The following is a 576,716-nucleotide window of genomic DNA, read 5'->3' on the forward strand; positions in this document are numbered from 1 at the left end:
ATTGGTGATTTCATTCATTGATGTGGCTTTCCTAATGAGGCTTCTCCATTCTAAAGCCTATGTGATAACATAACTGAGAGTGTTTTGTATATCATAGCATGTTATAGATGCAATCTAGATGTAAGAGACCATGATGAGTATTATTATTATAGTGGGAACAAATGAATGACCCTGAGAGTGGCAAAATGGTAAATGCCATTCATGCTTCATTTGCTTTTTGACTGCCTCCGTGCTCAGATTTGAGTTTGCTTGGAGACCAGGTGTAAGGGCTGCTTCTAGGATTAATCTTGGTTCCCGGCTGTAGTGCCATAGGCAGATTCATTACTCAAGCAATGGAGACATGGGATCTCAGCAGACACTGTGATGAATGCAGTTAACTCCAGCAGATGTAGGCTTCTTGCATATAGCATTAGAAATGTCACGTCACATTACATTTGTTTACACAAGGGCAAAGCAGAAGCTGAAAGTGTTTAAATGTTTTTATTCCACAGCATCATAATATTGGTAATAGTTTGTAATGATCATTTTTGCTAGTGCCAAGCAGTCTCCTAATCTGAAAGTATAAATTACACTTAGTGGCTCATTGAAAAGTGTTTTAGCATGGGTGAAATCAATCTCCTCTATTGGTTATTTTTCTTGCAAGCATTTTCTTTTAGGGGAAGTTTGATATTCAGAGCATGTTCTGATGGGTCTTATTTTACAAGGTGAGAGGTTTCCCAGGAGCACAGTGTAGGACTCATTAGTCCAGTTCAGAATAAATCGTCTAGAGCAATAAGGAGGAAACTGCAAAGATTTGCGGGAGTCTCACTAGTAATGCTGTTGTCCAGGCCAAAGAACTGCATTATAGATTAGAGCTCAGCTCAGTAGATCTGCCCAGTCCTCTCAGGAAATAACCCTCTGACACAGAGTTCAAAATGGTCCTAAGCTATTACAAATTCCATGTCATAAAAGATGATTAGATTTTAGATGTCAGGGAAGTTGAATATAGTGTTAGAGACTTGAAAGTGAAAGGGACATCAAGAAATAATGTTATCCAACTACTTCATTTTATAGACAGAGAAACTAAGGCACATAGATAGAGGTTATTAGATTTGCCCAGTCATGCAGATGGTGGTTGAGTCAATGCTAGAAGAAATCTCTTGATTACTAACTTGGGCTTTCCCCCCATCTACATAGAAATGCACAAATGGGGAGGGAACTCCTATCTCTTCCTTTCATGTTTCCATAGGGCAGCTTGATTTAATAGTTAGGGTCCTGGAATTAGAATTAGAAAGGCAAAGATCTAAATCCAGCCCCTAGCATGTATCTGTTACATGACAATGTTCAAGTTACATAACTTTTCTGTGATTCAAGCAATTAGCTGGGCTTAGTTATAGGTGATTATTTGCATTGATGAAGGAACAAATTAATTGCTTCTTCTAGAGAAGATTCTTGAGTCATAAGTCCCTCCTGTACTCAGGTACCATGGTATAACTGAATTTCGCTGATACTAGAGGACATGCACATCATATCTTTATCCTCATCCTCAGGAAACTTTGAAAACCAGAAATCCTAGAAGTCTCCTGAATTTGTAATTTCTATTTGGTAGTCAGGCAGAAATGGAAAATAAGATTAATCACTTCAGGTATTATTCTGCCATTTTTCAGAATCCAACAGGGCCCAATAGTCAAGAGTAAAAATTACAACTATAGTAAATATGACCTATGGCATCTAAAGATTATCAAAGAAATTGGTGAAAATAAAAAGGACGTTGAGTATAAATGCCTTAACTTGTTGTATTTGCCCCACAGTGACATAACTGATAGTCTTGAATTATGCTTTACATTTTCTTTCTCCCTTCATATGTATTAATTTTGATTTTAAAGCAATCTGAGGCTTTTTTGTCAGTGAAGATTTGATTTGAGAGCTATGTAAGAGTATCAACATTCAAACTGATCTATGTTTTAGTACTTAATCTTTCTTTGAAGGTAGAAATGTCTTTGAATGACATTAAAATAGAGTAACTTTTATATTCCATACAGAAATTGTCAAGTAAAAGGAAAATATGTGAAAATTTCAGTTCCTTTCACTGGATCCAGCTGGAACATCTTCTAGACAATTTTCAAGGTCTGGCAGGGATATATGATTTAAACAACCATTTTTCAAATGTGACATTTAATCCATGGATAAAATTTTTTGCACACCATTTGTGTTTCTCTCTGAATAAACAATCCTAAACTCAACATGTTCAAAACACCATCAAAAAATTACTTTTTTTTTTTTTTTTTTAAGAAAAATGACTATGGTAAAACTTTCTTGGCAACATTCACTCCTGCCAATTGGAAAGACAAAAGACAAAGAACCAGGGTCTACTTCATCTTCAACTAAGATGTAGAAGGTATTTTCACTATTTAAATGGTACAGCCTAAAATGTTTAGAAACAGAAAAATCCTTGAGTGTAAGCTATTTCACTAATGGCTTACTTTTTCTCCATAGAATCTCACTTTCTACAAGGCTCTTCTATTTCTTCAGATCAAATCAGGGAGGAAGTCCCAGTTAGAGGCTAAGAGTTTTACAAATTAATAATCATTCTTTGAATAAGGAAAATATCAACCAATCTTAAAATAGGTTTTCAAGCAGCATCGTAGTCAACAACCAACAAAAGGCAGAGACCATGATTGTAGTGACAAAGGATGCTCTAGGTATAAAGAATACTCAAATCCTGAGAATCGGGAGGGCTTTTTTTTGAAGTTATCCTTCTATTAATTAATGCTTATGAGAATCCTCATGTGTCCATAATATTTGTCTAAAAATTATATTTGACTCAGTAAGATTTCCCCAAGTCACTAAAAGTTCCGCCTCTATTCATAGAAATAGTCCCTCATGGCAAACAACTCAGTATTTTATTCCTATTCAATTCCACCAAATATGCATTGTTAATGTTCTTCTTTTTAGCTATCTTAAGACTTTAAAACTATATTGGATCATAATGGTTAGAGTCTCAGAAAATGAAATCAATAACATTTGGTTTCAAGTTCTATTTCTGACCTGTAGTGTCTTTCTAACAGTTGCAGTTACTTAACCTCCCAGACCATTGTCTAAGACTTTTAAGTTACAGAGATGTTGTCAATTTGTTTGGATGGAGTGACTTTCCACACTGAGTTTTCTTCTACACAGTTGAAATTACAGGACACTATCACCACCAACAACAACCAAAATAAAAAAAAAAAAAGAAAATAAATTAAAAAACAAACTATGAACATATATTTTCATCAATTACTATATAAAAGGCTTTTGGCTTTATGATAGAACTCTCTAATATTCACATTCCCAAAGAAGATTACAAATAAAGTAAATGAGCAAGGTAGATCACAAAAATACATAAAGAAAAATACAATAAGAATTAAAACTTCCTCATAAACTGAGCCAAACATCTATTAACTTTTCAAGTCTACCTTGTTATATCCCAGGATCTTGTATTTCTCTTAATTCATTATTCATTCTACATCTGTATCAAAAAGGGAAATTCCCCAAAGTATACCAAAATAACAATATTTATCTTTATACTTAACAGTCTATATATCTAGATGGTGCCAGAAATTCTACATTGCTAGAAAGCTGAAAGGTAAAGCAGAAATCTAAAATGCAAATAAACCTTGGGACTTGAAAAGCTAGAATTACTATTAGCAATTTTAATCATTTAAATGAGGGAAACATTCAAAGTAAAACAATTATCATATTTATCTTCATTCTTGGCTTAGTGCTCTTTGAACATTTTGCAGCTGAAAACAAAATAAAACAGCATTTTGCATGTAAGTTATTCATTGTGATTTTGTATATTGTGATACCTTTATGTTCTTTGCAAACAGAATTATAGGACAGAATGTTAAAGGGGGTATAGTGTTTAGATATCATTGGTCTAACTTTAGTTTTATAAATTATGAAGCTTAAGTTAAGGAATGAGAAATGATTGATACAAGGCTATATAGTATCATACAGTAAGCAAATCAATAAAAAGGTCCAAACCCCATAAGTGCAAAATAGCGCATCAAACCTCAATGTCTTAGGAGACAGAAACAGATGACTCCCTATGTAGGAGAGCCCTCATCCCCTCCTTTATCTGAGTTATTCTGTGTTATTTATAAGGACTTTAAATGTGAAAGAACTGAAAAAGACTTTAGAAGTCATTTATTCAATCCCTTAATCCAAATTATTAACAAATATCCCTTCAGACAATAATAAAACTTTACCAAAAACTCTAGTAAGTGATAGTTCACTTTCTTTCATTTCCTTTATTAAGTATTTTATTTTCTCCAGTTACATATAAAATAATTTTAACTATTTTTAAAGCTTGAGTTCCAGATTTTCTATCCTATTCCTCATTGAGAAGGCAAGCAGTTGAATAAAAGTCATACATATGTGATCATGTAAAACATTTCCATCATAGTCATATTGTATTAAAAAAAAAAGAAACATAGATCAAAAATGAACAAACCAAACCAAATCAAACAGAATAAAACAAAACAAACAAAAGAGATCTCAGAATAATAAAGTTTAAAAAGTATGCTTCAATTTTTACTAATTCACCATCAGATCTTCCTGTGGGGGTGGATAGCATTTTTCATCATAACTCTTTCAGAGTTTTGGTTATTTTAGAAATTGCTGTGCACAGTACATTTCACTTTGCATCACATCATGAAAGTCTTCCCAGGTTTGTTTGTTTGTTTGAGCACATCATGGCCATCAGCTTTTGTAACACAATAGTATGTGGAACCGGTTGGGTGCAAGACCCCCTTCCCAATCCAATTAATTAATCAGAGACATCATCAGGTACAAGAAGAAAACATTTATTTAATCCCTTCAGGGAGAGGTCCAGACACACACCTGGGAGCCATCATAACTCTACCATGTGCTCCTGGAAACTGGCCAGCTTCCTGCTTGTCCAAGATTTAAAAGCAAAAGACTCATGTCTTCTCATTGGATAACTGACAGGATGTAACCATCCTTGACCAATGATCACTAATGCTGGCTAACTCCCACAGGTAATGTCACTTCCTGCAACTGCCTGCATCTCAGTTTCAAAGTCCATTCCTCCAGAGAGTAAATGACCTCCCCCAAGGTCCCAGTTCTGGAAACCGGGAACACGTGACTCAATACTGAGAAATACTTCAAACAATCAATCCCATTCAATAGTATTCCATCATAATCACATAGCACAATTTGTTCATCTATTCCACAATTGATGGGCATCCCTTCAATTTCCAATTCTTTGCTACCAGAAAAGAGTTGCTAAAATATTTTAGCATTTATAGACCTTTTCCCTTTTTGTAACCTTTTTTTGGGATACTTGCCTGGTAGTAGTATTGCTGGGCCAAAGGATATGAATGTTTTTATAGCTCCTTGGGCATATTTCCATATTGTTCGGAAGAATAGTTGAATCAGTTCATAACTCCACCAATAGTTCATTAATATTTCATATTCCCCACCTCCTCTCCAACATTTGTCATTTTCCTTTTCTGTATTGTTAGCCAATCTAACAAATATGAGGTAGTACTTCAGAATTGTTTTACTTTGCATTTTTTAAGCCAATAATAAGTTAGAACATTTTTTTAATATATGGCTATAGATAAGTTTAATTAGTTCATCTGAAAACTGTCCATATCATTTAATCATTTATCAACTGAGGAACAGCTCTTATTTTTTATAAATTCAACTCAGTTTCCTATATTTTTGAGAAATAAGGCTTTTATTAGATAAATTTGCTTCAATTTTCTTTATTTTCACAATTACTGTTGATGTTTTCATTCTTTTACTCTACTGCATTTATTTTCTTCTCTCTCTCTCTTTCTCTCTCTCTCTCTCTCTCTCTCTCTCTCTCTCTCTCTCTCTCTCTCTCTCTCTCTCTCTCTCTCTCTCTCTCTTTCTCTCTTTCTCCTGTCTCTCCTCTCTCTCTCTCTTTCTCTTTCTCCCCTATTACTCCTTAAAAATGTCTTACTTCTGACTATCCATTCTTTCAATCTGCTCTTCCTCATATCACACCATCCTCTTTTTTAATCCCTTTTGCCTCTCATCTCCAGAAGAGTGAAGTAGATTTCTATATCCATTTGAGTGTGTATGTTATTCCCTCATTGAGCCAATTCAGATGAGAATAAGTTTATTTATTCCCCTTTAGCTCTCCCCCCTTTCCTTTACTATAAAAAGTTTTTTCTTGCCTCCTTTAACCTCATTCTATCTCTTTCTTTATCCCAATACATTCTTCTCTCACTCTTTAGTTTTATTTTTTTAGATGTCATCTCTTTAGATTCAACTCACACCTGTGCCCTCTACCTGTAAATAAACCTTCTAACTGTCCTACAAATATCATCTTCCACATGGTTTTGTAAACCATTTAACCTTATTAAGTCCTTTATGATTTACCTTTCCTGTTTATGCTTTATGCAACCTGGATCTGAACATGGGTAAAACAATGCAATTCTTCCTCAGTGCTAGCTACCAAAGAGACACCTGTAATCTCTTTCTAACCAGTTTCCATCACCATAGTCTGTAAGCTATGAGCTCTGGAAGTAATAACTGCCACTGGTGATTCATTGACTCCCAATGCTTGCTCCTGGTTTGCTGGACTATGCTTTTCTCTCACCCAAATGCAGCAGACTTTTCTGCTGACCTTTTAAGTTCTTTTGACTGTATAGGGGCTGAGATGTCTAGAAACCACAATTGCTGTCAGGAATCTGGTTGCTTGGAGGCCTGCTCCTAGTTTTCTGGGGCCAGGTCTGCTCTGTTGTTTTCTGTGCTGGCCTGTGCAACAAACCTCTCCTCCTGACCTTCTAAATTGTCTTTGGCTGAAAAATTGTTTCACTCCATCTTTGTGAGGCCTCTGCCACTGTAGAATGTGTTTACATTCATTATTTAAAGATATTTGGGGGATCTTGGGGTAGAGCTTAGGTAAGTCCCTGATTTTATTTTACCATCTTGGATCAGCCTCCTAATACCTCATTTTCTATATACTCATTTCATTTTTGGACAATTACATTGGGTTGGCATTTGTTATTTTAAGTGATAAGTGACTAAACACTGATCAATGGTATATGAACTACTGTAAAGCACTATACCAATTTCCTCTCAGACACTAGCCTGATCTCAATTTATTTTTTTTAAACAGGCCACACATATCTGTTACCATATAATAAAAATATCAATGACAGTTTCAACTGTTAAGAAATTACATGTTTAGGTACTTTATACCAACCATTCTGCACTTATATCACCTGGAAAAAAATAACAAACACCTAAAAGAAGTTGGTTGATGAGCAAAAAAAGCATGTGCTTTAAATGTCCCACATAATAAATTACTAAACAAGCTACCTCAAAACATTGCAAGATTATACTGCAAAACCTTTGACTCCATTCCACACTCCTGGTTAATTTGTGTATTACAAATATATAAATTAGATACAGATACACTGAATATATTAGTATATTTGATATCCACATGGAAAAGTGTACACTGTTTAATAAATGTGGCTAATACAATAATGTCAAGAATACTTCAAATAAAATGACATCTTTCAATAAGTGAATACAAGTTAGTGCTGTTCTGCCTAGCATTAAATATCCATTGTTAAATTTCCCAACGAGAATTGATTATAGGTTCCAAATAAGAAATGACAAGAATACCAAAACATCATATAAAGCTTGAATATGCATATGGATAATATTACATAATATGATAGCACTGGAAAACACATTAAACTGATTTTTCCTCTCATGGAAACTTCCTCTAGTGACAGCAAAATGTCATTGAAAAATATAGCTGTTTCAATATAAACTAAAGACAAAATGGAGGTAGGAATCAAAACTTGAATTGAGTGGTCATTTTTCCCCCCCTGCGGCTGTGGTTAAGTGACTTGCCCAGGGTGACACAGCTAGGAAAGCCTCCTGAATTCAAGGCTGGTGCTCTATCCACTACACCACCTAGCTACCCCTGAGTGGTCACTTTTAATCAACAAATAAAGATATCTTTGAATCCTTTAGTAAATACATCAAAACTATGAAGGGTAAAGTTGTGATTATGTAATTTAAATGACATTCTGGGAACTCAATAAAATGATATTCTATTGAACAATTAACATCTGATAAAAATCAATCTTAACATTTACTTCTGAAACAATAAAATGAAGAATTAAAAACTTATATTTTATCCATGAGGTACAGAATTCATCATGACAACACAGATAAGGAAAGAAGAATATTTATTCTTCTGATGGAAGATAATTGAAAATAAGCAGATTAAAAACTTAAAGAACTTATTCTGGAACTTCATAGCACAATAGAAAATACTAATAGTAGAAACCTATCACTATGTTTATTGAATACAACTAAAAATATGGAGCACATATGAAATCAAGATACTATATGAACAACATACATATGGCCTTCATTAATCTTATGTTGACAAAGAAACATCTAACATGGCAGAATTATGATATCAATACAAAATTATATATTTCTACTAGAAATTTTAAAAGATTATTCTGAAGGTCTCAAACTTAGTCATAGACACAAATTATTCCAGAAAATAGTACAAAAACATAATAACTATGCAATTCTTAGGAAGGTATTGGTCACAAATCAGACAATTGCTTCTTCATAAACTAACATTTTTATTAATTTTACTATTCAGACATCGTAGAAAATTCAATAAATAAAGTATATTGATACTAGAGTATTATAACAGAAAAATTATTTCCCACAAGTGATACATAAAAATTTGAGAACAACATGTTTAATAGGTACCACCATATTATATACTTATAAACTCTAAAGTATGTGGGATATAAAGCCTTCAGAATATAGAAAACTAATAGCATAAATAAAACCATGAGAGAACAGGATATGAACAGGATATAATAAATATCACCTCTATCATCCTGTCTAGAAATAGATTTTCTCCACAAAGATGTTTTCAGTTAATATTCAGTAATTCAGCTATAAAACAACAACAAAACCCCAACAATCATTTCTTCTATTTGCCCAATGTATTTTAGAATAGTATAGTATAGTTTGTCCTGGGCCTTTTCTATCTGAACATGATAAAATGAGATCAGAAGAACAAAATAGTAATATTAGCAACAACCCAGTTAATGTTCATGTCAAAGTCCATATCTATTGGGAGAGATAATTTCAAAGTCAGTGACTGCCAGTCAAGACATTATATATTAGTGACTCTGGGTACCCATAGATCACCAGAATAGTAATTATGAAGTCTTCCTAGACTCCTTAAATGCTATTGAGTAGATTGGGGTCTCAACAAGGGTGTTATTCCTATGAATCTAAAAAATAATAGGGATACCATAATGTTTCAATCTGGTTCTACTGGAAACCATGATAATTATCACTTTGACACAGAGAGTAGCAAAGCAAGATGTATTTCATGTTCCGGACCACAAGAAGGCAATGATAGATAGATAGATAGATAGATAGATAGATAGATAGATAGATAGATAGATATGTGTATATATGTATATATGTATATATGTTTGTAGATGTATATTTAAATACATAAGAATTTTTTTCTTAATTTCTACTAGAAATAATCTAAATTTTCATTGATATCATAAATCTGACATGTTCAATGGTGCTAACCTTAAGATAGGCATACTAAGAGAAAGGTACAAAATGTATTGAAAATTTGGATACTTTCATCATGTAGCAGAAATATCTTGTCATAAAATTGGAAACAGATCTCATTGATTAGCGGGCAAAAATTACATATTGTTTTTTATCAATGATATTTTCAGCTTCAAGTCACATAAAAGCATTTTGCTTACCCATTCAAAGAAATTATCTCTCTCTTTGCCTCTCTCCCTCTTTCTCCCTTTCCTTTTCTCTCCCTCCCTGCCCCACCTCTTTCTCTGTCCCCTCTTTTTTCTGTCTGTATTTTCTCTACTTGTTTAAATTTAAAAAAAAGATTAGGAATCAATGAGCTATTAAAATAAGAAAAGGGAAAGTTCAAGACAGTGCTGACATTACAAAGCTTAATGTAAAAGCAAGAAGTAACAAAAGAAATGACAAAAACATCATTGATAAGCCATTTTTCTGGAGGGGAGGAGAAGAAAGAAGGAAATACAGAACAATTAGACTTGAATTCTGAAAAATCCACTTTCAGATTGATAGTAGAATAAATTCAATTTGTAGACTAATTAAACCAAAACAGTAATCCATAAATCCTTCTGCTCTAACCATGATGAATGAATATATTCTCCCACATTATGACATATCATATGAAAACACATCAAAACCTATGAAATATATATAGTATCTCTTTCCATGATAAAATCTAATCAGAGGAACACTACATATATCAGAAATATCTGGAAAAGCAGTCATCAAAATTTTAGCATAAGGAATTTGAAAGAGCTATTAAATATCTACAAAAAGGCATTGAAATTTTTTGTCAAAATCTAATTGGTAGCTAAAGTACATAACTTGAATGCTATATTGTCTAATATAAGAATATGGAAAATAAAAACTTAACAGAAATCCTAGATTCTCTAAGTCAGCAATAGAGGAAAAAGCAAAAGTTTAAGATGCCATAAGAGATTAATGAAGTATGAAAAATAAAACAAACTATTATACATCATTGAAATTTTAGGAAACAAAAATACTGGGGACTAAAATAAGGAATATGTGGAATATTACTCATCATCTCTATGGTTTTGAAGTCCACACAAGGAAGTTACAAGTTGGTGAAAGCAGAGAGAGCAAGGACACTGTATTTTAAAAATGGAGGTAGAACCATTATATCAAAGATGGTGACTAAAAATCTAGCTTCTTTGTGCAACAAGAAAATAACGGCTGGATAAAATCCATAATTATTGGCTTAAGGTCTGCATAGTGATTCATGAGTTGCTAGCAGAGTCCTTTATCAGCTTTTTTTTTTTTTTTCCATCAAATGCAAGCCTGATCTTGCCTTTCATAACAGAAGGCAGTACTTATCTATTACCAAAAGATGAGAATATCATTGACCTCCTCAATTAAAGGCCAATAAGCACTTTATTCAAAGAAGTCATAGTTTTAAAAATAATCTATGAACACTTATAGGAAAACAATACATTGACAGAAAAAAAAATGGGTGTGCTAAAAATTCTTAAGAATGAAAAGAGCAACTTATTATTGATTTGGTCATTATTGAACATGCTGTCCAAAAGTGCTATGACATTTATTCTGCCTTTGTTGATTATCATGGAACCTTTGACAAAGATTTGTTCTCATAGATTATTCATGTACTGAAAATACATAAAAAGTTCTCAAGTATAGGGAAAATTTTAGTGTATTTTATATCTACATGCAAAATTGTTCTCTACTTTTAAAACACGCTAACACAATGATGATCATAATAATTGGCACAAAAGTTTTGTTGTTTTTGTTTTTGTTTTTTTCCACAGAACATTGTAAGCTTATTATTATCATCTCTTTTTAACATACCCCCGATAGCTTCTAAATTAAGGAAATATTTTTCTTCTTGTTTTTGTAATTATTTTTGGGTATTTATACATCAATTCTGAGTGCCTGAGTAAAACTTTTTCAACCAATTATCACCTCCTAATAACTTGACAATCCCACTTATAATATCTTTCTTTAATCTGAATCATTCCATAGCCACAGCCACAAACCTCTTTCAATATGTTATCAGCTTTTAGATGTGTTTCGACAATTTTCCCCCAGGGATCTTTAAATTCTAATTATCTTGCCAGCCACTTTCTCCTTTTCCTTCTTATATTTACTCTTTAGCTTCTACTCCATAATCCCACTCAATTGTCCTTAATCCCTTATATTTTCCTTGAAGATGATATGTTATGCTATTTATTTTACATATTATACTATATACTATTTTATGCCCCTACTATTCCCTTTATGGAAAATTCACCTGGAAATTTGTTTGGCTATCAGAAAATGGAATGGCCTCAAGAAAATATCTCCAAGCAAAGGGCTGTACAACCATTTATAACATATAATTAGTGACATCCTAGCTTAACAATAATTTATCTTTGAACTTGAAAAATTTGAGATTTCATGATGAAATTAAGGTGTCATATTAGTACTAATGGAAAGAAAATGAGTGAGATAGATGGCTCACTCAAAAACATATTCAGCAGCTTACTTACCTTATAGACTCTTTCTCCATTGAGATCAAAATGTTATTTGGAATTGACAAGTGTAAAATTCTTAATGGATGCTGAAGAAAAATATTAATGGATTTTATCTCAAACCTGTAGGTCAAGTTGAATGGCTGAAAATAATATTAATACCATGATATTTTAGGCAATATTCACTGAGCCTAAAAATATCAAAGACAAGTTTCTGGATAAATATTTTGAGGCAGACTCAAATTGTAGTTGAATGGGAAAAACACATTGGAGCAATTAATATCTGTTCAAAACTACTTAAAAATAACTTCCAGAACTACAAAATGAATCATAAAAAATTTGGAAAGTAATATTCCAATTATCCATACAGAATTAATAAAGCAGGGCCCACCATTCAAAGACAAATGTGGAAAAATTAATGCTTTTACAAGAAAAAGGAGGATGAGAGTTCATTGGTATATGAACATGAAAAACAGATTTAAACCTATAGAAATATTTGTATTTTCCCCAGTTACATATAAAACACTTTTTCATTTCTCTCCCTTCCTCCCCATCCTTAACCCCTTTAAGAAAGACATGTGATGTCATGCAAAATATTTCCAATAAATTCATGTTGTGAAAGAAAACAGATCTCTTCCTTACCACAAAAATCAAGAACAATAAAGTAAAAAAAAATCAATATACTTCAATCTGTGTTCAGACAATCACTTGACAGTTCTTTTTTCTGGGTAGCATTTTCATCATAAGTCCTTAAGAGTAGTTATGAATCATTGCATTGCTTAGAATTGCAAAATCATTCCCAAATGATCATCCTACAACATTTCTATTACTTTCAAAATACATTTAACTTTGCTTGAGTTTATGGGGCACTTTCCAGATTTTTTTTTCCTGAGAGCATCTTGCTCATCTTTTCCCACAGAACAAAAGTATGCCATCATAGTCATATCATTCCCTAATTTATAGGCATCTCCCAGTTTCCATTTCTTTGCTCTAAAAAGAGTGCATGAATTTATTGTAGTTCTTTGAGCAGAGTTCATCTTTCGGTCATATGAATTTGGAAATGGATCTAATTTTTTTATAATTTGATTCAGTTCCCTATACATTTGAGAAATGAAGCCTTCATCAAAAAAACTTGCTTCAATGTTCTTTTCCCAGTTACTATCTGTTTATTTTATTCTCTCTCTCTACTATTACCCTGATCCTCCTCAGTTTTGCTATTGACCACCCTCTTCCCCAACATGCCCTCTTTTTATCACCTTCACTGCTTCCTATAGTCCCTTCCCTTCTTACTTTCCTGAAGGATAAGATAGATTTCTATACCTATATTGAGTCAATTTTGATGAGAATAAGGTTCACTCACATACTCTTGCTCTCTCCCCTTCTTACTCTCCATTGTAAAAGCTTTTCCTTGCCTTTTTTTTATGGCAGATTATTTATGCCATTCCACCGCTCCATTTCCCATTCTCCCAGTACATTCCTCTTTCTCTTCTTAATTTTATTTTTTTTAGATATTTGTAGCGAGCTGTCGTCTCTAGAAGCTGCTGGATCGCTCTCTGGGAAGAGATCTGCTGTGTCTACTCAAATCTCTCAGACAGATTCTTCTTCCTGTAGCGAACCGTTGTCTCCAGGCAGTTGCTGTTAACTCTTGTCCAGAGAAGTGACTTCCCTTCCTGCAGAGAGCCCCGTCAAGCCTGATGCAATGCAGAGTCCTCTTCTTGAATCCTGGCTCTGAATCTCCTCCAGCTCTTATCCTTCTCCAGGCTGATCTGCTCTCTGCGCCCAGTGCTGTCTCTTTTATCCTCCCAGAGAATGGGTGTGGGATAATGCAAGGGCTTCTGGGAAGAACCACCCTAGCCAATGAGCTTGCCCCCTCTATCAAGTCAACCTGAGTTCTCACCTTGTAATTGTCCAGAAAACCTGAATTCTCACCTTGTCACTATCCAGACAACCTCAGTTCTCACTTAGTAATCCTAACAGATATTATCCTTTTATATTCTATTCACCCCTGTGCCCTCCCTCTACATATACTACTCCTAACCTCCACAATAATGGGGAAGTTCCAATAAATTACAATTATCATTCTCCCATGTAGAAATGTAAAAAGATAAACTTTATTAAGTTCCTTAGGATAGTCTTGATTACCTCCTTATGCTTCTCCTGAGTCCTGTATTTAAAAATCAAATTTTCTATTCAGCTCTTGTCTTTTTATCATGAATGATTGAAAGCCCTCTATTTCATTGAATTTCGACCCCTTCCCCTAAAGGGTTATATTCTGTTTTTCTGGATAGCTTATAATTCTTGGCTGTAATACTAGCTCCATTGCACTCTGCAATATCATACTCCAAGCTCACTGATCCTTTAAAGTAGAAGCTGCTAAATCGTGTGTTATCCTAACTATGGCTCCAGTATACTTGAGTTGTTTCTTTCTGAATGCCTGAAATATTTTCTTTTTAACCTGATAATTCTGGAATTTGGCTATAATATTCCTGGAAGTTTTCATTTTGGTATCTTTTTTTCATTTTTGATTGTTATCTTTACTAAGTTATCTTTATTTATTAAATTACTTTATTTACTTTATATTTACTAAGTTATCTTTACTAAGTCTCTTCTTCACCAATATCTGATCTTTAACCATTCCTTAGATTACATACTTAAATCTTTTACCATTCTGGTCATATCCCTAGTACTTATTGTAATGCATAGGTAATAAGTAAATATAGAATAAATGTTTTTATTCTTTAATTCACTCAATTTATTTACTCACTTCTGAAAATTATATATGAATATGCATATGTAGCATTATATTAACCATTTATAATATATAAAATATAACTATTTTATAAATATATCTATATCATATATTAATATATAATAATCAAAGGAGAGTAAATAAGTACATATAGACATACATAGACTCACATATTCACATACACATTTGATCCTCACAACAACCAAAGGAAGTGGGTTCTATTATTATTATTACCCCCATTTTACAGATGAGGAAATTGAAATAGATTTTAAGGGCTTTATCCATAGATTCATAATTAGGGTCTTAGGTCAAATTTCTTGTTTCTTGTTTCTTCCTGATTCCAGAGCCAGCATTCTATCTACTGTACCACCTCATTATCCTATCATTGTCTTTATTAAAATCTGGTCCCCAGAGGTGTATACAATACTCTATAATACTCTTATGTGTACTTTGTCTAACTATCATTCTGTTAAGCAGAACTCTAATGTCTTAATATGGGAATAACATAGCTAATGAATTATTCATTCTTTCATTCATTAAACAAACATTAAATATTTTAGCTATGTAAAAAACTCTGTATTAGGCTTTAGGGAAGACAGAAGAAAATAGATATGATCTTTGCTATTACAAATTTAAGAAAACATTCCGTTAACTGTGACCATCTGACTGGATTTACGAAAGATGCAGTTCCCACTCTCAGGGAAATTAATCTGTTTAGAATTTATTAAAATGAAAATTAAGGATAGAGTGAAGACATGTCAAGCTACTGTAGACTCTTTTGTTCTAATCCAGTACTTGTCACAGTGCAGGAAGTCCACAGAAGAGTAGTCAGTTATGCCAGATCAGCCTAGGAATCTGAGTGGCTTCTGAAAAAAAGGGTTTACACTGATTTATAGTCAAGAATACAAAAGAACTGATGTTCCTTTCAAATGCACTAATTTAGTGTTAGTTTAGCAATAGCATATACTTTTGAATGCACTAATTCTAAGATATTTAAATAAGGAAGAAGACAGCATGAATAATTCCTTTATTACCTGTGTTAGAACAAAATACTCAATCTGTGGCTTTATTTCCTTGACTGCTAAATTCTGGTTAAAATTACTTTTAAGTCCTCCCCAGACTTAAAATACACTTCGTCTTTACTTCCACATCATGAAGTCCCTTTTTTTCCTTTAAAGATGTAGTTTAAGCAACATCTCCTACTTCTGAAACCTTTTCTGATCCCTTCAAGTGCTAGCATTCTCCCTCCCAAAACATTTGGAACTGAACTATTGGGATATATTTATACTTATTTTAATGAACAACTATGCTATTTGTACTCAGATATGAGAATATGAACATAATCTCTGTAAATAGATATTACTACATTTTTATTATTTTTATCCCCATCGCTTAACACTATGATGGGCTAATTGTACACTATTTCAAAGTCTGATTCTTTTTGTACAGCAAAATAACTGTATGGACATGTATACATATATTTTATTTAACTTATATTTTAACATATTTAACATGTATTGATCAACACATGGTCAACCTGCCATCAGGGGAAAGGGATGGGGGGAAGGAGGGCAAAAGTTGGAACAAAAGGTTTTCCAATTGTCAATGCTGAAAAATAATCTATGTATATATCTTGCAAATAAAAAGCTATAATAAAAAAACACCATGTCTGATGCATAGTAGGTACTTTATAAATATGTATTGATTGATTCATGATTCTATGATCTGTGATTTTGTCGTTCACTTTTACTAATTTTAACATGTACTCCCTCTACTCTGGGATGGAGATTCTTAGTCCAGAATCTAACTACAGATACTTAGGTAGATGGATAGATAGATTTATTTAAGTGTAATTGGTTTCCTTTGTAATTATATATATTTTATTTTTTGCACTTAAAAATATCATTCTAAGAAGCCATGGCCTTCAACATCCTGACAAAAGTATCCCTAATACAATAAAAATTATAAATTCCTTCTTGTTTTTTTATAATCCTTAAAATGCAATGTAAATATTTTATAATAAATCAATATAAAAATGCAAATATTAATACAATATAAAATTCCACTACAAAAATTTATATGACATCATACAATACATACCAAAAATGTTATCACTATGCAATGGCTACACCAAAAAATAGAATCAGTGTTTGAGGAAAGCATTTATTTATTTATTAAAAATTTTTTTGTACTACACAGATTAGAAGAATCTTTACTTTAATTGCTACCCAGCCTTAATCACTGAATAGGTATGGCCTTGGACAAACTGAGACCTATTGAAGACCTTAGCTTCAAAAGGCCAGGGTCTCCCATTCCATCCAGGGCCATCTCCAGATGGCTCTCCAATGGGAAAGAGAGGCAGGGGACCTTACACAGCCCTCTTAATTCCAGTTCATTTGCATATCATGGCATCCCTTCCCTGAAGTCATAGTCACTTGGAGAATAAAGGACAATCAGAAACCTCAAGAAAGATCAGATTAGCCATGGAAGGCTGGGCAGAATTTCAAAATTAGGGAGTAGGATGATATGCTTAGAGGAGTGAGGAATATAGTGAGTAATTTAGTTTCTCTAGGACCAAATGTAGGTAATATGAGCTAAGATTGAAAAGGGAAAATGCTTGTGGAGGACAATGAATGCTCTCTTGATAATTCTTGGCTTTACTCATAAGCCAGTGGAGAGTCATTAAAAAATATCCATATTCATACAAAAGGAGGATTCATCTAGCAATGGCATAGGAGAAAGATTAGAAAAGAAAGATAGCGGAGGTCAAAAGAAGATAATGATGTTTTCACTATTGTACAGGAAAAAAATAACAGAGGCCAGGTCTGTCATTTAATGGTATTGGTCTGGATTTTGAAGAGGCAACAGATATGTGAATCACTTTGGATGGGTCTAGAGTCTGTAGGACTTCATAAATGATTGGATGTGAGAGATAAAAGAAAGAAGAATAAATGATAACTTTGAACAAAAGATGATAGTGAGGTTTTGAATGAGGGAAACTGGTTAGTAAATTGTGGTATCTCACATAGAAACACGTAGAAGGAGAAGCAAATTTTGGAGAGAAATACATGGAATTGTAAGGTGATATGGTGGATAGAGGACCAGGGCTGAAGTCAAGAAAGCTCATCTTCCTGTGTTCAAATCTTCCCCTATACACTGATTAGCTATGTGACCCTGGGCAAGCCACTTAACCCTGTTTGCCTCAGGGAAAAGAAATTAGCAAACTACTCACAGTTATCTTTGCCAAGAAACCAAATGGAGTCATGAAAACTCCTGATATACCTGAAAAGACTGAATGGCAATAACAAAATTTGGAAGTGTTCTATTAATTATTCTATTGGTACATTCAGAGGTTGTTGGGAGGCTCAGCTTCATCATTAATCCTGAAATCAAAATATTCTACCATGAATAAGTAAAGGATATGTTTGAGGTTTAAAAAAAAAAAGAAAAAGAAAAAGAAAATTCAGCATTTTATACTGGGTAATTCTACTTGCAATATACCTAAGGGATTCTAATAAGAAAAATGTGTTTGCCAAACTTTATTCATTAAAAAATTACAACCTATATTCTTGACCTTCAAGGACTTATTCTAAAATCATATAGCTTTTCCTAAACAGCTGAATTATTTAGTGAGATTGAACTGTGGGAGACTTTTTTAAAAATCCACTAAACTACCAGGAGAGCTTGAGCTCTGCAGCTGTTTAGACCTTAATCTGCATATTTTACTTGAGTAAAACAAACTCTAGCAACTGAGAAATAGCCCAGAAAACATCTACTTTGCATATTAAAACCAAAAAAGTAGTCTAGCCATTGTTATGAAGATGATAAAGAGTGACCTTTTCTGCCTAGATATGGCCCGAATAACTGATGTTTTCTCTGAGCCTTTTTCCATGACTTCTTTCTATGTATCTTTTGTCCATATTTGGTGATATTCATATAAATGGCTTCTTGGTATGATCTGAGGAAATAGTAAGGCCATGTAGCAAGAAGGCTACAAATAAATAATCCAGAAAATTTCAGTTGTCAGTCCTACTGGAAATTTTAGGAGCTGATTCATGCATGGACTTATTACATTAATACATTGAAAATTTATATTCCTGCAAATGGAATCTCCTATCTCCACAAATGTGCTGCTATAAAACTTTGCTGTAGTATTGAGGTGGCCCTAGATTTTTGAAGAATATACCATTGGAGGGAAAACTCTAAGTTGGAAAGGATTCAAATACGGCCTCAATGATGAGTTGTCAACTTTGAATCAGGCTAACTAAATTTGGAGAGCACTTTCCCCTGAATATTGGTTTCAAACTTTTTAGCTTTTTTTAGCCACAACTCACAAAGATTCTCTAGTAAAGAATGGAGCGTTTGTCAAAATAAAGAAACTTATATTTCAAAGGATCTCACAGCTATAGTATATTCCAAACTATCTATCCATCTTTCAGCTAAACAACTCTATTGAAAAAGAATCGATTTAGACAATGCACTTTACTTTTAGCAGCTCTAATCATCAGAAAATAAATTTCTCTTTATGCCAAATCTAAATTTATCTCTAGGCAATTTCTATTCAGATTCTTGTTCTGCCTTCTGGTACCAGGTAAATCAAATATAATCCCTTTTTCTATAAAATAGTCTTTCAATACTCAAAGACAGATATGATATCCCCTCTTTGGGTCCTTTGTTCTGCAGGCAAAACAAATTAGCTTTCTTCTGCAAAGCCCCTTGACAGGTAGATGGCCTAATAGATAGAATAATATACTTGTACTCAGAATTACTTGACCTAAAATCTTGTCTCAAACACATACTTGCTATATGACCCAGAACAAATCAGTTGACCCCTCTCCCCTAGCTTCCTCTTTAGAATTGTGAATAACAATATCTCCTTCATAGGGTTGTTTTGAGATTCAAATGTGATCTATTATATGTAAAGTGCTATGTTAATCTTAAAGTACAATATGAATGCTAATTCTGCTTCTCATTCATCCTCATCTTCATCTTCCTACTACTATTACTTCTACTACTAATACTGAATATTGAGAGATTCTCTCCCATTCTGAATGATTTTTAAGAATGATGTTCCTAAAATGTAATAGGATAGTAACAATTTGGAATGGAAAAGAAAGGATGATGTGAGAATTATTATGGATATATCATTAATGAGACCTAGTGACTGAATAGATCTATAAGTTATGCAAAGTGACAACCTTTAGGAAGAATAGAAATCCCATTAACAAGAATGTAAATAGGGAGAAATAGAGAAAGGGTTTATCATGATTAAAATTTGCTTTGGGATTCAATAATAATGAATTCAGATTTAACCAAAAATGAGTCTGATGTACTGCTTTAAATCTGAGGGGAGGGGGGGTATCTAGGTGGCACCAGCCCTGAAGTCAAGAGGACCTGAGTTCAAAAGTGGTCTCAGACACTTAACACATAAGTGACTCTGGGCAAGTCACTTAACCCCAATTGCCTCAGGGGAAAAAAAATCTGAGGGGAGTGGTTCAGTCTTTTCTCAGGGCAGGTGGGAAATGCCTAATACATATTTGGGTGGCATCCATTGCATGAAAATATGAATATGGGTGACATCTGCTTAAATGATACCCTAAGTGCTAAGAGTAGATAATCTTTCCAGAAGAAAGTAAAGAAGAAGAAAGTAAACACAAAATCATTAACACCTGCACTTGGAGAGGAGGAAAATAAACCTTTATAGAATAAGAAAAAAGATAGTCAAGAGAAAATAACATCATAGATGTCAAAGGGGGAGAAGACATTAAAGAGAGGCTAGTTACTTTGAAAACGTTGCAATAGGGTCAATTTAGAGGACACTGAATGGAATTTTTGTTGAATGGCAGCATTTTGCTGCTAAGTATTTATAGCTTTTTTGTACTATTTTAGGAAGAGCTTAAGAAATGAATGGTTTCTGAGTAAAGTAAGTCATCAAATACAAATTTAAAGAAGTCTGCAATGTTAGGAGATAGAGACAGTGAGAGAGAGAAATAGAAACTGACAGTGATAGAAAAAGAGACACAGAAGATAAAAAATTGATGATAGTTTTGGAAAATAAAAAATTGAGGGTTTATTTTTTACTTTATGACATGTTAGATCTGAAAATGGTTTTAAGGTAATAGAGAATGAGCAACTTATGATGCAATAGGGGGAAAGAATGGGTAATTACTAGGAATTATCTCTAATCTTATGACAATCCCATAAGGTAGATAATATAAATATCCCCATTTTATTAACAAGTTGTTATTGTCAATGCAGCTGGAGTCCAGCTAGTTATCTAATTCTAAGCTTATTTTTTGTTTGTTTTAGTTTTTTTTCATACTTGTATTGATGAGATTTGAAAAGGAGATAGCTTAAGATCAAAAATACCAACAGGAAATTCCTTTTATGGGAGAAACTGAAGGAGATAAAAGAGAATTTTTGTCTTATTTACAACAGAGAATTCTTGTATTATTGACAAATATCTCCAGAATCTCTTGATAACATCTCTGTGCAAACATTGTTTTGATGACTCCAGTCATCATGTATGTATATAAGGAAGGCTGAAAAATGAAATCTTTGCATTTGGTATATACCAGCCAAATGCCCGTCAACTGACGTCTCCCTTTTCAGGCATTTTGGGTCTTCCTGAAGGCCAAATGCCTGTCTATCCCTTTACTATCAATAAAGACTTTGTTTCCATACAGCATTAAGTAGCAAATTCCTTTGCTGCTGAACCCGCCATTGGTTACTTTGGGGAAGGAAAGAGAGAGAGAAAAGGAACTGACCCATCTCGGTTTAGAACCTCAGTTTACTCCTCATCAATATCAGTGGAATCAATATTTCCAGTAATGAAAAAACAATTCATTTTGTGAATGAGTATTTTGAGTATCTTTTTGATATGGATTTACCCATCCTTGTATACCAACTTTTCATCTGTCTAAACTCTTATCTGTTGGTATCTCCCAAAACATTTTTTCATTGTTTTAAAGTTTGTTGTTTTTCTCTATTTAGAGATAAGGGGTGTTACTATAGAGATCTATGGACAGACTATATATTTATTAGTAGAAGACTAGTCTAGCTAAATTCTGTTTTATCATTAGGCTGGCTAGGTGATAGTCAAAGATTGTCTCCCAAGTCTTGAAAGGGAAGAAATTGGTAACAAGAGAGAGCATATCCATCTATTGGTTTTTGCTCTTTCCTTACTCTTCTTGATGTTTTCAATAGTTGACAATATTCACAAGCTTCACCATCTGCAGTCTTCTCCTCTGGATTTCCCTGAGCTTATTGATGCTTAGCTCTATTACCTGGTTGATTGGTTCTTCTTGGTTGTATCATCATTCATATCTATGTTTGAATACACCACAAGACTCAGGCCAGAGTTTCCATGTCTTTTCTCTCTATTCTTTGTCACTTGGTGACTTTGACTGCTCCTTTCATTTTAATTATATCTCCAATCCCATAAATCATAGAACTATATATACAACCCTAGACTCTCTCCTGAACTCGTCTAGCATCATTAATTTCCTATTGATGATATCAAACTGTATGACTCTCAGCAAATTTAAGCTGTATATATCCAAAAGATAGTTATTATACTCCCCTACCCCCATGAAAAATACCTTTCTTTTTAAATGTCCCTATTTCTGTTTAAAAAGCACAGTTATCTTTACATTTGCTTAAATATGTGAAACAGATGTCATTCTCAATTCCTCACTCTTAAGACATACCAAATAACTTGTCAATTCTTGTCATATCTACCCTCACAATATTTCTTTTAAAAATTTTTATGGAAGCTTTTTAATTTTTAAAAGATATGCATGTGTTCCAGTTTTCCCCCCTTCTCCCTGCCACCTCCCCTAGGTAGCAAGTAATCCGATATATGTTAAACATGGTAAAATATATGTTAAGTCCAATATATGCATACATATTTATACAATTATTTTGCTACATAAGAAAAATCAAATCAAAAAGGAAAAAAATAAGAAAGAAAATAAAACACAAGCAAACAATAACAAAAAGAATGAAAATGCTATGCTGTGATCCACACTCAGTTCCCACAGTTCTCTCTGTGGGTGTAGATGGCTCTTTGGATCATCACAAGATCATTAGAGCTAGTACGAATCATTTCATTGTTGAAGAGAGCCATGTCCATCAGAATTGATCATTATAAAATCTTCTTGTTGCCATGTTCAATGATTTCCTGATTCCGCTCACATTACTCAGCATCAGTTCATATAAATTCAGGTTTTTCTCTAATCTGCCTGCTCATCATTTCTTACAGAACAATAATATTCTATAACATTTATGTAACATAACCATTCTCCAATTGATGGGCATCCATTCAGTTTCCAATTTCTTGCCACTACAAAAAGGGCTGCCACAAACATTTTTTTGCACATGACTCACAATATTTCTTGAATAGGCTCTCTTCTCTGCTTTTATAAATACAATCATTTTACTTCAGATCTCAGCATCTCTTGCCTGGGTTATTGATATTCTTTCTTAATGTTCTCTCTGCCTCAAGTCTCTCTCCTCAATTACCAAAGTGATTTTCCAGTAGTGGAACTTGGACCAACCCCCCATACCCACCTATTTCTGCCCCCTCACAAATTTATAGCCATTCACAAACTCCAATGATTTGTCATCTTTAGAAGTAAATATAAATTTCTTTGTTTGATATTTAAACTCTTTGTAAACTTATCCAATCCTTGCAACCTTATCATACATTTTTCCTTCTAGTATACTTTGTAATTCAGCAAAACTGCCCTAGTTGTTACTTTGAAATAACAATAACAATCCATTTCCAATCTCTGCTCCTTTTAATGGTCTCATATTTTTTTTTCTTACCCCGAATATGCACTCCTTATTCATATCCACTTCTGGGAACCCCTGATATTTCAAAAAACTGAAAACAAGTTTCTCCTTTGGCAGGTGGCCTTTTCTAGACTTCTTTCCCAATTCATAGCCTTTCATTAGAATATTCTTTGCTCAACATTTTTAGTTCTTCTCCATTAGCTGAGCTATTTCAGGTCTTCATCATTCAAATCTCTTTACAACCTGACTGAGTCTACCTTACTTAGCCACAGTTATTTCTACTCCCAAATAAATTCACATTTCATTCTTTTCATTGCCTGCAGGTATGCTACCTGAAATGTTCTAGATTTATTCTGTCTAGTGAAAATCCAGTATCTCTTTATGGTCAAGGTCAAGTTTCACTTGATCTGTGTAAAATCTCCTTTTAAAACCAGAGATTTTGGTGATCTTTCTCTTCTCTAAATGGCTATTATTGAGGTTGTGTTATATGGTATGGTTAGACTTAGATTCTCCCTTATTATGCCCTCGAATTATTCCATATATTAGTCTTAACTCTCCAAAGAGTTTCTGAGATTCATGGTGACAGAGTCCATATATTTTGATTTTTTTTTCTCCATGTAGGCTAGGCACATAGTAGATGCTATTCATTGAATTTATTTGAGAATTTTATTCTATTGTTTGTGGTTTTCTTTAACTGTTAGTGATAACAGCCTTTTATTGTTGTTGTTTTTTTTTACTTCTACCACTTTTGTATTCAATCCTCAGCAGCAAATAGATTTCAAACTATTGATCTGATAGTTTCCTAAACAGTAAAATGAAAGGGTTAGAATGGATACTGACTTCCATCTCTACATCTAGGATCTTTATGCAAAATGAATGAATAATGTGATAAAAAAAAAAAACTATCATGAAAGAGATGGAAACAGAGAATTTTGGTCTTACAGGACAGTACCTATGCATAAAGTATATGTAATATTTGTAGTTTATAATTTTTATAAGTAATATAGCCAAAATCTCTCTCAGGAGAAGGAACCAGTTTCAGATAGAAATTGAAGTTTCCAAAGGAGAAATAAATATTGAAGCAAATTTTCCTAGAAGCTACAGGAAAAAATTAGATCTAGATTATAGATAAGTATATATATGTGTGTATATAATGTTATTTTTATCTAATTCTTATTTTAATTCTAGTTTTTAGAAAGTCCTTATTTCTTCAAAAATAGTAAATTGTTGGTACAATTTTGCCATGATTGTAGTCTGGGAAATTTTGTTTTCTAGCTCCCCTAGAATGTTAAGCCTCAGGGTTGGGTATCATGTATCAATGGCCCCAAAGACTTGTAAGCATGGCATTCAATAAAGTTAATTGATTACCAAAATTTTAAATACCCGATTCTCTCACAAGAAAAATCTAAGCAATATTTTTCATTTTGTGCATACAAGAGAAAGCATTTTCCCTCCCTCCTTCTCAACCAATGGAATAATATGATAACCTCCAAACATAATGCCTTTAAGAAGTGTGAATGCATTTAATTTTCTGTAAGATGACAGCTCCAGAAACATCATTCACTGCATCAGAACAGAAAGGGTTTCTTTTATTTATTCCTCATAGAGATGAATTTCCAGCCTTTTGAATTTCAGTGCTGCTGAGACTCCTTTCAACCTTTAGCCTCTCTTCCCAGCCTCTCTCATGGTTCAGGATTTATAGTATCTACCTCCCACAACTTTCTGAGGCTAAAAGGGACATGAGGTCACTCGTCTAACTTACACCCTGGGCAATCCCTGAGTCCAAAATTGTATAAGAAAACCGGATAGAGGTCAGGGAGAGCAAAACTTCATAGAACCATCAAAATAGAAATATGAAATATCTACTAAGGAGTCAAGCCCATCACTGGTGTCCCTAGGGGGAAAATGTGCTACTTCCTCAGTGTTGCTTAGTATAGTTATAAATGTCTCAGACAAAGCTATCTCTGTATGAACTGTGCTGCCAATCATGCTGCCAATCTCTATAGCTCTTTGGTGTGAGATTGTCTAGCAGAGCCACCTGCAGATCTTCCATTGAAACTCTGCCACCAATATAGCTCCAATTTTGCAGATTCTCTCCTCTTAATTTCTCTGAATTTAACAGGATGATTTTTAGGAAGCTGAGCAGATGCAGGACTTGCTGTGCATCCTGGACATAAGATAAGAGAAAATACTACTTAATCTTGAATTCACCTGTAAAGATTTGTTTTTTAATAAAATGCTTCATGGGATGGCCAACAAGGTGTGACCAGATTTATAAATGAACTGCTAACTTTTTTTTAATTGAATCACGTTTTAGAGAAATTGTTAGGGAAATTACTTAAACAAATTATTTTTCCCTTTTTACATAACATAAATGTCATTATATTCAAATAATCACCCTAATTAAAAAAAGTTTGTTTTTTTATTCATTTGCTGTTCAGAATGAGAGATATCAGTCCAAGAAGAGCTGAAAAATTATAAGACTATTGCTTCAAAGGAAGCAAAAGGCAGAATCTTTATAATGGATTTACATACTCTGTCATATGTGATAGATTTTATTCACATTTACTTCCTTTCTTCACAATTTGTACCTTTAATGAAATTGAAATTAATCTCTAAACTATAATGACTAGAAAAGTTTCATAACATTTTCCATATATTTTATATTTTGAGATAGATATGAAGCAAAGGTTCTTAACAAGATTAGAGTTCTTCCAAATTAGAATGGACTACTAGTCCCCCCATCAATGGAAATTTTCAAGTAGAAACTTAATGATCACATGGTGGGTATATTTAAATGTTACTATGTCTGCATCAGAAGGGGGTCTTTGTTCAAGCATTTAGGTTACCCTGCAAAGCCTTCACTCCTTTTGAAAGTCTACTTTAATTTGATTGGGAGAAGGGGGGATAAAAAAGACAAAATCCAAATTGTTTCTTAAAAAATTAATCTTAGTTCATTCCTATGTCCCCATGAGTGACCTGACTGTCATTTCTGTTTCTTTATGATGTCAGTCTAAGTCATAAAGAAACTAAATTATTGGGTAAGTGAATTACTTGATTTTGCTTTCAATTTCCTTTGCATAACTATTTTAATTTAGAGGAAGAAATGTTATTTTTTTTTGAAAATTAACTTATTTTAACCTTAAGTTAAGCAACTTTCTTTCCATTACTCAATATAATTTTATTTATACCATTCCTGTTTTTATGATTTATTCCCTTTAGCTATTTGCAAACAGTTATTTGCAGAAAGGCTCACCCCTGGATAGGATTATTCATGCTATAAAGTTTTAGTTCTTTCAATACCCTTCTTAAATTAATCCCTTCTGTCCCTGGGGCCACATTTACATTGGTATTTCTATAACACAGCATTTTTATTGCACAATTTCTGGTGCTTTAATGGTCTGTATTGTTTCAGGAGTATCTAAAAATAGGGCCAAGGAATCACTATCACAGGGCAGGTATCTGAGGCCAGAGAAATAGTCAGACTGCAGACATAACCCTCAATCCTTAATGAAGTCTCTGTCTCTGAATTTGGTTATTTTCTCCACCCCTTTGCTAGGATAACTATGATCTAGAAAAATAAATGCTCTTGTCTGGTCTTTGCCTGCTTATATCTATGAAACAGAAAAATAAAATCTGTATTTTTTTTAATAAAAGTGTACAATACAGCATTTTTATTACACAATTCCTGATATTTTAGTAATACCTATTGTTTCAAGGGTGCTTAAAAGAAGATCATGGAATAATTTTCAATTCTAGAGAAAATATCTTAAAAGAATCAGTCAGATTTCAGAAATATCTCTCCATCTCTCAAGAATTCTATTTGTTTTTGTCTTTGAAGATAGTAGGTCCCACTCTCTCCTTCTTTGATATGAGGCATGGTAGCATTTGGGACTAGTCTAAAAATCTAGATGTTTCTCTGTACTTTGCCTACTGTCTGTCAATAAAACTGAGGGAAAATATTAGATTTATGAAATAAATATATCAGCATGTTACTATTTTAGAAGAGGATTCACCACAGGATGCCTAATGAGATCACTAACACATTTTAAAAGATTTGATTTACCAAATTTGATTTGCATGCACTTTTATTTTAAGAAAATAACTGAAACAAATTTGACATAACACAAACATCTTTTTAAAGAATGATTCACTTCAAGTCACATGTCTGTGCATTTGAGAGGTGAGAATAGGAAATGTATTTCTGGAAGGGAAAGAAGGTAGAAATAATATAGTGTCTGATAGCAAGTTTGAGTAATGTAATCTATAGAACTTATTTACTTGTATTCACATCAAGCCATAGCATCACCAGATTGTTTTCCCAGTGCCTATTTTCTGATGTTGATTTAAATTTTACTCCATTTCATCTCAGATTTGATTCTTATTTATTGCCCCAGCAGTCTCATATATTTGTTTTATGGTCTTAAGTTGTATGTCATCATATTTTTAGCATCAGTATCTTTCTTATTAAAATAATTAGAGTCATAAATATGGTTTCCTTAGATTCATTTATTCTTATGACTTCCAGTGAGCTCATAGTTACCCATGATGTTTTTTGGGTTTGGTTTGATTTGGTTTTGTTTTGTTTTGTTTTGTTTTGTTTTGTTTTGTTTTGTTTTGTTTTGATGGGATTTTCCCTGCCACTTCATCTATAATGTAAGAATAGCATTTCTTTTAACTACCCTTAACTTTTGAACAATGTTTTCTCTGGAGACAAACTCTCCTTTTTTCCCCTCTGTACTTTGTTAGGGAAATAACGAAATTTCATCTTTCATGTGTCCCTTACCTTGTGATAGAATGAAATTTTCAATGAATTCATCAGAATCCAAAAAATAACATGTTTTTACATGAGAATTTACAAAAAGTTATGTAGAAAAGAAACTCCATTGTATTTCTTCCATTCCTCAAAATTGGTTGACTTAGGTAGGAACTTCCCTTTATTCTTCTCTACAGTTTATTTCCAATATAGTATTCCAGAGAAAGCCCTCTAAAGGCTACTCAACAAGTAGCAGCAGACATGTTTGAAGAGTTTGGCCAGTTCAATGTACTAAGTCTTTATCCATATTGTGGGTACACCCCCCAAAATAAATTACAGAACAGTTTATTGCTTATAGATCAATTATCATGAGTCAAAACCAATCAGCTCCACCTACCTTTGGTTTGCTTTCAAAAGCTGCAGACAAACTTCCCATGTCCTCCTGAAGTGGAAAACACTTAAATAATTTAAGTACTTCCGTAAAAAAATAAAAATAAAAAAGAACTTCCTTTTTGAACAAATAACCTAATTGTGTTCCAGTTAAAAACATGTCAATTTAGTAATGTGAGTGTGTGCAGCTCCATTGTGAGAAGTGATTCTAAACTTTAATCCACAATATAAAGTTATATCATTTTTAAAATATTTTAAATGTATCCATTTAAATAATTGCCACCTATTCTAGAATACAAGCATGTCCCTAAAGGACGGAGCTCAAGGCAAAACTCAAGACATGTAGCAATCATAAAACACACTTGTGTCTACTCATTCCTAACGAAAAGATAAAAATTAAGCTAGAGAAGTATACTCTAACTCTAAATATACTTCTATGTATTCCTCTTCTTGTTGTCATAGATGATCTTCAGGGACTTCTTGGGTTCAAATTCCTTGCTAGTCTTTAACTTTGAAGTTAAATTTCTCATTGTAACCTTTTTTTTTAAATTGCTAAATTCCGGGATCCCTAGCATCCAATATAAATATATTAAGCTCACTGTCATGCTTTGGTAGCTCTGGATTCAAATAATAAGAGAGTGAGTTCACATTGTACCTCCAGTGCTCACTCTCAAGATGGCCTTGGTCATCTGGTGCCCTATTCTCTCATCTGTAAAATCTGGAAGGTTTTGAACTAGATGGAATTGGTGATCTCTTCCAACCTATTCATCATTCATGAGCAAATCCTATAATGCTGCTACCCACATCCTAATGTCATTAGATTATGTCAGGCTTCCACTGTGTTTATCAATAACCAGGAAAATGGAATTCTAAAAAAGGTAAAGAATTAATCAACATTTGGTGGGTGGACATTTTTATTCAAATTATTTATGTTTTGTCATTTTTTTTTAAATCATGATGAGTCTGTTGCCATCTTAGTGACTAGGTGTATATGAATGTGGTTTCAATCTGTATTGAACCCAAGTATTGTTAAAAAAATAATAATAATTGTTCAAGAACAGGGACTCAGAAAAGTTAAATGATCCAACCATTTTCACATAGCTAGAATATATCAGGGATCATATTGAAGCCTAGGGTATATTAATATTAAGTCAAATGCTATAGTCACTGTACGATCCTATCTTTCATATTAATATGGCCAACACAATCAACTATTTAAAGGAATTCTGTGCATGCCTTGTAAAAACTGACAAATTTTATCAAGAGACATATTTCAAACTGTTTACTTGACTTTCACTTTTCACCATAGAATTCATTATTTAGATAAAAAAATAAAATAGCTAAGAAAATGTGATGGCATCCTTCTCTGCAAATATTATGTTAGAATTGGAATGGGGAACTTGTATTGATAAGAAATCCATCCTAGTCACCTCTTGTTCATCCCATGAATAACTGAGCTTTAAATATATATATATATATATATATATATATATATATATATATATATATATATATATACACACACACCTTTTTCCCTCTTTCTTTTTCTTTTCCCAAGTATGAATTTGAATGAGGAAGAGAGAAGAATGGTGTAAATGTGATTAAATTATCGGACAGAAACACACGACTAAAAATAATTGACTCTCTCATGTTTCATGAGCTCTAACTTAATTCTTCATAATGTTGATTTCTTTTATTTCCCAATATTTATTTCCTTTTCTACCTTGACTTTAATTAATTTTGCCCTTGGCTCACAAACAGGTGAAACTGGAAACTTTGTATTTGCTTTTTTTTTTGTTTCTCTTGAAGCAAGTTAACTAATTAAAATTGGAATTTGGTTACATGTATTATATATCAGGAGTCATCCTGATATAAAATGCCCAGCAGTGTCACATAGTGGTGGCGAATTTTTTCTAAGGCAGATGAAAAAAGAATATGTGGAAGTCAGGAGACGACAGTGTGAAAGAGACAGAGTAAAATAACTAAAGAAAAGTTGTGGGAGAAAAAAAGCAACCACCAATATTTTGGTTAGTTTTGCCAAAGAACACAGGATAAAACACCACAGTTATTAGGTCTTAACACTTCTAGGCTTCTGCCCATTCAGCCATTTTGTGTGATTGTTGGGTAGAGTGTAAAATGAGGTAGCAAGTTATTCATGAGTTTGATTCTACTTGACTGTGAAGCAAATGTTATTACTTTATTACCCATTTGATTTACAATTGCCTCTTTTTTTATTTCTTTTAAAATGACTGAATAAAAATTTTAATTCTTCAGGAATTGTGGTATTTTTCACTTTATGGTTATATAATATCATGAAAGAATATTTTAATACCAATATTCTTCTTCTATTAAGTCAAATTGTTTTATAATAATTTCATTTGTATATTTTTGAAAGAAAATGTAAAATTATAAGCATTATGATTGCCTATTTGAAATCTTGTGAATGTTTTGGTTCATCCATTTCATGTTTAACATATATAATTAATTCTGAGATAATATTAGTAATATCAGCTGTCAGATTTTAAAGATTGTTCTTCTCAATAATTATATGAGGTGGATACTACTGTTATTATTTTCTCATTTTATAAATTAATTTACCAAAACTTGAGGCTGAGAGTGTTTAAATGATTAATATCCAAGGTTATACAGCAAGAAAGTGCTAAAAGTAAGATTCAAACTCACATTAATCAACCAGTATTTATTAAGCAACTATTATGAACCAAATACCAATATTGAATTACAAAAAAAAAAAAAAGAAAGAAAATGTAGGAATTTATTTCCTATTTTAGAAAATAATATCCACCCATCTAAATATATGTAAATATATATACTTTCTTCTCTCCTCCTCCTTTTCTTTTTCCCTCCTCTCCCTCCCTCTCTCTCCCTCCCTCCTTGTCTCTCTCTCTTTCTCTCTTTCTCTCTCTCTCTCTCTCTCTCTCTCCCTCTCTCTGTATCTCTGTATCTCTCTGTCTCTGTCTCTCTGTTTCTCTGTCTCTCTGTCTCTTTGTCTCCAACTCCCCAAACTGTAGCATGTGCTTTTCAATCTGAGCTTTGAAAGAACTTAAAGCTTCAAAGATAAATTTAATTTTATCAATCGATATTTTTGTTATTGATTCTTTTCTCAGTCATGTATGACTCTGACCCCATTTGGGGATTTTTGACAAAGATATTGGAGTAGTTTACCACTTCCTTTTCCAACTTATTTACAGATGAAGAAACTGAGGCAAACAGGGTTAAGTGACTTGCCCAGGATGACAAAACTAGTAAGTGTCTGAGGTCAGATTTGAATTCATGAACAAGAATCTTTCTAACTCCAGGTCTAGCACTCTATCTACAATGCCACCTAGTTGGCACTGCCCTGACACCAGGGATGAAAAGTAAAAGAAGCAAGAGATAGTTGCTGCCCTCAAGATAATTACAATTTAATTCTAGGCATCAGAATCAGCCTAAATGTATGGATAGAGCACATGGAATGACATTTGCAAGGAATAACAAGAAGGTCAGATTGGATAGATCCAGAGATTTCAAAAATGGGAGAAATATAATAAGGTTGTAAGGATAAGTTGGACCCAGGTTGTGAAGAGCTTTAAAAGCTAAGAGGCAAATTTTTTTTCTTTGATCCTAGAGATAACTGGGAGCTACAGGAGCTTTTAATTCTGGGGAATGACATGGTCAGTGTCACAATTGTGCTTTAGGGTTATCGCTTTGGCAATTGTGAGGAGAATGGACTGTAGTGGGAAGATTTGAGGGAGGAAGATCAATGAGAAGGTTATTGAAGTCAGACTGGTGAAAGCTGATAAGGGCCTGAATGATGATAGTACCCACATTAATGGAGAGAAGTGGGACAGATGCAGAAGTTGTGGAGAGAGAATAAATAAGGCATAGTAATGGACTGAAAATATGAAGTATTGAATAAGAGCTGAAGATTATAATAGTGGTTAGCATTTATATTACATCTTAATTAAGGTTTGCAAAGCACTTTACAAATATCTCATTTTATCCTCACAACAACCCTGAGAACTCTATACAAGTATTATCTCTATTTTACAGATGAAAGAGGGGCAGCTAGGGATCACAGGGGATATATATCAGAACCAGGAGTCAGAAAAGTCAGGAAGGCTCATCTTAATGAGTTCAAATCTGGCCACAGACTTTTATTAGCTGTATGATTCTGTGTGACTCAATTGCCTCAGTAAGTTTATATTTGATCTCTTCTCCCTCCATCCCCCTTCTCTTGCACAACACACATTTATAATCTAATACTTGCTAAGCTTTTCTTGGTTTCTATTTCTCTGACAATTATTTAAAAAACAAACAAACAAACAAAAAAAAAAAAAACTAATCCTTTCAGAAACATAAAAATTAGCTGGAGAAGGAAATGGCAAACTATTCCAGTACCTTTGCTGAGAAAACTACAAATAGGATCACAAAGAGTCAGACAAGACTGAAACTGATGAACAACAAAAATAAATACAGATAAGGAAACTGAAAGAGGCAGGAGTTTGTGCTTGTCAGGGTTACACAGCTACTAAGTATCTGAGGCAAAATTTGAACTAAATTCTTCCTGAATCTGATATTCTATTCATTATAGCACCTGGTTGCCTCATAGAATGACCATGAGGTTATCAAAATGAGTGTCTGGAAATATGATGGTATTTTTTTGTCAGTTGCATTTTATTTTCCCAAATACATGTAAAAATAATTTTCAACATTCACTTTTGTAAGATTTTGTATTCCAAAATTTCTCCTTCCCTCTCTTCTCTCCCATCCCCAAGATAGCAACCAATCTAATATAGGCTAAATATGTACATTCCTTTTAAATGTATTTCCATATTTGCCATGTTGTGCAAGAAAAATCAGACTAAAAGGAAAAAAAATGAGAAAGAACAAACAAACAAAAAAGGTGAAAATACCATGCTTCCATCCACATTCAGTCTCCATAGTTCTCTCTTTGGACATGATTAGCATTTTTAGATGGTGGAATTCTTGTCAGAAATCAGGAAATATGAATTTTTGGGGGGAGCTGTAATAAAAGAAAATGGATTTTGTTTTATATATATATATGTACATATGTGTGTGTGCGTGATTTTTAGGTGTGTTCAGGAAATCTAATAGTCAATTGTTGATTATTGAGGAGCACAGCAAAAGGGAGAGAAAGGCTGAATTTATAGACCTGAGAATCTTCTAGACTATACTTCCAGTGGAGCAGCTCAGTGGTAGCGTGGACAGAGCATGGGGCCTGGAGTTAGGAAGATCTTACCTTAAATCCAATCTCAGACATTTACTAGCAATGTTACACTGTAAAGACACATAATTGCTATTTGCTACAGTAGGTCACACTGAAGAAGAACATGGCAAACCTCCCAAGCATCCTTGCCAAGAAAATCCTGTGGATAATTCTACTTGGTCATGTAGAGTCAGGACTGAACAGTTGAACAATAACAAATACTTTTAGTGCTCTATCTTCCATACCATGCTTTCTGCTAGTAGGTGAAACTAATAGGAAAGTTCATAGGAGCCCAGATACCTGTGATGTTAAAATACCACACAATTGGTTTGTTAATTCAAGATACTTCCTTTGCTCATCATGTAGTGAAAGAGTGACTTGTAAATGTATTGCTTTGGGATGAAAGAGGAAGTCTAAAACTAACAAAACTTTTCATTTTTTCTATTAAATCTGTACTCTAAAGGTTATCAGGTAATTGAGACAATTCAGAAGTTACTTAGCTGGGAAATGCTCTGCATTTCTCACCTAAATAATAAGCTATCATATACAATATTCATAGAATTGCAGAGGTTGAAGGGACTTCAGATGTATCCATATTTAACTCATACTTGAATAGAATTATTCTCTGCAATATCAAGTGAAGGGAAACTCACTACCTTCTGAGGCAACTCCATTCCACTTTTGGACAGCATATAGATTTTTATATAGTTTTTTTTTTTTCCCCTTCAAGTTGAAGCCTAACTCCCTGCAACTTGATACCTTTAAATGTTTGAATTATCTTCAATAAATCAACAAGCTTCTATGCATTGTTCTTAAAGTCTTAAAGCTCTCTAGAAATGTGAGTTGTTGCTGCTGTCCCAGTTTTTGTGTTTCTTAGAACAGTCTTTAGGTAGCAGGGTCCAAAGAGATGACTGTAGACCAATTATCTTCAGAGCTCAAGAATAATGAAAGAATTCTACAGTGTATCCTGAGCTGTCCACAGGAAATGGAGCAAAGACTCTGAGTAGTGAGCTATGATTGTAGTCATGATCAATGATGTGGTCATGATCAAAATTTATGCCAATAGTTTTTGTTGTTTTTGTTCTTTTCCCTATATTTCCTCCCTAAGACAATTGCGGTTAAATAAATTGCCTTGGGTCAAACAGATAGGAAGTATTAAATGTCTAGAAGTTGGATTTCAGTTCAGGTCCTACTGGCTTCAGGGCTAAGTGCAATATCCATTGAGCCATCCTTCCCTTTTTCTCTGTATTTTCTATCTGCACAGATAATAGACTCAGATGAGAGCAGTATACTTTTAGAATACGCCTAATTATCTTCTAATGAGGATGTTTAGTACTAAAAGTACATTTCAGTTTATCAGGAGTAGATGGGAGTTTTCCTTTTGTCCTTTATTATTAAAACCCAAGGATTATTGGCTCATAGTAGATTTTAATAAAGGTTTGTTGATTGACCAACTTCAAATCTTCAAGCTTCACAGAGAGATTATTGCAAAACAGGATCCTAACGAGGAGAAGAGGCTGTTACAGTAGAAAGATCCAGTAGAATTTCAAATAACTCCCTATATCCCAAGTATGAGAAGACTGGATTTCATACCTGTGACACCCCCATTAGCTAACAATAATTACCAGGCCAAGTTCCAATTGATCATTTTTTAGATACAGATTGACTGAGAGTGAATGTGAATAGTACTCATTTCTCTTGCCTCCAGAAACCCTGAGGGTTTTCCCCTCCCAGATTTATTTATTTATTCATTTAGATTTTTTTTTTAATTAAATGAAAAAAGGCCATTCTTTGCCTCAATTTCTACTTAGCTTTAATCACTGAGTGGATTTGACCTCAAACTGAGATTTATTGAAGACCTTAGTTTAAAAATATCAAGGTCTCCCATTGCATCCAGGGCTACCTCTAGTTATCCTGATTTATATATGGCCAGTTAACCCAGATGATTTTGGAGGGGGAAGTGAGGCAGGTGACCTTGCCTAACCCTCCCTCACTTAAATCCAATCTATATGCATATCATGTCATAACCTCCCTGATGTCATGGTCCTCTTTGAAAACAAAGGACAAACAACAACCTTTATCCTAAGGAGCTTTATTAATTTAGTCTTAGAGAAGTCACTGATCTTTATGAATGGTAGATATTTCCTCATTGGGAATACTCTAATTAAATAAAACATATACAAATTCCTCTATAATAAAACACACACATACACACATATTCATACACACACATACTCTCAAATGAAAGTCCGCAGTGCATGCAGAAATCTAGCTTTATTGTGAACTCTGAACCATGTAATATAAACTCCTATTTAAAAAAAAAAAAATCCTTCTTCAAATAATTCACAAAACCCCCAATTTACTTCCTAGCCATGTAATTACTATTTTCAAAGATGCAACATGAAATAATAGCAAAAAACCTAGATTTTTTCATAAGCCTTCAAGTCTTGGCTCCCCTTTTGCCATATAATCATTAGCTGAATGAGCTTAGGTATTTAACTTCCTTGAGTTTCAGTTTTCTCATTTTGCATAATGAGGAAAATTACCTCTGCCCTGCACCCTTCAAGGGATTGTTCAGAACCTAATTCAATAATGGACATAGCAGTGCTTTTTAAAGTGTTTTCATGATTTGCATATCTACAAGATAGAATTATAACCCATTGCTAGAGATATTCTTCCTCTTTGAGGGAGAGTTTGTTAATGGAATTTGTCTTTGGATAGAAAAAATATTTTGGGGAAACTGGCAGAATACTTTTGTATATTAAATCTCAAAATATCTATTAGGTTCTCTTTCTCTCCTTTCCCTTTAGCATGGTAAAGACATGACAAAAAAGACCTGTCATATTTACTTTCCATAAAAAATGGACCATTTGTCTTCTCATCCAAATCCAGCATAACTATGCTTTCACATGAATTGAAAATCATCTTATAAGTACTCTCAGTTTCTTGTGTTCTGCTGAATGGAGAGCTCAGGATGGAATGGAAAAACCCCTAGAATTCCCATTTTATGGGAAATAAAGTGTCAACTTTTTATTTTCTATCCATTGTAAGGTACATGATTTTGTTAAAGAAGTTGCACTATTGTAACATCATCATGTACTTTGCAATGGATTCTGCCTTTCTTTTCTCAGCCTTTTGGCATCTTTTTAATCTGATCTTCCTGTAATGTGGAGAAACTGAGGCAAAATGGAGATTAGAGGTATTTAATATTTTATTAGAGGGAGAATTTGGACTGGGGGCAAAACAGGATCCATGTTTACCCCAGGCAGCTGGATCAGACTCTTGTCTCAAAGTATCCAGCCCTGAGCAAGGGATTCCAGAGACTCTTATAGGGCTCCAGCAATCAAGGAAACAAAGGCAAAAGGGGGTAGAGCACTGGTGAGTGGGAAGTTCCAGGAAGGGACCATAAATTTACTTCTGATAGGTTGAGAGCGAAGAAGGATAATAAAATCTGATAAGTTGAGAGGCTAGGAGACATTAAGTCTGGTTCAGAGGGTCCCATCTAGTATCTGAGATAAGCAATCTGCAACTTACAACTCTTTGGAATACTAGTAGTCAGGGCTCCCATTCATAATTATGGCCAGGAAGGGATTTCCACCATGGATACTGAAGCAGAACAATTCAAGGAAATTGAGGCAGAACAATTCAGGGAAACTAATACAGGGAAACTGAGGCATAACATTTCTCCATAGGATTGAAAGCTCTCTGAGGACAATAACTGTCTTTCTTCTTATTTGCATACTTAGCACAACACTTGGCACATAGTAGGTAGTTAATGTTTACTATATTGTATTGTATTATATTGTATCTTTACTTAGCAACACATACATACTAGTTTGAATAAGGCAATATTTTTCATCAGAAAATAACATCTCGTTTCAAATCTCTAAGAGCACATAGCCTCTTCTTTGCATTTATCTTATCTTTCTCTTCATTTAATAATATTACTTGTGTACTTGTCTTCTTCCTTTTACTCCAGTAGATAAGCTCCTTATCAACATATTTTCCAAAATGTTTGGTACAATGATTTAAAGATAGTAGATATTCTTTTTTAAATTATTTTTTAATCTGTGTAGTGAGAACAGTATTTATGTCAAATACTAACTGCCAATTATTATATGAAAGTCTTTGGATGAATCAGTTCTCCTACCTAAATATCTTTTAGCTCCTCTGTAAAATGAAGTGACTATATCAAGGATTCTTGCTTTATTTTGTGTTATAGAAGATTCCTTTGGAAGTCTGGTTAAGACTATGGATCTTTTCCAGAAGAAAGATTTTAAATATTTAAAATAAAATGCATAGTACTATAAAGTTGATTGTGTTACCAAATATTAATATAAACAATATTTAAGACAGATTTATATCTAAATCACTTAGAGCCCCAAATTCCATGGTTCCATGAAATCATACACATATCACTGAAGAAAAGCAGACGTGAATCTACAATCTATATTGGATGAAATATCTTGGAGACTTGTCAATTATGTTCTTATTTTGCCCTCAAAGTCTCACTAACAGAACCTTACAATCTGTTTCATTTTAGCACTTAATTGAGGGTGTTATTCAACTTTATACCTCTGAGAAACTGAACTAACCAGAGTGTTTGTACTTAAGACAACTTTTTTTCCAAGGCATATGAAATAATACAAGAGCTTGGTTACATGTAGTATCTTGATATTCCTTCCCAAATTACAAAACTATACCATCATGCAGCTTTCTCTAAATTCAGATATTGATCCAGTTTTTTCTATGAAACAAATATTCTTTTTTTTTTAGAATTTTTTTCCACAGTATATATGCATGAGTAATTTTTTTTATAATATTATCCCTTGTATTCATTTTTCCAAATTATCCCCCCTCCCTCCACTCCCTCCCCCCGATGACAGGCAATCCCATACATTTTACATATGTTACAATATAACCCAGATACAATATATGTGTGTAAATACCATTTTCTTGTTGCACATTAAGTATTAGATTCGGTCCATCATTGATCAATTGGAATTGGATTAGCTCTTCTCTATGTTGAAGATATCCACTTCCATCAGAATACATCCTCATACAGTATCACTGTGGAAGCGTATAATGATCTCCTAGTTCTACTCGTTTCACTCAGCATCAGTTGATTTAAGTCTCTCCAAGCCTCTCTGTATTCCTCCTGCTGATCATTTCTTACAGAGCAATAATATTCCATAACCTTCATATACCATAATTTACCCAACCATTCTCCAATTGAGGGACATCCATTCATCTTCCAGTTTCTAGCTACTACAAAAAGAGCTGCCACAAACATTTTAGCACATACAGGTTCCTTTCCACTCTTTAGTATTTCTTTGGGATATAAGCACAATAACAGAGCAATGCTGGGTCAAAGGGTATGCACATTTTGATAACTTTTTGGGCATAGTTCCAAATTGCTCTCCAGAATGGCTGGATTCTTTCACAACTCCACCAACAATGTATCAGTGTCCCAGTTTTCCCACATCCCCTCCAACATTCATCATTATTTGTTCCTGTCATCTTAGCCAATCTGACAGGTGTGTAGTGGTATCTCAGAGTTGTCTTAATTTGCATTTCTCTGATCAGTAGTGATTTGGAACACTCTTTCATATGAGTGGATATAGTTTCAATTGCATCATCTGAGAATTGTCTGTTCATATCCTTTGACCATTTATCAATTGGAGAATGGTTTGATTTCTTATAAATTAGGGTCAGTTCTCTATATATTTTGGAAATGAGACCTTTGTCAGAACCTTTAACTTTAAAAATATTTTCCCAATTTGTTACTTCCCTTCTAATCTCATTTGCATTAGTATTGTTTGTACAGAAACTTTTTAATTTGATGTAATCAAAATCTTCTATTTTGTGATCAATAATGATCTCTAGTTCTCCTCTGGTCATAAATTCCTCCCTCCTCCACAGGTCTGAGAGGTAGACTATTTTCTGTTCCTCTAATCTATTTATGATCTCATTCTTTATGCCTAAATCATGGACCCATTTTGATCTTATCTTGGTATATGGTGTTAAGTGTGGATCCATATCTAATTTCTGCCATATTAATTTCCAGTTTTCCCAACAGTTTTTTCCATAATGAATTTTTATCCCTAATGTTGGTATCTTTGGGTTTATCAAAGATTAGATTGCTATAGATGTACCCTTTTTTGTCCTTTGTATCTAATCTGTTCCACTGATCTACTGGCCTATTTCTTAGCCAATACCAAATGGTTTTGGTGACTGCTGCTATATAATATAGCTTTAGATCAGGTACACCTAGACCACCTTCCTCTGACTTTTTTTTTCATTAGTTCCCTTGCAATTCTCGACCTTTTATTCTTCTATATGAATTTTGTTGTTATTTTTTCTAGGTCATTAAAATAGTTTCTTGGGAGTCTGATTGGTATAGCACTAAATAAATAGATTAGTTTGGGGAGTATTGTCATCTTTATTATATTCACTCAGCCTATTCACGAACACTGAATGTCTTTCCAATTATTTAAATCTGACTTTATTTTTGTGGCAAGGGTTTTGTAATTTTTCTCATATAATTCCTGACTATTCTTTGGTAGATGGATTCCCAAATACTTTATACTCTCAACATTTGTTTGGAATGGAATTTCTCTTTGTATCTCTTGCTGTTGCATTTTGTTGGTGATATATAAGAATGCTGAGGATTTATGTGGATTTATTTTGTATCCTGCCACTTTGCTAAAATTCTGAATTATTTCTAATAGCTTTTTAGCAGTCTTTGGGGTTCTCTAAGTATACCATCATGTCATCTGCAAAGTGTGAGAGTTTGATTTCCTCATTTCCTACTCTAATTCCTTGAATCTCTTTCTCAGCTCTTATTGCCGAGACTAGCGTTTCTAGTACTATATTGAATAGTAATGGTGATAGTGGGCAACCTTGTTTCACTCCTGATCTTACTTGGAAAGGTTGCAGAAACAAATATTCTTAATCCCCCACTTTTTTGTGGTGGTGGTTGTTGCTTCATTTGTCATTCTGTGTTTCTCTACTTAAAATGAATGGAATTCCTAAGAAAACCAATTAAATTCAAATAGTCATCAAAATATATTAGAAGTTACCCTGGTTAAGGACCCTTGCCTAATGGTTATTATTCATTTTTTAATGGTTCTGATGGCAACAGTTCCTCTACCACTGCTTATCAGTTAAATTTATTATTTAATTTCCTTTCTTTAAGAAAAGGATCTTTGCCTGCTATGCAAAAAAATGGTCAGGATTCATTATCTTTGCAGGCTCTGACCATTTCTGGAAGTGAAATTATAGGCTGCTCAATTACCCTTTCCTTTCAGTGGATGGCTTTCCACCTTGCTTTCTCTTGTCATTTTCCATGACATCAGAATCTTAGAGTAGAACTCTTTGCCATGACTGGAGTCTGTGACAGTGAAATTGGGGGTTTAACATAGCTTATTGTTTTCTGTGCTCTTCCAAACTGAGGCAACATCTAGAGGGTAGAACTCTTTCCAATAATCCCTCAATTGAGAGGCATTCTGGCAAAATTTCACATCTATGTGGAAATTGCATTGATTCATTTGTGTTTGCTACCATGGAGCAAGAAAGAAGGATGCACAAAAAGAAGGGGGAGGGAAAGGAAGAACAATTAAAAATTATCTTGCCTGAAAGATGTGCAGTGGAGAGAAAATCTTTTTTAGGGGGGGAAGAGGGTTAAACACTTGAATGTTATTCTCATCAGAATTGAATCAAAGAGGGAATAACATACACACTCAGTTTGGTATAGAAATCTATCTTACCCAACAGGGAAATATGTTTTTCATTTTTGCATGTTAAAAAAAGTACATGATAGTTTTATTTTGTGAACTCTAATCTTGCAAAGAACTCCTCAAGGTTCCCAGCTCACAAAAAGGCATAAAATCTGCATATTTCAGAAACCAATAAATTAGGAGTTGGAGGAAGAAAAGAAGAGAGGAAGGAGAAAGGGAAAGATGTGATGGAGGGAGAGAGGGAGGGAGGGAGAGAGGAAGGAGGGAAGGAGGGAAGGAAGGAGGGAAGGAAGGAAGGAAGGAAGGAAGGAAGGAAGGAAGGAAGGAAGGAAGGAAGGAAGGAAGGAAGGAAGGAAGGAAGGAAGGAAGGAAGGAAGGAAGGAAGGAAGGAAAGATTTGTTAAGTGTGTATTATGTTCCAGGGACTATACTTAGCACTTTAGAAGCATTATTTCATTTAAATTGTACTATCAATCCTGGAAGGTAGATTCTATTATTATCCTGATTTTATAGTTGAGGAAATTGATTTAGTCAAAGTTAAATTACTTGCCCATACTCACACAGTAACGTTTTGAGTTCAAATTTGAACTCAGACCTTCCTGACTCCAGCTACTACTGCTCTCCACTGTACTAGCCTGCTTACCCAGAAAAAATTGATCCAAATCCTAGTTGTTTTTGTTTGTTTGTTTGTTTGTTTGTTTTTTAGTGACTTTCTGTGTGATCTTAAGCAGTCAATTAATTTTATTGGAATAATAGATTATAGATTTAAAGCCAGAAGTGATTATACTGATGTAGGTCAAGTCTCTTACTTTTCAAATGAAGAAACTGAGGGTTAATGAGGTCAAGTAACCTACTTAAGATCACATAAATATCAAGTAGGAGATCTTGGACCCTATGCTACATCTCAAAAGGTTATAACTTAGATTTTCTCATCTATGAAGTGAAACGGTTGAACCACATGGCCTGTAATTTCCCTTTTTAGGAAGACTGGTTCTAGCTCTAATCTGTGACACAGTATATGTGTGACCCTGAACAAATCATTCAATTTCTCCTTTTTCCCTTGGCAGCGCCACTATAAGTTAAGAAATCATAATCATATGCTTTTCTGAATAGAAAAAGAAATTTCCTCACTAAGAATTTCTTAAGCAGATAGATCACAAATTAAATTAGACATACATACACCATATCTACATGCAAATGTTTTCTTATTTTATATATGTTCATATAAAATGCACATAAATGCATATAATTTTCATATAAAACAATCTAAACATGCCTTATTATAGGTGATATGTATATGATGGTTATTATATATGTCATTAATTCACCAATACTCCAATGGATTTGGGATCTCATCGATGTCATGGTTCTGTGTATGAGTGCAGATCACTGCCCTTCCATACCTACTTATCTTATATGAGTTTTGTCTAAAGTCTTCCCAAGAATGTCAAACACTGAACACTTTCCTTTTTCTATATATAAAACAACTGAATTTTTACTACTCAGTGAATGAATAATCGCCCATAGTTAACCTTTGAATTGAGCCACAAACTCCTATTTTGTTGTTGTTTTCTCCTCCAAGGTTCTGCATTAGATATTTTGCAAAACCACATTCTCTTCTTTCTCAGGGCTCTCCTGCAGCACTGAAACAGCACTTCATTAAACTATGTTCTAGTGAACTGAAAAAAAACTAATATAGTTCTCTAGCTGGGCACCATAGGCTCTAGGCCTCTGTCTGTAAATGATGATAAAAGCCCCGTCAGTGAGAGGTGAGATGGGGCAGAGCTACTCTGTTTGCAGTTATTGCATGCATTCCAATGGACTCACACTTTGATCTCAATCCAAGCACATTTAATTTCAGATCCATACGGCCCTGACATAACTCCTTCATCATAAAGTTTTATTCTTCATAAAAGATCCATTTCCCTAGACTCATAAACTGACTACTTCTAATTCAATGCTATTTTATAAATACTTCCATTGCTAGCATCAATCAAACGCAGCTGACATTCAAACCACAAAACAACAGCTTGCAGCATTACTATATTACACAATATGTATTTACTTATCAGCCTGAAGAACACATGTCTGCAAAATCAGCAACATTACAATTTTACCAGCAATTTAGAGACTCTCTTCCCAGTGAATACAGAGTTCCCGGTGTTCTCTATCATTTGTCCAACTTCAAGAAATGCAATAAATGCTATGACCTCTCAGAGTTGCTCATTAATCATGTATATTATTAGAGTCAATTTATTTGTCAAAAGATGCTTCTCTGACCCTTGATTGCCTATCTTCTGCTTAGCTTGGGACTGCTGGCACATCATTTTCCACAGGCTACAGAAGCCACTCTGAGGTCCTATAGTCTCCAGGGATTTGGAGCAAAATCATTCTAAAGCTAGTAGTGCATCCTAAGATGTTTCAACAATCATCCAGCCTCCATAATGTTATTCTACCTACAGTATGTGAGTAAAATACACTAGAACCACTATTCCCCTTTTCCTTTTTTCATCATAAAATCTTCCTTCTCTTGCCTTTAGGATAAAAATATAGATCTGAACTGTACTCCCTGAAGTATATCTCCACAGTAGGCAAACAGCAACTATCTTTCACAGCAGTTAAAGTGGGACTTGGTTCCCATGTGATGGATAAAAATATGGAAAGGATATGGCCACTCCCCAATTTTTTGTTCTTTAGTCATTTCAATCATGTCCAACTCTTTGTGATGCCATTTGAGGGTTTCTTGGCAAAAATATAGGAGTAGTTTTCCATTTCCTTCTCTTCATTTTACAGATGAGGAAACTGAAGCAAATAAGGTTAAGTGATTTGATCAGGGTCACACAGCTACTAAGTCTCTAAAGTCATATTTGCACTCAGGTCTTCCTGACTCTGGTCCTAATGCTCTAGCCATTGCACCAGCTCTCTGTCCAAATGCATAAGACCCAGCATTATTTCAATCTAGAGTTTGAGTATATGTTAATTAGAGAAGGAAACATTTCAAAGAAGAGTCCAAAGAAAACCTAGGTATCACATCATGTTATAAAAAGCATGGAATGAATAAATATTAATAACAAATTTTTAACAAATAAGAATAAATACATTATTAGCAAATGATATCCTGGGATTAATGAAAATTTTCACCTACTTCAAATGATAATGCCTATTATAGAGTGGTCCCCAGGTCATTCTCTCCCCTTTCACCATGGTTTCAACACTTGCTTTACTTTCTCTCATCTTCAACTTTTGCCCTGGTACTAATGAACTTCATCTATAAATACTTTTCTACTCCCTAAATTTTTAGTTCTTATTTTCTATCACCTCTCCCTCTCTCCACCTAGATCTAGTTAAATTTCACCATAAGAGTTTTGTTACCCTAACAAAAAGTGACATTTTTCTATTTATAGCTTCCTTTCATTTCATATCTCCCTATGTCTTATCCATGCTAAATCATTCTTTACCCCTATTGAGAATTCCATCCCTTTCATCTGGCAGTACATACTGAGCTCATACTTCTATCCTGACTCTATTTCCCTCTCCAGTCATGATCCTATTTAGGTACTTCAAGTCAGTACTGTCTTTTACTTTGGAATCACTTGCTTCCTTGTCATGTCATTGCTTATCCCTTGCTGAACCTCAGTCCTTGATCACTCCCACTGTTTGCTTCCTCTGCTCCTATTCATGTGCTGCTGAATAGAACTGTTGGATTTCATACAACCAACCTGATAATTCAAATAATGTTATTCAATTACAATTGGATTGTCTCATTGCACTATAAGTGACAGCAATTGTTACTTTCTTATAGGTATTCCCCAAAGCTCTGACTTAAGCTCTCTATTTTCTCTCCATACAATTTCTCTTTGCATAGTTTGAGTACTATCTCTATAAAGGTAAATAATAAAACTTATGTAGCTAGCTTTAGTTTTTCCACTGAGTTTCACTCCTGTTCCACCAATTAATTTGGGCATTTCAAGGTGAATTTCATTTTAAAATCAGCATATTTAAAAGAGAACTCATCTTTACTTCAAAATTGGCTCCTTTCCCCAACTTACATATGTCTGTTGAAGTTATCACTATATTTTCTGTTATGCAAATTCATAATCTCTACCTTAATCTAGACTGCTCACTCTCCATTGCCCTATATATTCAATGAGTTGCCAAATACTGCCATTCATACCTTTGTAGCACCTCCTGCATTTAATTGCTTCTCTCTACTCATACCCTAGAGTATGCCCTCATTGCTGCTTGCCATGATTATTGTAAAAACCTCCTAATTGGTCTTTTGGAATCAACTCCTCACTCAAGTCTACTTAAGTCCAAGACTCAAGTACTACTCTAGTCAGTTTTATATACTGCCAAAGCTATTTTCCTCAAGGACAAATCTGATCATCTCAACTCCTCTCCCTAATTAATCAGGGTCTTCTCAGTGCTTCCAGAATCAAATACATCTTTTATTTAGCCTGCTACAACCTGGATGCAGTCAATCTTTTCAGGTTCAGTATCTATTTTTCTCCTTCCTACACTGTCATCTATCCAAATTGGCCTTCTCACAGATTCTCAGACATGGAACACCATCTCTCTTCTCCATCCTAGTAGCTATTCCCTATGACTGGGATGTGCTGCTCCCTCTGCCCTTCTGCCTTATAGAATAATTTATTACCTTTAAGATGTAATTCAAGTAGTTCTTTCTTTGTGAAAATTCGCTCTATATTTACATGCCTATATGAAAATGCATATGGATAGATAGATACATAGATATATCCCCTTTATCTAATTCTTACTCATTTTTCTGTTTATATGTATATATACAGCTCTGTTTATATGTAAATATGTTTAGCTACATACCATGTGTGCACACATTTATATAAATATATACCTATACTTACCCATATGTGTGTGTTTGTATAGAATGGAGGTTAAACTGAGAGCACATACCTTTTAATTGAATCATTTAAGAGAGGCAGAGAAAGGGCAAAAGGAACTGGTCTCCTTTGTACTAAAAGATGCATGGAAGGAATCGGTGGAGTGAGAGTAGGAAACGAGACCACTGTGTTTGAGGATTGTTGTTTGGCTTTCATTTTGGAAGAGGACATCAGGGAAGTGATGCTATGACGTAAGTGAATTGGACTTAAATTCTAAAATGAACTTTAAAAAATGGGAGGTCTGTGTAAGGTCACCTGTCTCATTTTATTCTCCAGAGCCATCTGGGTCTGGTGGCCAGTTGTATAGATCAGAATGACTAGAGATAGCCCCAGATGCAATGGGAGACTTTTGTCTTTTTAAGCTCTCAGTCTTTTCAAGGTCTCATTTTGACTGAGGAAACTACCTGTTCAATGAAGGCTAGGTAAGAAAGAAGTGAGGCCAAAATTGCCCTTTTTTACCTAGTCCGAAACAAACAAACAAACAAAGAAAAAAAAAATGGAATTTATATGGGAGGGAAAAATCCTCAAGGTTTGTGTCCAAAACAGAAAAATAAAATTACTATTTACATTCACACTGAAGCAATCAGGCTTAAAACAAAAACCAAGTAGGGTGGCCTGGAAGTTTTTATTGGCCAATCAAAGATAGCCAAAATGATTTAGATTTAAGGCATAATCTTTAAGAAGGAAATCTAGCAGGTAAACTGTTTGGGGATTAGGTAATAGGTCTCCCTCTTTTATCCCAAAGCTTGGTTGGGACTATATATGAATCCATTTCAATCTGGAGTTGTGACTCAGGTTCTCCCAGAGACCACATAATATGTACATAAGTTAGAGAAATTAGCAACTAAGTGTATGGCCATGAGATACTTAGGTCTTTCTATCTAAACTATAAGAATTATGCTTATTTTTGTTTTCTTATCCCTAAAAAAGGATGACCTACTGGTCATGCCTAAATTATATCATTTTAGTGTCTCATTAATAGTCTTTTGATTTATTGAATCTTATCCAATTATCTAGTAGTACTTATTATATAACTTTTCTTTCATAAACATAATTGAAATGAGATTTCATAAAATAAGTAGGATAGGTCCTCAGATTCCCTCTAATTTAAGTACCACATTGCTTTCATTTTATAGAGGTGGAGACCTAAGTTCAAAGGATTGAAATTATTTGCCAAAATTCACAGATGTGTGAAATATGAAATATTAGTGTATGTACTGGGAAAGAGGATAGACTTGGATTTAGAAGAAATCTCAATTCCAATTTCATTTAGCAAAGGAGAGAGAGACAGAGATAGATACAGAGAGAGAGAGAGAAAGAGTGAGTGTATGTGAGTATTTAGGTACTTTCTTCTCTGCTGGGTTACTCTGCAAGTTGTAGGTAGGACCCATGTAACTGGCTTGGGGCAAAGAGTGGTACAAAGGACATTCCCTCAATAAATTCAGCTGCTTCTGTAAAAGATTGTCTGCTCCCTGGAGAGTCTGTGCACGATACAAGGGGACTCTGAATGATGGTCCACCTCTTACTAAGGAAACTTCAGCTATTGTGACTTGGATCTTTGTGCCTTATGCCAAACTGTATCTACACTTGTTTGATGTTAGGGTTGGTTCTAGCACCTCTTACACTTTATGGATGTGTAATCTTAGATTAGTAACTTAATCATTTTAAACCTCTATTTTTTCATCTACAAAACAATACCAGAACCTAAAACTTAGCTCACAAGGTTGCTTTAAAGATAAATGAGATTGTCCTAAAAATTTTTTCCAAATCTTATCACATTATATATCAATAATATTATATAACAGAGATCTGAAATTATGTGTTCTGACTGCAAGATCAGGCCTTTTATCACATTATATTGTACTTTGCCACCTTTCTGAGAAGTTGAAAAATAAACAACTATCTAGTGATAGAACAATCACAGACTTCAGTACCCTTTTTTTTTAGGGATAAAGCAAATGTGTGTGTATTTTTCTGTAATATTCTAATTTCAATAACAGTTTCAGGAAAATAGGTTCTAAGGTAGCGTGAAGAACAGAGGGTGACCTTTAACTAACTACATCATAGAATATAGTTGTTTATCCATCCAATTTATATTAATTTATTCATGTGAAATTTCTAAGATAGGCAAGCCCCTCCATTCAGAGATAGATGTGATGCAAAGTTCAGATAAGACATCAATCAATTAACAGGCATCAATTCATTATTATCTGCCAGGCAGAGTACCAAATACTAAAATACAAAGTAAAAGCAAAACCAAGATAGTTCTTGTCCTCAAAAAGCTTGCATATTGATGAATAAGATCTCATTTAATTGTGCATGCAAGACACATACAGAGTAAAAGGAAACCTTAGGGAGGGGGAAAGTTGGATAGTAGGTGTGGAGGAGGGACAGGAACATCCTTTTTTAGAAGATGATGTGGTCCCAGTATTCAAATAATTTAGTCTAGAAAAAAATGCATTAAAAAGTAGGTAAGTACAATGCTGATTTTCCATAATCACTAAACTTTAGCATTGCAAGAGAACTCAGCTGCCATTTGATCTGACCCATTACATTAAAAAATAAATAAATAAATAACATCCCCATCTCAAATATTCATTTGATTGAAGTCCTCCAAAGGAGAACAACTATACCTCTGAAGACAACCTGCTTCACCTTTGCATGGCTCTAATTCTTATGAAATATTCTTTGTTATGAATTGAAAATTTCCTTTTTGCAACTGCCATCCATTTGTCCAAATTCATTCTTTCATCTGGGGTTAAGGAGAGCAATTCAGACAACTCTTATACTTGACGGTCCTTCAAATATTTTGAGACAGTAATCTCCTGCCAGTCTTCTCTGCTCCAGACTCAATATCTTTAGTTCTTTCCAACCATCCTGGAGTCACATAAATTAGAAACACTTCATATTGAGTTCTTACAATATAAATACATATAATTTATATAATGATGTCTTAGAGTGGGATAAAGTAATCATGAGGTCTGAGGAAAAAGCTACAGTTCAGTAGAATATGGAAGGCTTCAAAAAAGTACTATTTCAGTTTTTTTTTGTTTGTTTGTTTTTTGGGGTTTTTTTTTAAGATGAGAAGTTTAACAGATGAAGAGATAAGGTCATTCATTCCAGAAAGTAGAGGGTATATTTAGCAGAGGCTAGGGTTAAAACAGAAGATAAGAGAATAACTATTATAAAGTATGGAGTGAACAGAGAGAGAGGGCCAACAGAAGATATGATTTGGAAGATTGTCTCTAGATTTTAGAGAGTCTTGCATATTACTTTTAAGGAAGCAGGAAACTACTGAAAATATTTTAGCAGATGAGTAAGTGGAATGATCAAACCTATACATAAGAAAAATGTTCTGACAGCAGAACAAAAGATTAGAATGGAAGATAGAGAAAATTATTTGTAGTCTATTTAGATATTCATGCTGCCCTTAACTAGAATGATGTCAGGAGACATAATGAGGAGTAGATGAACATGAAAGGTACTGGAGAAAGAAAATCACAGGACTTGATAACTTATTAAATATTAGAAATGAAGGAGGTAAAAGAAATTAAAAAAGAAACAAAAAGAAAAATAAATATAGGGGAAAAGACAATGAGTTCAGATTTACTCATTCTAGGTTTGAAATGCTGGTGGCATTGAAGAAAATGTTATCTTGTGGGTCATTGATGATCAATACAATAGTCTCAATAGACTAGTGTAAGTTAAAAACGAAAGCAAAATAGTTTTAGTAAAAAGTGGAGTAGTAAAATAGGAAATCACTAAGCATAGACAACTTTTCCTTTTGAAACAGACCTTTGATTTCACCTGTGTAACTCCCAGTAAAGAACTTTCTCTGACAAATGGTGATTAGGATCTTCCCTGTCATTTTAGGGCTCTGGAGAGTTGAATGGGATATTGAAAGCTTAAGTGATTTGACCAAATCAACAATTAATTTGCATTTCAAAACCAACACTTGAATCCAGGTCTTCTGATATAGAGAGGTTGTCTTTTTTACACAACCCCATGATTGCTTCTCCTCATAGACAACTTTTTCAAGAAGGTTAGCATCAAAAGAAAAGGAAGAGACAGGGACCAGAACTAGACAGTATGAAAAGATCAAGAGAAAACTTATCTGGCTGTTTTAAAAAATACTGGAATTATTGTAATTTCTCATATTATAAAATAATGAGAATTAATGGTCAAATTCTGAAACACCTTCAGAGATAATAATTTCTATAGTTTTATGTTTCTGAAAGAATCTCTTTTTTATTTTCGTCAGGAAAAATGAAACCAAAGAGAGTTTGACTAATATTAAATTATAAAATATAACTATAATGACTAATGTGTGTTGTTCAAGAGAAGGGAGATGGAGGGAAAAAAGGTCACTTGAAAAAATGACTCATATGTAGAAAGTATCAATGGAACTTGAGATCTCTTAATTTTTATCTTTTTAACCAGGAATAATCATGCTTTTTATACATGAAGGAATCAGTTGGTTTATATGGAGCCAGAGGTATCTGGAGTTGCTTCTCACTTTATATCATATATTCACAAAGCTGGATCTACATGTGGCTATCTGGTTGACTAGGATTTGGTAGATACATTATGGTTTCAACACATAGATATAGTTCAGAGACAGATGGATCATGGATAGAAACAGTATGAAAGTAATTTAAAAAATCAAGAGAAAATTAGGTCAAACTCAGTATCACATACAAGCTGATGGTCTAAGAATCCAAAGTCTGAAAAGTAGAATAGTGTCCTCATCCTGGTGTTAAACATTCCAAGGTCAAGGTCAAGAGCAATTCATCCATGAGAGCCTAATCCACTTAGTACTTGCTGGGGATTATTTCTCATCTCCCTCTTTTATCCTGAATTAGATGTCAAAGAGGTCAGGATTCAGAACTGAACTCTGTTACATACCCATATGATCTTGGACACCAAGTGAAACCAAGCTTGTAGGTACAAGGAATGGTCCATAATATAAGTGACTTAGGTTCTCCTAAGAAGAACCTTCTGGGTGAAGTCTTGATATTAGTATTCTAAAATCTCAGTCTTTCAATGGGCACGAGGTCATTTAGTCCAACCTCTTCCTAAAGAATGAATTTCTCTATAACAGAAGTTCTTAACTTATATGGTGTGTGTATGTATGTAATGTGTGTGTGTGTGTGTGTGTGTGTGTGTGTGTGTGTGTGTGTGTGTGTGTGTGTGATAAATCCTATTGGCCATCTGGGAAAAGCTATTAGTTCTTCAGAATAATATTTTTAGATGCACAAAATAAAATAAATAGGGTTGTAAAGGAGACCACTCCTACTGAAATACAGTTGTCAAAAGACTTTTTTTTTTTTTTTTTTTTTTTTTTTTTATAATTATAACATTTTTTGACAGTACATATGCATGGGTAATTTTTTACAACATTATCCCTTGCACTTACTTCTATTCAGATTTTTTCCCTTCCTCCCCCAACCCCCTCCCCCAGATGGCAAGCAGTCTTATATATGTTAAATATATTACAGTATAATTTAGATACAATATATGTGTGTAGAACCGAATTTTTTGTTGCACAGGAAGAATTGGATTCAGAAGGTAAAAATAACAGTTTACATTCATTTCCCAGTGTTCCTTTTCTGGATGTAGCTGGTTCTGTCCATCATTAATCAATTGGAATTGGATTAGTTCTTCTCTATGTTGAAGAAATCCACTTCCATCAGCATACATCCTCGTACAGTATCATTGTTGAAGTGTATAATGATCTTCTGGTTCTGCTCGTTTCACTCAGCATCAGTTGATGTAAGTCTCTCCAAGCCTCTCTGTATTTCTCCTGTTGGTCATTTCTTATAGAACAATAATATTCCATAACATTCATATACCATAGTTTACCCAACCATTCTCCAATTGATGGACATCCATTCATCTTCCAGCTTCTAGCCACTATGAAAAGGGCTGCCACAAACATTTTGGCACATACAGGACCCTTTCCCTTCTCTAGTAGTTCCTTGGGGTATAAGCCCAGTAGTAGTATGGCTGGGTCAAAGGGTATGCACATTTTGATAACTTTTTGGGCATAATTCCAGATTGCTCTCCAGAATGGTTGGATTCTTTCACAACTCCACCAACAATGCATCAGTGTCCCAGTTTTCCCACAGCCCCTCCAACATTCATCGTTATTTGTTCCTGTCATCTTAGCCAATCTGACAGGTGTGTAATGATATCTCAGACTTGTCTTAATTTGCATTTCTCTGATCAATAATGATTTGGAACACTCTTTCATATGAGTGGAAATAGTTTTAATTTCATCATCTGAAAATTGTCTGTTCATATCCTTTGACCATTTATCAATTGGAGAATGGCTTGATTTCTTATAAATTAAAGTCAATTCTCTGTATATTTTGGAGATGAGGCCTTTATCAGAACCTTTAACTGTAAAAATTTTTTCCCAATTTGTTACTTCCCTTCTAATCTTGTTTGCATTAGTTTTGTTTGTGCAGAAACTTTTTAATTTGGTGTAATCAAAATGTTCTATTTTGTGATCAATAATGGTCTCTAGTTCTCCCTTGGACACAAACTCCTTCCTCCTCCACAAGTCTGAGAGGTAAACCATCCCATGTTCCTCCAATTTATTTATGATTTCGTTCTTTATGCCTAAATCTTGGACCCATTTTGATCTTATCTTAGTATGTGGTGTTAAATGTGGGTCCATGCCTAGTTTCTGCCATACTAATTTCCAGTTTTCCCAGCAGTTTTTGTCAAATAATGAATTCTTATCCCAAAATTTGGGATCTTTGGGTTTGTCAAAGATTAGATTGCTATTTTTATTCACTATCTTGTCCTGTGAACCTAACCTATGCCACTGATCAACTAGTCTATTTCTTAGCCAATACCAAATGGTTTTGGTGACTGTTGCTTTATAATATAGCTTTAAATCAGGTACACTTAGACCACCTTCCTCTGACTTTTTTTTCATTAGTTCCCTTGCAATTCTCGACCTTTTATTCTTCCATATGAATTTTGTTGTTATTTTTTCTAGGTCATTAAAATAGTTTCTTGGGAGTCTGATTGGTATAGCACTAAATAAATAGATTAGTTTGGGGAGTATTGTCATCTTTATTATATTCGCTCGGCCTATCCAAGAACATTGAATGTCTTTCCAATTATTTAAATCTGACTTTATTTTTGTGGCAAGTGTTTTGTAATTTTGCTCATGTAATTCCTGACTCTCCTTTGGTAGATATATTCCCAAATATTTGATACTATCGACTGTTATTTTGAATGGAATTTCTCTTTGTATCTCTTGCTGTTGGATTGTGTTGGTAATGTATAAAAATCCTGAGGATTTATGTGGATTTATTTTGTATCCTGCGACTTTGCTAAAATTCTGAATTATTTCTAATAGCTTTTTAGCAGAGTCTTTGGGGTTCTCTAAGTATACCATCATGTCATCTGCGAAAAGTGACAATTTGATTTCTTCATTTCCTACTCTAATTCCTTGGATCTCTTTCTCGGCTCTTATTGCCAAGGCTAGAGTTTCTAGTACTATATTGAATAGTAATGGTGATAGTGGGCAACCTTGTTTCACTCCTGATCTTACAGGGAAAGGTTCTAGTTTATCACCATTACATATGATGTTTACTGAAGGTTTTAAATATATGCTCCTTATTATTTTAAGGAATAGTCCATTTATTCCTATACTCTCAAGCGTTTTTAGTAGGAATGGATGTTGGATTTTATCAAATGCCTTTTCTGCATCTATTGAGATGATCATATGGTTTTTATTAATTTGATTATTAATATGGTCAATTATACTAATAGTTTTCCTAATATTAAACCAGCCCTGCATTCCTGGTATAAATCCCACTTGGTCATAGTGTATTATCCTGGGGATGATTTTCTGAAGTCTATTTGCTAATATCTTATTTAAGATTTTAGCATCAATATTCATTAAGGAAATTGGTCTATAGTTTTCTTTCTCAGTTTTCGATCTACCTGGTTTAGGTATCAGTACCATGTCTGTGTCATAGAAGGAATTTGGTAGGACTCCTTCAATCCCTATTTTTTCAAATAGTTTATATAGCATTGGAGTTAGTTGTTCTTTAAATGTTTGGTAGAATTCACCTGTAAATCCATCTGGTCCTGGGGACTTTTTCTTAGGAAGTTGGTTAATAGCTTGGTCTATTTCTTTTTCTGAGATGGGACTATTTAGACTACTTACTTCTTCCTCTGTTAATCTGGGCAAGCTATATTTTTGAAGGTATTCTTCCATTTCATTTAAGTTATCGAATTTATCGGCATAAAGTTGAGCAAAGTAGCTCCTAACTATTGTTCTAATTTCCTCTTCATTAGTGGTGAGTTCACCCTTTTCATTTTCAAGACTATCAATTTGCTTTTTCTCTTTCCTTTTTTTAATCAGGTTTACTAAGGGTTTGTCTATTTTGTTGGTTTTTTCATAAAACCAACTCTTAGTTTTATTAATTAATTCAATAGTTTTTTTACTTTCAATTTTATTAATCTCACCTTTTATTTTTTGAATTTCAAGTTTTGTGTTTGTCTGGGGGTTTTTAATTTGTTCCTTTTCTAGCAATTTTAGTTGTAAACCCAATTCATTGGCCCTCTCTTTCTCTATTTTATGCAGGTAGGCCTGTAGAGATATAAAACTTCCCCTAATTACTGCTTTGGCTGTATCCCACACATTTTGGTATGATGTCTCATTATTGTCATTTTCTTGGGTGAAGTTATTAATTATGTCTATGATTTGCTGTTTTACCCAATCATTCTTTAGTATAAGATTATTTAGTTTCCAATTATTTTTTGGTCTATTTTCCCCTGGCTTTTTATTAAATGTTATTTTGATTGCATTATGGTCTGAAAAGGATGCATTTACTATTTCTGCCTTACTGCATTTGATTTTGAGGTTTTTATGCCCTAGTATATGATCAATTTTTGTATAGGTTCCATGAACTGCTGAGAAGAAAGTATATTCCTTTCTGTCTCCATTTAGCTTTCGCCAAAGATCTATCATATCAAACTTTTCTAGTATTCTATTTACCTCTTTGACTTCTTTCTTATTTATTTTGTGGTTTGATTTATCTAATTCTGAGAGTGCAAGGTTGAGATCTCCCGCTATTATAGTTTTGCTATCTATTTCCTCTTGCAGCTCTCTTAATTTCTCTTTTAAGAATTTAGATGCTGCCCACTTGGTGCATACATGTTTAATATTGATACTGCTTCACTATTGATGCTTCCCTTTAGCAGGATATAATGCCCTTCCTTATCTCTTTTAATTAGATCAATTTTTGTTTTTGCTTGATCTGAGATGAGGATGGCTACTCCTGCTTTTTTGGTTTTGCCTGAAGCATAATAGATTCTGCTCCACCCTTTTACTTTTAGTTTGAATGTCTCATCCTGTTTCAGGTGTGTTTCCTGTAAACAACATATAGTAGGATTCTGACTCTTAATCCAGTCTGCTAACTGCTTCCTCTTTATGAGGCAGTTTGCCCCATTCACATTTATGGTTAGAAGGACTAATTCTATATTGCTTGCCATCCTATTAACCCCTGCTTATGCTTTTCCCCTTTCCTTCCCTTTTACCCTCCTATCCAGTATTAAACTGGTAAACACCACTTGCTTTTCACAGCCCTCCCTTTTTAGGATCCCTCCCCCACCTTAAAGATCCTCCCCTTATTTTACCCCTTTTCCTCGAAATTACTGTATTCCCTTCCCCTTAGCTTACTCCTTCCCTTTCACTTTTCAATGAAGTGAAAGAAGTTTCACCATAAATTGAATATGTCTATTGATACACGCTATGTTCATCTCCCTCCTTTCTTTCTCTCAGATATAATAGGTTACCTTTGCCTCTTCATGAGATGTAGTACCACCACTTTACACTTTTTTATGATATAATCTCCTTTCCACCTCTAGTTTCTAAGACAAATTGTACATATGTTCTTTACGTATTTTTTTGACAGAAGTATAGTTCTCAAGATTTCTTTTTACCTTTTTTAGAAGTCTCTTGAGTTCTGTATTTGAAGATCAAACCTCTTATGTAGGTCTGGTTTTTTCATCAAAAATAGATGGAATTCATTTATTTCGTTAAATGTCCATCCTCTTCCCTGGAAAACGATGCTCATTCTTGCTGGGTAAGTTATTCTTGGCTGCATACCAAGTTCCTTAGCCTTTCGGAATATCATGTTCCAGGCCCTGCGTTCTTTTAATGTGGATGCTGCTAGATCCTGTGTTATCCTTATTGTGGATCCTCCATATCTGAATTGTTTTTTTCTAGCAGCTTCCAATATCTTTTCCTTTGTCTGATGGTTCTTGAACTTGGCCACTATATTTCTTGGCGTTTTGATTTTAGGGTCCCTTTCAGTAGGTGATCGATGAATTTTCTCAATGTCTATTTTACCCTCTGTTTCCAAAACGTCTGGGCAGTTCTCTTTGATAATTTCCTCGAAAATGGTGTCCAAGCTCTTTTTTTCCTCCCATTTTTCAGGGAGTCCGATTATTCTCAAATTGTCTCTCCTGGATCTGTTTTCCAGGTCTGTTGTCTTTCTGGTAAGGTACTTGACAGTCTTTTCAATTGTTTCATTTCTCTGGTTTTGCTTGACTCCCTCTTGGTTTCTCCTTGAGTCATTCATTTCTACTTGTTCCAGTCTAATTTTCAATGATGTATTTTCTTCACTCACTTTTTTTATATCTCTTTGTAATTGTCCAATTGAGTTTTTATCTTCTATTGAATTTTTTTCCATTTTATCCATTTTATTTTTTAGAGAGCTGATTTCTTTTTCCAGCTCTCTAATCCTGTTTTCCTTGGAGTTGTTTATCTTTTCCAGCTCACTAATCCTGTTTTCCTTGGAGCTGTTTACCTTTTCCAGCTCACTAATCTTGTTTCTCAATGATTTGATTTCTTTATCCATTCTGTCTTTGAATGCATGGGATGACTTCTCCAGGCTCTCTTGCCAAGCTTCCCTTTCCTTTTCCCATTTCTCTTCCAGCTCTCTTGTGAGAGCCTTTTTGATTTCCTCTATGAGGTTCTTTTGTATTGAGGAGCAGCTTATATCCCTCCCAGGGGATACATCTGGGGACATTCTGTTCCTAGTCTCCTCAGCATTTGAAGTCTGCTCCCTCTCCACACAGAAGCTGTCAATGGTTAGAGCCCTTTTGAATTTTTTGTTCATTTTGTCAGAGTAGGAATCAAAGAAAACAAACTGACAAGAGAAACAATTGGTCTGTATTGCGGGGGATAGGGCTGGATGGTATTAATGGGCTTCCTCTACAGACTGGGGGTAGGGCAGCAGAGAGCCACTAACAGAACAGCAATGACTGTACTGAGTCTGCGCTCTGAGGCTCTGAGAACGCACCGAGTCAGTCCAGGTGGGGGTTGGGGGTGGCCGGCTCTGAGAGACGCTGGCTTTCTGGGGTTTTAATCTTCACCTCCGGGTTTACACCCTCTCCACCGCTCCTGGCTTGCTGCCAAGACGGAGTATCCACACTGGGGCAAAAGCCCTTTCGCAGAAACGGCAGAGATCGTACCCCTCCCCCTCCGGTCTGAGCTGTGTGAGCTGCCTGTCTTGCTCTGGCTGTCTGCCCTCAGTCTGCGCCCAGTCTGATTGACCCTCCCCCGAGCAAACACAGACCTTTTCTGGCGACTTTCAAGGATGTCTTCTCTTGGTGATAATTTGTGGATTTCTTTCTGGGTCAAGCATTAAGTCAGAGGCTTGTCATGAAGTAAGTTCTGAGAGAAAACGAGGAGCTCAAGCAGCTGTCTGCCTCCACGCCGCCATCTTTGTCAAAAGACTTTTAAAAAGTCATACAACGGCTGAAATTTTTCTGTGCACTCTGGTCTTTCTATGGACACTTTTTCTATAGCATCATAAACAATTTATAAGCCTATCTTAAGTTCCTCATGTGTGGTAGAGAGTAGCTAGATGGCACTGTGGATAGTGTGCCAGGCTTGGAGTTAGGAAGACTCAACTCTGAATTCAAATCTAGCTTCAGGCAATTACTAGCTATGTGACTCTGGACAAGTCATTTAACCCTTGCCTCAGTCCTTCATGTGTAAAATGAGTTGGAGAAGAAAATGCCATTCTAATATCTTTGCTAAAAAAATTTCTAAGATTACAAAGAGTTGGACACAACGGAACAATAAAGTATATGTACTGGTGGTAAAAATAAAAGGGAAGAGTGGTTCTTCTCTTCAAAGAAGCTTATATTCTGTTAAGGGAGATAGCCTGCAATAATGTATGTATATACAAGATAAGTTTATTAGGGAAGGCACTAGATACTGGGGGGCTGGGAAGACCTTTGGCAGATAATAGTGGTTTATCTGTGAAAGGAAGGCAGTAAGAAGAAGTAAGAAGAAGTAAAAATAAAAAGCATTCCAGAATTAATTGAGTCCTTTGTGAAAGGTATGCTATCAATAAAAAAAAATATATTTATTATCTAGTGTATTATTCTGTGTATTATTTTTTATTACTCACTGAGAATACAAAGAAGAAACTATTGCTATAATTCTTGGCTTTTTCACATCTTTGAATTTCATAAATTTGCTACCTGTTTGATCATTTGAAGCATTAATAGAAACAACAGAAACCAGAAAAATTTAAGAACAGATTACAGTGGGCCAAAGGAAAATGATAAAGATTCCTGTTTTCACTGTTCTCTCATAATGTAACTTCCAAGCAAATGTTGAAAGCTGCTTGTCTCATAAACATCTCTTCATCTTTTCATATAATGGATAATACTTTTGAAATTTCAAATACAATTAATATTCCATAACAGATTTAAAATTAGCTTCAGTTTACTGTGAGTAGTATTATCCCAGGTTAGAAAAGATGTCTATGACAGTGAATAGAGAATTAGTCAAAAAATCAAGAGGACCCAGATTCAAATTCTGCCTCTAAAATTTGTTGTTTAGGGGGCAGCTAGATAGCACAGTAGATAGAGCACCAGTCTTGAATTCTGGAGGACCCGAGTTCAAATCTGGTCTCAGACACTTAACACTTCCTAGCTGTGTGACCCTGGGCAAGTCACTTAACCCCAGCCTCAGGGAAAAAAAAATAAAATAAAATAAAATTTGTTGTTTAACCCTTAAACTTTCAATGTTACAGGCAATTTTTGGATATGCTAAGTTAAAAATCTATGTTGGTTGATGGGATTTATTTTCTGGAAGTTCCTTAAATCAATAAAGATATAAGTTCAAATTAAAAATAAACTTTCAAATAAAATAATTCCCTGTCCCTAGTTAATACCTATCCTTTTTGAGCAGAGTATTTTACCAAAGAAAACTAAAAAGATACTATATTAAAAATGAAATTTTTATATATTTTGTTTGTATATTTGTTTAACTGAATACAGAGCTAGGTCTTATACTAACAATTGTCTTGAATCTATTCTAAAGTATGACTTAGAATGTATGTGTGTGTGCATGTGAGCATGTATGTATGTGTATGTGTGTGTGTGTGTGTGTAAAGTAACCTGAAGTGTCAAAATATATTCTCATGTAAGATAAAGGAGAATAAGTTTTATTACCATATAGTCTCATCATTTAAGAAAAGTAAAATGTCATTTAAATTTAATAAATTTTAAAATTAAATGAATGTATATGGTTTTTGTTATCTTGTGAAGAATTCCTTCAGTTACTATTTTAATTCTCATATTCAGATATATGACTAATATACTTATAAATTTGATTTAGCAAATATGCATGTGTATACACAAATATAAACACAGATAGCATATATGTGATTATATGTATATATATATAAAATATATACACATATATTACATACATATTTGTATGCCTAATAAAATGTTTATCGAATGATTGATATACATAACTTTCTTTCTTATTACTTACTAAAACATTCTGGTTAAGCAATACTATTTTAATATATTGAATTCTTTTTTTGTGTGCAAGATCACTATCAATAGGAGGACACACAAAAGGGAGTAAGAAATCAAAAAGGTTATTTTTTAGAGATTGAGGCAAAGCCACTTCTTAAAGTTTCCTCATGAAACAAAGAACTCAGTGTGTTAAGGTGGATTGTACTAGACTAGATCTCAATTTCACAGGTATATCACCTTAACAGCTCTTTTCAAACAGTCTTATTTCCTAAAGAGGAGACTGCTAAAATTTAATTAAACAATAGCTCGACAGAAAACTAGGGCACAGACTTGCTAGAAATTGAATGATGAAGCAGAGGGATTCAGGTAGTAAAATAGTCATAAGGCCTGTAATGCACCTATTTCAAAAATTGTCAGTCTAAAAATAAATAATTCCTGGAAATAAATAGATGGATAACAAATATCTGTATAGCTTGTTGTGTGCCAACTTAATACATGTGTCATTATCAGTTTGTACTTAAAACTTTCAGACTTTAGGGTAGTTTAGAGAGACTATTGCATTAAAAATCTAGTGCATGAAAATTCAACAGCAGAATCATTTGTGACAGCTATTAAATGGGATGGTATTCTTAAAAAAAATGAAAATAATAAAAAGGCCAAATGTGTCACCTTTATATCATCTAATGCTCCCTAGAATGTTTGTTAATTAGAAATATTTGTTTTTGTGAGTTTAATTCAGCATTTTCACTGTATGACCTAAAAGGAGGTGAAATGCCAAATTGTAGAACTTCCATTATTCCTGCCTCTTGACTCATCCTCTAAGTAAAGATATCATTAATGATTCAAGAGAAGAACAACACTAGAAAAGTAGGCCATTTCTCCCCTCTTCTTAATATTTTAATTTTTCTCTTTCTCTTCTATTTGCTTTCAGTACCTGTAGAGAAGACATTTGCTTATGGTTGCTGAAGGTTTTAAATAGAAATGGATATAGACTATTATTAGTAGTACTTTCTACAGGGGAAAAAAAAAACATGAAACTTCCTTTATAATTACATGGTGACTAATCTAGATTTTTTTAAAACACTAGCCTAAGTGCATTCCTGACGGATGAATTGCACCTAAATCATCTGAAACAGTTTTTGGGTAATAACAAAGTAGATATAATATTTCCAAGGCTTGGTATGTATTTAATAACATTGAAAAAATTGATTTTTTTCACCTTTCATCCGTTTTGTACTGTGAATATACAACAATAAATTAAGGAAAGGAGGTGCACTTTCTGGAGGGAAAATGAAGACTGTATTAACTTGTATACTCATGATCACTGTCTCCTCTCCTTTATTTAAACTCCTAAATATAACAAGACTAAACTGGACATACAGGAACATTCTTCTTAGTGCAAAGGTGTTTGAGCTTTTGACCTCCACCCAGTTCCAAGAAACAAATCTTCCAAGTCCCTTAGAACCTATTCTAGTGCTTGCTGGATAGGCTTGAGACCATATTTGCCATTGCCAACAAATATTTATTGAATGTCTATTTTGTGTGAGTATGCCATAGTGCTTAATAAATAAAGATTAATTTTGGGGAAAAGTCTAAATGACCAATGGGTTATAAGAGCTGAGATTGGGAAACCTTCTTCTAGTTAGTAAGGATAATAGAAAAAGAAACAAGCAGTGTAAGAAAGTACTCTGAAACCCCATGTGGTCATATATAGTTTCCTATATACAAGGTAAAAAGATACTCACATCATTGCTCTCTAATCACCTGAAATTCTACCAGTCAGAGATTCATTTGCTTCTCATTTAAAAAGCTTCTGAGTTTGTGGAGGAAATATTTGTTGAATTGAATTGAATATTTTGATTTTGCTTCTGCATAACTAAAATCTAGTGCATTTTTGAATGAATGACTTTTTAACCAAAAATTTCTCTCTGCTTATCAAGCATAGTGTCTAAAATGAAGCTATGTTCAGAGTCCTAAATCCTATATAACACAAATCCCAAGATTGTGACATCTGGAATTAAAGATGCTAGAAGTGTTCTTCCCATGGTGACTATGGAGATTATAACAGTAGCTAACTCAGGATTGTTGTTAAGGACCAAATGAGATAATATTTGTAAAAAAAACAAAAAGAGGAAACGAAAAAAAAAATCACTTCATATAGTGCCTGGCTCAAAGAGTAGCTATTCTATTTTATGATTTATTATACTTAGGAAGAAACTGAGTTTTAGATATATTAGGGAATTAGCCCAATAATGAAGAGAAGTGCAAGAAAAGCCCAGGTATTCTCACTCCAGGTACAATACTTTTTCTATGCTCAGAATTCCCAGAATGAATTAATCCTTTTTCTTTGTTCCAATGTGAACTGACACAAATTCCTTTCCTTTGGAAAACCTGATATTTGAAAATTCAGCCTTGTAAAATATTCATATATACATACATGCATGTGTATGTGAAAATATGGTTTGATTTTTAGTTTATGAAAGATTGAATGAAAACCTAGGACTATCACAGAAAAATGCCCCAAACTATAAAAATTTGGCCATACTATATGATCCCTTTATGAGAATCAATGAAGTATCTTGAATGGATGAAAAAGGAAGCAATACTCCCTTGGCTGAACTATAGCTGGCTATGCCCCAAGGTGACCCTTAAAGCCAAATAAAAACAGACTGAAAGAGAAACCCAGCTCATGGGACTCATGAAAAACACTTCAGGCTAGAGAATGGGAGTTCTGAAAAAGTTAAGTGAAGCTAAGATAGTTAAAATACAGATGGAGATAATTCCCCAAAAGAACAGATTCAATAGTTCAGAATTGAGACTGTGTGAGACACTGTGGATTCAGAAGTAAAAGGAACCTTAGAAATCATCACTCTTCATTTTATATCTAAAGAAAATGTCTCAGGAGCAATAAGAAACACATTCCAAATCATAACCAGAATAGGAACCCAGGGTTCCTGAATCCAAATTGATTTCCTCAAGTTCATTTCCCATTGACATCCAAAGGCCTTAATTCCCACTGCAGACTGTGAATAGTGGGAAGAAAGAAACTAAGTAGTTGAAATTTAACCTTGTTGCCTATTACTGTGAATAAAACAGAACTGGCTAGATAATCCCATTATACTATTCTGGCCTAGAAATTTTTGTGCTGTGACAGTCACTTTCCTGAGATTTCCTTAGCTTCTCTACTTTTGCTAATAGGGATTTTTAAATAGGGTTCGAGTCTGTGTCCTCAAACAGGTGAAAGACCACTGGAGAATGATGACATTTTGGTGGATTATATGAGACCCTGTTAGTCTTACCCAAAATGATTCTGGCAGTTTCAGGGAAAACCCACAATACTACTGTTAAACAGGAAGCTGGTGCTGAACCAGTCACATTTGAAGACTTGGAACTAGAGTTAGTGTTGGATTCTGGCTGATTTTCAGCACTGTTCTTATGGAATGACGTATGTTCATATGACCACAAGAATTTCATCTGAAAAGGCAGAATTTGACAATGAGGTTTCTCCACTTAAAAATCTAGATAATGTTTACAATTTATGAAATGTTTGGATCTAAGAGGAATTGAACTGAGAAGGTCCCAAAGAGCAATATTACTATCAAATTAGAAACACATAGCAGCTGCAAGTATCCCAGGGCATTGTGCCTCCCAACATCAACAGCCTTTGTGTTCATCTTACCTAGCTAAATAAACCTAAGTACTAATTGCCAGATGTTTTTGTTTTGATTTGGGGAATAAGACATAAAATGAGATTGTCATTACTACATGCTATTTTTTTTAAACTAAAAATTATGCACTTTTAAAACTTTAGTCTTCTAGAAATTTTTGGTTAAAACTCATTCATTCAATAATTTACTAGGTTTTAAGGCAGAAGCAAAATCTAAATATTCAATTCAATTCAACAAATGTTTTTTCCAGAAGGTTCTAGAAAGTATAATGGGATAATACACTATAGGAAAAATAGGAATCATAATTTGTTAACAATAGAATATCTATTTCAGAGGACACAAAAAGAGAATGGAATAATCATTGGAAGAATGAATCATAAGATCACAGATGGAGTGCTAGATAAAACCTCATTCAAATCCATATTTCCCCCATAAGATTGGCAAGTAGAGCCTCAGAGATGGCAAGTGATATCTCCAAGATGATACATGATATCTTGGATGTGATAGCATGGCACAATAATCACTTTTGCAATAGGAATGTTAAACTAATATATCCATGAAAAAGACACAGAAAACAGTGACTTGAATGAGGAGTTCTTGCCTGGCAGCAGATAAGAGGACAATTCTCTAGTCCTGCTCAATGATCAAAATCAAAGTCCACAAAGTCCTGAGGACAGGGGTTCATGTAAAAGTGAAGTATGTCTGAAATATTCACCCTACGGTCTTCAGACTGCTCACTGCCAACCCAACGTTCATTCTGGGTTGATTCAATAATCTACTACCCAATCCCCCTGGTAAACCTGAGCTTGTCTTTTTTTTAAGGTAAATAATAAATTTAAGACAACTTTCAAAGGTGCCCTACATGTACCTGATTCCTTATGTTCTCTTCTCATTCTTTTGAACCCTATTCCTAGCCTCTCTCTCTTCCAACTCTTTCTTTGTTGAAGAGAAAAGCAAAATTCATAATAAATATACATTTTCAACATATATCCATACATCACACACTATACCCCCCACATACACATATTGACTATGATGAAAAAGTATATACCTCATTCTGCATCTTGAGTCCATTATATATCTGGTGATAAAATGCTTCTATTAAATTAAACACATATGTTTATATATGTATATACACACATACATATACATACTATATATATATATATACATATATATATATATGTATATATATATATATAGTCTCAAAGAAACTGGAAAAGCTGTCTTGTAAGAGATGAGACTTTAGCTAAGATTTGAAGGATGTCAGGGAAGCTTGGGTGTAGAAATAAAGAAACAAAGTTTCAGGGCTGGGATGCAACCAGAAATTATCCTCCTGACTCTCCTGGTGGCTTCAGTCTTATCTGATCATCAAATATATTCCTTTAAAATTTAATTTTAAAAGATTTAAAAGATAATTGATTTCATACCAGAAGGGGCCATCTAGTCCAACATTCATATTACAAAGAAACAGAATATCTGGGAACTTGTGAATGATTTACTACCTATGAAACATTGGGTCTCAGAGAGAGAATTTGACTCCGGGAACTCTGCCATAAGAGTCAATGTTCTTTCCACTCTAAAAGTCAACCTTACATTCTACTAGGTGGGGAAGGGAGAGAGAGATAGAAGAAATATAACATGTATTAAAATTAATAAATGTTAGGTTACTTAAGGAGACAAAGTATCAGATGAGAAAATCTGGAATTATTTCATAAATGAAGTGACACACCTTAGTTATTTCAGTGAATTAATTATTATTAGTATTAATAATAACATTTTAATAACAATTATTAATTATTTCAGCTCCTCTACTTAGCTATCTCCTTTACTTTTTCTTAAGGGTTGATCACTTTAAAGAATGCCAGATTTGGAATCAGAGGACCAGGTTCAAACCCAAGCTTTGCTAGCTAGTATCTAGATTAATCTATACAAATCATTTAACTTCTCTGGGCCTCAGTTTCCTGATTTATAAAATCAAAGAATTGAACTAGATAGACTCAAAGATCTCTTCCAACTCTATATCTGATACTAAGAGAATGTCTTCCCTGCAATGAGGAGTATAATAGAACTGTAGAGAAAGGTGAGAAATTTCAAGAACAAAATAATGCCATAATCTAGGGAGCCACTACAGGACATCCATTGGTGATGTCCAGTCCTCCTGAAGTTAGCTGACCTTTCATCGCTGATGAAACTTCCACACTGACAGATCTTGCCTCCATTTCTCAAAGGTGTGACTCTGCCTGAAGTGGCAGTGAAGCAAAACTTCAAAGAGGTCTCTTCAAGGTCACTCTGGCAGGCAGTATTTTTTAATCACAGAAATACAGTCAAGAGGAAAAGGACTGTCTGCTCAAGGCAGAACAATCAGAATTGTTTATCAGATTGTCAGGCTGACTGCTGGGTCCTTCTATCCCTGAAAATGACTTCGTCATTATGCTTTCCAATGATTAACCTGTAATTATTTGATTTTGAAGGGACCTGTGTTATTCCATCTGGCTCTGGAAGCGACAGAGCAATTATAATTTATTTTGACCCTCTAGAGAGTAAATATTGTGAATATAGAGAAGGCTGAAATCACAGAGTGTATGCCTTCATACCTGCAGGAAATATTTCTAATGATCCTTCATTTACCTGATGCCAACATCATTTTCCAGTTCTTGGAAAAGTAAAGTTTCATCAGGATCTTTAGACTATGCTATTGTTACCTTGCGTGTACAACATTAATGTATGTGGGGGACAACCTGTGATTTCATCTCGTTTGGAATTCCTGTGAAAACTATTTCCTCCAACCTTTTTGCAGTCTTCAGGCTTTCTTTAGAGCTACTCAGGGTGACACAGGCAATATGTGCTACAGGTAGCATTTAAATTCTGAATTTTCTACCTCCAAGGCTGTTTTATTCATAGCTGAGCCAAGATATTACATTTATAGGATAATAGGTTGAGGCCCAGAAAGACCTTTAGAAACCACTGAGAACAATTCCTAAAATGATGAAATCAAGGCACAGTGACTTATCCAAGACTGCAAGCTAGTAAGTGTCTAAGGCAGGATTTGAACTCATGTCATAAACTGCAAGTCCAGCACTCTTATGATAACTGTTGTTTCTTAATTTAAAGAATCTGAACTAAGTACAATTATCCAGTATATTCATATTGACATTTAATAAACTTATTTTCTCATTACTCTGTGTTTAGTTATGTGAAGACCAAACAAACTAGATGGACACTAAGGTCCCTTTAAGATCTACATCTAGGTGCTAGAAGAATATTTCTCCACAATCAAAAGTATAATAGATACATACATACAGGTATAGATGGATACAGATAGAGATATATAATTGCAAACAAGGTAAGACATTTCAAAAAGACCTTTTCTGACATTCTCCCAAGATTTCTTAAGTTGAAAACTTGTTTCACTCTTAATTTTGGTAGTTTTTGTCATTGTTCTAGCATTCTAGTATTGTTTCTGAGGGAAAGTAGGGACCACTTAAGTAACTTCCTGTATTCTCTCAATCATCTTGACTCCATCCCCACCTAAACTTTTAAAATTAGCTGGAAAGATAATGTGGGAATTGTGTCATATCTATATTGTCATTCAAGTCAAGTCAAAAAGGAACTGTGCTGAATCCTGAAATACAGAGAAAGATAAAAACAATTTGATTACAAGGTGTTCACAGTAGAATGCAGAGATACTCCATGCAAAACAACATAAGAAGACCAGATATATGAAGGATAAATAGGCAATCATAGGAGGGGGAAGGCATTCAGATTAATGATGACTAGGAGAGAATTCTTGTAGAAGGTGGTACTTTCATGAAGATGCCAGAGATTCCAGAAAGTGGAAGTGGAAAAGGGAAAGACATGTGAGACATGTTAAACAATAACAATGTCTAGAATTAGGAAATGTAATACTATGGTTAAGTATCAGCATGGAGGCCAATGTCCCTGGATCACCGGGTACATAGAAGAGTGGTAAATGAAAGAATAAGATTTAAAGAAGTTGAAATGAAATCATAAAACATAAAGAAGTCATAGCTAAATATAATAACAGCATATAGGTTCTCTTTGAAGAGGCAAAAGAGAGAGAATTGATTCCAGTTTTTTTTAACCAAAGGAAACAAAAAAATATAATTTCCTGGGACACATGGTCATTCTGCCTTCAGGCACTCACAATGAGTATAATTATACAAACTAATTTTTTGTAAAGTTTTGTTTATACATATTCTGACCAATGAAGATAATTGCCATATACATGCCAACATTTGTTGCAAAAGAAAAAAAGGGAAGTTCTTTGAAGATCTTGGCAAGATTCTCCGAACTATGTTTACAAATATTCAAGGTCTGCAATATAAAGGTAGGCACAAAGAAGATAGTGTCAGAAAATATGGTTTAGGATCAATAAAATTAAAAAAAAAAAAAAAAAAAGGATCAAGACCGTTCAGTTATATTGACTTTGTATTATCTTACACACACACACACACACACACACACACACACACACACACACACACACATTCATTTAAAATATATGCTGTATGCAGGATGGAGAAGCAAAGAATGAGGGAAGAAGACAAGGGAGAGATCTTTGGGTGGGGAGAGTTATTCGCAAGGCAATTTATGGAGCTGAATTTAATGAAAAGAGACATCAAGGATAGGAAATATATGAGTGTGTGTGGTATGTCTGACTAAGACAGTGTGTGTGTGTGTGTGTGTGTGTGTGTGTGTGTGTGTATGTGTGTGTATATATATGTATATATATGTATATATATATATATATATATATATTCTTAATCTGCTAATTTGTTATATATTTTGAAAACTCCCTGATGTTCTGCTGGGCACATGACAATGTTCTTTTTTATTTTGCTTTATTTTGTTTTGCATTTTTTTCTGTTTTTTTTTAACTGTTTTTTCAAATAAAATAATTTTTAAATATATATATTTTTTCCTATTGAGGATGAAAGGGAACTTGAATTAGACAGAACAGCATAGATTTTAAGCTACAATACATCTTGGGGTTAGCTATCAATTTCAATTTTCCTTTGGATATGTGGTATGTAAGTTGCCAGAAAAGCCCTGAAATTAGTGCTGAATTGATAATTTATAAAATTATGAAATGGGAGCAGGCAAACCCATTCTTTGGGGAATCATTAGGAAAGACTATTTCAGTGGGAAATAGGGCTGCAATCACACTTTAATAAAACATAGAAGTTCAAAGACAAGTACTGAAAAGTAGAGAGAAATATAGAAGCACACTGCACACCTCAGGCATGGAGAATGAGATGGTGAATGGAATCAGTGTAGGGAAGAGGATGGTTATAAGGAGAGCCAGAGGATATTATTCACATACTCGAGGAGCACTGTAATCACTATGATTTTATTTGCTTGCTTTATATCAATAATTGGCTTCTGCAACTTCCATCTATTGCTATTGGTTCTAATCCTCTGAGACCAAACAAAGTAAACTGAATTCTTCTTCATGACATCTTTTAAATACTTGAAGATCACTATTATGGTATCCCTGAATCATCTCCAACCTACACAAGATCAGTCCCTTCAACTAATTTCTTTTAACATGAGCTCAAGAGACTTCAACCATTCTAATTGTTCTCAGTTGAACATTCTCATCAGAATTAGTGCCTTCATAGTGTTTTGAACTGAATTCGGTACTCTAAATATGGAGTGGGGAGGATAAATTATATTGATACTTTCACCATCTTATCCTTTAAATTCATCTCTTTTTATTCATTCTGATTGTTTTTCTTTCCTACTTGATTTTTTTCTTTTTCTTAAACTGCAATATCATATTGTTGACTAACATTAAGTTTGCAATCCAGTGACAACAAAAATTAGTGTTTTCAAAGATGCTCCCTAATCATGCCTCATCATTCTGTAATTGAGAAAACTTTTCTTTTGCTCCATTCTGTTTTGTTTTGTTTTTACTCAAGTATAAGACTTTTTCATTGATCCCTACTAAAACACATGTTACTAGATTCATCCCAAGATTTTAACAAACCAATATCTTTTTAACCTTAACTAGGTCATCCAATGTTTTAGCTGTATCTTTCAGCTTTTGTCCATCTGTGAATTTAATTAACATATCATCCATATCTTTTTTCTAAGTTATTGATTAAAAAGTTCAGATGGCTAAATACTGGAAAACTGCTGCCATTACATTAAATATTTCATTAAATATTATATTATTAAATATTAATAACTAATCTGAGAATTTGAGATCAGCAATCCAATGTGTTCTGAATATGCATAATTAGATTTTTATCTAATGTACATCTTCCTATATTCTCCAAAAAACAAAAGAAATAAGAAGCTCTTTAAATTCCTTAATGAATTAAGTCACTTGCTCCACATGAATCTATCCTCAGGTATTGAAATAACTGATGAATGTGATCACTAAATTTCTGTCAATGTTATTTCTAATATAATGAGGGAAAAATTAGTGATATATAGTGTAAAAAGCTTTGAATTGATTATGTTAGCAACACTCTGCCCACTGGCTATTTCAATAATCAGGATCAAAAATGTATCAAATGTGTTTAATTTGGCATAAATCATTTGTGAGGCATTCACACTAATTCTTTTTAATTTCTTACTAGTCTAGGTTTCACTATCTCTTTAATATTTCCATCATTATCCTGATGGATAACTGCCTGTAGAAAATTATTATTTTATCATTCCAGTGCAATGGCCATTCTTCTATTTAGAGTTCATAGGAGAGTGAGTTCTTCTGAGTTCTCTTTCATGAAGCATAATCAGCCCAACCAGTCCATAAAATTTGACATTTCTTCCCTGCCAGTATAAAAGAGGAAAAAAAGGAGAAAGCTCTTTTTGTCACCTTTAGCTTGCTTTAGCTCTTTTTTGTGGTGGCAAAGAATTGGAAAAGGAGTGGGTAATGGCTGAGCAAGTTGTGGTACATGAAAGTAATGGAATATTATTGTTCTTTAAAAATGATGAACAACATGATTATAGGAAGGCCTAGAAAGATTTACATGAATTGCTGCTGAGCAAAACAAGTAGAATTGTACACAGTAACAGGAAGAATGTGCAATGATCAACTAAGAAAAGTTTGATTCTTAGGTCAGTGATCAAAGGAAATCCCAATAGATTTTGGACAGAAAATGCTATCTGCATCCAGAAAAAGAACTAAAGAGACTGAGTGTAAATCAACACATGCTATGTTCATTTTTTTTTCTGTTTTTTTATCTCTCTCTCCCATGGTTTTTCCCCTTTTGCTCTGATATTTCTCTGCCAACACGATTCATAAAGCAATGTGCATTTAAAAAAAATATATATATATAAATTTACTACAATAAAAAAATGATGAGCAGGTTGTTCACAGAAAAATCTGGAAAAACATGTAAGCTGATGTCAAATGAAATGTGTTGTGTACAAAGTAATAGCAATATTGTAAGATGATCACTGTGAATGACTTAGCCATTCTCAGCAATATAAAGATCCAAGAAAATTCTGAAAGATCTATGATGAAAAATGCTACCCATACCCAGAAAAAGCAATGAGAATGCCTGAATACATATTGAACTATACTATATTCTTACTTTATTTTTCTTGAGGTTTTTTCTTTTGATCTATGTTTTCTTTCACAATATGACTCTTATGGAAATGTGTTTCTTGCCTACACGTGTATAATCTATATCAAACTGATTTCTTTTCAATGATAGGATAAGGAAAGGGGAAGAGGATTCATTTGGAATTCAGAGTTTTAAAAATTATTATTTAAAATTGTTTTTACATTTAAATGGGAAAGAATAAAATAACAAATATTATGCATTGTTAAAAAAGAAAATAAAAGCTTTAGCTTGCCGTTTTAGCCTTAACTACTGAGCTGAAGTTCTCCTGAAGCTATCTTCAAAGAATAGGATTTATTCTTTTTATTCATTTATTCATGTTTATTCTTTTTATCTTAATTTGCTTCCATGTTCTGTATGCTTCTTTTAAAGTTTTAAACTTATCAGAGAGTTCCCTATTTCTTCACATTGATTAGATAAATCTTATTTTTACCCCTTATAATTGAAATTGTTTCCCTTTGCCTCAGTTTCCTCATCTGTATAATGAACTAGAGAAGGAAATGACAAAATACTTCAGTATCTCTGCCAAGAAGACCCTAAATGAGATCCAAAAAGTGTCAGATATAGCTGAAAAATAGTGATCTATGACTGTATACACTCTTCTCTAATGCAAACTCTAGGATGAAATTATAATTTGCCTCCCCCCATACCCACCACCTGCCCTCAAAAGTTCCCATCATTTTCACCCTTAATAATCAGTCCTTCCTTGTTGGAGAGAACCATCTCCAGAATATTTTTTTTTTGGTTAGTTCTTTTAACTTTTGAAGGATGAAATGATCACTAAGGCAAATTTAGAAATGATTACCTACTCTGCTTTTGACAAAGATAGAGAGCTCCAGCTGATGTATGTATAATTGAAGTCCCATAGCATTATGATACCACACCTTATTATTTTTCCAAAATTCTCACTATTTTCTCTTTTATCCAGATAATCTGTAATATACTCATATAAAAAAAATCACTTCTCCATTATTTGACCTGACTCATCAATGTATGTTTCTATGCTGGTTTTTTCCCTCTTCTCAGATTTTCTCATATGAGTGGGCTTTCTTACTCAATAATGTTACTCCTTTTTCTATTCTATAAAGTTGTTGTTGTTGTTGATGATGATGATGTTGTTGTTTTTAACCAACTGTATTTCTTTACAATAAGGAATATCCATCTAAACTCTGGTCCTGTTATGCATTTCACCATACCAATATCACTATTTATCAAGTCAAATGTTTAATCTAATATTAAGATATAGCTTTTTCTTCTTTTTTGAATGGTACCTAAACTTTGGATTTTTATGTAGTCATTTGAAATTATATTTTTCTCCTCTTTTCTTAGAATTTGTCTTCTATTGTAATGTCCAGGGTAACTTTCTGGAGGTCCTCTGGATGGTCCTTAGTCTCAGCAGGATAGTCAGCAGGAAGACGGACAGGAATAGAGCCTAAAGTCTTTATTGTCTCCTTCATAGTCTATCTCCTACACAGTCTGTGTCGGTCATAGTCTGACCCGGTCTCTCAGTCTGTCACAGTCTCAGTCTGTGTCTTCTTCCACAGTCTGACTCTGTCAGGGTCTAACTCAGCCTGACTGTTCCCAGTTCTCTCAGCCCTTAAATACCCTATTATAATTATATCAACTGTAGAACTATTATACCACCATGCTAAGTACTAAATATATATAAACTAGAGAACGATTATCTCATCAATTGCACTGTGTAAACTCCTTGTTGTAAGTATCCTTGCTTCAAGTAAAGTTCTGCCCTCTACATTCTATGAATTTCTGTGCTTTCAGATGCTTTTCATTTTTTGTATATACTCTCTATACTGTGTAACTTGGGACATATATGTTTTCCCTGCTCCAACCTTTTTATTTTGGTTTAAATACTTCTTTAATGGTTTCTCATAAGGACTTTGTAATTATGGTTTTGAAAAGCCAAGCCCAAAACCTGTCTTAAACTAAAGGTTTAGTGATTAAATGGGGCCTTTTTTGTGTCTTTAAAATAGTTCCTTCAAGAAAAGAATCTGAAGATACTAAAAATGGCAAACACTGGAAAATGAAAAAAAAATTGACAATATCTTAGAATACCAGAAATGTTAATGACCAAGATAGCAATCATTACAGATTCATCTGCCTCTATGAAGTCAAATTGTATAATAATTAAAGTTCAAATCAATAGCAAATTACAAGAAAGCCTATTTATGGGAAGAAAACACCAATGACAGTGACCTCAATAGAACCTTTTCAAATGAACTGACAACACATTTGAAAAAAAATAAATCACTAAAAGTAAAAGCATCTATCTCTTATCAGCATTTTCTAGAGAAGCTTCAATGGTGGGAAATAATTGCCACATTACACAGGCTGATATAGACTAGAAACTTCCTCAAGTCTCCAACCTCTGATCCTTTTATTGAGTGAACAGCCATATTAGCCAAGGGGAATATTGGCTTCTGAAGTTACATACTATCATAAAGCAAGAGATTAGCAAACTATGAAAATAGAAAATCTTAAAACAGTAGAAAGGAATATTAACTTGATAGTACATTGACACAATTAACTTTTCATAATAAGCTAGCTCAACCTTTGGATGGATGTGTGTGTGTGTATAAATATGTGTGTGTTTATTTCTATACACATATGTGTATAAATACATGCATGCATTTATAGGTATATAGCTATAAAATAGATATATGTGTATGCATTATATCTATTTATATATCTACATATATTATATGCATATATGTTTATACAGCTCTATGATTGCATATGCATTTGCATATGTATAATACAATGCATGCATTGTAAACATATACATACACATTTCAAATGAGATAACTGAGAAAGCCAAATTGCTAGATTTGTCTTCTTAGTTTCATGATTCTGAGATAGGTTATCCTCTCCAGACTCCTCTTGGCTCTGAGTTCCATGGATACATTCAGCCTAGACCCTAAGCACAGGTCTATTTTATGATTAAATGATTGTAGCAGAATGTCACAAATAGGAAATAATAGTTGCTCCTCTTACTGGACCTCAAATTGGCCATATTGCCAGGTATGATATGGACATCTTGATCTGATCCTTCCATCATGCTTCATAGTAGTTATCTGTCTACTGCTGATACATGTCTAACAGAAACTCCTAACATGACCAGAACCAACTGGAAAGCTCACTACATATATATGTCCTCATACATTAGTTGTGTGATCCTAGGCAAGTGACTTAGCCATGCTTGCCTTGGTTTCCTCATCTGTAAAATGAGTTGGAGAAGGAAATAGCAAAACATTTGAGTGTCTTTGCCAAGAAAATATCAAAAGGGGTCCAAAAGAGTATAAAAAAGACAGCTAATAAAAAATAGCAATAATGCTTTATATGTCTTTTCTTTGTTTTATTGAATACTTTAATGGAATTTGGTGAGAAAACAAGTAAAAGATCCAGTGAGTGCTATTTTCTTTTTAATTCTGAATTTTGAATAGTCTTCACAGTGTCATTTGCGGCAAGCAGAGACTGCTTGATGCTGGTTGTGAGTCATAATAACACCTCCTGCCTGCCCTCAGTGAGTAGGGCAAAATAGATTGCACTTAGGATGTTCTGCTTAGGCTGCTGGGGCTGAGTCACAGTGTGATCAAGAGTAGGGCAAAATAGATTGCACTTAGGATGTTCTTAGGCTGCTGGGGCTGAGTCACAGTGTGATCAAGAAGAGCTCAGTGACCAGAGTTATAGGACCTGATATGAATAGAATCAGCTAAAACAACCTTTGACATAGAAACTATGGTCAGTAGAGAGGACTGATAATTATGGAACTGAAGGGGTCCCATATTATCTGAAGAAGGTCTGTGCAAAAGTAGAAGCCCTCAATCCAGTAGGAAATAGGCAACTAAATATGCAGTGGATATATATAGAGTGGTGGGCCCGAAGTCAAGAAACCTGAATTCAAATCCTATCTCAGACACCCATTGGCTATATCACCTTGTACAACTCATTTCTGTATCTTCAGTTGATAAAATGGGAATAATAAGAGTACTTGCTTCTCAGGTTTGTTGTGAGAATCAAATGAGATAATATTTATAAAAAAATCTCATTTCTGGGCACATATTTGGAGCTATGTAAATATTACTTATTATTATTATTATTATTTCTATCATCATTAATCATTTGGGCCTAAAGAATCATGGTTTTGATAGTGGGTAAGCTGTGAATTTTGTGTAATAATGCACAGCATGAATAATTTGTAAGTAACAAGGAATACCAAATTGTTTTTTAAAGATGATTTCTATTCATTCATTCAATATATATTTATTGAGTATTCAATATGTATAAAATATGGAAATTGGAAAGTGAATTTAAAATATATCTCTTTTATTCATGGAATTTAAGTGACCAATGTGGAACAATACTATACACATATAGAACAGTGAAATGATAATTTAAGGTTATCATTTGTAAGATTAGAGGTTAAAAGAGTAGCTAACATTTGTAACAGCTAGTCTTTATTTAGTATTTTAAGTTTATCAAGCACTTTATAAACATTATTTCATTTTATATTCACAACAAAATCCTGGGAGAGAAGTACTATTGTTACTTTTTTTCAGATGGGGAAATTTGAGGCTGATTAAAAGTTAAATTACTTGTTCAAGGTCACACAAACTAGTAAGTGTCTGAGGCCAAATTTTAATGCAGGTCTTCCTGATTTCAGTAGCACTACTCTATTGATCTACTTAGCCATCTCTAAGTATAGTGAAGTAGCTATGTGTTCTGAGACTTCAAAAAAGGGGAAGACATATATATGGGCTGGCACATTTCAGGTAATATATTTTAAGATCTCTATCTCATGTCCTGAACTCTAATACTGAATCCTTAGCTTATAGTGGAATATTGCCCTGAATATTCCCTGCTGAAACTTCAAAGTCAGCATAAGACCCATACTTTTTTTATTATAATCAACTGTGCTTCAAGAATACCCTGTTTCCATTATAACTATCTTATGTCTTATGTATTCAAGCTTTAAACATTTAAGGTATCATTGACTTTACCTCTCTCGTCTTTTTAGCCTATGTTCAGCCAGATGGAAGGGAAATTGAGGCCATTTAGAACAAATTCCTCATTTTACAAATGAGAACCTGAAGCCTAGAAAGATTAAGTAACCATGCAGTCATATAGATAGGACGGCTGATAGCTTCTATATTATATATATTTTATACTGTTCACAATGTTACTAGTCCTCTAGTCTCTGCTGTACTAGTTTTCTTCCTATGGGCTTTGTTGTCTCCCTCAGATACTGCATTTCTGACTTGCTGACAGAAATGGTTCTGCTGGAAATGGAGTCTCTGCAGACCATGGTTGGCTGAAGTCTATGCTGACTCTACCTTCTGGCTTTGCTAAAATGCATTGTTAAAGTGCTGCCATGCTATTTTAATTTAAAGTCTTTACTCATATACTTGTGTAAGCTCTTTTATTTTATTTTTAATTAAATTTTTATTGATTTTTGTTTTTATAGCACCATCATTTCTCAAAATATCCCTCCCTTCTCTCTCCCATGGAACTATCCTTTATAACAATGATTTTTTTTTTTTTTTTTAAAGAAAAAAGACAGTTCAGGTAAAAAAAAAAAAAAAAATCAAACTAACACACACATCAACCAAATCTGACATTATATACAAAATTCCACACCCATAGTTCTCCACCTCTGATAAGGATGGTTTGGGTGGAAATTTTTAGTCTCCTCTGTGAGAGAAACATTATTCACTGTAACTTTACAGCAATGAGTTTTGTTTTTCTTATTCCTGTTCTTTTCATTTACCTGATTGTAATAATTGTGTATATTTTCCATGATTCTATTTTTCCTAATTTTGATTTAATTTATATAGATCTTCCAATACTACTCTTTAGTCTATGCCATTGGAGTCAAAATAAAAAAAATAATTAACTAACCTAGACAAAAATATACTTGTGAACGACATATTGACATTAAAACATATATGAAGATTATCTTTTTTCTATTGTATTTTATTTATTTTATTAAATATTTCCAATTATAATTTGGTTCTGTCACTTGTGGGGCTATTGCTGCTCATATTGACAGTTCTATACATTTATAATTTCTTATAGAACACTAATATTCCATTAAAATTATGTACCACTCTTTATTTAGCCATTTTTAAATAGACTTCTGCTCTTTTGTCCTCTCTCAGTTCTTTGCTATAACAAAAAAAAAAAAAAAAAAAAAAAAAAGTACAGCTATAAATGGTTTAGTGCATCTGAAATTGTTCTTTTTATCCTTGGTCTCATTGGAGTACATGCCAGTAGTAAAATCTCAGGGTCAAAGAGTAGGAACATTTTAGATCCTATTTATGTAAATATAATTTTTTTTCTAATATACTAGGACCAATTCATAGCTACACTAGCAGATCTTTTAGAAAAAATAAAAAATCTTTTGCTCTTTGACAAGCAGAAAGTCTCCCCTGTTTTGCCTTATATTTAAATCACCCATATGCTTAAACAGAAGTCTTTCAGCCCTAGGTACCAATTTTTTCAAAATAAAGAGCAGACTTATCCCAATTACTTAATGTGCTTTGACTATTTTTTCTCCCTTAGTATTCTTCTTAGTCTGGCAACTGAAACAGTTAGTTCTTAATCAGAGATCTTGCTACTAGTTTTTGGTGAATAATTCATGTACCCCACAATTTTCATTTTAGAAGACAAAATTATAAAAACAGGTGCAGCTATTTTGTCTACTAATTACCAGAATCCCTGGGACCTTAAGAGTTCCCTAGGCTTTTTTCTTTCTTTCTTTCTTTCTTTTTTTTGTTTGTTTGTTTTGTTTAGTTTGGATTTTTTTGTTTGTTTGTTTGTTTTGAAGCAATCAGCCTTAAGTGACTTGTCCAGGTTCACTCAACCAATAAGTGTCTGAGACCTGAATTGAACTCTGGTCATCCTGAATTCAGACCTGATGCTCTGTCCACCTGTCCTAGTTTCCCACTTTTTTTTCAACCTAGTTATGATAGTAACTGTTCTTCAAAGTACATGAGTGGGCAGAGCTAAAAGTATAGATACAAAGTAAGGCAAGTGGGCAAGGTCAACATCTCTGGAATTTGTTTAACCACATTTTTCATGTGTATGTGTATATACATTTATAAATTCAGTACTCTCTAATAAATAGTAAGTGAGCAGGATGTGCCAGGGCAATGTGTTAAGGGCTAGGAATACACTTAAGAAGAAAAGAGGCACTCTCTGCCCTCATGGAGCTCACAGTCTAATGAGGGGAGACAATATGCAAACACATAATACATATAACAATACTTAGGATTTATGGAGTGCTTCCTATGTACCAGGCACTGCACTAAATGCCTTATAACTATGATCTCATTTGATCCTCAGAACGACTGTGGGGGGAGAAGGGGAGAGTGCTATTATTATTTCTGTTTTGTGGATGAGGAAATGGAAAGAAGGAGAATCGCAGTGACATACTAAAGAATACAAGGTGGTAAATATGGGAAGTCAAATTTTTAATTTAGGTCTTCCTGGCTCTATGTACCAGCGCTCTTTTCATTATATAAGGGAGAGACAGAGGCAGAAAGAGAGAGACAGAAAGATGACAGAGACAGAGAGATAAGACAGAGACAGAGAGAGAAGTGGAAGGGAATGGAGAATTCAAGTAAGTAAGGTTATTTTCTCTGGCATTCATTTAGTCACATTTCTAAGTTCCTTTATATGTAGATGATAACATGAAAATTTATGCACATATTTTCAGGTATGTTAAGATATTCGGTTATGTGGGTACACACACACACATATATCAACAACTAAAACCAAAGACTTGGATTTTATTCCAAAACTGTGAAACTAAGAACTTATTCAACTATTGTTTGGCTCAGTTTATCCACATGTAAAATTAAGATCCATGGCCAGAAGCTCTGTTGGTTTACATATTGAGGAAATAATATTGCTGGTTAGTATTTTTTTTAAATCTGATTGAATTAATTAAGTACCAAATTGGTCCCCCTTTTATTATCTCCTTCCTTCTCCCTTCTGAGGCTATAAGTGAGAGGGCAAAATTGCACCTATGGTACTTATGATTGTTTATAATGAAAGGGGTAGTGTTGCAACCTTGTTAATTACCTTTGTCAGAGTCCCTGTGGTAGAAAACTGGTTTTTCCCAAAAGTAAACAGAAATAACATCTGAGCATGTTATAAATTATTCCTAATACTCTGTTCCATTATCTCTGGTAAAAGTTTGAGATACCTGGAAATTTCTACTGGGTACATTAGAAATGGGGTTTTCTATTTTCTTTTCTGAAATATACTATTCTTTCAAGCCCTCTATTTCTCTTTAATGGGAATGATGCTTGAAGCCCTTGGAACATGAATGTCAATATCTACCTTTTTGCAAAGGAAGCATCCCTGTAATATGATTTCTGTGATAATCAAATATATTTGCCCTTTCTTTCCTCATACCTAACTTATACAGGTCTGACCCATAGGTATAGGTTTTCTATTTTTCTCCTTGGGAAAACTGTCTCCTAAAATATCCCAAATTTTACCTATCTCCTTCCTCAATACTCTGCTCTTGGCTATTATATATTCTTCCCCTGAAGGTAAGATGATAGACTATTCTATTCCCTCTGACATCTCTTTGGTTTGCCATATTTTCATTGTTGAAATACCTACAGGATACTAAATGATCTTTTTTTAAATTGTGAGGTAATAAGAATCGGGAACATTTTTATAGTGATTTAAGCTTTAAAAAGCATTTTATACTCACCATCTTATTTAATAATAGCACCCATTTATAAAAGCTTTAAGGTTTGTAAAGCATTTTACATATATTATCTCTGATTCTCATTGGATCCTCAAAATAACTATTGTGATGAGGCAGAGAGTTGAAGTGACTTTGTCAGGATTATACATCTAGGGCAGGCTGTAAACCAAGGACTTCCTAACTTCACATTCAGCTCTCTATCAAATTTTATTACCTTAACTCTTTGCTCTTCACATCAGCACCATAGGCCATGTGATACAGGAATTATAATCCCTGAGAAATGAAGAGGCCCAATGAATTGCAATGATATGCCTAGTGCCCCATAACCAATAGGAGTCAAAAAGCAAGATTCATAATTATTATCTTTCCTCTATTCATTGTAGCCTGACAACTTTTTTAGAAGTTTATCATCATCATTTCAACATCACCATCACCATCATCTTCATTATTAATAATAACATCATATGCAATAATATATTTATTATACTGTTAATTATATTACATTAATATATCATTCAATCACATCAATCATAAGTAATGGCATGTACATGCTATTACTTTATAACTAATTTATCTTGGTGGTCTTAGGTGTTACTATATTCAGTTTGGGAAGGGAAAGTGAAAAACCTAATGAATTGTATGTCTGGTCCTATTTTACTAACATAAAATATTTGGACAGTCACTATTTACCAAGCTAAGTGCTAATACACTAGATAATTGGAGGCCTTGGGCTTATTTTGGGTACTAAAGGTTTCAAGTTCATAATCTTTTCATTTTGGTCTCTTCTAGCTATAACAAGTGTATAATTATGGAAGCCAAATTAGCATTTCTACTCATAATACTACACAGCCCAAAGATAAACACAAATTAATGGAAATTGGAAAATCAATGCAAGTGAATAAGCAGACCGACTTTTCTATTAGGGTTTTCAGAGTTCAGTGCTGATCTTTGCAGCATCAGGACAATCTCAATGAAAGAAATATCTCTGAATAAAGAGGCCAGAATTATCCATTGATTGGTGACCATATATTCAACATGACTGTTGATAAAATTAAACTGAAATTTAAGAACTAGATATTTAAGAGATAAAAGTTACATAATGAAATTCTCACAAGAGTTTCATGGGATTTACAGACCACTTAATATGACCAGTAGATAACTATTCCTGTATCTGAATAAGGTTGATTGTGACAAAAACTTCGTTCTTCTCATTGGTTCAGTAATTCAAAGCAATCTCAATAAACTTTGTATAGAATATGCCATCTTCCTCCAGAAAAAAAAAACTATAGAGATTGAATGTAAATCAGCATAGCCTATGTTCACTTTTTTTTTTTTTTAATGTTTTTGGTTTTTCCTTTTTGTTCCATTTTTTTTATTTTTTTTTCTCCCAACAAGATTCATCGTGCAATATGTACTTTTCAAAATTAATTAAATTTAAAAAACAAAACAAAAAGAATCTTATATTCTTTTTGTGGGGTGAGGGTGGGAGAGATAGGCAATATTTTCACACATAATTGATACAAAATATATTTTAAAAAATAAACCCTGAGTGATTAGATTGAGGAGCAGATACTAGTAATAGAGTTCAGGAAAGGTATGGAACTTGAGCTGATGTAGGTATTTAAATATGTCATGAAAAATGATTGAACAATAGCAAAATGATTCAAAGAGACAAGGATAATTTTAAAAAAAAAAAGGTATATGCTAGACATAAAGGTCAGTTGTTCAAATATAAAGGCTATGGAATGATATATATGAGCTACAGCAATTAGACCAGTATAATAGTTCTATGGTGAATCTTTATCAAAATGGAAAATTACAAGGCCCAGATTTTTACTCTTCACATAGATTGACTTTAAACCCTTCATCTGCATATGCTTTATTCTGTTGGCAAGCATTTTCCTTCTCAAAGTTAGGAAATTTTTTAGGAAGTTTTATCATTTTAATAGCACAGTAACTAACTATAAAATATAGGAAATTTGAATCTCTAATTTAATTTAGGAAAGTTTTTTTTTAATATTTAATGATATTTTATTTCTTTCTAATTACATGTAAAGATAGTTTTCAACATTCGTTTTTGTAAGGTTTTAAATTCCAAATTTTTCTTCCTCCTATCTTTCTCTCCTCTGCTCAAGACATTAAGTTACCTGATATAGATTAACAATCATGTTAAACATATTTTTACATCGTCATGTTGTGAAAGTAGAGTCAGAACAAAAAGAAAAAAAATGAGAAAGAAAGCAAAAGAAAACAATAACAACAAAAAGCAAAAATAATATGCTTTGATCTCCATTCAAATGCCATACTTCTTTCTCTACATGTGGATAGCATTTTCCACGAGTCCTTTGGAATTATTCTGGATCATTGTGTTGTTGAAAAGAGCTAAATCTAAAATAACTGATCATAATACAATGTTGCTGCTATGTCTGCAATGTTCCCTTCTTCTGTTTACTTCACTTAGCACCAGTTCATATATGTTTTTCCAGGTTTGTTTTTCAATCCATCTCTTTATCATATCTTATAAAACAATACTGTTCCATTACATTGATGAACCACAACTTTTTTCAGCCATTCCCTAATTGATGAGTACTGCCTCAATCTCCAATTCTTTACAACCACAAAAAGAGCTGCTATAAATATTCTTGTACACAGGAATCCTTTTCTTTTTTAATGATCTCTTTAGAATACCAAATTGTCTGACAGGAACAAAAAGTATGCTAAATTTTATAGCCCTTTGGACATCCTTCTAAAGTGCTCTTTAGAATGGTTGAATCATTTCACAACTCTACCAAGAATGCATTAATTTTCCAATTTTCCCAATCTTTCCCAACATTTATCATATTTTTTCTGTCATATTAGCCAATCTGATAAATATGAGGTCATACCTCAGAATTGTTTTAATTTGCACTTCTCTAATCAGTAGTGATTTAGACCCTTTTTTTTCATATGACTATGATGTAATTAGGGAAATAAATGATTCAATTTCCTGTCAGGGAATTAAATGATGTGGTTAGTGGCAATACAGAGAGTTGTGGGAATTCCTCTTTGGTCAGTGCAGGTCCAACATGAAAGGATTCATGAACCTAAAATATTATGGCAAAAAAGGAAGTTTAATTGTTGGCACTACAGAAGTCAGTTTTTACTAAGATTGACTTCCCAGTCACAAAAGTCCTGGAAAAGAGATAAAGGATCCAGCAGAGAAATCCTGGCAGAGAGATAACAAAAGGTTTATCACTGAGAAGAGAATGTCTCTCAAAGCAGATAGGCAGCTGTGCCAAGGGGAGAGAGGTCCCTTGGCATGGTATGATCCCCTACTTCAGGTCTTCTGCAAAGAAATGAGCCCCAAATTGCCCTTAAATAGGAAATCTAAGACTGAAGTTTCAATTGAATGAAATTACTTCAATGTTTTCACTGCCCCCAGGCCTAGATTTTCAACTGAATGAAATCACTTAAGTTCAAGCTAAGTAGGAGTGGTCCTGGACGAATTTTCAGCTCAATACAAAGTCTCCAGCTAAATGAGACCACTTAAGTTTGAGCTAAGTAGGGAATAGTCCTGAGCCAACTTAATGAAACCACTTAACTGCCCCAAGAGTGGGTCCCTGTCAGGAGAGTTTCTGGACTCACCTCAAAAGTCAAGGACAGTTTTAGGTTCCCCCATTAACTATAGATATGTTTAATTTCTTCACCTAAAAACTGCCTATTTATATCTATTGGCCATTCATCAGTTAAGTAATGAATTGTATTTTTATAAATTGAGCTCAGTTCTCTATATATTTTAGAAATAAGTGCTTTATCAGAAATACTGTCAGAAAAAAAAAAAAATTGTTTCCCAGCTTTCTGCTTTCCTTCTAATCTTGATTGCACTGACTTTGTTTAACAAAACTCTTTTAATTTAATGTAATCAAAAGTATCCATTTTGCATCACATAATGATTTCGCCTCCTATTTGGCCCTAACTTCTGCCTTTCTTCAAAGATATGACAAGTAAACTAATGTTGTGCCACAGTTCTCTTTTAATGTCCTGATCCAGTTTCCCTAATCGTCCTATTCAGTTACTCTGCCTCAGGTTATAACCATTCCCTCTTAACGTTTGAAGGGATAAAAGTCTTTATCCATTTTAGACATCATTAAAATACCAAGACCCTCTCCAGTACCACCCCCCATTAGATTATCTCCATGCAGGTACCTCCCCCATTATGTCTTTGTTCTTGTTATCCTATAAAAGAATGCTGTATCTGATCTTCAGTGCTGGATTCTTTGAGACAATAGTCTTGTTCAGCCCTGGGACTAACCATGGATCCATTGGTCCCAGTAAATCTCTCCATTTAATAAATTCTGTATTAAATACTCTCTAATCTCTATCTTGCTCAGTTTCTCTGGCATTAAACTATTCCTTACTCTCCTAATTTGCTTACAGTATCACACTTTATGTCTAAATTACATACATATCTTGACTTTACTTGGTATGTGGTATGAGATATTGGTCTATGTTTCTGCCAGAGTAATTTCCAATTATCCTATCAGTTTTTATCAAAAAGTATGTTCTTAAGACAGAAGCTAGAATCTTTGGATTTATCAAGCATTAAATTTTTATAATCATTTACTACCATGTCTGATGTACTAAGCCTATTCCATTGATTTACTACTCCACTTTTTAACCAGTATCCAATGGTTTTGATGATTGCCAATTTATACTATAGTTTTAGATCTGATAAGCCATCTACTTTTTTTAAAAAGTTAATTCTCTTGATATTCTTTTCTTCTTGTATTTCTAAATTAATTTTGTTATTACTTTTTCTTTTTGTGTGTGTGTGTGTGTGTGTGTGTGTGTGTGTGTGTGTGTGTGTGTGTATGGGTGTGGGTGTGTATACATGTATTCAGATTAATATGGCCATGGATAAGTAAATTAATTTGGCTAATTTTTTTTCTTTTTTTTTCTTACATTAGCCCAACCAATCCATAAGAAACTTATATTTTCCAATTGGTTAGATCTCTATCTATTGAGATAATCATATGATTTCTGTTCATTTTATTATTGATATGGCCAATTATCCTGGTAGCTTTTTTTTTTTTTTTTTTAACCAATATTAGACCATCCCTGCAATTTTGGTATGAACCTTATCTGGTATTATCTTAATGACATATTGTTATAATCTCTTTGCTAACATTTTATTTTAAAATGTTGCATAAATATTCATTAGGAAAATTGGTCTATAATTTCCTTTCTCTGTTTTTGCCCTTCCTGGTTTAGGTATCAGCATTATATTTGTGTCACAAAAAGAATTTGGTAAAACCACTTTGCCTATTTTGCCAAATAGTTCACATAATATTGAAATTAGTTATTTTAAAATGGGTGGTAGAATTCATTCATAAATCCATCTGATCCTGGAGATATTGTTCTTAGGGAGTCTATTGGAGTCTTTATTTTTTTTAAATTTAAATTTTTTTTAATACTAACTTAGTTTTCTTCATTTTTTTTTTAATTAACCAAAGGTTTACCTTTTATTGTCTTTTGTTATTTTTCTTTTCTTTATTTCTTCCTTTTTTCTCTTTCTTTCTTTCTTTCTTTCTTTCTTTCTTTCTTTCTTTCTTTCTTTCTTTCTTTCTTTCTTTCTTTCTTTTTTTGTAAAACCAACTCTGTTTTATGAGTTCAATACTTTTCTCTTATTATTAATCTCTTCTTTGATTTCCAGAGTTTCTAATTTAGTATTTAATTGGGGATTTTAATTTGTTCTTTTTTTGGCTTTTTTTTTTTTTTTTTTTTTTTTAGTTACATGCCCAATTCATTGATCTTCTCTATTTCTATTTTATTCATGTAAGCATTTGGAAAAATAAAATTTCCCTTAAGAACTTCTTTGGTTATATTACATATATTATATATGTTGTTTCACTATTGTCATTTTCTTTGATGAAAATATTGATTGTTCTATGATTTATTGTTTGACCCACTGATTCTTTAGGATTAGATTATTTAGTTTTCATTTGCTTTTAGTCTATTTTTCCATAGTCTTTTACTCCAAGGAATTTTTACTGCCTCATGATCTGAAAAGGAGGCATTTAATATTTCTGACTTTTTAGAATTGATTGTAAGGTTTTTATGCCCTAAAACTGCTCATTTTTTTGTGTAGGTTCCATTCATCACTGGAGGGAAAATGTATCCTTTCCATCACCATACAAATTCTAATTCAATTAGATTTATCTAATTCTGAGAGAGGAAATTTAGGTCTCCCACTTGTTGAGTTTTGCTGTCTATTTCTTACTGTAATTCATTTAACTTTTCCTCAAGGAATTTGAATGTGACTCCACTCGTTGCATATATGTTTATTATTGATATTGCTTCATGAATTTGTATGTCATACTTTTGCAAGGGTTATGCCTTTCTTTTTCAGCACTGCTCCAATTTTAGTATCTATTCTGTTGAACAAGCACATTTAAGAAATTTTAATAGTTATACTTGACCTTGGGATGATACATAAAATCATTCCCAAAGCTTACAATATCTTCACTCAAGATCACTCTTTTTAGCCCTTGAATACTCTCGTGTTAATCTTTACCATGATTTTGCATGAATTTTTATCCATTATCTGATTACTTGGGAAAATAAAATCCATCTTCAGGAACTCTGCACTGTCCTATGCTGTGTGACTGTGGGCAAGTCATTTGACCACGTTTGCTTTAGTTTCCTCCCCTGTAAGATGAAGTAAAGAAGAAAATGGCAAGCCACTCCAGTATTTTTACAAAAAAAAAAAAAAAAAAAACCTCAAATGGGGCCACAAGAAATCAGATGTGAATCAAATGATTGAACAGCAAATGCTCAAAAAAGGAATAGAAAGACAATTCTAGGAACTCCAGGGCAGCAAGCTTTATACTTTCTGGGCAAATATATGTGGCTTTTCATGTACTTCTCCTAATTGCTATTATTTACTCTTGTTGAAGGAAGAAAAAAAATCTCTTCCTCCTTTAACTCCTATTCTGAATTAGTATGAAAATCCAAGAAAATAAAACATTTAGAAAATACTAGAAAAATAATTCAGTTGATTATCTTGGCCCATTGACTTGACCATGTTAGCCATGCAATTCCAATTTTATCCAATTTATTGTAGCTGATGAGTGACTATTATTCTGAAGAAATTTCCCAAGAAAATGGAGACATCAAACAATTAGTGAAAGTCTCACTGTACATAGCAAGGAAATAATTGTTCATCAAATTAAATCAAATGTAATTGACAAGATAAACTTAAAATGAACATCTTGGCAGTATAATTAATGTGGTTCATGTATCAAGCATTATTCAAAATTGTGCAAATTTGATTTCGTATCAATATATTTTATATTTGGAATAATCTTGGGGAATTCTTTTTCTGTATAAGAAATGTGCTATCTGATTTAAGATACTAGATTTATGAATATAATATATCCAGCATTTTCATATTTGAGATAACTTCTAAAACTATCTGGTACTCAGAGTTTCAGGTGAACTGTGATAACTGACAGACCATTCATTTATATTCCATTGTAAATCATATGCAAGGACATCTTATTCAAGATTTATGTGTATTTTCTTCTTATAAGATTCAAACATCCTTGGATATGGCAGAAATGAAACTTAAAATGTTTTAGGGGACATGCTTAATGCAAACAAGTTATTAGAAAAGGGATTTTATGTAGCTTCAGAGCAAAAAGCTCAACTTTGCCTGACTATGTTGTCAAAAGGCTCTCAAGTATAAAGATGTCCCAATGAATTTCTCTCCTTTCTCTCTCTCTCTCTCTCTCTCTCTCTCTCTCTCTCTCTCTCTCTCTCTCTCTCTCTCTCTCTCTCTCTCTCTCTCCCTCTCTCTCTCTTTCTCTCTCTCCCTCTCTCTCTCTCCCTCTTTCTCTGTCTCTCTTTCTCTCTCTCTCTCTCTCTCTCTCTCTCTCTCTCTCTCTCTCTCTCTCTCTCTCTCTCATAATTTAATTGGTGAAATGAATATCCATTGATCTTATAAAAACTTAGGTATAATATATAATTATTGAGCATTGTATATGCTAATGAGAATTTAAGAGATTTATCTATGGTCACATATGGGTTGTATCAGAGGTGCCACTAGCATCTAAGCCTTCCATATGTCAAAGCTATCCTTCTGTCTACTATATATATTATGCCGATCTTCACTGAGCCATTTATCTGTTTTGGAATTGTCTTGTGTTTTTTGTAAGTGTAGAGCAGTAACATTAAACTCAAATAGAAACCATATACAATATAAAAGATTCCCTACAGCTACATATTGACTTAACAGACTTTATTGTAACATTAACTATGTTTGTGGTATTTTTTATTTATTTTGTTACCTAATTCCCAGTTTCATTTTAATCTGATTCCCATTGTATTCAGGGGAATTGGGCCCATCTGTTTGACTTTTATAATTTACTTTATTCTTATTGAGGAAATTCTCTTTACCATTGTGGAACTGTAACTACTCTGTAATTTAGAGGTTTTGAGAATAATGAGGCACTAACTTTACCAGAATCACAGTTAGTCTCAGAGGTAGGTCTTGAATTCATGTCTTTCAGATTCCAAAGTTCATTCTGTAAAGATACCTCTCATTGTCTCTGTTTTGCCTTTCACTTTCAAAAGAAATTTTGCTTTAATCCTAGGTGGGAGTTAACTAACACTAAGTGAATAAGAGAAAGAGACATATCCTTCAGACAAAGTAGTTGTACTTAAAATGGAAGGTTGAAGGATTTGTATTCTGAAAGAGGGGAAAATGCTTTTAAGCTATTTTGATCTAGTTCTAACATTTGTCCATTCTCATCATGTTTGCACCAGACTGCAAGTACATACGGCTCAGTCTTGTGAAGAAAAACACCTCTCTGTGTGTTTCAAGGCATAAGTCTCACTGGGGTTATTTAGACAATAATATTAGCACCTTTTTGGTGAAATATTATATATTTCACTTTTAAATATTTTAGGATAATTTTCACTTCATTTTTCATATCTATGACTGTACTTAGTTTAGAAAAAAAAAAGTAGATGTAAGTGAATGACTTTAAAAATCCTTTATGCAGTCAACAAAATACTGACAGTATAGCATTAGATTTTTAGTGAAGCACTTGTTCTCTCAGGTCAGAAAATAGAATGAAATGTCAAATTTATCCACATGGTCCTCTGACCCAGAGTCCCAGGTTGTATTTGTGTCAAACAAATAAACTAGCTAGGGAATGAGAGGTAGAAAAATAGAATCCAAAATTCCCCTTCATTGCACTGAACTGAATGTCTAGCACTGATTCTGAGAATTCTGTTAGAGACTCAGGGGAATGCATTTGATTTAATCCAACATTAATTATAACCCAGATGCAGGAGAAAAATGATATAGTTCTTGAACTCAGGTAGTTTCCCTTTTAATAGAAGACAAGGATAAAGTTAGAGGGCAAAGGATACAGAAAAGGAGGAGCTTTGATATCTACAAAAAAACATATACTATAAAACTTAGCATTCAACAGTGAAAAGAACAGGTCCAAACAAAATAAGTTAAAAAAAAAATCACTTTGATGTTGAAGGAAAGAATAGATTCTATCAAGCATATCCACACACCCACCCTTCTCTCCTAAGCTTCTAAGATCAATTTAGAAGAGAGTCACAGATTCCTCTCTACACATTCTGTCAGAAAATTCATTATCCTGGAAGTTCATTCCAGCTTTGGAATCCACACAGTAGAAAGAATAACTCTCTTTCTTATTGGATTGCTCCCTCTAGAACCTCCATTTAAAGAGGTGGTAGAGACACAGGCTCGTGCGCGCGCCGCACACACACACACACACACACACACACACACACACACACACACACACATCTTTCAGCCTTTGTTTTTGAAATATTCTACTTCACTGGAGTGTAAGCTCCTTGAGTAACAAGGACAATGTACGTTTCAAGCATAAAAACAGCATGGCCATTTTCTTTCTTCCTTTTTTCCTTTCTTCCTTCCTTCCTCCCTTTTTCCCTTCCTCTTGCCATTCTTTCTCAACTTTCCTTCTATTTATATATCTGTCTAAATATTGTCAGACAAAATTACTTCAAATATTTCCCTATTTATTTCCATTTACATCCCCCTCTCTGCAACCCAATTTCCTAAGACAGTAAAAAGCAAGCCATGCAATTAATACCAGGAGTTTGTAACTTACTAAAATTTGTTTTGCTTATGAATCTTCTCTGCCTCATTTTAACTTCCCTTTTATGCTACCTCTGCTTATTTCTTCCTAATTTATCATTGAGTTTGATATAGCTCTATACCAAAATCTTTTCATATATGCAAAAGTGGGTTCAGATAAGAATGAGGTTCATCCAGCATCCTGTACACCCCAATTCTTCCTCTCTCTTTTTATAATTTGAATTATGAACAGTATTGTTAATACCATAGTGCATTCATTCCCTTTTCTAGTTTCCCTCTCTTAAAAACTTCAAAACAGAATCAATCCACTCCCAAGCACTCTCTTTATTTAACTCCTTCAATGTACTTGAAAATATTTAGTTTCTGGAGGAGCATTATTTCTTTTCTCTCCAGCATTCTAAATGCTTGCATTTTAACATTGTATAGACTCTTCCAATTGCTTTCATAAATTTACCATTCTTGGTTTCTCTGACTCATGTTTACGTTCTACAGTTCCTACTTAGCTCTTATCTTTTCATCAGGAATGCTTGAAAGTATAGTGTTTCATGAAAGGAACATTTTCCCTTCTATGATTATACATAACTTTGCAAAATAAGTTATACATGTCTGTAAGCATATTTCTTTTGCTTTTTGAAATATTATAATCCAAGATTTCCTCTTACTTTCAGTAGAAGCTGCTAGATCCAGTGTGACTTCTCATAATAGTTCTTTAGTACTTGAACTCTTTTTATCTGGCTACATGAGATATATAGATATATATCATTTTCACTTATATCTATTTCCTTTTAATTGTGTTATCAATGAAAATTACTTTAAAATGCATTGCCATCAATTTTGCCACTGTACCCTAAGAACCAAGGAGCCTTTCCACCTGCTTGCATATAAAAGATCCTCTATACCGTATATCATTCTCGGTATATTATTTGGAATGTGAGCTTATTTTTCCCTTTTATATGTCAATATAATAAACATATATCTGTATAAATATGCAGAAGTCCTTGTTTGTATATATGCATATGTAATATATATATATATATATATATATATATGTAGATGAATGTGTTAATATATATGCATTTAAATAGTATAAATTTTGTTAAGACCATTCCTGGTACTTGCCCTTTTTGATCTTCTTTAGGCAAGTTGTTGAAGTACTCAATTGTTTCTTTCTATTTGCTTTTTACCCTCTGCTTTTAATGGACCCATAGTTTTTATTTGTGATTTCTAGAAATCATAATCTGTAAAGACATTTTTTGGTTTTGGTCATGGTTTTCAAGAGTCTGATGATTTTTAAATTCCCTCTTTTTTACCTGTTTTCAAGGTCAATTGTTTTTATTTCAATTCCCATATATATTCTTTCCTATTTTAAAAAATCTTTTATTTTTGTTTTAATACTCATTTTTGTTTCTTAGAGGCAGAGACAATGTTATTTTATTATAATTTTCAAGGAATCTATTATTTGGGTGAGGCTTAGCACTTTTCTCTTATAAGCTATTTATTTTCATTCCAATTCTTACCCCATAGCCTTTTTTTCATTTTTTTTAATCTTTTGGTTCATTTATTTAAGTATTTATGGAGAATTTGAAGATAATTTCATTTTTATTCTTTCAATTTTTGAGATTGTTTTAGAGTTATTCTCTTCTTATTGATTAGATTTATGGATATTTTTGGATCTATAATAATTCTTTATAATAGTCAATGTCTTTTTCTATTCACTTATCACTCCAGCCTTAATTCCTAAAATGAATATTTGTGATTTGGGCAGACTTTGCTCCCTGCTGCAATTCCAGATAGGAAAGTCAGCCCTTGCTAGTTTTAACCTGGATGTTGGTGTTCCTGTGCTGACCTCCACCTCCTGGATTCTGTTTACTTTACAAGCCCTGATGCGTTCTAGCTCTTCTCTTCTCTCCACACCATTGTTGAAGTTCAGCGCACTGGATTTTCAGTACTTTCTATAGTGTATCTGATTCTCTAAATCAGTTTTAGGCTTAGTCAAGATGTTCCCATGGCAAGATTGGTTGCCTCTACTCTTTTATTTCCACTGCCTGACACAGTTGAGTTCCATGGAATGGAATGTAGACCGCTCTTATTACTTTTTCCAGGACCCCTTAATTCTAGCAGCCTTGGGTTATACTATCTTTCAGAGTGTTTCTGGCTCATCTGTCTATTGTAGGAAGCTATACTCTTGTTTGTTTGTTCTGACCCTACCATTTCTGGTGAGTGTTCTTCTGCATTGCCTTCAGAATACTGACTTTTTATTTAATTCTGGGAGAATGAAGTCATTTATTCTAGTTTTTCATTTTTGATCATAGTTTCATCTGAAGTTATTTTTATGTTTTTGTAGGAGTCAGTGTGGGAGATTTGGGCTGACTGCCTCCATTCAGGTAGCCAAGTTAGATAAAAATCAATATATCATATGATTCTCTATATATCATCTTTGCACATAATTTGTATGTTGTCTCCCATCATTAAAATGAGAACTCTTTGAGATCAGAGAATGCTTCTTGCCTCATTTTCAATCTTTATTACTGAGTACTGTACATGGCACATAGAGCTTAATAAATTATCATTGAATTGATAACACCAAATGGCATATGCACTTAGACATTTCATCATACACATTTTATTTTATTTCTTGCCAAAATTGTAAATGAGTATTCTTGTAAGATGAGAGATTGGAGATGTGATTGTGTGGAGGATGGAGTTAGTTTACATGTATAAGTGATCTTAGCCAAAACATTCCTCTTTTAGTAGTTAAAGATATTTTGGGAGGAGGGGGAGCAAGTTAAAGATAGAAAAAAGTTAAGTGTGGACAAATCATCACATCTTGAAGTTCTGAGCTCTCTCATTTCTTTCAGATGGGTTGGGGATTTTATTCTATGACAAAATCTGATTGTCCTAAATACCATTTCTCAGAATCTCCTAATTTAGTTCATGCACTTCATTGCAGTTTAGGAAATTTAGATGATTGCAGGAACAGTTGGAAAATGGCTCCTTCTAAAAGGGTCTGAATTTGAATCTTATCTCTGTTGAAACTTGTATGAGTTTGGGCAAATTACTTAACCTCCATTAATATCAGACTTCTGAGATCTCTTTCAGCTCTCTATCTATGAAATATGAATATAACACAGATTCATCCTAGCATTTAAGTAATCTCATAAAGACCATGATCCACACACACACACACACACACACACACACACACACACACACACACACACACATATATCTTATGTTAGTATGGAGAGTGTTGCTGAAGAGATAATGTTTTTTGAATGTCCAAAGCGAACCCAAGGTCAAAGGGGTGAAAGGAAAAGAGCTCATCCAAAGGAGAACATAATGCCTAATTGTTAAATAGTTTTCATAATATCAAAAAAAATATCCCATATTTCTTAAGGCTACATTTGACTTACCAAGTTGAGAACAAGTGCCATGTTATGGACAAAATTTATTTATGCTTCTGATAGACTACTTTGACTCACAAGTACCATCTAGTGGCTAACATGTATATGATGAGGCTTAGTTTACTTGTTATATCTAGCAACAAGATAGAGTTATCTACTGTTAAGAATTCAGACAAGTATCATTCAAGTTTATCTTACTTTAAAAAAAAAATTGCAGACTGAAAGAATCACAGAATCCTAGAATTAGAAGGAATTTTAAAGAGTGCAAGATACTTATTTTACAAATCAGGAAACTGAGGCACAGTGAGAGCTCATGTAGTTAGTCTTCTCAGGTAAAACACTGTAACAAGAAGGCAATTAACTCCATTGGAACCAAGACTTTTTGACAAACAGCTGACCATAGCATCGGCATTTCACAACGTGTATTTATTATTACTTATAGTAGTATTTATGAGGCTGTTTAGTTAAATGGTATTAGTAATGTTATTATAGAAATATTGGTCACTGTGATGTTACCTAACAAATGTCTATCCACAATTTATAATGTCTATGAAGGGATCAGAAAGAGATGAGAAAGATTTCATAGATGGCTTTGCAGACAAAAGACTACTAACAAAGCCCTACTTTCACCAAAAAAAAAAAAAAAAAAAATTGCAAGCATTTATCACCACCAAGATACACCTGAGACCAACCAATTTGTCAACTTCTTTTTTGCATGTCTGGTGGAGACTGGGCTTTGTTTGTATCCATGGCACCTGTCATTCCCATGTATTTGGGAAGCATAGCACCTGTTTGGGAGCACACCTGACTGAGTCCACAAGCCTGAGTGAGCAGCATAGGAAGGCTTTGACACTGATGTATTGCCTAGAGATAAGGCCTGGGCAACCTGAACTGGGGGCCTTGATGGAAAGTGAGGGTAAATATGATAACAGTGGTCTACAGCTTGTCACTTGTTTGTTTGCTAACTTCTCTTCTCCATTTAAGCTTTGATGTTTCCCCAAATGGCAAATAATATAACTATACTAAGAAGCAGCTGGTAACATGGCATGACTATAAAATAAGACCTGGGTTTCAATATTTAAAAGATGAGGAAGCCTCTTCCAAATTCCCAGGGTTACACTGTTACATTATGAAATTCTGAACTTGTATAAAAAAATAAAGTTAAGCCAAAATTATATATATATATATATATATACATACCTGTATATATAAATGTATATGTATTATCTTTGTATTATATTATATGTATTATATATACATATGCATATAAAATATAAATATAATTTTATTTATATTTTCTATTATATATATATTATACACACACACACACACACATATATATGTTATTAGACATGACATCAAAGCAACTAATTGTTTTGAAAAATTTAATTAGATTGTTGATTCAATGGGAAAATAGTTGAAGTGATGTTCAGGTTGGCTTGTTTAGACTGAATGGTAAATTCAGACCAAAAATTTGTTCTGATAGGCTTAGCTATTAAATGGCATGATGTGATTAGAGGTAATTTTAAGGTAAATTATTTAGGAACGTATCACCTTCAAAGCCAGGTTAGGATGAAAGATGTTAGGGTTTAGTTGAATAGATGTCAATTCTTTAAACATATATATGTTGCACAATCCACTGAGATTTCTTTCATCTTTATGGAGAAGGGGAGTGAAGTGATTTCCCTTCATAAAGTACTCAAAGTTGTGTAGAGGAACACATTGTGTGCATAAGCAGTGCCCAGGGCTTGTCCACAGGAAGAGAAATGACTGATGGTCCTAAAAAGCTCTCCCTAGGAATACCAACTAGTTTATCTACTTTTAGCAACCTGGACATCTCTCTTTCCTTTTTCCCTTTCTTCTTGAAAATTACCCCTACATTTCCTGCAACTGCTTTACATTCTGAATTATATTTGTGCCAGTTCCCTACTCTGGGGGATTTTCTATCTGTGTATGACTTAGATTCTGTCCTGGTGCTGATTTAACAAGCTGGGATATCTAAAATTGAGACACAAATCTCTTTCTAAAGAGGGACAAAGAAAATTTTGACTTTCTTTATTGTCCTTATCTAAAATGATTTGACAGCTAATCATGAGTTAGATTCAATAACAGATGTCTATGTGAGTTTTTCTGTTTTTTCAGCTTAGTTTATAATTTGGTATAAATTTTAATCAAATATATAATTAAAAGTAAGGATGTGCCCATTTGCTTTCAGATCATAAGAATGGTACCAAACTCCCAAAGCTCACACTTGTAGAATAAAAGAAAAAAAACTAGTTATGGATTTAGAAGAACTGGGTTCAAATCCCACCTCTGAAGTAAACTATGTGAGTGAATTTGACACTGATAAAGATAAGGTTTGGGCAACCTCAACTGGCCCTGATGGAAAGTGAGGCTAAATATGATAACAATAGTCCACAAATTATTAATTGTTTGCTAACTTCTCCATTTAATTATTTCCTCAGTATAACTATACTACCTGCAGACTACTTGATTTTTCTGAGCCTCATTTTCCTTATCTATAAAATGCTAGGACTAAATGACCTATGAAGTTTTTTTAAGCTCTCAAACCTAGACCTAACCCTCTATTTCATTGGTCCAGGTCTAGTTCTATCAGCACCAACCTGCATCACAGCACTAAAAAAATCATCTTAATATAAGTTCCACCAGAGACAGAGGATTAGACACTAGCAATTTACACAAAAGAGAAATATTTGTTCAGTGAAACATTGAGACATAGAAATAATCTTCTGGCTTGAATATGAGTTATTTTTGCTTATTAAAACAGACATTGTGCTTCAACCAATCTGAGATTTGTGTTCATTTATTTATTGAAAGTAAGCTGTATTTAGACAATAATATCTTTTTATTAGATTGGCATGGTCATTGAATTGTCTATAACATCCCCATTTGGACACATTAGGGAAAGCAAATATGCATTTTCCTAGGAAAGAACACTAACAACCTTCATGTTTTCCATTTGCTTAGAGACTAATGAATTCTGATTGACACACCTGATATTTTTTTCTTGCAGCTGAATGACACTGAGATGGAGAAGTATTTCACTCCTTGGAAAACCAATGCAAATCAAGGAAACTACTTCTAATAGGGTCCTTACCACAGTGTGGCAACTGATCAATACCAGCAGGGGCCTAACCCATTATTACTAAAGGTGGGATTTCTGAGATTTCTCAGGGATAATTGAATTTCTATCAGCCTGTGACCTTTACAGGAAACAGCCTAGCAATGTTTAGGAAAATGAAAGAATAAGCTGCAGTTGAGGTAAGAGCGAATATTAGACAGGAAGTAAGCTTTTTTTTTTTTTTTTTTTTTTTTTTTTTTTTTTAAGTTTTAGACCAAAACAAGATGGATAATTTGAAGGTCAGAATGAAAGAGTAAAGGAGGAAAAAAATAGAAGTATGTTCTGCCTTTTATTCCAGGTCCTGTAGACTAAATGGATTCTTTAAATATAGAGAATTGTAGTAGCTAATCTCCAAGGGCCACTAGATCATGGCCAGGAAAGGAAAAGGGGAAAAGGAAAAAAGATAAAGATGAAAACAAAAATTTAATACCTGTTTCCCCTACACATTACACACACACACACACATACACACACGCACGCACACACACGATAACAGAATCATAAATTTATTAGAATCATAGAACCTCAGAACTGAAAAGCACCAAACTAGTCCTTATATAGTCTCCCTTTGTAGCCTTCCAATGTCAGGGTACTCACTGCCTCTCCAAGGGAGCCCATTTTTGAACCTCACTATTGTTATACCATCTTTCTGGTAAATAATTCTACTTGGTTATCCCAAAGGTATCTCAATTTAATATATACAAAATAATAATGATTATCTTTAATCTCATATCCAACTTTCTTCCTAATTCTTCCATTTCTGTTAGCATAAAACCAGGTAGCTCTCCCTCCTCCTTCACCTCTCATGTGCTCTAAGTCCCTGATTCTTACCAATTCGATTTCCACAGAATCACCTGTACCTGTCCCCTTTCTCTACTCACAAAGTTACCACACTATGTCAAGGTCTTATCATATTTCCCCTGAATTACAAGAGACACCAAATTGTTCTCTTTGGCCCTATATTCACCCTTCTTCAATACTACTTGTCATTCTATCACCATCACTTTGCATAGATTGTCTTCCATACCAGGAATGCTCTCCTTGCTTACCTTTGCCTCTGAGAGTTTCTAAGTTCTTGAAATCCTCTGCTTAAACCCTATTTCCTAAAAAAAGGCCTTTATATACATTTTGAGAAGCTGGCACCTATACATTCCTCTAGTTTTCTCTGAATGATGGCTAAATATGCTGAAGTTAGGGGAGAGGATGATATGCATTTTTCATAATCATACATACATGCACACGTGTCTGTGTGCATGTGTGTACATAAATACATGCACATACATATTTTGGTTCTTTCCATTTAAATATACATGCTTAGAGATTTGTGTATACTGTTTTTTTCAATATATAATGTATATATAGGCACTTTCCATATACACACATATATATGCATACATACCACATACATACATATATGCACACATGTATGTATGTGTGTGTGCTATTTTCTTCCATATATTTGTGTATGCAAGTAGACATACAAATTTCTAGCTTTTTATTTGTGTCTTTTATACTACAGGTTTCTTAGACTGACTGTGATGTCCCAGGTTCAGTCAGATAAGGACAGAAAAGAGTGGGTCTATTGATCACTTCTGTGTTCTGGATACCAGGCTTAAATTCATGCAGTGTTTGTTTTTTTTGGCTTCTATGTCACGTATTTGGCTCATTTTGAGTTTACAGTCTACTAAAGCTCCCAGATCTCATCCCCTTTAAGCCAGAACCCCTTAAGGCCCTGATCTCATCACTAAATCTATACTGTAATGGCAACAAGGAGAAACAGCATTTTGGTTCTTTCTTTCCATGCCTGATCCAGGGAACCAGATGATCACAAGCCAGCATCACGAACACAGCCTTTGTTCATCTCTCACAAGGCTCAGTAATGATACAATGGGGCATGTACCAGGAGGGAAGTTTATGATTGGTCAATGATTTCTCTACATACTCCTTCCTACTGCATGTCTCATTTCAGCTTGTTAGTTCCTATTAAACCAGTGTTTTATACAACTAGGAGCTTAGGAAATATTTGTCAAAATAAATCAATTATTGAGAAGATGATAGTGAATGATAGCAATTTATCTATGTTTAGGATGCCTTTCATTCACTCTGAGGAATTATTTGCTGTAAGAACATAGATATTTATATTAAAGAAGTCCTTAAATTGTTGTGAGTCATTGTTCAAATGTAGACAAAGCCACTCGCTCATTTTACTACTGTTATCCCCTAGCTATCACTAGATCATATAGTGACATATGTAGTTGGATATTATACCATAGTGGCTGCTCAGATGCTAATGACATGTTAGCTATCTAAATGCTTAAGAAGTTAGTAAATAATAAAAGTAGAAGTTCACATTTTTATAGCTCTAACAAATCACATTTCTCCTAATCTCATTATGAGGTAGAGATGGCAAATATTCTTAACCCCATTTTATAGCTGATTACCAGTAAAATGATTTGCCAAATGAATAGTTTCAGAACCAAGATTCAAAACTAGGTATGACTCCAAGTCCAACCTTTTTTACTTCACAACATGATGCCTCCTCAAACACTTATTCACTCACCAAACAATTATTAAATGCCTAATTTATGTAGTTAGTGACCTATGCCAAGAAGAAACTTATAAGCTAAAGATGAGATAATTACACAGAAAAGTGCTACCTAACTTTTCTGTCTTCTTGACACAACTTCCTGAGCATACAAAAAGGGATCATTACTCTGAATGTAATAATTCATAATAAAGTGACAACAAAGATGATGATGACATTCAACATTAATAGCTAGCTTTTACCTAGTATTGCAAAGTATGCTGTGCATTTTATATCTCTTATCTCATTTGATTCTCAAATCTATTATCTATAATTCATAATATATAATTTTGATGTATTTGCATTATCTACAAACTATTATTTCCATTTGTTTTCTCATTTAATTTTCACAACAATCTTGTGAGGTAGAAGCTCTGATTATCTTATTTTAGAGACATGGGAATCAAATGTGAAAGACAATAAGTGACCTTCCTAGATCACATAGCTACTAAGTGTCTGATATAGAATTCAAATCCAGTTCTTTTGGATTCCAAATACAATGTTGTCTATTGCACTACACAGATAGCATGCTAGACTCTGTGACAGAGTGACTGCAGAACCTTAGGGGTTAAGGATTAAGTTTTAGTATCATCTTAGCACATTCTAATTACCAAGACCAATAAGAAGGGAGGAAGATTTTAGCTGGGGCAGAGGCCATCCAATTAGAGCTGTGCTGTCACATATCCCAATGCAGATAGTGTACCAGTACTATATTTCTCTCACTGGGTCTCATTTCCTTGAGTCTTTCTCCAGGCTGCTTGTTATAAGGACAAAGGCAGATAGGATGTGTTGACCCATTAGGGATGTTCCATTCCTACAAGGCATCTTCTGATTAAAAGTAAAGTATATATATACTCTCTCTCTCTCTCTCTCTCTCTCTCTCTCTCTCTCTCTCTCTCTCTCTCTCTCTTTCTCTCTCTCTCTCTCTCTCTCTCTCTCTCTCTCTCTCTCTCTCTCTATATATATATATATATATATATATATATATATATATATATATGTACTCTAGGCTGCTGTTGCTACTATTATTATACCATTACCACCATCACCACCACTACATCACTATTACAGCTACTACTACTACTATTACTGTCACCACTATTACTACTACTACCACTATTACAGTTACTACTACCACTATTGCTGCTACTGCTGCTGCTGCATCCAGATTTGACTTTGATGCATCGGGGATTTCTGGTCTTTATTTTCCAATTTTACTGGGTTTCAGAACCAGGATTGAGACATTTTGTGATTGAGAGGACATCAGCCTGCCTCCAGTCCTCCCCACTTCCGATTCCCAGAAAATGCTTTTTTAAAGGAGCTAAATTGAGAACAGGTGGCACTGATTTTAATATCTTCTATAAAATCTTCTAAGACTTAACTTAAGATGAAAGGTCCTACACAGTCTGCATCCCCCAGGAGAACTGGGATCAGTATTCCTCTTTCATTCCTATAGTTCTTTCTCAGCCATTCTCAGCAGAGAATAAACAGAGCCCATAAATGAACTTTTCTTGTATGCAAGGCAGCATGGTTTCAGGGGCAACCAGACATATGCCTCCCCAGAGCAAAAATGCCCAGTGACTCTGAGACACAGGAGAATGGATTTAGAAAAAGCCTTTCATGCTGCAAACATCTGCCAAATAACAGGATACAATGATAGATATCTGTGACAGAGTGTATGTGAGAGTTGAGGATATGCTTTTCTCTTGGCCATTCAGTTCATTTTAATGGACTTTTTTTGTTTTGTTTTGACTTTACAAAGGGGAAATTGGGATTGAATTTGTTGACCCAACACATCTCAATCTTGCATAAGAAGGTCAATAATGTGTCTGATTGTTTTCTCTTTAGGCTCTTTGGTCAGTTACTCTGTCTGAAAAGTTTTGAAAAGATGGAATTTAAATTGCTTGAGGGATATTGGTTTCCAATAGATAAAATGAATATCTTGCTTATTCATATCAGAAATGATAGACAGAAATATGTAATTTTTTGTTTCATGAGATAAAGACAGTAAGCCAGCACAGATTTTCACATATAAATTATGAATTAAGATGACATTTTGAGGAAGCTGATAAGCACAATATTCCATATATGGCCTTCAACTAGCTTTCAAAAAATCTCTTCAGGGCATGTGAATTATATAGCATAATTTAAAATCCTATAGATAAACATACTGTATCTAATAGAATATTAAACATTTGACACAAAATAGTGTGAAAAAAGAAATTTTTCAAGAGCTTCCATTTCTTGAAACATTATCAGAAAATATCTTTAAAGCTGAGAGTAACATGAAATAGAAAAATCATATTTTCATGTATATTCATTTTCCCACCCACTTGTAGTAATATTTATTTCATTTTGCTGAAGTCGGGTAAAATACAATAAAGCACTATATATTCACCCTACTGAAATAGTAACACTTAAAAAAAGCAGTTGTTGGTAAAAGGATGTGTTTTGGAAATAGCAAAAGGCAAAGAACTCAGCATGAATGTTAAAATGCTTAACAGGGATTGCAGGGAAATTATCAGAATGGATGAAACTATATACTGTAGTGTTAGATAGTGGTACAAAGATGTTTTTGAAGAGAAAAATAACCTAAATTATAATAAGGAACTGAACGTTTTACAATAAATTAGCTCCAGAAATGTTGTAAAACTGTATTTTTTTGCCATAAAATAATGATTAGCAGCACTAACAATTGGAAAGTAATTATTAAGGTTACTGCTTAAAAGGAAAAAAAAAAGTGATATTGCTTGGTGAAAAGTTGTATTCAAATAAATTAACTAAACCTAATGAATAATCTCAGTCCTTGGGGAAAATAATTTGTCCCAGTAAAAATGAAATATTTTTTATCTAATCATAAAGTTCTAGACAAATCCAGTAATCATGTAGCCAACAAGTATTTATTAAATGGGTTATTTTTGAGGAAGGTCAGTATGTCATAATCAAAATATAAGTGATGTCTAGACAGTTTCAATATTAATGAAATTAATATTAATATACTGTTTTACATATTAATATTATTCTTAATGTTATAGAATAATAACATAATATGTAGTTAATATAAATTGATTAATCACAAAGTCAGGATTAATACAATACTTTGCCTCATTGCATTCCCAGATCAATTCAGCAATATAATGATCACTAGTTTTTATTTAGCTCTAAAGTTTCCATAATGCTTTACATGTTTTATCTCATTTGATCCTCACAATTATCCCTTAAAGTAAGTGCTATTATTATTCTGATTTTATGGAGGTGAAAACTGACGGTAGGAGAAGCAAAATTGAGGTGGTCCAGCCCTTAGGAAGGATTAGTAGTAACCTTAAGGCCACCTGGCCTTGGAAGTGATGTAGTTGGAAATGATGTATTTCTTCCCCTAGGCTATCCTGTTCTAATTTATTCTATATGACCTGGATGCTAAGGCCACAAATATTATAGGCTATCAGATAACAGCTTGTTGGTCAGTGATAACAGTTTCTGAGACTAATGAGCAACAATAACTTTGCCCATTGACTTGGAGATGGATCCAAGCCTGCAAATTCATTTGAGACAATTTGTAACACTGCTCTGGAAAACCAACATTTTGGGGTCCCCTTGAACTTCAACATTTGGCAGCTTCTATGGGGATATACTTGTTTCCCCTGACTTCACCCTCTCCTTGTCATTCTTTTCTTCCTCTATCCTATAGCTGGGACATCCCCAAGCACTTAAAAAGGCTTGTAGCTGTCATCAGTGAGCTGCACACTCAGCATACTTCCTTTGACTAGGATACTTTCTCTTGAGTGGAGACAGCAGGGCTGGGGGAACACTTGCCTATTTTCACCCTCCCTGAGATATTGGAGGAGGTGACTTATTATAGGAATAGAAACAACAAAAACATGCTCCACTTCAACACTCTTTCTACTATAATACCATCAAAAGCCAATGAGTTGGTAATTTGTATCTAATTCTGAATTTTTAATGAATCAAATTGCTCTCTCTCTCTCTCTCTCTCTCTCTCTCTCTCTCTCTCTCTCTCTCTCTCTCTCTCTCTCTCTTTTTAGCAGAGGAAAACACACCATAGACGATATTTTGCTAGAAGGGATTTGGATCTGAACCACTTGCTAAGGATCATTTCAAGGCTTCAGGCACAAGATAGTCTTGTTGGCTTCTGGGAATCTCTGATTTTGTCACTCAAGAAAATGTAAAGACTTAGTGATGGACAACTAAGTTATAAGGCAACCCACATGCCAATCCAAAAGCATAAACTAGAGTTTAGCAAGCTCTGATGTGCAGAAGAACACAGGCTCACCCCATGATTGCCAATTTTTCAAGTAGCATTTCAATCAATAGAATGTTATTGGAAAACACAATCAATAAATTCCCTATAGAGATATGCAATCACTGAGGACTTAATGAAAACAGAACTCAAATAGATAAATTGGAACTTGTTCATCATTCTGTAGAAAGTATCACTTTAACTGAAAAACATGAATTAGATTCTTTCCCTTGAGAGGCAGAGTTGCTTCTCTCAGAACTAGAGTCATAAAATCTCAGACTTAGTTGTGTCATGGGGGGAGGGAGTCTTCTAGTCTCTGTATAAATACCTAGAGGGAAGAATGTTTCCCTGTTTCTAGACATTTTCATTGATTAGTCTTTGTTTTGGATGAACATAGAACAAGGCTCTTCTGTCTTCCCATGATGACACTTTTAAAACTTTAGATCAGTGAAAATTGTTCTCTTTGGTAAAGGAAAATAGTAGCTTCTCTGTTTTCTCATTTTTTTCTTTCTACTTCTAGAAATGGACCTATCTCTTCTTGGGTCCTCTGCGTACCTTCCCCCCAACATAGTAACTAAAACCATCCTGTTGTGTATAATCTTAATTACCAGACTTAACTTATTCTGGTCTTTAACTTGGATGTTATTATATTCATCCTCTGAATAGCCATAATTTTGATCTTTTCAATCAATTCAACAAAAAATTTTTTGAGCACATGCTATGTTCAAAATACTGTGCTAAGCTCTAGGTAAGGAAGATAGAGAAAAGGATAAAGAAAGAAAAGTAGAAAGAAAGTGAGAAAGAGATAGAAAGAAAGAAAGAAAGAGAGAGAGAGAGAGAGAGAGAGAGAGAGAGAAAGAAAGAAAGAAAGAAAGAAAGAAAGAAAGAAAGAAAGAAAGAAAGAAAGAAAGAAAGAAAGAAAGAAAGAAAGAAAGAAAGAAAGAAAGAAAGAAAGAAAGAAAGAAAGAAAAAAAGAAAGGAAGGAAGGAAGGAAGGAAGGAAGGAAGGAAGGAAGGAAGGGGAAGGAAAGAAGGAAAAAACAAAAAAAGAGAGAAAAAAGAAAGTTAAAAAACATCTCTGTCCTTAAGGAGCAAACTGATGTATAAATTCTTTGTGTATCCATATTGAAATGTATTTTAAAAACTTCTCACTTTTTCTTCATAATCAGAATAATTTGTGTTTTTAGAATTATGGAAGTGATTTGGCCAAGTATAGACTGGATTGTTCAATCTAAATCTAAGATTTTGTGAGTTTCTTTCTTACAAATCTCCCATCTTTGTGGATCAGATTTTGCAATGATTATTTTAGCTATAGGATATATATATGGTGTTCTACTTTTCACCCCCCAGACTAATTATCATAAACTCTAATACAATATCATCACTTCTGGATGAGGTTCTCATCACATGTAATTTGAAATTACAGTGAGGTAGATTTCAGTTCAACATAAACCTTAAAATAATTAAAGTCTGAAAATGAAATAAACTGCTTTCATAGCACTGACTTGTCACTAGATGTATTCAAATAAAGGTTAATTACTGCTTCTTAAGGACATACTGGAAAAGATTAAATTATCTCTAAGAAACATTTGGAGAAGTTGAGAGGTGCAATGAATAGAGTCCTGGATTTCAAATCAGAAAGACAAATTCAGATTCCATACTTGACCCTTACAAGTTGTATGACCCTAGATAACTCACTGGAATCCAGAATCAAATTCCTCATCTGTAACATGGGGACTATAATAACAACTATCTTACAGTGTTGTTGCAAAAACTAAATGAAATAATATTTGTAAAGTACTTTGCAAACTTCAAAATCCTTTATAAATTTTAATGGTGGTGATTATGATTCTAATCTTCTGTGATTCTAAATTTTAAATAATAAGGTCTCTAAGTAAGACTTCAATGTCACCTCAGTTTTAAAAAAAAGTTTGTCTTTAGGAAGGGTTCCTATATCTCAAACTGGTAGCTATTAGAGAAATATTTCAAGCAACTACAGTCATAAATTAAAAATAAAATAAATGAGATAAATTATTTAAGTCGTTTTTCTTCCCCACTGCCCTTGAGTCTGTGAACAAACATTTAATACAGGGACTCATTAGTTGAAATATCTTCTAATAAGGGCCTTTCTTGAACCTACTAACTATTAATGCTCTCACTTTTGCCCTCCAAAGGGGGAAAAAAAAACAAAACTTGTGTGTTCATTTTGTATGTGCTTTTTTATATATACAAACACCAGCATCTTGTCTTCCTCTGTTATCAAGGGTTCTTCATTTTGTCTGTGTCGGGGATGCCTTTACCCATAATCATAATAATATTTATAAACATATAAAATAAAATGAATAGGATTACAACTGAAAGCAATTATATTAATAGTTGCTAAAATATATTTTAAAATATCTTTGGACCAAAGATTAAGAAACCCAGACCTATAAAATGTAAGATATATGAGTACAGAGGTCAGCTCATTTTATTCCTTATTTACCCAGTGATTAGTACAATGCTGAAAACATACTGTAGAATGCTTGTTGATATGTCATAGCTTTAGAGCTAGAAGGGACTTTAATGAGGTAGCATTTTATAGTGCTACCTCACAAATTTTATTTTCATATAATTTGGTATCACTTTTTCATTTGCATCAAAATCTTCATGATGCCATTAAGGTTTTCTTGGCAAAGAGATTGGAGTGGTTTGCCATTTCCTTCTTCAGCTCATTTTACAAATGAGGAAACTGAGGCAAACAGGATTAAATAATTTACCCAGGGTCACATAGTTAATAAAAATCTGAGGCTTTCCTGACTCTGAGCCTAACACTATCTACCTTGCCACCCAGCAGAACCACACAAGAGGTGCTGATTAAATGCTGATGATTGTTTAGTAACTGCATTCAAATGTTCTACATTATTTTCTACAGAAATTATGAGTGAAAACCTACTATTCTGTCCCCCACCTACCTTCATATCAATCTAAATACAGTAATATTATATAGAAAATGGGGTATCTGGCAAACCAGGAAATTTTAGCTGGGTTCACATTTTGACTGTGATATATACATTCTAGCTTTATGAACTTTGGCATCTCACCTAAGCTCTCAGTGTCCCAAGCAAATCTCTAAAGTTATTATTTATAGATGATTTGGCAATGTTTAAGATTAAATGAGGATTAATAACAGGAGTTCCTTAAATCAAAGGTCTACCTCCCCATTCAAGTCATTCCTTTGTATACTTGAGAACTGCTCTTTTTGCTACCTGCAAACTATTTCCCCTCAAAACTCGTATTATTGAATATTCTCTAGGGAGAAGCAAATTCTATCTCACTCTGTGTTCTCTGCAAACTGCTGCAGAAGGTTCACTCCATGGCAGTCTCCATATTTTTATCGACTCTGTACTGAGAGCCTATAATAGTTCCTTCAGTTCCATTATAATCTATCATGTAAAAATGTGTCCTGACACTTTTAAAGGCATGGATTATTTACCTGATGGAGTACACACGTCTATCTTATGTCAATTCCTGTTACAAACTGTCAGAAGTTAAGATGAGTTTACGTAATAAACAATCTTGGGGGGAAAAAAAGTTACAACTACAATATGCACAGAAGCTTTTCTAATGTTAATAATTCAGCAGGTGCCCATCAGGGCCTAGTCTACATTATAAACGTGAAGCTGGTGATATTTCATTTTTAAAAATGCAACCATTTTGAGTTACAGAGAACAGAAAAAGGTCTGTAGCCAATAAATGTCTAGTTTTTTATTCAGTTCTATAAATGAAAAATAATAATAAAAAAGGCAAATGCAACTAACTGAGCACATTGTGCTTTGCACACCTGTGGAAACATTTTCCTTCCCAACTTGGTAGTCAGCAATCAGCAGTAAGCCTCTGTTTCCTGAGGAGTGTACACAGACTGTGATTAGGGGATTGTGGGAAGAGAAGGTAGAGTATGTGATTACCTCACCTTCCAACCCATCACTATGCAAATCTATATATAATGCAGAGAAGACAAGAATATTTATTCAGAGTCTCTAGGGTCAGTAAAAGCCTCCCTACTCCTGCTGAATAAGGTATGCTTCTTAGGTCATTAAACTATATTCATAATCTGGGTTATTACAATATCCTTCACTAAATTGTTCTACAACATCTGTTCAATCAGTTCATTTTTATAGCATGTCTTTGAAAGACATAGAGGCAGGAAAAACAGAATGAGAGAGAGAGATACAGAGAAAGAGAAACAGAGACAGAGAGAAAAAAGAGACAGAAAAATAAAAAGTGAAAATGAAACCAGAAACAGAGAGAATAGGAAAAAAGAGAGAGGAGAAACAGTGATAGAAAGAAAAATTGTTTTTTTTTTTTCCTCCAAGATGTAATTTGAAGACTCAACAACCTCACAATTAGATATTAGACGCAAATTCAAGATTCAACTTATATACATATGTGCTTTGTGATCCCAACTAATTACTTAAAATCACAGTTAAGTTTGAAGGAAAGTCTAAAAACCAGAGAGTTAAACATATATGACTATGCATATACCTATTCATATACACATATATACATATTAATTATCTAGAGCTTTGAGGAATGAAGATATATTTTGTAGTCATGCCTCTTACATTTTTAACTTATACGATTGAGTTTTTTAATTCTAATATACATTTATCCCTTTCATGTTCAATATTCTTCTTTTTTTTTTTTTTTTTTTGTCGCAGTGTTCTACCCTTTAAAGAGCATTTGTAATCTTAATTTCGTCATCCATCATATTGGTTCCCTGTTTCAAATCATCTTACTAATATGCCTTCTATGTCTAAATCCAGGCCATTGAGAAAAAACATTGAACTGAAAATATTCACTTTACTCTTCCTAATGATCTGAGAAACTCTCTAATGCAGGAGTTTTTTACCTGTAATCCATGAGTTTGTTATACGCACATGCATATTTGTGAACTGTATTCATTGTAATTGGTTTTCTTTATAATACTTTGCTTTTTGGAGGGGTCAAAAGAGAAGATATCTATAAATGTATTTAGCACAGTGCCTGGTACAGAGTCCCAGCTAAAAACTTGTTCTGTAATGAAAGCTCCTTGAGAGTAGAGGTTTTTTTTGTTATTTATTTATTTATTTATTGTCTTTATATCCTCAAAGCCTAGTATAGTATCTGGAACTATGCTTTTTAATTTTTTGTTAGAGATATTTATTTACATAGCTATTCCTCACATTTTCCTTAAAATCACTCATATGATGCTTGTGATAGATTATTCTGTGCATATATGCTTAGCCAATTAACTCAATCTAGAAGTCACTGCACAGTCCAAACTTAAGTATGTCACTTGATAAGTGTCCCAGTAGCTTTTCTCTATAGCTGTTCTTTATTAGCTTTGGAAAGGACCTCAGCCTGTATCAGTGAAGGACAAGTTTGAGCAAAATCCATCAAACTGGAAAGACTTAAAGGCTGGTCAGTCTGTTTGCAGTTTGAGGTCTCACCTATGACAAGAGTTCGTCATGAGTGTTAAACACCATTGATTTTTTTTTTTTTTTTGGATATGAAAACTTCTTACTAAGATGTGTAAGGACTGTTATATGCATCAGTAAAGGATAACAGCCACACTAATGAAATCATGATTCCTTGAATAATTGAAATAAGTCGTGCTAACTAAACACAGTTAATTTTAATAATAACATTTCTTATGCTCACTTTCCCCCTCTTTAAATCTAGGTAATGTTTCTGGTGGTATTCTGAAAGGAATACTATAAGTGGCTATTTGCATTAATAAACATGCAGCAAATGGTTTAATAATGTTTTAAAGGAAACATGTATTTGTGGAGATTTTAAGTAGCAGGAATTAGAGCTAGAAAATGAAATTATATGTGCCAAGAAGAGCCAGACCTATGGGAAATGTTTCTTTCTGCTTGACACTAAGGATTTGCATGGAGCCCTTGACTCTTCATTTGTTTTATGGTGATTAAACCTCTTGATTCCATGGGTATCTACTTAAATACCAAAGCATTGATAGTTGCCAATGGGCTCTTCAAGAAAAGTTTCTTTGTTTCATCTTTTTTATCTAAGCATGTTGCATAAAATATAGCTGAAAAATCAGTGACTTCTATAAATGCAAGAAATACATTTTCATGCACATGGATTTCACAACTTATAAATGGAGATACTATTTGATAATGCTTTGAACAATTAAAAGCAGTCTGCCCATAGAAGGTATTACTATTCTTTTTTGGTTCTATATTCACATTCTTATTTTTAAACAATTATTTTCCCTTCAGCCATCTGTTTAATATGAATTTCTCAAAGTTTATTTGATTCTTAATTTTTTTGTGATTGAAGAAACATCATATGGTATGATATTATTCTGGTTCTTCTCACTTCAATCAGTATCAGTTCATGTAAGTCTTTCCAGGTTTTTCTGAAATCTACCTGCTCATTATTTCTTACAGGAAAAAAAAATTCCACTATATTCAGATTAGCCATTCCCCAATTGATGTACATCCCCTCAACTTCCAATTTCTTATCATCACAGAGCTGCTACAAGCATTTTTTGCATGTTAGGGTTCTTTTCCCCTTTTTAATGATCTCTTTGTGTTTCAGACCCAGTAATGACAATCCTGCATCAAAGGGTATGCACAGTTTTATAGTCCTTTGGGCGTAGTTTCAAATTGCTCTCCAAAATCATTTCACAATTCTACCAACAAAGCATTAGTGTCCCAGTTTTCCAACATCCCCTCCAACATTTATCACTATCTTTTCTTGTCATCTTAGCCAATTTTATAGTTTTGACATAGTACCTCAGAGTTGTTTTAATTTGCATTTATCTATTCAATAGTGATTTAGAAAGAAAAAAAAATCTAATAGTATCTGAGAAACAAAGAATCTTATGGTCAAAGGAAATATTGGAATTCATCTAGTTCAGGATCCCTTCCAATATAGAAATCATTTTCTCAGCTTCTTTCAGTTGATTGTTCATAAATTTTTTGAATACTTTAAATGATAAAAATGTTATTATTATGGAATCCTGGGCTCAGATTGTTATCAAGTAAGTTATTTTGTATATTGAAATAAAACTTACTTTTCTATAACTATTACCTATTAGTCTTACTTTCTTATTTCTGGAACTTACTTATTTCTGTATCAATTTGTTCCTTCCATAAAGCAATCTTACAAATATTCGATATCAAACTTTTTCTATTCATTATTTTCAAAGTAAGTGTCTTTCAAGTCTTTAGCTTAGTGCTTTGTACCTAGTAAGAATTTTGGTTGTATTCAATCATTTTTTAGTCTGGAGGTTTGCCATTCATTTTCTAGCTAAATTTACATATGAGGAAATTGAGGTAAACAGGGTTAACTGACTTGCCCAGCATCACACAATCAGTAAGTCTTTGAAGTCATTTTTGAATCCAGGTCCTCCTGACTTTAAGTTCAGCATTATATCCACTGTACATCCTAAATGCCAAGTAAGAACTTGATAAAAGCTTTTTAATTCATCTAGCCATCCTTCAATTCATTCACTTATTCAATTCATTCATTCCTTCTAACAACCCTACAGGACATGGACCCTTCACTAGAGACATATCTAAAGAAGATGACTCAGATACCAGAATTCAGAGTACATGCACTTTTTAAATCATAATTTAAAAATATTGTAGTTTAAAATTTTATTACATTTATATTCTAATAGCACTTTCATTTCTTTAACATAGTAGAAATAATTAACTTTATTATCAAATCACCAAGAATATATTGTTCAACTACAAACCTTGCCCAGTGGCATATAATTTCCCCTTAAGTTGCCATATACCTGAATTAATTTTTCCTCTTTTCTAAGCTCACCTTGCTCATCCATCCCCCAAAGTAACCTGTTGAACTATGACTTCACAGTCTCATGGAATCATAACATCACAAAGCAGAATGGGACCTTAGAAGACATCTTTGCAAGTTTCCTCATTCAACCATCCTCAAAATGGTTGCATGACTTTCCTATGGTCCCACAGATATTAAGCAGCAGAAGCAGATTTCAAATCCAGGTACTATGCTTCCAAATATAGAAATCTATGCACTGTTCAGTGCTGTTTTTTGTTTGTTTGTTTGTTTTTGTTTTGTTTTGTTTTGTTTTGTTTTGTTTTGTTTTGTTTTGTCTCTGTATACCCCTTACAAAGGGAGAGCACCTTTGTAATTACCTACCATTGATTGAATGATAATGGACCAGAATTTTCCTCTACCATAAAAAGCAGTTTCCTAGAGCCTTTGTTCCTCCCACAAACAGAGTACACTGAGTAGTCTTTTCCTATGAGGTGGATCTACCTGAGGATCTATGCAATGAAGATGAATTTTTTATTCTATCCACACACCCTGTGGAGGCTATTGATCCAAAATTTCCTGGGTCTGTCATTGTCAGGCAATGTCATGACATCTTTTTGTACATGGCCAATGTTCTAAGATATCATCTTCTATTCAACTGAATTTTTCTTAATTATTTCTTGTATTGTTTTATAATAATGAAATACAGTTATTTAGAGGAACATTTGTTTGTTAATTGTTAATGTGTGTTCATTTGTTTATTTGTTTGTCTGTGACCGCAATGTTCTAATGTCCTGATTCATGCTGGGTACTATTGTCTGAATGTACTATAATTTGCTAATGCCTTTCTTAAAGTTATTGAACAAGACCAGATATTTTCAGATCAACTCACAGTAACAATTTGATTATCATCTCCCACATTGAAAAAAGACTTCACTCACTAGATCTAAGATGTTATTAGCTTTTGTAGTAGATGTTTCTTACAACTGACCAGAATTAAGTTTTGAATGATAATTAAAATTGCAGTCTTTTTTAGGTAAACTTCTGTCAAGATGGGTATCTTCTTTCATATGCTTGAAAACATACTTTCTTTTTCTTTTTTTTTTTAATCTCTCTTGTTGGGGACAGCTAGATGGGCTCAGGGGATAGAGCAGTAGCCCTGAAGTGAGGAGGACCTGAATTCAAATCTGGTCTCAGACCTCTTAACACTTCCTAGCTGTGTGACCCTGCCTGGGCAAATCACTTAACCCCCCCCCCCAAAAAAAATCTATCTATCTATACATATATATGCATTTATATGTATATGTATATGTATATGTATATGTATATGTATATGTATATGTATATGTATATGTATATGTATATGTATATGTATATATAAATATACCTCTTGTTTGTTAAAGAGCAATATTCAAGTCCATTGATATCCTTCTGAATATTGATTACTCATTTCCTTTTGCTTATGATGATAATGTTACCATAGAGATTGGAGTAGATTTGGAGTCACAAGGCTTACTAACACTGACTTGGCAATCACTCAACATGTCTGGATCTTGATTCCCTCTCTATAAAGTAAGCATTTTACTAGATAGCACCTACAGTTTTTTACAGCCTTCATCTTTGATTTTTTAATCTTGCAATAAGATCCCATCAGCAAGTATCTTTTATTTTTCATCAAAGTTGTTGATAAATGTCTTCTGCAAAAGAGGATCAAAGTCAAAGCTCTATGACATACCACTGGAAACCTCTTCTCCTTTTGACAAACATTCACTAATTAGTACTCTTTGGATTTGTTCATTCAACCAACACTGAACCTATGGCTCTTCATTTCTGATCTTATTCTATCATGCAGCTCATTATCTTGCAAGGTTTTTTTCCCCCTCCCTTACTCCAAGGATACCACTAGACACTTTGTTAAGGGTCTAGTTATAATTCAGATACTCTGTGTCTGCAGATGATGATCACTATTGCTGATTTTTTTTTTTAATGAAGGATGAATGTTCTGCAACAGGAAACACAAAAGTATTTATCTGAATTTAGAAGAAAAGTGTATATGGGAAGGAGAGGAAGATATTTCATCAAATAAGCTAACAGTACAAAATATTCCTGAAGGAACTTGCATATAATCATATTGAAAAGTAGAATTTAATAAAAGGAAACATGAAGTTTAAACTAGGTATTATAAGGAGGAAGAGATCATTGTAAACTCAAAGGGTCAAAGAAAACTTCATGAAGGTAAAGGAATTTGAAGGGAAAAAGTTCAATAAGGAGATATGACATTTGTAGAATAAAAAGTCTTTTGTCCTTATGAAGTGTAGCATGAAGTAAGATTTTTGGAGTCACTAGTAGTTCTGCATATACCTCTGTACACACATATACATATTTAGGTATTTATGTCTATATACATATATACATAAATGCATGTATACAGACACACATATATGTGAATAAGAATGGAAGGTAAATTAGAACCAGAAAAAAAAAAGAGCCTTTAGTTGCAGGATTAAGAATTTATTTTCCGTTCTTCAAGGTGCCAGAGACATCACTGAATTTTTTTGTTTAGAATACATGGGGAAGAGTAGAGATGAGAGAGAATAGAAGTTGAATGACCAATTTAAAGGTTGTAATTATAATAAGTAATAAGTAAGTAATAAGTAGCAAGGGTATGAACTATATTGAAGTCTGTGTAAGTGGAGTAATGGGTGTAGATGGATGAGATAGATACTATGCCATTAGCATCAATAGACCAGTCTGTGAAAAAAACATTTATTAAAGGTTCTCTGTGTTACAGAATCTGTGCTGAGGATACCTAAACAAAACAAAACAAAACAAACAAACATAAACTATCCATTCTCTCAAGAAGCACACATTCTAAAGGGGGAGACAATATGCAAATAAATATGTATAAATGACATATATATATATATATACATATATATATATATATATATATATATATATATATATATATATATATATATATCATGAATTTAAGATAATCTCAGAAAGAAGGCACCAGAAGGTACTGGAGTAAGGGACAAGAAAAGTTTCCTTCTGAAAGTGAGATTTGAGATGAGTATTGAAGGAAGCCAGGGAAATCACAACACAGAGATGGTGAAGTAGAGAATTCTAGTCATAGAGGGAATAGTGATGGGGAATTAGTAAGAGGAAGCCAGAAAAAAGTATACAGTCAGAAATGGTAATGTTTTATGTGGGGAGTAGCAAGAAAGCCAGGGTTGCAGCATCATAGAGTCCATGGAGAACAGTGAAATCTAAAAACAAAACAAAACAAAATTGGAAAGCTAGGGACAGATGAGGTTGTAAAGGAATATGAAACAAAGAATTTATATTTGATTCTGGACCTAAAATGTAGCCACTGGAAATTACCTGAGTTCAGAGCTAACATGATCAGAACTGAAATTTAAGAGTTTCACTTTGATACTTGGCTGCAGCATGAATAAGAGTGAGGAGAGACTTGAAACAGGAAGGCCAATAAGAAGGCAGTCACAATAGTGTAGGTATGAAGTAATAGAATGGCTTTACTTAGATTGTTATATGAGGAAAGAGAAAGGAACACATGGTATGGTAGAAACAATAAGACCTGCCAAGAGATTGGATATACGGAGTGAGTTCAAGAAAACATTCTAGGATGTTATTGAAGTTGTAAATACAGGCTACTAGAAGAATGGTGGGGCTCTCAATAATAACAAGGAAAAGAGAAGATATGAGCATCCTGAGGGAAAATTAATGAATTCTGTTGTCTGCATGCTGAATGTAGTATTCTTGTGGGACTTTTAGTTTGAGATTTCCAAAGAGGAAACTGGTGATGAGAAAGTAGAATTCAGAAGAAAAGCTAGAGCTAAATAAATAGATGTGGAAATCATCTACATAGGGATTATAATTGAATCCACAGGAGCTGATTATATGAGATAGTAAAATAACAAAAATGAAGAAGAAATGAAAAGATGAGGGAGAGAAGACAGACTTTTGGGAAACAATCATGGTTAGTGAGTGTGACCTGAATCACAATCCAGCAAAGGAGACTGAGAAGTTTAGGGAATACAGTAGACAGATGAACCTTAGTTTGATATCTCAAATGCCTGGAAGATTGATGGATCCCTCAAACATAAGGAAATTGAGATGAAGAACAGATTTAGTAAGGAAATATAATGAATTCATATTGAAGCAGGTAAGTTTGAGGTGCTTGGTGGGACTGTTTCATAGCAGACTACCACAAATTCATGTCTTAGCCTGATCTATAAATTGAACAAAAGGTTTCCACTTCAGTCATTTTTCTAAATCTTTTACACTTCTTTTATTTGATCCATGTAAACAGATGAAATGTCTATTGGTTTACTTATTATATTACTACCAGTTTGGTTGACTAATGGATCCAATCTTTGTTAATAAAATTTCCACAGGGAATTTAAAAGCAACATTAATGTTTCAATGTTTTGAAATCTGTCAATAATAAAATATATTTATAAATCAAAATTTAAATTGGTAGACCATGTGAAAATTCACAGGAAAAATGCCTAATTATGACATAAATAGAATAGAATAGAGAATAGTACTTAGTACTTCTGACCTGTAGGTATTAAATGGGGCTGTTGAGAGATATTTGTTATAAGTTTAAAGCATGGCATTTATAATGTCCATTGAGGAACATCATCACTAAACCATAGGATCTAGGTCTTTGCCCTTTTTCCTGTTTGCAGTTATAATGGCCCATATATTTGAAATGAATGTTTTGGGGATGTTCAACTCCCTGCCACTCATTATAATTTGTAGTAGGTCAAATACTCTAATTAAAACTTAAGACAGTGAAGGTCTCAGTTAAGAAATGTCAGTAATGGAATAGATTGTTAAGTTTGCCTCCAAAGGTTATCTTCTCTAAAATTTTATTTCTTTTCTCCAGATGAACTTATATGTGTTGGGTTTTTTACTTCTTAAATAGTAATGATATTGACATTTATATTGAGTATTATATCTTGCAAAGTATCTTGAGTACATTATCTCATTTGACTGTCTTGCTAATCTTGTGTGGTAGATACTAATCATTATCCCTAACTCCTAATTTAGTGGTCTTCATTGTTTTTAGTCTACTAGTACAATATTATTTGCCATAAAGATTCATAGCACAGTGATTGTTTAAGATAGCAACATAATGGGAGAGCCAGAAGAATTTCAGTCTGAGCAGTCATTTTGTTGAATCCTTTGTGAATTCAAGGTCTAATATATTTTAGATTTATGGATAAGATAGTGATCATCACATTTTATTTATTTTTTGTGTACTGTTCTTATCATGGGCAGCTAGGTAGTACAGTATATATATATATATATATATATATATATATATATATATACACACAGAGAGAGAACTAGGTTTGGAATCAGGAAGATTCGTCTCATGAGTTCAAATCCTGTCTTAGACACTTACTAGTTGCTGACTCTGAGAAAGTCACTTAACCCTGCTTGCTTCAGTTATTTATTTGTAGATAAATGTGGATAGAAAGAGACAAGGCAAACCACTCCAGTTTCTTTGCAAGAAAAAGTCAATGGGGATCACCAAGAGCCAGAAATGATTGAAACAACTTAACAACAAAAAATTCTTACCTCACTACATATGTTAGGTATGTTAAAACCATATTAAACAAAAGTATTTATAATTTTTCTTTTATTTGCATTAACACAAAATACAAAATATCTTATATATAGTAGAAGACAAAGTTATTTGATTTTTTCAGAGTCAAAACCAGTCAAAACAAAAATTCTGTGATGGCACAGAATTGTGAGCCTTCCCCATAAGAAAAATTTCCACAGAAACCTAGTTATATGATTATGGAAACCACAAAATTTCCATTTTCACATATTTATAATTTCCATTGAATCACACCATTAGTAATGACCTTGGAGGGCATTGTAGTAAAGCTTCCCACTCAATACAGAAATTTCCCTTTCAAAACCTCCCTCTCAAATGTTTGGGGGTTTAGCTTCTGCTTAAAGTGTTCACCTGGAAATACCATCTAAATGTTTAGGTATCTAAATATCTTTAGAAAGGTAGGTAGATGTCATAAAAAGGTACATTGTTTAAACTGTTAACTTCTAATACTTTCTAGGTATATCACCACTTAAGTCTCCATAAGTCTTAATTTTCTCATCTGAAAAATTTGGATTTAAAAAACAAACATATACTGAGAGCCTATTATGTTACAAAACACTATGCCAGAAACTAGTGTTGAAAGAACAGAAAAAAAATAGAACTGAATCTTTCTTCTACTATATGTAAGCCAGATAAGACCAGATCTTTTCTACAACACTTATTGATGAACTGAGTCCCTAAACAAAGCTATATCTCCCCAGCAGAGTTCCAGAGAAAACCTGAAAGAGTCAGATGATTCTTTGCAAATGCTAAAGGTGTGAGCCCCTCTCTATCTGGTGTATTTTATCTGTCCTGGAAAGAACTATGCCCTAGCATACTTTAGTCAATTAATATCAATTAGCTTTCATAAAAGGATATTTACTAAGAATATAGAAAAACAAAATATGAACATTTTTTTCCAACACTAAGGGCACAATTACTTCTTTGCCAACTCTTCCCTGGGCAGAGCAAATTCAAAAAGCAATTCTATATAACCTTTGCCCAAATTGACTTCTAAATGCTGATGTATGGAATACCATAGTATTCTCTTGGATGCCTTTAATCCATATCTAAACTGGGTCAAGCAGATCTCAAAACTTTCCTTCTCATCTGACTCAGTTGTCCTCAAAAATCTGACTTGGGTCCCAGCTTCCAGATTGTGGTTTGATCCCCTCACCCTTAGGATCTTACAGGGCCACAGCATTTTTATTTTAGCATTTTTTTTCACTTAAGATTAGTAAACACTAGACTAGGAAAAGAAGCAACAACAAGGCCATGGGATCTCAGGCTGCATGGTGGTAGCTAATTTAGTGATATGAGGAATACAGACTCTTAGAGATTTATACTCTTTATTCTAAGACAGCCAAAGTGAAAAGAGCCCAGCAATCAATCAAAAGGTTTTTTATCTTCATAGAAACAAAACCAGCCTATATTCTGTAATCCTGTAGTGATTATGTAATGCAGGACAAACTAAGGCAAGATAGAGATTAGAGAATTTTTAATATTATATTTGAATTTCTGAGAGGGAGAGATTGTCTGGGGGCAAACAGAATCCACATTGACCCCAGCAGACTAAATGGGATTCGGGTCTCAAAGTATTCAGCATGGAATGTGAGATTCAATGATTTTTATAGGGCTCTATGGATCAGGGGAGAAAAAGGCAAGAGGTGGAGTCCGAGCACCAATGAGTGGGAATTTTCAGGAATGGATCATAAATCCGGTTCTGACAGGTTGGGGAGTGAGAAACATAAATTCTGATAAATTGGGAGTGAAGGAGGTATTTAGCTAGAGACAGGAAGTATGGAGAGATAGAGATAGAGGATGACAATTAGGTATCTGAGATAGGACACCTAGAGTTTTATGATTCTTTTGGAATGTCAGAGTAGCTAGATCTCCACAGCCCTAATTATCTCAGTCCTAATGAACAGGATTGAGAAGTCTGCAACCAGGGGGATTGAGGCAGAACAATTAAGGGAAACTGAGGCAGAACAATTAAGGGAAACTGAGGCAGAACAATTTAGGGAAACTGAGACAGGATAATTTAGGGAAACTGAGGCAGAACAATAAAAGGAAACTGTGGCACAACAATTAAACTAATATATTGTGTTGCTAATGCTTATAAGGACAAAATGATGGTCCTGTATCCAAGATCCCCTTAAATGTAGGGGGCCTTTATTCATACAAAGATAGATTGAGGGTTGCAATGTGATTGTCAGTCATTTAACCTCAATATGAAAGTCAATCAGATATATATTAAAGACTTATTATGAATCATTTATGGCAATAAGCATTGGGGATTCAAAAAAGCAAAAGAAAGGTTTTACTCTTAAAGAAAGTACATGATCTCATGGGGAACAAAGAATGCAAATAACAATATGCAAACAATCTATACATGGGATAAATTGGAGATAAGCAACAAGAGGAAAACCATTAGAATTAAGGGGAGTTAGGAAAGTTTTTTTTTATATTCCAATCCTTTCTTTCATTTTCCTGGTAAGGAAACAGAAGTCCATATCCATGAAATGGCTTCCTCTAGTTCATGTAGATAGCAAGAGACAAAGGTGAGATTTTTATAAAGGTCTCTTGATTCTGCTTCCAGTGTTCTTTCCCCTTGTAAGCACTATTTCCTCCATGCTGCTTAGAAGTATTGGCTATCAGTGACTGGATAGTATTCATCTTTGGTTTCTTTTTCTTTTCTTTTTCTTTTCTTTTTTTTTTTTTTTCCTCTGTTCATTTTGATGGGGTAGAAAGTACAGTCAGACTCTCCCTATAAAGGACTACTAAATGATGGAATTAGACCACCAAATGTTGGGATATGGCGTTTTACCTCAAAAGTTATGGGTTGGTATCATGAAGTATCTCAAAAGAATTTCTAGACTTAGGCTTTCTCCAAATTAAGAGACAAAAATTTTATTACACGAACAATGGGCTAAATCCATAATGATTTTTAGCAAAGAAAAAGGGGGTTTTAACAATCAACAATCAGCAATCCCTAGAGAACTCACAATTAAACAGGAGGAAGATCCCATTAAGGAAGTTTCCTAAGGAATTCTTGAATCCACAAAGTGAACTAACCTTAAAAAGAATTTAGGGATTTAGCCATTGGGATACTTAGTAAGTAGACTAACTCTAAAAAGGAGTTAGCCATAATCAGCAGAAAGATACTCTGAGAAATAACAAGTGAGGGTTACCCCATTGACTGGTGAGTTAACACCAAAAGGGAGTTAGGGAAGTACAAATAAGTTTTGTTTTATTTTTTTTTTTTACAAGGCAATTATTATCTTGAGAAATGGGGGAGGGCATAATTTCATATCTTTGCTTTTTGATTGGATACAGAAACTGGAGTTATAATGATTTCCAATCCATGGTATTTAATAAAGAACAGAAGGTTTACTTAAAAACAAAAGCCCCACTTAAGGTCAAGGTAATTCTAACAGTGCTCCTCTTTGCTCGCCTCTGGAAACAGCCCAGGCAATAAAATTCTGGTTCTCTCCAGTTGCATACTTCCTATCACCTGAGTTCTTTATTCAGTCCCTATCAATTTTATCTTTAATATTTCTCCCTTTGCATCTATTTGCTTTATCTCCTAGATTTATAGAATATTTGAGTTGGAAATGACCTTAAAATTATCAGGAGCAAATTTCGGAGGGATTGAGGGAAGTTCATGGAAAGAATAAGACTTAGCTGAGATAATTAGCTATTAAGTGTCAGAACTTATATTTCCTGATTGACTTCCAGTTCTGTGCTTACATAATTCTTCTAATCACAGAGTATTCAGGGAAGACTAGCATCTCTGGGGCTAGGACTTGCTCAACCACCTTTGGTGTTCATCTATCTTTCAATTCTCACTTGTGGCTCCAGAAAGCTGTAGTATTCATGGTGACCACACCCTGGTAAAACCATCTAGACAGACAGGATAAATCAGGTTCAAGTGACCAACTAGCCTGGAGTGATTAAGGGAATGGATACTCCTAGAATGTGAAGACTTCCCACAGCAAATTCCCCACTCCAAATAAGAACAATTTGTTCTAATCACCATGAAAGTGACTGGAACAGGTGCTGTGGTACACTGACTACTTGATCAGACACTGGGACATTGTCATGTAATGCCACAGTCTCCTTGAACAGCCCTACCTCAGTCATCCTGCTCCAAACCTCAGGCTCTCATACCATCCTTCCCTCTTGATCATCAGAATAATTAATAAGGATAAAAGATCTTATATTTTAGAATATCAGATGCTGCTCCCCATCCCAATCTATTAGAATATCAGATACCTTTCCCCATCAGAATATCAGATAACCTTCCCATCTCAGATGCCTCCCCATTATGTCACCCCATCCGCTCCCCATTATGTTATTGTTTCTGACTCCCTAAAAAGAATCTCTACATCCCACATTCAGCACTGGATACTTGGAGACGAGAGTCCAATCCAGTCAATTGACTTACTCACCAATAAATTAAATTATTATAACTCTCTAACCTCTATCTCACCTCAGTTTCTCCAGCATTATAGTCATTGTCCTGCTTTTTGTCTTGTCATTGGAATTCTCTTACTAGTAGAGAGCAAGGCTGACAACTTTGTGCAACTCGGCCTCCCTTAAATCCAATTCATAGGGAAGTCCAGACATTACTCTGTGATGTCATTGGTCTTTTTCAAAAATGAAGCTGCAATAATCATCATCAATTTTCTATCTGATGTTTAATAGCTAAACATACTTTTGTGGAGGTAAAGTTTGAATGAGATGAGGTGAGATCTTTCAAGACAGTTGTGAAAATCAAGTAAGGCTTCATTTACTTCAGAGTTTGAGTAGGCCTGAAGAACTCTAAACATGGAGTCAAGGGCATAATTGCGTTCCCCTCCCATGATATCATCTCCCTATTTCAGCCAAATATGGGCAACTATGTACTTATTGGTCAAGTTCAATTTCATGGGCAGATCTCGAGTTTAGAATGTGAGACTCTCAGCCAATGAGGATGAGGGTCAGTGGTGGGAGGGGGTGTTTTGCGTTAGGGATTAAAGGGGCTGTCCTGCCCACAGAAGGCACTTCCTCTCTTCCATTGTCTGCTCGAAGGGTGGGACGCCCTTCTCTCGAGAATGTACAATAAACTTTGTTTTTCTCTAGAGCTCTCTCCAGCTTTTTTATTAAATGGTGAACCCTTACCATTTCCTTACCACACAAATTCTTTCAGAACTAGGCATGCTATAAATGTGAAATCAGTGTTAGGGTATGTGGCTGACTGCAGTTTAATGAGAACTATTTCCAAAAGTCACATCTGAAATTCAGCTTACATACTCTACAATTATATCTTAACAGGGATGGGGTTGACAAAATTTTCCCTCCTACTGTCCCAGTATTACAAACCAAAACCTGATACAAAACCTGTAAAATTATAGCCAAGAGCTTAATTATCACAAGGTGAGGTTCTTATATCATCTTTGATACTTTAGGAGGGAAAGTAGAGTGAGAGGAGGTCCTGCCAATTTGTGTCAGCATTCTGGACAACTGTAAACTTCCATTTGTATAGCAATTTAAAGCTTACAAAGTACTTTCATTATTTCATTTGACAATGCATGAGTGAGGATTCCCCTGGAGCACAGAGATTATCATAGAGAGCCTGTGACCAGTTTGCATTGCAAAGTGAGTCCTAGAAAATGAATATACATTTATCCTTCTTACAGTTATCTCCTGACTTATTCCAGAGTTGTATACATCTGTGGGACTTTCATTGTGTAAAATATGATAACTATTTTATTGCTAGAAGACACTTTAGAGATCATTCAGGCTAATGTGTTCATATTCTAGATGTGGAAACTGAGGTATAAGAAAATTAATATAACAACAAGATCACTATGATAATTACAGCATTGACCATAAGGCCTCCCCTTATTTATTTATTTATTTTTTGCTGAAGCAATTGGGATATTAAGTGACTTGCCCAGGGTCACACAGCTAGGAAGTGTCTGAAACTGATGAGGTTTAGATTTTGGGAACCAAAATAAAATTAGGGTTTCTGGTGGTCAGGGAGTTAAATGATAAGGTCTAGTGGCAGGTTCGGAATTCAGGGAACCAAATGGAGAGGTTTGGCTCCCCTGCAACCCTTTGGATTCTTGTTACTCTATTGTCTCAAAGAATCCAGCCCTGAATATCAGATACAGGATTCTTTTATAGGGTAACAAGAACAATGACATAATGGGGGAAGTACCTGGATGGGGAAGATCTAATGGAGGGGAAGCACCTAGGATGACATAATGGGAAGTACTGGAGAGGCTTCTGATATTCTAATGATGTCTAAAATGGATAAAGATCTTTATCCCATCAAACATTAAGAGGGAATGGTTATAACCTGAGGCAGAGTAACTGAATAGGACAATTAGGGAAATTGGGTCAGGACATTAAAAGAGAACTGTGGCACAACAATACAAGTATATTTAAGAGAAATGTAAATGTGTTTAGACACAATATAATTTCTGAATAAAAGAGAAGACAGTAACAATTAGAAACCTCAGAAAGGTCCTACCATACAAGATGGTGCTTGAGCTGAATTTTGAAAGGATCTAGGAATCCCAAAGAAGGAGATGAGAAAGCAGTCTATTCCAGGCTTGGGTGACAAACAGTACCAAACAAAATGGTAGATGAAGTGACACTTTTGAGGAAAAGAGGGTCAAGGTGGCTTGACTTAAAGAGATCATGAAAGAGGGTAATTAATATATTATAAAGCTGGAAAAGTCAGTGGGAGCCAGAGGGAAAAACTGTTGTGGTGCTGCAGAGGATAAAGTACTGGGCCAGGAGTCAGGAAGACTCCTCTTCCTTAGTTCAAATTCCGAGTTAGGCACTTCCTAGCTATGTGACCCTGGGCAAGTCACTTAACCCAGTTTGCCTCAGTTTCTTCATCAGTAAAATGAGCTGGAGAAAGAAATAGCAACTCACTTTACTATCTTTGCCAAGAAAACCCTAAATGAGATCATGAAGGGTTGGACGTGATTGAAAAATGACTATACAACAACAATAAATCTGGAAAAATAAGTTGGAGGTTAGAGAGGAAAGGACTTTATACGCCAAAAAGACTAATTTGTATTTTGGTCTAGATTAACAGAAAATCATTAGACTTTGTGAGATAACTGCTCAGATCTGTGTTTTAGAAATTGACAGCTCTGCCAATGATGGATCAGATAGAGGAGAGTGTTCAGACTTTTCAGAATCAAACTAATCAGGAGGCTGTTAGGTTACTATGGGTGAATGATAGGATGGGTGAATGAAGGGATTTAGATAACTTTTAAAGAAGGAAGAAAGAACAATTAAAACAGTGTCAAAAGTTAGAATACCAAACCTGAAACAAATTTATAGCACTAGAGGTGTAACTCTAGTTTACTTTAACCCATTTTCTCTGGCTTTGGACCAGAGGCAGGAGTGGTATCATTTTTTTGCAGAGGGAATATGGCCTCCCTCATGTTCCTTCTAATGTAGAGGTGATAGACAGAGAAAGAACTTTCAGTTATTGTGTTATGGCTCTCTGTGGAATTAGGAGGGAAGAAATCCATCAACCAAGGGTTAGTATATTCAAAGCATTGTAGACGGTACACAGGCAGAGGTCAGAAAGCTTAGCTTTTAAAAAAACATGAAAAGTATAACTTTCTGCTTGGGAGATTCAAGCACGGTATTTGTCACTGATGGGTAAGTTAAAGATTTCTTTCCTCATTTATTCAGGGAGATTCTTGATAAATGTCACTAGAAGGGTATGCATTTGAGAAAAGTACCTGACCTGAGGATAAAGCTGTATGTAGTTGATAGATCTTCTTGAGGAACTCAGTGGTAAATAATTGACCAGTTAAAGTTTAGCCTCTGTTGATATCCTATAGTAGTTAGATTTGGTGGAATTATTTATCTAGATCTTTTTAACAGGAAGAACTAGACTTTTCAAATATAGGATAAGTGGTTGTTTGAAAGCATCATTATCCTGCTCTGAATGCTTCTGAACAAGAACAAGAGTTAAAAGTATCCGAAGATTATATCTGGCTGAAGGGAATAATCATCAGCAGTTTCTGGCCCCTGTGCAAAATGACCTTAGCAATCTCCTCAAATAGGAAGAAGTCCCTTCAGGACAGGTTTGTGTTCAAAACAGCTGGTAACTAAATGACCAGGGACAAATAAAAGAAAATGCTCAGAGGAAGCCAGGTCACTGCTTCTCAATGATTGGGCAAATTGGTTCCATCTGTTGAAATACTGTTGTGACCCATGATTTATTATGTACTAGTAGAGGATTTAAATGGTTTAATTAAATAAAGGGTTTACTATAAACCTTGGTATGCTATAACTAATTTGACCTGGCTTGCAAACCAAGGATAAAATTTTCACTATGAACATTTATATCTTGAAAATATGCAAATAGTCCAAATTAGGATGTTTTATTGTATTATTGATTGTCTAGACTTAAAAAAAGATTGAGAAAAAGTTAATAAGCACATCAAATTTAAATACATACATACATATATATTTTTAAAAGATAGTCTCTGTATGTATATATATGCATACATACACACATATATACACATGTATATATACATATATACATAGACTATCTTTTAAAAATATATATTTATATATGTAAATTTTTCTCAATTTTTTTTTAAGTCTAGACAATCAATAATACAATAACACATCCTAATTTGGACCATCAGTATATGAAGACTGGAGAATTTTCTACATTTTAGGGATGTGATACCTTTAACTTTTTGTAATCTTTGCTGTCTTAGGGCTAAAATAGAGGGAAAAGGAGGAAGCTGAATATTTGATGAAGGGGGATGGGAAAGGAAAGGAACAAGCATTTATTTAGTACCCATTATAGGCACTGGGCAACAGGCCACACACACACACGAATACAAGCATGCACACAGAAACCCAATAAGAAACAAAAAAAAAAAAAAAGAAAAAAATATTTCATTTGCTGTCTTGAGATGTTTTACTGACCAAATACAATTGAATTGACTGATCATACGGTTAATCTAATAGATAATAATAAGTCATCATTAGGTTACATGACTGACTTATGTTTAGCTTGTAGAAAAGTGGAGTGGCTGTGTTATCTTTAGCACTAAAGAAAAGAATCAAGAGTACTGAATGGGAATTTTGGAAAGGCAGATTTTAGGGATCATATCAGGAAGCATCTCAATTATCAGGAGGGTCCAAAAAAGAAATAAGTTGTTTCATTAGGGTTGCAATTTTTCAATCAATGGGAAATCTTTAAGTGGAAGTTGAAAAAGTATTTGTCAGGGATTAGATAGTGGAGATTTCTATTTAAGTGTGGGTTGGATTAGATGATGGTGATTAACTATTTCATCTCTGAAAGAAAATGGTTTTATGTCAAGAGTGAGTAGCTAGAATTTTTGCCTAACATATTTCTGAAGTCTTATCATCTCACCAAGAAAGAGTGATTGAAAAAGAAATGTACATGAATATATAGCTATCTATATTTAGGGGGATATATATATATATATATATATATATATATATATATATATATATATATATATATATATATATATATATATGTGTGTGTGTGTGTGTGTGTGTGTGTATGACAAGGCATGATAATATTGATTCTAATCTAATCAAAAATGTTTATGTTACAGGCCTGTCTCTTGTGCATTATCTGATCTGGCCATTACCCTAATTTCCAGCATATTTCCCGACATGATTATTAGAGAGTTTTATTTTACATCACAATAACTACAGTAGAGGCTAGACCAATTTCTATGCTGTCTTTGGAGGAATTTAATTCTATGATCTCAGTAAGTGTGGCCTTTTTTCTCTTTCCCAGTTATAACTAAAATAATGATGTGGCCCGTTACTATGTTATATAAATATAAACTTATATCCCCTATAACTTGTTTGACTTGTCATTAAGATATTTCCTAAACAAGTTGAATATATACTACACATCCTGTCAAAGGCATTTGCAACAGCCTTAAATTACCTGCTGTGTCTTTACATATTCAAAAGTCCATAATGGAGATAAGCCAAGCTGCTCAGAGAAAATCAGTCATGCAAAGGAGACTGTGGCCTTGGCTTCCTGAAAATCTGAGTGAGCTAGAGAATACTTTGGGTTGTTATGAATGAATTTATTTCTGTGCTACTTTCAGGTTCCTCTTCCTAGAATTATTTCATGGCCCTAACTTCCAATTATGGTCATCCATTTGTGAATTCAAGTTGATAAACAGTTCCTAAGTGCCTACTCCATGCAAAGCACTCTAAGGGCTGTTGATATGGCAACTTATTGATGGTGAGAGTGAGTAAAGGCAAAGATAAGAGTCAAGATCTGCATTGAGGATTCAAGTGTGGGAGCACTATAGTACTATCAACAGAAAGTTAAATTTGATGAAAAAAAAAAGAATTAATTAAACTATGCTCCTTTATAGAGATGTGTATATAGGAATAAAAGATCTCAAAGATTTGATTGAAGAGATTAATCGGAATAGTAAAATGATAATTCTAATGACAGACCCCTTTACATCAAATGATTTTTTTCTTGATATTGAGAAATTGAGAAATTGAATTCATTTAGCTTTTCTATATGAGCATTCTTTTGGACCTCATCCTGTTCCAAATAATGTATTGGCATATTGCTATTGTTTTTTAGTTCACTAAGCTCCAATTTCTCCAAGGTTTTAACTGTAATAAGCACTATCCTGAAGTGTTATTTTGAGAAACTATCAAAATTTATAGAGGGGGGGGTCAGAGAGAGAGAGAGAGAGAGAGAGAGAGAGAGAGAGAGAGAGAGAGAGAGAGAGAGAGAGAGAAAGGAATGAAGGAATGAGAGGGAGAGGGTGAAGGAAGTCAGGGGATCGATAGACTAATGACAAATATAAGGAGGGAGAAAGCATAATTAATTTTAAATATTTAAAAAGTTGTCATGTGGAATCAGGATTTACCTTAATCTGGGGAGTACTACACACCAGAAAATATGACCAGTAAGTGGAAAGGAAGCAGATATAAGTTCCAGATAAGAATGCATGTTTTAATATTTAGAAATTCTCAGTTATGGAACAAGTAGTGAGCGCTGTTTTCCCTGTCTATCTTCCAAAAGAGCCTGGATGATTATCTGTCAGTGATGGCATTTGATAAGTTAAGAGGTAGTGTAGTGAAAACTGTTCTCTAACTGTTCAAAATGTGTATGTAGTTTATAGTATATTTTGGTTATGAGGAACAAGTGAAAAAAGCTTTCTGTCAGTAGAAAGTCAGTTTCACTAATAGTCAGCAAACTTGCCTGACAGCAAGAAGTTAGCAATTAACTTTCCCATTGTAAGGGAAAAGGAATTATTAGGCAGACAGGAACTTGAAGAACAGCTGAGCAATCTGCACACAAACCAGCCAGTGTTTTCAGTTTTTTTCTTCGGATTCCCTTTACTTCAAAAGAATCCCACCCCCCCAGGCTGAGGTTAAGTGACTTGCCCAGGGTCACACAGCTAGGAAGTGTTAAGTGTTTGAGATCAAATTTGAACTCGGGTCCTCCTGAATTCAGGGCTGGTGCTCTATCCACTGTGCCACCTAGCTACCTCATTCAAAAGAAAATTAATAGAAACTAAAAGGACAAGGGTATTAAGGCAGTGATGGAGATTTAGGCTGTGAATATTTTGTTTGTTTTGTTTTCAGTTAGAGTTTGATTGAGGGATGTAAAAGGCAACCTATTACACTATTAATACCTGTTGTAATTGGGACAGACTTTTTAATGAAACTGAAAAGCTTGCTAGTTCAGTGAAAAGGAAATTTAGGCTTATTCCTCACGAAGTTGGCTCCAGAGATATGATGAATACTTCATCTAGGTGGTCAATCAGGAGCAGGAATGGGGCCAACCACATCTGAGCAAAAGAAATCTGTGTATCTTGGAGTTTAGAAAGCCTGACTGAATGCTTTTGCTGTTGGTTTTCTTGGGTACTTCTTCTGTCAGGAGTTACATTAAGAAATAAATAATAATCAATTATTATTCACCTAGAGAAAGGAATTCAGCTCATTCTTATTTCCTTGTACTGGTTGGAAAACATGACTTTGGAGCCTGAGCAGCTAAAGAGATATAAGATTCCCACCTAGTGGTAAGAAAATGTTTTTGCAGACACATGATTACCGAAATCCTGAGAAGGTACAAGACGTTTCTTATGTTAGGAAATTTGGACAGGGAGGGATGTATCTAGCTAAGGCAACTAATAAGCAGGTAAGCAGTAATAACCACAAAAATCAATATGCTTTACAATGATTTAAGATTTAAGAAGAATTTTTCTCACAACCCCATAAGTGAGGGGTCCAAATATCTCTGGCCTCATTTGACCAATGAAACAAGTAAGGCTTAAAAGGGTTAGTTTAGTGACGTTCCAATAATTATAGAGCAAGAAATTGTTGGAACCAAGATGCAAACATATCTTTTCACATAAAATCTAGTATTTAAAAATTTTTCTATATTTTAAATTATATTATCAGGTATTAATTATGTACCATATAATTAATATCTGATATGATATGTAATTATTTATCATTTATATATTTTAATAATATATGTATAATTATTTTCATAAATTGAATTAATATATTTGAAATTTTATATTAATATTATGTTACCTTCTCAGATCTATATAGGCTGACTTGTGACTTGCAGGCTGGTAAACATGATACAGTTGAAAGGGAATGATTTTTGGAGTCAGAAATCCTGAGTTTAAATGGCAGTTCTTACCTATCTTACCTATGTGACTTTGGACAAATTCATCCAACTAACTTAGGACTCAGTTTTCTTACCTGTAAAATGGTAGGCTTAATTGATCTATAAGATTTCTTCCATCTCTAAACATATGGATATATGAACAGAGGTATTAGAATAAAATATTTAATTTCTGCTAAAATAAATTTTTTCCAAGTATATGTATAGAAACATGCAACTTTATAGGAAACAAACTAATAGACTTTATCTGTCTATATCATATGCAGTTTTAAGCCACCAGACCTAAAATCCATTGACTTGAGATAATGAACTTGAGATACCATGCAAGCTTTATTGAATGATTAGTCTAGGCTCATTACATGACTCATTCAAATAGGTATTTATTTAATGTTACTTTATGCAAGAGAATTGCTGATTACTTGGAATACAAAGACAATGTTGGAGTCCCATTTCCAAAGGTCTCAAGGACTTTAACTTAAGAGCCCACTAGCATATCAAACTGGGCATGTTCAAAATGAGATTATTTTTATTCCTTAGTCACTCATCCAGTCTTTCATGTTCAAAATAATTAAAACCATGTTAAAACATCCCCTAATCTAAGGATATTTTCAACTTGTTATAGGAGTTCATTGAAAAGTAAAAAATCCAAACTAAAAAGAAACAAAAAAACTAAAACTAAAACAAACAAAAAAAAAAAACTTAGATAAATCAGGAAAGACATTATTCAGGAGATAAGATTTGATTAGGGTCTTGAAGGCTTTATTGCATTGAGACAAATAAAAGAGATAAAGGCAAGGCAGCATAGCATTTCAGTTCTGCTATCTTTCAGGTGTGTACAACTCTTCATGACCCAATTTGACATTTTCTTGGCAAAGATATCAGAGTAGTTTTCCATTTCCTTCTCTAGTTCATTTTACAGATAAGGAAACTGAGGTAAACTGAGGCAGAGTTAAGTCACATAGGGTCACATAGCTAATAAGTATCTGAGACTGGATTTGAATCTAGGTTTCCTAACACCTGACCTAGTGCTCTGTCAATAGTATCGTGCTATTTATTATTTATTTGCAACTTGCCCCTTTCTCCTTACCCCTTTAGATTTTGAATTCTCTGAAGGGCAGGTTTGTCTTTTGCATTACTTTGTGTTTTTCAGTTTAGCACAGTTGCTCACACATAATTAACACTTACTAAATGTTTTCTGACTGACTGATTATATGATGGCAAATCACAACTCTCACCCTCAGTTTCCTCATTTGTTAAATGTCTAGTTTAGAAATGATTATTCCTATGATTCCTTCTTGTTTTAAAAATGCTACTCAATTATAGCATGATAGATTTAGACTTGAAGCAACTGTGGAGGTGTTCAGTCCATCACCTTCAATTCACAAAGGAGAACATTATAGTCCAGAGTGGTTGTGACTTGACAAAGGTCACAGGATGTAAAATAGCAGAGAAAAGATTGAACAGTAATTTTCTCTCTGGATGACATTATGCAAAACATTTTAGAGAATGCTTGTTTATTGCTACTCACCCTAGGAACTCTGAAGAACAAAACCTCAGGTGGTAGGTAATTTTGTTTTCTAGAGATAATAGATTTGGATCTCTGTCTGCCCAATTTGAGTTAATACACCATCAGCTTAGACAAACATAGATTCCACTCAGTTTATGAGAAAACAGTTAACATCTCTATAACCAAATATTTTCCTTCCCCCCACTTCCTTGCCCCCTTCCACAAAGATATTGTCCCCACCCTTAAAATAGGAATCTCTTGGTATCTTCTACTGTGTGTTAGGAATGTATGATAAAAGGAAGGAGGTTGTGTTCGGACTCTAGACATTTTTTTTAAAATATATGGGAAATTAAAAAAAAATTGTCTGAGATATTCTTAAGAGATCTCAAGGCAATAGTCTCCAAAATTGCTTAATATAGGACCCTAAGGGGTGTATCACCAACCACTCCCAAAGACTTAATCCCAACAAAATTACTCCTACCTTTACCTTCTAACATTTCATAACCTTTTCCTACTGTTTACTAAACCTCTCTCCTTCCTCCAATAGGATTATCTCAGGACATCCCTTTATGAATTGCAAACTGGAATCCCTAAAAGGGTCTAACTGTATTCAGTTCAACTCTATCTCCATTTATTTGGGGTGAGACCCAGCGAGTTATACCAGATTATTAAACACTGATGAGATTTACTTAGTAGATTTTTTGCATTATATTTTTGTGAAAACCACTCTTCTTCTGAGCTTCTTTCAAACCAGATTATCAACATTATTAGCTCTTTCTTGTCATTCATCCTTTGTCCTACTTATCCAAGTAGTTGCCAAATTCTGCTTCTCCCTACATATCTTTTTTTCACCCTTTCATTTACCCACATAAATTATTTCACCACACCCCTGCTAAACCTCCATCAACACTATTGATTTAATCATTTAATTGGTCTCCTTGATTTTAAATCTCTTCCTTTTTTAAAATTCCATCCGAAGTTATTTTCCTAAAGTATGTTTGTCTATCTTACCTGTTTCTCATTAATTTCCTGTAGATCCTACAATCAAGTGTAGGATCAAATATTAGTTGATCTTTATCTCATTGTATGTTTGTGCTAATCTTAATAGTGTGCACAATTATTAGTATAGTGGTACAGGCATATATTTTTCAATTAGTAATTATAGTGAGGATGTATGCTTTTTTTTTTTTTAACTTATAATTCTGGATAATCAAACAACAACAACATTAACAACTGGATATCATTGTTCTAAGACAGGAGAGAACTTCCTAATCAAATCCAGTCAAGGCTTAATTCCTTAGGACTTCTATTGATATCTTGTGAGTCACTGTCAGACTTTATTAAATAATTTTAGATTAGTGAATGATTTTGGGTTTTCCAGCCAAAATAGAAGACACTTTTTAACTAAGTGATCAGTTGATGAGCTGTGAATAGTAGTTAAATAAATGATCAACATTTTAAAGGGCAATTGCTAACAAGTACTAAAGTGAGGTAGCCTACTGCTACCTTTTATGACTATTCACCCCAAAAAGATTTAGCCTCATTATTTAGCAATATCTCTCTCTAGTCTTCTTACTAACTTAGTGGTTCTTTGCCTCTAGGCATTCTCTTTTAGTTACTCTTTAGTCTCACCTTTTCTTCCTTATTTTCACTCTTTATTATCCACTTTCCCTTTCTTATTATTTCTGTTTGTGTCTCTCTCTACACATATTTCTTATTCATTTTTCTCTTTCTTTTTTCCCTTTTTTCCTTTCTGCTTCTGTCTTAATTCCACAATTTATCTCAGGAACAAACTATGAACCTGAAGTATTTTTTTTCATTGTATATTTATTGCAAAACTATAAACATAAAGTTATTTTTCATTTCTTTCTTTAAAAAGACATAAAAAGAAGCTAAAATCTTTTGTGCTAGTTCATTAATTGATTTGATTTGATTTGATGCTCATTGGGTTAATGATTTTTAGCAGAGAAAAAAAAAATTCTCTCAGCCTTGTTTTATAACAAAGATTCTTAAAGGGCATTCTGGAGATCCCTGGGAGAACCTGAGTCTCTTTCAGGGGATCTCTAAGGTCAGAATTATTTTCATTATAATTTTTAATGAAAAAAAAAAAAAACAAACAAACTGTTGCTTTCTAATGTGGTAAATATTGATAGATACTATCCACATAAACAAAAGCTGGGAGGGATCTCTAATAATATTCAAGAGTGTAAAAAGAGTCCTGAGGCCCAAAAGTTTGAGAACTTCTGCTCCAAAAGTTCCCTTGATCTGGTAATGGTATGATTGAATCCTGTAGGAATTCTTGAGAAAACTAGATGGGTAGAGAGGCCTAAGAAGAGTGGCTACTCCAGTTACCTTCCCAGTCTTTTTCATTCAATTAAAATTCTGCCTCTCTTACATTAACCAAATTAAAATTTAAAGATACCTTTAATTATTTTATACCTATGTTGAATAAACTTACACTCTCTCTCAAGGAATATTTTATCTGTCTCAGAACTAGATCTCAACATGATACCTGAGACATGGGGGACAAAGAATATGTGGTAGATGATGGATTAAGTGATTGATTGATAAACTGATGTCTTTGTACTGCTATTGAGGTAGTCTAAAGTTATGATAACTTGTTTGGCGATTGAAATTGATTGTAAAATTGATATACTATTTGCATTCCTTTCATGGTATTATCCAGATTAGATGAGCTAATATGTACAATGTGATGTATGAAGAATAGATCCTATGTAACTGTGAGTTGCTCTCATTCTCATAGCCTCATGTTGTACTTTTGGTGAAATACCCAAGTTTTTCACCTGTAATACTGCTAAGCCTCTTCCACCGAAGGATGTCTCTTTCTTCTAGGATTGATAGCCATATTTCTTGTTCTAGTCTCCCCTGAGTGGATTTTTTTTTTTTTTTTTTTTTTTTTTAGATCTTTGTATAATCTTCCTTTGGGCTATGTTACTCTTGTCCTGTAGAACCTCTTCTTATCACTGATATTCAACTCTCTGCAACTCTCTGTCCTTATACCTCAACAATTATTTCTCCTTTTCCCCTTCCATTTCTATCCTCCATCTTTCCATTACTTATTAGAACTTTCTTCCCCTCTTCTTTTTCAGTCCTTTTCTTCCAACTAATCTCAAAACTCTCAATCCTTGCTAATCAACCCAAATACAGATATGTTTGTTCCCTAAACCTCCCCTGCTTCTTTAACCTAGCTGGTTGAAAGGATTCATTGTTTGGATAGTCAAGATAAGTGCTGATTACCTGAGGTAGTAAGAGACACACTGGGCATGCCATTTGGGTCATTGCCACAGTTCCCCTGGTTTCTGTGTTTCCTCCAACTCTAGATGAACTAAAGGTGATTCCTAACTGACTTAGAAGCTCTGCCTGAAAATTGCCTTTGGTGCTGCTTGCATTTTCCTCTGTGAAGAGGATTACTTGTGAATTTATGGACATCATGTGGGACACTTCTGGCTAGGGTCTGACAGTAAGACTTTAGAGGCAAGAAATGTGTAACAGAGATAATACGTTGGATTTGGAGTCAGAAATAAATCAGTTTTGTATCTTTGAATGTTTTGACCCTTTACTAACTGTGCAGCCCTGGGTTGGTCATTAACATCTTTAACTTTATTTGTAAAATGGGAATATTAATAGCATTGATCTCACAGGTCTGTTGGGGAAGACACAAATGAGATAATTTACACTATTAAATATTTCAGTAATAGGTAAGATAATAATCATGGAATCATAGCTGGAATTGAAAGAGAATTTAGAGATTGAGTTCAGCCCCTTTATTTTATACATGGAGAAATCTAGGTAGAGAGAGTCCAATTGCATTGGGTAAGACATATAAATCACAAACACAAAGTCAATGAGATTTATAATGATCTCAATACTGAATCTGGTCATTTCTACAGATCCGATTAAATTTAAATCAATAAGGTACTGACCTGAAAAGGGGTGGAAATAACATCAATGTTATTTTGAAGTTCAGTCAGTAATAGATTACATTTTATATTTTAGAAATGACATTGATGAGTTTGATAGTGCCAAGAAGAGACTGAGTAGGACTTTGAAAAGCCTCAAATTCATATACCTAGCTTCTTTCAAAACTCATCTAATATTATATTACTTCTTACTCAAGGCTTTTCCTGATTTTTCAACCCTTCCCCTCAATTCCACTCTATAGATTAGTCTTTCTAATCCTCAATACCTTGGGTTTACTTTATGAATGTTTAATGTTTACATATGGGTTTGGAGGCTGCCATTCAGATTAGAATATAAGGTCTTTGAAGATAGGAACTATTTTATTTTATCTTTTTAAAAATCTCATTCTGAGTCTGAAATCTAGTAAGAACTTAATAACTGCTTATTGGTTAGTTGATAGAAGTTTAGCATGGAGGAAAACACTGGGAGGGAACAAGGTACCTGTTCTTAAATATCTGAAGAGCTAAAATTTGCAAGAAATCTAATTAGATCTCTGAGATCAGAATGAGGAGCAAGAAATAGGAAAAGTTGCAGAGAGGTAACTCAATTATTGTTAATATCAATTTATATTAACTCAATATAAATATAATAATTTCCAAACATTTAAAATGTCCAAAAGCAAAAAGAGCTGCTTTAGGAGGTAAGGATTTCATATTACTAGACATTTGGTTTATCAGTTTTCAAGAGTGATATAGAGGAAATTCCTGATCAGATACAGATTAGGCTACATGGTCTCTAACATAACTTCCAATCCTGAGATTATAAAATTCTTGGGTCTCAAATTATAGTGAACATTTATCGGTCTGAGGTCAAAACAGAACAAATGTTACAGGCATTGCAGAAATAGATAACATCTACAGAAAGCTTCCAGTTCTTTGGGAGGAAAATAGAGTATATGACTTAAGAGGTTCCTAAATAGGTGCTTTCCTTCTCTTCCTGGGATATAATGTGACTTGAGCTACATTGATCTTATCTTATATTCCTTGGCTACTTTGATATATCTTCATGCCAGAAGAAAATCAAAACAGAGGGAAAAAAAACAAACAAACAAGCAAACAAAGAAAAAAACTATTGACTTTTCTCCCCAGAGCCAAGAGATCCTGAAAGAAAATTGGTGTATACTTGTATAATGCATTCAACACTATTCAAATATCATGCCATATCTCAGCTTATACAACATTTCCTGAAGTCAAAAGTCATTGGATTCAGCTATATTTCTATATCCAAGTTCCAAGGCTCTGAGCAAAAAAACCTGCCTGTTAATTCCCATTGAAGTAAGTGTAAGAATTGCCAACTGCTGGGAGCTAAATAAAAGGAATACTGTAAATTGTGTTAGCTTGACAACTATCCAGTTTTCCTCCTGCTAAGGTCATAATGACATTAGTTTCTGGTTTATTTTTTCTTAACCCTATCCTGTTCTGGGCTTTTTCTCTGAGATCATGAGCTGAGTATACACTATAAATCAGGATATTTCCTCATAAATGGAGGATGATGGAAGACTGTGACCTGAAGGTTTCTATTCAGGGGACATACAATTAAAATTTTATAGTTTCGCTTATTTTCTTGATTTGGTTGATTCTAGTTGCTAGAATGATTTAATTATTTTCTTTGCAATATTAGGAACCTGTCCTAGTTTTTTGGAGAAGAAATTCAATTCTTACTGGGGCCATGTGTTTATACATCTTATGTGCTCAGAACTGTTCCTGTGCAGCAGTATGGTAGTGCATGTAGGGATGCACCATCACCAGCCAGTTCTGATAACTATACTACTTCCCAGAGGATGAATTCTGCATAAGTCTGACAAGGGTATCCAGACATGTTGTGCCTGATTTTTCTTACAACTTTTCTTAATAAACTGAATAGTTTATAAAATGCTAATTTTAAAAGATATCCTATGCTTTCAGATTGGAAAATGGAAAGTGCCCTGGAACTGGACAAGATACTTATGGTTTCTAGTTTTAGCTTTGCTATAGCTCCTACAGTTCTGACTAGCTGTATAATATTGGAAAGGTTGCTTTTTCTCTTTGTTCATCAGTTCCTTCAATTTAGGAAATAAGAGGCTAGATCCCATGATCTTTTTGTTTGTTTGTTTGTTTGTTTTTGTGTTTTTTTTTTTTTTTTTGTTGTTGTTGTTGTTCTACAGTTACCTTTTTTTTTTTAAACTATAAAACAGCATATAAGCTTTAGCCTTATAACTATAAACAGAGTTCTTCATAAGCTACCTGCCTGATCCAGTTACTTCTTCTTCTTCTTCTTTTTTTTAAAAATAGCTTTTTATTTACAAGATATATGCATGGGTAATTTTCAGTATTGACAATTGCAAAACCTTTTGTTCCAATTTTTTTCCCTCCTTCTCCCCACCCCCTCCCCCAGATGGCAGTTTGACCAATACATGTTAAATATGTTAAAGTATAAGTTAAATACAATATATGTATACATGTCCATACAGTTATTTTGCTGTACAAAAAGAATCAGACTTTAAAATAGTGTACAATTAGCCTATGAAGGAAACCCAAAATGCAGGTGGACAAAAATAGAGGGATTGGGAATTCTATGTAGTGTCTCATAGTCTTCTCCCAGAGTTTTCGCTGGGTGTAGCTGGTTCAGTTCATTACTGCTCTGTTGGAACTGATTTGGTTCATCTCCTTGTTGAAGAGGGCCATGTCCATCAGATCGATCATCATATAGTATTGTTGTTGAAGTATATGATGTAGATCCCATGAACTTTAAGGTTTTTTTAAAGTCTAAAATTATTTAGCTTGATGGATGAGCCATATAGTTGATTAATTTTTCAGGTACAAAAACTTTCAAAAGATCGTCCATAAAGTTAAAAAGAAAGTGTGATCTGACTTCCCTTTAAAAGCTTGAAAGCTTATAGAATACTGTGCCTGTTATCAGGAAGATAGTTCAAATCCTACTTCAGGCACTGACTATCTGTGTGACTTTAGGCAAGTCACTTAACCACTGACTGCCTCAGTTTTCTCATCTGAAAACGGGAATAAAAACACTTAACTTCCAGGATTGTTATGAGGATCAAATGTGCTAATAATTACAAAAGGCTTATAGTGTCTGACAAAGTCTTGTATAGTAGGCTCTATGTAAATGTTAGCTAATTTTTTTTAACCACACTGAAGAACTAAAATATCATTAAAGTATTGAAGAAATGAACTTAGAAATAAGATATGGGAGGAAGCAGATTATAAGTCTTGGCTTGGTTCTAGGGAATTGACATCACGATCAAGATCAATACTTGTCCTCCTAAGGTTAATGAACTTCTATTATTTCTCTCTTTGGCAATCACTTCCTCACTCCTTGACTCCTGGGACTTCTGGGTTTGGGCTAAAATTGCCTCCATTTGATTTTCTGGTGGACTATAATTCTAGTGGGACTGTTCTCTTTGCTTCTCCACTCCTCCTCCATACCAGACTGTTCTCTGCTTGTGGGCACCCTTTATTTTTCTTCTCCTATCCCCATACTCTGTGAGGTCTCCCATCATTCCTCACTTCACCCAAGTGAAAAATCTGTCTTTCTCTCTTTTTCTTCTACCTCTCAACTCTGCCTTTTTCTCTCAGTGGATAAACTGTGTTAGGCTCTGGTGCCATTAAAACAAAAGGAAAAAAAAGACAATAACTACTAGACGATAACTACTCTCAAGTAATTTATTTTCTACTTTAGAAAGGGAAAATTTACAAATATATTTATATATATATATATGTGTGTGTATATATATATATATATATATACACATATGTAAATATATATATGTATTCAAATGTTGTAATTTTAAATTTGTAAATAAATACATTTGCAAATTGCATATGTATATTCACATACATGTATATATATACATATACATGTATGTATGTATATATATTATATATCTTTTTTTTTAAAGGTAGAAGCTGATGTTTTATTTATACTTTCATTTAAATGATGGAATGCAGAACAAGACATACATAATAAATTTCAAAAACATAGATTCTGAAAGGCATTTTCATAGGCCATAATTGTCTATGAATTAGGCTTATAAGCAAGAAAGCTTCTCTGTACTTCTCAGTCAAATCAGCTTCTACTATAGCTATAGAGTGATTATTTTAGAACTTCCACAAGTGTAACACTTCCCATGCTGATGGACTTCTGTATATCCCTTTCAATTTCAGCCTAGAGGAAACCCACTAACAATAGCTGACTTTGTCCCCAGTTTAAATACCCTATTACAATTACATCATTACAATATACTGAGCATATATATGAACTAGGGAACCATTACATCACCATACTAAATACTAAGTATACATGTGAACTAGAGAACCATCATCTCATCAATTCCACTGAGTTAACACCTTGTTTCAAGTATACTTCTCCATAGTTTGTAACACAAGAAGCTTGGTGTGGACCTCATTATTTCATAAGCATCAGGCAGAATGGAACTGAGTGCTAGAAAATGAAAGAGAAAAATGAGTTCATAATGAAATGTGTCAATTTTTTTTTTCTGTAAACTATAAGACAATAATCTCACCTGGGAGAATTGGGGTTGTTCAGTCAGGTAAGATCTGAGATGAAAAGATCTGGAAGAGTCACTGTGGAGTTGGTCTCCATTCTACAGAGAATGGTAACTAGTACTTAATAAAGGAGGAATTATTATATTTCCCTGAATTCTCCCCACCTCCTATCTTACCTATTAGTATATTGGACAACACTATCTTCCTAGTCCCTCAGACTCACGATCAGGGAATCATCCTGGATTCTTCACTATCTCTCACCATCCAAACTTCAACTTCACCTTTTCAACCTTTTTTGTATATATTCCCTTTTCTCTTTTGATATTGCCACCACTCATCTCCTCATGCCTGGGGTACTATAATAGCCTGGTGCTGAGTCTCCTTGCTTTTCATCTCTGACCACTCCAATCCATCTTCCATTTAATCACTAAAGTGATTTTCTTAAAGTACAAGTCATAATATGTCATACAACCCCCTCAAACACACACATACACACATTCAATAAACTATCTGTTGCTTTCAGATCAAATACAAAATTTTTTATTTGACATTTAAAGCCTTTCCTATCTTAGTCCCCTTCTATTTTCATAATCATCTTTTTTTAAACTAAGCCTATTTTCAAAACATATGCATAGATAATTTTCAACATTCACCCTTGAAAAACCTTGTGTTCTAATTTTTCTCTCCCTCCTTACTCCCTTGCCCTTCCCCCAGACAGCAAGTAATCCAATATATGTTAAACATGTACAATTCTTTTACATATTTCCACAATTATCATGCTGCACAAGAAAAATCAGATTAAAAAAGGAAAAAAAAAAACGAGAAAGAAAACAAAATGCAAGCAAACAACAAAAAAGTGAAAATACTATCTTGTGATCCACACTTAGTCTCCACAGCTTTCTCTGGGTGCTGATTGCTCTCTTCAGAATAAGACCATTAGAACTGGCAGGAATCACCTCATTGTTGAAAAGAACCATGTCCATGAGAATTAATCATCATATAATCTTGCTGTTGCTGTGTACAATGTTCTCCTGGTTCTATTCACTTCATTCAGCATCAGTTTACTTTTACAATCTTCTTTCAGCTTACTCACATGCTCTTTGAGCCATTGACTTTAGCCTCCTGGCTATTCCACAAAGAAGCTCAACTCTGAACATTTTCTCTGGCTGTCTCCTTTGCCTTTAATGTTCTCTTTCTTGTGCTCTGTGTTCTGACCACCCTAGTTTCCTTTAACTCCAACTAAAATATCATCTTTTACAAAAAGACTTCTCAAATGCCTCAATTCTATTGTTTCCCTCTGTTAATTATTTCCTATTTACCCTATACTTTATATAGATATGTTTATATAGATATAGATATGTCTTTTCCCCCATTAGATGGTAAGCTTCTTGAGAGCATGAGTTGTATTTTTCATTTTTTTTATCCTCAGGGTTTAGCATTAGTATAAATGTTTATTGATGGATTGATATTAAGAAAAAACTTTATATCATCTGGACAATTGGGAAATTTGGCAGCTAATGCATAATGTTAAATGATGGGGGAAAGCCCAAGTGCCATCTCCCACTGTAATGCCAGAGAAACTGGGGCAAGACAGAGATTTTTTTTTTAAATTGTGGAGAGTTTAGGCTAGCCAACTGGCATGGGACTCATCCAAAAATCATTCTGGTATTGAGGGACTGAAGCAGGCAATGTTTATAACTAACTAGGGTATACAATCTTATAGGAAAACAAAAGCAGATAAGGGGGGGGCAAGGATACTGAGTGAGCAGATAAGCCATAATTCTAAGGAAGGATTCATAGCTTAAGATAAGAGTCAAGATAAGAAGGTAGAGGGCAGAAGACAGCAAGGCAAGGGGCAATACTCAAACAGAGGGGGAATTATACTAGCACCTGGATTTTTTGACACAGTGGAATGTAAAGTGGCCAGAGGTTTTCCTGACTCAATTCTCCCAGTCCTAATGTCAAGGAATAAGGTGAGGGGTGCTATAATAATTTTATTTAGGGCATAGTGATTCAGGGCATAACACCAATAGTGCCAAGTGAGCTATGTTGCCCATTTGCCTATTGGATCTCACATGAGGTATTTGTTTAATTTGAAAATGGCGGACTGTGTATTTATATTTGTTTGTTGGGGGGGGGCAGTTTGTGATCAGAAATTAATACTATGACTAGAATTATAGGTTAGAATTTTGAATTCCAAAGTTCAGGAGTTTCAATTTTATTTGGTAAAAAATTTAGTTGCAACTGAAAGTTCCTAGATAAGGAAGTAATCTGATCAAACCAGTTTGCTATAAGATGACTGAATCATAAAGATAGAGGGTAAATTGATGAGAAGATAAAGGGGAGGAAGAAGTACCAATTAAGAGGATGTTTAAATAGTCAGACAGAAAAGAAATGAATAGTAGTATGAGAGGAAAAGAAGGAACAAATGAAAATGATATTGTGGAGGATGATTTGACAGCGTACAGTAAGTGAGTGTTTATGGCCCACAAAGAGGAAAGATGAACAAAATCTACATAATAGAATGTAGAACCTGAGTAATAGAAGAACAATTATGACGCTATCAACAAAAATAAGAAATGGTGAGTCTGACTCAAGACATTCTCTAGTCTTGTTTGGGATGTACTGAGTATGAAGTGCAGGTGAAACACTCAGTTGACTATTTTGTTGTTTGTTCTCCTTCAATCTCAAAGAGGATCAAAATTACATCACTATGTTAGAGTCAAGTTTCAGTGTGTCCAACTGTGGCTGATCAGATCAATATGAGTTCAGAAATTTTACCATAGTTCAGGCACTATTTCCTAAAGCACGTAACAACGTAGGAGTTGAGATGGGGGAAGTTTGGAACTTTGTTTGTAAGATTTGTGATTCATCTGCAAAATAGTGGTATTTAAAGTCACAGGAGCAGATTAAGTCAACAAGGCAGAACAAAGAGAAAGAAAATTAGACAACTGGAGACTAAGCCTTAAGAGAAGATGAGCATCTAATAACTAAGACAAGAAAAAATGAAACTTGTTTGTCTTTATTGCTTTTAAAAAATATTGATTTTTTTGTTTTGTCTTAATATCCTATTTAATACAACATCCTCTGCACTAAATATGTTTTTTCATGTAACAGAGAAAAACAGTTAAGCAAAACCAAATAATAGAATATTTTCTAATATTATGTAATAATAATATGGAAGGTTCTATGCCAATAGTTCCACACCTATATAAAGGTTGTTTTTTTTTTTTTTTTTTTTTTTTTTTTTCCTAGAACCAATGTTTCTTTGTTTTTGTGTTTCCTATTTATTTTCTAAAAGACTTGATTTTATCTGTAACTCTCATTCTGGAAGTTAGATAGAATTCAAAGCATTTAGCTGACCCTAGCAGAAACCACAGATCAGGGAATGGCTGTTAGTCACCTTACCACCAGCTGCCAGAGGACAGAAGGTGCCTTGGGCAAGTGCTTGTTTATAGCACCTAGGTCAGCTCCCATCCTCCCCATGCTCAGAAATCACAGCATTAGGTAATGTGACCGATGTAACTGGTTTACAGGAAATAGCAGCCATGGTAAGCTTCATAGGCTCTCAACTGTGGATGATATCTCAATTGAAGAAATATTTGACAGTTACAAATATGTTTGGCCACATTGACAGAACTGGTTTCCAGCAGGAAATTGGTCTTGGACTTCTGTGGGCTAGAGATACCATAAAGAATTGAAGAAATACTCTTCTCTACATATGCTTATTGGAAGTTAGCCATGATCTTGACATAGTCTTCATAAGTATGATATCTCAATTATATTTATAAAAAAGAAGAAATGTAAACTTTATATGAAACACAATTCTCTGACCAATAAGCAATCAGTGAGTTTGAATAATGATGAGGATTATGGTAGCTGGCAGTTATTTAGGGTCTTAAGGTTTCCAAACTGCTTTACATATATTATCTCATTTAGAAATCTTGGCCAATACATTACTTCCCTTCCTATTCACTTAAGTTTTAGGCAAATTGGCCTCCTTGCTTGAACTAACACAAGATGCTCTATCTCTCCCTGCCTTTAAACTGACTATCCTTCATACCTCAGATTCACTTTATCCTCACCTCCTTCATAATTCTTTTAAAAAATAATTTATTTTTATTTTTTCCAAATACATGCAAAGATAGTTTTCAACATTATCCTTTGCAATATCTTGTGTTCCAAATTTTTCTCTCATTCTTTCTCCCTCCCCTCTTCCCTGGATAGCAAGTATCTAATGTAGGGTAAACATGTGCAGATCTTCTAAACATATTTCCATAAAATCAGATCAAAGGGGAAAAAAACTTGAGAAAAAAACAAATAAACAATAACAATAAGTGTGAAAATATTAAGCTTTGATCCACATTAAATCTCAATAGTTTTCTCTCTGGATGCAGATGGCACTTTTTTATAATAAGTCTATTGGAACTACCTTAAATCATCTTATTATGGAAAATGACCAAGTCCATCTCAATTGATCTTATATAATATAATCTTCTTGTTGCTGTCTATAATGCTCTCCTAGTTCTTCATTCAGCATCAGTTTAGGTAAGTATTTCCAGGCTTTTCTGAAATCAGTCCATCATTTCTTAAAGAAAAATAATATTCCATTATATTCATACACTGTATCTTGTTCAGCCATTTCACAACTGAGGGACATCCACTTGTTTTCCAGTTCCTTGCTGTGACTGAAAGGGCTGCAATAAAACTTTTTGCACATGTGAGTCTTTTCCCCTCTTTTATGAAGGCCACTATGTTCTTTTGAGGCAGTTGCTGCCACTAAGGATAGAATTCTGGGTCAGGAAGACAAGTTCAAATCCAATGTCAGACTCCTCCTGGTTGTATGATCTTGCTTCAGTTTCCTCAATTTAAAATGGTACTAATATCACCTACCTCACAGAAATGTTTATTTCTCTTCCTAACTATCTTTGAAATTCAAATTTAGAACCTTTGCTATATACAATTAGAAGATTCTATGTTTTCTAAAGCTCTGTTGGGCTTATTGGGGAGCCTGTGAGAATGAAAAGGAAGACTCCAAAATACTATTAATATTTTGTTAAAAAAATAAGATATCTAGCAGGTTAGATGATATGGATGATGAAATCACATTCTCATTTAAAATAAAAAAAAAAAAAAACTAACACGCCTTGCACATATCTCCTTCTCTGTGATTCATTGAATAGTATTTGCCTTTAGCTACTCTTGCTAGTATTATTAAAGGGTCTTCCAGCTGCTTCTTCTAGTCTCTCTCCTCTTTGATCCAGCCTTCACATAACTACCAATAACAAAATTGAAGCTTCTTGAGAAGGAGAATGACACGATTGAATTAGTACTTTTGAAAAGTATCTTCAAAAGACATATAACTGAAGAATCTTGATGAGGATGATATGACAAAATATGAAGACAAATAATTTTCAAAAGCAGCAGTTCAACAATGTTAACCTTTTCAAAAAATCCTCAAATAATATTGATTTTTTACAAGACTAAAAGACTACTCTTCAGTTTCAAAAAATAAAGGTGATTATCAATCACACTCTAGATTACCTTATTATGATTTTGGGAAAACCTCTTGCCTTGCTATGCCTCCAGTTTCCTTATCTGTAAAATGGGAATGCTTATGATAGTACTTAACTCACAGTGTTTTTGTGAAGATCAAATGAAATATTTGTTTTTCAAATTCTAAAACACTGCATAATTACTTGTTATTGATATTGTTATTGAAAAAGATGAAAATATAGGTAAGATGATAGGATGTTTATGTAAATATAGAACTGGTTGAAAATTCATTGCAAAAATGAAAAAAAAAAGGTCATTAATCGTTCAATGTTAATTTGAATGAAGAGACCCTCATTGCAATGGCCTATGAAACTTTGGCCTAGATTTTCTAGCTTTCATAGTTAACTCTTCTGCAGCTATCTAGAGGCTACATATTATAGAATCAAGGCAACTGATACATAACATAGGGCCTGAGGATATCATTGCACTATAGCAAAATCCAATAAATGATGTTTTCAATGACAACCCTGAAATGTAAAGAAAAGGCTAAGCTGGTTTTAGCATATTCTAAGGTAGAATATCTAGGAATAATAGGTGAATGTTTCAAAGATCAATCAGGCTTAAATTAAGGGAATAATTTCAACAAATAAAATACCCCAAAGTAGAATAATAGGTTGTCTTGCAAGATAGGTTCTCACTGACTAGAGGTATTTAAAAAAAATCTGGATGATGATTTGTTGGTATATTTTACAGAGGAGTCTTATTCAGATATGAATCACAATAAGTTGCTTCTTATGTCCCTTTCACCTCTAAAATGCTGTGATTTTACAATGTTCTTCTTATGCATTTCTTTCCTTAAGCCCTCTAGAAAAGTTCAACAAACATTCTGGAATCTTCACTGTCATTCTTTTAGTATTTCATGATTATCAACATGGCACTCAGTTTTTCCTTCCCTTTTTCTGCTATGTGGTCAGTCCCCCTATCTTTTTAATTACAAGTCTTTTAGAACACATTGTGTGTATAAGTCATCATTATTAATATGACAGATCCTTTTCACACATATCATGAATCTCTCTATTGTCTTTTGGATCACTTATAGCTTAAATTCTTCAGCTATCATGGTATTACAAGAGTCACTACCAAAAATATTACAGGGAGAAAATTGATATTAAAAATACAAGTATTTATTTTTAACAACAGGAAGTAAAATAGGACCAGTAAAACATTGTGGGTAAATGCAGAGGATCATAGGTGGCTGAAACAGGTGTTTCAGAGCACTTACAAGTTAGTTAGATACTTAAAATGCCAAATCATCCACTGCAACCTGGGGTACCAGTCATCTTGACTTTTATTTTGCCACTGGATTTTGATGACTTTGGAAGAGCAAGGAAGGCTAATAACTTTGTGCAATACTGGTTTACAAATCAAATTCATAAGTAAGTCAAGAATTCAACCTGTGATACCATTGGTCCTCTTCAAAAATGAAGAATAAAAACAACAGCATTTCACAAATCTCTGTTGTAATACAATTTCCTAGATACTTCTAAGCTAAGCTCTTTGTTAATATCTTTAATATTGGTATCAAAAAATAGTGGACAAAGAGTCATTCTTCTCTGTACCATTAAGCCTTGAAATTACTATAGTATTTTTTCCAGTAAGCCTTCCACTTTATGGATTAATTTTCCATTATCTCTTAGTTCTGTCTTCATGTGCATATGTATTTATATATGCATATATAACATCATTGATTGTAGTCATATGAATGGTCATATTTGTCAAAGAGTGTTTTTTTAATTTTAAGGAATATATATATATACACACACACACACACACACACACATATATATATATATATATATATATACATATATATATATATATATATATATATATATATATATATATATATATATATATATATATATATATATATATGTGTGTGTGTGTGTGTGTGTATATTTAGTTTCTTTTAAAAGAGAACATGGTCATATATCCAGAGTAACATAAGGGAAGATTCAAAATACATAACAACAAATTACATTTGAAGAAAGTGTATATATATGAGTACAAGAAATTATATTCATGAATGTCCATCTTTACTTTCTTGTAAATTATTTTTTGTTTTATGGTGTGTCTCTTTTTAAAATTATTCTTTTTTTCCCCTTTCATCCTCCTATCACCTCAAGCAAGCTATAGTTAAGAAAATATATATTTATAATTGATATGTAGAGTTATACATACACACATTTTTCCTGTCCCTACTGACTCTGCTTTACTTCTGCTCCTTAATTTACCTAAATATAACTTAACCTCCCCAACTCATGGGATCCCTCTCTTGTTTTCTTCCCTCAACTTTTGCTTCCCTATATGCCCTTCCCTCCTTTCTTTCTTTCTTTCTTTCTTTCTTTCTTTCTTTCTTTCTTTCTTTCTTTCTTTCTTTCTTTCTTTCTTTCTTTCTTTCTTTCTTTCTTTCTTTCTTTCTTTCTTTCTTTCTTTCTTTCTTTCTTTCTTTCTTTCTTTCTTTCTTTCTTTCTTTCTTTCTTTCTTTCTTTCTTTCTTTCTTTCTTTCTTTCTTTCTTTCTTTCTTTCTTTCTTTCTTTCTTTCTTTCTTTCTTTCTTTCTTTCTTTCTTTCTTTCTTTCTTTCTTTCTTTCTTTCTTTCTTTCTTTCTTTCTTTCTTTTTTTTCTGAGGCAATTGGGGTTAAGTGACTTGCTCATTGTTATACAGCCAGGAAATGTTAAGTGTCTGAGGCCTGATTTGAATTCAGGTCCTCTTGACTTCAGGACTAGTGTTCTATCCACTACACCAACTAGCGGTCCCTTATTATTTCTTAATAGATTTTGGAGGGTGCTATATCCTTCATGGTATATAGATAGATAGATAGATAGATAGATAGATAGATAGATAGATAGATAAATAGATAGTTATATATTTAACTCATTTCTGACGTGAATAAGTTTTCAGAATTACAAACTATCCTTCCCACTGTAATATCTCTGTGTCTATTCTTGTAGCAACCCTATTGTTGATGTAGATCTTAAACATATGGTATACATTTCCCATGTAAAAAAAAAAACATAAACAATTTGTAGCTATTGAGTTTCTTGAAATTGATCTTTGATATTGGCTCTTATATGCTAAATTTTCCTCACATTTGATTATAGGTAGTTCTGAAAATCTGCAAGTTTGTTGAATGTCCATTTTTCTCATTCAATAGTATAGATAATTTTACTGAATATGATATTTTTAGCTGTAGGCCTATTTCTTTTGTTTGTTGGTAGATATGATTCTAGGATTCTTTTTTTGTGACTGCTGATTAGTCCTGCACAATTATAATTGTAACTCGAGTACTCAAATTTTTTTTTCTTATTTCTTTCAAAATTTTCTCTTTGATCAGGGAGTTTCTAAATTTGGCAATAATATTCTTTTTAAAAATTAAAAAAAAAACTTTTTTTTAAATTAAAGCTTTTTATTGTCAAAACATATACATAGATAATTTTTACCATTCATTCCTGAAAAATCTTGTGTTTCAATTTTTTTCCCTTTGTTCCTCCCACTCTCTTCCTCAGACAGCAAGTAATCAATATATATTAAACATATGCAATTCTTCTATATATATTTCCATAATTATTTTGCTGCACAAGAAAAATCAGATCAAAAAAGAAAAAAAAATGAAAAAGAAAACAAAAAGCAAATAAATAACAACAAAAAGATACAAATACTATGTTATGATCCACACTCAGTCCCCATATCCTCTCTCTGGGTGCAAATGGCTCTCTTCATCACAATACCATTGTAACTGGCCTGAATCATCTCATTATTGAAAGAGCCACATCTGTCAGAATTGATCATTGTATAATCTTGCTATTGATGTGTATAATATTTTCTTGATTCTACTCATTTCATTTAGCATCAGTTCATGAAAGTCTCTCTAGGACTCTCTGAAATTATCCTGCTGAACATTTCTTATAAAGCAATAATATCCTATTACATTCATATACCATAATTTATTCAGCCATTCTCTAACTGATGGGCATCCACTCAGTTTCCAGTTTCTTGCTACTACAAAAAGGGCTGTAACAAACAATTGTGTTTTTTTTTTAATTTTGTTTTTATTAATTTTTCTAATTATAACATTTTCTTTGACAGTACATATGCATATATATATATATATTTTTTTTTTTTTTACATTATCCCTTGTACTCCCTTCTGTTCCGAGTTTTTCCCCTCCTTCCCTCCACCCCCTCCCCTAGATGGCAGGCATTCCCATACATATTAAATATCTTATAGTATATCCTAGGTACAATATATATGTGCAGAACCGAATTTTGTTGTTGTTGTTGTTGCAAAGGGAGGATTGTATTCGCAAGGTAAAAATAATCTGGGAAGAGAAACAAAACAAAACAAAACAAAACAAAAATAAAACAGTGCTCACAGTTTACACTCATTTCTCAGTGTTCCTTTTCTGGATGTAGCTGATTCTGTCCATCATTGATCAATTAGAATTGGATTAGCTCTTCTCTATGTTGAAGATATCCACTTCCATCAGAATATATCCTCATACAGTATCATTGTTGAAGTGCATAATGATCTCCTAGTTCTGCTCATTTCACTCAGTATCAGTTGATGTAAGTCTCTCCAAGCCTCTCTGTATTCCTCCTGTTGGTCATTTCTTACAGAACAATAATATTTCATAACATTCATATACCATAATTTACCCAACCATTCTCCAATTGATGGACATCCATTCATTTTCCAGGTTCTAGCCACTATGAAAAGGGCTGCCACAAACATTTTGTCACATACAGGTCCCTTTCCCTAATTTAGTATTTCCTTGGGATATAAGCCCAGTAGTAGCATTGCTGGATCAAAGGGTATGCACATTTTGATAACTTTTTGGGCATAATTCCAGATTGCTCTCCAGAATGGTTGGATTCTTTCACAACTCCACCAACAATGCATCAGTGTCCCAGTTTTCCCACAGCCCCTCCAACATTCATCATTATTTGCAACAAACAATTGTTTGTTGAAATATCTGATCAGTGATTTTTTTTTCTATTTCTACTTTTCCCTCATGTTCTTTCACTCTAGGACAGTTTTCTTTAAATTTTTTATTGCATTATGGTGTCAAGGTTCTTTTTTTGTTCACAACTTTCAAGTAGTACAATTAGTCTTATGTTTTCTCTTCTTAATCTGTTCTCCAAATTTGTCTTTTTTTCCTCATAAGATATTTCACATTCTGCTCTCTTTTCTTATTCTTTATAATCTGTTATAGTATTTCTTGGGCTCTCATAACTTCACTGGCTTTCACTTGACCAATTCTAATTTTCAAAGAATTACTTTCATCTTTGAGATTTTGCATCTCCTTTTCTAGTTGGTTAACTTTCCTCCCCCATAATTTTCTTGGTTTTCTTGGATGGTTTTTATTTTATTTTATTTTTATTTTTTTCTCAATGTCTCTCATTTGATTTTTAAATTCTTTTTTGAATTCTTCTATAAATTCTCTCTGAGCAGGGAGTCATTTCATATTACTCTTTTGGGATAGAAACTCTTATTTTTTCACTTCAACATCCTCCTCAGAAGATGAATGCAGGTCTTTCCTATTTCCATAATAAGTTTGGATGTTTGGGTTCTTTCTTCTTTAGTGGTTCATTTTGTTTGTGTTAATGTAAGCACCTCTAATTGTGGGATAAGGGGATGATGCCTCAAGCTTCCCTTCAGATCTCCCCTCTGACCTGGATCTCCAAATCAAAAGCTCCTTCATCTTTCAAGTGCCAGCAGCCAGCAGCGTTCCTGGTTCTCACTTCTGCACTCACTGGGTGCTGCTGGTTCCTTTTTGTCCAGAATCAGGTCTCTCTGCAGCATAGCTGAACCAGGCATTCCTAATCAGCTGAAGTTCACTCTGTCTTCCCAGACTCAGATCCAGTCTCTTCAAGCTGTCTGTGAGGTAAAAGTTCCTGTGGTTCCTGCTGAGGAGGCTCCAGTCACACCCAACTAGCCTCAAGGCTCCTCACTGTTTCTGTGTTCTGTGGTTCCAGTCTGAAGGTGTTTGCACTTCACAAGGGTTAATCCAGGGATGGGAGTCTTCAGATCTTTCTGGGTTATACCAGGAAGACCCCAATTGTGCCCAAAGTCCTCTTGATTTTTCACCAGTGTGTGTTCTCTCTGAGGCACAAATTTGTTCAACCATTTGTGGGGGAAATCTGAGGAGTTTGAAAGCATTTTTTTTCCTACCAATTTGCATGCTTTTAAAAAATGAACAATAATTGACAGTAGTGGTTTTTATATTCTATATACCTCCCAATCAATTGTGTACCTGTAGAGATTTCCAGGAAATAAATCTATGAAAATCTTATCTTGCTTCTTTCTGTTTCCATTCATTTTTTCATCAAGCATACCTTTAATATATACAAATAGTATTCTCATATAAAAAATAGAGCAATGAAAAGTTGGCATATGAATCTTTAATTGTTGATGTCTTGTCAATCAATCTTCTTTTTTTTTCTGGGGAGGAGAAGGAAAAATGTCATATATTGACATTTTTCATTAAGAATTTCTTTCTTTGACATATCTTGAAAATTGACTACTAAGGCCATTTAAAATTGTGTCATCACTGATTTCTTATATATATATATGTATATGCATATATATATATATATATTTGGTGTGGTTCAGTAACTCTTCCCAATTTTACCTCTGTAAGTTTCCATATTACTTCCTTCCATAGTACTCTGAGTATCTGAGTAAGTGGAGACTGATTATAGTGCATAATACAGATTTCAAATATTAATAGTGTGGTAAAACTATAATAAAACATTTGATGATTGAACAATGGGAATATCCCACAGGTTTCAATGTGCTACTCACATATAAACATCAAGGTGCATTGGTGGATGGATAGATTTTTTAAATTGGTTCATTTAAAAAAAAAAAGGATCCTTAGGAAAAATAATTTTAACACCTAGGGAGCTATTCTTCTATTTTCATAGTGAAGCTGTTATTTTGTTAGAAATTATAGAATCATGAAATTGAGCTTTATTTTTTTATTCTTTCTGTCATGACAAAAAAAAAAAACATGAAGAAGACTTGGAGAAAACTGTGAACTAGTGTGATACCAGAGGAAGCACTGAATTCCTCTCAAAATGAATAATTGGTAGTTTGAAAATATACCTCTAGAATATCTGACTGCAAATTATTGAAATGGTAATAGATGTTCTTCACACCAATAAACAATATGTTTGAGAAAAAAGATAAGGGATAAGAAGTTGCCTTATTAATTAAAATTAAAGAAATTATAGATGACATTCTGGATGTTATTAAATATTCAAAACATGTTTAGGTAGAATGATGGTGACTGTGGATTGTGAGAAAACAATTTGAAAAAAGGCTGCTTTGACTTTAGAGGCAATAATTTTAGGAAATTTAGCTGTATGATTTTCAATACATTTTTATGAGAAAGAGAAAAATGAGAAAAATTCATATTATGGACAATTTTTTAAAAGTACAAGTTCTAGGGATACTACTGGGGAATGATAGCTGCTAAAATTTGTGAGAAAATTTAATTTGTATCAACTTTCATGCCATCAGTTGAATCTATAGCATAGGAAAATTATTTATGTTCATAGGATCATAAAATTTAGAGCTAGAAGAGACTTTAGAGTCCATCAAGTAATTCTTAATATAGATTTCATGGACAGATTTTGGAAAGTCCATGAATTTGTATGAGAAAAAAATCTTATTTTCAATCATCTTAACTGAACTTTAACATTAAATTATAATCTTTTAAATAATAATTGGCAAAGGGCTGCCCTAATTTCACTAGGAATATAAGGTCTAAGATTTGATCTGATATAAACATTCTTATTTAATGAATGTGGGTACTGAAACTGAAAGAAGCAGAGTTATTTTAACAAAGTTACACTGCTGACAAAGGAGTGAAAATTGAATCTGAGCCCTATGGGTATCAAGGATCTTTATTCATGTCTTAATTCTGTCACTTCCCACCTTTATGATGGGCTAGTTGCTTAGCCTCTCTAACCACTTCTTTCCTGGAAATAAGAGATTTGGTCTACAAGGATTTTAAGTTCAAAATCTGTGATATATATTCTTTTTATCAGATAGTATTCCTCCAACTAAGCTTTACTTTCAAAATTTTAAGATAAGAACATATGTTTGAAAAAGAATTTTCTTTTTTGATTTTTAGAAAATGATTAAAATATAAACTTTTTACCAGGGTGAGCTATCTGGAAATACCATTATGTAGAACAAATTATTATCTTCCACATCAATTTATTGATTTTACTTTTTAGATAACTTGCTATTTTATGAGACTTTTTCTTCTTGTTTTCCCTACCACTGGTATCTAGGCCAAGGACTTGAGCACAGTAGGTACTTAAGATATGTTTGTTAAATTGAATTGAATCGATGTATGCTGAACATTTTCATCTGGGACTTGGAATGTGAACTTCAGGTCTTTTAGCTTTTCAATAATTTACATTTTTAATCTATATCTAGTCAGGGAGTAATCTCAACCCCCATGCAACATTTATGAAAGAAAGTAAAACATATTTTTCTGAAGCTAAATTACTTCTTTTCAAGTGTTTGTGTCAGCATAGGGCTAGTTGGCAGCATCTGAGTTTTCTGAAATTTCTAATGCTTTCAGAGAGCAATGTATGTTCCTATTATGATTTAACAGGAGCAAAATAAATCACTATGGAAAAAGTTATACCTTCAGATAATTACCCACTTGATGAGAAAACTGCTTTTTTCTTTTTAAGGTACCTTTTTATATGTTGGCACCTAGGATGTCAAGTGTTGGCAGTCACATCATGTCCTCAGTATCTTCAGTGGTGGTGCAGACAAATAGGGCAGTGTCCAACCTCATTATAGAGATTTCTCTTAGAGCCCATATGGTGCTAGAGTCTCATAAATAAATCATTGTGAGAATACTGAGCTACAAATAGGGGGCCTTTGGGGTAGGGTAGGGAAAGAGAGGAAAGAAAAGAGCCCTTTAAAATATGAGGAAAAAACACTTAAAATTCAAGCTTATATTCTATTTGTAGTAAATGCATAGGATAAGGGAGAAAGGGTAAATAGAGAGGGCGGGGTGTTGGTGGCAGGGTCCCTGAATTTGTTCTTTAAAAAACACTAAGCAATTTAGTCATTAGCTTAAAACAACAATGGGATTGGTTAAAACTATGTTTTTTTTTTGTTTTTTTTTTTAAGAATTTAAAAGAGAATAAAATAAGGAGCTTTTCACAGCTAGCAAATATTTATTGTGAACTGCCCAGTTTTAAAGCAGTGGAATTACTTTCTTTTACATACTTTTTGTTATCCTTATATAATTATGGCATTTTGGATTTATAAGGACCTTTGGAGGTTTTCTAGATCACCTTTCCTTACCTGTGTTTTCTTTAAAGACATTATTTCTTCAATGACCCAATCAAAAAATCAGGAATTCCACTTTTTTTTAATGCAACTGGTTCTATTGGTTCATACCTTTTACTAATATAAAATTATTTCTTCAATTGAGCTAAAATCTATCTCATTTTGATAAATATTCATTGGTCTATTATTTAGTTCTATTATTTAGAGCTAAATCTTATCCTTTAATCATAGGAAATTTCAAACAATGACTACATACTACTGTTTGCTTTTTATTAGGCAAAACATTTTGTCCTCTTTAACTGTTCTTGGTTCTCAACTATCAGAGCTTCCAGAAACTTTGCATCTTGGACTTTCTTCTCTGATACCTCAATAGATTGTTAATGATGATAATAACTTTATTTTAGTGTTTTAAAGCACTTTTTCCTAGGTTATTTCATTTATTCTTCCCAACATCCCTATAAGGAAAAGGAGAGTGAGATTGAGACAGGTTATGGGACTTTCTCATGACCACAGAATTAATTTGAATATGTCATTCCAAGAATATGAGGTCTTAGAGTTTTGGCTTATATCCACTTATTTATATTGCATTGGATTTATATAATTCAAATTGAATTATCATTTAAGTTTATAATCCTCTTTAAATTAACCATCGTATTATCCTTATAAAATTTATCCAACCTTTACTCCTCAGTCCAACAAAAACCCCTCAGCCAAAGTTCTTGATCTTTCCATTCCCTGGAATACTTCTACAACTTTATTCTTCCATTCTCCAACTACCAGACAGAAAAAATGATGGAATTTCTGTTCTAATATAATTCTTTTTATTGTTGGGATTAGGTACCCATGACTAATATCCTAATAAATTCACAAGGTAGTGAATGGATCCTTAAACTGCTTTCAGCTAGCCTCGTTTTAGGTTGATTCCCTGACTAGGAATCCAGAATGTCAAAGGATCATAGACAAATGTTCAATATTAGAAGCCAACCCCCGTGTGTCTAGAAACGAGAGAACAAAGATATTAGCAAGGGAGATTTCCAAAGATTCGAGATCCAGGTTAACCATGTCAATATATGACTATTGGTACCTCAAGTGGTTTAAATAAACAGAATTAGTAATACAGACAAAATTAGGGTACTGGATATTGCCTCGCCACCAAATAGGGAGACTGTGAACTTTTATAATTCAGTTTTAAAACAGCTTTAATATTTTCTATAATTTAGTATCTATCTAAAGGCAGGCTTGGATGAGGATGATATTTCTGGGCTTCATTAAATGGTTCTTTTGGAGATCTTGAGACTTGTGAAAAATACTCTGTCCTTTAATTCTGGAAGTGATTTAAATTCCATCAGGTTTAGGGAAAGTCACATCACTGTGGCTTTAGCTTCCAGTTTTAGTTGCTGGGGTTCTCAGAAGCAAATTTAGTTCTTTCTCACAGAACCACAATTAGACAGGTTCATACACACACGCAGTCATATGTAAATATATTATACACACATACATGTGTATAGAGAGGTAAATATATCACTATATATGTGTACATAGATATACAAAGGCTTATATGCAATATGTATATATGTATATATACATACATATATTTGTATATAACATAAAAAATAATAGAAATTTTCATCATGCTTCTTTTTGATTTATCTTTAAGAAAAAAAAAACATTAGCTCTATGAACATGCATGTATTTATTTGTAAAAAAGAATGAAAGAAAAAGATAGAAGAAAGGAAAGAAGTTGCATGTTTATCTTTGCATATGTAAAATTATAGGCAAAGAACAGCTATGTCAAATAGATTTTTTTTGTCTTAATTGAATTTCATATAGCACTATGAAAAGCTTTTCAGAGGGACATTCATAATATGAAATATAGCTGGAATCTCTATTAGCAATCATTGTATCATACCTCCTCATTTTTACAGAAAAAGAAACTGAGGTGACACAGAGACTTCAAGGTCACACAGACTTAGAAGATGAGCTAGAACTTAAGATGATATCTTAAACATGAATGGAAAACATATTTACTAAGTGCTTAATTTGTGGCAGGCAATGTGCTAAATTCTTGAGATTTTTTTTAGCATAGCAAAAACATAATTCCTACTCTCAAAGGGCTCATGTTCTAATGTTGGGGTGAGGGATGAGGGAGAAGAAAGCAAACAGATGAAAAAGACTTATAGAAGATATAAGTGGAATTAATTTCAGTGTGAATGCATTAACATTGTCAATGTGTAGTAGTTTCAGACATGGCCAACTCTTTGCAACCTATTTGAGGTTTTCTTGGCAAATATAATTGAGTAATTTGTGATTTCTTCCTCTAGCTCAAGTTAAATGTGAGGAAACTGAAGCAAACTGGGTCATGTACCTTGCATTGGGGTGTCCAGATAATAATTATCTGAGATTTAATATGAACTAGAGTCCTCTGTAATTTAGACCCAGAACTCTATCCACTGTTTTACCTGGGGCCAAGGTAATGCTGAAGGCCTCCAAAAAAGGGGGGGAATTGGAGCTGAGTCCAAAATGAAGTCAGGACGCCAAGAAAGAAAGAAGAGAGAAATTATTCTAGGCAAGGGAGTTAGTCAGGGAAACACATAGAATAGGGGGAAGAAATGCCATTTGCAAGGAGCAGGAAAAAATGTAAGGGTGGCTATATCACAGAGTACAAAGCAGACAATAAAGTCCATGAAAGCTGAAAAGGTAGGAAGAAGTTGTGAAAGGCTTAGAAAGCTGAACAGAGGAGTTTATAATTGATCTTGGAGGTCATAACGAACTACTGGAGTTTATTGGATAAAGAATGACATGTACAGACTTATGTTTGAGAAAAGCAACTTTGCCATATGAATAGAGAATGGATTGGAGAGGTGGAAGTCAGTCTATTGCAATAGGTCAGGTATGAGGTGATGAAATATTGGACTGACATGGCAGCTGATCAAGTGGAAAGAAGGGAACAAAAGGAATATATTATGACAATATAAAGGGCCCCACTTGGCAACATATCAGATATATAGGGTGAGTTTGAGGGAAGAATGACACTGAATTGTGAGTTTGGGAGATGATAATTATGCATTGCCTACCCTCAACAATAATAGGGATGTTTGGAAGAAGAGCAAATTTAGGTCAAAATACTGTGTGGGAAAAAGACTGATCAGTCTGATACCTTTCTCAACAAAATTCCTAGAACAAAACTTTGTACTCACTTCCTCATTTTTAGTCTCACTCACTTCCAAACATGCTACAATATGGCTTCTAAATAAGTGAAACTACTTTCTCAGAAGTCACAATTACTCTTAGGTAATCAGTTGCTAAGCCTTATTTCTCCTGTCTCCATAAAATCCCTTGTATTTATCCCTTTCTCTCCATTTATGTGTCAACTTCACCAATTGAAGTCCTCATCACCTCTCTCTTAGACTAATGAAACAGTGTCCTAATATGTGTTTCTGCTGCCAGGCTCATATCCCTCTAACCCATTTTCCAAAAAAAAAACCACTGCCAAAGGAGTTTTCCTTGGCACAGATATAACCATATCAATATTTTTCCCCTGTTTAAAAGATTGCAAGACAAAAAATCATTTGTCAGGCATTTTAATACCATAGTTACTAAAATCTGGCTCTAGACTAATTTTCTAAGCTTATTATACATTATTTTCCTTTGTGAAATCTATGTTCCAGCCAAACTGGCCTATTGTATTTTCCCCATAAAATTTATAGCATTTCATTTACCACCTCTATGCTTTTGTACAAGTTTTCCCCCAAATACTTTTTTATCCTCACTTCATAAAATCCCTAACCTCCTACAAGATTCAGCTCAAATATTATCTCTTACATGAGGCTTAGCCAGAACTACTTATTACAAGATCCTTCCTCATTCCCAAAATGTCTTTATACATACATATGTATATATACATATATATGAATTGATATATAGACAGATGGATATATAGATGAGATAGATATGAAGATAGAAATACATGGTATAGATATTAATATTTAGCCATACACGTTCATGTTAATTGTCCTAGTAGTTATAAGATTTTTAAGTGAAGGATTATTTCATTTATGCTTTTTATATGGATTATAGGTAACATTTGTTACACACTTTATAAATGCATCTTAAATGAATGAATACTTTGGCTTTGATCTAATCCTAGTTCTTGCACTAAGTAACTATGCAACCTTGGACAAGGTATCCCTCCACACCCCATTCTTAATTTCAAATTGCTCAATTATAAGAAGAAAGAGTTTACATTTAGCAGTCTTCAAAGATCCCTCTCACTCTAAATCTTTGATCTTATGTACTCCAAATAGAGAATAAAAATCAACACAAGAGCTAGTAGATTTTCCATAAAACTTTACTCAATATAACCAGACTATGTTAATGTCACAACTGACTTTATATCTGCCTGATAGGACATCTTGGAAAATTAATCTCTAACTGGATTTATTTCAGTACTGGAAGGAGGTGCATGTTTTTTGATTCAATAAAACATTTTCCAAATTGATCCATTCTGTGCGTTGGAAAGTATTCAAACCTAGTGGTACTTAAAAAAATTGAATATGCTTGGTTCAAAAATAATCATATTCTGTAACTTCTTTGTTACCCTCACCCCCTGTTTTGCTATAAATTTTCTATGCTACCACTTTATTTCAAAAGAATTGTCTTGCTACCAGGACTCCAGTCTTCACAATAAGATAACATTTTGGAGCTCTTTTGGTGTATTTCAAGTTTCAAAATATTTCCAGAGCAAAGTTAATTTGAACAATGCTACAGTTAAGTCATGATGAACATCATTGGGAGATATCATTGTACACATGAAGATCTGGATAAAAATCCATTTTCTGACATATACTAGGTATGTGAACAAAGTCAGATCAGTTAAATACTAAGGACCTAAGACTGCTGTCTTAGGCCCTCTAAGTTTACAGATAGGATGTTATACTTCATTGGTGGAAGGAATATGCAAACTGATGAAATCACAAGTACAGACTTCTAAGGCTGGAGATATTTGGGAGAGAGAGGCCTATTGTTCTGGACAAAATTGTGAAATAATTCTCCAGAAAATAATTTCTCCAAAAAGGTCTGGAGAAAGAAAACTTGTGGATATTATCAGACCATGGACTATTTATTTATTTAAACAAGTATTTTGGGCCCTTTTCTGTTTACTAATTTACATAATGAAAGTCATTCTTCTCTCCTCTTTCCCTTTTCCCCCCTCTCTCCTCCTTTCTCTCTCCCTCTATGTGATTGTGAAGGTTAACTGAATTGAAAAATATACTGTGACTCAAGACATTATACTAACAGATTATTAATACTATATGGTGACAAGATTAGGAAAGGAAAACATTGGAAACTATGAAATCACTGAGTTGATGAGTATACAACAGGAAGTAATCTCCATACCTTTAGCCTTGTAGACTTGGAATCATCTTCTTTACATTCCTTCCCAACTCACTATTCATTTTCATCACCAAGATTCATTCTTCTCAGAACATAATTCTAGCACACCTGGACATCAATCAATCAATAAGCATTTTAAAAGCACCTAATGTGTGCCATGTACTGTACTAGATCTTATACATACAAAGATAAAGATGCAATGGTCTCTGATTTCAAGGAGTTTACATTCTATCAAAAGTATCATAGGGAACACTAACTTAGTGCTAATTACACAGTATAAGCTTGGGAAGAAGACTGATTCCATAGGTATGTATAATACAGACCAGTTGCCTGTGTCTTTATATCTTCTTTTATCCAAATGAATAAAGACTAGACTTTTTTAGCTATAGATCTTTTTGTGTGCTCTATAACTAGCAGATATTTGCAATTTTAAAAACAATGTTACTTAAAGTTTATAATGTAGACAAATTCCTGCTGGACATCTGAGGAACTAATGACACTAGAAGAACTCCCATATATATTGTAATGATATTTTCCATAAGTTTGCTTATTAGTTGTGATCAATATATTTTACTAGAATGTCATCTGAAAACTGAAATGTTAGCCAAGACTTAGGGTACAATCCTTCCAAGCAATATTTGCAAATAAAGGGTCCTGAAAAGTTTAAAGATGAATAAATGGGGGCAGCTAGGTGGTGCAGTGGATAGAGCACCAGCCTTGAATTCAGGAGGACCCGAGTTCAAATCTGGTCTCAGACACTTAACACTTCCTAGCTGTGTGACCCTGGGCAAGTCACTTAACCCCAGCCTCAAGGAAAAAAAAAAAAAGAAAAAAAAAAGAAGAATAAATGATTGCAGCCATCACAGGGAAGTGAATCACTACCATTTTTATTAATAAAATGATTAAAATAATTTGAAATTTATGGAAATTATAGGTAAAAATTTATAGAAATTATTTTGGTACAAATAGCCTTCACTTCATCAAGAAGGAAGGAATAAAAATTAACCAAAAGTACACCCTGCTAGACATATTGAGAAATTCTTTACCTTTAGATAGAACCTGTGAAATCACAAATATCCAAGAATAAAGTCAAAAATCTATTCTACTAGATGTTATAAGCTCAACTAACCATATTGTCAATGAAATGTCAAACCGTGTCACACAGATTTGTTTATAGAAATAGACATGTTTATTGTCACTTCAAAACCAGATCATTGCCATCAGAATTTATAAAAAGGTTATTCTTTAAAAGTCCAGAGATTAGTTAATGCAGATTATGAGATGTTATAGGAAAAACTGTGTATTATACGACTCTTTGGCATTTACCCATTTCTAGAAGGATACAATCAGCCAATTAGAACCATATATTAGAAACTTACTATCTTTTAAAAATTGAGGGATAAAATATTCTCTTTCCACAAATACAAACCCTCAAATTATCTTAGGATCAAGAATTTACAATATTTATAAGTGGACAAGATTATTTCAATTAAATAAATTGGGATCTAAGAGCTATGATTCTGTGACATATGCAGGTTTGTGTTTGTGTTATGATGATTTGCTCTCCAATAGTTTATTTTGCAAAGCATTCTGTCTTACAGAATTGTAATGCCACCAACTGGCCAGATCTAACACTGTTTCAAAAAGAAAAAAAAAATTGGGACCATTATTTTAAATAAGTTTCACCAACCTGAAAAGTCACAATCTCCAAAATACATGAGATAAAAAAGCTTTCAAAATATAGAGATCAAGAGAAAGAAATTAGACTACATTAAAACAGGAAAAAACATTTGTTATTTCTGTTACCCTATCTGGTATTGCAGTGATACAAAGATACTATCAGTGAATCTGTAGGAAATAAATTTATATCTTAATATTTTTATTTAGTTACTAGAAAGCAGGTCTTTTATCTTGGTGAAGTAATTGGGAGAATATTAAATGCAAAAGAAAATAGCAATTGAGTCATTTCTCCTTGGAACTTTATCAGGCCAAGCCCTATTAAAAAAAATGAAAAGAATGGATAATGATCATAAATACAATAATAGTGAAATTTGTGAGGATAATGATGATGATCATGATCATGATAGTACTTAGAAAATAAGGGGTGTTTAAAAAGGTTATAAATGGGAACAATGAAAAAGGTGATTGGAAAGTTAGGACACATCAATGTTATGGAGGACCTTAAATGCTGGACCAAGAAGCTGGTATTTTAACCTAAAGAATAAGAATACACTGAAGTTTTTGGAGCAAGAGGTTGTGCAATGATCAGTTATGCAATTAGGAAAGATAATTTTGTTAATAATGAATAATGTTTTAAAGATTAAAATGACTATATGTCAAGACACCAAAGAAAACAATTACAATAGTCTGGCTAAGGGGACATATAGTCCCAAACTCGATGACAGTAAAGTCAACAGAAAAAATAGATCTTTTAGTCATAGAATGAAGAAGACATTAATATAGGAACCTAGGAAGTGAAAAGCATGAAAGATGACAGTGGACTTTTAACCCTTTGTGCCCAACATAATGGTTCTATTTTCAATTAAATAGCATATTGGAAGAATGATAAATTTACCAGAGATTAATTCAGTTTTGGACAAGTTGAGTTTGAAGAAAGGCAGGACATGAAAGTTGAATTAGACAGCAAATAACTTGAGAAACCGCTTTTGAAGAATAAGTAAATATTGTCAGTATTACCCAGGGCATTGGCTCTAACATAAAAATAACTCTTTTTTTTAATGATCTGATCTAGAGGGAGTATGAGCTCCAAAGGGCAGGTTAAGTCTGGTAGAAGGTGATAGCAACAGCTACTTTTCCCTTCCCCAAGCTCCAAACTAAGAAGTACAAAAAGAAAGGCAAAGAGAATATTAGTTCATAATCTCCATTTTTCCATATGAATAATATTGAATTACTTAATCTAGCAACAATTGTTATGTGGTAGATGGTGCTATGGAAATAGCTGGGACCTGAATTTGATCATGGATTTCAGATCCTAGATGTGTGATCATGAGCAAGTCAACCTCTATTTCAGTCCAACAAAGAGAAATCATCAAAATCCAGAAATCCTTGGTCATAATGATGAGGTCTAGATAAGGTGTAACTAAATAAAATTAGGATTAATTGAGGTCTAGTGGCAGGTTCGGGGTACAGGGAGTCAAATGGATCTCTCCTGCAACCCCTCTGGATTCGGCTTAAGGATACAGAGTTAAACATGTTCTAGTGGTAGCACAGAGCCCCTTGTAAAGGAATTTACAGGCCCTAAAACCTAGATTGATTAAAAAAAAAAAAAAAAAAGGTTTATTGTAGGATTTGGAAGTAAGGTTAAAGTCTGGTTAGTAAACGGTATTAGACAGAGAAAAGAATAGACCGTAAGTGACAGACAGAGAGCATGGCACTCACATGTTTTGACCCTATGCAAAGAGATGATTCCAGCTTGGCTGTTTTATTTGGTAAAAGGGGCCGATGGGTGAAGTCCCAGATTAGTTCCTCAGAGAGAGCCAGAACCCTCCAGGTGGGGGGTTGGGAAACTTGAGCAGATCATTAGAATGGGGGCTGAGACAGCTCAAGTTAGCTCAGATCTAGATATCTCCCTTTGGAATTCAAAAGGGTGCTTTTGACCAGGACTTGTAAATCAAAAGTCAGCCATGGGGGTTGGGGATGAGAAAGGAATCTTAAAGGGGATGGGGGTTGAGAATCAGAAAGGAATCTTAAAGGGGCCACCTCTGCTTCCTTCAGATATAGAGATGTTATCCAAGGGGTTCTGGAGAGATTTGTAAATAAGACATGAATTTCTCTTAAGGATGTAAAATTCTGTTAATTATTTGTGTTTCAGGTTATCTCCTTTAACCTCTTTTAAGACAGGAATTTCCTGTTAATCATTTACATCTTGGGCTATCTCTTTTAACCTCATCAATACTATAAGTAAACTATAAGCTTTTGGTTGATATGAACTTTTTCTTCTCCTCCTAATCCTCTCCTAGCTTTTTTCCTTTCTCTAGTGATTATCAGAAAGCTTTCTTCACATGTAACAGGTGCTTAATACATACTTCTTGGATTGTGTTATAGTATATCTTTTTTTTTTTTTTTTTTTTAATTTGGTGGCTGGGATTAAGTGACTTGCCCAGGGTCACACAGCTAGGAAGTGTTAAGTGTCTGAGACCAGATTTGAACTCGAGTCCTCCTGAATTCAAGGCTGGTGCTCTATCCACTGTGCCACCTAGCTGCCCCCTATATTATATCTTTTTGTTTGTTTCCTTCTCACCAGATCATCTTACTCTAACAGGAATGTAGGAGTAATTTTTTTTTTTTAAATCTTCCCTCCTCCCTACTTTCCTTCCAGTTGAGACAAACCAACATAAAGATGTTAGCTATTGCTTTCTGGGAGATGGAATTTCACAAATAGTCTCACTATTTTCCAAGAATGACTCAGTTATTACAGAAAGTAGACAGGATCATGGTATGCATTTCTTCCTTTGCAACAAAAATGTGACCAGGAAAGAGCAGAATTATCAAACTCTGATTGCCTGCAGTCTTGCTGATTTTCCCTGAACATTATTAACTTTATTCAAGCTCCTTACTGGAGTTTGGTGTTCAAAGAACCACAATGAACTAATTTGTAAATCCAGCAATTTGTTAATTACATGGAAATTTCTTCAAAATGATCACACATGAGTTTTATAAGTCTTTCATCCTCCATGTTAGAAGACTGAACTTTCAATACTGTTCATAAATAATAATGGGTTTATTAATTAGCTGCATGCTTACATTTTCATTGGCAACTACATTTATCTATTTATTTACATTTACGACTTCCTTAGTTTAGAGCAATCATCTCTATGTCTCAGTAGGAGATAATGGCTTTGAATTCAATAAGTATGTGAGAATTGTAGGTATCTTTCTTAGCAGGGGGTAACCTTCAATCAGTATTTTCCCAGAATGCCAATTTTTAGGAAGGCACAAATTCTGACATAAGCAAAGAAATGTTTTTTTTCTTTTTTCATGATAGAATTCTTCCTCCCTACCCAAAAAATGCACAAAAGTCTCCTTTCTATTACCACCATCCTTTTCCCTCCTCCTTTCTCTGGACAATATCACTCTGTCACCACCTAGAGAATGAAGGAACATTTTTTCTGTCCAGAGACCATATCTCTCATATTGACCGTTTTTCCTTTTTCTTGTTTTTCTCTCATGTCCCTTAGCCCTATATATTCACACCACCATGTTCATAGCACTCATACCCTTTTTTTCAAATAACAGGATAAAAAACCAAACAAACAAAAAAACACAAATTATTCCAATGTCAGGGGAATCTTAAGGCACAAACAACATATAGAATAGCTAAACTGCAGATCTGAATCCCATGTTACTTATAACATATTTAGAAAATTCATTAGTTTCTTCCAGGTTCTCCATATTGCCACTTTTCTTCTAATTACTGATTTTTTTCCCTAGCCCTTTTTCTCTTCCTTTTTCAGGTTGATTTTGCTTCCCTGACTTCTTCTAGTTTGAATTATTTTCCTCAGCTTTATTGGTCCCTGGAGAATCAGGGTGATTTTCTATCAGAGTTTCAGGTTTAGTCAGTTCTCCTCTGACTTTTCACGGCCCTCTGTATTCTGCTTGCATACATTCATTGCATTAGCCTGTCAATTCTGAGCAGACAGCAACCACCCTTCTTAGCAATCCTAAAACAAGCTTCTAGCATTCAAGTAACTTCCTACCTTTGGACTTTTTTTTACCTGCTTATAATGCTTTTCTCTCTTGATTAGCACATTCTTAACTCTCTTTTTTTCCTTTCCTCTAAAATCTCCAATTTATTTCACAGTTTCAGCATTAACAGTCCCTAGACCTTGCAATCATGTAGTCCACCTCAAAGTCCATCCATCTATCCACCCATCAATCAACAAACTTTTATTAAGTACTTTCTACAAACAAGACACTATGATAGTTGTTGGGGTTATAAATACACAGAGGAACATAAAAAATAAGTCTTAGCATTTCTATGACTTCATTATAATTCAGTTCTTTTGCTTTAGTGTATTCATAGTTCAATTCCTTTTCTTCAGTATATACATAGCCACAAGCATTGTTTTAGTGAAAGTTGATTTGTAAGTAGAATCATAAACAGGGCCTTTATAAATTTGCTGGATGCTTTTTCATTTAAAAATATTATATAGTGGGCAGCTAGGTGGCACAGTGAATAGAGCACCTGAAGTCAGGATGACCTGAGTTCAAATGTGACCTCAGACACTTAACAATTCTTAGCTGTGTGACCCTGAGAAAAGTCACTTAACCCCAATTGCCTTGGGGGGGCAAAAGATATTAGATAAATTTGGGGTCTTAATTATATCACTAATTTGTGGCTAAGACTTAATCTTCCCTCCAAGTCTCATCTACCCACTTTGACTTATGAGACAGCTTGGCTTAGTGGATAGATTACTTGAGGATTGATTACAAGGAGCCTTGGGATTCAGTCTTGTCTCTGCTACTATTAACTGCATGACATCCTTGGCAAATTGCTAATTATCTGACTTTTAGCCATTTCACTGGTAAAATGAGTATGATAATTTTTCTGGTATCTAAATCCTATGTCTGTTGTGAAGACCAAATAAGATAGTACCGATAGTACCCTGCAGCATTAAACCACAATATAATATAAGTAATGTTGATAATGGACAGCATAACTTATTGGAGGGATCTTGATTTGTAACCAGAAGGCATGGGTTCAAGACCTACTTCTGACACTGGGAAAGTCATTAAACCTCTCAGTTGTCTAGGCAGCTCTCTATGATTATAAATTGCAAAGAAAGTAATAATTTGCATTGGTAGAGAATTTTTTTTTCAAATTGGAAGAATTTATATCAATAAAATCAAAGATCTAATACCTGTCCATAAAGAAATATGAATTTCCTTTTTTCTTTTTGAATTTCCTATGAAAATATGGACAAGTTTCAATTTGCATTATTGGAAGACATTCCATTTGCTGTTGAAAACATAGATCCTTTAAATATCAGTGTATTTTTATATGTTACTAGATCAGTGCAAACACATCAGTACTACTGGAAAAATACAATAATAATAGTAGCATCATGTCAATAGCATCAGCTTTATACAAAGGAAAATATTTCACATATATTTTAGTACTATAATTTCTCTTCTAATCTGGAAGAATATGATTCTGATTAAATATATCCTTATTAAAATAAAGTTACTCTCTCTACTACTAGGTATTCTTTTAGGTTTCCTATTTTACCCAGACAACTACAAGAAGAAACTCATAACACATTGAATAAATCCCTGTTAGAATATGAACAAGAATAACAAAAGAAGAGAGAGCATGGGAAAAAAAACAATTTGCCTCATTGCAGGAAATTACAGATCAACTATGGAACCAAACCACCAACAAAGCCAAAAATAAACTTGATATTTTCAATCAGATAGAATGTAATAAAATGCATTTAAATACTGTCCAAGAGCTTCATTGAAATGATGACTAGAGAAATAATCAATCAGTCAATACCCATATGCAATATATACCAGGCACTGTGTTATAGTACTTGCCATGCATATGAGTACAAAGAATGATTTTTTTGTCATCCCTTTGTATCTTGAAGATATAAATTACATCATAGATTGGCAATGATCATTTACATTATAAATATTTTCCATTTTCATCTCAAATGAGTTCTAAGCAACTAGATGGTCCATGGGATAGAGTGCTTAGTCTATATTCAGGAACACCTGAGCTCAAACTTAGCCTTAAACATTTAGTAATTGTGTGACTCTGGTAGTCATTTATATTCTGTTTGCCTCACTTCCTCGATTGTAAATTTGAGGATAAATTTGAGGATATACATAGCATCAACCTCATAGGATTGTTGTGAAGATCAAATTAAAAATTGTATTTGTAAAGTTCTTAACACAATGCTTTGCTTATAATAAGCACTATATAAATGTTTATCTTTTTTTCTGACTTCTATAGATCTCTTTACCTAACAGGTCAGGAGGTTTACTTTACAATTGATCACCAATAGACATTACAAGAAATGGTATGGACTTTTGCATTCCTTAAAGCTTCTTTTAATTTAATTTTCACTTGATTCCTAGAGTCGGATTGCATTTTATTTTTACAAATGAAAGATATCAACAAATATTATGCATTTGACTGGTAAAAGCAAAAGTAAAAAGAGAGAAAATGAAGAGGAAGGTTAAAGTATATCAAATCTGGTCAAGTGTAGATATGATTTTGTTTCACTTGATCAATCAGAAAGAATTTACTGAATTCCTACTGTACGCTAGTGAGCAGCTAGGTGAGTATAGTAGATAGAGCACTAGACCTGGAGTCAGTCATATCTGAATCCAAATCCTACCTCAGACATTTACTAGTTGTGTTACACTGAGCAAGTCATGTAACCTTGTTAACCTCAGTTTCCTTGTCTGTAAAATGAGCTGGAAAAGGAAATAACAAATGACTCCATTATTTTTGCAAAAAAAAATCCTAAATGGGGTCACTAAGAATAGGACACGACTACAATTGAGCAACAACTAAAACAACTTTATGTCAATCAATCAATCACTAAATATTTATTAAAATAGAGCCTTTTATAGTCTAGGTACTGTGCTATGTGCTGAATATATAAAAAGTTACTCCCAGCCCTCAAGAAGTTCATAATTTAATGGAAGAAACAACAAATACACACACACACACACACACACACACACACACACACACACACACACATATATATATATATATACACATTATATACAAGATAATTAATATTATAATTATACAATATAATTAACATAATTATATGCAATATTATTGATATATTATATTATGTAATATAATATATAGTATAATTAATGTAATAATTTAATTAATTTTGTGCAAGGTAATTAATTGGGGAAAAAAATCAACAGAGGGAAGATGCTATAATTAAGAGGGTTTGAGAAAGGCTTCTTATAGAAGATGACATTTGGGTATTTACAAGAAGTCAGAAAAATCAGGAGATTGAGATAAAAAGTGAGAGCATTCTGGGATGGGGGATGATTAGAGAAAACACCCGGAATCTAGATATGGAGTGTCTTGTTTGTGAAGCAGCAAGAAGGCCAGTATCACTAGATCAAAGAGTATATGGTGAGGAATGAGGTATAAGAAGATTAAAAGAGTTTCAGGGCACTATACTAGATATTCAGGAGAAAAATGAAACAGCTCCTTCTTTTCAAAGAACTTTATTCAATCAGGGAAATCAATATGAACAGAGAAAAGTCTGTTCAAGGTAATTTTAGTACGGTACCAGTAGCAGTTGGTGATCAGTAAAGGCCTCAAGCAAAAATGGTAAAGCATGAGCTAAGTTCTGAAAGAAACTAGGAGTAAGAAGAGTCAGTGGAGAGATGGGAGTGCTTTCCCTCCATGAGGGACAATGAGAACAAAGGTATAGAAATGAGAAATGAAGTGTAATTGTGGAGAAGAGCAAGAACACAAGTTTGGCTGGCATGAGAACACTTCAGGCTATGTTTGGCTGATGGGGATGGTTTCATTTTGTTGGAGGCTGTTCAGAGGCATGATTTACTCTGACAATCATAGAACATTCATTGAGAACTGATTTTTGTTAGAGCACTGTGTTGGGTCTTGGACATACAGAGGGGAAAGAACATCAATCTCATCTTTTTCTTCCCCAATCCCTCTCCAGGAACATGCAGGTTACTCATCTGGCACTATATTACAAAACTCAATTTTTATGCTGCTTTGTATAAAACAGTGCATGCTGTCATGATTAAATAATGGTCAAGCCTGGAACTGGTTCATCCATCACTCTGGAACATGGGCATGACAACAAATGCAAGCCTTGCTGCTGGGCTGCACCCTCCTGCTGTGACCCCCATCCTATTTTACCTGCCTTGTGCTGAGAAAACAAATCACAGCTATTTAAAGAAGCCTGAGGATTTAGAGATTCAGTGCCAGATTTTTCAGGAATGTACCTTTTATTTGAAATGTTAAAGATCCATCTCCTCTTCCCCTCTGTCACATTTTCTGAGCTTTTTTTCCTCTTGCCTCAGTTTCTTGGGTTTTTTTTCCCCTTTATTTAGTATTGCCTCTTTCTTTTGTGCTCATCTCTCCCTGCCTCATCTGATGTTGTTGTCTATCCCTTCCTGTGGCTTTTCTTCTATTATTTCTCCTTCACCAATTATAGTGTAACTATTCAATTATAACATCACACGGAGGAAAGAACAATATGCTTTGGGCCTGGATTCAAATCCCAGTTCTGTTATTTATCATCTATGGGACATTATGAAAATCATATATATCAGCTATCCTTATGGGTCTTCAGTTTTTTCATCTCTAGACAACTAGTTATGTAATGGATTGATTACTGGATTGGAGTCAGAAAGATATAAATTTGAATACTGCCTCAGAAAATTACTAATGTGTAATGTCAAATACAAATATAACTAACCTTTTTCTCTCTGAATTTTCTCATCTATAAAAAGGGATTATAATAGCACCTACCTTATATAATGTTGACACCTATATGTGGCATTGACAGTGCATTATGTCTGACTTAAGGAAGAGCTGAGTTCAGATTATTACATTCAATTATATATTATTGGATAAAACACTTAACCTCTGTCTACCTCAGTTTTCTTATCTATAAAATGGGGATAATAATGGCACTTCCTTCACCAGAGTTGTCATGAGTAAAAGAGATAAAATTTGTCAAGTGTTTTGCAACTTAATGTGACTCAGAGGACACAGGCTATGTTAGTTTTGTCATAATAGAATACTATTTATAAGTATTGTATAAATGATGTTTTTGCTGTCATTGCTGATATAATAATTGTATGATAAAGTGGTAAGACTACATGAAATCAAATATAATAGGAAAAGATTTTCTCTGAGGCATGTGGCTTTTTTCCCATTCTTTTCTCTTGACCTCCTCCTTAGGACGTAATTTTACTAAACACTATATCTCTGGTTCCTCAGTTTCTTGATTAATCACAGAGGATTCCCTCTCCCTGAAATATGTGTTCTCCATTCTAAAGCTCCTTCCAGTTCTGAGTATTTTTAAGGGTCTTCTTGTTCTGATAGTATAGGGTACATTAATGTGATAGTGAATTTGCTACCATTGCCCCTCTCCTTTACTGCCTCAGGGTGTGTAGGAGTGTGGGGGTGAGTGTGTGTGTGTGAGAGAGACAGAGATAGAGACATAGAGAGAGACAGACAGATAGAGACAGAGAGGCAGCAGAGATAGAGACAGAGAGACAGCAGAGATAGAGACAGAGAGACGACAGAGAGACAGCAGAGAGAGAGACAGAGAGAGAGAGAGAGAGAGAGAGGGAGAGAGAGAGAGAGAGAGAGAGAGAGAGAGAGAGAGAGAGAGAGAGAGAGAGAGAGAGAGAGAGAGAGAAATTCAAATAAATGTGTCTTTTCCTGGAAGTCTAGTAGTTAGAGGATATCAGGTGATCTATATTCTCTTTTAAAAGGGATGCTAATTTTCTCTGTTTATACACTGATACCATCTGAATAGCAACCTCTATTTGTACCCCTAAATCAAAGTTAGTTGCTGTGGATAGAGCTGGAGTCAGAAAGAATTGAGTTCTAATTCCAGATTATTTATTCTCTTGCTTATATGACTTGGTGGCGATTAATTTCTGTGAGCTCAATTGCTATGTGGATCTTTAATTTAAAAAAACTCTAACATTTAATATTTCAATAGTGGTTTAAAGTTTATAAAGTGTTTTATAGGCATTTTTTCATTTGGTCTTCAAAATAGTCTTGTAAAGTAGGTTCTAAAGGTAGCATCACCACTGTTTTAAAGAGATAAGGAAACAAAGTCCCATAGATTTTTAAAAATTGTCCACATTCATCCAACTAACAAATGTCACAGTTCTTTATTAATCCAAGTTCAACAATCAATTCCACTGCCCTTAAGATTATGTGATATCTTCCAACCTTCATCATAGTCAGAATTGTGGTGGAAATCAAATGAGAAAATGGATCAGAAAAGTATTCTTAGATGGTAGAATCTTATTGGAGTCATTGTTTCTATTATGATAAAGTTAATATATAGCCTGTGCCCTCTCACTCAACCACTGGCTAAGTGGAGCTGGCTAGATAGGGATGGGGAAAGGTATATTGGGAAAAGGCAAAATCTTTAACCAGTCCTTCCTATCCCCTCATGACTTCAAGGAAGTTTCTGTGATACAGAGGGAAGAATGTTGACCTTGGAGTCATAGGAATTTTGTTAGAATTTCAGCTATTATACCAGGTGATCATGAACAAATCATACCTTTTTGGACTAATTTTCCCCATTTGTGAAATAAAGGAATGGGACTAAATGACTTCTAAGATGTATCCCAGACTTAAATTTCATGAATTATGATCCCATCTGGGCACGATTTTATTCTTACATTTTTTTTTATAAGTTCTAGATCCCATGGTACAGCAGTGTGTGCAACATAGTTTGGGAAATAGCCTGCTACAGGATGGTCAGATGAATTAATGAGTGAGAGGGAAAAGAATTGCAGCTTAATTAACTGTATAATAATTTTATATTCATATTGCCAAAGGACATGATCACATTCTTTCCATTTAATATAGACCTTAATCCAGCAGCAATCCTATGAAATGAGTAGCAAAAAAATAATTGAAAGCAAGTTATCTAAATGAACTCTTTTGGGCACAATGGTATTGGTTAACAGTGGAAGAGAAATTTCCAAATGGAAATTTCATAGTCTTTAAAAGTATTTTATCTTCCTGAATACATTATTTATTTTTTATAATTTCAGGGTGAATTAATTTTTTAGATTTTATTTTGGTTCTACTTTTTTTCTCTTGTCCTTCTCTTCCCCCTTCTTCTCTTCCCCCTCCTTCTTTTCCCCCTCCTTCTTTCATCATCATCATCTTCTTCTTCTTCTTCTTCTTCTTCTTCTTCTTCTTCTTCTTCTTCTTCTTCTTCTTCTTCTTCTTCTTCTTCTTCTTCTTCTTCTTCTTCTACCACTTCTTCTTTCACTTCTTCTTCCTCTTCTTCTTCCACTTCTTCTTCCTCCTTCTTATCCTTTTTTCTCTTCTTCCTCCTCCTTGTTCTTTTTTCTCTTCTTCCTCCTCCTTGTCCTTTTCTTTTTTCCTCCTCCCCTCTTATTCCTTCTCTTTGTCTCCTCCTCCTCTTTTTTCTTCTTCTTCTATTATTTTTTTTATTAAAGCCTTTTTTATTATTTTAATTGTAGTAAGTTTATTTATTTTCAATATACATTGCTTTATGAATCGTCTTGGGAGAGAAAAATCAGAGCAAAAGGGAAAAACCATGGGAAAGATTAAAAAAAAAAAAAAACAGAAAAAAAGAAATGAACATAGCATGTGTTGATTTCCATTCAATATCGTCAGATCTGTTTGTGGATGCAGATGGCATTTTCTGTCCATAGTCTATTGGGATTGCTTCACATCACTGAACTGCTGAGAAGAACCAAGCCTTTCATAGTTGATCATCACATATTTTTGCTATTATTGTGTACAATGTATTCCTGACTCTGCTTGTTCTACTCAGCATCAGTTGCTGTAAATCTTTCCAGGCCTTTCTATAATCAGCTTGTTCATTATTTTTATAGAAAAATAATATTCCATTACTTTCATATAGCACAGCTTGTTCAGTCATTCCCCAATTTATGAGTCACTAATTTTCCACATTATTTCCACAATTATCATGCCACACAAGAAAAACTCAGATCAAAACAGAAAAAAATGAAAAAGAAAACAAAATGCAAGCAAATAACAGCAAAAAGTGAAAATACTATGTTGTAATTCACACTCACTTCCCACAGTCCTCTCTCTTCACCACAAGACTATTGGAAGTGACTTGAATCGCCTTGCTATTGAAAAGAGCCATGTCCATCATATAATCTTGTTGTTACTATGTACAATGTTCCCCTGGTTCTCCTCAATTCATTTAGCATCAGTTTATGTATGTCAGTCTGAAATCATTCTGCTGATCATTTCTTATAGAACAATAATATTCCATTACATTTGTGTAACTTATTTAGCCATTCTCCAACATTTTTGCACATGTAGGTCCTTTTCCCTTTTTTATGATCTCTTTGGGATACAGACCTAGTAGAGACAAAACTGGATCAAAGGGTATGCACAGTTTGACAGCCCTTTGGGGATAATTCCAAATTGCTCTACAGAATGGTTGGATCAGTTCACAACTCCACAAACAATGCATTAGTGTCCCAGTTTTCCCACATCCTATCCAACATTCATCATTATATTTTTCTGTCATCTCAGGTAGTCTTAGAGTTATGTAATAGTACATAAGAATTTTCTTAATTTGTATTTCTCTGATCAAAAATTATTTAGAGCATTTTTTCATATGACTATAAATTGTTTTAATTTCTTCATTTGAAAATTTACTATTCTTATCTTTTGACTGTTTTTCAATTGGAGAATGGCTTAAATTCTTTTAAATTTGAGTCAATTTTCAATATATTTTAGAAATGAGACCTTTGTCAGAACCCTTGAATGTAAATTTTTTTTCTAGTTTATTGCTTCCCTTCTAAATCTTGTATGCATTAGTTTTGTTTGTACAAAAACTTTTTAAGTTAATATAATAAATATTATCTATTTTGTGATCAAGAATGATCTCCAGCATTTCTGCATCTTGGAATGGTCCCAAGCTTCCTTTACAAGTAACAGTGACTTCATGCTGCCCTGGAGCTGGTGCTGCTGACTTCCTTCTGTGCTGGGTGAGGGTGGCCACATTCCATGTTATTTTGGCATTTAGTGGTTCATTATTTGCCTTTTATAGTTGCATTGGGAGTCTCACAGCTAGTCGGCTGATCCATGGGCTTCTGAACTAGACAGAGAAGCCAAGATGGCTGTATTTTGGCTAAGAGCCTCCTGGTAGATTCCTACCAGTGAGCAGATGCCACACCACCCTGGGTCCCTGCATTGACCCTGAATATGTACTCCTCCTCATCCTTCACCTCCACTTTCTCTTCCCACCCATTTCAAAAAGACCATTTCTGAAATTCTTTCAAAATACCTTCTGCTGGAAATTAGTGACTCCTGATTAGTGTAGGGACAGAGATGCCTAGAGTTCTGAAATAGTTTGTTTAGCCAAAAAATAAAAAATAAAAACAAAGTAGGCTTCTATTTACTCTTTGATTTCTAGAGTTTAGTTGTTGGAGACATTCATAGAATATTAGAATAAATAAGTGATAAAGTCCTTATAAGTTATATCATATAGCCACCTAATTCACAAATAAGGAAAATGGGTAAGGTGAGTTGTCCACAGATAATAGGTGGCAGAGTTAGGATTTGGTATACAATGGGATTTGGTATCTAAAGTTAATCTTAAATAAATTGTTTACTACCTTTACAAGTTTGGAGTTTTATCTTGCTGTTTCTCATTTTAAAATAAGAGCACTGAACTAGATGAGCTCTGAAATCCTTTTGGTTTAGAAGTTACAAATATCTGATTTGATTCCAAATCCAATGCTCTTTTGATATCCATGAGACATTTATTGAATATTGTGGGTAAGAAATATCTGCATAACCATGATGCATGTTGTTGCTGTTCAATTGTATCCGACTCTTTATGGCTCCATTTTTGTTGGTATTTCCTTGTCCAGTTCACTTTATGGATGAGGAAACTGAGACAAATAGGAGTCACTTGCCTAGGGTTACACATCTGAGGCCTGGTTTGAACTCAACTATTCCTAACTCTAGGTCTATTCCTCTCCCTGGGCCATCTGCTTGTCATATATATTAACTAACTTCAGTTCAAAAGTATGTATGAAGAAAAAAAAAAGATACTTCAGGGATACTGATGAAATGTCTGCCTAATTCTTCAACAATGATATTAACAAATCTTTTGTTTATTCTGATAGGACTCTTGTGATTCATGAGATTCCAGACATAGTATGAAACAGTGTTTATATTCATATAGAATTTTTAAGCACAGTGAATAACCTCATGAAGTAGATATAGCAAATATTGTGCCCATTTTACATATGTGGATTCTATAAGTCAGAAAAATGAAAGCTATGGCCATTGTTCTATGGCTTATTATCAGGGCTGTGGCTTGAAGCCATATTTTCTCACTCTAAATGTATAACTGTGCAATACCTTCGCTGTTGGTAATAATGAACATCTGGTCCATCCTTAATATCTTACTATATCCATAGGAACAACTGAATATGTTGAAAAAAATATGGGACACCTGTGAAAGGAGAAATACAACATTGTGAGCCCTCTTCATAAACTATCTCATTTGCCCCAGCTCTTCATTCATATTACCATGGAATGAATTTGTATGCATCATAAAGAAATCCTGTGTAGACAAGGACAACAGCTGAGGACAGGATGCAAAATTCAGTAAACTTGATTGTTCCTATATCCTTCAAGTGCACAAGCACACACTCAGGCACAGAGTAGTAACATACAGGACCCCACATCCTCCAATATTCACTCCTGTTATTTATAGGCTCCAGTTAACATTCTTGATTGCTAATGACTGATAGCATGAGGAAGAATTGAATTACTAGGGTAGCGATTAAAATTGTGTTCAGTTCCAGACACCATAATTTAGGAAGGACATTAATAAACTCAGAGGCATCCAGAGAAGTGTGTCTAGTGTGCTGAGAGGACTGCAGATTGTGCCCTATGAGTACAGGTTGAAGGAAATAGCAATATTTATCTGGAGAAGAAGAGACTGGATGGGAAATAACAGCTTACTCCAAGTATTTGAAAGCTTACCTTAAGGAAGACAGCAGAACCAGTGGCAGTGGACATACGTTTAAGTTAGCATTCTTGAAAGAATATACTGTTAAAATTTTAAAATTGGCCCCTAGTTGTTTAACAACCACATACAAAATGTACATGAGACATATATTAAGTTCCATATACATTATTACATCTCTATCACTTTCTTAAATCTAGAAATCAACAAAAGCAAATCAAAACTTGATTTATAGCTGGCTCCAGTACATCCCTGCTTTTATAAAAAAAATAGTTATCTCAAAGTGGAATGGATTATGTTGGGTTCCCTTTTATTGGTGATTTTCAAATGGAGACGGAACTAATACTTGTCAGAAGTGTTGTAAAGGGCCTTCCACTCCAGATACTTGTCAGTCTACAGGACCTTTAAGATCCCTTATTATGAAGGAATTCGGTAAAATATGTTTGAGAGGGAGAATTCTTTAAACAAGGTAAAAAAGAAAGAACTCAATAAGGCAGGGGGATAACTCAAACAATGCACAGCAACTATTTGTGGTTTGTAAATGCTCTGTATTATTTGGCCTCACCGACTCAATTAATTTTGATCAACAGGCACTTATACAAAGTATCTACTATGTGCCAGGAACTGTTAGTCCATGAAGATATCAAAACAAGGAAGAAACAATTCCTGCCCTCAAAAAACTTGTTGTATTAAAGAGAAACAAAATCTGTACAAAGCATTTCTGGGAAAAGGATAGTAGCAACTTAGAGGATCAGGAGCATCACAGTGGCTGCCTTTTGAAATTAAGAAAATTGTATCTATGTTTCCTTACTTCCCTTCAAGTTCTGCATTCTGACCTTCACAGCAATAGGGAGATTCTCATACACATGCAAAGCATACTCAGGCTACACACTATGGGATTTATGAGCTGGTCTCTCCTATTTCATCACAAATCTTGTCTCAGTGATGTACTTATGCCCTGATCCTCTTCAGTGTTTAGGGACAGATAGAGTTTCTAGTGTTGCTAAAGGAGAGTTTTCCCCTTTAATATTACATTTTGCTTTGCTAATTCATTCTCTGCTTTGAGATTATAGTTTTCCTCAGATAAACATTTGTTGTCAACAGAGATTCAAAAAGAAATGTGCTTCTAAAAAATCCACCTTTTTTCTTTGTTTCTTCTTTTTTCACTATGACTGAAGCTTCTTGTCTTTTAAGACTTTTGATGACATTTAATTCATCCTCCCTTTCACTGTTCACATGAGGACTCCCATGAGAAGGAAGATGAGGGAAAGAAAGATCTTTTGAGAAATGCAGTGGATTTATAGCTGTTGAAGGTGACACAAAGCACTCAATTTATTCTCTTTCTGGCGTTTTAAAATCCTGGAATGTTTTCTTTTTTTCCTGCATCATAGCAATTTAAGATCATAGATCTGGAGATGGAAGAAGGCAGGAAAAAAGTTAGGAAAGGGAAAAAAGAAAGGAAAAGGAAAAAAGAAGGAAGGAAAGAAGGAAATATTTATTACATATCTATTAGGACTAGGCACCGTGCTAAATGATTAACAAATATTATTTGACTCTTAATAACAATCCTGGGAGGTAAGTGTCATTATTATTCCCTTTTTAATAGTAGATAAGACTAAGGCAGATATGGCTAGTGACTTGTCCAGGATTACATAGCTAGTAAGGGTAAGTGTTTGAAGTCAGATTTGAATTCCGTTCTTTGTGACTCCAGACTCAGTGCTTTATCTACTATCTAGTAGAATTCTTAGAGGGTATTTAGTCCAACTCCCTAATTTTTATATAGGAAAAAACTGAGACCCACACAAGTCATAGCATTATAGCACTAAAGCTGGGATATGGGATTTAAACCCAGGTCCTCTGTCTACAGAATCAGTGTCTTTTCTACTCTGTCACATACTTCTCCTTTTGAAAATTTCCCACTATGTCTACAGCCTCAACCAAACAAAAATAGAGGCTTTCTTCCTGCCTTCATTGTACCAAATCTTATAAAAGAATAGACAACTCCCAAAAGATGTAAATACCTCCCTCATTTAGCATGAATGAGTTTGGTTTATTCTTTCTCTATTGTTGATGTCTGTTTCAGTCCAGGCCTGACAGCTTAAGCCAGTGCTGATACGCTCTCTACAACTCATTCCTTTTCAGTTCTTTATTCATATAGCAGCTCCTCCATCTTCAGGGTCATCTTAGTCCACTCCCATAAAAGCTGGATATTTTAAGTTTTCATTTCAACTGTAAAAAAAAAAATGTCTAGCTGGGAAAGGTCTGTTAGAATTTTCAAGGAAAAGTCTCTTTCTTTAGGGGAGGGAAAGTATGGACAGAGGGAAGGGGGATGATATCGTGAAAGAATCATTCACTATGAAAATTCTGTTGGTTTCAGATGCATCCAAAACAGCAGCCAATTCCAGGGGTTTGTGTGAGAAAGAGAGACAGTCCACTATGAGATAAATAATTAATGACCATGCAAATACTGCTTGTGTATGAAGGCAGCTCCTGTCGCCAGCATGCTCATTGCCTCTTAGCAAAGCTTCCCATTGTAATAAAAACCTTTCTTCTTGATACAGCCTTTAAAAAAAACATTTTATTGGATTGCTAGCAAGTGCTGTCGGAATGGAATGAAATGAAACTGAATCCGAAACAAAAGGGGAAGAAAAAAAAGACTATCCAATGTAAAATCTATCTGCATCTTCAGAGCTGTCAAAATGAAAAATGAAGCCACAAGTTTGGCCTTTAAAAATATTAATTCATTGTAAAGATGAACTAGAGAGCCATGGGAAAATCTACCTTATCTTCTAGGAGGAACAAGCCAGGCCAAATCTCCATCATTCTTCCTCGATCCTGAATGTCACTTGCTTGGCAGCCTTAAAGCTGATGAGCCTACACTCAAAATTCATTCATAGTGCTTCTCATCATAATAAATCCTTGAAAAATTTCCCTTTCTTATCATCAAGTCAGTGGTTCCAGACACTAAGCCCTGTCTGGGCTTTTCTATTTGTAAGATCTTTTTTTTTTCTTTTTACTTCTCTCTCATATTTCCTATGGAGACCAAACCAAGTACTAATTTTAATTTTGATAGTAGGTGAGAGCTTTGAGATAAAACCTGTAATATCAACTAGTCTTACTGATGAAAGGAAGATCACATGAGGAATAATTGCCAAACAGCAAATGAATAACAATAAAAATTGCAAGTTCAACTGGAAAATAACACTGTGGTTTCAGTTAAAAATTATGTTACAAGACCTTTCTTCTTTCCTTCCTTCTTTTCTCTGTTCCTATTTCCTTTCCTTGCTTTTCCTTTTTCTTTTCCTTGCTTTTCCTTGCCTTGGCTTGCCTTTTTTCTTTTTTCCTTTCTTTCCTTCCTTTCCCTTCCCATTTTTAACTGGTTATTCTCATCAATAACATGGGTTTTTTTTCAAATATTCTGTTGGAAAAATGCACATTCTATTTTATATTACTCTTCAGTTACAGAAGGATAAAATGTTCCATACTCCCATATCCATAGATTCTGCATAAAGAACAATATTTTTGCAATTTATTTTTTTTTTATTTTTTTGCCATTTGTTTATGAAGGTAACATGCTATTAGCTGACCTTGTAACCAGCAAAAGGGTTTTCTCACCTTCGCATCCCCTAGTATAGCCTTATTCTTATTAAGCAGTAACATACTTTTGTCTAAAGGATGTTTGAAAGGCTGAGGAAAGAGATCAGGGGCCATGGAACAGAGCAAAAGTAACTGGTCATACAGAGAGATTGAATACCTAACAAATTTCTAAACTATTTCACTCATCTCCTTGCTCCAGGTAAGCCCCAAAAGGACACCTTCTTAGTTAGGTTTAACCTTAACATCAGGTTAATGATATGACTAAGAAAAACAAAATCTTTCATCACTTCAGTTCATGGAAGTTTGAGTTCGCTTTTGACCCAGTGAAAAGGAATATCTTTAGAAGTAATGATCAAAGAAGGATTGAATCATTTAAAGAAAATTATTCTTTTGGGTAAACCAACATTGGAATTACTATTATTCTGAGATTGTTACTTAAACTATTAATATTATAAATTTTTATTTATTGTTTAATAATATAAATTGGAATTATAAAAGGCTACTTTTCAAAGGTTTTAAGAAACTCTTTTTGAACCCATTTCTCTTAAAGAAGAAGATACAATTAGTTTAATCTAAATTAATAAAATTGTTTCTAGCACATTTGTACCTAAAATATAGAGGACAACAATTTCTTCTACAAACAATATTCTTGAGCCTCATTGTAAAGTTGAGATCAGAAAAGCACCTTCTTTATGATGTTGTCAAATCAAATAAGATAATCTACATAATGCATTTTACTAGTGTTAAAGCACTATAAAACATTCCCTATTATCACCATCATCCTTTCCAGCTTTAAATCTGTAATTCTGTGGGAAACACTCCTGAGCAATCTGATTGAAGGAAGTGGCATATTCTCTCTTGACATGTGAATTTCAGTAGAACTCTCCTTCTTAGCTTTACCTTAGCTTTGCTCTTACCTAAAATTGAGAGAATTGCCTGGAGGATACCAAGAGAGAAAAGCTCCCTCCTTAGTTCAAGGAGCCCCATTCTTGTCCAAACTCTTGGATCTCCTATTTATTCTAATATTGGACTCATTCTTCAGATATCTTCAGCATTCTATTTTCTCTGATTTAAAAATTACCAAAATATTTGGGAGCAGTTTCCAATGCAAATTGTAATATAATTTGTTACATTTGGATTTCCTCTCTTGCTTTGTTACCATAGCAAATATTCTGAATTCCCTACCTTCTTGGCAAAATTAAGAAGGAAAAAAATGTGACTTGCAGCTTATATAGTCATAGAGAAGGTGAAGGACAGGAAAACTGTTGAAAAACAGAGGCAGTTGAATTGACAGTTTTTAGATGGCATTAGAGTTCATTTTGTTGTTGTTGGTGGTGGTGGGTATTTTTAGAGGAAGAATATTTTTAAAATAATTTTTTAGTCTTAAAATATTTCTTATATAGGCCAATCCCAATCCTCTGCCTGGATATGCTTTTGTTTCCTGCTTCTGACCCCAGAGCCAGTGGATAACAAATGATCAATATCTAGGGCTGTCTGTAATAAGAGATTTCAGATTAAATATATTCTCAATGAGGAACAAGCCGTCTCAGAAAGAAATGAGTTCTCCCTTTCTGGAACTGTCCAATTAGAGATTAACTCTATGGGATTTTAACGCTCATATGGGATTTTGAAGAGGGAATTCCTATTTATTCATTCATTTAGTAAATATTTAATAAGTATTTATAAATAGGTATTACATATTTTCCCAGGCCTTGAGGATAAAAAGACAAAATTAAAATACTTCTTTCTGCTCTCAAAAACATTTATCTTTCTATCATTTATCTTTCTACTATATACCTCTCTATTGATAATAGATATACTACACCGAATATGTATATAATTGGCAAACTTTGCAAACACAAATCTTTATTTGTTAAATTATTACAAAATAAATAAAAAGTAATTTTGGTTTAGAAGAATAATAGCAACTCAAGTACATCAAAATGGATAATATGTAGGACATGGCACTTGAACCAAGTCATGTAGAGAGCTAAGCACTATAAGAAGTGATGGTGAGGAGGAGGAACATTCTAAGCATGAGAGACACTCTATGAAAAGTCCTAGAGAATGGAGGTAGGTTTTTATGTGTAAGGTATAGGTAGGCCAATTTGTTTGGAACATAGAATGTGTTACAGTGAGTGATGTGCAATAAGTCTGGGAAAATAGGTTTGAAATTGTGAAGGACAAATAGAGAATTTTAGTCTCTGGATCTTTTTGAGCAGGCTTATGCTGTAGATCAAACTGTTCTTTAGTAATGTCACTGTGGTAGCTATTATGGAGATATTTGGAGCAGGGGGATAGGTTAGAAGATTAGAAGTGATAACAGCTAAGGGTGGACTGATTACCATGCAAATGATAAGGTGAAATAAGATGAGAAAAATATTGTAATGGAAGAATCAGCATGACTTGTTAGCTATTGGGTAAAGTTTCCTCAGAGATCTTTCTCATATTCTGTGAACTATGACAATCAAGAAATTTCTAGTTTGGGAGAGTTTAGAATTGAAAACCAAAAATGTTCTTTGATTTATTTGAAGTTTAAATGCAGAAAAGTCCCAAGCTTTTCCATTACTTTATTACTGAATACTATGACCAATGAGGCAGATAATATAAACTCATTAAATTTTTTGCACAACAACTGGAAATGTAGGCAATATTCACAAGCATTAAATTTTCATCTCAGGCTTGGAATATGCTGATATATTATTTCTGTGAATGAAATACAGGAGTACAGCCTTACTTCATGTAACAATAATATAATTTTTCTGACTATTCACTAGTGATGTGACCTAATTCTGAAAAATTAAAAAAAAATTAGATATCCAAAGAACTATACATCATTGTGTTTTGTGAGGTAGATTTTGAGGATTTCTTTGAGTGTAGTTCATGATTTAAAATTTTTCTCTAAAAGTAGTTTTTTAAATCTCTCAATGTCTTTCCAAAGTCTCACAATAGGTTCCTAAAACTTTAGGGGCTTCTTGACTGGCTACTTTGTAAGTAGTACAGGGTCAAGACATTGGTCCATCTCTATCACTTTTTCAAATAAGGAGAAAGGTTTTATTTCATATCCTTAAGAACCATTTAAAACCAAAACAACACTTCGATAGTATGAGCTTTTTCCAAAATTTGTTTCAGCAAGCTTCTAATAGTTAAGAGCCTGTCAGACTGAGTATAAAATAAAGGACAGGTTTACTCTATAGGGCTAAAAACATTCCTTGGGTCTTGGATTCATGGATATCTCACTTCTCTTGGGATCCACAAGATAAGTGTCTCTGGAGCATCTCTGATACAAAGGAAAACAACCATTTCCATTCCTGTTTCTGACTTAGAAGCATTCAGGTACAGATTTGAATTCTGGATCCTTTTGTGAGAATAAAAATAGGAAAAGAACACTGTAGCATTCATACCATCCTTTAAAAAATGTAGAGGTAGAAACTGATACCTTTAGGGAAGCCACAGGCATAAAAGATTTAAACCTGGCCCTTCCACTGTGAGACTATTTCTTCAGAGTACAGTAGTTATGGCTTGATTGTTTTAATACAAAATTTAGGGCAAGAAGCAAAAAACTTTTTATGGATTCCACGTGGAGCTTAGTATCTCTCCTTTCAGACCTCAAATAGTTTATAATTTTCCTATGCATTTGCCATTAGTTTTAGGCAGCTGGTATGGTGAGTACCCAGTGCAGTGAATAGTACACTGGATCTAGCATCTGGAGAATTTAAGTTCAAATCCAATCTTTGTGATTTAAAAGCTGTAGGATCTTAGACAAATAATTTAATCTGTCTGCCTTGGTTGCTTTTTCTACAACATAGATTCAGTAAAAGTACTTTCCATTCAGGGTTGTTATGAGGATAAAAGGAGACAAAATCTGAAGTATTTTGCAAACCTTAAGGTATTTTATTAGGACTATCAAAAGTCTTACTGAAGTTTTAATTTTAATAAACATATGTATAAATTTTACTTATTTATAGTTAGATGTGTTTGCATCTTATCTCCTTACTAAAATCTGAGTTTCATGAGGATTGAAGTCATGATTCATCTAAATATCATATCTCATGAAGTCTGGAGGCATAGGGCTACAATACTTGCAACTGGGAGAGACTGAGGCTAGGAGGTTGCTTGAGCTTGGGAGATTTAGTACTAATGCCTTTCAGATGTCTGCATGAATCTAGAACCAATATGGTAAGGCCCCCAAAGAAGCAAAGTACCCCTAAGATCCTTACAGAACTTGGCAAAGTAGTCCAGATCTAATAAGATATCATTTAACAAAGATGAATGTAAACTCTCATACTTTGATGTTGAAAAAAGAAAATTCATCATAAAAAAGAGATTAATAAATAACTGTTGCTTTAATATAATCTAGATATCTTAGTGGACTGCAGATTTACTATAAGTCTTAGCTTTCATTAAAAGAAGCCCCAATTTTCATTAAAAGAAGCCCAGAACATAGTAGGTGACAGTTTATATGTCACCTGGACTATTTTATTAAATCTTGAAGGATAATGCCAAATTGGAGATCATTCAAAGAACATGGGAGCAGATTTTAAGGGACCTTAAGACCATGAAATACAAAATGTTTTAAAGAGCCAAAGATATTTGAACCTAAAGAAATGGAATAAGAGGGACATGAAATTTTCTCGTATTTTAAGAGAAGTCATATGGAAGTGAGTTATACTTGTTCTTTTATCCCTAGAGTGCTATAGATTTGAAAGGTGTGGGACTGTTTTTTAATTTAAATGCAAGAAATAAAGTATTTAGAATCAGATATAGGCTGCTTCTAAATGTAGCAGGTTCTTTTTTCAGAAGGGGTTTATAGTCAAAGAGTGGATGACCTTTCACCATCATCTATGGGTTTAATTCTCTCAAAGAAGATAACTTCCAGATCAAAATAGAATGTCCTATAAGTCTTAGTGCAATGTTAATTTTTAAAACCTTAAAAAACAAAAGCCTGTTTTTTTCTCCTGAAATTCAGACCATGGCTAGGTCATTTAACCTTTCTAGTAACCCAGACAATTTTTTAAAATTCTGAGTTGCAGAGTTAAATGCTTATTTTCTTTGGGAGAGAGAATACTTTGATGACAATATGATTTGATGATCAATTAAATTATATATCCAGTGAAAATAAGAGAATGCAAACTTGAGAAAGAGACTGATTCATTTTGGTTCTTATATCTCCAGCTTTATATGACTTGAGTATAATGTCTGGCATATAATACATGCTAATTAAAGAGTTTTTTTTGTGTGTATTAATTATTGGGGATATTTTACAAAGGCTGAGGTCCCTTAAAACTTTTTAAAAAATACATCTGTGGATTTAATTTAAAGCTCAGGTACTTGACTAAAGAAGAAAAATTGGATAATTATTAGAAAAAACAAAGCACAACACAACAGAACACAAATTTTATGCTGATCACATATTCTCTCACCTAAAAAGTACCTCAAAAATCAACTAATAAGCCGCTTACCCCCATGCTTCACATTGGGCAAAGTCAGCTAAAAGGGATATAGTACATACAAAAAAAAAGATTTCTTGAAATAATATAGTTTTAAATGAAATTCTGGTTTTCTTTATGTATCCACAAAACAGGCCATTGATGTTTTATTGATGATTCTTTTGAAGGTAAGGGAAAAGCAAGTTGCCAGCAAAGGAAGCCTTTTGGGCTCTCTGTCATACCACTGCCCCATTGAACTTTTAATAGGAGTCTTTGTAGGCTCCCCAGACTGCAGTAACCTCTGTGAGTGCTCAGTGAGATGAAGGCAGATAAAGTGAAAATGTGACTGTGCCATCTCATAAAATGACATTTAAAGCCCAACAAGGGGACGATGTTATTATTTAGCACATTCCTTCCAATCCAAAGTGTGCTGTTAGAGGAATAAATGATCATTATCACTTCAGATGTGGAGAAAATAGTTGCACACTTTTCTAAACCTCTATCTGGGGGGCTTCCATTTGAGCCTGGGGATAATGGGAAGATAGGAGAAGTGCCTGAGGCTTGAACAGCATTAAAAGCTGAGTATCATTGAAACATTGCCATTCCCTCCCACAATCAGCCAGAATCCCCAAAACACATCAAAGCACCCTAATGCTGGATTTTTTCCCCTTATGGCTTAAGTCTCAGACATTTCAAAATGTCATAGGTAATTGTTTTTGGTGCCAGATCCTTAACTAGAAATTCTATGGTGCAAATTATTTTGTGGGGCAGGAGGAGGTCGTGTCAATATAACAATGAGGATAGTTTGATTATAGTTGCTCCAAGAGACTTGACATGAGGTCCTAGCTGAATTTACATGAAAGATTTTTCAGGGATTCCAGCTTTAGCCTATATGGGGATGAGATATAAAGCAGGCATCATTCAATAATGGCAATCTAATGGACATATATCTATATTTCTAGCAATTGAATATAATCTTAAAGAAAATGAACTTGGGTGGATGGGGATGAGTGTAAGATGAATCTCCTACAGAAAATTGAATTAGAAGCCAACAAATGGAGTTAAGGATGGGGAGCATTCCAGAAATGAGGTATGTCCAGTGCAAATATATGGAGAATTGAGATGAAGGATTGTATACAATGATCAGCAAATAGAGCAGTGCATTTGAATTATAGAATACATAGAGAAGAATTAACTCTAAAAGAAAGGAAGGTTGGGAGGTATTTTAAATACTGAACATGATTATAAAGTTAATAGGAACTCGAAAAGATTTTTTGCATAGGGACCCATAAGGTTAGGTCCCAGGTTATACCAAGTTGCCAGTATCCTTAGCTAAAAAGACACTTTTGCTCTGTGCTAATCATAGCCTTATTTGGTAGACTGGGAGATTTCCTTTCCATTATAATGATGAAAATATTCACAACAAAGGGAGAGAGAAGAAGAGGGAGAAAGAGAAAAAGAGAGAACCTTATCTATTATGTTTCACAAATCCTTTTCCAGGCAGCCTGGCAGATGCCACATGGATCTACAGTGTCTTGTTACTTATGTCCATAGCAAAAGTGGAAGGAATTGAATAATATCACCAACTGACTGAGTCTTACCAAAATAGGGCTCTCAATGTTCCAGGGCCCAGAAATCACAATATTAATTCTTACAAGTCCTGGTGAACAGGTATGAGAAACCTGAACAACCATGGCTTTTGATCCCATGCATTTCACATTATAGTCTAAGACAAGGATAAACGAGTCATAACTGCACATGAATATGATACAAATAATGGCATTAGACAATAATGGGTAAAGAAATTCAGAAGCAAAAATCAATTCTTACTGCTTCTATATTAGCTACTTAGGTAAGACACAGTATCTTCAAATGGAGGAGTGAATTTGAATAGAACCTTGCAAGATGAATAGATCAGCTTCCCGGGTAACTTTCAAGTATCAGCTAAAATTTTAACTTCAGCAAAAAGCCTATACCTTCCATCTGATATTATCTCCAATTTACAGTGTATATATTTTGATTGTACAATTTTCAGATTATCTCCCCCTTTAAAGAAAAAAAAAACTTTTTTTTTTCCTTTTTTGTTCATTTCCTCAGCTCTCAGCACATTGCTTGATATATCCTGGGGCCTTAATAAATAAATATTTGTTAATTTAACTTAACTTTGGGAAGGTAGAAAAGAGATATTTCGTGATGATAATAGAATAAGCCTTAACATCAAGGTAGCTTTAGCTGTTTTTGAGGCAGATGAGGAAATGAATGTGGTTGCATAAAAGGATCTCTTAGGGAAATAAAAACAGATGAATCTTTAAAAGTCAGTAGAAACCGTATTGGAGATAGTTTAGATATTTGATCTCTGCTTTTCAAGGAGTTTTTAAAGATTGTTGAACAGGGGAGAAATGTGATGGTAGCACCATTTGAGGGGGATTTATGGGACAGTTGACTGGTGTCAAAAGCAACTTAAGGCCCATGTAACATTTGGGATATTTTTGAAAAATTTGATTTGATGAAGGCCTTAATTTTGATCACAGCAAAGGGAAGAGAGAAAAGAAGGTTTAAAGTGAGGACCATTTTAATAGAATACAAAGGGGCCTGGATTTGATGGGGAAACACCTTGGATAAGAATGTCAATTTTGTTCTTATTACCTGTATGACAAAGCAAGTTGATTCTTTTCTGGCATTATTCTCATTTGTGCAAAGTGAGAAAGGGGAGATAAGTATCTTCTAAGCTCTAATTATTCTATAATCCTACATGACATTGAAAAGGAAGACTCTATGGGATTTGACATATGGCCTAGATGTTTTGAGTGAAGAAGAAAGAAAGCAAAACCATTTCTAGTCTGGGTAACTGGGAGACTAATAGTATCTTTAATAAGGAGCCTAAGAAAAAGGATTGCTCTTGATCCAACCATTCTTTTTTAAATTAATTAATTAATTTGTTTGTTTAGTCATTGTTTGTTTTTTGTCCTAAGTTTATTTTTAACATACATTGCTTTGTTAATCTTGTTGAAAGAGAAAAATCAGAGTCAAAGGGAAAAAACATGGAATATATATACAAACACACATATAAACAGAAAAAAATAAGTGGGCATAACATGTGTTGCTTTACACATGTAATCTCCTTAGTTCTTTTTCTAGATACAGATGGTATTTTCTGTCCTAAGTCTATTGATTTGTATCACTGAACCGCTGAGAAGAATCAAATCTTTCATAGTGAATCATCACTATGTTATTGTGTCCAATGTATTTTGGTTTTGGTCAGCATTGTTTCATGTAAATCTTTCTAGGCCTTTCTAAAATCAGGCTTTTCATCATTTTTTGTAGAACAATAATATTCCATTACCATCATGTACCACATCTTGTTCAGCCATTCCCAAATTGATGGGTATCTACTCCTTTTCCAATTCTTTTTTTAATAGTTTTTTTATTTATAAAATATATGCATATGTAATTTTTCAGCATTGACCCTTGCAAAACCTTCTGTTCCAACTTTTCCCTTCCTTCCCCCCATCAACTCCCCCATATGGCAGATAGACCAATACATTTTAAATATGTTAAAGTATATGTTAAATACAATATATGTGCACATATCCATACAATTATTTTGCTGCAGAAGAAGAATGGGACTTTTAAATAAGGTAAAATTAATCTGAGAAGAAAATCAAAAATGCAAGTGGATAAAAAGAGATGGATTGTTAATGCTATGTAGTGGTTCACACTAATTTCCCAGAGTTCTTTTGCTGGGTGTTATTGAAGAGAGGCACGTTCATCAGAATTGATCATCATACCTGCTCATTTCACTCAGCATCAATTCATGTAAGTCTCTCCAGGCTTTCTGAAAACTTCTTGCTAGTCATTTCTTACAAAACAATAATATTCCATAACATTCATGTACCACAATTTATTCAGCCATTCTTTAATTGATGGGCATCCATTCAATTTCAAGTTTCTAGCCACTACAAAACAGGACTGCCACAACATTTTTACACATACAGGTCCTTTATCTTTAAGATCTCTTTGGGATATAAACCCAGTAGTAACACTGCTGGATCAAAGAGTATGCACAGTTTGATAAGTTTTTGAGCGTAGTTCCAAAGTGCTCTCCAGAATGGCTGAATGTATTCACAATTCCACCAACAATGCATCAGTGTCAAAGTTTTTCCACATTCCCTCCAACATTCTCCATTATCTTTCCCTGTCATTCTAGCCAATGTGACAGGTATGTAGTGGTATCTCAGAGTTGTCTTAATTTGCATTTCTGTGATTAATAATGACTTGAAGCATCTTTACATATGGCTAGAAATAGTTTCAATTTCTTCATCGGAAAATTGTCTGTTCCTATCTTTTGACCGTATATCAACTGGAGAATGCCATCATTTCTTATAAATTAGAGTTAATTCTCTCTATATATTTTGGAAATGAGGCCTTTATCAGAATGTTTGACTGTAAAAACATTTTCTCAGTTTATTGTTTCTCTTCTAATCATGTCTGCATTAATTTTGTTTGTACAAAAGCTTTTTAATTTGATATAATCAAAAATTTCTATTTTGTGATCATTAATGATCTCTAGCTCTTCTTTGGTCACAAATTCCTTCCTCCTCCAAAGGTCTGAGAGGTAAACTATCATATGTTCTTCTAATTTATTTATAATCTTATTCTTTTTTCCTAGATCATGAACCCGTTTTGATCTTATCTTGGTATATGGTGTTAAGTGTGGGTCAATGCCTAGTTTCTGCCATACTAATTTCCAATTTTCTCAGCAACTTTTGCCAAACAGTGAATTCTTAGACCAAAAGCTTAGGTTTTGGGGTATGTCAAACACTAGATTATTAAAGTTATTGACTATTTTGTCCTGTGAACCTAACCTATTCCACTGATCAACTGGTCTATTTCTTATCAAATAACAAATGGTTTTGGTGACTGCTATTTTATAATATAGTTTTAGGTCTAGTCCAGCTAGGACACCTTCATTTCATTTTTCTTTCATTAGTTCCCTCGAAAGTCTTGACCTTTTGTTCTTCCAGATGAATTTTGTTGTTATTTTTCCTAGGTCATTAAAATAGTATTTTGGGAGTCTGAATGGTATAGCACTAAATAAACAGATCAGTTGTATTGTTATGTTTATATTTGCTTGACCTATCTAAGAGGACTTGACATTTTTCCAATTGGTTGGATCTGACTTTATTTGTGTGGAAAGTGTTTTATAGTTTTACTCATATAGTTACTGACTTTTCCTTGGCAGATAGATTCCCAAATATTTTATACTATTGGCAGTTACTTTAAATGGGATTTCTCTTTGTATCTCTAATTAATTTTGTTTGTGATATATAAGAATGCTGGTGATTTATGTGGGTTTATTTTGTATCCTGCAACTTTGCTAAAGGTGTGGATTATTTCTAATAGCTTTCTAGTAGAATCTCTGGGGTTCTCATATCACTTCATCATATCACCTGCAAAGAACAATAATTTGGTTTCCTTATTACCTACTCTAATTCCTTTAATCTCATCCTCAACTCTTATTACCTAAGCTAGCATTTCTAACACAATATTGAATAATAATGGTGATAGTAGGCAACCTTTTTTAACCCCTGATCTTATTGGAAATGGTTCCATTTTATCTCCATTACATATGATGCTTACTGATCATTTTAAATAGATGCTACTGACTATTTTAAGGAAAAGTTCATTTATTCCTATACTTTCATTTATTTTTAATAGGAATGGATGTTGTATTTTATCAAATGCTTTTTCTGCATCTATTGAGATGATCCTAGGGTTTTTATTAATTTGGTTATTAATATGGTCAATTATACTAATAGTTTTCCTAATATTAAACCAGCCCTGCATTCCTGGTATAAATCCTACTTGATCATAGTGTATTATCCTGAGGATGATTTTCTGAAGTCTTTTTGCTAATATCTTATTTAAGATTTTAGCATCAATATTCATAAAGGAAATTGGTCTATAGTTTTCTTTCTCAGTTTTCAATCTACCTGGTTTAGGTATCAGTACCATGTCTGTGTCATAAAAGGAATTTGGTAGGAGTCCTTCATTCTGTATTTTTTCAAATAGTCTATATAACATTGAAGTTAATTATTCTTTTAATGTTTGTTAGAATTCACATATAAATCCCTCTGGTCCTGGGGATTTTTTCTTAGGGAGTTGATTAATCACTTGTTCTATTTCTTTTTCTGAAATGAGACAATTTAAGCAATTTACTTCCTCCTCTGTTAATCTGGGAAGCCTATATTTTTAAAGGTAGTTATCCATTTCACTTACGTTATAGAATTTATTGTCATAAAATTGAGCAAAGTAACTCCTAATTATTGCTCTAATTTCCTGTTTATTGGTGGAAAGTTTTCCCTTTTCATTTTTAAGACTAACAATTTGATTTTCCTCTTTACTTTTTCTAATCAGATTTGCCAAAGGTTAATCTATTTTGTTGTTGTTGTTTTTTTTTTCATAAAACCAACTCTTAGTTTTATTTATTAATTCAGGAGGGTTTTTTTAACTTTCAATTTTATCAGTTTCTCCTTTTAATTTTAGAATTTCAAGTTTAGCGTTTGATTGGGTTGTTTAAATTTGCTCTTCTTCTAGCTTTTTAAATTGCAAGCCCAATTCATTGATCTTCTCTTTCTCTATTTTATTCAAGTAAGCCTCTAAAAATATAAACTATCCCCTTATTACCACTTTGGCTGCATCCCCCAAATTTTGGTATGTTGTCTCATTATTAATTGTGTCTATGATTTGCTGTTTCACCCATTCATTCTTTAGGATGAGATTATTTAGTTTCCAATTACTTTTTGGTCTATTTACCCCTAGCTTTTTGTTGAATATACTTTTTATTGCATAGTGACCTGAAAAGAACGCATTTACTATTTCTGCCTTTCTGCATTTAATTTTGAGGTCTTTATGTCCTAATATGTAGTCAATTTTTGTATAGGTTCCATGAGCTGCCGAGAAGAAAGTGTACTCCTTTCTGTATCCATTCATTTTTCTCCAAAGATCTCTCATATCTAATGTTTCTAATATTCTCTTTCCTCTTTTACTTCTTTCTTATTTGTTTTGTGGTTTGATTAATTAATTCTGAGAGTGCAAGGTTGATATCTCCCATTATTAAAGTTTTGCTGTCTATTTCTTTTTGTAATTCTCCTAACTTCTCCTTTAGGAAGTTAGATGTTATACCACTTGGTGCATTTATGTTTAGTATTAATATGGCTTCATTGTCTATGCTACCCTTTAGCAAGATTATTGTTTCCTTTCTTATCTCTTTTAATTAAATCAATTTTTGCTTTTGCTTGTTCTGAGATAAGGATGGTTACCCCTGCTTTTTTGACTTCACTTGAAGCATATAGATTCTGTTTCAGCCTTTTATCTTTACTCTGTATGTATCACACTGCTTTAAATGTGTTTCCTGTAAACAACAGATTCTGGCTTTTGATCCAGTCTGCCATCTGCCTCTGCTTTATGGGAGAGTTCATCCCATTTACATTTACTCTTAAAACTACTAATTCCATATTTCCTACCATATTATTATCCCCAGATTATGCTTTTATTTTTCTATCCTCCCTTACCCTCCTCCCCAGTATTAAACTTATGGGCACCATTTGCCTCATGCATCTCTCCCTCTTTAGAATCCCTCCCACCTTCTTTGAGTCCCTTTCCTTTTATTATACCTTTCCCTTATTACTCTTTTCCATTTCTATTTTCCTCTTCCACTTTTTAATGAGGTGAGAGAAGTTTCTCTGTAAACGAAATATTTCTATTATTTTCTCTTTGAGCCAAATCTGATGAGAGTAAGATTCACACAATGTTTCTCCCCCTCCCTAAATTCCTTCAAATATGATAGGTTTACTTTGCCTCTTCATGTGATATAATTTCCCTCTTTTATCTCTTCTTTTCCCTTTTTCTGATACTATCTGCTTTCTACTTCTATTTCCCTTTTTTTGTATTATAATAGTAAAATCAAATTATACACATACTCTTTATGTATGCCCATAACAGTAATATGATTCTCAAGAGTTCTTTTTATCTTTTATGCTTCTCTTAAATCCTATATTTATAGGTCAAATTTTTTTGTTTAGCTCAGGTTTTTTCATTTGGAATAAATGGAATTCACCTGTTTTATTGAATGTCCATCTTCTTCCCTGGAAGAAATCTCTGAGCTTAGCCAGGTAGCTTATTCTTGGCTGCATTCCAAGTTCTTTTACCTTTTGCAATATCAAGATTCCAGGCCCTTCAATTCTTTAATGTGGAAGCAGCTAGATCCTGAGTGATCCTTATTGTGGCTCCTCAGCATTTGAATTTTTTTTCTGGCTGCTTATAATATTTTTTCCTTAGTCTGATAGTTCTGAAATTTAGCCACAATATTCCTTGAAGTTTTTAATTTGGAGTCACAGGAGATGTTCGATGAATTCTTACAATGCCTATTTTACATTCTGATTCTATTACATCTGGGCAGTTCTTTTTGATGGTTTTGATGGTTTCCTGTAAAAATAGTGTCTAGGTTCTTTTTTCCAATCATAATTTTCAGGAAGTCCAATAATGCTCAGAGGTCTGTTGTTTTTCCAAGTAGATATTTAACATTTTTTTTCTTTATTTTCATTTGTTTTTTGGTTTTGCTGACTGGTTCTTGATGTCTCAACGAATCATTCATTTCTATTTGTTCAGTTATGATGTTTAATGAGTTATTTTCTTCATTAGTTTTTTTTACTTCTTTTTGCATATGTCCAATTGAGTTTTAAACGAATTGTTTTGCTCTATGGAATTTTTTTTCCATTTCACTATTTTTTTTAAACTGAGTTATTTTCTTTTCCTAATTCACAAATCTTACTTTCCTGGGAGTTCTTTATCTTTTCCGGTTCACAAATTCTCTTTCCCTGGGAATTCTTTACCTTTTACAATTCACATTTCAGGAAGTTGTTTTCTTTTCCCACTTTATCAAATTTTTCTTTAAGTGAATTATATGCCTTTTCCATATTCTCTTGCAGATCTTCTCTTTCCTTTCCCCATTTTTCTTCTAGCTCTCTTTTAAGATCTTTTGTAATTTCTTCTAGGAGAGCCTTGTGTGTTGGGGAGCAGGTTACATCTCCCTTTGGTGTTTTGTCTGGAGACTGTCTACTATTAGTTTTCTCAAGGTTGAAAACCTGCTCTCTTTCTGTATAAAAAGCTATCAATAGTTAGAGTTTGCTTGGCTTTTTTGCTCATTTTTTTAAGCTCTTAGGGTTTGCCTTCAGGGCAAGGAAGTTACCAGCTTCCTCTACAGAACAGGGATAGATAGATAGACAGTAGCTGTCCTATAAATGTGCTGCAAAGTGCAGCTGAGCTGTGGAAGTACTACTGCCCTGGAAAGAGTGGCCAAGCAGTGGAAGTGCCCTGTGCAGAGCCCCATAGTGGAAATTCCACTGCTCCAGGAAGAGCACCACCTCTAGCTGTACAGAAGTGTGGCTTCCCCGGGCAGAGTTGACCAATACATGTTAAATATGTTAAAGTATAAGTTAAATACAATATATGTATACATGTCCAAACAGTTATTTTGCTATACAAAAAGCATAAGACTTTGAAACAGTGTACAATTAGCCTGTGAAGAAAATAAAAAAATGTAGACAGACAAAAATATAGGGATTGGGAATTCTGTGTAGTGGTTCATAGTCAACTCCCAGAGTTCTTCCACTGAGTGTAGCTGGTTCAGTTCATTACTGCTGTATTGGAACTGATTTGGTTTATCTAATTTTTGGAGAGGGCCTCGTTCATCAGAATTGATCATCATATAGTCTTGTTGTTGAAGTATATGATGATGATCTCCTGGTCCTGCTCATTTCACTCTGCATAGGTTCATGTAAGTCCTTTCTCCAGGCCTTTCTGCAATCATCCTGTTGGTCATTTCTTAAAGAACAATAATATTCCATAATATTCATATACCACAATTTATTCAACCATTCTCCAATTGATGGGCATCCACTCAGTTTCCAGTTTCTGGCCACTACAAAGAGGGCTCCCACAAACATTTTTTTAATGTAATGTAATCAAAGTTGTCTTTTTTTTTTTTGCATTTCATAATGTTCTCTACTTTTTCTTTGGTCATAAATTCCTCCCTTCTGCAAAGATCTGATAGGTAAATGATCCCTTGTTCTCCTAATTTGTTTCTGGTATCATATTTTATGTCCAAATTATGTATGCATTTTAGCCTTATTTCTGTATGAGGTGTGAGATGTAAATCTATGCCAGTTTTATTATATATAATTCTCCAGTTTTTTCCAGCAATTTTTGTCAAATAGTGAGTTCTTGTTCCAAAAGCTAATGTTAGGGAATTTATCAAATATTAGATTGCTATAGGCTTTGATTATTGTGTGATGTGTATCAAATCTATTCCACTATTCTAGCATTTAATTTCTTGGCCAGTCCCAAATGGTTTTGATTACTGCTGCTTTATAATATAGTTTTAGGTTTGGTACTGCTAAACCACTATCCTTTGTATTTTTTCCCCCAGTAATTCCCTTGATATTCTTGACCTTTTATTCTTACAGATAATTTTTTAAAATTATTTTTTCTAGTTCTATAAAATTTTATTGGCAGTTGATAGATATGGCATTGAATAAGAAGACCAATTTAGAAAGAAATTGTCATCTTTATTATATTAGCTTGGTCTAGCCATGAACAACATCAGTTATCCCAATTGTTTGGATCTGATTTTATTCATATGAGAAGTGTTTTGTAATTTTGTTCATATAATTCTTGGATTTTTCTTGGCAGGTGAACCCCCAAATATTTTAATTTGGCTACAGTAATTTTATTTTATTATTTTTATCATTATAGTTTTTTATTGACAAAACATATGCATTGACCCTTGCAAACACTTCTGTTCCAACCTTTCCCCTCCTTCCCTTTATCCCCTCCCCTAGATGGCAGGCAGTCCCATACATGTTAAACATGTTAAAGTATATGTTAAATAGAATATATGTATATATATATATTTATAGAAATCTTGTTGCAAAAGAAAAATCAGATTTAGAAAGAAGGCAAAAATAACCTGGGAAGAAAAACAAAAATGTAAGCAAACAACAACAATAGAAAGAATGCAAATGCTATGTTGTGATCCATATTCATTTCCAAGTGTTCTTTCGCTGGGTGGGCTACAGTATTTTTAAACAAAATTTCTCATTCTATCACCAGCTGATGGGCTTTGTGATGATGATTTGTGTGGGTTTATTTTATATCCTACAACTTTCCTAAAGCCATAATTGTATTCAGTAGGTTTTTGGATGATATTCTAGGACTTTTATCATCATATCATTTGCAAAAGTGATAGTTTTATTTCCTTATTGCCTATTCTAATTCTTTAATTTCTTTTTTCTTTTCTTATTGCTAAAGCCAAAACTTCCAGTACAATGTTGAATAATAGTGGAGATAATGGGATCTTTTTTTCATCTCTTATCTTATTGGGAATGAAGCCAGCTTCTCTCCATTACAAATACTTCTTACTGTTTATTATTTTGAGGAAAGCTCCCTTTATCCCTATGCTCTCTAGTGCTTTTAATAGGAATGGGTGCTGTGTGTGTTCTACATCTATTGAGATTATCATATAATTTCTGTTGGTTTTGTTGTTGATATGATTGATTATGGTGATAGTTTTCCTGATACTGAACCAACCCTGCATTCTTGGCCTAAATCCTACTTGGTCATGGTGTATTAATCTGCTGATAAATTACTGCAATCTCTTTGTTAATATTTTATTTAAAATTTTTGCATCAATATTCATAGGTAGATTGGTCTGTGATTTTCTTTCTCCATTTTGGCCATTTCTGATTTAGATATCAATAACATATTTGCATCATAAAAGGAATTTGTCAGTGTTCCTTCTTTACCCATTTCCCCAAATAGTTTATTTAGTATTGGAATTAATTGTTCTTTACATGTTTAATATGATTTACTTGTGAATTCATCTGGCCCTGGAATTTTTTTTCTTAGGGAATTCATTAATGATTTTTCAATTTGTTTTTTCTAAAATGGGATTATTTAAATATTTTATTTTCTATTATGTTAACCAAAGCAATTTATATTTCTGTAAATATTCGTCTATTTTGGTTTAATTGTCAGACTTAATGCTGTGGAGTTGAGCAAAATAGCTCCTAATTATTGCTTTAATTTATTTTCCATTGGTGATTAGTTTACTTGATGCTAGTGATTTGATATTTTCTTTCCTTTTTGTGATCAAATTAAGCAAAGGTTTATCTATTTTGTTAGTTTTTTTCATAAAACTAACTTAGTTTTTGTTTATTAATTCAATAATTTTCTTAGTCTCTATTTCATTAATATCTCCTTTGAGTTTCAAAATTTCTAATTTGGTCTCTAATTGGGAGTTTTTAATTTGTTCTTTCTCTAGCTTTTTAGTTGCATTTGAAATTTATTGATCTCCTCTTTCTCTATTTTATTTATGTAGATATTTACAGATATAAAATTTCCCCCAAGAACTGCTTTGACTGCATACCATATGTTTTGGCATGTTGTTTCATTATTGTCATTTTCTTGGATAGAAATTATGGATTGTTTCTGTGATTGTTTTTACCTTTAGGTATAGTAATAAATTTTAAGTTGTCTCATCTGGATCTATTTTTTTAGATCTGTTGTTTTAGGAATGAGGTATTTCACATTTTCTTTCTTTTTAGTTTGTTTCATTCTAACTGTCTCACAAAGTCATTAGTTTCCATTTGCCCTATTCTAATTTTTAAAATGTCATTTTTTCCATTTAGTTTCTTCTACTATTTAAATAGTTTTCTTCAAATAATTTTTTCTTCCTTTTCTAAACTGTTGACTCTCTCATTTCTCTTCTTATTTTTTTTTTCTTTTCCCCCCTCGTATTAGCCTTTTGAAGTCTTTTATGAGCATTTCAAAGAAGCCTCTTTGGGCTTGAGACCAATTTATCTTGGTCTTTGAGATTTCTGTCCTCATCTGAGTTTGTGTTTTGGTCTGTTTTGTCACCATAGTAGCTTTCTATGGTCAAGACTCTTTTCTGTTTCGTGCTCATTTTCTTTCCTTTTGTATTGGTATTTCCTCCTTTTTTACTTTTAACCTGGAGCTCTGCTCCTGTGGTAAAGCTGTCACTGCCCTAAGCTTCCTGTGTGTCTCTGAGCCTTGGCTTTGAGCACAAGGAATCCTTGTATTTGTAGTGGGTAGCTTTGCTTGCTCTGTTCAGGAAATAGTTGGGATTCTTAGAGTTTGCTTCCTGAGAGAGGACTGGAGACTACCTCCATGATTTGCTCCTCTCCTGAGCCAGGACTGAGGGTCTTAGTTGCTGATTTGCTGTGATTAAGACCTTCTCACCAACTTTTTCAGAGTTGATCTGACCTGGGCTGAACACCCTTTACATTCCAGTGTGACTGACCTTTCTTGAAATTTTTTCGGTCTGTCTTGAGCTGGAGAGTGGTTTCATTCTCTGTTCAAAAGCTTTGTTTTATGTAATTTTCAAGGAATACTGGGAGATCTTCGCAGCTTCTTAACTTTATTCTGTCATCTTGACTTCACCCCCAGAACTCCATTATTTATACATTTATACATACATACACACACACACACACACACATACACACATATATATATGTGTGTGTATATGTGTGTGTGTGTAGTTGTACATAATAGATTTGTGATTTCATGTGCAGTCATCTTTTTAGTCTTATACTAAGTAATAGAATTGATTGTTTCATTCCATAAATTAAAAAAAAAAAAAAAGAGGATCACTTTTGTTAGAGGTGGGTGGACAAGGTAGATAATAAACCCAATTCAGGAAATGCTGAATTTGAGTTGCCATTGTGGAAATAAAGTAAGTTATTTATATTGATCATTTATAGATGTGAGATTGGAGTCCAAGAGTGGAATCAGGGTTAGATATTTGAGAGTCTCTTATATGGAAGTTAAAATATAAGAGCATGAGGTTTCTGAGAAGGGTAATAAGATGAAACCCAAGGGAAGTCTCTCAGAAATGGCCACTTTCAGAAGTTGAGCAAGCCTCAGTCTTGATGTCAGTGATTCTGTAATCCAGATGAAGCAAGAGGTTGTTTTTTTTTTCCTGCCAGCATGAATTTTTAAGAATCCATTATCTATTCATTCTATTTTTGCCCCATCAGCAAATTATGTATTTTCTGTTTGTAACAATGATGGGGAATTAATATTTAGGGATCCAATTGTTTCTTAACCATAGTTTTCAAGGTTTGTGTTCATTGAGCTCAGGGAATAGGCTTCAATTGTCTTTGTGATTATATGTCTTCATTTTCCTGGGTTAATATTGATGAAATAATTGTCTCATTAGAAGATGCTATTTATTTTTGACTCTTATAAAAATGCTGCTTTTTAAATGTATGATTTTATTTCAAGGGGAATTTTTTGCCTTTTTAATTTTCCATTAATTTGTTTTCAATGTCCAAAATTTTTTTATTTCTTTAAAAAATTGCCACTTATAGTCCCTTTAGTATTCAATTCTTCATGATAAAGAACTTCATTACAATCTCATTGTCCCTCCTATATAAAGCTGATATTGGATCTGAAATTAATGTCTTTGTATAGTGTGAGAGCTGTCTGAAATGAGTCTTCTAAAGCTTAAGGGCAGTTTCATTGCTTTTCTTTGTTTCTATGTAAAACAATATTCCTCCTGTCTTCTAAGGAAAAAACCACACTGGCTTAAGTGAGTAAACAACTTTCAAGTTCTCAGGAAGCAAACAGTTCTTGATAAAGCTTTTATCACTATTCAGGAGTTCCTTTGCTTAGGCAAGCTGGATGGTGACAATCAGACTTTTTACTTTGAAACCTCATCCTCCTCCCTCTTTTTCTTCCACCAACTACTTAGCTTTGTCTTTAGGAACCAAACATTTGGTTGATGAAAAATTAGGTCAAAAGGGGAATAACATGAGAAAGAAAAAAAGAAGAAAGATGAACCTGCAAAAAATGAACTAGCTCAAATTTTAGTGAACCATGCAAAAGTCTAAGCATATTATTCTGTATATAGTGGAAGTCCATCGCTATTCTTGAGCAGGAAAATTATTTGTGTTGGGCCTATAGATATACTTTAGTAAGAGTAGTGATTAGCTTGGATAGGGGCTGGGAAGAGCTAGAAAAAGGGACAAGGAAGAAAGAATCTACTCAAGTTTTCTAGAAAAGGCATAAGATGTAGACACTGTTTACCTGTGACTTATCAACGACAGTTGATTTTCTTTTCTCCTGCTAAAAAAAAAAGTGAGTAAGTAGTTTAAAAAAATGGCAATTCCTTAGACTCTATATAGCTATTCGTTGATCTGTCACTTCCTTATTTATTTTGAATAACTGGATTGGATGAAAAAAATTAATAGCTAGTATTAATAGCTAGTATACAACACATCAAGGCTTTACCAATATTATCTGCTTTGTTCCTCATAATAATCTTGAGAAGTAGATGACATTGTTATCTCAATTTTGCAGATAATGAAACTGAGGCAAAAAGAATTTCCTGACTTGCCCAGAGTCACTCAGTTAATAAATCTCTAAGGTTGTATTGGAACTCTGGTTTTCCTGACTCCAGGCTCTGTGCTCTATACAATGGACCATTTAGCTGCCTCAGCATATAATAAATTATTTATTATCCTAGATATTCCAAAGAAATAATTTCTAGAACTTGACTACTGAATGAATTGTAAGAAGAGATAGAGAAGAAAATGTCTGAGATATTTCAGAACTTCCAAGCCTATGTAATTTAGGGGCTAGTATTTCCATTAATAGGAAAAATGTTTCAGAAGAATGAATGGGATTGAGACAGAAATGGAGTTGGACATGAGTTGCTGATTAGAGATAGAGGTAAGATCAGTCTTAGAACTGGACAAAGGATTATACATATATATATATATATGTATATATATATATATATATATATATATGATTTATCTTGCTGCATAAAAAGAAAGAAAAAAGCTGGGAAAGAAAATAAAATGCAAGCAAATAATAAATAACAACAAGAGAGTAAGAATGATATGTTGTGTTCCACATTCAGTTTCCTTGGTTCTTTCTCTTGGTGTAAATGGCTTTCTCCATCACTGAACATTTGGAATTGGTTTGAATCATCATATTGTTGAAGAAAGCCACGTCCATCAGAATTGATCATTGTATAGTCATCTTGTTGCTGTGTATAATTATCTCCTAGTTCTTCTCATTTCACTTAGCATCAGCTCTTGTAGGTCTCTCCAAGCCTCTATGAAATCATCCTGATGGTCGTTTCTTTCAGAACAATAATATTTCATAACATTAATATATCATAACTTATTCAGCCATTCTCTAATTGATGGGTATCCACTCAGTTTCCAAGTTTCTTGCCACTACAGAGGGCTGCCACAACCATTTTTGCACATATGGGTCCCTTTCCCTCTAAAATCTCTTTGGGATATAATCCCAGCAGAAACACTGATAAATCAAAGGGTGTGCACAGTTTGATAACTTTTTGAGCATAATTTCAAATTGCTCTCCAGAATGGTTGGATACATTCACAATTCTACCAACAATGCATCAATGTTTCACTTTTCCCACATCCCCTCCAAGATTGGTCATTATTCTTTCCTATCATCTTAACCAATTTGACAGGTATGTAGTGGTAATTCAAAATTGTCTTAATTTGTATTTCTCTGATCAACAGTGATTTGGAGTATCTTTTCATGTGACTACAAATAGTTTCAATTTCTTCATCTGAAAATTATTCATAATCTTTGACCGTTTATAAATTGGAGAATGGCTTGAACTACTGTAAATTTGAGTCAATTCTCTATAAAATTTAGAATGAAGCCTTTCTCAGAATTTTTGAATATAAAAATGTTTTCCCAGTTTATTGCTTCCCTTCTAATCTTGTCTGCATTAGTTTCATTTGTACAAAAACATTTTAACTTAACATAATCAGAATTATTTATTTTGTGATCAATAATGATCACTAGTTTTTTTTTGTTTTGTTTTGTTTTGTTTTGTTTTGTTTTGTTTTGTTTTTTTGTCAAAAACTCCTTCCTCCACAGATTTGAGAGGTAAAACGTTCTTCTAATTTGCTTGGAATATCATTCTTTATGTCTACATCATGAACCCATTTTTTTCATTTACTTTTGAGTACTACTTGCCTCAGGCAGTCCTCCGCCTTTAGCGACCCTCCCCCTTTCTTATACCTTTCCCTTACTATTTGTTTTTCCTTCTATTTAGCCTACCCCTTCCCTTTCCCCTTTTCCCTCCTGCTTTTCTATAACATGAGAGAAGTTTCTTGGTGAAACCAGATATAGCTAATATTTTTTTGAGCCAAATCTGATGAGAGTAATATTCACACAATATTTATCACCTTCCCTTCTTTCTCTCAAGTATAATAGGTTTTCTTTGCCTCTTTCTGAGATGTAATTTCCCTCATTTTACCTTCACTTTCCCTATTTTCTCTGGTACAATCCCCTTTACAACTCAAGTTTGTTTTTTTATATTATAAGAGTAAAATCAGATTATACATGTACTCTCTATGTATATCCATAATAGAAATAGTTTTCTTTTTTTTTAATTTTATTTTTTATTAATTATCATAATTATAACATTTTCTTTGATAGTACATAGGCATAAGTAATTTTTTTTTACAACATTATCCCCTGTACTCCCTTCTGTTCTGAATTTTTCCCCTCCTTCCCTCCACTCCCTCCCCTAGATGGCAGGCATTCCCATACATATTAAATATATTATAATATATCCTAGGTAAATATATGTGTGCAGAACTGAATTTTGTTGTTGTTGTTGTTGTTGCAAAGGAAGGATTGTATTCAGAAGGTAAAAATAATCTGGCAAGAAAAACAAAACAAAACAAAACAAAAAATGCTCACAGTTTACACTCATTTCCCAGTGTTCATTTTCTGGATGTAGCTGATTCTGTCCATCATTGATCAATTGGAATTGGATTAGCTCTTCTCTATGTTGAAGATAACCACTTCCATCAGAATACATCCTCATACAGTATTGTTGTTGAAGTGTATAGTGATCCCCTAGTTCTGCTTGTTTCAGTCAGCATCAGTTGATGTAAGTCTCTCCAAGCCTCTCTGTATTCCTCCTGTTGGTCATTTCTTATAGAACAATAAAATTCCATAACATTCATATACCATAATTTACCCAACCATTCTCCAATTGATGGACATCCATTCATTTTCCAGTTTCTAGCCACTACAAAAAGGGCTGCCACAAACATTTTGGCACATACAGGTCCCTTTCCCTAATTTAGTATTTCCTTGGGATATAAGCCCAGTAGTAGCACTGCTGGGTCAAAGGGTATGCACATTTTGATAGCTTTTTGGGCATAATTCCAGATTGCTCTCCAGAATGGTTGGATTCTTTCACAACTCCACCAACAATGTATTAGTGTCCCAGTTTTCCCACAGCCCCTCCAACATTCATCATTATTTGTTCCTGTCATCTTAGCCAATCTGACAGGTATGTAATGATATCTCAGAGTTGTCTTAATTTGCATTTCTCTGATCAATATTGATTTGTAACACTCTTTCATATGAGTGGAAATAGTTTTAATTTCATCATCTGAAAAATGTCTGTTCATATCCTTTGACCATTTATCTGTTGGAGAATGGCTTGATTTCTTTTAAATTAAAGTCAATTCTCTGTATAATTTGGAGATGAGGCCTTTATCAGAATCTTTAATTGTAAAAATGTTTTCCCAATTTGTTATTTCCCTTCTAATCTTGTTTGCATTAGTTTTGTTTGTGCAGAAACTTTTTAATTTGGTGTAATCAAAATTGTCTATTTTGTGATCAATAATGGCCTCTGGTTCTCCCTTGGACACAAATTCCTTTCTCCTCCACAAGTCTGAGAGGTAAACCATCCCATGTTCCTCCAATTTATTTATGATTTCGTTCTTTATGCCTAAATCTTGGACCCATTTTGTTCTTATCTTAGTATGTGGTGTTAAATGTGGGTCCATGCCTAGTTTCTACCATACTAATTTCCAGTTTTCCCAGCAGTTTTTGTCAAATAATGATTTCTTATCCCAAAAGTTGGGATCTTTGGGTTTGTCAAACACTAGATTGCTATTTTTATTCACTATCTTGCCCTGTGAACCTAACCTATGCCACTGATCAACTAGTCTATTTCTTAGCCAATACCAAATGGTTTTGGTGACTGTTGCTTTATAATACAGTTCTAGATCAGGTACAGCTAGACCACCTTCATTTAATTTTTTTTTTTTATTAATTCCCTTGAAATTCTTGACCTTTTGTTGTTCCATATGAATTCTGCAGTTATTTTTTCTAGGTCATTAAAACAGTTTCTTGGGAGTCTGATTGGTATAGCACTAAATAAATAGATTAGTTTAGGGAGTATTGTCATCTTGATTATATTTGTTTGGCCTATCCAAGAGCACTGAATGTCTTTCCAATTATTTAAATCTGACTTTATTTTTGTGGCAAGTGTTTTGTAATTTTTCTCTTATAATTCCTGACTTTCCTTTGGTAGATGGATTCCCAAATATTTTATACTATCGCCCATTATTTTGAATGGAATTTCTCTTTGTATCTCGTGCTGTTGGATTGTGTTGGTAATGTATAAAAATGCTGAGGATTTATGTGGATTTATTTTGTATCCTGCAACTTTGCTAAAATTCTGAATTATTTCTAATAGGTTTTTAGCAGTCTTTGGGGTTTTCTAAGTATACCATCATGTCATCTGCAAAGAGTGATAGTTTGATTTCCTCATTTCCTACTCTAATTCCTTGAATCTCTTTCTCAGCTCTTATTGCTGAGGCTAGCATTTCTACTACTATATTGAATAGTAATGGTGATAGGGGGCAACCTTGTTTCACTCCTGATCTTACAGGGAAAGTTTCTAGTTTATCGCCATTACTTATGATGTTTACTGACGGTTTTAAATCTATGCTCCTTATTATTTTAAGGAATAGTCCATTTATTCCTATATTCTCAAGTGCTTTTATTAGGAATGGATGTTGGATTTTATCAAATGCTTTTTCTGCATCTATTGAGATGATGATATGGTTTTTATTAATTTGATTATTAATATGGTCAATTATACTAATAGTTTTTCTAATATTGAATCAGCCCTGCATTCCTGGTATAAATCCTACTTCATCATAGTGTATTATACTGAGGATGATAGAAATACAGTTTTCAAGAGTTTTTTTTTTTTTTTTTCATTTTACCTTTTTATGCTTTTTTTGAGTTCTATATTTGGAGGTCATTTTTTTTTTTAATCTCTGGTCTTTTCAGCAAAAACAACTGGAATTCACCAGTTTCATTGAATGCCCATCTTCTTCCCTGGAAGAAAATGCTCAGTTTAGCCTGGTAATTTATTCTTGACTGCATTCCAAGTTCCTTTGCCTTTCAGAATATCAAATTCCAGCCTCTTTGATTCTTTAAAGTAGAAGCTGCTAGAACCTGAGTAATCCTTATAGTGGCTCCTTGGTATTTGAATTGTTTCTAACTGCTTGCAGTTTTTCCCTTGGAGTTCCCATATTCCTTGGAGTTTAATTTTGGAGTTTCATTCAGGAGGTGATTGGTGAATTCTTTTAATGCCTATTTTACCTTCTGATTCTGTGACATTTGGACGGTTACTCTCTTTGATAATTTCCAGAAAAATAGTGTCTAAACTTTTTTTTTTTCCATTATGGTTTTCTGGGAGTACAATAATCCTTAGATGGTCTCTTCTAGATCTATTTTCCAGGTCAGTTGTTATCCCAATTATGTATTTTACATTTTTTCCCCTATTTTTTCATGTTTTTGGTTTACTTGACTAATTCTTGTTGTCTCATTGAGCCTTTCATTTCAATTTGATCAGTTCTAAATTTTAGTGAATTATTTTTTTCATTTACTTTTTTTACTTCTTTTTGTATTTTCCAATTGAATTTTTAAATGAGTTATTTTGTTCTATGGAATTTTTTCCATTTCACAATTTTTTTTAAGGAATTATTTTCTTTTTCCATTTCCCAAATTCTGTTTTTAAGAAGTTGTTTATCTGTTTCACAAATTCTGTTTTTCTGGGAGTTGTTTTCTTTTTCTATTTTGTCAAATCTATCTTTTAATGAGTTATATGCCTTTTCCAAATCATCTTGCACATTTTTCATTTCCTTTCCCCATTTTTCTTCTAGCTCTCTTTTAAGATCCTTTCTAATTTTTTTCTGGGAAAGCCTTGTGTGATGGGGACCACATTATATGATTTTTGGGGACTTCATGTGGAGATGATCTGTTTTTAGTGTCCTCAGGGTTTGAAATTTCTTCTTTTCTTTGGTCTATGGTCAGAGTTCTCTTTACTTTTCTTTTTTACTCTTTTTTTTTTTTTTTTTTTTTTTTTTTTTTTTAATGGTAAGGCCTGCTTTTTAAGCACAGGGGAGATTTTCCAAGCTTCCTTTATAAGCAATTGCTTCCTCTGTAAGCAGCTGTTACTTTGCTGAGTGGGTGTGGTCAGGTCCTGTGAGACTCTGGCATTTTGGGGTTTACTTTATCTTTTGTGTTTGTATTGGATATTTTATAATTTCTCTGCTGATCTACTGGCTTGCATCCAAGCAGGGTGGGCAACCCTGCTGTTGATTAGTCTCTGTAGATTCTTTCTGACCTTCTACAATCCTCAGACTAATTAGCAAATCCAGCCTCTGAATTAGCTCTGGACCAGAAAGAAACGTTTGTCCTTTCTATCATCCAGCCACCTCATTTTATAGTTAAAAAAAAAAAAAAAAACTGAGTCCTTGGAGGTATACTGGTACACAGTTAACAAGGGCATGATTAGAACTCAGGTTCTCTCACTCCAAGTTCAAAGCTACTGTACAAACAGTTAGTAATAGAAAGTTAGAACTCTTGGAATCTAGAATGAAGCTGGGGAGGTACATTTGAGAATCACATACATTGAAATGATATTCCTGCAAGCCAAAAAAGCCAAATGTAATTAGAGAAGAGTGTATATTTTTTGTCTTTTGTTGTCTTTGTATCTTTGACAAATGTTTGTGCAATTGAATTTAATTAAATTTACTGGATGAGGTCAGCATGGGGGAAATAATATAAGAGAAGAGAGCTAGAGAATGATTTTATGATGCTAGATTAAAAAATAAATATTATTTCATTCTCTGGATGCATAAATTCTGAGGGATAGCTTTTGTGGCAGCTAATGTTTATACTGGTATAGCTCTCTAGTATGCCACTTCTCTGTAATGTGAGAGTCACAAATGTCCCTATTTGCCTGCATTTAAAGTTGATGGGACCATCCTTCTTCCTTTCCAGTGCTATACTTTGTTATGCTGCAGATGCAAAGTTCCCAGAAAGGTTTGTATATAGTGACTGAATGCAACTCTCCCTCTGTCAATGCCTAATAACAACTGGAATCTCTCAGAGACCCCAAATCAAACCTTGGTCCCTCAATATTTTACTTTGCACTATATAGAAAGCTTTGTGCAGCACCTTCTATATGGGCAGCATATTCATCCGCACATAAAAGATCCCAGTTGATCCTTTCACTCAATGATACCTGGAGATGGGAAAGGGAGCAGCACAAAAAAATTCAGAGGAGACTATGTTAGACATTGGGAAAGTCACTGTCACCTTGATTGCCTTTTTTCCCCTTCATTTGTAAATGAACAATTGGCCTATCTGACATTTCAAGTTCCTTTGCTCTCTAGATTTGTGATCTGTGATCTTGAGATTCCAGACTGTCAAACGAAATTCAGTAGTAGGAATTTTAAACTAAGGAAAAGTGGTGCTGTGGATGTCTATCCCACTATATCCCATTATGTCTAGGAGGCAAAGGGAATGGATAAGTCTTTAAGGGAGAGGATCAGGAGTATATTTGACAAAAAAGATCTACCTGAGGCCATGTAGAAGGAAGGTAAGAAGCCCCTTTCAGGGAAGTCAGTCATTATAGGACAGCTGATTTAAACTCTGTGCTGGAGCAGCGACCAGATTGGGAGTGAGTCAATGACAGTAACATAAGGGAGTGGGAAATTTGGAGGTGAGTTCCATTCACAGGCCAGAGGCATTTTCTCTGAGGGATATGCAAAAGAAATGAGAAGATTACCTTTACTGAGCTCTATTTTCATTAACATCAGAGGAAGTACTACAGTCAGGGGGAGGCAGAGGGCTATCTTTGTTTTATTTTTGTTTTTGTTTTGTTTTGTTTTTAACTAATTTCCAAGGATGCTTTGTGATTTTTATTTTTGTTTTTGTAAGGAAAAACATACATGTTGCCCCAGCCTACTGTCTGGCAGACTGGACTGCTGAAGGGCAAAGACCATCTGCTGGATGAGATGGTGTCATAACATTTGGCTTCTTGGATTTCAGTTCACTGCATAAGTGATTAAAGGATCAGCCCTTAATAGCAAAGCAAAAACAGATTTCAGAGCAAAATAAATAATAGCCCAGAAAGACTGAGTACATGTTGTCTAGTCTCAAGTAGGCCAATAGAATTCTAGAGGGTTAGCAAATAAAAAGAAGACATTCATTTTTTATTTGTAACTATTGTTCTCGGTGCACTAGCTAGCAATACAAAGTTATTTAAGACTTGTTCTTGAAATTTGTGAAAATCAGTCTGGCAGAAGAATAAATAAGGCATAACAATTATATAATAAGTTTTTTAAAGAGCAAAAAGGTATATGAGATCCCAGATATTAGGTGCATGCTTGTGTCTACATATGTGCATATGTTTATATGCATATGTTCACATGATTCCGTGCATATATTTATGTAAACATAGAAATATATACATTCTAAGCATTTTTGTGCTGTTTTAAGCTTTAAGAGCTATATATATATACATATATAATATGCATATATGTCTATATTCATATAATATGCATACATATATGCTAAAATTTAGAGCTATAAATGAATAGAAAATCTTTGTATATCCAGAATTTAGCATACTGATTGCTACATAATACTACCTAAAACATGCACATTGACCTATTATTGAACAGGTGGATCAGAAAGGTTTCCTTTTTTTTAAATTAATTTTATAATTATAACATTTTTTGACAGTACATATATGTAGGTAAATTTTTACAACATTATCCCTTGTACTCCCTTCTGTTCTGAATTTTTCCCCTCCTTCCCTCCACTCCCTCCCCTAGATGGCAGGCATTCCCATACATATTAAATATCTTATAGTATATCCTAGGTACAATATATATGTGCAGAACCGAATTTTGTTGTTGTTGTTGTAAAAGAAGAATTGGATTTGGAAGGTAAAAATAATCTGGGGAAAAAACCAAAAATGCTAACAGTTTACACTCACTTCCCAGTGTTCCTTTTCTGGGTGTAGTTGATTCTGTCCATCATTGATCAATTAGAATTGGATTAGCTCTTCTCTATGTTGAAAATAACCACTTCCATCAGAATACATCCTCATACAGTATCATTGTTGAAGTGTATAATGATCTCTTAGTTCTGCTCGTTTCACTCAGCATCAGTTGATGTAAGTCTCTCCAAGCCTCTCTGTATTCATCCTGCTGGTCATTTATTACAGAACAATAATATTCCATAACATTCATATACCATAATTTACCCAACCATTCTCCAATTGGTGGGCATCCATTTATTTTCCAGTTTCTAGCCACTACAAAAAGAGCTGCCACAAATATTTTGGCACATACAGGTCCCTTTCCCTTCTTTAGTATTTCCTGGGGATATAAGCCCAGTAGTAGCACTTCTGGATCAAAGGGTATGCACATTTTGATAACTTTTTGGGCATAATTCCAGATTGCTCTCCAGAATGGCTGGATTCTTTCACAACTCCACCAACAATGTATTAGTGTCCCAGTTTTCCCACAGCCCCTCCAACATTCATCATTATTTGTTCCTGTCATCTTAGCCAATCTGACAGGTGTGTAGTGGTATCTCAGAGTTGTCTTAATTTGCATTTCTCTGATCAATAGTGATTTGGAACACTCTTTCATATGAGTGGAAATAGTTTTAATTTCATCATCTGAAAAATGTCTGTTCATATCCTTTGACCATTTATCAATTGGAGAATGGCTTGATTTCTTATAAATTAAAGTTAATTCTCTGTATATTTTGGAGATGAGGCCTTTATCAGAACCTTTAACTGTAAAAATGTTTTCCCAATTTGTTACTTCCCTTCTAATCTTGTTTGCATTAGTTATGTTTGTGCAAAAGCTTTTTAATTTGATGTAATCAAAATCTTCTATTTTGTGATCAAAAATGATCTCTAGTTCTCCTTTCGACACAAATTCCTTCCTCCTCCACAAGTCTGAGAGGTAAACTATCCTATGTTCCTCTAATTTATTTATGATCTCGTTCTTTATGTCTAAATCTTGGACCCATTTTGATCTTATCTTAGTATGTGGTGTTAAATGTGGGTCCATGCCTAGTTTCTGCCATACTAATTTTCAGTTTTCCCAGCAGTTTTTGTCAAATAATGAATTCTTATCCCAAAAGTTGGGATCTTTGGGTTTGTCAAACACTAGATTGCTATTTTTGTTCACTATCTTGCCCTGTGAACCTAACCTATTCCAATGATCAACTAGTCTGAAAGGTTTCTTGAAAGAGATGGCATGTGGATGAGGTTGGTTGGTAGGAATTTAAAAAGCATAGATAGGAAGTGAGGATATACCAGGAGCAGGGAACTAAAATGGTTTGTCACAGGAGAGAGTGAGGCATATTTTTTGGGGGAAGACAATCAGAAGTAAGTCATTTTAAAGTTGGAGCCTAGAGGGAGAGTGTTACATGAAGGGAGTATTATAAGAGAGAAGTTAGGAGAGGTGATGTTGCACCAAGTTATAACAGAATTTGAATAACAAAAAGAGCTTGAACTCTATTCACTTGGTAATAGGACATTTTTTTTTTCTTTTTAAGCAGACTGTACTATGACTAAATATATAAATAAGGAAAATTATTCTGACTAATGATGAAGGAAACAAGGGATGTACAATGGAAATATCTAAGTATTGAAGGTTCTTAGAATAGTCTAGTTGTTGTTGCTGTTGATGAGTCAATTTCAGTCATGTCCACCTGTGACCCAATTTATAATTTTCTTTGTAAACCTACCGAAGTTTCTTTTTCCCTTTTTCCTATTTTACAGATAAGGAAATTAAGCCAAACAAATCTAAGTTTGCCCACAACCATAGAGCTAGTCAATATCTGAGACTGGATTTCAACCCAGTTTTTCCTGACTCTAGGCCTAGTCCTAGAGTCCACTGTGACACCTAATTGCCAGTCATAAAATGAATATTTATTTACTAATTGTTTTCTATCTGATAGTATTAATGTCTGCTTGGCACTAATGATTGAGAGCAAGGTAGAAACCCACCCCCTGTTTGGAAGGAACCTGCATTCTAGTGGAATACTTGTTGATTAAGGAAGTGGAGTCTCCAAACTATGCTTAATTTAGAGTAGCAAAGGGTTGAGGAATGAATAATTAAGTATCTTCTTCAAGTTCAAGGATTTTTATTATAGATGTTGGATTGAAATGGAACTCAGAAGTTTTCTAATACATGATCTTATTTCATAGGTGAAAAATCAAGGGATTAGAACAATTAAACTTCTTGTCCAGGGTCAGAGAATATCAAAACCTTTACTTAAACCTGGAATTTTTGGCTCCAAACTCAGCCATCTTTCCAGTACAAAAACCAAACAAACAAATAAACAAACAAAAAACATAACTTTAAAAATTAATCTGAAGTTACCATCTAGGTTGAGGTTTAAATCAGCATAAATATATTGTCAGTATTTTATTGCCTTGAAAGAGCTGCCTTTTATTTTTTCCTCCTAGTGAATAAGGAGGATTTCTCTAAAACAGCAATGGTGTAATTGAAATCCATTTCACATGATTCTTTTTCAGATGATTTTTAAATTAGGTCAATTTAAATTCGAAGAGTATAGCTCAATGACAACATAAATGCCGTATCTCAAATTGTTTTGTGTCCGGGGACAAAGTGGGTATCATTTGCTGATTCATTACACTCTCAGCAGGAAGGTTTCTTTCTAAAGTTACCTGAAATTCTTACAGGCAATAGCAATCTTACCCAATATAAGTTTGAGATAAAATATATATTTAACTTAAGAGAAAAAAAAGTATAATTCTGACTAAAAGTAGCATTTAATGGCAGCTTTGATTAGAAGATCACATTGGAATGGGAGCAAATTCAAATGGATATAAAATGAATGAGTCTTTGAATTTCCACTTAAAATCATGCCATTTTAATGGGAGAAACACATAATGCTGGAATTAATGGGTGGCATCACATTAACATGCAACAATTCCAGCATTAAGCAAAGAACTTGGGTTCAAATCCCAGAATATGTTGGATAAGTTGAAAGCCTAATTTTATAAAGACACTCTGTTCTCTTTGCTGTGCAGTGGAACATCTGCCATTGAGTCTCCTGCAAAGCAAACTCCACAGCAGAATAAAGCTTTGATTCCAACCTTTGTTCTTTGGGATTAGAGAACATGCAGAGAGGGTATTGCCCTAAATGTACTGTTTCCCTTTAAAAGGCTGTTTCCTGCTAACCCAGGAAGATTCATTTGCATCCGACATAGATCCCCATTGAATAATTGCTTCTGTAAAATTTTCCTTGAGGGAGCCATCAAAGGGTATTATCTTTTATTGTCCTAACAGAATGTCATTTTGAAAGATAATAAATGAAAACAACACTTTTTCTGAGGTTGACCTGAGAACTGGAAGGATGTCAAATTTCCACTGCTAGTTAGGAGATACTCTTTTTAATAAAAGGTTCCTCCTCTAAAGTTGTAGGCAATTTTCTGCTATCAGAGAAATGAAGGCGAGCTACCATGAATTAGTGAAAGAATTTGTTATGAAATAGAGGGCCTGGATTCAAATCCTGCTTCTCTCAATTACTACCTATATGACTAGTGATTCACAATGTGGTTGTGGTGGTGGTGGTGGTGGTGGTGGTGGTAACATTTTTTTTTAAATTTATGAAGTAAGCAGATGGGTTAGATCATATCTGAGATAGTGGTTCTTCTATCTCTAAAGCTATATTCCTATATGTACAACTTCTACATACATTTTTTCTTCCAAATGCCCCACTTCTGAGATGAACGTTTCTTCTCCTTTCTTTTCCTTTGTTATTCTGTCATTTGTTGTTTTGTTATTTTCAATTGTGCCTGATTTTTTGAGAATGCTTTTGGAATTTGTTTGTTTTGCGAATATATTAGTGACTTGTCATTTACTTCTCCAGCCCATTTTAAGATGAGAAAACAGAGGCAAACAGGGTTAAGTGACTTGCCCAAGATCATATGGCTAGTTAAGTGTCTGAAACCAGATTTGGACTCAGGCCTTCTTGACACCAGGCCCAGCACTCTTTACTCTAACACATGATCCAATCTACTCAAACAGTCCTTTTAAATTATCATAAATCATGTATTAAAAACCTATGAAAGTAAATTGTGGCAGATGCTTATGGTACTTACATGCCCAGCTTTGTAAATTGTGGGTCATGACCTATGTGGAATTATGCAACTAAATGAGAAGATCACAAAATTATTATTATCACTAAGTTTTTGATTTATATATCTATTTTATATAACTATATACCTGGGATATTGTAATTAAATGTGATTATTATATTGATAATAAATTACAATTTATTATCAATAAATGTTTTATTTGTAGATCTATTTTATATACCTATATTAATTGAAATCATATAAAAATTTCTTGGGCATAAAGGAAGTGTGAATGAAAAAAAGTTCAAAAAGCCCTGCTTTAAAGCAACTCAGCAAAAAATATTGATTGATCTCTTCCAGATCTTCCCTGATCTTGGCTTGTTCCATGTTACTCTTCTAATTTTGCTTTGTTTTCCCTTTTTAACTCATCCTTATTTCCATCTATTCTGAAGCCAATCTTCTTATTGCTCTATGCTTATTAATTGGGGAAGGAAAAAAGGAAACCAAAAAACCTCTCCCTCATAGTATAACTATTGTCTCAAGTCAGAATTGCTCTCTTCAGAACCATCCAAAATCTAAGTTGACAACATTCTTGGGCCTTGCCCCCAGAAATTCCCTGGACTAGTTTCTTCTCTCTTATTTTTGGCTACAAAGAATCCAGTCCAGTTCTCCTAGACTAATCCTGTTCTTCAAACCATATTTCATTCCTTTCTATCTTCTATAGCTCTCTTTTCCTTTTGCAAAAACATTTCTTCATCCTCCAAGGTTATTCCTTTCACCAGAGACTCAGTAAGATGGACTTGAGAGGTACATCTGAGCATTTCAGAAGCCTTAAAGCAATTTTCACATCCTATTCTTTCCATTATAAAACAGCTTCTTAAAATCTCACAAATACATTTTTTTCACCTTATAATTGACAATTTGATGTCTATTTTGTATTTATGCTCTATTATTCATTCAGTGTATCCTGAAAGTCTTAATGCAGTTTTATGTTTTAATAACTTCATAAGTATAAGAACTAAAAATGACAAAAATCATTTTAAAGTAGAATTGTTTAAAATTTTATACATATTTAATTTTGTGAATTTTGAATAACATTTTTAATTTTACTATGCTATAGCATTCTATCATTATGCACTGAGTGTGTGATAGTTTCTGTTTAACACTTACTCAGACCTTAGAGGAGGTCCTCCTTATTAACCACCTTGGTCACCTGATCTGTTTCCACTAGACTTTTTTCTTGTGGGGTCATGTAAAAACTGTTGGGTTTTCATAAACACCTTATTCTCTGAATGATCTTAAATGCACAATTAAAAAGGCAATTCCTTTCATCCATGAGCAGCAGCAGATGAAAATTTATGCAAAGATAGAAAATCAGGTAGAATGATGTAGAACACAAACATGGTTTTGTTGAATCTTAATATGAAATGCCACTATTCAAAAATGGAAATGATTAACATTTTAAATGTTGCTTTTTTTTTAGTTTGTAGCATTTAGACTTCTAAGATTTTTAAAGCTTAAAACTAAGGCACTTTATACATACATAGTATCTATATATGCATATATATGTATATATAAAGAGAGACAGACAGACAGACAGACAGAAACAGACAAAGAGAGAGAGAGAGACAGAGAGAGACAGAGACAGAGTCCCCTTTATTGAACATAAATCCCTTAAGAGCATAGTAGGTGCTTAATTAGTACTTGTTGATTGATCTATTACATTGATTTTAACTAAGATGGGATCATCATTTAGCCCACATGAATCTTTGGAGGATAGCTATTGTAGGTAGTTTGTTTCATCACATTTGCTATATCACAACATTTAGTTTGTTTTATCACATTTGTCTAACAAACTTCTCTTGGACTCCAGTATTCAAACTATTAACTCTGAAATAGTCATTTTCATTTCCCTGATCTTAAATGAAATTCTTCAGAAATCTTAGGCCCATATGAACCCAGTCTTCTGGATTCTGATTTACTCAGATTAGGTAAACCCAATACTAGTTCCAAGTATAATTGGGTATAGGATTTAGCATTATTGACCATTGAAAAACATTTTTTTTTAAAAAAAACTTTGAAGTGGAACGCATTTATAGCAACATGACAAACCACAACCAACTACATAGTTATTCATTAAATCCATCTGTTCATCCAGCACCCTTGTCTAGTCATAGTTTCTCATGAATGCAAAGCTTTTGTTGATCATTTTCTACTTTCCTTTCTAATGGGAATCCTTATACGTGAGTTACTCATTGGACATATGGGACTTCAATTTAAAAACACTGCACATAAGTAAAATTTATTTCCTATGATGGGGGGAAGCTTCATAGGAGATAGGACATTAACTTTAAAAGATTTCTACATGTCTTCCAAAGGGAAATAAGGAAAGAAGAAATCAATTCTGTTATGATCAATGTACAGAGGTAAGATGTGATAGAACAAAAAGGGTAAGACAGTTAGTCTGGTGGGAATGGAATATTAGGCAGCCTGAATTATCTTTAGGAAATAACAATAGACTTTGAGAAGAGCCAGCTATAGACATGAAGAAGTAATGGAAGCTAAAAGCAATCTAAAATTGTAGAGAAGGAGCCAGCTATTACATTAAATATAGTAATTGATGTGATCATGTATACTTTTTTTGACAATAGTACATTGTACTGGAAAGAAATTATGGAGAACTACATAGTCTTAAGTAAAAAGGCGATACTTAGCTACTCTTTATGAACTCTTAACTTTAATGACACTTTGATCCATGATATCCCTTAGAGTGGGTACTTTTCTAACAACTCAAGTCATAAGCCTTCCTGTTTGACTTTTATCTATATCTTTGGATTAGACCTCCAAGGGAAGCTGTGCAGTGTACTAGAAATGTTTTCCTACATGATTTTATTGGATTGGGAGGAGCAGTGTACCAATTGGGCCTTCTGTTTGAATTCTTTATTTCTTATTACATGACCAATTCATTTTAATTTGTGATTTTATGCATATTCAATTAATAACCCCAAGCTTGTGTTTACTTAACTCTTTAAGGTTTAAAAAAGTAGATTAAAAAGCACACACTAAGGGTGGCAGTATATTATCCCATTTTGCAGAAAAGAAAATGCATTTGCTTTGTCACATAGTTGATAAATGTAGGAGCTGTAGTCTACTTATGCAGTCATTCATATTTTCAGAATTCTTCACTTTATTTGTACATTGTTTTTTGAGCTTGTGATATTTCATGGTACATAGCCTTATAGTATTATCAAGAGGATACTTGTGTTTAAAAGAAGTGCATTTGTGGTAGTTTGGGAACAATTGAAAGTGCTGCATAATTTCCCAAAATGTGATACATTCCTCCTATCCACTCCTGAGCCCAGCTCACTATATAGCTAAAGTTCATGTGATTCATTCCAGTGTATCTTAATCTGTATATACCCCCAAGACTTTTTGTGACAGAATGTTCCTAAAGAAGTGAAATCATAGAGATGGGGATCTCCTAAAACAAATTTATGGAGTTTTTGTATGAATGTCTATTCATTCATGTTTATTGCTGTAGTGAATTTCCAGTGATCCATACACTTAAAGAGATTGACAATTTATTTGTCATTTATAATCTCTGAGAATAGCATGGGGCAGTAAATTAAGTATCTTGCACATAATTATATATTACATAGACATCAGAAGAAGAACTTGAATCATGGTAAAAGGAAGGTTTCTATTCAAGTTCTTCCTTTAACACATGTGTGCTTTGTAACTATGGACAAAATTCTTAATTTCTCACTTTCACACACACACATATACACATACACATATACACACATACATGTATATATGTGTGTATGAATTTGTATATGTGCATGTATATGTATATGTACATGCCAGTGGACCAATTTAATAGGTTTCTAATTTAACTTCATGTATTAATCCAGGCAACTTCCACTTTGATTTTCTATTTTAGCTAGCAAAATATCTTTCTTATTGCTGTGATTTTCACTGGGGAGATTGTAGTGTTCCAGAACTTGATGAAGTTAGTAGAGAGGCATCTGTGATTAAGAGTATTTGAGGGATCTTAATACCAGAAAGGAATTCTTCTTTTGTTTGCACATCTTACATGACTTGATAGATATCATAGGCGAGCATATATTTTCTTGCTTTGCATATTGCTTGATACTAGTACTTAGCAAAACATTACAAAAATCTTGACATAAGAAAACCCTTTCTTACTATTGGCACTGTTCACAAATGGAGTGGACTGCCTTAGGAAGTAGTGGACTCCCCTTTAGTGGAGTTCTTCAAGAAAAGGTGGGAGAGTCATTTGTTGAAATTTTAGAGGGAGGGGGCAACTGGGGGGCGCAGTGGATAGAGCACCAACCTTGTATTCAGGAGGACCCGAGTTCAAATTTGGTCTCAGACACTTAACACTTCCTAGCTGTGTGACTCTAGGCAAGTCACTTAACCCCAGCCTCAGGGGAAAAAAAAAAAAAAAAAAAAAAAAAGAAAGAAAGAAATTTTAGAGGGATTCCAAAGAAGCTTGCACTAGATGGATTCTTTCAGTCCTGAGATTCTATGAATCTGTGAGACTTTGCTGACCAAAGCAGCAATGCAGGAGAGAGTAGTTCATGTCCATGAGGTTATTTATGGCCATTGTTGTTTTTTCTGTAATGATGTAAGCTTAAGGTAGAGGATCATAATCATGCTTTCTCACAGTAACCTAAAGTCTACTACTTAAGGTCTTCTCAGTGGAAACTCAGTCCCTCTATAGCTATCAAACCTCATTGACTTTGTCAGCAGTCTATCAAAATGAACTCTCAGCCTCCTTTCTGTGCACACAGAGTTGGGAGCAAGAGCAGAGAAGGCAACAACAATGTAGCAAGAAATTTAATGTGATCAAGAGAATCATTGGACAATTTAAAAAGCAAATGCAAGGCAAGCATAATTCTAAATTCTATACAAAAAAAAAAAAAATAACAACTAACCTGGACCAGTGAGAGTCATAGGGTTTTAAATGAGCAAGGTAGGATTTATGGGAAAGAATTGTGTTTGGAGGGTATAATTATGCAAACTCTCTCTATTATGTTTCTGAACCCAGAGGCATAGGTGATAGATAACATTCCAGGGAGACAGTGACTCAGTGTGTGTCCATTAAATCTAATAACTTCCTTTGATTCATATCCCATTTTGTCCTACCAGCAGAATTTATAGAGTACGCTTTTCATCCTCTCATAAAATCACAATATCAAAGAACTCCAGAAAGCTTAGAGACCTCCTAATCCAATTAAATTGGCCCGGTTAAATTCCCACTTTCCCTCCTTTTTTTGGTATTCATATAATGAAATAAATCATTTGGAACTGGAAGGAGCCATTGAGGAAAATGTGATTCAAAATTTTCATTTTATTATTTCACTGATAGAAACTTTAAGGGTTAAGTCATTTGCCCACAGCCACCAAGTAGTAAGAGATTGGGTCAGAGTAAAAAAAAATCCAAATCTTCTTATTCACTCTTACTCTAAAACTGCATTCTAGTGACAAAGGATATAATGGAAAAAATGCTGGATTTATAGCCTCAAAGAACCTGCATTCAAATTCCTGCTCTTCTTATTTCTTGAATGATCTTGGTCAAATCATTTAAATTCTCTTGGTCTTACTTCCTACAAATGTAATGAATGATTGGACCAGATGGCCTCAAAGGTCCTTCCAAATTACAAGATAGGACACCATAATCTTTGCACTGTACTATTGTCAAACTGATTTTTCCCCTTCAAATGATACTTGAACCATTGATTTAATAAAAGTAAATGATTGCTTTAAAGTAATTATTTTATAGCATATAAACAAGTTATGGAGCCCTTGATTTGTATCTTGGCTCTGATATGTACTAAGTATATGATGGTAGGCAATTTCATTTTAACATAGGGTGAATAGCATATATTTTCACATGGTTGATGTTAAAAAATTTTGTGAATCATTTTATAAAATAAATTGTTACATAATAAAGGATTATTATTATAATTAAAATTACTGTTTAGGAAAAACAATTATTGGAAGATATTTAATATTTTTAGTTTGATTTCAAGCAATAGACTTGATTTGAGAAGATAACAATTCCCTCAATCAGACTGTTGCACTCTGCCCCTAGCTTATCTGTTGTATACTTGACCTTAGTCAAATTCAGTTGATTTTTGGTTGCACTTAAGTACAGTTTCTGTCTAACTGTGAAATTTCCAAGGAGAGTCCTTCAATTTGTATTCCATACCTTAGTCCTCAGAGGACTAATGAGGATAATTCTACCTTTTAATTAAGCAAAAGTTGGGCAAATAAGGAAAGTGAGTTCTTTGTATTTCCTGAAAGGAAGGAGATTAATAAGGATCTGAGGAATAGGATGGGGAGAGTACAAGCTGGTTCAGAAAACGAGATCTTGAGTATAGCCATATTTCTGATTTTCAGTATCATTTTGAAACCTAGTGTATGGGAGCAGTGTTGCCTTCTTAGAGAAAAAAGAGAAAGTACTTTGACACCTTGTGTTTAAAGACAAAAACACTTTCCATTAAAGTTGGTGGGTGAAAAATTGGGTACTTCAAAATTGTATTAAACAAGAAAGGGGAAAGACAAAAGAAAAAGAGAGGCTGGAAAGAAGTAAGAGAAGAGTGAATTTCTTGTCTCACTCTTATATTTTACTGTGAGAATGTCATAGTCTTCCTTTCTCTTTCTCTCAAAAGAAGAGAATATTCCATATACTTCCATTATTATACTTAGACACGGTCCAACTAAGAGCATTTGTTATCTTTAATCATGGAAGCAACTCCATTATATGTTCCATGCTATGCATTTATGAGATCCAAACTGTCTTCTGCCAATCAATCAATTAACAATTATTTATAAAGAACTTACTATGTGTCAGACTCTCACTAAATATTAGGAATACCAAAAAAAAGTGCTCTGTTTTCAACGATCTCACATTCATTGACCAAGGCAATGTGCACATAATTATGTGTATGTAATATATATGTACACATGTATATATACTTGAATTATACATATGCATATTACATAAATATATCATATATTATATGTGTTGTATATATGTATAAATACAATATGTGCATTAATATTATATGGGTGTGTGAGTATAGTGTAAATAGAAGGTATCTCCATCACAAGACTCTAAATTATCCATACTACTCCCTGGAAGAAAGAGAATATGATTTCAGAGAGTTATCTGACTGGGGAGGGGGAATTATGATTCCTCTAGGGTGGCATAGAGACAATGAACAACCCTGTCCAATGTGTCTGTGTGCAGAAAGAACAAGTCTCCCTAGGCTGGGAGAAGTGGGATCAATTTATGATTATTTCTGTTTTTGTATCATTTGTCATTTTTATTTGTACCAGGTGTATTTGGTGTATGATTCTTCATGTTAGAGTTTTCTGTCAGAGGAAACATGGCAGGGGCAACCATGGCTGAGTAGTCAGCTCTTTTTATACAGTGCTAACCTTGTCCCCTACCCTTCCTAAGCAGTGTCAGGATCTGGCTGTAGTCACGGTTCCTGTCAAATCTAAAGACTACTGGTGCATTATTATGGTCAGAGCTCTTGAGAGGCTCAAAAAGCTATAAAAATGAAATAAACAAACAAAACAATGATTCTTGAGCTTCTGTATGCATGAGAATAAATACATCCCTCTTATTTGAAGAGTTTTTGAATTCTAAGTATCATCTTTTATTTTATAAATATTAATGTAATTGCAATATTAACAAATGAGATGCACTGGAGAGTGGGAGGTCTCTAGGAAGGAGCTATGTCCTTGAAGTCAAAAAAACTAAGTGAAAATCTTTAACCTTAAAGTTTTGGAAGAGCTTTATATGTGCAGAAGAGATGATCAATCTGCCCTGTTTGCATTCCTTATCATTTACCAGGAAACGCTTTCTAAATGTGTGATGTAGTGATGCCATCAGTCATACCAAAAAACAAAACAAAACAAAACAAAAAAACCTTATACATAGAGGTTATATATTTGAAACTAAATTTCTGGGAAAGAATTTTTGGGATACAGTTAACAGATCTTTGGTCTCATGGGAAAAATTATATTGAAATTGACCTCTGGATCACTTCAGGTTAGGAATGTTTGACTTTAAGTGTTCCTTGTCTTCATATTAAAAAAATCAATAAATGTAAATTTCCTGTAGTAAATTTACTGTAATAGTGTAGGGAGAGCTATGTAGTACAGTGGATAGAATGCTGACCCTGGGGGTTAGGAAAACTGATCTTTCAGAGTTCAATTCTGACTTAGAGACTTACTAACTGTGTGACCTTAGACCAATCACTGAACCCCATTTGCCTGAATTTCCTCATCTGTAAAATACTCCAGTATATTTGCCAAAAAGTCCCCAGATGGGGTCACAGAGAATTGGCTATGACTGCAATGACTAAACAACAACATAAGAGTAATAGAGATCCATGAAAGTTTCTGGAACTCTTGTCAGTACAGAAGAACATTTCCATTGATAATTGATTTTTATGGCCATTCCTGGCTTTTGAGTCACAATTCTCCCTTTCTGATTTTGTTTACTTGGGCTTATCTGATTCTACCCCTAACCTTGTTTGCCTATCCCATGCCAACTTTGAGGAACACAGGCTGCCAGGATGCTGCTAGGTGATTTTGTAGCAACAACTTTTAAAGCTAAAGAACAAATGCCTCCTTGCTATGTTTTCTTTATGCTGCGAAGGTTAGTGACATCCTAGAAGAGAACATAAGAGGGCGTGAACTTAGAGGTCTTTTTTTAAGTTTCAGGTAAAATTATTATAACAGTGATTGAACCTTAAGTCTTTAAGGCTAGTAGGGTTAATAAGAGAAAATACCTCAGAAACATGAGTAAGTTTATGGGTTAACTGAAAAGTTTTGTTTGTGAGGAACTTTATAGCTGGTTTTCTGTTATATAACCATTATACTTGTTATTAATAATAAATGTTCCGTTAAATGTACACTTATGTGGAAATAACTTTTGTTATAATAAACATCAAATGTGTGGTGATTGATTGTGTGACAAATATTTAATGACACGTTTTGCTTCTATTTTCAAGATAAAATGTTTACTTTTCAAATCAGTGTAGTCAGTGAACCTTGCTGGGGTTTGCAAAAATATACCCAATTCTTTGCAGATGCATTTTTTCTTTTTTCTTTTTCTTAGGTATATACATCATCTGTTAGTGAGTGGGCAACTATGGGAAAATAACAAAATTGATAGTGACTCAGGACTGGAGAATTCACACTGAATTTAGAACCTGATTTTTGACTAGAGTGCCTTAGGGGTCAGATGTCATCATATTAAATCAAAGACCCCAGTTTTAATTTTCCAATTTTGAGAAAGATAGATTTCCTGATCAAAATGAAACATTGTCTATTTGGATCTAATTCTCACTCTGTGTAAACTACTCAGCCAGAATAAACTGTACACATCTGGAAATGGTCTTGACCCTTTCAGTCCTGAAGGCACAATTTAGTTCTGAGAAACAGTCATGTATCATCAATAGCAGCAAACATTTATTGAGGGTTTATTTTTTAAGGATACTTTTCTTGGCACTGGGGACACATAGAAATCCTAGGCATAGCTCCTGCTTTTAAGGAGCCCAAATTCTGGTCAGGTGGATAGACAAGATGTATAAATAAAAATGATTAATACAAGTAACTAAATGTAGTAGAGACTGAATTATACAGAATGAGATTTGGGAGAAGTGCTAGAATTGTGATCTACCTGTCTGTCTCTATCAGGAGCCAAATATTAAATATTTATTAGTACGCATATGAATATACACTGTATTTATTATACACATGCTCACACACATGCATGCAAATGCATTCATGACATATTTTAACATTTAATTTGCATTAAATTTTGTTTTCTCCATCACTTCCTTAAGAGTAGAAAATCAACAAAATAGAAAATAAATCTATGATTTGTAATGTTCCAATTTCCAGGAAATTTCACAAGAAAGATTAATAATCGGTAGAGTTGACTACATCCCCCACTGAAGGGGATCCCTGAATGCACACCATTAACAAACTAAGAGAATCATGAAAGGCAAATAGGAGTTTAATTGGTAGCACAGAGGAAAATACTAGACATACATCAACTGGTTGGGAGGCTAATATTATAGTCTAAATAAGAAGGGGTTTAGGCTTAGTAAGATGATTGAAATATGAATAAAAAAAGGAGGGGTGATATGAAGGACACACAAAGGGAAGGATTTGGCAAAAAATCAAATAATTGTGAGGATAAGGGAGCTATAATGGCCGACATTAATATAGCATTTAGTATGTGCCAGATAATGTGCTAAGTACTTTATAATTATTATTTTATTTGATGCTCAAAACAATCATGGGAAGTAGATGCTATTATTACTCTTCTTTCAGAGATGAGGAAACTGGGGCAAGCAGAGTTTAATTGACTTGCCCAGGATCACACAGCTAACATTTGTTTTTGGTCAGAATTGAACTCATATTCACACCTCTAAGTTCTGTATTCAATCTACTGTCCCAAATAGCTTCTCCAGAAAGATATTAATCCAAATTATTGATACTGGGTAAAATTGACTCAGGATATGAACTTAAGAAAGGCAAAACACTTAGACATACATTTTAGAAGAGATTTTTACATAAAATTAATAGTTGGAATTCTGCAAGTAGATGGGCTTGTCGTATATCACTTACCCTAAGATCTTGTGAATATATACCTACAATTCTCATAGATATATAAGATCTTCAGAAGTGTATCGCCAGCCTAAGGTGTCAAGTTTAAATGAAATATTTTGAATGTTTCACTGCTCTTTCAAATATAGGAGCCAAGAAATATGTGCTTTATACTGCACCCCACTTAATACAGGGAGACTAGTAAATGGAAATGAGCCTATAACAATGAATTGACAATACAACTTTTCAATACTTACATTTTCACAGTGCAATGTCCAGTCTGCAGACCTGTAGCTTGGCACCTCTGCTACCTAAGACACATAGAAATGCCATATGTATGTCCAACAATGAGTATGTGTGTAGACAATTTTCTCAGAACTTCCTGTAAGTCTTTAAAAGTCTTTTGAGTTATTGGATTCAATATTCTCTATTTCATCTTAACCTTCATCTACCAGAAATCTCTCCTATCTAGATCCTGACATTACAATTTAGTTAAACTTTATGTTACAGTGCAATCAAATCAGTTTAATTAAAGTAGACGCATTTATGGTTTCAAGGAGCGATCAGGTGACATAGCAGATAGATCATTGGATCTGGAGTCATGAAGACATTCACTAGTTACATAACCTTGGGCAAGCCACTTAACCTGTTTGTCTCAATTTCCTCATATGTAAAATCAGAATAAAAGTGGCATCTACCTCACAATTTTGTGGTGTGGATCAAATAACATCATATATGTAAAGCATAATCCCTGGCACATAGTAGGTGTTACAGCAATATCAATAATGATGATGATGATGAAGAAAACACCAAACATTATACAATGCAAAATGCAACAGATCCAACCATTATCCCAAAACATGTTCACACATACCTAACTCCAGTGCTGAGTTACTAGAGTTATGAGTTCTTTGCTTATGTATTCTAAATTTTTCCTATTCCAAAACACTGAGATAGAAGAAAAATAAAAAATCTTGTTACTTGCCTAAGCCTAGAAAATCAACAGAATAGCAAATACACAAATTTTGTGTATTTATATGACTTGGAAGAGATGAACCCAAAGTCGTTACATCTATCTTTTATCTCCATACTTTTGTACAGGCCATCCCTCACACTTAGAATGTACTCCTCACCATCTCTCAGAATGTCTAATTTTATGGAAGTTCCACTTAATCACTTCCTACATGAATCTTTTGTATTCTACCCTCCATTTAGTGACTAGGATTTCTCTCCCAACCTTATTTTGTATGTCCTTATATGCATATATGTTGTTTCCCTTAATAGAATTCAAGTCCTCTGAGGGTAAAGACTTGAAAAAAAAGTCTTTGCTTCCTTAATGCCAAACATAATTCATAGTAAATAGTGTTTAATAAATGTTTACTGATTGATTACTCCTTCAAGTATGGATTACAAAGCTATTCCCTTTACACTTTGCTCAGAAAATTCAAGTATTCTCTCAAGAGAAAGAGATGTGTACTGATATAATACTTGAATCTATAGATTACTGAGAGAGAAAGAGAGATAAGGAATTTTGTGATCAGAAATGGGTGTTATCTAAAATTTAGTCCCCCATTCAGCCATTGGAAAAGCATTCATGCTTGGAAAAGGATGCTATTTCAGATATTTACTTTGCAAGATCTCCCTTCATTATTGGTAAACAATAGCTATCATAAGGCAGACAAGAGATATCATGAGCCATAGATCTATAATTTCTAACTTTTCTTTCTTTTCTTCTCAGTTTTCATCTCCTGCTTCCATATGTTCATCTATTCAGAACCTACTCTGGTCTTGTGTAATCAGTTGGAAGTCCCTTTACAAGGAACTTTTCTGTCCCAATCCTGATCTTGGCTTCTGACATTAGTATCATCATTGTCTTCACATGACCCTTTTTGAACCTTTAGCAAGGTGTATTGTTCCTGGGTCGGGCCTATTAAGCCTACTTTGAGCAGGTTGTACTATAGAAGTCCATTGCCTATTTTGGCTCTGAAATGTGTCTGTCTTAAGATAATGCACCTAAATTCCTGACCAATGATTATTACTCAATATGCATTTATCAATGAGAAGGCTTAACTAAGCATTCTTAAACAAAATGAAATAATATACTCTATCTCTAATATTACCATTTCAGTTATGGAGAGCCCTTTTAATCAACAAATACAGCAAGAAGGGGTAAATTAAAAAAAATATTCTGTATTTAAAAGATATTGCCCCTATACGAATTATCAGTTACCAGACACAATTTAAGTTAAAAACAATGATCTAAAGTGTACTTGAGAAACTTTGCAAGTTGTAAAAATGCAAATCATGTCACCATTAATAGGAAGGAACACAATGTCATAGAATGAATCAATTTTTCTTTGTTTTCATTTCATATCACTATTGAATAGTTTGTGTATCTTATAGCTTCTTGACAGAATACCTAGAGAAGTGCATATATAAGGAATAACATGATTATCCTTTTTGTAGAAGGCTCTTATTTCTAGGCCCCTTCACTTTCACTTACAAATAGGAAATAATTTCTCAATTTGGGCAAAACTTTTTCTCTTTGGGCCTTCTTCCCCTTTAATGACATTAAAATACAAAATCCTTTTAAGTTTGAATCATTCCTTTCTTTGTGTATCCTCAGTACTAAAACCATATCTAAACAGTCGTAGGTGCTTAATAAATATTTATCAATTGATTGATTGATTACTAATCTCTTCTGATTGACTTTGTAAACTCACATTAACTCAGTTCAGTTCATCAAACATTTAAATATTTACAGAGTACATGAGAGTTCCAGGGACTGACAAAAAAAAATAGATAACTGATTTCAAAGAACATGCATTTCCCCTCCCCCAAGGCAATTGGAATTAAGTGATTTGATCAGGGTCACACAGCTAGGAAGTATTAAATGTTTGAGGCTGAATTTAAAGGCAGATCTTCCTGACTTCAGGGTCAATGCTCTATTCACTGCACTTTCTAGCTGTTCCAAATCATATTAAAGCAAACTCAAAGACTTAGATTGAGATTTCTATTGAGTTTGAGTTCCTAATGACACACTGTGAATGATGTTAATCAGGGATTGGTGAAAAGGCAGCTGGTTGCTGTTACTTATGGAAGCTTATGTTAGGGAGCACCAATTAGTATTTACAGCATTCTCAGAAGGTCAAGTCTGCTTCATTTTACTCCAAGTTGTGGTTGTTTTTGTTTCTTCATTTTTAATTAATATATTAAAACATGGATTTCCATAACAGTACAAAAATGTTTGTACATGAAACTGCAAATCTACTATGCACAATTTGCTATTCTTTTAAAATATACAGCAAAATTATCATGTAATTTTTCCCATTAGAAAACAACAAAATTTCAAGGTAATTTTGACAGTTCCTTGCACTGGTAGATGCACAGATGCTTGTTGATTTGACAGTACTTGGAAAAATTTTCTCAACACTGTAGCTTCTTTCACCAAGTACTTGGTTGCTCCTTTGGGACTTGTCTATACCATTACTTTTTTGTTTCAGTTTTATTATATAAATGATTTAACACATCCACCAGTCTTTCTACATGACAAATGGAAAAAGACTATGTTTCTAAAAATCTCAGGGTTAGACAATAGTTGATTAAATAATTCAGATAATTCTAAAATTGAAGAGGAAGTGTGTGGCCAATCTGATTTTCCTGCCAGGCCCATATCAGTCATTAAGATAACAAAAAGACACAAAAATCCATTTGATTTAAAAATGATCAGTTCTGTGGCCACATATAGATTATATCTGAAAATGGGGAGAATAAATAGCTTGCTCAAGGCCACAGAGATAGTATCACCAACACTAGTGATGCTAGCAATATCTCAGCATCGTTCTAAGAATATGTCTCTGTCCTGTTGTTTCTCCTTGTTATACTTTATGAATTATGAAGGAGTTTCTCCTGATAAAAATAATTAATAGTAAACATGTGTTTATTAAAGGCTTATTATATGTCAAGTACTATATTACACTGTGGTTGAAAATAAAGTTAAAAAGTTCCTCTCAAGGATCTTACTTTCTAATTGGGGAGAAAAAATGCATAGAACTAGGTAAACATAAGAGACTGATAATTGATAGAAATGTTATACCTTTCTATATGTAGCCTATGTATACACAGACTACATATAAATATATAAATTTATGTGTATGAATATATATGTAGGTCATGTAAATTATATGTATGTATGCATTGACTCCATTCCTTAATGGAATTATAGGAAAAGTTATATAATATTCATAATGCTATGATTTTTTAATTGATAATGATGATATATTCTGCCATTAGTGGAGACCAAAATAGGCTTAACATAAGGGGAAAATCCTAAAAGTTGGATCTGTCTATAAGTGGATTGGCTTACATCCATTGATGATGGATTTTCTATCCCTGGAAGTCTTTAAAAAATGACCAGATCATCATTTATGGGACTTGTTATAATTAGGATTCCTTTTACTTGTGATTTGAACTCCCACACATCTACATAAGGCAATAAGTTGCAAAGTAGATACTAATCTGAATTTGTGAAGGGAATTTTCTTGTCAGAAATTCACGATGCCAATGAAATTCCAAGACTGGTCTCATTTCCCCTCTCCCCCCTTATAATACTATGACTATATGATATAGAAATAAAATTATATTTTGAGTATTGTCAAAAGACAGTGAAAAAGACTTTTCTTCACTGAAGAAACCCTTGAATACTAATAAAGAAATATCTATCTCAGCTTTTAATTCATAGTTCATTTAGCTTCAAAATAAGTATGTTATACTGTCCACTTAACACACTAGCTGCGTGACCCTGAGCAAGTCACTTAAACCCAATTGCCTCACAAAAAAAAAAAAAAAAAGATTCAGTCAAGAATCCATTAAACAACTTATTAACTTATTAAATAGTAATTTTGGATCAAGTGCTATTCTAGGCTGTGTTTTAACTTATATCCCCAACTGATTCCACCAGTAATATAACCCAGATATTTCTTTAAAAGTGATTTTGTTTCATTAAGTAAAGGTCTACTATGTTTCACATACTAAAGTTTTCTTACAAAGATAGGAAACTATGTCATGCATTATGACATTACTATGACATGCAATATGTCATGCTCTGAGATGCTGTCTCAGAGCTGGAGGTAGCCTAGAATTTGCTCCACCCAGCCACAAATCTAGAAGCCAATCTTTTCTGCAACATCATTTGAATGTGTTCTTATGACCTCTGTTCAAACATTTTAAAATGTGAAGGATTTATTATTTTATGAAATTTTTAAAATTTCATTTAAAAAATAAAATCAATGATTCCTATTAAAATGTTTGAAACCTGGGGCAGCTAGGTGGTGCAGTGGATAGAGCACCAGCCTTGAATTCAGGAGGACCTGAGTTCAAATCCGGTCTCAGACACTTAATACTTCCTAGCTGTGTGACCCTGGGCAAGTCACTTAAAACCAGCCTCAGGGAAAAAAAAAGAACAGAAAAAAAATGTTTGAAACCTTCAGTTAACCAGAAAATTAAAATTGTTATCCAAAATACCTCATTCTCTATATTAAAATGGTGTTAATCTATCATAGTCAAGTTCTGCCGGTCTTTCTGTTCAATTTCTTAGCGACTTTCTTGAGGAAGTCCAAAGCAGTTGTGTTTATTCTAGGAGAGGAAAAATTAACTGTTTTGCTTTTTATTATTTATCAATTAAAATGCCCCAGGGTATAGTTTCTGCCAAAAGAGTAAAAACAATTCTGGTACAAAGTACTTTTAGCAAAATAAAATATCTGATAGATACAAAAAAAAAAAAAAAAAACTTGAAGGAAAAATAATCTGAATAGCAAATGATTTGGGTCTATACTAAAAAGACTATCTAAGATGTGAGGAGTAATAAGAAATGAGGGCAGCTCGGCAGTTGTGATAGCACTAGAGAACTCTCCCTTTGCACGAGATGGAGGATTGTATAAAAATAATTATGGCTATCTGAGAAATGATACAGATGGTATCAATTTGAAGACATAGTGGTCTGTTATTTATATAATAAAACCTTAGAAATGGTAATTTAAAAATATGTCAGATACAGAGTATTATTTTAATAAGATGATTCAGGAGAATAGAGTAGGATGGATGGAAAAAAGCTTAGAAGAGACTATAGTATACAGCATGGGGTTTAGGGGGAGGGTCTAGAATTGGCAAAAAGTAGGCCCCTTACTAATTATGAAATTAGAGGAAAGGAGAGAGTAAATGAAGAGCAAGTGGAATAATAAGGTAGAAAAGAAGGAAGTTGAAGAAATTTACTCCAAATGATTAGTGTCACAAGTTAGCAGAGAGGTTATCTGCTGTGTAAGAAAGCCAGAAAGTAAGGTTTGGGCAGGAGGAAGGTGGATCATTTTTGGAACATTTACTCAGGGAGCTGTAAACATGATATGGATGCTTGTGTGGCACAGAATCTGTTACTTTATAGTGCTTTTTTTCTAGATATTGCTCTCCAGAGCCATAATTAGCAATTTGGCACCTAGGGCATGATTCAGGAAATGTACCCTGCAAAAGATGCATAAAATCTGGCTTCAAATCAACTTCATATGGGCAAATTATGTGAGGTTCTTTGGTTTTTGTTTAGTTTCAAGGAGAGAGAACCCAGGATACCACCCTATGAGAAAGTGACATAGATTACAGAACATTAGATATCTCAAAACTCTTTATAAAGAAATTACGGGAGTTGGGAGTGGGACTGGGATTGCCTGTGTTCCAGTTCATAGGAGTGATGTGGGGGAAACTAGCAAAAAGAGGTGGAAAGTAGCAAACCATAGGAGAGAAAATCCAAAAAGTAAGTCAATTTCTAGCTTCCTATTTTAACCAATTATTTTTTTATGAAGAGGTACTAAGTTCAGTTTTTTCTACATTGTTTATACAATATATGCACTATCATGGTGATCTGAATTTCTGTGCCTTGGAACAAAACCCTATACCTTCTGTCCTAGTTATATCTCAGCTCCTCTCATTCTTTTCAATGTCATATCTGTATTCTGCAAACTCTTTCTAATGCATAGTTTATTCTATTCACTCAAAAACCTTTCATAGTGTTCTGTTGACTAGGATGAAGTCTGAGTTATTCATCCTACAATTTTACATCCTCCTCATTCTAACACTAGTCTCCCTTTATAGTCTCACTCTTTACGTTTTCCTGTATCACTCTATACTAGATTCAAACAGATTCATAGAATTTCAGACTAATAAGAGCTCTCATCAGTCAGCTGCCTTTGTTTAATAGTCCTCAATGAAGGAGATCCTACTCCAGCTTCAATACTCCCTTTACCCTGAATATTTTATTCATTTAGCTTGCAATAAATGCAATATATTTCCCTGTAAGCTGAAATGATGTCCATCCTTGGAGGAATCCAACTCATATATTATTTTCTACATTATACCTTTGCTGGTTACTTGTTATTTTGCTCCTCTCTTATGCATTTTTTGAGTCTGGTTTTACTTTATCATTATTTGGGGATATATCTTATCTCTCCTACTAAACTATAAGCTTATGGAAGATAAGGGTCAGTTAGGTGATGCAGTACATAGAGCACTGGGCCTAAAGGCAAGAAGACCTCAGTTCAAATCTAAATTCAACTACTTAACTGATTGTGTAATCCTGAACAAGTCACTTAGTTTGCCTGCCGTAGTTTATCTACCTTTGTTTCCTCAACTGTGAAATGAGGATAAATAATAATATCTATCATTCAGAGGTATGAGGATAATAAGATATTTGTAAAGTGTTTGGTAAACTTTAATGCTTTTTATGTCATAACTATTATAAAGAATGTGAATTATTTATCTTTACATCCTATTGTAAGTAGTATAACTTGCAATTAGTAAGTATAGAATATATATTTTTAAACATATTTGATTCTGAAAAGTCTGTAGCAAAATGAGATGCTATGTGTATGACCATGTGTGATGAGAATAGAAGTTTTTTTAGTGAATTATAATACTTTTTTTTTTTTTAACTGAGGCAATTGGGGTTAAGTGACTTGCCCAAGGTCACAAGTTTCTGAGGTCAGATTTGAACTCAGTTCCTCCTGACTTCAGGGCTAGTGCTCTATCTCCTGAGCCACCTAGGTGCCCGGAATTGTAATTCTTAAGTGAAAAAAATGCCTCTGAATGTGTGTATGTGTGTATAATATATATGTGTGTATATGTAAATATACATACATATATTATACACATAAATATTATGTGTGTATATGTAAATATACTACATATATTATACACATAGATATTACACATACACTATTGTATTTATTTATTTATTGTATTATTTAAGAACATTTATCATGTTTTTTTCTCCAATAAATGTAATCTCCTTGAGGGCAGTAACTTCTTTATCTTTTTGTTGTATCTTCATTACCTAGCATTACATCTGACAATAGTGGTTACCTAATAAATACTTTTTGGTTGAACAATTGACTTTGTATAGTACTTCAAAAGTCAATCTGTCTAATTCACACTAAAGAGTCATCCATAGCTAAAACAAATACTTTTGTCTTTTTTTTTAAGACTCTGGAAAATCCTAAATATGAACTGATCATTGAAGCTCAAGATATGGCTGGTTTGGATGTTGGCTTAACTGGCACAGCAACGGCTACTATCCTCATTGATGACAAAAACGACCACTCCCCAAAATTCACCAAGAAGGAGGTAAGCACCTAAACATCCTTGTTGCTTGTAGAGTGGTTGTAATGGTACCCAGTGGTTAACATTCATCAATAAAATTTCAGAGTCGAAAGGAATGTTAAAAGAACATCTTGTCCAACCACAAAGATCGTAACAAGTTCCCTGTGTGATTTTAGAGTATATTATAAGAAAGTTGTATATGTAGTTGGAAAGTACTTGTGGAATTGTATGAAATTCTGTAGGAAGTTAAATATTTCTTGGATTTGTCATTAACTTAAAGATAGTTTAATATAAAAGTAATATTTTTTCATCTTATTGGAGTCATTTGTCAGTATTGTGTTATATTACTTGTCATTATGCTATATATATATAGTTATGCATTATATGCCATTATTATTTTATATGTAATATAATATAATACAACAAATTATCAGCATCGTGCAGTAGAACACTACACTTAGAATCGGAAGATCTGATTTTGAATCCTACCTCTGAGGCTTATGCCTTTTTGACTTTGAATTAATCCCTTCCCATTTTTGGTCCTAAATTTCATTTTTTTTAAATGAGGGGATGGAACTAGGTGATGTTTAAGGCTCCTTCCAGCTTTAAATCTATGATCCTGGGATGCTATTGCAAGTGGTTGCTCATTGACTTTCTTCCATCCACCAATGCAACCTCAACTTCTCTGGGTCTAAGTAAATGACTCAATGAGTTTTCAAAACTAGACCCTAGTCTTGTCTTCAGAAAACAAGGGCCTTGGACTTGCTACCTTTCAGCTTCATAAGAATAGCCTTCTTGTGTTTATATTTTTTGACAGAGCTTTAGGGAAGACAATACCACATCCAGGTTATGTTGAAATTCCTGCGGAAGATTTCAATGCACCTTATGTAGCTTAATGCCTTTTTTCCTCTACCAAACAAGTACAGACTGAGAGTCTAGACTGAGAAACACCATAATTGATAGTATATTTTTTTTCTTTCTTATTTTTGTAATAACATTGTGCTATAGAAGCTGAAAAAGAAATACTAAGGGAATTTTTTGAAGGTGAGTTGTTTGCTATCCTTAGTGCCCGTGCTTTGATGATCATGTGCTGTTGTGACTCACCATTTATTACAATTAAATAATCAACGTAGAAAGGCTGGCCAAGAACATAGAAATTGGTCAGCGTGAAATCCCATCTCCCACTTCCATGACTTTGCATAGGTTGTCTCCAGGTTGCACTTTTGAATACATAAAGACATTTCTCCTGACATTGTACAACTACCATTTATTTCTTCTGGTTTTTCCTTCTGGAGACAAATAGAAGAAAGCTAATTCCTCTTCTCACAATAGTACTTTAATCTTGACCATTTTTTCTCTTTGGCCTTCTTTTAGTTTTCTGCAACACTGCTCTCTCCTGATTCTACAGCCTGACAGCTTCTTCTCTGTCTTGTTTTCTTTGTCATTCAGGTTATTTTCACTAATCATGGTTGTCCTCTAAGGCTCTGTCTTAAGTACCCTTCTTTTCTTCCTCTATAGCATTTCTCTTGGTGATTTCATCACTTCTGATGATTTTAATGATCTAGTCTGTTTGTGGATGACTCTCAGATCAATTTGTCTAGCCTTTATGTCTCTGCTGAATTCTAGTCTTATATGAAAAACTACCAATTATATATCTTAAAATGAATGTCTATTAGACACTTGTCCAAAACTGAATTCATCACCCTCTCCTTCTCCTCAGTCCCACAAACTTCCCCTCTTCCTAATTCATCTATTATTATTGACATTATCATCCTCCCAGTAATCTACCTGTCATCCTTGATTCCTTGATTGCCTCATTCAACTAGTTGCTCAGTCTTGGTAACAACAACAAAAACAGCAATAAAAAATATTATTTACATGCTAGTTCCTATATTCCAGTCACTGTGTTAGACATTTTATGAACATCATCAACTCATTTGATCCTCACAATAACCCTTCGAGATAACCATAATTATTATCCTCATTTTGCAGATAAAAAAACTGAGTCACACAAAAATAGTTGACTAAGCTCACACAGCTCATACATGTTTGAAGCCAAATTTAGACTCTGTTTTTCATAACTCCAGGTGTTGTTCTCCAAGTAATGTGTCAACTAGCTGCCTCATAATATCAGACACTTGCCACATCTTGATCCTCTAACATCTGGGCTATTATAATAGCCTTCTGTTTGATCTCTCTCTCCTTGCTTTGCTCACTGATTGGTTTTATCTCCTTGTTTATTAAAAAAAATCATTTCCAAGTTCTCTCCCTACCTCCAACCATTGAGAAAACAAGAAATAAAATGCCCTATATATATGAAGTCCTGCAAAACATCTTTTCACTTTAGCTATAATTGCATATTTATCTTTTTACAGAAATTCTGATGTCTCTTCCACATTACCTATTCAGTAAACTCCATTGACTCCCTTTTTTACCTTCAAGATCAAATATCCTTTTCAACTTTTAAGACCAGTTAGAACCTGCCATTCATACTTTTCTGGTCTTCTTATACTTTATTCAGTTCTGTATATTCTGTGATGTAGTAACACTGGCCTCCTCATTGTTCTTCCTACACAATACTCCATATTCCAATTCAATGTTTTCAATGGCCATGTCCCATATCTAGAACTTTTTCCCTTCTTGTTTGTAATTCTTTGCTTTCTTCAAGTCTCAGTTAAAATTCCACCTTCTGCCAAATCGTTTCCTAGGCTTTCTCAATTTTAATTGTTTTTTTCCTCTAAAATTATCATGCATTTATCCTACATTTATTTTGGTTTTGTGCTATCTGCTCCCATTTACTGTCTTTGAGAGAAGCAACTGTTATTGTCTATTTTTGTATCTCTACCATTTAATACAATTGCTACAAGTAGGTGATTATTAAATACTGATTAACTGACACCCTTCAAGAACCAATATTGGCTATTAGAGGTTCACATGGCTTAGATGTGATAAAAGTCATCAAGTTTATATCTTCTGGTCAGATAAAAGACTACCAGGTCTTACCATCTACACTGTTACCACATCCTGAGATTTAACCATCTACCCTCCCTTCCTCTTACAGTGGTCCTCAAACTTTTTAAATAGGGGGCCAGTTCACTGTCGCTCAGACTGTTGGAGGGCTGGACTCTAGTAAAAACAAAACCTCACACTCTGTCTCCTCCCCTCAGCCCATTTGCCATAACCAGCGGGCCTCATCTGGCCCATGGGCCATAGTTTGAGAACCCCTGCAAGATTTCTAGAAACCGGAAACTTTCCTCTAATGACACTTGAGCCTTACTATCAACATTTCTATTGATCCCTTAAGAAATTTTGAGTGTTTCAAAATGGCCTGAAGCTGAATTTTTTTTTTTTTTTTGTATTGTCTCCCTCAAGTAGAATTTTAGATCCCTGAGTATTTGTTTCCCTGGAGCTTAGCACAATGCTTACCACATAGAAAATGCTTAATAAAAGCAATAATTTCGCATATATATATATATATATGTATATATATATATATATATATTCTATTCGTTCACTCATTGATGAACCTACAGTTCCTATGGTTTTAATTATTTCCTTTAGGCAGATTATCCCCAGTTCTATAGATCTAATTCTAGACTATTTCCTGAAATCCATTCTCACTTCACCAAATGTCTTTTAGACATCTTGAACTTTGTGTTCTGTGGACATCTCATACAGAATGAGTCTAAAACTGAACTAATTAAATTTCTTCCCTTCCAAACTTTCCTCTAACTCTCTAATGCTGAGTCATCTTCCCAGTCACTACAGCTTGAAGCCTTCGTGCCATTCTTAACTCCTCATTTTCACTTGTCCCACATAGCCAGTTTGTTACCAAATCTCATTTCTATGATCATATCCCTCCTGCTCATCTCCTTCTCTATACTCAGTCTAGTTCAGGCTTTTATCATTTCTTAACTAAAATATTGGAATAGGTTTTTGGTTGATCTCTGTATTTCAAATGTTTCCCCATTTCAATACATTCTCCTTGAGAGAAAGGACTACTGAGCTGCCAGTGATTTTCCTGAAATGAAGATCTGACCTTGTCAAATCCCAACTCAATAAACTTCACTGCCTCCAGGATAAAATAAAAAGGCCTCTGGCATTTAAAACACTTCAAAACCTGACCCTTACCTTTGAGTCATCTCATATTTGCCTTTCTCTGGACTTGGGTAGATTGAGAGTTTCTTAAACTTAAATTTTCTTTTCAACTATGTCACTCAGAACTGAAGTTGAAATTCCTAGTGAAGTCTGAATAAAGTAGTGTACGGTGGGACTGCATGTGTGTCTGTGTGTATTTTAGAATCAGTTCATACTTCAAAGAAACCTTATGCTATATGCACTGTTCCATACAGATGCATCCTAAAGTGTTGAAATAAGTAAAAGGAAGCTTTCCTTCCCTAAATCCCTTCTTTGTATTTCTTGTTCTTTGCAATTACACAACATTCAGTTTGACTGTTTTGTGGTAGTTCTTTCCAGTTGCTGGAATGATTGTTTGCATCTTTTTTTTTCCTGGTCTTGCATCAATTTATGCAAGCTTTGCCCTATTTACCTCCATTCATCATGCTTGTTTTTTTTTTTTTTTTTTAACAGCACAATGATATTCCATCATATTCACATATCATACTCTGTGTATACATACATTATAATATCACTTGTTCTTAATAAAATTTGTCCAGCCATTTCAGTTGTATCCAGTTTTTTGTGACCCCATTTGGGATTTTCTTAGCAAAGAATCTGGAGTGATTTGCTATTTCTTTCACCAGTTCAGTTTACAGATAAGAAAAGAAGAATTAAATAATTGGATCACACAGTTAAGTGGCTGAATCTGAACTAAGATCTTCCTTACTTCAAACACTATGCTTTCTTAATTCTTATTAAGAAATAACAAATACTTATTTCTTGATTGATTTAATCTGTGATTTATTAAGTGAATGCTCCTTTCTTATATCTTCATTCACAAAGTTTAGATAAAAGATTTTTTTTTTCTAAAAAGGGAAATTTACGGAGATTTTTCCCTTGTTCCACCCAATCACACCCCTACTGGGAGTACCCCTTCATATTTTTCTTATTCTAGTAGGGGAACTGTAAATATTATAAAGTAGTACAGATTTTTATATGATTGTGTCCTCATATAAAGACTGAGTTATCTCGGATGTTAAAAAATTATTGGTACATAGGTGGAACAGTGAATAGAGAATGTGGCCTTGGGTCAGGAAGATTTGAATGAAAATATGACTGCAAACTGTGTGACTCTGGATAAGTCACTTAACTAGTTTCTTCATCTGTAAAAATAGAAATAGCAATAGCACTTGCCTCTCAGGATTGTTGGAAGGATTAAATAAGAAAGTAATTGCAAAGTGCTTAATACAGTGTCTAGCACGTAGTATTTTTTATATAAATTATAACTATATTGATATTTATATAAAATTATAATGACAATGAACATGATGATTATATTTTTCCTGGGAAGGCTGTGACAAGAAGTATGTTATTATTTTTCAGGGACATTTTATTACCCCTCACCTCAATACCATAAGATGTGCAACTGAAACAATTTAATTTTCCTTAGATGTCTATGCTTGAGTCCCAGGGTCCTTCTGCTTTCCAGGCTGGGGGAAGTACTGGCTGCCTATCAACTTTAGAGCTATATAGAGCTTATGAGAGGATAGGCCATTGGTTTCTTTTTTTTTTCTTTTTTTTAGTCTCTATGCCATTCTCCAGTTACTCCTTTGTGCTGGTGCTTCCTGCTCTGTGATTGCAGTTCTCATGCTGATACTTCTAGTCCCTCATGTCAGATGAAAAGAATGGTGAAAAAATAAAAGAAATAATATGAAATGCAGTTTTAAAAAGTCAGAGATAAAATAAGTATCAGGCAAGAAAAAAAGTATTAAGAGCACAACATTGCAAAATATTGTGCATATTAAGTCAGAGATGCTCCCTGATGCAGGAGAGGAGAGACAAGCCAAGAACCAGGAAGAGGAATTTCTAATTACTGTCAAAAACTAAGCATTGAATGGGAACATGTGGTCAGATCAGAAAGTCTTCAAATTTTCATCTTAGATCCTGAATGAGGAGAAAGAAATGTAATCTAGTCAAAGTGTGGTTCTGATTTTCAACCAGTCTAGGACATATAAGCAGACAGAAATCATCGGTCTCCTTTGCCCAGGCTCTGATTTCTGTGATCAAGCCTTATCTCAGACAACAGGCAACTGCAACTAACATAAAGGAGCCACAGTTATTCTTCTCACACTCAAGAAAGAATAGGCACATTTTAAAATTCTGTCCTTGATGGTCATGTTATCCCTCATGTAAAGAGGATGCTGTTAGAAGATTTGCTAATCTAGACACTTCTTATGAGTGTTGAATTAAGTTGAAAAATTTGCCATCACTTTCTGCTTGTACTAAATCATCACTGTATTTCATCAAGTGCAATCAAACCCTGATTTTTTTTAATTGCTGCCTATAAAAATCACAGGGCTGGGTTTAATTAGCCTAATTTTCATGCTTGCCTCTCAGTGACAACAGTTATTGGAAAGTGTCATTCTTTAAGGTCTCTGACCATAGAATCACTCAAAATACCAATGGCTTGGGTTAAGGCATTATCACATTTTATTTTTCTTAATTTTTAAAAAAGCAGAATTAACCTCACTACAACCACCATTTCTCTGGTTGTTCAAAGTATGATTACATCTATTAAAACGCTTGCTTACTTTAAGATGCATAGTAGTGTGTATGGTCTAATGAAAAATACATTGAATTCAATGCAGGAAATTCTTGTCTTTGTTCTGTTACCAGACCTTTATAGACAGATGAACTTAGTTATTTAGCTTCTTCACACATTATTTCATTCATATGTAAAATGGGTGCAATAATAAGACTATTTCTTATTGCCCTCAAACTCTTCCTGACCAAGACCTTCAGTCCCTTTTACCTTTCAGTTCTTTCCTAGCCCATTATCTCATAGACATCTTACTAAATCTCATTTATCCAAATCCTTAGCTAAATATTTCATTCTTTGTGACATGTAGTAGATGTTTAATAAATACTGGTTTGTAATAGCTGCATGATTTAGTAGACTGAGTATTGAATCTAGAGGAAAAAGACTTGAACATGAATTCTAGCTTTGGAATTCATAAACTAAGTAACACTGGACAAGTCATTTAATAATAGGTTATGGTCTAAATAGAATACTTTTTTTCCAGATTAAAATGTCAATATAAAACTTGTCTACCTCAGAGGCACTAATTATGAGTATCATAATATAATATTTGGGAAAACATTGATTTTTCTGAACCTGTTATCTCATTTCTAAAATGAAAAACTTGGATAAGTGAATTTGGAAACTTCTTAAAACTTTATTTAACCCTTGATGGGAATCTTATATTTCTTGGACTCTCACAGGGAGAAAATAAACCACAAGGGATCTGTGGAAATGCCAGAATAAATAATTTAACTTTAATTTGAGGAATTTTATATTTGGCTTTCACAAGAAGTTGAAAAAAATTAAGCAAAAAAAAAAGACAAATTATTTGCTTTCCATTATTCTGGTCCAAATCTCTGCCTTAATTATATGTAACTACCAGCAACAATGGTAGAACAAACAAAAAACATCAATTGTGTTCTGGCGAATGCATAACCTACCTGTCTATTGACAATGAAAAGAGGAGAGAAAAAATACACACACACACACACACACACAGAGAAAAATGTATATGTGTATGTATACACATCCATGCACAAATACATATTTGGATGTCTATTTGTCTGGAGACTAAAGGAAAAATAATAGTTCACAGGAGACAATATGCCTATTAAGAAGTGAAAATGCAATCCATGTCTTTAGAGGTTCCTATAAAAATAATGAAAATATGTATAACAAACATGGTAAATTAAAATTCCTGAATCAAGGTGACTAACTTAAGCACACCCATATACATATACACACATTTATCCATAGAGAAACACATATGCATTATATATATTTATACGTATGTACTGCATTGTGATTCTTTATATATGTAAAATACACACACATGCTTATTTTATCCTCTATAACACAGGCACGTTTATCTATTTATCTAATTGTCTGTCCATCTGTCTTATCTATTATATACATACATGTATATCAGATTTAGTCATCTGGACACACAACTGGATAGAATGTATGAGAAAGTATTATATTTTGGAAAGATTATATATTTGGAAAGATACATCTGAGGAAAATAAATTATAAATCCAAGGGAGAGAAGAGAATGTGATATAAAATATTTGTTTAATTATCAACTAAGAAAAAAATTGTATTGTTGTTTGAGTATAGTACAGACCACTGGGACAGAAGGCTAAATTGGATGAATTCACAAAATGGATAGTGAAATAGGAAAAGAAGTATAATATTTTAATAAAAAAGAGCTTCAATTAGTCAGATGTCTTAAAGTCAGAGCAAAGAAAGAAAGTAAGCAACTTACTTCAATAATGATTTAATTCATTAAAAGTTATAATAAACATGAAGGCAAGCTATTCTTTTATAATTAAGCTTTATGAATAAGGAAAAGATGGCCCCTTCATAGAGTAGGGAAAAGAAACTATGGCATCCTAAACATTTGTGATGGAAGAAATACAATCTAAATAAAATTTAACTCATGCCCTAAATATTTTTTGAGAATAGATTTCAGAAGGTTCAGAAAAAGTATGTGTAATATCTTATGGTTTAAAATTATCCATGGGAAGTCATCCCCAGAACGCTGACAGTCTTTCAAGAATGAAATTCTGAAATCACACAGAACAAAAATTATTTTAATGATGAGGAAAGGATGTAATGGTCCAATGAGAAAAACATGATTCTTGAAACCATATTTTAAAAGGCATACTTAGACGATAGAGACAAAAAATGAATACAGAGGAGTGAGAATTCTGTTAGAATTGTGTTAGGTGAGTCAAAGGCCATACTAAGCTAAGAACCAAAAGGGATTACTCAGCTGTTTTGGAGAAAAGAATAAAATCAAAAAGGCAATACTATCAATTGGGGTAAATGGGAGTGTGATGATGTATGACAGCAAAAAGGCAGACCATTATTTGCTCTATTTTTCCTCTTCAAATGAAAATCATTTTGGAATTTAGAAGGGCAGAACAAGAATGATTAATAGAAAGCTTGAAATCAACATATGTGAGAAAATGGTCAAAGAGCACCTAAGTGTCCGTAGTGATATCAAGTCAGCAGGCCCATATATACTACATTTCATGAAGATGAAAAAAAAAACACTCATTAATAGAAATTTTGTGCCACAATAGAAGACCTTTCAGATGATCAAGATAATAGGAGGAAATCTATAGAACTGGAAAAGGAAAACTGATACACTTGACAACCCTCCCCTCCACAAAAACAAAACAAACAAACAAAAAAAAAACTAACAACAAAAAAACCCATCAGAAATGGAATCATAAGAGGATAGTGATGTAGATTACTATTTTAAAGGGACCTCAGAAGCTAGATAGTTTAATTCTGTTTTTCAGATAAAGAAATTATGATCCAGGAAAATTAAATGATTTATAAAGTTCTCCTAGCTAGTACAGATCAGATGAAATTTGAACTCATCTTCCATTTCTAAAATTAGTTTACACACAATAAGTTAATAAGCTTAACTTTGATTCATGGCAGAAATTAAAGGCATGTTTTATGAATACATAGAAGAAGGAACAATAATATTTATTCTTTAAATTTTTTACAAAAAATTCTCTCTCTTCTTAGCCCTCCCCATTCACTGAGAAGGTCCACTATATGATACTCATTATACATGTGAAGACATTAAAATATATGTAGATAAGCCATATTGCAACAAAAATATCTTGAACAACAATATGGTTGAATTTATACTTGGTGTTCATCAGTTTTCTCTTTAGTGATGAATAGCATTTTTCATCCTGAGTCTTTTGGAACTGTCTTGGATCATTATATTAAGCATTCTAGTTGAGTCTTTCACAGTTGCTCATCATCACAATATTGTTATTACTATATACAGTGTTCTGCTGATTTTATTCACTTCACTCTATATTAGTTAATGTCTTCCCAGGTTTTTCTGAAACCATCCCCTTTGTTATTTCTTATAATAGAATAATATACCATTTCAATTATGTACCATATGTTGTTCAACCATTCCTAAATTGAGGGATTCCCTTAATTTCCTATTCTTTGACACCACAAAAAGTGCTACTATGACATTTCCATTGGTATAGGTCCTTTTGCTTTTTAATTTGATGTCTTGATGATTGATGTCTTGGGATACATACCTATTAGTGGCATTGCGGGTCAAGGAGTATGCCCAGTATTGTAACAAAGTTTCAGATTCTCTAAAATGGTTGTACCAGTTCACAGCTCTACAATAGTGTATTAGTGTCCTTATTTTTTCACAACTCCTCCAGAATTTGTCATTTCTCTTTTTTGTCATATTAGTCAATCTGGTCAATTATCTCAGAGTTGTTTTAATTCTCATTTCTCTAATTAGTAGTGATTTAGGGCATTTTAAAAATGACTTTAGATATCTGTGATTTCCTCTTCTAAAGACTGCTTATTCCCGTTCTTTGGCCATTTATTAATGGAAAGTTTTCCTGTATTTTAACACATTTAAATGTAGTATTGGTAGCAAGCCGAAAACCCTAGATTGAAGAAAATGCCCTGTTTCTGATCCTGGCTATGAAGCAATGTATCATTTAACATTTTTAGATTTGAGTTTATATATAAATATATATATATATATATATATATATTTTTTTTTTTTGCTGAGGTGATTGGGGTTAAGTGACTTGCCCAGAGTCACACAGCTAGGAAGTGTTAAGTGTCTGAGGCCAAATTTGAACTCGGGTCCTCCTGAATTCAGGGCTGGTGCTCTATCCACTGAGCCACCCAGCTGCCCCATGCTTCTCATATATTTTGACTATATGATCCTGGGAAAGTCAATATTAAACATTGTAGAATGGTCATTAATCTTAAATATTACAGGGAGAAAACTAAAATATCTTAAATGTCCCCTTTACCTTTAAATTCTATTATACTAATTATTCACATTTCTAGGAATCTAGGTAGCAAAGTAAATAATGGAATTAAGAAGACTTTGAGTTCAGATTTGGCAGTAAACACTTAGCTTTGTGGCTCAGGAAAAGCCATTTAATCTCTGTTTCAGTTTCCTTTACTGTAATAACAGTGATGATGGTGGGGGATTGATAATAATACCTACCTCACAAGGTTGTTGTGAGAATCAAATGAGATAATGGTTTTAAAAGTAATTAGCAGTGTGCCTAGCAATAGTAAATATTCTATAAATGCACATCCCTTTCCTTTTCTCTTCCCCTACCCCTTATATTTGTGTGGATTATTTCTGTATGAATTGTTATAGAGCATCTGAGGTTATGTGGGTGGGATCACTTATAATTGTACCTTAACTCCATATAATGATACCATATTGGTCCTCTTCAAGAATGAAGGACAACAGTCTTTCCCTCCCACTTATTTTGAAGTTTCACAAAAATCTTACTTCAATAACAACCTGCTGAGGCTATGAAGAATAAAAATGGGTAGCTTTGTAAGTATACATTGACCATTATCTCTATTTTATAGCTGATCTTAATGGGGCTTAGAAAGTTGAAATGATTTCTCCATGGTTATACAGCAAGTAAGAGTCTGAGGATTTGAGCTGAAGGCTCCTGATTCTGAGTCTAATCCTCTTTTTACCACATCCATTGCCTCTGTACAGGAGGACACTACACTGGAATTTATAACAATATATCAGGATATCTTACTTGAAAATTCTTAGACTGTTGGCAATCTGTCTAGGATATGCCAAATATCTGAATAAGAGCACCATATATATAGTCAATCATTGGGATTTTTTTCTTCTATTCTATGGCAGGCGTCCCAGCTTTGGCAGCCCACACATCCACATGATTGATTGTGTCGATCACTTTTTCATAATTATTCATGATGAGTGATCCACGCAGTCCCTGTGAGAATCTTTATGCAAATGTGATTCCTTTTCTATCCCTTTGGTTATACTTAGAAGGTCAGCAGCCACTCTGTGGTAGGAAAAGCAATTTTTACTAGAACTGGTGATTTTTTTTCACTTCTGAACTACCCCAGGGCATGATATGTTACCAAGGCTTCTTCTGCCTGCGTTTATTAAAATAAAACACTCCAAACCAAGAAAAACTATCCTGAAGCCACAAAATATCCAGGCTTTTTTCTTTTTCCTAAGAACTACAGGATGTTATGCTTCTGATGTGATGTCAACAAAACAGAAATAAATTTACAATTAAGAAAGAAAGAGTAGCTGAGATATTGCCTTCTAAAATAAATCAATAAAACAAAATTGCCCAAGAGTAGCCATGATTCATTCTGGACACTGCCACTTTCAAAAGCTTTTCCCTCCCCTCCTGTAGTCATCTTCTCCACTGGTGAATTCTTTTTGAGAACCTCTATTTTGGAGAAGGGGTCACACCAGATCTCCTTTTATATCTGGACATCTCACTGTATTCCAGATGGAACATGTTGACTTGATTTGACATTGAGACTATTTCTTTGTGAACATGTTTTAGAATAAGCAAAGCATAGTGAAGTTGAAGAGTTATGTGTTATGTAGTTATGTAGTTAATACAGTTGACCAATGGGAAATCATCCTTGTATATACATAGGATATAATTAAAAACTGAATTAAACTTTATTAAAAAAAACACAATTGCTTACCACTCAAGGGCGATTCACATAGGAAAATAATGAGAATAATCTCAATAACAGGTAGCATTTAGATAGTATTGTCACATTTAGACATCATTTTAAATACCGTTTTTTTTTAAATCTAGGTCTTATAATTGCATTGTAAATTAGATATTGCAGTCATTATTATCTCCATTTTACAAATGAGAAAATTAAGAGACTGAATGTTAAGTGACTAATCTGCTAGAATCACACAGGCCAATAAATGTTAGTCAGAATTTGACCCGTAGTCTTTGGAATATAGATATTCCACTCCAGCTAATCCTCACTGTACTCCATCATCACCTTCCTTTTGGCTCTCCTATCCACTGAGCTCTTCTATTCCTGCTTTCCACCTTGGGAACCCTAATTTAATCAGTCCTGCCACTACTACTATAAAGGGCACAGTCTTTCACTATGGCTCCTTTCATCATCTCTGTAACTCTCTAAATTAAAATATTCCCCACTGGCCACCACTCCTTTTCATATTTTATCTAACTTATTAGAATATAAACAGCTTGAGAGAAAGGACATTTTAACTTTTGTATGTATTTATAACATATAGCATATTGTTTGAAACAGTATATGTGTGTGTATGTGTGCACATGTGTGTATATAGGTGTATGTGTATGGGTATGTTATATATATATATATATATATATATATATATATATATATATATATATATATATATATATACACACATACATACATACACACACACACACATCTCCCTCTGTAAAATGAGAGGGTAAGACTGATGGTCACTGAAGTCCCTTCTAGATATAGATCTGTAATCCTATCATACTAAGTGCTATTAAGTTTCTCTAAATTTGAGCATTCTTGGGCAAAGTCCCAGTAGCCAGGCCTTACTTATAATCTTGCTCCTGATTTCCAGGCCAGTTTTTCTTAAAACTATACCATATGATTCCTTGAACAGATCCATGAAACAATATCCTATTTTAAGATGATTTACTGCTTATGCTGAAATTGTTAAAATATCTATCATTTCCCTTAATAATATAACACACTGCTGTTTTAAATTAAACAGAAGGAAATAGTAAAAGCAAAGTGTAACACAATTATATGATCCATATAACTTCACAACCTCATTTCTGATATGCTGTGAAAATCTATATATGGTACTTCTAAGTGGTATTCAGATTATATCATCTTGAATGTAACATGTTCAGTTTATTCTAGTCTAATATCTGTACCAATGCAATCAACTGCTGTCCATATTTATCTTTATTAATATCTTGATTCATTTTCACAAACTTTTATGAAGCACATACCATGTATAAGATGCTAACTAGATGAAAACATTTGGGAGAATGTTTAATTTACTAGAGTGATAGAATGTTATAACTGGCTAAAACCTTAGAGAACATTTGGCCAAATTCCTTCATTTTATAAGTGAGGAAACTGAAACCTAAAGAGAGAAGAATGACTTGCCAAAGTTGATTCAGCAAATAAGTGAGAGAATTGTAATTATACCCAAATTTTCTATGCTTTATACAAATATGTTTCTAGAATGTGTACATGCTACACACAAGGGCATCATTATGTTATCTCAACAGCACTGACTGTTTTTGACAATCTTTAAAAATTGTTTTATACACACACATGGATAATTTAAATTTAACAGTTGAAAATTTTTAAATCGTTATATGCACACAGGTATATATACACACTCACACATACACATATACACACACACACACACACACACACATATATATATATATGTGTGTGTGTGTGTGTGTGTGTGTGTGTGTGTGTGTGTGTGTAAAATAATTTGAAATTTTCAACTGTTAAATTTAAATTGAGGCAGCTAGATGGTGCAGTGGATAGAGCACCAGCCCTGAAATCAGGAGGACCTGAGCTTAAATCTGACCTCAGCTTAAATCTGACCTCAGGCACTTAACACTTCATATCTGTGTGACCCTGGGCACTTAACCCCAATTGCTTTGGCAAAAAAATAAAATAAAATAAAATAAATTTCCACTGTTTAGATCTTGTTTTATAAAATGGGAGAATGGTCATAGGGTTCATATGTTGCTGCATAAAGTTTCAAAATAACTGCTGATCATTCTAAGCTCATGGATATGATCTAGATTGCAGATCTTTATTTCTTTTTCAAAGAGCTCAATTTTTAAAGCAGTTTGAAAAAATTAGGCCCAGGTTTCCTTAAGCAAACATTACTAATAACAGCCTCTCTTTGGTTAGTTGTTTTCAAAGCTATTATAAAAGAACTTCCATACAAACATAATACCCCAAACTGCTTGTGTTCATTCAATTCAATTTAACAAATATAAATGATTGCTTGTTTTTTGTTTTATTTCCCTTGTTAGTTCCCCCCTTTTGACCTGATTTTTCTTGCACAACATGACAAATATATAAATATGTTTAAAAGAATTGCACAGATTTAATCTATATCAAATTGCTTGTTGTATCAGAGAAGGATGAAGAGAGGGAGGGAGAAAAAATTAGAACACAAAATTTTACAAAAATGAATGTTGGAAACTATCTTTATATGTATTTGGAAAAATAAAATACTATTAAAAATAAAGTGAACAAGCTGAATTCTTTCTATTCGCCACTGGGGAGAGAAAAACAACAGCAGCAAAAAAAGAACTTGACTTTCAAATTGCCCCAAATATATTCAATTTAATGAAAATAAATTTATTGGTGTAGAAAAACAAAATCAATCTGTTTGTGAGACTAGATTGAGAGATTATTTAAGTTGACTAAATAATGCATTGGCCTGTGACACTAGTGGTCTTAGCTCTAAAATCAGGAGTTCTTAATCTTTTTTGGCAGCTAATGATACAATGGATAGAGAACTGGACATAGAACCAGGAAAATCTAAGCATAACTCCAGTCTCAAACACTCCCTAGATGTATAAATAGACCTGAACCAATCATATAATTTCTGTTTGCCTCAGTTTCTTTCAACTATAAAATTATGGAGTTATATGGTTATACAGAAATATGGTTTTGTGGTTATACATTGATAACAATAGCATTTTTCTCCTGGAGTGATTGTGAGGATGACATAAGATAATATTTTTTAAAGTGTTTGACTGTGTGCCTGGCATGTAGTAGGTATTAAATAATGCTTATTCCTTTTGTGTTTGTGGTGTGTGTGTGTGTGTGTGTGTGTGTGTGTGTGTGTGTGTATGTGTGTAAAATTGAACACTAGCGTAATCTTTTGAACTGTGGAAACCTTCTCAGAATAATATTGGTGAATGTAAAAAAAATGAAATGCATAGATTACAAAAAATAATCAATTTTATTGAAATATAGATATCAGAATATCTTAAAAATTCATAACATTCAAGTTAAAAACCTCCACTTCTAGAATTTCATATAATTTGATCAGTTTGAAGATCTTAAGATTAAGGGGTGAATTGCTTATTTAAGGTATATTATTTATTTAATCTGGAATACAACTATAATTTTGAATTTGGATGAATCACAGTGTTATTACTAAGTGAAGAAATGGTATTTTGGTTAAACCTGAATAGGGTTTAATTTTGAAGATAGGACCAAGATGTCAAGGTGATCCTTTGTCAATATTGAGTATCTCCCCAGCCTACTTGCATTATAATATTTGCTGATACCCTCTTTTTTCTCTTCTATAACACTTCATAATGTATTGCAATTTACTCACATACAACAAGCACCTCATCATTGCCCTCTAGGCAATACTTTTAAATTCTTTGAAAACTATTGTGTTCCATTACTCATATCCATATAACACTAATAGAATATTGATTTTGAAAGATTGGTCATTGTTTCATAAAGAAATTTGGAGTCATCAATATAGCTCTTCCTTATAAACATGCTTCCCAAATAAATATTCTGTAAAATCAGTACTGTGAGCTCCAAATGTTCAGTTCTTGAAGTTAATGACAAAATTCCAAAAGTCTTTCATTGTCTCTAATGGCCTAAGCCTTTCCCTGTAAAACTTACACCATCATTAGTGGTAGCATAAAAAGTACAGTTCTTCACAAGAGTCATTGGACATCGATTATAGCAAAAATTACTTCAGAATTTCAAATGCTGTAACTGATTGCTTGACCAGAAAAAAAGCAACTTAATTCATATCTTTCCATATTATATAATTATTATCCATGTCCTGTCATAAAATACTCCATGGAGAATCTACCGAATGTGTTAGAGATCCCCCTACTGAGTTCTTTCACTATTTTATAAAAATAGTCTTTCTGACCAGAGTACCTCCTTTTCTTAACAATGACAATGGAAAATTTTTTCCTCAATTCTTTGAACACAAGTTATCATTGGCAATAAGCCTCAGCATATTAATGCCATTCATCCATTTCTCTGAAGGATATCAGTAATTTTTATTCTTGGATAACATGGTATTTCAAAATTCATAGCTATATAGAATTTTTGAAAGAATATTGATGATATAAATGTATGCATGTATATGTACATACACAAATATATATATATATGCAGAGAAATGTAACTATATAAATATACATATTAGTTTTAGCAGCATGAAGTATCAAGGAGTCAAAAAGGCAATACTCTTTTCAAAATGTAATGCAGTCTCTCCTCTTTTCTCTTCCTAGTTCTAGTCTCAGCTTATTGACCATTCAAGTTACATGTCTAAAATATAAAAATATGGATTTAGTAAATCACTGACACAGTAGGCATCTTCATAGATTAAACACAGTGCTCATAGATCAAAGCATTTAGAGCTAGGTAATGTAACCAAAAATATACATTTTATAGATTGGTAAGCTAAGGATAAAAGATAATGACTTTCAAAAACTCATACAAGTAATAAATAGAAGAAACAACTTTAAACCCAAGACCAGTGATTGTCAATACAGTATATACATGTTAATAATTTTTATTTGTTTTACTGTGACAAACAACCTTTCAATCCTGTTTACTCAAAGAACCTCTGTTTTCACTAATGTCTGAGAAAGAAAAACAAAATTTTGAAATTGAATTACATTGGGCTGAACTTTTGTTTTTCTTGGATGATCCTGATTCAACAGTTCCCTACTCCTTTATGTTCAATACTGGAACAGGAGACACTTGCAAGTCACTTAAAGAGTTAACAAAAGTAGATTTACTTATCTATTGCAAGAGAAGAATTTTTCAACAAGGACATGCTTTGAGGACTCTCCAAAAGAATTCAGCTGAGTATACTTATCATAGTCTACTAGCATCAGATAGTGTACTGAGAGATTTTAGGTACTTTTTGTATTCATATAACCAGAAAGAAAATTAAATAGGTAAGTTTTTGGTTCCCCAAAACTATTTGTTTGAATAGCTGTTTTTCTGAAGGAAGAGCAAAACAAAACAAATAGCTAACATTACTTGCATGAAGTAGGGGTTAGGATATTTTTCAGCTCAAATGAATGCATATACAATATCAGACTCAATCACAGTTATTACTGTATTTTCAGTTAGATATCTGAAAAAATATGTCTTTATATCTCTACCTTATTGCGCCTTTAGTAATGAAATTTTGTTGCAGTGATCATAGTGAATTTTACTTTCTTGTACTTCTTGTGCTTCAAAGCTTTTTCACTGGAAAAGAGCTTTCAGTATTTGTGAGAATTTGAGTTAAGATAAATTATTTTCCTTCATTTAAAAAGCTACAAATAAGAATTAGTGAATTTATTAACAGCTTCCTTGTTATAGATTTGACATTAGTTCAATCTTTATGTCAAGAACAAAGAATAGTTCATTTTAAACTACTGTGATAGATGTGTGTGTGTGTTTATGTGGATGTGTGTTTTATTCAGAAAATGTGTTCAGTTCAGTTAAAGATGGAGGAAGGAAGATGAAGCTGGATACCATCAGGTTATTGATAGTAGAGATAGTACTTAGGTCTAGGGGGAAGGCAAAACTGTGTCATTGAAGAGCTCACTAGGAAGGTGGCCATTAAGGAGAAATAATTACTTATTTCTATTAATACATTGAGGGCTAAATGTTTTTTCAAGTCCAAATTTCATTGCCTTGGAACTAAGCCTCCAGTTGTCCTTTCTTAGTTACCTCCTTGTCTTTGCTATAAATTAGTAAAGCTATTGTCAGCTTCAGACTATCATCAGCATCCTATGCTGTTCTTTAAAGATTATAAAATACTTTGAATTTTAGAAATTAGAAATCATCTAATTTGAGGAGGTCATTTAGCTGATTCACTATGCATATAGAGCAGTAGGGAGATGAGTCAACTGTTTTTTCTCTGTCACAACATAGTACCTTAAAGTCCAGAAAACTGAACTGAGCATGTTGGCCACTGTTCTATAGAAATGACCAATGTCTATCTGCTTCTATCACTGATCAATTATAATTGGGAATGAGAATATTATAAGGGATAAAGTTCAAACTCTGTTACCAACTAAGTGTGATCTTGGGCAATTCCCTTTAGATCTCAGTTTCATCATCTGAAAATGAGTTGGACGCTATGGCCTCTGAAATCCCTTTTAGAAATCTATGGATTGATGTTTTTGAGTTTCATATGACTAACTCATTAACTTCTATAGGATATTTTCCCGGGCCTCCCTTATTTTCATGACTTTCTTTCCTTAATTATTCTCTTCCTCTCTTCCCCCTCATCTAGTTAGCTATATTTGTTTGCATATTATTTCCTCTATAAGATTGTAAACTCCTTAAATGTAGGGACTGACTTTTGTATGTTTAGCACTTAATACAGCACTTAACAATAGATACTTAATAAGTATTTATTAATTGGTTAATTTATGAATGGATAGACAACATTTACATACTAGATGATAAAATCAAATTCATATTTTCTCTTGCCCTATCTTTCTCTCTCTTATCACTTTTTTCAATTTTCCTTTTCTCATCAATTTCATATCTCCACATTTATCTAGATATCTATCTATAAATATAGATATATCATAAAACTCAATTATCTATAGTTATAGGAAGATAGGTAGATAGAAATACAATAAAATTGTAAATGGCTAAAATTTAATGAGTAAAATTAATACCAATTTGAATTCAAGAAAATAAACTTTTTTTCCTTTTTTATATTTTTATTTTTTAATTTTATAATTATAAAAATTTTTTGACAATATATATGCATGAGTAATTTTTAAATAACATTATCCCTTGTATTCATTTTCCCAAATTTTCCCCTCCCTCCCCTAGATGACAGGCAATCCCATACATTTTAATGTGTTACAGATAACCTAGATACAATATATGTGTGTAAATCCAATTTTCTTGTTGCACGTTAATTATTGGATTCTGAAGGTATAAGTAACCTGGGTAGATAGACAGTAGTGCTAACAGTTTACATTCACTTCCCAGTGTTCCTTCTCTGGGTGTAGTTGTTTCTGTCCATCATTGATCAACAAGTGAGTTGGATCTTCTTTATGTTGAAAATATCCACTTCCATCAGAATACATCTTCATACAGCATTGTTGTTGAAGTGTATAGTGATCTTCTGGTTCTGCTCATTTCACTCAGCATCAGTTCATGGTAAGTCTCTCCAAACCTTTCTGAATTCATCCTGCTGGTCATTTCTTACAGAGCAATAATATTCCACAACTTTCATATACTATAATTTACCCAACCATTCTCCAATTGATGGACATCCATTAATCTTCCAGTTTCTAGCCACTACGAAAAGAGCTGCCACAAACATTTTGGCACATACAGGTCCCTTTCCCCCCTTTAGTATTTCTTTGGGATATAAGCCCAGTAGTAGCACTGTTGGATCAAAGGGTATGCACAGTTTGATAACTTTTTGGGCATATTTCCAAATTGCTCTCCAGAATGGCTGGATTCTTTTGCAACTCCACCAACAATGTATTAGTGCCCCAGTTTTCCCACATCCCCTCCAACATTCATCATTATTTTTTCCTGTCATCTTAGCCAATCTAATAGATGTGTAGTGGTATCTCAGAATTGTCTTAATTTGCATTTCTCTGATCCGTAGTGATTTGGAACACTTTCATATGAATGAATATAGTTTCAATTTCATTATCTGAGAATTGTCTGTTCATATGCTTTGACCATTTATCAATTGGAGAATGGTTTGATTTCTTATAAATTAGGGTCAGTTCTCTATATATTTTGGAAATGAGACCTTTATCAGAATCTTTAACTGTAAAAATATTTTCCCAATTTGTTACTTTCCTTCTAATCTTGTTTGCATTAGTATTGTTTGTACAGAAACTTTTTAGTTTGATGTAATCAAAATCTTCTATTTTGTCATCAATAATGATCTCTAGTCCTCCTCTGGTCATAAATTCCTTCCTCCTCCACAGGTCTGAGAGGTAGACTATCCTCTGTTCCTCTAAACTATTTATGATCTCATTCTTTATGCCTAAATCATGGACCCATTTTGATCTTATCTTGGCATATGGTGTTAAGTGTGGATCCATATCTAATTTCTGGCATACTAATTTCCAGTTTTCCCAACAGATTTTTCAAGTAGTGAATTTTTATCCCAAATGTTGATATCTTTGGATTTGTCAGACACTAGATTGATATTGATGTACCCTTTTTTGTCCTTTGTGACTAATCTGTTCCACTGATTGACTGGTCTATTTCTTAGCCAATACCAAATTATTTTGGTGACTGCTGTTATATAATATAGCTTTAAATCAGGTACACCTAGACTACCTTCATCTAACTTCTTTTTTCATTACTTCCCTTGAAATTCTCGACCTTTTATTCTTCCATATGAATTTTGTTGTTATTTTTTCTAGTTCATTAAAATAGTTTCTTTTGAGTCTGATTGGTATAGCACTAAATAAATAGATTAGTTTGGGGAGTATTGTCATCTTTACTATATTTGCTCAGCATATCTAGGAGCACTGAATGTCTTTCCAATTATTTAAATCTGACTTTATTTTTGTGGCAAGTGTTTTGCATTTTTTTTTGCTCATATATTTCCTGACTTTTCTTTGGTAGATGGATTCCCAAATATTTTATACTCTCAACATCTGTTTTGAATGGAATTTCTCTTTGTATCTCTTGCTATTGCATTTTGTTGGTGATGTGTAAAAATGCTGAGGATTTATGTGGATTTATTTTGTATCCAGCAACTCTGCTAAAGTTGTGAATTATTTCTAATAACTTTTTATTAGAATCTCTGGGATTTTCTAAGTGTACCATCATATCATCTGCAAAGAGTGACAATTTGATTTCCTCATTACCTACTTTTATTCCTTTAATCTCTTTCTCGACTCTTATTGCCGAGGCTCGCATTTCTAATACAATATTGAATAGTAATGGTGATAGTGGGCAACCTTGTTTCACTCCTGATCTTACTGGGAAAAGTTCCAGTTTATCTCCATTACATATTATGCTTACTGACAGTCTTAAATATATGCTCCTTATTATTATAAGGAATAGTCCATTTATTCCTATACTCTCAAGTGTTTTTAGTAGGAATGGATGTTGGATTTTATCAAATGCTTTTTCTGCATCTTTTGAGATGATCATATGGTTTTTATTAATTTGATTATTAATATGGTTAATTATGCTAATAGTTTTCCTAATATTAAACCAGCCCTGCATTCCTGGTATAAATCCTACTTGATCATAGTGTATTATCCTGGGGATGATTTTCTGAAGTCTTTTTGCTAATATTTTATTTAAGATTTTAGCATCAATATTCATTAAGGAAATTGGTCTATAGTTTTCTTTCTCCATTTTCGATCTACTTGGTTTAGGTATCAGTACCATGTCTGTGTCATAAAAGGAGTTTGGTAGGAGTCCTTCATCCCCTATTTTTTCCAAATAGTTTATATAACATTGGGGTTAATTGTTCTTTAAATGTTTGGTAGAATTCACATGTAAATCCATCTGGTCCTGGGGATTTTTCCTGGGGAGTTGATTAATAGCTTGTTCTATTTCTTTTTATGAAATGGGACTATTTAAGCAATTTATCTCCTCCTCTCTTAATCTAGGAAGCCTACATTTTTGAAGGTAGTCATCCATTTCACTTAAGTTATCAAATTTATTAGCATAAAGTTGGGCAAAGTAATTCCTTATTATTTCTCTAATTTCCTCTTCATTGGTGGAAAGATCCCCTTTTTCATTTGTAAGACTAACAATTTGGTTTCCTCTTTCCTTTTTCTGATCAGATTTACCAAAAAGTTTATCTATTTTATTGGCTTTTTCATAAAACCAACTCTTGTTTTTAATTTATTAATTCAATAGTTTTTTTTTACTTTCAATATTATTGATTTCTCCTTTTAATTTTAGTATTTCAAGTTTCATTTTTTGTTGGGAGGTTTTAATTTGGTCATTTTCTAGCTTTTTAAGTTGTAGGCCCAATTCATTAATCTTCTCTTTCTCTATGTTGTTCAAATAAGCCTCAAAAGATATAAAATTTCCCCTTATTACCACTTTAGCTTCATCCCACAAATTTTGGTATGATGTCTCATCATTGTCATTATCTTGGGTGAAATTATTAATTGTTTCTATACTTTGCTGTTTCACCCAGTCATTCTTTAAGATGATATTATTCAGTTTCCAATTACTTTTTGGTCTATTTATTTATAACTTCTTATTGAATGTAGTTTTTATTGCATTGTGATCTGAGAAGAAGTTATTCACTATTTCTGCCTTCCTGCATTTAATTTTGAGATCTTTATGTCCTAATATATGGTCAATTTTTGTATAGGTTCCATGAACTGCTGAGAAGAAAGTATATTCCTTTCTATCACCATTCAGTTTTCTCCAAAGTCTATCATACCTAGTTTTTCTAATATTCTATTTACCTCTTAATTTCTTTCTTATTCTTTTTGTCGTTTGATTTGTGTAATTCTCAGAGTGCAAGGTTGAGATCTCCCACTATTATTGTTTTGCTGTCTATTTCTTCTTGTAACTCTCTTAACTTTTCCTTTAGGAAGTTAGATGCTATACCACTTGGTGCATATATGTTTAGTATTGATATGGCTTCATTGTTTATGGTACCTTTTAGCAGGATATAGTTTCTTTCTTTATCTCTTTTAATTAGATCAATTTCTGCTTTTGCTTGATCTGAGATAAGGATGGCAACCCCTGCTTTTTTGGTTTTACCTGAAGCATAATAGATTCCGCTCTAACCTTTTACCTTTACTCTGTATGTATCTCCCTGTTTTAAGTGTGTTTCTTATAAACAACATATTATAGGGTTCTGACTTTTGATCCAGTCTGCTATCCACCTCCATTTGATGGCAGAGTTCATTCCATTCACATTTACAATTAAAATTACTAATTCTCTATTTCCTACCATCATATTATCCCCAGATAATGCTTTTTTTCCCCTTGACCCCCCCTGAATCTCTTCCCCAATATTTAATTTATAGACCCCACTTGTGATGTGCAGCCCTCCCTTTTAAATATCCCTCCCCTTCCTTTTAAGTCCCTTCCCCTTTCTTGTACCCTTTCCTTATTCCCCTTTTCCTTAAGAAAATAACGTTTAATATTTGCTTAAAATTTGAGACATTTCATTAAGAAGATAATGTATTACTCTTAAACATTCATCAAAATATTCAAATAAATTCTATTTTCTGATTTTAAATAGTATTTTAGACAAAACAGAGAAGTCATGGGGTAATGTTTCTAGAAAAAATGTTCTTTGAAGGCAATATATTGTCTTCTTAATGTTTCTCAAGATTGATTCATCCTATATCTGGCCATTACAGTTCCTACAGATTTCAAGATAGCTAAGGTATCACCTAATTCCAGGTCTAGCATGCATTCTGCTATTTTGCCCTGTCCTTAAAAATTGTTTTCATTTCTACAAATGGCAAATATTGAAATTAGATTTTTATATGTTTCAGAAATTTTCATTTTTTTTTCAAATAATCTATAATCATGTGGAAGTTCTTTCAATTCACCTTAATGGCTCACAAATTGTTGTTTTCTGTTTTTTTCTCCAAGAGCACCATGACATCAGGGAGGTGATGCCATAACATACAAGTGAATTGGATTTAAGTGAGGGAGGGCTGGGCAAAGTCTCACTCTCCTCCAGAGACACCTGGGTCCAGTAGTCATATATAGAATAAAACAACTAGCATGAAATAGCAAATCTTGGCTCTTTTAAGCTAAAATCAAGTCTTGGTTTGACCGAGGCTATACCTGTTCAGTGATTAAGGGTAGGTAGCAATTGAGGCAAAGAATCTCCTATTTCACCTGCTCCAAAAAAGTAAATGAATGAATGAATTAATTAATTAATTAATTAATCCATGAAGGCAAGACCCTCAAAGTTTCTAGCCAAAGCAGAAATGACTGCTATTTACATTCTATCTGAATCAGTATTCAGATATATGGTCTCTGTACAGTATCCCCTGTTGTCTAAGGGTGGAAGATCCAGTGGTTAAATAAGAAGTAAATGTTATAGGGACAAGGATGGAAGAGAAGGAGAGAGAGGGAAGGACACTTCTTTGCTCTGCTAAGATCAGATTCAGTCTTGTGAAAATCGTGTTTTTATTGCTGTTGTTTTTATATGGGACTGACTCTCAAAATATTTCATTCAGATTCATTTATTGTATCTGGAGGCATGAGACAATGTACTGAACACAGCCTGAAAACAAAAATATATTTTGCTTATATTATATCTGCCTTGGAAGAAAATTCTGTGGGTTTATTTTATTGTATATTTTTTTCTTTTCCCACTTGACAGTTTTGTTATATCAATGGTGAAACAAAGGCAAAATAATATATTATGTTTAATGCCAAACTGAGAAGTTAAATTATGATACCATCAAAATGTAAAGACAAATCAAAATATCTATGATAGATGGGTTTACTAGTCATGTCCTTTAATACATTTGGCTTCTTTTTTGATGGGAATGGGGAAGAAGGAATATAAACACACAGGGATACTTTGTTAGGTTTGAGAGTAATGATATGTTTTGCAAAATTATATCTTCTTCACAACACATCTATTTAAGTTGGGTTTTGGCTCCACACTTGGAAAATAGTAGGTATTTAATAAATGCTGGATGATTTCTAGTATTTTATGATTTACCAAGTGTTTTATATTCATTATAGCTTTTGATCCTCAAAATACACCTGTGAGTTAAAGCATTTATCAGCTGCTAAAGTAAACAGATGAAGCCACTAAAGCTCAGAATAATCACATGACTTGCCTAAGTTGGAAAATGAAAGGATTTGAATATAGCAAAAACCAGGGATAGAGGTTGTACATAACAGCTCACATTCTGTTTGTTGCATGCATAGTCATGCAATGTTAATAGTTCTAGAGGATGTAACACTAAGTAGACTACTACTGAATATTTATGAGAGGACCTGGACAAGTTCCATAGGATGAAAAGGAATGGATAGACTGTGATGTGAACAGTTAGAGAGACTACTCACATTGATAATATCACTAATCTATCAAAATACTGAAGGAAACATCAATTAAAATTATTTTTAAAATGTTTATTTTAGCTTTCAACAACTCTTTTGTAAGATTTTTATTTGCATTTTTTCTTTCTCCTTTCTTCAAGATGACAAGCAATTTGATATTGCTTATACAGAACAATCATATTAAACAAATTTTTACATTAGTCATGATATGAAAGAATTACAATAAAAGGGGGAAAAGATGAGAAAGAAAAAAAATTCATTCACATAGTTTTTTTTCCTCTTGATGTAAATAGAACTTTATATTATAAGTCTTTTGGAATTGTCTTAAATCATTGTAATTGCTGAGAAGAACTAAGTTTATCAAAGATCATCATCAAATAATGCTGCTGGTACAGTGTACAATGTAATTCTGATTCTGCTCACTTCACTCAGCCTCAGATAGTATAAAAAAACCCATTTTTTCCTGAAATCAGCCTGTCCATCATTTCTTATAGAGTGATAGAATTCCATTACATACATATACCACGATTTGTTCAGCCATTGCCCAATTGATAAGCATCCTGCCAATTTTCACCACAGTAAGAACTGCTATAAACAAGTGTTTTTCCTTTCTTTGGTATACAGACCTAATAGTGGTATTACAGGTTCAAAGAGTATGCACAATTTGGTGGTTTTCTGGTCATAGTTCCAAATTGCTCTCTAAAATGGTTGGATCAGTTCACAGCTCCACCATCAATGTGTGAGTGTTCCAGTTTTCCCACATCCTGTCCAACATTTATCATTTTCTTTTTTTTTTTTTTGTCTTCCTTGTCAATCTGATAGGTATGAAGTGGTACCTCAAAGTTGTTTAAATTTGTATTGCTCTTGTCAATAGTGATTTAGAATATTTTTATATGATTATAAATGGCTTCAATTTTTTCATCTGAAAACTGCCTGTTCATATCTTCGTACCATTTATCGATTGGTGAATTAATTGTATTCTTATAAATTTGACTCAGTTCTCTCTAAATGTTAGAAATGAGGCCTTTATCAGAAACACTGTGCTAGAAAAAAATTTCAGCTTTCTCCTTCCCTTCTAAACTTGGTGGCATTGGCTTTATTGATGCAATATATTTTTTTAATTTAATGTAATCAAATTATATTTCATAATGTTCTCTATCCCCTTTTTGGTCAAAAATAGTTCCCTTCCCAATAGATTTGAAAGATAAACTATTCCTTGCTTTCCTACTTTGTATATGACATAACCTTTTATGACTAAATCATGTACCCATTTTTCATGTAACCTTGCCTTGGTATACATTTTGAGATATTGGTTTATTCTTTCTTTCTGTCAATAGTTTCTGTCAAACTGTTTTCAAGTTTTCCTAGCAATTTTTGTAAAATTTCCTATCCTAGAATCTACAGTCTTTGGGTTTATCCAATTATAGATTAATGTAGTCATTGACTATTGTGATTTTATTGGGAAGGCTTTTAATTTATACTCGTTATATATGCTTGCTGATGGTTTTAGATAGATTTTGCATATCATTTTAAGGAAAATTCTATTCATTACAATGTTCTCAATCATTTTAATAAGAATTATTTTGCTATTTTGTCAAAAGTTTTTTTTCTACCTCTATTGAGATAATCATATGATGATGCCTTTCAGTTTTGCTATTGATATGATTAATTATGCTGAATATTGCTAATATTGAATCTGTTTTCTATTCTTGATATAAATACCACCTGATCTCACTGTATTATACTAGGGATACATTGTTTTTATCTCTTTACTAATATTTAATATAGCATTTTGCTTCAATATTCATTAGAGACATTGCTCTTTAATTTTTTTCTTTGTTTTGGTTCTTTCTGCTTTAAGCATCAGCATCATGTTTGTGTTGTAAAAATACTTCTTCTTCAAATAGTTTATATAATTCTGAAATTAATTGTTCTTTAAAGACTTGGTAGAATTCACTTGTAAATACATCTGTTTCTGAAGATGTTTTATTTAGGGAGTTTACTGATAACTTGTTCAATTTATTTTTTTAGATGGAGTTATTTAAGTATTTTCTTTTCTGTTAATCTATTCATAATCTACTAGTCACTTTATTTTAGTAAATATTCATGAATTTCACTTAGATTGTCAGATTTTTGGCTTACAACTAGGAAAATAGCTTTTAATTATTAAAAAAATTGATAGCCAATTACCATGATCCTAATTTTATTCATTTTTTGTGTTTTTGGAGTTAACAATTGTTTCAGCAATTCATCTTAGATCTATACTGTTCATGTAATATTCGGGCTAGCTTTCTGGAGGTCCTCCAGAAGGGCCTTTGTCTCAGCAGGATAGACACTACAAGAATGGGCAAGAATAGAGTCCAAACATAGAATGTGTCTGTCATAGTCTGACCCAGTCTCCTTCAGTAGTCTGACATTCTGCCAGTCTCAACCAATCTCCCTCTCCCCCTGAGTCTGACTTTGTCCCCACTTTAAATACCCTATTACAATTACATCATTACAGTATACTGAGTATAAACCAATCTAGAGTGATTATATCATTATATCATACTTAGATATATGTGAATTAGAAAACCATTATCTCATCAGTTTCAATGAGTTTGAAGTATACTTCTCCAGAGTTCCAGCTCTCTACAATTCAGAATCAAATCTTCCCCTTTTCCTTCCCTCCCTAGTTTGATGTTTCATTTGACCAAACAGTAATCTGATTACATAGAAACAACCTGATACTAAAAAGAATGTAACCAGTGGTTTTTGTTACATAAGATTTAATGTTTCATTTTACATAATGTAAATTTTAGTGGTTTTGCATCAATTACCTATAATTTTCTTCTGAAAAAAGAAGTTTTAATGAAGTACCATTTGTGAGGTTTCTTAAGCCACTAGTCTCTGAATTTTGTTGAATCTAAATAATATTTTCATTCATTTTTCAGGACTCTAGATTATTTTTTCTTTAACATCAAAGCCAGTGAATATTAATTCCATTGTTTACAGAATCTTTTCAAGTTATTTCTAGAATATCTCTTGTTCTTCATATGACTGTTCATCCAGATGGATATTATGTAATTTTCATTATGTAAATCTTTTAGTTTATGGCCATTGTGAGTATTTCAAAATAAGATGACCAAGTGTCTTTCATAATAATGTTTTGGTGCTTTGAGACACATAAGATTGATTCAGAGTTCTATCTTTTTATCTGTCTGTCTATCTACCTTTCTATAATTCTATCTATCTTTTTTTAGGTACTTTGCAAATCTTTTTTTTTATTTTATTTTTTTATTAATTTTTATAATTATAACATTTTCTTTGACAGTACATATGCATAGGTAAATTTTTTTTTACAACATTATCCCTTGTACTCCATTCTGTTCTGAGTTTTTCCCCTCCTTCCCTCCACCCCCTCCCCTAGATGGCAGGCATTCCAATACATATTAAATATCTTATAGTATATCCTAGGTACAATATTTATGTGCAGAACTGAATTTTGTTGTTATTGTTGTTGTTGTTGTTGTTGTTGCAAAGGAAGGATGGTATTCGAAAGGTAAAAATAATCTGGAAAGAGAAACAAAACAAAACAAAACAAAACAAAAACAAACAAACAAAAAAAAACAATGCTCACAGTTTATACTCATTTCCCAGTGTTCCTTTTTTGGATGTAGCTGATTCTGTCCATCATTGATCAATTGGAATTGGATCAGCTCTTCTCTATGTTGAAGATATCTACTTCCATCAGAATACATCCTCATATAGTATCATTGTTGAAGTGTATAATGATCCCCTAGTTCTGCTCCTTTCATTCAGCATCAGTTGATGTAAGTCTCTCCAAGCCTCTCGGTATTCATCCTGCTGGTCATTTCTTACAGAACAATAATATTCCATAACATTCATATACCATAATTTACCCAACCATTCTCCATTTGATGGACATCAATTCATTTTCCAGTTTCTAGCCACTACAAAAAGGGCTGCCACAAACATTTTGGCACATACAGGTCCCTTTCCCTTCTTTAGTATTTCCTGGGGATATAAGCCCAGTAGTAGTACGGCTGGGTCAAAGGGTATGCGCATTTTGATAACTTTTTGGGCATAATTCCAGATTGCTCTCCAGAATGGTTAAATTCTTTCACAACTCCACCAACAATGCATCAGTGTCCCAGTTTTCCCACAGCCCCTCCAACATTCATCATTATTTGTTCCTGTCATCTTAGCCAATCTGACAGGTATGTAATGATATCTCAGAGTTGTCTTAATTTGCATTTCTCTGATCAATAGTGATTTGGAACACTCTTTCATATGAGTGGAAATAGTTTTAATTTCATCATCTGAAAATTGTCTGTTCATATCCTTTGACCATTTATCAATTGGAGAATGGCTTGATTTCTTATAAATTAAAGTCAATTCTCTGTATATTTTGGAGATGAGGACTTTATCAGAACCTTTAACTATAAAAATGTTTTCCCAATTTGTTACTTCCCTTCTAATCTTGTTTGCATTAGTTTTGTTTGTGCAGAAACTTTTTAATTTGGTGGAATCAAAATTTTCTATTTTGTGATCAATAATGGTCTCTAGTTCTCCCTTGAACACAAACTCCTTCCTCCTCCACAAGTCTGAGAGGTAAACCATCCCATGTTCCTCCAATTTATTTATGATTTCGTTCTTTATGCCTAAATCTTGGACCCATTTTGATCTAATCTTAGTATGTGGTGTTAAATGTGGGTCCATGCCTAGTTTCTGCCATACTAATTTCCAGTTTTCCCAGCAGTTTTTGTCAAATAATGAATTCTTATCCCAAAGTTTGGGATCTTTGGGTTTGTCAAACACTAGATTGCTATTTTTATTCACTATCTTGCCCTGTGAATCTAACCTATGCCACTGATCAACTAGTCTATTTCTTAGTCAATACCAAATGGTTTGGGTGACTGTTGCTTTATAATACAGTTCTAGACCACCTTCACTTAATATTTTTTTTTTCATTACTTCCCTTGAAATTCTCAACCTTTTGTTGTTCCATATGAATTCTGTTGTTATTTTTTCTAGGTCATTAAAATAGTTTCTTGGGAGTCTGATTGATATAGCACTAAATAAATAGATTAGTTTAGGGAGTATTGTCATCTTAATTATATTTGCTTGGCCTATCCAAGAGCACTGAATGTCTTTCCAATTATTTAACTCTGACTTTATTTTTGTGGCAAGTGTTTCGTAATTTTGCTTATATAATTCCTGACTCTCCTTTGGTAGATATATTCCCAAATATTTTATACTATCGACCGTTATTTTGAATGGAATTTCTCTTTGTATCTCTTGCTGTTGGATTTTGTTGGTAATGTATAAAAATGCTGAGGATTTATGTGGATTTATTTTGTATTCTGCAACTTTCCTAAAATTCTGAATTATTTCTATTAGCTTTTTAGCAGAGTCTTTGGGGTTCTCTAAGTATACCATCATGTCATCTTATCTAATTTATCTTGATGATCATTCTTTATGTTCAAAGAGGACCAAAATGACACTATTATGTTGGGAGTCAAGATATAGTGTATCTGATTATGACTGATTACACCAAAATAAGTTCAGAAGATTGGATAAAAATAGTTCCTATGAATATTTAGAGTGGAAATTTTTTAAATTTGCACATCTCATATTACTTTTGGGCTACTGCAATTCTTCTTTGTTAACAGAACACAATGCCTTCTTTAATAGGGGCATCTTAGGCTGGGCAGTTTTCTGTCAGTATTTCCATGTCCTCTGATCTATTCCAAAGTTCTTTCTTCAGCATGAACTTGAATATATCCTTGTATCACTTCCTTATGATTTCTAGGTGAACACTTGCCTTGTGTAAATTCTCTGTTAAACAGTGTTTTAAGCAAATACATGCTTTTAATTTGCAAATTATTGCCATCACATCAATGTTTGGTTTATTAATATGATATTTATTTGTTTTAATTTAATTTAATTCTATCTATCTATCTATCTATCTATCTATCTATCTATCTATCTATCATTACTTCCCTAAAGAGTACCAATAAACTATCCATGTATTTGACTATGAGCATATATCTTCCAGTTTGTTTTATCTCAAATATTTCAATATGAATATACATGTATGGTGCAGCTTGTCAGATACTGAACAAAGATCCCAAATTCTTTTATCTTACACTGAAGACAAGAATAGGTGGATGAAAATAAGGACAGTTTTTTCTTTTGTCTATTTTATTGTTTTGTATCCCCAAATTATATTCCTTATCAGTCAGCTTTCTAATGATGAAGCTTCTCCAACTTAGGAAGTTTGCTCTTTTTGTGGAATGCATATAGTAAGGAGATGACTAGACCTGTTCATGAAGTTTTTCTCTCATAGTGGATTATATAGAGATTTTGCTTCATAAGCACAATCTTTGAAAACTTAAATCATTTCCATACCATAATGAGATTTCAGTGGAAACTTTTGTTGAAGGATTCTTTCTTATTAGAGATTAAAGTAATTGTGTTTTATCCATCATTTTAGGCTCTTCTTCTTTACATGCCTATAATCAAGCAAAGTTTATTAATCATAAATTGAAAAATCACTACTGTATTTGTTCTCATACCTCTAGGAAGAAACAAAGAAATTGGTTACCTGCATTTTTCATACATGCATTATCGACTTGAACAGAGTAACAAGAGTTTTGTCAATCATCCAAAAAGTTCCTTGAAAGATATTTTTTAACATTTTATGGTCAAAATGTTGTAGAGTCCTCTTAGGGCTAATTCATTTCTGACCAAGGAGCAATGAGTATTCCAATTTACATTCCAAAGTCTGAACTTTTATTTTATAAATGAATTTTTTCCTCCAATTCAGAAGCTACTGGCTGCATTACAAATTTTAATGCTACTATTATAGGATCATAATTTAAAAATACCAGTGTTCTCAAAGGACTGTAGCAGCATGTCATTTCTCCACTTTATTAAAATGAATGAACATCTGTACAATTTATTTCTGCCGAGCTATCATCTAAATTCATAAGCTATTTCTCATGTGTCTGAAATCCACGTTGGTTTCCCATTTTCTTTGCCTTAGAAAAAAAAATTACACTTTCACATTTATCACTCTGGGGATATAAATGAGAAGTATACTCTCCACTTCATTCACTTTAGACTAATATCCTGACACAATTTAAACCCCATCTCTCCAAGGCTATTCAGTGAAGGCAAGGCCCTGGAACACCCAGGATCCAATTGGAAAACTCCCCGGCCATCAGTGGGCAAAAGCAGCAAGTTAAGTCACATGAACCCAAAGAGGAAATAGAGCAAAGAATATCACTAGATCTGTTGGGACACTGTGGTGACAGGCAAATATTCTCTACAGCAATGTCATAGAATAGCTGGATGAATCCTATCTTCATGTCAATTCTCTGTTAACAGAAATGCCATATACTTCTTTCTTTCTTCCTCTCTATGGAACCCTTAACATAGTTGAGAATCACAATTTAAAATTAGAACTATTATTCAAAACTATCTCAAACAATAAGTTTTATGTATGAAGAAACTAATTTTAATAGGGAAAAAGACTTGTCCAAAGTCATAGAGATAGTGATGGAATTAAAAAGAACTTCTACAAATCTTGTTCCTTCTGATCAACCATGATACCTCCATGCCATATCGTTTGTCCTGTCCTTAAGATATTCCACAATTTCTTATCTATGTTTAGTCAGTCTTGACAACCAAAATAATGTTTTTCTAACACAAAACCATGTTTTAAAGATAATGAGAAAGTGTCTGTATAGAGTCTGTGCTTATTGGATGTGGTCAATAAGAGTAACTAGATATAGATATAGAATTATAGACTTCTTAGGTTGTCTCATAGTTTCTTGAGTTCTATACTATATCCAGGCAGCAAAAACACATTTCCAGTATCCAGGTTCGCAGGTAAACCTCCATTCAGTATATAATTTTCCACTTCTGGCATTAAGCAAGAGTTGCTTCCCCAAAAAGTCATCTGAACTTTTTTGCTTGATTGTTTTATTTTTGTTTTTAGTGATGTGGGGCACTCCTGTAATTTAAAACACAGCTTGTTTTATTTATCATAAGTAATTTTTTAGAGAAGCTTTTTGATCCTTGGAAGAGAGGCATAAAACTGATGGAGTTCTTTCTTTTCTTTTTTTTAAATTAATTTTATAATTATAAAAATTTTTTACAGTACATATGCATGAGTAATTTTTTTATAACATTATCCCTTGTATTCATTTTTCAAAAATTTCCCCTGCCTTCCTCTACTCCCTCCCCTAGATGACAGGCAATCCCATACATTTTACATGTATTACAGTATAACCTAGATACAATATATGTGTGTAAATCCAATTTTCTTGTTGCACGTTAAGAATTGGATTCCGAAGGTATAAGTAACCTGGGTAGAAAGACAGAAGTTCTAACAGTTTATATTCAATTCCCATTGTTCCTTCTCTGGGCATAGTTGTTTCTATCCATCATTGATCAACTGGAAATGAGTTGGATCTTCTTTATGTTGAAGATATCCACTTCCATCAGAATACATCTTCATACAGTATTGTTATTGAAGTGTATAGTGATCTTCTGGTTCTAGTTATTTCACTCAGCATCAGTTCATGTAAGTCACTCCAAACCTCTCCATATTCATCCTGCTGGTCATTTCTTACAGAGCAATAATATCCCATAACCTTCATATACCATAATTTACACTATTCTGATGGAGTTCTTTCATTCAGAAGAGAGGTCTCTGCTCATAGACAATGACAACATTTTGTGACTAATTCCTTGAGGAATACTAAGCTCATTGGGAAGTAAGAAAGCAGAAAAGTCCCTTTACTACAGTTTGTAAGTAGGGCACCAAAGTTGCTATTACAATATACTTTATTAGCATCTACATGATAAAATAGCATTCAGAGCAACCCAACTTGATGGGCCATTATTATGCTATATTTGTGCATTGTGTCAACAATCCACTGGTTTAAATAATCTACTTGATCTTTATAAGAGTTTATTGGGAATATGAGTGGATTATGGTTCTGGGAGAAAACAATTTCACCAGGTTCCTGGATTCTAGATTTTTTTTTTTTAAAAAAGCAAAAACAAAGTTAGAGAAGAATGTTGGGACAAAGATTAAGAAGAGACACTGTCGAATGACTTGAATTGTGATTCTGAAATACTCAAGATAAAAAATGATTAGGAACTAATGGATTTTCTCAGAAACTTTACTTGGTAGTGAAGCAGAATTCTTACAGCTATTTCTTTTCCTTTACATGTTTGTTTGGAAATACTTTCCTTGCTGTCCATTGTCCATTGGTCATTTCTTACAGAGTAATAATATTCCATAACATTCATATACCACAATTTACCCAACCACTCTCCAATTGATGGACATCCATTCATTTTCCAGTTTCTAGCCACTACGAAAAGAGCTGCCACAAACATTTTGGCACATATAGGTCCCTTTCCCTTCTTTAGTATTTCCTGGGGATATAAGCCCAGTAGAGTACAGCTGGGTCAAAGGGTATGCACATTTTGATAACTTTTTGGGCATAATTCCAGATTGATCTCCAGAATGGTTGGATTCTTTCACAACTCCACCAATAATGCATTAGTGTCCCAGTTTTCCCACATCCCCTCCAACATTCATCATTATTTGTTCCTGTAATCTTAGCCAATCTGACAGGTGTGTAGTGGTATCTCAGAGTTGTCTTAGCCAATTCTTTTTTTAAATGTGCTATGGCTTGTCCTTAGATTTTCCCTTGCCATTGAAACTATTCTTCCCTCTTCCAGAAATGCCTTAACAAAATATTCAGACCTTGAAAATTCCAGTGTAAGAGGCATCACATAGACTTTCCTTTCAAAACAGCCACTTCACAAAGAATATCAGAATTCTGAACTTTTCAATATAGGGAGCAAGCAATTAGAATAGTTTTTCTAACTACTTCTTGAACTAAGTGACTGAATTAACCAGAGATTTGTGGGATGCAGTTCTGCTACTTAGCTAAGTCATGAAACAATTACAAGACCTGACTTTAGTCCCACTGATTTTCCAAATGCTGTTCAGCTCCTGGAGTCAACCCTAATATTAACTAGTGTGTCTGCACAGTTTCATTAGAAATCTCAACTGGCTCAAGGTGGATACTGCTGGTTAATGTGCTCAAAATTATATATCTTCATCTGTGCTCCTGAGGTGAACATCTAAAAATCATCTCTTGTGACTGTTAGCCACTCATCAGTGCTTTGAAAGCTTCACTGCTCTGGAATAAATAGACTGATTAGCTGTCTCCTCAGTGCTGGACCAACATTACACATATTAGAAAAGACAATTCTATGTTAGATTGTATTTCTTTTGGGGACTATTTTTTCCACAAAGAAATCATTTCTTTGTTTTTTTATCTCTATCTTTATGTGCCTGGGAAGAGAATACGATATTTTTCCAATCTACTTATATAGCCTTGACTATTTTCCAAGGAATATAGGAGGATGGTAAGGGTATTGGGTAGGGAATCTTCTGATTCCAATATTTTCTACCTCAAGAAAAAAGGAAAAATATAGTTTTATTCTCTTTGTGTGAGAATGGGATTGATGAAGTGACCAAGTGAAATTCTTACTGTGGTACTACTTGAATGTGTATGATATTAACTCCTAAATGTAGAAATTTACTTGTGTACAAATGAATTATTAGCCTGCCCATAGGGAACATGGGCCTATTAGTAGACAAAACAAAAAAAGGGTGCTGAAAGAATAGTAAAGTTAATTTATTTTTTTTCCTTTTATTTATTTGTTTGTTTGTTTAACACCCATTGCTTTCTCAATCTTGTTGGGAGAGAAAAATCAGAGCAAAAGGGAAAAAAACTATGGAAGATATAAAAAACAGAAAAAAGTGAACATAGCATGTGCTGATTTACATTTAGTCGGCTTAGTTCTTTTTCTCCATACAGATATTTTCTGTCCCAAGTCTATTGGGGTTGCTTTGAATCTCTGAACCAAGTTTTTCTTAGTTGATCATTACATGTTCCTGCTGATATTGTGTACAGTATATTGCTGGCTCTGCTTGTTTTGCTCCGCATTAGGTCATGTAAATCTTTCCAGGTCTTTCTAAAACCAGCTTGTTCATCATTTTTTTAATAGAACAATTACAATCCATTACATTCATGTACCAACACTTGTTTAGCCATTCCCCAATTGATGAGCATACACTCACTTTCAAATTCTTTGCTATCACAAAAAAGAGCTATTACAAACATTTTTGAACATGTGGGTCCTTGTCTCTCCTTTATGATTTCCTTGAGATGTACATCCAAAAATGGCACTGATGGGTCAAAGGGTATGCACAGTGTTAAACATCTCTTTAAGCATAGTTCAAATTGCTCTCCAGAATGGTTGGATCCATTCACAGTTCTATCAACATGCATTAGTGTCCCAGTTTTCCCACATCTGTTACAACATTTATCATTATCTTTTCCTGTCATCTTAGCCAATATGAGGGGTATGAGGTGGTATCTCAGACTTGTTTTAATTTGCATTTCTCTAATCAATAGAGATTTAGAGCATTTTTATATGATTATAGATAGCTTTAATTTAATCATCTGAAAATTGTCTATTCATATCATTTGACAATTTATCTATTGTGAAATGACTTGTATTCTTATAAATTTGACACAGGTCTATACATGTTTTACAAATGAACCCTATATCAGAAATAGTGTCCGTAAAGATTTTTCCCAGCTTTGTACTTCACTTGTCTTGTTTCTTCTGTGATTTTGTTTGTGCAAAGCCTTTTAAAATTAATGTAATCAGAGTTGTCCATTTTACCTTTTATAATGTTCTCTAGTTAATCTTTGGTCATAAATTCCTCCCTTCTTCAAAGACCTGATGGTCTAGCACCTATTCCTGTTCTCTCCCTAGTACCTACTATTGTGATTAGCATATACCCATTACATGTAAAACCATTTTCACCATGTTTATACTTAAATTTTGAGTTCTAAAGTCTTTCTCTCCTTATCTTTCCTCCTTGAGAAGTCATGTAATTTGCTAATAATTATACATGTGCAGTTGTTTTTAGTTGCATGTTCAATTGATTGATCTCCTCTTTCTCTATTTTATTTACATAACTATTTAGAGATATAAAATTTTCCCTAAGAACTGCTTTGGTTGCATCCCAAAGGTATGTTATTTCATTATTATCATTCTCTTGCAAGAAATTATTGGTTGTTTCTATGATTTGGAAATATAAAATTAATAGTGATATTGCTACATAAATGGTTACACAGAGTTTTACAGATCTTTAGATATAATTTTGAAATGTTCGACAGAATGATGGGATCAGTTCATAACCCCACCAACAGTTCAATAGTGTCTCAGTTTCCTTGAATTACCTCTAAAATTTGACTTTTCCCCTCTTATCTTATTATAGTATGAGACTGGACCTCAGAGTTATTTTAATTTGCATTGCTATAATCAATAGTCATATGGAACATTTTTAATATGACTATAGATAGCTTTGATTTCTTCTTCTGAAAACTGCCTATTCATATTATTTGACAATTTATCAGCTGAGAAAATGAATCATGGTCTTATAAATGTTACTCATTTTTAATTATATCTATATTTACTTATATTTACATATTTGAGAAATGCAATCCGTATCTGAGAAACTTCTTGTAATTTTCCCCCCATTTCCTCCTTTTTTTTTCTAGTATAAGTTGAACTGATTTAATTTGTATAAAACTCTTATTTTGGTTATGTAATCAAAATTACCCATTTTACCATCATATCCCATAACAATTTCTATTTTTCATTTGGTCCCCAATTTTTTCCTTTATCAATATATCTGATAGGTAAAATTTCCAATACTTCTCTAATTTGCTTATGATATCATCTTTTATGTTTAAATCATATACCTGTTTTGACCTTACTCTGGATATATTATAAGATATTGGGATATACTTAATTTCTGTCAAATTCCTTTTCAGTTTTTCTAGCAATTTTTGTCAAATAGTGAATTTTGTCTCAAAAGCATGAATCTTTGGATTTATCAAATACTACATTACTATAGGCATTTATTACTGTGTATTATCTACCTAATTTATTTGACTGATCCATAATTTTGTTTCTTAGCCAGAGCCTTTATGATAATGAGCTAATGCTGACAGGTCACTTTTCTTTACATTTTCCCCGCAATGATTTCTTCAATATTCTTGATCCTTTGTTTTTTCAGATGAATTTGTTATTATTTTTTTAGTTCTAGTTTTAGTTTAGTTTTTTTTTTTTCAGTTTAGTAATTTATGGTTGGTTGATATGGTATTGAATAAGTAAGTTAATTTGGGTAGGATTGTCATTTTTCTTGTATTATTCCAACTTATGAATATTTCTCTAATTACTTAGATCTGTCTTTATCTGTGTGAAAAAGTATTTGTAATTGTGTTTATATAGTTCCTGGATTAGTCATGGCAAATATAATCTTAAGTATTTTCTATTATATGCCATTACATTAAATAGACTTTCTGTATCTCTTGTTTCTGGACATTGTTGGTAACATATAGAAAAACCTGATAATTTGAGTGGGCTTATTTTATATCCTATGCATTTCCTGAAGTTGTTATTTTTTTAACTAGCTTTTTTACTTGATTATTGACATTCTCCAAGTATAGCATCATACCTTATGTAGAGTTAAAATGTTGATCCTGTGTTTCCTATTTTAATTCCTTCCGTTTCTTTTTCTTCTTTTATTGCAATAGCTAGCATTTCTAGTACTATATTAAATAATAGTGGTGATAATGGGCATCTTTGCTTCACTCCTGATATTATTGAAATGTCTTCTATCATTCTTATGACAAATAATGCTTGCTGGTGGTTTTAGATCGATATTAATTATCATTTTAATGATAGTTCCATTTATTCTAATGCTTTCTGATGTTTTTATTAGGTGTGATAGTTATAATTTGTCAAAAGTATTTTCCTTCATTGATGGAAATAATCATAAGATTTATGATTATTTTGTTGACATGGTCATTTAAGCTCATAGTTTTCCTACTATCAATAGATATTTTTCAGTTTTCAGTATTAGATACTATATCAGTAGTAGGACACCCTCCAGATTCATTCTGGAGCTAAATCCTTGAGGAGCATTCTATGTCCTTTTGATAAATGAATTCTCCTAATATCTCAGAAAATGAAAATAATTTCTAATCCTTAGGCTATTCCTAATATCCTAATAACACTGCATACCTGGTATAAATACCACCTGTCCATATTGTATTATCTTTATGATAGATTACTGTAATCTCATTGCTAGTATTTTATTTTTAAAATTTGCATCAATATAAACTTGGGAAATTGGCCTATAATTTTCTTTCTACTTTTGCTCTTCCTGATTTAGATATGAATATCATGTTTGTATCATAATAGGAATTTAGTAGGACTCCTTTCTTCAGTTTAGTTTACATGGTAATGTAATAATTATTCTTTAATGTTTCCTAATCTTTGTAGTACTGAATTTTTTTGTTTGTTTTTGTTTTTGTTTTAACCAAACCATTGACATTTTTTCATAATTTTCTTGTATTTTTCTCACTTACTTTGCTTCTTCTGTTTTTTTTTTTTATTTTTAGAATCCATTTTGAACTCTTTCAGGAATTATTTATCATATTGAATACAGCTCACATTTTTTCCCTTTGAAGTTTTTCTGGTAACTTTTCTGACTTTAGTGTCTTCTTTGAGGATTGTATCTTGATCTTCACTATCACCATAGTAATTTTTTTTTTTAATGATCAGAAACTTTTTTGTTGTACCCTTTATGGGGCTACATCAGCTTATGTTAAAATGTTAGTAGATGGTTTGTCTTATAAAGTCCTAACCCGAATGATTGGAAATCCATAGCAAGGACATGCCTAGAACCTGGAGAAAATCTGTTATGGCTTGTGGAGTTTCATGAATTATGTAAAATCCAAGTCAGATGCAATTTGGAAATAGGAGTTAACACAAAATTCACTTTTGAGCACTTAGCTGGTGAAGATAAGTATGGAGAGAATTCAGAACAAATTAATCCTCCCTGGACAGAAAGATTGTGGAGAGGCTTTCACTAAAATAGAGCAAGGTCCCAATGAACCTTTTGCAGATTTTGTGGGACATTTGCAAACTGCTGTCAAAAGAACTGTTGGAGAAAATGCAGCTACAGAAATAATGACCAGACATCTGGCTAAGGAAAATGCCAATGAGATTTGCAAAAGAATTATATGGGGATTAGACAAAGATGCTCCTTTAGAGGAGATCATAAGACGCTGTGCTACAGTGGGAACAAATGCTTTTTACACCCGGACAATGATGAATGTGGAAAGACAGGGTCCCTCCTGGCAAGGGACTTCTAGAGAAACTCGGCAATGCTTTCAATGTGGAAAAATTGGACATCTAAGAGCTCAGTGTAGATATGGAGATACAGTGAGAAGACAGGGTGAGAGAAGACCTAAAACTCCATGTCCAAAATGTCACAAGGGTCTCTACTGGGCCTCCAAATGTAGATTGACCCAGGGAAATGAGAGGCGGAGCCCAGCTTCAGCCCCCAAGTGGGGCATGATGGCAGCCAAGGTTACATCCGGAGAATTTTAAGACATCATCAATCAGCCAAAAGGCAATCAGATGGAAGAAAAGGATTGAAATTAGGAAAAATAGAGTTGTGTGCAGTAGAGACTACTGAGACACTCCCTGGAGAAGTGAAATCTGTTCCTGTTGAGCCTATGGATCTTTTGCCTCCAGGCACAGTAGGCTTGACCATTTCACCTTCTGAGAGTGCCTACAAAACAGTGTCCATCTATACACTGAAGTGGGAAACTGGAGAATGTGTAGCTAATATCCCAGTCACTAACACAGGTAGACAATGTGTGATTTATCAACCAGGAGAAGTAGTAGCATCAGGCTTATTGTTACATACTCCTAATAAGCAATCTGGTGATAGTTGCCTAGATTCTGACTCCAGTGAACAAAATCCAGGAATATATTGGACAGCAACTGTGACAGCTGATCGACCTATGCTTACTATTTATATAAATGAAATACCATTTGAAGGATTGGTAGACATGGGTGCAGATTGTACAGCTATTAGAGGTGCCAATTGTCCCAGTCACTGGCCAAAGATTAAGGCAGACACCTACATGTCTGGGGTAGGAGGATCAATAGCAGCAGAAGTTAGTGCTAGGCCATTGAGATGGATATTTGAAGGTGAAACAGGAGTTTTACTCCTTTTGTGGTTGAAAAAATCCCAATTAATCTGTGGGGAAGAGACATTTTACAGCAGATAGGATTACAAATAAGCACTTCGGCTTTTTAGGCAGGGCTGCTGTTGAAGGCCTACCTGCACTTTCACCGGTTCCTATTCAGTGGAAGACTGATTTACCAGTGTGGGTAGAACAGTGGCCCTTAAGAAGTGATAAAATTCAGGCCTTATTAGACATAGTGAACGAATAACTTGACCAAGGACACTTGCGGGCTTCTCTAAGTCCTTGGAATTCCCCAGTCTTTGTGGTGAAAAAGAAATCTGAGAAATGGTGGATATTAACTGATCTAAGAAGAGTAAATGAACAGATGGAAACTATGGGAACTCTTCAGCCTGGAATTCCATCTCCTACTCAGTTGCCAAGAGAATGGCCTCTATGGGTTATAGACATTAAGGATTGTTTCTATTCTATCCCTCTAGATAAGGAGGCTATGAAAAGATTTGCTTTTACAGTGCCTAGTGTTAATTTGGCTGAGCCTTATAAAAGATATGAATGGATAGTTTTGCCATAGGGAATGAAAAACAGCCCTACTATGTGCCAAATGTATGTTGCTGCTGCTCTTGCTCCAATAAGAAAAGCATTTCCAAAAGTAATATTGTTACATTATATGGATGATATTTTGGGATGGGCACCTGAGGAACAAATGTTAGAAGCATGTCTACAAAAGACCATGGAAACACTAAAGTACTACAAACTGCATATAGCTACAGAAAAAATTCAAAGACATGCTCCTTTTAAATATTTAGGATATGAAGTATATCCTAAGACACTCACAGTACAAAAGCTTTCTTTAAGAACAGAGAAGTTGAACACCTTAAATGATTTCCAAAAATTAATAGGAGATATCCAATGGATGCGTCCAGTGTTAGGCTTAACTACCAATCAACTGCAACCTCTATATGACATTTTAAGGGGAGACAGTGCTTTAAATTCACCACGCCAGCTTACAAAAGAAGCACAAGAGGCTTTGAGAGAAGTTGAACTGGCTTTATCCAATGTGGTTGAAAGAGTCACTCAAAAACCCTTGGAAATATCAGTTTTTGCTACAAAAGAGGCACCAATAGCAGCAGTCCTTCATCAAGGAGGCAGTGTGATTGAGTGGGTGAACCTCCCAGCACAACCAGAACAAAGCCTTACTCCTTACCCAGTGCTTGTGGCTAGAATTTTATTAAAGGCAATTAAGAGAGTAATGCAATTATCTGGAATAAGTCCTGAAAAAAATATACACATTCTATACTAATGCACAAATTAATGTATGCTGTGAGACCATCCCAGAATGGCAAATTTTATTGGCCACCGCTCCAAATTTTGCACATGGATCTCCATTAAAGATAACCCAGCTACTACATAATTGGTGATGGATTTTTGAAGAAAAGGTTTCTAAGGTTCCTCTTAAAGGACCAACAATCTTTACAGATGCCTCCAAAGAAAATATTTGTGCTGTATACTCTCATGATTTAGGCATAAAGAGAGTAGTCAGGACTCCTTTTCAGTCCATTCAACAGAATGAATTATTTGCTATCATGCTAGCTCTTACTTATTACCCAGGAGACATAAATATAATTACTGATTCAGCCTATTCAGTAGGTGTAGTACAAAGAATTGCCACAGCCCAAATAAAATTTGTAGCCTCTAATATTTATCATCTCTTTAAGGAACTTCAAGAGCAAGTAAGAAAACATCCAGGCAAGATTTATATCTTGCATGTCCACTCAGATAGTGGACTTCCAGGTCCTATTTTTGATGGAAATTCAAAGGCAGATAGCCTTCTAACCATGTTAGCCAGTAGTCCTTTATTTCAAGAAGCACAAGAATCTCATTCTAAATATCATCAGGCTGCTTGAGCTTTATGTTTATAATTTGGAATCACAAGAGAGGAAGCTAGGAGCATAGTAAAAAGCTGTACAGCTTGTCTTCCTTTCCACGCTCCTACACTCCCTCCAGGGAAGAATCCTCATGGTTTGAGACCCAATGAAATCTGGCAAATGGATGTGATCCACTATAAATCTTTTGGTTATCTGTCTTTCATCCACGTGGTAGTAGATACCTTTTCAGGATTCACTTTTGCAGTGCCAACAGCAAAAAAGACAGCCCGAGTGGTCACTGAATTCCTTATCCAAGCATTTGCAATTATGGGTGTGCCACAAGAAATAAAAACAGATAATGGACCTGCATATAGTTCTAAATATTTTGCGCACTTCTGTGCGCAGTATACGATATTACACATTACTGGAATACCTTTTAATCCACAAGGTCAGGCAATAGTAGAAAGAAGAAACAGAGACATTAAGACACTCCTCCAAAAACAAAAGAAAGGGGGAGCCACAGGTAGCCCTAAGGAACTTCTAAATTTAGTTCTCTATACCATTAATTTTCTAATTTTTGACAAAGATGCTCTGGCTCCAGCAGACAGGTTTTATAACCCACCAGAAGGGCAGTGTCCAGTGTGAGCAGTTCCACTGTCCTTAGATAATCACCAGGTGATGTGGAGAGACCCAGAAAGTGGTGAATGGAAGGGACCAGATAGGTTAACTGCCTGGGGGAGAGAGTTTGCTTGTATTTCTTCAGATGGAGAAGAAATCAGATGGGTGCCAATGAGTCGTATTCACCTTGTCTATCGGAGAGAGACAGAAAAAGAGAAAGACCTCAAAACAAAGGAGAAAATCTAAGAAACATCTGACACTAAAAGAGCATGGCTAATAAGAAGACTAAGAAACATCTGACACTAAAAGAGCATGGCTAATAAGAAGACTGTTAAAGAACTTTAAAAACCAGTAGGAATCATTGGATTTCCTAACACAAAATGAGACTAATGGACAATGGACTTATGGACATTTATAAATTCTCAATTTATGATTATTTGATCATGCTATTTGTTACATACTTCTAGCATATATTATGTTACTATGTGTTTTATGTAATCTATGTAATTATGTGTAATGCCTCCCATATTGATGGATTTATGTTTCAAGGTTATGACCACCCTATGTTCTAAATCAAAAGAAAGGGGGAGATGTTAGGTTCTTACTAAGTGCTAAGTCGGTACTTGACAATTCTCTAGTTCCAGCCTTTCCTGGGGAAGAGCTTGCATGCTTAGGAGGAGCAAGTTCATTGGTTGAAGTAATTCTTCCCAGAAGCCCTTGCATTATCCCATGCCCATTCTCTGGGAGGATAAAGAGGGCAGCTCTGGAGGAAAAAGGCAGTTGTTTCTGGTCCAGACTCGAGGCTGCTCTCTGCAGGAAGGAAGTCGGCTCTCTACAGGAAGAAGAATCTGTCCGAGAGATTTGAGTTGATACAGCAGATCTCCTCCCAGAGAGCGATCGGCAGCTTCTGGAGACAACAGCACATTACAATTTTTCCAAATTATTTCTTAACTTTTAATTTCATGTTAAAACTGGGTACTGCTTCCACAGTACAGGAACACTGTACCAAGCTTCATGGTTTTTTGTGCTGCTGTTTTCAGAGATAGTTATGGGGCTCTCTAAAATTTTGGTGCTTCCCAGATGATGAGAGGAGTGGCTCTTTTAGGCTATTCTCTTGTTACTTGGGAAATAAATTTGTTTCTCTGTTTCCTCTAGCATACTTCTGAGATTGTGATTAAATCTCATCCTCTCTCATAGGAGAAGGAAGAGGAAACAGAAAAAAGAAAAAGAGAAATATTTGTTTTCTTTAGAATACACTCCCAAAAGAAAATTGGGTTTTTTTGAAAATTAAGTTAATTTCTATTGTCATTACAATATTTTTTCATGCCCTAAATTTAAAACAAAACATAACAAAAACCTATAGTAGCCATATCCAGGACTTGAGTTTTTCAAGGCCTCACAAACAATCAATATATACACAAAATTTTAAGGTGAAAGAAAATCAAATAATTTTTAACAACCTGAAGCAGTGTATATCTAGAGTACTATATTTCACATCAGGGAGATATGAGTATGAATACTGGCTCAAATAGCTAGTTTTTTCTGTGACCCTGAGAAAAGTCATTTAACCTCTGAAATTCTCAGTTACTCCATGTGTAAAATTCAGAATAATAACAGCATCTACCTCAAAAGGTTGACATTACTAAGCAGGAAGACTTCACAGTGGACAGTAGAAGAATAGTCCCTCCCTACTGTAACCCTGAACATGATTTATGTAACCCTGATTCATGCCTTGGGCTATTGCTTTGATCTGAACCATGAAAGTGTTGGAAACACTTGACAAGTAACTTTTGGCTCTGGAAGAGTGATTCTTATGGAGAATATTATAGTCAAGGGTTATATGTGATAAGAATGTCAGAGCAGGTTGGAAGAAACTCCTTTACCTTTCTATGCATAGACAGAAAGAATTAAGTTGAAAATCTCCTTAGATATGAATTACTAAAAAAAGTAATTCTGTTTTTTATTGCTTCATGAAAGTCATATTCATTTTATATTGCACTTAATTATGAAAAATATATGCCTTCATCTTTACTAATTTACTATAAGTTTTCAGTATTAATAATATGAGCTATATCAGTAGCAGGATACCCACCAGATTCATTCTAGAGCTAAATACTTGAGGAGCATATGTTGTTACTATGTCCTTTTGATAAATTAATTCTCAGGAGAATATTATTTTTACACTGCACCCAACCTCTCTTATCTCCCCCCCCCCCCATCTCACCCCTACTGATTGCATAATCCAGGTGTTTCAAGGCAGCTTCTCCTCCCCCTTTCCCAGGGGGAACAGAAAAATCACTTTTGTCTCCTAATGAACTGGGAACAAATTTATTTGAATTCTTTCTTGTATCTTTTCTTTTTCTTCTGAAGGACTTCCTGGAAGTAGTTCCAATTACCTACTTTTTCTCTTCCTCTGACAACTTGTCTTGACATAGTAATAGAATTCCCTGGTTCTTCCCTTTAATTCTCACATTAGAAACAAACAGAAAATATGAATATTCTAAGATAAGATTTATTTTTATTGCAATTGTAATACATAGTAATTCATATGTAATTAGTCTTTGAATCTTCTCTCTAGAATGATTTATTTTCATTTATATTTAGCAAACAATAATTATTAATTTACCCTCAAACATTTAGATGGAATTGATTTGCAAGTTGCTCTTGATGGTACAGATCCTGATCCATCCAGGTCTACCCATCTTGTGCAAATTTTGTCCATAGTTACCCGTATGGTAACCAAAGGACCAACTTGCTAAAGGCCCTCTTCCTTTCTTTCTGCCAGCACAACTATATCAGTGTCTATAATACTCTTGCTATCCACTTATCTCTTATCCTTCTGAGTGGCCAGATCATCTTTTCTTACTATTATATCATTCTGTCTTGATGTCTTTAACTTAATATTCTTTTTCAGGATTCTTCATTATTTAAATATTATATCCTACTCATACCTACTATGTACCACCCCAATAGTATAAAACTATTTTTTAATTCTTTATTTATTTTGTAGTTTAATTATGTTAGTATATTGTTGATATTTTAAAATGGATCTTTCATGGTGACCTTTGGATTATAAGGAAAGCTTTATATTTTTCCAAAGACAATTTGGGGAATTACTCCTAGAATCCTAATCAACTATGATTCCAACTCTTTCTTCACATTTCCTCAATGTCTAGATATAGCAATGTATACAAAATTACATTTAAGAAATATCATGTAAGTATTTATTATGTAGTGCAGCTAGCTGGTGTAATGGATAGAGTGTTGGCTCTGGAATCAGAAAGGTGAGTTCAAATCTTCCCTCAGACACTTATTAGCTATGTGACCATGGACAAGTCCCTTAATTTTTATTTTTAATTTTTTAATTTTTTTTAATTTTTTGAGTGTGTGTCAGTCCCTTATCTGTAAAATGAGCTAGAGAAGGAAATAGCAAACCACTCCAAAATCTTTGCCAAGAAAATCTCAAAGGAGGTCATGGAGAGTAGGAAATGATCCAAAAAATTTAACAACATCAATTTATTGAGCAAGTACTATATGAAAGACATTGTGATATAGTAAAACAAACAAACAAAAAAAATCTAATTCAGTAGAAGAGCCTGTCTTGCCACTCAAGAGATGTCCAATCTTGAGTAAAAAACATTTAGCTCTCTGGATTTAGATTTTACTCCTCAATACTTATAAAATGGAAGTTATACTATTTACACTACATAGCTCCCTGAGTTGTTATGGTAAAAGCACTTGTAAATCTTGTCATTGTATAAATGTGAGCTAAAATCATTATATGTAAGGTACTATCTTCAGATATAATTTATAGTACATAAAATAATACATTAGGTTGTACACTTCTCAACCATTTCAATGTGCATTTTAAAAGGGATTTGCTTTTTCCCTTTCTCTTTAGAAGCCAATTTTCAAAGATCTTCTCAGTGAAGGTGGGTGGTATCTAGAATATATCCTTCAGTGTCTATGATGGTGGTGGAAATTGCTATACTGTATTCCTATATTCTAATAAGAATGCCACTTGAGAGTAAAGGTACAGAAATATTTAAAGAAATCATGAGATATGAATTTATGGACCTATTATTTATGTAATACTTAGAAGGCATATGGGTATTATGGAAATTTTCTTTTTTATTTTATAATTATAAATATTTTTAACAGTACATATGCATGAGTAAATTTTTAAATAACATTATCCTTTGTATTCATTTTTCCAAATTTTTACTCCCTCCCACCCTCTAGTTGACAAACAATCCCCTAGATGACAAACAATCCCATATATTTTACATATTTACAATATAACCTAGATACAATACAAGTTAAAAATTGGATTCCGAAGGTATAAGTAAGCTGGGTAGAAAGACAGAAGTGCTAACAGTTTAAATCAGTTCCCAGTGTCCCTTCTCTGGGTATAGCTGTTTCTGTCCATCATTGATCAACTGGAAGTGAGTTGGCTCTTTTTTATGTTGAAGATATCCACTTCCATCAGAATATATCTTCATACAGTATTGTTTTTGAAGTGTATTAGTGATCTTGTGGTTCTGGTCATTTCACTCAGCATCAGTTCATGTAAGTCTCTCCAAACCTCTCTGTATTCATCCTGCTGGTCATTTCTTACAGAGCAATAATTCCATAACATTCATATACCATAATTTACCCAACCATTCTCTAACTGATGGACATCCATTCATCTTCCAGTTTCTAGCCACTACAAAAAGGGCTGCCACAAACATTTTGGCACATACAGGTCCCTTTCCCTTCTTTAGTATTTCCTTGGGATATAAACCCAGTAGTAGCACTGCTGGGTCAAAGGATATGCACATTTTGATAACTTTTTGGGCATAGTTCCAAATTGCTCTCCAGAATGGCCTCATTCTTTCACAAATCCACCAACAATGCATCAGTGTCCCAGTTTTCCCACATCCCCTCCAACATTCATCATTATTTGTTCCTGTCATCTTAGCCAATCTGACAGATGTGTAGTGGTATCTCAGAGTTGTCTTAATTTGCATTTCTCTGATCAGTAGTGATTTGGAACACTCTTTCATATGAGTGGATATAGTTTCAATTTTATCACCTGAGAATTGTCTGTTCATATGCTTTGACCATTTATCAATTGGAGAATGGTTTGATTTCTTATAAATTAGGGTTAGTTCTCTATGTATTTTGGAAATGAGGCCTTTATCAGAACCTTTAACCGTAAAAAAATTTTCCCACTTTGTTACTTCCCTTCTAATCTTGTTTCCATTAGTTTTATTTGTACAGAAACTTTTTTAGTTTGATGTAATCGAAATCTTCTATTTTTTATATAACAACAGAATTCTTATGGAATTCATATGGAATTCATATGTTAAAATAACAACAGAATTCATAGGGAACCACAAAAGGTCGAGAATTTCAAGGGAAGTAATGAAAAAAAAATAAATGAAGGTAGTCTAGCTGTACCTGATCGAGAACTGTATTATAAAGCAACAGTCACCAAAAACATTTGGTATTGGCTAAGAAATAGACTAGTTGATCAGTGGCATAGGTTAAGTTCACAAGGCAAGATAATGAATAAAAATAGCAATCTAGTGTTTGACAAAACCAAAGATCCCAACTTTTGGGATAAGAATTCATTATTTGACAAAAACTGCTGGGAAAACTGGAAATTAGTATGGCAGAAACTAGGCATGGACCCACATTTAATACCACATATTAAGATAAGATCAAAATGGGTCCAAGGTTTAGGCATAAAGAATGAAATCATAAATAAATTGGAGGAACATGGGATGGTTTACCTCTCAAACTTGTGGAGGAGGAAGGAGTTTGTGTCCAAGGGAGAACTAGAGACCATTATTCATCACAAAATAGAAAATTTTGATTACACCAAATTAAAAAGTTTCTGCACAAACAAAACTAATGCAAACAAGATTAGAAGAGATGTAACAAATTGGGAAAACATTTTTACCGTTAAAGGTTCTGATAAAGGCCTCATCTCAATTGACCTTAATTTATAAGATATCAAGCCATTCTCCAATTGATAAATGGTCAAAGGATATGAATAGACAATTTTCAGATGATGAAATTAAAACTATTTCCACTCATATGAAAGAGTGTTCCAAATCACTATTGATCAGAGAAATGCAAATTAAGACAACTCTGAGATATCATTACACACCTGTCAGATTGGCTAAGATGACAGGAACAAATAATGATGAATGTTGGAGGGGCTGTGGGAAAACTGGGACACTGATGCATTGTTGGTGGAGTTGTGAAAGAATCCAACCATTCTGGAGAGCAATCTGGAATTATGCCAAAAAGTTATCAAAATGTGCATACCCTTTGACCCAGCAGTGCTACTACTGGGTTTATATCCCAAGGAACTACTAAAGAAGGGAAAGGGACCTGTATGTGCCAAAATGTTTGTGGCAGCCCTTTTTGTAGTGGCTAGAAACTGGAAGATGAATTGATGTCCATCAGTTGGAGAATGGTTGGGTAAATTATGGTATATGAATGTTATGGAATATTATTGTTCTGTAAGAAATGACCAACAGGATGAATACCAAGAGGCTTGGAGAGACTTACATCAACTGATGCTGAATGAAACGAGCAGAACTAGGGGATCATCATGCACTTCAACAAAGATACTGTATGAGGTTGTATTATGATGGAGGTGGATATCTTCAACATAGAGAAGAGCTAATCCAATTCTAATTGATCAATGATGGACAGAATCAGCTACATACAGAAAAGGAACACTGGGAAATGAGTGTAAACTGTGAGCATTGTTTTTTTTTGTTGTTGTTGTTGTTTTGTTTTGCTTTGTTTTGTTTCTTTTTCCAGATTATTTTTACCTTGTGAATACAATCTTTCCTTTGCAACAACAACAACAACAAAATTCAGTTCTGCACATAAATATTGTACCTAGGATATACTATAAGATATTTAATATGTATGGGAATGCCTGCCATCTAGGGGAGGGGGTGGAGGGAAAGAGGGGAAAAACTCAGAACAAAAGGGAGTACAAGGGATAATGTTGAAAAAAATTTACCTATGCATATGTACTGTCAAAGAATTTTAAAAATTAATAAAAAAAAACAAAATTAAAAAAATTTAAAAAATATTTTATTTTGTGATCAATAATTATCTCTAGTTCTCCTCTGGTCATAAATTCCTTCCTCCTCCATAGGTCTGAGAGGTAAACTATCCTCTGTTCCTCTAATCATTCTTTATGCCCAAATCATGGACACATTTTGATCTTATCTTGGTATGGTGTTAAGTGTGGAACCATATCTAATTTCTCCCATACTAATTTCCAGTTTTCCCAATAGTTTTTTTCAAATAATGGCTTTTTATCCCAAATGTTGGTATCTTTGCATTTGTCAAACACTAGATTGCTATAATTGTACCCTTTTTTTGTCCTTTGTGACTAATCTGTTCCACTGATCGACTCGTCTATTTCTTATCCAATACCAAATGGCTTTGGTGATTGCTGCTATATAATATAGCTTTAGATCAGGTACCTAGACCACCTTCATCTGACTTTTTTTTCATTAATTCCCTTGAAATTCTCGACCTTTTAGTCTTCCATATGGATTTTGTTGTTATTTTTTCTAGGTCATTAAAATAGTTTCTTGGGAGTCTGATTGGTATAGCACTAAATAAATAGATTAGTTTGGGGAGTATTGTACCTTTATTATATTCCCTTGGCCTATCCTCAAGCACTGAATATCTTTCCAATTATTTAAATCTGACTTTATTCTTGTGGCAAGTGTTTTGTAATTTTGCTCATATAATTCCTGACTTTTCTTTGGTAGATGGATTCCCAGATATTTTATACTCTCGACATTTGTTTGGAGTGGAATTTCTCTTTGTATCTCTTGCTGTTGCATTTTGTTGGTGATGTATAAAAATGCTGAGGATTTATGTGGATTTATTTTGTATCCAACAACTCTGCTAAAGTTGTGAATTATTTCTAATAACTTTTTATTAGAATCTCTGGGGTTTTCTAAGTATACCATCATATCATCTGCAAAGAGTGACAGTTTGATTTCCTCATTACCTACTCTTATTCCTTTAATCTCTTTCTCGACTCTTATTGCCGAGGCTTGCATTTCTAATACAATATTGAATAGTAATGGTGATAGTGGGCAACCTTGTTTCACTCCTGATCTTACTGGGAAAAGTTCCAGTTTATCTCCATTACATATTATGCTTACTGACAGTCTTAAATATATGCTCCTGTCTATTTTAAGGAATAGTCCATTTATTCCTATACTCTCAAGTGTTTTTAGTAGAAATGGATGTTGGATTTTATCAAATGCTTTTTCTGCATCTTTTGAGATGATCATATGGTTTTTATTAATTTGATTATTAATATGGTCAATTATACTAATAGTTTTCCTAATATTAAACCAGCCCTGCATTCCTGGTATAAATCCTACTTGCTCATAGTCTATTATCCTGGGGATGATTTTCTGAAGTCTTTTTGCTAATATTTAAGATTTTAGCATCAATATTCATTAAGGAAATTGGTCTATAGTTTTCTTTCTCAGTTTTCGATCTACCTGGTTTAGGTATCAGTACCATATCTGTGTCATAAAAGAAGTTTGGTAGGACTCCTTCATCCCCTATTTTTTTCAAATCGTTTATATAACATTGGGGCTGATTGTTCTTTAAATGTTTGGTAGAATTCACATGTAAATCCATCTGGTCCTGGGGATTTTTTCCTGGGGAGTTGATTAATAGCTTGTTCTATTTCTTTTTCTGAAATGGGACTATTTAAGCAATTTATCTCCTCCTCTCTTAATCTAGGAAGCCTATATTTTTGGAGGTAGCCATTCATTTCACTTAAGTTATCAAATTTATTAGCAGAAAGTTAGGCAAAGTAATTCCTTATTATTTCTCTAATTTCCTCTTCATTGGTGGAAAGATCCCCCTTTTCATTTTCAAGACTAACAATTAGATTTTCCTCTTTCCTTTTTCTGATCAGATTTACCAAAAAGTTTATCTATTTTATTGGCTTTTTCATAAAACCAACTCTTGTTTTTATTTATTAATTCAATAGTTTTTTTTTTTTTACTTTCAATATTATTGATTTCTCCTTTTAATTTTAGTATTTCAAGTTTGGTTTTTGGTTGGGGTTTTTAATTTGGTCTTTTTCTAGCTTTTTAAGTTGAATTCTTTCTACGCCTATTTTCCCTTCTGTTTCTATTATCTCTGGACAGTTCTCTTTGATGTTTTCCTGTAAAATATAATCTAGGCTTTTTTTTTTTTATCATAGCTTTCAGGAAGTCCAGTGATCCTCAGATTATCTTTCCTATATATATTTTCCAGGTCTATAGATTTTCCCAATATGTATTTGACATTCTTCTCCAGCTTTTCTTTTCTTTCTTTCTTCTTTTTTTTTTTTTTTTGTTTTGTTTTGTTTTGTTTTGTTTGACTGATTCTTGGTTTCTCAATGAATCATTCATTTCTGTTTTTTCAGTCCTGATTTTTTATGAGTTATTTTCTTCATTCACATTTTTTAGTTCTTTTTGTATATGCCTAATTGAGTTTTTAAATGAATTATTTTGTTTTGTTGAATTTTTTTCCCTTTCACTAATTTTTTTAGTGAGTTATTTTCTTTTTTCAATTCACAAATCCTACTTTCCTGTGATTTTTTAACCTTTTCTAATTCACAAATTTTGTTTCCTTGCACCTCCTGTGAATTCTTTATTTTTTCCAACTCTAATTTCAGGATGTTGTTATTCTCTATCCTAGCTTCTCTTTCCTTTCTCCTTTTTTCTTCAAACTCTCTTAACTTTTTAATAGTCTCTTCTAGGAGAGAGTTATGTGATGGGTGGCAGGTATCATTCCCCTTTAGGGTGTTATCTGGAGATTATTTGCTGTTAGCTTCCTCGGGGTTGGATACCTGCTCTTTCTCTGTATAGAGGGTGTCAATCATTCTCTTCATCTTCTTATTCATTGTTAAAAATCTATTGGGGTCTGCTCTTGGGCACGAAATTTATCAGCTTCCTCCCAGAACCGATGGATGCAGCAAGTCCTGTGCCTGAGCTAAGAGAGACCTCTGGCAGAGAGTTCCCCTCCCCCCTCTCCAGAAATGCCTCAGAGATGGTTAGCACTGCTGTAGCTTCCAGGAGTGCCCAGTGAAGGACCCAGCTTTGTGGCCTAGAGACTGCCCTGAGGTTTAAGGCTGAACTGTGAAAGCGTCACAAACCCCAGCCAATGCCTCTTGTGGGGCCATGGATATTAGCAGCTGACATGAAAAGCCCCTGCCTCAAACTGGAAGTGTTAGCCCGGAAATCATGGTCCCTACTTCAAATGTTTCACTTCTCTGGGAATTTCACTGCTGTTGGAATTCCACTGCCTCAGGCTGAGCCCGGCACTACATGGATTAGAGGCTGCCTCTGGCTGTGTCCATCCATTATTCAGGCTTTTAACTACCCCAAGGAGAAGCCCTGCCCAGCAGAAGGTGGCTGCACAGCTATGCTGAGATCTGTTGGGTCACTTCCGGATTGTGGTGGATTTAGGATATGGCTTTATATTTTAAAGTATCTTGATTTCTCTTCTGATCTGCTGTTTTATAAGCAGAAAAGAGTTAACAGCCTGTGCCAGATTCTTCTATCTCAGTGGCTTTTCTCATCCCAGAGTTTTCCCCAGCCCGATTGTCACAGTGTGCTAGCACCTACTTCAACCCTATCTGTGCTGATATCCTCCCCTTGGAACTGACCTTTTCTGTTGAAATTCCAGATTCTCTTCAACTGGTGAGTTGTGCTTTTAATCCTTGTGATTTTTAATCAGTCCAGCATTATTTTTGAGTCTGATTTAACTAATTCGTATTGAGGGAAGAAGGGAGCTTACAACTTCACGTGTATCTTCCCCACCATCTTGGCTCCCTATTATGGAAATTTTCAATGTCATATAGTAATGTTTTTGGACTGAGTCCTTTACATTGTAATTATAGCTCTACAACTAATGTCAACATTTTCTTCCGTGATTGAAAATGAATTTATTCTATCTCATTCTGAGCTTCTCCCTGAAGTCAGTATTCTTTCCAATTAAAATTTAATCATCTATTATAGCCTTTAGTCTTTCATTGTTAAGTGTGATTCAACTTCTGCATTCAGTACAATTAATCAGCTAAAAAATATTGACTTACCCCATTTCTCCAAGGCCCATTAAGATAGTTTTCTAAGTAATGGGCAGTGTTAATACCCCCAGATCATCATCTGTTAGGAAATATTTTAGACGATGATGACTGATGAAATTGGTATACATCTTGGTTGTGTCTTATTTAGTTCTATCTATACATTGTCTGCTTCACAAAGCCAGAGGCTAAAAAAATTTAAGGAGAAAGTAGAGTAAAGAAAAAAAAAAGTTTTAGTGAAATTATCCTTTACTCTTTCTTTTAAACTCACATATTTAAGACTATGTCTTAAAATCAATTTAAAAAATCAACAGTTCATCAGAAAGTCTTATCACCAATTTGGCCTCAGGTTAGTCATGAAGAATGTCTTAATAATTTATAAAGGTGTTGAAATCTATGTCATTACAAGTAACCACAGCAAACTATCCCTTGTAATATCTCTATATACTATACTCAAAATATGGGTCAAAGAATAAATCAATTAATTATTATGCCTGGAAGATAGTAGGAGCTTGTTTGTTGAGACCCCCACTATTCTCAGTGTGTATTGATTACAAAAACTTGCACTCAGTAGAACAAAGCTTCACTTTAAGATGCATGCCAGGGCAACTAATTAGGAGGTTACTGCAATACTTTCAGTGAGAAATGAGCAGACACTCAGTTATGATTTTTGTGATGAGAAAAGAAAGAAGGAAATTTCACTAGTACATATTGAGAATGTAGAACGGACAAGAATTGACAGGCAAAGGATTATACATGGAGGTTGAGGGGGAATATTCCTAGGGAACTGCAAATGTGGTGGTGTTTTGAGAAGAAACATCATATGGTGAGTGGGTTTTTGGAACATAGTGATTTCTTTTGGTATGTTTTAAATTTGAGATGCCTGTGTAACGTGGTCCAACAGAGAGATGGGTGCATTGAGTATATAAATATCAATGTTATCTCTATAAGATTGATAACTAAAACTATAGGTATTGAAGCAATCATCTGGAGACAAAAAAGAGGAGGGCCTAGGTTAGAGCTATGGTGATACCAATTAGAGGATAGAATTTAGATGCCTATCTTATATCAAAGAAAGACTGGGAAGAGATGGCTTAAACTCAGGAAGAAGGGGACTTTCTAATGAGCATAGATTAGATAATATGAGTTTACATCATTACTACAATTGCCTATATATCACTTTTTTTCTATACTTATACTTTAAAAAAAAATTGAGGTTCTTTAATACACAGACTGGCTATTTGTCACAGATTTTGCAAAAGGAAAGCCTATTCAGAAATAGATTGGATTAGATGGCTTCTTAAATGTTTTCAAACTCAGATTCTATCATTTTTCCATCCTAAAAAGTTATAATGAAAAGAAGAGGAAGAGATTTTTTAATGTGCTTATTTTCTATTCTAAATAAGCAGGTTCAATTGTAACTACACAAGTTTGACATTTGGATGATAGATGTTTAACTGCTGATTTCATCAAGAGCAAAATATTTTCCAGATAATAAAATCAAAGTAGATAGTTCTCATGAAGAGTACCCATACTTAGAGGAGTTTATCAAAGTTAATACATGTTACTGACTACCATAGAAAAAGGATGTCTTTCTTAGGTCTATGTAGGTTAGCAATCTTTTCCCCAAGTATAAAAAAGAAAAGGAAAATATCCTTACCTTTTGTGAATTTTGGAATGTATATACTTCTATAGAACCAGAAGAGCTGATGTTGGTTGAATATTTTCCTAAAAATAATTATTTAGTACCTTTTAAATACCTGATCCCAAATAAATAAAGCTCATTGTACTAAAAAAGAGTTGAGCTGTATGATTTTTGATTCACTGTCTACATAATGTATATAATTTTTTTCATTTACTTATAGACATGACAGAGATTCCTGTGAACTTGTTCATTTCATCAGCTTTTATTCCCACAGAATCTAGAAGAGAAAACAAATAGGACTGCAAAAACATGTAATACCTTCAATCCAAATGCTTCTCTGATTAATAAAAACTGATCTGGAGTATAATTGGTTTCTCTTGATGGGGAATCATCTTGTACAGAATTTTAATGAATCTTAGAATGCAATTATCAACTGGGCACGTTTTCTCATGTTGATTTGCTATTCCTTGAGCTGTTTTAACTCTGCTTGTTTCTGTGTTCTCATTCCACTGTCTGCCCCACTTCAGAATAGTCTTAATGAAGGTGAACAGATTGAAACAAACCTACCTGGGCAAAATCTGATAAAACAAGAAAATATTAACTAGCAGACTTTCTCTCAAAAGACAATTCCCAATGTCCTACCAGTTCTTTCTTACTGAATAAAATAACCATAGAACTAACAAAAGTTGTGATAGATCACATATGCTAAGTAACTCAACAAGTCTTGAAATTGGCAATGATAGGAAATCACCCATTTTTTAAAAAGCTTGCTTCATGATATAATAGTACCCTGTCTAGACTCTGTCTTACTCAAATTATAGATTTTTCCTGTTTATCTGTTCACCGTGATAACAGAGTATAGCTTTTCTTGTGTTAAAGTCTCATATATGAACAATTATTAAGTAATTTTTCAACTATTTATTTCCTAGATAAAATAATTTAAACTTTCAGTATTTTCTCACATCTTAATTTATAGTCTATTAATCATCTTGTCCTAATCTAAACTGTATTTTAAAAAGTTATAGATGAGAATTTTGCATGGCAAAGAATAAAAGCCCTATGGAGATTACACCCATCATTTCCCTCTTGATCTATTAGGCTTATTATCCTGTCATGGAAATAGGCTACATTTGTCCCTGATAAGATGTGTTCTTCATGAATTCATGATTTTTTGAAGATATTTTCAAATTAATTTACTTATGACTTTCTCCAGCATCTTTTTCATGAGGAGATTGAAGATTATAAAATTATTTTTTTCCATTTACAAAAAAATTACATTCAGATGTCACAGTCATTATTGATTAAATTCCAGTTTCTTCCCCATCTTTTACAGATTCATGAAAAATGGGTGCTATGGCCCTGAAATGCCTTGCTTAAGTATCTCTGGCATGTAGATTTTCAAAACAGAATAAATCCTTTATCAGTCTGACCTATATAAATTATCCTGTGTTAGTCTTCTGTTCCTTGGCCCTGATGTTGGCCTGACTACTTTTATTTTTGCCTGGGCTTAGCAGGAACCCCATACCTGAGAACAAATGTATAGATTCTGAATATACATTTTTATAGAGTATCATATATGTGATTAAACTAACTAAATATATATATATATAACTAACTATATATATATATATATATATATATATATATATATATATATATATATATCTCCTCATCTTTATTATTGGCCAAGATAGTTATATAGTTATTCATCCACATTATTAAAGTGAATGGAACTATTGAGAATGGTCAAAAATGGAGGGAGCCCATAAAGTGTCCTCAGAATGAACACAAAACAGTTAGTCAATGAAATTTTAGAACTCTCTTTTTGTGACTAGCATTTCAGCTGTCAAACATAATGGTAGGAAGAAAAAACATTTTTTATAGCTTGATTTTTACCAATTGGAAAAAGTAAATTAGAGCAAATGTTTCCTTAAGTGATTGTATGGTAACTGTTTATCCAGTGTTTTCAAATTATGGAGTAGAAGTTACCATAGAAATGTGAAGTGTTGTCATTTATTCTTAATCTAATGTTATTTTAGTTTCTTTCATTTTTGAATTGCATAGTCAAGCTAAAGTGTTGAATGGAAACAATATAATAAGTGAGTTTAATTAAACAACAGTAAGTCTCTAAATGGATAACAAGCAAGAAACAGTATGCATGAATCAGATAATGGTTCTAACAAAGACTATAATCATTCTGTGGAATAAGCTATAAACAAAAGATAACTGATGGGCTGTCTATGTGCTTTCCTGATATCCACATGCCAGGAATACTTGAGGAAGGCTGTTGGCATTTGGGATGGCCTTCATGTTCATGATTTACATGATGGCATGGACAAGAGTTTTACAAAATGAGAAGGCATGGTGGGTATTACCTGAACTGTTGGAGGGAGTTTTCATTTCATTATTATAACAAATCCATTAATATATCAAAAATAGGAGGTAGAGACAATTATTTTATATAAACTCATCCTTTCTGAAATATATCCATGTCATGAAGTTGTTATATTATTCCTGATTATTATTATTCTCTTTTTCCACTATAAACCTCCCTTCCCTATCCCAGCATCATTACTCTGTTATTCTCTACTGTTTTCCTTTGTTGTCTCAAAACAAAAAAAAAAGTACAGGTCTTCCCTATCTCTAAAACAAAACCAAACAGCAACCCTTCTCTATGACTGTTGCATATCTAAATTGGATGTCATGTTGGAGCTCCAAAGTCAGCATGTTGCAAATCAAGTATATCACTGTCCATCTGAACATCCTCTTCTTCCTTTCAGGAGGATATGTACCAAAAGCCTCCTGACCACCAAGACTAGAAATCCCTTCATCATCTTTGCCTCTTCTTTCTCTTTTAACATGGATTTAGTTAAAATGTATTTAGTTACCAAGTTCTACCAATCCAACACTTATAATAACCCTACTTTTCCCATCTCTTATGTACTTATATTTAAGTCCTTCATGTTATCTTATTCAACTATAGCATTCTAACTAGGCATTTTGTTTTCCAACTTCTCTTATGATTAATATTATATTTGCTACCAGTAAAAGAAAAGTGAGAAGGAAGAAAGGAAAGAAGAAAGAAAGGAAGGAAAAACGTAAAGAAGGAAGAGAGAAGAAGGAAAGGAAGGAGGGAGGAAGAAAAGGAAGGAAGGAATAAAAGGATTAAAATGTCTGTTATGTGCTAAATACTGTGCTGAGTATTTAATAAATATTATCTCTCTTGATCCTCACAACAACATTGAAAGATAAGTGCTATTATCCCCATTTTAGAGTTGAGGAAACTGAGGCAGATTGAGATTAAGTGCATTGCACATAGCTACCAAGTGTCTGAGGCCAGATTTTCTCATTCTAAACCCAACCCTTTATTACTATGTTACCTAGTTGTCTTGGTAAAAAACTATTCCCAATATGTTATCATAATCCAATCAATCTATGATATGGTAACTACCCCAGGCAATTCAGGGTGTAAGATTACCATACTTTCTCCTTCATTTTGTCCATATATTTCTTATTGCACAATAATTACAAATGCTTGTCCTTAGATAGCACTTTGAAGGATACAAAGTTACATATATACATATATATATATATATACATGCATATATATGTGTATTTATATGTATGCAATAAATCTCATTTGATTCTTATAGTAATTCTATGAGAGAGATATTTTTTTCATATCTATTTCACAGATGAGGAATTTTAGTCTGGCAGATTCTAAAGAGTTTGTCCAAGGTTTATTCTAAAGACACTCCCTATCCTTTTTGTTCCTATGACACTAGTTCTACATCTCCCTTAGTATACACAGATACATGCACATATACATAAATACTTACACTGATGTCAAGGGAATAGAAACTCAATTCAGTTCAGAAAAAAAATCTATTATCTTTGCCTCTTACATTCTTGCATTCTTTCTGTTTTTTTTGTTTTTTTTTTTTTTTGTTTTTTTTTTTTATGTAAGGTCATTTCTTCATCCCCTTCTAGAGTTTAAGATCTTTAAGAAAAGAGATATTTTATTATAGCACAATGCTTTGTTCGTAGTGAGTTCCACTGAATGGAAATGACTTGGTTAAGGGTGAAGGTGTGTGCATGATTACAACATTCTTAAGTTTATTGCATTGGTGGAAATATAGAGAGAATACATATGTTTTCAATTAGATTTTTAGAGCCAGCTAACATAAAACTTGTGAGTTTTATCTTAGTGAAGAAACATTTCCTGGGTATATAAAATGTAGTTCCTCTTTCACAAAATGACAGTATGACACTCAGCCAATGATTGTTATATTTTAGTGACTGAATAAATATGTTACATCTTGTTGTTTTTGTCATTGATCAAAATATAATTAGAAAGGATTGTCCAATTCAAGCCTTTATTAAACATCTATGTGCAAACTGAGATTGAGATTACACTGAGTTGAGATTACAAACAACAACCACTACAACAATAAAAACAAACAAAAAAGCAAAAAGCATATCAATATCCAGATACAAGAAACTTACAGCCTAATTAGTGAGATAACATATAAACCACTGTATAAAAACAAGGTGAATTTGAGATACAATTATGAGATAAATACTTCAGTATCTTTAGTGGATAAGATTAGCATTAAATAAAGCTAGAAAAAGGCTTCTTTTAGAAATCTAACTAAAACTTACTGGAATCTAGAGAAGCCAGAAGGCAAAGATAAGGAAGTAGACAGTTTTATAAATAGAAGATAGCCAAGGAAAATGCACTAAGTCAAGATGTGGAATATCTTTTGTGAAGATCAGGAAAAAATCCATATCATTGAATCCTAGTTAGATGGAATTGAGTAAGGTTTAAAAAGACTAAAATGGTAGAAAAGGAGAATGTTCTAAAGGACTTTAAAAGCCAAATAGGATTGTTTGATTAATATGAAATTAATTAGGAATTAATTCAAAATAGGAATTCACTGGAGTTTATGGAAAAGGAGAGTAACATGATCAAACTTGTGCTTCAGGAAGTTTACTAATAACTAAGTAGAAGATAAACTACAAAGGGGAGAAACTTGAGTCAGGGACCCCAGTCATAAGACTACTACAAAAGTTCATGGGTGAAAAGAGAGTCTGCACCAACATTGGTGATAGTATAACAGTTGATTGGAATATATAAAAGAAAACTTTTGACAGTAGAATTAACAGGATTAAGCAAAATATTGGAGAGAAGTAAGAGAGATTAAGAAATTTAGCATGACATAGCTCTCAGATGACTGGGTGATTGGAAAGAGTGTGGTACTCTCAATAGTAATAGAGAAGTTTAGAATAGGAAATGATTTTAGGGGAAATGAGTTTTGTTTTTAATATATTAATTTATTTTTATTTTTATTATTTTATTTTAACACAAATTAATTTATGTTAATATTAATTTAAGGGGTCTACAATCAATCCTATTAGTCAATTAGTTTTTAGAAATGAGTTTCCCTTTCTCTCTCTCTCTCTAGTCTCTCTCGGTGTGTCCATGTATGTTCATGTGTTTAAGTGACTCTTTTCTGAGATTGTACATCAATTATATATTTATAGTAATTCAGATTAAAGTAGTAGAAAGGGAATCAAAAGATGTGGGTCCTGGGCATTTAGAGATGAAAAGTTGAAGATCAGTAGGGTGGTTAGAGATGGACAAGTGAATTTTTTAATCATCAGAATAGAGATGATGATTGAATCCATGGAAGCTGATGAGATCACAAAGTGAAAAAAATATAGAACAAAAAGCACAGGAGAGAGTTCTGTGAAGTACCCATATTTAGCAGTTATGACCTGGATAATTATCCAGCAAAGGAGACTGAGGAGTGATCAAATAGGTGGAAAAAGAATGAGAAAAGAGCAATATCATATAAAACCAGAGATAACATTTGCACTAACAAAGTCATTGAAGGGGGCAAAAAAAGATAAGGATTGAGAAAAGTTCATTAGATTTGGCAATGGGGAGATTATTTTTAAAGCTGTTTATTTTCCCAATATATGCATAGATAGTTTTCAACATTCACCCTTGCAAAACCTTGTGTTGCAAAATTTTTCTCCTACCTTTTCCCCCATCCCCTCCCCCAGAGTTCAAGTAATACTCATTAAACATGAGCAGTTCTTCTATGCATATTTCCAATTTTCATGCTGCACCAGAAAAATCAGATCAAAAAGGAAAAAATAAGAAAAAAAAAAAGCCAAAAAAAAAAAAAAAAAGTGGAAACACTATGTTGATTCACTCAGTCCTCACACTCCTGTCTTCTGAGTGCAGATAGTTCTTTCCATCATAAGTCTATTGGAACTGGTTTGAATCATCTCATTGTTGAAGAGTGCCACACCCACCAGAATTGATCATCATATAATCTTGTTGCAGTGTATAATGATCTCCTGGTTCTGCTCATTTCCCTTAGGATCAGTTTATGCAAGTCTCCCCAGGCCTCTCTGAAATCATCCTGCTGATCATTTCTTATAGAGCAATAATATTCCATAACATTCTTATGCCATAATTTATTCAACCGTTCCCCAATTGATGGACATTCATTCAGTTTCCAGTTCCTTGCCACTACAAAAAGGGTTGCTGCAATTATTTTTGCACATATGACTCCTTTTCCTTTCTTTATGATCTCTGAGATACAGACCCAGTAGAGACATTGCTGAATCAAAAAGTATGCACAGTTTGATAGTCCTTTGGACATAGATCCATATTGCCCTTCAGAATGGTTGGATCAGTTCACAATTCCACAATGATATACCTGGATATCTGACTCTCTTTTGGGTTTTTGTTCCTTTGTTCCCATTTGTTTGTTCTATCTCTCCTACTTATTTCTCCCTGTCATGGGCCATACGAACCTGTTCTGTTCTCTCTGATCAGACATATGCCCCCTTGGTTGTCCCTAAATCATAAATTTGATAGATAAAATATTTATTCATTATAGAAGCTCATATTTAGAAGAAACCTCAAAGACAATGTAGTGCAATGTAAAATTAAAAGGTAATCCCCCCTTTTCCTTTTCTGATACATGGTCATCCTAACTTTCCTTGAAGACTTGTACTAAGAAGGTATCTACTCTCTTTTGAGGAACATCATTCAAATGGTTAGATACTTTTCATGGTTAAAAAAAATTTGTTTTTGTTTTCATTTTTCCATAAATTAAAATATACTTTTCTTCAACTTCTACCCATTGCTAATAGTGTTTTCTCTGGGGCAAAGAAGAACACATCAAATCCCTCTTCCAAATGACAGCCCTTCAATTACTTGAAAGCAGCCATCATATCTCCCCTAAGTTTTCTCTTCTTACAATATTTCCCTGTTGGATACCTAATACATATCTAACTTTTTAAATGAGATAATCATATTTTATTTGAATTATTGAATTTGAATTTATGTTTAAACATTGAGGACTATAGCTGGAGATGGTGAACTAAGGAAGGCAAGAGTGGTGGTGACTGGTAGTATCTAATGTTGATAGGAAACTGGCAGGCAGTCCTGTGAGTAGTACAAGAACAAGTCTGGTGGACAAAGACCTGCATAATAATTGAAGCAAGTTTCAAGGTTACCTGGTGACAGCCAAGGGAACCAAGGAAGTTGTGAAATGAACAGAATGTGTCTTAACATATTAATCAGCTGAATGAAAAAAAAAAAAAAAACTCATGCAATTATGTCCCAAAGACACATGCTTGAACCAATGCTTCCTTTTCATTTTTCTTCCACCTTGTCTCCCATCTTGCAGACACATGCTAAGAATTTTTTTTAACACACTCTTTATGAAAAAAGAAACAAATTAAACAGATTCCTTTGAGAAGTGATAGACAAATTAGTTTTCCCCTTTTCCATCTCAAGGCATCAAGATTAAGGTTTATGATTAATGATTTGCAAGTCAATTAATCAACCGTGGCTTTTTAAACCTCATTTCTCAAATTACTTCTCTTTCAACAAACAGTCTTTTTGACATCTCCATAGCGTCCCTAGATTCACTTTCATGTTAATTGAAATTCCCAGCTATTTTTTATTCTTCCAAGCTTATTGGTATAACCTGTTTATGAAATATTTGCAAACACATTACCATTCACCCATAATATGTCAAGGGTAAGTACTAAAACAATATTTTATGCTCCTAAGTAATAAAAATAGAACAATAAAAATGATGCTAATTATGGTCTGCAAAATTCAAGTTTCCTAAAACTGTCTTTCCTTTCAAAATTATAAACATGTCATTGGGCAAGTCTGCTCAGTCAATATGTTAACAATTACTTTCTGCTTTGTTTTAGTTTCACGCCACTGTCAATGAAGGAGTTGTGGGAGTGATTGTCAACTTAACAGTAGAAGACAAGGATGACCCCACTACTGCAGCCTGGAGAGCTGTCTACACTATCATCAATGGGAATCCAGGGCAGAGTTTTGAAATTCATACAAATCCCCAAACCAATGAGGGAATGCTTTCTGTTGTCAAAGTAAGAATGATTCTTCTTGTCTTTTTCTTCATTAGGAAGAGTTGAAAAATACTCAAAATATATTAGAAAGGTATTGTGGTTTAGAGGAAAGAGTAAAAAAAGTCAGAAGTAGAATATTTGGATTTATATCTTTGTTCTGCCTCCCTACTTCTATAATTTTAGACAGATGGTTGCTAAATGGCTTAGTAGATGATTACCTGAGTTCAAATCCAGACTCAGATGCCTACCAGGTTTGTGACTGGAGAAATCAATCAACCTTTATTTGCTTTAATCTGCTAGAAAAGAAAATGGTACATTATTCCAATATCTTTGCCAACAAAACCCCATAGACAGTATGTTCCATAGGATCACAGAGTCAAATGTGACTGAATGACTAAACAACAACAATAATCTTGTGCACTTAGTTTAATTGTCTTCTCTAAAGTTCATTGTCTTATTATGTAAAATGAAGAGCTCTATTATACCATGGTATGCAGACTCAAATTTGAATCCAATTCTGATAAAACATGCAATGATTTTGAAAGCAGTCAAAAATAGGGTATATGGAATAGAATAATATATATGAGTGCCATCAGCAGTAAATCTTCCTCTTTCCCCACTTTGAGTTGCAAAGGTTGTATGGCTACAGTGTGCCTAGAAGACTAAATATCATCTTTCACATCATCAACTGGAAACCTACTTTTCATCCAGAAAGAGAAATTGCAGAGAATTTAAAATGTAATTTGAAATTATGTTTCTCATGTAGATTTAGTTTAATCCTAGTCTGAGTTTCTTTGCACTTAGTTCACTTGAATATTATTTTTTGCAACAATTGACAGCAATCTTTTACATGAATTCCATTCTCCTCAACCCTTACCAAATCTTAGGGAAAAACATGAGCATATTGTGAATTGCCAACAGATCAGTTTTCACTAACCTCCCATTAAACTATTTTCTAGAAAGGACAAATAAGCCAGGGTAGCTCTAGGTGTCAATGAAATGGAGGTTATAAGATAAATTAGCCAACATAATTCCTCCTAGGGAAGTTGCATAGAATATGTAAAAGACTAGCTTAGTGGTAAGACATTGAAAACACCCTGGTAGAGGTCTTTATCTCCTCATGTCTGAAACTATTACAATAGTCTTTCTACCTCAAATTCCTCCCAGCTTTAGTGTATTCTTCCCTCAAATGTCAAATTGATCTTTCTAAAGCCTGACAGATTTGACCATATCATTATCCCTGCTTTTCAAAAAATACCACAGTGTTTCCCTACCATCCTCAAGATCACTAATAAAATCCTCTGCCTGACTTTGAAACTCTTTTGTAACCTGGTCCATCCTAATTTTCCAGTCTTCTTATTCTCCTCCATATATTATCCTATTTAGAGACACTGGTCCATTCCTTTCCATTCCTGCCACACAACACCATTTTCTGAACCTGAGAGTTTTCAAGGGCTGTCTTTCCTCCCTCTTTCTGTCTCTGTCTCTGTCTCTCTGTCTCTGTCTGTCTCTGTTTCTGTTTCTCTCCTTACTCCCTCCCTTCTTCCCTCCCTCCCTCCCATATCTCTCTCTTTCTCTCTCTCTCTCTCTCTCTCTCTCTCTCTCTCTCTCTCTCTCTCTCTCTCTCTCTCTCTCTCTCTCTCCCTCTCCCTCCCTCCTTCCCACCCCCCCTCTCCCTTCTTCCCCTCCTCTCCCCCACATATATTCTAGCTTCCCTTTCTTCCTCCAAGCATCTGCTAGGATTCACCTTCATCAACAATCATAGAGTCTTCCTCCAATTTAGCTCATACATATACTGTTTGTACTTAGTGGTTTGGTGTTTTTCATGTCATCTCTTTTCCCCACCTTAGTCCCCTTAAGAGTGTAAGCAGCTTGAAATCAGGGGCTGTCTTTTTTTTTTTTTTTTTTTTTTTTGTATTTGAGTGTTTAACAAATTAACAAATGTTTGATATGAAATAGACTCTTAGTAAATACCAAATGATAGACAGATCTAGGTTTTCTTAACTCCTTGGAAACGGGATCTATAACCTCCTTTGGAAGATTATTCTGAAACTACAGCAGAGGTTTATCTGATTCTTTGTTTTTTAAACTAATCTAAACACCTATTGAAGTGTATTTAGTTTGTTTATCTCAAGGCAGCAGTGTGGTATAATAGAAAGATCGATAGCTTAAGAATCAAATAGCCTGGGCTCAAGACAAGACACCACCAGCCAGGGAAAGTTCCTAAACCTAAGTATTTATTAGGTTGACTAAGAGTCTTTAAAATAAAATCTGCTAAAAATATAAGGTGTCCCAAAAGTCTTAGACCATATATAAGCTACTAAAGCTTAAAAAATTTATTCTAATGTTTGCATTTAACCATTAGAGGGTATGTATTTTCTAATGGTTCAAAAGTCTTAGTGCTCTCCTAAGCTACCTTTAAAACTTAAAAGTGCCCTAAGATTTTTGGGATACCATGTATACCTATTTTTAAATAAGTTTATGGACCTATGATTTCATTAAGTCTTTTTGACACTGAGAAAGCTCTTTATCCTTTGTACCATTCTTCCTCATAGAATATATATATTCTCACACAGAACCAATACCTACACCTACTACTTCACTCCAAAAACCCACTCTCAGGAAATAGTTCTAAATATCACTTCCCACTTCCACTGGAAAATGTTATTTCCCCAATGGCCAAATATTAGCATCAGAATACTTAGGTTCTCTAATTGAAGGTTTGCTTATTTATTGTATTCAATAAATGGTATTTTAATTTTTCCACTTACACATAGTTTTCAACATTCATTTGTTTTGAGTTCTAATTTTTTCTCTCACTCCCACTTCCTCCATTCCCAAATAGGCAAAGACAATACTGCTGTGTCATAACTGAGACCAGTTAAGGCAGGGTAGTGATTATGCTTACAGATTGTACATAAATAATCCTGGTAAACAGAAGAAAAGGGAAATGTCATAAAAAAGAACTTTTTAAAAAGTGAAAATAATATGTTTCAATATCATTCAGACTCTAAATCTAGAGTGAATAGTTTTTGTTTTTTTTTTTGTTTTGTTTTTTGTTTTTTTCTGTTATAAATCTTTTGGAGTTGTCTTGGAGTTAAATCAATCATAGTTGATCATCACCTAATGTTGCTCTTGCTGTGGACAATATTCTCCTGGTTTTCCTCACTTCACTTGACATTAGCTCATAAGGCTTTCCAGGTTTTTGCTGATATAAGTGTGTTCATCATTTCTAACAGAACAATAATATTCTATTACATTCATGTATCACAACTTTCCAATTGATGGGCATTCTCACAATTTCCAATTTTTGTCACCACAAAAAAAGAGTTGCCACAAATATTTTTGTACATGCAAGTCCTTTTCACTTTTTATGATATCTTTGTGAAGAATACATATTTATTACCACATTTATCACCCAACTCTGACTCAAACTATTAGCAATTATTCTTTATCTTTGTGATTTCCTACAAAGTTGAAATTCCAGAACTGAGAGTGTCAAATTCATCATAGAATCACAAAATCTCAAATTCAAAAAGCATTTTAGAATAGAAATTACTTCTATTACTCTAGTAACAAGTGATCTCCATTCTGTATTTGAAGACTTCCAATTAAAGAAACCTAATTCCTTTTTCACATAAGTCATTCAATGTTTGAGATAGATATTCCCTTTCACATTACTTTCTATAGGATATCTTTGGTTCTTTAAAATAATTGAAGCCTGCCCTAAACTTAGAAATAGTTTTTTAAACAATTTTTGCAGTAATGGAGACCTGTAATGTCTGGTTTGCCATATTGATCAAAAGGAATATTGGCCAGTGAACCATGGCAGAGGGTGGAAGGACTTTCTGTCTGTTGCTCTGTGTTTACCACATATAGAATGACTTGGACCATTACTCCTATTAAGAATTTAAGAAGGAAAACATTGGCAATTCATATTTTTGTCAACATGTGTTTGTCAACTTCCCATGTTTTGGTGAAGAGATATTAGTGAAAGGACATATCATCAATATTACATTGTTATTGACTTTCCCATGTGCTATGCCTCTTCTGAACTCATTAGCAAATTACTGGTATGCACTTAATGATTTATTTGATTTAACCTCAAGGATCCATAATTTCATCAGTGTGGATATTTATTCTTCTAATACAGATTGCAGTCCTCCACATGGTCTTAGAGAGCTGCTAAGGTCAATATTCTCATAAAATGGAGATAACATGATTATAAGTACCTAAACTTAGAAAGGCTAGTCCCCACATGATCTGCAGAAAGTATGTCTCCAGGCCTGGCTTAAAGCCTTTCTGGTTTCCAAAGGACTTTTCATGACTTATGCACCTTTGAAATAGCTTTCAAGAATAACATTATGATTCATTGATAATCATTTGCTTTGCCCTTTTGAAACTAACTTTCCCTGACAGTGCTTGTTTTTAGCAGCACCTGGGAGTAATGCTCTTCTAGCTGTTAGACAATTTGAAGGTTGACATGATTGATGTAGTAGTAACATGAAGGATATAATTTTGGAGAGTCCATTGTCTTTGTAGCATACACTTTATGGTAGCTATTAGCTTTAAACTAAAGCAACACTTTGGATTCTTATATTTCTAGTAAGACGAACAGACAGCTTTAAAAATGAATTATTGGTTTTATCATTACTTTGATTTAGAAATGCTCCCAATATTTAGTTTTAATGGTGCCATGGTTGGGATGGGAGTGATAAGCTTCACCTTTAATGGGAATAAAAAGTTTGTACACTTTTGAATTATGGTACCTCTCCCCTAAATGCCCACATCTTCCCATACATATGTATATATTTTATCCTGAGATAATTCTCTGCATGTTTTTCAGCCTTTGGATTATGAAATTTCAGCATTTCACACACTACTGATCAAAGTAGAAAATGAAGATCCATTGGTTCCTGATGTAGCATATGGCCCCAGCTCTACAGCCACAGTCCAGATAACTGTCTCAGATGTAAATGAAGGCCCGGTTTTCCACCCAGACCCCATGACAGTGACCAAGCGTGAGGACATCTCTATTGGCAGCATGCTGTTGACAGTAAATGCCACAGATCCTGATTCCTTGCAGCATCAGACCATTAGGTGAGTATATTATTATCCAATCTAAGCCTGGAAAAGGAAGTGTAAATGCCTGCTCTGTCTGTAGAAATTGGTTGCCAGGTGCAACATACCATTAAATTAAACTTGTTAGAGACCCGGAGAAGGCACAGGAATTTGTCATAATGAAAAAAGTTTTGAGGTGATGGAGCTAAGAACTCTATTAGTTAGCTGAGAGATAACAGCTCTGTTTCTCATGAGACTGAGCAATAAGGCAAGCCTGGAATGTAAGACGCAGAGAGACAAGGTGAAGTTGTAGTTCAATGTAGAATTGTCAAATGATAAGTAAATGTTATCTTGGATGCTGTGGAGTGATGTCAAAGATGACCATCCAGGTAGGGCTTGGACTGGATTACCCAAAGATTCTTTCATCCCCAAGATTGATTTTTGTGATGTGGTTGTATGATTGGTAATTGCCCATAGAGAAGTTGCATTTAGAGTTATGTTATATACTGATAAAAGTGCAGGGGAGTGGGAAGGGCGCGCGAGAGAGATTTCAGAAATTCTGGCCCCATTTCTCAGGTTATATACAATACTCAAAAATAGTTATTGTCAGATTAGTATTAAGCAAACTATGATTAATTAATGCTTCAAATTTGAAGCTGCAAAATGAGTAATGTTCTTTATGAGGTATAGGTGCTTGTGTATCTGCAAATGTCTCTCTACAGGTATACATATGTGAACCTGTGACTTTACTAATGTAAGAAACAACCTGATAAAGAAACTCCTTCTATTGAAGTGGATCAGGGATTGTAAGATTTTTGAAAGTTTCATAGAATCATGATTTAAAGTAGAGAGGGAGTTGAGAGACCATTAATTCTATATCGCTGCATTTTATAGATTGAGAAACTGAGGTACAGAGAGGTGAAGTCACTTAGTCATGGTCATGTAGTCCCTGTATTAGAGAGAGATAGGACTTGAAAATCAATTTTCCTGTCTCAAAAGCCAGACCTCTACAATTGCTATATACTAGGTTGACTCTTTTGCTTTCTTGTTACTTAATAACAAAAATGTATGCACATGAAGGTCATTTGTGTGTGTATGTATATACATATATATGTATACATATATATGTATATACACACCTATATATGTGTGTGTGTATACATATATATGTATATATATATATATATGTACATATAGATATAGATATAGATATAGATATATAGACATATATATGAACAAAATCCTAACTTGCTTTTCATAAAATGTGTATCTTTATGGCAATTAGGATCATATGTTTAAAAAATCTATCAATTGGTTTTATAATCCTCCATAACTTGACCCCAGTGACTTAGAGTCCTTGGGACTCTTTCCATAAGATTCTCCAACTCTTGAACAAGGACTGTCTTTTCCTTTTCTTTGTATTCTTAGCATTTAGCATGATACAATGCACATAGTATGTATTTAATAAGTGCTAGTAATTCACCCTTCTATCCTCAACTATTTTGTTCAATAAATAATTATCTAAACATATTTATATTTTGAATATACATAAGTACAAATGTTTGTGAACTATATGTGCACATATATATATAGATAGATAAATATATACACATATATACATCTATATAATCTATATATTTATACATATAATACATGTACAGATATATAGTTCAAAATTTCTGAGAATACAGTATGTCCAAAAAACCATAATTTTATGCTTCTCTTTTCTTCACATGAAAGAAAATAGATATGAAAAAGAGAAACCTATTTTCCAATCCCACCAAATAAATCTATTTTACAATAAAACTTTCTGAAGTTTTGATCAACAGGATTATGTTAGAAAAGAATGCCTAAGTCCTCTAAAAATGTGAATCTGAAATAGTAATCTTCTTTTACACAGAACCTGGGAAAGAAAATACACCATTTAAATATCAGCAGGAATTCTTTACTTAAGTGTCTCTGGAAGAGACCTCTAGCTCAAAGGAATATCAGCTAGTCCACATTTTTCAAATATCTTCGGGGAAGTTTAAATGTAATTTTGTGCTGCTAAAGTAAGGGTTGAAATAGGTGACTCTTCTTCAGGAAGAATAAAATGGAGTAAAATTTCGTTGATATGCTAAATAACTTGTGTGGAAAAGAATGGCTTTGGTTTAGTGGACAGATGAAAGTTGGAGTATGATATAGAGGCATTAAAAAGTGAAATAGCCTCAATCTGAAAGTACAGATTTAACATTTTTGCATTAGAAAATCCAGTTGAAGTGATAGAAACAGTTTGCTTTTCTGCAGATGTAATATCTAAAAAACTCTACTATTTACTCTTTCATGTTTGCCAGCTATAGCTTCTTGCTGATCAATTTCTTAAATAGAAAACAGAAAGTCAGTATGCTTTTTGACTTACTTCCTTAGATAAACATATTAATCTATTACTGTCACTTATGTTTGTGGAATAGGGGGTAAACACTAGGAACTTTGTGGCATAGGCCTGCATGGAAGTGAGGGCTTTTGGGTCCAATGCACTCAACTTAGAACTCATCAGAATACCCTTACTCTCTGGTATCTGGTAGAAGTTCAATAAAAGCCAGACTATACTATTGATAGATTGCGCTGAGTTTCAGATAACAATTTTCTGGAAAAAATTTCAATTATTATATGCTACCTTTCATCTTACAAAATGAGAATTAGTATCTCATGAGATCAGAGACTGAACATGAGAAATCTTGGGAGCAGAGAGAGAAAATTCACAATCATAATGTTGATCCTTATATGGAAATACAATTAGAATCAATTACCTTGAGATATTTTTTGTAAAAAAAAAACCTACAGTATTCTATTGGGAAAACACATGGTGCATAATAGATTTTAGAGAAAGATCACTGAGAAGGCTAATTTGTTTCTTAAGTGGAGCTCACTATTCAAATAATTAAAAGTCAATTAAAATGTTTCTTAGACTCCTTTTCCTAAAGAACCTTCCAGCCTAGAAAAAGACAACTTAATTCAACCATATCACCCTACAATGATCTCTGTAGGTTCTGGGACTACCCATAACTGACAACTAGGAATTTAATAATTATAAAATATTTTATTTACCAGAAACATCCCAGCAGAAAAACTCATTTCATTTCAACAAATGTGTTTTTAGATCCTATTAGGTACAAAGTTCTGGGTACAAAGGAAACAAGACAGTGCTTGCCTCTTAGAAACTTATATTCTATTGAAAGGCTGCAAAAATATGTATACATAGATAAATAAATTTTCAAAATGAATATCTTTTTTCCCACTAGATTTATGATTTTGCAAGTCTAGGGCAGTGATTATTAAAGGTTTTTTGTTTGTCTGCTTTTTTTTTTTTTTTGTTTTTTGTTTTGTTTTGTTTTGTTTTTGCTTCAGAACTCCTTTACATTAAAAAAAATACTTTGGACTCCTGTAAAGAGCTATTTTGTGGGCTGCAACTTTTGAAAAATTTTTTTTTATTCAGTTGTTTCAGTCATGTGCGATTCTCTGTGATTTTGAGGTTTTCTTGACAGAGATACTGAAGTAGTTTGCTATTTCCTTCTTCAGCTCATTTTACAGATGGAGAAACTAAGGAAAATAAGATTAAGTGATTTGCCTAGGGTCACATAGCTCAGAAGGAAAGATTGAAACTCATGAAGATGAATCTTCCTGATTTCAATCCCTTATATCATCTAGCTGACCCAATGAAATTTACTATATTCAAAATTCAAATATCTGATGATGATGATGATGATGATAATGATGATGATGATAAAAATAGTTGTTTGACTTTATAGACCCACTGAAAATGTTTCAGGGATCCTTAGGAGTAGCAAGACCATAACTTGAGAGTCTCTGATTTAGGGAAATCCTCATTAATGATATAGACTTGTGGTATTCTTAGTCTTTGAGAGTTTTTGGTGGCACTGAGAAGCTGTGTGACTTGCCCAGAGGCACACAGCAGTATATATTAGAGATTGGACTTGAACTTAAGTCAGTTTGAGCCTGAGATGGGGAGTCTCTCCATCCATTATTCTTGTGTTTTTAATTTACAAAGTAATGGAAAGAAGAGGAAGAGAGTACTGGTTATAGGTTAACAAGAGCAAGTAGTAACATCAGCAAAGATCTTAAGTAGAAGGTCGCACTTGAACTGTATTTGTTCTTGTTTTGGGTGGAGTTCCACAATTCCTACCAAATTATGCACTCAACAGGTAAATTTTCCTCATTATAGAATCAAAGCACATAGTTGACTTTATCTTTAAATATGAAAACTTCTATGTCTCTCAGAAGGCCAAGTGGGTGCTAAAGGAAGACCTTACAACAAATACTTTCTCAGATACTTACTAGTCATGTGAGCCTAGACAAGTCACTTAACCCTGTTTTCCTTAGTTTTATTTTCTGTAAAATGAGCTGAAAAGAAATGACAAACTACTGAAATATTTTTGCCAAGAAAACCCCAAATGGAGTAAAATGATTGAACAACAACAATAACAACCAGTCTTAGAATGCCTTCACCTAAAGCAAGAACAAATAATGTTTATATATGTACTTTGCAAACCTTAATGTTCTATGTACATATTAGCTGTGATAATAATGATAAAGACTAATTTTAGTTTATTTGGGACATTCATTGATAATTTCTCCACTATTACCTCCGTAGACAGGTACCATCTGAGGACCAAATGACATAAACTTTATTCATATAGATCTCTGGCTATGAATGCTCCTTCAAAATGTATTATTCTATGATATTATGCTAAAAGCAGAGCAGCAGGAACCATTTTATAACAAATACAATTAGAATTTTGTGATGGAAAGCAGCTACACCTGGTCCTTTTCTTTCTAAATTTGTATTTAAGGAACATGGGTACAGCTCTTTAATGAATTGGACACATTCCTTTTTGCTCTTGCAAATCAAAAGATAAGCACTCATATCTGTGTTAATAGTATTTTGTTACATTGAGCTAGGAGTGGACTTCAATAGCATCTGAGCCTTTTGGCTAATTGTTCTCAGATACTGTAACTGAAATGATTGTGTTTGGCAGACATACTCCAACATTACACTAACCCTACCTAACCTGTGAATTCATTCAGTAGATGGTGTGTATTGCAGCTATTTACCACCATCACTGTATGAATTTGATCTTCTCCTTCATGAATAGCATGTAAATCATAAGGGTATCTCTCTTTTAAACAAGACAGAATGCCAGCATGGCAGGGTCTATTAGAAAAATTTTTTGCTATTCGACTATCAAATAATGATTGTCGAAAACTGCCTGCCAGGAAGCCTAAATGGATATACTAAATATTACTTTCCTTTCCCCTAGTTTTCCTTATTTAAATATTTTAAACAAACATTTAAATGGCTACTAAATTCAAGAGAGGTGGGGCATAAATTGACAATAAGTACTAAGTGATACAGTGAACAGATTGATTCATCTTTCTGAATTCAAATCCAATCCAAAACACCTAATACTTGTGGGACCCTGGGCAAGTCAGTTAATTCAGTTTGCATTAGTTTCCTCATATGAAAAATGATCTAGTGAGAAAATGGGAAATCATGTTAGTATTTTTACTTAAAAAATGTAGTCAGACACAACTGAAGTGACTGAACAATAACACCATATTCATAATTCTGTCCTAGGCACTGGAGACACAAGAAGCAAAATTAAATAATCTCTATTCTCAAGTTCTACTTGGGAAATATGTCATGTAGATGGTACAGTAATTACAAACAATATAAAAAGTAATTTAAAGAGAGGAAATGGTCATAATTGGGTGATGGAAAGGGAAGATGGGGGTCGGATCAGGCAAAGCCTAATATAAGAAATGACACTTAAGATGTACTTTGGTTTAGGCATAGTATCAGGAAAAGAAAGAAGTTCATTCCAGGTAAGAGGCAATATTTGAGGAAAACTATAGAGAAAAGAGATGGAATTGTGTATATGGGGAACAACAAATGGTCTTGAATTCTCCTGAATGGAAAAAGCATGAAAATTAAAAAAAAATTTGAAATGAGACTAACAATCTTAGTTGTCCACACAAAATGCCTTCACTGAATTAAGGTTTGATGTTTTGCTTACAACTTTTATAAAAAGATTTTATGTCTTTCATTATATATTCAAAGACATTAGCTCTACTACAGTCTTTGTATAAAGATTCTTTGATAATTCCTGACACATTAATTTACAGGGTCCATTTTGTCCATTATGATGGACTTATCTTCTTATTAGTATAGTACAAAGAATGCTGTATTTGAAGCCAGCAGATCTGTGACCAAGCTTACTTCTAAAAATTACCAGCTATAATATTTTGGGCAACTCACATTTCTCTGCACCTCAGTTTATTCCTCTGATAAATATCCATAAATTGCTTTTATTTATGCTATTTAATATGCAAGCTTGTTAAGAAAAGAGCACTTTGTAAACTTAAAAACCTACAGAAATGATCAATTATTATCATTATTTTGTTCAGTATCTGACACATAATAGGTGCTTAATAAAGACATATTAACTTGACTATTTGTTTAGAATACATAATATAAGTATATGTGTGTTTGTATAAAGTAGTATGTACCATAAGTAAAAGTAAAAGATGTACAAAACTAACCAGAAAGCTAAAAGCAATAGATATTATCAGAACTTGGAAATTAAAGAAATTGTGGATATTAAGTTTAATTTTTAGTTTCCTAGTTGCTAAGGCAAAAAATTAATTCCTTTGTATTTTATTACTATTAATATATTACAAAATTATTATTATCATTACATGTTCTTGTGTCAGTCAATAAATATTTTGTAACCCAAAGGAATTTACCTTTTTGTATTAGCAATTAGCAAAGGAGAGATAAATAATGTCTCCCTATCAGAATTGTTTAATCTCCAGTGCCTGATAATCTCTCTCACTTTGCTTTTTTTGATTAGTCTTTTGCTATTTTAACTTTTACTCACAGGTTTATATTAAAAATAAATATTCAAGCCAAGTTAAGTAAACATACATTTTCTATCACTTATTAGATTCTAGGCACTGTACTAGAAATAGGAAAATAGATCGGAAATTACATATATAAAAATATAACTTCCAAATCATGAACAAAGTGTCAGTATCATTTCTGCAGATTCCATGAACAAAGAAAGCCTATTATTCTGACTTGGACTAAATCTCTGTCAGATGAAAATTATAGATAAAATCATTTTATACTACTTAGCCAAATCCAATAAGGACTAAGTTTTCAATTGTAAGGACTCTATGGATGAGAGAGTTATTTATTAGGTATCTATTGTCTGGTAGAATTATACATAGAATAAAAGTTTTCTTTGAAAATTCTCATTAGGCTGTATTTCTGTATGATAATAAATTTGCCATGAGTGGACAAATCCTAATGCAGCAGAGAGATTGGGGTGCCTAATTAGATGATTACTAAAACCTTCTTTCTAGTTTGTAATCACACTTTCCAAAAGCATTTATTATGACCTAGCACAGCTTATCATTTTAATTCTTAGTGGTTTGAGTTCTACATTCATGGTTTAGCCGTGCTTAAATTTTACTGTAACTCAAAGGAACTAATAGTTAAGAGTAATGCAGTAGAAAGGGCTATGAATTTGGAAGAGGAACATATAAGTTTAAAAACTAGTTCTGCCATTTTTCATATTTTAGGGAAATCATTAAACTCAGTGGTACTTTAATTAACCCTGAAGAGCCTAAGGCTCCAGGTTCAGCTTTAAATAAATTCTTTCCAATTAAAATAATGCTAACTGTACTTTCACTCATATCATCAAAAGATACAAAAAAAAAAAAAAAGACCTAATAGCAGATGGAATTTCCTCCCCTCTTCCTTGTAATGCACCAAAAAACTTCTAAATCTAGATAACATCACCTCCATGTGAAGATGAGAGTCTTTTCAGGTCAGAAAAGTCAATGATCTTTCTATCTACATTTGCTAATATTCACAAATTATTTTATGCTTTGTAAAAAATAGGGTATGTATTATTTGAATCTGCATGTGTCTGAATACCTCATCCTCCACTTCCCAGGTTATAATCTTGGTTTTCCAGATTTTCCATCTTTCAGCCTAGTTTCCTTGCTGCTAGGCAAATTTTTATTCTACCCACCATCCCTAGAGGTCATTTCCTCATTCTAAATATAATTTAAGTGTGGATTTATGAGTCAACCAATTAATGATTCCCACCCCTACTTAAAATACCTAACAAAAAGAGCAAGATGATATGCCTAGATTCTTTAACCAGGTGAAAACATTCTCAATTCAGTAATTAAGAATAGGTTTTCAAATACATGGGGAAAAATTCCTTGGTCAATTTAGATGTCCTTGAAAAGAATGGGAAAAATTATAATGACATTGCACAATAAGTATATTTAGTTTGTTTGAGAAAAGTTTTTTAAGTCTTAGGAGTTTTCTGTAAATTACTAATATAGTTTGAACTTCACAAATTTGAATATTTAATGATCTAATGGTAGAAGTCTCAATGCAGCCTGGTTCTCAGTTTCCTTCTTTCCATCTAAATTTCACTAGATAAGTACCTTGTGATTTGCAGAGAATTTAAGTTTAAAAATTTCTCATTGGTTTTCTATTACTCCTACCAGTGTTCCTGAAAATGGCTAGTTTAGTGTTTACAATAGGGTCTGAGAACAAATATCGAATTTTCAAGTTTCATATATTAAATATCTCTGCCTCCTTTGCCAGAAGGTCTTTTTAATTTTGTTATCTATCTATCTATCTATGTTTATTTTTGGTAGGTATATTCTGATGTTAGAAGGGGAGCAAGGAAAGAAAGCTATAGCAATGAAAGTTGGCAATAGCATGACAGCTATTATGTTTTCAATAAAATAAATTTAATAATTCAAAGAGACAAACAAAAAAAGAAGAAAGGTAGAATTTTATTACCAGCCTGTCTATTTGTACCATCCTGAATCAACAATCACGAAAGCTGAAACGGACTATTGGGATTAGTTTCATCCAATAAATATTTTGTAGTTGTCAAAATGGTGAAGGCATCATAGGATAGAGTGCAATGATTTTGAAGTATATCCAGGCATATACTACTATGTGTTTAGACATTTGGATGAAATGTTTTAAAGACACATCTTGCTATAGGTAGCTTATTTGTATATTTTTTCTGAAAATTTCATTGAAAGTTTTAATGCATTATCCTTGAACAGTCCAATCGAGCCCCTGAAACACACCATTCTCATCCTAATATTATTCTTTAAAGAGCCTCTATTACTGACCCTGCAGCAGATTCTTTTGATAGTTTTTTGAAATCCCATAAAAGTTGCCTCTAGGCTGAGGTAGAAATGTTGAGAGCTGCTGTGGGCTCAAGGGTGGAGCATAAAGTTGAAGATCAGGTAGAAGAAAGAGGAAGAGGAAGGGGACTAAGCAGAGATGAAACCATCTCAAAACCTGCACTATTATTAAATCCTTGAGTCCCTGGCTCAGAGGAAAGTAAGCCTTTTGAACTTTAGAGATAGGGAATTTTGGGTTTCTCATAAATGTTATAATCTTAATTGTGTCCCTGAGATATTCAGAAGAATGTCTATATTGGGAGCGTAGGAGGGAAAAAACAAAGCAAAAACCCTCAACATACCCAATCAGCTTTACTACTGAACAAGCCCAGAAGAGATGTCTTAAAGGGGATGCCTTGGGGACTATAGCAAAATAACTTCCAAGAATTGTTTTAGCTCTTTACTGATATTGTCTCAGTATTAGTCTATTCCTCATGCACTTTTACCAGTATTACAAGATTTTTGGGCCAGTTGAACAACTATACTATCGCAGTAAATGTTCCTTCTAAAATCTAATTGTATTTGTCTGATTAATTGATATTAATAGATAATTGTGGATGGAACTACACTGCTGAGGGCTTATGAATTATAATATTAAAAAACCAGTATTAAAACTATTCATAGAAGCATGAGAGGCGAAGTAGCAATGAACTCTGCTGATTTTAGTAGATGTTTGAAGAATGGTTCCAAAATCATTAACATGTCCTGAAACATACACACACACACACACACACACACACACACACACAATTAAAGCCATAGAAAAGACTGGCCAGAGCCCATTATAAAGCCTCAATCTTTTTTTTTTTTTTTTTGTTTTGTTTTGTTTTGTTTTTTTTGTACAAAAGCAGGAGGATGAAGAGGATGAGATCAATTAAATATAATGTTTATTAAGCACCTTCTATGTGAAAGACATTGTGCTTGGCCCTAGGAAAACAAGACAAAATAAACAAGTAAATAATCAAATAATCCCTTGCCTTTCAGGAACTCACATTTTATTCAATGCTCGGTAAAGATCACTATATACATAATTTTGGGATAATAAAGCCTTCATCCTCACCCCCATCTATGAGTTAGAATTACTATAGTTAAAAGACACAGAATCATAATAATATGGGCAAGTAGTTTATTAGTTTCTTAACTGCTGGAGTTGTGAGAAGGAAAGCGTTTTCTAGACTCTTAAAACATGTTCTAACGCTATATCTCTCCCCTGCACAGATCCACCTGCCTCACACATATTCCTTTCTCATGCCTGATTACACAAGAAGATACTCCAGAATAAAACCTTCCCCCCCCCAGAATTATTCCAACAAACCCAGGAACAATACAAGTAGAGAAAGCTACATATCCCTAATCCAAGCTTCCTAACAATCCTTGGCCATCCTTTTTCTTTGTCCCATTTTCTGCAATCTCAACAATCCTCTTAATAAATCCTCCTTCCACTCCAACCTATTTGCTTCCTCCTTGTTCCACCAAACTTCTCTCTCTGAAACACCTTATGTTTCTTTTCTAATATCCTATCTGCCTCTCTCACCAATCCCTCAATCTCACAGTAGTCACCATTCTTCTCTGCCTTAAACCTGAATGTAAAGGCAAGGGACAGAAAATTCTGATAAATAAAATTCCTGAAAATAAACATATAAAACATAGGTTTCAAATTTTAAAATGTAAAACACATGAATTTTTTGAAAAAGAATGCATGACTGTAATAGTGAATGCTGCAGCAGCAATATCTCCAACATATTAACATTTGTATAAATGATAGTGGCAGCCAAAGTATGACATCACAGAGAAGAAAGCCACAGTATTTTAAACTATTATTTCAGTAAAATAAAGAAATGATGGTACCCATCCAGGGGAGAAAGAGACAAGAAGCAAAAATACCTAATTGATTTGGTGGCATCCCAATCCACCATATATTTGTCAACAAACATTTGAATTTCTCTGAAACATTTTTATGCCCTTATTGTTTCTTTCCATTAATAGAATACAAATCCTTGGGTGTTTAGTTTGTGCTATCTCTCTCTGTCTCTCTGTCTCTGTCTCTGTCTCTCTGTCTCTCTCTCTCTCTCTCTCTCTCTCTCTCTCTCTCTCTCTCTCTCTCTCTCAACAAAATTATCCATCCAATGACATTCACTGCACAGTGGTTTTAATGAAGGAGGGCAAATTCAGAAACCTAGTAGGATGGCAAACCAGAATGAGTTAAAGGAAGAGATAAGAAATCAGAATTTTTAAAATTCACACATTGGAAGTGAGGTGGGTGCTATGTAGAAAACACAAATAGACTTTGTTGCAAAGAAAAAGAAAAACAAAGGAGTCCATCAATGAAACATTAAAGGACCTTTTGTGATAACTAGTTCTTGTGCAACCTTAGTCCAATTGAACCTATTCACTGAACCCTGAATGTCTGAAGCAGATTTAAATTAGTTATTCATATCTTAAAAGTTAAAATGAATGCAAAAATGTCTTATCCTGATTTCTTATGGGATCTGTACTTTTCAAGTAGTTTTCCTGCTTGTTCTTTAAATTTGTATCTTGTTTGATAGTATAATCTATTTGTTAAGTTCAAAGTAGCTAGAAAATGCATTAGAACATAAAGAAAATTAAATTCCAAAGGTGTAGTAAAATTCTGATGGCAATTTTTATCAATCTACCCCCAATGAATGAAGTATTTTTTAAAACTCCAAGATTAATGTGATTAATGTAATAATTGAAACTCATTTAAAAAAGAAGCACTAGAATGATAAGAGATTTGGCAGAAACCAGATGCTAGTATCCTTAAAAACTATCAGTTCCATGTGTTCTAAGATCACTGGGAATAGCCAGTAAAAACCATTCAATTAAGAATACAGATGTGTTCACCACAAATCTTTAATCATTTAAAGGCAAAAAAATGTTAAAATACCTTTCATTTGTCCAAAAATGTTCTTCCAAAATTCTTTTTAATTTGTTATTTATTATTAAATGAATAGCCATTTCCAAATATTGATTTAATTATCACAAATTTATTACATCTTGGAAGATTTAAGCCTTTTGATATGGAACTTTTTTTTTTTCCTAGCCATCATTTACATTTTAATCAGAAGTTAAGTCTCTGTATCCAGGAAAGAGTTAAAAGCCAAATTTAATAACATTTCTACCTGGGGAAATTAAAAGAAAAGCCATATTCTCTTGAATTCCATTATTAACAGTTGATCTTAATTAAAAATAGTTACTGACCTCAATAATCTTTTTTTTTTTTCCTTCATCTTGAGATCAGTTTAGTTATTTTTTTTTTCTTAACAAGTCTGGGATGAGGGGGTATGAGATAGTAATGCATTGTTTACAATGATGCCCTTGCAATTTTTAATTAAAGGGACGTCCTTCCATTTGTATATTTTATGGCTCCAGTACATTTTTATTACCTCCTGTGCTGTTGGGATTTCAATTATTTATGTAAAGTTGTTATTACACCTCACTCTTTGTAAGTGGTCAGACTCTATGCTGTGAAAACGCCATTGGGGTAAATATCTAATTAATTAAATAACTAAATTTTAAAAGGCTTTACATCCAAGGTAGCTAAAAATGGAATTCTGGCTTCAATACTGCTCAGAATATGGAAACATTTAATTATCCCATGCGATTAGATGCCTTTGATTTGGCTAAAGCCAGATAGCTGACCTTTGAATAGAAAGTCAACAGCATATTTTTGTTACAGCTGATGTGGCTTTTTTCTAAGTCATCTATTTTGAAATGAATTGTTCTAAGTTTTGTTGAGTTTGAATATTAGAGGCATAATTTTTACTGTCCTGTATTTCAAAGTTTAATTATGAAAAGTCATCTAGTTACTCAAGAGCACACATGCTCCCAGAACATAATATAGAAATACATGATAAATGTTAATGTGGTTGTCCTTTAGCCAGCCACTCCTATATTTGGTCGATTTGCTTAAGACTTTTTACAAAGAGGAGACTTTATTGAGAGGAAGATATCAACATAATGCGCATTTATAGTCTCAACATTCTGTATTCAATTGCAAACATTTCAGAACCTAGAAATAATGCAGTGAAATAAAGAAAGTTCAGATTACTTTTATTACCCTCTCTTAGACCTGTCAATCACCAATCCCAGGCTGTCAACAAATATTCTGTGTTCTCCCTGGGTGCATATCACTATACTAAGCACTAACCATGGATAATGAAATCACAGGCCAAGAATCATGTAACTAATTCAGGAAATGTATTTCATAGTCTGTTGCTGGTTTGCTTTCCAAATATCAATCTGAGAACTTGATACCTTAAAATGCAATAAACATTTTTAAAGAGATTGAGCTTCCTTTATAGACTGATTCTCTTGAAATGCCTTATTTCAGAATTTCTCAAGGTCAGACTCCAGATTATTTTTTCTTAAACAGAAATTTCCAATGGCAACATAGCTTGAAAGAAAAATGGAGACTGCTTTTGGGGAATAAATATATTAAAGTGAGACGTGCTTAGTGCTATGCCTGATACATCAAATGGGCTTAATAAATGTTTATTGAGTGATTGATTGACTTCTGTAATTAGGCATAGAAGAAAAGATGGTTAGATCAATAACACATAGAATATTTTTTCATGATCTTGTAATGTTTCTGTTATTTTGGATAAAATGTTTTCTCAGATTCGAATAGATATTTGCTAGACTAGTTGACCTTTAAGGTTCTTCCAATTTACATTGTTTTAATTAAACTATCACTTCTTCTGTGAATTTTTCCCTGATCCCTCCCTACTGTTTGGGTGCTTCATGGGAATAAGACTTAATCTTTTTTTGAGAAACACATTGGCATAGTGGATAGAGCATTAGACTTGAATTCAAGAAAAGCTGAGTTTGAATCACTCCACAAATAGTAGTTATGAAACTTAATTTCATTCAGACTCATTTTCCTTGTCTGCTCAAGAGAATGCTAATAACAGCATGCATTTCTAAGGGGTTGTTGCAATATATCATATAAGATAGTGTATCTATTGTTTTGCAAAGTTTACAGTACTATAAAATGTTAACTAATATCTAAATTTTGATTATCTCATAGTCTGAGTATAACATCTTACATGTAATGGCCATTTAATAAATGTTTGGATTATATTTATAGGAAGAGAATTTCAGGATGTTATATGGCAAGAATGAGGGCAAGTAAAATGTTCCATTATTACTCTCATAATACTAAGGAAAAGTTAGACAGCCAACTAGCCTGTGGGATAGATTCTTTATAATGAAATTATGGAAAGATATAGACAAAAATCATAAAATATGAGCAAACATGGAGGGATTGAGATATTTTTCACTAGAGGAAAGTCATGAATTAATTAAATCAGAGATACATTTCAATAGTCAAGAGTGTTTTTAGTCTATTTTGAAACTGGGCCCTTAAAATAATATAGATGAAAAATAAAAAAAATGCCTTGCAATAATGATGTTGTATCTAGTAGAGATTGGGTATGCAGAATATTAGGCCAGCTACAATGATCCAGGGATACCTGTACTGTTCCCTTCTTTTTGAGTCTGTGTTTAGTTTCTAGACTCTAGAAGAAATAGTTTCAAAAATAAGTGTAGTGTTCTGGTTAGCTCTCTGAAGGTCTTGGGACCAGCCTTCCTTTTAGCAGAGCAATCACCATGAGAGTAGCCAGGAATAAAGTCCGAATTCTTTATTATCTCCTTCAGACTGTCTCCTTCACCTGGGCCCTGGCTAGCTGGGGTGGGTCTTGGATTCAGTGGAGGAAGCAGAAGAGCCACCAGGAAGGCCTCTGTCTTGAAGTCTGTCTCTGGCTGAGTTTGTCCCCAGTTTATATGCTCTATTACAAGTACATCATTACAGTATACTGAGTATAAACCAATCATTATATCACTAGGGAACAATTATTTGTTGTAAGATTAAATCACTCATACTGAACTAGAGAACTCAAGTGCTAAACTAGATAACCATTGTCTTATCAATTCCACTGAGTTAACACCTTGTTTAAATCAATCATACTGAGCCTTAAGTATATTTCTCCAAAGTTCCTGCCCTATACAAATTAGTGGTGTGAAACTAGAATGTGCCTTGAATAGGAAATGACACCTTGAGTAGAAAGTGCCATTTAAGCTGAGAAAGATATTGAGAATTTGGAGAATTCTACTAGTTGAGCAAAAGAAAGGGATACTTTCCAGGGAGTAACATCCAGTATTCTACAATAATGTTTGTAGTCTCCTTATTCCTTTCAATGAATGGGAATGGAACAGTCTTCTAATAGAAAGCCAGGGGATATTTATGCCACTCTTAATTCCTATTTTAGGGAAATAGCATTAAAACATAATTTTATCATTTTAATGGATCTCTGATTATACTAATGTGGATATTACTTCCAGAGTTTCAGAGCATGATTTATCCACATTTTCTCTCCTTGCTTCCTATATCTGACATTCCATCTCCTGTGATTCTGTGACTTTTCAGAGTCTATAATCTCTATATTTTTTCCCCTCATTTCCATGTTTTAGAACCTTCATTTTCTTAAGGTTTCTATCAAGTATCATTTAAGTAAAGAGATTATCAAAAGACTAGTCCTTGGAAAATAGGTACATTTTATCATTGGAACTATAATTACCCCCCCAATAGTTCTTATACCCACTATAGTACAAGCTGTAATATAAGTTATTTATGGGTATCTCCAGGCCTATAAGAAGGACTTTAATGACAGAAATAATTTTGTAAAAAAATAGAATTTTCAAATCATCAATAAACACTGGAATCCAAACTCAATGGTTTTTCCCCTCCACTATAAAAGACCCCTGTCTTCCATTCATCTACTCTCCACTGGCCTTGATCTTGCCATAAATACCTTAGTTTTGATTCTACTTTTTTAGATTGTCTCTTGTTAATATTTTCCTTGAAAACTCTTACAATGAATTTGGACTTCATACTCCATTCTGGTTTACTTCTGACCCTTTCCAAATGGAGAGTTAGTTAAAACTGTTAACTTGTTCATTTAGAGAAATTATTTGATCACCATCTAGTATAAACCCTTGCTAAACTTAATTTGTTAATAGATCCTGATTATCTCTGTGCTGCTCCCACCCCTTTTCTCATGCTCAACATATACACATCCTTCTGATGAACCTTCTGAATTTTACAACTCCATTCCATAAGTTTATTGGAAGATAACCCACTGAAGATATCAGCATATCCCCAGTGATTAGATGACAGATGTTTGTATTCACTGGAAATTGAGAGGATGCTCATCAGCTGGGGAATGGTTGATTAAGTTATGGCATATGAAGGTAACTGACTATTTTTGTTCTAAAAGAAATTATGAGCAAACTGATCTCAGAAAAGCCTGGAAAGACTTACATTAAGTGATGCTAAGTGAAATGAGCAGAACCAAGAGAGCACTGTACACAGTAACAAGATTATATGATGATCTACAGTGATGGACCTAACTTTTTCATCAGTGAGTTGATTTAAGATAATTCCAGTAAATTGTGATGGAAAGCGCCGTCCACATCCAGAGAAAGAACTTTGGAGACCGAATGTGGGTCGAAGTATAGTTTTTTGTTTTCTTTCTTTTCTTATTTTTTTTTCTGCTTTTGATCTGATTTGATCTGAATTTTTGTGTAGCATGAGAAGTATGGAAATATGTATAGAAGAAATGTATGTATTTAACTTCTATTGGATTGTTTGCTGACTTGAAGAAAGAAAAGGAGTAGAGGAAAGCAGGAAGCAAAATTTGGAACACAAGGTTTTGCAAAGGTGAATGTTGAAAACTACCATTACATATATTTTAAAAAATAAAATGCTATAAAAAGATTCTAATCATAACTGAGCAATCATTTGGGGTTTCTATCAAGGTCTTCCTTTTAATATAAAGTGCAAATTAATATTCATTAATTAACCATTATATTCACTTTTTCAAAACATTCTATTTAAGTTTTTCTTCAACTTTGAGAGAAAAAAAAGATTTTTAAAAGAATGTGTTAGAGGAGAAATTTTATGTCCTACTTCCTGATTATTTTTCTTTATTTTGGTTTGGATTTATGTTAATACCAGCAACTACCCCAGATGTCCTTCATAAGCCTGGTGACTAATATGAAATAACAAAGGGATAAAATTGATATAATTCTAGGTCTGACTTAGAAAGATCTGTGTTCAAAAGTAACATTAGAAACTAATTGTATCATCTTGGGCAAGTTAATTGGCCTATTAGTTTCAGTTTCTTCAACTATAAAATAAGCTTAATATCAGCATCTATCTTACAGGGTTATTGTAAGGATCAAATAAGATCATATTGGTAAAGTGTTTAATACAGTGACTGGCACACAGTGGTGTTACATAATTAGTTATTCCTCCTCCTTCTTCCCCTTGTGACTCTCTTCAAAGAAAAATGGCACAACCTAACCAAATTGGACAACTACTGATCCAGGTGCCCTGAACAGCTGGCCAGAAAGAAATGTTAGTACCCTAAAAGGTCAGGCATCCTTAAATATTAAGGCATAGATTTCAAAGAAAGCTTAGAAAGTATCTCATCTAAAGCATTCATTTTACAAATGAGAAAACTGAAGTCTACAGAAGTAGATACCTTAATGACAGCGAATGTTTCATTTTGATGTTTCTGTAATATCTAGCACAAGAGGTATTTTTAATGTTCTTGACTCTATTAGGAATTTTAATAAATGTTTTTTGATTGATTGACAGAGGTTAAATAGCAGCCCAAGGATTCAAGTCCAGTTCCTATGATTCAAAGTCTTGTGCTATCTGCACTTCACCTTACAGTCTCTATAACACTAGTTGAGTTGACATTGAATCAATTTGGAGAAAACTCATTGTTCCCATACACTCCTCCACAATCCCCTGTGAAAAGTAGGAATGGATTCACCATTGGAGCCGACAGCTCACACCTTTGAAACCCAACTGAACACAGTTATGGGGACAACATTCATCATATCCATATTGCCTTATCTTACAACTCTTATACTAGTGAACTATCTCTGAGAAGAGGAATGATACAGGAATTTTGTTAAACCCTATAACATAATACTATGAGTTGTAATCTAACATTATTCTGAGAAATTTAAATAGTATTTTTATTGCAAGAATTTTCTGGAGGCAAGTGTAACAGTATTTTTCTAAAAATGGAAAATGAAATAAAGATGTTATAAAATATTCTCTCCAATACTAACACGTCACTCATAACTTCTGCTATCAACATTAAAATCATAGGCTGAAATTTTGTCAGCTGCTAAAATAATTACAATAGCATTACTATTTCATGTTTTTCTTAAAAACAGAGTCTATTTTACAAAATTAACATTTGACTCTATTTAATATTCTTTGTTACTAGTACTACTGATAAGAGGCATAGAAATGTTTAGTTTTATGTAATTGAATAGACCATAGAAATCACTATAAATGTCCTGCAAAGTTTTTTTTTAAACCTACTAATATATGATTAACAAAGAAGAATGTAGCATTTAAAATGAATTGAGTTATATCCATGCCCCTGCCCAACAAAACAGCATTATTCCACATAATGCTTGAAATCATCATGGCTTTGAGAATGAATGGCTCTGAACTGTGGAATTACAGGGTACATTTTTCATGTCATTAACTAGACAGTATTGCAAGAAATATAAGAATGAGGTATATCATTTGCAGGTTATATACACAGTCAAAGTGGGAACCTAATAATACTTTGTCACTTTGTCATTACTTAATTCTATGATAATTGCAGTTATGCATGCAGAATATAGAAGTCTCTAGAAGTGAAGAGTAACTCATTTTGAGGAGATATTAAGGATTACTTGCCCTCATGTCCTTCTCTGATGGATGCCTTCTTGGATGTAATCCTTATGTCTCAAGGGCTGTGCCAATGGAGCATGAGGTAAGGCAGATTCTATTGTGGAAGACTTGAAATATATACCCAGAAACAGACGGTGCATCTATTTTCCAAAGACCAAACTAAATCTGTAGAGGCTTATTATATCAAGTTTGTCTCACAGGGAATAAAAGGTTTGGGCATAATATTTCCTGAAACAAACAACTAAGCCATGGAAAATATTACCTGTATAAGTTAAGAGATTACTGATAGGCTTGTTGATCATTGAAATAAAAATTAAAAAGCTTAACAATTATAGTAATGTTTCATGATGAGTTCACTAGATTCATGGTATTTCAGAATCACAGGTTTAGAACTAAAATGGATCTTAGGAAAGCATCTTGTCCAGTGTCTTCATTTTATAGATAAGGAAACTAATGTCTAGAAAGATATAAAGAAATTTTCCCAGGGTGACAAAGAATAAGTGGTAAAGCCAGGATTTTAATCCAGTTCCTCTGATTCCACTCCTAGTAATTATCCCAATGTGCTATGATACTATATTGAGTCAGATTGCTAGCTGAGTATTATAATATTAAAAATAATTTTGTTATTTGGTCACAAAAATATATGATTCTTTCTAAGATCTTTATAATAGTAATACTGGAATTATTCAATTATTATTGTGCCTGGGTGTTTACAACACTGCTTTGGAAAATGAGTGCCACAGCATTTTTTATTGAAAACAAAGCTGATACTTCTAGTCTTTCGTGTTGTCTGAATTTTATTGTATCTGCAGTGTTTAGGAATGTTTCTAGCATATAGTCAATTTTTTGATTGAATGATTGATAACAGTACAAGACATAGGGCTAGATTTAAAGAAAATCTAGCTCATGTGGCCAAAGGGCTATAAAACTGTACATACTCTTTGTTACCACAGTGTCACTACTGGCTCTGTAGCCCAAGCAAAGCATAAAAGAAGGAAAAAGGATCCACATAAGCAAAAATGTTTGTAGCAACTATTTTTGTGTTTGCAAGGAACTAGAAATTGAGTAGATGCCAATCAGTTGGGGAATGGCTGAATAAACTATGGCATATGGATGTAATAGAATATTATTTTTCTATAAGGAAAAATCAACAGGTGATTTCAGAAAGGTCTGGAGAGACTTACACGAACTGATGCTAAATGAATTGAGTAGAACCAAGAAAACATTGTACACAGTATCAGCAGTTTTATGTGGTGATCAATAATGTTAGACAGCACTTCTCAGAAATATAGTGATCTCAGATAATTCCAATAGAGTAGGATGAAAAATGCCATTCACGGCCAGAGAGAAAATTATGGTGTCTAAATGCAAATTGAAACATACTATTTTCACCTTTCTTGTTGTTTTCTTTTTTTCTCATTTTTTTATTGTTTAGATTTCCTTTCACAACATGACTAATATGGAAATACATTTAAAAGGATCATACATAGATAACCTATATCAGATTGCTTGCTGTATTGGGGAAAAAAGGGGTAAATGAGGGAAAGAGAAAAAATGAATCCCCAAATCTTACAATCTATACACATAATTGGAAAAATAAAATACTATTGAAATTAAAAAAAAAGTTTAATTCAATTTTTTTAAATAGAGGAAAAGTATTGAGTCTCAGAGAAGTTTGGTAATGCTTAAAATCACACAGGTTAAAAAATTATATCATAACAGAGCTGGAATCCAAAGCTTACTACTATGACTTCATATGCAGTGTTTCTTTTCTATTGCACCATACTTCCATACATAATTGTCACCCTTCTCTCAATGGGAAGATCTCATTATCCTGCTTCATTTATTCTTTCTCCATCTTGCAACCAGGTGCAGAGGAGAATACTAAAATCCCTGGAAATCTCAATCTGTTTTTCTTTAACCAGTGTATCTGGGAAAGGAGAATGATTACAATGTTATATAAGGCACATATATCCAAAGAAGGAGAATAACCAGTTGTTAATGAAATTTCAAGTTGCTGAGCAGGTCTTATGGCACCTAATGTCATAGCAAGAATAGAGCTCTTAACTAAGCATTTTAGTACAAAGGATAAGCAGAAGTTATCACATCCTGAGTTAATCAAGGTAGGGAGACCAAAACTCAAGAGTTGCCAGCATAATATCTCCTATGAGGGAACAGAGAGTTGTTTTTTAAGTCTTCCATCTGATATGTCTCTGTCTTAACTAATTATTTCTGTTATCTAAGTGGAAAATTTTATGTCTTCCCTGTTAGGGATAGTAGTTCCCAGAACTACTATCAACACCTTCTAACCTTATTATATTGAGACAAAGATTTGCTCATAGCAGCCTTTTCACAGGTGTGGAAAAGAGCTTTGGATTTAGAATCTTGGACCTATTATCTGACATCAGGAAAGTCAATAAGCTCTTGGACACTCAGTTCCTTCTCTGAACAAATGAGAACATTTTACCAAATGATCTTTGAAATTTTTCCCGTTCTAAAGCTTTCTAGCCTATGATCTTGTTGCCCAATATTACACAAGCACTCCACCACATTCTCATTGTCAGGTCTGATGGCAAGTGCATGTATATCTGTATCTAAAAGGGTGGTGAAATTGAAATTATTTCTTTGAATTCCAAGAAGATTAATTCCATTTATTGAAAGACAAATCTATGAATATGACACTCACTGCTTCATAGTTAGTGTCCCTGAGGTATCAAGTGGCAGTCTCAATTAATATCCCTCTTCACTTTATGTCTATTAATGTATTTATAAAATATCTCTTTTTGGTAAATGCCCATGTATACACTACTTTTTAAACTAGAGGAAAGGAATGTTATCCTGAAACAACGTTCTGTGGAAATTTATGTAACTAGAAGTCAATTCAATTCAAATATGCACAGTAGGAAAAGAACATTAACATTAACTCTGGAGTCATGATACCTTCACTTGAAGCTCCCTCACCTGTTTAGCCAAGTCATCTAATATCTTTGGAGCTCAATTTCCTCATCTATAGAATGTGGGAGGGCACTGATTATCTCTCATATTCTTTCAAGATTTAATCTCTTATCTTCTGGAATCTGGATGCATGCTTACCAGGATAAAAAAAAATAATAAATAATACAAACCTCCAGTATTGAATCAGACTAGACTAAATATCAGTTATAGCTTTTACAAGGAGATATTTTTAAATGTTTTTCCTCTCCACCTGATATTGCATTTCCTACTCTGCCTTCAGAGCAAAATTGTATCTGTAGTCTAGTTGAGCAATTTATGATTCACAAGAAATTGATATGATCTTATGATATCAGTTTATCATGGTTATTGGCCCATAATAAAAACATTACCCTCATCAAAATAAAACAAAAAAATAATTAAAAAATGAATAACCAAGCAAATAAAAATAGTGCTCCTAAAGTTATTGACCTGATATATTCTCTGGAGCCATCATATGCACTAAAGCACAAAAGAGTCTTCTTTTAACTGATACTTAACAGAAAGCTTAACCTGACAATGCTTGTCCTTACAAAGGAAATAGTTAGGGTATATCCAGCAGAAACTAAAAAGTCCCATGTTTGCAAATCTCTGTTACTTGCTAGTTGTGTGATCTTGGGCAAATTTCTCCCTCTCAAGCTCTGGATCTGATTCCCCCTTGATAAAATGACAGAGCTAGCCTAAATGATCTTTTCAGTCTTTTCCAAGACAGAAGGGCTATGATTCTGTGATTCAAGTCTACACTTGGGAAATCATTCCCAAATCAAGGCTTCCTATAGTAATATACATCATAAGTTCTTTTACTGTGAAACTCTCATTCCCCAACCTGTACAATTCTAGAAATTAAATGTTCCTTCCTTGCCAATTACATAGATACTATTCTTAGAATTGCATTTGAGGCTCTTTTCAGAAATTGGTAAAAAAAAAACTTCAAGGCTCATTTTTCACTAAATTGGACATAGCAACATTTCTGTCATAGAAAAAAATCTACCAAAGTTTGATTATAACTTTCTTTTTATTAAGTTAGTTATAAGGTCAAATTTTCAACAAAATTATGAATGAAAGCAAAATTATAAACTTTGTTATTTAGCAATGTATCTATATTCCCATAGATAGCTAAAGGGTAAATTTCCCATATAGGGATATTTATTTATAGGTTATTTGAGAGTAGAAGAGGTAGGTGTGAAAGACGAATAAGCTAACAGCTATTTATTATAATCTATATACTGTCTGATGTATGTGTATGACATCGCTAACAATGATGAGTTAAACATTATTTTTCCAAATAACTGAAACATAGCCCTTCAAATGGTAATCACTTGTTTATTTAAATAATATTTTCTAGAAGTATTTTCAAAATTTATTTTTTGAATGTTGTAACACACAGCTTTTGTAAGAAATAATGACACAAAATCATCATGAAGATTGTTGCATATTCTACAGTGTTAATGCAAAGAAGAATTGAGAGGGAAACAGAGGGATAAAGACAGAGACAGAGAGGTAAAAACAGAAACAGATTGGGACAGTGCATATAAAGTATGTTGCATTTTACAACATTCCCCATTCCACCTTCAGGAGTAAGCTGCTTAGATTCACCTGCAAGGAAGAAATTATTCTTTTAGTATTTTTGCTTCTCTTTAGCCATCCAAAGAGAAAGATGCTTCCCTGACCAATTAAAATCACAAGGTTCACTGACTGGTGTTTGATACTCACTTGTTTTCCAGGCTGCAACCCCATCTTCCCCAGCAGGGGAGAGAATGCATTGGTATAGTCATTTGTTAATTTTTCTTTCCCTTATTACCCTTCCCCCCAAGCTTTCCAATTGGGTTTTCAGAATTTTCCAAGATACTTCATATTTTCAACTTTGAACACATGAATAGACAGCTTTGTCTCCAAGGAAGGAATAGCACTTTTTTTTTTCTCTGTGAGTCTCTTAAGACTGGGATCACCCAAGCAGAACATGAGAGCAGGCAGTGACAAGGGGGATGGGAAGAGCACAGGAATCAAAACAAGGAGGTAAACATTGGTATTCAGAATCACAGAGGAGATAAAGCCCTCCTTGTCTGAGAAAGGGAATCCCTATGAATGACAGAGTCTGTGCATATTCCAATGTCAAGTTTACCCATATTTTTCCTTTAAAGTTTTACAACCACTAAAATTAGTTTTTGGATAAAAATTTAAAGTAAGAAAGAATTATTGCAGTTCCAAAGAAACAATTTAACTATAACTAAACAGCAAGGTTATCCTTCTCTAGTCCCACCATCTCCATCTCCATCAAAGCCTAAGCTGCTTGGTGAGTACAGGCTCTTTCTTCAATGCATAGGGATAAAAATCCAGCATCAGATGAAAGAAATGAGAATGAATTGATTCGATTGGCTTTCCATTCCCATCAGGAGTGAGTTTCTCCCATGCAGTAGCTTCATGATGGATTTATATTTGTCCAGATGCAGGCAGGCATGACGGTGAAAAAATTAGGTGAATAATTTTCTTTTTGTTAGAAGGAAATAAGTGCTTTGTTCAAGGGCTTTATCATCTACAGTGATAGAGTCCTGCTATAACTTTCTATTTTATTTATGATGGGTAAGCCTGAAATAAGGATATTCTTTTTTTTTTTAACTTCCTAACCTCACCTCTTCTTCTGTTCATTCTGTCTTTCCAACACTAAGCTTAGCATTTCTTTTTTCTGCTCACATTTTGGCTTTCTTAGAAAGTGCATAGACATTAAGATAAATCCATCATTGTTTCTGCCAGGGTTTTGAACTTCTCTAGACACTAGAAATGGAATGTCCTTTTGGAGGGTATAATCAGGATTGAAAAGATCCCAGCAGATTGAAATGACAGCTTGAAAAAGGGAGAGTAGAGATAAAACAGTATGGATAAATGTAAAACCCTGTAGGATCAGAGAATCTACTTCATAATAAGCTATATTAATCATAATGAGCTATATGTAATTTCATATGTGAAAACAATTTGCAAAAGTTGGTGGGAAGGGTCCAATATCCTGACAGCTATGGATTGTTTTTGTTTGTTCATTTTTCCTATTTGTTTGTTTGTTTTTACCTTCCTTTATAGCCCTAGAATTTAGAACAGTAATTGGCCCTGAGCAGATATTTGATATATTCTAGTTGATACCATTACAATATAATTCAATGGATAGGGCATTGAACCTGAGGTCAGGAAGACCTTAGTTGCTAGCTGTATGTTCCTGGATAAGTTACTTAATCTCTATCTGTCTTAGTGTTTTCATTTGTAAAATGTTGATGATAATTGCATCTACTTCCTAAGGTTATTTTGAGGCTCAAATGAGATGATATTTAGAAAGCATGGTTACAAAGTTCCAAGAATTATATTAATATTAACTATTGTTATGAGTAAAATAAGCTCAGTATACATCAGAAAGAATAAGAAAATAGCTTTAAAAACTGCTCTTTTCTTAGGTTGTGTTAATAAATTCATAGTGTGTAGAACAGGAAGGATATTAATCTGATATTGCTTTGTTTTGACTGCATCAAACCTCATTTGAAGTATAATATTTGGTTCTGAACTATAGTTTAATTAAGAGTAACAATTACAAGCTAGAGAAGTGAAAAAGGTAATTTATGTCTAGACATTTTATTATATGAGAATTTATTAAAGAACCTTAAAAAAAAGAATTAGAGAAGATGTGATAACTGTAGGATTTGAAGGGCTGTCTTATAGAAGGGAAATTAAATTGTGTAGCCCCTGAAGGCAGAACTCTGACCAGGACAGAGAGGGAAATATTAGCTGCAAATATTAAATCATTTCAAGGGGAAATGTCCTAAAACAGAGCTTTTTAAAACAATGGGAAGGGTTTCATATAAGCTAACGAGGTACCCATTCTGGTAGATATTAAAACAGAGGTAGTCAAGAAGGTGGTAACAAGAATGTTTGTATACAGTAAGAAGTCAGAGGAGATAATCTCTAAGGTCTTTTATAACTCTAAGATTTCATAGTGTGGTTCTGTAGAGATATCCACCTTTGAGAACCCTACTCCCATCTGTACCAAGTCAATATGCAGTGAGTGATTTTCTTTCTGAAAATAATCCTTGAGAATAAGAGAAAATTATTGTCAGCACTATATGGCTGAATAAGAATGGATGAGTTGCTGGGATTTTTATCTTAATATAATCAGTCTGATTAACAAGCTTTCCTTATATTATTTACTGCCATGTTTTGAGGTATTTAATATAATTTCCATAGATGGAAAATTTTTCTCCTTTTTAAAGTGTTTTGCATTATGAAGATAAGGGAAAAAAAGAAACATGGTAATATACTGATGTGAGTTATTGAATATATCACTTAATCCTACACTGATAAAAATCCTGGAATGAAATCTATGATGAATGTGTAGCCCCATTTTGTTATAATCTTGATGCCTTGGCAGCATGATAGTAACAATGTATAAAATTCAGGCATTTATCAAAAATTTATTTTACCTCCAAAATTAACATAGATCCTTTCCTTTTTGCTTTTGACTTCATCAAGTATGATTAGCAAAAGAGTAGGTTGTAGGGAGGAAGGAGTAATATACAGCACTAAATGATAATCAAGACAATTTTCATAATTTTCCATATTATTATACCCACTAGTTTCAAAAATAATGGTGATATAATGGAAGACTAAACATGTAGTTAGGCTATACATATATTTAGGCAGAAGCTAGATGATGATTTGTCAGGTAATTATAGTGTGAATTATTTCCTTTATGGATTGAACTAGTTTGATTCTGTAAGATCATAGACTGCCAGGGCAGATAAATCAGGTATTGAAAGGTTACCTTTCCACTCTGCAAGAGATATAGTCTTGAATACATAGTAATCATAACTGGCCTCCAGGTTAGGTCCAAGCAGGTTATCATTCCTTCATCTTACCTTTGGAAGTATTGCACAAAGAGCTGGATATGAATAGACTTAAGTTTACTTCTGTTTTTTTTTTTTCCATCTATTTTAGTGTGATGGGGTCCAAGCATAGTCACATACCTTGACTTTATCACTATTATTAATAATGATGTTTAGAATTGTTCCCTGAATCTCATCAAACTCAGTACTATGCAGGTTTTGATATCCATGTTTGTTTTTTTTTTCCTTTTCATTATCATTAGGCATCAAATAATTGGTATGTTCTAGACTTTCTGCTAAGTCTAGAACAAAGGTGGTAAAAACAGAAGCAAACAAATAATATCACAATCCCTGATCTCCAAGAGGTCATTTGAATCCTAATAAAAGATAATACATGCAAAATGACTATGAACATAAAAAGATGTATACAGTGTTTAAACTTAAGGTAATCCTAGAGGGAAGGAGACTAATTGAGTTAGAGTGAGATGTGAGAACTTGGAAAAGGATCTTCTTGAGAAAAAGGAATTTTCATTTGGTACTGAAGAAAATCAGGTGATCTAGGAATCAGAAGTAAGAAGAGAGAAAATTCCAAGAATGGAGAGTAGCTAGTGCAAATTCAGAGGAGAAGGCAGTTAATGAATTAGTGATGAAAAATTAGTGCTAGATATCTGGATCTGAGAAATATCTGCAGAGAGCTTATAATTAAAATAATTGGAACTAATAAGATCAAAAAGTGAGATATTACAGAGGAAGAAGAGAAATCCCAGAACAAAATTTTGAGGAAAATCCAGAGTTAGTGGAAGAGAGTTAAAGATTCATCAAAAGAGAATTAGAAGGAGCAATCAGACAAATAGAAGAACCAAGGAAGAAAAGTGTCATAAAATTTAGAAATGATAATAGTATTCAGTAGGAAATGGCAATCAATGTTGTCAAAGTTTATTAAGAGGACAAGAAGGATTAAGGACCGAGAAAAGTCCTTTAAATTTAATAAGCTAAAATTGGTGATTTTGGAAAAGGGAATTTCAGTTGAATGATGACAACAACAAAAGATTGTATAGGACTTAAGATGAGAGAAAAAGGAAAGAGGTAAGGAGAGGAAGTATGGAGAATAAATTTATCTTGGGACTCTAGCAAAAAAGGGGAGGAGAAATATTGGATGATATCTATTGGGAATGGATGGATCAAGTGATAGATTTTTAAAAATTTTTTTAGCTTTTTGTTTTCAAACATAGTTTTTAATATTCATTCTTGCAAGATCTTGTATTCTAATTTTTTTATCTCTCCTTTCCCTCCATTCCTTCCCTTAGACAGCAAGTAATCCAATATATGTTAAATATGTTCAGCTCTTGTGTACATATTCCCACAATTATCATTCTGCACAAGAAAAATCAGACCCAAAAGAACCAGACAACAACAAAAGGAGAAAATACTATGTGATTCACATTCTATCCCACCAATCCTCATTCTGGATGCAGATGCCTCTTTCCAAGTAATGGATTCTTAAGGAGGGGAAAGAGATGGTCATGCTTGTATGCAATACGGAAGGAGCCAGTGGATAGTGAGAAACTAAACATTAAAGAGCGGGGATGAGTATGGGAGCAACGTATTGGAGAAAGTGGAATCAAAGGTGCTTTATGGAGATTAGATTTAACCAGAAGAAAGACTATTTCTTTATCAGATGTAGGGGTGAAGAGGGAAATAATGGGGAGAACTATTTAAGTGATGTGAGAAGAAGGGAAGAAAGAGCTCCCAGACAATGGTTTTATTTATTTATTTATTTTTCTGAAAAGTACAAGGTGATAATTTTAGAAGGGGAGAAGGGAAAGTTTTGTGAAAAGTGAGAACATATCTATCCACCACTATTTCTATAGCAATATTTTTTCCCAAAAGAAATCACATCTAAAAATTTATAATATCCTTGCTATCTACTTTATATAAACATGATGGCAGGGTTTTAAAAAATGTTTAATAGTCAGTAGTTACTGCTTTAATTTCTCAAATAACTATTTTATTTTGTTCTTAGTTACATGGAATGTTCCTCCTTCTCTTTATTCTTTTATTTATTTATGTCTATCATTGTCCCAGAAACCCCAAGTAACAATGTTTTTTGCTCAATGTTTTTCTCCTTTTATAACATGTCTCCATTAGTCTAACTATACTCTTTTCAAAAATTGGCCTTAGCAATGTCCATGGAATGAACTTAGCTCAGTTGGGGTTTTATTCTTATAACCTGACATTTTTAAGACCAAACCATTTATTTTTCTATTGACTTTTCAATGTTCTCTTTCTACTTCTCTTTTGATAACTTTTCACAATCTTAGTTGTTAAGTTCCAATTGTGGTAATAGTTTTATAGAGGAAGGAAAGCAAATTAAATAATATAACCATGAAAAATAATAGAATTTTGAAATGAAAGGCAATAGAGAATACCTCAACTTGTTTTCTCTTTTGTAATATCTCAAAGAAGAAATCTCTGCTCAAAAATTCCCTGTGATGGGGAGCTCCTTTCTTTGCAATACGATGCATTTTATGACTATGCAATGCAAAATGATTAAGATATTTTTCCTTACCTTGAGTGACAATTTATCTCCCTGAACCTAGGACCTGCTAGTCCCAGATATGCACACTGGTTCTATAAAACTGGTTCCCACACTCCCACAAATATCGTTTCATCTTCCTCTATCTCTCCACTTCTAAACTACTCAGAAGATTTGTGTTTGTCACTTGTACATACTTTGTATACATTTACATCTTAACCTTTTGAAATCTTATTTTAGTCATACTAGTCTACTGATATCCTTCTCCCACATCATTATAAAATTCCCTATCACTAGATTCAATGCTTTTTCTTTTTTTCAGCCACTTTGACTTCCTCACTCAATTTGACACTTTCTCCTCATTTTCTTTGTTTCTGAATATCTTCTTTTTTAGTTTTCAGGATGCAAATGCTTACAATTTCTTTTCCTATATATTTCCCTTACTAGTGCTTCTTTGTCTCCCTTACCAGCTCCTTTACATTTCAGCCTTTTAAAATTCTGTCTTATTATGCTTTCATTTATAGATCTGAACTTTCTCTATTATCTTTTGATAGCATGAAGCTATGTATCTCTATCCCCCAAACACCCTTCAGTTTGTCTAGTCACTTAATGGACATGCTGTCAGTATTTTAAAACTCAGTGTACCCCCAAATGCAATTATATATTTCCATTCAAATTTGTTTTTCCTTTCTGCTTTTCCTTTACTATTTCTTATTTTTGTTCCTAAGACTCTCATTAATCCGCCTTTGAGTTATTGAATTTATCTTTGAATTATCACTGTCCCAACTCTCATTTCCAATCAGTTACAGTTAATCAATAAACTTTCATTAAATAGCTAATATGTGCCAGATACTGTATTAAGCCTGGGATTCAATAAGACACACTTTGCCTTCAAGGACCTTACCACCTAGAGATGAGAGAGGCAACATGTAAACAAATGTATACAAAGCAAGCTATACACAGTATAAGTAGAAATAATAAGAGTAAGATAAATGCTGAAATTAAGGGGAGTTAGGGAAGGTTTCCTATAGTAGAGAGGATTTTAGTTGGATTTAAAAGAAACTAGAAATTAAGTAATCAGGATAGAGGAGGGAGAATATTTTAGGCATGGAGGAAAAGAGAGAATTCTCAAAGCTGAGAGATGGAGTATGTTCAGAATTAAGTTGATTTTAACCGTAGTCTCTCATGTCCATCCTCTTATTCTCTATAGCCACTACTACTATTATTTTTTTACATCCTGTCTAAGTATCTTCCTTATATGATCTCCAAGGAGATCTTCACAACTCTACTCTTTCCTCACTCCAGTTTAGTTTTCAGAATTTTATCAGAATAATCATACTTATACTTATATCTGACATGTATATGCATATGTATGTATATTTTAATTTCTGCTCAAAACTTTTCTATTCTTTATTTTTTCTGAGGCAAGTTCAGACTTTGACAATAAAGCTCTTTTACAATATAATCCTATCCTACTTTTTTCAGTTTTATCTCAGTATATTCCCCTTTCAATATGTTTTTTAAAAGTTAATCAATTAGAGAACTCTGACTCCAGAACATACCCATGCTATTTTTTTTTACTCCATGTCTTTGCTTTTGCTTTTCCCTACAAATAGAATGTCATACCTCCTTTTCTTCATCTGTTATATTTCAACCATCTTTAAGCACCTGTTTAAAATTCTACTTATTTAAAGAAGCCTTTCATGAGTTCCCTTTCTTCTCTTAGCACTTTATTTTATAACTGTAATTTATTTACTGAACGCTATGTATTCTAGTTATCTGTATTGCTGTCTTATTCCCCTGATGAAAATCAAAATGTTACAGCTAAGCATACTTATTAATGGTATGGAATGTAACTACAAATCATAATTTGAATTTTTCCAATCATTTTTATCATTCAAAGAGGCATAAAATAGGAGAGTACTGATGATATAGTTAGTCAGTACTACAATAGTAGTAGAACCAATTAGTATGATCCAGTGATATGATGCTCATAAAATTTTCAGTAACTTTACAACACTCTAAAATAGTCAAATAAAATCCATAATATCTTTTGCAGTTCTAAATCCAATAATCCTGTGGTCAGGATGTTGATGACCCTGATTGTAGCTATAAAAATGATGTTGGTAATGGTGGAGATACTGCTAGTAGTGTAGAATGGTGAATATTTTCTCCACTCAACATGCTTGCTGTTCATTATGCGTACATTTACATCCATGAGTATTCTTATAATGTAATTCTATATGTATTGATGAGGAAAATCTGATTGTGTCCTAGTTCATAGTCATGTAGAAACATATAGAAAGTTAGAATTAGTTCAGTGGAGACCATCTAATCCATCCTCTTCATTTTCCAGAGGAAAAAATTAAGGTCCAGATATGGAACATGTCTTTTTCAAGACAAGTTAAAAGTGCAGTGACTGATAGATAACTTGAATGTAGAACTCTGGTCTCCCAGATGAATATTTTTATTTGCTTTTGCCATACACTTCCAAGGAAAAATTATGTTCCTTGAACAGAATTCTATTTTAATATCTATCTATCTTTGTATCTATCTTTGAATGAAATTTTCACTAGGGTCATATGCTTGCCTGAGATGAATTGAGAAAATTATAATAAGCATCATTTTCTCTCTCTCCAGCTCTGTTGTTTCACCATTTTGGTGTTTGGGCTTTGTCAGTGTAACTGTCTCGGGGGTATTTTTGCAGGGTAGGCAACAGAGCTGCCTCTTGCTCTATCATTAATGTAGACATTGGTTTCCCTTCCCACTTCGTGGTGGACACTCTTGTATCATTCAAATGCCCTTTCCAATAGCAGTTGAAATCCTCCTGGGGGCTTGATGATGAGGTAGAAGGTTGGCATGTACATTTGATAATGAGATTTCACAGTATAAAATGTAAAAATAGTGTTTGCTTTTTAATCCAATAAGAGGAACATTGTCTGAAATGGCCATGAAAATCCTTTTTTTTTTTTTTTCCTTTTCTATCAAATCATTCTACGGTAGACAGGTTAGCTATTTTTTCCATCAAAAAGTGTTCATTGCTCAGATCTGTGGGGAAGACTGAAATTTATAAAATATAGTAAGGAGCTTACAATTTAATTGGCAAGGTAGGGCTTGTATATGTAGAGGAAATGATTAGAAATAATGTAAAATAGTATCTACCAAGAGCTTAATGAATTGCATAGATTGTCAGCCTTATAAGAGTTCACAGCAAGAGAGATTATTTGTATATGGAATTATCAGGGAAGGCATAAGATTAACAGATTACAGATCCAGAACTAAAAAGGACTATATAGGTCATAAATGAGCAAACTGATCCCTTCAAAGGTTAGGTGACTAACCTTTTGTCCCACAAGTAGTATATGGCAGAGCTTAGGTCTCACAAAGAGTTAAACTTCTTAATTTAGGTCTTTTTCAACTACTCCACTGATTTCCCAGAAAATGAATGATTTGAAGGATAAGGAACACCTAATTCAAGTACCACCTCTGATACCTAATGGCAGTGTAACTTTTGCAAGATCACTTATACTCCCAATATTCTAGGCAACTCTTTAAGGCTTCAAGTTCTAGAGCAGGTGCCAATTTGTATTAAGAGAGTTCCTTGTAGTAAAGAAATCACAGTTTCAATCAGTGGATGAAAGTTAAGTAATATTTGGTTTATGAGAAAAATTCCAGAAAGAGCCAAAAGCCTAGAGGTAATAATTAGCAGGTATGGGTATGGAGTGGAAGAAATGATGAAGAAAACAATCTGACTAGAGTATCAGAATCATCTATAAAAACAATGAGTGATGAGATTTGAGAAAGAACATAGGATCAAAAGGTGAAGGATCTAAAATTTGTTTGCATTGTAGGCTTTGTGAAGTGCAACAGTACAAAACAAGCTTAGAATTATAAGTTGGGGTCAAAGCATAGAGGACCTTGAATTCCAGGTTTAGATGTTAATACAAGAGTTTATTAATTTACTGTTGTCTCATCTCTTATTCAGTGACAAAGAATTGGACCTTGATTAGATTTTTCTCCATTGACATCCCTCTATAAAGGAAGGCCAAGGCCCTAAATCACCAGCTTGACAAGGACCCCATATATAAAATTACTGTTTAACTGTGACCTTCTTGTCTCATAGCAACAGAGCAACTACCACACACTACTTATAATGAAGTGAGCACAATGAATAGCACAGAAATGGGGGAAAATCAGAAGTGCTAGAGCCATTAGTATCCTACTAATGTACTAATGATATTACTATGAGTTCTTAATCACAGATTCTCAGAATTGAGGTAGTTCATTTAGAACAGAACCTAAGCACCTTCCAAGGCAGCCTATTAAATTATAATGGAATATACAAACTTTGTGCACTTTTACACAGATGTGCAAATGCAAATATTAATAAGATTTTCCTTATTGAAAGCTAAAATCTATAGTGCCTTTCTGAAACCCCTGCCCTCTGCTATGAATTTAACCTTTTAAAGCCAAACATAACCATTCTGATTTCTCTTCAACATAACAGCTCTTTGAACATTAGAAGACTCCTCTCATATTCTTCCTAAATTGTCTCTTTTCTAGACTAAATGCCTCCAATTCCTTTAACTGATTCTTATGTCAGAGAATCATATACTCAGTGATGGAAGGGACATTGGAGTTCCTCTAATCCAATTTATCTCATTGTAGAGGGAAAGAAAATGAGATTGAAAGTGCCTTTCTTCAATTGTGTATCATTTTGTCAGGGACCTTGGTCAAATGAAAGGACTATAGTTCTTTTATTCTTATGACTATCCTATTATAATCCTAAACATCCATTGACAGATTTTTTTGGCTACCATGCCGCTGTTTGTTCATTTTGAGTGAGCAGTTGACTAAAAATATCAGATCTTTTACATATGATCTCTTAATAAAGCCAATAGGACAATCTTTCCTATACCAAAATGAAATCAGCCTTTTAACAATTTTCATCCACTGTATAATTGTAGAATTGGAAATTTGGAAGGGACCTCAGGGACAATATAATTCAAACAACATACCAAAGAAAATCCCACTACAATATATCTAGAAAGTCATCACCCAGCTTCTAATTATAGACCTCATTGCCTCTAGAAGTATCCCATTTCAGTTATGAACAGTTCTAATTATAAGAAAACATGTGTGGTGGTTGTTGTTAGAATTGTTGTTTCATTGTTGATGTTTTGATTGTTATTGTTTGTATCATTATTTTTGAACTATCTTAAATTGGAATTTTCTTTAAAGTTCCCAGTTCTTTTCTATAGTGCAAAGTAGAGCAAGTTAAATTTCCTTCCACATGATACATCTCCTCCTAAGCTGGAAGGCTTGAGAGAAGAGTAAAAAAAGAATACCCCAATGGAAGATAGCTCGTAATCATAGCCTACTCTTTATTTTCTATCTCTTCCACTCTCTTAGATTCATTTCAACCTGTATCAGGCCTTTCACCACTTCAGTCTTTTCTACTTTTCAGCTTTCTTTTGTATATTGTACATTATAAGCTTCTTGAGGGCAAGGACTTTCTTTTCTTATTTCTATTTCCATCTTTAGCTGGCTTATTGAAGATATTTAAAACATTTTACTATATTGCATTATGCTGTCGATAATTTTGTGGGGCAACTTAGAAGCACAATGAATGAGTAGAGTGCTGGGCCTAGAGTCAGGAATAGTCATCTTTATGAGTTGAAATCTGGCCTCAAATACTTAGTAGTTCCATGAGTTTAAGAAGTCACTTAACCCTGTTTGCTTCAGTTTTCACACTTATAAAATGATCTGGAGAAGGAAATAGTAAACCTTTCCAATAGCTTTGCCAAGAAAACCCCAAAAGGGCTCAACATATTTAACATGACTCAAAAATGACTGAACAAAATAAAAAAAATTATAAGCATGACATCTATTTTTCATCAAATCTCTGTCTCTCTCAGTGTGTGTGTGTGTGTGTGTGTGTGTGTGTGTGTGTGTGTGTGTGTGCCTGTCTGTCTGTCTGTCTCTCTCACTCACACACATACACATACACATCAGAATAGAGCCAGGGCAAAGCAAGTCTTGCTTTTAATACTCTAGCTATGACACATCTCCAGGTTACTGTTAATCCATTTATCACTACAGTATAGATGTGATTATTCAACTATTTGTTAAAACACATATTTTATTGTAATCTTGACCAAATTTTTTTCCATTTCCTTTCACCCAAAGATGTTACTGATAGGGAAACACCGCCTCTCAAAAAAAAAAAAAAAAAAAAGAGTTAGAAAGGAAAGTCTTCAAGATACCAAAATAATTACAGTACCACTTTTGTAGTAACAAATAATTGGATAAAAAGTAGATATCTATTGACTAAGTGTCCTCCCCAAAAATGTGCATATATATATTACACACACACACACACACACACACACACACACACACACACACACAGACACACACACACACACACACACACACACATATATATAAACAAATATTACTATGTTATAAGAAATAATGACCATGAAGACTAAGAAGCATTGGCAAATGTTTTTGAGTTAATGAAAAGTGATGCTAGTGGAAGAAAGAAAACAATTTACATACTAACTATATTGATAAACATGGAAAGAATCTTAATGATTAAAAATGAAATGGAAAGATCTTATCTAATTTTAATGATCAAGCTTGAACATATAGAAATGAGGAAAAATATATCTTTGCAGAGGAAGCATACTGTAGGTATGAAATATTGTATATATCCTAACATTCATATGATTTGTGGCTTAATTTTGCAAAACAACTTTTTTGTTTCTCTTTTTATACTTGGTTATAAAGGATGCCTTTCTGAGGAGAGGATGAAATAGAAATATAGTTGAAAATTAAGTAATGTAAAAGCAAAAGATATTCAATTTAGTTCAATGCAATAAATATGTATTAATTGTTTACTATGTACCAGACACATATAGGATAGAATTTAGAGCTGTGTCCTTCAGCTCTCCAATCAGAGAGCTGAAAGAGGGAAAAGAGATCAAGGAAGTTGTAAAGAAGTTGAGTATATCCAAGATTGAGTTAAATAGCATGATGATCAGGTTTCTGGTTATCAGCTTAAATCAATATTTTGCTAAAGAAAAGAGAAAATATAACAAGCAATAGCTCCAATGGTCTGAAGACATTCATCAGCCAGAAGATAAGAGATCTATTTTCTCCTAAATATACCCTGAGTGTTGAGAATACGTCTCATGCTTGTGTTATTTATAGCATTCAAATGCAGAACCTTACTCATGTAAGTACATATTAAATATCTTTTTTAAAAAAGCTGATTCACAATTCATATTTTGCTTTCATTGAATTATCTCTTGTTTTATCAGTTCATATGCATGTATGCTCTCATTGCAACATATGTCGTGATGCTAAGGTCCTATGGCAAGTGTCATGCGGTCATCTGAACTGAATTGAGTTTCAAAGCTTTGCATATTCCAGCATTATAAAATGCTAGCAAAAAGATCACTGACCCAACAGGATATAGAAGTTTTATGTCTGAAATAATGATGAAACTTTGACCAAAGAGCCAAGTTTGCCAGAAGCATTAATGGCCAATTCTCTAATGAGAATCTCAAGAACCTTCCTTGTCAGGCAGTGTTAATTCAAAAGCATAGTCATACCCAATGAGATCCAGGGTATTTCTCTCTGACTGTGCTGTCAGTGAACTTTGTGAGGCAGTTAGAATACAAAGTATGATTTCAGTACTATAAATCAACCCTTTGGTGGCTGATAAATGGATATTGTATAAATCCTACATTTGCATTGACTCTACAGACATAAATCTGCTTCATATGATATCACTTTTAAAAATTGTCCCCCTGAAGTCAGAATGGGCAATTTATACATGCTCTCTCTCATGGCTATTTATTTTTCTCTTCTTTAATGACTTTTTCTTTTCACTTTTCTGGCCCTGCCCGACATCATAAAACATTATGCTTGACATAGAAGAAGAATATCAGTGAGTTCCCAGCCTGTATCTGGAGGATCTGCACAGCAGGAAGTCTTTAATTTTGTTGCACATCAAAGAATAATGATCCTGTTGGTAACTGGGTTTCCACTGGGATGCTGAGACTATTGTAATTTTGAATAAGCTTTCTATGGATAAATCCTTTGACTTTTGTTGCTGAGGCTATAGACACATAAACATGGTACCCTTCAAGTACTATAGCACCACACAAAGACACAAAGCTTATATTCTCTTAACCTCTTTACAGATCTGATTTTCTGAAATCTTGAAATAACAGATTCATAGAGGGGACTTCCAAGAAAGGATTTCATCAAAACAGTAAATAAAGTAGAAAGAGCATTCAAAGCCACCTTTATAGACTCCCAATTTTTCTCTTTCTACAATATCATACTGCCCATTTTTATGTGTCCCTGTAGTGACTCCCATTCAGCAGAGAAGTGTAGTATATAGCAACCAACCTGCCTAAGACCTCACAATCTAGTTTTAATTCACTCTTTGTCCTGTCTTGGAATGAGTAACCACTCCTTTCTCCCTAGGAGATACTAGGTTGTGTTATGGATGGAGTTCTGAGCTTGGAGACAGGAAGAAGTGAATTAAAACTTTGCCTCAGACATTTACGAGTAGTATGACCCTAGTCAAATCCTTAAATCTCACTGATCTTCTGTCCTACTGAAAAATGGAGATAATGGAGCCTACCTCACAGGATTATTAAAAGCATAATATGAGATCATATAAGATTGCTTCAAAATATCACTTTATAAGCCTTGAAATTCTAGATTAAATGCTAGCTATAATAATGGTGATTTTAGGCTTATATTTCAACTAAGTAAATCATTCAGTTTGTTTCCATCTATCTACCACTTCTTTTCCATTTTTATATGTTGTATCCCTCATCTATTATGTAACAATTTTAGAAAACAAATTATTATTAATATGATTTTTAAAGAATATTGAAACATCTACTACAGATTTCCCAGGCCATAACTATTTGACTCTTCACTTCAGTTGCACATTACCACCCAAGCAAAACCCCAAAAGTTTAGGCTCCTAGCCCTTAATTCAGGAACAGGATTTTTGCTGGTCAAATTGGCAATTGCTACAATTGGAATGACAAAACAGAAAGTTTTTGGGGGGGTTTGTTTTGTTTTGTTTTGTTTTTAACACACATTTCTGTTAAAATCTCCCCATACTAGATCAGTGAAAGGCAGCATAATTTCTGTGATACTGTGGGCAGTTATTATACCCTTACTCATCCCCTCTCTCCCTTCCCTTGCTCACCTGCCTTCTTCCCTCTCTAAGGACTGATGTAGTTATCTGTGTCTAGAGCTCTTCTTTCATTTGAAAGTTGAATTGCTCAAAAAGCTTCTACACTATTGCAGTTCAGAGAATTCAGCAGCACTATATGTTCCCATTTTCACTTTTCCTTCTGCATTTTCAAAGTCAGTATCTAGAATATATCCCTAACACTGGGACAAATTCTGGAGGTAATGTACTGCCCCTATCCCAATGCACCACCAGCAAATGAGATAGCTTACAACTCTAGAGGAAAAAATAAAACACCAAACTAAGAGCACTTCCAACTTCCTGTATAGATACAAGCACCATACATGCAGAGCATTGTTAAGGCAGGTTTTTCCAGTTTTTCTCATAATATGAAATCTAGTTGGTGACCCATGAATTTAAATTCATGACTTGAAATTCTGGAAAACTGTAATACCCCCCAAAAAGTGAGAATAGTGGAAGAGGGGGAAAATTCACAGAGAATTCCACACTGATTTACCACCTACAAATCCATACATTTGGATGGACTTATTCTACTTAATGGATCTATTGTTGCCACAAAGCTAATGACCTCCCTTGATTTTTTTTTATGAGCACCAAACAAGTCTGAAATTACAGTGGTAACAAGTTTCGATAAGGCACAAGTGGCAAAAACAATGAGTACTGAATGAAATTTTCCCATAATGAGTACATCTCCAATTTGTAGCCTAACCATTCATCCAATTGCCTGAAAAAGATAAGTGGGACTAGCCCTGTCCAGCCAGCCTTCTTCTTTCTTGACCCAATTTACTTTCTGAGAGGAACTGTGACCTTAATATTCTTCTCCCACTCCATTTAACCAAGCTTCCTTGATGGCTGGCAGGTAGGGGGGAAGAAGAGTAAGGGGGGGAATGAAGCAGAAACTATAATGCTATGCTTTCTGCCTCCCTGGACTCTGGCAAGTCAGGGGTTCCGAGCTTCCAGGAATCCTGGTTGCTTGCCATCACCTCCGCCTTGGCTCATGCCTGCTACTGCTCTTGCCAGTTCCATTTCTTCTGTTCCTGCTTCTCTTGTTGAGCATACTGGCCATTCCACAACCACAACTTCCAGGAGGAACTGCCCAGCGATTTGCCCATTCATCCACACAACCCCAGTATTGTGGGCTTCCCTGACAGACCCACCCACCTGTCACCTTTTCTGGGAAGGAGCTACCCCACATCCAAGGGCAATAACAGCAGCCCTGGGGGGGATGGGCAGCATAACTAGCCAACCTCACATATCTGTTCCTCAACCAAGACAATAATCAAGTGAGATAAGTGCCAAATAGGTATCAAGTGATAAAATATATATTTTTTTCCCTTGTCAAAATTCAATGAGTTTAAAAGCAGACAAGTGCAGAGGTACTAGTGCAGTTGGAAAGTTCTCCATGCTTTGACCATTTACCATGCTAGTTAAGTTTTTTCTTTTTCTTTTTCTTTTTGGTACTTTAAACATTTTTAAATTTAAATTAAAATGAGAAAAAATTGATGAGTACAAAGCAGACCATAAGATAGGATTCCATATAATACAATAAATGTCCATTTTAATAAAACCTATGTAATAAATATTATTATTTTCAGAATTGTTCATCTTTGCTTCCTTTTTTGATTTGTTCTCTGCTATGTGCATGTATAGATGTCAATATATATGTATATATATATGTACACATATATACTCACACACATATATGTAAGACTATATTATCAAGCTTTTTTTCACAAGGTGCTTTGACTTTTGGTAGACTTGGTATTCTTTATTTTTCTGAAATCATAAATTTTGACTTATGAGATTTTTTGAGAGGAAAGAAGGAAGTGTTGAAATTTGTCTCATAATGCAAAGCAATTTTCTTTTTATATTGCATGACACATGTTGTTAGAAAATATAACTGAAAAATTGCCATTGTTCCACATCCCTAGCCACCAAGGTCTGTTTGGGTATGAAACTGAGTGTAATGATCAAGGATGGGCATCAAAGCATTGAACAGCCCTTAAATCTGAAAAATATATAAATGGTGTCATTTTCTATATATCTCCTTAGGAGAGCCCCAGGTTTCTAGGATTCCTTCCTTTTGCCTTTTCTCTCTCATAGAAATCAGTCTTCAGGGAAAATTGTGGAAAGAAAGGTCACTTGGGATGTAAAGGCTTTAAATCTCCAAGGCCAGTGGTCATTCTCAGGCAGCTTGAATTCTAAAACCTTCTGTCCGAGGCTTCTCTCTATCATCTGCTGCTCTTGGGCATATGTAACCTAAGCATCCTCCAGTTCTTGTGTTTTACTGGTCTGAATTAAAGAGGTTAACTATTCTGTTGTTGCTGTTGCTGTATTTCAGTTTGAGTAGTTTTATATTGTATTTATTTTCTTCCTTTATATTCCTCAAGAACTGGGTCATTCTCTTACTTAATATTTCCCCACTGCCCCTCATAATGTTCGTACAAAAAAGGATAATTGAACAAATGTTAAGAGAACTGACCAATAAATCTTCTAATTTTTTCTTGAACAATGATTCATGGCAGACATAGATTATAATGGCAATTAGATAATGGTCATTTTCACTTCTGTATAAATAATAATAAGCAGACATAAAATGGAAGTGACCTGCTGGCATTTTAATAGAGATCCTTATTTATTAAGCAATCAACAAACATTTATTAAAGTATCTGCAGAACTATCTGCAGTACTATGGACAAAGAGACCAACTTGATTTAAAGGAGTTTATATCCAAGGGGAGAAAACATGCAAATCATAAAATAAATAAAAAGTAGTTTCCAGAGTGGGAAGCACTAGAAGTTGGGATAATCAGGAAAGTGTCAATGTGGGATATAGTAACTGAGCTGAGTATAAAGGAAATTTGAAATTAATGGAGATTAAGATGGAAAGCAAACCAGTAATGAAGAACTCACCTACTTTAGTACTCAATATAGATGATATAATCTACCTGCAATAAGGAAGAACTACATCCAAATGCAGTTTAACCTAAGTGAGCAAGTCCTTTAACCTCTGTCTGCTTCAGTTTTCCCCTTATATAAGTGATGATAATCTCACAATTGTTGTGAAGACCAAATGAGATATTATTTGTAAAATATTTCCCAGACCTAAAAACTCTGTATACATAAGTAGTTATTGTTATGATGATGATTATTAATGATGATGAGATTGATCATATGAGGTAGCAAGAACACTTAAGATAAAGTGAGGAAGAATATGTGGATCTAATTAAATATTTAGAGAAGTGTGGTATTTTGGGTGATTGCTAAGTTCTACCAATCCTCTGAATAAAAGAAAAAAGTTTTGATTGACTACATATGGACTTGAAAGGATCAGGCAAGAGGCTGAGACATGAATTCTATGAAAAAGGATGACCTCACATGCTTTTTATTTACTTATTCTATTATGTGGATCATCAAGAGAGTTTAAATAGATTGCAATCTTGATTGAGGCATTGAGTATGAGGGCTAGCTCCAGAAGAAGAGATAAGGTTTTAGGAAAGCTCTGAGCTATTGAGAACCCACTCTTCAACCTTTCTTTTCTACTTCCTAGAGAGTGCATTAAAGAAGGGCAAATATTTTTCTCCTTACCCCATCCCCACACCACTAGCAATTGCAACCAATGGAAGAAGGATATCCATGGGTGATTGGAGTTCAGAAACTACAGGCTCTGATTCAAATCTAGAGAAGAGAATTCCCCAAGGAATAAAGGAAGTAGCAAGTCTACGTCAATCCTGTGCAGGATCATACTTGGAGCATAAAAAATTTAGAAGTTTCTTTTTTTTTTTTTAAATTAATTTTATACTTATAAATTTTTGACAGTACATATGCATGAGTAATTTTTTATAACATTATCCCTTGTATTCATTTTTTCAAATTTAACCCTCCCTCCTTCTACTTCCTCCCCTAAATGACAGGCAATCCCATACATATTAAATGTGTTACAGTATAACCTAGATACAATATACATGTGTAAATCCAATTTTCTTGTTGCACATTAAGAATTGTATTCTGAAGGTATAAGTAATCTGGATAGAAAAACAGTAGTGCAAACAGTTTACACTCAATTCCCAGTGTTCCTTCTCTGAGTGTAGCTGTTTCTGTCCATCATTGACCAACTGGAAGTGAGTTGGATCTTCTCTATGTTGGAGATATCCACTTCCATCAGAATACATCTTCATACAGTATTGTTGTTGAAGGTGGTTCTTCTGGCTCTGCTCATTTCACTCAGCAACAGTTCATGTAAATCTCTCCAAACCTCTCGGTATTCCTCCTGCTGGTCATTTCAAAACAATAATATTCCATAACATTCATATACCATAATTTACCCAACCATTCTCCAATTAATGGACATCCATTCATTTTCCAGTTTCTAGCCACTACAGAAAGGGCTGCCATAAACATTTTGGCACATACAGGTCCCTTTCCCTTCTTTAATATCTCTTTGGGATATAAGCCCACTAGTAACACTGCTAGATCAAAGGGTATGCACAGTTTGATAACTTTTTGGGCATAATTCCAGATTGCTCTCCAGAATGTGTAATCTTCTGTTCTCTCCAGAGACTGCCGATTGCTCTCTGGGAGGAGATCTGCTGCCTGAACTCAATCTCTGGGCCAGATTCTTCTTCCTGTAGAGAGCTGCCAACTCTGACCTGGAGTAGAGACTTCTCCCCCTTGCTCAGTGTTGCTTCTTTTATCCTCCCAGAGAATGGACATGGAAAAACTCAGGGGCTTCTGGGAAAAAATACTTCAGGCAATGAACTTGCTCCTCCTAAGCAAGCAAGCTCCTCCCCAGAAGTTCAAAGGGGTAAAACTCCCCCCAAAGGCCGGAACTAGAGAGTTGTTAAGTACTGACTTAGCACCTAGTAAGAACCTAATATCTCATTATCTCATTAGCACTTAGTAAGAACCTAACATCTCCCCCTTTCTTTTGATTTAAAACATAGGGTGGTCATAACCTTGAAACATAAATCCATCAATATGGGAGGCATTACACATAATTACATGGATTTCATAAACACATAGTAACATAGTAAAATAGTAACAAAATACATGCTAGAAGTATGTAACAAATAACATGATCAAATAATCATAAATTGAGAATTTATAAATGTCCATAAGTCTATTGTCCATTAGTCTCATCTTGTGTTAGGAAATCCAATGATTCCTGCTGGTTTTAAAGTTCTTTAATAGTCTTCTTATTATCCATGCTCTTTCAGTGTCAGATGTTTCTTAGATTTTCTCCTTTGTTTTGAGGTCTTTCTCTTTTTCTGTCTCTCTCCAGGTGCATTCATCTGTCTCAGTATTCAGAATCAGTTTAGAAACATTTTTCACAGTACAGTAAACCAGAGAAGTATACTATTCTTTCTTCTTCCCACAAAAGGAATTTGTAAGGGAAGGGAATATCTGTAAGGGAAGAGAAAACTCCAAGAGGATGATATTCTTCTAAACTAATTATGAAATTATGAGTATATGGCTCTGTTGACCACTCTATAGTCTTATTCTTATTCTCTGTCTGTCTGTCTGTCTTTCCCCCCTCCTTCTCTCACTATAGCAAACTTATTAGAGCCTTCTATGCTTCTCCATGTAGATTCCTCTTATGAATAAACTGGATAATTCACCATAGCAGTTTGTCTGATAGAGAAATACTTCCTCCTGACTGGGAATTATTGAGAGATATGGATGGAATTTTTTCTTTCATATAATTTCCCCCCTTAGATATTAGGGAAAATAGAACCCCAATTATACTTTTTCTCTTTAGTCCAAGTGAGCAGAATAAGAGTCAACAATTGAAAAATGTAGATAATGTACATAACATCAATATCATCAGGATTTGAATAGAAATACTAATAGTATTCTAAACCTATGTAGTTTGAGGTTTACAAAATATGTAACTTTTGTGATCTCACTTGGTCTTCACAACAACCCTGTGGATTTGGTGCTATTATTATCCTCATTTTACAGATAGTGAAAGTGAGGCTGAGATAGGTTTAAGTTTCTTGCTCCAGATCATACTTAAACTAAGTATCTGAGGAAGAATTTGAACTCAGGTTTTCCTGTTTTAGATCTAGCAATCTATTCACTAAATCGCTTAGCTTTTTGGCTATTATTCAAGATCAAGCGCAGAACCTCAATTAGAAGCAGACCTGTTTGCTATGGCTAATGCAAGACTACAGCTCTGATTAAGCTCCCTAATCTTTTCTATAAAGCCCTTCATGTTAATGCTATTTCACTAAGACCCAGATATCTACTCCAGTATTCCAATGTCCAATGGTCTGTCAAATATTCCTCAGAATCCATGCCACTGATAGAAACCATTGCAATTTAAATTTGATTTTTCTCCTGTAATATGCAAAGTTCACTTTATAGATAAATGGCCTTGAAGTCCCAGTGTAATAAGAAAGAATCATTTTTAGTTCTGAGAGTTCCAAACGCATCCTATACTCTGATTTTTTTGTACGAAAAGGTTTACAAAAGAGACAATTTAGAAAATGTCAAAAATTTAAATAAGCTACAGGGACCAAGTGGTAAAAAGACTGATTTTATGATAATGTTTATCAGCACAGGAGCAAAAGGGCAGCCTTATATATAGGCTGTTCTCTTTTCGCTGGAGAAGGTGTGGGGGAAGGAAGAGATTATATCTACTGCTAGATTCTTTCTTCTATGTGGATGTGAGTTAAGAGTCAGGAACATTCTCTTCCTAGATGAATGAAAGCCTTAGTCATTTCATCAATCCACACTGTCCTCTCTAAGTAGATAGAAAGAAGATATAACAAATCTATGTTTACCATATTTCTTCTCCTCACCTGGATTCTCAGGGGGAACACCCATAACTTGGAAAATAAGTACTATATGGGTCCCCAAAGGGGAAACATGCACATATGTACATGGTTAATTATGTGCTTATGTATCTAGAGATACATGTATGTTTTATGGATGGATATGAATGCATATTTGTATATGTGTATATGTACATATATATACACATATATACATACATACATATGTATATATATATATATACATATGTATATATGTCAGGTTATGAAATGTCACCTTTCATAGAGCATAAAGATGATAAAATAGTGTATTAATGAGCCTAAGAAGCCCAATTTCTACCAATTTATATTGTTATCCAAATACCTAGATTTATCAAGGATCCAGATTTATTTTTTTTTTGCCTCTGATATTATTGCACCAAAATTGAAGCAACATTGAGCCACAAAATAATGAGAAAGGAAGAGAGATACTGAGAGATAAAGAGATGTTTTAATGAGGGATATAAGAATTAAAAGTATAAGAGAATTCTTAGTTCAGAAGTAAGTATATTTTTTGAGTATAAATTTACAAACAAAGTACATAATCATTAGGACAATCCTTATTTAAACAACATACATAATTATCAATGCTGACTTCTATATAATAAGAATATAACCCTCAATTATAATCCTAGCAATACAAAGCATATGATTATTCCTGTAAAGTGAATTAATTTGAATTACCCCGGTTAGGTTCAGATGGGTATTTCTGGGCATGCATTTTTATAAACCTTTTTAGGACAGGAAAGGGGAGGAGAGAGGTACAAAGACAGGCCTGTATTACTCAACTAAACTCTAGTTAATGACTTTAGATAATAAACAAAATCAAGAGGTTGACTTAGAATTCTCCTAGACAACCAGAAGAAAAGGGAAGAAAAATAAGATTAGGAACATTGTTTCGTTTACAGATATGAGGCAACTGAGAAATTAAAGGAGCAGATCATCCTCATTCCCTCTCTCAGGCAAGTGATAGAAGAAGCAATTATCTCTTATTCCTTTTGTAACCCACTGGCAAGAGATCTACAGGAAAAAAAAATGTCAATGGAAACAACTCCAGAAGATCTTTCTTTACTTCTAGTTAAAGCTCCATGATTCAATCATATATCTTTTCTGCTCTGCCTTTCATATTGGAAATTTACAAACAATGGAGTCATTCTAAATTTTCACACTGGAAGTTCTTGTGAAGGGTCATTTAGAAGGAAAAAAATAGATTCCCCAGTAAATAAATACCATCCATCCCTTTCCTTCGAGCTTTCAGTATTAATTCAAGAAAGTCCTACTTTGTCAATGAAAGGAAGTCATTCCCTCAATTCATGATTCATTCTAGAGCATTCCTATACTGACAGAGAGCAATAGATAGCATCACCTGTTAATTATGGTATTGTATGAGGCTGGAACAGTACACTCTCATTTCTAGTAGGATAATTGTGCATATAAAGTCTTTGTTTTTAGTAAAAAGGCGAAGAAAAAGAAACACTTATCTCTAATCAGTTTATACCTAGGTTTCCACAAAAGGGGGATTATATATCCCCTGAGGTTTGTTTTTTTTTTTCCTTGTTCTTCACACAACCAGAGAAATTTAGAGTTGGAAAAAAAACCACAACAAAAATTTAGTGCAATGTAAATGTGTTAACTCTTATCAGCCCTCAGTCTTCTCTTCTTCAGGGTAAATATGCCCCAAATTTTCTGTCAGAATTTTTATTTAGGCTCTTTAGCTTAATCCCTCCTCCCTTGTTTTTAAAGGCTTTTACCCTATTTACTGCTTCCAGGAATTAATGCTTAACTGAACCAAAAGTAGTTATTTTGCCACATAGGGTAAACAGCATGCTATCTTCAAATCAATGTTTTGAGATAGAAATCTGTTTAGCAAGGGAAGCAGAAAATTTGAAGGGCAGAAAAAGGCTCTTTGTAAGAACAGGTAAAAAAAAAATCTAGTACATCTGTTGCCAAAGTCCCTAGAACAATATAATCCCCAGAACTGTCTATTGAGGAAAAGCTTGAAGATGGGTTTGAGGGCAGAGGTATTTACCTGGGGTGTAGATACATGCTTTGATATCACAAGTAAAGAAGATATAATTATTGCTAACTACTGCTATGTGAATTTGTTTCTTTAGTAGTAAATAAGTGACACTAGTGCCATCTAAATAAGGCCCTAGAGATTGATCAAATGGTTAGGACTATAGCTATATTGAGATACACACACACACACACAAATGGAGAGAAGAAAACTTATGTAGAACACACACACACACACACACACACACAATCTCTAGAGTTAAAATTCTACATCTATGTGATCAACAAGTCACAAAGTGTTTGTTTTTTTTTAATCTGTTTTCTAACATATAAAATAAGGTCACTGGATAATATTGCCTCTGAGGCCCTTTCCAACTTTAAATCTATGATTTTATAATCCCATATGCTGGACTACAAAGAACAGAAGAAGTACTATGATAGAATCTCCCTCCAATGTAGGAATCCATGGACACAAGATGATAGTAATCAAAACAAAGAGTGTTGCTTGTGTCATGTTTCAAAACATATATATATAATATATAATTCAATTTTCCTTTCTGTTCCAAATTATTCCTTAGAACATAATAAGGCACTAGTGAGATAGCCCAATAAAAATTATCACTAACTTAAATATGTTTCAAAATTTAAAATTAGCCTAGGGTTAATTGCAAACTTGTGTTATATTAAGCCAACAATGAAATACCACTTTTGGCTGACTTTTGCCTCTACATTTGTTCCAGAAATTTAAAGCAAAGGAAACAGTGAATTCCCACAGAAATGAACCAATTAACAACATTATTGTTTTAGCAGCTCATTTTCATGGGCAATAAAATTTCTCTTCTTTTTTCCCCCTTCTAAACCAGTTAAATTATGACTAAAACTGAAAGTTCTTGTAAGGATCTTTTACAATCTGGAGTGGGACAAATGCATGAATGAATAAAAAATATTCAGTAAGCAAATAGTGTCAAATATTGAACTGAATTCTATGTGTACAAATACAAAAAAAAAAAAGTTAAGATAGTCTCTCCTCACTAAGCTTATATTCTAAGGGGGAAGGCACAAAACACATTGGAGAATGAGGGTATTTTGAAATTAAAGATTTCACAGCTCCTACTAACCACCTATAAAATCTCAGGTCTAAAATGTGCATTAGAATGGACCAAATTTAATTCTCTCCCTCTTTGTATATGAAGAAACTGAGCCCCAGAAAGTAGAGAAGTAATCATCAAGATCACAGAGCCATTAAGTGAATTATCTTTCTTTTTGTCATGAAATAATGATGTGTTGTTAAAATATTTAAGAACATGTTTCATAATGTAGAACATAAGAGTATCAGGAAATTGTCATATCCATAGGCCTGTGAATGGTCTGGAAATAGAAATAGAGTAAGAATAAAGAGAGGTTGCTTACTGAAGCAGCACTTAGCAGGCTCACATATCTCAATCAGGGGATATTCAGAGACAATGTGTGAATATCAGTAATAATAGTGAAATAGCAGGGATTATTAAAAAAAAAGACCTGGAAAATATATTGGAAGAATGGGCTTTTGGTCAGACAATTTGAATTGTGCTTAGCATTTCTTTAGCACTATCTTATCTACTTCTCTTGGGAAGGTAATTCTCTATCTGCTTTTTGCAGTTCAACTGGGCATGCATTCTTTGTGTGTGTGTATCTGTCTGCACATGTGTGTACATATGCAATAGAGAAAAAGGAGGGAGGGAAGAGGAGAAGAGAGGAGGAAAGAGAAGAAAAGACAGGAGGGAAGGGGAGAGAAAGAGAAGGGAGGAAAGTATAGAGGAAGGAAGAGAGGAAAAGGGAAAGGGAGAGGAAGATAAAGGAGAACATATTTTTTCCTTACATTGGAGCAGGACTTGTTAGTATGTTCAAATTACATGTAAAATTATAGAATGTCATGGATCAAGTTACTTATTTTACAGTTAAGGAAATTAAGATCCAGCTTCAGAAAATAAAGTGCTCTAGATCATACAGGTAATAAAAAATAAAACCAAATCCAATCTAGATACTGTGGTTCCTTACTCAGGATTTTCCCTCTTTCCTTTCAATTCATGCTAGGAGTTACAGAGCCTGCTTTTATATAGCAAAGGTGGAAACTGAATATCAGTTCCAAAAGAAGGTACTATTGTCCTTGAAAGGTTATGTTCACATGCATCAAGTATTTAATGATGACTTTGTAGCCCCATTAAACTAGAGTTGGTAATACTAAAGCTCACATACTTACTAGCTATGTGATCCTGGGCAAATTATTTAACCCTGTTTGCTTTGGTTCTTCATCTATAAAATAAGTTGGATAAGGAAATGACAAAATACTTCCGTATTTTTGCCATGAAAATCCCCAGAATAGTCACAAAAAACTGAAACGACTGAAAACAATTAAACAACCATAGCAGTGCTAAGAATAAGCTGAGTCTAGTAAAGGAAGTTAAGAATAAGATTTTTTTTTTAAACTCTTGGAGACAAGCCCTTTGCTTGGTGAGGATGGGATAATTGACAACTAAAAGACTGTAGAGTTGGCAATTATTATTTTTTCCTGCTTTTCCACCAAAGAAAATGACCTCTTGTGATAGAAATATTTCTTAGGGTCCTGCTATGTGAGTTGACCTAGTTTTTACCAAAGTCCTGCCGCATGCAGGTTAGGCTAATTCTTCTCCTTTAGAAGTGTTGAAGCTCTCCTTGGTTGAGAAGATTAACTCAGGAACTGGCTCAGATCATTGATACAGCTTTCTTTTTGTCTTAATATAAAAAGGGCATGAATAGATCCAACTTACTTTGTGAAGTATCTTAGAATAAGGCAGGTGTAGAAAATAAACTGTCTTTTGTTAACTATGTCATGACTTACAAAAGTCTCAATTCTTTCCAGCAATAAACTTTAAGAAATGATATTCAATTTACATCCAATATAAGTAAGGGAGTTCTCAACTATGATTGCTAAATCTCAGTTATCTGCCCTAGATTAGTATTATTTTAGAGTTATTTAGGAAGGGGTAGATGAGATTGATGAGTCACAATCAGTGATATTAAAAATATCATAGAAATGGGTAAGGAATCACAAGATTGGAGAAGGACAAAACATTTACCAATATAAAAAAGAAATAACAGTCTGAAAACTTTAGATCTCCATTCTCAGAAAAATTTTAGAATGTATTAAAAAGATAATTGAAAACTATCAAAGAAAAGAAGTGGTTATCACAGATAACATGACTTCATCAAAACCAAGTCTTTCCAGATTAATTCTACTAATTCTGATTTTGGACAGATATGCTAAAGCAATCCTAAACAGCTAAAGTAGTTGATGAATGAAATGCTGGGAGTAAAATTTAGCTAGATTTTCAGGAAAGAGAAGTGGGGGAGAGGAGGAGAGAAAGGGATAAAGAGATTGCTTTCTATTTTTCTGACAAAAAAATAGGAGAATTATATGACAATCAAACAACTGAACAATTGACTAAAAAGAATAGTTGAAATGCTAATGGTTCAACATAACAGGAGTTCTCTAGAGTAGTACCTCAAGACTGTAAATTTGAATTGAATGGGCAGCTTACAATGTGGAAGTGGATAAAGTTGAACCAAATAAGAGGAAATTAAGTAGATATAAATCTTAAATAAAAGAAATCAAACACAAATCAGCTTCATTAGTGTAAAAATAGCTATATATCTGTTGTTCTAAAAAAAAAAAAAGATGTGAATGCTTTAGAAGAGTTGAAAATGTTTGTAAAATGATAAAGTTGCCACAAAATAGAAATTCAGTTTGTAGACTGAATTGAGAATGAAATACTCACTGATAACAAAGAAATGATAGGGCCATTTACACTTTACCCTGATCAGATCTTACTTGGAGACTTGTGTTGAGTTCTTAAGCATGATGGTTAAAAAAGGAATCATATTAAATAGGATAGTGTCCTATTTAAGAGAAACTAAGATAATAAACTGTCCTCCATGTCCATGAGAATCTTTTGAAATAACTGATGATGTATAGTGCAATGAGAAGACTTAGATGGTCATATCTTCAAGAGACCTGGCGGAAACATAAAACATTATTTTTGGCCTCAGAGAGCAAAATCAAAAGCAAGAAATGGAATAACTAAGTTTTTGTTGTTGTTGTTGTTGTTGTTGTTTTGTTTTTTTATGTTAAAGGAAAAACAAACAAACAAACAAAACTTTTCCCTTAATTAAAAATATCTCTAAGTGGATTGAATGGACTCAAGAAGTTGGGAGTTTCCTTTATTTGCATATATTCAAGCCAGAGGGTGCACAACCACTTGTTGAGTATATTATGATGAATATTCTTTGTGCATATCAGATGGATAAAATAACCACTGAGATTACTTAAAATGCTCAGATTGTATGTATCAGATTGTATAGTGCTGTGATAATCTAGTCACTCCAGTGTATTTCTTGATAATCTTTGGTTATAGAGCACTTTAAATTATCTTATCCACTAAAATGTTTATGGGACTCTGGTTATCATAATATTTCAGAAGGTCCTTTTTTTTTTTTTTTTTTTTTTTTTTTTTTTTTTTTTTAAATAAAAATGTTTATTTAAAAAAAGAATAAATGTGGAATTCCCTCCAAAAAATCTTTCCTCTTGCATAGTTATCGAAACTGGAGTGTTCGCACTTTGTCATCTCTCTATTTTTTTTTTTTTTTTTAATTTTTATTTTATTTTATATTTATAACATTTTTTGACAGTACATATGCATGGGTAATTTTTTACAACATTATCCCTTGCACTTACTTCTATTCAGATTTTTTCCCTTCCTCCCCCAAACCCCTCCCCCAGATGACAAGCAGTCTTATATATGTTAAATATATTACAGTATAATTTAGATACAATATATGTGTGTAGAACCGAATTTTTTGTTGCACAGGAAGAATTGGATTCAGAAGGTAAAAATAACAGTTTACATTCATTTCCCATTGTTCCTTTTCTGGATGTAGCTGGTTCTTTCCATCATTAATCAATTGGAATTGGATTAGCTCTTCTCTATGTTGAAGAAATCCACTTCCATCAGCATACATCCTCGTACAGTATCATTGTTGAAGTGTATAATGATCTTCTGGTTCTGCTCGTTTCACTCAGCATCAGTTGATGTAAGTCTCTCCAAGCCTCTCTATATTTCTCCTGTTGGTCATTTCTTATAGAACAATAATATTCCATAACATTCATATACCATAGTTTACCCAACCATTCTCCAATTGATGGACATCCATTCATCTTCCAGCTTCTAGCCACTATGAAAAGGGCTGCCACAAACATTTTGGCACATACAGGACCCTTTCCCTTCTCTAGTAGTTCCTTGGGGTATAAGCCCAGTAGTAGTATGGCTGGGTCAAAGGGTATGCACATTTTGATAACTTTTTGGGCATAATTCCAGATTGCTCTCCAGAATGGTTGGATTCTTTCACAACTCCACCAACAATGCATCAGTGTCCCAGTTTTCCCACAGCCCCTCCAACATTCATCGTTATTTGTTCCTGTCATCTTAGCCAATCTGACAGGTGTGTAATGATACCTCAGAGTTGTCTTAATTTGCATTTCTCTGATCAATAGTGATTTGGAACACTCTTTCATATGAGTGGAAATAGTTTTAATTTCATCATCTGAAAATTGTCTGTTCATATCCTTTGACCATTTATCAATTGGAGAATGGCTTGATTTCTTATAGATTAAAGTCAATTCTCTGTATATTTTGGAGATGAGGCCTTTATCAGAACCTTTAACTGTAAAAATTTTTTCCCAATTTGTTACTTCCCTTCTAATCTTGTTTGCATTAGTTTTGTTTGTGCAGAAACTCTTTAATTTGGTGTAATCAAAATGTTCTATTTTGTGATCAATAATGGTCTCTAGTTCTCCCTTGGACACAAACTCCTTCCTCCTCCACAAGTCTGAGAGGTAAACCATCCCATGTTCCTCCAATTTATTTATGATTTCGTTCTTTATGCCTAAATCTTGGACCCATTTTGATCTAATCTTAGTATGTGGTGTTAAATGTGGGTCCATGCCTAGTTTCTGCCATACTAATTTCCAGTTTTCCCAGCAGTTTTTGTCAAATAATGAATTCTTATCCCAAAATTTGGGATCTTTGGGTTTGTCAAAGATTAGATTGCTATTTTTATTCACTATCTTGTCCTGTGAACCTAACCTATGCCACTGATCAACTAGTCTATTTCTTAGCCAATACCAAATGGTTTTGGTGACTGTTGCTTTATAATATAGCTTTAAATCAGGTACACTTAGACCACCTTCCTCTGACTTTTTTTTCATTAGTTCCCTTGCAATTCTCGACCTTTTATTCTTCCATATGAATTTTGTTGTTATTTTTTCTAGGTCATTAAAATAGTTTCTTGGGAGTCTGATTGGTATAGCACTAAATAAATAGATTAGTTTGGGGAGTATTGTCATCTTTATTATATTCGCTCGGCCTATCCAAGAACATTGAATGTCTTTCCAATTATTTAAATCTGACTTTATTTTTGTGGCAAGTGTTTTGTAATTTTGCTCATATAATTCCTGACTCTCCTTTGGTAGATATATTCCCAAATATTTGATACTATCGACTGTTATTTTGAATGGAATTTCTCTTTGTATCTCTTGCTGTTGGATTGTGTTGGTAATGTATAAAAATCCTGAGGATTTATGTGGATTTATTTTGTATCCTGCGACTTTGCTAAAATTCTGAATTATTTCTAATAGCTTTTTAGCAGAGTCTTTGGGGTTCTCTAAGTATACCATCATGTCATCTGCGAAAAGCGACAATTTGATTTCTTCATTTCCTACTCTAATTCCTTGGATCTCTTTCTCGGCTCTTATTGCCAAGGCTAGAGTTTCTAGTACTATATTGAATAGTAATGGTGATAGTGGGCAACCTTGTTTCACTCCTGATCTAACAGGGAAAGGTTCTAGTTTATCACCATTACATATGATGTTTACTGAAGGTTTTAAATATATGCTCCTTATTATTTTAAGGAATAGTCCATTTATTCCTATACTCTCAAGCGTTTTTAGTAGGAATGGATGTTGGATTTTATCAAATGCCTTTTCTGCATCTATTGAGATGATCATATGGTTTTTATTAATTTGATTATTAATATGGTCAATTATACTAATAGTTTTCCTAATATTAAACCAGCCCTGCATTCCTGGTATGAATCCCACTTGGTCATAGTGTATTATTCTGGGGATGATTTTCTGAAGTCTATTTGCTAATATCTTATTTAAGATTTTAGCATCAATATTCATTAAGGAAATTGGTCTATAGTTTTCTTTCTCAGTTTTCGATCTACCTGGTTTAAGTATCAGTACCATGTCTGTGTCATAGAAGGAATTTGGTAGGACTCCTTCAATCCCTATTTTTTCAAATAGTTTACATAGCATTGGAGTTAGTTGTTCTTTAAATGTTTGGTAGAATTCACCTGTAAATCCATCTGGTCCTGGGGACTTTTTCTTAGGAAGTTGGTTAATAGCTTGGTCTATTTCTTTTTCTGAGATGGGACTATTTAGACTACTTACTTCTTCCTCTGTTAATCTGGGCAAGCTATATTTTTGAAGGTATTCTTCCATTTCATTTAAGTTATCAAATTTATCGGCATAAAGTTGAGCAAAGTAGCTCCTAACTATTGTTCTAATTTCCTCTTCATTAGTGGTGAGTTCACCCTTTTCATTTTCAAGACTATCAATTTGCTTTTTCTCTTTCCTTTTTTTAATCAGGTTTACTAAGGGTTTGTCTATTTTGTTGGTTTTTTCATAAAACCAACTCTTAGTTTTATTAATTAATTCAATAGTTTTTTTACTTTCAATTTTATTAATCTCACCTTTTATTTTTTGAATTTCAAGTTTTGTGTTTGTCTGGGGGTTTTTAATTTGTTCCTTTTCTAGCAATTTTAGTTGTAAACCCAATTTGTTGGCCCTCTCTTTCTCTATTTTATGCAAGTAGGCCTGTAGAGATATAAAACTTCCCCTAATTACTGCTTTGGCTGTATCCCACACATTTTGGTATGATGTCTCATTATTGTCATTTTCTTGGGTGAAGTTATTAATTATGTCTATGATTTGCTGTTTTACCCAATCATTCTTTAGTATAAGATTATTTAGTTTCCAATTATTTTTTGGTCTATTTTCCCCTGTCTTTTTATTAAATGTTATTTTGATTGCATTATGGTCTGAAAAGGATGCATTTACTATTTCTGCCTTACTGCATTTGATTTTGAGGTTTTTATGCCCTAGTATATGATCAATTTTTGTATAGGTTCCATGAACTGCTGAGAAGAAAGTATATTCCTTTCTGTCTCCATTTAACTTTCGCCAAAGATCTATCATATCAAACTTTTCTAGTATTCTATTTACCTCTTTGACTTCTTTCTTATTTATTTTGTGGTTTGATTTATCTAATTCTGATAGTGCAAGGTTGAGATCTCCTGCTATTATAGTTTTGCTATCTATTTCCTCTTGCAGCTCTCTTAATTTCTCTTTTAAGAATTTAGATGCTGCACCACTTGGTGCATACATGTTTAATATTGATAGGGCTTCACTATTGATGCTTCCCTTTAGCAGGATATAATGCCCTTCCTTATCTCTTTTAATTAGATCAATTTTTGTTTTTGCTTGATCTGAGATGAGGATGGCTACTCCTGCTTTTTTGGTTTTGCCTGAAGCATAATAGATTCTGCTCCACCCTTTTACTTTTAGTTTGAATGTCTCATCCTGTTTCAGGTGTGTTTCCTGTAAACAACATATAGTAGGATTCTGACTTTTAATCCAGTCTGCTAACTGCTTCCTCTTTATGAGGCAGTTTGCCCCATTCACATTTATGGTTAGAAGGACTAATTCTATATTGCTTGCCATCCTATTAACCCCTGCTTATGCTTTTCCCCTTTCCTTCCCTTTTACCCTCCTATCCAGTATTAAACTGGTAAACACCACTTGCTTTTCACAGCCCTCCCTTTTTAGGATCCCTCCCCCACCTTAAAGATCCTCCCCTTATTTTATCCCTTTTCCTCGAAATTACTGTATTCCCTTCCCCTTAGCTTACTCCTTCCCTTTCACTTTTCAATGAAGTGGAAGAAGTTTCACCATAAATCGAATATGTCTATTGATACACGCTATGTTCATCTCCCTCCTTTCTTTCTCTCAGATATAATAGGTTACCTTTGCCTCTTCATGAGATGTAGTACCACCACTTTATACTTTTTTATGATATAATCTCCTTTCCACCTCTAGTTTCTAAGACAAATTGTACATATGTTCTTTACATATTTTTTTGACAGAAGTATAGTTCTCAAGATTCTTTTTACCTTTTTTAGAAGTCTCTTGAGTTCTGTATTTGAAGATTAAACCTTTTATGTAGGTCTGGTTTTTTCATCAAAAATAGATGGAATTCATTTATTTCGTTAAATGTCCATCTTCTTCCCTGGAAAATGATGCTCATTCTTGCTGGGTAAGTCACTCTTGGCTGCATACCAAGTTCCTTAGCCTTTTGGAATATCATGTTCCAGGCCCTGCGTTCTTTTAATGTGGACGCTGCTAGATCCTGTGTTATCCTTATTGTGGATCCTCCATATCTGAATTGTTTTTTTCTAGCAGCTTCCAATATCTTTTCCTTTGTCTGATGGTTCTTGAACTTGGCCACTATATTTCTTGGCGTTTTGATTTTAGGGTCCCTTTCAGTAGGTGATCGATGAATTTTCTCAATGTCTATTTTACCCTCTGTTTCCAAAACGTCTGGGCAGTTCTCTTTGATAATTTCCTCGAAAATGGTGTCCAAGCTCTTTTTTTCCTCCCATTTTTCAGGGAGTCCGATTATTCTCAAATTGTCTCTCCTGGATCTGTTTTCCAGGTCTGTTGTCTTTCTGGTAAGGTACTTGACAGTCTTTTCAATTGTCTCATTTCTCTGGTTTTGCTTGACTCCCTCTTGGTTTCTCCTTGAGTCATTCATTTCTACTTGTTCCAGTCTAATTTTCAATGATGTATTTTCTTCACTCACTTTTTTAATATCTTTTTGTAATTGTCCAATTGAGTTTTTATCTTCTATGGAATTTTTTTCCATTGTATTTTTTAGAGAGCTGATTTCTTTTTCCAGCTCTCTAATCCTGTTTTCCTTGGAGTTGTTTACCTTTTCCAGCTCACTAATCTTGTTTCTCAATGATTTGATTTCTTTATCCACTCTGTCTTTGAATGCATGGGATGACTTCTCCAGGCTCTCTTGCCAAGCTTCCCTTTCCTTTTCCCATTTCTCCTCCAGCTCTCTTGTGAGAGCCTTTTTGATTTCCTCTATGAGGTTCTTTTGTATTGAGGAGCAGCTTATATCCCTCCCAGGGGATACATCTGGGGACAGTCTGTTCCTAGTCTCCTCAGCATTTGAAGTCTGCTCCCTCTCCACACAGAAGCTGTCAATGGTTAGAGCCCTTTTGAATTTTTTGTTCATTTTGTCAGAGTAGGAATCAAAGAAAACAAACTGACAAGAGAACCAATTGGTCTGTTTTGCGGGGGATAGGGCTGGATGGTATTAATGGGCTTCCTCTACAGACTGGGGGTAGGGCAGCAGAGAGCCACTAACAGAACAGCAATGACTGTACTGAGTCTGCGCTCTGAGGCTCCGAGAACGCACCGAGTCAGTCCAGGTGGGGGTTGGGGGTGGCCGGGCTCTGAGAGACACTGGCTTTCTGGGGTTTTAATCTTCACCTCCAGTGTTTACACCCTCTCCACCGCTCCTGGCTTGCTGCCAAGACGGAGCATCCACACTGGGGCAAAAGCCCTTTCACAGAAACTGCAGAGATCACACCCCTCCCCCTCCGGTCTGAGCTGTGTGAGCTGCCTGTCTTGCTCTGGCTGTCTGCCCTCAGTCTGCGCCCAGTCTGATTGACCCTCCCCCGAACAAACACAGACCTTTTCTGGCGACTTTCAAGGATGTCTTCTCTTGGTGATAATTTGTGGATTTCTTTCTGGGTCAAGCATTAAGTCAGAGGCTTGTCATGAAGTAAGTTCTGAGAGAAAACGAGGAGCTCAAGCAGCTGTCTGCCTCCACGCCGCCATCTTGGCCGGAAGTCCCTATTTCAGAAGGTCCTTAACTTATTCAGCTGCCTCCACAACATTAAAAAAGGCTTTTTCATGTGTATTTGGTATATATGCTCCCAAATGAATTAACTTTTTGATATGGCAAACTCCCTCTAATTGTGTATTATCTCACATCTTATATAATATTTGTAAAAGCTCTGTAAGTTAGGCAAAGCAGTTATTTTGTCCTTGTTTTGCACATGTGGAAATGGTGAAATTCAGCATTAGGTTTCAAACTCAAATCTTTTGACTGGCTTGTAGGGAGAGTTTCAGGTGTTGGATGTAGAAGGCTGAAACTCTGAATCAGACAAGAGAGCACTATCTATTTGATGTGAGTCAATGACTCTATTAGTATATATTTGGATGATGCACCATTGGTGCTTGCTGAATGTTTGGTAGTAAGATAATTGTGGATAAGGAGTGGAGGGCAGAAGGAGAGAAGTGAGAGGCACTTGGCAGCAGAAATAGGATAAGAGAGGCTGGAGACTCCGGACTTGAGAATCCAGGATACATCTTTGGCAAGCAGCGTGGCAGCTTGCCTGCCTCCTTCACTTCTCCCCCTAAAAACCCAAGACTTTGATTTATCCTGACTCTGGCTGAACCTGAGGTCCTCCAGGAAGCTAGCCATACTTTATACTTGGACAAGTGATCAAAATTTCTTGCCTATTCTCTGATATTTAGCAGCAATTGCTCTCTGAATAATTTTGTTGTAGGTGTTATCTTCAGGTTAATAAAATTTGAAAGCAAATAGAAAATATAATTCACATATATTCCAGTTGAATTTGTTGAAGAATTAATTATTGCAAAGTATTGGATATGTTTGGCTAGATTTCAAATAATTGCAACATAGGAAATACAAATACTGCCAAGATCGTGATTTGTGTGGGATCCAGCTGAGATCCTCCAGGTTTGGATACTCTCCTTCTTTCCAACCTACTCTACATTTATATAAGCAACATAATTCATATGAAGGTAGAAATTAAATTTATATTTTTTCTATTAGTCCTTATCAGTAAAGCTACTGAAATATTCTTCAAAATGTATAAGTACTAATTATTGAGGGGAGCGTATGTCTAGTCTGAAAATTTTTTTCTCTTTTTCTGCTTGGGTAAATTCAGAGTAGAAACACAGGACACTCAGTAGCCTTAGATGTATAATCTATCATAAGGAAATAAACCAAAATGGGTGATTTTATAGTTAACTATAGGATGACATATATTCTATACCATTTGGAAGTGGTGGTTATCTAGGGATGGATGGTCTTTTCAGGTCAGATCCTAATAAAGATCTTGGAAGTAATCTTCCCCAAAGCTCTTATCTTAGAGCCTTGGGGTAGAGAAATATAAAGCATCTTGCAGAAGTTAGAAGAGGAAGAAATCTTGAATTTAGGAATGGAAATTTAGAAAGCTACAAGTAGCTATTCTTCAAATAAAATTATTAACTCAACATGCAATCAAAAAGGATTGCAATTAAACATACTTAATACAAACATTACTTATACTCAAGAAATTAGTATCCCAAATGGAAGTAGCACTCAGAGTTTTGGTATAAAATTATTAATATTAGTAGTAGTAGAAGTAGTAGTAGTATTAGTAGTAGTTGTTGTAGTCATAATTGTAGTCTTCATAATAGTAGCAATATTAGCAATAGTAGTAGTGGTGGTAGTGGTATTTTTCACAGCCAATTCATAGTAAGATGTCTCATAAAGGAACTTAGATCTATATATGGCCTTTTCTACTAAGGCAAAAAGAAAGCTATATTAATGATCTGAACTAATCCCTGAGCTAAGTAAAGTTCAATAATACTATAAGATTATTACTAGGGACAACTAGGTAGCTCAGTGGAAAGAGCACCAGTCCTGAAGTTAGGAGGACCTGAGTTCAAATCTGACCTCAGACATTTAACGCTTCCTAGCTATATGACCCTGGGCAAGTCACTGTACCTATTATTACAACTGCCACCACTCTCACTACTAATTAATAATATTACTACTATCAGGAGCAACAACAACAATTATGACAATGCTTTGATCCATTACTTAACTTCCATTCTACAGGCAGAATTTTTAATATATAAGTAATATCTTAAATCAGTGAAAATATGACACTAAAATGAACAAAGGTCAACCAATACAGTTTTTCAGTTTGGTGTTTTTTTTCCCTACTACAATGCATAACCTATGTTAAAATAAATCTGTGATAAAAAAATGTTTAGCAGTAAGTTATAAATAAGTTGTCTGTTTTTGTTAAGATGTTTTTTATGAAACCCCAAGTTATGAAATTTTAAAGAGTAAATTTTAAATGCAAGCTTATTGTTGGAACTCAAAAGTCATTTTATTATAAAAAGTAGGGCCTCAGTCATCTTCTAGTTCTCTCTTTCCTTCATTGCACAAGCTCAATCATTTGCCCAAACTTTTGGATTCAAACTTAATAACATTTATCTTCCTCCTTCTTTCTATTCTCTCTATTCCAGGTCTTTCTTATCTCATATATGTACTGTTTCAACAGCCACTTAATTGGTTTCTAAGCTGTAAATCTCTTTCCTTCACCAATCCAACCTCCACAGAGTTGAAAAAATCATTATATTCCTGTTACACAGGTCTGTCATTCCTCTGTTCATTCAGCTTCAAGAAATGCTTGTTACTTTTAGAATCAAGAAACTCCTCTTTTGAGCATTTAAAATCATTCATCTTGACTCCACCCTACTTTTTCATTAGTATAAAATATTTTTCTTCAAATACTACATTTCAGACAAACTGGCTTTTTTTGGTCTCCTTCTCCCATTTAATATTTAAACTCTGCTCCCTATGCATTTTTAAATTTGTTTTTACTACATTTATGTCTGAAATTTTCTCTCTTTGGCTCAGCATCTTACAATATCTAGTTTATTTCAAAATTTATATCATGTCATATCCCAAATAATTACTGCCATGATACACTTAACGGTTAGTGACCCTCAGAAAAAAAATAATATAAATAATTATTTGGCATTTATTTTTTTAAGTATTTGTCTTTGAAAACATTTGCTCTTCTGAACAAATATCATCTTATTGAGGTTAAATTTATTGTTACATTTTTTCTCCTTCGTATATAGTATAATAGTAAATAGTACAGTGTCTGACATTATGCTTTAATAGTCACTTAATAGTTGCTTTTGACTTAAATGACTGTAAGATGAGCATTCATCAGTCAAGGAAAATTCATGATAAATCTGGGCCTTTCTCTCTTGACCTGGCTATATGTTCCAAAGTTGTTCTATATATGCAAATATGAATCAAAATTCATTAAAAAGGGAAAAATAATCATATAATAGGTTAAAGTATATTCCTCCTACTGGTATCATAATTACAAATGTGAAAAATGTTGCTTCATATTTAGATTTTAAAATGGGGTGACTTTCTGCTTTCTGAATCTTTAAAAATTTTTCATGAGATTGGCTCTCCATCCTCATATTATTTTCATTGACTTTACGGTCAGAAATATCCCTCTTCTTTTGAGCAAAATGAGACTTTGATGGAAAATCAAGCTTTTTATTTCAAGATCTCATTCTTGTATGTTAATCCAGACTGTCACTTTATTAATGAAGCTTGAGGTGAAGGTGGAGATGCCACAAGTAACAAATGCCAGATTCTGTCACCTTTATTAGACCAATGAGAAGGCATATTTCCCATCTGTCTTGGGATAAATATTTCTAGAATGGAAATATGGAGTAGAAATTCATCTGTAAGGTTATGATGTGCTTGAAACAATATAAAGGAAGAAAATGGTAATAAAGTAGTCAGTCATACTAATACCTTTTCTGTCTACCCAGTATCAGTGACAGTTGCCCCTTCAGTGGAGAAAATAGAAATCATGTGGCTCTACTGAAGTTTCTGTATAACTTGTTATGGTTCTTTCTAAGAACTAAGCCATTCAGTTTTCCTAATAGACCTGATGCATAGTAATATAATGAAATTAAAAGTATTTGCGATAAAAATTTCAAGTATTTTCTTTTTTATTTTCCTTTTTTTCTCTCTTTTTTCTCTCCTTTCTTTTTCTCTACCATCCCAACCCCTGCTCCACAAAAGAATGCAAAAGGTGGTGTGAAAACAAGAAATATTGAGAGCCACAGACAATGATTTAGTTAAGGTTCCCCAATTTGTCTCATATGTGATAGGATGGTATAAAATAAATGTTGCACTGTGAGAAGCATAAGGTAAAAGGATGATGAGACTCTATGCTTTAATCTTCTTGGGATAAATGAGAAGCTTGTTACAATGTCATTGTTATATTTGCTTTTTAGCTTGCTATTTTACTATTCTGAAAAGAAAAAGAAAGATTGATTTGATTACTTATTTGGCATCCAATGGCTTTTAATTTTAGGTTTCAGTTAGTGGTAAAAATTACCTCTACTTGTGATCTGTAAAAGTAACATAAACACAGGCCAGTCAGTAGGTCTATGAAATATATTACTATTAAACCAGAGTACTCTCAAAGGTAACAGTAAGCAAACCATTATTTTAGGCATATATTTCAACCCCACCACTGATATAGATGAATTCGATATGATCTGATAGTTAAGTGAAGTTTGATCAGATTTCATTTTATTTGTTTTTTTTAATTATGAAAGAATTAAGACATAATATCCCTTCAATGAATTCCATGTTGCAAATAATTCCACATTATAATTCTGTTATATCATTTCATATTATAACTATATAGTCCTTTCTATATTCACAGAGCAATTGATTTCTAGAGCTTTAATATGAAATGTCTATTTGTTTTAGGTACTCTGTTTATAAAGACCCAGCAGGATGGCTAAATATTAACCCAATAAATGGGACAATTGATACAGCTGCTGTCTTGGACCGTGAATCTCCGTTTGTCCACAATAATATTTATACTGCACTTTTCTTGGCAATAGATAGTGGTAAGTATTAATTTTAAAAAAAAAAAATTCTTTACTTAGTAATATTTAACATTTAGATTTTCTTTTTCTCTCTAACTTCTGAGAGAAATATGCCATGTATAGATAGAAATTAGACAATGGGTTAAATGTGTTTTTCAAGTCAATGGCCAGTAATCAGCATTTGTCATTTGCCCATTCATTATACTAAACATAGGGTATACAAACACAAAAATAGATATCCTCGCTCTCAAATGTCATCATTGAAGAGTGATTCTTTTTTTTAAATAAAGCTTTTTATTTTCAAAACATATGCATTGATAATTTGACAACATTGACTCTTGCATAGCCTTGTGTTTCAGATTTTCTCCTCCTTCCCCTCACCCCTTCCCCTAGATGGCAAGCAATCCAATATATGTTAAATATGTTAAAATATATGTTAAATCCAATATGTATAAACATATTTATACAATTCTCTTGCTACAATAGAAAAATCAGACCAAAAAAAGAAAGTAAATGAGCAAGAAAACAAAATATAAGCGAACAACAACAAAAGAGTAAGAATATTATATTGTGATCTATCTTCAGTTCCCATAGTTCTCTCTCTGGAAGTAAATGGCTCTCTTTATCACAAGATCTTTGGAACTGACATCAATCATTTCATTGTTGGAAAGAGTCATGTTCATCAGAATTGATCATCATATAATATTGATGTTGCCATGTACAATGATCTCCTGGTTCTACTTTAGTGATGTCATTTTCTGACAGAAATGCAAAATTTGGTGCAAGCCCTTTCTATATTTGTTAGAATTTAGGTTTCAATCAGGATCTTATAATATATGCCATAATATAGTAAAACTGCATAGGAAATATGAATGTTAAAGGATTGAGAATGAGAGAAAGACAGAGACAGACATAGGACACACAGAGTTGAGAGAGAGAGAGAGAGAGAGAGAGAGAGAGAGAGAGAGAGAGAGAGAGAGAGAGAGAGAGAGAGAGAGAGAGAGAAAGAGAGATGAAGAGAAGGGAAAGATGAGATGGAGGAAAAGAGAAAGAAGACAAGATAAGACAACACAACACAAGACAACACAAGACAAAAGTCAAATATAGAATGCATAAAGTCTGTGCCTGGAGAGGAATTCTTGTCAATAAGACCTTAAAGATGATGACAACAATGAAAACAAGATAATTGTGATCTCACTATTCTAAGATACTAGAACTGATTTAGAGTAGTCCAATAGCTTTTACAATTACATACATATCCTAGTCCACAATTCCCTCATCAGAAATTCTCCTATAGAATATAAAATTGCTTGACGGCAGGACATATTTTATTTTTGTCTTTATATCCTGAGTGCCTAGCATAGTGCTTTTACATTTTAGAGATTTAAAAAAATGGATATGTAATTAAAGTCTGTGTTTTCCCAAATTTCCAAATGAAAGATGTCCATTCTTGCTGGGGAAAATGGAAACAAAATTAAAAAAATGAATCGAATCATAGAATTAGAGATGGAAAAGACAAAGACCATGGAGTTAATCACATACACTCAATCCCAAGTATCTTGTACTCTGTCACCAAATCCAGTGTTTTGTTTTACCCTTCTATTGTTTACTCACTATACTGCTGCCTCACTCTGATAATTTAAATCTTCTCTTTACAATCTGTTACTATAACCTAGCTTGCCCCTTGCCTGAGGCTTATTTTATTTCTCCCTACCTCTTGTGTTCCCACGAAAGGAAAACTAAGAGAGATGTGTATAAGTTAAATCCTGCTCCTCCAAACTTTGCTATTTTGTGAAACAATTATGAGCTCCAAGTTAGGAAGTTATATAAATTTATATAGTCATATAAAAGTTATATAAATTTGACTCTTCCCTCTTTTTTGTTACTCTTCAACTAATCATTCAGTTGTAAATTATTTTTATGTCAAGCATTCCTTTGAGTGTTTTGAACTATTGCAATCATTGAGTCCAAAGGAAAATGAGTCTTATCTGAGAACTGTAAAAAACAAAGACTACAAGAAAGAAAAAAGCACAGAGAGTATCCCCAGTCTTTATCAGGATTTAACAAGTTAAACTAGAAAATATGAGTGGCACATGAGCAGTAAATGCTACAAAGGAGTTGCTGAAAGGAGAGTGGAAATATATCATGGAAGTGAGAGATTTAGGCAAGGTCATCAGAAGTGTGAAGAAAATGAAGAACAAAGGGTATACTTACATCTTCATGGACTGAGAGAAAAACTTTTTTAAAAAAGTCTATTCTTTTCCCAACTTTTACTCTGCAGGCTATTCTACTTGCCTCAAACATTATTTGGCTTATCAGTAATTAATAAAGCGATATGGCTATTACATACATGAAACTTTTTTAGGTTAATAATGATCAAGTGAACTTCTAAACACAGGATACTGCATTTCCTATGTGTTTAAGGTCTTGTTTTTAGTGTGAGATAACACCCTGCTTTAAAGAACAATGGAAAAGATAAAAAAAGTTGGATATGCAGTTAGAAGGGCACATAGGATCTTTTTGTGACTTTGGAACTCCAAAGTTATAGCAATTCCAGATTAGAGAATATTATTGAATGATTCTGTAATCTCATTTCAACATAACTAATGGAAGATCATGGTAATACCAAAAAATATTAATTCTGTTTGAGTTATCATTCTGAAATTAGAGGATGACATATGTAATGCATAATAATATTATTTAACTTCCTCAATTTTCTTGAATTAAAAATTAAGTTTAACATAAATTGTTTGATTTCCATGTAAATAAAACCCATATATTTTGCTAAAATAGCACTCTAGTTAAATGACTTTATCAGTGAACTGTTTTCTCTGGGATGGATAAAGTTTGGCCTTTTACATTGGCAAGTTTTTATTCTTTTATCTTTGGAGATGAATACCATAATTTAACTTATACAGTTCTGATTTTTTGAAAAGGTTAAGAAGAGATCTCTAGAGCACAGACATTCTTTATTAAAGGGTTTCTGTGGATAGAAATTGGTTTTCTGGGTTAAAAAAAAGAAGGTGTTAAAGAAAACAGCAAGATGGAAAATATTTGAGAGTGTAATAAGAATGGAGACCCTTTAGAAATATTCTGAGAGCAGGGTAATGCTATGGCTATTAGTGGCTACTAAATCCTGATGGAGTTATCATCTCTACTCATTTAAAAAGGTCAGGTGTCAATCGAATGTCCCATGTGAGTTAGGGACTTTCACTGGAGATTTATGAAATTATACTGGTAAGGGCAATTATTCTTCAAAGAAGTCAGAAACACATCCCAAAATTGTCAACCAGACAGGGTACTCCTAACACTTGGATTTATATTTGACTTTTTTGGCTTCTTCTTGATGATGTTTTCTTTCTTTCTTTTTTTTTTAATTCAGTTCTCTCTTGCTTCCCTAGTTTGAAGTTTTCTGATGCTAGCTGGTTCTTGATTAAGGTCCTTAAACCAAGTTTTGAGATCTTCAGGGAATATCTTAGCTATAAATCTAGGAAACAAATAAATGAATATACATTCAACTTCCAATATATCTTGTTTCTGGAATTTTTGCTGCCCAGGCTATTTACTGTACTAGGAAAAATAGCTCCCAATGCTAGTTATTTTAAAAGCCTAGGGCAGCAGAATGCGTTTGACCCCATGAAGTGTATACCATCTCCAGAGCCCATGATGAATTGTTCACTTTGCCATGATTCCATTGAATTTGATGCACATTCCCCATCTGCTTTCCTTTCAAACTGTTTATGAAAAGAATTGTGCCAAGAAGAACTGGTAGTTTAGAAGCAAATAAACTATTCTAAATAAAATAAAAGTGTTTTCCATGAGTTAAACAAGACTCTATCTCTCTATTCATCTATCTGTGTATATGTATATATGCATATATATATATATATATATATATATTTATATATGTATATGTGCTTGTTTATATATGGTCTCATTATAATAAATGTGTAGTTGTACAATTCAGCTTTCCAAAGGCAGAATTTATATGGAATGGAGTAAGAAAATTGTGTTACGAAGTATCAAAAGAGCTAAGAGTTGGGCTAACAGGCTACTAAATAGTCCTGCTATTACTAGCATAGAGAGATTTAACAAAATCTCCTTTTGTTTATTGTTAACACCTGTCCTCTGTTAAGCAACGATTTTTCAATCAGCAAGGAGAAAAATCCTTGGCAAGTTTGTCTCTGAAACATAACAGTGGATGTATAAATATATGATGACTGCATTTCAATAGATGTAGTGACTTCAGATGTATAGCCTCCTTTGTCTTGTGACTCTGGTGAATCCATGGCATGTCAATAAGTGAGTCACTAGAGGAAGCAATTTAATGATTCTGTTGCTATTGTCACCATTGTAAAGATGTCATGGTAATTAATTATAATGTATTAATAATATTAATATAATTATAATAATTAATTATAATTATAATACTGCACTAGCCCATCAATAACAAGAATCTTGTATGAGATTTAATTGTCGAGTCAGGAAAATTCCTTGGACTAGTTATGCAATTCCAAGAAAAGATAAATATTTGTTTTAAAAATGAATGAGGATGAACTGATTCTAAGTAAAGTCAGCAGAACCAAAAGAACATTGTACACAGTAAGATTATGTTGTGATCAACTGTTGGACTTAGCTTTTTTCTACAATGATTCAAGGCAATTTCAATAGACTTCTGATGGAAAGTGGAATCTAATTAAGAGAGAGAGAACTATGAAAATTGAATGTGGATCAAAGCATATTTTCACCTTTTTGTTGTTTTTGTTTTCTTTCTCTTTTTTCTTTTTGATCTTATTTTTCTTGCACAGCATGATAACTATGAAAATATATTTAGAAGAATTGTATATGTTTAACCCATATCGGATTGCTTGCTCTTGGGGAGGGGAGGAACAAAAATTTGGAACACAGTTTTCCAAAGAGTAATGCTAAAAACTATCTTTGCATATAAACATAAAATATGATTAAAAATAAAAAAATGAATGAGGAAAAAGTACATAATATATAAACATAAATAATATGCATTTTTATATAATTGGGCCTTAAGTCTGAATGGAAATGGAAATTCTCTCCATTGCTTATTTACAATTTACAATAACTGTTGTTGAACATGGAGAAATATATGAAGTGCTAGTAAAAGTAAAACTATTTATTTGTCTGTTAGCCTAGTTCTAGGAGTCATTGTTGTTACTTGAGATATAGGTGAAAATAGGTGAAAAACGTGTCTATTCTCAAGGATTTTCCAGTTTAGCCAAATCTCTAATATATTTTAGAGCATAATTACATCATTTTTTCCCATTGAGGATAGTTGGAAACATGGTGACAGTTCAGATTTCCTACAGATAAATTTCTCAAACTTGAGCTAAATTTAGACTCTGTCAGAAATGATGGGGATTGAAAATTGTATTTTATATGCAGGGCTGGAGTTATTATAAATTTTGAGAGAAATAAAAGCACTTTGAGTTACTTTGAAAAAAGTATCTTCAGTAGTCAGCTTCCTCTTCTGGAGCCAACCTATCATTTATTAATCCACAAATGAATCTAGAGAGAGGTAATATAACTACCTTATAAACAATAATGCTTTCACCAGACTGTTGGTACCATTTGTGAAGTTTAAGACTCTGAGCAAACTCAGCAGACCATCTGTCAATAAGAAGTGTTCTCTCAGTAATCTCACAAATTCACTAAATATTTCAATCATGTATCTCAGAGGCAGTGAGGGATCTTGTGGCAATTCTACAAGCCTCAAAACTTATCAGGAACATAGAATATTGCTATTAATTAAAAAACTTTGTTCCCTTTTCTTAAAGATAGTGAAAGCCTTTCAACATGTGAATCTCAGAAAGTAGGCAGACATCTAACTCTTGATTGTGGCTGACAAAAAACTATTTCATAGATGGTTTTTGATGGAAGATTTGTTCAATTTCTTCGATATAATGATTGAGAATGACATTATATTCTGCTGCTGCTCAGGATTTGTTTGTTTTTAGTAGAATCCTTTCCTTTTTGTCAGACAACTTGTGTCTCAAAGCAATACAAATAAATAAGGACATTAAGACCTTTCTTTACCACATTAATCATTTACTATTACATAACTCATTCCATCTTGCCTTTTTGCAGCACACAAAATACTACGATCATGAGCCATGATCATTATATCATATATATGATATATATTATATCATATATATTATAAATTATCATGATCATGATAATTTCTCAATTCGAGTAAATTCAACAACTATATTTTAAATACCTATTATATGTCAGGCACTGAACACAGAGACTAAAATAAAATAGCTCTTGACCTCAAGAAGCTTACATACTATTGAAAGTACAAAAAAAGTTTGTACTTGTACAAAGTACAAAAAAAGTACCTTGTACTGTTGTACAAGGAAAATAAGGGAAGAAGAGAATGTTAATCTATGGAGTAATAAGAGAAAACTTCAAGAAAGAAGTTCAAATTGAGCTGAGATTCAAAAATACAAGGGTTTGGGATGGTGTTAAAGAGAAGGAAATTAATTTTAGATAAAGAGGATAGCATGTACAAAGATACATATGATCACCTTGAATAATTTAAAATATTGTGGTGTCCTCAGAATACATGAAAAAATGGAGGATAAGTTTAGTGCTAGATAAGGGGAAAAGACAAAGAACTCTATTTTGGACATGTTGAATTTAAGATACCTATAGGCTATCTAGGAAGAAATGACCAACTGACAATTGATAGATAGAAAATAGATATAGAATATAGATAATAGAAATAATAGACATTTATTATATAAATTTAGAACCCATTTATGTAGACATGGTTTTAATCTATGGTAGCAGATGATATATATATATATATATATGTATATATATATATATATATATATACATATACATACATACATATATGTAGTAGGAATGATTCAATATATTATGATGAATACATGTTCTTGTTATGTTTGGCAAAACTACTAGTGCAGTTTCTAATTCACCAGAGTCTTCTCATTTTTTGTGATGTTTATATAACTATTCAATAGGAGATCTGTCCAATGAACTGAAGATGGTTTCCTCTAGGTCTTTTAATATTTTATATATACCGATACAAACCTCAGATTGTTCCTCTGTTATCCTTGCTGTGTAACTGTCACACACTAATCTGTTTTATCCTAGTCTTCTCACACAAACTAGCATGGGTTATGCTATTCCCAGGTTATTCAAAATGAAAACATTATGTAAGGTTTAAAATTCCAATTCATTGTAAGTGAAAACAAATGAGATTACTTAGTTCCATATGCAACAGACCACCAAATAGCCACAAAGAAAAAAAAATATCAAATTTGAATAGCAAAGAATATGTGATATGCATTTCTTCTCATGGCTCTTAACCTGTCTCCAGGCTTCATGGAGCATGTGATCAAATTACCACAGAACGATTCTCCCTAAAACATGTTGTTATGAAACAAGTCAGGCAGTTAGTTACTATGGCAACCCAATTAGGCCAGTTTATCATCCCCTATTCCAGTTCCTATATTAATTAAGAATGAAAAATAAATTGAAGCTACATCAATCATTTTGTACTGTTTCAAGTTCCAGTTAAATATTCATCATATTGCACATCTTGGATGTATTTCTGTGAACCTTGAATCTTTTGTAGAAAAAGGGGTAAAAAGACAAAATCATTTTAGCTCCTAATAAAGGGGAGAAAAGCATTGCTTAATTACAGTATGTATCCTGGTGTAGGGTAAAACATTGACAAGCTAGGAATAAGGAGATCAGGTTTTATGTCCCAGCTCTACTCATTACATATGACCTTAGTATAGTCATTTTCTAATGACCTCAAAGTAATTTTCTCTGAATGTGAAAAAAGCTGGTCCCTCTCAATTGAAATATGAATTGGACTGAGTGATTATCAAGGTAACTTTTTGTGCAGACCTTCCATGAGTTATTTAAGATTTCTATAAACCTGATATTAAACTATTAGTATCATGAATGCCCATTGAACTGACTTGGATGGAAGTACCTCCATGTAAAGAAGTATGGTCTGACTGATAAGGATGCTAAGGAAAAGTTAGCCTGCATTTGCTTGGGGTAAGAAAGAGATATGCTATACTCAAAGTGAATTTAGAATATAATGTTCAATTACAGACACTAACTTTTATAGACTATCCAGAGGTGGGAACCATGAGAGTAACAGGCCTCAAGTTTATATTATAGAGGGATAGCTGAAAAATTAGTAATGTTTAACTTAGAAAAGAAAAGACTTGGAACTGGTATTAAAACAATTTAAAGTATTTGAAGAACTGTTATATGAAAGAGGACTTAGACTAGTTCTTTGTTTTTGTTTTGTTTGTTTGTTTTTTTTTAATTTTTTTGGTTGTTGTTTGTTCTGTTTTGTTTTTTACTCCAAAGGGCAAAACTGGAAACCAGGAGCAGAAGTTAGAGAGTTATATGTAAAGTAAGGAAAAATCTGTTAACAATTAGAACTGGAAATACAAAAGTATTCATTTACCATTTATTTGGTATCTTCAAGCAAAGACCAGTTCAATACTTATCAAGTAGAATGAAGATATTCTATTCAGATATGGATTGGGAGAGATGAGCTCTAAATTCCCTTTCATCACTGGCATTCTTTATGTTTCTGCCTGATGCCTCTTACTGGAATTCATCTCAAGTATACTCAGGTGGAAACATACAGGACCCAAGGCCTTTTTAAATATGGAATGTGGAGCAGCTAGGTAGTATGGTGGACAGAGCACTGGCCTAGAGTCAGGGGGAGTCAGGAGTCTCAGAGACTTGACATTTACTAGTTGTGTCACCTTTAGTTAAAGTGACCAAATCACTTTAATCCCTATTGCCTTGTAAAATGAATGCATAAATTCATAAACAAACAAATAAATGAAGACATGGAATTTAATATCTGTGATTAGATAAAGATTAGATACAGAAATTCAGGTGAAGAAAGGAGAAATGATTTCCCTGAGATTCCACAGTCAGGTACTGTCAGAACTTAGATTAAAAAATTATTAATTTTATAATTATAACTTTTTGACGGTACATATGCATGGGTATTTTTTTTACATTATCCCTTCAGTCACTTCTGTTCCAAATTTTCCCTTCCTTCCCTCCACCCCCACCCCTAGATGGCAGGCAGTCCCATACATGTTAAATATGTTATAATATATCCTAGATACAATATAGGTGCGCAGAACCGAATTTCTTGTTGCACATGAAGAATTGGATTCAGAAGGTAAAAATAACCTGGGAAGAAAAACAAAAATGCAAACAGTTTACACTCATTTCCCAGTGTCCCTTCTCTGGATGTAACTGATTCTGTCCATTATTGATCAATTGGAACTGAATTAGATCTTCTCTATGTTGAAGATATCCACTTCCATCAGAATACATCCTCATACAGTATCATTGTTGAAGCGTATAGTGATCACCTGGTTCTGCTCATTTCACTCAGCATCAGTTCATGTAAGTCTCTCCAAGCCTCTCTCTATTCACCCTGCTGGTCATTTCAAAACAATAATATTCTATAACCTTCATATACCACAATTTTCCCAACCATTCTTCAATTGATGGGCATCCATTCATTTTCCAGTTTCTGGCCACTATAAAAAGAGCTGCCACAAACATTTTGGCACATACAGGTCCCTTTCCCTTCTTTAGTATTTCTTTGGGATATAAGCCCAGTAGTAGCACTGCTGGATCAAAGGGTATGCACAGTTTGATAACTTTTTGGGCATAATTCCAGATTGCTCTCCAGAATGGTTGGATTCATTCACAACTTCACCAACAATGCATCAGTGTCCCAGTTTTCCCATATCCCCTCCAATATTCATCATTATTTTTCCTGTCATCTTAGCTAATCTGACAGGTGTGTAGTGGTATCTCAAAGTTGTCTTAATTTTCATTTCTCTGATCAATAGTGATTTGGAACACTCTTTCATATGAGTGGGTATAATTTCAATTTCATCATCTATCTGAAAATTGTCTCAGTACTTAGATTAAAAGAAATAGAAAATAAGCATTTATATAGCACCTACTATATGTTGATTCTACCAATGTTCCAAGTACTATATTAAGATCTTTAAAATTATTATCTTACTTGATCCTCACAACAGCACTGCAATGTAGTTTTTATTATAATGCCAAGTTTTCAGTCAAGAAAAACTGAGGAAAATAGAGGTTCAATGGTTATGCTTGGTCATATAATTAGTTACTATTTGAAACTGGATTTTAGTCAGCTAGCCAGAATGCTTTTTAACTCTCTTATGCAAGAGAGACCATGTCAGTTCTTCGTCTCCAAATACATTCACTTTAAATGTAATAATGAATAAAAGTCTAAATTTGATGTCCAGAAGACCTGAATTTGAATGCTATCTCAGACACTTACTAGTTGCATGTCCCAAGACAAGTAAAATAAACTATCTCAATTTTTTCATCTATAAAATGAGGATAGTTATTGAAACTAATTCCCAGTATTATTGGGAAAATAAAATATCATCTTTAAAATACTCTGCAAACTTGAATGTTAGCTATTAGTGTTGTTGTGTGGATTTGAGTCTAGAAAATTGGATGATTTTTCTCTCCTACAATTGTAGGTATTACAAACAAAAATGAAAACTTCCCAAAGATGCCTCTTAGCTGCTGCATAGCTTTTATGGAGAGCTGCTTGGCTTAGAAAAGAAATGGTGTCCATTTTAAACCCTTTTGTTAGTTTTTTTTTTTTATGATAAGGTTATATTTCTAACCAATGCATGAAATGCAAAGGTAAGCAAACCACTTCTGTAAAAACAAAAAACAAAAAAACAGAACCTTTTCTTTCATTTTCAGATGCATTTGTATATCCTAAAAGCATTTTTGGAGCATGAGCATGTCAATTATCTATGTCCTACCCCAGACTTTAAATACAGATTCATAGCCCTAATGTCTTCTGGCCTCTCTTTCAGAGAGTTTCTTTGTCAGTCTCAACCATTCAGAGTTATTTTGACTTCAAATTCATCAGCTTTATAAGAAAAAGAATTGGTATGGCAGTCATGTCCATCACTTACCTCCTACCTTCCTCAAAACATGCTATTGGATTATAAACAATTGTTCTCCAACTAGGCAACATACAGCAAAAGCATTGATAAATGACTTACATCTTTCATTTCTTGACAACACTCATGACAATAAAATGATGAGATAAAACTAGGAAGAGGAGTATTCCTTATTAGGAATTAGTAGAGATCAGTCATTTGATCACTCATGTGTATGTTCTGATAAATCACCCATACCACACACCCACACACACAATCAAAAATCTACCCTAAATAGTGGGAGGAGGGGAAAGTACATACTACTACCTGTAAAGAATTTCTATTCTAATAAAGAAGATGTGATAAACAGTCCTAGAAGTAAGTGGAGATAATGACATCTTTTTTTCATACTTTTTGCTAGATGACCTGGATGTAAGTTCAATCTCTGTTAAATACTATTTATATTTCATTCAGCAAGTCATTTAACTTGTTAGTGTCCCAGAAAACACTTAAAATGATAAGCTCCTGCAAAGGCACAGATATGCAGTACTAGAGACAATTAATTCCTAACCATAAGTTCCTTATATCAATGAAATGCCAGTTCTGATTTTTTTAATGCACTAGAAGATCAATTGAGGAATTTCACAGATGACAAGATGAAAGAAATCAATTCAATTAAATTCACAACAACAAACATTAACACAAAGTGCTGTGTGCTCTTTGGAACTGTGGGAGACACATATTAATAAGAACTAGTCTTTTCTGTCATTGAATTTATAATTTATTAGAAAGTAACAAATATACCCATAATGATAATATAGCATATTGTATTATTATATAATGTTAGTTAGCAAAAAGCTTGCAGAACTCTCCATAACTTCTATAGAGTGAATAGAACTTTGCCCTATAATGATGATACTGTTCGTCCTGTAAACAGGTGTTCCTTCCTTGGATCCTACATCTGTCCTCTCTCTCCACATCTTCAAGAAGATCATATCTTTGGGTACAACACTTCAAGGAAGATTATTTTTGAGACTATGATGTCTATCCTTTCTTCTTTAAATGTCTTTGTTTCTAGTTAAAGTACTGCACAAATACTGCAAACTAGGGAGATCAGGCGAGCTTCTTAGATAAGGTCATAGTGACCTGGTCTTTAAAGACTTGCTAATCTCAATCCATTACCTCTTACATGAATCCTGATTATGAGCCCACTTAATTGTGAATTTAATGGATGAATTTTATTCAACAACAAAAAGGCAATATGTTTAGCTAAAGTCATGCTATAGAGGATATCCTGAACTAAGTTCAAACACATGAAGAATTCTCTATGCATGATTAACTTAATTAATTCCTTTCATGAATGAGATGGTGCTAATCATATATAGTACTGAAATATTACAAAGTTTTCACACTTGAGTCACCAAAATGCAAAAGAAAGTTATCTAACTTCCCACGTGGCAAAAAGCAAAGTATATGTAGAAGACAACTGGAAAGGCTGTCTATTGAGGTGGTTAATCAACTAAAAAGATTATAGAAAGATAGATATAGAACTGAAAAGGTAATAGAGAAATAGATGAATGATTAGATTAGAGAGTGATAGATGAATGAAAAATTTGATGAATAGATAGATGATAGATGGCTAGATGGTAGATTATAGAGCAATAGGTGAAGGATAAATAGACAATAGATAAATGGATAAATGATATATGATAGATAGGTCAACAATTAGGAAACAATTACAAAAGCATTGTAGTCTAATTCTAAAACTAAGCAGAAATGATAAATCTTATTGGATCATTCTTATGAAATTGGCCCCTGCTTTTCACAATCATCAGTATAAAAATATACTTCATAACACAAATATTTTTGGAAAATTGATTTATAGACAATTACTATTTGTAAATAATTTACTATTTGTAGATAACTTAAAGATAAATTACTATATGAATATGTGTTGTGTTGTTATCATAATATTATGGTATACCTCAATAAATCATATAACACAATTTTTCAACATTAGAATTATAGGTAAACACAATGATAATGGAAAGTCACATAATGGATACAAAGAGGAAATAGCATGATAAACACCACAAACATAATTAAATGAGAAATATCATAAGAGATAGCATTGAGAACAATCAACAAAATCAAGCAACATTTATTGAACGTCTAATGTATGACAGACATTGGACATAGAAATGGCAAAAATGGAATATTTCCTTCCCTTACTCAGTACAGAAGTGGTCACTAGAGCATATGATATGCTTCTGAAAAGGGTGCTAAAACTTAAGATATATTAATGGAATCAAAGCATCTGGATCAAGAGAAGTTATGCTTCTGCAATAATTTGTCCTGCTCAAATCTCAATGGAAGTAGTGTCGCCTTCTTCTCCTCTTCTGCCTCCTCTTCCTCTTCTTCCTCCTCCCCCTTCTCCTCCTGCTCCTGCTCCTCTTCTTCCTTCTCCTCCTCCCTTTCCTCCTCTTCTTCCTCCTCCTCCAGCTCCTTTTCCTCCTCCTCCTCCTCCTTCTGCTCCTCTTCTTCCTTTTGCTGCTCTTTCTTCTTCTCCTCCCCCTGCTCCTTCTTCTCCTCCTCCTCTTCTTTCTTTCCTCCTCTTCCTTCCTTCCTTCCTTCCTTCCTTCCTTTCTTTCTTTCATTCTTTCTTTCTTCCTTTCCTTCCCTTCCTTCCTTCCTTCCTTCCTTCTTTCCTTCCTTCCTTCCTTCCTTCCTTCCTTCCTTCCTTCCTTCTTTTCCTCCCTCCCTTCCTCCCTCCCTCCCTCCCTCCCTCCCTCCCTCCTTCCTTCCTTCCTTCCTTCCTTCCTTCCTTCCTTCCTTCCTTCCTTCCTTCCTTCCTTCCTTCCTTTCTTTCTTTCTTTCTTTCTTTCTTTCTTTCTTTCTTTCTTTCTTTCTTTCTTTCTTTCTTTCTTTCTTTCTTTCTTTCTTTCTTTCTTTCTTTCTTTCTTTCTTTCTTTCTTTCTTTCTTTCTTTCTTTCTTTCTTTCTTTCTTTCTGGAAGAACAGTTGGTCAATCATTTGAAGGGTATTTGTCTTGGAAGTGAATATAATAGTTGTCTTGGTACAAAAATCACAAGGATTCAGGCATACAAACATTTTTTAAGTGCTTATTATATTGTACAGACTATGTATGTCAAATACTAAAAAGAAAGACAAAAATAATTTCTACCCTCAAGGAGTTCACATTCTAATGGGTTAGAAAAGATACAAATAAGTATACACAAAGAAGTTATGTACAGTTGATAGAAGATCATGTCATCTTATTATCAGGGGAAAAATGTTTCTAATAACTAAAATGTTTCTAATGCTCCAAATGTGAATGGATTGCTTTAGGAGACAATGCTTAGGATAAGAAGGTTTCTAGCATTAGCATTATGTAGAAGCTGAATAATTCCTTCTTAGAAATGTGGTAGAGAAGATTCCTGTTTAGGAAGGATTCAGATTAAATGGCCTATTAAATCCCACTGAAGCATGAGAATGTAGGATTCTGTAAGAGGGCAGATGTTATTGTTTTTGCTAGGCCTTTTGATTCAGATGAGGGAATATTCTGTATTAAGTATTAGATGAGATTTTTTTTACTACCAGGAGAGACTTTTGCTGGAGAAAACTGAGATGCAGGCAGAATTTTCTATTACCTCTCCCAAGCAGAAAATTTTGAATATATGTTGCTTTCCAACACCCTCACTGTAAACTTTCATTTCTCATTTGAAATTGTGTCTTGATGTGTTTATATGCCACTAAACATCTTGGCAACTTGCCATTTAACATCCCATTCAGTTTTTCATGACTATAGGAAATCTGGGTGATTCTGTTACTGAGTGGTCAGCAGCATGAGGTGACTTTAAATTGAGGAAAGCTATAGGAGAAAGAAAAACTCATTAGCTTAGGTTTCTCTCTGGGCAAATGTATTGTCACTGGACCTCACTCACTAGTTTCATTTTTCTACTTCATTTTACACTTACTTTAGAGTATGGAATGACACATAGGAAAAACTTTCCTTGCATAGGATTGGTTTCAGGATTCAGGAGAGAAGCAGCCTTATATCTGAATGGGATATCCTAGAAGTACCATTATCAATAGTCAGGACCAAAAGTGGAAAGAAAAATGTCCTTGACATACATTGTAAAGATTAATAAAGAGTGATTAGATGTCATGAAAAAAGAAAATTTGATGAACAAAGCAATGGAAATAAGTAAAATGTCAGATACAACCTTTGCAAAGTATCTTGAGCATCTATAGATCCATGTTTTCATTATCAAGATAGGCATCAATAAGTATACTTCAAGCAAGATCTATAAATCAAAACTCTCTCTCTCTCTCTTTCTCTTTGTATGTATGTATACACATATACATATTGAAATATTCTCATCAAAATGTTTGGGAGAGTTTGTTTTCCTGTTGTTCATGCATGTATCACAATTTTCTTTTTCTCAGTCTCTGATGCCAATTAGAACAGAACTATTTGTTTTACAATAGAACAAAGAAATAAAAAGGGGTATAACCAGATAAGTAGATTAACCATTTCATGCTATTTCTTTTCAATGGAGCTTAAATTTTAAAGAACATATGTATTTTCCTGGGTGAATTGTGAACCAATTATTATGAATATACTGATGGTACACATCTTTCATTTGTTTTATTATTGTTTTCCTCAAAGCATTTTTGTGACAATTATGTGAATGCTCATATTGAGTGGGAAGTGAGGAGTGGATAGTATGTTTCTTTGGAGAAACTTTCTCCTTGCAATTTGTTAGAAGCAGCAAATTATTTTCATCTGCTCTTTTTCTTTATAAATGGTACACATTAACTTGACATGTAAATGAAAGGAATTTGATTGTCTCTTACTAAACTTATTATTGTCATTATTATCTATCATCACAAGGAGATTTCATCATAGACACTACTTTCTCTGAGATATATGTCTAGACTGTACATGGGGCCAAGGAAGACCAATTAGCAAATTAATTAAGTTTCTGTTTATCTTTACATTTTCCATTTCAATTGTATGTTTGAATCAGTATATATATCAATATTTAACGTCTTCTGTTCTACTGCAGAAACTGAGGTTCGATAAACACTTCTCTTTTCTGACATTTGTACTCAAGACATACGATTCTATTAAGGCTCATGAAAGTCTTTCAAAATAAAGTCAGAAAAGGAAAATGATTCATGAAACTAGAGAAGTACATTTTTCCTTTCCTTTCCTTGTATATTTATTTTTATTCCTTCTTTAACATATATCTACATCTGTCTATCTATCTATCTATGTATGTTAACTATATGTATACAATTTTCTACTGAATTTCCTTCTAACATTACCATATTGCATATCATCTATATTCTTGTAAGAGAATATACATGTAGAGAAAATGGAATCTTTTCTTGAATTGAATTGAATAGTCATCTATTGAGTACACTTCTCTGGCTTGCTTCAATACTCAACTTGAATGTTAGCTTTCAAAAGAAGCCTTTTCTGTATACACATACACACAAGCACAAATATATGCATGTACATTTAAGTGTGTGTATATGTGTGTGTTTATATATGTATATGAATATATGTATGTATAGAGAAATAAAGAGAAAGAATGCTGATGGTTTAGTGGATAGAGCTCTGAATCTGGTGTCACAAAGCCCTGCCTCAAATATTTACTAGTTTCGTGACCTTGAGATTCAGATTCCTCACCTATAAAATAAAAATAATAGCAGCACCTATGTCATAGGGTTTTTGTAAGAAACAAATTACTATATATATACATATATATATATATATATATATATGTAACAAGTGTTTATCTCAGTGCTTGATGTATAGTAAACTTGATATAAATGCTTATTTCTTTTCCTCCCTAATATAGGGCCCCCTGAAGTAAACACAATGCTTTAAAATGCTCTTTTTTGCCTAAGGATAATGACTGTGTTGCCTTCCTCATTTTGGATGTTATGACTAAATTAATGTAATGTAATGTATTGACTTTGTGAATACCAAATCACATTATTGATTGGCATGGAGTTTATAATTTATTAAAACTACCAGAACTATTTTATGTGAACTTCCATTTGGGTCTCCTCTACCTTCTCCTTGTTAAGTTGATTTTTAAAACATATCTTGTATTCATCTCTCTTACATTTTGTCCTTTCTTCTAGCCTATCAAGAATTTTTCTTACCCTGATTCCCTCACCCATTATGTTTCATAGATAATAACTGGATGTTTTCTTTCTTATTTCTCCTTGCTGTTTTATACATGCAAACAAACCATGCCATTAATAGGGGGAAAGAAATGAGAATTCAAATTGTTGCCACTTGATTTTAAGTGAATTATGGGCTATATAACATTAGCTTGTTGGGGTCATAATGTATTCTCATGTAAAGAATATTGAAATTGGAGTTGTGAAAACAGGCTTAAAGCTGGTTCTTCTATTTACCACTCATATTATGACAGGCAAGTCATATCCCCTTTGTGGGGCTCAATTTCTTCCTCTATTGAAATGAGAATTGAACAAGATGATCACAAAAGTCCATTTTACCTCTAACTCTTATGATCCTATGAAAATTAAAGATGGTCATTTAATTAAGTTCAGGAAAGGCTAACTTACAGTCATATTTCAGTTGGGCAAATGCTTTTCATCTCTTCTGCTGAATGAATTTATTTTAATATATTGAAAATGAAAAATGTATTAGATTCTTACTGAAAATTCAATTAGTTCAGTAAAAAGTGAAAATAATTTATTTTTCATTAAAGTGAATTTAATCCAAACGCTCATGCTGAGGGAAATGCTACCAGCAGCCACCATGCAGTTCTTTTATTTTCTTAATATGACTAAATAGATGAGGTGTCACCATTCAACCATGTGTTCACAGAATCACAGATTTTTAGAAACATAAGGTACTTGAGCAATCTTTCATTCCTACCCTTACCTGAAAAAGAACGCCCACTCCAATATACACACCAAGTGATCATTCAGCCCCTGCTTGAAGATCACTGGTGATGGAAAACTCACCTAAATGTGCCTCCTTGAGACCTTCATCCATAATTGTACCATTTAATTCTGGGATGAAGCAAAGAAATATGAATATATTTTCTACATAATACCCCTTTGAATTTTAGAGCATAGTTAGCTCATGAAAGGCATGTATCATCCTTTCTTCAGACTATTCAACACCACTTCCACATATATAATCATAAATAATAAGCTTGAGATTCTTTTGATGTCTAATCAAGATGTGTTAGTTACTATGAATTGTTTGGCAAAGGTACCTTATAGCATTTACAATCTAAGAAAAGGAAGAGCCTCAGGTTCTTTCTCTTTTCTTTTTACCTATTCAAAGAGATTACTTGAAAGAGAGAGCTGAATTTTGAGCTTGGAGTTGTAAGTTGAGTTGAATTGTAAATTCTGACATTTATTAACTATGAGATCCTGTACAAATCATATAAACTCTATAGGCCTCACACTTGTAACTTTTTGGACTGAGATTATGACAGTTCTGCACACTTATGAATTCACAGATTCTTCCTATATTCAAATGTTTGCCTATATTTTACAAGTTTTTACATTTTGAGCATTAAGGAATATCAGAGATGTTCTGGCTATCTGGACTAACTTCCTCATTTTACAAATGTGAAAACTCAAACCCAGGGAAGTGGAATGATTTGCTCAAACTTTCTCTGATAATATTAGAATTAGGACAGTAGGAACTGAGTGTGAACCAAAACATAGCATTTTCACTCTTTTTGTTGTTGTTTGCTTGCATTTTGCTTTTTTTCTCATTTTTTTCCTTCTTCATCTGATTTTTCTTGTGCTGCAAGATAATTGTGGAAATATGGATAGGGAATTACCCATATTTAACTTGTATTGGATTACTTGCTGTCTAGGGAAAGGGATGAGGGGAAAGGAGGGAAAAATAATTAAAACACGAGGTTTTGAATGTTGAAAATAATCTATGCATAAGTTTTAAAAATAAAAAAGCTTTCATAATAAAAAAGAAAATAAAAATGAGTATTATAGAACTAAAGACTTATTTATTCTGTAGCACAGTGAGGCATCATAGTAAGATTTTAGTCAATACAAAAATAATTAGCACATATAAATATATGTGCAAGGGAAAGGAGGTGCGAAGCATAAACCATCTCTCCTGGAGTCGGGAGGATCTGAGTTAAAAACTAGCCTTTGAAGCGAGCTGTGTTATCCTGGACAAGTCATCTAATCCTGCTTGCCTCCAAGAAAAAAAAAAGAAAGAAAAAAGAAATGTGTGTGTATTTGTGTAGGCATAAAATAATAATAGATAATTTACATAGCACTAACTAAGTACCAAGAACTTACAATTATTATTTTATTTGATCCTCAGAATCCTAGTAAGTAGACACTATTATTACCCCATTTTACAGTTGAGGAAACTGAAGCAAACAGAAAGAAAGTGATTTGCCCAGTATCCTACAGGTAATATATGTTTGGGCCTGAATTTGAATTCAGATCTTCTTGATACCAAAATTGGAGTTTTATATGCTAAAATCTAGCTGCTATGTGTATAGACATGTACCTAAATATGTGATATATACATATATATCGAGAGAGAAATATTAAATACATATATATGTATATAAGCATATTATATATATATATATATGTATACACACACACACACACACACACACACATATATATATATATATATATATATATATATATATATAATATGCTTATATACACATGTATCCATACATACAGAGAGGCAGCATGGCAGAGGAAAGAGAAATCTGGCTTAAGACCTGAATTCCTAAGACCCATATTGATTTTTCACCTACCTCAGAGGTATGAGTACCATTCTAGAATTGTCTCTTAAAGAGAAGGTGATAACCTTCATTGATAGAGGGAATTTCCTTATTTAGAAGCTCCCTAAAGCAAGGACAGTACAGGCCCAGTCTCTGCCTATGATGCAGAAAGAAAGCATGTGTCAAATGGGATGTATAGTATTCAATGAACTTCAGAAATAGCAGAACACATTTTCAAAGTGAATCTACTGACAATCATTGTCTAGTTTGATCATATTGCTCACTTCCCCTACCCAACAACCAAAAAATACTCATTAAAGTAAGAATTCAATTAATTTGAGGTCCTCTCACTTAATCTAAGTACTCAATTTAAACAATCTAGAAATTTGGATTTGTCTTATTTCCTTTTATGCTTTAGAATTATAAATATAAATTCATATTCATAGTGGTCACTGATTTTACAGACATGATTTCAATTAAACTAATACTGAGGCTCAGTCACCAAAAATTCTGAAAGAAATCTATCTTCCTTGGCTCACAATTCTCATCCTTATACCCAACATAAAAAATAAGAGTTTTGCTTTGTTACCAAAGGATGAAGAGTTGTGAGATCAATTTCAGGAATGGAGTCTAGAATGGAGTAAAGGGCTTCCTCCTATTCAAAGAGGAATTCTGACCTGGAAGTGTCTAGATAGTCAATCATTCAATCAATAATTATTTATTGGGCACTCCCTATGTGTCAGGTATTAGGAATACACAGAAACATAACAATAACCCAGATCTCAAGAATCTTAAATTCTAATGAGGAGGACTACTTGCAAACCACTATATGCAAAAAAGATATCTACAGAGATGGAAGATAATATCAAAGGAAAGACTTTAGCAGTGGTTATGGAAAGTAGGATGGAGAAATAGGGGAGGATATTCCATTAGCCAAAGGGTTCAGACTCTTTCAGGAAAGTGCTAAAAGAGACCAGAAAAGGTCAAACACATATTCTGAGCCTTCTTTTCAAAGATCAAAGGGCATGGAGCTGGAAGGGGTTTTAGCTGTCCCTAATGTACTTCCCTCTCCATATTGCATATAGGGGAATAGGAATAAGGGGAACACTATATACTTCCTATAATACTGTTGCAGCAAAGTATGAAGCAAACCTAAGTTTTAGTTAGGCAGTCTGGGTTCAAATGTTAACACTGACATAATTAGCTGTGAGTTTATGAGCAAACTACTTCCTTTCCCATTAGCTCCTCTTCAGTGATGATTCGCTTCCCAGTTACCTTCATCGAGCCAGACATTTTAGGAGCTCATTCTAGCTGTCTTTATTATGAATAAAATAACTCTATTATGATTTTTTCTCCCAAAATTTAACTAACTCCAATCTGTATTCTGAGACATTTGGAATGATAAACCATATAATTTATCAGTCATCACTCCACAGGGGCAATCCAAACTCCACCACTACCACCCTTGCCCAACATGTACAAGAGGTAAATACAAGTTAAAAATTTCTCCCATAGAAATGTGTAAAATCTGTTTTGATTTCTAAATGACATTGTACGACAGGCTTCTAAGGTAATCTGAAAGCATTACCTGGGAATTAGTATGTGGAGAGACTTTTTGCTCTCATGACACAGCTTTCTGACTAAATTCTTTTCTTGACTAATTTTCTTGTATATTGAATTAATTTTTTTACCTCAGTGTTATTAACTCTGATTTCACTCTACAGACAAAGCATAGAGAAAGAAAGGGGATAGGTAGATAGGTAGCCAGAGCACTAGAGGGAATCAAGATCTAGATTCAAATTGTGCCTCAAATACTAATTTAATGACCTGAAGCAAACCTGTTAATGGACACTCAGCCCCATTTTCTTTATATGTAAAATGATGATAACATTTACTTACCAAGGTTTTTATGAAAGTCAAATGAGGTAAAGTATATGGAACAATTTATAAAATTTAAAGGACAAGATAAATACTAGCTATTATTTTAGAAAAACAAGTGAAAGAGAGAAGTCTAATCATTCTGCCATTATTTTATAGGCTTGTTTTCTGTATTAAAGCAATTTTTGTTTGCTTAAAGTTTTTATTTATTTTATTTTGAAGGCATTGCCTTTAAAGATTAGTGTCCTAATTCAACTGTATGATTGTATCCTTTCCCAATTCCCTAAAACATATTGACATAGACTTTTTGTAAAAGATTTATAGTTTTAGAAGTAAAATATTGATTTTAGAGAACATTAACCATCTCTTAGTGGTATACAAATAGATTCAATCATCACTCGGCTCTCTGAATCTTCACAGCCAGTCCATATTTCTATTCTGAAAGTTCGTAGCACAGATATTACACTCTTTTTCCCTCCCTTTGTCCCTTGGAATTCCTAATTTCCTCCAAAGTATAACTTGTTTATCACTTTTTTTTATCCAAAGCCTTTCTTGATCTTCTCCCAATTTCTCCCCTGAACCTGTATAATATTTACTTTGTGTATCCTTTGAATTTACTTGGCTTTCAAATATTTTTCCTTTCAGTAGACTATTTCCCAAAGAGAACGTATTATTTGAATTTGTTTTGTATTTCCAGCGTATAATGCAAGATCTTGTACTAAGTAGGCATTTAAAGAAATCTTGATTTGCTTATTGAATTTTCTCTTCTAGTGTGATTTGACCTCCGTTTTGGAAATGATTGATGAAAATAAAAGATGTCTTTTGTATTTTGTAAAAAAGGATTCTACAAATATGGTGGTATATACTGTATCTTCTAGGAGAAAACAAAGACCAAGTCTAAAATTATATACATCTTTTTTCCCATTTCTTTAGGTGATCCTCCTGCAACTGGGACTGGGACTCTACAAATAAGACTGGAAGATGTGAATGACAATGCTCCTCTCATTTACCCAACACTTGCCAAAGTCTGTGATGATACCAAAGATCTCAATGTGGTTATTTTGGGAGCATTAGATAAGGATCTCCATCCAAACACTGATCCATTCAAATTTGAACTTAATAAGCAAATAGGTTCTGATAAATTCTGGAAAATTTCCAAGATCAATGGTAAGTCTGATAAATAATTATTTTATTATTATTAGATTTTTGACCTCATGTAAGCTTTTATCCCAAAGAATTCTGGGTTCTTTCCCTATTATGATCTCATCCTTACAATACTACTTTATCATAATTAATATTTCCATGGATGGATTTCAAAGGGAATTTTTGTGTGTTATGCATATAAATAAAATATATATTAGTATGTATAGATACATATATATTTAAGGATATCTAATATAACAACTTTATATAGGATATTTACTTTCCCCAATCTTGATTAGCTTTATATTTTTATATGTTTCACATTATATATTTAAAATTTTCCTGAGAAAATTTCCATAGGCTTCATCAGATCACCAGATAGATAGGGTTTATGACAAACAGTTTTAAGAACCCCTGCTTTAGTCTAACCTTTCAATTTTAAAGATGAGAAAATTGAAGCCCACAGAAATGGCTTAATGTTCCCAAGATAACAATGCAGAATACTTATTTTACCTGAACTTTTCTGAGTTAAAAATTCCATGCTAGCTATTTTACAGAATCAAGTGTTTTAATATTTTCATCCTTACTTCTGTTACTTTTTTCTTTATGGGTAAGGAGCTTTCTTTGATAATTCCTTGTCTTTCACTCTCTCTATCTGCCTGAGTTCTTGATATTTATCCTTTATCCTACTTTCTTCATTACTATATTCTCAGTGTAGGTCATCCCAACTCTTCTGGGTCCTTGAAAGAGTTCAGCTGAGCAAGCCTCCTTTATACTGTAATACAATATAGAATAGTTTGCAAAGACTGAACTTCTCTCATACAAAAGCTGCCTACAATTTATTTTTAAAGGAGTCTTGAAGGTCCTTGCCCTATACACCTAAAACATTGCTACTTGCTCTGCATCACCCTCAGTCAGATTTTGAGTTTCTAGACAGCTGTTGGCTGCCCTCTCTCCCAGCAATAACCTTTTCTCTCCCTTCAGAAACAAAAAGTCATGTGCTAAACTAAAGTCCCCCTTTAGTTTGATTTCAATGACATATCAACCTACCAAGTGACAAACACAAATGTAGTACTTTCTACATGTTTAGTTCTTGACAAACAGGGACAAGATATACACATATAAGTATATTAAATATATGTAAATATAACTATATGTGTATATTATAAACATTCACACACAGACATATGTATGTATAAAGTTTATGCAAAAAGAATGCAAGAGATTGTAAAAAGGGGCTCAGTAATACTTGAGGTAATCAGGAAAAGCATCATGTGTGAGGTGGTGATTGAGCTCAATCTTGAAGGAAAACAGATTCCAAGGGGAAGAAATGATGAAGGAATACAAAATAGACAAACCAAAGCAAAGAAACAGAGATGAAAAATGGAAGGGCATATAGGCTGCTATTGGATGGATAGAAAAATGTGAGTAATGTGTGATAATACTGGAGAGATAGGAAGAACCAAATTTGTAATTTAGGTTCACATTTTGCTTCAGACACTAACTGGCACATAATCTTGGATAAAGATTTTAATAACTGTCAGTTTCAATCTCTTCTATATAAATATATCGTGTGTGTACACACACACACAAACACACACTATTTATCTATCTATATCTATCTATCTATCTACATATAGATAGAGAAATATAGATATATATCTGACAAGCATTGGGGATATGATGACAAATGTTTAATAATTGGTTCTAAAAAAAGTAAAATGATTCTTTATTAGGTTGACTCTATATTATTAAATTTTTCCATCACTTTTTAAAGCATAGACAATCAACAAAACAATAATGGAAGTTCTGATTTGTTGTATTTGACAAGTTACCAGGCATAAATGCTTGCACTGAAATTTTATTAATTATTTTTCATGAGTCAGTAAATGCTGGTTCCAAACCTCTTGAAATTAATGCAAAAATATATATACATGTAATAGATACAAGAATATATATATATATATATATATATTATATTTGCTGACTTCACAGTCTTCCAACTCTATATTCTGTTGTGTTGTTCTTGTGATAAAAATGAACAAAAATGCAAGAAAAAATTCAAATAACCACAGATCTGATATGTCAATATATGCCATTTCCCTCTCACTTGATAAATGAGCCTTTACTGGTAATGAGAATCCTAATGGATGTATTACACTGATCTGAGAGTTGGGGAGGTAAGAAACAGGCACAGAGACTCTGGTTTCATATTGGGTTTTGGTATTTAATTTAATTTTTTTCAATGTTTTAGTACTTTGTTTAACCCAAATATCTCTGTTTTGTATTTCCATTGAGTGATACTGATAATAATCCATACATAGATAAGAGTCTTCCCCTTACCTTGCCATAAATTGGCCAAAAGGAGTCTACTCAAACCCAACTGGACTTTCATTTTCCTGACATTTCAAGAATATAAGTAAAGTACCTGGGCCTTTCAACAAATATTCCTACATCTTACCACTTGATAAGCCCCACTTCTTTTCCAGGAGTACACTATTTATTAGGGTGGTTCTTCTTCATAATATATAAGGTGTGGCAGCCTAATTACCCCCAAAACATTCATTGCTATCATCCTGAATGATACTTATTATTAATTTTCATAAACCAATACAATAACAATTACTGACATATATAAAGTACTTTAATGTTTACAAAGCTCTGTACATTAATTTTCTCATTTTACCATTATAACATGCCTATGAAATATATATTAATATTGCCTCCATTTTCCAGATAGGAAGCTAAGCTAAGAGAAATAAAGAGACTCACTTAAAGTAACACTGTAAATAAAACTTTGAAGCAGACTTTGAATTTATAGCTTCCTGATGCTGTCTATCAAGTAGAACACTGAATAAAGAACTGGGTCTGGAGTCAGGAAAACCTGAGTTTAAAACCTGCCTCAGACACTTTATTATTATCTACTACACTAGCTAGTTGACTAGTTAGCATTCTCTCACTTTCATGATAATAATGGAATATTGGTATTAAATTTAGAGAAAAGCACTACATCATTAAAAACTTTCTCTAGGTGCCAATGGACAATTCAATCTATTTTCTTTTCTACCTGTTTAATTGTGGATTCAAATTTCTATTCAATTTTAGTTCCTATAAAAATAGGTGCATAGGTACATAGGTATACAGATACATAGGTACATAGGTAATAGATGGACAACCCTAAGAATTATCCATTTAACACTGTAATCTGTATAATAGACATTCTTCATTGAGTTGTTATTCTTTTATTGTATATATGGTTTGGCCAAATAATTTTTGGTGGCTATAGATCCAGCTATCACAATATCACCCACAGACTAAAACACCATTTATAAGGAAATCTTTGTTTACAATAGGCACATTATCATTTTAATTGAATTGATTTTTTTTTTGTTAGCTGTTGAATAGTATAAAACAGTTTATGCTTTCAAGTGATTTATATGTGATAAGAAAATAGGTTGCTTATTCTGGAAGCAAAATAATAGGATAAATTATGGAATTCAGATCCCAAGTGCTTAGAGAGAATAAGGAGAACAAAGTGGCAGTGCGGTAAAGGATCATATATAATATCAGGTCTTAGAGTCAGTGTAACTGAATTTAATCCTCTGTCATATATTTCCTAGCTGTGAAATCATGGATAAGTAACTTAGACTCTTCTATAGTGGTACAATAGGGAAGGCAATACATATACTATTTAATTCAAAGGCTTGCTGTGATCAAAATAATTGGCAAAAATTCAAGTGCTATATAAATTTAAGTTATTATTTGTTATTTTAATGCTAATTCCCATCCTATTCCATCTTATTCTTAGAGTTCAGAAAAAAATACCTTAGAAGTCACTACCCTACTTTTATTCTTTTGAACTTAGCATTTATCAGTTTATTGTACAGGAAAATTAAAAAAAAACACTTTTTGTTATTAAAAATACATATTGCAATGTAAGCTCATCTGCAGACTCATTGTAAGTGTCTTCAGGACAACTCAAGTTTTCTTCTTAAGAATTGGGGCTAGTATATTCAGGGAGAATATAATTGGATCTGTATTGAAAGGAAGAGTAAAATTTGGATTACTGGGAGAAAACTTGAGAGAATTCTAAGAGAGGAAAAATGATATGATCAATATGACTCAGGCAGAAAAAAGCTTTTAGTTATTTTTTCAAGTATAACTTGTAATGACTATTTGGATTTCTTAAATAAGTTCAATACAAAGTAGAAATGAAGCCAACCTGGGAAAAATCCATAGTGCAAAGAAGTAAAGTATGACTTAATGTTTTAAATGCAGGCCAAATGCAGTTACTTTTTGTCCGGTATCCCTTGTGCTTGGCACATAGTAGATGGTTAATAAATAATTGGAGGTTGTTTGAACCTAATTTCATAATATTTCATGACAAACACTATTGGGTCTATATCTCAAAGAGATCATAAAAGAGAGAAAATGATCCACATGTGCAAAAATGTTAGCAGCTGTTTTTGTAGTGACAAGGAACTGGAAGCTGAGTAGATGCCCATCAATTGGGGAATGACTGAATAAATTATGGCATATGAATATAATGGAATATTTATGTTGTATAAGAAATAATGAGGAGTCTGATTTCAGATGAGCCTGGAAAGATTTCCAAAAACTGATACTGAGTAAAGTGAGCAAAACCTAGAGAACATTGTACATAATAACAGCAAAAATATGTGATAATCCACTATGATGAGCTGGGATCTTTTTAAGAATTAACTGACGCAAGACAATTCCAATAATCTTGTGATGGAAATTGTCATTGATATGCAAAGGAAAAACTATGGAGCCTGACTGTGGATCCACAAACATGTGAAATAGTATTTTCACCTTTTGTTTGTTTGTTTGTTTGTTTTTTCTTTTTCATGATTCTTTCCCTTTTGGTCTAATTTTTCTTGCATAACATGACAAATATGGAAACATGTTTAAAAGAATTGCATATTTTTAATCTATATCAGATTGCTTACTCTTTGGGAGGAGAGGTAAGGGAGGAAAGGAGAAAAAATGGAAACCCAAAGACTTACAAAAATGAACATTGAAAACTATCTTTACATTTATTTGGAGAAATAAAATGCTATTGAGAAAAAATATTTCATGTCAAAAACAAGTATTCTACATATTCTATAAGGAATAGATTATTTGTGTTCTTCAATTTTAGAAAGTCTATGACAGTCTCCTTATATATGCCTCTTTCCTTCCAGACACTCATGCCCAATTAAGCCTTCTTCAAAACCTGAAGAAAGCAAACTACAATCTACCTGTCATGGTGACGGACTCAGGCACTCCACCTTTGTCCAACACCACAGAACTCAGAGTGCAAGTTTGTTCCTGTAAGAAATCTAAAATGGACTGCAGCTCAGCTGGGATCCTGCATATCAGAACCACCTTAGTCCTGCTTCTTTCATTCTTCAGCTTAATATGTAAGTTGAGCCTAAATCTTGGGGAAAATGTCATTTTTATAAGTTCATGGAACTAATTTTTCATATATTTTTCCAAGAACATATTTTGATGAGTTATTTCTTAAGAAGGATCAATATATCAACAAGAAAATACTTAGTTGAGGTTGGGTACCATTCTCCAAGAGTTGATTACTAGTCATTGTATCCATGGTGCATAAGACAGTCAGGAATTGAGATAGTAGAGATGAGAGCAATCTCAGGGAGAAAAGACATTTATAGGAGAAATAATAGAGAAGATATAGAAGGAATAAAATAGAAAAGAAAGTGTGAAAATAACTGAAGAAAAGACAGGAGCAGACACATGTAGATGACTTAGGAAGATGTGTCAGAGAAGAGAACATATAGAGAAATGAAGATTTAGCTGTGATAATATGTGAATAGAAAATATGAGTGACAAGGGGAGAGACAAATGGTCAGAAGACCTGCAACTAACTTAACTAATCAACTTCCTTTTCTCTATGAGTATCAACCTGTTCTCAGCTGTTAAAAAGAAGAAAATGGATCATATGTACTCTAAAGACCCTCCTACCCCTAGTTTATGATTCTGTGCAGAAAAAAAAGAAAGAAAAAAGAAAAATTGAGAGTACATAATGGATGAGAAAAGGTTTGGGATGGGGTTGATGTATAGTAGGAAAAAAAAACTTAAGGAGTCTATGATGATGAAGAGGGATGATAAGGGACACATAAAAGAAAAGACTTAAGTATTATATAATGGAGCAAGACTTGGGAAGAGAAGATAGAGAATTATTATGGGAGAATTCTAGCAAGACCAAAGATGTTGGAAGAGAGAATTCCTAGAAAATATGATACCTGTGACAAATTGAATCTGCACTTGAAAGCCCATGTCAAAGAATGGTATAGCCTCAGTCCTAGTAGGTTTTAAGTAAAAGTATGGGTATATATTGAATTGCTCTTCACTTATCCATTTCATAATAGACAGGCCTTCTACCCTCTATGTCCACTTCACAGTTGTAGTAAGTGGCAACAGGCCTAATCTTACCCTAGAAACCTGGCTGATAATTGGGAATTAGTTGTTGCCTTTGGCTAAAATTAGGAACTCTAGAGTAGAGCTTCTTAAACTTTTTCTATTACCCAAGAAATGTTTACACAACCCTAGGCATAAAGTTATATAAAATAGGTATACAAATCAAACATTTATTAAAAATAAATCATAATTTCAGACACCCACATTCAGTTGTGTGCCCCATATGGGGTCACAATCCACAGTTTAAGAACCCTTGTCCTAGAGAAAAAAGGCTCGATAGGCCAGGTGATTACAAACAGTACCAGGAATGAGTACAAGAACCCATGATTTCCAGTTATTTTCCCTAGGAATAAAAGAACAAGGGGAGTAATACTACCTGAATGGGAGAATTTGTTAACAGATCTCAGAGTCCTGTGAGTTTTTTTCCAACCTTGGAAGCACCAGTTTCCAAGGGACTTAGGACATCTCAGCCACTCTAAATGTAGTAATTATTTAACTCATGTCTACAGTGATCCAAATTGACCACGAAAACATCTGAGAACACTGGAGTCTTGTTGTTCCTTTTTTTTTTTCAATCTAATGTTTTCATTCCATAAACATAGCCTGTCTTCCTCCTAAATTGTCCGAATACTGATTGTAATTATTATTTAAATTTGCCTTGGGTCTTACATTGGAAAAAGCTTTTAGTTCAAGCAGCAAATGTGGTTTATAGTCTTTGTTTTGGGTCACAGTGACCCTCTAGGCCTATATTTGCTTTAAACCAGTTCACTAAAGGGTTTGGGCAGTGGCAGTCAGAGCTGTGATTGTACAGGAAATGAGAAATGCAGTGGGTGGGAAGAAATTACCTGAATTCAATGATTCCTGACTGCAGTGGAATTAATTTGTCAAACTGAGTGTGAAGAGGCTCAGGTGTGGGGGAACAAAGATGTGCCCTGTGATGCAAACAGGCTTCAGCCTAGGCATTAACCCATAGTCATTTCCCTGGCTCTTTCTTTGGAAAGTAGTGCAACACTCCCCTCCCCAACTCCCATCGCCCTACCCATTTTATTTTATAACATTTTATAAATGTGGTGCTGCAAAGAACAGATTCCAAACCAGGGAAACAAGCCAATTTGGTGTTTAAAAGTAAATTGGAATTTTAAACAATTCACAAAAGTAAAGCACACAGGCTTGGCTGCATCACCATAGGTGGAACTAAGAGGTGTAGGGATTGACAAGATCACATGGGATAAATGGAAGGTCCAAATTGTTGGACTTTAAATTTCATTATTCCTGTGGAATTTGATTATCAGGCAATCAGAATTCATTCAGTAAGTAGTTATTATGCATCCACTATGTTCAAAGAATACATATTTGACATATAGGGAAGTGGATCTTGGTGGTGAGGTGGGAGTGGAGCAAAAGGTTTGTTTTGGTCATTCAAATATAAATTATGATGATGGCCACAATAGTGATGTGATGATAGCAAAACATAGTAATTTCCTCTATAGAACACAGAATTCTAAAACAGAACTGGGGAAGCTTTCCAATTGTCTTATGTATCCTGGCTTACCTTCAGTCTGATGTCTCTAATATCTAAATGTCTCATACCTCAATTTTCTCAGTGTTTCCCTATCACCTCCAGGATCAAATACAAAATTCTCTCTTGGCTATTCAAATACTTTCATCTCAGCCTCCACTCCCCACACACACCACCTTTCTAGAATAAGCAAACAAATATTTATATATATATATATATATATATATATATATATATATATATATATATATATATATATATATATACACATATATATATATAAGCAAACAAATATTTATATATATATATATATATATATATATATATATATATATATATATATATATATAAATATTTGTTTGCTTGTTTTCTCCCCTGTTAGATTGTGAGTTCCTTGAGAGCAAGAATTTTCTTGTGTGACCTTTTTTCCCCCCAGCATTTAGTATAGTGCCAGGGACATAATGCTAATTGACTTACTATTATCTGAAACATAGGGAATATATTCTTTTTCCACTTTACACAATCCAGGCATAACATGAGTATATAGGATAAACTCTAGGAATACTTGAAAAGCCATAAATAATGCTGAATCAGTACTATACAATGAAAACAGAATTTAGTTGTTTTTTTTTGTTGTTGTTGTTGTTGTTTTTTAGAAAGGAGGAAAAGAAAAGAAAAATGACCTATACAAAAATATGACATAGGCAGATGAGATTTGAAACCAATGAAAGTTCTATAGGCTTTAGATTAATTTATTTAATAAATCTTCATATTCACTGGGAAATTGGACATAAGATAAAATGTAACATGCTTTTTCTCTGCTCTCAAATGTTCTATTGTTCTCCAAATTAGAATAAGCCTTTCCACATTGAAAAATTGTATTTGCTTTTGTCCATCAAATTTTGAATTCATTTTTGAAAAAAAAGTTTATTTTCCCACCAAATTCTGTTTCCCTCTTACTAAAAGGAATAACTAAGTTTGAAATTTTTAAAGACTTTTATAGTGTTTTTTAATTTAATAACTGTTCTTGAAATAGTCTTTTTAACATGTAAAAATTACTGAATTACTTTAGCTTTGTTCTTTGAAAGATCTAGGATGGCTGTCTTATGCCACATGAAATACCTTATTCTATATGAAAGCTAAACTTGGGAAACCAGTTTTCACTTCAGTATTCTGATCTCTAATCTCTTTCAAAAAAAAAAAAAGAAGAGAAATAAATCTCAATGTTTTGGCCTGATTGATTCTTTCTTGTCAGAATGATTTCAATTTGGGATAGGGGATGGGAGGTATGAAGGACATTTCAGTAGGGAACAAATCACATGAACTTTTGGTAGATATGATGGATATTGACTTAATTATACCTTTATAATATCAGATTTTGAAGGTCATTTAAAGATTCTTAATGAAAATAAAATAACAAAGAGAATTATCTTTCATAATTTAACATTTCATTTCATAAATTCAGATCAGGAAAAGAGGACATTTTATATGTCAAAAGAATAACAATATTTGAAATGCTCTAAATAGCCAAAGAGGTATCCAGACCTTATTTCTTTGAGTAGTTTTAAGATGATTAAACTATTTGAAAAGTCATCCAGATCATTCATTGTTCAAACAAAAAAAAAAAAGTTGAACAGTTGTTTAAATCATTTGTCATCCATTCAATAGTAGATTGTCAATTGATTAGCTGTGAGGTATCTGATAAATAACCAACAAAGGGAACCTGACCAAAGTCTCCATTTGCTTTTCTGAATCTAAAAACTACATAGCCATAATGTTATAATTTAAATCTGCCCTTACTTTCTACTCTAAAATGATTTATTTTTTCTGAAAAATTGAACAAAGAAACAGTTTGGTGTACAGAAGAGAGTGGTGGTCTTAGTATTAGGAAGACCAGGATTCAAACTGTTTCTGATATTTGACACTAGCTAGATCCATTTGAAAAGTTACAGGCAAAAATTAGTTGAAAGTTGAAAGGGATCTCAGAGAAAATCTAGTTCAATTCAAAAAAGAATGAATCCCTACTAGAATATACTGTGTTGAGTAATCATCCTGATTTGCCTTGAAAACTTCCAAGGAAGGGTAATTCACTAATTCTCAAAATAGTCTCTAAAGTCTGGAGGTACAACAGGACCTCCAAATGTTAGGAAGTTTTCCTGGCCTTGAATCTAAATTTCCTTTGTACCTGCATTCTTTTTTTCCTAGTTCTGCCTCCTGGGTCCAAAGAGAAAAAAAAATCTGATTCTTCCTCCACATAACAACTCTTGAAATGTTTAACATCTATACTGCCCTTATCCTTCCTCCCTATCTCATTTCTAGTCTTCAAATCTTTTCCATTCTAAACATTTTCAGTTCCTTAAATGAGTCCACATATGACATAGATTCAAGCTATGTCACTAGAGGGGAACCTAGGTGATGAAGTGGATAACATACATCTCCAAGAGTTAGGAGGACCTGAGCAGTTCAAATGTGACTTCAGACACTTACCATGTCCTAGCTGTGTGACTCTGGGCAAGTTACTTAATCCCAATTGCTTCAGCCAAAAAAAATGTCACTAGGCTAATTTGCTTCCTTTGAACTTTCTCCATTTTATTAATGTTCTTTTTACAGCATGGTGTCCAGAACTAAACACAATATTGCCAATAAAGTATGATGAGGATAGAGTACACTAGGGCTGAAGCTTCCTTATGCTTCTCTTAGTATACCAACTCCAAGATCATATTAACATTTTTAGATGTGATATCACATGGATAACTAATGTCAAATTTGTATAACTTCCACATCACTGTCAGAATAGTTGTCTAAAATACCTCCCCCATGTTATTCTGAGGAAGTTGTTTTACCCAAAAGCATTTAATCTTAAAGTCATTATCATACTTCAGTCTGTCAAAATTCTTTTAGACACTGACTCTATCATCTAGCGTTGTAGCCACTCTTGCCATGTTTTTTAGCACCTGTAAGTTTGATAAAACTGCAATGTATATATTCATCTAACCATTTGTAAAAATATTAATTAGAACATGGTTAAACACAGATCCCCAGGAATTCTTAGAAGAATTCCTGTCACATGGCCATGGAACCATTAGCAACTATCCTTTGAGTCTGGCCAATATTTATATTATAATTTAATCTAAAGTCTTCATTATCTCCCAATATAAAAATATTTGCTAAAAGTTAATAGATTATATCCTCAGCCTTCCACTTACATACCAGCTTATCTTAGTCTGAAATAACTTGTTGAAATCATCATTGCTCTTGTAATCATTGTTTCATCTTTTAGAAGTCCAACAACTATCCCTTTATTGGTTAATAGTTTTTCCAGGAATTGAAGTCAACGTTATTACCTTATGCTGTGCAGAGCCTGTTTAGGAATTTATGGTCTACAATGGCTGTAATGCTTATTTACCTATAGTGACTCAAACTTATCTAATGCAATCACAAATTTGGTCATAATTTTGTTGTAAATCCAACTAATGCCAAAAAGGACATAAAACAATTTAGATGCTAATTAGGTGCTAATACCTATTGTAATCTGAGCATAAACATAGAACAATTTTAATAACATGCCATGTAGGTGTTTCTTATGTTCTCATGATGTATATGGACTGAGTGTTAGGATATCATCATGGTTACAGCTACAAACATGGTTATAACTGTGACACATCAGAACTAACTGTAAGTGTATCCTTTCAGTAGTACATTTGCTAACTGTATTAATATTGATTCTGAATCTAGCCTATTAAAACTAAAGGCTATCTAACTAGCTGTTTTCTAGTGAATGAGAAAAACAAGTCAAATACAGTCAAAGACAAAATTTCTTGATTTTCTTTTTGTCTTCATAGGACTTTATATAATAATTCCGAATATGGTCTGAAGATAATTCCTTGACTGTATAAAGATCTGACAGCCAAAAAATAGTACCATATGGAAGGCAATCCTACTCATAAACACTGCTAAATTGTGGTGCTCTTGGGCAAAGTAGGCATGGTTGGCAGCCTAACGGTGGAATGCCCACTCTCACAGATTTTTTTAAAGAAATATCAATGCTATTTTTTTCAGTTAACAAGTATTTCTTTTCTTTATTAGTGCTCCTTTTTCTTCTTCCTGACTGGGGAAACGTGAGATCAGGCCAGGGTAGGACTTGTAACAAGTATGGATAGTTAAGCAAAGCAAATTCTCTCATTGTTCATATCCAAAATTATATGTCTCATTCTGCATCTTCAGTCCATTACTTCTTAGTCAGGAAATGGGCAGCATACTTCATTGGTCCTCTGGAATTATAGTTCATCAGTATACTGATGAGCTTTCAAGTCTTTTGTCTTTACAATGTTATTGTTGTACAAATTACTCTTCTCTTCCTACTCACTTTCGGAATTCATACAAGTTCTCACAATTATCTCTCAGTATTCTTAGTGGTCATGAAATACCTGCAAAATCACAGACTCTCAAAATGAAAGCTAAAAGGGACCTTGAGAATCATATAATCTGCCTTTCCTTATTACACAGAGTAGAAAATTGAGATTTGGAAAATAGAAGTAACTTATCTAGGCTCACATACTAAGTAGAATAATAATGTCAGGTTTCCAGATTCCAAAGTCAGAGTTCCCCTTTCGGGATTTTTGTTTGTTTGCCTGTGGGTCTGTTTTGTTTATGATTAATTTGTAATTTTATTGGTATGGGAAACTCTCCAGAAGAAACAGCTTGTCAATGCAGGTCTATTAAAGCACTATAATTTAAATCTGGGAGTAGCCTGAGGCCAAGAACACTGACTTGCAGGAGATCCTAGTGTCAGTGTCAGAGGAAATATTTGAACCCAGGTCTTCTTGACTTTAAAACAAGCTTTCTGTTCATTTGTTTATTGTGACATTTTGATTTTAGTAATTTTGATGACACTACATTTTCTCCCTATTATCACTGAAAAAAAGTTCATGCATCCATAACTTACCTTTAACTAGTTTCTTTCCTTCCTTCCTTCCTTCCTTCCTTCCTTCCTTCCTTCCTTCCTTCCTTCCTTCCTTCCTTCCTTCCTTCCTTCCTTCCTTCCTTCCTTCCTTCCTTCCTTCCTTCCTTCCTTCCTTCCTTCCTTTCTTCCTTCCTTCCTTCCTTCCTACCTTCCTTCCCTTATCCCTCCCTCCTTTTCTCTCTCTCTCTCTCTCTCTCTCTCTCTCTCTCTCTCTCTCTCTCTCTCTCTCTCTCTCTCTCTCTCTCTCTCTCTCTCTCTCTCTCTCTCTCTCTCTCTCTTTCTCTTTCCTTTCTTCCAAAAGAAGTTTCTCTGGAAGGTGAGCAAGAATGACCATAAGTTTTCTCAAATCTTTGCAAATCACATTTTCCTTGATAACTTTACATTTGTACTGATGCCTAAGCAACATCCCTATTATTTTGCTAAGGTTGTTTCTGCCAACTTGTGCTGCACTTTTACTGAAATTGATTCAAGAGCCAAAATGTTTTTTTAGGAGTTTTAAAATGTTTACTAGAGCAGTGGATGTTACAGTGCATTAACCACAGACATGCACCACTGCTGTGGTTGACAGTTTTGCACAAAGAGCTTATCTGTTCACACAAAACTGAAAAGGAAAAACTAAGTTCACTTGCATCATGATAAAATGTGTTTGTGTGGCAAAATTCAGCTTAATTCCCCTCCTGTGTTGTGGAATTAGGTCCACAGTTTAAATCCATCATTTTTTCAGATTCTCAAATGAAATTAATATACAATAGAATTGGATTGGAAGTCATGAAACCTAAAACTTTAGTCTTGGTTTTAGCCCATAGGGTGTCCCAAAAGTCCTAGTGCAATTTTAAGCTATCAAAGCTTGTAATATAATGTCACTGAACCTAGAGTCAGGAAAACTTTCTTTTGAATCCCATACACAATATTTGCAAGCTATGCTATTCTGAGCAAAATCACTTAACCCGTTAGAATCTTTAGTTTATTATTAAGTTAGAAAATAAAAAGAATTCTCTATAATATTGAGAACCAAATGAGATCATTCAAATAGTGTTGCAAATCTTTAAGCAATATCTAAATTCGAATTGTATTTTTATTTTCAATAACTACCTGTCTAACTGTTGAGAGATAGGAAAGGGGGAACCCCGCTGGTCATGGCAAAGATAGTAAGATAGTCCCATGAGGCACAGTGCCCCCTGTAAATGAATTTACAGGCCCAAAAACCTAGATTGATAAAAAAAATTATTGTAGGGATTTTAGAAGTAAAGTTTAGTTAGTAAAGTTGAGGGTAGAGATAGAAGAGCACCGTATTAGGTCTGGTGGGCAGAAACCCTTGGCATAAGGATGCCATACCTAGGACTTCTGCCAAAGCATGGCATCTAGCGTTGCCCTTTTATAATGGGGTTCTTAGTGATGTTGAAGGTGGGTGGAGTCTCAGGCTCATGGCAGGCTTTCAGTTAGCTCAGATCCGGTGGGGGCTGGGAAAACCCAAGCCAGCTCAGATCTGGTGGGAGCTGGGCCCGGATATTTAAAAGGGTACTTTTAGACCAGGATTTGTGAATCAAAGGTCAGCCATGGGGGTTGGGAAATCAGAAAGGAATCTTAAAGGGACCTCAACCCCTATCATAACTTAGAAAAAGTCATTTGGCTTCATTGGGCCTTAGTTTTGTCATTTATAAAATGGAACCAGAACACTTTTATCATATTCATTAAGAATAAATGATATGAGATCAACTTCATTTCCATTTTTGATAAAATGATTAGACAATTAAATCAAGGCAATAATACAGACATTATATATTTTCATTTCAAAAAAGTGTTTGACAAAATCTAATATAATTGCTTTGTGGAAAACATTATAGAATGTGGGCTGAATTATTACACAAGTTGGATTGATAACTATTATAACAGTCTCATGGCAAAGTTTAGATTATTACTGGTTCAGCATTACCCTTAAGAATGAGTCAAATAATCAGGGGAGATAGTTTTAGCATTCAGAGAGAGAAAAGGAATCCAAAAAGCTTTTGAATATTTAAGTTTATTGACAATGAAATCCATAAGGTAAAATTTTTTAAAAGATTAATGCAAAGTCCTTTACCTAGATTTAGATAAACAATGATACATTTACAGGTTTGGCTTGACAGGAGTTTATGTAACAAAAAGATTTGGGCTATTAATGGAACACATATAATCAAAAATCTGATTGCTACAATATCACAGAGTCCCAGAATTTTAGAGTTATAAAAGAAATCAGAGGTAATATAGTCTACCTATCCCAGAAAAATTACTTGTAATATGACTGATGAGTGATCATCTGATATTTATTTGAAGACCTTTCCAGTAAGAGAGAAGCTCCCAATGTAGCTCATTCCACTTTTGTGTGCTTCTTATTATTAGGTAGGAGTTTTTTGTTTTGGTTTGTTTTTTTACCTGAAAGCTTAAATCTGTGTCTTTGAAATTCCATTTTTCCCTGCAAATTCTGTCCCCTAAGAAGCTAAGAAGAAAAAGCTTAAAGCCTTGTAAACATTTCACAACTATGATTATTTAAAAACATTTATTATATGTCCTCATTTCTTATTTTCTCTTTCATGGCCTAAAAATACTCAATTCCTTCAGCATATTTTCTTTTAAAGTAAAAACATCATAAAATAATTATTTGCTATTCAGGTTTCCTTTAAGTTTATTAATTCACTACCTAAGTTATGATGCCCAGAGCTGACCAAACTGAGCTAAGAATCAAGAAGAGCTCACTTCACATCCATTTTTAGGTACTTATTAGCTGAGGAAAAATCACTTAACCTTTGCTTGACTTATTTTCAAGACAATAATAGCCCCTACCTCCCAGGGTTCTTAAAATCAAATGAAATAACATGTGAAAGCAGTACAGTATCTGGCACATGGTGATGTATAAATAAATGCCATTATTGTTATTTTTAGTATTCATATTGGAAAAGTTCAGTAGTATAGTAGGGTGCATGGAATTAGAATATGGAATCAGAAAGACCTGAGTTTGAAACCCGTCTTAAACATTTACTAATGGTATGGCCCAAATTAAATCACTATTTTGCAATCTCAATTTCCTGATCTGCAAAATGGGAATAATAGCACTTACAACACAGATTTATTGTGAAAATCAAATCATGTATGTATAAAAAATTTTACACAGCTACAAATATTTTTATTACTGAACTTTTAGTTTATTAACCCAATCTCTCTACCCCAGATTATTTTTAAAATATCTAGCCTGTGAATTTTGCATTTTTAAAGTTGAATTGTGGAAAGCCAGGTATAAGATTTCATATTTATCCCCATGAAATGCCATCTTCTTAGTTTTGTTCTTAACACATTCTAGCCAATAAGCATTGCCTGCATTATGCAATGTCTTAGCTTAGCTTATTCCTTCTCATTTTAGTATCAAATGTAACACTGAGGAGCACAACACCACTTCCTTTTTTTTTTTTTTTTTTTTTTGCTATAATCGTTAATTAGCACAGAACCCAGTACACAACCCTGGGGTTCACACAGCCCTGGAGCCCTTCTTCCAATGTGATATCAAAACATTAATGACAATTCTTTATTCCAGCCATCCAATGTCAAAGCATAGTATTGTTATAAAAGTTTGAGCATCAGGAGCTGCAGTGATAACTGTATGTGTGAAGTTCCTTTCTGACATTTTCCAAAATGCCAGTAGTAGATTCTGCCTCCCTTGCTCTCTATCTAGTGGGATGACTTTCTCTTTGTAAAAGCTCCGTTCACAAATGGGGATTTCAAGAGAGCAATCTCTTTTTATTAAAGTGTCTATTGTGGTTGATTACAAACATATCAAATGTGTAGCTAAAACGTTATGAATCATATTGTGATCTCCTTGGCTTAACTCTGCATATTTTCCATCATCCAGGGCTGTAAGAACTCCTGACATTTGAAGCTCTCCTATCAAGTTGCTATAGCAACAGGAAAAAGAAAAAGAAAAAAAAATCAGATCTGAAGACTGCAGTTTATGGTCACTGTACTTCTCAACTAGGCCTCGATTGCTCCAGATTTCAGTTTTGTCTGCAACTTCACTTAAGTTTCTCAAACTCTGCTCCAGTGTCTGACAGCTCCTGCCTTCCTTTGTAATTGATGGAGTCCTTTTGCAAGTTGTTATGGCCGTGTAGTTACCCTGAGTACTGAAGGATCATGACATCTCACTTGACTTTCTGGGAATGGAAGAAAAGAAAATTCAAGAATGACTACTTGTTTTTGCTATCTGTTGACATATTGCTATTCAGCTGTTCAAAATGCTTTGTCTGTGGATTGGTATTTGTATATGTATGAGTATACGTATGTATATATATACACACTGTATTTATATAGAGAGATTATACACCATAGGTTAGTTTTGCTATGTTGTTCATGCTGACAGGTTAAATGATGTAGTGACAGAGTAGCCCAGCTGTTGAGGGTGAAGTCTGAGCTAAAGCAGCTGCTAACACCTTGGGGTGCTCAACTTCCAGATGCACACTGAGGCACTGAGGTGCTCCACACTTGACTGGGGCTCCAAGACCCCGTTGCTACAGAGCTGGCTTATGTACCCTGATGTTTCTCCTCCAGCTTGGCTCTGGCTCTGGAGGCAGAAGTCCTCCAGCCACTGGTGATAAAGTACCAGGCAGGTCTGGATGCAAAAGAAAGTTCTGCCAAGTTAGGAATTCCTTCTCCTAAACCTCAGGGGGTTCCAGAACTCTCCAAACCAACTTCCATTAGTGTCATGTTCCATAATCCTGGAGAGGTTGGAAGGAACAGAGCAGGGGAAATAGCATCCTGTACAAGCAAAGGGCTGAAATATTCTTGCATGGGTACCAACCCAGAATGTTCATGCACCTTAAATATCTAGGTGTCACTGGAGTTTTCAGGGAAATGGGTCATCCAAGAGATGCTATTGTTTCTCCTCAGTGTGTGGTAAATCCACCATAAGTAACAGGTGAGATAGTGCATATCTGAGGAGGACAAGCAGCACTGTATTTTATAAATCTAGAAATATACATATACATATATACATACGCACACGTTTGTTTTAACTATACAAATACATATACGTATACAATACAGGAAGTCTTTGTAAGTAATTTTTTTTTCCTTCTGATGAATCAACCACCACTATTTGCAAACCTAATGGAAAAGGGTGTTCATCATGTATGAAGAGGAATTGATTTTCATTCTGTGAGCATGTAAAGGTTATAAGGCAGCTATTGCTTGCCCTGAGACCTCCATCTTGTGAATAAAAACTGTACATGAACCATCAAAGCTCACACCAAATTTTTATATGAAAACAAAAGTAGTGACAGACTGTAGCTTTTCTAGGGCTTGCCAGTAACTAGGGTAAGAAAAGTGTCTTAGCTTATTTTACTGCAGTTGCTTACTAAGGGTTTAACCACAGAAAACAAAACAAAACAAAAAAAAATGCTTTCTTATGCAATAGGTGTTGGCATCTGCATCCATTAGTCAGACTTTTCTAGTGATTAGGGGTCACATATTGTCTTTCTTGCCTGAAGTTAAAAGCTAGTGCTCCATACACTGTATTTGTTTCAATAGTAAATTTTTGGACGCATACATAATACAAAGCGTTTTTTTTTTCCTCCACTGAAATAAATGGGTATTGGTGGTTAAAACTGCTGAATAATAGTTTTTCTCTATTTTCTGGTATTGTTACTCTTTTAAGATGCTTTGCCTCTTTGCTGATACAATAGTATTCATGCTAAGCTTTATTTTGTTTAAATCTTTTTATGGACCCCTTAGTACCGTGGAGGCTGTGAATCATGCTCATGAGTGGAGCAGTTTTATGGAGGAAGCACTAGGTTGGTCTGAAAACTCACAAACTCACAGCAAGGTTCCCCAACTACTTTTAACTATCTTAATGACCAACTTGTATTGTTACCCTTTTTAGCTAAGAAGGGAGATGACAGAACTATACAGAATGCGATGGTCCCCACTAGTGGTCTGCCTTGAGTACATGCTCCAAAGACCAGAAAGTATGACTGTCTCTTTTTCACATTAATTACAGCAAGATCCTATGTCTCTTTGTTCTGCCAGCTTCCTGAATTCAGACTCACCAGGTTGAGGCAAAACCTGGGTTTGCAAAGTTCCTGGAGATCCTGGAAGAAAATTTCCCATCATTCACACACAAACACATGCACACACACACACACACACACACACCAAACCTGAAAAAGTTTGAGTCAGGTTTGACAGCCTGACTTCCATTATTTAGTAAGAGTCTTATGCTGGCCGCATTTAGAAATAACGTACTTCAAACATCTGTTGTCTTCACCATTCCAGCCATATAATATTTATATAAAGCTTTAGAGTTTGCAAAATCCCTTATTTACAATAATTCTGTAACACGTACTCTCTCTCTGCCCTACAAGAAAAATGTACAGAAATAAGGAAAATGAAGTTGAGAAATATACAAACAATAAGTTCCAGTATTAGAATTTGAACCCAGGTTTCCAACTCAAAGGCCATTCTGTTGTACCATATACCTTACAGTTCCTTCAAACCTAAATGAGCTGGCACTGTTGACTGTGAGTATCTATATAGGGGAAGTAATTTGGACTTTATTTTTTGTCTCTCCTTAAAATTCTTCACTTTTTATCCCATGGGTTATAGTTACTCTTTCCTTTTCAACTTAGGGTCCCCTTAAAAATTTCTTAGAGACAATGTATAGCTTGGCATAGTGAAACATATTACAACAAAAGATAGAATTAATGAGTTTTTCTTAATAAGGGTGGGTGAAGGGTATTATTAAGCCATACTGTTCCATCTCACTGAAGATTCCCAAAGGTCTATACATTCACCTTCAGAAACTTGCCACTTAGTCCCTCTCAGACACCCACCTGTATGTGGATAATTTTTATTAGCAGCATATGAGTCTCTCTAAGATTTTACTTCTCTCATCATTTAAAGAAAACTCCTGGGAATAGAAAGGTTAAACTCATGTCTTAAATTTCAGAAATTTTACACATTTTAAAGGATATGCATATTATTCAAAGAAAACTTTTCTTAAAAAGCTCCAAAATTGAGTCTTTAAAAATTATTATTTCAGGTTTATACTGAACTAATTAAGAAGATACTCCAAAATACTTGTACCTAAAATTTGGAGAAATTATTTTCTAAAATATCCAAATTACAAAGAAAAAGAGTGGAACTTTTACCTGAACTGTCCAAAAAATTAAAGTTTTTCTACTGCGCTTTAGTAATGCAAATAATAAAGTTAACAAAGCTTAGTTTTATTCACCCCATATTTAGTATAAAAAGTCTTTGGTTATTTAAAGCTTACTACTAAAAACATTCATAATTGAATATTGTATAAACTCTGTGTTTTCATTAGCATGAACATTGCCACCATCAACACAATTGCAATCTTTTACTTCCACTTTCCAAAACTTAAAAGGTGTTTTTGCTCATGCTCTACTTCTCTGTGGGTATATGTGTGTATGTATGTGTGTGTGTGGGGAAACATTCATCACCACTTAGTCAGTTCTTTGGTGGTAGCTATCTAGGCTATTAGATAACCTTATCCTCACTCAACAAATACAGTTGGTCATTTGAAGCCTTTCCAAATTGGAAAATTTTATCACTCCACTGGCATAATCTTGAAAAATTTCCAGTCATGGGTTTTTATGATATAACCTAAAATAATCATATAGTTTTGGTCAGAAACATTTTTATAAAGCATATACAAAATTATTTGCATTTTTGACAAGCATGTCAATGCTCTTCCAAAGGATATTAACATTATGGAGATGATTAAGGAATAACCAGTCTGAAAATTTAAAGAGAATTATGTCATATTACTTGTCTCATGGTTGTCCAATAAGGCTCAGATTCATAGAAAAAAAAGTCAAAATTCTATATGATTCTAAGACATCATCTAGCACAATGTATTCCCTTTTTTAGAATCTCCAAAAAGTGATCATCTAGTCTCCATTTAATAGTTCACATTGATGAAAGAAATCACTACTTCCCAGGGTAACACATTTTCCTTTTCAACAAATCAACATACTACCCATGGTGGTCTTTGCAACAATTACCCATTCCTTCTAGTTCTGTCCTCTGGAAATAGGCAAAATGATTATAATTACTTTTCAGTTTTACAACCCTGCAAATACTTGAAAATAGTTCTTACATGATGCATATCTCCAAGGCCAGAAAACATCTCTTCTTTGGAATAAATAAGAATATTCATGATTCCTTCTATTGGTGTTCACCTAAAAAAAATATTTATCTGATTTATCAATTTCATTTCTAAAAGGGGGGAATCAGAAACTGACAATAACATTCCAGATATTGTTGAACAAGGGCAAAGTACAATGAAAATAACACCTACTTTGTTCAGGAAACTATGGTTCTGTTAGTAGAGCCATGTTAGTAGAGCATTTACTCTTTGGCTTCTGTGTTACACCATTAATTTATATTGAAGTTGTAGCTACCAGATTAAAGTTTCCAGATCATTTTCAGATGAATTGTTCCCTTCAAATCCTATATTTGCTTATTTTAAAATCTAATTGTAGGAACTTTGCAATTATGTCAATTATATTTTATCTATTTAGAGTGTACCCACTATTCTAACCTACAGCAAAATTTAGCCTCCATATATCTTGTCTTTTTGCTGTGTCCACTATCCCTTCAAGCTTCATGCCGTTTTGAATTTGATAAGTGTACTATATGCTTAAAGGAACAATTCAAGAAGCATGGATATTTGAGATTTTTGATATCAACTCTCAAAAATATCACTTTCACTCTAAGCTACCATTTAATAAACTTCCACAAAGGAGAGAAAAAAGTTTTCATTCTATTCAAATGAAATAAAATTTGTTGCAAATTTCAATAATGATACCTGAAAATCACCAGAGAAGGCTAAGATTGATGCTGTGGTTTGGAATGTGATTTATATTGCTGTATTAAAGTGAACCTGAGGATGCTGTTTTAATATATATTGTCACCCACACCCCAGCTATTTTGTGGGTCAAAATAAATAACAAAATCTGGCTTAAGAGGCTCCTTACCCACGTTCCACAAATGAGAAAATAAATTGTTTCTTTTCTTCTGAATATAATCAGAATAGAGAGGCATTCTTGATCACTCACAATAAAGAATACACTTTGGGCCCTCAGTTACTGAATGTAGCAACTCAAACTGATCAAATTTAGTTCTATGACCTAAAGACTAGTTTGAAGATGTGGATTTAGGAGGATGAAAAATGGTGACCTTGAAGCTTCCTCAACTGCTAGATTGCCAAGTGATTGGGCTTATTTGGGGCATAAATAGTTGTTGGAAAGAACAATATCTGAAATGCATTGAATGTGTTGGGACACACCAAGTTTATGGATAATTTCTAATTATATAAATACATCATGAAGAATATAATCAATTTCCCAAACTATGTTTATCTACCAGAGGGAAGAACTCCTTTCCTTTTGACCATAAACTCTTAAATTTCTAGGCATTTTACCATAAACCATCACTCTCTAGTAGCATTGCTTATCTCCTAGACTGTCCAATGGATTCATTGTTATTCAGTCATTAAATTATTTTTAATAATCATTAGAACCAGTAGAAGGAAAGTGTAATACCATTATTGTACAAAATTGGTACTATTATTACCATTCCAATTATTCATTTATCAACCAAGCTAAAAGACTATAAGTATTTGAGAGAAGAATCTCAGATATCCATCAGCTGAGAGTTGCTCTCTCTACTAGGATCACATGTAGCCAAAATTATAGAAATAAATTACAGGAACGAATGACTGTCATAATTCCTGAATAATTATAATAACATGAATTAATAGGAGATTACTGGCCCCTTACTGAAGCAGAGGTAGGAATTTTATTCTGATCCAAAGCAGCCACTAAAATACGAACAATTCATTTTTGGAGTATTTGGCTTCTTCCATAGCTACCTTGCTTTTGATTGACTTTGGCCTCAGAATGTTGGAAACTTAGCCAGCTTGGGAGTCATTTTGTTCAAAATCTCCAAAGTACATCTAATTAGCAAAGAGAAATCAGAAAAAAGTGCATCTTAAGGAAACATCATTATAATTTCACTGTGGGAATGTAGCTTGTAAATGTGCTCTAAACATGGCCTATAAGTTCTCTTCTCCCTCTGCTTTTTACTGGAAAAAATGTTCTATATTTTGGAGACTAATGACATCTTCAAAGTTGCAACATAATTTTCTTTGTTTTAAAATAATATGTGTTTCATACTTTGTGTGTGTGTGTGTGTGTGTGTGTGTGTGTGTGTGTGTGTGTGTGTGTATGTTTCTGTGTATTGGAATTCAGATTGTAATGTAATTATGAGGGAGAGAACCTGTGTTGAAAGAAACAAAAAGAGGCCCTGGTGTGAAGATTGACATTGAACTCTTCTCAAAAATGATCATATTTGTAAAAAATTTCCTTTTCACCAATGCTCAAAACAGTAAAATTTGTTGTCTTAAAACATATAATTCTGATGCTGATGCAGCTCCTTTGGGCCCTAGTTGCTGAATTGCTTACAGTTTCTAAGGTGTAAATAAACATCTTGATTTATGATGTGGTTGCAAATAAACTTGTGATTTATTTGTGAAATGCTCTAGTAAAATCCACTTGGGGTTTACTTGCATACTTTGTCTTGGGCCTTTCTCAGTCAGTATTCCCTTAGCACAAGAAATGAAGGGCCTGATGCTGCTTCCTGCCTACCTGCCTATCCACCTACCATTAGCCTAGCATTCTCAAAGGCAAAAAAAGAAAAAAAAAGTTTTCTCCTAATCAACTAACAATATCTCTACTATTCAACCACTGGAAAGTTCCTAATAGGAGTCAAAATAATTTCAAAAATCTTCTGTATGAGGAAAACTGATGCAAAGGGAGAAAAATCACATTGAATATAAAATAAGTTTTAATGAACTGTGTTTGGGGATGGATACAAACCTGTGATTTCATCCATGTAGAAATCTTCTGGTATAGAAATTCCCATCATTGATGCAGATCAGCAACTTCACTGTAATAGCAACTTAGAGAGTTGCCTGGGAGACTGAAAGTTTGAGAGGTTTGCCATAATATTGGGATGTTATCAGTCACAGGACTTGAACACAAATGTTCCTAGCTCCAAGTCTTGTTCTTTCTGTGTTATTCTATGCTATTTCTCAATCTACTACTTAACAAGAATAGCTAAATAATTGGCAAAAATACTGACTCTTCATTAATTCAGAGGCCTGGAGGTTGCATTCTCTCTCACCACATCTACTGGATAATTAAATTTGCTAACTATTAATATGATTACTCTTCTAGGTGGGATATATGGGGCATGGGATTCTCATTTTCTGATTCAAAAATCTTTGTCCCTAGCTCCTTGGCAGGAACAACCAAACTTAGACAAAAAATGACATCTAGATAAAGAAATTTTTTAGTTCCTTCCATTCAATTCCATTCTTCACAATTTTACTATTCTCTACCTTCTCTTTCCCCTCATTCTTTAATCTATTCTCTCTCTAGAAATCCACTGTTATCTTTCTTGGCCCAGTGCTCCCATGCTTAATACACAGACATCTTCATTGTCATGACCCTAATAGCATTTATTCATTGAAATTCAGGCCTATTATGATGAAGAAACATTTCCTAACTTTGGATCTCTCCAATGCACCACTAGGTAATATAATAAATTTATTCCAAATAATGCAATATGCATATATAAGAATTCTGAAAGGCCTCCCTCCCTTTTCCAGGTAATTCATAGTCAATATCACATCTGCACCTGCCACTAATCCCTAGCACTACATATCAAGAAAATAAGTGTTTACAAAATATTTACAAGGAAGGAACTTAAAAAGCAAGAATTTTGTTTGTTTATTTAGATAAGGGGTTAACCATGTGCATGCTGTACAGTGTGCTGGTAAAACAAGGATAAATATATAATGGTTATTGTCCTTCAGGAGCATAACCCACCACTAAAAGACTCACAAGACACAAGAAGTATGCATACAAAACATGTTAGATGAATACAAGTTGTTTTGGGATGAGGGAATGTGTAAAGAAAGGGATCAGGAACAGCTTCACATAGGAGCTGGAGATTTGACCTGAGAAAGGGATTTAAATTGCTAATTAATTTAAGGATTTATTAAATTGGGGCAGGTATACCCCATTCTTACAGAATAGACCATGATAACAGTGAGGGAGTAATGTTTTAATAACATTTTAATAGGGCACTCTCTGTTCAGGCATAAACACCACAGAAAGAACAGAGAAAACGGTATAAAGAACAGAGGATTGTAGAGGCAGGAAACTTGAGAATGGGAATGGGATGGTAGAAGGTGGCAGTAAGTATGGGGAGATAAGAGAGGGACAGAAACACAGAAAGCAATTAATGTAACCACAGATCAAAGTTGGGAGCATGTGGCAACATGGACACAATGGAGAAGGAATTGGGCTAGGAGACAGGAATTTGAGGTCTCATAGGATTTGGAGAGAGAACAGAGTAACTCTTGTCCATGTCACTTTTGGGATAGTTTATTAACATATCCAAATCACCTCAAAATCATCAGCTACAATTTAAGATTAGTTCATTAATAAATCTATATCATCTCAAATTTATAAGCATCCTTCAGTGTTCTGCTGATCTTTCTTTTTTTTTAATTTAATTTTTATTTAATTTTATAATTATAATTTTTTGACAGTACATATGCATGGGTAATTTTTTACAACATTATCCCTTGCATTTAGTTCTATTCAGATTTTTCCCCTTCCTCCTCCAACCCCCTCCCCCAGATGGCAGGCAGTCTTATACATGTTAAATATATTACAGTATATTCTAGATACAATATATGTGTGTAGAACCGAATTTCTTGTTGTATAGGAAGAATTGGATTCAGAAGGTAAAAATAACAGTTTACACTCATTTCCCAGTGTTACTTTTCTGGATGTAGCTGATTCTGTCCATCATTAATCAATTGGAATTGGATTAGCTCTTCTCTATGTTGAAGATATCCACTTCCATCAGCATACATCCTCGTACAGTATCATTGTTGAAGTGTATAATGATCTTCTGGTTCTGCTCGTTTCACTTAGCATCAGTTGATGTAAGTCTCTCCAAGCCTCTCTGTATTTCTCCTGTTGGTCATTTCTTACAGAACAATAATATTCCATAACATTCATATACCATAATTTACCCAACCATTCTCCAATTGATGGACATCCATTCATCTTCCAGCTTCTAGCCACTATGAAAAGGTTCTGCTGATCTTTCAGTGGATGAGTGAAAATTCTCTGAAATTTACATATCATAGAACTAAAATGCCCTAACAGCAATGCTTCTGATGATTTAGCACATTGGCTCAGGATGTAATTTTGGGTTAATATAGTATATAGTTTGCAAATTTTGCTCTATTTTGAGACCAATCTATATGTGACTTCTACTTTCCTCTTTGTACTCTTGCTTTCTACTTTGTTATTTTTATACTTGCCACTTATACACTTATTTACCATAATAACTAGAAAGGTAAGAATAATAGTCAGGAGGACCAGAATAAAATACAACCAGAACAAGAAGCAATTTTAACACAGGATTGAAAGAGGTGGAGTTGAGAAGAGAGGATATTTCAGATTGGGGAGAAAGCAGTCTGAACTGCAAAAGGCATGAACTGAAGGGATGAAGTTTTAAATATGAGACATAAAAAGACCATTTTAGTTTGAACTTTTCTCCAAAGTGGAAGTTGTTTCAGTGTGAACCTGGGAAATTGAAGTAATGGAACTAATGCCTATAATAAGTTAATTCTGTAATCAAGAACAGGTGAATTCAGATTCTTCCTCTGACAATTACTTGCCTTGTGACATAGGACAAGTCATACAACAGCTTATCGCTTCAACTTTATTATCTATAAAAATGAAGATAATAGTGATTTCTACCTCTAAGAGTTACAATGAATATAAAATGAGGTCATATTTATGTAGTGATATGGGAGCCACCTGACAGTGGCTATGAAGGTCTAACTCAGACCTGTAACTCTTCATATGAAAGGATAATGATAATACAAGGGGACTAAGAGGCCATTGTATTGTCTGACCTCTTTCCTCTTCCCTTTGCCTCCAATTTATTTCATTCCCAGTCCATAAGAAACATCTGCAAAGGCTGCTTTGCAACTTCTTCAGATGTTATGATTCACAGCTGTGGGGGCTCTCAAAAAATTGACCTGCCACTTCACCTAGATATGGTCCTTAACATATTTGTATATTGTTTTATCAACTTTTATGCTTGGGATTATTATTATTATTATTATTATTATTATTATTATTCTGAGAATGAAGTTCAAAGGCTTCACCAAACTGCCAAAGGGATTCATGACACATAAAAAGTTTGATTTCTTTTTTTCTGATTCTGGTTATCACATATATAGTTAAGTAAAATATAAAGTATGGTGTAATGGATCCAAAGAAGTGATCTGAACAACATTATGATGGAAAACTTGAGAAGAGATGACTATTGTATGCAGTTCCCCACCTTTAAACTTACAAAAGGTATAAAGTGGGTAAAAGACTTCAGAAAATCATCTCCAGGATAATACACTATGATCAAGTAGGATTTATTCCAGGAATGAAGGGCTGGTTTAATATTAGGAAAACTATTAATATAATTGACCATATTAATAATCAAATAAATAAAAACCATATGATCATCTCAATAGATGCAGAAAAAGCATTTGACAAAATCCAACATCCATTCCTACTAAAAACTCTTGAGAGTATAGGAATAAATGGACTATTCTTAGAATAATCAGGAGCATATATTTAAGACCGTTAGTAAGCATAATATGCAATAGAAATAAACTGCAACCTTTCCCAGTAAGGTCAGGAGTGAAACAAGGTTGCCCACTATCACCATTACTATTCAATATAGTACTAGAAACTATAGCCTCAGCAATAAGAGCCGAGAAAGAGATTCAAGGAATTAGAGTAGGAAATGAGGAAATCAAACTATCACTCTTTGCAGATGACATGATGGTATACTTAGAGAACCCCAAAGACTCTGCAAAAAAGCTATTAGAAATAAGTCAGAATTTTAGCAAAGTGGCAGGATACAAAATAAATCCACATAAATCCTCAGCATTTTTATATATCACCAACAAAATGCAACAGCAAGAGATACAAAGAGAAATTCCATTCCAAACAAATGTTGAGAGTATAAAATATTTGGGAATCCATCTACCAAAGAATAGTCAGGATTTATATGAGAAAAATTACAAAACACTTGCCACAAAAATAAAGTCAGATTTAAATAATTGGAAAGACATTCAGTGCTCTTGGATAGGCCGAGCGAATATAATAAAGATGACAATACTCCCCAAACTAATCTATTTATTTAGTGCTATACCAATCAGACTCCCAAGAAACTATTTTAATGACCTAGAAAAAAATAACAACAAAATTCATATGGAAGAATAAAAGGTCGAGAATTGCAAGGGAACTAATGAAAAAAAAAAAAAAAACAACTCAGAGGAAGGTGGTCTAAGTGTACCTGATCTAAAGCTATATTATATAGCAGCAGTCACCAAAACCATTTGGTATTGGCTAAGAAATAGACCGGTAGATCAGTGGAACAGATTAGATCCAAAGGACAAAAAAGGGTACATCTATAGCAATCTAATCTTTGACAAACCCAAAGATACCAACATTAGGGACAAAAATTTATTCGGAAAAAACTGTTGGGAAAACTGAAATTAATATGGCAGAAATTAGATATGGATCCACACTTAACACCATATACCAAGATAAGATCAAAATGGGTCCATGATTTAGGCATAAAGAATGAGATCATAAATAGATTAGAGGAACAGAGGATAGTCTACCTCTCAGACCTGTGGAGGAGGAAGGAATTTATGACCAGAGAAGAACGAGAGATCATTATTGATCACAAAATAGAAGATTTTGATTACATCAAAGAAAAAGTTTCTGGACAAACAATACTAATGCAAATACGATTAGAAGGGAAGTAACAAATTGGGAAAATATTTTTAAAAGTAAAGGTTCTGACAAAGGTCTCATTTCCAAAATATATAGAGGACTGACCCTAATTTATAAGAAACCAAACCATTCTCCAATTGATAAATGGTCAAAGGATATGAACAGACAATTCTCAGATGATGAAATTGAAACTATATCCACTCATATGAAAGAGTGTTCCAAATCACTACTGATTAGAGAAATGCAAATTAAGACAACTCTGAGATACCACTATACACTTGTCAGATTGGCTAAGATGACAGGAACAAATAATGATGAATGTTGGAGGGGATGTGGGAAAACTGGGACACTGATACATTGTTGGTGGAGTTGTGAAAGAATCCAGCCATTCTGGAGAGCAATTTGGAACTATGCCCAAAAAGTTATCAAACTGTGCATACCCTTTGACCCAGCCATACTACTACTGGGCTTATATCCCAAAGAAATACTGAAGAGGGGAAAGAGACCTGTATGTGCCAAAATGTTTGTGGCAGCTCTTTTTGTTGTAGCTAGAAACTGGAAGATGAATGGATATCCATCAGTTGGAGAATGGTTGGGTAAATTGTGGTATATGAAGGTTATGGAATATTATTGCTCTTTAAGAAATGACCAGCAGGAGGAATACAGAGCGGCTTGGAGAGACTTACATCAACTGATGCTGAGTGAAATGAGCAGAACCAGAAGATTACTATACACTTCAACAACAATACTGTATGAGGATGTATTCTGAAGGAAGTGGAAATCTTCAACATAAAGAAGATCCAACTCACTTCCAGTTGATCAGTGATGGACAGAAATAACTACACCCAGAAAAGGAACACTGGGAAGCGAATGTAAATTGTTAGCACTAATGTCTGTCTGCCCAGGTTACATGTACCTTCGGAATCTAATGCTTATTGTGCAACAAGAAATTGGCATTTACACACATGTATTGTATCTAGGTTATATTGTAACACATCTAAAATGTATGGGATTGCCTGTCATCGGGGGGAGGGAGTAGAGGGAGGGGGGGTAATTTGGAAAAATGAATACAAGGGATAATATTATAAAAATATATATAATAAAAATAATAAAATAAAAATATTTAGGCATAAAGAACGAAATCATAAAGAAATTGGAGGAACATGGGATGGTTTGCCTCTCAGACTTGTGGAGGAGGAAGGAGTTTGTGTGCAAGGGAGAACTAGAGACCATTATTGATCACAAAATAGAACATTTTGATTACACCAAATTAAAAAGTGTCTGCACAAACAAAACTAATGCAAACAAGATTAGAAGGGAAGTAACAAATTGGGAAAACATTTTTACAGTTAAAGGTTCTGATAAAGGCCTCATCTCCAAAATATACAGAGAATTGATTTTAATTTATAAGAAATCAAGCCATTCTCCAATTGATAAATGGTCAAAGGATATGAACAGACAATTTTCCGATGATGAAATTAAAACTATTTCCACTCATATGAAAGAGTGTTCTAAATCACTATTGCTCAGAGAAATGAAAATTAAGACAACTCTGAGACACACCTGTCAGATTGGCTAAGATGAAAGGAACAAATAACGATGATTGTTGGAGGGGCTGTGGGAAAACTGGGACACTGATACATTGTTGGTGGAGTTGCATTCTGGAGAGCAATCTGGAATTATGCCCAAAAAGTTATCAAAATGTGCATACCCTTTCACCCAGCAGTGGTACTACTGGGCTTATATCCCAAGGAAATACTAAAGAAGGGAAAGGGACCTGTATTTGCCAAAATGTTTGTGGCAGCCCTTTTCATAATGGCTAGAAGCTGCAAAATGCATGGATGTCCATCAGTTGGAGAATGTTTGGGTAAATTATGGTATATGAAGTTTATGGAAAATTTTGTTCTGTAAGAAATGACCAGCAGGAGGAATACAGAGAGGCTTGGAGAGACTTACATCAACTGATGCTGAGTGAAATGAACCAGAAGATCGCTGTACACTTCAATGCTGTATGAAGATATATTCTAATGGAAGTGGATATCTTCAACATAAAGAAGATCCAACTCACTTCCAGTTGATCAATGATGGACAGAAATAACTACACCCACAGATGGAACACTGGGAAGTGAATGTAAATTGTTAGCACTACTGTCTATCTACGCAGGTTACTTATACCTTTGGAATCTAATACTTAATGTGCAACAAGAAGGTATTTACACACATATATTGTATCTATGTTTTATTGTAACACATGTAAAATGTATGGGATTGCCTGTCATCGGGGGAAGGGAATGGAGGGAGGGGGGGATAATTTGGAAAAATGAATACAAGGGATAAAATTATAAAAAAAAAAATTACTCATGCATATATACTGTGAAAAAAAATTCTAAAAAAAAAAAAAGATTCCAGGCCAGAGGGGAGAGATAGAAGTACCATCTCCCACAACTCCAGAATTACAAGTACTTACACAAATGTGTGCATGTGTATGGATATATCTATATAGCAACAGATATAAAGAGAGTATGTATATATTTACATATATATACATATATATGCATATTATGCATGTACATATATGTATATGTGTGGGTAAAAAAGAATCCAGTCTTAAACTAACTATGGAAATAAAGAAGACTATGTTTCACATTCAGAGGAGGAGAATGAAGTAAAAACAAAACAAAACAAAACAAACAAACAAACGAAAAAATAAACACCAAAAAACCACCTTTTCTACCTCAAAGAGTAACATTAAATAGCTTCCTGCCTAGAAATAATTTACAAAAAAATTCAAACAATACTTCAAAAATAAAATGAGAGGGATTGAGGAAAAATAATAAACAAAATAAGAAGCATCCGAGAAAAACAAGAAGATTGTGAAAATAATGCTTTGAAAATTAGAATTGAGCAAGGGAAAACCAGTGAAGCTGTGAGAAACCAAGAAATAATGGAACAAATAGAAAAATGGAAAAAATAGAATACAATGTGAAAGATCTTATAAGACAGACAACAGAACAAGAAGAGAAAATATAAGACCAACTGGATTACCTGAAAATTGTGACCAAAAAGAGAAGACCCTTGACACAATAATGCAAGAAATAATCAAAGAATATTTTCATGAAATAATTGAACATGAGGAAAAAAATAGAAATAGAAAAAAAAATTCAGTCACTACCTCAAAGAGATTCTACACATGGAAAACACATAGGAATATTATTGCCAAATTTTGAAAACCTCTAGATCATAGACAAAATCCTAAAAGAAAACAAGCAAACATTTTTTGTTTCAAATATGTTGATGCCACAATAAGATATGCATAGGATTTATTAGCTGCCATAATAAAAAGCTTGGATTAAGATAATTACAATGAAAAGAACTATGATTGCAGCCAAAAGTATCATATCCACTAAAATTAACCATAATATTGAATAAAAATATTGGAAATTGAATGAACTTGCTAAATTTTAGTACTTTTTTCCACGAAATACAATTTTTTTTATTTTTTTAAGAGCCCATCTTCTTGTACTTTATTCCTCAGAAATCCCTAACAGTCACCACTATATAGAGCATTCTCTATATTTTAGTTTGCCAATAGTCAAAACCAAAATGTGTTAGAAAACCCCAAAGGTTTTCTCTGAAAGCACATCTTGGGATCAGGGCAAAATAAGGGAGAAATTCTCAGTGTCATTTTTTTTTTTTTACTAATTTTATTATTATAACTTTTTTTGACAGTACATAAGCATAGGTAATTTTTTTACATCATCCCTTGTACTCCTTTCTGTTCTGAATTTTTCCCCTCCTTCCCTCCACCACTTCCCCTAGATAGCAGGCATTCCCATACATATTAAATATCTTATAGTATATCCTAGGTACAATATATATGTGCAAAACTTAATTTTATTGTTGTTGTTGTTGTTGTTGCAAAAGAGGAATTGGATTTGGAAAATAAAAATAATCTAGGGAGAAAAACAAAAATGCTAACAGTTTACACTTATTTCCCAGTGTTCCTTTTCTGGGTGTAGCTGATTCTGTCCATCATTGATCAATTGGAATTGGATTAGCTCTTCTCTATGTTGAAGATATCCACTTCCATCAGAATACATCCTCATACAGTATCATTGTTGAGTGTATAATGATCTCCTAGTTCTGCTCGTTTTACTCAGCATCATTTGATGACTCTCCAAGCCTCTCTGTGTTCCTCCTGTTGGTCATTTCTTACAGAACAACAATATTCCATAACATTCATATGCTATAATTTATCCAACCATTCGCCAATTGATGGACATCCATTCATTTTCCAGTTTCTAGCCACTACAAAAAGGGCTGCCACAAACATTTTGGCACATACAGGTCCCTTTCCCTTCCTTGGGATATAAGCCCAGTAGTAGCACTGCTGGGTCAAAGGGTATGCACAGTTTGATAACTTTTTGGGCATAATTCCAGATTGCTCTCCAGAATGGTTGGGTTCTTTCACAATTCCACCAACAATGCATCAGTGTTCCAGTTTTTCCACATTCCCTCCAACATTCATCATTATTTGGTCCTGTCATCTTAGCCACTCTGACAGGTGTGTAGTGGTATGTCAGAGTTGTTTTAATTTGCATTTCTCTGATCAATAGTGATTTGGAACTCTCTTTCATATGAGTGGAAATAGTTTTAATTTCATCATCTGAAAATTGTCTGTTTATATCCTTTGATCATTTATCAATTGGAGAATGGCTTAATTTCTTATAAATTAAAATCAATTCTCTGTATATTTTGGAGATGAGGCCTTTATCAGAACTTTTAACTGTAAAAATGTTTTCCTAATTTGTTACTTCCCTTCTAATCTTCTTTGCATTCGTTTTGTTTGTACAAAAGCTTTTTAATTTGATGTAATAAAAATTTTCTATTTTGTGATCAATAATGATCTCTGGTTCTCCTGTGGACACAAATACCTTCCTCCTCCACAAGTCTGAGAGGTAAACTATTCTATGTTCCTCTAATTTATTTATGATCTTTTTCTTTATGCCTAAATCATGGACCCATTTTGATCTTATCTTAATATGTGGTATTAAATGTGGGTCCATGCATAGTTTCTGCCATAGTAATTTCCAATTTTCCCAGCAGTTTTTATCAAAAAATGAATTCTTATCCCAAAATTTAGGATCTTTGGGTTTGTCAAACACTAGATTGCTATTTTTATTCATTATCTTGCCCTGTGAAACTAACCTATTCCATTGATAAACTAGTTTGTTTCTTAGGTAGTACCAAATGGTTCTGGTGACTGCTGCTTTATAATATAGTTCTAGATCAGGTACAGCTAGGCCACATTCATTTTATTTTATTTTTCATTACTTCCCTTGAAATTCTCGACCTTTTCTTCTTCCATATGAATTCTGTTGTTATTTTTTCTAGGTCATTAAAATAGTTTCTTGGGAATCTGATTGGTATAGCACTAAATAAATAGATTGGTTTAGGGAATATTGTCATCTTTATTATATTCACTTGGCCTATCCAAGAGCACTTAATTGTCTTTCCAATTATTCAAATCCGACTTTATTTTTATACCAAGTGTTTTGTAATTTTTCTCATATAATTTCTGACTTTCCTTTGCTAGATATATTCCCAAATAGTTTACATTATCAACCGTTATTTTGAATGGAATGTTTCTTTGTGTCTCTTGCTGTTGGATTGTGTTGGTAATGTATAAAAATGCTGAGTATTTATGTGGATTTATTTTGTGTCCTGAAACTTTGCTAAAATTCTGAATTATTTCTAATAGCTTTTTAGCAGAGTATTTGGGGTTCTCTAAGTATACCATCATGTCATCTACAAAGAGTGATATTTTGATTTCCTAATTTCCTACTCCAATTCCTTGAATGTCTTTCTTGGCTCTTACTGCTGAGGCTAGCATTTCTAGTACAATATTGAATAGTAATGCTGATAGTGGGCAAACTTGTTTCACTCCTGATGTTATTGGGAAAGGTTCTAGTTTATTGCCATTACATATGATGTATACTGATGTTTTAAAATATATGCTTCTTATTATTTTAAGGAATAGTCCATTTATTCCTATACTTTCAAGTGTTTTTAGTAAGAATGGATGTTGGATTTTATCAAATGCTTTTTCTGCATCTATTGAGATGACCATATGGTTTTTGTTAATTTGGTTATTGATATAGTCGATTATGCTAATAGTTTTTCTAATATTGAATCATCCCTGCATTCCTGGTATAAATCCCACTTGATCATAGTGTATTATCCTGGGGATGATTTTCTGTAGTCTTTTTCCTAATATTTTATTTAAGATTTTAGTGTCAATATTCATCAGGGAGATTGGTCATTAATTTTCTTTCTGTGTTTTCAACCTAACTGGTTTAGGTATCAGTACCATGTCTGTGCCATTAAAGGAATTTGGTAGGACTCCTTCAATCCTATTTTTTCAAATAGTTTATATAGCATTGGAGTTAGTTGTTATTTAAATGTTTGTTAGAATTCACATGTAAATCCATATGGTCCTGGGGATTTTTTCTTAGGAAGTTGGTTAATAGCTTGTTCTATTTCTTTTTTTTTAAAGGGGACTATTTTGACTACTTACTTCTTCCTCTGTTTATCTGGGTAAGCAATATTTTTGAAGGTATTCTTCCATTTCACTTAAGTTATCAAATTTATTGGCATAAAGTTGAGCAAAGTAGTTACTAACTATTGTTGTAATTTCCTCTTCATTAGTGGTGAGTTCTCGCTTTTCGTTTTCAAGACTAACAATTTGCTTTTTCTCTTTCCTTTTTTTAATCAGATTTACTAAGGGTTTGTCTGTTTTATTGTTTTTTTCATAGAACCAACTCTTAGTTTTATTAATTATTTCAATAGTTTTTTTTTTTTTTTTTTTACTTTCAATTTTATTCACCTCACCTTTTATTTTTAGAATTTCAAGTTTCATGTTTGTCTGGGGGTTTTTAATTTTTCCTTTTCTAGTAATTTTAGTTGTAAGCCCAAATCATTGGCCCTCTCTTTCTCTATTTTATGCAAGTAGGCCTGTAGAGATATAAAACTTCCCCTTATTACTGCTTTGGCTGTATCCCACACATTTTGGTATGATGTCTCATTATTGTCATTTTTTTGGGTGAAGTTATTAATTATGTCTATGATTTGCTGTTTTACCCAATCATTCTTTAGTATAAGATTATTGAGTTTCCAATTTTTTTTGGTCTCTTTTCGACTGGCTTTTTATTAAATGTAATTTTCATTGCATTGTGGTCTGAAAAGGATGAATTTACTATTTCTGCCTTCCTGCATTTGATTTTGAGGTTTTTATGTCCTTGTATATGATCAATTTTTGTATAGGTTCCATGAACTGCTGAGAAGAAAGTATACTCCTTTCTGTCTCCTCTTAACTTTCACCAAAGATCTATCATATCAAACTTTTCTAGTATTCTATTTACCTCTTTGACTTCTTTTTTATTTATTTTGTGGTTTGATTTATTTATTTCTGAGAGTGCAAAGTTGAGACCTCCCACTGTTATAGTTTTGCTGTCTATTTCTTTTGCAATTCTCTTCATTTCTCTTTGAAGAATTTAGATGCTGCACCTCTTGGTGGTATATGTTTAATATTGATACTGCTACCCTTTAACAGAATATAATGCCCTTCCTTATCTCTTTTAATTAGATCAATTTTTGTTTTTGCTTGATCTAGGATGAGGATGGCTATCCCTGCTTTTTTGGCTTCACCTGAAGCATAGTAGATTCTGCTCCATCCTTTTACTTTTATTCTGAATGTATCACCCTGTTTCAGGTTTGTTTCTTGTAAACAACATATAGTAGCTTCCTCTTTATGGGGGTGTTTTACCCCATTCATATTTATGTTTAGAATGCCTAATTCTATATTGTTTGCCATCCTGTTAACCCCTGCTTATATTTTACTCTTTTCCTTCCCTCTTACCCCCCTTGTGAGTATTAAACTTGTGAGTACCACTTGATTTTCACAGCCCTCCATTTTTAGTATCCTTCACCCACCTTAAAGTTTCTCCCCCTATTTTACCCCCTTTCCTCACAATTTCTCTTCCCCTTAGCTTACTCCTTCCATCCCACTTTTCAATGAAGTGGAAGAAATTTCACCATAAATCGAATATATCTATTGATACACATTATGCTCATCCCCCTCCTTTCTTTATCTCAGATATAATAGGTTACCTTTGCCTCTTTATGAGATGTAGTACTACCACTTTACCCTTTTTTATGATATAATTTCCTTTCTACCTCTAGTTTCTAGGACAATTTATACCTGTGTTCTTTACATACCTTTATGGCAGAAATATAGGTCTCAAGATTTCTTTTTACCTTTTTAGAATTATCTTGAGTTCTGTATTTGAAAATCAAATATTTTGTGTATATCTGGTTTTTTTCATCAAGAATAGATGGAATTCATTTATTTCATTAAATGTCCATCTTCTTCCCTGGAAATGGATGCTCATTTTTGCTGGGTAAGTTATTCTTGGCTGCATACCAAGTTCCTTAGCCTTTTGGAATATCATATTCCAGGTCCTTCATTACTTTAATGTGGATGCTGCTAGATCCTAGGTTATCCTTATTGTGGCTCCTCTATATTTGAATTGCTTTTTTCTAGTAACTTCCAATATTTTTTTCTTTGTCTGATGTTTCTAGAACTTGGCCAGCATATTTCTTGGCGTTTTGATTTTAGGGTCCCTTTCAGTAGGTGATCAATGTATTTTTTCTATGTCTATTTTACCCTCTGTTTCCAAAACATCTGGGCAGTTCTCTTTGATAATTTTTTGGAAAATAGTGTCCAGGCTCTTTTTTTCCTCACAGTTTTCAGGGAGTCCGATTATTTTCAAATTGTCTTTCCTGGATCTGTTTTTCAGGTCTGTTATCTTTCCAATAACGTACTTGACATTCTTTTCAATTGTTTTTGTTTTTCTGGTTTTGCTTGACTTCTCCTTGAGTCATTCATTTTTACTTGTTCAAGTCTAATTTTCAATGATGTATTTTCTTCACTCACTTTTTTTATATCTTTTTGTAATTGTCCAATTGAGTTTTTAAGTGAATTTTTTCTTCTATGGTATTTTTTCTATTTCATCCATTTAATTTTTTAGGCAGCTGTTTTCTTTCTCCAGCTCACTAGTCCTGTTTTCCTTGGAGTTGTTTACCTTTTCTAATTCACTAATTTTGTTTTTCAATGATTTGATTTCTTTATTCACTCTGTAAATGCGTGGGACAACTTCTCCAGACTTACTTGCCAAGCTTCCCTTTCCTTTTCCCATTTCTCTTCTAGCTCTCTTGTGAGAGCCTTTTTGATTTCCACCATGAGAGTCTTATGTATTGAGGAGCAGATTATATCCCCCTTAGGGGACTCCTCTGGAGACAATCTCCTTTTAGTCTCCTCAGGGTTTGAAGTCTGCTCTCTCTCCATACAGAAGCTGTCAATGGTTAGAGCCCTTTTAAATTTATTGTTCATTTTGTTAGAGCAGGAATCAAAGAAAACAAATTACAAGAGTAACAATAGGTCTGTTTCTGGCTGAGATGGGGCTGGATGGTGTTACTGGGCTTTCTCTACAGAATTCAGGAGATAGCAGTGAGGCAATAACAGGACAATGATGGCTATGCTGTGTCTGCACTCTGAGGCTCTTAGAACGATCTGATTCACTCTGGGTGGGGGTGGGGATGGCTGGGTCCTGATACATGCTTGCTTTCTGGGGTTTTATTCTTCACCGCCGGTGTTTATACCCTCTCCGCTGCTCCTGACTTGCTGCCAAGATGGAACATCCACACTGGGGTAAAAGTCTTTTTGCAGAAATGGAAGAGATTGCACCCCTCCCCCCTCCCGTCTGAGCTGTGTGTGCTGCCTGCCTAGCTCTTGCTACCTTCCCTCAGTCTGTTCCCAGTCTGTTTGTCCCATCCCCTGAGCAAACACAGACCTTCTCTGGTGAACTTCAAGGATGTCTTCTGTTGGTGATTATTTGTGGGTTTCTTTTCTGTTCAAGCATTAATTCCAAGGCTTGTCATGAAGTAAGTCCTGAGAGAAAATGCGGAGCTCTAGCAGCTGTCTGCCTCCATACCACCATCTTGACCGGAAGTCCCATAAAATACAAACTTAACAGAACATTTAACATATAAGGCCCAAAATCAAAGATTTCTGGGGACTTGAGAGGACAATTTGATAATGTTTTTTACATAGAAATGTAAACTACATATTTAAGATTAACATCAGTAATTAGGTAGCTCTAAAGAAAGATTCGAGCAGGATTGAATATGAGCTCTGACTCCAAAAGGCACAACTGACTTGGAAAAGTTAAAAATAGTAATTATGCTATATGAATGAAGTATAAAAGAAGAACAACACAGAAGCATTAGAGGAGAGAAGAAAATTGGTAGTTCTGAAAACTTACTCACATTGGAAATGGGTTAAAAAAAGAGAAACACACACACATACAAACCTACACACACACACACACACACACACACACACACACACACACACACACAAACACTATGAGGACATAATCCTCCAATACATATAGAGAAATAAAGGAGAGGGAATATGATAAATTGAGGTATAGAAAGATATCTAGATTTGTGGTAGTGGGACAAGATATTCAGATTAAAGGAAAGGGATAAAAGATAAGGTGGGCTGTATATATGTATGGCAGTGTGACATGTTATGTAGATTAATGGGAAGGGGATAAAGAGTAAGAGAAAGTGTGACATAGGATAAGATAGAGTACAGAAGCATGCCTACATTTAGACCAATAATTTATATACTATAGCAAGATAAGTTCAAAATGGGTTCATGATATAGACATAAAAGGTGATACTCTAAGCAAATTAGAAGAGCAAGGAATGATTTACTTATGAGATCTTTTGAGAAGGGAGACATTTATGGCAAAACAAGGAACAGAAAACATCATGAATGCAAAAGGAATAATTTTGATTATTTAAATTTTAAAAGATTTTCAAAGAAACCAGGAAGCTGGGAAACAACATTTAAATCCAGTGTTTCTGATAAAGGTCTTATTTCTAAACTATATAGAGAATTGAGTCAAATCATTCCTCAATTGATAAATTGTCATATGATACAAACACTTTTCAGATAAAGAAATTAAAGTCATCTATAATCATATAAAACTGCTCTGAATAATTATTGATTAGAGAAATGCACATTCAAACAACTCTAAGGTACTACCACATGCTTATAAGATTAGTTAAGATGACAGGAAAAGATAATGATCTATGTTGGAGATATTTGGAAAAAAATGCGACACTAATGAATTATTGGTAAAGTTGTGAATTGATCCAACCATTCTGGACATTAATTTGGAATTTTGCCAAAAGGACTATAAAACTTCACATACCTTTAGTCCAGTTTACTTTGGGGTCTGTATTCCAATGAGATCATAAAATTGGGAAAAGACCCAAGTGTGCAAATATGTTTGTAGCAGATCTTTTTTAAAAATAGCTTTTAATTTTTTTCAAAAAATGCAGAGTTTCAACACTCACCCCTAAAGGTGGAGCCAAGAAGATGAAGAGGATACACATCTTTATCTGAGCTCAAATCAATACCACATCAAGTCTCTGAACTGATTTTGGAATGACAGAACCCACAATTATTTGGAGTGTAACAAATTTCTAGCAGAAAATATTTTGGAAGAACTTCAATAAAGGTCTCTTTCAATCAAGGGAAAGATGGCCAAGTGAAGGGGCAGAAAAGAGATCCAGGACAGTGTGGGGTTCAATAGTCAGAGAATCTACTGGATGAAATCTACAACTGTGTTGACTACTCTGTTCTAGTTGTAAGCTGGTGGATCAGCAGATTAATTGTCAGACATCTAACACAAATAGAGAGGCAAATAATGAGCCTCTGAACCCCAGAATAAGTCAAGATATGGCCATGCCCAAATAGCACCTGAAGTCAACAGTATCAACCCCACACAGCCACTGTCACCTGAAGATGAAGGCTAGACAATCTCCCCTTTGCCCTAAAAGCAGCTCTCAACCTTTTTAAAAAAATTAGCTAAAAATCAAAAAGAATTCTGATTATAGATAGTTTTTATGAAGATAAAAAAGATATCAAACTCTGAGGACACTAAAAGCAAATCATCTCCAGATGAAGCCCCAAAGGGTAATATGAGTTGATGCCCATCTCACAAGGCTCTCTTGGAAAAATTCAAAAAGAATCTTGAAAGAGAGAAGAAAAATAGGAAAAAGAAATGAGAACATTGCAGGAGAATTTGGAAAAGGAAACACAGAAATTGTATGAAGAAAACTCTTTACAAATAGATATAGTGTAATGGAGGAATAACATAACTCCTTACAAAATAGACTTGACAAAATTGAAAAATAAAACAACTTTTTAAAACAGAATTTGTGAAATAAAAAAAATCTATTGAACAAAACAATCCACCTAAAATCTTGATTGGACAAATATAAAAGAAGCTAAAAGGTAACTGAAGAAAATATTTCACTAAAAATTAGAATTGAAAAAATGGAAATGAATGATTCAATAAGACATCAAGAATTAGTCAAACAAGCCAGCCAAGATAGTGGAGAAGACACATGCATCTAAGCTCTTTCTTGCCCTCAGAATATATATAGATATAGATATAGATATAGATATAGATATAGATATAGATATAGATAGATATATACACATATATACATATATATATACATATATAGATATAGATATAGATATAGATAGATAGATAGATATAGATATAGATATAGCTATATCTATCTATCTATCTATCTATATCTATATCTATATTTATTTATTTTATTTTTTTCCATAACAAGGCCTCAGAATTAGTGCTTTACTGAAAAAGCTCAGAAATACATTACCGACAGAAGAAATTCATCAGAAAAGGTTTGTTTTTGCTCATGGGCAGGGACAGTTAGATCAGGCACAGACTGCAGGCAGGCAGCCAGAGCATGGAAGGCAGCTCATACTGAGCAGACCAGGGGTGGGGTGGGGTGTGATCTCAGCCAGCAGAAAATCTATGGGGAGAACTTTATCACAGTGTGGCTACTTTGCCCTGGCAGCGAGCCAGTAGATCAGCAGAGAAGCTACAAACATAGGGGTAAAGACTATAATCTCAAAGTGCTAGGGGCTCTCAGGACTTGGACACTCATGCAGCACCAGAGGTGACTCAGCACACTCTCAGAATCTCAAAGTGCAGACACAGCATAGCTATTGCTACCCTGCTGCTGCCTTACTGTTACCTCCTGCAGTCTAGAGAGGAAGCATGTTAACACCACACTACCCAAAAATCAGACTGCATTTGCTTTTTGTTTGTTTGTTTTCTTTGATTCTTCTTTGATAAAATGAGCAAAAAATTTAAGTGGGCTCTAACTATAGACAGCTTCTATATGGATAGAGAGCACTCTCATAATTAGATAAATCAAACTACAAAATAAGAAAGAAGTCAAAGCAGTAAATAGAATACTAGAAAAATTAGGTATGGTAGATCTTTGGAAAAAACTAAATAAAGACAGAAAGCACTTCATGGAATCTATACAAAAACTGACCATATATTAGGACATAAAAACTTAAAATTCAAATGCAGAAAGGCAGATATAGTAAATGCATTCTTTTCAGATCACGATGCTATGAAAATTACATTCAATTAAATCCCAGGGAAAATAGACCAAAAAATAATGGGAAACTAAACAATCTCATCCTAAAGAATGATTGGGTGAAACAGCAAATCATAGACATAATTAATAACTTCACCCAAAAAAATGATAATAATAAGATGACATACCAAAATGTATGGGATGCAGCCAAAGAAGTAATAAGGGGAAGTTTTATATCTCTAAAGGCCTACTTGCATAAAAAAGACAAAGAGAAGGTCAATGAATTCGGCTTGCAACTAAAACTGCTAGAAAATGAACACATTAAAAAACCCCAGTCAAACACTAAATTTAAAATTCTTTTTTTTCATGGTTTTTTTTATTAATTCTTTTATAATTATAACATTTTCTTTGACAGTACATATGCATAGGTAATTTTTTTACATTATTAAATTTAAAATTCTAAAAATAAAAAGAGATATTAATAAAATAGAAAGTAAAAAAAACTATTGAATTAATAAATAAAACTGAGTTGGTTTTATGAAAAATCAACAAAATAGATAAACCCTTAGTAAATATGTTTTTACAAAAGGAAAAAGGAAAATCAAATTGCTAGTCTTAAAAATGAAAAGGGAGAACTCACCACTAATGAAGAGGAAATTAGAGCAATAGTTAGAAGTTATTTTGCCCAACTTTATGCAAATAAATTCGATAACTTAAATGAAATGGAATATTCAAATTGAATGAAATATTAAACATATTAAATGAAATATTCAAAAATATAACTTGCCCAAATAACAGAGGAAGAAATAAATTGATTAAACAGTCCCATTTCAGAAAAAGAAATAGAAGAAACTAAGAAAAAATCCCCAGGAGTAGATGGATTTACATATTAATCCTACCAAACATTTAAAGAACAATTAATTCCAATGATATATAAACTAATTGAAAAAATAGGGATTGAAAGAGTCCTACCAAATTTCTTTTTATGACACAGACATGGTACTGATACCTAAAGCAGGTAGATTAAAAATAGAGAAAGAAAAGTATAGACCAATCTCCCTAATAAATATTGATGCAAAAATCTTAAATAAAATACTAGCAAAGAGATTACAGAAAAATCACCCCCAGGATAATACACCATGACCAAATAGGATTTATACCAGGAATGCAGGGCTGGTTCAATATTAGGAAAACTATTAGCATAATTGACTATATCAACAAGCAAATTGACAAAAAACATATGATCATCTCAATAGTTGCAAAAAAAAAAAAAAGCATTTGATCAAATCCAACATCCATTCCTAATAAAAACACTTGAGAGTATAGGAATAAATGGACTTTTCCTTAAAATAGTCAGAAGCATCTATTTAAAACTGTCAGTAGGCATCATATGAAATGGGGATAAACTGAACCATTACCAGTAAGATCAGGAAACAAGGTTGCCCACTATCACCATTACTATTCAATATTTTATTAGAAATGATAGCTTTAGCAATAAGAATTGAGAAAGAGATTAAAGGAATTAGAGTAGGTAATGAGGAAACCAAATTATCATTCTTTTAGGTGATATGATGGTATACTTATATATAAGATGGACAACTCCAGAGATTCTACTAAAAGCTATTAGAAATAATTCACAACTTTGGTAAAGTTGCAGGATACAAAATAAATCCACATAAACCCTATGTATTTTTATACATCACCAACAAAATCCAATAAAAAGAGATATAAAGAGAAATTCCATTCAAAATAAATGTCAATAGCATTAAATATTTGGGAATATACCAAAGAAAGTCAGGAATTATATGAGCAAAATTACAAAACACTTTCCACACAAATAAAGTCAGATTTAAATAATTGGAAAAAATATTAAGTGTTCTTGGATAGGCTGAGCAAATTTAATAAAGTTCACAATACTACCTAAACTAATCTATTTCTTTAGTGCTATACCAATCAGACTCCCAAGTACCTATTTTAATGATCTAGAAAAAAATAACAATACAACTTATATGGAAGAAAAAAATGTCAAGAATTTCAAGGGAAATAACGAAAAAAAAAATCAAATGAAGGTGGGCTAGCTGTAGCTGATCTAAAACTATATTATAAAGTAGCAGTCAACAAAACCATTTGCTATTGGCTAAGGAATAAGACTTGTTGATCAGTGGAATAGGTTAGGTTCACAAAATAAAATAGTCAATAACTATAGCAATCTAGTGTTTGACAAACCCAAAGATCCCAACTTTTGGGATAAGAATTCACTATTTGACAAAAACTGCTAGGAAAACTGGAAATTAATATGGAAAAACTAGGCATGGACCCACACTTAACACCATACACCAAGAAAAAAATCAAAATGGGTTCATGATTTAGGCATAAATAATGAGATTATAAATAAATTAGATAACATAGGACAGTTTACCTCTCAGACATATGGAGGAAGAAGGAATTTGTAACCAAAGAAGAACTAGAATCATTATTGATCACAAAATAGAAAATTTTGATTACACCAAATTAAAAAGTTTCTGCACAAACAAAACTAATGCAAACAATATTAGAAGGGAAGTAACAAATTGGGGAAAACCTTTTTACAGTTAAAGGTTCTGATAAAGGCCTCATCTCCAAAATATACAAAGAATTGACCTTAATTTGTAAGAAATCAAGCCATTCTCCAATTGATAAATGGTCAAAGGATATGAACAGACAATTTTCAGATGGTGAAATTAAAACTATTTCCACTCATATGAAAGAGTGTTCCAAATCACTATTGATCAGAAAAATGCAAATTAAGACAACTCTGAGATATCATTACACACCTGTCAGATTGGCTAAGATGACAGGAACAAATAACGATGAATGTTGGAGGGGCTGTGGGAAAACTAGGTCACTGATGCATTGTTGGTGGAGTTGTGAAAGAATCCAACCATTCTGGAGAGCAAACTGGAATTATGCCCAAAAAGTTATCAAAATGTGCATACCTTTGACCCAGCCATACTACTACTGGGCTCATATCCCAAGGAAATACTAAAGAAGGGAAAGGGACCTGTATGTGCCAAAATGTTTTTGGCAGCCGTTTTCATAGTGGCTAGAAGCTGGAAGATGAATGGATGCCCATCAATTGGAGAATGGTTGGGTAAATTATGGTATATGAATGTTATGGAATATTATTGTTCTGTAAGAAATGACCAACAGGAGAAATACAGAGAGTCTTGGAGAGACTTACATCAACTGATGCTAAGTGAAATGAGCAGAACCAGAAGATCATTATACATTTCAACAATGATACTGTACGGGGGCGGAGTCAAGATGGCGGAGAAGATAGACGCCACTGTGTAAGCTCCTTTCTTCCCTCACAACCAACTAGATTTAATCAGCCTCAGAAATAGCGTTGGACTGATAGAATCCACAAGGACTGGAAGCATGACTTACCAGCTGAAGAGAATCTGGAGTTTCAGCAGGAAAGGTTAGCTCCCAGGGGAGGAAGAAGAGAGGCCAGTGCAGATGGTGGGGTAGTGGCACACTGTGCCAGTCGCGCTGGGGAGGGCTCTGGGATCAGAGAATCCACCGAGATAAAAGAATCTGGCACAGGCTGTTAGCTCTTCTCTGCTTATAAAACATCAGTTCAGAAGAGAAATCAAGCCACTTTAAAATTTAAAACTAGATTGGATCTTCCCGGATCCCAGGGGTGACTCAGCAGATCTAGGCACTGGGGGTGTGGCCAACATAGGCAATCCAAGCTTTTGCCTCGGGGTAGTTAAGAGATTGAAAAGTGGGCGGGGCTGTAACTCGTAGTGGCTGGCTCTGCTGGCTGGAGGCTATGGATAATCTGCTGATCATTGGACTACCAGAAAACTATGACCAAAAAAAGAGCCTAGATTCTATTTTACAGGAAATTATCAAAGAGAACTGTCCAGAGATAATAGAAACAGAGGGGAAAGTAGATGTTGAAAGAATTCATCAAACTCCTTCTGAAATAGACGCTAAAAAAAGAACACCACGGAATATTGTGGCTAAGCTGCAGAATTACCACACAAAGGAGAAAATCTTGCAAGCAGCTAGGAAAAAAACCAATTTAAATACCAAGGTGCCACAATAAGGGTCACACAAGATCTGGCTGCCTCCATTAAAAGATAGAAGGGCCTGGAACCTGATATTCTGAAAGGCAAAAAATCAAGGATTGCAACCAAGAATAAACTACCCAGCTAAGTTTAGCATCTTTTTCCATGGAAGAAGATGGTCATTCAATGAAATAGAGGAATTCCATATGTTTCTAAGAAAAAAACCAGACTTAAACAAAAAATTTGGTCTACCTCCACAAGACTGAAGAGAAACAGAAAAAGGTACACAGAACCCTTGAGAACTATATCTCTGTATATAGAAAGTACGCATGGATAATTTGATTTTACTGATATAAAAGAAAAAAAAAGGAGGGGGTGTAGTAAAGGGAAGGGGGTAGTATCAGAAAAAGGGGAGGGAGTGATAAAAAGAGGGAAACTACATCCCAGGAAGAGGCATAGAAAATACACCATATCTGAGGGAATTTAGAGAGGGGGAGAATCATTGTGTAAATCTTACTCTCATCAGAAGAGGCTCAAAGAGTAAATAATTGTCATATTTGTTTTTCCAGAGAATTCTCTCTCACCTCATTAAAAGGGGGGAGAGGAAAAGGGAAAAGGAAAAGGAGAATAAGGGAAGGGACGTGGAGGGAGGGGGGAGGGATATTTAAAAAAAAAGGGAGGGCTGCACGTCACAAGGGGGGTCTATAAATTGAATATTGGGGAAGGGGTTCAGGGGATCAAGGGAAAAGGCATAATCTGGGGATAATATGATGGCAGGAAATACAGAATTAGTAATTTTAACTGTAAATGTGAATGGGATGAATGCTCCCATCAAATGGAGACGGATAGCAGACTGGATCAAAAATCAGAACCCTACAATATGTTGTTTACAGGAAACACACTTAAAGCAGGGAGATACATACAGAGTAAAGGTAAAAAGTTGGAGCAGAATCTATTATGCTTCAGTTAAAGCCAAAAAAGCAGGGGTAGCTATCCTTATCTCAGATCAAGCAAAAGCAGAAGTTGATCTAATTAAAAGAGATAAGGAAGAAAACTATATCCTGCTGAAAGGTAGCATAAATAATGAAGCCATATCGATAGTAAACATGTATGCACCAAGTGGTATAGCATCTAACTTTCTAAAGGAAAAGTTAAGAGAGTTGCAAGAAGAAATAGACAGTAAAACTATAATAGTGGGAGATCTCAACCTTGCACTCTCAGATTTAGACAAATCAAACCAGAAAACAAACAAGAAAGAAATTAAAACAGTAAATAGAACATTAGAAAAACTAGGTATGACAGACCTTTGGAGAAAACTGAATGGCAATAGAAAGGAATATACTTTCTTCTCAGCAGTTCATGGATCCTATACAAAAATTGACCATATATTAGGACATAAAGATCTCAAAATTAAATGTAGGAAGGCAGAAATAATAATTGCCTTCTTCTCAGACCACAATGAAATAAAAGCTACATTCAGTAAAAAGTTAGGGATAAATAGACCAAAAAGTAATTGGAAACTGAATAATCTCATCTTAAAGAATGACTGGGTAAAAGAGCAAATTATAGAAACAATTAATAATTTCACCTAAGATAATGACAATGATGAGACATCATACCAAAATCTGTGGGATGCAGCTAAAGCAGTAATAAGGGGAAATTTTATAACTTTAGAGGCTTATTTGAAGAAAATAGAGAAAGAGAAGATTAATGAACTGGCCTTGCAACTTAAAAGGCTAGAAAAAGACCAAATTAAAAACCCCCAACCAAAAATTAAACTTGAAATACAAAAATTAAAAGGAGAAATCAATAATATTGAAAGTAAATAAACTATTGAATTAATAAATAAAACCAAGAGTTGGTTTTATAAAAAAGCCAATAAAATAGATAAACCTTGGAAAATCTAATCAGAAAAAAGAAAGAGGAAAATCAAATTGTTAGTCTTACAAATGAAAAGGGGGATCTTTCCACCAATGAAGAGGAAATTAGAGAAATAATGAGTTACTTTGCCCAACTTTATGCTAATACATTTGATAACTTAAGTGAAATGGATGACTTCCTTCAAAAATATAGGCTCCCTAGATTAACAGAGGAGGAGATAACTTGCTTAAATAGTCCCATTTCAGAAAAAGAAATAGAACAAGTTATTAATCAACTCCCCAGGAAAAAATCCCCAAGCCAGATGGATTCACATGTGAATTCTACCAAACATTTAAAGAACAATTAGCCCCAATGTTATATAAATTATTTGAAAAAATAGGGGATGAAGGAGTCCTACCAAACTCCTTTTATGACACAGACATGGTACTGATACCTAAACCAGGTCGATCGAAAATTGAGAAAGAAAATTATAGACCAATTTCCTTAATGAATATTGATGTTAAAATCTTAAATAAGATATTAGCAAAAAGACTTCAGAAAATCATCCCCAGGATAATACACTCTGATCAAGTAGGATTCATACCAGGAATGAAGGGCTGGTTTAATATTAGGAAAACTATTAGTATAATTGACCATATTAATAATAAAATTAATAAAAACCATATGCTCATCTCAATAGATGCAGAAAAAGCATTTGACAAAATCCAACATCCATTCCTACTAAAAACTCTTGAGAGTATAGGAATAAATGGATTATTCCTTAGAATAATCAGAAGCATATATTTAAGACCTTCAGTAAGCATAATATGCAATAGAAATAAACTGCAACCTTTCCCACTAAGATCAGGAGTGAAACAAGGTTGCCCACTATCACCATTACTATTCAATATAGTACTAGAAACGCTAGCCTCGGCAATAAGAGCCTAGAAAGAGATTCAAGGAATTAGAGTAGGAAATGAGGAAATCAAACTATCACTCTTTGCAGATGACATGATGGTATACTTAGAGAACCCCAAAGACTCTGCAAAAAAGCTATTAGAAATAAGTCAGAATTTTAGCAAAGTGTCAGGATACAAAATAAATCCACATAAATCCTCAGCATTCTTATATATCACCAACAAAATGCAACAGCAAGAGATACAAAGAGAAATTCCATTCCAAACAAATGTTGAGAGTATAAAGTATTTGGGAATCCATCTACCAAAGAATAGTCAGGATTTATATGAGAAAAATTACAAAACACTTGCCACAAAAATAAAGTCAGATTTAAACAATTGGAAAGACATTCAGTGCTCTTGGATAGGCTGAGCGAATATAATAAAGATGACAATACTCCCCAAACTAATCTATTTATTTAGTGCTATACCAATCAGACTCCCAAGAAACTATTTTAATGACCTAGAAAAAATAACAACAAAATTCATATGGAAGAATAAAAGGTCGAGAATTGCAAGGGAACTAATGAAAAAATAGTCAGAGGAAGGTGGTCTAAGTGTACCTGATCTAAAGCTATATTATATAGCAGCAGTCACCAAAACCATTTGGTACTGGCTAAGAAATAGACCGGTAGATCAGTGGAACAGATTAGATACAAAGGACAAAAAGGGTACATCTATAGCAATCTAATCTTTGACAAACCCAAAGATACCAACATTAAGGAGAAAAATTCATTACTCGGAAGAAACTGTTGGGAAAACTGGAAATTATTATGGCAGAAATTAGATATGGATCCACACTTAACAACATATACCAAGATAAGATCAAAATGGGTCCATGATTTAGTCATAAAGAATGAGATCATAAATAAATTAGAGGAACAGAGGATAGTCTACCTATCAGACCTGTGGAGGAGGAAGGAATTTATGACCAGAGGAGAACTAGAGATCATTATTGATCACAAAATAGAAGATTTTGATTACATCAAACTAAAAAGTTTCTGTACAAACAATACTAATGCAAACAAGATTAGAAGGGAAGTAACAAATTGGGAAAATATTTTTAAAAGTAAAGGTTCTGACAAAGGTCTCATTTCCAAAATATATAGAGAACTGACCCTGATTTATAGGAAATCAAACCATTCTCCAATTGATAAATGGTCAAGGGATATAAACAGACAATTCTCAGATGATGAAATTGAAACTATTTCCACTCATATGAAAGAGTGTTCCAAATCACTACTGATTAGAGAAATGCAAATTAAGAGATACCACTACACACCTGTCAGATTGTCTAAGATGACAGGAACAAATAATAATGAATGTTGGAGGGGATGTGGGAAAACTGGGACACTGATACATTGTTGGTGGAGTTGTGAAAGAATCCAGCCATTCTGGAGAGCAATTTGGAACTATGCCCAAAAAGTTATCAAACTGTGCATACCCTTTGGCCCAGCATTGCTGTTATTGGAATTATATCCCAAAGAAATACTAAAGAGTAGAAAGGGACCTGTATGTGCCAAAATGTTTGTGGCAGCTCTTTTTGTTGTAGCTAGAAACTGGAAGTTGAATGGATGTCCATCAATTGGAGAGTGGTTGGGTAAATTGTGGTATATAAAGGTTATGGAATAGTATTGCTCTGTACGAAATGACCAGCAGGAGGAATACAGAGAGGCTTGGAGAGACTTAAATCAACTGTTGCTGAGTGAAATGAGCAGAACCAGAAGATCACTATACACTTCAACAACAATACTGTATGAGGATGTATTCTGATGGAAGTGGAAATCTTCAACATAAAGAAGATACAACTCACTTCCAGCTGATCAATGATGGACAGAAATAACTATACCCAGAGAAGGAACACTGGGAAGCGAATGTAAATTGTTAGCACTATTGTCTATCTACCCAGGTTACTTATACCTTTGGAAGCTATTAATTAATGTGCAACAAGAAAATGGTATTTACACACATATATTGTATCTAGGTTATATTGTAACACATGTAAAATGTATGGGATTACCTGCCATAGGGGGGAGAGAGTGGAGGGAGGGAGGGGATAATTTGGAAAAATGAATAAAAAAAAAAAACAAACAATTTTACTGTATGAGGATGTATGCTAATGGAAGTGGATATCTTCAACATAAAGAAGAGCTAATCCAATTCCAATTGATTAATGATGGACAGAATCAGCTACATCCAGAAAAGGAACACTGGGAAATGACTGTAAACTGTTATTTTTACCTTCTGAATCCAATTCTTCCTGTGCAACAAGAAATCCGGTTCTACACAAATATATTGTATCTAGAATATACTGTAATATATTTAACATGTATAAGACTGCCTGCCATCTGGGGGAGGGGGTTGGAGGAGGAAGGGAAAAAATCTGAATAGAACTAAGTGCAAGAGATAATGTTGTAAAAAATTACCCATGCATATGTACTGTCAAAAAATTATAATTATAAAATAAAATTAAAATTAAATTTAAAAAATGATAAATAAAAAAAAGAATTTATGTTGGATTTTATCAAATGCTTTTTCTGCATCTATTGAGATGACCATATGGTTTTTGTTAATTTGGTTATTGATATAGTTGATTATGCTAATAGTTTTCCTAATATTGAATCAGCCCTGCATTTCTGGTATAAATCCCACTTGGTCAGAGTGTATTATCCTGTGGATGATTTTCTGTAGTCTTTTTCCTAATATTTTATTTAAGATTTTAGAATCAATATTCATTAAGGAGATTGGGCTATAATTTTCTTTCTCTGTTTTCAGCCTACCTGGTTTAGGTATCAGTACCATGTCTGTGCCATAAAAAAAAAAAAAAAAAAAAAAAAAAAAATTGGTAGGACTCCTTAAATCCCTATTTTTTCAAATAGTTTATATAGCATTGGAGTTAGTTGTTATTTAAATGTTTGTTAGAATTCACATGTAAATCCATATGGTCCTGGGGATTTTTTCTTAGGAAGTTGGTTAATAAATTGTTCTATTTCTTTTTCTGAGATGGGACTATTTAGACTACTTATTTCTTCCTCTGTTATGGGCAAGCTATATTTTTGAAGGTATTCTTCCATTTCATTTAAGTTATCAAACTGATTGGCATGAAGTTGAGCAAAGTAGCTCCCAACTATTGTTCTAATTTCCTTTTCATTAGTGGTGAGTTCACCTTTTTCATTTTCAAGACTAACAATTTGCTTTTTCTCTTTCCTTTTTTTAATCAGGTTTACTAAGGGTTTGTCTATTTTGTTGGTTTTTTCATAGAACCAACTCTTAGTTTTATTAATTAATTCAACAGTTTTTTTACTTTCAATTTTATTAATCTCACCTTTTATTTTTTTGAATTTCAAGTTTTGTGTTTGTCTGGGGGTTTTTAATTTTTCCTTTTCTAGTAATTTTAGTTGTAAGCCCAATTCGTTGGCCCTCTCTTTCTCTATTTTATGCAAGTAGGCCTGTAGAGATATAAAACTTCCCCTTATTACTGCTTTGGCTGTATCCCACACATTTTGGTATGATGTCTCATTATTGTCATTTTCTTGGGTGAAGTTATTAATTATGTCTATGATTTGCTGTTTTACCCAATCATTCTTTAGTATAAGATTATTGAGTTTCCATTTTTTTTGGTCTCTTTTCCCTGGCTTTTTATTAAATGTAATTTTCATTGCATTGTGGTCTGAAAAGGATGAATTTACTATTTCTGCCTTCCTGCATTTGATTTTGAGGTTTTTATGTCCTTGTATATGATCAATTTTTGTATAGGTTCCATGAACTGCTGAGAAGAAAGTATACTCCTTTCTGTCTCCATTTTGCTTTCACCAAAGATCTACCATATCAAACTTTTCTAGTACTCTATTTACCTCTTTGACTTCTTTCTTATTTATTTTGTGGTTTGATTTATTTAATTCTGAGAGTGCAAAGTTGAGACCTCCCACTGTTATAGTTTTGCTGTCTATTTCTTTTGCAATTCTCTTCATTTCTCTTTGAAGAATTTAGATGCTGCACCACTTGGTGCATATATGTTTAATATTGATACTGCTACCCTTTAACAGAATATAATGCCCTTCCTTATCTCTTTTAATTAGATCAATTTTTGTTTTTGCTTGATCTAGGATGAGGATGGCTACCCCTGCTTTTTTGGCTTCACCTGAAGCATAGTAGATTCTGCTCCATCCTTTTACTTTTATTCTGAATGTATCACCCTGTTTCAGGTTTGTTTCTTGTAAACAACATATAGTAGGATTCTGGCTTTTAATCCAATCTGCTAACTGCTTCCTCTTTATGGGGGTGTTCACCCCATTCATATTTATGTTTAGAATGCCTAATTCTATACTGTTTGCCATCCTGTTAACCCCTGCTTATGTTTTTCTCTTTTCCTTCCCTCTTACCCCCCTCCCCAGTATTAAACTTGTGAGCACCACTTGATTTTCACAGCCCTCCCTTTTTAGTATCCTTCACCCACCTTAAAGTTTCTCCCCCTATTTTACCCCCTTTCCTCACAATTTCTGTATTCCCTTCCCCTTAGCTTACTCCTTCCATCCCACTTTTCAATGAAGTGGAAGAAATTTCACCATAAATCGAATATGTCTATTGATACACATTATGTTCATCCCCCTCCTTTCTTTCTCTCAGATATAATAGGTTATCTTTGCCTCTTCATGAGATGTAGTACTACCACTTTACCCTTTTTTATGATATAATTTCCTTTCTACCTCTAGTTTCTAGGACAATTTATACCTGTGTTCTTTACATATCTTTATGGCAGAAATATAGGTCTCAAGATTTCTTTTTACCTTTTTAGAAATATCTTGAGTTCTGTATTTGAAAATCAAATATTTTGTGTACATCTTTTTTTTTTCATCAAGAATAGATAGAATTCATTAATTTCGTTAAATGTCCATCTTCTTTCCTGGAAATGGATGCTCATTTTTGCTTGGTAAGTTATTCTTGGCTGCATACCAAGTTCCTTAGCCTTTTGGAATATCATATTCCAGGTCCTTCATTCCTTTAATGTGGATGCTGCTAGATCCTAGGTTATCCTTATTGTGGCTCGTCTATATCTGAATTGATTTTTTCTAGTAACTTCCAATATTTTTCCCTCTGTCTGATGGTTCTTGAACTTGGCCAGTATATTTCTTGGCGTTTTGATTTTAAGGTCCCTTTCAGTAGGTGATCAATGTATTTTTTCTATGTCTATTTTACCCTCTGTTTCCAAAACATCTGGGAAGTTCTCTTTGATAATTTTTTGGAAAATAGTGTCCAGGCTATTTTTTTCCTCACATTTTTCAGGGAGTCTGATTATTCTCAAATTGTCTTCCTGGATCTGTTTTTCAGGTCTGTTGTCTTTCCAATAAGGTACTTGACATTCTTTTTAACTGCTTCGTTTTTCTGGTTTTGCTTGACTACTTCTTGGTTTCTCCTTGAGTCATTCATTTCTACTTGTTCCAGTCTAATTTTCAATGATGTATTTTCTTCACTCACTTTTTTAATATCTTTTTGCAATTGTCCAATTGAGTTTTTATCTTCTATAGAATTTTTTTCTATTTCATCAATTTTATTTTTTAGAAAGCTGTTTTCTTTTTCCAACTCACTAATTTTATTTCTCAATGATTTGTTTTCTTTATCCACTCTGTCTTTAAATGCATGGGATAACTTCTCCAGACTTTCTTGCCAAGCTTCCCTTTCCTTTTCCCATTTCTCTTCTAGCTGTCTTGTGAGAGTCTTTTTGATTTCTTCTATGAGAGTTTCTTGTATTGAGGAGCAGATCATATCCCCTTTAGGGGATTCTTCTGGAGACAGTCTGCTTTTAGTCTCCTTAAGGCTTGAAGTCTGCTCTCTAGGCATACAGAAACTGTCAATGGTTAGAACCCTTTTAAATATTTTGTTCATTTTGTCAGAGCGGGAATCAAAGATAGCAAATTGACAAGAGAAACTATTGGTCCGTTTCTGGGGGGGATGGGGCTGGATGGTATTACTGGGCTTCCTCTACAGGCTGTGGGAGAGAGCAGCAAGACACTAACAGGTCAGTGATGGCTGTTCTGTGTCTGTGCTCTGAGGCTTTAAGAATGAGCTGAGTCATTCTGGGTGGGGGTGGGAGTGGCTGGGTCCCAAAAGAAGCTAACTTACCAGGGTTTTATTCTTTACCTCCAGTATTTACACCTTCTCTGCTGCTCCTGGCTTGCTGCCAAGAAGGAATATCCACACTGGGTTAAAGGTTGTTTCACAGAAATGGAAAAGATCTTCCCCCTCCCCACTTTGGTCTGAGCAGTGTGAGCTGCCTGCCTTACTCTCGCTGCTTGCTCACACTCTGCACCCAGTTTGTTCATCCACTCCCTTGAGCAAACACAGACCTTCTCTGGTGAATTTCAAGGATGTCTTCTGTTGGTGATTATTTGTGGGTTTCTTTTCCAGTCAAGCATTAATTCTGAGGCTTGTCATAAAGTAAATTCTGAGAGAAAATGCAAAGCTCAAGCAGCTGTGTGCCTCCTCGCTGCCATCTTGGCCCGGAAGTCAGAACTGAATCATATTTATGAAAATAAGAGCCAATCCCCAATTGATAAGTGATCAAAATGATAGATGAAGGAAGTATAGTTATCTATATCCATATTAAAAATACTCTAGCTCATTGTTGTTTGGAGAAATGCAGATTAAACAATTCTGAAATAAAGCTACATGCCTATTATATTGGTTAATAAGTCAGGAAATAAAAATGACAAATGTTGGAGGGAATATGGGAGAAAAGAAATATTAAGGCATTGGTAAAATTGTGAGCTGATTCAACCATTTTTTAAAATAGCTATTTATTGACAAATCCTATGCCTGGGTAATTTTTCAACATTGATCCTTGGAAAACCTTCTGTTCCAACTTTTCCCTTCTTTCCCTTAACTCCTTCCCCTAGATCGCAGGCAATCCCATACATGTTAAGCATATTAAAGTATTTATTTGATTCTTTGGAAATTCTCTAAGTATACCATCATGTCATCTGCAAAGAATTATAATTTGATTTGCTTATTACATACTCTAATTCCTTTAATCTCTTTTTCATCTCTTATAGTAAAGGTGACAGTGGGCAACCTTGTTTCACTCTTGATTTTACTGAGAATGGTTCCATTTTATCACCTTTACATATGATGTTTACTGATGGTTTTAAATAGATGCTACTGACTATTTAAAGGAAAAGTCCATTTATTCCTATACTCTCAAGTGTTTTTAATAGGAATGGGTGCTTTTTCTGCATCTATTGAGATGATGATATGATTTTTGTTAATTTGGTTATTGATATAATCGATTATGTTAATAATTTTCCTAATATTAAACCAGCCCTTAATTCCTGGTTTAAAATCTACTTGGATATAGTGCATTTTCCTGGGGATGATTTTCTGTAATGTTTTGGGTAATATTTTATTTAAGATTTTTGCATCAATGTTCATTAGGGAGACTGGTCTATAATTTTCTTTCTCTGTTTTTGTCCTACCTGGTTGAGGTATGAGTCCTGTGTTTGTGTCATAAAAGGAATTTGGTAGGACTCTTTCAATCCCTATTTTTTAAAACAGTTGATATAGCATTGGATCTAATTGTTCTTAAAATGTTTGGTAGAAGTCACATGTAAATCCATCTGCTCCTTGTGATTTTTTCTTTGGGAGTTGATTAATAGCTTGTTCTATTTTTATTTATTTATTTTGTAAAATGGGACTATTTTACCAATTTACTTCGTCCTCTGTTAATCTGGACAACCTATATTTTTGAAGGTATACATCCATTTCATTTAAGTTATAAAATTTATTGGCATAAAGTTGTGCAAAGTAACCCCTAGTTATTGCTCTAATTTCCTCTTCATTAATGGAAAGTTCTCCCTTTTCATTTTTAAGGTTAACAATTTGATTTTCCTCTTTTCTTTTTCTAATCAAATTTACCAAGGGTTTATCTATTGTGTTGTGTTTTTTTCATAGAACCAACTCTTAGTTTTATTTATTAATTCAATAGTTTTTTTTTTTTACTTTCAATTTTATTAAGCTCTCCTTTTATTTTTAGAATTTCAAGTTTAGTTTTCTAGCTTTTTTAGTTGCAAGCCAAATTCATTGATTTTATCTGTTTCTTTTTATACATGTAGGCCTCTAGAGATATGTAATTTTCCTTTATTACTGCTTTGGCTGCATCCCACACATTTTGGTATGTCATCTCATTATTGTCATTCTCTTGGGTGAAATTATTAATTGTGTCTTTGATTTTTTGTTTTACCCAATCATTCTTTAGGATGAGATTATTTAGTTTCCAATTACTTTTTGGCCCATTTTCTCCTGGCTTTTTATTGAATGTAATTTTTTTTTTCTGCATCGTGATCTGAAAAGAATGCATTTACAATTTCTGCCTTTCTGAATTTGAATTTGAGGTCTTTATGTCCTAACATATGGTCAATTTTTGTACAGGTTCCATGAACTGCTGAGAAGAAAGTATACGCCTTTCTGTCTCTCTTTAGTTTTCTCCAAAGATCTATCATACCTAACTTTTCTAGTGTTCTATTTACCTCTTTAATTTCTTTCTTATTTATTTTTGTGGTTGGGTTTATCTAATTCAGAGAATACAATGTTGAGATCTACCACTATTATAGTTTTGCTGTCTATTTCTTCTTGCAGTTCTCTTAACTTCTCCTTTAAGAATTTAGATGCTATAACACTTGGTGCAGATAGGTTTTATATTGACATTGCTTCATTATCTATGCTACCCTTTATCACAATGTAGTTCCCTTCCTTATCTCTTTTAATTAGATCAATTTTTGTTTTTGCTTGATCTGAGATCACGATGGCTACCCCTGCTTTTGTGACTTCACCTGAAGCATAGTACTTTTACCTTTTACTCTATATGTATCACTGCTTCAAGTATGTTTCTTCTAACCAACATATTATAGGATTCTGGCTTTTAATCCAGTTTGCTATTTGCCTCTGCTTTATGGAGGAGTTTACTTCATTCACATTTGTGGTTAAAATTACAAATTCTGTATTTCCTGTCTTCTTGTTAACCCCAGATTATGCTTTTCTCTTTCTTTTCTCCCTTACCCCACTCCCCAGTATTAAAATTATGTACACCACTTGTTCCACCCAGCCCTCCTTCTTTAGGATTCCTCTCCTCCTTTTCTTAAACCTTTCCCTTAACAATTTCTGTATTACCTTCTATTTAACATATAGTATGTTCATCCTTATCCCTTCTTTCCTTCAGATATAATAGGTTTCGTTTGCCTCTTTATAAGATGAAGTACTTCCACTTTTCCTTTTTTCAGTTACAATTTCCTTTCCACCTCTAGATACTTTTTATATTAAAACAGTAAAACCAAATTATTCATGTACCTTTATGTATACTACATATGTATACTCATAATAGAAATACAGTTCTTAAGGGTTCTTTTCACCTTTTTATGATTTCTTGTGTTCTATATTTGGAGGTCAAAATTTTTGTTTAGCTTTGTTTTTTTTTTCTTCAGAAATAAATGGAATTCACCTATTTCATTGAATGTTCATCTTCTTCACTGGAAGAAAATGTTCAGTTTGGCTGGGTAAGTTATTCTTGGCTGCATACTAGTTCCTTTGCCTTTCAGAATATCAGATTTCAGGCCCTTTGATCTTTTAATGTAGACACTACTAGATCCTCAGTAATCCTTATTGTGGCTCCTTTGTATTTGAATTTTTTTTTCTGGAAACTTGTAGTATTTTTCAGTGGTCTAATAGTTCTGGAATTTAGCCATAATATTTATTTCAGTAGATGATCAATGAATTATTTCTATGGCTATTTTACCTTCTGATTCTATGACATCTGGGCAGTTCTCTTTGATGATTTACTGAAAAATAATGTCTAGGATCTTTTTTCATCATGATTTTCAGGGAATCCAATAATTCATAGATTATCTCTCCTAGATCTACTTTCTAGGTCTATTGTTTTCCAAGTAGGTATTTAATACTTGTTCTATTTTTTCATTTTTTTAAATTTTGCTTGACTGATTCTTGGTGTCTCCTTGAGTCATTCGTTTCCTTTTGTTCAATTCAGATTTTTAATGAATTATTTTCTTCATTTAATTTTTCATTTCTTTTTGTAAGTGTCCAATTGAGTTTTTAATGAGTTGCTTTGTTTTATGAAAAATTTTTCCCCATTTCACTAATTTTATTTTTTAAGGAGTCATTTCTTTTTTCCAATTCATTAATTCTGTTTTTCAGGGAGTTATTATCTTTTCCCACTCTATCTTTTAATGAGTTACATGTCTTAGCCAGACCCTCTTGCAAAGTTTCCCTTATCTTTCCCCAATTTTTCTTCTAGGTCTCTTTTAAGAGCCTTTTAAATTTCTTTTATGAGAGACTTATGTAGTGGAGACCAGGTCATATCCACCTTTGAATTTAGAGACAAACTGTTTTTAGTCTCCTTCAGATTTGAAATCTGCTCTCTTTAAGTATAGAAGATATGCATATTTATAGCCCACTTTGCATTTTTACTCAACAAAAAAACAAAAAAACAAACAAAAAAGTTGCAATTTCCTTTGGGGGCAATGTGGGGTTGCCAAACTTACTCAACAGACAACAGGAAGTAGCCCTGAAGCAGCAGTGGGATAGCAATGGCTTTGCTGGGGTCAGCATCTACAATGGGATCAGTGATTGCATGGTGAGATCCTGCTGAGTCCCTTCCAGTGCTGGGACTCTGTGTTTTGGGGTTATAATCTTTACCCCTTGTTTTTATAGCTTCTGTGCTGATCCACTGGCTCTCTGCAGAGCAAAGTATCTTACAGTATGGTAAGGTTCTCCCCAAAGATTTTCAGCTGGTGAAGACCACACCCCATCCAATTCTGCTCTGCTCAGTGTGAGCTGTTCTCCACATTCACACTGCTTATCTGCCTGACTCTGTGCCTGACCTAACCACATTCCATCCAAACACATGAGCAAAAAAAGACCTTTTCTGGCAAATTTTGAGTTTTTTTTTCCTATTGGTAATGTGTTGTACTCCCAATCTATGTGTTGACAGTCAACCACCAATTCCGAGGCTGAGTTACGTAAAAATAGCTTGAGAGTAAAGGAGAGATCAGAAAAATGCATGTATGCTTTCCACCATCTTCTGATTCAACTATTCTTTAGAGCAATTTGGAACCATGTCCAAAGGGCTGTAAAACCACATAAACTTTGATCTTGAACTACTACTTGGAAGTCTGTATCATCAAAATATTAAAAAAAAGGAAAAGGACTTATATATGGAAAAATATTTATAATAGGTCTTTTCTAGTGGCAAAAATTCTAGACTGAGGGGATGCTTATCAATTGGAGAATCTCTGAATAACTTCTGCTATGTGCTTATGATGGAATTCTAATTATCCTGTAAGAAATGATGAGCAGAAAGCTCTCAGAAGAACATGGGAAAGACACACATATACTGATGTGAAGTGAAATGTACTGTTTACAAAGAAATAGAAATATTTTTATTTTAAGATGAACAGCTATAAATGGATAAGTATAATCTTTTTTTTAGAATACAAATTAGTAAATATCTTTACTTTGCATATATATTACAAGTCAAGAAAAGGAGAAGTAGCAGTTAGGACAAAAAGATAGGGATTGTTTTTTTTTTAATCATTATCTTTAAAAATTTTTTTTATTAATTTGATAATTATAACATTTTTGACAGTATATACACATAGGTAATTTTTTTTACAACCTTATCCCTTGTACTCCCTTCTGTTCTGAATTTTTCCCCTTCTTCCCTCCACCCCCTCCCCTAGATGGCAGGCATTCCCATATATATTAAATATCTTATAGTATATCCTAGGTACAATATATATGTGCAGAATGGAATTTTGTTGTTGTTGTTGTTGCAAAGGAAGAATTGTATTCAGGAGGTAAAAATAATCTAGGGAGAAAAACAAAAATGCTAACAGTTTGGACTCACTTCCCAGTGTTCCTTTTCTGGGTGTAGCTGATTCTGTCCATCATTGATCAATTGGAATTGGATTAACTCTTCTCTATGTTGAAGATATCCACTTCCATCAGAATACATCTTCATACAACATTGAAGTGTACAGCGATCTTCTGGTTCTATTCATTTCACTCAGCATCAGTTGATGTAAATCTCTCCAAGCCTCTCTGTATTTCTCCTGTTGGTCATTTCTTACAGAACAATAATATTCCATAACATTCATATACCATAATTTATCCAACCATTCCACTTTTTAGCCACTACAAAAAGGGCTGCCACAAACATTTTGGCATATACAGGTCCCTTTCCCTTCTTTAGTATTTCCTTAGGATATAAGCCCTGTAGTAGCACTGCTGGATCAAAGGGTATGCACAGTTTGATAACTTTTGGGGAATAACTCCAGATTGCTCTCCAGAATGGTTGGATTCTTTCACAACTCCACCAAGAATGCATCAGAGTCCCAATTTTATCACATCCCCTCCAACATTCATCATTATTTGTTCCTGTCAATGTTAGCCACTCTGACAGGTATGTAGTGGTATGTCAGAGTTGTCTTAATTTGCATTTCTCTGATCAATAGTGATTTGGACCACTCTTTCATATGAGTAGAAATAGTTTTAATTTCATCATCGGAAAATTGTCTGTTCATATCTTTTAACCATTTATCAATTGGAGAACGGCTTGATTTCTTATAAGTTAAAGTCAATTCTCAATATATTTTGGAGATGAGGCCTTTAGCAGAACCTTTAACTGTAAAAATGTTTTCCTAATTTGTTACTTCCCTTCTAATCTTGTATGCATTAGTTTTGTTTGTGCAAAAACTTTTAATTTGATGTAATCAAAATTTTCTATTTTGTGATCAATAATGATCTCTAGTTCTCCTTTGGACACAAATTCCTTCCTCCCCCACAAGTCTGAGAGGTAAACTATCCTATGTTCCTCTAAATTATTTATAATCTCATTCTTCATGCCTAAATTTTGGACCCATTTGGATCTTATCTTAGTATGTGGTGTTAAATGTGGGTCCATGCCTAGTTTCTGCCATACTAATTTCCAGTTTTCCCAGCAGTTTTTGTCAAATAATGAATTCTTACCCCAAAAGTTGGGATCTTTGAGTTTGTCAAACACTAGATTGCTATTTTTATTCACTATCTTGCCCTGTGAACCTAACCTATCCCACTGATCAACTAGTCTATTTCTTAGCCAATACCAAATAGTTTTGGTGATTGTTCCATTATAATATAGTTCTAGATGAGGTACATCTAGGCCACCTTCATTTATTTTTTTCATTACTTCCTTTGAAATTATTGACTTTTTGTTGTTTCATATGAATTTTGTTGTTATTTTTTCTAGGTCACTAAAATAGTTCCTTGGGAGTCTGATTGGTATAGCACTAAATAAATAGATTAGTTTAGGGAATATTGTCACCTTGATTGTATTCTCTTGGCCTATCCAAGAGGACTCAATGTCTTACCAATTATTTAAATCTGACTTTATTTTTGTGGCAAGTGTTATGTAATTTTGCTCATATAATTCTTGACTTTCCTTTGGTAGATATATTCCCAAATATTTTATTCTATAGACAATTATTTTGAATGGAATTTCTCTTTCTATCTCTTGCTCTTGGATTGTGTTGGTAATGTATAAAAATGCTGAACATTTATGTGGATTTATTTTGTATCCTGAAACTTTGCTAAAGTTCTGAATTATTTCTAATAGCTTCTTAGCAGAGTCTTTGAGGTTCTCTAAGTATACCATCATGTCATCTGCAAAGAGTTTTAGTTTGATTTCCTCATTTCCTACTCTAATTCCTTGAATTTCTTTCTTGGCTCTTATTGCCAAGGCTAGTGTTTCTAGTACAATAATGAATAGTAATGGTGATAGTGGGCAACCTTGTTTCACTCCTGATCTTACAGGGAAAGGTTCCAGTTTATCGCCATTACATATGATGTTAACTGATGCTTTTAAATATATGCTCCTTATTATTTTAAGAGATAGTGCATTTATTCCTATACTCTCAAGCATTTTTAGTAAGAATGGATGTTGGATTTTACCAAATGTTTTTTTCTGCATCTATTAAGATGATCATATGGTTTTTATTAATTTGATTATTAATATTGTCAATTATACGAATAGTATTCCTAATACTAAACCAGCCCTGCATTCCTGGTATAAATCCCACTTGATCATAGTGTATTATCCTGGGGATGATTTTCTTTAGTCTTTTTGCTAATATCTTATTTAAGATTTTAGCATCAATATTCATTAAGGAGATTGGTCTAAAGTTTTCTTTCTCAGTTTTCAATCTATCTGGTTTGGGTATCAGTACCATGTCTGTGTCATAAAAGGAATTTGAAAGGACTCCTTCAATCCCTATTTTTTCAATTAGTTTATATAGCATTGGAGTTAGTTGTTCTTTAAATGTTTGGTAGAATTCACATGTAAATCCATCTGGCCTGGGGATTTTTTCTTAGGGAGTTGGTTGATAGCTTGTTCTATTTCTTTTTATGAAATGAGACTATTTAGACTATTTAATTCTTCCTCTGTTAATCTGGACCAGCTAATTTTTTTTTGTAGGTATTCTTCCATTTCATTTAAGTTACCGAATTTACTGGCATAAAGTTGAGCAAAGTAGCTCCTAACTCTTGTTCTAATTTCCTCTCCATTAGTGGTGAGTTCTCCCTTTTCATTTCCAAGAATAAAAATTTGCTTTTTCTCTTTCCTTTTTTAAAACAGTTTTACTAATGGTTTGTTTATTTTGTTGGGTTTTTTCATAGAAACAACTCTTAGTTTTATTAATTAATTTAATAGTTTTTTTTTTTACTTTCAATTTTATTCATCTCACCTTTTATTTTTAGAATTTCAAGTTTCATGTTTGTCTGGGGGTTTTTAATTTGTTCCTTTTGTAGGAATTTTAGTTGTAAGCCCAATTCATTGATCCTCTCTTTCTCTATTTTATGCAAGTAGGCATCTAGAGATATAAAACTTCCCCTTATTACTGCTTTTGCTGTATCCCACACATTTTGCTTTGATGTCTCATTATTGTAATTTTCTTGGGTGAAGTTATTAATTATGTCTATGATTTGCTGTTTTACATAATCATTCTTTAATATAAGATCATTTAGTTTGCAATTATTTTTTGGACTATTTTCCCCTGGCTTTTTATTAATTTTCATTGCATTGTGCTCTGAAAAGGATGCATTTACTATTTCTGCCTTACTGCATTTGATGTTGATCAATTTTTTATATGATCAATTTTTGTATAGGTTCCATGAACTGCTGAGAAGAAAGTATACTCCTTTTTGTCTCCATTTTGCTTTCACCAAAGATCTATCATATCAAACTTTTCCAGCATTCTATTTACCTCTTTAACTTCTTTCTTATTTATTTTGTGGTTTGATTTATCTAATTCTGAGAGTGCCAGGTTGAGATCTCCCACTATTATAGTTTTGCTGTCTATTTTATTTGCAGCTCTCTTCATTTCTCTTTGAAGAATTTAGATGCTGCACCTCTTGGTGTTATATGTTTAATATTGATACTGCTTCATTATCTATGCTACCCTTTAGCAGGATATAATTCCCTTCCTTATCTCTTTTAATTAGATCAATTTTTGTTTTTGCTTGATCCAGGATGAGGATGGGTACCCCTGCTTTTTTGTCTTCATTTGAAGCATTGTAGATTCTGCTCTACCCTTTTACTTTTATTTTGAATGTATCACCCTGTTTCAAGTTTGTTTCCTGTAAACAACATATAGTAGGATTCTGACTTTTAATCTAGTGTGCTAACTGCTTCCTCTTTATGAGTGAGTTTACCCCATTCACATTTATAATTAGTATGACTTTCTATATTGCTTACCATCCTGTTAACCCCTGCTTATGCTTTACTCCTTTCCTTCCCTCTTACCCCCCTACCCAGTATTAAACTTGTGAGCACCACTTGCTTTTCACAGCCCTCCCTTTTTACACAGCCCTCCCTTTTTATTATCCCTCCCCCACCTTAAAGTTCCTCTTCCTATTTTACCCCTTTTTCTGACAATTTCTGTTTTGTCTTCCCCTTAGCTTACTGCTTCCCTCTCACTTTTCAATGAAATGGAAGAAGTTTCACCATAAATCGAATATGTCTATTGATACACACTATGTTCATTCCCCTCCTTTCTTTATCTCAGTTATAATAGGTTACCTTTGCCTCTTCATGAGATGTAGTACCACCACTTTACCTTTTTTATGATATAATTTCCTTTCCACCTCTAGCTTCTAGGACAAATTATAACTGTGTTCTTTACATATCTTTATGGCAGAAATATAGTTCTCAAGATTTATTTTTACATTTTTAGAAATCTCTTGAGTTCTGTATTTGAAGATCAAACATTTTGTTAGTCTGGTTTTTTTCATCAAGAATAGATGGAATTCATTTATTTCTTTAAATTTCCATCTTCTTCTCTGGAAAATGATGCTAATTTTTGCTGGGTAAGTTATTCTTGACTGCATTCCAAGTTCCTTAGCCTTTTGGAATATCATGTTCCAGGCCCTTTGTTCTTTTAATGTTGATGCTGCTAGATCCTGCGTTATCTTTATTGTGGCTCCTCCATATCTGAATTGCTTTTTTCTAGCAGCTTCCAGTATTTTTTCCTTCATCTGATGGTTCTTGAACTTGGCCAATATATTTCTTGGCATTTAGATTTTAAAGTCTCTTTCAGCAGCTGATTGATGAATATTTTCAATGTCTATTTTGCCCTCTGTTTTCAAAACATTTGGGTAGTTCTCTTTGATAATTTCCTGTAAAATAGTGTTCTCAAATTGTTTCTCCTGGATCTGTTTTCCAGGTCTGTTGTCTTTCCAATAAGGTACTTGACATTCTTTTCAATTGTTTCATTTTTCTGTTTTTGCTTGACTACTTCTTCATTTCTCCTACAGTCATTCATTTCTACTTGTTTGAGTCTAATTTTTAATGATGTATTTTCTTCACTCACTTTTTTTATATCTTTTTGTAATTGTCCAATTGAGATTTTATCTTCTATGGACTTTTTTTCCCATTTCATCCATTTTATTTTTTAGAGAGCTGTTTTCTTTTTCCAACTCACTAATCCTATTTTCCTTGGAGTGGTTTACCTTTTCCAATTCACTAATTTTATTTCTCAATGATTTGTTTTCTTTATCCACTCTGTCTTTAAATGCGTGGAATGACTTCTCCAGGCTCTCTTTCCATGCTTACATTTCCTTTTCCTATTTCTCTTCTAGCTCTCTTGTGAGAGCCTTTTTGATTTCTTCTATGAGATTCTTTTGTATTGAGGAGCAGCTCATATCCCCCTTAGGGGATTCCTCTGGAGACAATCTGCTTTTAGTGCCCTCAGAATTTGAAGTCTGCTCTCTCTATACAGAATCTGTTAATGGTTAGAGCCCTTTTAAATTTTTTGTTCATTTTGTCAGAGCAGGACTCAAAGAAAACAAATTGACAAGAGAAACAATTGATCTGTTTCTGGGGGTATGGGGCTGGATAGTGTTAAGGAGCTTCCTCTATAGATTGAGGGAGACAGCAGCAAGGCACTAAAAGGACAGAGATGGCTGCTCTGTATCTGTGCTCTGAGGCTCTGAGAATGTGCTGAGTCACTCCGGGTAGGGGTAGGGGTGGCCAGGTCCCAAGAGATGCTAGTTTTCTGGGGTTTTATTCTTCACCTCCGTTAATTACACCTTCTCTGCTGCTCCTGGCTTGCTCCCAAATATGGAGTATCCACACTGGGGTAAAAGTCTTTTTTGCAGAAATGGAAGAGACTATAACCCTCCCCTCTCTGGTCTGAGCTCTGTGAGCTGCCTGCCTTGCTCTTGCTGCCTGCCCTTAGTCTGCACCCAGTCTGTTTGACCTTTCCCAGAGCAAACACAGACCTTCTCTGGCAAATTTCAAGGATGTCTTCTGTTGGTGATTATTTGTGGGTTTCTTTTCCGGTCAAGCTTTAACTCCAAGGCTTGTCATGAAGTAAGTCCTGAGAGAAAATGCAGATCTCAAGCAGCTGTCTGCCTCCATGCAGCCATCTTGGCCAGAAGTCCGGATAAGTATTATCAACAGTATAATAATTTAAAATAATTCTGAAGTGTTTATGATGAAAAATACTATGCTTATCCAGAGAAAGAACTAATGATTCTGAAAGCAAATTGAAACTTACTTGTTTTTATTTATTTTTCTTGAGTTTTTTGTTGTTTGGTCTTTGTTTTCTTTCACAGAATGGAAATGTTTTGCATGACTACACATGCATAACCTATATTGAATTGCTTGCCTTCTCAATGAGGAGTTGTGGAGAGGGAGGGAAAAAAGGTTCTAGAAATCAAAGTTTTAATAATGAATGCTAAAAACTGTTTGTAAAGGGCTGAAACTCTTGAATCAATGCACTGGGGTAAGACAATCGAGCACTTGAGGCTAATTATTGATTGGACAATATTTTATAAGAATATATTTGGAAAATGGCCCTTCCCACTATCCTGTGCTGTGCCCAATTGTTTGGAGTATACAGAGAATTGTGGGAGGGATTAGGAGGTGCAGTGATACTAGCCAGGGTTACTTCGAGAGAGAGATGATGAGATGATATCACAGAGATCCTATGTGTCCACTCTTTTCACTTCTACCACTAAAATCCAAGAATAAAGACTTTTGCTTATTCTGACTCCAGCTGATTTTAAGGTACCAAGGGTCCTAACGCGGTCACCACAACTGTTTTTACATAAGACTGGGAGAAAATAAAATGCTAAATGAAGTTTTTAAAAGATGCTGCTGAGGTTCTTTTATTTTATTTTTTTTTTTTTGTGTGTGTGTGTGTGTGTGTGTGTGTGTGTGTGTGTGTGTGTGTGTGTGTGTGATGTGTGATTTTTAGGTAATCCAGTAATTCTTAAATTGTCTCACCTGGATCTATTTTCCAGTTCAGTTGTTTTTCCAAGGAGGTTTTTTACATTTTTTCCTTTTTTTTTTTCATTCTGTTTTTATTTGTTTAATTCTTGATGTGTCATAGAGTCATTAGCTTCCATTGCCCAATTCTAAATTTGAAGGAATTGTTTTCTTCAGTCAGTCTTTGTCCTTCCTTTTCCAAGCTGTTAATTCTCTCTTACATACCTCTCATTTCTTTTGACATTTTTTCTACTTTTCTTATTTGGCTTTTAAAATTCTTTTTGAGCTCTACCAAAAAGGATTTTGGTTGTTGAGACTAATTCATCTTCCCTTTGAGGTTTACCATGTAGGCATTTTGACATGACATCTTCTTTTGAGTTTATGTTTTGATTTTCTCTGTCATCATGGTAGTTTTTTATGGTCAAGGTTATTTTTGTTTGTTTGTTTTTTACTTACTTTTTGGACCATGTAAGCTTTTCAAGTTGACCTCTGCTCTTGAGACATACAAGGCAGTGTCCCCAACTGCTTGTGTTGGAAACTAGGATTCTAATCACTAGGTTTGTGTTCTGTACCCTCAAATGCTGGTGACTGGCTTGCTGTGCTGGGATGGTCCAGGTTAGTTTTACCCATTGTTGTCTGGATTCAAAGGCTGGCAATTTGCATGCTGGACTGGATCTAGAGACCTCACAGCTGGTATATTGTGCCATTGGCCTTTTGAGTTAGGATGGAGGGGCCTCAGTTGCTTATTTATATTGTGGCTTAGAGCCTCCCATTAGTTTACTGAGAAACAGTTTGCACTGTTTCCCTCCCCTTTTACCCAAGCAAGACAAATCTTTCCTGAATTTATTCTAAGGTATCTCGGACTGAAATATTGTTTTACTCTGTCTTTTTATAGATTCTATTACTCCAGAACTCATTTAAAACTTGTGATTTAATGTTTTTGAGGCTAATTATGGAGAATTCAGGGGAGTTCTTGCCTATCTTCACTCCTCATACCAAAAGATGTCAGGGTTTAATCTTTTCATATTCTTTTTGGCCATTTCCAGTTTATTTTGATTTATTGATCTTACATCCCAGATGTAAAATGCAAAATTGATTTTTAATGTACTGGATTTTTTTTTTACCAGAGATCCACACCTGAGCTTCCTTTAACCCAGTCACTTCATTAATTCTGGAATTACTTTTAGCTGCCCTCCACTCTTCCCCAACAGCACATTGGACACCTGATTTAAAGTGCTTATCTTCTGATGCAATATCTTTTATCATTTTAGTACTGACCATGGGGTTTTCTTTGCAAAATTGGTACAGTTTGCCATTTCTTTCTCCCGTGAATCATCTTTTATCAGAACTTCCCACCATGATCTATTTATTTTGAATAACCTTGAAGCTCATGAGTTCATTGAGTTAAGTAAAACCACTGTAAGTCTGTGATTAAGGAGGCAATCACAACATCACAGGGTTTTAAAATGCTACTGCTGTCCTGAGAGCCAATAATTTTTGCAACACAGTACCATCAAGCCAGAAACAAGAACTTGACAGTAAGAATGAAGGGTCATTATTGGGAAGCAAAAAAGAATTAATCTTTCATGGAGCCCTGAGAACTCTAAAACTTCCTTGGTCCTTTCTATTAATTCACTTTCCTTCCTCTTATTTTTTTCCATCTTCCTTGCATTAAGAAAAGTTGTATGTGTTCGGATTCACTCCTATAAATGACACTCTCAGACTCAATTGAAAATGAAAATAAGGTTTTAATCAAATAGGACAAGGTATAGACAGTTTAGATTTGCATAAAAAAACAAATAGAAATAAGAACAATTAACAATATGACAATTATAGCAGATAGAGGAAGAGAATACATCACCAATTCAAGGGAACCTCAAAAACTCAAATGGCTGGGAGCCCCGTTTCAGCCTCAATCAACTTGAATTGTGTAAAGATTTTCCTGGGCTAAGTGTCCTTCCTATGGGTGAAGCTCAACTATGGTATAGGACACAGGCTTTTTATGTGTTTTTAGACAAAGAAGGCTCTTGGCCAAAACTTATCTATATATTCATGTTGACTTATTCCAAACCCTTGAAGCCTGACTTGTTTCCTTATCAATTGTATATGCACAAGGAGGAAGCCACCCAACCCTAAGCATAAGGATGTCCAAGAATGGCTAGTTCCTGGTATCTATTGCCAAGGACATACAGAGTTCACGGAATGGTCAAGTTCCTATAATTTAGAAGCTCAAGCCTGTTAGATTTGAGTGGGCTTATAAACCTAATATGAAATCTTAATTTCTTATTCATTCCTTTTTTCTCTCTTCTCCTCTGCTTGGGATATTTTTTGAACCCTTGATCTCTCTGTCCTCTGATCCTCTCCTCCTTCCCTCAAAAGTATAGATGGTACAGTGGACAGAGGGTTAAGTCTTCAAATAGGAAGACTTGAGTTTGAATATTACCTAAGAATTTTTCTAACTATGTGGGCCTGGACAAAGTATTCAACATCTTTCTGCTTTAGTTTTTCCAGCTGTAAAATGAGGATAATAATAGTACTAGCCTCACAAGATTATTGTAAGGATCAAATGAAATAACATTGTTAGAACACTTAGTACTGTATCTAGCATAATAAAACATGTTCTTTGCCCTTTACTCTCCTTCCTCAAGTTTAAGCCTTGTTGATAACTAGCACAGAAATGATATACTTAAGGTTATACTAAAATTGTTTTAAGGTTCCAGTGAACCATTACTAGATATGAAGGCATATTGAAACAAATTGAATATAAACATTCTCTGTTGTTCTTTTAATTATCTTTATTATAAATGACTTTCACAATTTCTTCCCTTCAGACCTAAGCATAGACCTTAGCACACATTAATTGCTTAAACACATTTGTGGAATTGAATTGGATTCTATTAAGGCATATGGTGCATTCCATTTTCCTTTCTTCACTGTGTAAATTCTTTAGATAAATTCAGTATAAATTGATTTCATATTATACTCATGCATGACATGTTCCCACTTCAGAATATTGTGATTAAAACTAGAGAAATGTATATATTACCCAAGAATATAGTTCAGTGGAAGGACATGCCATATCCTTAGCCAGGCAGGTCCCTGAAGCTTCACAACATATGTTTTGTCGTGGGGTTTGTAATTAGGGCTGTCTCATTGCATCTGTGACAGCAAATTTAACATGAAAATGGAAGCCAACAAGGAAATTATTTGCCTTTTCTGTTTATGAATATTCAATGATATACTCAGTCCTTCCTTTAAAACACACTCTATTATTTCCTGGAACTAATAAGAATAATGCTTTAAGATATTTGAATATATATAATAAAAAATAGGTACTTGGCCAATTAAATCTACCCTCAGAGGCAAGAATTAAGATCAGTGAATTAGAGCCACAGGAAAGCAGATTGTAGTTCATTATGAGGAAGAGTTTGATAATAATGAGATCCACTCCAAAATAGAATGGGCTGCCTTTCAATGTAGTGATCTGAACATCATTAGAAATGAAAAATCATCTTAAGCATTCCCCTGTTTTATCATTCCAGTAACTCTGTCAGACAAAAATCTAATCTCATATAACATACTACTAATAAACACATGTTGGTTATTCTATTTGAAAATGCTGTTCCACTCTTCACTTGCTTGAGCTCTAAGTTTACTGAAATCCTTAGATACTTTTCATATTAATTCATCCTATGAATTTCCTCATTCTTCACTTTTGTAAATTTTTTTAATCTAAATTTAGTCTATGTATACACTTCCCTTTCCAGCTACACACAGATGTCTCCCTCTCTAGGAAAACTACAATCCTGAGGCTGAATGGTATGGAAAATGATAAACTTTCTTCAAACCCTCCCCATCTCAGTGATTCTGAATACTAGCTTATTACTTACTCTCTTATTCCCATTGATAAATCACTTGTTCTGATCCCCTTCAATCTAACCCCCCCAAATATCCAATTAGAAAGTTGTCTGCCCCTTCCATCACCTAAATTCCATGTTGTCACTTTGGACAAGAAACATGCCAGTGAAAATCATATTCACATATAAGATTCAAGACAAGTCCACAAAGGTCAATATACCACATTATACACACACATATATATGTATATATACATATAAGATACAAAATATATAGATATTGTTATAGCTACAGCAGCTATTTTTCTAGTAGCAAAAAAAGAAATCCCTGGAAACTAAAAAGATATCCATCTATTGAAGGCTGGCTAAATAAGTTGTAGTGTATGAGCATAATATATATTTTTCACCATAAAAATGATGAAATATATAGTTTCTAAGGAAATAGGAAGACTTTTTCATTACTTCAAGAGATTTAATTACCATTTTGTGTTAATGACTGTCAAGTCCTACTTATCCTACTCCAAACACTCTGTGGACCTCTAAAGTAGCTGTTTTTCAGACATTTTGAAATGGAAGTTTAATAACCAGTTAAACTCTACATATTCAAAATAGATCTCATTATCTTTTTCCCTAAACTTTTCCTTCCTCTTCTCCCCTTTAAACTTTCCCTCTCTCCTATTTTCCTTAACACAGTAGACAACTTCATTTTACAGTTTCTCCCAACCTAAGAGTCATTGTGGTTGCCAAAATCTGTCTATTTTATCTTATCTTTGCTTCTTTATATCTCTAGTACTTAGCACAGTGACTGACACATAGCTGCAGTTAATAAATGTTTATCAGTTCTTTAATAGATGCTAGAGTAAGCAAAACCTAGAGAAAAAATTATGTATTTTCCAGGTTACCTTTGCCTCTTCATGAGATGTAGTACCACCACTTTACCCTTTTTTATGATATAATTTCCTTTCCACCTCTAGTTTCTAGGACAAATTATACATATGTTCTTTACATACTTTTATGGCAGAAGTATAGTTCTCAAAATTTCTTTTTACCTTTTTAGAAATCTCTTGAGTTCTGTATTTGAAGATCAAACATTTTATGTAGGTCTGGTTTTTTCATCAAAAATAGATGGAATTCATTTATTTTGTTAAATGTATATCTTCTTCCCTGGAAATGGATGCTCATTCTTGCTGGGTAAGTTATTCTTGGCTGCATACCAAGTTCCTTAGCCTTTTTGGAAAATCATGTTCCAGGCCCTTCGTTCTTTTAATGTGGATGCTGCTAGATCCTGGGTTATCCTTATTGTGGATCCTCCATATCTGAATTGCTTTTTTCTAGCAGCTTCCAATATCTTTTCCTTTGTCTGATGGTTCTTGAACTTGGCCACTATATTTCTTGGCGTTTTGATTTTAGGGTCCCTTTCAGTAGGTGATCGATGAATTTTTTCAATGACTATTTCACCCTCTGTTTCCAAAATGTCTGGGCAGTTCTCTTTGATAATTTCCTCAAAAATAGTGTCCAAGCTCTTTTTTTCCTCACATTTTTCAGGCAGTCCAATTATTCTCAAATTGTCTCTCCTGGATCTGTTTTCCAGGTCTGCTGTCTTTCTAATAAGGTACTTGACATTCTTTTCAATTGTTTCATTTCTCTGGTTTCTTCTTGAGTCATTAATTTCTACTTGTTCGAGTCTAATTTTCAATGATGTATTTTCTTCACTCACTTTTTTTATATCTTTTTGTAATTGTCCAATTGTGTTTTTATCTTCTATGGAATTTTTTTTCCATTTTATCCATTTTAATTTTTAGAGAGCTGATTTCTTTATCCAGCTCACTAATCCTGTTTTCCTTGGAGTGGTTTGCCTTTTATAATTCACTAATTTTATTTCTCAATGATTTGTTTTCTTTATCCACTCTGTCTTTAAATGCGTGGAATGACTTCTCCAAGCTCTCTTGCCAAGCTTCCCTTTCCTTTTCCCATTTCTCTTCTAGCTCTCTTGTGAGAGCCTTTTTGATTTCTTCTATGAGATTATTTTGTATTGAGGAGCAGATCTTATCCCCCTTAGGGGATTCCTCTGGGGACAGTCTGTTTTTAGTCTCCTCAGTGTTTGAAGTCTGCTCTCTCTCCATACAAAAGCTGTCAATGGTTAGAGCCCTTTTGAATTTTTTGTTCATTTTGTCAAGAGCGGAATGGAAGAAAACAAACTGACAAGAGAAACAATTGGTCTGTTTTGGGGGGGATGGAGCTGGATGGTGTTAATGGGCTTCCTCTACAGACTGGGGGTAGGGCAGCAGAGAGCCACTAACAGAACAGCGATGGCTGCACTGTGTCTGTGCTCTGAGGCTCTGAGAATGCGCTGAGTCACTCTAGGTGGGGGTTGGGGGTCACTGAGTTCAGATGCTAGCTTCTGGGGTTTTATTCTTCACCTCCGGTGTTTACACCCTCTCCACTGCTCCTGGCTTGCTGCCAATATGGAGTATCCACACTGGGGTAAAAGTCTTTTTGCAGAAACGGCAGAGATCGTACCCCTCCCCCTTCGGTCTGAGCTGTGTGAGTTGCCTGTCTTGCTGTGGCTTGCCTGCCCTCAATCTGTGCCCAGTCTGTTCAACCCTCCCCCGAGCAAACACAGACCTTCTCTGGCGAATTTCAAGGATGTCTTCTGTTGGTGATTATTTGTGGGTTTCTATTCCGGTGAAGCATTAACTCTGAGGCTTGTCATGAAGTAAGTTCTGAGAGAAAACTTGGAGCTTAAGCAGCTGTCTGCCTCCACGCCGCCATCTTGGCTGGAAGTCTCTAAAGATAAAAATTCTGAGGAAAATAAGGGATTTAAAAATTTATAACTTATCTTTTTGCTGTCTATTATATTTCTTCATTATTTCCACTTGGAAGATAATTTGCCTGAAGAGAGAAAAGTGAAGAAAAATAAGAGTTGAGTGGATTTTCCTTTTCTTTCATCAATTGAAAATGTTGTTTTATAAATTTTGAGCAATAGATATATCCCTTTAAATTTTTTCTTGTGACCATCATAAGACCTTTACCTTAGCCTATATTGCTAGTGTCAGTTTGTTTCAAGCTTTAACAATCCTGATAAATTAGCTAGTAACAAATGAGAATAATTATATCTTATTTATATGAAGAATAGATCAGAACATCTTGTCATGGGAGATATTTCTAGTTTCTCTAAAAGAAAAATTTTCCTAGTACTATGCTAGTTAAAGCAATTAATATGAGAATAGAGTGGCATTGATGGATGAATGAACTGGAGGAATAATAAAATAATAGCATTAGTATGCTAATTTAAGATTTGCAAAGTATTTCAACATTATCTCATCTTATTCTCACAATAATTATTTTATAAATGAGGAAACTGAGGCAGATAGAAATTCACTTAAAGTCATAAAGACACAAGTTGAGTTTGAACGGGGTCCTCACTCAAGGTTCAGTAATCTTTTCATTGTGTCTCATGAAGGAGATGGGCCAGGGAGGAAAAACTAGTATTATGATCTTCCAGTATAAGAGAGGCAGAAAAAATAGACCTAAATATAATCTTATTTCACAATTTCATCTCCCAGCTAATGAGAACACCAAAGCAATAAGTACATATTGATCACAAAAAAAACAATTTTGCTTATATTAAGTTAAACAAAAAATGCAGACAAGATTAAAGGGGAAGAAATAAACTGGGATAATTGTTTTTTTACATTTAAGGGCTCTGATAAAGGCCTCATTTCTAAAATATTGAGAGAACTGACTCAAACTTAGAGGAATTCAAACCACTCTTCAATTCATGAATGGTCAAAGGATATGAACAAACAATTTTCAGATGAAGAAATCCAAACTATTTCTAGTCTTATAAAAAGGTGCTCTAAATCACTATTGATTAGAAAAATTAAAATTTATACAACTCTGAGATACCACTTGACAGGACAAGATAATAATAAATGTTGGAGGGCATATGGGAAAACTGGGGCACTAATACATTATTGGTGGAACTGTGAATGCATCCAACCACTCTGGGAGAGCAATGTAGAACTATGCTTTGATCCAGCAGTGTTTCTACTGAGCAAGGAGATCTTAAAGGAGGGAAAGGGACATGTACAAAAGTGTTTGTGGCAGGCTTTTTTTTTTAGTTGCAAGAAACTGGAAACCAAATGGATGCCTATCAATTGGGGAATGGCTGAATACATTATGTAATATTAATGTTATGGAATATTTTTGTTTTGTAAGAAACAACCAGCGGGATGATTTCAGAGAAGCCTGGAGAAACTTATATGAACTGATGCTAAGTGAAATGAGAAGAATCAGGAAATCATTATACATGGCAAGAACAAGATTATGCTATAATCAATTCTGATGGATGTGACTCTCTTCAACAATGAGATGATTCAAACCAGTTCCAATTGTTCAGTCATGAAGAGAGCCATCTACATCCAAAGAGAGAAATATGGGAACAAAGTGTGGTTCACAACATAGCATTTTCACTATTTTTGTTGTTGTTTGCTTGCATTTTATTTTGCTTCTTTTTTTTAACTGGTTTGATTGGATTTTTCTTGTGTGATACAATAATTGTATAAATATGTATGTGTATATTGGATTTAACATATGCTTCTACCATATTTAACATGTATTGGACAACTTGCCATCTAGCAGAGGGTGGGCAAGAAGATGGGCAAATTGAAATACAAGGTTTTGCAAGGGCTAATGTTGAAGAATTTTCTGTGCATACGTTTTGAAAAATAAAAACCTTTAATAAAAAAAGTGCTGCTTTTCATAACACTTAATTTTATTAACAGGTAGAATGTGGTTTAATACTCTACAGAAATATACTGAGTCTCAAAAAGCAAGTTACATCATCTCTCAAGACCAAGAATAATCATATCAAGTCTAGAGTTATGGAGACCTGAGTTCAAATCTAGCTTCAGACATTGACAAGCATTGTGACGCTCAGTTAGTCATTTCATCCTGTTTGTCTCAGTTTCTTCATCTGTAAAATGACCTAGAGAAAGAAATGACAAACTATCATAAAATTTTTGCCAAAAAAAGTCACAAGTAGAATAAAAAAGAGTTGGACACAAGTGAAACAACTATACAAATACAAAATAAAGATGTTACACTCATCAATTCTCTGAGGCCATTTTCAGTTTTCAGAATTCAATCTATGAAATATTTTGAGTCATCTCCTAAGCTTGAAATATGTTTCATCCAGCCAATCAATCTGTTTACTGTTTATGAACATGTCAGAGGGAATATAATCCTAGAAAATACTCCTGAATGGCTGATTGATTTGGTTTCTCCACACCAGACAGATGAAAAGGGCTCTTGAGGGGGGGTCAGTGGGAAAGTATGTGCAAACACTTTATGTGCACTATCTCTATTCTCATTGGCAGATGGACATACAAGAAACAGTATATTTGACTTATGAAGTGTGAGGGTTACAGATGGGGCAGGGAAGACTTCTGTCAAATAGAAGTTTCTGGCAAGGAGAAGAAAGTACTGGAGAAAAGAAAATAGGGAATAATGTAAAGATGGACAATTTGCTATTGTTTGACACCCAATAGAAGGGACAAACTTACAATGGGACAGTGTAGCAAGAGGATGGTCCTTTCCAGGAATCTAGTTCCTGCCCCTTACTGCATTTATAGTAGCAGAACCACTCATACCTTCACTAATCAGTGGAAATTTACTTAGAGATATTTTTTTTAATAAAGGAAGTATAATGCACTTAGGAAATAATGGAGCATTCTAATCCAGGAGTAATAAGATTTGAGCTTCCTTGCTCTAATCAGAGACCTGTGTTTGTGTGCATGTGTGTGTTTTTAATTTTTACTGCCAAAAACTGATGAAATAATTCCATAACATAAAGCTTGATTAAAGTGGCAATTAAATTAAAATGGAATTGATCTGACATGTCTCCTTTTTAAAATTACTACATGACTAAAATGTACATCTTTATTTCCTTCAGAAAGCCCTTAGACTGTGGTGTTGATTAGAAAAATATTGAGAACAATAATAATTTTTCACCAATGTGAGCATTTAATATGGAATAGAAAGCCTGTACTTACGGTGTTATTCCATTTTCCACAGAAGGCTGCCTTTCACATTACTACTTGCTATCAGCATATTTCATGTCACTCCATCACACTGTCTTTCCTTCAAAGTCTACATTTGTTGGAACAGATGGAAAGTTAGTTTAAATTAATTGAAAGCATGCTGTGCACAGCTTGTGGTGATGTGAACACGCAAAGAAGAAAGGCAGATACACCAATTCCCTTTCTAAGATACCTATAATAGAAAGTAGGAATCTCTTGGGGGAAATATATATCCAGAAATTATGCCTTTTGAAAGTAATATTACTTTCATCTTGAGAATAGGGGAGGTGAAATTAGTCAGATACACATGGTTTGAAAAGAAAATTCATAGAATTTTTTAAATACTAGATAAAGTCAATGTAATGGAAAGAAATTTAGACATGTAATCAGGTGAGTTTGGGGTTCAAACCTAAGTTCTAACACTTACCAATTGCCCGGTTATAAAAGATTAATTTTAACTCTGATCCAACTCAGTTTCCCAAAATGAAAATTGAAGTGATAATGTTGCCACTGCTTTCTTCTTAGAGTTGTGGGAAAAATACTTTTCATCAATCAATCACCAAACATTTAATAAGTACACCTTATCAATACCAGGGATACCAAGAAAAGGGAAATGGCTCTTGTAACTTTAAGACAGAAAAAAAAAAAAAATATATATATATATATATAAAGAATTTTATTTTTTTGTGTGTGTGTGCTGATTATTTGGTTTATTAGAATAACTGGCATTCTAAAGGATGGAGGTAAGAACTATGGGCCTTACTTTTCTATTCCATTATATAAGAAATTATATTACTTAACATCCAAGGTTTTTCTAATGAATGTTTCAATATTTTTTCTACATAATGGAGGTAATAAGACATAAAGCATTAGCTTTCTTTTGTATTAAAGATTTTTCCAAAAATATGAATAATTTTCAACATTTACTCTTGCAAAACCTTGTGTTCCAATTTTTTTCTTCATTCCTATCCCTTACCCTCTCTCCTTGAAGCAAGTAATCCAATTTATGTTAAACATGCAATTCTTTTATACATATTTCCACAATTATCATGCTGCACAAGGAAAAACAGATCAAAAAGGGGAAAAATGAGAAAAAAAATGCAAGCAAACAACAAAAAAGCGAAAATAGTATGTTGTGATCCACACTTAATTCCCATAGTCCTCTCTTTAGGTTCAGGTGGCTCTGTTCATCACAAGAGCATTGGAACTGGCCTGAATCACCTTGCTGTTGAAAAGAGTCAAATCCATCAGAATTGATCATCAAAATGGTAGTTTTCTGACAATATGTTCCTTCTTTCAGGAAGGAATGCATTTTCTGCATCGAACTTTAATCTTGCCCTCATTATAAAGGTTTGCAGAAAATATTTATGAATCAATTTATAGTCACAAATAAAAGAGTTCTAGAACTGGTAATGCTGTTGACTTGCTATGTGACCTTGGACATATCATTACCCTTCTTTGAGTATTTTGACAATTTTTGTGTAATCTCTATTTCTTCCACTTAATAATGGCATATAAGCTCTCTTTCAGAGCTAATATCCTGAGAATTTATGTTTCTTCTTGCTTTGAAGGCAACATGTTTAAGTTGGAAATCATCATTAGAAACACTGAGATGTTTCTTTGGTTTGATTTCATTTCGTTTGGACAAAGATTGTATAAATTCTTTCCAGATAGTGTTGTCCAGTAAAGATATTGCTTCAGGGAATAGAGCTTCATAGAATTATGGAAAGGTCAAGTTGAAGGGGATATTAGAGATGAGAAAAATGTATTTCTCAAGTACAAAATTGGGGAGGTATGAATAGATGCCAATTTATTCCCCCCAAAAGATTAGAAAACATACATGAAAATAATTCACATTTATTAGATGGATATAGTGGTCAATCAGAAAACATTTTATTAAGCACTTATTCTGTGCCAGGTATTGTTCTAATATAAAAACATAAATGAAATTGAATAACACAAAACATTAAGAGTCTTTAACGCAATTTCATATCTATAAAGATATTCCAGGGCAGTAAGTTTCCTCGCCAATTCAAGTGAGCACTTCCTTTGCAACTTAGAGTCTTAGAAAATTATCTACAACATGAAAGATAAAATTATTTAGCATGCTCATACAAACAATGAATATTAGTGGACTAGATAAACTCAGGAGAAATGTGTGATATTTACTGTTTTACCGTTTTGTTTTACTCTCTCCTGAATTATAGAATATAAAGTCAGTGAGGTGTTTATATCCCTAGAGTGTAAATCAGTTCTGGGAGCATAAGAGATATATAATAAAAACTTATTGACTTGAATTGAATTGACCCTTTCCTTTCATAAGGTTTTTTTTGCTCCAATTAATTAGAATCAATAAATATTTCTTAAATATTTACAAACTACAAGGTCTCCAGTTAAACTCTGGGAATCTAATGTACAAAGGACATAATCCCATAGAGGACACAAGTCATAAAATATAGTACCTACCTATAATCTTGTGTTCCAGTCATTGCTTCCATTCATGCCTGCCATAGATGGTAGAAAAGGATAAACACTGTGATCTTTTATTGAGTCTCTCAAGGCACCTTATTGCCAAACTTAGAATAAACTGAGGGAATTGGAAAATACAACCTGTTAAATCCATTTTCTTAGTCAGCTTCTTGTAAAATTTTTTGCCATCTCTTCATGAGTAAAAGATATGTCTGTCTAAATCCTTCTCTCAAAATCTTTCCCTAACTCATCACAACCAGAAGTTCTTAATTGTTGCATTTGACATTTTGTTTTGTGCCTGCACATGACAAAAATCCCATTATTTATTCAATGGAGGGTGGTCTAAAAGGTAGCTAGATTAAGTTTTCACCCTGACTTCTCACTTCCCACTCCCCTACACATGCATCTGAAATTCTTGTGCCTGATTCAGGAATTTGATTGAAATGCTCTAGTTCTTGTCTTCGATTTTGCTTTCCATGGTAAGAGATATTTCCAAAAGTTCTACCAATTATCTCCCACTCAATATATACAATAGCTGAATTCAGTATCGCAAAAATATAATATTAACATAATGCAATATATACTTACTTTAGCTTAACAAACAATGCAGTATTAATGTTAGCTTAACACATTATAAATCACAAGCAGTTTGAGACATGCTGAAGTCCCCTTAAGCAAACTATAATTATACATAAGCAGACTTATCTTGTAAGTTTAAGCTTCCCTCCATCCTTTCTGACAAAGAATAAACACTACTTTAATCTACAAAATAAACTATGTCAAGCCTTCCCAGATTCTGCCACCATAGCACAACATCTTACTTTTAAATAGTAATTTATTTTTTCTAATTACATGTAAAGATTTTAATTTTTTTATATTTAAGTTTTTAAATTTTTCTCCCTTACTTTTTCTACTTCCCTCCTCTTACCTTCCTAAAATGGTAAACAATTTGATATAGATTATATATGTGCAATCATATAATACATATTATCATGAGTCATGTAACATAGTCTTTTACACCCAGTATACAGAGAAATATGAATCAAAGTAGAGTGTAATAAATGAAAAGGGTAAATAATGAAAATGACTATATGGAATGACAGAAGGGATAGAGCAACAACAAACAGGAGTGAAGAAATCAGAAAAGGTTTCATAGAGAAGGTGGATCTTGAAATAAAAAGATTGGCATGATGAAGATTGAGTGTGGAATTGTAAATGCATCCAACCATAATGGAGAGCAATTTGGAACTATGCTCAAAAAGTTATCAAAGTGTGCATCTGCTTTAATCCAGCAGTGTTTCTACTGGGCTTATATGCCAAACAGATCTTAAAGGAAGGAAAGGGACCCATATGTGCAAAAATATTTGTGGAATATTATGGAATATTATTATTCCGTAGGAAATGACCAGCAGTATGATTTCAGAGAAACCTGGAGAGACTTACTTGAATTGATGCTAAAAGAAATGAGCAGAACCAGGAGATCATTATACACGACAACAACAAGATTATACGATGATCAATTCTGATGGATGTGGACTTTTTCAATAATGGGATCATTCAGTCCAGTTTCAATGCTCTTGTGAAGAAGAGAAATCTGCACCCAGAAAAAGGCCTGTGGGGACTGAATATGGATCACAATGTAATATTTTTAATCTTTTTGTTGTTGTTTGCTTGCATTTTATTTTGCTTTTCTCTCTCTCTGTTTTTACTGGTTTGATTGGATTTTTCTTGTGTGGTATGATAATCATATATATATATATATATATATATATATATATATATATATATATATATATATATGTGTGTGTGTGTGTGTATACATATATATGCATATATTGGATTTAACATACATTTCTACCATGTTTAACATATATTGGACTACTTATCATCTAGGGGATGATGTGGGGGAAGGAAGAAGAAATTAGAATACAAGGTTTTGCAAGGACTAATGTTGAAGAATTGTCCATGCATATGTTTTGAAAAATAAAATGCTTTAATAAAGGGGATAAAAAAGAAAGTATAGTATAAACAGGAACAATGTGGAACAAGTATCAGCTTGCATAGACATTCTGGGCAGGGTGTTTACTTCAGAAAAAAAAGACAAAGATATCTTAGAAAAAAGCCTATAGGGTCCCTTAAATACCAGACTTGAGAATTTGCATTTCTATTGCCTAGAGGCAATAGAAGATTTCTAAGCAAAGGAGTGACAAATCAATTTGAAGATTATTGGCTAGTAATGTGGAGAATGAGTTGGGGAAGAGAGGGAAAGAGGTGTTAAGAATAATGTGGAGCTTATTACAATAGAGAGTATGTGACAAGTAATGAGAATATGTAATTTGAGGGTGGTGATGTGAGAGGAAAGAAGGAAACATGAGAAAGCTATTTAGCAGGGATGCAGTATGATAAAGAGGAAAAATAATTGCTTTGCAGTTAGAGGTTCAAATAACATCTCTGCTGTTTCCTATGTGTATAATTTTGGGGAGAGCATTGAAGCTGCCTGGCCTTCAATTTCTTCAAATATAATGGGTCTTGATAACTTCTGAGAACTCTTCTAGATCTAGTTCTATGAGCTTATGAATTAGAATTATGGCTGATGAATGGGAAGCTGATTGAGGTCATCCATTAATATGCCATTTGTTTGTGAATATCTTAATTACAGTAGTAAATAAACAATTAGTTGGATCCATAATTAAATAGAATGAGAGCCTAGCTGGATCATTTTGGTTAATTCCACAGTGTTTTTAATTATCACAAGTCACTTTTTGTGACAAGTCAATCATTTAAGAACAAGATTTTCCATATTAATCCATCAAGAAATCCATAATACTATATGGCTTGAGTGATATGCTTAAAAACAAGAGGCCATCTCTTACTATATCTACTAATTTAAATATAAGGCATGATTTCATCATCTGAATATTCCTTCAAGATTTCATAAAACTACAAAATCACAGATCATTGATATAGTTATACTATTCGGGTAAAAGTCATGGAATTCAATTGCAATTCAACAAACATCAAACACTATTAGAGAGGCATTGAATTAGACAATGGAAATTTAAAAATAAAATATTCCTTACTCTGAAGATTCTTACACATTCTAATGGAGAAATACAATATGGACACTGAAAAATATATACAGATACAGATTCATATATAATTTTTATATGTGTATATGAAGTTATACAAAGTATTTTCAAGTAGGAGAAATCTCTAATTGAAAAATCAAGAAAGATTCTATATAAGATGTGGTATTTAATCTGTTGTGAAGCAAACTTGGTGATCCTTTGAGGTAGAGAGGTGAGAAAAGAATAAATACCAAGTATAGAAAATCACAAAGAAAGGAAATAAAATATTATAGTTCAAGAATAGTTAACAAAATCATTTGATTGAAATGTATAGTATATAAAGGATAGTAATATGAAATAAGACTGGAGAATTACATGGAAGCCACATTGTAGAAGAATCAAATATCAAGTTGAAGATACTATATGTTATTGCAAAGGCAATAGGGAATCACTGAAAATTTTTGAGGAAAGGAGTGCTATGGTTAAATCTATGCTCTGGGAATATCAATTTAGCAGATAAATGGAATACAATTTGAAAGGGAGAAAAGTAGGAAGAAAAATATTAATTAGAAATCCATTACAATAGTCTGAGTGGGAGGTAATGCTGGCATGAACTAATGTAGAAGATGTATGAGTGAACAGAAAGGGAGAGCTGTAAGATATTCTATGTTGCTGGAATCAATGTCTTGATCCCAGAAGATACTATATATGAATGACATCAGAAATGGGATTTGAATCTAACTCTCTGACTGTAAGTCAATTTCCTCTACTTTAGGCAAGTCATGTAGAGCAAGAATAGCAAATAGCATACAGACAATCTGAGTGATTTACTGCTATCCATGAAATACTCAGAAGGGTATAATATATCAAATATTGCACTATGCCTGATATCTATAAGGCCTGATTTTGAATCCTTTCTTTGATATTTATTACCTGTATGACCATGAGTAAATTAGCCTCTCCAAACCTCAGTTTCAGCATCTGAAGAATGATTGGACTGGAACTGATGATCTTATATCTAACTAAACCCTTTCCCTTAATCCTCAATTTATGATGCTTTAAGTCTGTGATTTTTTTTTTAATTTAGAAAAGACTTTCACTGAATTAAAAGGGTTTTCTATTAAGGATTTCTTTTAAATCATGAACAAGAATTAGAAAAAATGAGAAAAGTTTTTCATCTTCAGTAGTTAACAAAGTATATATGCTGATTTGAAGCAGAGTAATAAGAATAGATATGAATTAATAGTTGTCTGTATGTAATAGGTGAAGTGGAAAGGATAATCAAAGCTTATTCTGAGCTTTCAAGTGTTGGTGATTGGGAGAATGGAAATATGATAAACAGACTAGGACATTTAAAGATTGCATAGGTTAGGGGGAAAGAAAAGTTCAGTTTAAGAAATGAAAATTTTGGGATGCCATTTGTACATTCAAGTTGAGAAATACAGTAGGATAAAATTTTGCTTGTAGATATATTTGGGAAATATCTGCAGAATACTAATGTGAGAATTCCAAGGGTCAGGAATAGATATAGAAGAAATGATCAACATACATATAATTTTTTGTAGGTTGCATATTGCCTTAGAAAACTAAACATATTTTCATGTTTTTATCAATGTTTCAACTCATTAATTCAAATAGAAGCTAAGTTTTCATCTATTTCAAGCCCAATTTGGGAGTATAATGGCTGCATGTGGTCCATAGACTCCCTTTTCTAGTATAGTGGCTTAAACACTATATTTAAGTCAGTAAAAAATGAGTCCAACCTCTTCCTCAGAGATTTATCAGCTTTGTTGTCCTGGGAAAATAAACTAATTTGTCTGAATCTCAGTTTCTTCACCTGTAAAATTTAAATGATAGCATCTCTTTCAAGATTATTGGAAAAATCAAGCATGACCATGTATGCAAACATTTTGAAAATCTTAAAACACTACACAAATACTAGATGTTAATATTGTTATTATTATTGTCATTCATATGTAGTATCTAATACAGCTAGAACATTCAAAGTCACAGAAATTGCTTTACTTATTTTAAGTCTTTATCTGTTTATAAAATTAATAGAGAAGGTGAGGAAGTAATTGCAAGTGAAAACCTTCTGAAGGAATTTTATGTTTAAAGTATATTTGAAATAAAAAAGTTATCAAAATATGTATGATCAGGAATTATTCTGTTTTGCATATATAGGAATCAAGTTCTAAGGCCAAGCTGAGGCAAGTGATCCCTTTCTATAACTGAGGATGTCCCAGCATAGAGAGTTTTTTAAGGCCTGTGGAATGCTGGAGTATCATGGCTGCCCTATGTTCCCATTTTCATCCTTAGGTAGGTGAGGGTTCTCCATCTCACAAACCATTTTTGGAGGGTCGATGCACTGGAAGAGAAACAAGATCATGGCTTATGGCAGCAGAGAAAATGATGACCAGGGATCAAATAAAGATCTTCAGTCTCTGGGACAAACCTATGAGAAACTAGCTCATCCTGTTTGTTTGTTTGTTTGTTTGTTTGTTTGTTTGTTTGTTTTTTGGAGGGTGGATTGGAGGAGAAGAAATTTTGAACACCTTGGCTATGGTTGTTGAAACTAACATGAGATTCAAGCTCAACACACACACACACACACACACACACACATACATATATGTATATATGTCTTAGACTCAAATTAAAGAGAAAGTAACAAAACAATCTCTGAAATGTCCCAGTAACATCAAAAGAAATATTTAAAAAGAAAAAAATATTGCCTAAATAAAATCATTAGAGTGAAGGCAAGCTTTTTCGCATTCTGTGGCTCAAAGGGATTAGGAGGAATGTAAGGAAAAGACCCCAATTTCAACTTGACAGATGAATAAACCAAAGAAAAAACACTAGTTTATGTTTTTTTAGCAGCATCCCATAAGTAGTATGGAGAAGAGCCTTCAGTGAAGAAGAATTAAGAAAATACCAAAGTAAAGTATGAAGGTGTCACCCTACATCCCTAAAAATTCAGACTGAGGGGATTGGAGCAGAATAAGAAAAAATCACAGCCTGAGAGATGGGTGAGGCTCCAACTCAGATAAATCAGAAACAGGATATATAAGAGAGAAGTTCAAGGAAAAGAATGGAAGAAAATGAAATATTGGAGAAGCAGGTATTTGAAGTCATAGAAAGGAGATCACTATAAATGAAATGGAGGTAAAGGTACTTTTAAAAAGGCAAACTGGATTAGGTGAATTCCTCAGGGTCACACAGATATGATGTATCTGATGTCCTCAGAATTCTGCTCCAGTGCTCTATTCATTGTACCATCAAACTGGCCCCAAGAAACTTTCAATATGAAAGGAATTGTGTTTAGGCAAAATGAAATCCTTTGATAATATACAGAATTGTTCATTATTGGGTGGAAGGCCAATTCTCTTTCTAAGTCCCTCCTGAGTGAGCCCAATCATCATCTCTTCTCCTGCACAATAGAGGTGTTGGCAGAATTTAGTTAAGGTAAAGCTCCTAAGGTTCATAATTCTCTGGAGAGAAAGGTAGGCAGTGAGAAGATACAGTATCCAGATAGCTGTCTACAATCTGTCCTATCTAGAGCAATTCACATTTTTCCTTGCTCTAGAGACCACAGTCAATATAGAGGTAATGATACCTGATAATTGGTGCCATTGTGAAAAAGCATAGTTGTCATGAAATGAGTGTTGTTGAATGAAGCATGAGAGATCGGAAGAATTAGAAAGGGCACGAGGAAGAAGTGGAGAATGGTATGGTCAGTGATAAATTTAACTATTTCAGAAGTCTCAGAATAGAAGGTTTGTTTTCACCTAGATCTTAAGATCATGGGGAGTGTGAAGACTTGAACAGGCTCTAGAGTCAAGTCCTTCCTCTCTCTATAGCTAATGAAAACTCCTGCATATAAATTATTGGGTCCTTGAAGTGTTAGACTAAGTATCTGACACCATATTTTCTAAAGACTATTCACTCCCATAGATGTGGGATAACATAAAGAAATCTGGAGCCAGGGGCAGCTAGGTGGCACAGGGTATAGAGCACCAGCCCTGAAGTCAGAAGGACCTGAGTTCAAATATAGCATCAGACACTTAATACTTCCTAGCTGTGTGACCCTGGGCAGGTCACTTAACCCCAATTTCCTCTGGAAAAAAAAAAGAAAGAAAGAAAAAAAGAAATCTGGAACCTGTCCAATGTTTACATTTTAAAAGATATGTATTGCAACAAGAAAATTGGATTTAGACACATATATTGTATCTAGGTTATACTGTAACAAATGTAAAATGTATGGGATTGCCTGTCATCTAGGGAAGAGAGTAGAGGGAGGGAAGGGAAAATTTGGAAAAATGAATACAAGGGATAATGTTATAAAAATTACTCATGCATATGTACTGTCAAAATTTATAATTATGAATTAATTTAAAAAGGGAAAAAAAGATACATATATAGTTTCTTGTTTGTTTTTTTCCTGAAATCTTCAATTCTTTTGTCACTTTTTCAGTGAAAAAACATTTCTTTACTTTTTATTGGGTCATTACAGCTATTATTTTACTTCTAATTCTATATTCAACAAGACTTTTAAATGATTAGGAGTATTGGTGAAATCGATTTCTTAGTTAAATAGAGAATTATACATAATTTGAGGAACTCTATCATAGTGGGGTCAAACTCAAAGAGAAACAGATCCTTGTTAATCACATAACTTTGAAAACCACACCTTGACATTATTTACATTGAATTGAACTACTATTTATTATCTAAGTCATTCACAGTTTATCTGTGTACAGCAATGTGCCCAGTGGTCTCCTAATTCTGAATTTCACTTCATTATCTTTTTCCAATTCCTCTTTCCTAATTTTCCTATTATTATTGAGAACATCATTATTCTACCCAAGCCTACAACCTATATTTCACCCTCAAATTAGTGTGCTCTCTCCTGCTCTTACTTTCATTCTTGTTCTCTCTCTGCCTCTCTCCTTCTCTCTCTCTTTAGTACACATCTCCTTCTCTTCTCTGGTGTAGGACCACCACCCTGGTGTAGACCATTATCATCTCATACCTGGATTGCTGCAGTAAGCTTCTGATTAATCTTTCACTTTGACTATCTCTACTAATGTCCATACATCACTCACATACTAATTATTCTAAAATGGAGGCCTAAAATGTTATCTTCTCTTTTAAAAAGCCAGTGATTTTCTATTAACTTTAGGATCAAATATGAAATACATTCATAACCTAGAACCTTGTTACCTCATCCACATTTCTTTTATCTTATGACTTTTTCTGTATTCAATATCTACTCACAATGAACTTCTTGTTTTTATTCACACAAGGTACCCCATTTCATATCTATGTGAATTTACAATGGCTCTATCATATATTTGGAATTAATTCCCTCTTTATTTTTGTCTCAACTTTCCTGGCTTCCTTCAGGTCCCAGTGAAAATCCTACTTTCTTCAAAGTCTTTCCTAATACCCTTTAATTCTTCTGCCCTCCCTCTGTTGATTATCTTCATTTTTTCCTGTATATATCTTGTGTGTATATAATTGGTTGCATGTTGTCTCCTCCACTAGATGATAAGTTCCTTGACAGCAGAGACTATTTTGTTTTGTTTTGTTTTTTTATTCTTTTGCTCATTGCTTAGTGTCTGTCATGTTGTAGGCACATGAGAAATGCCTGATGATGCCTCTAAAATTCTTTGACTGTGAAATCTTTTGGTTGCCTATGCTATTACTTACTAAAGGTGTTTTAGATTTTATCTTCTAGAATCATTTGTTCCCTTGAGTGTCAGGAAAATATATAACAAATCTATGTTTTCTCAGGCTCCCTACTATGTCTCATGTATATTCTTTTGAATAAAGATATATTTCACATGCACCATGAAAGATTTGTTACAGATATTTTTATGCTCCTCCTAACCAATTTACTAATACAATATTCTATTATGGAGGCAGTGTCTATGGTGACAAGATTATTAATTCTGAATTTTAAGGATCTGGTTCAAATATAATCTTTGATATTTATTATATTGTAATCTGGGGCAGGCTACTGAACCTCCTCTTGTCTTCATTTTCTCTGTCCTCTTCAGAGGAAGTTGGACTTGATTATATCTCAAATCACTTCCAGTTCTCCTGCTGTTGTTAAAAAAAAGTTCCTCCTATTTCAGAATGCCCATGAGTGTTAATTAGGATATCTTAGGTTCTTTAGAAGCCGTCATTCACATAGTCTAAAACTAATGATTGTTACCTAATACTGAAGGTCAAAAAGGTGTTTCCCCTTTATTTGTGTCATGTTCTTTTATTCCCATTCCTCTTAATGCTGATTTTTATTCCTCCTTTACTCAGAATCTTTTCTACTTTCCTTGATTAGTTTTGATCATAGAATCACAGATTTAAAGTGTGAAGGCATTTTAGAAGTCATTTAGTTCAATGTCCTCATAGATCAGATGAAATAATGAGGTCCAGAGACGTAAGTGACCTGGTAAGAATGAAAGATAGAAAGATGGATAGCTAGATGATATCTAGCTAGCTAGCTAATTAGATAGATAGATAGATAGACAGACAGACAGACAAGGAGATAGCTATAAAAATAGAGATATGTTAAACATGAACCAGAATTAAACATGGATAATGATTTAATCTGAAATATACTATAGAAACATAGTAACTTATCCATTGTACCACACTGTCCTAATACCATGGGTCTTTTTCAATATTATCTAAGTAGTTTTCATTATTTCATCTAAGCTAAGGCATAGAATGGCATAATTCAAATTCCATTTACTTTCTCCTTTAACAGAAAGGTCAACTTGCATTTGTAACATTCAAAATCACTGTTCCTAGGAGGGTTTTCCCTGTTCATATTTCTGGCTAAATATGAATTATAATTCTTGCAAATTTGCCTGGAAACTTTCCCTATAGATTGCCACTGGAAATTTTCTTTCTCTCTTCCTGTCCCCATTTCCTCTTGATGATAGGTACATCTGAGTATTGTAGCTGATATATTGCTTTACTTCCATTCTGCCTTCCCTACTAACCTGTCAGTCTGTTGGGGAATATCAGCAATAACCTGCTGTGCCAGATTAATAAGATGTCAGCCATTCCTCCAGGATACACTCACACTCACTGATAACCTTGGATCCCAGTGGAAAAATTTGAGGAATACAGAGAAAGAAAATAAGTGAAGAGTTTAGGAAGCACATAAGAAACCTGGAACAGAGGCATAATATAGTCATGACAGGAGGCTTTAGTTATGTGGACAGTCACTGAACTTCTTTTTCCAAAACAAAACAAATAATAATTTCATTAAAGTGCCTGGCAAATAGCAGGCATTTAATCAACATTTGCTGATTAAAAGATAGACTTACCTTAATGATAATTAAATATTTGAAAAAGAAAGAGAAGTTATTCTTTTCTTGTTCTAATTTGGGCCAAAAATAAAGAAATGGATGTCTAGATGAGAATGATAAGATCCTTAGAAGGGAGGGAGGGAAAGTAATTACCTCATCTTATTTGAGATCAAAAAAGAGACTGAACCTAGACAAAGTGTGAGATAGTTTATAGATTTTACAAGAGCAAATTTTAAAGAATATAGAGAAAAGATAGTAAAGATTCAGTAAACTAAAGTTCTGTAGAAGAAGTCAACACAAAGATGATGGGAGGCTCTCATGGATTAAATTTTTTTGCTATTATTTTTTTTATTAATTATAGTTTTTATTTACCAGATATATGCATGGGTAATTTTATAACATTGACAAATGCCAAACCTTTTGTTCCAATTTTTCCCCTCATTCCCCACCCCAGATGGCAGGTACATGTTATATATGTTAAAGTATAAATTAAATACAATATATGTATACATGTCCAAACAGTTGTTTTGCTGTACAAAAAGAATTGGACTTTGAAATAGTGTACAATTAGCCTGTGAAGGAAATAAAAAATGCAGGAGGACAAAAAAGAGGGATTGGGAATTCTATGTAGTGGTTCATAGTCATCTCCCAGAGTTCTTTTGCTGGATATAGCTGGTTCAGTTCATTAATGCTCTATTGGAATTGAAGATAGCTTCATCCATCAGAATTGATCATCATATAGTATTGTTGTTGAAGCATATAATGATCTCTTGGTCCTGCTCATTTCATTTAGCATCAGTTCATGTAAGTCTCTCCAGGTCTTTCTGAAATCATCCTGTTGGTCATTTCTTACAGAACAATAATATTCATGGATTAAATTTAAAAACAAACTATGAAATTATTCTATAGGCAAGAAAATTGGAGATGCTTATACTCACCAAAACATGGATGAATAAGAATTCATCAGACATCTAGATTTGTAAAAGACATGTAAAGAAGAGCTCTCCCCTAATAATACAATAACAAAAGATGGACATAAAACCAAACATGGCATGACAGGAATAAGTGTCAGTAATACTTAACACTAGAATTAGATAAACTGGTTTAAAAAAATTCTGAAGACCACAAAACTTATTGTTTCCACTATAAATGGGAATGAGAAGAATCGAAATAGGAATTCTCTAAGAATATCATCAAGTCATATGTAATGGGAACAAACTAGAACCATTCCCAGTAAAATCAGGGGTGAAACAAGGTTGTCCACTGTCACCATTGCTATTCAATGTTGTATTAGAAATATTAGTTTTGGCACTAAGAGAAGCAAAAGAGATTAAAGGAATTAGAGTAGATAATGAAGAAACCAAATTATCACTCTTTGCATTCTAACTTCCTTTATCTTTCAGAATATTAGACTCCAGGACCTTTGATTCTTTTAAGTTGGAAGTTGCTAGATCCTGGGTAATCCTTATTGTGGCTTCTTTGTATTTGAATTGTTTCTTGCTGCTTGTAGTATTTTTAACTTGGCAGATAGTTCTGAAATTTAGCTAGGATATTCCTTGAAGTTTTAATTTGACTCTCTTTCAGGATGTGAATTCTTTCAATTGCTATTTTACCTTCTGATTCTAGAACAGTTTTCCTTGATGATTTTCTGAAAGATGATGTCTAGGCTCTTTTTGTCATCATGGTTTGCAGAAAGCCTTATAATCATTAGATTGCCTCTCATAGATCTATTATCCCAGTCAGTTGTTTTTCCAATGAGATATTTCACATTTTCTTCTATTTTTTCATTTTTTTAGCTTTTCTTGATTGATTCTTATTATTTCATTGAGTCATTCATTTCCATTTGTTCAGTTCTACTTTTTAGTGAATTTTTTCTTTAGTTACCTTTTATAGTTCCTTTTGTATTTGGTCAATTGAATTTTTTAATGAGTTGTTTTCTTCTATGGATTTTTTTCTTTTCACAAATTCTATTTTTCAAGGAGTTATTTTCTTTTTCCATTTTGTCAAAAAAATTTGTAAGGGGTCATATGCCTTTTTTATTTCATTAAATATATTTCATAAGGAGTTTTCTTCAGATTTTTTTTTGTTTTCTTTTCCAAACCATCTTGCAAAGTTCTCATTTCCTTTCCTTTTTTTATTTCTTCTAACACTCTTTTAGATCCTTTTTGAATTCTTCCAAGAGAGCCCTGCAAGATGTGGACCAATTCACATCACCCATTGGGGTTTTATCTGGAGTTGATTTGCCTTTAGTGTTCTCAGGGTTTGTGGTCTGTTCTTCTTTGTCTTCATAAAAGCTATCTATGTTCAGAATTATTTTTGCTTTTGGGGCTCATTTTTAAAAGTTTAATGTCTGCTCTTAGGGGAAAAGGAAGATTGTCCCAAACTTCCTTTACAAGCAACAGAGCTATGCTGAGCCAGTTCTGACTAACTTCTGGTGCTGGATAGGTATAGCCAGAACCTGATATTCTGGGGTTTAGGAGCTAACATTTGCTTTTTTGAATTTGTTTTGGATATCTTACAGCAATATGCTAATCTACTGGCATGCAACCAGAACAATAGCCAACACTGCTGGGTCTCTGCACTGTCTGCTCTCTGGTGCCTGCACTGCTTGGCCCACCTCCCTCTGTACCCTATTGAAAAAGACTTTTTCTGGAGAGCTTCCAAATTTATCTTCTGTTGGAAATTTGTTACACTCCACATATTTGTGGGTTCTGTCACTCCAAAACCAGTTAAAGAGGCTAAATTTGCTATTAATTTGAGGGACATGGGGAGAGCTCAAATAAAGATATCTGCTCTCTGCCATCTTAACTCCACCCAATATATTTCACTCTTCACAACTGTATCTCTGTTAACTTAGATGGGGTAGGCATAATTTGACTTTATTGTGATAATATTAAAAAAAAAAAAAGAAATTAGAGGTAGAAAAGAGATTGTTCTGGACAAAGAGGAAAGGGGAGGTAAAATGGAGTAAATTACATCTAATGAAGAGGCAAAAAAAACTATTACAATTGAAGGTAAGAAGGGAGGTAAGAAGGTAAGAAGAGATGAGCATTGTAAGAGGAAAGACTATTTTTGTTGTTGTCATTTTTTTGTATTTTTAGTACTTAATACATTGCCTTGCATATAGTAAGAATTTGATAAATGCTTACTAACTGGAAGAGTTCATATTACAGGCTCAATGAAATTCATGCTTTTATGATATTAATGTCTCCTGGTAAGGATTTTTACAAGTTTGTAGAGAATAGGGAAAAGTTACTCAGAAATGAATGGGGGACAAAAACTGTCCAAAATAGAAATAACTTGAAGTTCTAGCAAAACATGATTAAAAGGATAGTTATAAACACATGAAAAAGAAAGCAGTATTCACAGAAAGCCAAAAAGGCTATTTGAGAAATGTATATGTTGAGTCATTTTCAGTAATGTCCAACTCTTTATAATTCCTTTAAGGTTTTCTTGGAAAAGATGCTGAACTGGTTTATCATTTATCTCTCTAGCTCATTTTCTAGATGATTAAACTGAGGCAAAAAGAGTTAAGTGACTTTTTAGGTATTCTGAGGATCAAAAAAAGCTAGGGTTTCCTTAGTCCAAGTCCAATACTCTATTGTACCACCTACCTGTCTTGACAAGAATCTATTATGCATAATTTCATTTCCCTTTTTTAAAACAATGATTAAAATAGGTAAACAAAAAATGCTGTTACTAAAATTTATATAATTTTGGGTAAAGCATTTTACATAATTATTTAGACCATTATTTTCTTTATTTTTATTAAAGTTTTTTTTTATTTTCAAAACTTATACATAGATAATATTCAACATTCACTCTTGCAAAATATTATATTCCAAAATTTTTCCTCTCTTCCTCCTACTCCCTCCCTTAGATGGCAAATAATTCAATATATGCTGATCATATGCAATTCTTCTATGCATATCCCCATAATTATCATGCTGCATAAGAAAAGTCAGATCAAAAAGGAAAAAAAAATGAGAAAAAAAATGAGAAACAAACAATAAAAAGAGTGAAAATACTATGTGGTGATCGGCACTCAGTCCTCACAGTCCTCTCTCTGGGTGTAATCTCTTTATCACAAGACTGTTGGAATTGGACTGAATCTTCTCATTGTCGAAAAGAGCTATGGCTATCAGAACTGATTATTGTATAATCTTGCTATTGCATTGTATAGGTATAACCTCATGATTCTGCTCACTTCCCTTAGCATTATTCATGTAAGTCTTTTTAGGTCTCTCTGAAATCATCCTGCTTATTGTTTTTTATAACACAATAATATTTTATAACATTCATATACCATAAATTATTCAGCAATTCTCTAAATGATAGGAATCCACTCAGTTTTGAGTTTCTTGGCACTATAATAAGGACTGTCACAAACATTTTTGCACATGGGGATCCCTTTCCTATTTTTATGATCTCTGGGATACAGACCTAGTAGTTACACTGCTGGATAAAAGGGCATGCACAGTTTGTTAGATAATTGGGCATAGTTCCAAATTGCTCTCCAGAATGATTGAATCAGCTCACTACTCCACTAACAATGTATTATTGTCCCAGTTTTCCCATATCTACTCCAAAATTCATCATTATCTTTTCCTCTTATTTTAGCCAAATTGAGAGTTGTCTTTATTTGCATTTTTCTGATCAATAGAGAATTAGAGTGGTATTCATATGACTAGAATTGTTTTCAATTTCTTCATCTGAAAATTATGTATTCATATCCTTTGAAAATTTATCAACTGGAGAATAGCTTGAATTCTTACAAATTTGAGTCAATTCTCTCTATATTTTACAAATGAGGCCTTTATCAGAACCCTTGAATGTAAAATAACTTTTCCCAGATTATTGTTTCCCTTTTAATTTTGTCTGCCTATGTTTTGTATAAAAACTTTTTAAATTAATACAATCAAAATTATCCATTTTGTATTTCAGAATGTACTCCAATTCTACCTTGGCCACCAATTTATTCCTTCTCATAGATCTGAGAATAATTCATTATATTTGTAAGAACCTAACAGACTATATTTTTTTCTTCTATAGACTATATATTTTTTCTTCTAAGTTACTTATGGTATCATTATTTATGTCTAAATCATGAACCTATTTTGACCTTATCTTGTTATAGGGTGTTAAGTGTGGGTCAATGCCTAGTAACTACAATTTTCCCAATAACTTTTGTCAAATACTGATGAATAATCCCAGAAGTTGGGCTCATTGTATTTATCAAACACTAGATGACTAAAGTCATTGATTATTGTATCTTGTGAATATAACCTATTCCACTGATATTTTATCCAGTAGCAAATGGTTTTGATGATTACTGCTTCATAATATAGCTTTGGATATGGTACAGCTAGGCCACTTTCATTTGCCTTTTTTTCAATAATTCCCTTGAAATTTTTGACCTTTTAATGATTGGGTGAAACATCAAATCATAGACATAATTAATAAATTAACCCAAGAAAATAACAATAATGAGAAGTCATACCAAAATGTGTGGGATGCAGCCAAAGTGTTAACAAGGGAAATTTTCTCATCTCTAGAGGCCTGCTTGCATAAACTAGAGAAAGAGAAGGACAATGACTTGGGTTTGCAACTAAAAATGCTAGAAAAGCAACAAATTTAAAAATCCCAGTCAAACACTAAACTTGAAATTCTAAAAATAAAAGGAGAGATTAATAAAATTGAAAGTTAAAAAAAAAAAACTATTGAATAAAAAAAACCCCAAAAATTAAGATTTGGTTCTATGAAAAAACCAACAAAATAGATAAACCCTTAGTAAAATAGATTTAAAAAATGAAAGAGAAAAATCAAATTGTTAGTCTTAAAAATGAAAAAGGGAGAATTTTCCATCAATGAAGAGGAAATTAGAGCAATAACTAGGAGTTACTTTGCCCAACTTTATGCCTATAAATGTGATAAATGAAATGGAAGAATACCTTCAAAAATATAGCTTGCCTAGATTAACAGAGGAAGAAGTAAATTGGTTAAACAGTCCCATCTTAGAAAAAGAAATAGAGCAAGCTATTAATCAATTCCCTAAGAAAAAATCCCCAGAACCAGATGGATTTACATGTGAATTCTACCAAACATTTAAGGAACAATTACCTCCAATGCTATACAAACTATTTGAAAAAATATGGATTGAAAGAGTCCTACCAAATTCCCATTTTAGCTGAAATACAACTTTAGACCTTAAAGAAAGTTTCCTTGTCTATTTTTGTACTCACCCTAATTTCTGGGTCGAGGAGACTATTCCACTGAAATCAGGATTGGAGGCTTTTCCACTGAAATCAGAATCAAAGACTTTTACATTAAAATCAGGATCATGCCCATCCCACATTCAGATGCTAAAATGTGATATTCTTCTCTAAAATCTAGTATTCTCTGTTGAGGTTTCCTTGGGCTTTCTGGAGGCAGCCTTTTTTTTGGTTCAGTAATCATCCCAAATACAGCTAGGAGTTAAAGTCCAAATCCTTTATTGTCTCTTTCAAAATCTAGTCTCCTTCACTTAGGCTTCGCTAGTTTTTTTTGGAGGCCTATCTTTCTCCTTGCTTCCAAGAGCTTGGCTTCTGAATCTCCCCGACTGCCTTCTCTGGCTTCTGAATCTCACTGACTGAGTCCTGGATGAGTCTCTGAGAGCTTCTAGTGGGCTTGTCCTTCCTAGCCCTGAGAGCTTCTCCTTATATGTTCCACACTGAGTCTATACCAATTATTATATCGCTAGGAAACCATTATTTATTGTAGGAATAAATCAATGCTAAACTAGATTTAACCATTGTCTCCTCAATTCCACTTAGCACTTTGTTTCAAGTTCTGGTCCATAATAGGAGGGGATATAGGAAACTTGGGACACTGATGAATTGTTCATGGAGTTGTGAACAAATCCAACCATTCTGGAGAGCAATCTGGAATTATGCCCAAAATGTTATCAAACTGTGATTCAGCAGTGTTACTACTGGGCTTATATCCCAAAGAGATACTAAAGAAGGGAAAGGGACCTGTATGTACCAAAATGTTTGTGGTAGTCCTCTTTGAAGTGGTCAGAAACTGGAAACTGAGTGGATGCCCATTGATTGGAGAATGGTTAGGTAAATTGTGGTATATAAATGTTATGGGATATTATTGTTCTGTGAGAAATGACCAGCAGGATGAATACAGAGAGGTTTGGAGAGACTTACATCAACTGATGCTGAGTGAAATGAGCAGAACAAGGAGGTAATCATACACTTCAACAACAATACTGTATGAGGATGTAATCTAATGGAAGTGGATATCTTCAACAAAGAGAAGATCTAATTCAGTTCCAATTGATCAATGATGGACAGAATCAGCTACACCCAGAGAAGGAACACTGGGAAATGAGTGTGGACTATTTGCATTTTTGTTTTTCTTCCCAGGTTATTTTTACCTTCTGAATCTAATTCTTCCTGTGCAATAAGAGAACTGTACGGTTCTGCACACACATAGTGTATTTAAGATATACTATAAAATGTTTAACATGTATACGATGGCCTGCCATCTAGGGGAAGGGGTGGAGGGAGGGAAGTGAAAAGTCAAAACAGATGTGAGTGCAAGGGATAATGTAAAAAAAATTACCCATTATTCTGTCAATAAAAATTTAAAAAAACAAAATAAAATAAAAGGCCAGTGCAACCAGGTTACACTGGCTAACCATTATGCCTAGAAAGTAGATATAGGATGGGATGCACCCAGGAGGCATTATGCAGAAGTATGCAAAAAGAAATGCTTTTTAACATGACATTTTCTATGTGCAAACATTTTAATATCCTTCTCTCCATGGTCTGTAGGTGTTCATTTAAAAATTTTAAAAATAATAAAAAATAATTTTTTTATAATTCTTCTAGGAGAGCCTTGTGTGATGGGGACCAAGTTACATCCCCCTTTGGTGTTTTATCTGGAGACTGTCTTCTATTAGTCTCCTTGGGGTTGAAAACCTACTCTCTTTCTGTATAGAAGCTATTGATGATCTGCTTGGCTTTTTTACTCATTTTTTTAAAGCTCTTCGGGTTTGCCTACAGAGCAAGAAGGTTACCAGCTTCCTCTGCAGAGCAGGGATAGATATATGGACAGTAGCTATCCTGCAAACAGGCTGCAAAGAGATGCTCTGGGAAAAGCCCTACACTAGAAGTATTTCTGTCCTGGGCATCACAGGCATGCTGTGGAAGTTCTATTGCCCTAGGCAGAGCCCCTGTGCAGATTAGAAGCTGTCCAAGGCTGAACTACCCTGCTGGGCAGATTTGTGACTGCTCTGGGCAAAAGCCCCATGCTACAGGATGTGGCTGCACAGCTATGCTGTGGTCTGTGTTCAGTCACTCACTTCTGGTTTTCGGTGGGTGTAGCCAGATCCTGTTAGATTCTAGAACTTTTTAGAGTACTCTCTACCTTTGGCTTTCACTTCTCTGCTGGTCTAATGCTTTGCAACCAAAGCAGAGAATCCAACCTGTGGTAGAGTCCTCCCTGTAAATTTTCCAGCCATGGAGATTCCCCCCAACCCCATCAGCTCAGTATGCTATCCTCTGATTCTTTCTCCCTGCTTGCACTGGCCTGCTCCCGCCTCTCAGGACAAACCTTTTCTGGTGATCTTCCAGATTATCTTTGGCTGGTAAGTTGTTGTGCTTCCAATATTCATACATTTTTACCAGTCAAGCATTATTTTTGAGGCTGAATTTGGTAATTAGCAGTGAGGGTATGTGAGGTGCTTAGAATGTCACATGTGTCTTCTCTGCCATCTTGGCTCTGCCCTGTTTAATTTTTTTTTCAAATGAAAATTCATTTCCTCTTACTCTCATATCACCTCAAGTTGCTGATGGGTTTTTGTTTGTTTGTTTATTTGTTTTTGTTGTTTAAAGGCCTGACATAATACCAGCAGGATTTTTCCCTGTATTCATGACTGAGGATGGAAAATCTCTTCATTTGCAAAGAATAGGATTTTATGTCTTAGTGGAAAAGGCCCAAGGACTGCCTCCCCCTTCTGTCTTAAATTATGAGGTTACAAGAAATGAGTATTTTCCTTTTTCTTTCCTTTTCTAGATACAGGGCATATAGACTCTGATGATAATGCTTGAATTAACACGGGAATCTAGAAATACAGGCCACTATTGTAGCCAGTTCAGAAAGTTTTGGGAATCCAGTGGCTTAATTTTAATGAGACTAATTCCATGTATATGTGAACTATGTAGATGTGAATGTATCTATCTACTCTCCACAAACTAAAATACTATAAGAGTCTTATACTTTCAAGGAGTTAGGAAAAATGTTTGAATATTTGTTCCTGCTTTATCTATGAAGCAAATGTATTTTTCTCAAAGCTAATCAGAAGTTAAGTACTTAAATTAAAATAGGAATGAAAAATTTGTTGGATCTCTAAAATAGAGAAAACACAATAGGTGTGAGTGTTTCAGCTAATGACAGAGGAAATGAACTTCTAAAACCCTAATCAGGTCACTGAAAGGGAATAAAATGTAGCCAAACTTCTCCTTTAAAGAATAGTTAAAATAAGTTAAAACCTGAATGATGAGGACAATCTTTTACCAATTAGAGTTAAAAGTGGAAAGAACTTGGGAATCTCTCCTCATTAAAGGATTTCAAGGAAAAAAAAAAAAAACAAAGAACAAAAACAAAATAAACAACTGGCAGTTATACTATGCTTTCAGGCATCAACTGGAATAGATTGATGAAAGGAGCCCCGAAACTCTTTCTCATTCTCTCTTGGACTTTAGGGGGAAAGCTTGAGAAACTCCCTCAGAGAAGCTCTGTCCTGAGAGACCCACTCTAGGGAATCAAGATAAACTTTCATTCTGTTATTGAGTGGGACTAGTTGCGTCCAGGACCACTCCTGTTAGCTGGAGCTGGAGCTGGAGATTTCCATCCAACTTTATTGAGTTGGAGATTAGTCCAGAGACACTCATTCAATAAGAAGATTCTCTATTCTGATTCTAACTCAAACTGCTCCCAGACTCCCACCAAGAGCTACCCATATAACAAGCTTCCTTAAGCTCAATTCCTTGCAAAGGACCTAAAAGCAGGAATCATGCCAAGGAATCTCTCTCTCCCCTTGGCATAGCTTTGACCTTCTGCCCCTTATCTCTCTCATCTATTTCCCTAACAGGACCCTACCCCTCTTTACCTTTCTGTCAGGATTTCTCTGCTAGATCTTTACTTCTCTGTCGGGACCTCACCACTAACAACTTGCAAAAGCTGACTTCTCAGTTTTAATAATAAAATTATTTTGCAAATTTAACTTTTCGGGTTCATAAATTCATTTATGAAGGACCTGTACCAACCAGAAGGGGATTCCCACAACTCCCTGCTCTGTACTGAACCTCATCAAGATTACCTGAGTCCCATTTAATTTTGAGTATCTATGTATTTGTAACTGAGGAGATCAAATAAATGTGAAAGATCATGTATGAATGTCCTTCATTCCTTTGCCTTACTAGAAGTAGAGAACCATATACTAATAACAGTATTACCGGGTCTATTTTTATGAACTTCTCAATGTTACAGAAAGTTTATGTTATTAACCAAAAGGATCCAAAATGGCATATAATCAGATATTAATTTGTCTGGCTTCATTAAATATAGGCATTTTAGTTTAAGCAAATGAGACCATTAAAAGAGCAATAAAATAAGCATGGTATGAAGTCCATTCTCTCAGAAATAGTGTTCCTTTTCTCTTTGATGTTTCAAAGATTGATGTTTTCATCAGTGTAGCTACTTGAGGCAACACAGATTCAAGTCCTTCCACATCTGAACAAATAAATTGTCTTTAAGAGTCCTCCTTAGATCTGAAAAATTATCACCCTGTCATTTATCTGGTCAAGATCCTTTTCAAACATAGGTGTATAGATCCAGAGAAACAATATATATGAAGTCCATCTCTGACCCTGTACTCAAAATTTTTCAACCTGGATAAGATCTGCCATAAAGTAGATTTGATTTCTATAATCTTCAAGTCTTTGGTCATTTTCATATCACTATGCATCTGAAAAATACTTTGTTTAAGTATTTACAAATAGAATCCTAAAATTACTTTAAAATATCATCATCCCTTTGAGCACAAAATGTTAAAGTTGATAATTCGTTCTCTTTTTGCAAGTTGGACTAAGTTAGAATAAGATGTTCTGTCTTTTCGAATTTATTTCTCATGCATTTTTAAAAGAAATATTTCATTTGAAAAGGGGGAAAGGCTTGATTATAAAAGTCAAATTCAGCAGTCTCTGAAAGGAGGAGGAGATGTCTAACCTCAGAAGAAAATATCAAAGCGTTTTTAGAAGAATCCTTGAAGGGATGTAGAGAAGAGTGCTGTCTGCTATAAAATTACAGCTCCTTGGCATGAAAAAAAAAAAAAAACTTTTCTCTCCTCTACTTGAGTCTTCAAAGGTGTCTTAATACAAATGATCCTTCATTACCCGTGAGAAGCTCTACTGAGCCAGAACCTTAAAAGAATCTCCAAGTCTGAGAGGAAAAAAAAAAAAAAACCTCCTTATATTATGTATTGAAGAGACTCCTTAATGATATAATAGAAACATAAGGTACACTAGTTTTTTGTATATTTACATTCTAAATACCTAATGCAGAAACCATAGAATACATATTGAAGTCAGAACAAAAATTATGTTAGTGATCACAGCCAGTGCAACTGAATTAGGAGATTAACCTAAATATCAGTTAAAATTCAGTAATCTCTCAGTCTCTGAGGGAGACATTCCCACCCAATTAATCTAACTGCCCATATACATGACCAAATGCACATTTGTTTTAAGAGTAGGAAACACAAAATAAGATCTAGGCATATATGATTGAACTGCCCTCCACCTCTGACCATAATCTTCTAACAAGAAAGATTTTTAGAGCATCAAGAGCTGCAATAATAAGGAAAGGAAAACAATTCAATATATAAATTTAATAAATAAAATTAAAATGGAAACTCTAGAAATGGTTGAAATAAAATTGTCTCTCTTTTACATTTCATTATTCCCAGCTCTTAAGGTCTGGAAGACAGTATGACAAAAGTAGAGAAATGTTAAGAAAGAAAATGAAGTTACTTTGTGATGCTTAATTTGCTGAAATACTGTCTCTGTGATCATGTCCTCCCTTTTCAATGTGTATGAGCTGTCCCTTATATATTCTAGATTTTTTTCAATTATCATATTCAATTTTGTTGACCAATATCTACAGAATTTAGCATCATTTTTCTCTTCTTTTTGAAAATCAGGGGAAATTAGGTTATCTCCATTTCTTCAATATCTTTCCCATTCTTTAGGATTTAAAAACATCTTCTACAGAGACTCCATAATAATCATTTATCTTTTCTGTATTATTCTTCTTCTATTTTATTTGATACTGTTTGTGGTATCAACACCCAGGAAGGGTTTTCCTCTCCCTTATAAACAAAAAAAAGTGTTTAAAACTTCTTTTAATAATCTAATAATAATTAATTAAATTACTACTACCAAAGCACTTCTCTGTACTTACATCATATGCCATTAAAAGATTTAAATGGATTTGCAAATAATTTAGATATAAGGATTCACATAATCAAAAGAATCAGAGGATTAAGAAATGTTATTTTTCAGAGAGAAAATTCTAATGAGAAAATAAGGGACAGATAATTCAAGTTATAGAATAGACAATTTCGACTACATAAAATCACTTTTTGTAAACAAACAAACAAACAAAAAAGGCAATGGAATGCAATTAAAATTAGAAAATATATATGTAACTATGAGAGAAAAAAAAACTTTGCAGCAAGTTTGCTGAAGGTTTCTTATCAATGTTATATGAGGAACAGATTTATATATATATATATATATATATATATATATATATATATATAAGAATAAAAAAGAACATCTATCTATAACCATATAAAAATTATCCCAATAATTAGTAATTATCCAAGTTAAATTAAAGTCTGAAATTCCATTTAATATGCATTATATTGGGGCAGGTAGGTGGCGCAGTGGATAGAGCACCAGCCTTGAATTCAGGAGGACCCAAGTTCAAATCTGGTCTCAGACACTTAACACTTCCTAGCTGTGTGACCCTGGGCAAGTCACTTAACCCCAGCCTCAGGAAAAAAAATGCATTATATTAGCAAAGTTGACAAAAAAAAGGAAAATTAGGAAAATTATGTTTGGGGAGGCTTCAAAAAACCATAACATTGATGGACAGCTGCTGAAGCTATGAACTAATCCATTCAATTTTGAACTATTCCCCATTTTTTGCTCCTCACCAAACTACTAAACTATATACATACTGTGATTCAGCTTTACCTTAATTAAAACCTCTATCCCAAAAAGATAAAGAGGAAATATTTTACATGTATAAAAATAATTCTAGTGGGTCTTTTTTTTAGTGGCTAAATACTGGAAATAAAAGTGGTACAAAGCAATTGGAAATAGTTGAGCAAATTATGGTATATGAAAATAATGGAATACTATTGTATTATAAATTTTTAAAATAGTTTCAAAAGAACCTGGGAATGAATTTATGAACTGATGCTGATTGGAGTGAGCAGATCTAAGCGTATACTTTATCAAATAATATTGCAAAAAAAAAAAAAGAAAGAAAGAAAGAAAGAAACAAAATAAACAAACAAAAAAACACCAGGGGGGCGGAGCCAAGATGTAGGAGAAGAAACACACGACTCGACTCTGTGAATGTCCTCACTCCCTCACAACCAATTAGATAAATCAGCCTCAAAAATAGCCCTGGACTGATAGATACCACAAGGACTGGAAGCATGACTTACCAGCTGAAGAGAATCTGGAGTTTCAACAGAAAAGGTCAGTTCCCAGGGGAGGAAGAAGAGAGGCCAGCACAGACGGCTGGGTGCTAGCATACTGCACCGATTGAGCTGAGAAGGGCTCTGGGATCAGAGAAGCCACTGAGATAAAGGAATCTGGCACAGGCTGTTAGCTCTTCTCTGCTTATAATATAGCAGTTCAGAAGAGAAAGCTAAAATACCTTAAAAATTCAGATAGATTAGATTTTCCAGGACCCTGGGGGTAACTCAGCAGATCTCGGCACCAGGGGGTGTGGCCTCAGCTCCCTCCTGAGACTAGTTAAGAGATTGACAAGTGCCCAAGGCAACACACTGCCTAAGTTAGCTGGAGGGAGTGGAACTCAGCTCCAGGAAGTCCCAGAGAAGCGGAACCTTTGAACTAGGGACCACGGTTTCTGGCAGACACTTCCAGTTTGAGCACAGGGGCTTTTCACGTCACCTGCTGCAGACATCCACGCCCCACCGGAACACATAGGCTAGGCTTTGTGCTGTATTTGCTGTTCAATCTCAACCTCAGGGAAGCCGCTAAAACACAGCGCCCTCAGGGCACAGCAGTGATAGTCACCTCTGAGGCACTTCCAGGAAGGGGGTGGGGAACTCTCTCCCAGAGCTCTATCTTAGCTCAGGCGCTAGAACGGCTGCATCCATCTGGTCTGGGAGGAAGCTGATAAAGAAGTAAATAAATAATTTCCTACCCCAGGGACAGACCCCAAAAGATTTTTAAAATATGAACAAAAAAAGCCAGAAAAACCATAGATTCCTTCTACACAGAGAAAGAGCAGGTATCCAACCCCAAGGAAGTTAACAGCAGAGAGACAGCAGATAACAACCTAAAGGAGAATGATTCCTGCCCCCCATCACATAACTCTCTCCTTGAAGAGACTATTAAAAAATTAAGGGAGTTTGAAGAAAAATGGGGAAAGGAAAGGGAAGCTATGATAGAGAATAACAACGTCCTGAAATTGGAGTTGGAAAAAATAAAGAATTCACAGGAGATGCAGGGAAACAAAATTTGTGAATTAGAAAAGGTTAAAAAAATCACAGGAAAGTAGGATTTCTGAATTGGAAAAGATAAAAAAGTCTCAAGAAAATAGAATTTCTGAATTGGAAAAAGAAAATAATTCTCAAAAAAAAATTAGGGAAATGGAAAAAAATTCAATAGAGCAAAATAATTCATTTAAAAACGAAATTGGGCATTTACAAAAAGAACTAAAAACTGTGAAAGAAGAAAATAACTCCTTAAAAGTCAGGATGGAACAAATAGAAATGAATGATTCACAGAGAACCCAAGAATCAGTCAAACCAAACAAAAACAAAAAAAATGAGAAGCTGGAGAACAACGTCAAATACTTACTGGGAAAATCTATAGACCTGGAAAATAGATCTAGGAGAGATAATCTGCAGATCATTGGACTTCCAGAAAACTATGACCAAAAAAAGAGCCTAGATTCTATTTTACAGGAAATTATCAAAGATAACTGTCCAGAGATAATAGAAACAGAAGGGAAAGTAGATGTGGAAAGAATTCATCGAACTCCTTCTGAAATAGACCCTAAAAAAAGAACACCACGGAATATTGTGGCTAAGCTGCAGAATTACCACACAAAGGAGAAAATCCTGCAAGCATCTAGAAAAAAACAATTTAAATACCAAGGTGCCACAATAAGGGTCACTCAAGATCTGGCTGCCTCCACATTAAAAGATAGAAGGGCCTGGAACCTGATATTCCATAAGGCAAAAGATCAAGGACTGCAACCAAGAATGAACTACCCAGCTAAATTTAATTTATATACTCCACTTGTGACGTGCAGCCCTCCCTTTTTTTAGTATCCCTCGCCCCTCCTTCCAAGTCCCTTCACTTATTCCCCTTTTCCTTTTCCCTTTTTCTCTCCCCCCTTTTAATGAGGTGAGAGAGAATTCTCTGAAAAACAAATATGTCAATTATTTACTCTTTGAGCCTCTTCTGATGAGAGCCAGATTCACACAATATTTCTCCCCCTCTCTAAATTCCCTCAGATATGGTACATTTTCTATTCCTCTTCCTGGGATGTAGTTTCCCTATTTTTATCACTCCTTCCCCTTTTTCTTATACTACCCCCTTCCCTTTACTACTCCCCCCCTTTTTTAATATTAGTAAAATCAAATTATCCATGCAGACTTTCTATATATCCACTACAGAGATACAGTTCTCAAGAGTTCTGTTTACCTTTTTCTATGTCTCTTCAGTCTTGTGGATGTAGATCAAATTTTTTGTTCATGTTTGGTTTTTTTCTTAGAAACAAATGGAATTCCTCTCTTTCTTTAAATGACCATCTTCTTCCATGGAAAAAGATGCTAAATTTAGCTGGGTAGTTTATTCTTCGTTGCAATCCTTGATCTTTTGACTTTTTAAATATCAGGTTCCAGGCCCTTCGATCTTTTAATGTAGAGGCAGCCAGATCTTGAGTGACCCTTATTTTGGCACCCTGATATTTAGAATGTTTTTTTCTAGCTGCTTGCAATATTCTTTCCTTTGTGTGGTAATTCTGCAGCTTAGCCACAATATTCCGTGGAGTTATTTTTTTAGGGTCTTTTTCAGAAGATGTTCGATGAATTCTTTCGATGCCTATTTTCCCTTCTCTTTCTATTATCTCTGGACAGTTCTCTTTGATGATTTTCTGTAAAATAGAATCTAGGCTCTTTTTTTGGTCATAGTTTTTGGGAAGTCAAATGATCTGCAGATTATCTCTCCTAGATCTATTTTCCAAGTCTATAGATTTTCTCAGTAAGTATTTGACGTTATTCTCCAGCTTTTCATTTTTTTTTTTGTTTAACTGATTCTTGGCATCTCAATGAATCATTCATTTCTATTTGTTCCATCCTGATTTTTAATGAGTTATTTTCTTCATTCACATATTTTAGTTCTTTTTGTATATGCCCAATTGAGTTTTTAAGTGAATTATTTTGCTCTATTGAATTTTTTCCATTTCCCCAATTTTTTTTAGAGAATTATTTTCTTTTTTCCAATTCAGAAATCCTACTTTCTTGAGGCTTTTTATCTTTTCCAATTCAGAAATCCTACTTTCTTGAGAATTTTTTATCTTTTCCAATTCAGAAATCCTACTTTCCTGTGATTTTTTAACCTTTTCTAATTCACAAATTTTGTTTCCCTGAATCTCCTGTGAATTCTTTATTTTTTCCAACTCAAATTTCAGGATGTTGTTATTCTCTATCATAGCTTCTCTTTCCTTTCCCCATTTTTCTTCAAACTCTCTTAACTTTTTAATAGAGTCTTGTAGGAGAGAATTATGTGATGGGGGCAGGTATCATTCCCCTTTAGGCTGTTTTCTGCTGACTCTCTATTATTAACTTTCTCGGGGTTGGATACCCGCTCTTTCTCTGTGTAAAAGGAATCAATGGTTCTTTAGCTTTTTGTTCATATTTTAAAAATCATTTGGAGTCAGTTCTTGGGGTAAGAAATTATTTATTTATTTCTTTACCAGCTTCCACCCAGACCAGATGGATGCAGCGGCTCCTGTGCCTGAGCTAAGAGAGAGCTCTGGGAGAGAGTTCCCCTCCCCCTCCCTGGAAGTGCCTCAGGGGTGATTAGTATGGATGTGTCCATGGGGCGTGGATGTCAGCAGCAGGTGATGTGAAAAGCCCCTGTGCTCAAACTGGAAGTGTCTGCCCAGAAATCGTGGTCCCTATTTCAAAGGTTCTGCTTCTCTGGGACTTCAGCGGCTGAGTTCCACAGCCTCCAGACAAGCCAGGCACTTTGTGAATTATATGTTGCCTTGGGCCGTGTCCCTGCTTTTCAAGGTCTTAACTACCCCAAGGTGAAGCCCTGGACAGCAGAAGGTGTCTTCACAACTTTGCCTTGATGTTAGGTCACTCCCAGATTGGGGTGGTTCTAGTATCTGGCTTTATATTTTAAAGTGGCTTGATTTCTCTTCTGAGCTGCTGTTTTATAAGCAGAGGAGAGCTAACAGCTTTGCCAGATTCCTCTATCTCAGTGGATTCTCTGATCCCAGAGCTCTCCCCAGCTTGATTGGCGCAGTGTGATAGCACATCACCCTGTCTGTGCTGGCCTTTTATTTTTTTATTTTTTCCTCCCCTGGGAACTGACTTTTTCTGTTGAAACTCCAGATTCTTTTCATCTGGTTAATCGTGCTTCCAGTCCTAGTGGTTTCTATCAATCCAGCGTTATTTTTGAGGCTGATTTAACTAATTGGTAATGAGGGAAGAAGGGAACTCAGAAAATCACGTGTATCTTCTCCGCCATCTTGGCTCCGCCCCCCAGAGATCAGTTTTGATTGCTTATATTGTTAGTCATATCCCTGCATTTTTTCCTTCTGTGACTGATTTCTATAATCAGAGCAATGGTCAATAGAAGCTGTTAATGCAATTCAATTATGTCATACCTGTTTTTTCCAATCTGGTTATCATTATATCCTAAGTACATAAGCAGATAAGTATTTAGCCTGGTCATCTATCTGTTACTGAATATTATGTTTATGATATTCAAGTGTTTTTAAAGGACAGTTAACAGTGGTCTGTGACATCTCACTGCTATTTCATTTATTGGGACCACAGCTGATAGCCTTTTCCCTGTCCTGTAAGACAAGCATGTCTCCTTACATGGGAAGCTGAGGGCCATACTAGCCTCTTCACATTTTGTATGAGTCTGTTCTACCCTTTATTTGTTAGATTTGTGTGGTTTTTTGTTCTAGGTTTTGATCAAATTAAAGATGTTGACTTGCTTCTGGAACCTAGATCAGCTTGATTATCATCATGCTGTATCACACCCATTCCCCTCCCTGGACTGAGCATTTCTGCCCATCCTCAGCACAAAGCAGTTTTTGAATGAGAGACCATCACCCCTACTCCTGGTGTACTTTGAATTGATATGGGTGAATTTGGGAATAGTTGATGAATGGCTATTAAACCCAGACTGGATCAGCTATTACTGTATGTTTAAGATGTGGGATGGAAATTGTTAAAATTGTGTAACTATTGCTATTATATTTGAGGGATTTTTAGGAAACCCTAATGTACTAATTTTTAATGTATAAGAATTTTGATTCATTCTTGGGATTTATATGTGGATGGTTATTTGATAATTACTTTCCATGAAGAAAAAAAGAGAGGAAGTGATAGGAAATTGGGGAAACTGATGGATTTTTCTCAAAATATCTAAAATAATGGGAACCCCTAGTTCTTATTCACTTTGTCTTAGGCACTTCTGCCCCACCCCCTATCTCACTAGTTCATATTTAATTGAAAACCTTATAGCAGTACTTTTTGTCATTTTTATTAGACTTTAACTTTGAAATCCCTTATTGTGTTGGAATTGTCTTGGCTGACTCAGTTTTTTGGGATTATTTTTTTAGAAACAACCAGAACTCAGACACCTGTCTTGGGACTGACAGTCTCTCTGATCTGTTTCTCCACTCTTGTTACCCCAGGTCCTTAATTAGTATTTCAGCATTCTTAAAGGACCTTGCAATTTAGTATTAGGCCTCCAAAGATTCAGGGTTGTCTCCCTTGGTCCAACAGTGCATACTCTGACACTCTGCTCAGAAATTGGATCCTTTCTGTATCCTAGTAGCAGCCCTGTCTCCTCTGGGTGGGAACAGGTGAAGCTACTCCAAGCCTCACCCTTCTCCCCTGGAGAAGTTGCCCCTTGAGCCCTTAAGACCTGCTGCTCTATATGCAGAGGCTGAGTTAAATGCACAAATGACCACAAATCTAACTCATAGTGAACTGTCCATCTCAAACTGGATTTTCTGGCTGAGATGTTCTGAAACTGCAGAAGACCTGAAATGCTAGCAACAGGGACCCATTGTATTGCTGATTTACTCTGAGGTTATCAGGGAAAGACTTATCCTTCCCATAAGTCCTTGCATTTTTTTTCTAGTTTTATTTTGGTTTATTTGCTTCACATCGGGTTGGTCAAAATTATGGTGCTAAAACCTTACAGATATCTAGAGGAAGGTAATTCAATGATTTGATTATTCAGAAGCGAGAGAGTGTGGAATGTTGTGCCACAGTTTCCTTTTATTGCCCTGACTCAGTTTCCCTACTTTGTCCTGCCTCAATTTCCCTGAATTGCTCTGCCTCAGTTCCTAATTATTCTACTTAATCCTGCAACACTATCCCTCCCTCCTAATAATGATGATCCAGATAAGGAGAAAGGCCTTCTATCTTAGTCATTATCAGAATGTCTGGTGCCTCCCCCCACCCTCACCCTGTCAGAACCAGATTGATAGTCCCTTCCCAGCTTTCAGAGATCTGACACTGCCCCTGCCTTGGTCTATCCTGTAGCTGAGCCATGTGTTTATATACTTCATGGGAAGTATACATTAGCTACTGGATTCTTTGGACATCAGCCCTGGGGGCATCATGCCCCCAACACAATCTCTCCCTTTTAAATAAAATATTTAAAATTCTGTAATTTGTCTTGCCTCAGTTTCTCCAGTATTACAAAATGTGAGAGGAAAAAAAAAGTGCTTGATAATGGAAAATAAAATAAAAATTAATGGAAAAAGAGATTATTGGTAAAAAAACAAAAAGCAAACCAAAATTCTCCCTCCCAAACATTCTCCTATATGTTTTTATCTTTAAGATATGTAAATTTTATTTATTTTATTAAATATTTCTTAATTATATGGGGAAATTTCACTTCATTTTTCCAAACCTCAAGTTCCAAATTTTCTCCTTTTTTCCTGTCCCTGCCTCACCAGTTGGGGTTAACTGACTTATCCAGGGTCACCCAAAATTACTAAGTATCAAGGTCTGAAGCTAGATTAGAACTCAGGTTGTCCTAACACCATAACCAGTTCTCTATCCACTACAAGACTTAACTGCCTTAATAAATATGCTTTCAATTAATTAAGTGAAGTCATGCAAAACATATTTCCTAATATCCATGTTACAAAAGAAACCATAAAATCACATTACTTGCCAAAATAATGTTTAAAAAGTATACATCCCTTTGCATTCATACTTCATACGTTCTCTTTGTAGGAGAGGATAGCATTTTTTTATCATGAGTGCATAAGAATTGTCTTGGATCATTCTCTTGATCAGAGTAGCTAAGTCTTTAATTGATTTTGCTTAGAATAGCGCTATTACTGTGTATCTTATTCTCCTGGTTCTACTCACTTCACATCAGTTCATGTAAGTATTTCTTTTTTTTTTTTTTTTTTTTTTTTTGTTGTTGTTGTTGTTTGTTTGTTTGTTTTTGGAAAACCTAAATGGTATGTCCCAGCTAGCTCACTGAAGGGCTCAGAATCAGCCATAGTCAGAATAAGCAAAAGTTTTTGTCCCAAGTTGGGTGCCAAAATGTGAAGTTCTGTTGTCTCTAGATTTCGATCATTCTTTGGGAGGAGATCTCTTGGGGAACTTCTGGAGAGGCAGTCTTAGTTTTAGTTCCAGTACCAGTAATCCTCAAAATGCAGCCAGGAATTAAAGATCCAGATCCTTTATTGTGTCCTTCTAAGTCTTGAATCTTTTCCTGTCAGAATGTCTCCAGCCAGCTTCAGTCTCTAGCTCCCTCTGAATCCAAAGTCTTCAGCCAGCATGAAGGTAGAGGTGGGAATGAAATCTTGACTCTGAATCTTCTAGAGTTTGGGAATCAGACTCTGCCTCCAAGAGTGTGGGAAGTCTTCTCCTTGACCCAATCCAGACTGACTCCTTCCAGATTCTAACTTCTTCCAGACTCCAAAAGAATGGGCTTGTGGGTACTCCGTGGGCTTGTGGATACTCCTTAAGGAGCCAAAGAACTAACTCCTTTAAAGGTATAAACTCCTTTCAGAAGTATAAAAGTGTAAACTCCTTTTAAAGATGTGAACTCTGAATTAGAGAACTGTTAAATACTGATTTAGCACCTAGTAAGAATCTAACACCTAAATGCACTATACATGTAATATCAGAAAAATGTATTTCCATATATATTTCAAAAAAAAATCAGGGAAAATAGAGAAAGTGAAAAAAATTATATTTCAATTTGCACTAAGAGCCCATCATTTCTCTCTCTGGAGGTGGATAGAATTTTTTTCATTATGAGTCTTTCGGAATTGTTTTGTATTATTGTGTTGATTAGAATAGTTAAGTCTTGCACACCTGATTATTATTACAATATTGTAGACATTGATCTCCTGATTACTCTCACTTCACTTTGTAACAGTTCAGTTTCCCAGTGGGGAAAAAGGAAAATAAAAATAACCCCCGTAATAATAATATATTTTTCCAATCAAAAATATTCCTATTGTCAATATCCAAATATGTTTGTTTCATTCTACATATTTAGCCTCCTATTACTGTGTCAGAAGGTTAGGAGTATATGTCATTGGCCCTCTGAAATCATGTTCAACATTTTGTTGATAAGAATACTTATTGTGAAGTCATTTCTCATAGAGCAATATCATCACACCATAAACATATGCCACAACTTATTAAGTCATTATCCAGTTGAGAAGCATCTCTTAAATTTCAAATTCTTTACCATAACAAAAGAACTGTTATAAATAGTTTTTGTAAAAATAGGTCTTTTATCTCTTTTTTTTTTGATAACTTTGATATATAAACCTAGTAGTGGCATTTCTGCATCAATGAGTATGTGCAGTTTTATCTTTTTTTTTTTTTTTAAAGCTTTTTATTTACAAAACACATGCAAGGGTAAATTTTCCAATATTGACACTTGCAAAACTTTCTGTTTCAAATTTTCCCCTCCTTCACCCCAACCCCTCCCCTAGATGGCAGGTAGTCCAATACATGTTAAATATTTTGAAATATATGTTAAATCCAATATACATATACATATATATGCAGTTACCTTGCTGTAGATGAAAAATTGGATCAAAAAAGAAGAAAAAAAAAGAATGAGGAAGAAAACAAAATGCAAGCTAATAGCAGAGAGAGTGAGAATGTTATGTTGTGGTCCACATTCAATTCCCACAGTCCTCTCTCTGAGTGTAGATGGCTCTCTTCAAGATTGAACAATTGGAACTGATTTGAATCATTTCAGTATTGAACAGAAGCACATCCATCAGAATTGATTGCCATATAGTCTAGTTGCTGTGCATAATGATATCTCAGTTCTGCTCATTTCACTTAACATCAGTTCATGTAAGTCTCTCCAGTCCCCTCTGAAATCATCCTGTTGGTCGTTTCTCACAGAGCAATAACATTCATATACAATAATTTATTCAGCCATTCACCAATTGATGGGCATTCATTCAGTTTCCAGTTTCTTGCCACTACAAAGAGGGCTGCCACAAACATTTTTGCACATGTGGGTCCCTTTCCCTCATTTAAGATCTCTTTGTGATATAATCCCCAAATCAGAAGGAGTAATCATTATTATAATTATTATGTAACCCAATCTTTAACCCTAGTTGTTAATTATTCTCCAGAATGGTTGGATCAGTTCATTATACTACCAATTCATACATGTACCTATTTTCCCCTCATCTCTTTCAATATTTTTCATTTCTAGTAGATATTAGGTATTACCTCAGAGTTATTTTAATTTGGCTTCCTCTAATCAATATTGAATTAGAACATTTTTTCATAGGGTCATATTTAATTTTGGTGGCTTCTAAAAAAACCATCTGTTTATATCCTTTGACCATTTATTAATTGAGTAATGGACTTTTGTTTTTATTAATTTGAATCCATTATATACTCAGTATATATTTTTAAAAAATAGGTCTTTATCTGAGAAACTTGCTGTAAAGTTTTTGATATTATTTAATTGTCTATAACACCTTTTAGATATATGTGATTTCTTTGATTACTCCTTCTAATTAGGTCTATTTTTATTTTTGCTTTGTTTAAGATCATAATTGCTAGTCTTACCTTTTTAAAAAATTTAGCTGAAGCTAAATCCTCTATTATCATATTATATTCTGCTTTAGTACTTTAATTTTAACCTTGCAAGTATCTTTGTGTTTCAATTATGTCTATTATAAGCAATAAATTGGTTGATTCCTGCTTCTAATATATTCTACTATCTATTTCCATTTTATGGATATGCCATTCCATTCATATTCACAGTGATTTTTACTGTTTTCTCCTCCATTCCAATTTCTTTTTTTCTTTATCTTCTTTTTTTTCTGTCCTTTTTCCAAAGTCTATTTTACTTCTAAAAACTGTTTCCATTATTCTCTTTTATTTTATCATCCACCCTCCCCTTTCCTTTTGTTTTATTCCCCTCCTATTTATTTATTAAATAACATTCCTATATACAATGAGTGTGTATGTACTTTCTTCTTTATTTGAAATGATTGTGATGATTCAGAATTTCAAGCATTGCCTACTACCCACATTTCCCAATCCATTGTAAAAGCTATTTCTTACATATTCCTTCTTTTAGAAAAAAAAAATCATCATTCTATATTTCCCATTCCCCATTTATCAGAGCAGACCTCTTTCTCAACAATTAAGACTAACCAAAAATCAATCTGATGCAAATTGGCCATTAACAGGTCCAGGTAAAGACCCATTTGGTCATTGTTTGGAACCTGATTGACTCACATTGAATGAAAATAGCAGTCATTTCTGCTTTGGCTAAAAACCCTGAGGGTCTTCTCCTCCCAGGTTCATTCTTTTCTTTATTTAGATTTTGGGGGAGTAGATGAAAGAGGAGATTCTTTGCCTAAATTGCTACATAGCCTTAATCATTGAATGTGCTGCCTTGGTTAAATTTAGACTTATTGAAGATTTTAGCTTAAAAAAGTCAAGGTCTCCCCCTAAATCCAGAGCCCTCTTGAACCCATTCCCAATGAGTTCCCAATGTTAATAGGTTTTCAGAACAACAATCCTCCCATCTCCTCTAATGCCTCTAATGCCTAATGCCTGTCTATTCTTCCCCTATAGCTCATCTGTGTGATTACTCTTTTTGTTACAATTTATTAATATATTACCACATGATTACTATTTTTATCTTTTCTGCCAATCTTTCTTTTCAGCCTATCCTATTTTTATGTAAATTTTAAACAAAAAATATGTAATTTATCCATGTTTAAATAGTTTGTCCATGTTGAGTTCCTTAAAATTGTTCTTTGATATTGGCTCTTTTATGTTAAATTTTCTGTAAAATTCAGGTTCTGTATGTTTGTTAAATGTCCATTTTTTTTTCATCCAAAATTATAAATGTATTTTCTGGATATTACATAAATATATATATGTATACATATATATATATATATATATATATATATTTTTTTATTATTTTTATTTTTATTTTTTGAGGCTGGGGTTAAGTGACTTGTCCAGGGTCACACAGCTAGGAAGTGTTAAGTATCTGAGATCAGATTTGAACTTGGGTCCTCCTGAATTCATGGCTGGTGCTCTATCCACTGCACCACCTAGCTGCTTCCAGGATATGATATTTTTGACCACAAGTCTTGTTCTTTTGCTGGTCTGTAGATATGATCCCACGACCTGTGGTCCTTTATGGTAACTGCTAATAAGTCTTGTACAATTCTAATTGTAGTTCCAGCATATTTGAATTGTTTTGTTTTTCTTCTTTCTTACAAATGTTTCTCTTTGATCTGGGGGTTTCAAAATTTGGCAATGATATTCTTATTTTTTTCCCAAAAAGGATCTCTTTAAGGTGATAATCAGTCATTTTTTTTCTATTTTTTATTTCTAATTTATTTCTATTATCCCCCCTCATGTTCTATCACTTCAGTAGTTTTTTCATAGTTATAACTTTATATATATATATATATATATATATATATTTATAACTTTTTATTTACAAAACATATGCATGTTGACCCTTGAAAATCCTTTTATTCAAAATTCCCCACCCCCTTCCCCTAGATGGCAGGTTGTCCAATACATGTTAAATATTTTAAAATATATGTTAAACTCAATATATGTATACATATTTATACAATTATCTTGCTGAACAAGAAAAATCAGATCTAGAAAGGAAAAAAAAAACCTGAGAAGGAAAACAAAAATGCAAGCAAACAATAACAGAAAGAGTGAAAATGCTATGTTGTGGTCCATGTTCAGTTCCCATAGTCCTCTCTCTCTGGGTATAGGTGGCTCTCTTCATTAGAACAGCTTTGAATCAACTCATTGTTGAAGACAGCCACATCCATCAGAATTGATCATCGTATAGTCTTGTTGTTGGTGTATATAATGATCTCCTGGTTCTGCTCATTTCTCTTAGTATGATTCAGGTAACTCTCTCCAGGCCTCTCTGAAATCATCTTGTTTGTCATTTCTTACAAAACATTAATATACCATAACATTCATATAACATAATTTATTCAGCCATTTTCCAATTGATGGGCATCCATTCAATTTCCAGTTTCTAGCCACTACAAAAAGAGTTGCCACAAACATTTTTGCACATGTGAGTCCCTTTCCCTCCTTTCAGATCTCTTTGGGATATAAGTCCAGTAGTAGTACTGCTGGGTCAAAGGTTTGATAACTTTTTGAGCATAGTTCTAAATTGCTCTCCAGAATAGTTGGATTTGTTCACAATTCCACCAACAATGTATGTGTCCCAGTTTTCCCACATCCCCTCCAACATTGATCATTATCTTTTCCTGTAATCTTAGGCAATGTGACAGGTGTGTAGTGGTATCTCATAGTTGTTTTAATTTTCATTTCTCTGATTAATAATGACTTGGAGCATCTTTTCATATGGTTAGAAACAATTTTAATTTCTTCATCTGAGGTTCATTCATATCCTTTATCAATTAGAGAATGGCATGATTTCTTATAAATTTGAGTCAATTCTCTATATATTTTGGAAATGAGGTCTTTATCAGAACCTCTGATTGTAAGAATACTTTCCTATGTATTGCTTCCCCTCTAATCTTGTCTGCATTAATTTTGTTTATACAAAAACTTTTTAACTTAATATGATCAAAATTATCTTGTGGGTTCAGTAATGATCTCTAGTTCTTCTTTGATCACAAATTCCTTCCTCCTCCACAAACCTGAGAGGTAAACTATCCTATGTTTCTCTAATTTATTTATAATCTCATTTTTTATGCCTAAATTATGGACCCATTTTGATCTTATCTTGCCGATTGGTGTTAAGTACAATTAGGATGGCAATTTCTGCAATACTAATTGCCAGTTTTCACAGCAGTTTTTGTCAAATAATGAATTCTTATCCCAAAAGTTGGGATCTTTCGGTTTGTCAAACACTAGATTGCTGTAGTTATTGACTATTTTGTCCTGTGAACCTAACCTATTCCACTGATGAATTAGTTTATTTCTTAGCCAGTACCAAACAGTTTTGTTGACTGCTGCTTTATAATATAGTTTAGATCTGGTACAGCTAGAACACTTTCATCTGATTTATTTTTCATTAGCTCCCTTGAAATTCTTGATCTTTTGTTTTTCCAGATGAATTTTATTGTTATTTTTTCTAGGTCAGTAAAATTGTTTATTGGGAGTTTGAGTGGTATAATACTAAATAGATTGTTTTAAGTATTGTAGTAATGTTTATTATATTTTCTCAATCTATCCAAGAACATTTAATATTTTTTTCAATTGTTTAAATCTGACTTTGTGTTATTTGTGCAAATTTGTACAATTTGTGTGCAAACTGTTTTGTACTTTCACTCATATAATTCCTGACTTTCCCTTGACAGATAGATTCCAAATATTTTATACTATTGCTGGTTATTTTAAAAGGAATTTCTCCTTGTATCTCTTGCTGTTGGATTTTATTACTGATGTATAAAAATACTGATGATTTATGTGTATTAATTTTATATCCTGCAGTTTTGCTAAAGGTGTGGAATATTTCTAATAGCTTTTTAGTTGATTTTCTGGGATTCTCTAAGTATACCATTACATCATATGCAGAGAATGATAATTTGGTTTCTTCATTACCTACTCTAATTTCATTAATCTCTTTTTCTTCTCATTACTAAAGCTAGCATTTGTAATACAATATTGAATAGTAATGGTGATAGTGGCCAAACTTGTTTTACTCCTGATCTTATTGGGAATGGTTCCATTTTATCCCCATTACTATGCTGCTTAGTGATGGTTTTAAATAGATGGTACTGACTATTTTAAGGAAAAGTCCATTTATTCCTATGTTTTCTAGTGTTTTTAATAGGAATTAGTCATGGATTTTATCAAATTCTTTTTCTGAATCTATTGAGATAATCATGTTTTTTGTCAATTTGCTTATTGATAGTCAATAATGCTAATAGTTTCCTAATATCAAAGCAGCCCTGCATGCTTGCTATTAATCCTATTGGGTCATGTTGTATTATCCAGGAATTATTTTCTGTAATCTCTTTGCTAAGATTTTATTTAAGATTTTTGCATCAATATTCATTAGGGAGACTGGTTTAATTATCAGTACCATGTCTGTGCCATAAAAGGAATTTGGCAGGAGTCCTTCATTCCATATTTTTTCAAATAGTTTATATAGTATTGGAGTAAATTGTTCTTTAAATGTTTGGTAGAGTTCACATGTAAATCCATCTGGTCCTGGGAATTTTTTCTTATGGAGTTGATTAATAGCTTGTTCTATTTCTTTTTCTAAAATAGGACTATTTAAGCAATTTACTTCCTCCTCTGTTAATCTGGGAAGCCTATATTTTTGGATGTAGTCATCCATTTCAATTAGATTATCGAATTTATTGGCATAAAGGTGAGCAAAGTAACTTCTTATTATTGCTTGAATTTCCTCTTCATTAGTAGTGAGTTCTCCCTTTTCATTTTTAAGACTAACAATTTGATTTTCCTCTTTCCTTTTTCTACTCAAATGTGCTAAAGGTTTATCTATTTTGTTGGTTGTTTTCATAAAACCAACTCTCAGTTTTATTCATTAATTCAATAATGTGTTTTTTTTTTACTTTAAATTTTATTAATGTCTCCTTTTATTTTTAGAATTTCAAGTTTGATATTTGATTGGGAGTTTTTAATTTGCTCTTTTTCTAGCTTTTTTTAGTTGCAAGCCCAATTCGTTGATCTTTTCGTTCCTATTTTATGCAAGTAAGCATCTAGAGATATAAAATTTCCCCATATTACCACTTTGGCTACATTCTACAAATTTTGGTATGTTGCCTCATTTTCATTCTCTTGGAGGAAATTATTAATTATGTCTATGATTTGCTGTTTCAGTCATTCATTCCTTAAGATAAGATTGTTTAATTTAATTTAATCCACATTCACTTCCCAGTGTTCCATCTTTGGGTGTAGTTATTTCTGTCCATCACTGATCAACTGGAAGTGAGTTGGATCTTCTTTATGTTGAAGATATCCACTTCCATCAGAATACTTCTTCATACAGCATTGAAGTGTACAATGATCTTCTGGTTTAATTTAAATCTTCTATTTTGTGATCGATAATGATGTCTAGTTCTCCTCTGGTCATAAATTCCTTTCTCCTCCACAGGTCTAAGAGGTAGACTATTCTCTGTTCCTCTAATCTATTGATGATCTCATTCTTAATGCCTAAATCATGGACCCATTTTGATCTTATCTTGGTATATGGTGTTAAGTGTGGATCCATATCTAATTTCTGACATATTAATTTCCAGTTTTCCCAAAAGTTTTTTCCAAATAATGAATTTTTGTCCCAAATGTTGGTATCTTTGGGTTTGTCAAAGATTAGACTGCTATAGATGTACCCTTTTTTGTCCTTTGGATCTAATCTGTTCTACTGATCTACAGGTCTATTTCTTAGCCAGTACTAAATGGTTTTGGTGACTGCTGCTATATAATATAGCTTTAGATCAGGTATACTTAGACCACCTTCCTCTGAGTTTTTTTTTTTTCATTAGATCCCTTGCAATTCTCGACCTTTTATTCTTCCATATGAATTTTGTTGTTATTTTTTCTAGGTCATTAAAATAGTTTCTTGGGAGTCTGATTGGTATAGCACTAAATAAATAGATTAGTTTGGGGAGTATTGTCATCTTTATTATATTCGCTCAGCCTATCCAAGAGCATTGAATGTCTTTCCAATTGTTTAAATCTAACTTTATTTTTGTGGCACGTGTTTTGTAATTTTGCTCATATAATTCCTGACTCTCCTTTGGTAGATATATTCCCAAATATTTTATACTATCGACCGTTATTTTGAATGGAATTTCTCTTTGTATCTCTTGCTTTTGGATTGTGTTGGTAATGTATAAAAATGCTGAGGATTTATGTGGATTTATTTTGTATCCTGCCACTTTGCTGAAATTTTGAATTATTTCTAATAGCTTTTAGCAGAGTCTTTGGGGTTCTCTAAGTATACCATCATGTCATCTGCAAAAAGTGATAGTTTGATTTCCTCATTTCCTACTCTAATTTCTTGAATCTCTTTCTTGGCTCTTATTGCCGAGGCTAGTGTTTCTAGTACTATACTGAATAGTAATGGTGACAGTGGGCAACCTTGTTTCACTCCTGATCTTATTGGGAAAGGTTGCAGTTTATTTCTATTGCATATTATGCAATATGTTATGTTAGTATGTAAGACTAACAATTTGATTTTCCTCTTTCTTTTTTCTGATCAGATTTACCAAAGGTTTATCTATTTTATTGGCTTTTTCATAAAATCAACTCTTGGTTTTATTTATTAATTCAATAGTTTTTTTACTTTCAATATTATTGATTTCTCCTTTTAATTTCTGTATTTCAAGTTTAATTTTTGGTTGGGGGGTTTTAATTTGGTCTTTTTCTAGCCTTTTAAGTTGCAAGCCCAATTCGTTAATCTTCTCTTTCTCTATTTTCTTCAAATAAGCCTCTAAAGATATAAAATTTCCCCTTATTACCGCGTGTATCTTCTCCGCCATCTTCTGATTTATCTAGTTTTGAGAGAGCAAGGTTGAGATCTCCCACTATTATAGTTTTGCTGTCTATTTCTTCTTGTAATTTCTTAACTGCTCCTTTAGGAATTTAGATGCTATACCACTTGGTGCATACAGGTTTTACATTGATATTGCTTCATTATCTATGGTACCCATTACCAAAATGTAGTTTTCTTCTTTATCTCTTTTAATTAGGTCAATTTTTGCTTTTGCTTGATCTGAGATCGGAATGGCTATCTTCACCTGAAGCATAATTGATTCTGCTGCAGCCTTTTACCTTTACTCTGTATGTATCATCTGCTTTAAGTGTGTTTCTTGTGAACAACATATTGTAGGCTTCTGCCTTTTAATTCAATCTGCTATTGACTTCTTCTTTGTGGGAGAGTTTACCCCATTTATATTTACAATTAAAACTACTAATTTTGTATTTCCTGCCACCTTATCTTTCTCTTTCCTTTTGCCTTTTCCTTCTTCTATAGTATTTAACTTATGAGCACCATGTGCCTCAAGCAGCCCTTCCTTTTTAGAATCCCTCTCTCTTTAGGTTCCCTCCTCCTTTCTTTTTTTTTTTTTTAATAATTTTTATTATATATTTTTATAATATTATCCCTTGTATTCATTTTTCCAAAATATATCTCCCTCCCTCCACTCCCTCCCCCCGATGACAGGCAATCCCATCCATTTTAAATATGTTACAATATAACCTATATACAATACATGTGTGTAAATACCATTTTCTTGTTGCACAATAAGCATTAGATTCCGAAGGTACATGTAACCTGGGCAGACAGATATTAGTGCTAACAATTTACATTCACTTCCCAGTGTTTCTTCTCTGGGTGTAGCTACCTCTGTCCATCATAGATCAACTGGAAGTGAGTTGGCTCTTCTTTATGTTGAAGATTTCCACTTCCATCAGAATACATCCTCATACAGTATTGCTGTTGAAGTGTACAGTGATCTTCTGGTTCTGATCATTTCACTCAGCAACAGTTGGTGTAAGTCTCTCCAAGCCTCTCTGTATTTCTCCTGCTGGTCATTTCTTACAAAGCAATAGTATTCCATAACCTTCAGATACCATAATTTACCCAACCATTCTCCAACTGATGGACATCCATTCATCTTCCAGTTTCTAGCTACAACAAAAAGAGCTGCCACAAACATTTTGGCACATATATGTCTCTTTCCGTTCTTTAGTATTTCTTTGGGATATAAGCCCAGTAGTAGCACTGCTCGGTCAAAGGGTATGCACAGTATGATAACTTTTTGGGCATAGTTCCAAATTGCTCTCCAGAATGGCTGGACACAACTCCACCAGGAATGTATCAGTGTCCCAGTTTTCCCACATCCCCTCCAACATTCATCATTATTTGTTCCTGTCATCTTAGCCACTCTGACAGGTGTGTAGTGGTATCTCAGAGTTGTCTTAATTTGCATTTCTCTAATCAGTGGTGATTTGGAACACTCATGTGAGTGGATATAGTTTCAATTTCTTCATCTGAGAATTGTCTGTTCATATCCTTTGACCATTTATCAATTGGCGAATGGTTTGGTTTCTTATAAATTAGGGTCAGTTCTCTATATATTTTGGAAATGAGACCTTTGTCAGAACCTTTGCTTTTAAAAATATTTTCCCAATTTGTTACTTCCCTTCTAATCTTGTTTGCATTAGTATTATTTGTACAGAAACTTTTTAGTTTGATGTAATCAAAATCTTCTATTTTGTGATCAATATGCTGTTTGTTTGTGATCAAAATGCTGTTGCATTTTGTTAGTGATATATAAAAATGCTGAGGATTTATGTGGAATTATTTTGTATCCTGCCAATTTGCTGAAATTTTGAATTATTTCTAGGAGCTTTTTAGCAGATTCTTTGGGGTTCTCTAAGTATACCATCATGTCATCTGCAAAAAGTGATAGTTTGATTTCCTCATTTCCTACTCTAATTCCTTGAATCTCTTTCTCGGCTCCTATTGCCGAGGCTAGCGTTTCTAGTACTATATTGAATAGTAATGGTGATAGTGGGCAACCTTGTTTCACTCCTGATCTTACTGGGAAAGGTTGTAGTTTATTTCTATTGCATATTATGCTTACTGACGGTCTTAAATATATGCTCCTGATTATTCTAAGGAATAGCCCATTTATTCCTATACTCTCAAGAGTTTTTAGTAGGAATGGATGTTGGATTTTGTCAAATGCTTTTTCTGCATCTATTGAGATGATCATATGGTTCTTATTAATTTGATTATTAATATGGTCAATTATACTAATAGTTTTCCTAATATTAAACCAGCCCTGCATTCATGGAATAAATCCTACTTGATCATAGTGTATTATCCTGGAGATGATTTTCTGAAGTCTTTTTGCTAATATCTTATTTAAGATTTTAGCATGAATATTCATTAAGGAAATTGGTCTATAATTTTCTTTCTCAGTTTTCGATCTACCTGGTTTAGGTATCAGTACCATGTCTGTGTCATAAAAGGAGTTTGGTAGGACTCCTTCATCCCCTATTTTTTCAAATGGTTTATATAGCATTGGGGCTAATTGCTCTTTAAATGTTTGGTTGAATTCACATGTGAATCCATCTGGTCCTGGGGATTTTTTCCTGGGGAGTTCATTAATAGTTTGTTCTATTTCTTTTTCTGAAAGGGGACTATTTAAGCAATTTATCTCCTCCTCTGTTAATCTAGGGAGCCTATATTTTTGGAGGAAGTCATCCATTTCACTTAAGTTATCAAATTTATTGGCATAAAGTTGGGCAAAGTAACTCCTTATTATTTCTCTAATTTCCTCTTCATTGGTGGAAAGATCCCCCTTTTCATTTGTAAGACTAACAATTTGATTTTCCTCTTTCTTTTTTCTGATCAGATTTACCAAAGGTTTATCTATTTTATTGGCTTTTTCATAAAACCAACTCTTGGTTTTATTTATTAATTCAATAGTTTATTTACTTTCAATATTATTGATTTCTCCTTTTAATTTTTGTATTTCAAGTTTAATTTTTGGTTGGGGGTTTTTAATTTGGTCTTTTTCTAGCCTTTTAAGTTGCAAGCCCAATTCATTAATCTTCTCTTTCTCTATTTTCTTCAAATAAGCCTCTAAAGATATAAAATTTCCCCTTATTACTGCTTTAGCTGCATCCCACAGATTTTGGTATGATGTCTCATCATTGTCATTATCTTAGGTGAAATTATTAATTGTTTCTATAATTTGCTCTTTCACCCAGTCATTCTTTAAGATGAGATTATTCAGTTTCCAATTACTTTTTGGTCTATTTATCCCTAACTTTTTACTGAATGTAGCTTTTATTGCATTGTGGTCTGAGAAGAAGGCATTTATTATTTCTGCCTTCCTACATTTAATTTTGAGATCTTTATGTCCTAATATATGGTCAATTTTTGTATAGGATCCATGAACTGCTGAGAAGAAAGTATATTCCTTTCTATTGCCATTCAGTTTTCTCCAAAGATCTATCATACCTAGTTTTTCTAATGTTCTATTTACTTTTTTAATTTCTTTCTTGTTTGTTTTGTGGTTTGATTTGTCTAAATCTGAGAGTGCAAGGTTGAGATCTCCCACTATTATAGTTTTACTGTCTATTTCTTCTTGCAACTCTCTTAACTTTTCCTTTAGAAAGTTAGATGCTATACCACTTAGTGCATATATGTTTAATATCGATATGGCTTCATTATTTATGCTACCTTTCAGCAGGATATAATTTCCTTCCTTATCTTTTTTAACGAGATCTACTTCTGCTTTTGCTTGATCTGAGATAAGGATAGCTACCCCTGCTTTTTTGGCTTTACCTGAAGTATAATAGATTCTGCTCCAACTTTTTACCTTTACTCTGTATGTATCTCCCTGCTTTAAGTGTGTTTCCTGTAGACAACATATCGTAGGGCTCTGATTTTTGATCCAATCTGCTATCTGTCTCCATTTGATGGGAGAGTTCATCCCATTCACATTTACAATTTAAATTACTAATTCTGTATTTCCTGCCATCATATTATCCCCAGATTATGCTTTTTCCCTTGACCCCCCTGATCCCCCTCCCCGATATTTAATTTACAGACCCCCCTTGTGAGCGCAACCCTCCCTTTTTTTTTAGTATCTCTCCCCCCTCCCTCCAAGTCCCTTCATTTATTCTCCTTTTCCTTTTCCCTTTTCCTGTCCCCCCTTTTAATGAGGGGAGAGAAAATTCTCTGAAAAACAAATATGTTAATTATTTACTCTTTGAGCCTTTCCTGATGAGAGTAAGATTCACACAATGATTCTCCCCCTTACTAAATTCCCTCAGATATGGTGTATTTTCTATGCCTCTTCCTGGGATGTAGTTTCCCTCTTTTTATCATTCCTTCCCCTTTTCCTGAAACGACCTCCTTCTCTTTACTACACCCCCCTTTTTTTCTTTTATATCAGTAAAATCAAATTATGCTTGAGTACTTTTTATATACCCACAACAGAGTTACAGTTCTCAAGGGTTCTGTGTACCTTTTTCTGTTTCTCTTCAGTCTTGTGCGTGTAGATCAAATTTTTTGTTTAAGTCTGGTTTTTTTCTTAGAAACATATAGAATTCCTCTATTTCATTGAATGACCATCTTCTTCCATGGAAAAAGATGCTAAATTTAGCTGGGTAGTTCATTCTTGGTTGCAGTCCTTGATCTTTTCCCTTACGGAATATCAGGTTCCAGGCCCTTCTATCTTTTAATGTGGAGGCAGCCAGATCTTGAGTGACCCTTATTGTGGCACCTTGGTATTTAAATTGTTTTTTTCTAGCTGCTTGCAGGATTTTCTCCTTTGTGCGGTAATTCTGCAGCTTAGCCACAATATTCCGTGGTGTTCTTTTTTTAGGGAGGGTCTATTTCAGAAGGAGTTCGATGAATTCTTTCCACATCTACTTTCCCTTCTGTTTCTATTATCTCTGGACAGTTCTCTTTGATAATTTCCTGTAAAATAGAATCTAGGCTCTTTTTTTGTTCATAGTTTTCTGGAAGTCCAATGATCCGCAGACTATCTCTCCTAGATCTATTTTCCAGGTCTATAGATTTTCCCAGTAAGTATTTGACGTTGTTCTCCAGCTTCTCATTTTTTTTGTTTGGTTTGACTGATTCTTGGGTTCTCTGTGAATCATTCATTTCTATTTGCTCCATCCTGACTTTTAAGGAGTTATTTTCTTCTTTCACAGTTTTTAGTTCTTTTTGTAAATGCCCAATTTCATTTTTAAATGAATTATTTTTCTCTATTGAATTTTTTTCCATTTCCCTAATTTTTTTTGAGAATTATTTTCTTTTTCCAATTCAGAAATTCTATTTTCTTGAGACTTTTTTATCTTTTCCAATTCAGAAATCCTACTTTCCTGTGATTTTTTAACCTTTTCTAATTCACAAATTTTGTTTCCCTGCATCTCCTGTGAATTCTTTATTTTTTCCAACTCCAATTTCAGGACGTTGTTATTCTCTGTCATAGCTTTTCTTTCCTTTACCCATTTTTCTTCAAACTCCCTTAACTTTTTAATAGTCTCTTCTAGGAGAGAGTTATGTGATGGGGGGCAGGAATCGTTCCACTTTAGGTTGTTATCTGCTGAATCTTTGCTGTTAACTTCCTCAGGGTTGGATACCAGCTCTTTCTCTGTGTAGAAGGAATCTATAGTTTTTTCTGGCTTTTTTGTTCATATTTAAAAAATCTTTTGGGGTCTGTCCCTGGGGTAGGAAATTATTTATTTACTTCTTTACCAGCTTACTCCCAGACCGGATGGATGCAGTGGCTCTTGGGCCTGAGCTAAGATAGAGCTCTGGGAGAGAGTTCCCCACCCCCTCCCTGGAAGTGCCTCAGAGGTGACTAGCACTGCTGTGCCTTGAGGGTGTTGTGTTTTAGCGGCTTCCCTGACTTTTGAGATTGAAGTAAAGAAGGCACAAAGCCCAGCCTATGCTTCCTGGTGGGGCGTGGATGTCTGCAGCAGGTGATGTGAAAAGCCCCTGCACTCAAACTGGAAGTGTCTGCCAGAAACCGTGGCCTCTAGTTCAAAGGTTCTGCTTCTCTGGGACTTCTGGAGCTGAGTTCCACACCCTTCAGCTGAGCTAGGCAGTGTGTGTTGCCTTGGGCCGTATCTGCCCTTGTCAATCTCTTATCTAGTCTTAGGTGGGAGCTGAGGCCACACCCCCTGGTGCGGAGATCTGCTGAGTCATCCCCATTCGGAAAAAACTGTTGGGAAAACTGGAAATTAGTATGGCAGAAATTAGATATGGATCCACACTTAACACCATATACCAATATAAGATCAAAATGGATCCATGATTTAGGCATAAAGAGGGAGATAATAAATAGATTAGAGGAACAGAGGATAATCTACCTCTCAGACTTGTGGAGGAGGAAGGAATTTATGACCAGAGGAGAACTAGAGATCATTATTGATCACAAAATAGAAGATTTTGATTACATCAAACTAAAAAGTTTCTGTACAAATAATACTAATGCAAACAAGATTAGAAGGGAAGTAACAAATTGGGAAAATATTTTTAAAAACAAAGGTTCTGACAAAGGTCTCATTTCCAAAATATATAGAGAACTGACCATAATTTATAAGAAACCGAACCATTCTCCAATTGATAAATGGTCAAAGGATATGAACAGACAATTCTCAGAGGGAGAAATTGAAACTATATCCACTCACATGAAAGAGTGTTCCAAATCACTAATGATCAGAGAAATGCAAATTAAGACCACTCTGAGATACCACTACACACCTGTCAGATTGGCTAAGATGACAGGAACAAATAATGATGAATGTTGGAGGGGATGTGGGGAAATTGGGACACTAATACATTGCTGGTGGAGTTGCGAAAGAATCCAGCCATTCTGGAGAGCAATCTGGAATTGTGCCCAAAAAGTTATCAAACTGTGCATACCCTTTGACCCAGCAGCGCTACTACTGGGATTATATCCCAAAGAAATACTAAAGAGCGGAAAGAGTCATATATGTGCCAAAATGTTTGTGGCAGCTCTTTTTGTTGTAGCTAGAAACTGGAAGATGAATGGATGTCCATCAGTTGGAGAATGGTTGGGTAAATTGTGGTATATGAAGGTTATGGAATATTATTGCTCTGTAAGAAATGACCAGCAGGAGGAATACAGAGAGGCCTGGAGAGACTTAAATCAACTGATGCTGAGTGAAATGAGCAGAACCAGAAGATCACTGTACACTTCAACAACAATACTGTATGAGGATGTATTCTGATGGAAGTGGAAATCTTCAATATAAAGAAGATCCAACTCACTTCCAGTTGATCAATGATGGACAGAGGTAGCTACACCCAGAGAAGAAACACTGGGAAGTGAATGTAAATTGTTAGCACTAATATCTCTCTGCCCAGGTTGCATGTACCTTCGGATTCTAATGTTTATTGTGCAACAAGAAAATGATATTCACACACATATATTGTACCTAGACTATATTGTAATACATGTAAAATGTATGGGATTGCCTGTTATCGGGGGGAGGGAATAGAGGGAGGGGGGGTAATTTGGAAAAATGAATACAAGGGATAATATTATAAAAATATATATATATAATAAAAAATTAAAAAAAAAAAAAAAAAAAAAGAATATTAGACTCCAGGACCTTTGATCCCTTAAGGTGGAAGTTGCTAGATCCTGGGTAAGCCTTATTGTGGCTCCTCAGTATTTGAATTGCTTTTTTTGTTGTTTCTTTGTTTGTTTTGGCTGCTTGTAATATTTTTGCCTTGGTCTGACATGTAACATACTGTTGTCTCCAAAAGCTGCTGATCGCTCTCTGGGAGGAGATCTGCTGTGTCAACTCAAATCTCTCAGACAGATTCTTGTTCCTGTAGAGAACCGTTGTCTCCAGACAGTTGCCGTTAACTCTGGTCCAGAGTAGTGACTTCCCTCTTTTATCCTCCCAGAGAATGGGTGTGGGATAATACAAGGGCTTCTGGGAAAAATTACTTCAACCAATGAACTTGCTCCTCCTAAGCATGCAAGCTCTTCTCCAGGAATTCACAAGTAAAAACTCCCAGTAAAGGCTGGAACTAGAGAATTTTTATGTACTGACTTAGCACATAGTAATAACCTAATATCTCATTATATCATTATCTCATTAGCACTTAGTAAGAACCTAACATCTCCCCCTTTCTTTTGATTTAGAACATAGGGTGGTCATGACCTTGAAATATAAATCCATTGATATGGGAGGCATTACACATAATTACATAGATTACATAAACACCTAGTAACATAGTAACATAGTAACATTATACATGCTAGAAGTATGTAACAAATAGCATGATCTAATAATCATAAATTGAGAATTTATAAATATCCATAAGTCCATTGTCCATTAGTCTCATCTTGTGTTAGGAAATCCAATGATTCCTACTGGTTTTTAAAGTTCTTTAACAGTCTTCTTATTAGCCATGCTTTTCAGTGTCAGATGTTTCTTAGATTTTCTTCTTTGTTTTGAGGTCTCGTTATCTCATTAGCACTTAGTAAGAACCTAACATCACCAGTTCTGAAATTTAGCCACGATATTCCTTTGAATTTTAATTTTGGTGTCTCAGGAGGTGATTGGTGAATTTGTTTGATGGCTATTTTATCTTTTGATTCTATGACATCAGGGCAGTTCTCTTTAGTTATTTCTCTTTAGTTATGTCCTGAAAAAAAAATCTAGGCTCTTTATTTCACCATGGTTTTCAGGGAGTCCAATAATTCTTAGATTCTCTCTCCTAGATCTATTTTCTAGATCAATTGTTTTCCCATGTAGGTGTTTTACATTTTTTCTATTTTTTTCATTTTTTGGTTTTATTTGACTGATTCTTGATATCTCATTGTGTCATTCATTTCCATTTGTTCAATTCTGATTTTTAATGATTTTTTTTCTTCCTTTACATTATTTTTTTACTTCTTTTTGGATTTGTCTAATTGAGTCTCTAAATGAGTTGTTTTGTTCTATGGGATTCATTTTTCCATTTCACAAATTCTGTTTTTTTTAAGGAGTTATTTTCATTTTTTACTTCACAAATTCTGTTTTCCTGAGTTATTTATCTTTTTCTTTTCACAAATTCTGTTTTTCAGGAGTTGTTTTCTTTTTTCCATTTTGTCAAATCTATCTTTTAATGAGTTATATACTTTTTCAAAACCCTCTTGTAAAATTTTCCTTTCCTTTCCCCATTTTTCTTCTAGCTCTCTTTTGAGATCCTTTTAAATTACTTCTATGAAAGCCTTGTGTGATGGGCACCAGATTATATTGGGACTTCATCTGGAGACAGTCTGATTTTGGTATCCTCAGGGTTTGAAATCTATTCTCTTTCTACATAGAAACTATCTATGGTTAGAGCTCTCTTTGTCTTTTTACTCATTTTTTTAAATTCTGGGATCTGCTTTTAGGGCAAGGGAATTTTTCCAACTTCCTCTACAAGTGGTAGTGATTGCTAGTGCTGGGAGGTGGGGGAGGTGGTCAGGTCCCATGAGACTCTCATTCTTTGAGATTCACTATTTACCTTTTGTGTTTGTGTTGGGTGTTTTCTAACTTCTCTGCTGATCTATTGGCTTTCAGCCAGTGCAGAGTAGCCAATACTGGTAGAATCCTCCCTGTAGATTCTCCACCACACGGAGTTTGCACTACCCCGTGGAGACCACACCCACCCTGGGTCTGCACAGCATTCACTGGTGTCCTACACCTGGCTACTTTCCTCCATGCCCAACTGAAACAGACCTTTTCTGGTGATCATCAAAATTATCTTGTGCTGGTAATTTACTGCACTTCCAATATTAGTGAATTCTGTCAGCTAGAACTAGTTCAGAGGTTGAATTTTAGCAAATTCTCAACTAATTAGCATTAGTTGAGAGTCTTGGGAGAAGATCAGAAAGAAGCATGTGACCTCTCTGCTATCTTGCCTCTGGCCCCTCCAATACAATTTTCTAGGATTATTTCCTGCATTATTATGTCAAGGTTCTCTTTTTGGACACAACTTTCTGGCAGTTCAATTATTCTTTTATTTTTTCTTCATGATCTCTTCTCCAGATCTCTTGCTTTTCTTATAAGATATTTTACACTCTGTTCTATTTTTTTTTTCATTCTTTCATAATCTGTTTTGTTATTCCTTGGTCTCTTATAGTCCCCTTAACCTATTCTAATTTTCAGAATTATTCTCATCTTTGAGACTCTGTACCTTCTTTTCTAATTGGTTAATTTTTTTTCACCATAATCTTGTTTTTCTTGGATGGTTTTAATACTTTCTTTAGTTTTTCCTCAATGTCTCTCATTTGATTTTTGAATTCTTTTTTTTTTTTTGAGTTCATCTATAAATTCTATCGGGACAAGGAGCCATTTCACATTACTCTTTGGGGTAGAAAGTTTTTTTACTAAAATGTGCTCCTCTGAAAATGAATCCTCCTCTTCCCTATTCCCATAATATATTTCAATGATGTGGTTCTTTCTTCTTTACCATTTCACTTTTACAAAATAAGTGGTATTAGTGTTAAGTATCTCTAATCTGAGAGTAGGAGAATGGTGCCTCAAGCTTCCCTTCAGCTTTCCATTCTGACCAGGACCCCAAACCAAGAGCTCCACCCTCTTGCAAGTGCTCACAGCCAGCAGCATCCCTGTTGCCCAACTTCTGCACTCACCAGGTGCTGGTTTCTTCTTGCCCAGGGCTGTGTTTCAGCAGCACAGCTAGGCCCAACTTTTCCAATCAGCTGAAGTTCACTCAGTCTTCCTGGACTCAAAGCTCCACTTTAACAAACAGTCCAGGAAGTGAAAATCTCGACAGTTCCTGCTGAGGCACCAGCCACAACCAGATAGCCTGCGGGAAGCTCACTTGACGTTTCTGCAGACCTAACCCCTAAGGTTCTTACACTTCAAACAGGTTTATCTTGACCTAATGTTTTTTCAGATCTTCTTAGGTTGTATCAAGAGGACCCCTGTCCTATCCCAAATCTTTTTGATTATTTCTGCTGCCATGAGGCACAAATGTGTTCCATTTGTGGAGGAAATTGGTAAAGCTTAAAATTTACTAACTTATTCCATCATCTTCCCAGAATTCTTTCTTTTAATTCCAGCAAAACCATTCCAACATAATCAAGTCACATCCATCCCACCTTTCTTTGTAAATTGCTTTAAATTGTCCTAATAACAAAAATGTTTTGGGAATTGAAAGCATTTTCTTCCTAAGATTAGTCTTGCATATTTATTTATTTTTCATGTTTCTTGAGCTTTGTGTTTGAATGTCAAATTTTCTATTGAGCTCAAGTCTCTTTATCAGGAATACTGAATATCTTCTATTTTACTCAATATTCTTTTTTTTCCCTTGAAGGATAATACTGAATTTTTATGATCAGGTTCTTTTTGGTAATAATTCTAGGTGCTTTGCCTTCCAGAATATCATTTGCCAAAGCCTTAATTCATTAACATGTATGAAAGCTGTTAAATACTGTCTGATTATGACTATGGCTCCATGATATTTGAATTGTTTCTTTCTGGTTGCTTACAATGACTTTTCCTTGACCTGGAAGCTCTAGAATTTGGCCTGAAAGTTTTTATTTGAATAATTCTTTCAGGATCTCATTGATGTGTCATTGGGATTTTTATTTTATTTTCTGAAAGTAAAATATTGGTGAAGTTTTCCTTGATAATTTCTTTTTTCCAATATTTAAATTTTTTCCCCAATTACATGTAAAGTCGATTTTTGAGTTCATTTTTACAGGATTTGGGATTTCAAATGGTTTTTCCTCTCTTCCCTTTCTTCTTCCAAAAATAGCAGACAATTTGATAGAGGTTATTATAGGTGCTATCATATAAAATTATTTCCATATTAGTCATCATTCTTAAAAAAGAAACAGATCAAAAGAAAAAACATAAAAAATGAATAAAATAAGTGGAAAAATGTTTTGATTTGCATGCAGAGTATACCATTTATTTATCTGGTTCTGGAAAGCATTTTGTTCATAAATTCTTTATACTTGGGACTTCCTGCCAATATGGCGGAGAGGACACATACATCTATTTAAGCTCCATCTTTTCTCTGAAAATAATTTATTTCATGACAAGACTTGGAATTAGTGCTTGAATGGAAAACACACACACACACACACACACACACACACACACACACAAATAATTAACAAGAGAAGATATCCTTGAAATTCTCCAGAAAAGGTCTGTTTTTGCTTGTGGGTCAGGACGGTTAGATGGGGCGTAGAATGAAGACAGGCAGCGACAGCACAGAAGATATTGAGAATAAGGCAGGCAGCAACACCTAACCAGACCAGAGCGGGATGGGGTGTGATCTCAGCCCTTTATGTGGGAAGAACTTTACCCAGTGTGGCTACTTTAACCTGGCAGCAAACCAGTAGATCAGCAAAGAAGCTATAAACACAGGACCATAACCCTGAAAAGCTAGGGTCTCACGGGACCTGCCCACACCCACCTGGAGTGCCCCAGATTGCTCGCTCTCAGATCCTCAGAGTGCAGACACACACAGTCATTGCTGTCCTGCTATTGCCTCACTGCTGTCCCTGCAGTCTATAGAGGAAGCTCAGTAATAACAGCCACACCCCTTCTCCCACACAAAAAAAAAGCAGACTGCATTTTTGTTGTTGTTTTTGTAGTTCTTGGTTTGTTTTCTTTGATTCCTCTTTGACAAAATGAGCAAAATATTTAAATGGACTCTAACTATTGAGAGCTTCTATATGGATAGAGAGCAGACTTTAAACTCTGAGGAGACTAAAATCAGATTGTCTTCAGATGACTCCCCAAAGGGGAATGTGCTCTGGTCCTCAACACGCAAGACTCTCATAGAAGAAATTAAAAAGGCTCTCGCAAGAGAGCTAGAAGAAAAACGGGAAAAGAAAGGAAAGCTTGTCAAAAGACTCTGGATAAGTCATTTTACTCAAATAAAGATAAAGTGGATAAAGAAATCAAATTGAAAAACAGAATTACTGAATTGGAAAAAGAAAATAGCTCTCTAAAAAATAAAATTGGCAAAATGGAAAAAAATTCCATAAAACAAAACTCACTTAAAATTTAATTAGATAATTAGAAAAAGATATAAAAAAGTGAGTGAAGAAAATAATTCATTAAAAATCAGTATTGAACAAATGGAAATGAATGACTCAAGGAGACACCAAGAATAAGTCAAGCAAAACCAAAAAAATGAAACAATGGAAAAATTGTCAAATAAACTTCTTGGGAAAACAACAGAACTGGAAAATGGATCTAAGAGAGATAATCTGAGAATTATTGGACTTCCTAAAAATTATGATAAAAAAGAGCCTACACAGTATTTTCCAGGAAATCATCAAAGAGAACTGCTCAGATGTTTTAGAAACAGAGGGTAAAATAGACATTGAAAGAATTCATCGATCACCTACTGAAAGAGATCCCAAAATCAAAACTCCAAGAAATATTGTGGCTAAATTTCAGAACTATCAGACCAAGGAAAAAATACTACAAACAGCTAGGAAAAAAAAATTCAAATATAGATGAGCCACAATAAGGATTACTCAGGATCTACCAACATCCACATTAAAAGGTCAAAGGGCCTGGAATCTGATATTTCGAAAGGCTAAGAAACTTGGTATGCAGCCAAAAATAACTTTCACAGCCAAAATGAGCATTTTTTTTTCTGGTAAAGAAAATGGGCATTCAATGAAGTAAGTGAATTTCATCTATTTCTGATGAAAAAACTGGAACTAAACAAAAAGTTTGATCTACAAATATAGAACTCAAGAGAAACCTAAAAAAGTAAAAAGAAATCATGGGAATTATATTTCTGCTATAAAGATGTATAAAGAGCACATGTATACTTTGTTCTAGAAACTAGAGGTGGAAAAAAGTAAAGTGGGGGTACTACATCTCACAAAGAGGCAAAGGAAACCTATTACATCTGAGAGAAAAAATGGAGAGGGATAAACATAGTGTGCATCTTACTCACATCAGAATTGGCTTAAAGAGAAAAATATTAGACATATTCAATTTATGGTGAAACTTCTCCCACATTATTGAAAAGTGGGAGGGAAAAAGTGAAAAGGGAATGAATAAGCTAAGCAGAAGGGAATACAGAAATTGTGAGGAAAAGGGGTAAGATGGGGGGAACTCTAAGGTGGCCAGTGGGATACTAAAAAGGGAGGGCTATGAGAAGCATGTGGTGCTCACAAGTTTGATACTGGGAATGGGGGTAAAGCATAAGGAAAGGAGAAAAGCTTAAGCAGGGATTAACAAGATTGCAAATAATACTGAATTGTTAATTTTAACTATAAATATGAATGGGGTAAACTGCCCCATAAAGAGGAAGCAGTTAGCAGACTGGATTAAAAGCCAGAATCCTACAATATGTTGTTACAGGAACACACCTGAAGCAGGGTGATACATACATAGTAAAAGTAAAAGTTTGAAGCAGATCTTACTATGCTTCAGGTGAAGTCAAAAAAGCAGAGATAGCCATCCTGATCTCAGATCAAGCAAAAGAAAAAATAGATCTACTTAAAAGAGATAAGGAAGGGCACTATATCTTGCTAAAGGATAGCATAGATAATGAAGCAATATCAATATTAAACATATATGCACCAAATGATGTAGTATCTAAATTCTTAAAACAGAAATTAAGAGAGCTGCAAGAAGAAATAGACAGCAAAACTATAATAGTGGGAGATCTCAACCTTACACTCTCATAATTAGATAAATCAAACCACAAAATAAATAAGAAAGAAGTCAAAGTGGTAAAAAGAATACTAGAAAAGTTACATATGATAGATCTTTGGAGAAAACTAAATGGAGACAGAAAGGAGTATACTTTCTTCTCAGCAGTTCATGGAACCTATACAAAAATTGACCATATATTAGGACATAAAAACCTCAAAATCAAATGCAGTAAGGCAGAAATATAAATGCACCCTTTTCAGACCATGATGCAATGAAAATTACATTCAATAAAAAGCCAGGGGAAAAGAGACCAAAAATAATTGGAAAATAAATAATCTCATACTAAAGAATTATTGGGTGAAACAGCAAATCATAGACATAATTAATAACTTTACCCAAGAAAATAACAATAATGAGAAGTCTTGCCAAAATGTGTGGGATACAGCCAGAGTGGTAATAAGGGGAAATTTATATCTCTATAGGTCTACTTGCATAAAATAGAGGAAAAGAAAGACAATGAATTGGGCGTGCAACTAAAAATGCTAGAAAAGGAAAACCCAGTTTTTTAAAACCCAGTTAAACACTAAACTTGAAATTTTAAAAATAAAAGGAGAGATTAAAGAAATTGAAACTAAAAAAAAAAAAACTATTGAATTAATTAATAAAACTAAGATTTGGTTCTATGAGAAAAGCAACAAAATAGATAAACCCTTAGTAAATCTGATTAAAAAAATAAAGAGGAAAATCAAATTGTGAGTCTTAAAAATGAAAAGAAAGAATTCACTACTAATGAAGAGGAAATTAGAGCAATAATTAGGAATTAATTTGCCCATCTTTATGCCAATAAATTTGATAACTTAAATGCAATGGAAGGATACTTTCAAAAATATAACTTGTTCAATTAACAGAGGAAGATGTAAATTGGTTAAACAGTCCCATCTTAGAAAAATAAATAGAATAAGCTATTAATCAACTCCCTAAGAAAAAATCCCCAGGACTAGATGGATTTACATGTGAATTCTATCAAACATTCAAAGAACAATTAACTCCAATGCTATATAAACTATTTGAAAAAATAGGGATTGAGGGAGTCCTACCAAATTCCTTTTATGACACAGACATGGTACTGATACCTGAACCAGGTACCTGATCTAAAACTATATTTTTGAAAACAGAGAAAAAAAAATTATAGACCAATCTCCGTAATGAATATTGATGCTAAAATCTTAAATAAAATGTTAGCAAAACATTACAGAAAATCATCCCCAGCATAATACACTATGACCAAATAGGATTTATATGAGGAATGCAGGGATGATTCAATATTAGGAAAATGATTAGCATAATTGACTATATCAATAACCAAATTAAGAAAAACCATATGATCATCTCAATAGATGCAGAAAAAAACATTAGATAAAATCCAACATCCATTCCTAATGAAAACACTTGAGAGTATAGGAATAAATGGACTTTTCCTTAAAATAGTTAGGAGCATCTATTTAAAACTGTCAGTAAGTATCATATGTAATGGGGATAAACTGGAACCATTCCCAGTAAGATCAGGAGTGAAACAAGGTTGCCCACTATCACCATTACTATTCAATATTGTATTACAAATGTTAGCTTTGGTAATGAGGAAACCAAATTATCACTCTTTGCAGATGATATGATGGTATACTTAGAGAACCCCAGAGATTCTACTAAAAAGCTTTTAAAAATAATGCACAACTTTAGCAATAGTGCAGGATACAAATAAATTCACATAAATCCTCAGCATTTTTATATATCACCAACAAAATCCAACAGCAAGAGATACAAAGAGAAATTCCATTCAAAATATCTGTCAATAGCATAAAATATTTGGGAATCTGTCTACCAAAGGAAAGTCAGGAATTATATGAGAAAAATTACAAAACACTTTTCACACAAATAAAGTCAGAGTTAAATAATTGGAAAAAATATTAAGTGGTCTTGGATAGTCCAAGCAAATATAATCAAGATGACAATACTCCCTAAACTAATCTATTTATTTAGTGCTATACCAATCGGACTCCCAAGAAACTATTTTAATGATCTAGAAAAAATAACAACAAAATTCATATGGAAGAACAAAAGGTCATGAATTTCAAGAAAATTAATGAAAAAAAAAATCTAATGAAGGTGGCCTAGCTGTACCTGATCTAAAACTATATTTTTAAATAGCAGTCAACAAAATCATTTGGTATTGGCTAAGAAATAGATTAGTTGTTCAGTGGAATAAGTTAGGTTCACAAGACAAAATAGTCAATAACTATAGTAATCTAGCATTTGACAAACCCAAAGATCCCAACTTTTGAGGTAAGAATTCATTATTTGACAAAAACTGCTGGGAACACTGGATATTAATATGGCAGAAATTAGGCATGGATCCATATTTAACACCAGACAGCAAGATAAGATCAAAATGGGTCCATAATTTAGGCATAAAAATGAGATTATCAATAAATTATAGGAACATAGGATAGTTTACCTCTCAGACTTGTGGAGGAGGAAGGAGTTTTTGACCAAAGAAGACCTAGAAATCATTATTGATCACAAAATAGAAATTAAGAAGCCTTCGTACAAACAAAGATTAGCAGGGAAGCAACAAACTGGGAAAACATTTTTACAGTTAAAGGTTCTGATAAAGGCCTCATTTCTAAAATACATAGAGAATTGACTCTAATTTATAAGAAATCAAGCCATTCTCCAATTTATAAATGGTCAAAGGATATGAGCCTATAATTTTCAGATGATGAAATTGAAACTGTTTTTACTCATATGAGTGTTCCAAATCACTATTAATCAGAGAAATGAAAATTAAGACAACTCTGAGATACCACTACATACATGTCAGATTGGCTAAGATGACAGAAAAAAATAATGATGACTATTGGAGGGGATTCAGAAGAACTGGGTCACTGGTGCATTGTTGGTGAAGTAGTGAATGAATACAACCATTCTGGAGAGCAATCTGTAATTATGCCCAAAAAGTTATCAAACTGTGCATACTCTTTGACCCAGCAGTGTTACTACTGGGCTTATATCCCAAAGAGATACTAAAGAAGGGAAAGAGATGTGTATGTGCCCAAAAGTTTGTGGCAGCCCTTTTTTGTATTGGCTAAAAACTGGAAAATGAATGGATGCCCATCAATTGCAGAATAGTTGGGTAAATTGTGGTATATGAATGTTATGGAATATTATTGTTCTGTAAGACATGACCAGCAGGATGAATACAGAGAGGCTTGTAGAGACTTACATGAACTGATGCTGAGTAAAATGAGCAGAACTAGGAGATCATTATACACTTCAACAACAAATATTATCTGAGGATATATTCTGATTGGAGTGGATATATTCAACAAAGAGAAGATCTAATTTAGTTCCATTTGATCAATAATGGACAGAATCAGTTACACCCAGAGAAGTAATACTGGGAAATGTGTGTGGACTTTTTGCATTTTTGTTTTTCTTCTCAGGTTATTTTTTTCTTCTGACTAATTCTTCCTGTACAACAAGAGAACTGTTCGGTTCTACACACATATATTGTATCTAGGATATACTATAACTAGGATATTTAACATGTATACGACTGTCTGCCATCTACGGGAGGGGGTGGAGGGAGGGAAGGGAAATGCAGGAACAGAAGTGAGTGAATGGAATAATGTTGTGAAAAATTACCCATGCATATGTACTGTCAATAAAAAGGTATAATGATTTTTTATTAAATCTCAATAATTGTTTTTGATCATCTGTTGCTAAAAAAGAGCTTATTCCTATTTGTTCATCATACTATATTGCTGATTCTGTGTAAATGTTTTCCTCGTTCTACTCATTTAATTTTGCAAATGGTTTACAAATTTTGGTTTTCTAGCTTATTGTGGTTCTTTGAGTTTTATTTATTTATTTTTTAAATTTACTTATTTATCAATTTAAGTTGTTCTCTGCTTACCTGAGGGCTGGGAGTCACTGTCCCAAGGTTCAGGCTTCTTTCCTGAGCAACTTTCATAGATTTCAGTATTTACAAGTACTTGATGTTTCTATGATGGTGTGATATGGGGTAAAGTGTGTTATTGATTTCTTTTATAGTTGATCATTACATAGGTTTGCTGTTATTATGTACAATGTATGCCTAGTTCTGCTTCTTTCACTCAGCCTCAGTTCTTGGAACTAATCTTTCTAAGACTTTCTAAAATCAACTTGTTCATCATTTTTTATAGAACAATAATGTTCTATTACCTTCATTGTGTTGTACGTATCTAATCAATTTCTTAGCCAATACCAAATGGTTTTGATGACTACTGCTTTATAATCTAGTTCAGGTTTGGTACTGCTAAACTACTATCCTTTGTATTTTTCCCATTAATTCCTTTGATATTCTTGACATTTTGTTCTTCCAAATGGATTTTGTTATTATTTTTTCCTAATTCTATAAAATGATTTGGCAGTTTGATATGGTGTAAAATCTCTAGGAATTTGGCTGCTCTACCACTTGATGCATATACCTTTAGTATCTTTACTACATCATTGTTTACAGTACCCTTTTATCAAGATGTATTTTCCTTCCTTATCTCTTTTAATAAGATCTATTTTTTACTTTTGCTTTATCTGAGATCAGAATTGCTACCCACCCTTTTCTTTTAATAACTGCAGCAGAAGCATAATAAATTGTATTCCAGCCTTTTACCTTGTCTTTCTGTGTCAGATGTGTTTTTGTAAACAACAAATTGTAGGATTCTATTTTTTAATCCAATCTGCTATTTGCTTCTATTTTATGGAAGAATTCATGCCACTCTCATTCAGTTATGATTACCTGCTCTGTATTTCCCTCCATTCTTTTTTATCCCCTGTACATACTTTTGTTCTTTCTTTCCACCCTGTCCTTAGTTCTGCATTTTTTTAACCCACTCACTCATTACCTTAATCCCCTATCACCTCTCTGTCTTCTCTTTGTAGTTCTTTTGAGCTACTCCACCAATTACTTTATCTTCTATCAATCCTTCCCCACTTCTCTTATCTTTTCCCCTAGTGTTTCTGCCCTCTTTTCTTATCTGCCCTTCCCTTTTCTTTCCTCTTTATCCTCTTACTTCTTTATAGTTTTAGATAAATTTCTGATAAACACTGAACTGAATGATTAAGTCTTTCCTTAGAGCCAAAACTGATGAGATCAAGCTTTAGACAATGCTCATCCTCCTCCCTTCTTTCCCTTGATTGTAATCTTTTGCATCTCTTCATGTGAATTCTTTGTCCCATTATATCTCTCCTTTCCTCATTTTCCAGTACATTCCTTTTCCCACCCCTTAATGTCTTTTTCTTTGATGTAATTACATCTGAGTTCACTCACAACCACATCCTCAGTCCATGTGATGTCCCCCTCTGCCCCAGTGATAGATACAGTTTTCAAGAGTTACAGATATCATTTTCCCATCTAGAGATGTAAATTGTAATTTTTAAATAATATATATTTTCCCTGCTATTTACCTTACTATGCTTCTCTTGAGTCTTGTGTTTGTAGATTAAATTTTCTATTTAGTTCTGATTTTTTCAATAGGAATGATTGAAAATCTCTTATTTCATTGAAAATCCATTGCCTCCCCTGAAAAATGATGCTGAGTCTCACTGAGAAATTAATTCATTTGTAACCCTAAATCCTTTGCCCTCCAGTCCCTCAAATCCTTTATTGTAGAAGCTGCCAGATCCTGGGTAATCCTGACTATTGCTCCTTTATATTTGATTTTTTTTTCTGGCAGCTTGCAGTACTTTTTTCTAGAGCCTGTATTACTCCGTTATGCAACAATGTTCCTTAGGGTTTTCCTTGTAGGATTTCTTCCCAAAAATCATAGATAGATTCTTTCAAAGAGTATTTCCTCCCCTATTTCTAGAATACTGGAGCAGTTTTCCTTAATGATCTCTTGGATAATGCTATTCAGGCTCATCTTAATATTCATGGGCTTCAGGTAGACCAATAATTTTTAAATTATCCCTTCTGGATCTGTTTTCCAGGTTGGCTGTATTTCCAAAGAGGCATTTAATATTTTCTTTCATTTTTTTCTTTCTTTTTAGGTTGACTAAGTCATAAGGTTCCATTTGTCGTGTTCTAGTGTTCTAGTGATTTTCTTCAGTTAGCTTCTGCATCTCTTTCTCCATTTGATTAGTTCTTTTTAAGGAGTTGTTTTCTTGAGACAATTTTTTCCTTCCTTTTCCAAGCTGCTGATTCTCTCATCATTATCTCTCATTCCCTTTGTAATTTTTTCTTTTACCTCTTTTATTCATCTTTTAAAGACTTTTATAAGCACTTCCAAGAAGCCTCTTTTAGCTCGAAACCAATTCCTATAACTCATTGAGATTTCTTCTGTGGACATTTTGTCCTCATCTAAATTGGTGTTTTGCTCTGCCCTGTCACCACAGTAACTTTCTAAAGTCAAGGTTCTTTTCTGTTTCTTGCTCATTTTATTTACTTTTCTTTTGGTATTTCTTCTTCTTTTTTTTTTTTTTTTTGCATGTTCTTTTCAGGAAATAGCCTGCTTTTCCAGAATGTTTCTTTTTAGCTAGGACTGGAAGTTGCCCCACTGATTTGCTTCTCTACTGAGCCAGGACTGAGGATTACAGTTGCTGATTTGCTGTAACTAAGACCCTCTCATCAGCTTTCTTATAGTCTTATCTCAGCTGGGCTAAATACCCTTTTCACCCCAGTGAGCCTGACCTTTCTTGAAGTTTTTCCAATCTATCTTGATCTGGAGAGTAATTTCATCCTGTTACACTCTGTTCAGATGTTTGGTTTCATGGGATTTTCCAGATAAACTAGGAGAGCTGTAGCAGCTTCCTGGCTTTACCCTGCCATCTTGGCTCCACCCTCAGAAGTCACCTGTATTCTTTTTTTGACAATTTGTCTAACCCTCTTACTATATCTTGATTAAGAGCTCCTGAAGCTGCTGCTCTTGTGGCAATCACTATTGTGACTGCAACATGTATTACATGTCTCTGTCATATTATTACAAATTGTCCCTGCCATTTTCTTAAACTTTCTTAGACCAAAAATGTTAGTTTGTCACTTCAAATTTTGATTTGAGGCATTACTTTTAAGTCATTTGAAAAGGGATATTGAAAGAGTTCATTTGGGTCACCTCTACTTTACTTTCTTTCCTCCTAACCCTAATGATGGACAGAAGTAATGAACATTCTACTAGTGCTCTTAAGCATAACCCCCTTGATCATACTTTGTAATAACCAAAGACACTTTCAGTTTTTATTTAGGAAATATAATATCTTCCCATTAGAATCTTCAAAAGTGGGTATTGTGGGTAGGATTCAAAAATTCTCCATTTTAGCTATGTGCTTCAAACAAAAAATAGTCACAACTTTTAAATTTTGTCCATGATATTGACTTGTTGAAATCATGTTTTCCATCTATGTGTCTATACACATATATGTATGTGTGTATATAAATTTGTGTATATATATATACACATCAACACACACATATATATTTTACACACATACATTATATATATATATATATATATATATATATATATATAATACACACATACATTCACACATATGTATGTATGGCCTCTCCTGGGCTAAGCAAAATTCTAAATAGAATGGAAGATGTTCAAAATTCTAACATTTTCCATTGACTTTATATTTAAAGTAATCATCCCATCTGCTGCTTATTTGAAGAAAGCTTAAAGCAGGAATTAATACTTACCAAGTTACCAAGTGGAATTACCTTTTATCAAGATAAATCATTGTTAAATTTCCAATATGAGCACATGCATCTTAAAAAATTGGCAAATCCTACAAATCAGGATTAGATTCTTTATCTTTATTGATAGTCTAGACTTTAAAAAGTGGTAGAGAAAATATTAATTCAGATAACATTTAAAACATACTGTATTTTAGAGAGTCAATGATTAAATATTTAGTATTCTTATACTTGTAAAGTTTCTCAGCCCCATCCACAGAATTCTGATCATTAAAAAAGACTGCTGTCAACTATTGGGAATATGAATAGTTTCTTGGAAACCATAATTTGTGGAACAGAACCAAGATGTCAGACACAAAGCAGGACATGTTTGAGTTCTCTCAAATATCCATAGAAACTGTTTCAAGTAATCTTTGATTAATGCCAGAGTAACATAAACTACAAAAAGATGGGATGAAAAAATGTCCAGCCTAAGACAGCTAGAAGCTTAGCATGAAAGATCTGTTGCACTTGGGCAATAGTGGAGCACAGTTAAGCAGGTAGGACTCTAGAAAACCAAGAGCAGTCTTTGGTGAAATAGCTGTGACAGATTCTGGAGCTCTCAGTCCACAGTTGGTAAAGGTGTTAGAGAAATGATCAGAAAGGTCCATTTGCTGACATTGAGGACAGTCATTTATGGCATTACCTGTACTTAGATCCAGGTCACAGTTCAGTGAGAAGAGGAACATTAGCAAACTTGGCTGAAGGAAACACTTGTCATTCAGAGACAGAACCACAGGCTAAGAAAGAAGTAAACATATCTCTCCTAATATCATACTACCTTCAAAGAAGCAAAAACTTACAAATCTCCAAAATATATCTGAAATTACTTGTACAAAAAACATGAAGTTTGGGACAGTGTTGCCTCTACTCCAGAAGCAAAGCACATCTTTCACATAGAGTTAAAATAAAAAAAAAATAGATGAAAAATGAACAAATAAAATATCTTGACCTTAGAAATTTACTACTGTAAAGTTCAAAACACAAACATAGAAGACAAAATGTCAAAACTACCACATCCAAAACATTAAAAATATTTTGAATTAATCTCAAGCCAACAAAACTCATTCCTGGAAGAGCTCAAAAAGGATTTTTAAAATCAAATAAGAAAGGTATAGACAGAGCTGGAAAAAGAAGTCAGAGTGATGCAAAAAAAAATAAATAAAAAGAGAATCAACAGCTTAGTGAAGATACACACACACACACACACACACACACACACACACACACACACCAAATACTGAAAAAAAAAAAAAAGAGTGAGAATAGGCTAATTAATAAAAAAGGACAAAATCAAATAAAGAAAAGAATGTCTTAAGGATCCTTAGAGATATATGATTTCCTGATGTCTCAAGGAGTTGTTAGCTTTCATTTTCCTGTTTTTTGTTGTTGTTGTTGTTGGGTTTTTTTGTTTGTTTGTTTGTTTTTATTTGTCCAATTCTATCTTTTGAGGAATTATTTTCTTTTTTTTTAAATTTATTTAATTTTTATTTTATTTTATAATTATAACTTTTTTTTTGACAGTACATATTCATGGGTAATTTTTTACAACATTATCCCTTGCACTTACTTCTGTTCAGATTTTTTCCTTTCCTCCCCCAACCCCCTCCCCCAGATTGCAGGCAGTCTTATACATGTTAAATATATTACAATATATTCTAGATACAATATATGTGTGTGGAACCGAATTTCTTGTTGCACAGGAAGAATTGGATTCAGAAGGTAAAAATAACAGTTTACACTCATTTCCCAGTGTTCCTTTTCTGGAAGTAGCTGATTCTGTCCATCATTAATCAATTGGAATTGGATTAGCTCTTCTCTATGTTGAAGATATCCATTTCCATCAGAATACATCATCGTACAGTATCATTGTTGAAGTGTATAATGATCTTCTAGTTCTGCTCGTTTCACTTAGCATCAGTTGATGTCTCTCCAAGCCTCTCTGTATCCCTCCTGTTGGTCATTTCTTACAGAACAATAATATTGCATAACATTCATATACCATAATTTACCCAACCATTCTCCAATTGATGGACATCCATTCATCTTCCAGCTTCTAGCCACTATGAAAAGGGCTGCCACAAACATTTTGGCACACACAGGTCCCTTTCCCTTCTTTAGTATTTCCTTGGGATATAAGCCCAGTAGTAGTATGGCTGGGTCAAAGGGTATGCACATTTTGATAACTTTTTGGGCATAATTCCAGATTGCTCTCCAGAATGGTTGGATTCTTTCACAACTCCACCAACAATGTATTAGTGTCCCAGTTTTCCCACAGCCCCTCCAACATTCATCATTATTTGTTCCTGTCATCTTAGCCAATCTGAAAGGTGTGTAATGATATCTCAGAGTTGTCTTAATTTGCATTTCTCTGATTAATAGTGATTTGGAACACTCTTTCATATGAGTGGAAATAGTTTTAATTTCATCATCTGAAAATTGTCTGTTCATATCCTTTGACCATTTATCAATTGGAGAATGGCTTGATTTCTTATAAATTAAAGTCAATTCTCTGTATATTTTGGAGATGAGGCCTTTATCAGAACCTTTAATTTTAAAAATATTTTCCCAATTTGTTATTTCCCTTCTAATCTTGTTTGCATTAGTTTTGTTTGTGCAGAAACTTTTTAATTTGGTGGAATCAAAATTTTCTATTTTGTGATCAATAATGGTCTCTAGTTCTCCCTTGGACACAAACTCCTTCCTCCTCCACAAGTCTGAGAGGTAAACCATCCCATGTTCCTCCAATTTATTTATGATTTCGTTCTTTATGCCTAAATCTTGGACCCATTTTGATCTTATCTTAGTATGTGGTGTTAAATGTGGGTCCATGCCTAGTTTCTGCCATACTAATTTCCAGTTTTCCCAGCAGTTTTTGTCAAATAATGATTATTATCCCAAAAGTTGGGATCTTTGGGTTTGTCAAACACTAGATTGCTATTTGTATTCACTATCTTGCCCTGTGAACCTAACCTATGCCACTGATTAACTAGTCTATTTCTTAGCCGATACCAAATAGTTTTGGTGACTGTTGCTTTATAATACAGTTCTAGATCAGGTACAGCTAGACCACCTTCACTTAATTTTTTTTTTCATTACTTCCCTTGAAATTCTCGACCTTTTGTTGTTCCCTATGAATTCTGTTGTTATTTTTTCTAGGTTATTAAAATAGTTTCTTGGAAGTCTGATTGGTATAGCACTAAAAAATAGATTAGTTTAGGGAGTATTGTCATCTCAATTATATTCACTTGGCCTATCCAAGAGCACTGAATGTCTTTCCAATTTTTTAAATCTGACTTTATTTTTGTGGCAAGTGTTTTGTAATTTTGCTCATATAATTCCTGACTCTCCTTTGGTAGATATATTCCCAAATATTTTATACTATCGACCGTTAGTTTGAATGGAATTTCTCTTTGTATCTCTTGCTTTTGGATTGTGTTGGTAATGTATAAAAATGCTGAGGATTTATGTGGATTTATTTTGTATCCTGCAACTTTGCTAAAATTCTGAATTATTTCTAAGAGGAATTATTTGATTAAGTAAATTTTTGTAAGTCTTTATTTGGCTAATTCTGCTGTGTAAGCAATTCTATTTTTCAAAAATTTTATTTGTAATTAAAAAAAAAATTGAGTGTGCATGAAGCCAAGATGGTGGAGAGTAGACAGGACTTTGTCTGAGCTCCTTCTGGCTTCTCTCAGCTCAACACCACATCATTTTTGAATGAGTTTTGAAGTGACAGAACCCCCAAATTTTTGGAGTGTAACAAATTTCCAGCAGAAGATATTTTGGAAGAACTTCAAGAAAGGTCTATTTCAAATGGGAAGTGAGGAAATGGGGGGCTTGCAGGCTAGCACAGGCACAGAGGATTGTAGTGCAATGAAAGAATACCAAGGATGGAGAGGTTTCCATGGGCTGAGAGAGAATGTAGTGATAGATTCTTTGCCAAAATATAGCAGCATTTTCAATTTTGTCCTGGTTCAAAAGCCAGTGGATCAGTGAAGTAGTTGTGAGACCTCCAACACAATGACAGAAGGCACATAATGAGCTCCTGAAACTCAGCATAATATGAGACTTGTCTACATCCAACCAGCGTGTGAAGGAAGGTAGAAGCAAAAGCACCAGGACAATTTGAAGTCACTGTCAAAAAACAGACCTCAAACCCTGAGGACAATAAGACAAATCATCTCCACATGAAGCCTCAATGAGTGATATAAATTGGTCTCTAACTCATAAGTCCGTTTTGGAAGAATTCAAAAAGGATCTCAAAAGAAAATTAGAAAAAATGGGAAAAAAAGGGAAAGAAAATAAGAGCTCTAGAAAATGATATACAGAAATTAACTGCAGAAAATAAAATCACTCCTTAAAGAATAGTTTTAGTGAAATGGATAAAGAAAACAACTCCTTGAAAAACAGAATTTATGAAATGGAAAAAAAAATCCAATTAACAAAACAACTCATTTAAAAGTTCAATTGGTGATAAATAGTCAAAGGTTATGAACAGACAAATTTCAGATGAATAAATTGAAAACATTTCTAGTCATATGAAAATGTGCTCTAAATCACTATTGATCAGAGAAATTCAAATTAAGACAACTCTGAAATACCACTACACACTTATCAGATTGGCTAAGATGACAAGAAAAGATAATGACAAATGTTGGAGAAGATGTGGGAAAACTGGGACACCAATATATTGTTGGTGGAGTTATGAATTGAACCAACCCATTCTGGAGAGCAATTTGAAAAAAATACCTAAAGGGTTATCAAAATGTGCATACAGCAAAAAGAGTATATGATGATCAATTCTGATGGATATGACTCTTTTCAACAATGAGATGATTTAGGCCAGTTTCAAAGATTTTGTGATGAAAAGAGTCATCCACAACTGGAGAGAGGACTGTAGGAACTGGGGGTGGGTCACAATATAGCATTTTCATTCTTTAAGTGGTTGTTAGCTTGCATTTTATTTTCTTTCTTATTTTTCCTTAGGATCTGATTTTTCTTGCACAGCAAGATAATTGTATAAATATGTATGAATTTATTTAATTTAACATATATTTTGTTTTGTTTAACATATATTGGAGTACTTGCCATCTAAGGGAAAGGGTAGGAGGAAAGAGGGAAGAAATTTGAAACACAAGGTTTTGTGAGGGATAATGTTGAAAAAAGTATATACATATGTTTTGAAAATAGAAAACTTGAATGAAGAAAGGTTCAATTGGCCAAATGAAAAAAAAAAATTTAAAAGGTAATTGAAGAAAATAATTCACTAAAAATTAGAATAACAAAACAAAAAAAAATGAAAAAAAAATAAAAGAAAATGTAAAATGCCTCATTAGGAAACAACTTATCTGGAAAATAGATCCAGAAGAAACAATCTAAGATTTACTGAATATTGAAAACCAGTATAAAAAAAAAAAAAAAAAAAAAAAAAAAAAAGAAAAGGAAAAAAAAAAAAAAAGCCTAGACAACAACTTTAAAGAAATTATCAAGGAAAACTGTCCTGACATCTTAGAATCAGAGCATAAAAAAGCCATTGAAGGAATCCACCAATCACCTCCTGAAAGAGACCTGAAAATAAAAACTTCTACGAATATTGTAGCTAAATTCCAGAATTATCAGATCAAAGAGAAATACAGCAAGCAGCCACAAAGGAAGAATTTACATATCAAGAAGCCTCAATCAGAATTACTCAGTACCTAGCATTTTCCACTTTAAAGGATCTAAAGATCTGGGATCTGACATTCTGGAGGGTAAAGGAACTTGGACTGCAATCAGGAATCAAGTATTCGGCAAAATTAAGCATTATCTTTCAGGAGGAAATATAGATATTCAATGAAATAGGAGATTTTCTTTTATTTTTCATGAAAAGACCAGAACTAAAAAAGAAAATTTGATTTTCAAATACAGAACTCTAGAGAATTATAAAAAGGTAAAAAGACGAGAAACAACAATTTTTAAAAATTAAAATGTTTACAGTTATATATAGGAAGATGATATATTTATCCCTTGAAAAATGCATATTCATTAGGGATACACTTAGAGGGTTTAGGTTTAATTATATTTTTGTGTGATGATATAAAAAAGAAACTACTATAAAGGGGATTATCCTGCATAAAGGGAATGGGGGTACAGTGGAGTAAATTGCATCACATGAAAAGGGAAAAAAAGATCTATTACAATAGATGTAAAGAAGGAAGTGGGATGAGGATTGTGTAAATCTTAACGTTGTCTGATTTGGCTCAAAGAAAGAATATGACAAGTTTTAAATTTTTGTTTAGTTTAATATAGAAACTTCTCATCCTATAAGGAAGTAGAAGGAGAAAGGGGAAAAGAAAGAGAGAGATAATATAAAGGAGAATAAAAGTAGAATGGGAAAAGGACAAGAAAGGGGGGGTGGGATTGTAAGAGGGGAAGGCAGATTGAGAGAAGTGGTGGTCAAAAGCAAAATACTGATGAGGAGCAAAAGAGAAAAAGAGAAAAGTATAACTTGGGGAAAATAAGATGGTAAGAAATATAGTGACTAATTTTAACTGTGAATGTGAATGAGATGAATTCTCCCATAAAACAGAAGCAGATAGCAGACTGTATAAAGCCAGAATGCTACAATATGTTGTTTATAATAAACAGATTTAAAAGAGAGTTTCACATACAGAGCAAAGGTAAAAGGCTGGAGCAGAATCTATTATGCTTCAACTGAAGTTAAAGGAAAAAAAAAAAAAAGCATGGGTAGCAATCCTGATCTCAGATTATAATAAAAGCAGAAATAGATCTAATTAAAAGAGATAAGGAATACAACTATACTGTTCTAAAGAATACCATAGATAATGAAAGAATATCAGTTCTAGATATATAAGCACCAAGTGGTAAAGCATCCAAGTTCCTAAAAGAAAAGTTAAGAGAGCATCAAGAAGAAATAGCAAAACTATACTAGTAAGGGATCTCAACCTCTATCTAGATAACTAGATAGAACTAGTCAGGGGTTCTCAAACTATGGCCCATGGGCCAGATGTGGCATGAGGAGGATGTTTATGCGGCCCACCAGCAAATGGGCTGGGGGCGGAGACAGAGTGTGAGTTTTTGTTTTTACTATAGTCTAGCCCTCCAACAGTCTGAGGACAGTGAAATGGTCCCCTATTTAAAAAGTTTGAGGACCACTGAACTAGATAAATCAAACTAGAAAATAAATAAGAAAGAAATTTTAGAATCTTAGAAAAGTTAGGTATGACAGATCTTTGAAGAAAATTTAATAGAAACAGAAGGGGATATACTTTTTTCTCAGTGGTACATTAAACCTACACAAAAAATTGACCACATATTAAGTCATAAAAGCCTCAAAATCAAATGCAGAAAAGCAGAAATATTAAATGGATCTTTTTCAGATCATGATGCAATAAAAAATTACCTGCAATAAAGGCCCAGGGAAAATAGATCAAATATTAATTGGAAACAAAATAATCTAATCCTAAAGAATGAGTCGATAAAACAACAAATCATAGATACAATCAGTAATTTTACCCAAGAAAATGACATTAATGAGATAACATACCAAAATTTATGGGATACAGACAAAGCAGTTCTTAGGGAAAGTTTTATATCTAAAGATATAAATGAATTTCTCATAAACTAGAGAAAGAGTACATCAATTAATTGAGCATGTAGACTAAAAAAGCTAGAAAAAATTCAAAACCTCCAATTAAATACCAAATTTGAAATTCTGAAAAAGGGGAGAAATTGAAAATTATTGAACAAATACATAATTAATAAACACTAATGATAAATTAGTTAATATTTAAGAAATGGTAATTAATTATTATTAATAATAAAATAACTGAACTAATAAAAACTAAAACTTAATTTTATGAAAGACAACACACAACAAAATAAACATTTAACTAATTTGATTATAAAAAGAAAATCAAATCATTACCATCAAAAGTGAAAAGGGTGAACTTTACACCAATGAAGAGAAATTTACAGCAATAATTGGGAGCTATTTTGCTCATTTTACAAAAGTATGGATTGACCAGATTAATAGAAGAGAAAATAAATTACTTAAGTGGTCCCATTTTAGAAAAAGAAATTGAACAAACTATTATTCAACTACCTAAGAAAAAATCTATAGAGCCTGATGGATTTACATGTGAAATTTACCAAACATTACAATACTATGTGGAAGATTAGGGAAAGAATAAGTCCCATTCAATTCCTTATATAACATAGATAACCTGGTAGGGTCAAAACAGAGAAAGAAAATTACAAACCAATTTTCCTAATGGATATTGATGCAAAAATGGATATGATGCAAAAATCTTAAATAAAATATTAACAAAGAGAATACATCAAGTTATCACCAGGACAATATATCAAGACCAAGTAAGATTTATACCAGGAAGGCAGGGCTGTTTCAATATTAGCATAATTGTCTTTATCATTAAGCAAATGGATAGAAAATATATAGTATCTCAATAAATAGAGAAAAAGCATGTGACAAAATCCAGCATCTATTTATATTAAAAACACTGGAGAATATAGTAATAAATGGGGTTTTCCTTAAAATGATTAATAATATCTATATAAAACTGTCAGCAAGCCTTATATGTAATGAGAATAAACTGTTTCCAATAAGATCAGCACTGAAACAAGGTTGCCCACTATCACAATTACTATATTTTATTATATTTATAATTTATAATATTTTATTAGAAATATTAGCTTTAGGCATAAGGGAAGAAAAAGAAATTAAAGACATTAAAGTAGGTAATGAGGAAATCAAATTATGATTCTTTGCAAATGATATGATGATATATTTAGAGAATAGTAGAGAATCAGCTAAAAGCCTATCCAAAACATTTCACAACTTTAAGTGTTGCAGGACACAAAATAAATCCACAGAAATGATCAGCATTTCCATCTGTTACCAACAAAGTGCAGCATCAAGGGATATAAAGGCAAATTCTATTTAAAATTACTGTAGATAGGGGTAGAGCCAAGATGGTAGAGAGCAGACATGGCTTTCTGTGACCTCCTCTGACCTTCTCTCAAGCCAATAGCAGATTAAGCATCTAAACTGACTTTGGAGTGACAGAGCTCACAAATATTTAGAGTGCAACACATTTCCATAAGAAGATATTTTAGAATAACTTCAGAACAAGTCTCAGGCAGGGGCACAATGTGGTGAGCCCAGACCAAGTGTAGGGGGCCCAGGGAAAAGATGTGGGTTGGAGAGCCAGAGAGTCGTAGCACCTGCTCACTGGGGAATCTTCTGTAAGGTTCTTAGGCTATCTGTTCTGGTTGCAAGAGGTTGGTTTAGCATATTTGCTGTAAAATTACCCAGAGCAAACACAATAGGTAAATTGTAAGCCACAGAGCCCTTGGAAGAATTTGGGACCTGGCCACTATTACCCAGGAGTCAGTCAGAAATACTAGCCCCAGGGAAAACTAAACCAGCTATCATAGCTTTACTTTAAGAGCAGACTTCAATCCTTAAAACTGAGAAAAAAAAAAGTAAAAACTCTGACCATAGACAACTTTTATGGAGAGAGCAAACCTCACACCCTAAGATTCCTAAAGGCAAATCAATTCCAGATGAGACCCCAAAGGGAGAAATGAGCTGCTTCCCATTTCACAAGGCTTTCTTGGAAGATTTCAAAAAGGATCTTAAAAGAGAGTTAGAAGAAACATGGGGAAAGTAAATGAGATCTTTGCAATAGGGTATGGAAAAGGAAAAAACAAAAATTGTCTGAAGACAACTCCTTAACAATAGATTTGGTGTATTTCTGGATGAAAGGGGTAAGTGGAACCAAGATGGTAGAGAGCAGACATCATGGTTTTCTGTGACCTTTTTTGACCTTCTTTCAAATCAACAGTAAAATAAGCCTCTAAACTGGTTTTGGAGTGACAAAACCCACAAATATCTGAAGTACAATGCATTTCCAGAAGAAGATACCTTGGAACAACTTCAGAACAGATCTGTTTCAAACAGGCAGGGGAACAGTGAGCCAAAGCCAAACTTCCGAATAGGGAGCCAGGATAAGGAACTGGGGTAGAGAACCAGAATTTTGCAGCATCTACCAGGAATGTTCTGTGAGGATCTTAGGCTACTCTGTCCTGGTTGCAAGCCCACTGGTTCAGCAGGTTTGCTGTAAAATAACCCAAAAGTAATTACAAAAGGCAAATTGTAAACCACTGAACCCTGGAAGAACCCGGCACCTGAATGTGATTACCCAGCATTGGAAGTCAATTAGAAACACTGGCTGTAGGGCAAACTAAACCAGCTGTCACCCCTTTGCCTTAAGAGCAGATCTCAACCCTTTACAAATGAGCAAAGCAGCAAAAAGAACTCTGACTAGAGACAACTTTTATGAAAGAGAGAACAGATGTCACACCTTGAGGTTGCTAAAGGCCAATCAACTCCAGATGAAGTCCGAAAAAAAAAAAAAAAAAAAGATATGAGCTGGCCCCCATTTTTCAAGGCTTTAGTCAAAGATTTCAAAAAGGATCTAAAAAGAGAGTTAGAAGAAAAATTGGGAAAGGAAATGAGATCTTTGCAAGAGTGTAGTGAACCGTTGTCCCCAGGCAGTTGCTGTTAACTCTTGTCCAGAGAAGTGACTTCCCTTCCTGCAGAGAGCAAGCTCATTGGTTGAAGTGGTTCTTCCCAGAAGCCCTTGCATTATCCCACGCCCATTCTCTGGGAGGATAAAAGAGGCAACATTGGGCCTGGAGAGCAGATTGGACTGGGGAAGGACAAGGGCTGGAGGACAGCACTCCAGGAAGAGGAGAAGTCTCTGCATTACATCAGGCCTGACGGGGCTCTCTGCAGGAAGGGAAGTCACTTCTCTGGACAAGAGTTAACAGCAACTGCCTGGAGACAACGGTTCACTACAGGAAGAAGAATCTGTCTGAGAGATTTGAGTAGACACAGAAGATCTCTTCCCAGAGAGCAATCTGGCAGCTTCTGGAGATGATGGCTCGCTACACAAGAGTGTATGGAAAAGGAAAAACAGATTATCTGAAAAATATCCTAAAAAAAAAGATTTGATGAAATGGGAAATGCATATAATTCCTTACAAAATAGATATGAAAAAGATGCCAACTCATTGAAAAGCAGAATTTGTGAAATGGAAAAAAATGCAATAAACAAAACATTAATTTGGCCACATACAAAAGGAGCTAAAAAAAGGTAACTGAAGAAAATAATACCCTAAAAATTAGAATTCAACAAATGGAAGTGAATGAATCATTAAGATTTCTAGAATCAGTCAAACAAAACAAAATATAAATGAAAAATAGAAGAAAATATGAAATGCCTCCTAGGAAAAAACAACTGACCTGCAAAATAGATCTAGGAGAAACATTTGAAGGATTACTGGACTTCCTGAAAGCCATAATGAAAAAAAAAAAGAACCTAGACATTACCATATTAAAAATCATAAAGGAAAACCTCCCTGATGTCCTAGAAATAGAAGGTAAAATAAAATAGACATTGAAAGAATTTGCCAATCATCTCCTGAAAGAAAACCCAAAAAGAAAACTCCAAAGAATATTGTGGCTAAAGTTCAGAACTACTGGACCAAGGAAAAAATGTTGCAAGCAGCCAGAAGGAAAAAAAATCAAAAACTGAGGAGCCACAATCAGGATAATCCAGGATCTATAAAGAATCAAAGAGCCTAGAAGTTGATATTTTGAAAGGCAAAGGAACTTGGTTTACAGCCAAGAATAAACTATCCAGCTAAATTGAGCATTATCTTTCAGGGAAGAAGATGGAAATTCAGTGATAAAAGGGAATTTCATTTATTTCTGATGAAAAGATCAGAGCTGAGCAAAAAATTTGATCTGCAAATATAAAACTCAAGAGAAGCATAAAAAGGTAAAAAGGAAAGAACTCGAGAACTATATTTTCTATTATGGGTATACTTAGAGAGCATGGGTATCATTTATCTTTATTATGATTCTATGAAAAAGAAACTAGAAGTAGAAAGAGGATTGTAGTGGAAAAAGAGGAAAATGAAGATAAAATGAAGGAAATTACATCTCATGAAGAAGCAAATAAGATCTATTATAATTGAGAGAAAGAAGGGAGGGGGATGAATAATGTGTCAATGTTACTCTCATCTTATTTGGTTCAAAGAGAGAATATCAGACATATTTGGTTTCACAGAAAACTTGTCTCTCCTTATAAAGAAATGGGAGGGTAATGGAGAAAAAGGGGAGGGCTAATAGAAGGAAAAAAACAGAAATAGTATGGGAAAGTGTAAGAAAGGGGGATGGCTGTTTGAGGGAGGTAGTGGTTAGGAGCAAAATACTGGAGAGGCAGGAAGGGGCAAAGGAAGGAGAAAAATTTGACTCGGGGTAAATAAGATGGCAGGAAATACAGAAATTGAAAGCAAGAAAAGTATTGAATTAAAAAATAAAACTAAGAGTTGGTTTAATGAAAAAAACAACAAAATAGATAAATCTTTAGTTAATTTGATTAAAAAAAGGAATGAAGCAAATCAAACTGTTAATTTCAAAAATGAAAAGGAAGAACTTTCAAATAATGAAGAGAAAATTAGAGCAATAATTAGGAGTTATTTTGCCCAATTATATGCCAATAAATTTGATAATTCTATAAAATATAGATTTTCCAAGTTAACAGAAAAGGAAATAAATTATTTAAATTAAATTAAATTATTTAAAGTAACTGAACTGATCCAATAATTCTGGAGAACAATATGGAATTAAGGCCTAAAGGTCTATCAAATTCTGCATACTTTTTGATCCAGCAGAGTCTTTGCTGAGCCTATATCCCAAAGAGATCGTCAAAAAGGGAAAAGGGCCAACATATGCAAACAGGTTTGTAGCTGCCCTTTTTTCATAGTGATAAGGAACTGGAAACTGAAAAGATGCCCATCAATTGGAAAATGGTTGAAGAAGTTATGATATATGAATGTTATGGAATATTATTGTTTTATAGGAAATGATCAGCAGAATGATTTCAGAAAGACCTGGAGATTCTTATATAAACTGATGCTGAGTGAAGTTAGAACCAAGAGAACATTGTACTCAGTGACAGGAATATTATAAGATAACTCTAATGGCTGTGGCTCTTTTCGACAGTGAGGTGATTCAGGCCAATGGCTTTGTGATGGAGAGAGCCATCTTCACCCAGAGAGAGGACTGTAGGGAACTGAGTGTGTATTACAACATTTTTGTTGTGGCTTGCTTGCATTTTATTTTCTGTCTCATTTTTTCCTTTTGTATCTAATTTTTCTTGTGCTGCCTGATAATTGTGGAAATATGTATAGAAAAATTGCATAAATTTAAATATATTTGGATTACTTGCCATCCAGGGGAGGAGATGAGGGAAGGGAGGAGAAAATATTTGGGACACAAGTTTTTGCAAGGACGAATGTTGAAAAGTATGCATACATTTTGAAAACAAAAAGCTTTACTTTTTTTAAATTTTGAGTTCCAAATTGACTCCCTCTGTCCCCACACTCCACTCTTCCTGGTATGGAAGCAATTTGACAGAGGTTATAAACATATGATCCTGCAAAATATATTTCTATTTTGGTTATATTGTAAAAGAAAGAAGATGCTACTAAAAAAAGATTTTAAAAAAGTGAAAAATAGTATCCTGTGATTGGCTTTCAGACTCCATCAGTTCTTTCTCTGGAGATGATAGCTAGTCAACCTTATAGATGTGAGGTATATCTTCAGTGTTGTTTTAATTTGCATTTCTCTGGTCAATAATGATTTAGGGCACTTTTTTCATATAATAATTGAGTGTTTTTATTTCTTCATCTGAAAACTGATTGTTTATGTCCTTTTATAACCTACCAATATTTTTGGTAGTTTAGTTGGTACTGCATATGTAAATTGATTTAGGTAGAATTGTAATTTTTATTAAATTGTTTTTGCTTACCCAAGAGCAATTGATATTTTTCCAATTGTTCAGATATGATTTTATTTGTGTGAAGTGTTTTTTTTTTATTGTGTTCATGTAGAACTGATTCTAAGTGAAGTGAGTGGAATCAAGTGAACATTGTACAGAGCAACAACAAAATAATATAATCATCAATTCTGGAGAACATGGCTCCTTTCAACAGTGAGGGACTTAAAGCCAGTCCCAGTGGTCTTATGATAGAAAAAGCAATCTGTACCCAGAGAGAGGAATGTGGGGACTGAATGTGGATTGCAACATAGTATTTTCAATTTTTTTATTGTTGTTTGCTTGCACTTTTTCTTTCTAGTATTTTTTTTTGCTTTTTAATCTGATTGTGTGTGTGTGTGTGTGTGTGTGTGTGTGTGTGTGTGTGTGTGCAGCATGATAACTGTGGAAATATGTATAGAAGAATTGCATATGGTTAACATATATTGGATTACTTGCCATCTAGAAGTGGAGAAAAAAATTGGAATATAAGGCTTTGCAAGTGTAAATATTAAAAAATATCTATGCATGTGTTTTGAAAATAAAAAAGTTTCATATAAAAATAGCACAGAAAAAAACCTCCATTTTTATTGTTGTTGGGTTTGTTTTAATAGGTAAATTCCCAAATATTTTATAATATCTACAATTATTTTAAATGGAATTTCTCCTACTATATCTTCCTATTGGTATTTCTTGGTAATATATAAAAGTGTTAACAATATTTATGGATTTATTTTATATCCTGCAATTTTGCTAATGTTCTTAATTATTTCAAGTAATTTTTAGTTGATTCTCTAGGATTCTCTAAGAATACAACCATACCATCTTCCGAAGAGTAATAGTCTAATTTCTTTTTTTGTCTATTCTACTTCCTTTAATTTCTTTAATCATCTCTTTTGTCATTTCTAATAAAAATAAATTGAATAATAGTAGTAACAATAGGTTTTCTTTCTTTACCCCCAATCTTAATGGGAAAGTTTCTAGGTTATCCCCATTATAGTTGATGCTTCCTAGTAGCTTTAAATGGCTGACACTTATGATTTTGGACAGTTCCATTTATTACTATGCTCTCTAGTGTTTTTAATATCTTTGTCAAAAGCTTTTGAGCATCTATTGAAATACTTGGAGAATTTTTGTTGATTTTGTTATTGACAAGGGCAATTATAATGGTAGTTGAACCAGCTTTGCATTGCTGTTTTAATTCCACTTGGACACAGTATATATATATATATATATATATATATATATATATATATATTTTTTTTTTTTTTTCTTTTAGGTGACATATTGCAATAATCTCCAAAAAAAATTTGCATTGATGAACATTAGGAAAATTGGTCTATAGTTTTCATACTCTGTTTTCACTTTCCTGGTTGAGGTACCAGCACCCTTTTGCTCAGAAAAAGAAATTTAGTAGTATACTGTCCTTACCTGTTTTCCAAATAGTTTACATAGTATTGGAATTACTTGTTCTTTAAATGATTGGTAGAATTCACTCATGAATGTATCTGGTCCTGGGGATTTTTTTTTTTCTTAGATAATCATTTATGGTTTGTTTGATTTCTTTTTTTTTTAGTCCAGACTTAAGTATTCTATTTCTTCTTCCAGTGCTCTGGGGGAATATATATATATATATATAAAATTTTTCTTAGATTGAAAAATTTATTAGCTTACACGGGCAAATAAATTCTAATAAATGCTTTAATTTCATTTTCATTGGTGGAGAATTCATCATTTTTATTTTTGATACTGGTAATTTGTGTTTCTTTTTAAAAAAAAAATCAAATTGAGCATTTTTTTATCTCTTTTATTTTTACACTACCTATCTATTTTCATTCAGTAGTTCAATTGTTGTCTTAATTTGATTTTCAGGATTTCCAATCCTGCCTGCTATGGAGATTGCAAGCTCTATGGTTGTGCTTCACCATGGGCCAGGAGGTTACACTGCTGTCCCTTATCAGGGGTTGTGAGCCACATATCTTGAAAACAAGTTCTTTGGAATACTACTGCTAAATTGTTCTGGGGCCCAGAGTTTACAGGGCTTCCTACTGGGCCATGTCTGGGACTGCATGATCTTCCTGCCAGTCTTCAAAAAGGATTATGCGGACCTCACTGCTTGTGTGTCTTAGAGCTCAAGATATGGCTGCTGGCTTTCTGGAGTGGAGCCTGTTTCTGGCTTGCCAGAAAGATGTGTGCACTGGACCTCTCTCCTTTTATTCCCTCAGTGTGACAGATCTTTACCACTGACTTTTAAATTGTCTTGGGCCAGAAATTTTTTCACCTCATCCTTTTCTTAGTTTTGCTGGTACAGATTTTGCTTTAAGTTATTTATATTTGTTTGGAAGTGAATTTGGGAGAGTTGAGACTAGTTTCTGTCTTATTTCTCCATCCTTGCTTCCCCCATAGAAAAACATGTGTTTATCAAATGTGTTGGAAGATATCCAGAGGAGACTGCAAATGCAAGTTCCCTGGATATTTCTGTTTGCTGAATGACTTTTTTTAAAAAAAAAGTTATCAAGCCACTACCTTAAAATAGATCCATAATGTATGAAAATAATTTGACCTAAATATTGAGATGGGAGGAGAGAGAGAGAGAGAGAAAGAGAGAGAGAGAGAGAGAGAGAGAGAGAGAGAGAGAGAGAGAGAGAGAGAGACAGAGAGAGAGAGACAGAGAGAGAGAGAGAGAGAGAGAGAGAGAGAGAGAGAGAGAGAGAGAGAGAGAAAGAAGGCATGGTATTTCCAGCCACCATGACTGACTGAATGTAGGAGCCACATTGCTCAGCTCCCATACGCCTAATCCAGCAAAAACTTAAAAATAGTGGATGGGATACTGCTCAAAAAATCCTATCAGTAAATAGGGTAAATGCCTCAGAATTTCACAAAAAAAAAAAAAAAATTAGCTAGAAACACATACAATATGAAAGGGAGCCCAACAGAAAGACCAGGGTCTATAACCCTCGGGTGGAGGGGAACCAGAAGCCACCAGAAAGATCAGAGACTGTACAGAAATAATTGTAACCTGGCTAGCTCTAGGTTATATTTTTGAGGCAGAAAGTGTTGAAAACATGCAGAAAAAACTTCTAGGGTGATTAGAATTCTACAACATAGATACTTAAAGCTTCCAGAAGAGGCTGTAGTTAGTACAGTATGTCTGTACTCCATAACCGTCTTTAGATTTTTAAGTCCCTAGATCTCTACCCTGAAATGCAAGAGAGATTTCCACAAGAACCTATTGTATTAAGAGAGAGAGAGAGCAAAAGAATGCAAAATCTAAATCATAAAAAGCAATTGGATGGACAACTCATCAAGCCATTTCGTTAAAGACTAAGCCCAAGTTGACAAGAAATACATGATTGGGTGCTTATGGAAAATTTCACATTTTAAATAACTCCATGGTTCTCCCCTGAGGGGAAAAAAAAACAACTCTTTTTTTATTATGTTGATATTGTATGATCACAATTCTCCAAAGGATGAAAGTATGGGATAGCCAAAAGGCATTGCATTGTATTACCACAAGTTCTATACATACAAAAGGATTAAACACAATACCAATTAAGCAATACAAGTAGTGTAAATGATACCATTATAGAGGTTTATGAATAAAAATGAAGATGAACTCATGATATGTTAAGAGGAAAGGATAATCAATGAGCAGTCTAAGGGCTTTATTTGGAGACATTCTTATGCTTTTAAAAATGTAAAAAAAAATCCCCAGGATGTTGAGTAGAACTTATTCAGAAGAATTGAAAGACATAATCAAGATTTACAAAGGATAAGGAGTATGACTACATTGGCAAACTTTACCTCCGATCACACATGCTCTATGCAGTCATGAGGTCTCACCCAAAAGGATAACTTTTTTTTTTATTTATTCTTATATTACCAACCAGATTTATTTTTGAGAAATATAATAGTATGCTTGTATTGAGGGAGTTAGGAACTCAGGTAAGTGGGTATCCATCTTTTGTATAAAGGTAACAAATTAATTTTAGGTAGGAAAAAAAGATAGAAAATGAAAAAGTACAGAGGATTCACAGAATTCTATAAACAGAGAAAATATTTAAAATGTAGTAAGCAGAAGCTCCCCTTAGGAGGAAAATTAACTCAAAGTTTTCAAATGGGCAATATTCCAACACTCTACACAATAGAGAACAATCAAATCTTTTGCATGGGACTTTAGCTGTCCAAATCACTCACTGTACTAGTATAACTTTCAGTTACTATCAGGGTCCTACCTGTGAAGGAGATTTTTAAAAATTATCCTAGTTTGAGATGTGAGGGGCGGAGCCAAGATGGCGGAGAAGAAACACACGACTCTGTGAACGTCCTTACTCCCTCACAACCAATTAGATAAATCAGCCTCAGAAATAGCGCTGGACTGATAGATACCACAAGGACTGGAAGCACGACTTACCAGCTGAAGAGAATCTGGAGTTTCAACAGAAAAGGTCAGTTCCCAGGGGAGGAAGAAGAGAGGCCAGCACAGACGGGAGGGTGCTAGCATACTGCGCCGATCGCGCTGGGAAGGGCTCTGGGATCAGAGAAGCCACTGAGATAAAGGAATTTGGCACAGGTTGTTAGCTCCTCTCTGCTTATAATACAGCAGTTCAAAGGAGAAATCTAAACTACTTTAAAAATTCAAAGATAGATTAGATCTTCCCAGATCCTAGGGGTGACTCAGCAGATCTCAGCACTGGGGGGTGTGGCCCCTAGCTCCCACCTGAGACTAGTTAAGAGATTGAGTAGTGGGCTGATATGGCCCAAGGTAACACACACTGCCTAGCTCAGCTGGAGAGTGTGGAACTCAGCTCCAGAAGTCGCAGAGAAGCAGAACCTTTGAACTAGGGACCGTGGTTTCTGGCAGACACTTCCAGTTTGAGTGCAGGGGCTTTTCACGTCACCTGCTACTGACATCCACGCCCCACCGGGACACAGGCCAGGATTTGTGTCGCCTTTACTGTTCAATCTCAAACCTCAGGGAAGCCGCTAAAACACAGCGCCCTCAAGGCACAGCAGTGCTAGTCACCTCTGAGGCACTTCCAGGGAGGGGGTGGGGAACTCTCTTCCAGAGCTCTCTCTTAGCTCAGGTGCAGGAGCCGCTGCATCCATCTGGTCTGGGAGGAAGCTGCTAAATAAATAAATAAATAATTTCCTACCCCAGGGACAGACCCCAAAACATTTTTTAATCATGAGCAAGAAGCCCAGAAAAACCATAGATACCTTCTACACAGAGAAAGAGCGGGTATCCAACCCTGAGGAAGTTAACAGCAGAGAGACAGCAGATAACAACCTAAAGGGGAATGATTCCTGCCCCCCATCACATAACTCTATCCTAGAAGAGACTATTAAAAAGTTAAGAGACTTTGAAGAAAAATGGGGAAAGGAAAGGGAAGCTATGATAGAGAATAACAACGTCCTGAAATTAGAGTTGGAAAAAATAAAGAATTCACAGGAGAATCAGGGAAACAAAATTTGTGAATTAGAAAAAGTTAAAAAATCACAGGAAAGTAGGATTTCTGAATTGGAAAAGATAAAAAAAGTCTCAAGAAAATAGAATTTCTGAATTGGAAAAAGAAAATAATTCTCAAAAAAAATTAGGGAAATGGAAAAAAATTCAATAGAGCAAAATAATTCATGTAAAAACGAAATTGGGCATTTACAAAAAGAACTAAAAACTGTGAAAGAAGAAAATAACTCCTTAAAAGTCAGGATGGAACAAATAGAAATGAATGATTCACAGAGAACCCAAGAATCAGTCAAACCAAACAAAAAAAATGAGAAGCTGGAGAACAACGTCAAATACTTACTGGGAAAATCTATAGACCTGGAAAATAGATTTAGGAGAGATAATCTGCGGATCATTGGACTTCCAGAAAAGTATGACCAAAAAAAGAGCCTAGATTTTATTTTACAGGAAATTATCAAAGAGAACTGTCCAGAGATAATAGAAACAGAGGGGAAAGTAGATGTGGAAAGAATTCATCGAACTCCTTCTGAAATAGACCCTAAAAAAAGAACACCACGGAATATTGTGCCTAAGCTGCAAAATTACCACACAAAGGAGAAAATCTTGCAAGCAGCTAGAAAAAAAATAATTTTAATACCAAGGTGCCACAATAAGGGACACTCAAGATCTGGCTGCCTCCACATTAAAAGATAGAAGGGCCTGGAACCTGATATTCCGTAAGGCAAAAGATCAAGGACTGCAACCAAGAATGAACTACCCAGCTAAGTTTAGCATCTTTTTCCATGGAAGAAGATGGTCATTTAATGAAATAGAGGAATTCTATATGTTTCTAAGAAAAAAACCAGACTTAAACAAAAAATTTGATCTGCATCCACAAGACTGAAGAGAAACAGAAAGAGGTACACAGAACCCTTGAGAATTGTAACTCTGTTGTGGGTACATAAAAAGTACTCATGGATAATTTGATTTTACTGATATAAAAGAAAAAAAGGGGGGTGTAGTAAAGGGAAGGAGGTCGTTTCAGAAAAAGGGCAAGGAATGATAAAAAGAGGGAAACTATATCCCAGGAAGAGGCATAGAAAATACACCATATCTGAGGGAATTTAGTGAGGGGGAGAATCATTGTGTGAATCTTACTCTCATCAGAAGAGGCTCAAAGAGTAAATAATTGGCATATTTGTTTTACAAAGAATTTTCCCTCACCTCATTAAAAGGGGGGAGAGGAAAAGGGAAAAGGAAAAGGAGAATAAGTGAAGGGACTTGGAGGGAGGGGGGAGGGATAGTAAAAAAAGGGAGGGCTGAGTGTCACAAGGGGGGTCTGTAAATTAAGTATCGGGGAGGGGGATCAGGGGCGTCAAGGGAAAAGGCATAATCTGGGGATAATATGATGGCAGGAAATACAGAATTAGTAATTTAAATTGTAAATGTGAATGGGATGAACGCTCACATCAAATGGAGACGGATAGCAGATTGGATCAAAAATCAGAACCCTACAATATGTTGTCTGCAGGAAACACACTTAAATCAAGGAGATACATACAGAGTAAAGGTAAAAGGTTGGAACAGAGCCTATTATGCTTCAGGTAAAGCCAAAAAAGCAGGGGTAGCTATCCTTATCTCAGATCAAGCAAAAGCAGAAGTTGATCTAGTTAAAAGAGATAAGGAAGGAAATTATATCCTGCTGAAAGGTAGCATAAATAATGAAGCCATATCGATACTAAACATATATGCACCAAGTGGTATAGCATCTAACTTTCTAAAGGAAAAGTTAAGAGAGTTGCAAGAAGAAATAGACAGTAAAACTATAATAGTAGGAGATCTCAACCTTGCACTCTCAGATTTAGACAAATCAAACCACAAAACAAACAAGAAAGAAATTAAAAAAGTAAATAGAACATTAGAAAAACTAGGTATGATAGATCTTTGGAGAAAACTGAATGGCAATAGAAAGGAATATACTTTCTTCTCAGCAGTTCATGGATCCTATACAAAAATTGACCATATATTAGGACATAAAGATCTCAAAATTAAATGTAGGAAGGCAGAAATAATAAATGCCTTCTTCTCAGACCACAATGCAATAAAAGCTACATTCAGTAAAAAGTTAGGGATAAATAGACCAAAAAGTAATTGGAAACTGAATAATCTCATCTTAAAGAACGACTGGGTGAAACAGCAAATTATAGAAACAATTAATAATTTCACCCAAGATAATGACAATGATGAGACATCATACCAAAATCTGTGGGATGCAGCTAAAGCAGTAATAAGGGGAAATTTTATATCTTTAGAGGCTTATTTGAAGAAAATAGAGAAAGAGAAAATTAACAAATTGGGCCTGCAACTTAAAAAGCTAGAAAAAGACCAAATTAAAAACCCCCAACCAAAAATTAAACTTGAAATACAAAAATTAAAAGGAGAAATCGATAATATTGAAAGTAAAAAAAACTATTGAATTAATAAATAACACCAAGATTTGGTTTTATGAAAAAGCCAATAAAATAGATAAACCTTTGGTAAATGTAATCAGAAAAAAGAAAGAGAAAAATCAAATTTTTAGTCTTACAAATGAAAAGGGGGATCTTTCCACCAATGAAGAGGAAATTAGAGAAATAATAAGGAGTTACTTTGCCCAACTTTATGCCAATAAATATGATAACTTAAGTGAAATGGATGACTTCCTCCAAAAATATAGGCTCCCTAGATTAACAGAGGAGGAGATAAATTGCTTAAATAGTCCCATTTCAGAAAAAGAAATAGAACAAGCTATTAATCAACTCCCCAGGAAAAAATCCCAAGGACAAGATGGATTCACATGTGAATTCTACCAAACATTTAAAGAACAATTAGCCCCAATGTTATATAAATTATTTGAAAAAATAGGGGACGAAGGAGTCCTACCAAACTCCTTTTATGACACAGACACGGTACTGATACCTAAACCAGGTCAATCGAAAACTGAGAAAGAAAATTATAGACCAATTTCCTTAATGAATATTGATGCTAAAATCTTAAATAAGATATTAGCAAAAAGACTTCAGAAAATCATCCCCAGGATAATACACTATGATCAAGTAGGATTCATACCAGGAATGCAGGGCTGGTTTAATATTAGGAAAACTATTAATAATTGACCATATTAACAATCAAATTAATAAGAACCATATGATCATCTCAATAGATGCAGAAAAGGCATTTGATAAAATCCAGCATCCATTCCTACTAAAAACTCTTGAGAGTATAGGAATAAATGGACTATTCCTTATAATAATCAGGAGCATATATTTAAGACCGTCAGTAAGCATAATATGCAATAGAAATAAACTGCAACCTTTCCCAGTAAGATCAGGAGTGAAACAAGGTTGCCCACTATCACCATTACTATTCAATATAGTACTAGAAACGCTAGCCTGGGCAATAGGAGCCGAGAAAGAGATTCAAGGAATTAGAGTAGGAAATGAGGAAATCAAACTATCACTTTTTGCAGATGACATGATGGTATACTTAGAGAACCCCAAAGACTCTGCTAAAAAGCTATTAGAAATAATTCAAAATTTCAGCAAAGTGGCAGGATACAAAATAAATCCATATAAATCCTCAGCATTTTTATATATCACTAACAAAATGCAACAACAAGAGATACAAAGAGAAATTCCATTCCAAACAAATGTTGAGAGTATAAAGTATTTGGGAATCCATCTACCAAAGAATAGTCAGGATTTATATGAGAAAAATTACAAAACACTTGCCACAAAAATAAAGTCAGATTTAAATAATTGGAAAGACATTCAGTGCTCTTGGATAGGCCGAGCGAATATAATAAAGATGACAATACTCCCCAAACTAATCTATTTATTTAGTGCTATACCAATCAGACTCCCAAGAAACTATTTCAATGACCTAGAAAAAATAACAACAAAATTCATATGGAAGAATAAAAGGTCGAGAATTGCAAGGGAACTAATGAAAAAAAACTCAGAGGAAGGTGGTCTAAGTGTACCTGATCTAAAGCTATATTATATAGCAGCAGTCACCAAAACCATTTGGTATTGGCTAAGAAATAGACCGGTAGATCAGTGGAACAGATTAGATCCAAAGGACAAAAAAGGGTACATCTATAGCAATCTAATCTTTGACAAACCCAAAGATACCAACATTAGGGATAAAAATTCATTATTTGGAAAAAAAAACTGTTGGGAAAACTGGAAATTAATATGGCAGAAATTAGATATGGATCCACACTTAACACCATATACCAAGATAAGATCAAAATGGGTCCATGATTTAGGCATAAAGAGTGAGATAATAAATAGATTAGAGGAACAGAGGATAGTCTACCTCTCAGACTTGTGAAAGAGGAAGGAATTTATGACCAGTGGAGAACTAGAGATCATTATTGATCACAAAATAGAAGATTTTGATTCCATCAAACTAAAAAGTTTCTGTACAAACAATACTAATGCAAACAAGATTAGAAGGGAAGTAACAAATTGGGAAAATATTTTAAAACGAAAGGTTCTGACAAAGGTCTCATTTCCAAAATATATAGAGAACTGACCCTAATTTATAAGAAACCGAACCATTCTCCAATTGATAAATGGTCAAAGGATATGAACAGACAATTCTCAGATGATGCAATTGAAACTATATCCACTCATATGAAAGAGTGTTCCAAATCACTACTGATCAGAGAAATGCAAATTAAGACAACTCTGAGATACCACTACACACCTGTCAGATTGGCTAAGATGACAGGAACAAATAATGATGAATGTTGGAGGGGATGTGGGAAAACTGGGACACTAATACATTGCTAGTGGAGTTGTGAAAGAATCCAGCCATTCTGGAGAGTAATTTGGAACTATGGCCAAAAAGTTATCAAACTGTGCATACCCTTTGACCCAGCAGTACTACTACTGGGCTTATATCCCAAAGAAATACTAAAGAGCGGAAAGAGACCTTTATGTGCCAAAATGTTTGTGGCAGCTCTTTTTGTTGTAGCTAGAAACTGGAAGATGAATGGATGTCCATCAGTTGGAGAATGGTTGGGTAAATTATGGTATATGAATGTTATGGAATATTATTGCTCTGTAAGAAATGACCAGCAGGAGGAATACAGAGAGGCTTGGAGAGACTTACATCAACTGATGCTGAGTGAAATGAGCAGAACCAGAAGATCACTGTATACTGCAACAACAATACTGTATGAGAATGTATTCTGATGGAAGTGGAAATCTTCAACAAAAAGAAGAGCCAACTCACTCCCAGTTGATCAATGATGGACAGAGGTAGCTACACCCAGAGAAGAAACACTGGGAAGTGAATGTAAATTGTTAGCACTAATATCTGTCTGCCCAGGTTACATGTACCTTTGGAATCTAATGCTTATTGTGCAACAAGAAAATGATATTTACACACATGTATTGTATCTAGGTTATATTGTAACACATGTAAAATGTATGGGATTGCCTGTCATCGGGGGGAGGGAGTGGAAGGAGGGGGGGATAATTTGGAAAAATGAATACAAGGGATAATATTATAAAAATATATAATAATGAAAAAATTATCCTAGTTTATAGTAAATATGTTCTTGGAATATCTTGGTTTATATCCCTATCCAGAAAGGAAAAAAACTCTCTTACAATGGAATAGGGATCAGAACTATTCTGTATCTTCATGTTATATACAGAAAGTATAATTCCGGAGAAACTGAGTAAGATAGAGTTTAGAGAGTATTTAATAGTTTATTAAATGGAGAGATATAGTGGGGGTTGAGAGATATAGATGGGGGTTGAGGCCCCTTTAATATTCCTTTCTAAATTGCCCAACCCATGGCTAACCTTGATTCACAAATTCTGGTAAAAGACATCCTTTGAATATCGGGGCCCAGTCCCCACTATCAGCTCAGCTTCCCCCAGCCCTCACCTGACCTGAGCTAACTGAAAAGCCCACCAGAACTTGGAACTGCCCACAATCTTTTGGGTATAAAAGAGGTATGCCAGAACTCCCCCATTGCAGGAACCCTCCCAGCCAACATATGGTATCCTTCCAGCCACGTAAGGGTTCCTGCCCACCCAGTGGCCACCTCTGCCCCTGGCATCTTTATAACTGAACTTTGCTTCCAGATGTCTACAATAAGCCTTTTATTTATCAATCTAGGTTTTTGGGCCTGTAAATTTACTTTACAGGGGACACTGCAACTCATGGGATTATCTATGCGCCGAGAAATGGGGTTCCCCCTTTCCTTTCCCTCATTAAGATCAAAGTGGATCCATGGTTTGGTCTCAGGGCTGAATGAGACCATGGTCTCTAATAATCCAGCAAACAATGAGAGTTCTCAATGACATATATACACGTGGCTCAGATGTAGAGGGTAGACTGAGGCAGATGTGGAGTCAGGATACTGAGAGTGGAACTGGAACTGGAACAGGGTGGGGTGAGCCACTGGAGATGGGATGACATAATCAGGGGGAGGCACCCCAGAGATGGGAAGAGACACCTTGATAAGACAGTATCTGATATCCTAATAGCTTGGGATGGGGAGGAATTCTGATGTTCTATCAAGTATTAATATTGTAATTGATAAATTATGGTATATGAAGGTTATGGAATATTATTGCTCTGTAAGTAATGACCAGCAGGAGGAATACAGAGAGGCTTGTAGAGACTTACATCAACTGATGCTGAGTGAAATGAATAGAACCAGAAGATCGCTGTACACTTCAATGTGGTATGAAGATGTATTCTGATGGAAGTGGATATCTTCAACATAAAGAAGATCCAACTCACTTCCAGTTGATCAATGATGGACAGAAACAACTACACCCAGAGAAGGAACACTGGGAAGTGAATGTAAATTGTTAGCACTACTGTCTATCTACCCAGGTTACTTATACCTTCAGAATCTAATACTTAATGTGCAACAAGAAAATTGGATTTACACACATATATTGTATCTAGGTTATATTGTAACATATGTAAAATGGATGGGATTGCCTGTCATCAAGGGGAGGGAATAGAAGGAAGAAGGGGATAATTTGGAAAAATGAATACAAGGGATAATATTGTAAAAAAATTACTCATGCATATATACTGTGAAAAAAATTATAAATAAATAAAATTTTAAAAAAATTCAATCTGGAAAAAAAAGAGAGAGGGGAGGTTTTACAGAACTGAGAAGCAAGGAAACTGAGACAGGCAGGACTGAGTTAGGATAATTAGGGAAACTGAGTTAGGACAATAAAAGAGAACTGTGCCATAACAAAAGGACACATAGAGGTATTTTTGAGAAATTATATTTTTTATTGGTCAGTCATTTCAGGCATGTCTAACTCTTTGTGATTCTATTTTGTGTTTTCTTGGCAAACATATGAGAGTAGTTTACTGTTTCATTTTCCAGAAATCATATTAAATTTGTCAAATGTATTATTTAACACAATTTTTATGAAAACAATTAAGTGGAAGTAAATAAGAGTGAGATGAGAACTAGATATTTGTTGTATCTGATTTTCTCTCAGCACTTTTGTTGTTAGAATGAATGTCCATAATAAAACACAGGTATACATCTCTCAGCTTTTCCATTTAGGAGTCACTTCTCATTGCCTTGAAGAAAAGACTTATAGATGAGACCATGAATGGACCCAATCACACTGTTATTTTATAATGCTTTGTATTTCTTCCTTTTTCTCTTCTCTTTTTTCAAAAATTTTCAAAACTCCTACTTTCCAGTACTGACTTTACAATAAACTAAAATAGTAAACTAAAGCTTGCTACTTTAGTTTTGTTAGTTTACTCTCTTTTCAAGCTATGAAAAATGTCAATTCCTAGGATTGTTGTGATCATACTGTTTTGCCAGAGTTGTTATGTCAGAAAAGGGCTAAATATTAGTGTTTTGCTCCTTCATTTTTTAGCTTTAGTATTTTAGTACTTTCCAGGTATAAGGGGTTCAAAAAGCCTCCTTCTCACTCCAGAAAATGATGTCTCTGTACTCTTGATGTTGGAGTTACTCTTAAGGTAATAAAGGATACCTCTGCCTAACAAAAATCCTTTTTTTCTTCTGTCAGGCAGCTTGATTCCAGGATCACAATTTCTAGAAAATTTAGCTTTTCCCTTATCCATACATAGATTTTTCTGGAACATTTTCCATGATTCTTGATCTACATAGGCAAGGGCATATCTGTTTTTGCCATGTACTTCTACAAGAATTTATAACATTGCACCACTATCCTGGCTTCTCCATGTCTGGGGTTAAGAGTTTCTTAGCTTATATTAGGATGTTCAGTTAGTCTATGGGGCTGAGGAACTCTCTTTGTAGGCTATATAGATGTGATAAAGGACAGATTGACATGTTCCTCACATGTGATGAGCTGATACTGGCACTTAGGTAAGGGATAACCTCTTCAAATCACTCCATCAGCACTGCCTACTGTTGCAGTATGGAGAAAAAAGCAGAAAGGATTTTTGTAAGATGAAAAAGGAAGCAAGTATATCTATCAGAATATTTTTAGCAGAATGTCAAAGGCAAATGACTCCTGTCAAAAGAGATAGGGTATCCCCTCAAATATCCCCCCAAAACACCAAAAACCAAATGGAAGATTGTTCTTTTTTTTCCTTTTAACAAGTTGTCAATGAGGATATTCATTCTCTGTAGGATGAGTTGCATATTAAATATTGCAAACAAAAGTTCATTAGCTTGCAAAGCCAACAAACTGTATAAATAACAAAATAGAAAATATCAAAATACTGACTTATAAAACAACATTGGAAGGGCCTCCAATGGACACAGAGTTCTGGATCATTTTCTACAGAGTGTAAGTTTGAATACAGGGGGAAACTGATTTGTTCAATTCATCATTAAAAACATAGTCCCACTCCTGGTTTATGAATAATTGTGTCCCTTTTAGTCTCTATAATTGAGAAGTCACATATTAAATTGACAATGTAGATTAGATAATATGAAAGGACAATAAAAAAACAATGCAGAGAAGTTACCAACTAGGAGTAATAGAGAGTTGCAGAATATAGTCCATTCACCCATTGGAACTTTTAATGATACTGGAAAATTTCATCGTGAGGCACCATGGACCATTACCACTCACTGTTGTAATGCTTTTTTTGTTTGTTTGTTTTGGGGGAGGATATAAGGTTTGTACTATACATGTATATGTATATATATAATGATTTTATTAGTAGATGAAACTTTAAGGAACAATTCTTTATTGGATGAGTGATAGGTTAAGTGATTTCCCTAGAGTCACACAATCAATATGAGTTCAACAGAACTTGAATTTGGATCTTTCTGACACTGAGACCAGCTCTCTGTAGTCTATGCATGCATTCACAGAGCATTTTTTTATTTTCAATAAGATTTCCCATTAACAAATTATGTAATTATGGCAAAGAGGAAAATGAATGCCAGTTTTTGACACTCTATATATTAGAGATTTTTTTCTAGATTTCTCAAAGGACTCAAAATAACTGAAATGTAAAGCATTCAATATATTCTTCAGGCCCCAGATATTCCAGATGTCCAAGGAACAAGATTTCCATCGTAAGGTATTAACTGGATTGATATGGCTATAATAAACCGTGCACCTTTGTCAGCTCCAAGGATATTTATAGTTTCAAAGCCAAGAATGTGTCAGGTGAGAGGGAGTGGTGTGTGTGTGTGTGTGTGTGTGTGTGTGTGTGTGTGTGTGTGTGTGTGCATATATGTATAGGGGACCCATTTTTGCTTTAATATTAATGGGTTGTATGTGAAATGAGTGCAGACCCAACCACATCTAATGAACTACAATAAGTACATGATTAAAACAATGTTTAAGGGATGTGGGAAAACAGGGACACTGATACTTTGTTGGTGGAATTGTGAATACATCCAGCCACTCTGGAGAGCAGTCTGGAACTATGCCCAAAAAGTTATCAAACTGTGCATACCCTTTCATCCAGCAGTGGATCAAAGAGATCTTAAAGAAGGGAAATAACCTGTATGTGCAAGAATGTTTGTGGCATCCCTTTTTGTAGTGGCCAGAAACTGGAAACTCAGTGGATGGCCCATCAATTGGAGAATGGCTGAATAAATTGTGGTATATGAATATTATGGACTATTATTATTCTGTAAGAAATGACCAATAGGATGGTTTCAGACACAGGCAAGGAGAGACTTACATGAACTTATGCTGAGTGATATAGGCAGGACTAGATCATTATATACTTCAACAACAGTACTATATGATGATCAATTCTGGTGGATGTGGCCATTTTCAACAATGAGATGAACCAAATCAGTTTCAATAGAGCAGTAATGAACTGAACCAGCTATATCCAGCAAAAGAACTCTGGGAGATGACTATTAACCATAGTCATAGAATTCCCAATCCCTCTAATTTTGTCTGCCTGCATTTTGGATTTCTTTCATAGGCTAATTGTACACTATAGTCCGATTCTTTTTGTACAGCAAAACAACTGTTTGGACATGTATACACATGTATTTAATTTATACTTTAACATATTTAACATGTATTGGTCAACCTGCCATCTGGGGAGGGGGGAGGAGGGGAAAAATTAGAACAAAAGGTTTGGCAATTGTCAATGTTGTAAAATTACTCATGCATATATTTGATATATAAAAACTATTAAAATTTAAAAAAAAACAACCCTTAAAACCACAGCTAGGATCTCTGACAGCTATGAAATGCCTGGCTTATTCAGAAAGGAGTTAATGCACATGCTCCACTGCTGAGGTTTTAAAGGCTAATCTCACTGTTGCTTTTGGTAGAATAGCAAATGTGGCTACCACTGGTATATAAATCTCTAAACATTGGGTCTATCTTGCTGTGCATTTGATATTACTACTTTGTGCATACAGCTGGAGAAATGCATGCAAACAGTGGGACTGTGGTGTAAACATAGTCAAACTGCAGTCTTTAATGGCTTCATACAAATATGTTTGAATGGATTCCCCAAGTCACAAGGATTTTCAGTTATACACAGATTTCTGAAATCAAACTTTTGGTTGTTTGACTGTTGTTTTTATCCCCAGCTTAAGAGACAGAATAAGGAAAGATACAATGAGAAGAAATTTCCCAGATCTCAAGAAGTCAAAGATGTTGGCTTCCATGACAAGTTTTGGTCACAAAAATGTGCTGCTTTATTCAGATGATCAATGAGAGGAGAAATCAGTTAAAATAAAGGAGTGACTTGATAAATTAAAATTTTGAAGGCTTATAGAAAAGATTATTTTATTTTTTTTTGCATTTTAAAAATGTAGATTCTCTTCCTCTTCCTCTTGCACCTTGTAAATAACTTTTAAAAAAGAAAGAAAATTTAATAATAAATATGGATAGTCAAATGAAATAAATCATTGGTTTATGCAAAAAAAAATCTCACTCTATACTCTTTTTCCATCACATATTTGTCAGGATCACTCATTATAAGTCCTCCTAAATTATGATTTGTTATTGCATCAATCTGTGTTGCTAATTGTTTTCCCAAATAGCATAATTTTACAGCATTAATATCATCATATAAATTGTTCTCCCTCATACTAAACTTTAAGTACACAAGTTTTCCAGAGGTTTTTTCTGAAAAGATTCTTCTTTAACATTTATTTTACTCCAAAAGCATGTGATTATATTTATATATCATAATTTGTCGATTATTCCCCAATAGGTCACCATCCACTTTAGTTTCTAGTTCTTTGTCTCTAGAAAGAAATTCTATGAATAATTTTTGTACATATTGGTCCTTTCCCCTTGTATTTCAACTCTTTGAAGGATATGGGATATATGAAGTGTTTGTTTAACTATTTTCAATAAACAAGGTTTTATTGCTTCACTTTTTCATTTCTCCCACAGAAGAATGATAGGAAGAAAAGGAAGAAAAGGAAGGAAGGAAGGGAGGGAGGAAAGGAGGGAGGAAGGGAAGGAGGGAGGAACAGAAGGAGGGAAGAAAGGATGGAAGAAAGAAGAGGAAACTTTCATTAAAAATACGTGTAAGTGAGGGAAAGAAATTCTTTCAACAATAAATAATGTGCAAAGATTAGTGTTTTAGTCTTTACTTTGAGTTCACCTCATAAAATGAATAGTTTATTTTAACTTGAGCCCTCAGGTACCATAATTTATTACATTAAAAACAAACCTGTTCTTTTAAAGATACAAACCCTAACCTCTTTAGTTTCCCCAAAGAACTTTATTAACATGTTGGATGGGAGGAATTTTATGAAGTAACAAATATTTATGTGATATGTACTGTTAGCAATGACAAAAGAAAGAAATTAAAGATATAAATACTGTCAAAGAATAGAAACAATTATTCCTACTTGTAGATTACATGATAGTTAGCTTAGAAAACTCCAAATATTATTCCATGACATGTATATATTGTAACTTATTCAACCACTCTACAACTGATAAGCTTCTACTTGATTTCTTTGCCAAGACAAAAATGGCTGCTACAAATATTTTTGCACATATGGGCCCTTTTCCCTTTTTGATGATCTCTTTGGGATATAGGCCCAATAGAGACATTGCTGGATCAAAGGGTATGCACAATTTGGTAGCCCTTTGAGCATAGTTCCAAATTATTCTCCAGAATGGTTGGATCTGTTCACAATTCTACCAACAATATATTAGTGTCCCAGTTTTCCCACATCCCTTCGAACATTCATCACAATTTTTCCTGTCATCTTAGCCATCTGAGAGGGGTGTAATATTACCTCAGAGTTGTCTTAATTTATATTTCGCTGATCAATTATGATTTAGAACATTTTATATGACTAGAAATTGATTTATTTTCTTCATCTGAAAATAGTCTTCATATCCTTTGATCATTTATCAATTGAGAATGGTTTGAATTCTTATAAATATGAGTCAATTATATACTTTAGAAATCAAACCTTTATCAGAACCCTTGGATGTAATATACACACACACACACACACACACACACACACACACATATATATATATATATATATATATATATATATATATATATATATGTATGTATGTATGTATGTATGTATATATATCCTAATTTACTGCTTCCCTTCTAATTTTGTCTGTGTTGGTTTTGTTTGTACAAAAAATTTCTAACTTAATATAATCAAAATTATCCACTTTGCATTTCATAATGTACTCTAGCTCTTATTTGGCCACAACTTCCTTCTTTTTCCACAGATCTGAGAGGCAGACTATCCTTTTTTCTTCTAAGTTGCTTATGGTTATCACTATTTATGTCTAAATCATGAACCCATTTTGACCTTATTATAGAGTGTTAAGTGTTTGTCAGTGCTTAGTTTCTGCCATACTAATTTCCAATTTTTCTAACATTTTTTGTCAAATAGTGAGTTCTTATCCCAAAAGCTGGCTCATTGAGTTTATCAAGCACTAGATTATTATAATCATTGGTTATTTTGTCTTGTGAATCTAACTTATTCCACTGATCAACTACTCTATTTCTTAGGTAGTACCAAATGGTTTGGATGACTACTACTTTATAATATAGTTTTAGGTCTGGTACAGTTAGGCTACTGTCATTTACATTTTTTTCATTAATCCCTTTGAAATTCTTGATCTTTTGTTCTTCCAGATGAATTTTATTATTATTTTTATAGCTCTGTAAAATAAATTTATTGGGAATTTGATTAGTATGGTACTGAAAATTTTGATTAATTTAGGTAGTATTTTCGTATTTATTATAATGGCTTGACCTATCCATGAGGACTTGATATTTTGCCAATTGATTACATGTGATTTTATTTGTGTGGAAGGTGTTTTATAATTGTGCTCATATAGTTCTGACTATATGAGTAGGTAGACTCCTAAATATTTTATATTATCTACTGTTATTTTAAATGGAATTTCTCCCTATATCTCTTGCTGCTGAACTATGTTGGTGCTATATAAAGATGCTGATGATTTATGAGGATTTATTTTGTATCCTGCGACTTTCCTAAAGTTGTGAATTGTTTCTAGCAGTTTTTTAGTTGATTCTCTAAATATACAATCATATCATCTACAAAGAGTGATTTCCTCTTTACCAAAATTTGGTTTCCTTATTACCTACTCTAATTTCTTTTTTCTTTTCTTATTGCTAAAACTAACATTTCTAGAACAATATTGAATAGTAATGTTGATAGTGGGCAACCCCTGATCTTATTGGGAATGTTTCTAGTTTATCTCCATTACATCTGATATTTGCTGATGATTTTAAATAAATGTTGCTGATCATTTTAAGAAAAATTCCATTTATTCCTATATTCTCTAGTGTTTTAAAAATTATTTAAATGAAATATTCTTAAATTTGATAATTGATATATAACGCTAGTGTTATGCCTATTTGACATATGAGAGAATAGGGGTTCAAAGAGCCTTTAAAATTAATTCTAAGAAAACCATAAAATGTCATAGTTTAACATATATATATATACACATACATAATTGAAGAAACTGAGAAATAGACAGTAGAAGGAACTTTCTTAAGATCATAAAATAATATGGTGGCAGAATTGATAGGAACTTGTGTATCCCATAAACCCCATTGCGGTGATCTTTTATTCTTGATTATATTTTATTATATTTTAAATATATCAGTATAAGTCTGTGAGGTAGGAAGTTGAAATGGAATTATTTTCATTTTAAAGATAAGGAATCTCAGCTAGTGACTTGCTCATGGTCACACAGCCTTTTATATGGCAGAGTTAGGAATTGAACCCAGATTTCTTTGATTACTATTCTATCATGCTCCATTCAGTCTAACAGGGTAGCAAAAGAGCCTTTTAATTTAGTGCATCTTATGCATAGAATACATACTTCTCTCCAGGAATATTAATAAAGCTCTAAAATAAGACCAAGTCTTTCATGTAGTCACAGAGGCTTATGGTCTAATGTGGAGGGCTGAAACTCCAAAAAGGCATGCCTGAATCAGACTACTGTGCAGTTAAGGCTAATTACCTATTCAATGTAAGTCAATGACTATATTAGCATAGGTTTGAATAAATGTCTCTTCTCACCATTGGTACTTGCTGAATGTTTGGTGTTAAGATAATGATAGGCAAGGATTGGAGGGCAGAGGGAGAGGGGCCAGAAAGGGACTTGGTGGCAGGACAAAGAGGAGAAAAGCTGGTGACTCTGGACTCCTGATTCCAGGATTCTGCTTGCCTGTCTCTTTCACTTCTCCTCCTAAAGACCAAGGACTTTAATTTATCCTGACTCTGGCTGACCCTGAGGCCCTCCAGGGAGATAGCCCATTCCCTACAGTCTTATCCATTTTTTGCAGGTAATTGATTAATGTTCAGCTTCAAGATGATGGCAAAACAGCTTAGAAATTCATTAGTAGTTCTTTTCTCTTCTCATTTCATAGCACTGATGCTAAGCCATATCACCATTCAGACATACCTTCACTTGTATGTCATGGCATCACCTCCCTGATGTCATAGTTCTCTTTGAGAATGAAGGACCAACAACAATCTGGCCTGGAATTGGTAAATTAAAAGACCCTTCCCTTCCCATTACTTTTCCTCTCTCCCTCTCTTCCTTCCTTCTTCCCTTCTTCCTCTCCTTCCTTCCTTTCCTACTTTGTTTCTTTCCTTCCTCTGTCTACATAGGGTATCATACCTTTGTATAGATGCTCTTAAAAGCATTTTTCCCTCTCTTGTACCTCTGAACCCTTCCAAAATATCTTGGGATTTACTGGCCAGATTTATTTCTTAAGAACCATGCCTTAAACCAAAACCAAATTGATTCTATTTGACCATCAATAGATCCTAGGCCAACCCTCATTTGGTCATTGTTTGAGTCCTGATTGATTCAGATTGAATGTAACAGTCATTTCTGTTTTGGTATAAAATCATGATGGTCTTCCTCTTCCAGATTCATTCATTAATTTATTTATATTTTTTGGACTAGGTGAAAAAAGAAATGTTTTGCCTCAATTGCTATGTAGCCTTAATCACTGAATGGGTGTGGTCTCAGTCAACCTAAGATCTGTTTAAAAAAAAAAAAAAAAAAACTTTAGGTTAAAAAGGCCAAGTTCTCTCATTGCATCCAGGGTCATCTCTAGTCATCTGGTTCTATATCTGGCCATTGGACCCAGATGGCTCTAGAGAGGAAAATGAGTCAGGGGACCCTCACATCCTTCCCTCACTTAAATCCAATTCATGTGCATGTCATGGCATCATCCACCGCATATCATGACACTATTAGAGAATGTCCTGAATAACAATATTTAGGACACCGAAAAAGCATTATTTTTTTTAAATAACAAGCCATAAGGCCCGAGTACTCTGACATAGATTAAGCACTGTACAATGTACATTCTTGATGCTGCTCGGTGATGCAGAGGAATAAGAAAAAATTTCCTTACTTAGCAATATAGTTCAATGCTACCTTTTCATAATCCATCTGTTAGTCAGTCACTAAGTACTAATTAAGCATATAATATGTACCAGACATTATACTAACTATTGCAAATATAAAATAAAAATAGAAATGTGGTCATCTCTGAAAGAATTTTTTGAATTATAAGAGGGAAAGTTGATGGAGATATGAATGAATATTAGAGGAATATTCCTATAAGAGATAGCATTTAAATTGGGCTTTAAAAGATGGAAAAAGTTGATAGAGAGTATAAAGTTATACTGATGAAAGAGAAGAGAGTGAAAGAAGGAAGAAAGGGCAGAGTACAGAGGGTATTCATCAGAAATTATAGCAATAAATCCCAAAAAGATAGAAATGAAAAAAATCTTTTTAGAAATGAATGATTACTAAAAATTATTAATGGTTATTAATATTTTTTCAATTATTTTTTAACTAATTCCTGAAAATAAATTTCTTAGTCTTTTGTTACTGTTCTGACCTATAGTCATGCAAATCTTGCCATATTTGTAGTATATCTGATGCTTAAAGACTAAATTTTACCAAATCAATGGAAATCCCCACATTTTCATTGGCCATGTGTTTGCCCAGGGTCACACAGCTAGGAAGTGTTAAGTGTCTGAGACTACATTTGAACTCAGGTCCTCCTGACTTCAGGGCTGGCGCATTATCCAAGGCTGTGTGTTTCTTAAACACATGAAGCTAAACCGAAAAAAAAATCAGCCAACAGAAAAATTAAAAAGCTGACCTATGGGCCTAGAGACTAAGCATTGTACTGTGTCTAAGTAAGTTAATGGTTTCATTTGCTACTTCAGCTGTATAAATCAGGTTCAGTCTTCTATTGTGGAACTATTTGCAATTTTAAATGTGTCTATTGTGTATATGTGTCATATGTTGATATATGGGTCATGATTGACCCAACCAATATTATATTTTATTGGAACATGCACAATTAATAATAATAACTATTGATGTTATAAATTCACCCATAAAATGAAAGAGGATATCAAAATTATCAGCTTCAAAATCCAAATCTCTGAATCTCTGCTGCCTGCCTTTCTGTCTGTCTCTGTATGTGTGTATGTATATGTGTGTGTGTGTGTGTAACATCTAGGTATGTATATGTATGCATCTACATACATATAATGTGTGTATATGTACATGCATACACATATACATATATCAAACACAATTGAAAAATAGAGAATTGAAAAGCTATAAAGGAATGGAGCAATTTGATATACTCCAGCTAAATTGAAAAAAGTAGCACTAGCAATTATGATTTCAGAGAAAGTAACAGTAAAAGTATACAATTAAAAGAGAAAGGAGGAAACTAACTTTTTTGCTGAAATGTTAATTTAGATGGTTACAATTTAATTACTTAATATACAAGCACCAAAGAAATAGCATCTAAATATTGAAGGAAAAGGTAAATAAGTTATTGGTAGAAATAGACAGTAAAACCATAATAATAAAGGAATCTCTAGTTGTTCCCCTTATTAATGAAACAAATCTAAGTAAAAATTAATAAGAAATATTTGAAGGACTTGAACAGAATTTTAGAAAAGCTACTGTGCCTAGATAACTATGTACAAGGGATTAAAGCATAAAAGATTAGGAAGGTAGAATGGGAGTCATGTTTTACAGAAACTAATTTCTTAATAATAGCATTTAATTTTGAAAATATTTGCAATGATAGATTTCAGTATTCACCCTTGCAAAACCTTATGCTCCAGTTTTTTCTCTCCCTCCCTCTATCCCTCTCCCATAGACAGCAAGTAATCCAGTATAGATTAAACATGAATAATTCTAAACATATTTTCAAATTCCATGCAAAAATTATCAAATAAAAAAGGGAAAAATGAGAAAGAAAAATAATAAAAAATAAAAAAATAAATCAAGAAAACAACAACAACAAAAAGATGAAAATAGTATGATGTGATCCACATTCAGATCTCATTCTCTGAGTGCAGACAGCTCTCTCCATCACCAATCTATTGGAATTAGCCTGGATCACCTCATTCCTGAAAAGAGCCAAATCCATCAGAATTAATAATCCTGTTGTTTTTGTTGTTTTGTCCAATGTTCTCTTGATTCTACTCACAGGAATAAATTTTTAACAGTGGAATTAAAGGCCTTAGGAACATTCTGAGGCAATCCCATATAAGCTGTTTCCCTATGTTGGCTGTGTAAGACTTTTCCTTGCTGCCAGATAAATTCAGCTCTTTAGGGAATGAACATTTTTTTATTTTGGTCTACTTAGATTTATTTTTTGTCTTTTATTTTACAGAAATCTATATGCCATATGCAGAACTTCATATTTGAAACTGGATGAAGTAAAGGAACATTGGAGTTTGGGGGTGGTGGTGTTGATATGATCACACCTGAACTTTTGGAAAATTAATTTGACAATAGAATAGTAGATGAATTTGAACTCTGGGAGATGACTATGAACCACTACATAGAATTCCTAATCCCCCTATTTTTGTCTGCCTGCATTTTTTATTTCCTTCACAGGCTAATTGTACACTATTTCAAAGTCTGATTATTTTTGTACAGCAAAATAACTGTTTGGATATGAATAGATATATTGTATTTAATTTATACTTTAACATATGTAACATGTATTGGTCAACCTGCCATCTCGGGGAGGGATGTGGGGAGAAGGAGGGGTAAAATTGGAGCAAAAGACTTGGCCAATGTCAATGCTGTAAAATTACCCATGCATATATCTTGTAAACAAAAAGCTATAAAAAAAGAAAAAGACAATTGTAAAGAAAAACACAGAAGAATATGGGATAAAAAGAATAGGAAATAGGGAACACTTTGGGAAATACTTAATTGTTATTTCAATGAATAGGAGGGAAGGCCCTGACCTGGAAAGACTAGCTGAGGAGAGGAAAAGAGAGGAAAAGATGCTCTCGGCAGCTTGAAAACAGAAAAATAATTGAACAGTTGCTTGTTGAGTGGAGGAGTGAATTAGAATGAAGAGTAATAGATTGTCTTGCTACAGTAGGCACTACTTGAGATTATGTAGCATGGGTGGAGCCAAGATGGCGGAGAGTTTGTAAGCTCCCTTCTTCCCTCAATACCAACTAGTTAAATCAACCTCAAAAATAACGCTGGACTGATAAAAACCACAAGGATTAGAAGCACAACTTACTAGCTGAAGATATTCTGGAATTTCGACAGAAAAGGTCACTTCCAAGGGGAGGGGGAAAAAAATGCCAAATGGGCTGGAGAGAACTCTGGGATCAGAGAAGCCACTTAGATAGAAGAATCTGGCATAGGCTGATAGCTCTACTCTGCTTTTAAAAGATCAGAAGAGAAATCAAAGCAACATTAAAGCAATAGCCAGATAATATAATCACCCCAAACCAGAAGCAACCTAACAGATCTTGGCAAGGCTGTGCAACTATCTGCTGCTGTCTGGGGCTTTTCCTTGGGGCAGTTAAGAACCTGAACAGAGAGGGACACAGCTTGGGGCAGCCTCTAATCCACATAGTGCAGGGCTCAGCCTGAGTCAGTAGAATTCTCCCTGCAGCAAAACTCCAGCAGAAGCAGAACTCCCGTAATAGCGGAACCTTTGCAGCAGGAACTGTGCTTTCCTGGCAGACACTTCTGGTTTGAGCGCAGGGACTTTTTGCTTCAGCTGCTAATATCCACGGCCCCACGGGAAGCTTTGGCTGGGGTTTGTGACACTTTTACTGTTCAGCCTCTAGTCTCAGGGCAGTTGCTAGGCCACACAGTGAGGGTACTTCACTATGCACTCCTCACAATGCAGCCGTGCTAAATATCTCTAAGTCACTTCTGGGGGGGGGGGGAAGAGGGGAACTCTCTCCCAGAGTTCTCTCTTAGTCCAGACACAGGAGGCAACCTATCCCCATCTGGGAGTTAGCTGACAAATAAATTTCCTACCCAAAGGGCAGACCCCACACAAATTTTTAACAATGAGTAAGAAGCTGAAGAGAACAATTGACACCTTCTATACATAGAAAGAGTGGGTATCCAACCCTGAGGAGGCTAACAGTAGACAGTCTCCAGATAACACTCTAAAGGGGAATGATACCTGCCTCCCATCTCATAACTCTCACCTAGAAGAGACTATTAAAAAGTTAAGAGAGTTTGAAGAAAAATGGGGAAAGAAAAGAGAAACTATTATAGAAAAATAACAATGTCCTGAAATTTGAGTTGGAAAAAATAAAGAATTCAGAGGAGGTGCAGGGAAACAAAATTTGTGAATTACAAAAGGTTAAAAAATCACAGGAAAGTAGGATTTCTGAATTGGAAAAAGAAAATAACTCACTAAAAAAATTAGTGAAATGGAAACAAATTCAACAGAGCAAAATAATTCATTTAAAAACTCAATTGGGCATATACAAAAAGCTAGAAAAAGACCAAATTAAAAAGCCCCAACCAAAAACTAAACTTGAAATACTAAAAATAAAAGGAGAAATCAATAATATTGAAAGTAAAAAAAAATATTGAATTAATACATAAAACCAAGAGTTGGTTTTATGAAAAACTAATAAAATAGATAAATCTTTGGTAAATCTGATCAGAAAAAGGAAAGAGGAAAATCAAATTGTTAGTCTTAAAAATGAAAAGGGGGATCTTTCCACCAATGAAGAGGAAAATTAGAGAAATAATAAGGAATTACTTTGCCAACTTTATGCTAATAAATTTGATAACTTAAATGAAATAGATGACTACCTCCAAAAATATAGGCTTCCTAGATTAACAGAGGAGGAGGTAAACTGCTTAAATAGTCTCATTTCAGAAAAAGAAATAAAACAAGCTATTAATCAACTCCCGAAGAAAAATTCCCTAGGACCAGATGGATTTATATGTGAATTCTACCAAACATTTAAATAACACTTAGCCCCAATGTTATATAAACTATTTGAAAAAATAGGGGATGAAGGAGTCCTACCAAACTCCTTTTATGACACAGACATGGTACTGATACCTAAACCAGGTAGATCGAAAACTGAGAAAGAAAATTATAGACCAATTTCCTTAATGAATATTCATGCTAAAATCTTAAATAAGATATTAGCAAAAAGACTTCAGAAAATCATCTCCAGGATAATACACTATGATCAAGTAGGATTTATTCCAGGAATGCAGGGCTCATTTAATATTAGGAAAACTATTAGTATAATTGACCATATTCATAATCAAATTAATAAAAACCATATGATCATCTTAAAAGATGCAGAAAAAGCATTTGATAAAATCCAGCATCCATTCCTACTAAAAATGCTTGAGAGTATAGGAATAAAGGGACTATTCTTTAGAATCGTCAGGAACATATATTTAAGACCACCAGTAAGCATAGTATGTCATGGAAATAAACTGGAACTTTTCCCAGTAAGATCAGGAGTGAAACAAGGTTGCCCATTATCACCATTACTATTCAATATTATATTAGAAATGCTAGCCTTATGGACCCACATTTAACACCACATACTAAGATTAGATCAAAATGGGTCCAAGATTTAGGCATAAAGAACGAAATCATAAATAAATTGGAGGCACCTGGGATGGTTTACCTCTCAGACTTGTGGAGGAGGAAGGAGTTTTTGTCCAAGGGAGAACTAGAGACCATTATTTGATCACAAAATAGAACATTTTGATTACACCAAATTAAAAAGTTTCTGCACAAACAAAACTAATGCAAACAAGATTAGAAGGGAAGTAACAAATTGGGAAAACATTTTTACAGTTAAAGGTTCTGATAAAGGCCTCATCTCCAAAATATACAGAGAACTGACCCTAATTTATAAGAAAT

General features: G+C 33.8%; 2 protein-coding genes and 1 long non-coding RNA gene across 3 annotated transcripts in view; all 3 read left to right on the plus strand.

Annotated features, from left to right (window-relative positions):
- Positions 1-66,272, plus strand: part of LOC141555396 (cadherin-13-like) — a 956,506-nt gene extending 890,234 nt beyond the window's left edge. Inside the window, exon 7 of the mRNA XM_074288232.1 lies at positions 66,150-66,272. Within this exon, the coding sequence (XP_074144333.1) occupies positions 66,150-66,157 (8 nt within the window). The 3' untranslated portion in view covers positions 66,158-66,272. The remainder of the gene's footprint in view (positions 1-66,149) is intronic.
- Positions 66,273-96,360: 30,088 nt separating this feature from the next.
- LOC141552713 (cadherin-13-like) lies at positions 96,361-409,783 on the plus strand. The gene is made up of 9 exons (XM_074284738.1): positions 96,361-96,470; positions 111,884-112,082; positions 233,800-233,940; positions 299,690-299,872; positions 304,698-304,951; positions 368,284-368,426; positions 391,014-391,247; positions 396,428-396,646; positions 408,033-409,783. Exons 1-9 carry the CDS (start codon positions 96,361-96,363, stop codon positions 408,038-408,040), a joined length of 1,491 nt encoding a protein of 496 aa, XP_074140839.1. The 3' UTR covers positions 408,041-409,783.
- Positions 115,439-180,401, plus strand: LOC141555397 (uncharacterized). The gene is made up of 2 exons (XR_012486179.1): positions 115,439-116,044; positions 179,580-180,401. It is a non-coding gene; the product is annotated as an uncharacterized LOC141555397 (long non-coding RNA).
- Positions 409,784-576,716: the final 166,933 nt, after the last annotated feature.

Source organism: Sminthopsis crassicaudata, chromosome 2, assembly GCF_048593235.1.
Source record: "Sminthopsis crassicaudata isolate SCR6 chromosome 2, ASM4859323v1, whole genome shotgun sequence".
NCBI lineage: Eukaryota > Metazoa > Chordata > Mammalia > Dasyuromorphia > Dasyuridae > Sminthopsis > Sminthopsis crassicaudata.

Coding starts and splice junctions, on each gene's coding strand:
- LOC141552713 (XM_074284738.1), top strand. CDS start 96,361: ATGGATTTAGAAGAACTGGGTTCAAATCCCACCTCTGAAGTAAACTAT. Junction 233,941..299,689: donor CAAAATTCACCAAGAAGGAG/GTAAGCACCTAA, acceptor GCTTTGTTTTAG/TTTCACGCCACTGTCAATGA. Junction 304,952..368,283: donor TTGCAGCATCAGACCATTAG/GTGAGTATATTA, acceptor TATTTGTTTTAG/GTACTCTGTTTATAAAGACC.